Consider the following 574,186-nt stretch of genomic DNA (forward strand, 5'->3'; position numbering starts at 1 on the left):
ATCACCTGCAGGCACAAATGCAATGATTAGTGCTCCCTGGATGCTGGTTATGAAGCTCTGCTTCTTGTTCAGTCCTATTAGGCCTGTTTCATATTAAGAGTGTTATAGAATTAAGCAATGTAGAAAATTTAACAGACATTCAGGATTAATCTGTATACATAAATCTTCTTAAGGGCCCTAAATTATTGATAACAAAAGTACAATTTCCATTTTATGAGAACTTCTGTTCTCTCCCATATGAAAGCATCAGACCGCCAATGTTTGTCTTTAATCACAGAGATAACGAGTCAGGCAGGTTGTTGCTATCACCATGCTTTAATAACATAATATAATCCACATCGTTTTACTGAGCAAAGCAGCTTTTCTCCAGATGATCTCTGGAAATACAGTACAATGACTGGCTACGTTTTTCTCTCTTTGTCAGTAAGAGGTGTAAACAAGGGAAGAGAAGAGACACAAAGGAAACCTGAAAGGAGCTGATGGAGAGATACGGGTGGCTCCTTCGGGTGGGAAGAGACGCCGAGGAGGAGATTCGGGGCTAGGGGAGAGGGAACAATGCAGAAGAGCAGAGTTGTCCTACTTGAGCAGAGAGGAACAGAAAGAGAAAGGAATAAAGATCTTCAGATCAGCGACACAAGAGCCCTTTGTACTGCTCGGCCGCACAGAGGGGCCTTCAGCCGGGGAAGAGGAGACTGCCGCAGAGCCCTGCAGCCACAGCACGCTGAGCACAGGGGGTTCCTGCCCAGCTCCTCATAAAAGGGGAGAAGCAGAGGTGTCGAGCACGACAGCTGCTCCTGGCTCTCAAATACCGCTGTGAGAAGCAACGCTGGCTTCGCTGGCTTCGGCGCAATCGTAAGGCTCCTCTCAGGCACGTTAAGGACTGTTAAGAAAGAAGTGGTCAAGGAGCCTGAAAGGGCAAATCAGCTCAAGTCCACCTGTGTCCCTGCACGTTACAGCTGTGAAATTTTGCAATATGCAGTTCTAAAACCTGCAGTGCTCCTAAGGAGCGTGTGACGTAGGCTGGACACGGGGCCCTGGCACCTCTGTCTCCAGGCGCACGCCCTCGCCCCCTTCCCCCTCTGCTCACGCTCACACACACACACACACACACGCACAGTCGGTCCCTTCACACCCCACGCTCCTGTGAGTCTCCTGCACAGTCTTGCACACGTGCTTCTGCTCCCAGACAGGCGCACACACACACACACACCCCCATCAGTCACACTGTCCCACACATGCTCGCACAGTCACTCACACCCTGTCGCTGCTCCCACACACACGCTCTGACACACTGCACTCCCTCACACCATCACTGACACTCCCCCCCCAGTCACTCACCTCTCGCACACCTGCCCCGCACACCCATTTGCAGTCACACACCCCCGCACACACTTCCTTGCCAGCACACACACACACACCCCCACTCCCGACACACTCGTTCACCACGAGTGTCTCACACGCCCGCTCAAGCTCACACACGCTCCCCATCAGTCACACACACACGCTCACTGTCTCCCTGTCACACACACAGAGTCACGCACACACAGTCAGTCACACTCACAGTCACACAGTTAGTGTCACACACGCACTTGCACGCAGTCACACACGCAGTGTCACTCACACAGTCTCATGTACGCTCAGTCTCACACACACACACACACACACACACACACACACACACACACACACACACACACACACACACACACACACACACGCCCCTCCCCCCGCACTACAACCCCCAGGCGGCCACGCGCCGCGCATGCGCGCTGCCGCCCCGCCGCTGTCGGCCGGGAAGTGGCTGCCCCGCCAGCAACCGCCGCCGCCGGGAGTCACGGTGAGGGGCTCGGCCGGCCCGGCCCGGCCCAGCGCGGCGGGGCGAGGGCGGCTGCGCGCTGCGGTCCCGGGTGTGCCCGGCCCGGCCGGGGCTGGGGCAGCGGGGTCCGGCTCCCCGTCGCCTGCGGGCTCGGAGGCGGGCCGGGGCCGGGGCAGCCGGGGCGGCGGGGGGGCCCGGCCCGCGGCGGTGCGGGGCGTGGGGGCGGCAGCGGGGCGGCCGGGAGCGGCGGGTCGTTGACTCGTGCGGGTGCCGGCGCGGGGCAGCCCCGGGGCGGGCGGGCGGGCCGCCCCTCCCGCAGCCCCCGCTCGGGGTCCCGCAGGCGCCCGAGCCCAGGCGGGGGCCCGCAGCCGCGTCCCCCAGGGGCGGGCTGGCGCCTGCCGGGGCCTCGCTCCCCTGCGCGGCCCCCGGCACGTCGCGGCGGGGAAAGGCCGTTGCTCGCCCCGGGGCCGTGAAGGGGCCGAGCGGCAGCGGGGCGGCCGCCGTGGCCCGGACGGGGCGCGCTGCGCCTCAGGCGGCGGTGGCGGGCCGCAGCCCCGTCCGCCCCGTCCCTCCCCTCGCTGGGGAGCTGCGCCCGCTGAAAGCCGGTCACCGTTGAAATCCGCGTTTGCTTTCGCGGTTTGCGCTGCCTGCCCCGGCTCTCCTCGGTCCGGGCAGCCTCGGTGGAGGTGAGTTTCGCTTCTGCCTGTGCTCCCGCCTGCCCCTAAACTCTCCGTGACTTGGTTTGGGAGCTCTTTGGAAGGAAGAGCGCTTTGCTTTGAACCAACTTGCTCTGGCTCTGGCTCTGGCTCTGAGCAGAGCTTTGAGACACCTTTACAAAGCTGCCCTTACCAGGTTGGGAAAGAAGGGGCTTTTCTCAGGCTTCAGCCTCCTGTGATGAAGTCTCGACTGTGCTATGAATGCTTTTACACCCTGGCTTAACCGTATAGTTGCCCTGTGACTCAGTTTCCTAACGTGCAGAAGGTTTGAAACAGTCTCCCCTTCGTCTGCCTGGATAACAAACAGCCTTTTTGCCGGAGAGCTGTGTCTAAGTACCAGCCTTGGACAGTGAGCATCTGGGGTGAGCTGCAAACAAAAATAGCAGAAGCTGGTGGTAGTGAGATGTCTCTAGTGCTGCAAAACTACTCTGCAGCTGTGGTTCTGCAAGCCGTTCCCTGCCGCTAAGTGGATGAAGTCCTGCTGCCGGTCCTGCTTGTGTCTCTTGCAGAGCCATTTCAACTCACTAACCCAACAGAAAGCCATCTGCATTTTCCCCTGGTTTTGCTTTCTGCTGGGTTAGTGATTTGATTAATCCTGTAGAGGAATCAGAGGAGCAGCAGAGCTCATGCAAAATAAATAGCAGGGACGGGCAGCTGGGAGTGAGGTCTCTGTCTTTTGGAAGCTCTGGGCTTCCAGGGCAGCTCCTCTCCATCTCAAGAAATCATCCCATAGCGCTCTTGAAAGCCTGCTGCCTTGACTTTATCGCGCTTAATGAATTGTGCTATGGTTATATGGCCTAGAGAACAAGGACATAGTTCTCCTTTCATCAGACTCTGAATTCCTTCTTTGCTTCCAGCCCATGATCTCTCGTGTTTGTGTGGGTGCTCGCTACTGCCTGGACAACTCCTGATTTACCTCCAAAGCTGAGGGTAGGTTTGTTAAAGGATCTTGGAAACAGCACATTATCTGTGGGTAATTGTAAGTGCTTTCTGGTATTCAAATGGTGTATTTAAATGAGGAGGTGGTAAGACTTTGCTGATGCAAATCTGTTTGTGCCATGTCATGTTTTATTTAAATCTAGAGTCATCTTTAACTTCTCATGGGTGTGTTATATGGCAAAGTGGCAGGACTGGCTGTGAATTGAATGAATCACCAGCTCCCGTTGGCAGGGACTTGGCTTTTGACTTCTCATATAGTATTTTGGAATCCAGCTGCATGATCCAGCAGGGAGCTTGTGCTCTGAATGGTGTGGGTACTGGCATCTTGAGAGAACTGGCTTCCTCAGACCGGCTAGGAGGTTTCTTTCTACCTGCAAAAAGAAAACAGAGAGAGGGGGGGGAAAAAAAAAAAAGCTTTCTTGTTACTAATTGAAGCTTTGAGGAAGATGGAGAAGCCCTCCAGATTTTGCCAGGTTTGCACTCCCATTGGTAAATAATCTCCTGTTTCAGTGCCCTGGAAGGACCCTGGAGCAAGTGAGTGGGATGCTGGGTTTGGTTTGATGCCAGGCAACTGTTCTTATATTCAGGCATACCTACCCTGTTCCCTTTGCCTCAGCATTCCTATTCATTCGTGCCTGAAATAAGCTCTCTGCCTAGTTGATAGGCAAATGCTTTGTTCTGCTTCGGTTGCACTCTTTTTCCTCCTCCAAAGGGAATTTTCTTGAAACTTGTTTTGAATGGAGGGAATCCAGGTTTTGCGTGGACAGGTTTTAGTTCTTCCGTTCTTTCGGCTGCCAACCCAGCCACCTTGCGCTGCGGTTACCAGTGAAGGCTGTGAGAAAGCGGGACTGTGTCTTGGTCTGGCCAATGTGCGTTGCTTACTGCGACCTCCCCTCTACCACTTACTCTGTTCTTCCCCGTCTCCTGGGTCGCTGCTAGCCATTGCGCTGCTCAGCGCTGGGCATACGTGTGCGGAAAGATGTGCTTACGATAGCCAAAGCGACAGAAATCAGATGACTGGAAAAAATTTAATGGCTGCCCCAAGACGGCAGAGCCGGGGAGGGGACTGGCCTCTCCTGATCCTCACTGGATGAATCTGTTCCCATTTCTCCCCACGGACGCCGTTGTGGCCTGGTGATGCATCACCTGCTGATCTTCCCGAGTCCCTGGTCAGCACTGGGTGTCCTTTTGCAAACTCTTTCCCAGCACAGGTAGAAACTAGGGGCTTGGAGCAGCACTTGGAGCATCTTTTGCCGGCAGTCAGACTACAGATGGGTGGAGAGCAAAGTGTCCAGCAGCAGTGAGCTGAGCTGGGCAGTCTTCCTCTGAGGGTGGAGTCAGGCTGCCTCTCGTTTGGCCCAGAGGGCCCGGGAGCGATGAAGTGTTCAGGATTTGTGAGTCGAGGGCCCGTTCTCGCTCCCGGCGCACTCCCCTCAGGTATCCAGCAGGAGCGTCGACCCCTTGCAGAGAGCCTCCGGAAAACCTGTTGCACGAGTGTTTGCAGCTCCTGTTGCGCTGGGTGCAGAGGGGGGATTAGGTGTCACGGGGTGCCACGGGGAGGCTGGCTGGTCTTCTGCTTGGCCTTACAGCGGCACAGCGCGTACCGAATGCTGTCCCAGTGATTCTCCCCCTCTGCACAGGGTCCCTGGCGTATTACAGCCCCACTCACTGGCTTCTTCTGTTTTACCTACGCTTTTAATCTATATATAATCTTTTCCCAGCAGTTATCTATAAGGGCTCGTTTGTAACCCTTCCAGTACCCTCTCTCGTGTGCTGTTAGTGGCACTTACAAATCTCTCCTGGGCGCTTTCTTGTCTGAGCAACGTGTCAAAAAGTCTCCGTGCTCCGAAGCCTCCCGTTCTGCTGATTTTTGAACAGAGCCTGCAACCTCAGCCCGGCTCAAGGGCTCCTGAGGCCTTCTCATTTCCACTTGTGGTACAAACTAGCTCATCAGTTAACTTCTTATTAGTGCTTGCAATTTCAGGTCAGAAAGTTAAAAAGGGACGTGGGGTTCTTAGAAACCATCTCTGACTTTTAAGATCTTGCTTTTAAAGGAGAAGAAAGTTCTGTTTTATGTGAAGTAGAACAGGTCTGAGAATTAAATGTGGCTTTCAAATGCTTTAATTCCCCTCATTCCTGCCTGTCCCTCCCCTGGCTTTCTCACCGTGTTTTGCTGGAGCTTGAGGAGCAGGAGGTGAATCTGCTGGGAAACACAACTGAAATGCACCACATTCTTTAAGTCATCCAAGTCCCCACTTAAATGACGCCTTGTGGGCAGATATTGCAAAAGGTGTACTGGGGCATAGAGAACAAACCAAACAAATCCAAATCCAGGATCTGAACCCAAGTTAAAAATCACCTTGTAAGTGGAGGACAGTTGGCTGGACTGTTTTAAGTTTCCACTTCAAGTAGCAGGGTTTTTGTTTTCATTTGGGGCATGGTGGCTCATTAGGATGTCTAATTGGAGCCAGAGGACTGTTTGCTGAATAAACATAGCTCTTTGGGGTAGGTTTGACTTTTGGCTGCTTAAAGTCTTTTTAAAGTTAAAAGGTGAAGGGTTAATCTGAGAGATTTTGGCAAAGACATGAGCAGAGCAGAGCCAGCGAGAAGGAGCTGGTGCAGCAAGCACGGTTGGGAGAGGTACATATGGGACCTCTTGGTCTTGTTGGTCTCTCCCCAAGGCTTGTGCCTTGGGAGAGGCATGCCGTAGGTGGTAATGCTGAATTGCTGCTGCTAGCATCCCAAACGCTGTGCCAGCAAAGTGGGTGTAGGATGTATAACTTATCCAAAGCCGCAGACAGCCGTATCCGTAGAGCTGTGTTAGCAGCCCACCCCAAACCCTCTCTGCCCGCACGTGTAATGCACGCAGCAGCCCAAGGGGGTAGACTAAAAAACACATGAGCAACTTTGGTATTGAATTTATCAGCTTTTAATGTTTGTGTGTCACTGAATTCATAAAAGGGGGAAGGAACTGCAACCTTATGCCTTTTTTCCCCCCCTTCTTTGCCTCAGCTCAGCTACTTTTGTAACTTTGGCTTACTGAAGCTCTCTCCTGTGAGGGATGGTGTGCATTCCTTGCTTCCCAATCCTTGCAAACAGCTGCCAGCTGGAGCACTATTCAGTGGCCGGCTCTCCTTACCGGCAGGGAGCGAGTGTCGGAGCACGCCGCGCTCGTGTGCCGCCGGTCGGGTACCTTTGCTCGCGTCCGGGAGCCGGCTGATGCGTGCGGTCCAGAATTCAAAACATCGCTGCCTTCCGAGAAGGCGAATAATAGACCTTTGTTACCTCTCTGGTCTCGGCCAGAGTCGCAGTGAGCGCGCGGTGGTAGTGAACGAGGTGGCATTCGGTGGTCTTTCTGCTGTGATCCCTTCTTTTTTCCATTTCCTGCCACTGTATTTTAAAAACGAAGGAAAACAAACTGCTGACTCCCTCCAAAAAGCCGCCTACTGCTCGCCTGCTCTGCTGATGGCTGTGGGATCTGCAGATCAGTGTTTGTAGCAAAGACTTTGGTGGAAACAAGGTGTCAGTTTTCTAATTGGGGTTCAGAGCATCTAAAGAGAGGGTACAGCCCCATACTGGGTAGGACAGAAACTCATACTTGAAGCACAACACGGAGATGCTGACGGTCTCTGAGGAGTGATAGTGTTGGTGTTAAACCTGCCATGAAAAGAACGAGCAGAGGCAGGTGTCAAATTTGATATTAGATGTTTGTGTGAAGTAATTTACTGTTTAGAGCAATAAAATAACCATCATCGGTGCATTAGGTGGAGAGTGAGTTACAGCAAAAAAAGATTTTTGTGACCAGAGCCTCCTGCTAGAGCAGTTTGTCACCAACAGCAGTCAAACTGGGGGTGTTCTGTAATAATCTAATAGAGCAGCTCATAACTGATTTTCAGTGAATTCCTGGAGAAAATGTTGGTTTCTTCTTATAAATGCAGACACGTGGGTGTGTCTTTGCTCCCTTTTTTTTCTTTCTTTTTTTTTTTTTTCTTTTTTAAGCCAGCAAACCACACAAGAATGATGGATGGGATGCTCCAAGCAGCTTGGGAACTTCCCCCATCCGGCAGGAATGTCATTCTCCATGCAGATGGCATCCTCCAATGGATACCACCCACTGCTTATCTGCATCTTGGGGACCTGAACCTTTCTGTTTGACAGGAAGGAGACTCATAGCTCCCTGTTGACTGGTAGTAGTTAAGCGAGCAATCAGCCACATGAAACCTTAGGAGGGAGAAAGTGATTTTATTTTAAAATAAAATTGATTTCACTCATTCACACTCATGCTGTCATATCCACCTACACACAAGCACCAATATGTGTTTCTCTAAGTGGTCTGTCCAGCATTCAGGCACCAAGATGCATGTGTCCAAGTGGTCTGGACAGGATTTCTTGCAATGACACAGCAGACAAGGGATGCCAAACGTTAAGTCGCCCTGATATCTCTTGGACTCTTAGTTTGGCAGTCATGTGCTGGCTTTGAGTCTGCCTTTTTATATCCTTTGGGAGGTGACAGTAATTGTGATCTTTTGTCTTTGCATCCTGTCGCTCTTCTGTGAGTCATCAGGATTTACTTGCTAGCCTTTGTCTCTTTATCTGGATGTCTTAAGACTCCTGTTCTCTGTTATTCTCAAGATCATCTCTTAATGGCTTGAGTCTTTGTCGATTGATGCTGTCCCTTGTTTCAGGATGTCACTTGCTTTCCAACCTGAGAAGCTGCTGGTGGGTGTGCTAGGATCTTGATGACCCACTGAATTTAAGTGCCATCAATGCGGTTTCATATGCCCTTTGATACTTCTGGTGCCTCCGTACTTGCACATTTCCATTCATTCTTCATTCAGATCAATCTTAACGTTTATTTTTTTTATAGTGTGATTTGCAGATTCTTGGGCTGGGCAGAAAGGATTACCTTCTGGCTTTGTGTGTGTGCGTAATGCTGCCCAGAGGGAGTCAAGGGACTGATTCTGGATCAAAACTGAATGATCAGAAGCCCGAGCAGAACTGGCATTGCAGCCCCGAAGTTCGGATCACAGCAAGAAGAGTTTATGAACCACTTGTGCACACAAACGACTTGGTTATACAAGTGCTCAGAGAGCTCCTACTCACAAGCTGGTGACTTGTGTTGGGGTGGTTTGAGAGCTGAACGCTGCCAGTAGCAGTTCTGAACGTGGGGAGGGGAGGAGAGGAGAGGAGTGCAGGATGGCTGCTTGCTCTGGCACATTCCCGCCTGGTGAGCCTCTGAACTCAGGTCAAGGCTTTCAGATGTGCCAAATGTGAATTATCCTCAGCAACTTCAGGGTGGTTTTGCACAGGTCTGCAGCAGCTCTGGTAGTATCTGATTCTACAGGCTGTAGGAAGCAGAGTTTCTCCAAAGAGCTTACGCTCTAAACTAGTAAGAAAAGTTGCCAGTATTGACAGGGAAATACGGACTGTGGGGGTGGTACGTGATCTGCCCCTGACCAGAGAGGATTTTGAGGCTGATCCACTTCTCTGTAATCTCCTGAATGCATCAGTGAGCATCTTCTGTGAAAGGCTGAGCCTGTTTCTTTCTCTTAAATAGCTTGTGTGGTGTGGATTCAGGGTGGCATGGATTTGGGGCATCGTTCTCAGCTCTCTGTGCTCTCTTTGTTTCTTCATGCAGGTTACTCAGAAGAAGATGGTATAAAGCCAGCCAGCACAGCTGCTGCTTCCAATCGCTTTGTGCCCCAGACCTCAGAGCGGAAAATGGCAACAGCCCAGGGGACGGGAAGCAGTTCAGCTGGGCCATCTGGGCTCCCCAGCTCTGCCCCAGGACACGGCAACTCCCCAGCGGTGGCAGTGTGGGAATGGCAGGACGAATTCGGGAGGTGGAGACCCTACCGAGGGAACGTGTGCAGCTACATTGAACAGGTTTTCCAGGCCTCTCAGCAGAAGGGCCGGCGTTTGGGGCCAGGACCTATCAACAGCATCCCCTTAGGACATGCTGATGCTGTCTTGGCCCCCTATGTCATCGACATCCCAAGCTTGACACAGTTCCGACAGGATACAGGTAAGGAAGCTTCGCAACCTGTATTGGGATTTTGTTGAGACTACTTTTGTGCTTAGAGTTAAGTGGAGCCTGGTTCTGGCAGGAGAGCCCTGCAAAGCAGTGCTGTCTGCTGCCACTGTCAGGCAGTTCTTTGGAGGGTCTCTGACGGGTGGCGTGTCTGCTTCTCTCCTGATACCGTCTGCCGCCCAGCTTACTAGCACACGTGCAAAGCGCTGTTTGCCAATGTGAATATGCAGGGCTGTGTGGCTGGGCTCAAGCAGGCCCAGCTCCTTCCCAGGGCAGGGACTTCAGGCAGCAGGTGACCTCTTAAGGAGCCTCATCATGGGAACTCTGGAGCTCAGAGCTTGTGAGCCAGAGCCCACAGAGCTGGAGACTTTCTTCCTGCCCCCGCCTGCATTCATTCAAGACCACTCGCACAAAAAGGCCTTTTTACAATTCAAACTCTCCCATTCGAATCCCTTGTTCCCTCTGCGACTGGAGTGCCAGCTGCTTTACCTTGGCATGCCGCCCTGCACAAGCTGCTTTGCAAAAGCCTGCAGCCCCCGCACAGTGCTGTAGTGCTGCAGCAGAATATCCCCCGCTTCTCCAGCTATGAGGCTTGCTTGCTTTCTCCCAGGCAGGAAGGATGGGCTGGTCTTAGCAGCAGGACTGAGACCTAATTTGCATTCTCATCTTGTCACCTTTGGAGTCACTGAGGCTAGCAGCTCAGAATTTGCTGAGATGACTCTTACCCTCTTTTGCTCCAGATGTGCTGAGCAGCTGTAGTGTAGAAAAGGAATGAGGGTGGAATGTGTGCTCTTCATCACCAGAAAATTCAGGGAGATCCCAAATTACACACCCCAAATGAATGTCTACTTTGGAAAATTCTCTGTGCATGTTTCCCCTCTACCAACACCCTTCCTCTTACCCCAGGATGCTGCAGATGGGAGGTGCAGGAGATGGGCAGTGTAGTGGTTTCTTGCCAATTGAAGCAGTAAGCAGTATCTCAAATCAACTGATCAGGCAACTCCTAAAGGAAGGGGAAGCAGCTGGAGCAAAATGAGTGGTCATTACAGCTGCACCTGTGTTCATATTCTAACATTATAACACTCACCAGCGGCCTTGAGGTTAGTTCTGCCCAAGAGTTTCCTGGGTGAGGAACATTCTTAGTTGGATGCATTAGCAGGTCTGGCTTGGCATGGCCTGTTTGAACACCAGCAAGCTCCACAGAGGCTATGGCTTTGAGCAATACAGCATAGACGGCCAGACCTGACACCAGTAGCTGTTTCTTGCTTTCTTAGTTCCAAACTTGTGAAGGAACCTTGGGGCTTCTTGCCTTTTCAGCCAGTCTCGCAACACATAGGCAACAGTCCATCTCTCTAGGGTACCATCCACTTTCAGAAAATGGGCTGTTGATTGCTGGGTTGGCACAGTGATCAGAAAGGCTTTTGCCATCAGTTTGGTGCATTTGAGATCTCAGCCTGAAACAGTGGATTATCTGTGGGAGCCTGTGAGCAATATGTCCCAGTGTAAATGGGACATTTTTCTTCAGGAGTGGAGTGGTGTCTCTGTAGATGTCTTGCATCTCTTTAGTCCCTGTGAAAGAGCTCAAAACACCTTGAAAATGTTGTCCATTGCAGAAGAGTTAGAATTTAGTCATCTCTGGGGGCCAGCCCTGGAAAGGCTAAAATTTTGGAAACCATGTTGGCTGACATGGCCTCGTCATTCCTTAGATGATATCTGTGGTGGAATCTTTAATAACAAAACAGCTGATTCCACTGCATAGCACTGCCACAGTGTTTCACACCGATTTGGAGGGATGCTCATCAGAGCGGTCAGGCCTGTGAGTTTTCTTCCGCAAGTAACTGTGCCCTATATCTTCTTCAGTGTGAGCCTTGAAAGTGCTCTCATATCCCCTTTTTATGGCCCAGATCTAAGCAAAGGTCTTCTCTGCAGGGCTCCCTGCCTTAAACATGAACCTTTCTGAACAAGCAGCCAGCTGACCTTTGTCATGTGCTGGAGAAAAGAATCTCTGCAGGAAACATCCCCATGAAAAATCTTTAAACAGAGCAAAAAATAGGCTGTTGTATTCTGCTCATTAGCTGTTACAGACAAATAGGCTCTTCAAAGGAAGCCAGGGAGAATAACAGGAAGCCAGTGTTAACTGGACGAGCATCCCCACCAACAGGAATGACAGCTGTGGAGGGGGATCTTGTGTGCAGGATTAGCTACAAGCTTCAGCTGCTGGTCTAGGCAGATTAGCTGGAAGGGAATGTAAGGGAGCAGCAGGAGTTGTCCTCTCACTACAGCTGTTTGCCCACCCTGGAGAGAAATGCCAGTTTCCCTGCCAGCTTGGGGGAAGGGGGATATTTTCCAAGAAGCACTTGCTCCCAGTCTTCTTGTTGACTCCTGAAAGCTCTTCTCCCTGCTGCTGTTTTGGGATCATAAAGATACAGGTCACTTACCAACTCCTGAAGTCCCTCCTGTGCTGCTTCTGTCCTGCCAGTGCAGCAGGGACAGCTCTGCTCTTCCCCTCTTATGTGTGTGTCCTGCTGGGCTTTCTGGCACCTTGCTTAACCTGGGGAAGTCTCCTCTCTGCTGGGAGCAGGTTCCCTTACTCATCTCTAAATATAGTGCATTTCTCACCATCTCAGCACAAGTACAGTCCTATCCCTAGCCTTCCCTCCCCTCAAGAGTTCTTCCCTGATGTAGCCTGCCTGTTAAGACCATAGATTTGCACACACCTTTGCTTAAAGCTCAGCAGGACTTGTTTGCTGAATATGAGCAGTTATTGCTAGAATTTGCTCTTGGCTATGTGCTCTGGTTTCTCTTAAAAGAAGCTGATTCTTGGCTGGGGAACAGCAGCTTGGTTCTGTTGACTCCTTCTACTCTGATTTCTGCAAGTTGAAGGTCTTGTTCCAGAGCAGTCTCTGGGCTTTGTGGTTGAGCTATTAGAGTTCAATCCAGAGTTGAATCCTGTACAGGGGAAGTTGCTCTATTTCACTGGTGGCTGGTAGCTTTCTAGTTGTTTTGATTAGGTGTTTTCTGTTGGACAGCGTCACTGAAGAGTCCTGCTGTGCAATAAGCAGGGAACGCTTGGTGCTGCTCGGCAGCTGAAGCAGCAGGTTGGGATCTTCCCTAGCTGTTCATCCTCTTCATGGACATGGGCAAGTCGTTTCAATGCTCAGTACCTTCAATTCCCTAGCAGAAAAGCAAGTCCCATTGTTCCTTACGCTGGCACATTCTGCCTTTGAGAAATTGTCAGCCTTTATTTCAGCTCTGGAGCTCAGATCTTTCTTTCCTGATTTAGTTCCTGGAATGACACGTTAGGACATCGCTGTACCACAGCACAGGGTCCCATTATGATCAGACTACCAAAGCACTGTACAGAAGACACAAGCATCACTTACAAAGAAGCCTGGGAGGCTGCTTCTTATGAGGAAAAGATATGACTTCCATGCAGTCAAGTAAAATTTTTAGCAGGGATATAGGAGGTATTTAAGTGCCCTTGTGATTTAAGTCAAGTCCTAGCAGTTTTCACAGTCTCCCAAGTAGAGGTACTTGAGCCAGCATCAAACCAGCCAGAGCTTGAACACAGGTAGCAATCAGGTTTTGGCGGTGTGGAGTTCCATTCCTCCTTCCTTGGGGTGTGCTTGTTGGGTGTTAAGCTTGTTTGGATTGCCTGCCTCTCACAGAAACGTGAGCAAAAGCCTGGGGCAGTTCTCTGCAGACCTGAGATGCAAAAACTTGTAAATGGGCCCTTTTTCACCTTGGCTCCTGAAACTTAGGGTCATAGCTCCCATGACATCTTTAGAGGCTTTTCTTTCTTTCTTTCTCTTGGTGCTTTTCTTGTCTGAACTTCTCCTTTACCCTAACAACTCCTTCACTGCATTCCTGTTCACCACCCTTCTGCCTGCATCCCCAGACATGCTTGCCCTGTGGCGTTTCCTGCCCCTCTTTCTCAAGCAAAGGATGAGGGACTGATTTTCCCAGCAGGAGCGGTTTTGACTCTGCTGCAGGAAGCCATTTTTGCAGAGGTCAGACTTCTGTTCTGTTAGGTGGCTTACTTCCTTCTCATTAGGCTTTTTCTTTAGAAAAGGAAAAGAGCAACCAAGAGTGAAGTCACCCTGGAGAGCGAGGCTTTCATAGATTTTGAGCTCCGGCTGTTGCTGCAGAGCAGCCTTGGAAAAGCAGTGTGTCTGTTTTCATTCCTCTTCCTTTGTGTGAACAGCTGTTCTCCACAGTTTCCAAACTACTTTGCTGGCTTTTCCTCTCTAGTCTTGCTACATCACCAGCAGTCAGGAGCCTGGAGAAGTTGGCCCTGTTGGTCCCCTCATAGGAGAAGTTCTTGTCCTGCCCTTGTAGGACTTTACCAGCTCTCCTAGAAGGGAAGTTGCCCAGGCCCTTGTGTAGTCAGAGAGAGGTAGGCGTTTAGCCCCATAAGTACTTCTGCAAAGCACTTCCCAATGGTGTCATGTCTCTATAGTTACTCTGTTGTCAAGGCTTTTTACCAGATCTGTGCCTCAGCCTGATTTTTAACAGCAGTGAGGCATATGTGATCACTGCGTCTTTGCGCTTGGGTGTGTCTGTCTCTCTCTCCTCTCTTTCTCCCTCCCTTCCCACCCTTCCGCCCAGCAGCTTTTGAACCTGTTGCCAGCCCTCAATCGGATCTGGCAGGGAGACAGAGATCTCGGAGGTATTGCATATCTCTTAAGCTTCATGAGCAAGTACAGCCATCTTGGGGAGAGAAATTCTACTAGTGTCCCTGCCGAGGGAGAGGTGAGAGAGACCATCCCTGTTTAGACACCCGCAAACCTGTGCACTAATGGGTTGCTGAAACCAAGTCCCTCTCTTTTTTTTTTTTCTTTTTCCCCTCTGCTCACAAAATGATACGTGTGTTTCTTTCCCCCATCCAGGGACAATGCGAGCCGTTCGCAGGCACCTCTTCCCTCAGGACTCTGCTGCCGGACAGGGCATCGTGTGGGAGTGGCAAAATGATGAAGGGGGGTGGTCCCCCTATGAAATGAACGTCTGTGTATTCCTGGAGCAAGCCCATGCCACAAACCATCAACGGGTAGATCTTGGACCCTTAGGCTACAACTATGAAGTTGACTTTGTGGCTCAAGTCCAGACCAACAAGACCACGAAGTTCCGCCGAAGTGTTCAGAGGCGCTTGGACGTTCCTTATCCGGTGACGGCCACCTCGGGGCCTGTTCACGCAGGAATGGTTTGTTCTTGTCAACAGTGCTGGTTTAACAGTGGGACTGGCCCTATCACCACACGCTACCGGCACTCAATGATAAACTTTCCCAACTCCTCCACTGCACATCAAGTTTCCGGTAGGACAACGTCAGTAAGCTCTTCTGGCCTTGGCTTTGTGCCCTACAACAAACCAACTTTGTCTGGAGCAAGGTCAACACCAAGACTTAATGCACAGAGCATCTGGGCTTTGCCTCAAGCTGGAGGTGCCGGGGGCCCCAGCACAGGACTGTCTGCATCTAATGGAGTCAGGTACAGAACCTCATTCACCTTAGAATACAGTGTGTGTGTCCAAAAGACCTGGTGTGCTCTGAGCTTCGTTCTCTAGGAGCCTTTCAATCCCAGAGGACTTTACAGTGGTCTTTTCCCTAAAAGGAGAGGGAGGTGTTTGTGTCTGTGTCCTGTACAGTGGATAAGAAGGCTCAAAAGCTTGTCGTCTTCTGCTTTCTCCTCCTTTTCTCCCACTTGAAATCTAGCCCCTATCTGTTCTGCAAGTCTCCATGAACCATTGGAGAAAGTGGTTGAGTTGGTACTGCAGGTTTGAGGAAACTAAAGATGATGATTAATCGAGGCATTTCTGCTTACATTTAAAAGAAGCCTTGGGTGGGGAGGGGGACTGGATGAATGAGAGTGGGACTTGTGAATACCCCTATTTAATTCAAAGTATGCAGCAAACATGGAGTGAAAAACTGCTCTGTGTTCAAAGCTCTTCCCTTTCAAGGAGGAACTGCAGAACTCTGCATGTGACTGAGGCACCATGAGTTCCCTGACAAAATTAAGAGGTCTATGTTTGACGTTTCTAAGGTAAACAAATAGAAACAAAACAAAACTGTAGATCTGCTCAAGAATTTTTAAATCCATCATGAAGATGTTTAGAAAACCAAGTACCAGGTCTGCATTTTACTTTCCCTTCGCTCTGCTCTCCCTTTCTTTGAAGGCTTCCTTCAGCCGTATTGATTCCCATCTTACCTGAAATCAATGGGGTGACATTAGCAATTTGAGAGTGGCTCCAGGCTATTCATTAGGCTAAAAGCTGATGCAGAGCAGAGATACCACTGGATAATCATGGAAGAGGTTTATTCCACATGTATTGAAGTGCTGTGAGGCATCATTGTAGCAATATTAAAGGACTGAAGGCACAAGCAGAGCTGTAAATGACTTTAAAATCCAGGTAGAGCCTCATGTATTGAAGGTTATTTGCCATTTGCTTTCTCTTTGCCTTTCTTTAGATGGCTGGGTATTTAGGGTAGGTTCAGGCATCTTGGAGGGAGTTGGTTATTTCAAAGGAGGGCTTGGCAGTCAGTTGTGTTACTAGTTGGGGGGTTTGCTTTTCCTTGGTTCTCCAAGGTGCAAGCCCTCAAACAGTCCAGCTCACCTCAAACGCCATGGATCAGCCTGCGCTACCTGCTCTGTTTCCACCGTAGTTGTTCTCTGGGACTGAAACACATGTTTATCTGGCAGCACAGAATGATTTTAGCCTCTGTCTTGGAGTGACCGGAGCTGAGGGAGGGCTGTGTTTGCACCTTGCCAGTGTCAGAGGGATTGTTTCAATTCTTTAAGTGTTGCAAGCTAGATGAAAAGCAGAATCTCATGGGCTCACAGCTCAGCTCCCTGGCTTCTCTCCCACACATGGGCTGTTTGACCAAGCTGCATTTGGTTGTTGCTTGTGGCCTGGAGTGAGTCAGAGGCACTGCTCCAGCTGGGGAGCTTGGTACTGGAGGAGAGCAGCACCTCCCTTGCGAGGTGAGGGATTTCCTTCTGCATTCTTGTAGGATGGCCTCTGTGAGGCTTTGGTAACCCAAACTAAGCAAGATATCCACCGATGGATTTTCGGGGGCTTAGTTCTCCCGTTCTGCACACAAGCCTTCTCTAGCAACACACACAAAGGTCTTTGTAGCCTGTGTATTTTTGAGGGTTGGATGATGATGAATGCACCAATACATTACTCCCAGGTACAATTGGATTGAACTGAGAACCAAGTAAGTGTTGCTCCCTCTGTAAATTGCTATAAATGTATAGAGCAGCATAAACATTTCCTAAGCAAACCAGACACTGGACGATTGTGTGAGCATCTGAGAAATGAGGCAGACTGGCCAGGGCTGGTTTAATTGTCCAAGCTAACTCAAGTGCAAACAATAAAGATGTGGATAAGAAATCCAAAGGCATAGAGCACAGAGGCTGAAGGTTTGAGGTTTATTTTGAACCTCACTTGCATCTTCAACAAGACTGTGAATCTTGAGATATTTTTCTGCGTCATATCAGGGTTTTCCCTCTTCAGTTTCGTCTGCATAAAAAGACTTCCTGCGCCTTGTTCCTCTTTCCTGTGGCCTCTTTCTGGTACCTTCTTTTCACCTGGTGATTTTTTGTGGCATCTTGAGCCTGTGCGGCACTTCTGTGTTCCAGTCATCTTCTTTCATCTTCAAATGGAGCTGAAAACCAGAGCTCTTTATCTCCAAATGCCCTGAGTAAGGCTCTTACTGTGATCTGAAGAAAGTGCCAAATTTTCCTTCGCACAGGAACTGCCAGTCAGTGTGTCAGGCTGCCTGGAGCCAGCTTTCCTCTCCGGTGGGTGAAGGCTGTGTCTTAGTCTACAGTGGATCTGTGTTAATGTAATTTCTGAAGTGCCTTTTGGGGTGGGAAGAGATGATAAAAACAAAGAGCAAAATGCTGCAGCAGTTGCCCTGCAAGCCTCTGTCTGTAACTGATAAGGGGCTGGGTATGTTGTGCACTGCTGATGGGGAAAGAGCTGTCGTGAAAGGTGGGAGAACGGGAGAGCAGCATTCAAAAATAGCTGGCACAGGCGCTCCCTCTCTCAACCCAGAGCGCCCACGGCCTGGAAGGTGCTAACTGGAGGAAAGGGACAGCCACAAGGAGGTCTGTAGGCGTAACGTCTTACTAGCCCAGCCAGAGTGGCTGGGGAGAAGACTGTCTTGGCACCCATCACTGCAGTGCCCGGTCAGGTGCTGAGTTGTCCTCTGAGCTCTTGGGGCAACGGGCAGCTCTTGGCAGGCCTGGTCAAATTCTGCACAGAAGAGCTCTGGCAGGTGAGTGCTGGTGCATCTTGTGGTGGGTGAATGTGACAACCCTCGGCTGCTGACCCCGGTTCCTGTGGTTGGGTATATCCACCCTCAGAGCAGTGCTGGTGAAAGGGAGCCTCTGCTTCCCCCTCAGCTGCTCTGGTTCAGCCTCGTCTCCGAGTGCTGCTGAAGGTGGCTTTTGTGGCAGGAGCATCTGTTCCCCTCCACAGCTGCCAGCCTGGGGATGGCAGCGAAGAGCAGGCCTCCGATTGTGCCCTCTTGGAGCACTGGGACCGCTGCCTTGCTGCAAGCTGTGTTGTACATGGACAAGTAATGCCACGGCTGGTTGAGGTCTGATTTGTAATCCTTTCTGCAGCTCAGCTGTTTGTGGTCTGGATAAGGTGGTGAGTGGCATCTTTGCAGTAATCCCTGGCTAAGTCAGCCCTTCTAGGGGACATGGAGGGATACAGCTAAATCTTTGCAGAACGTGCAACACAGGGAGGGTGGCTGGGGCTCTTTGGGACCTTGGAGGGGAGTGGGAGAGTCTTGCCAGGCTTATGTGAGAGTAGACACCCTCTGAGCAGACTCTACACCCCGAGTCATGATCGGAGTGCCTTAGCTGGGCTCTCCTGGCTGTTGGCCATCTGTCACCACTGCAACACGAGGGTGCCCTGAGCAGGGTGCGTTGCCGGTTGTTGCTGTGGTGAGTGTGAAATGATCCCTCGATAGGACCCAGGCCCGGTCCAGACAGGGGGAACGCTGCTGCTTTCCTTCGTTGGGTGCGCGCCTGGCTACCGAGTCGGTCCGAGAGGCGATCTTGCAGGCAGGATGTCGCTAACCGCCATGTTTGTCTGTGTAACTCCCTTCCCGTTCTTTAATGCTGACAGTTTCCACTGGACGTAGCTGTGGAAACCTCTGTTATCCATGTAGTCCCATGTGGATGGACGTGGATTCCAGGTCCAGGCGGTGGTCTTGCAGCCATCCCAGAGGGTGCACCAGGACAAGGCAGGCAGGCAGCAGTGGGGAACCAACTCAGACTGATTCCAGAGAAGAGAATCCTTTGGGATTACTTTTCCTAGGAGTTTCTGCCTCCTCCCTGGCTCACAGGCAGACAAATCCACACCGGGGCGATGGCGGCAATCTCTGGCTTCCAGTGGAGTACAGTATGTGAAAGGGACTTTTTCAACACCAGCTGACAGCTCAGGATGGCTTTTCCTCTTTCTTCCCCTGTGCCAGATTTGAGTCGGAAATGCCGCTGAGCTGGTGTAATTGCTCTTGTCTGGGGTTACGTTCTCGGGCTTGTGAAATCCATATTCCAGCAGCAAACGCTGTCATTGCTGCAGATTAGAGGTAACCTGAGTGCTGAGCTCTGACAGTGTGCTTCATTTAATTCCTAAGCCCAGAAGATTCCTAGGTTACTTTTTCCACCAGGTTCCCCATCGTTCCCCCTTGGCTCCGCTTTGCTCCACGGAGCAGCTAGTTCGAGTCTTCTCCCTCATTGCTCAGTGAGTAGCGAGGCCTTCGTGGCTGTGAAGACGAGGAACTAATCCTGCAAAGGGTTACGTGCAGCTGGGCTGATTCTGCTTAGCCGTGACGCGCAGTGCTGTGCTGGTCCGCGGCCCTGTGTTTTGGCCTTGCAGTGGCAGCTCTGCTGCGCTATCGCGGCAAAGCCACCCAGGCCCGCGCTGTAACTGCGCAGCAAGCGAGAGGCGGTTGTGTGACCTCCAGGGCGCACAGGATGGGCCTGGAAGCGGCTGTCTCCCTACCAGCGCCTGCAGCTGCTGCTCACCGGCCAGCTAACGGCCTTCCTGTTTTGAAAGGGAGGAAGGAGAAAAGATGGATAAATCACACAGCTTGGAAAGACGCTTGGCTGCGAGCGGCTTCTCGGCAGGGAGGGGCGGTGAGGCTGCCAGCGGGCTCGGGAGGGAGCTGCGAGGGACCCCGCTCAGCCGTGTTCGAGCAGGGACCGCACAGCTGCTTCCCCTCCTCGGCCGTGGCCGCGGCTCCAGGGCACCGTGGCGGGCACAGAGCTGCGCGTGCTGCGGGGAGGGGCGCAGCGGCCTTGCGGTTCCTCCGGTCGCTAATCAGGGTTGTGCTGTGCTGACCCTGCCGCGCTTGGCTGCAGAGCGCACGGGGCGGGTTGCTTGCTCTCACAAGGCTGCTTATCTTCACAAAGCTCTCGGGGATGTCCCAGCTCTGAGCCTTCTCCCTCTCTGAAGTGGAGCTGTAATCTGCAAAGGGGCTCGAAAGCTGTTGCGGAGGGACTTAAGGGCAGCACAGCTGTATACACCCTTTTGGGTTTTTTTCCTCCAGTTAAAAATGGCAGCACTGAAGAAAGCAGTCTTCATCCTGCAGGGCTGAGAAGAAAGTGCATTTCCTCCTGGAAAGCTGCCTCGCTCGCTGTGCAGTTGTGGCAGTTAGCTGTTTCTAGCTCGCAGGCAGCGATGGCCCTCGGCGGGGGTGTTGGCAGCACAGGCACGTCACGTCTAAGCCTTGGTGGCGCTGGCAGCGATGCAGCGCGCTTCTGGCATGCCGCGGGGACGGAGGGCCGGCTCCGGGTGCGAGCGGGGGGAGTTCAAGCCCTCCAAATCGCATGTTTAATTTCCCCGTGCTCCCAAGAGGGTTGAAGTCGCTCGGAAAGCCCAGAGAAGAGCGTTGTGCAGTTCAGTACAGGGAGCAAGCCAAGGCTTAAATAGACATCAGTATTCTTGCTTGTGCCGCTGGCTTACTAAATGAACGTGGGCAAGCTGTTTCACTTCTCGGTGCCTTTAGTTTCCTCCCGTGTGTTAAACACAGTTAATGAGTCTGGTCTCCCTCACAGCCTGCACAGAAATCCGCAGGTGGAGCGTGTCCTGGCAGGGGCTGTGTCCTTATTACCAGCGCTGTTAAGTGGATTTGTAAAATAAAAGTCGGCACCTTCCCGTGCGGAGTTCCCCGGGCTCCCAGCCATCTCCAAATCCCTGTTGCCTCTCTGTTGGCCCCTCTGAGCTTGTGAGAGCCTTAGGTGCCTCTCCGGGGCATGCCTGCAATACAGCTCACAGCTCTGGGGAGATTTTCTTTAAAGAAGTGTATGGGGTCTTGGGGCTGTGAGGAAGCCTACAGAGTGTGGTGTTCCCAAGGAATGGGTCTGGTAGTGGGACCCCAGATCTCCCAGTGGGAGTGACTCGTGCTCAGCACTTTGCAGGATCAGGTGGTGCGATCTAGGTGCCAGCACCTGGACAGGATGGTTTGCCTTCTCTCTCCTTTTCTTTTGCATCTGTCAGCTTTTTTGCCCATAGCCACAACAACAAGCTCCTCAGATCACTGCAGAGGGGGTCTATACAGTCCCTGGGTCGCCATGATGCTGATCCTTGCTGAGCCCATGGGAAGCTACTGTGACATGTCTTTCACCCTTTGCTCGTAGCTAAGCTGGCGTGGCTCCATGCGGCGCAGCACGCCGGTGCTCCTGCGCGCTCCACGCATGTATCACCGTGCCCAAGCGGGAGCAGGCGACTGCCCCTCTCGGCACCGGGAGTGAAACCAAAGGATCTGTGTGGCTGTGCGCAGTGCCCCAAGAGGTCCCTCTTTAGTCTAGTTTTTGGTATCCCCTTTAGAAGAAAGGGAGGGGAAAAACTGCTGTATTTGAGGTTCTGAGAGACTGCACGGACCGGAAAGTGTTTTCACAGCTGTGCCTACAGGGCTGGGGGCTGAGCTTTTCGTTTTGTGATGAGGATGTGCAAGTTCAAAAGCAGGTCAGCTGTAGCTGTGTTAATGCTGATGGATCAGTGTGCAGGACTGCCAAGGAAGCCTAATACCATCTCCAAAAACTGATGGGTGGAAAGGGGCTGGATTATCATCGCACACTCCGCTTTCCCTGAGCAGGTGGTCAGGCCTCAGCGTTGCAGTTAGGCTTGGTGCTCTTGTGAGGCAGGGCTGGGTATAGCCCTGAGCTGGGAGGAGGAGTGCTGGCTGCTTGCCCAGAGGGCTGCAGTTAGGCTGTGATGCAGGAACATGCAACTTGCTGGCCTGTGCCCAGGGAGAAAGTCCCCTACTGTCTTCTCCCCGTAGGTCTGTATCTACGGCAGGCATTAGCGTAGAGTTCCCTGGCGTGCCACACGCTCCCTGCATGCTCTTGGGGATGTCGCTGTCTTCCTCCACGTTCAGCCCCCCACGCTAGTGGCTGCACCGGTAGCTGCAAGGAGCCTGCAAGGGCTGTATCGGGCAGAGGGTGTGAGTTGTCACAGATGGCCGTTTCTGCTCCATTAGGACACACGTGCTCACGAAGCTTAGGTGATGTTCAGTTCGGATCTGGCCACCTGGCGTTTAAAGGAGCAGCAGATGCCTCGCTTCCCCTCTGGTCTTGTACTTCCCTGTCTCACCAATATTACAGTATCTTGAAATTCTGGAGAAGCAAATGGTTTTGTCACGCTGAAATATCGGTCTTCGGCGTCTGCCCACTGTAGCAGATTGCTGCACTTTCTTTATGGGCACTGGTGATGGCAAATGTTATCAGGATTTTCTTGCTGGGTCTTTGAGGAAAGTGTCTTATTTCGTGTTCCTTTCTTCTCAGCCTGATTTTTCCCTATTGCGCTCCCTCAGCTCCTGTGTGGTGGGAAGAGTAGGAACTGCAGTGAATGGCAGGGCTGAATTAGACTGGGGAGGAATCCCAGGCAAACACGCAGGGATTTCAGGCATTGACTTTCAGGTGTTGCAAGCACAGCCTGAACATTTGGTTAAGAGTTGAAGGCACTGACTAGATAGAAAGCTCATTTGTGATGAGTGAAGCCGAAATCCCCTTCAGCAGGGAAGAAGAGATGGGCAGCAAAGGCAGCACGAGCAGGTGCTTCAGTGGATTCCTCTCATCTCTCCGCACTGCAGTGCTCGCTCTTGTATTGCAGTTCTCCAAACTTCCCCTCACCTGAGTCCTCAAAGTCCTGTCTGGATCAAGTTTTCTCAAAGATGAGCCTCACTTGAGTAAATCAACAGCACCTCAGCCCACCTTGCTCCAGGACCAACCCTGCTCTCCTCCAAGAAGCCAGTGCTGATATGACAATACGTGAGTGGCTTGAGTCCTCCTGCCTGTTGGGAGCCTGAGTCTAGGCTGATGGACCACATACAGACTGTTCGTGCTGCTGCCTAGCCTGCTCAGAGGCAAGGCACAGCATGTCTTACCCCGTGATAGCAATATCCTTCCTCATCACCTCCCCCATCTTCCCCCAAAAAACCCTTCAGATTTAGGGTAAGTTCTGCGTAGCATTTCTGCACCTTTTTTGGCATGGCAATACTTCCTCCCACACACTGTGGCTTCAAATCTATGCTGGCAGTGTTGTGGCAAGGGTACCGCAAAGCAGCATGAATTTCCCTTGATTTCATCAGCCTTATGTCTGGGATTTCTACAGATGTGAAAGAATGTGTGTGGCAGCCTTGAGAATTCATTCACACGATATCAAGCGGATAGGTTAGCACATCCTACGATGTTGTTAGCTGAGATGCTGTTAACTGAGCGTGTGTGCATTTGTAGCCCATGCCAAATGTGAAATAAAAAGTATTTGGTTCCGCCATCATCAGATCAGTTGGCTTAAAGCCTCCCAGCAGTCAAAGCTGACACACTTTGCATTTACCATACACCAGGAGTGCATCTGATCAGTGACTGTTTTCTGGCTGATGGAAGGTAATTTATCTGCAGTGCATTTGCAGCTTCCAAAACTTGATTGCTTGCAAATGCATCAATTGCTTATTCATTTCCATCTGTAAATCTCAAGGGCTCTTCTCATTTTGTAAAAGCTCTAGCTGCTCAATGGCTCCGACTTGAACCTTGCAGTGAAGGAAAGAGTACTGAAGTATTTCTCACCTGTCTTCTCAAACCATTGCTACTTGTGATCCCCTTCCCAGAGCACCTGTGGGTTTGTCTTGCCTTCTTCAGCCTCTGGCGTAGAGTGCCCAGAAGTCCAGCCCTTCTCCGCATCTTTATGTTTAAAGGAAGTGTCTGAGTGATAGCTCTCACTGGTGAGGTTTTGCTGCTGCTTTGCAGGTGGGAGAACAGGGCTCTTACCAGTTCAAATATGGCTACATCAGCTGCAGGAGGACCTCAAGAGCAGTGCTGTGTGTCTGCCTTGGTGGCAAAGGTGGAACACATGAAACGTTCACAGAAGAGGTGAAAGGCACTGTTCCAGGCTATGGGGACACCGCAGGCGATTCCAAAGAGAGAGATGATCAGTCCTGCTTGGGGAAGGTGAAGGAGGAAATCCAAGCCAGGAAGATTTAGGATAGATGCAGGACACTGAGTAGCAGGACTAAAATATTGTCAGAAACTAATTAGGGAAATTGTGGCACTCCTTGTGTTAGACATGTTCAAGAACAGATTAGACGAAGAGTTGCTGGTGGCAGTCTGTGTGCATTTGTGTCTGTCTCAAAGCAAGGAGGTGGACTGAGTGATGTCTGGAGCTTCATTTCTACAGTTCTCTGCCACACATCTTTTCTTTTTTCTCCAAAAATACGAGTTGGAAGAACCCCCCTATTGCCCATCCACTTTCTTCACAAAGCTGAAGGTTCAGCTTTGTGTTCTGCCATGTTTTTACTTTCCACAGGAAAGGGGAAATGAAAGCGCCCAGCGTGGCTGCTGCTCTCACAGTGTGCTGAAGCGAGTTCTTCAGCATCAGTCACACGCAGGGGTCACAGCCTGGGGGCAGAGGAGTGGAGGGGGGCTTCCCAGGCCCCCCATTCTCTCCTGTGCTGCCTTCTTGTGGGAGAAGATGGGGAGAAATACAGGGTGGAGTTTTTTGGTGGGTGAGAGGGGGGTGCGTCACCTCACTGATTTTGGGGAGTAGGTCTCCCAACTTCCTTTCCAGTTGCTGGTCCTCAGATTCCGTCTGTGTCTGCAGCTGGAGAGGGTGCAGTCCTGCTATTAGCTGTCATCCAAAGAGGACCACAGGCAGGAGCAGAATGAAGCAAAAGGAAAGATAGTGATAGGGAAGGAGGAAAGAAATACCTAAGAAAGCTGTGATGAAGAGGCTAAATTAGGAAAGAAGGATGTCATACAGAAGAGTCACACCATCTGATTCAAAGCCCTCTGAAATTGAGGAGAGAATTTCCACTGTATTCAGTGAGGCTTGAATTGGACTGTGGCGAGAACAATCTATTGCGTCATTTGAAAACATTGCAAAATTAGGTACAGCAGAGGGGAAAACACAGTCTTTGAAACAGGCGGACTGCAATCTGGAGAACTTTTTAAGGGTCTGGAAGAGCTCTCCTCACTTGTCCGGGTTGTCAGCACAGTGCCAAGCCCTGGGTCCTGCCCAGGGATATCTTCAGGGAGCTCAACGCTTCTGTGAGAACCTCTGTCAAGCTGTGGCAGGTAGGAGAGGAGGGAGGTGGGGATGCTTTCCTGTTGTGAGGGTGGAGGACAGGTGCGTGTTCCTCCCCAATCTCTTCAGCTCTGCTTGTTGTTAAGGAAAAGCAGACAAAGATTCAGGCAAGGCTGAAGAGCGGGACCTCTGTCGGTGATGCTGTTCTGGACACAGTGGCTGCTTTTGCACCGCGTGTAGTGAGAAGCAGGTTCCCTCTGGATAGTGAATGTTATTTGGGGCACTAGACTATCATCATCTGCTCTGTTAATTCCCAGGAAGTTGGCTAGGTTTGATGTAATTTTGGATGTCTTTGGGAGTCCTTTGAGCCCTGCTGTCTGAATGTACTATGTAATTATGGGCGCTGGTGTGCGTGAGCCCGCATTGCGACAGGTGTATGCACCACCCAAGACACCGTCTGTGGATGGCTTCTCCATGCCAGCATGTTAGACTTTAAATGCTTCTGCTCTGCTCATGTGGATCCAGCTTGCTTTCTCCTTTAGTGACTTTCACGCTGCTGCTTACGCTTTTCCTTCCTAATTCCTGCTGTCAGCCACACGTGTCCCTGTCTGCCCACGTATCCCCAACTAACTTGAGATGTGGTTACCAGCCCCGGGAAACACTCCCAAAGGAAGTAGGTTGAGAGCCTGAAAGGGAATGTTTGGTGTCCAAATCCTCTTGATTTCCAAGGGAAGGTGGGTGCCAAACTCTTAAGACTCCCTCAACATTTCCTCTCCTGTTGCCACATCTTGCAGTAACCCAGTGGATGCGCAGTGGGAGTCAAGACTTGGTTCTCTTTAACCCAAGGCTGCAGTTGCACGTGCTTCAGCAATTTGCATGGCTTTGCTGTGCCTTGGTTTCCCCATCTGAAAGGGGAGGGGAAGGGTAATGCTTGCCTCCTTTGCTGTGTACAGCTGCAACATTTTATACGCCGGGAAGGTTTAAGATCTGTCTGCTGCATCCCAGCAGTCCCTGGCTGCACACTCGTGCTGTGGATCTGCAGGCCTAGCAGTCTGTGCAGCATGAGTGGGTGCTCTCAGGAGGCTCTGTGTCAGAGCAGCCAGAGCGAGGGGGTGACAACAGGGTCCGCTGGCAGGCCCAGACAAGGGGAGGTGATGAGCGAGGTCCTGGCTCCATCCAGGGAGTCAGGTCAGGAGCAGCAGGAGACAGGACTGGAGACAAGCTACCTACGACACAGGTCTGAGGTCCACCCGGGAGGCAGGGCTGGAGACAGGTACACCTACAACACAGCTTAGGCAAGGACTGGGCTCCTTAAATATAGCTGCTGGAACAGTGGGCAAAAGATGTGTGCGTGGCGGTCCCAGATCCTGGGTGAGGCTGCTCTGGGTAATTAAAGCCTGTTATGATACTCGGGGCCCTGACGCTGTGGAGGGAACGTCATGTGAATTCTCTATCTCTTGTCTGGTGATTGATCTGTGCTATTGAACTTGTCCTTTTTTTTTTTTTTCCTCTCCAGCACCCCAAACCTGCCGGTCAAGATGCCCAAACCCAGCAAAGTGAACCAGGCCTTGGCAGGTAATGATTCCTTTCTGCTTTATCTGCTTTGTCCCTAGGGTTATGCAATTAAATGTTTTCCTTCTCTGTGGTCTGTACTTTCTTTTTTTAGTTTTCAGAAAGAGTCTGAAATGTCTCTGAGGATAGAAAGGTTTTAGGCCCAAAGACTGTTCATAAAGGCAGAGAGAGAGCGTATTTGGGAGAGAATGGGACGGTCAGACCTTGGCAATCGTTTCTTTCAGCTGTGCTAGTTTTGAGGCTTTGTGCTCCTGTCCCACTTTGGGTGAGGGTTTGATGCTGGTCAGTACCTGAGGCTGAAGGCCAATACTTTTCTAATGCAGGCACGGGGAGAACAGGACGTGGTCTGGTGTGTAGTCAGTCTGTCTTAACAGGAGAGAGAAGCAGATGGAGCTTGCTGAATGGGTCTCTTGAGCACACTTCTGAACCTGCAGTCTGTGGTTTAGAGATGGGTCACAAGACATCAGAAGCTGGCTCTGAAAATGAGTGGGTTTATTTTGGGTTTCCATCTTCTCCTGTACGTGTGGGTGAGCAAGTAGCACAGGGGAGCACACAGATCAGGCTAAATGTTAGCTGTTCACTCACTACTTTTGTTTAGTCAAGGAGGAAAGCTACACTGCAAGATGGTGTGTGCAATTTTTTAATGTGATTTTATTCTGCAAGCTGAGGTGGTCCTTTAGACAGAAAAATGGTTGTGGCACACTGTCTTAGGAAAAGGAAGAGCCAGAAGTTGAACCAGATGTTCTTTCCTGTAGCAGCAGAAATACAAGTTTCTTGTTATCATCAAAACCTGTGAATGTGATCCTAAATATGCCTAAGGAGAGGGTCTAGGAAAGATGAAAGTGCCAGTTTTCAATGTTCGTTTTCAGATTAGATTTGCCCGTTAAACATGAAATGGCATTGCCTTGAAAATGACAATTTGCACTTGCAGCTTTCAGTGAAAGCATTTCTAGTTTGAGTGCCGAAAACTGTCAGGTGTTTGATCTGTTTTGATCCAGCTAGCTCCAAACGTGGGGGACTCTGGTCTGGGTGGTGCCTTAGGAGCCGCATGTTCTGCTGATAGCAGGTGTCTTCTCCATACCAAGACTGACTGTGCACTTGAAATCATATCGTGATGCAGTACCCCAATGGTAGATGCATGAAAAAGATCTGGCATACAGTATTTTCTGTGGTTTTCTGTGCCCACTTTGGACACAACAGAGTATCTATTAATCATCTCCTTTCTCTGTCTTTTGTCTGTGCATGGTCTATTAGATTGTTAGCTCCCTGAACACTGTGGACTTTGCTTCTGAGCTTATAGAGGCATGTTATTAATCTTTGAAAAAATGTTTACCACCTTATTCCAGGAAAGACTATTGTGTTTTGTCTCCTTCTGAGCGTAGGGCTTTATCCTTCCTAAGAATGGTCCACCCGTGTTGATGATCCAGTTGTCCAATGTTAGTATCACCCTGAAAATTGTGCCTTGCATGCCTCTAAAGCAAACTGGGCACTACATAAAGACTAATCCTGGATGTTCTCTAACAGGTCCAGATGATCTGATCGCCTGGTTAGCAAATCAGTCTAAAAGGCTTTGTGGAAATGAGATGTCATGTCAGGCTCAGACCTGGTATAGGTGGATGGCCTGAGCAGAGTTCTCCTTGCTTAAAAAGCTCTGAATTTGGTCCCCTGGCTAATAGCAGTGACTGTATGATTAATTAGTTAATCTCATAGAGGTAAATACAGCCAAGAACTGAAGAGCCCTGCTCTATCCAGCCTGGATGCATGTTGTTAACTGTGATCATGCTCTGTATGTGCAAGTCATTGGAAAAGGAGAATATGCATGGTCTGTTTTTTCCTCGCATGCTACATTTGGATGTAAAAGGCTGCAGGAGCCCTTACTAGAATTAGACATTTACCACCATTTAATAAAATAACATGCAAAGGTTATGTTTGCAATCATTTTTTCTGTTGTTGGAGGCTGGGGGTGCAGCAGAGAGAGAATAATTATTAGTTTTAATAACCTGTAGCTCTCTGTGAGGCAGCTAGCGAGAAGCACGCTGAGCTGCAGTGGAGTTCAGGGGTGCGTGTGCTGGGATGAGTGTGGTCAGTGCACGGGCACCCCCAAGGCTAGCATCTCCTTCCGCTCTGAATCTTCCTAGGATATGGCTTTGATCAGTGCTGCGCTGCCTTCTGCCAACTGTGGCAGACCTCAGAGGTGCAAGGGAGGAGAAAAGTCTGGATGTGAGTCTGTCTGTTAAAGTAGAAGCAGACGAAAGATCTGGACAAGCTAATTAGCAAGTGAGAGGAAAATAAATGTCTGGGAACGTTTCTGGTAAAAAGCAACAGCGAAGTTCTGGTAACAAGGCCAAATTTTATTGGAACTCTAATTGGCTGGGCCTTCAGGGACATCTCCTCCCCCTCTTGCTCTGCTCTGTTTCTAGGACCTCTTCTGGGAAGTGTTATTTTGTTCATATTTAAAATCCTGCAGATGGTCTTTGATTTACTTATTCTTCAGATCATTCCATAACACACAGCCTGGGCCCCTGCTGTTTCTCAGTCCCCATGGCGTGACCGTTTTCTTTGGGGTGTTAGTGGTGATGGGGGAAAGGCTGGGGACCCAAAGGCCTCTGCGATAACTGTGGGGAAAGGGGTGTTCTTGTGCTCTCACATGTGAGCTGTGGTTTTGCAGGGTCTGGCTCACAACATGCATTGCTCTGCTATCTTCTCTTGGCTGGCATCTGGCCCTTTTGGGATGGCTAAAACGCATGTGTATCTTACCTATCTCTAACTATCTTTGGCTAGCTAAAAGCTAGACGTCTAACTTAGTGGTCGTGTATGCTGCCTCCCCAGTCAATAAAGAGAAATCAGCCTCTTCGAGCAGTAAAGCACTGTCAACCCACAGCCCGTAGGTGCTTCTGCTGATCATCAGAAATGCTTTCTCAATCATAGAGGGAGCACAGTCACCAAAGATGAGCTAGATGACCCCCAGCCTTGCTGCTGCACTGAAGTTCTGCAGGATTCTGCCTCGCTTTGTCGCTCCAAAAAAAAAAAAAAAAAAAAAATCTAGAAAGCTGTGTCCAAAAGTGACACAGCCTTTGGTCTCCATCCTGATGACACAGCCTTTGGTCTCCATCCTGAGGTGCTTCTCAGCAGCTTTGATTCGAGTTTGAAGTAGGGAAAAGTGAAATCCCTGAATCTTGTGCGTTGTCTCTGGAAAGGCTGCAGATGCCCCTGTTGGAAACAAACGGAGCTTTCGATGGATAAACAGGTGATCCTGCTGCTCTGAATGAGGAGATGGCTTTCATTTATGTGGTGAGGGTCTGGGGATCTCTTTGAGTGAGAAATTTGTAACGTTGTCAACCCCATGTGTTCTCAAAACACAGCTTGGTATCCCAGAAATCATGAAGCTGACTTTAAAACCCTGGTTTATGCAACAGAGAAAGTTTTTTCCTTTTTACTATATTAACACTTCGGGGTGCATGGTGCATGGGGAAACTTGTCTTTTAAGCTTTTTTTTTTCTTTTTTCGTTCAACATTTGGTTAGTATGGTGAAATGCCAGCATAGAGGCCTAAGCAGGCTGTTGAACCATGGTGTTGGTGCTTAAGGATTAGGTGGACTAACATCTGTTGGGACTGATGTAGTTTATCTGGCATGCCTGGGGGCTGGGCGGTGGACTAGGTTGGTCATTTGAAGTACCTTCTAATATTATGTTTTAAGGTGAGGGCTGAAAATTAGGGTTTGTTTTGTTTTTTAATGAAGCCAAGTGTTTCTCATTCATGTGATTCCTAGAGCTGGGACATTTTGAAACACACCAAACTTAATGATTTTGCTGATGGATATAATCGTACAAATTAGCAGTGCTTCACTCTGTCTCCAAGATCTCATGTTATTTGATGGCAAGGTCTGGCATTTCCCCAGGTTGTGTCATTTCCCCTCTGCCCGCTTAAGTCCAAGACTGGAACCAAACACGTACCAATCTGTGCAAATACAGATCAGCAGCCAGAACCAGTGACCAGAGGGGCACGTTAGACTGGATGCATGAGCAAGTGGTTGGCTGACGCTCATCACGTTATGTAAGTGTGTTTTCCCTGTGCTCAACTCTGGCACATTACAGGATATTGCGAAAGTGCCCTATTTACACGGCAGGCTGAGAAAAGCTGAGGGATGTCGTCATAGTGGCAGTAAAAATAATTTTAGCCCCAAGGAGTTGGTGACGTTGTACTTCTGGCCAGATAGATGCTTTGAGCAAGAGAAGAGAGGCAGTTTTCTTTGTGTGTGTTTATTGCACGCATTCATAGAAATGTATCTGATGGCAAAGCACGCTTCGCAAGGCTTGTTGTATTTTTCCTCCTTCAGTCCTTGCAGGGAAGAAACCCAGTGATCAATGGAAAGCTCAGTAATATTTTTCAAACTCCTAGAGGTGGGCTAGTGAGCAGCAGTAAGTCTTGCAATAATGCAAGGGCATCCAAAGTGGTCTTGGTCTGTGCAAGCTTTCATCTTGTTGCAGCTGGGCCTCATGTCTTCAAGTGAGAATTATCCGAGTCCAGGGCCAAATTCAGTCCGTTCATTATGTGTCTCCCCAAAGGCAGCAGAAGGTAGAAGTGGAAAATGACCTTTACCTGGCCAGTGTAAGATTGTCACTGGGAGAACACCTGGTGCCGGATAATCCTCCTGGACTCGCATATGGCCTGTGTTTTATGTCTTTGTGGAAGCGTAGATGTGTTTGCAGCTCACGAAATGAAAGAGATAAAGTTCCCAGAATAAATGTGCATTTTCTTTGTGATGACTCATGATACTAGCCAGTAATTTTGGATATGTTATTCAAGGTATCAGCAGGGATATGTTAAAGGGTAACTGAACTAAGTTGAGGTTCTGTGGCTCATGTTTTCACTTGATCTAATTTTGAAGGAAACATTTTTGTCCTCTGACTTTAGGAATCTGTGAATTCAGATGTTCAGCTTCTGCTTCTGTGGGTTGTTTTTTTTGTTTTGTTTTGTTTTTTTTTATTTTTTAATGGGCTCTGCATGCTACCTTAGCAAGATTGTATTGATGACTTCAACAGAGAGCATTAATTTTGCATTTGCCTATCTCAGATGTGCAGTAGGTGGTAATAATCTCTGTTAGCCTTTGGACTTGCTCTTCAAATGTCAAGTCTTAGCAATCAATGTCATCACATTGCTCAGAAGCAGAGGTTCTGGAGACGATTTTACCACTCCCGTTTCTGCACCCTAGCTGAAGAATTGCATTTTGTAACCTTTGTGGGTCAGATTCTAATAGCCTGAGATATTCTGTCTTTGCTGTGAAGAGATCCAGCATCTTGCCTGTTTTTCCAAGAACACTGTTTTTTAGGGCTTTTGAATCAGCTGCTCTTCTGGTAATACCTCTGTTTGTCCTTTAACCAGCTAAAAGTGGAAAGTAACTGCCTGGTGTGCATGCAGGTGATAGCTTTGGTGCTGTAGCTGAGCTTCAGATGTTCTGCTTCATTCATTCCCTCAGAAAGCAAGTAGATTTTGTTATGAGTACTGAAGGACTTCTGGCTTGGTTTGGGGTAGAGAGCACACAACGGTCTTGTGGTCTTTAGTTCAAGACTTAAAGGAAGTTATTTTGATTGTGAAATTCCTGGATCTGATTTTCAGTTAGAGCCATGCTAGCTTATACCAACTTCAGAAGCTGTGCTTGGCTCTACCTGCTGAGAGCGTATTGCTATGCCATTAGTAGGCTTAGGGTTACTAATTTAACGTTCACATGCTTTACAGATCCTCTTCTTTCCCTGCAGCTCCTGGGGACAAAGGAGAGGGGCTACACGTTAGATCCAGATCAACAAAGGTGGTACCTGATGGGGATGATCTGAGCCTTCCTGATTTGGTGCTACCTATTCCTCTTTGGAAGTTCATGGTATCACACGCAGAAACTCTTCCAAGGTCCGGAGCATGAGCTTCTGGTGCCAGACTTGGCAGGAGCTGCAGAGGGGAGAGTTTCTTTGTGCTGACCTGCAGACCTGAGAATCAGTGGACAAGGGTGGAAACAGCCTAGGCAACTATGTCTGGGCTGGTGCTCACACTTTGCACCTATTTTCTGTGCCTCTGTAACATATCTGCTGAAGTCATCTTCCTATCCTCATTCTTTTTTCATTTTTTCCATCATTTTTGACACAACTACATTTTGCCAAGTTTCTATGATGCCTGTTGCCTTGGTGTCAGTCAGAAGAGCTGTTTACAGTGCTGGAAGGGGCTAGCTTAGCCTTTTGCTGTCTGGTATTATTTTCCAAAGAGGGAGGTGCATGTTTAGTTGTTAAATGATGCGTTGGGCAGCCTGATCTGCTGGCAGAACCAGCTCTGTCGGAGGTTCTTGGGTAACCTTGGGCAAATTACTTCATCTGTCTGTGCCCCTTTCCTCATGTTGTGAAATCCTTTCTCCACAGCTTGGTGTCTGTCTGTAAGTCTTTTCATGTCCTTAGATGAAAAAGCTTTAGTAAAAGCTTCTGACTGTGGATAAAGAAAGGACTCAAACAGCTACTGGAATATTTATTGTACTTGGCCTTTGGGAAATAGGTGCAAAATGCAGTCAGGATGGTATAGGAAGAGTTCTGACAGGGGGGCATTTTACAGGGACTTTGCAGAAGGGATGTTCAGTTACAACACGTGGGCTTTTAACTAGCTGCATATTTCAGGCAGAAAATACTCTTACCGCTTGCACACAAAGCTGGTTGATGTTTCCCATAATAACTTGATTTTCAGTCATTTTTGCCTTGCATGGGCAAGGTACCTCATTTTATCCTGAAAGAGCATGTTTGCTTTTATATCTTCCTTTCCTAACCCAGCCGAATATAGCCTTGAAAAATAAAATCTTTAAAAATCTCAGCTTTGGTCATAAACTTCTGTGCTGGGATCTGGGGATGGTGGCAAAATTTTCTTTAGTATAAGGATGTGGTTTTGCATGGGCTGCTGTAAGAGGTAGCTTTTGAGGAAATGCTGGCTTTTCGGTCGTCTGCTGTCGGTTTGCATTCGTGAGCATTTTTTAGTGCTGGTGGTAGCTGTGGCAGGCAGGAATTTGCTTCCTGGGAAAGCTAGGGCAGGTGTTTTTTTGAATAAAGCAATATGTTACCTTAGAAATGTTATGACTTGTAACTGGCCTGGGTTTCGTGGGCAAACATCATATTAGATCGGCATGATCAGTCCTGTAGCTGTGCCAATTTTACCTTCAGGGAATTGCTGTCCTTTTTAATGATTCATTAGTTTTAACAAAGTGCATCCAATGAATGCAGCTGCTCTTGTTGGCTGGGATGGGGGAGGGTAAGAAGTCACAGACTTGAATTGCAACTGGGGGCGCTGGGAGAAAACTGAGTGCCAAGGAAGAGATTGCGCGGGGGGAGAAGGGAGCTGCCATCGCAGATCAAACAGGCCTCATTTGGCAGGGGTTTAAATGGAGCAGCTACAGTCCACGATCAGCCCAGGACCGCAGCAGAATTTAAAGACAGTAAAGCCACATTCGGCGCTAGCATGGGGATTAATTCAGTGCGACGCCTTTGAAACACTTAGCTTTATGGGGGAGCAGCTGAGCAGGGCTGTTAAGAGGTTACAGTCAATGCACTGATCTTCCAGGCCCTGAGGGTGTGTGCTGCTTGCAGGGCTCCTGCCAACTCCAAGAATTTGCACCATAACAGACCTAAAATGCCCAAGGAGCCATAAAGCCAAGGCAAAGGGAAGGGTCCTGTTCGAACACCAGCTCAGAGGGTCATGGGTGAGACTCGTGCCCATATTTCCCTGCTTTAATTTGCTGTCTGAGCTCCTCCCTCTGAAGGCCTCTGGATCGCGTCTTTGTGCTGACTCCAACCCGACTGCCTCTCGGATGTTTTATGTTCTCTGAATCAAGGGCTTGGGTTTTGTTTTGTTTTATCTTTTTAATTTTCTTTGAAAGATTAATTTTTTTTTTTTTTTAATGAATGTGTTTCCCCATTGTTTCCTTCCTGCATGTTGATCTCGTATCCGCTGTAGGCATGACGGCTATTCTGATGTCAGCCGCTGGACTCCCCGTGCACCTCACCTGTGTGCCGCAAGCTGCCAGCACCCATAAAGCCACTAAAAAACACAGCTCAGTTAAGGAGGGGAGGAAAGTGTCCAAGAAAGGTAGTTCCTGCTCAAACTCTGATATTTGCTTCCATCTCCTTCTCTTTATCTCTCTGCACTTGTTCTGCCTCCCTCCTTTCCTCTTGTCTCTCCCTCTACCCTCTTGGCTCTTCTGATTTGACTGATGATGTTCATCCCATCAGGAGGAGAAGCAGGGCGCTGCTCCTCTGGTCTGCATGGTCTCTGACAGGCTGTAAAATAAGATGATAAAATAGACCCTACCCTGTGGAAGTTCTGCTCGTTTCCATCAGTCATTAAGGCTGGAGCAACCCAGCAGTTCTCTATGCATGTCAGAGGCCTCTGCAGTCTCCCCTATGGTCCCTCTACACCCTCTTGGGGAGCCCTGGAGATCCATGTACCAGGACCTTCTCTGACTCATTTGTGGGGCAAGTCTGGGAGCTGAGGGACCCTCACGGAGAGCATTTATCCATGTGTTCATTCAAGAGAAGGACTGCTCGTGAGCCATGCTTGTCATGCTTGAGCCATGGGATGAGAAGGATCTTTCAGATGACCAGACCCCTGAGTATTTAAGGCTTTCAAGGTCAAATTATATTGCATTTATTTTCTGTGCTCTGTCTAGGGTGGAAGGTGGTGAAGTGGAGCCCTCTCTGGTAAACATGCTGTGGCAGGAGGGCTGGGAAGGGCCGTGCTACCCCAGCTCTCTTGCCAAGCCGAGCCATCTCCAGAGCAGGGCCTTCGTTCCCCCTCTTGTCGCTGGCGTTCTGCACCCTCGGCCTTGTGGAGCCTGGGGGCTCCCGATTTGGAGCACCCAGCAGAGCCTGGGTCCCGTTCGTGTGTGTTGGCCCTGCCCTGGGGCTCTGCTAGGCTGTACGTGGATCCAGCCTGGTGTCGCTCTGTGTTGCTTGTGAGCCCAGGCACAGGTGCCCTGGGATGCTTAACTTTGGCCACCAAACCTAAGAGGCTTCTCCTTCAGTTAAGAGAAGGGGGGACTGTTGGCTCCAGATTTCTACCCGAGGGAGGCATTCAGCGTGGAGATAATTGTATTTAAGAGAAAGAGGGAAGAGGCATGTGCTGTCTCAGGGAGCATGTTGGCGCCAGTATCTCTCTCCTTGGAGTCTGTGCATGCAGTGAGGAGCAGTATGGGTCAAGGCTTGACAGGGAAGTGAGGTCAGAACCTGTTTGAAGGAGGCAAGAAGGAGAATTGAAGGAAAATAGAAAGTAAATGTGGAGGGAAGTATCCTGGGGAATGCTTTGTGCAAGGAATTGGGGGGAGGAGATGATGGCAAGAACGAGAGAGAGCGCGCGCAAATGTGGAGTAGGATGTGTGAGAGAGGAGGAGGAGAAAAGCAAAAGCAGGGGGCGGCAGGAGAAGCAGCAAAGAACAGGAGGAGCAAAGGAAAATGTGAGGTGAAGCAGAAAAACCGAGTGGAGGTGGGTGGCAGAGGGGGGCTGAATGAGGAACTCACTGCGCAGAGCCAGCTGGCAAGGTGGCAGCTAAAACCTGTTCCTGGTATTTAACTCTCCTGGTGCAGGCGGTATCGATACAGCCCTCTGCAGCAACAGCTCCTGCTGCAGGGTGTTCCTGGCTGCGTAAGAGGGACAGGGCTGTGCAGCAGCAATGCCCTGTAAGCTCGCAGTGCAGAAATAGAGCTGCAGAGCGTCCAGGGCCTCCCACAGAGGCACTTAAACATGTCTGTTGCCATTAGCGCAGCTCCGATGGCTCGCCGCAGAGGTGGGTATCGGTGGTGTCCTACCAGGGAATAGAGCCTGGCCGCAGACTCGCAAGGGACGCGGACAGCCTGGCCTCGTAGGTGCTGCTTGTGGTGAGGCTGAGCTATGGAAAGGCAGAGAGCAGAGCCTGAGAAACCAACCAGGGGCAGGATCTGCAATGGGTGTCAGTCTCCTACTGCCAGTTTGTTTAATGAACGTAGTAGCCCCCTTTACTGCAAGGTGTGGCCATAACCATGCAGCCTTGGTCCCCTGAAGTCCCTCCTGCCCCGCAGTGCGCTTGGCTGTCAGCTGCTTTGCAGCGGTGTCCGTCTCGGTACAGCACTGAGCGCAGAAGGGCTCCGCGCTGCTCCAGGCCTCCAGCACCACCCAGGCTCGGGGGGTTAGGGCGTAAGCGTCTGGGTGGTTTGCAAGTGTGTGGTGGTGTTAGGAGAATACGTGTTGGGACTGTCAAACGGGATGGGGAGAGCAGCCCGCACAGGGTGAGATGAGTGAATGGAGGCGGCCGGTGGGTGAAAAGGACGGGGCAGGAGGTGGGCACATGGGAGTAAGATACCTGATCAGATATCTGCTGAGTGAGTGCGTTTGGGGGGAGCAGAGGGGTCTTTATACTCATGACAGATGTCACACATCCAGTCTGCCAGCCCAGGACCCCCTCTCTGCTGCAAGATGCATGTCCTTCGGTGCTTGGCACAGCACCCGGGAGGGAGCACACGCTTGTTGCCAGCGCGGGCTGTTTAGCTGCACCCCAGGCAAAGGCTGGGTTTGCTGAGGCAGGGGCTGCCGAGCACTGCCTTCCTGCAGCCCCGCGGCCGCGCCAGCCTCGGGGAACCGCAGCCCGCGCGTCGCGGCGGGGGCGTCTGGGCAGCGTGGGAGCTGGCTCAGCCCCAGCACGGCGCGGGGCTCGCTGTGCCAGTCTGGAGAGCTGGGCCCTGCGTGGCTGCCAGCTCTCTGTCACAGCTCACCAATGCCATCTACTGGGGCGAGAAAGCCTCAGGCCTGAGGAGCACAGAGGGGACACTGGGACAAGGGACGAGTGTCTGTGACGGGGGCACCAAAGAGCTGCTTTCCCTATCTTGCAAAGCAGGATTTGCCCCAGCCATCCTAGTCAGGATATGCTGTAGTGGAGATGTGTTGTTGGCTCTGCTGTTTCCAGCACTGACCCGTGAGAAGGAGGTGCCTTTCTTTGTCTTAAATTGGTTAAAATCCACCCACTTATTTGAGAAAGATTGCCAGTCCTGCAGAGTACTGAGCGTACAACTCCCTAGATGAAGAGGGAGCTTAATACCTCCTAGAAACAGGCTCTGCTTGTACAACACCCCTCCTGGCTTAGGAACACTGTTCTGCAATGGAAGTAATGAGCCTGGCTTTGATCAGGCTGTTCTTTTTCCCTTTACAGACCCTGTAGCTATAAGGGGCAGAGAGGGGCCTGTTTCATGCTCTAAATTTCCACGTCATATGCCCTTCTCTCTTTCCTCTCTCATACCCCTCCAGATTTTTCCAGCAAGCGCTCCAGCAAGAGTTGTGCATCCAGCTGCAAGCGCGTCGGTGTGCTGAGCACAAGCAGCTGGTGCTGGAGCAGGCGGTGGTAGGTGCAGCCTGCCCCTGCCAGGCCCCTTCTTGCTCCCTGGGGGTTCCCTTCTGCAGCTGCAAACCGCAGCTCTTCCTGTCGGGTACGGGCCGTAGCCGGAGCAGACAGTGGCATGGGCACGTTTGCCCCAGTTGGCACCTTTCTGTCCTGCCTTTGCTGTGGCACCCCCCGCCCAAGCCTAGCCGTCAGACCTGCTGCGGCAGAGTCCGGCAGGGCCGACACGGGCGGGACTGTGGTGCAGCCCTGTGGCAGTCCCCACGGGCAGTTCCTACAGCACTGTATGTTTCGAGTACATGGAATATTTTAAGGATGAACCTGTGTCTGCACATTGGTTTGGCTGCATGGTGGTTGAGGCAGGGTCGATGGAACTGCAGCCAGTTCTGCGAATAGCTGGATTATGTTAAACAAAGACGCTAATTAGTCAGGACCTGTTAATGTTGTTGCCGTTCTGGCAGGGATGTGTCTGGGGCAGATGAATCCTGTGCTGTAGATGCTGCAGCTCTCCGTCTCGGGGAACCCGCGGTGCTGGCGCGTGGCCCGGCGGCGCGTCTGCCCTCGTGATCAGCGAGCGCTGCGTTCCCGCGGCTCGGCAGGGCTCTGCGCTTCCTCAGGCTGCTACAACTGCTGCTCTAACCCAACGCTTGGGCTGTGCTGTGCAGTCAGCCCAGGCTGAGACTGCGTTAGGCTTCCTGAAGGCGAGCGGGTCGTCCAGCTCTCTCCTAACAGTGCTGCGAAGAAGTGGAGCCGGCAGCAGCAGAGCTTCCCAGCTTTCCCAGGGGGCTCCAGGAGGAGTGAGGGGAGAACGTGTCTTTTTGGGGCCAGCGCGCCCCTCGTTATCCGTTTGCCTGATGGGATCACCATGCACTGTTGCCCTGGCGTGGCAGTTTCTCTGCAGGTCCTCTCTGGGGAGGACTGTCGCGTGCAGAGCACAGCAGTGACAAAGGGAGAGGAAATGAGCACACGTGTCCTTTCCTGCCAGGCACGACCGCAGCTGCCCAGGCAGCGGGAGTAATCCCAGCTGATTCTTTCAGATTGCTCCCTGTGCGTCCGGTCCACCCGTGGCTTGTGCTGCTTTGGTTGCCTGCAGACCATGCTGGTGCCTTCAGGGAGCGGGGGACTGGGGAGTCCGTCGGAGAATAGGGAAGCTCACTGTTCCAGTGTGGGACCACCTCTGTAAAGGAGACAGGCAGTAGTAACAGAGCAGCTCTGCATCACAAGCAGAGCAGCCTGATCGCTTGGCTATTCTGCTGAACTGCTAAATACGAAGAAACTTGTCTCTAATGCTAAGCTTCCCCTCACCCTCCTGGTCTTCGGGCAATCCTATTGGGAACTGAGACCAGTAGGTCCAGCCCTGCCAAGTCCAGGGAACGGAGGGCAGAGATGATGAGAGTTAGGTGACTATCCATAGCATTAGCTGGAAACAACCTATGTCTGGGCTATGTAGGGTATCAAAAGAAGAGTCTGCTGTTAACCATATGGATCACTTTGGGATGCAGAAGGAGGTATGTTGCTGCTGCAAGCATTTGGTTGCTGAGCATGGATTCAAAACACATCTGTTAAATGATACCCATGGAAAGCCCTTGCTTCAGCAAGCAGTTTATTACCTACAGGGAGGAAGGAGAAGCATTAAGAAAAATCATTATCCCTCTCTTTGTAAATGAAAGAATGGTAAACATTCCTTTGCATCCCAGATAAATCAATAGCACAACATTAGGCCAGCTGGTGATGAACAGCATCGGTCGATTCTGCTATTGCATTTTCAATCCACTATTGAATCCTGATAATATAGGTACTGAACAGGCTTTGATCCTGAGGGATCAATAAAACAAAGCAAATTTGGAAGCAAATACTTTTATAGAGCAAATGGTCCAATAAGGGAGAAATTCATGTGCTGAACTATGTGTGGCTCATGCTCTGCTAGGTGCTGTGACTGCACAGGCCTGGTTCTGGGTCCCCTGTGCATCGCTGGGAATTGACTGCCAGGTGTGTTAGTCTGCCTAGGGGAGAGTCTCTCTGAGGCAAGGCTGTGTGGGCTCAGCCACCCATGCTGAAACCAAGTCCTCAATGTCAAAAGGCTTTCTTGGGACCAGACATTCAAGCACTTGCAGCTGGGGACAGATTTTCTAAAAGCATCTGGGCTCCCTAGCTCTTTCTCTAGACAACCTTGGTGGAACTAGATGCATCAGAGCATTATCACAGCAAAGTGATAGTAACACGGCATTTCTTATGCCTGAATCAGAGATGCCACCATGTAAACCCATCAGGTGTGGGTTTCCTGGGGTAGACCGAGGGTTACATCCTCCTCTTCTGCCCATCTGGTTGCCCCCAGCTTCATGCTAATCCCGGTTGGTGAGATGGTGTAACACCATTTGCTTTGCCCAGAATCCCTGCTGTACCCCTGCAAACTCTGCAAGAACGTTGTCGTCACTCTTACCCAACTCTGCCCCGGGATTTTTGCTGCGTCTTTGTGACCTCAGTTGAATGAGCATGGTCAGTTCTTGGGCAAGACATTTCTCTGTTTCTCTGGGCTGCTACAGAGGAAGGAAAGACAACAGGGAGAGGTCTGCACAGCAGTGGCTGCAGGGAAGGAAAGTCCACCACTGTCCTGATCAGAGTGAATTTCTTTAAAGCCACTCAAATTTGTTCTGCAGATGGGAACAGGTGATCTGGGGTGTTCTGCCAAGTAGTGGGCTGGTGTCTGTGTGCTGCTGTAACACACGCTGTCTGCTGGCTTTCCTCGTTGTCTTCAGTCACTTCATCCACGCGTCTTTTTGGCATTGCCTTCTGCAGCCCTTAGCCAGAGGAGACAAAAAGGAAGATCATTTCAAAAGGAGACACTTGGAAAAAACAGTCAGAAGGAGAAGGACTTGCCAGTCAGTCTGGCAGGCAGCGTGGGATCCTGAGGAATGGGAACATCGTGGTCACTGTGACTGGGTTTTCATGGAAGCAGGTGGAGGTACAGTGGGTAACATCTAACCCTGCTCGCACAGTGCTCTTCAGTAGAGTGCTCAGAACCTGCAAAGCAGAGGGAGCTGAAGCCCCCATCTTCCTTGTGATGGTGAAGGACTCTTCCAGTTACAGACTAGAGCCTGGTTCCAGCTGCTACATTTGAAAGTGCCACCCCTGTGTTTCCCAGCCACTAGCCTGGAGCAGGGTCATCCCAGAGCACTGCTCAGCTGGGAGAGCTGCAGGCACAGTAAGCACCAACTGTGCTCTGATGATGAGCTGAGATGGCTCAGACTGACCCCATCCCCTTGTGACTCATTCCCAGCTACCACTTCTTCACACGTTGCCTGTGAGCAAGGTCCCAGCAGAGGGGATTTCTGGATCCATTGCTCTCCTTTGGAAAAGGCAAGGCAGGAAGAGGTTTTCCTTGCGAGGCCTGGTGATTAGGCCTTGAAGCAGCTCCTTGCATTGCTGAGCTCTTAGCCTGAGAGCCGGAAGGCTGGGGCTTGCCCAGCCTCTTGGCTCATTTTCCCCACCCTTCTTGTGGCAGCTCATGTAAATACACTCCCAAGGGATTTTGGCATGCTGTGAGGTGGAAAACACCTATTTCTAGGTTCCTGTGTTTGGCTTATTATTAATGCTTATTTTATTCTATTACCTCCTTCCTGGCTCAGGGTCTCTGGAGGGCCGGACGAGTGATCCTCGGAGGCCTGCTCTGCCTGAAATGTCAGGCATCGCTCCTCCTGCCCAGTGCTGGCAGCCAGCACCAGGCTGTTCCCTCAGGGATTCCAGTGAGGAGCCTGGAAGGGGGCTTTCTTTTCATCTCCCGGCTTTGTTTTCTTGCTCTGTTCACTCAGAGTCGTACCTTGCTCCCTCTCCCATTGCCAGAAGCCTAGTGTTTCGGGACAGCCAGGAATCCCCTTCTGAAAACATCTCTTCTTAATGACTGTACCTTAATTTAGGAGAGTTGGACTCCCAGTTCATCAGTCTTCCATAGTTGAGTGATTTTCCACCCGCAGTAGCTTTCTGCCTCCCTTGCTTGTATTGCTCTGAAGTTAACTTGTTCCCAATGAAAATGTATATAACTCTGATTGCATGTCACCAGCTGTCTCTATCGTGAGGCCTTGTGCTGTCCTCCAGGATGTCCCCAGCGTGCTAGCCACGTGCCAAGCTGGCCGTTCAGGGAACAGGAATCTCCTACTTGATACAGGAGCTGAGCAAGAGACCTGAGCCATCCAGGTCTTTGCCTGTTTAATGGCAGAGCATCACCTGTGACACGTGAACTGTCCTCCCCTTCTGCTTCACCATGTTTGCCTCTACCGTGAAAAGTAACTACCCAGAAAATGGCACCCACCGCTTCCTCCTGGTGACAGCAACTGCTTTTTTGGGTGACAGAACAGCTCGAGGAGGTAGTGCTGGCTCTGGTGTGGCTATCTCTTTGTCCACAGCATGGTTTATTCAACTGCAGAGACAACTCTTGTGAGCCCTCCATCTTCCCTGAAAGCATCAAAGTTGACAGGGAGAGCTGAAGATGTGTGGTGTGCAAGTACACCCACAGGTCTGACACCCAATGCTTGCACATGGTGATGCTGCATGAGGTGCACAGATGCTCTACTTCTGCCTGGGATCACAGCCGCTAAAAGCACCTTTCTGTGTTAAAGCACAATCAGTTCATGTCCTACAGTGCTTAGAAACTTCAAGAGCAAAGCTCTGTATGAGGAGGTGTATTACTTCGTGAGGCCCTTGGGTATCAGGCATTGATGCTCCTGAGCTGTCCAGCCTTTGTTAGCACGTCCCTTGCTCCCAGAACAGCCCTGGCAGCTGGGATAGGAGAAGAGAACGGACGAGGAAGAACAACACCTTAACTGACCTGTCTGTCACAACACTGCTTTTCTCCCTCATCTCTCCCAGAAGTAGATTTGGGGCAGAGCAGGAAGGACAGGCAAGGAGGTCCCCCAGCCAAGTGACAGATCTCTCTCTTGCCTCCTGCCAGGTGGAGTCATAATGCTACTTGTGCAAATGTTTCCTTTTACAGGCTGGTGGAAGAGCCTGGCAGCCTCCGTGATGGGCCTGATGACCGGTAAGGAGCTCATCTTCTCTTGCGCAGGGCTGGGCGCCCTGCAGAAGTGTCAGTAGTGCTCACTGACTGTCTGTAGGGTGGCAGGACTAGCCATGGGTCCCTGCAGGCGAGGCCTTACTGATTAGCTCTGCTTGCAGTAGAAAGGACTAGCTGGGAGTTGAGGCTGTATCTGATGTCCTCACCAGGAACATGCTCAGGATACTGTGTGTTCGCTGCTCGATCCTTTATGCTGGCTCCCATAATGCTTCAGAGGGGACGCAGCATCTGCGAGGTCTGCTGTTGTGTGCAGACAGCCTGCAAAACTCCATCTCGAGCTTCTCACAAAGCGGACACCTGCCTTTGAGAGGGGCTGTGATGGGCTGGGGAGACCCCATCAGTGGTCTCCAGACCCTGGCTGGCTGGCAGGCTGCACTGGTGCCTGTGCTTGGGTGAGAGGGGAGCAGAGATTAAATTTAGAGAAACGTGAGGATGTCTGCGTCCTGTACTGCAGATGGGACACCTTTTGGAAACGTGGTTTGTTTTCTAAACCTTGTGACTTGTGCTGTGTCTTGCTGAATTTGAGTATGTGAAAAACTCATAAGAAATGTTGCTGTTTCTTGTTAAGGATGCAAGACTAATTCTTCAGTACTAAAAATAAGGCCTAAAGCTTAGTGTCTTGCTGGATTTCTACCTGTCAGATGCCAACAGCAGGGTTTGGCTCTGTCTCACCTCTGGTGTGGAAAGGTCCCATGTCAATTAGGGCAATGTGGGAATGCCTTTTTCCCTTTAACAGCACAGAGGTTGTAATCATCTCTTTCCCGCTGAAACTACAACGTCCTTGGGTTGAGTTTGATCATAACTGATTTCTGGTGCGTGCAAAGAAAGTCAAGCCAGGACCTGGTTGTCATCCCTTGGGGTATGTGGGGAAAACTGGAGCACAGCAGCTACAGGCGGACTCCTGGGGTACTGCATGGGGGCAAAGATCTGCAGTTCTGCAGCAGCTCCTTCCCTCTTCAGAGAGAACCTGCAAGCGAGGGGTTCAGGCTGGTGAGTTCTCTGTTCTGTATCCCTCGCAGTGTTAGTGCTAGCCAGCTCTGGTAGCAAAGCATTTGTAGGGCTTGCGTGGATCAGTTGGAGCAGCTGCTTCAGCAGAGACCTTTTCTCCCTCTCTAACCCTAACCTTTCTCCTTGGCATCCTGGCCAATTACTTGCTCTTCTCTCCTTTTCTTTAGCATCACCCTCATAGCCTGTCATATTTCATGGTGTGTCTGATTTCTTTTTGTCTCCTTTTCTCCTCTCTCTCCTTGTGCAGCGACACCAACTGAGCCAGAAGCAGTGGTGAGGAGGTACCTGGAAGAGCTGAAGGGTGCTCCTGCTGATGAGGTAAGAGGGGAGGGTGGGAGGAAGAACAAAGGATAATAAAGCAAGTCTGGCTTGGCCAGAGCTGTTTATTGGGGTGCTGTGAAAACCAAGGTGGTGCCTGAGGACTGTCCTCCTGTGGCCATCCTGTGTAGTAGATACAGCTGCTTGTAATGGCCTTCTTGATGCTAGGTAGAAAGATCTCAGTGTTGCCTGAAGCCCACACATGGTAACTGGGGATTCAGCCTCGTCCGTATGCTCTCATGTGCACACCGCGCCCTCCAGGTTTGGTGGGTTCAACAGTCCCAACAAATGGCTGTCAGCGTCAGCCCTAGAAGGCAGGGCATACATGTTGGACTACTCACTTCATCTTTTTGCTTGTTGAATGAAATACTGCCCTAACCTCCTCCCTGCCCGCACGGGTGCCTGTGCATGGTCTCCCAGCCTCCCCACCTTAGGAGGAGTGCAAGAGTGAGAGCGTGCACTAAAGAAGCAGAGGCTGCCCTGGTTTTAGACTCAGAGGATCTCGCAAGCCAGCATGGTATTGGCCTTGATAATCTCTGTTACACAAGGCTCACTTGAAACATCACCTTCCTTCTTGCAACTGGAGCAAGCTGGGATCCAGCTGATTCAATTGCTTTATAGGGTGACTAGCTCAGAAGTAGATGTTTACATCCCCTTTCCAGTGAATTGACTTTGGGATGCAGTTCAGTTTATCCCGTGTCAGGCTACTAAAACAGGCTAAGCAAACTATGCCCTGGAAGTGCCTTTTGCTTTTCAGTGAAAACAGGAGGACTGTGGGTAAGGGTTCGAATGGAGACCTACAAGTACCCAAAAGTAGGGAGATGTCTCTGGTTGTTTGCCTGTCTGTTGCTTGCAGGGGACTGTGGCAGAGGAAGCACTGTGTGGGTCAAATAGCTAGTCCTACCAGTGCCTTCTGATTCCTCTTGGAACTGGCTGCAGGATCTGGGGTGGAGCAGGGGGGTTGACTTTTGTCTTTTCCCAGAGCTCAGCCTCACAGACTCTAGACCTTGAATTGCACTGGAGCTACTCTGTAGAGGAGCAGGACATAAACATGCTCAGTTTCCTGCTTGTTCCTTCTAACTAGCAGTTCTCCTCCTGTGCTGTCCAGGAGGCAGTGGAGTGAGGTGGTACCAGCCAGATGAGGAAACCTGTCTTTGTCCTTAAACCTCAAAGAGGAGAGTTAAAGTTGAAAGCAAATCTTCCTAAAATGTCTCCCTGATCATTTCCTTGGTGGGTCAGTCAGTATGATCGGCTTGGCGCCCACAGTACATGGTGGTTTTGTCCTCGCTGTCTTGGACTCCAGGACTGTATGATCTGTATGGAGAAGCTGGCCTCCCCCTCAGGTTATGGTGACGCGTGCGAGTGCAGCACAATCAAGCCGGAGATGGTCGGTCGCCTGACAAACTGCCAGCACTCCTTCCACATGCTCTGCGTGCTGGCCATGTACTCCAATGGAAACAAGGTACTGAGCCAGCCCATCCCCGCTGGGGTCCTGTGCCCTGTAGCCAGGTGGCTGTGGAGGTCTGATGCCTGCTTCTCTCTCCGCACAGGATGGGAGTTTGCAGTGCCCCTCTTGTAAAACCATCTATGGAGAGAAAACCGGTACTCAGCCCAAAGGGAAGATGGAGGTCTCCACGTTTCCCCAGTCCCTTCCTGGCCACAAGGACTGTGGGACAATCCAGATTGTGTATCATATCAGCAGAGGCATTCAGGTGAGTACAAGGCATGCTTGCAGGAAGGGCTGCTGTCAGACAGGTGAGGGGAAGCTGCGTGAGCCGCCCAGAGCAGTACCGGGAACCCGTTACAGTACCTGTTGAGGCAGCCCATTTAAGGTGCCTGGAGCTGCTAGCTGCTCAGGGGGGTCTTCACTGTATCAGTGACTTTGGTCTCCTCCATGAAGGAAATTTTCCCACTTTATAGACCCTGAGGCCAATCTGCCTCATCAGCCTTTCACCTACAGTAAACCTGTCTGCCTGAAGCAGGGAGGAGACTCAGACTGCTCACAGGGCGGGAGAGATTCCAGCATCTTATTTCACAATCCACATCTGAGCTTTGGGTGGTTGCAGTGAGCTGAAAGGCTGGAGGCAGGTGGTCTTTCTTTTCGGACATCCTTAGACCACGTAGAAAAGTTGTGGTTTGAGGCTGCCTCTGAAAAGCTGGCTTTACATGTATCCCAGCATGAGACACCTCATGGAGATTGTGTGATGTTAGCATGTCCCATAGGAACAAGACAAATACCTCGTACTCATAATCAGCAATATGTTGCTCTGTTTGGATCCTGTCCTGGATAGGATACCTGGTCCGAGGTGGTCCTGTCCTAAATCCTGCTGCTGATCCTAACTCTCACTACTGAAGGATTGTGCAACCCATATGAAGATGGAAGTGTCCATGCAGAATATGTCCTTTATCTATTGCAGGGCCCCGAGCACCCCAACCCTGGGATGCCTTACACAGCAAGAGGCTTTCCTCGCTATTGCTATCTACCAGACAATGAGAAAGGCAGAAAGGTAAGGCTACACCCTGATTACATGACTTCTCCACAGTTGTCTCTTGGCTCAGTATTGGTGGCTTTACACAACAGGGCTCTTTTTATGAGAGCTGCTCCTATGATGCTAACCAGCTATTCTTGCTGGTTGTCCATGATGTTGTTCCTTAGGTGTCCTTATAACCCCTCTGGCTTTAAAGGTTTTGCTTTTTCTTCAGAGCTCTGGCTGGGAAGATTAGTTCTCTTTCATCCCTTTGCTAAACAAAAGCCCACCTCATTTTTTGAGAAAACACTCCTGGCCTGTGTTGAGCTATGCTGTTAGAAGAGTTTGCTCTTAGAACCACTGAGCTTGAAAAAAATCTATCTGCTGACTCTTCCCATCCCCATTTCCTGTGGGTGGATGTGTTTGTCTCAGCTTGTGCCAGCATTTTTCAAGTCCTAGAAGACTGCTATGTGGAGGGAATTAATTGTCCTTCCCATCAGGGACACCACACAGATAACTAGGAGATGAAGGAGTTCCCTCTGATGCTGGTATCTTTAGTTTCTTGCTGCTGCAGCAAGGATGTAGGTTGTTAAGCTTCTGGCAAGCAGCTGTGTCCACATCTCACCTAGATGTTTCCCTTGGAAAGGGCCATGGAGCTGTTCCCATAGCCTGGTAAGAAGGGGCTGCTCATCTGTTTCTTTCATGATTCAAGTCTCCTAGCTGCTGGAAAACAGTTTTGATTTTTCTTCCTCCACCTCTAGGTCCTGGAGCTCCTAAAGGTGGCCTGGAAGAGACGCCTGATTTTTACAGTGGGCACCTCCAGCACCACTGGTGAGAGCAACACAGTGGTGTGGAACGAGATCCACCACAAGACAGAGATGGACACAAACCTGAGCGGCCATGGCTACCCTGACCCCAACTACCTGGACAATGTGCTGGCAGAGCTGGCTGCGCAGGGCGTCACTGAGGACTGCCTGAGACAGTGAGCTGCACTGTGGGGCCGGCTGGGCCGTGCACGTCTCTAGGGCCCTCTGGTTTGGAGGCCCATCCAGTGCACTTATTCCTGTTGCCTTAAGTTCCTGCGTTGGACCGCCTGTCACACTGAGCAATAACACTGTATTGCGGGAGCCGTGCGTGCTCTGTACAGTCTTTTTCTGGAGGGGAGGCTACTTTTGTAGAAAGTGGGCTCATGTCCCCAGGTGGGGCTAATGGCCACAGCCAGAACTGGCTAGGAGAGTTGCTGCAAGGTGACAGATCCCCTTGTGAAGGCAGGACCCTCGCCCCGGTAATACTTGGGGACAGGATGGGGGGAGAAGGGAACGTCTCACTCCCACTAGACTTCTCAAAAGGGAAATGAGGGCCTCCCTTCTGCAGCATGTTGCAGCTCTTTGTCTCCGAGGTGGTTCTTAGGGTAAAGCCTCCTCCCTCCTGCCCCTGTAGCTGATACCTATATCTCTGCTTGGTCATAATAAACACTGCATTGCCATGGGGAGTCTCTGCTTTGCCTTCAAACTACCTGATGGCTTAGGGTGTCTCCCCTCCTGTGGCCCTCTTTGAGGGAGCAGCCTGCTCTGTGGAGCTGGGGACACTCGATCCAGCCAGGAGAAAGGAGGGAAAGCTCAGCTCTGCTGGAGGAACATGGATCTCTGCAGGGGCAGGACACCGGACACCCATCCCTGGGGTCTTGGGTTGAAGGCTGTCAGTGTTTTCATCCGCTTCCCTTAGGGGCTCTCCTTGGGGTGTGCTGTGATTCAGAAAGCAAAGGTGTGCTTGCTCTATCGCCTCAGCATGGTTGCACACCTTAGCCGGTTATTCCCTTCTCTGCATGTAGCTGTCTGTCTCTGCCAGGCACGGCGGTTCAAGCAGGGCCTCCTGCTCAGCCTTTGCTGTGCTGTGACCTCTCTCAGCTGGCATCTGGCCCCACAGAGGTTTGGGAGTTGCAGCTATGGTGCGTGCAGAGGCGGCCCAGCAAGAAGGAGCATATTGGCAGGGCCTGGCAGTATCTGTCTGGGAAGTCACAGCCCCTGCTCTTGCTGTGAACCACGGTTCCTATCACCACTCCCATCACCCTGAAGTCCTTGTGGCAAGGCATGCTCCTAAAGTATCCTCCTTTCCTCCATCTTTTAATTGCAGCAACAGCCCAGGAGGTTGGGGGCTGTTCCTTAGTGCTTTGTGTCCAGCTGTTCTGCGTTTGCATTCAGTGGAGCAGCTGGAGGAAGGAGGGGTTTTAACTGCTTTGTGCTGCTGCAGTGAGACAGCTGTGGATGGCAGAGGGAGCGCTGGTGCCACCCGGCGGTGACAGGGCCCTTTGCTCCCTCCGTCTGTGCTGCGGCGCTTGGCTGCGAGCAGATGTGTCCCTTTGGCCACAGCAATGCGAGTCTGCTAGCAAAGATGTTCTCCGGCAGGAGCACGCTCCTGCGCAGCGATGTCTGCCCGTTCAAAGTGCCGAGGTCCAGAGAAAGGGGTATTGCTCCAGTCCCGTTGGCCTTGGGCTCGTCATCACCTCGGTGCCGAAGGCTCCTCTCTGTAGCTATGTCCCCCCAGCTGCAGGTCCCGAGAGCTCTGCCTCCCTTAAATCTGCTGTTAGGTCCCCTTGGCACAACAGAGCCCCCGGTGCCTTCTGCCACTCCACCGCCTGCCTTGCGGCTCCGAGACCCAGCCTTGGTTCGTGGTAGCTGCCAGCCGGGAGTCCATATAGGACTAGTGTGTCCTATGCCACCAAAGCAAGGGGCAAGTTCTGCTTTCCATCACCAGTGAAATAAAAATGAAAGATTTTTTCAGAGCTACCACGAGCTGGGGGTGTTTTCCCTGGCGTCTACCTTGTACTTGCATCCTCCTCCTGGTTAACTCTCTGCTCACCCGACAGCAACCTAACCTCTGGCCAGGCTTTAGAGAGAAAACACTCAACTGCCCAGCCGAGTTTGGAAATGCTGCAAAAATGGGAGCTTCACACGTGCCTGTGATTTGCTGAGCCCTATGGTAAATGTGTGCGTCTGCTCTTCTCCCACCCTGGTTTCGAAATGGAGAGGTTTCTAGCTTACGCCTCAGCTTTCCATCCCCAGATCATATTTCCCCAGCAAACAAAGGACTGGATTGAAGAGCAGATTGGGTGGGTTCACCTGGCCCCGTGCTGAGCGAGAGTTTCCTGCTGGGCACGGCTGAGGGCACGTGGGAGCCCTCCCTTCCGCGGATGCTCTTCTGGGCATGACTCGGAGGGAACCTCCCTGCGCCTGGGCCGCTCTGGGGCTGGGGAGCTGCGGGGTGAGCCAGGCTTGGCTGCTGCCCCCAAGCCCTTGCCTTGTCTGCTCCGAGGGCCCGAGGCGTCTCCTGTAAAAGCCCATGCCCTGCGTGAGCCGGGGACGAGCCCTGAGCCAGCTCGGCCGCCCCAGGAAGGCGATGCAGGCTGCAAGGCTGCGTTGCGCGGTCCTGGGCTCTCCTCTCCGCCACTGCTGGGCAGGGACGAGCCTTGGTCACCTCCCTTTGCCCCGGGGCCAGAGGAGCTGCTGACTGAGGGTGGTCACAGTGGAGGGCCAGCTCAGGACGAAGGCATGACTGCAATGCCGTGGGGCTGGTCAGAGGGAACGGAGAGCTGAGCGAGTGCTTATAATGCTGCTGGACGGGTCTGAAAGCCTTGCTCACCTGAGCCGACCCCTCGGTCTGCTGCGGCAGAGCAAGGGGAGGGGGTTTGGGCCGGGCTGGCTCTCCAGTGTCAGGTGCTGTCCCGCAGTGTTTGCTCTGAGACAGGCAAGAGCTGCGGCCCCATCACTGAAATCTCCCCGAGGAGCAGCCAGTCCCGGCTCCTTTGGCACCCTGTAACTGCTGCCCAACCAGCCTCGCTGTGCCGCGGGTCTGTCGCGGCGTGAAGGCTCTCCAGGAGCAGCGTCGGGGCAGGGGCCGGCCCGCCTGCACCCCCCATCCTCCGGGTCCCTCCCTTGCCGGGCCGCTCCGGCCGGCCGGCTCCACTTAGGCGGCAGGGCGCAGGGTCCGGCCCGAGGTGACCTCTGTGCCTCGGTGTCTCCTTTCGCCTCGCGGGCGCGCGACCTGCGCCATCGCTCAGCCATCGCTCAGCACTGCTTCCCGCGGGGCTGGGCTGGGCCCCCCGGGCTGATGGCGCAGGGGAATTTGGGGGCAGCCAGGAAGGTGCGGCCGGCCAGGCAGTCCATGTTGCCCGGGGGTCTTGCCGGGGCGGGCGGAGGAACGCGGGGCTGGGAGGGCCCCGGGGGGCAGCTCACCGGCACCGCCGGCCCCTCGGCAGTGGGACGCGGCGAGCGGAGCGAGGCAGCTCGTCCTGCCCCACCGGCCATGGCGCTGCCGCGGGTGCTGCTGGCGCTGGCCGGGACGGGCGCAGCCGCCGGCCTGGGTGAAGCATGCCAGGGCGGCGGAACGGGCCGGGGCGGCGGGGGAGCGTTTTTCCCTCGGGTCTCGGTGGTTTCCCCACTGGGGACGGGTGGGGGGGGTTGCGGGGGGCCAGCAGCGCAGCCCCTCACCGGCCCCGCTCCCCCAGTCCTGCTGCCCTACGTGCCCCGGGCGCCCCGGCAGGCGCTGGCGGGGAAGGTGACCGCCACCACCTTCGCGCTGGACAAGCCCTTCTGCGTCTTCGACGGCTACGCGAACGCCACCGACAGCGTCTGGCTGGCCGTCGCGTTCGCCAACGGTGAGTGGTGCCCCCACACACCCACACCCCAAACCGCGGCGGCTGGCGGCCTTCCTCGGCACCGGCCTCTTCCTCCGCAGCCTCGGCCGCCTTCAGGAACCCGGCGTCCCCGGCCGCCGTCCCGCCCTACGGGGAGCTGCGGGCCGCGCTGTCCTACATGACGCTGGAGACGCCGGCCAGTGCCTACGCCTGCCGCCAGCGGAGCGACGCCGTCCTGCGGGTGGGCAGCGACACGGCGTGCGGCGCTGAGAGCGGCCCGGCCCCCTGCAACGGGCCCCTGCCCTCCCCGGGGCCCTACAGGTGGGACCCCCGTCCCCAGGGCCACCATCCCCGTCCCCGTCCCCGTCCCCGCGGCGTCACGGTGCTGCCCGCTCCCGCAGGGTGAAGTTCCTGGCGCTGGGTCCCCGCGGCCCCACGGCGGAGACGCGCTGGTCTGAGCCCATCGTCCTGCGGCGAGGTAGCGTCCCAGCGTCCCGGCAGCACCCAGCCACACTGGAGGGGTGTCCCCAACCCCCCCCCCCGGCTCATCCCGTGGCTTCCCAGCCTGCAGCCCCGGCACCCTGGAGCCCAGCCCCGCACGCCGCGGCAGCACCACGCTCGTCATCGCCTCCGTCCTCGCCGGCCTCGGGGCCGCGCTGGCCGTGGGGCTCCTCGGCGCCGTCCGGTACGAGAGGCCAGCGGGGGGGGGGGGGGGGGGGGGTGGCCAAAGACGTTTTTATACAAAAAAAGAAAAAAAGGGGGTCTTTTTCGTAGCGGGGGGATGCGGCCCCACGTGACCCCTCTGCTGGTGTCTCCCGCAGCGCCCAGCTGTGCCGGCCGCGGCGCCGGGACCCGGCCGCCGGCTCCTTCGCCCGCAGCTCCTACCGGACCCACCACATCCCCCCGGCGCCGGCGCCCCCCGGCAAGGCCTGCGCTGCCAGGGCCCTGCGCTGAGACCCCCCCGGGGCCGTGCATGCCCCCCGCCGTACTGCCGCGCCGCGGGCCCTGGCATCCCCCTCCCGACGAGTAAAGTCTGGCTTCGACCTGCCTCCGCCGCCGCCCTTCCTCGCCCCCTCCGCCGCGCGGCGTCCCGGCGGCTCGTTACCCGGCGCCGTCCTGGGGGTCCCCAAAGCCCCCCGGGGCCGCGGACGCAGGCGGCGGGGGCAGCAGAGCGGGGTGAGCGTGGGCACCGGGGGCCACGGGAGCCCCTGTAAGGGTGGGCATCGCCCCAGCGAGGTGCCCCGGGGCGGTGGGCCCCTCCGGTGGCCGGGGTGCCGCGAGCGCGGCAGGTCTCAGCGTGCCGCCCCAGGCGCGGCCGCGCTCCCGTGGGAACGGGCTGGACCTGTTTGCGCAGGGCCTGGGGCGGGCAGGAATGTGGGCGGCTGCCGGGCCGCGGGCGGCTCCCGCGAGGACGGGGAGTGCGGCCCTCCACCGCGCCGCCCGCACACCGCCCCGGCCGCCGGCACGATGCTGCCGCTGCTCCTGCTCCTGGCGACGGCGCCCGGCGCGGACGGCCTCAGTGAGTGGGGCGCGGGGCCGGGGGTGGGAGACGCCGGGCAGGTTTGCACCCGCGGCATGTGGGTGGCCGTGCAGCGTGCACCCCCCCAAAAGATGGGGGTCCCTTGTGCGGGACACGCGGACCTGTCCCGGGTGGGGGTCCCTCGTGCATGGACACGCAGACGCATGCTGGGTGGGGGTCCCTTATCCATGGACACATGGACTCCTCCTGCTTCAGGGTCCCTCGTGCGGGGACACATGGACCCATCCTGGGTGAGGGTCTCTTGTGCATGGACACACGGACCCGTCCCGGAGCCTGGGGGTCACCGGAGGGTGCAGGGTGTCTGGTGACACCCCTATTCAGGTTGATACCCCTGGTTCGGACAACACCCATCCACCGTACCTGGGTTTGCCGGTGGACGGGTGCAGCCTGGGGGTCTCGTGGAGGTGCTGCTCCATGGGTGGTGCCGTGGGGGATCTTCGCCGCCCATTTTCATGGATCTCAGTGTCTCTGAGCTGAAAGCTGGCGGCGGAGGGAGCCGGGAGGCGAGCGGGGGCCAGGCAGCCGGGGAGCTCGGGGCGGCTCCCTGCTGGCCCCGGTCCCATGCGGCCGTGCCTGGGGGCACGGAGCAGCCCTCCCCGCTCTGTGCATGTCCCGAACACCCTCGCCCAGGGGGTTTCCAGCCGTCCCCGCAGGGCTAACGGGCCAGCGGCCGATTTCTCGTCTCAGCCAGCATCGACTACGTGCCGACCCTCGCCAACGAGACCCTGGAGGGCAGGATAACCACCTCCACCTTCGTCCTGGAGCAGCCCCGCTGCGTGTTCACCGATGCTCAGCCCGGCACCCACATCTGGCTGGTGGTGGCCCTCGACGCGGGTAGGTGGGACGCGGGGGTGAGCACCAGGGCCGGCGCTGAGGCTGGCGTGGCCGACGCTGAGCCCGGTGCCGCCGGCGGAGCTGCAGCTGTCCCTGCTCACCCGCTATCCCGCAGCTGCGGAGCGGTTCGACGCCGGCACAATGCCGGAGACCCCCCGGCTGGCTTTCCAGACCTTCCCCAGCAACACCGCCTACGCCACGCTCGGCACCTCCATCGCCAACTACCCGTGCCCCCCGCGCCCCGGGGACTTCACGGTGCTGCGCGTCGGGAGCGAAACCGCCTGCCGCAGCGACCCAAACAGGCCCAGCTGCAACGGCCCGCTGCCGGGGCCCGGGCCCTACCGGTGAGCCTGAGCAGGCGGGCGGGCGCGAGGCCGCGGTGACGGCCGCGGGGCGTAGCTCGGACCAGCCGTGCCGTGCTCGCGCCGAGGGTCCCTGGCAGCACGGCCCAGCCTCTCCTCCTCCCCAGGGTGAAGTTCGTCGCCTGGGACAATGTCACAGCCCAGGCCCAGACACACTGGTCTGAGCCCATCACCCTGAAAACAGGTACCCACCTCCCCGTCCCCAGGCACCTGGCAGAGCCACGGCACGATTGCACAGCACAATTGCACGGGGAGATTGCACGGGGTGATTGCACGGGGAGATTGCATGGGGTGATTGCACGGGGTGAATGCGCGTGCACGCAGTGTGCTCCCCCGGCTGGGGTCCTCCTCCCGCCCCAGCCCCCAGGGCTCTCCTTTGCTCCCGGGGCTCTTCCTTCCCTCCGGTCTCCCCCCCAGCTCTGCAAGCCGACAACCTCCCCGTGACGGCTGGCGGGCACAGCACCGGCATGATCATCCTCACCGCCATCCTCTCCATCCTCTTTGCTGTCCTGCTGGCCTGCCTGGTGGCCCTGCTGGCCTCCTGGTGGTGAGTGCCACCCCGGCGCCTCCCGGTCCCCGTGGCACTGCCCGGGCGCGTGGGGCGGTGCGAGGGGCTGCGAGAGCCCGGGGGCAGCTGGGCACGCTGCGTCCCCTGCAGCAGGGTCGCCGTGCCCAGCCGTCCCCGGGGGCTTGGCCCCAGCACCGTCCGGCCCAGCCCGCAGGGGCGATGCCGGCACCCCGTTCCCACGGGACACCATCCCAGCCCTCATCCCTCCTTCCCTTCCCAGCTCCAACTCATACGGCAGCAGCAGCATCTTCAGCAAGCCGGACGCGGTGACGGTGAGGCGCTACAACACCCACCACGTCTACGACCAGCCGGCCGCCCGGCTCTGAGCCCCCGCCGCGTCCCCCAGCACCGGCTCTGCCCCGCGAGCAGATGCCTCCCGGCGCCCCCCGCTTCGCTGCTGCGATTCCCGCGGCCGGGGCCCGGCGCCCGCCGAGCCGGCCCTGCCCTCTGCCCCGGCCGGAGCGGCCACCTTTGGGTGCTCTCACGGCCCCGCAAAGCCTGATCTCTTCCCCGCTCGCAACGCCGCGGCCCGGAGGGGATGCACGGGTGCACCGCGCCGCCCCGGGGGCTGCATCTCCCAGGAAGGGTCCCCGGCGCGGGAACGGGCCCGAAGCGGGACCGGGGAGAGGGGCCCAACGCGGCGCTGCCGGCCGGCGGGGCGATGCCGCAGGCGCGGGGAGCAGCGAGGTTTCGGGTGGGAGCCGGCGAGCCGCGGGGAAGGGCGTTTCCGCGTGCTTTGCGCCTGAAGTGCGCGGGCTGCCTGGCAACCCGGCGGTCCGCTCCCACCCAAACCTCGCCGCCTCCCGCAGCCGCCGGCGAAAAGCCCGCGTGCACCCGCGGCGCTGGGCAAGGCGCTGCCGCTGCCCGGCCCCTGCCCCCCGCAGCGGCCCCCGCCGCCTCGCCCGCGCTTTTTCCCTGCGCTGCCGCGTCTCCCCTCCGGGAAGGAGCTGGCAAAGGCGCGGGAAGCGGAGCGGTGCGCGCTCTCCCCCGCGCTGCTTCCCGACAGCAGGACCTTGTGGACCAGAAGCGAAATAAAAAGCTGTTGCTTTACTGAGGAACGCTAAAAAGATTCGAGCGAAGGTGTTTTTCTCGTGTCCCTCATCCCCAGATGTCATTTAGAAATGGATGGGGAACGCGGGGTGGGTTTCCTGCCCGTCTTTCCGTCTTCCAGTGCAGGAGCGGTTCTGCCGCCCTGGGCTCGCTCTGCTCCAAATCCGCCCCGTCCCGGCCGCGGGAGGGTTTCCCGCACGCAGGCACGAGCGAAGCCTTTCCAGGCCCTGCCGAGGTTCCCTGTCCATCCACGAGATGGCAAGAGGGGACCGGCCGCCCGTCCCCGCTCCCCTGGCGTGGGCTGGGGTGCCCCGCTCCCACGGGGGGGCTGGGGTGGTGGGTTCCCATGGCTGGCCAGTTCCCACAGTGGGGTTTGGGTGCCTGGTTCCCATGGGTGGTTTTGGGCACCCAGTTCCCATGGGTGTTTTTGGGTGCCGGGTTCCCCTGGATGGGTTTCAGTGCCCAGCTCCCACGGGTGGTTTTGGGTGCCGGGTTCCCCTGGGTGGGTTGGGTGCCTGGGGCATCTCGCAGCGGGGTGCTGCGTGGCCTGGGGGCCCGGGGTGCTGGGACGGGGGGATGCCTTTCCCAGGACATGCTTTGCCTTCAAGGCTTGGAGCGGGCAGGAGACGGTCCCGCAGGGCTGCTGGGGCTGGCGCCACGTCCGCGCCGAGGGCCGTATCCAGGCCACATCCAGCAGCGCTGGCAGGCGGAGAGGGATGTCAGAGCTGCACGGTGCATCCAGCCACCCCTTGCGCTCCCCAAGCCCTAAAGCTCCTCTCCAGCCCCAGCTCGCCCATTTAGGCAGCCACTGCCTGGCGTGACCTGCCAGTGAGGCTGGCGCTGGCCCCGTTGGCACCGCCGTCCCCCCCGGCCTCAGGGGGTGCGGGAGGAGCCGCATTCCTTCCCGGGAGCCCTGGGACCCGCAGCAGCCTGGAAAGCCACTGCCGGGAGCTTTCCCGGGCCGCCCGCCAGTCCCAGCCCCGTGCAGGAGCTGCCCAGCAGCTGTGGCTGCAAATGCCCAATGTCAGGCTGCTCCCCCCCCCCCCCAATAAATATATATATATTTTTATGTACATATATACACACACACACACACAATTTATTTTTTCTGTAGGCAGGTTGTGAAGGGCACATGGGCAATGAATGTGTATCATGTTATATTTATACTTCATCCATATTCATATCTTTTCCATATTCGGAGCACCCTTATCCCCCACCGGGGTATCACTGCAGTCCCCGGAGGTGGGGTATGAACCTGCCTCCCGCGTTTCAGCCTGAACCAAGGATCACGCTGCAAAAACACTGCCCCAGCATCTTGTTTAGCAGCTGGGAAGGGGAATATAATTTCCCAAGCTTTTGCATAGCTTCTCTAGGCTCTTCATGGAGCATTAACGGAGTGAGATCCCCGGGATAATCCCAGCTGCAGCAGGCGGCTGGTTCCTCGTTCGGCAGATCAAGGCTCCTGAAGCCATCTCCTGCACCCCCCCAAAATGAAACGCGTTTCCCCGATAAAGCGGCTTAGAGCAGCCCGGCGGGGTTTATCCCGCCGTCACGCAGATGCTCATGGAAATCGGGCATCCGGCTGCGGGAAAAGCCGCCGGCGGGGCAGCGCGGCCCGGCTCCCCGCGGAGGCTCTCCGGGGCAGGGCGTCCCCGTGCCGCGGGCGGCCGCGAATGCCAAGGCCCCGCGGTGGTGTGCGTCACGCCGGGGCCCGCGGTGCCGAGCCGGCCCGGAGGCGTCGCGGGGCAGGGCGCCCGGCTCCGGTTTCAGGGCGCCGCTTTGGCCGGGATTTGCCACGCCGGCACCCTGGCAAGGCTGGCGAAGGCCCCCGGCCCCCGCCGGCCCGTGGGGGCAGCCCCGGCCCCCTCCAGCCCGCTTTTGCCCCCCTCGGCTGCCGGGGAAGCAGCAGCAACATAAACACCCTAAATATAGAGCGGGGCCGGGAAGGCGCGGTGCAACCCGACCCGCGGCACCGCGGCACCCACGCCGCGCTCCTCCCGCCGGGAGGGCCTTCCCTTCACCTTTTCCTCCTGTTTTTTCCCCCAGCTCCCCCAAACCGCCCCAGCGGGGGGGTTTCCCGAGGGAGCGGTGCCCGGGGTGTTTTCTCTGGTCAATATTTACCCCTGGCGGTCTGCCCGCCCCGGGGAGCGGGCGCTCCCGTCCGCACATCCCCCCCCGCCGCCGTGTAAAGCAGGTTAATGATTTCCTGGCTTCGTCTTGACGGATCGACCCGAAACAACGGAAAACATGGGCTCGGGGCGGCAGCAAGGGCTTGCCGGGTGCACGGCCACCCCGTCGCCAGCGGGAAGCGGGAGCCGTAGCCCCGGCTGTGTCGGCGGCTCCGGGAGCAGATGGCGCGGCCGCAATTACAGCATCACGTCCATGAGCGCAGCGCCGCCGGGCATCACGCGCTGCATTTAGAAAGATCCTTTTTTTTTTTGCTGCTTTGTTTGTTTTTAATATGCTGCTTAAATCCGCTGACGGCGCGGCTCTCGATCCGCGCCCACGCAGCGCTCGGCCGAGGCGACCGCCGCCTCCGCGACGGGGGGAACCGAGGCACGGACACCCGGCGGCTGCGGGAGCCGAGGCCGGGGCGCCGGAGCGGGATGCCGGGAAGCGGCAGCCCGGGGTCGGGTTGGGAGAGGTGGGAGCCCGGAGAGGGGCGGCATCCCCCCGCGGCGCGGGACGCCCGGGTGCCGGGAGGGAGGCAGCTGCCTCGTCCCCGGGCTGCCAGCCGCCTGTAGGTGCTCCCTCGGCCGGGGCTCCTGCGGGAACGGGCCGGGAGTCCTGCGGGAACGGGACTCACCCGCTCCCACCTCCCTCCCCATCCCGGCTCTGCACTGGGAATGGTTTTCCCGAGGACCAGCAGCGAGCCAATACAGGGTGTCCCCGACCCCTGTGAGACCCACGGCAGCATGAGGTGACCCTGGCCCCTGCAAGACCCACAGCAATATGGGGTGACCCGTGAGACCCATTGGAATATGGGGTGTCCCCCAAGGTCCACAGCAGTATGGGGTGTCCCCAACCCCTGCGAGACCCACAGCAATATGGGGTGACCCGTGAGACCCATTGGAATATGGGGTGTCCCCCAAGGTCCACAGCAGTATGGGGTGTCCCCAACCCCTGCGAGACCCACAGCAATATGGGGTGACCCGTGACACCCACAGCAATACGGGGTGTCCCCCAAGGTCCACAGCAGTATGGGGTGTCCCCAACCCCTGCGAGACCCATGGCAATATGGGGTGACCCGTAACACCCACGGCAATACAGGGTGTCCCCCAAGGTCCACAGCAGTATGGGGTGTCCCCAACCCCTGCGAGACCCATGGCAATACGGGGTGTCCCCCAAGGTCCACAGCAGTACGGGCTGTCCCCGACCCCTGTGAGACCCACAGCAATATGGGGGGGTCCCACGAGGCCATCAAAAACGTGGGGGTCCCGTTCCCCGGTGAGGCCCTCAGCAATTTGGGGTCCCACAGCAGGTTGGGGGTCCCCAGCCCCTGCGAGGCCCCCAGCAGCTCGGGGGTCCCACAGCACTCGGGGGTCCCCGCCGGGCGCCGCCCCCGCTCCGGAGTGACTCCGGATCAGCCCCGCCCAATCACCGCCGGGGACACCCCCCCGGCCCCGCCCCCGGGCCCTGCCCTGCGCGCCGATTGGCGGCCCGCGGCGCCGGCTCGCAGCCGGGAGCTGGGCGCGGGGCGCGGCGCCGGCGGGGACGCGGGTTCGGGGCCGCCGCTCGCCGCTCGCCATGGCCCGGCGGAGCTCGCTCTCCATCCGCGTCGTGGAGGGCAGGAACCTGCCCGCCAAGGACATGTGAGTCTCCCCGCGGGAGGGGCTGGAGTTGGGGGCTCCCCCCGGGAGGGCGCCACGATCCCCCCGGCAGTGTCCGTGCCTTAGGGCTTCCCTCCCGGGCCGGCTTTGGGTGCCCCCCTGCAATGCGTGGTGCTTTGGGGTGCCCCCCTGCAGTGTTAGGTGCTTTGGGTGCCCTGTTGCAATGCCTTGGGGTGCCCCCCCGATAGTGTCAGGTGCTTTGGGTGCCCCCCTGCAATGCCTGGTGCCTTGGGGTGCTGCCCTTGTGGTGCCTGGTGCTTTGGGGTGCCCCCCTGCAGTGTTAGGTGCTTTGGGTGCCCCCCCAGGTGCTTTGGGGTGCCCCCCTGCTAGTGTCAAGTGCTTTGGGTGCCCTCTTGCAATGCCTTGGGGTGCCCCCCTGCAGTGCCTGGTGCTTTGGGTGCCCCCCCGGCATGCTTTGGGGTGCTCCCCAGCAGTGTCTGTGCATTAGGCCCCCCCTAGGAGTGCTGTGGGTGCCCCTAGCAGCACCCAGTGCTTTGGGTGCCCCCTCTCCAGGGCTTCCCTGGCACCCCCACGCTGCCGTGGGGCAGGGCTGCCCCCCACACGCCCTCCGCCTGCAGCCGGCCCAGAGCTGGGTGCTCGGCGGGGCCTTGGTGCCCCCCCAGGACGGCCAGCCCGCGGCCTCTGAGAGCAGCCGCGGTGCCTCTGTCCCTCCCGTCGCTTCTCCTCTGCGAGCGGCGGCTGGAAGCGGCAGCGCGGACACCCGGGACCCCCACGGCTGCCCTGGCCCGCTGCGCTTCCCGCGGGATGCAGGCGTCGAGGAGCTGCTCAGCCCGGCCGGGAACCTGCTGTCGGGGCGGGGGGGGCGAGAAAAAGAGGATAAAGGAGGACAGAGATGGTCCTCCCCCTCCGGCGTGTGCCAGGCCTGATTTAAATCCCGTGGAGCAGCTCCCCGCCGGGAACTCCAGCTGGTGACAGGAGGTGGGATTTCAGGAGAGCTGCGGAAAACTGGCTGCGAGATCGCACTTCAGCCGGGGGCTTCCAGCCCTGCGGGCGGGCGCAGCCGGGGAAGGGGCAGGGAGCCCCCCCGGGGCTGCGAAAAGGGAAACCGGAGACCCGGCTCCTTCCTTCGCCTGCCGCCGCCTGACCTTGGCCGCGTCTCTTCGCGGCACGCCGGCCGTCGCCCGCTCCCCGCCTGCCCGCCGACGGGGATTTACGGTTCCCGCTCGCCTCGCTCTGCCCCGCGGCTTTCCCACGCCCGGGCTCGCGGCGGGTCCCTCTCTCGGGTCCCGCACCGGGGGCTGGGACCGCGTGACGCTGCGCCTCTGCGGGCGATGCCCGGTCTTGGGAACGGCCAAGCGACCCGAAGACGCTCACCGGGTGAATTTTTAGGACGCTGGGAAGGGCCGTGCCAGACCCGGGTGTGTGGGGCGGCCACGGGAGCCCCCCCGGTCCGGGCAGCGTCTCCTTTACCCGTGACCGTCTTTGCTTTCTCAGCCGCCTGGAACGAAATCCCTCCCCGGCAGCCGGGAGGGAGCCCGGCCTCGGCCCGTCTCCAGCTCGCTGGCCCCTCCTGCCTCTTATTTATGCTGCCAAGCACCCAGACGGGGTTTTTTTGCCCTTTTCCCAAGCCAGCCCTGCCTCTGGCTGCGCCGGGCTCGCACCTGCGGGATCCCCACCTCCGCCCCGGCAGACCTGACCCGCCGCCGCCGTCCCCCGTGCCCAGGCGCCCGTTCCCGCGGGGCTCAGCCCCAGCCGAGGGACCCCGAGTTCGGGCCGGGCCGGCGGGGGGGTTCGTTTCAGCAAAGCTCCCCCGTCGCCCTCCCCACGCGGTTCCCGCCTCCCTCCAGCGAAGAAAAGCTGGTGTTTGTTGTTGAGCCTCGAGCAAGCGTCCGCCCGGACAGCGGTTTGGCACCGGCACCCGGCGCTGCCACGAAACCACAGAAGTGGCTGTGAGCAGGCGGGGCGGCTGCCCGCGCTCCCCTCCACGTCAGCGCGCGGGGCGGCGGGGGGGCCCAAACCCGCGGGACGTGGCGGCACCGCGGGCGGCTGCGAGGCTTCCCGCGGGCGGCCTCCTCTCCGCGGAGCCCTGCCACATCCCGCCCTGGATCCGGGCTGCAGGGAAGCGAGGGAAACTGCCTTTTTTTGGTGGTGGTTGTTCCCTGCTCCCCCGCGAGTGCCTCAGCCGGGGAATTTCCAATCGTAAAACTCGTGCGATCCATCAGTCCCTGCTCGCCGCCGCCGGCGAAGATGGATGGTGGCGCATGCCTGCGCCGTGGGGGGACACCAGGGCGGGCTCCGCTTGGCCTTTTTATTTATTTATTTATTTATTTATTTATTTATTTCCCTCTCTGTATAATTTTGTGAGTGTCGGATCCCTCCCGGGGCGCTGCAATGCCGCAGAGATGGCGTAACCCCGGCGGGGACCCGGCGACGGCGCGGGCTCCCAGGCGCCGCTTCAGAGGGGGGGTTGCATTGGCCCCGCGTGAGGGTGGCCTCGGTCCCCTCGGGGCGGCTGCCGCTGGGAAACGCGCTCCGCGGCGCCCGGCAGGGCTGGCGGGACGCAGTCGGCGGGCAGGTGCGTGCCCGCTCGCCGCCGGGTCGTTTGCACAAGGCAGGAAATGTCGGCGACAGCATCTGCTGAACGGGGCTGAATCTGCTGGTGTCACTTAGGAGCCATCGGTGCATCGCGGCGCTCCTCGGGCTCCCGCGCCCCGTCCTCGGCACGCGCTTTGGCAGCGCCGCCCGCGCGGGCGTGCTCCGGACGCGACCTGTCCCGACCTTCCTGTTTTCGGGAAGGGAAGTTGCTCCGTGCCCGGCTCTCCCTGGCCCCCCGCCCGCCCCGGCTCCTTCCTTCACCTGGAAACTCGCAGCTCGTTGGCAAGCGCCTCCGGGCGCCCGCGTTAATGAGTAACCGCCGCGGCTGCCGGGCAGCCTCGCACCAGGCCATAAAAACGGCGATTTTCTTGGCAGCGGCCCGCGGAAGGAAGCGGGGTCGGAGCGCGGCCGGGAGAAGCGCCGCAGCCAGGGGTGTCTTGGCCCCGGGTCCGTGCGGAGGTGGCCGGGCGCGGGGTCCCCGCGGGCTCGGAGGAAGCGTCGCGTCCCCGCTCCTCCTCGCGCCGGCGGAGGGGGCTGCGAGCACGTGGACCCGTTTCGGGGAAAAGGGCGAGTTTTGTTTGTTATCCGCTTTCCTCCTTGGAAAAGAAGAGCCGCGCTCTGGCTGCCGGCGGGGCGCTGCTTCAACCCCCGGCATGGATCCGCTCGCTGGTGTTCGGTCCCAAAGGCCTGCGGGCTTTGCCACTCTCCTGCGTTGATTCTCTGATGTCTAATAAGGGTTGTGCTTCCCCCCTTAGTCCCCTTAGGATTCCCCCCTGCCTGCAGCTCCCTGTTTCTCCCAGTCCCGCGTGGACTCGGGGCTGGCAGGACTGTGCGGTCACGCAGTTGCCTGCTGGGCCGGTGTCCCACAGCCTGGCACGTCCCTCGGGGCCGAGGACAGCGCTGATGGTGCCGTGCCGCTGTGTTTCAGCACGGGGAGCAGCGACCCGTACTGCATCGTGAAGATCGACAACGAGGCCATCGTCAGGTGAGCGGCCCCGGCCCTGCGCAGAGCCCCCCGCCCGCTTCGGAGCAGCTGGCAGAAACGCCGGCTCCCATCCGTAGATTTCCCCTCTTCCCTCTCCAAATCCCTGTCCGGGCCCCGACACGACGGGACGTGCCAGTGCGCCCGTTGCCTCGGCGGGTTTCTTGCATCCCCGCTGCTACGAGTGCCGATTTTATTATCATTACTGGTTATCGTCCTCCGCTCTGGGCCGGAGGGTTTGCGCCCCAGGCCGTGGGGCAGGCCGGGGGGGTGGGAGGGCCGCGCGAGCCCTGTCCCCCACCACTGGTGCCACCACCCCGCAGGACCGCCACGGTGTGGAAGACGCTGTCGCCGTTCTGGGGGGAGGAGTACGAGGTGCATCTGCAGCCCAGCTTTCACAGCGTCTCCTTCTACGTCATGGATGAGGACGCGCTCAGGTACGGGCAGGCGGGTCGGGAAGCTCCTCCGACTTCCCAGCATCCTGGGCCGAAAGACCTGTGCGTGGGACCTGCCACGGCACCAAGCTCCAAAGGCATCTCGCTGCCCTTTTTTTTCCCTGGGTTTGTTTTCCAGCCGCGATGACGTTATCGGGAAAGTCTGCCTCACGCGGGACATGCTGGCGGAGCACCCCAAGGGTAGGAGGGACGGGGTCGCGCTGGGTGGGTCACCCCAAAAGATGGGCACCCCCCCCCCTTTGCAGCGAGTCTGGGGGCGCTGGGAGGAAATCTGGTAGGGATGGGCAGGGAAAGACCCCCAGCCTCAGCATCCCGTCCAGCACCCGTCCAGCTGAGGGGCAAACCTGCGCCTGCTCCCCCGAAAGCAGAGCAGGGCCTGTCCCCCGGCCACTGCAACCGCTCCGGCACCTTCGCGCTCATCTCCCCCGCGTGCCGTCCTCGCCGGGCCCCGCGCGCCCTCCTCGCTTTCCCGGCACAGCCCGGAGGAGCGGGGCTGCCCGGGGAGAGGACGCTTTGCGGCTGTTTTAGTGAGTCAGTGGTGGGGCTCTGAGCGTCGCGGCCCCCCCGGGAACGGCGCTGAGCAGCCGCCGGGGCTTCGGCTCGCGTCCAGGCTCCGGCTAGAGCAGGGCGCGACGGTGGCCGCTCTCCCCGCAGGCTTCAGCGGCTGGCTGAGCCTCAGCGAGGTGGACCCCGACGAGGAGGTGCAGGGGGAGATCCACCTCCGCCTCGAGGTGCTGCAGAGCGAGGCCGGCCGGCGGCTCTGCTGCACAGTGCTCGAGGCCAGGTGAGCGCGGGGCCGGGGCTGCCGGCTGGCCGGTCCAGCGCACGGTCGGGCTTTGCACTTAGCCAGCAAAACGGAGCTGCCAGTGTCTCCCGCCTGTGGTCCGAGGAGACCCCGAGGTGCCCCCCTGCTTTCCTGCTCCTCTCCGCAGGGATTTGGCTCGGAAAGACCGGAACGGCGCCTCGGACCCCTTCGTCAGGGTGCGCTACAACGGGAAGACGCAGGAGAGCGCCGTGAGTGCGGGGCTCCGTCCGGTGGAGATGTTCCCTTTAGATATCCGTCATCTTAAAGACAAGGGTTTGGCACAGCTAAGTCACTAACGGGGCTTTGCGTCGGTGGCCGGAACGGTGTCAAGGGCTGCAGTGGTGGCTTCCAGGAGCCAGGAGACTGACTTGAAAAAATATGCCTCCTGCCATGTGTTTTGAAGCCCATGAATGGGAAATTCAGGTCGGTCTTCCTTTCTTCCTAAACCGTCCTCAACGGTGCAGGAAGAATTTGTCCTTCAAGAGCCAAGAGCCACAATGGCCACCAAACGCATTGTCCCACGAGCCAGGCTCCCAGCAAGTCACGGGCTACCTGGAGGCCAGTTAGGAAATGGAGCCGCCTGCACGGCCGTGGCCCGGCTGGATTTAATCTTGTGCCGAAGCCGGGAGCCCCGGGGATGTACAGGCTGCTCCGTAGCACCGGCGAGGGTGGTTGAAGCCGTTGCCTTTTCCCACTGCTGCAGGTGGTGAAGAAATCCTGCTACCCACGCTGGAACGAGACCTTCGAGTTCGAGGTGCCCGAGGCCGCCGGGGAGCAGCTGTGCGTGGAGGTGTGGGACTGGGACCTGGTCAGCCGGAACGACTTCCTGGGCAAGGTGCGGGCCGCCGCGGGGCCGGGCAGGCGCGGAGCGCTCTCGGCAGGTCGCGGTGAGCGTCCCCTTTTCTGGGTCCTTGCATGGAGAAAGCCCTAGTGCAGGACGTTGTCGCCGCCGCAGGCTGGGACACGAGCCCTTCTCGGGATGCTCCGAGAGGGGGGTTGGGTGCAGGGATGCCAGCAAAGCCCCGTGGGCTCTCTGGCCTCAGTTTCCACATCTGTAGGAGGGTTTTCTCCTCCTCACTGGCCCCTTCGGGACTCGCTAGCTCTCTTGCCGAGAGCGTTGCAGCCCGGAGCCGAGCCGGGAGCGTTTCCAGGGAGGACTGCAGACCTCGCTCAGCCCAGCCACGGACCCGGCCGGGGTGGCGGAGGACAGGGCGGGTGTCCCGCTTTCCCGGCCGACTGCCCGACCTCTCCTCCCGTGTGCCCTGCCAGGTGGTGTTCAACGTGCCGGGGCTGCAGGCGGTCTGGCAGGAGGAGGGCTGGTTCCGGCTGTGGCCGGACAAGTCTAAGCCGAGGGAGGCCGAGTGAGTCTTGACGGCCGTGCCAAGGGACGGCGTGAAGTGGGATGCGCGAGGGGCGTGCGGTCGTGCTGGCTCCAGGGCCTGCGGGGTGTTGGGAAGGGGTTATTCCTGGGAAGCGCCCTTCATTCGGAGGGGCAGTTCTTGGGAAATGCCCTGCCCTTGGCCAGGTTGCTCCTTTCCCTCGGAGGACAGTTCCTGGGAAGTGCCCTTCCCTTGGAGGGACAATGCCTGGAAAATGCTCTTTCCTCGGAGGGGGAATTTCTAGGAAAGCGCTTTTCCGGAGAGGCAATTTCTGGGAAAAACTCTTCACTGAAAGGCCAAGAGCGGGGAGGGTGATGGCAGGACTGGGGACTGGGATGTTGTGATGCCTTCTGCTCCAGGAGGTGCCTCTCCATCCTGCACTCATCCCGTCACAGAGGCAACCTGGGATCCCTGCAGCTGCAGGTGCGGCTGCGGGACGAGACAGTGCTGCCCTCCAGCTGCTACCAGCCCCTGGTCCAGCTGCTGTGCCAGGAGGTGAAGTCGGGGCCCCAGGTGAGCGTTGCCGCTGGCTGAGCACGCCCCGCGTGTCCCGGGCACGTCAGCTCCTCGCTGGACGGTTATTCACTAAGGTGGGGGCATCTGCTTCCCTAGTGCCATCTTACCTTCATCCTGTCCCCACCAGGACGGCAAAGTGCACCTGATCACCCTCCTCGATGAAACCACCACGGCCGAGTGCCGGCAGGAGGTGGCCGTCAACCTGGTCAAGCTCTTCCTGGGCCAGGGGCTGGTCAAGGAGTTCCTGGACCTGCTCTTCAAGCTGGAGCTGGCGAAGCCGTGTAAGGCTGGGAGCCGGGGCTGGTGCGGGATCGCTGCGGGGTGGGTGACACATGTCCGTTGCCGTCCCCAGTGCGGCACCGTCCATCTCACGTTTTGCAGGTGAGCCCAACACTCTCTTCCGGAGCAACTCCCTGGCCTCCAAGTCAATGGAGTCCTTCCTCAAGGTGCCATGCGCTGCCTCCGGCACGGGAACGTGCTCTGCCCTTCCCGCTGCCCTGCCAGGCTGCACTCTGCCCGCAGTGGGACTCTGCCGGGGACTTTGGGCCAAAGCCCCAGTACTTTGAGGTCGTCCCAGCTCCGTGCTGTCCCTGCTGGGGCCAGCGTCCCTGGGAGGGGGCTGGCTCTGGGCAGGAGGGATGCCCACAGGGATCCCCGTCCCTGGCCTGCAGGGGTGCTTGTTGCTGGGGAGGGATGTGCCAGGAGGTGGCTGGAGGCACCACGTGAAGAAAGGGTCGAAGAAACGCTGGGCGGCTCTTAGTGGGGGGATTTGGGGTGTCCGTAGTGGGTGCTGCCAGCAGAGCGGCAGCGGCGTGTCCCCAGCACCATCCCCTGCGCTGTCCCTCGCCAGGTGGCCGGGATGCAGTACCTGCACGCCGTCCTCGGGCCCACCATCAACCGGCTGTTTGAGGAGAAGAAGTACGTGGAGCTGGACCCCAGCAAGGTGGAGATTAAAGATGTCGGGTAAGGGGCAGCGCGGGGCAGTGTGGCGGGACGCAGACCGAGGGGGAAAGGGCGATGGCCCATGGGTGCCCCTGCCCGCGGCGGGGGGCTGACGGCGGGCTGTGCCGCCAGGTGCTCGGGGCTGCACCGCGTGCAGACGGAGAGCGAGGTGATCGAGCAGAGCCGCCAGCACCTCCAGTCCTACCTGGGCGAGCTCCTGGCCGCCATCGCCAAGTCGGCCCCGGCCTGCCCTGCCGTCGTCCGCGCCACTTTCCGCCAGCTCTTCCGGCGCGTCGGGGAGCGCTTCCCCGAGCAGCAGCACCAGGTGGGCGCGCGGGAAAGCCCCCGGGGGAGTGACGGACGATTCGGGGCCCTGCTCTCCCTTGGGGGCGGCTGCTCCCTGGGCCGGGAGCCTTGGCCAGGGCTTGGCATGGGCTGTGGCACCCCAGGGTCCCCCCCTCGGCAGGGGGACAGGTGCATCCTGCTGGGGTCGGTGCGTGGGGACAGCAGGGACGTGCATCACCGAACTGCAGCTCCCAGGAGGCCCCGTGGCAGCAACTCAGAATCGCAAGATTTTCTGTTTTCAAATTATATGAAAATTGGGGAATTTCCCGTGGACACTGCCAGGGGATGGGGGATTGGAGGCATCACCCAAAATCTTTGATCCTGGCTCCTGGGGAAGATGAAGTTTGTCTTTGCAAGATGAGGCTCTTCTGGCCCTTGTCACTGCAGTTTCACTCCCACCCTAGTTGCAGTTGCATCCCACAGAAATACGGGATTCCCTCTCGTGCCGCGGAACCAGCCACCACGGCCTCCTGAAGGCCCAGGGAAGGACCCCAGGGCATAAATCAACATGTGCCATGCCTGGGGGATGTCAGCCCTCACGTGTCTCATGCCTTCACACGACTCATGCCTTTGTGCACATCTCGTGTGCGTCTTGTGTCCTCATGCGTGTCCCGTGCCCCCGCAGAACGTGAAGTTCATCGCTGTCACCAGCTTCCTCTGCCTCCGCTTCTTCTCACCAGCCATCATGACCCCCAAACTCTTCCACCTCCGGGAGAAACACGCTGACTCCCGCACCAGCCGCACGCTGCTTCTCCTGGCCAAGGTGGGATGGGGATGCCAGCAGGGCCCCTGGTACCTGCTGTGGGTCACCTGGGCCCATCGGGGAAGGTGGGGGCCCCAGTGCTTGTGTCCTCCTGGCCAGGATGCTGCGTGGACCTCCCGGGGTTTGCAGGGTGCCTGGCCACCTCCTCGCGGGGCCAGCTGGCGAGGAAGGGCCAGGGCGCCTGGGCTCCTTTGCAGTGCCCATGGCCCCAACCCTGCTGTCCCTCGTGGCTCCAGGCCGTCCAGATCGTGGGGAACATGGAGGCGGCGGTGGGGCGGGCCAAGGAGGCCTGGCTGGCCCCACTGCAGCCCGTGCTGCAGCGTGGCATCGCCCAGATGAAGGACTTCATCGCTGAGCTGGTGGGCATCGAGGAGAAGGAAGGTGAGGGGGGTGGCCGTGGGGATGGACGCAGCCCCACGGGCCCCCCCTGACAGGCACGGGGCCGTTCCCCGCAGAGCTGGACCTGCAGAACGCCCTCACCCTGCAAACGCTGGTCGTCAAGGAGGGCCCGCTCTTCATCCACAAAACCAGGGGCAAGGGGCCGCTGCTCTCCTCCTCCTCCAAGAAGCTGCACTTCTCCCTCACCAGCGAGGCCCTCAGCTTTGCCAAGACCCCCAGCTCTAAGGTATGGGGGGATGCGTCGTGGTGGGGCTGGCATTGCATGGGGAAAGGTGCTGGCAGAGCCATGGGCCCTGTCTCAGGGACGTGTGCCACCTCGGGGTGCTCGACACAGGCCTCTGCATTGCATGGTGGCTCAAGGCTGGCGACAGAGAGGCGGCAGTGCCCCATAGCTCCCTCTCCCTGTCCTTGCCGGCTCTTGGGTGTCTCCAGGGACTGCTGGGAGGGTGCTGAGCCCCACTTTCTCTTCCATCCCCGGCAGCAGAAGGGCGGCTTCATCGCGCTGTCCAACATCCGGGCGGCCGAGAAGGTGGAGGAGAAGAGCTTCGGCAGCTCCCACGTGATGCAGATCATCTACGTGGACGAGGCGGGGCAGTGGGAGACGGCGTACCTGCAGTGCAAGGTGGGCATGGGGGGGCGGGGCCGCCGTGCGCCTGGGCCCCCATCACCGCCCCGTCCCGTCCTGCAGTGCGTCAACGAGCTGAACCAGTGGCTCTCGGCCCTGCGCAAGGCCTGTGCCAACAACCCCGAGATGCTCTGCTCCTACCACCCCGGCGTCTTCAGAGGGGACAAGTGGAGCTGCTGTCACCAGAAGGACAAGACGGGTACGGCGGGGCGGCGGGAGGGGACACGGCCGGGTTCCCCGCGGGGGAGCGGCGGGTGCCCAGCGGTGGCGGGTTTGTCCCCTAGGGCTGGGCTGCGACGCCACCCGCCACGGCGTCACCCTGCAGGAGTGGAGCGACCCGCTGGACCCCGACATGGAGGCGCAGCTCATCTTCCGCCACCTCTGCGGCCTGCGGGAGCCCATGAGGTGCAGCGGGACCTGGCGTGGGGGGGGACAGTGGGGGCTGCCCAGGGCTCATGGCTTCGTTCCCCTCGCTTCAGGGACAAGTACCGGGAGCTGGTGGAGACCGAGGACCCCCCCAACGGTCCCCTGAGCCCCCCTGAAGGTAGTGTGGCGGCCATTTCGGGGCCGAGGGAGGCACCCTGGGGCCCCGCACCGGGGGGGGGGGGGGGGCAGACGCTGGCATCATGCCCCGGGGAAGTGGCGTTTCGGGGGGCTGCCGGCCTCACCCCCGCTCGTCCCCCCCCAGAGGCGCCGCTGCCCGAGGGGCTGGGCCGGCTCCTGGCGGTGCTGCGGGACCTGGAGGACTGCCACCGCCGTGCCCGCCCCGGCCCCCCACCCGCCCCGCGCCCGCTCCTGGAGCTGCAGACGTGAGGGGCCCCGCGCCCGGGGCGCCCCGTGCCCTCGCCAACGGGGGGGACACGGGGCGGCCCTGCCCCACGCCGCCGCCGCCGGGCAATAAAGGCTCCTTGCACCCTGCGGCCCCTCGTCCTTCATTGCTGCTGGTGGGGCGCTGGGGTGGCGCTGGGGGCTCTGTGGATGATGACATCACTGGTGACATCACCAGTGGCAGCACTAGTGGCCGCGGTGGTTGTGGCAGCGTGGCTGGTGGCACCAGCGGTGACATCACTGGCGGCAGCAGCAGGGCAGTGCCACCCGCACTGATGGGGCCGTGCTGGTGACGTCACTGGTGACGTCACTGGTGACATCGCTGACGGCTCAGCCGGCGCCGCCGTGGGGCAGCGCTGTGGGGGTCCCCATCGCAGCGGGGGCACCGCTGGGGTCCTGATGGCGCTGCTCCGGCGGGCAGCGCTGCGCCGGCATCGCCGGTGGCACCCCGGCCCCGGTGCTGACGTCACCCTTGGTGCTGCCGCCGTCGTCGCCGGGGCTGCGCGGAGCCCTCCGGGCCGCGGGAGGCGCTGGCGGCGCCGCCCACCAGGAGGCGGGGCCGCCGGAAGCGGGAGCCGGCGGCGGGCGGAAGTGACGCGCTGGGCGCCGTGGCAACAGCGGGGCGAACGGCGGCGGCGGGATGAACGCGCCTCCGGCCTTCGAGTCCTTCCTGCTCTTCGAGGGCGAGAAGAAGTGAGCGGCGGCGGCGAGAGGGGGACTCGGGCCACGCCGGGGGGGGCGGCTCCGCGGAGGGAAGCCCGGGAGGGGGAGGCGAAGGGGAACCCGGGGGCCCGCGGCTTGGCCCGGGCCCGAGCGGCTCCGCGTTGCGGCGGCGGCGGCTTTTTGCCGGGGGCGGGGGAACGGAGCGGGACACGCTCCCTGCGGTGGTGGTGACACGTACGCGTCCGTGCGTGTGTGTGTCACAGGATCACCATCAACAAGGACACGAAGGTGCCCAACGCCTGTCTCTTCACCATCAACAAGGAGGACCACACGCTGGGCAACATCATCAAATCGTGAGTGGGCCGCGGCCCCCGGGGCGGGGGGGTGTAGGACATCGGGGAGGGCAGCCTGAGACGCTCGTGGCGCCCAGTGTGGAAGGGAGCTACCGCAGCCAAGTCGGGGTTGTGGCGGTTTTAGAGGGTGGTCGGAGAAAAGCTGTCTGTGCAGCGGCATTGCTCACTGCTGCTTCCCTTGCAGGCAGTTACTGAAAGACCCGCAGGTGTTATTTGCAGGCTACAAAGTGCCGCACCCGCTGGAACACAAAATCATCATCCGTGTTCAGACCACACCTGACTACAGCCCCCAGGAAGCTTTCACCAATGCCATCACAGATTTGATCAGTGAACTCTCCCTCCTGGAGGAGAGGTTCAGGGTAAGTTTGTTAATTTATCTGTTTTTTAAAGTTCACGTGCTTGAAAGTTGAGCAGAAGGGCTAATACATTAGAACTGCTGTGATCTTATGGCAATGAATTTGTCTAAGCCAAACGCAATGTGTGATAACACAAACAGCTCCTGTCAGGGATGGTGAAGGCTGGCTGCTCTTATGGGCATAGCCTCTGGCATACCCTATAGGAGTTATGTGTGTGCTTTGTCTTCCCTAGTTGGCCAGTATTGGCTTTCTCATGGTCTTACTAGTGTGAAAACTAGTTTCTCATTCTTTCAACTCTCCCCCGCCCCCCCTCCCCAAACTCCTACATAGGTCAGCGGTTTTTTTGTTTGTTTGTTTGTTTTTTGGGGGAGGTTTTTTTGGACCTTCTTTGGTTAATTCTGCTCTACTGTACAATCTTAATTTTTAGCTCCAGATTTTTTTTTGAGACTTAATCTAGCTGAAAACTATGTCAGACAAAATGCTTTGACTAACTTCGTATATGTGTAATATTCTTTGATATGCTCTTAAAAGGTAACAGTGCACCAGAAATTCTTTTATAAGTATGTTTTGATTTTACTTTAAATATTATTTGGGGGGGGGGCAGAGATTTCCATTGTGCCTTCAGCACTGTTGTTTCACAGTTGTTTTTGTGGTTCATGGGAGACTGATGGTATCTGTTTAAAATAACTTCTTCCATCTTGGTTATACTTTTTGTCATAGTGTCTGTATTTTTTTGTTTTACAGGTTGCCATCAAAGACAAACAAGAAGGAATCGAATAAAATTATCATGTTTGGAATGGACTGTAATTCTGATATAGAGGGATATGGCTAGTAGTTGAGTGCTTTATTTAAACCTTCCTTTGTGGCAAAGATTTTCTACTTGTCCCACTTGTTTTTTAATTTTTGACAGCAGCTACAATAGTTTGGGGCTTTTTGGACCATATAGGCAACCTGACAAGAGGATAAAAGTCTTGTTTGATTTGATGGAGAATTCCTTAAAATCACTTTTACTTTTCTAACGGGAACCATAAGGCAAATACTTGTACGAGGCTGCTGACAGGTGTTTGTGTTAGCCCTAGTGACTGTGCTTCCAACATCAGAAGTTACTGAGTGATAAGGGAAGATGAACTCTCCTAGTTCCTACATTTTTTTTTTCTCCAAAAAGTCTATGCACTGCCAACTGAACTGGTATTTTGTTTTATTAAGTGTAATTTCTATAAAACAAATGCACAAATTTTGAAAACTTACAGTAAAAGAAACTGGATGTTTACAATGACTTGATGAGTTGTAACAAACTCCTCCCTTTTTTTCTTGCATGATAATAGCTGGTCTAGAAAATTTCTTGGTTACATGGGTAACAGTCACTAATACTGCACTATTTCAAAGCACGGGAATGAAACTTTCTGTTACAAGTAACTATGACTTCTTCCAAATGGCTGTTATGTTCACACTAGTTAAAGCAACAAGGTAAGTGAAGGTTGGGTCTGTTATCACATTGTTTATTAGGACTTCAGTCAGCTGCTCCCCGTTTGCTCGAAGCTCTGGCCACTTGAGAATCTAGGAAGAGAACACAGTTCGTTTGTGTAGAAAAGGAACAGTGTTGTGTCTGTAACTTGGAGGATACTAACTACTGTAAGTCCTGGTTTGACAACTGGGTTGTTGTGGAACCTGCTTCCAGAGCAGTGCTATATCCCTACCAACCCGGGCTCCCATTTCTCATGGCAGGACATGCACCTTTATGATAGTCTTACATAGACCTGGGTCTCTCATCTCCTTTTCAAAAGGACTAGGGTTTAATGCAGAAGGATTTCATCTGAAAGGCAAAATTAAAAGCAGCTAGCCCTCACTCCTGTAAGAACTGACTGTTGATTTGGGCAGTACTCCTGCAAAAAAAAGAAAATTGAGGAATGCTAGATCACATCATACCTATATCTAATTATAGGTCAAGACCATGTTCCGGAGTAAGAGTCTTTGTGAAAGTAACTTTATGTTACTGTTCTTTGAATGCCTTCATCATGCAGAGGAATACTACATGCCTAAGACAGGACTGTCTCCAGAGGCCAGGGAAGGACTAAGCAAAAGAGTGGCAAAAGCACATCAAAGCAGCCAGCCCTGTTCTCTGTGCAAGTCTGCCCGCAAACAGCTCTTGAGGTCACCCTCCCCTCGGCAAGTCAGTGAATCAGTATCTGCACACGGGTTAACTGGGTGCAGAAATGACATCTCCTTGTAAGGATGTCACTTTAACCAGCAGTTTTATTATAAAGGGCCATTTTGCTGGGAAGACTTGTCAGGCTGCAGAATGCAAGAGTAAACAGGCTTGCTTTACAGCTCCTTGTTCCTTTCAGAATTGTGTTTCTCTGAGTTTTGAAAGATGGCCTTGGTCACACTCTGGAAAGATTGCTTTTAAAGGAACAAGTCAAAGGTGAATGTTAGAGAAAACAATAGCCCAATTCTGGTGTGAGGCTGCTTAAGAAACTCAGGCCAGGTGGCACCTGTCTGGGCAGCTGCACAGGGGAGAAAGAGAGGCCAGTTCAGTCTCAAAGGGGAAAATGAGACCTACCTGTGTGGGAGGGATTCTCTTGTCTGAGCGTTTTCCCTTTGCAGTACTCCATGCTGTGGTGTAGGTTGAGAGGTTGTACATCCACACACTTCCCTTCTCATCACCACAGAACACATACTCCTTTGCTGTAAGAGCAAAAGAAGAAGCTGGAAAACTACCGTGAAACTGAGAGTGCATTTCTCTTTAAAGTAAAGCCCAAGACAGCGCTGTAAGATCGTAGGAGAGGATGTCACATTTCAACAAAATTCTTTCTAGCACAAAAAAAACCTTAAGTTAATTAGCCTTGAATTGAAACTCAATTTTGTTAGGTAAGTATTTTATTCTAGTAAAGAAAAGCTAGTGATAAATGTTTTGGGGAATCTCTTCTGACTTTTAGACTTTCCAAGGCTGAAACCAATGAGTTGGCTTTGGAAAGCGGACATCAGATGATGTTTGTTCATTCTCTGTTCATCTGAGAGGCCAGTTGCCTTCTGTGTGGAACTCTTACCGGGTCTTTTAGATATATAGTAATATGGTTCTAGGAAAGCTGTATCACCAACCCATGTTCTCTGTATGCCTTAAAGACCGTACAAGGAAGACGATGTTGGCACTGTACAGTCAGTCAGTGTAACACTGTAAGCTGGAACTGTTCCCCCTTCTGTGGGAAATGGTATGCCTGCATTTATACAGTCCTGAACCCAAGCCCTGCTAATACAGCTGCAGAGCTCCCAAGTAGCTGCTGCTGTGCTGTACTGGAGCGTGCAGTGCTGAGTCCAGGACTCCTGCCGCTCATAGGGAGGGCGACTGGAGGCTGTCCCTCAGCATGGCAATGAAATCCAGGCCTGTCTTTGACTACAGGATCCTCCAATATGTGACAGGGGAGGGAAAAGGAATTCTGCTTCATTTAGAACTGTTAAAATAAGTCTTGACAATCATTGCTGTAGCGAGTGGTACAGCCTCAGCTTGCGCAGAGGAGCAGTGCTGCCTACCTGGGCAGGTGCTGAGCGTCAGGTAAGACATGTCGGTCGTGGACCACTCGAGCTCAGCTAGAATAACTGCAGATACCGTTCGCTGACACGCTTTCCCCTTTCCGTCAAAAGACCGACTCCAGCTCCATAAGTATATGCAACCTGGTTTAGAGCTCTTGGAAACTATGGATGAGAAAGACAAGAGATGCCATGTCAGCTGCTGCTAATGCCCCAGAACAAAGGCTAGCATTGGGTTCAGGTGTTCTGTCCTGTCTGTGATAGCAGTAGCAACCCTTACACCCTCCTATGCCTTGTTGCAGCATAATCTGAGGCTGCAGAGAGGATTATCCATCCCGTGTTTATGTTCCTAACCTACAGGAGCGGTCACAACCCCATGCAGCAGCCCCTCTGCTCAGCACACTGGCTTCAGCCTTCCTTGCTCTTAGATGCCCAGTTCTTTTTGTGGATCTGAGTATTGTGTTTATACTCACCTACGACGTCGTCATTCAAAAATGCCAAACCGTCAACCCTGTGAGAAGTTGTCATGTCCCCCTCATCATCAGGAAACTGGAATAAGGCTTCAAAAGGCCTGGAGAGAAGAGAGGAAGGGTGAAATACTACCCAAGGCCTGAAGAGGCACCAAGATTTTAGTGGCACAGCCTAATGATAACTGCACTGAAAGGACACATAACCCAGGAAATGAAACTCTGTATTATCGACTCTCTTGCCAAACTGAGCAGATGAATGCCCAATTCAGCTTGCTTATCCTTTCCACTAGCTGGGTTAGTTAATATAGCAAGACAACCTCTCCCCCACATTTGCTTAAGGGATTGCTCTTTTACTTTACTTTATCTATTTTTGTAGGCATCAGGATTACGATCTGTCAGCACAGCATGACTTCACTTGCTCCTTTCTTGTAATATTTTTATGGTGCCTAGAATTGGACGTGCTATTCTAGCATAGCTGTGGCAACTCTGCCACTGTACACTGTACTGTGTAGTGCCAGTTTCCTGCATTATCTCACATACCAGAACTAGGGTATGTGCTACTGTAAGAGGAACTTGGTCCACAAATGAACACTCCCTTCAAGACACATTTAAGATGATAGCCCCTTTAGTTTTAGGATATTACATTATACCTATTTCAGCCTTCCTTCAAGTAAGTCTGCAAGGCTGGAGCATCAAATGAGTTTTAATAAAAGCAGGGCTTCTAATTTTGAGCATACCTTTCGCACTATGCTAGTATTACCATGCCACTACAGCAGGCAAAAGCATGTTCTAAGTTTGGTAGGACATGCTGATTTCCTTGAGCAGACCTCGAACTGAAGTGAAGTCACTCCTAGGATTAGCTGCTTGTCTCTTCTTGTTATGGAACATGAATGTATGTCCCCAGCTTTCGCTTCTCACCTGCTTTTCTGCTCCTTATCCAGTTTTATATTCCAGGTAAAGCAGCCATCTTCACAGCCAGCCAGCAGGTACTGATCAGGGCAGGTGGGGACCAGGGCAATCCGTAAGGGAATAGAGAGGGCTTCCAGCACCAGCAGCTGGCTAACAACAGAAAAAAAATAAAAACAGTTAAGTGGTGCTGCAAAGTGACAGTTACAGGCTCCTGGACTGGCCACATCCGGTTTTTGAACCTTTACCTTGCTTTGAAATTGTAGTCACAGTCTGGAATCCCAATATCCCAGAGTGCAATTCGCTTGTCATAGGATGCAGCTGTGGGGCACAGAAGAGAAGCAGGTAGTGGCACCACTGCCCATCTGGCTCTTTTTGTGCCAGTTGGAAATTCTACCTGTGTCACAGGCTGTAATACGCTAAGCCTGTGGCATCAGAGAGCGCATTAAAACACAGCAGCAGTCACAGAGGCTCCTGTCTCAACAACACTTCACAGACGTTGTCAGACATGCACATTCAGTAATTTGCATTATTTTTTCTGTGTACACTTAGAGAAGCGGACAAAAGGAACGTTTCTTCCTGGAGTCCATTACTAAGCTGTGGTTTCACAAGGTCATTAACTAGTGCCAACTCGATCTCATTCATTTGTCTCTGATCGTTCATTTGTCCTAGTGAAATCTAAATTGCCATTTCCAACCCCTACTTCTTATGCACACGCCGCTTTATTCCACATAGCCACGTCTTACTGTGTTCACACCTACAGCAACTCCTATGGGGAAGTTAGGCTCTGATCTAAAGAGCGAAATATTTTTCATGTCTTTTTCCCCAAGCTGCTATACTGACAGTAAAAACAACCTCGGAGCAACCTGGATTCTAATCATATCGCATCCCTCAAACTCAAGAGTAAATAGGTTATTGTCCAGTCCCCAAACAGGCATGTAACAACTGTCAATTTGTTATAATAAATTTATCTGTGCAAATAAATGAACCTTGCCGTGCAACCCCAAGGGCACCATCAAGATTGTAAACCCTTCTCAAGTGAGTGTTATATATGGATGTGCCATCAACCTCCTGACGGCTCTAGGCTCCTACTTCCTACATTCTTGAGCTTACTCTTGAAAAGCATCCACTATGATGTCTTCATTTAAAAAAAAAAAAATCCATTCTTAACGGTTCGCATAACACTGCAGTTACTCCAGGATGTTGGTAATTCCAGGCAAAAGAAACAATGTGCTGTGGGGTGAAGGTGTGGTCAGAATGGCTCCGTAACAGCTTACTTTACAGGCATGACAATGCAGCTGCAATTTGTAATACAATGGTTCATTTCCCAGCAGTCCTTAAACCTCAATCTCTGTGGGCCCTACTGTGGCAAAGCTCTCTTCTACCTCAGGATCTGAATAAACACTTCTGATAAGGCACAGGACTCAAAGATTTTCATTTATAAAAAGCAACTGAGCACACAGTTTTGATCACTGGAAAAAATGAAATCCAACAGCCCGTTATACGCTGCCTTGCTCCCGTTGCCGTGCCTCACGAGAGCCCTGCCAGCTGACCACTCGCTGCCGGGCAGCTCTGCCTATCATTCTTTTTACCCATCCCTGCGGAACCGATCTGCTGCTGGGCTTGTTTATGGCTAATGCGTGACAGCCACCCTGAGAGCTGACATGCCAGGGAGGTATTGAGCAAGAAACAGGCGCTGCCACACCTCAGCTAAAGTGCCAGACCTTGTGGCTGAAACAATTTGTACCTTGTGTAGATTAATGCAGTAGGAGATGTACGTGACTCACTCTGTAATGCTTGTCCATGCTCTTTGTATGCATGGTCCCTGTAAGTATCCACTTACCGATACCTGCTTGCACACTGATGACAATTCCCCCTATTAAGGAAGCCCAGCCTTTTCTGTATTAGTCACCAAAACTAAAGAGATTCTGAACTAGAGACTTACTGAAGAGGCGAGTTTCGTGAGTTGGGCTGAAGCAGAGAGTAGCAATGGGCTTTTTATGAGCCTTTATCTCTCCATAGCAGAAGTCAGCCGCCACGTGAATCAGTTTGACAATCCCTCTCCTTCCAGCAGCTGCCAAGATATTATGAGTTTTCTTCCGACTGTCGCTGATTACCATTGTGAGAGTTGTCCATGCAACACTGAAAAACTCCTAGGATAGTAAAGAAACCAAGAATAGCATGAAAGAGAACAGTCAGCAGGATGGCTGCTAAGTCAGAGATAAGACAACCATCAGGAGAATTATTCATGTGAAAAGACATGACTATTCAAGCCAGGGCACTGAATCTCAAAACAATCCTCAAAAGAACACAAACTATCAAAACAGACTGCTGTCAGACATTCTTGGCAGCCTGGATACATGTGCATACACCTGTGTGAGGAAAACAGAGGTGGACTAATCTTTTAAACTAACAAAAACAAAGCAGGCTAAAAGGATAAGGGAGAAATGTTTACCATCTATCTTTACCATCTATCTTCATCCTCTTAAGACCTGCCCACACTATCACTTGAAACCCTCTTTCAGAACTGTTTATGATATATTATGATGTTTATGTCTATGCATATATTATAATGTATTGTGCTATTTCCACCTAATGTTTACTGCTCCCATTTGCAACCTACCTCTGTAGGCACCTTGTACTTTTTCAGCACCATCCCAGTCTCACAATCAATCAGACAAACAGACTCTCCTCCACAGGTTGCCACAGTTCTAGAGGAGCTCACAACAGGATCTGAAAGACAAAAAAGAAGAGGTGATAAATTCCCAGGTTAGTGGATAACACATGAAGACTGCAGCTTATCACTGCCTGGTGCTTTCCCAGCCTCCTGTTTTCAAAGTCAAAGAGGCATGTTCGCAAGTCTCTTCCTGACAATGAAAACTACAGCTTAAAGCAGGAGCACGGGTCTAGCACATGGAGTCTGGTGGGATTCCAGAGCCAGGGGCTTCGGGGAATCCTGCAAACTGCTTTAAGAACTCACCTTTCCTGGATCCAGAGTCTAGCAACGGCTCGAAGACACAGGACCAGAGCTGCGTTTTAAAATCCTCACGGCTGTTGCCTTTACTGTGACACTGAAGAAAATGCAATGGCTCTGCACTGACATCCTCCTACAATAAACCATCTCCATTTAGAAAATTCATTCCCTCGACAGTGGTTTGTGTGAAAGGCATGCCTGTGACTGCCTCAACAGACCCCTCTTCTGAACACAGCAATCTGAGTTAAACTGAAGTGTTCTTCAGCCCTTCTGAAGGGACAGGATACAGAGCACAGGAGAGACTGAGGTGCCATCAATGCTCAAGACTCCTAAACCAGCAAGGAACTGTTTAGAGAAGATGTGCCCAGCAGACCCCAGCAGTGAACCCCATCTCCTGCTGCAGAGGACTGTGAAAACCCTCTAGATTCCCACTGATCTGAGCTGAGGGGGAAACACCTTCCCCCGTGCAGCATCTGTTTGACCTGAGAGCAAGTCATGCCAGTCCCATTTCTAAGAACAGGCTTTCAGTGCACCACCTCAGAGCGCTGGTCCATCCATCCCCTGCAGAGTTCACTGTCTCCAGGGGGGGCCTTCCCTCATGCCTCTGAGAGAGATTTAAAACAAAAAAACAAAACAAAAACCGTAACTCACAATATATCTGGCCAGTCATGAGCTCCAAGATACGTAGAGCTCTGCTGAAATCTGAATGTGGCTCCTCCCACTAGACCAAGGGGCCAAAAGCCGTTCCCGGGGGGCTGACGGACGTACCTTGCCCTTGAAGTTCTTTACTGGGGTCAAGCTAACAACCCCATTGTCCTGCTCCTGGCTTTTTTGTTCCGCTGTCAGCTGGCTGGATCTTCTGCTGCTTTGCCCCTTGGGAAACTGCTCTCCATTCCTATGTGTCCCTTCAGCTCCCTTGTCAGGGGTTGCCTCTTTGGCTTGCTGGTTCGATGCTCTCGGTTTATCAGGAGCTGGGTCATCCGGTAAGTGAGTGGACTTCCTGGGATTAAGCGCAGCCTCCTCTTCGGTGTTTGCCTGGGACTTGGACCTCTTGTTTCCAGCGCTTGGTGTTGAATGATTTCTTTTCCTCTTGCTGGGGGTTAGTGTGACCTATAACAGATGCTGTCAGTTTCTGCAGAAGGTCTCTACCTTCCCAAAGATGTGTAGATGGTTTGGAAGTCAGAGATATTCTTTATTCAAATGTAAGTGCCCTCCCATGGTTACAGATTGAGTTCCAAAAAATCACAAGCAAACCAGAGCTGCAGATTTCCTAGAGGCAGAAGCTAATAAAAATCACATAGGCAGCCTGATTTGGAACCGAATTCCCTTGCCCCAGTTATTTGTGATTTACATATGATATGGAAAAGCAAATCTGTCCCCCAGACCAAAGAGGCTCAAAATGCAGCCATTTCAAAGAGACCAAGCACCATCATGTTCTAGCCATGTCAGCCCAGTTCTCTCATTAAAAATATCCTTCACCAAAGGAGGGGTGGCATGAGTAGGACTATGCCCACAAAATCTTTTCGGTCTCCTATGAGAATGGAAGCTCTCTCTTCTTGGATAGCAACCAAACTTTCTCATTGCTGAGGCTTCAATCTGGCCATAAAAAATGAGCCCCAGCTGTTGAATGTAGGCTGGAGCCCAAGACTGCCCACAGGGTTACCAAAGAATCATAAATGTAAACTGACAAGTGCTACTGAATTTGTACAAAATAAAAAGAAAGTTTTAATTTAACTGGAAAAAACACCTACCTCACCAATGTCCTCCGCAACTTCCCTGGGGCTTTCTGTACTTTCTTCCTCATTCTCATCGACCTCTTCCTCTGGTTTGGGATTTGTATTTTCTTCCAGACTCAATGAGGACGCCAGAAACTCTTCTGCAATCATTTTCACCTTAGAAGCAAATACATGCATATGTACAAAAAGACAGAAAACAACGGCAGCCAAGCGCTGGTGTGTAATGACAAGGGACACTTCACTGAGTTTTTAGTATCTGCTTCCACTATTCTATGTGAATTTCCCAACTGATGTAAGAGACCTCAGCTGACAGACCAAAGCCTACTGACAGAGCTAAGCGGAGAGGTTCCTCGTGCTGTCCCTATACAATGTGCCTCACTCAAAGGGTCTCAAAGGATCATGATTCAGACGCTGGAGTTCAGACATATTCAGACTGCAGCTCCTGTTATCACTGTACGCAGAAAGGGACAGATGTGAAGAGTAAGGCTGTGCCTTGGGAAAGTACATGCACATTAACAGTGACAAGGGAGCTCAGTGAAATCACTGATCATACTGAAACACAGCAAAGATTGGTGTATCAGTGCCATGTCCCCTCTGATCAACCACGCAGAACACCTGGATGCTGCAGATGGCTCAGGGCAGACCAGCATGTGAGGATCTGCCTGACTTTACACTGTAAATGAGTGATTACAGTGACTCCTGTAGATGACCACCGCTCTGCAGTGCATCAGATAGTAAAGTAACAGCCTGCTGGACTGGACTTTTCACCTCCGCATATGGCATCAGTGGTGGTTTCTGTTGCTGACCATGTCTATGTTACATGAGCCAAGAAGTCTACTCTATCATGGAGGCTAAAGGCTGCTGTTAGTTACTTGACATTTGCAAACAATTAAGTACTAAAGATACTATAGTCATGCTAATTACTCTAAGTATCATCATTGCTTATAAATTAAAAACCAATGTTCAGTAATAGTCATTGCAACTTGGCGTGCATTTACTCCTAGTGCTTCTGTAACTGCTCTACAAACTATCAGGGAAAATCAGAAGTGATACCACACCTTTGTAAGACTCCCTGAATGCAAATCCATAGAGCATTTTAATCAATCTGCTCAAAATCAGGCTGCAGAGTCCTTGCTTCAGCAACAGGAAGGTGAGTGAAGTGTGACCTACCCGCCAGCGGGTGAATTCGCTGAGTGAGCTGGGTCCATATACTACATTCGTTTCTACTGACTTCAGGAATTTTTTCTTGATGGACTTCACGTGCTCAGCTGTATACTTCTCAGGAAGTTGGTCACGGAAGAATTTTTCCCAGTGAGCAGTAACCTAGGCAGAATGACTGGGTTTATTCAACAAAATATGGCCAAAACCACAGAAGAAAAGCACAAAAGTTTTTGTAAAAGCATTTAAGAAGTTGCCAACCCTGAGGCTTCATAATCTACATAATGACATTGCTTCCATTTATTCGGTCGCTGTTCAAACCACTAATCCAGCTAACGAGACACCCAATCCCTCTGAACCAAGCTTAAGCTAGTGTGGCTAAACAGATACTGTCAACACAAATCCAGAGCAATGCCTGAATTCATGCCTCTGAAGTCACAGCAAGAGGTCTTCAGAAGTCTTGCGCTGTGCCCTACTGAAAGGGAGTACCAGACAGGCATGGGACAATGCAGATGTTTGGGTTTTCTTTTAGTCCAAGTGTGTGCATGAGCAGGGCAAGTGCACACTCCCTCACCATTTAGAAATAGACACCTTGACTCCAAAAGGCTTTTAAACTATGGGTGCAATCATGCAGACACTCACCTATCAGCACGATTTCCCATCTGAGGGTTTCTGGTGGCTAATATCACATCCGCAAGTTTTTGGGCCCAATATGCATTCAACATTTTACATACAGACACAGCAATAAGAATTGGGCAACCAGATACATAACAATAACATTGGGAAAGGTATCTGGGGCAGGCACCTGCACAAACTGAACAGGACACAGAAACACGCTGCATCTCATAACTGACTCCAGCAGCCACCCACGCCCAGTCGCCTGGAGGATGAGAGGCTGAGCAGCCCTCACCAAGACCTTTGCAGTACAAGGTACTACACAGCTGATGCTTAGCATAAGAAGTCATCGCATTCTTCACCATCTGATCTCTCCACTACTGCTACTTGGAATGAATTAACAAGATCAGCTAACTAGAATATAAATGGTAAGAGCAATACTGTACAAAATACCCTGTTCATAATGGAATAATGTTTGTGCTCAAGATCACAACATGTGAGCAGGGAGAATCTGTCAGGAGATAAACTAAGGTGTAGGTAAAGAGTGAAAGTAGAGCTCCAAACATGCACAGCCAAAGAACAAAGAGCAAATCCTTGTTTCTGGTGTATGCTGACGAAAGCAAGATTATCCTAAGTCTGGTTTTGTGCTCCCCATTTCTGGGGCCAGGACAGTAACATAAATTAGATGGAGGTGTGTACGCAGCTGTTATGTCAGCATCTGGTTTCTCTCATTTACGAATGCCTATGGGAATGTCCCAGAAAAGCGGAGGTCCAGATGCACACCTTGTCAGCCCCGCTCCTGTGCAGGGCTCAAGGCAAATCCTTTGCTATGCAAGAATCCTCTGGCTGTCAGTTCCTGCCAGCTTTGCAGCCCTGGTACACAAACACAGCCAGCACAGTAGCACTGAGGAAACCCAGAAACAGGCCTCACACTGACTGAAACTGAAAGCAGCAGTTAGCCACACAGAACAGGAAAAATAAATGCAAGTGGTGAGCAGAAAAAGTAGTAATGAGGCATTTATTAGGTGGCCCATACTGTGGGCTGTGCTCAGATCATATCAGCATGTTCAATGCCTATCTGCAACTCTGTCATTAAGCTGAACAATGCATTGTATGTAGTTATTTGTCAGGCATCCACACATGACAAAAATATCACAAATCTTACCTTGCTGGTGAGCTTACGACTATTGACATGCCTTACATGATTAGCCAGTTTGGTTATATCTTTGCCATTGAGTAGCCGGAGATTTTGCAAAAGAAACATCACTTTATAGTCATCATTGGGCTGGAAAGAGATGATACTAGAGTTATGAAAATTGTACACATGCTACTTGCTTTAACTACGTATATGTATTCTTTATTGAAATATAACCAAGAAGGACCAGAATGTATTTACTTAGGAAAGGACACTTCATAAAATCCTCTCAGGATTTAAAACTCAAATATCATCTGTTACTTGTAAATTAACATTTTCCTAGAAGCTGGGATCTTTACCTCTGCAGACATAAACCCTACCTCACACTTATGCAGTACTAACATCCAACACAAGGTGGTGGCGGTGTAACTAGGCTGACCTGCTCCTGCCTGAGTGCAACGTGGGGTATTCCGTTCTCATCTTCTTACTTTGAGCACCTAACACAGAGGAAGGCCTGCCCTGTGTAAAGTAAGTGAATACCAGCAGGGTTTTTTTGGCCGGTTAAGTTTTAACGCAGACCAGTTCCCCAACCCAGTTCACCATGCAGCCACACAGATGCTTGTGCCAGCATACAACAGTGAACAGCATCTGCGGACAGCAGTAGTGGCTTATGCCAGCCAAAGCACATATAAAATTAGTTCCAGATGCCTACACTGAGAGCCTCAGGCCCCCATACAGAGAGCAGACAAGTTGGAAAACCTAAATTAGAATAATCTCCAAGTTTAACCCTTCAGCAGAAGACCAAGTCTGCTCTTCCAGAGCTGGGACAGGCAGAAGCACTAGGTGAAAAAAAAATGAACATGCAGAGGAGGACCTTTCTACACAGTCGTTACTGCATATCACACCACTAAAGTTTTATACAAGTACGAAGGTAAGGCACTCTGCTTGAGAAGCTACCCAAGACCCTGGCCTGGAGAATGGGGAGATTCATGACATGTGGGTTTTAATCTCTCAGCAGTTTTCGGCAAGTCACCAATTTGTGCCACAATTTCACAATCTGCAAAAGGGGAATGAAAAGACTAACTAGTTTCTGAGATGTCCTAACACGTGGTGGTGAAGTGTAATGCATAAGAACTAAGCATAATTGCTATTTATTTCTTGCTCTATTTAACACTTAGCATGTAAGGATGGGAAGTAACTCACTGTCAAATACACATTGTTCTCATAGGTTAGCTCCTCAAGCAGGGGGAACTGTTTCAGAGCAGTTACATCTTCCAGTTGGTTGTTGTTGCAGTTTAGGACACGCAGATCAGGCAGGGTTAGACTGTTGGGAAATTTATCCAACAAGTTATCAGAGAGATCGAGTTTCTGCAGGTGCCTCAGACGGGAAAACAGCCGTGGGTCTAAGTCTCCAGTCTTCAACTGCAGCTTGGATAGGCTGAAAAGAATAAGAGAACGTGAACTGTCTGCAGTTTGTTCAAAAAACAGGTGCTGAACTTCACTGGATACAAGGTCCCACCTTGTGGCACTTCTCAGTTTAGCACAGCTCACGGGGTAAATCTGACCAAAGCCCACCCCTTTTTTTTTTTTTTTTGTCTGCATCATTCTGAACTTCAGACACACATATTCGGAGAAGATGCTGTGTCTGGGATAACAAACACAGCCAGAGATTAAAGTTTACTAAATTACTTGACGTACAATTAATCTGAAATTGAGATAAATTTCCTATGGATAACAAAGCTGGTTCTGAGCAGTGAATCACTAGAAAAGAAAAGTTCTTGTTCCTAGAAAAATCTATTATGCCTCCAGGAATTTTGATACATTTTTCTTTTGCAACATAAATTCAACAAAATAAGCTGTGGCAATATGAGACAACACTTCTTCCACTAGACCATCAATCTATCCTGTCCACAGAATCCACTAGATTCACTATTTACCTCATTTATGTAAACTACAGTGTCACAACTGGTATAAGCAAAGACTACGCTGCTTCCAAACAGGCCAGTCCTATTCTCCCCCTTACTTTATGCTGGCATTTGCATTCACACAGCTTTGTGGAAAGTTCAATCATTTTGTTGATCTGGCTCAAAATTTCTTTATTTCTGCATCAGGAGTAAGTTCAGGCCAAAGGCAAACTAGCTTCCCAAAACATGCAGCTGTTTTCTAAGAACTGACTTCAAAAAAAAAAAGTGTTGTTTATATTTATCTTACAGCAAATTTGGCTGCAAAACCTTTCACTGGTAAGTATGGAAATATACCTAAAATTCACAATGCTGCCACCAAAACAGGAACATTCTGTCCTGGAAGAGGAAAATGTAAAATACTCATGAGGGGAAAAAAATATACTCTCTCATGAGAAGTTGAAAATTATGTATTATAAGCATGAGGGTCATTTAGATCTGTCTAGAATGGGCTCCAAAGGGCCCTTCAGGCTCCAGCTGGGTTCCAGAGGGAACATCCAGGCCTGAGAGTTAAGGTCTCTTGAGGATGTAAGCCTGAATTTCTTTATAAACAGAATCTCTATCCACTATGATTAGCAAAAGAAGGCCTTCTAAATGCAAATGAATTGTGAATAATGAGCAAGATCATTTCTCATTCACTGGTCAATTCAGAAGCCTAACTAGTTGATCAAAGCACATAAGAAAGGTTGATTGCAATTCAGCTGGCTGCAAGGCTGACTGTGACTACTGTGTCATTTTGATTTCAAACATGAACCATTTAGAATTGGGATAGGACAAAGTTTGGGAGAAACTCAACACAATGTATCCCAAATGGACCTTTCAGAAATATTACCCTTCAGAATCATGGTATTAAGCTGAAGGGGAAAAGCTATACTCTAGAACTTCACTAGTTTAAAGACCTCGATATCACTTTGTCACCCAGATTACTGCAACATGCACTCTTCAGCTAAACTTTTGAATTTCTCTCTAAAAACAAGCATTTTATCATAAGACAAAAAGAAAAAAAAATGACTTCAAAGTATGAAAAACATAACTCTTGCATCAGCAACAAAATTAGCAAAGGCACCAGCCAGAATTCAGCTAGTTTAGTCATTCAGATTGACAAGTTCTGGAATAACAAAATTCCACTGTATTAAACATTTGGAAAGATATTTATTTTCAGTGACCACAATTAAGGATCTGGGCAACCAAACTGTTTTTAGAGGTTTCTGTATGTGTCATAGTTTATTCTCCTGCTATGCAATGCTTGTATAATCATATTCTAGGTATTAGACTTAGAGCAGATGGAAACTGAAGGAAGGAGAAAGGAGGGAAAATAATGCCAAAAACATTTATAAAACCCTCTAAAATCCACACCAGCAGTGATTTTCCTATTCACATTAAGCAACTGCTATCAAAGACAGAGGTGAAGTGGGGCCAGTAAAGTACCTCTCAGGATGAGGAAACCAGATTCTAGCCTTAAGCAGTTTTATAGAAAGAAGGTGGCATATACAGAATATATATGGTGAAGAGAGGTGGTAACTGCTGCTAGTTCAAGCAACGCTCACCAGTCCTGCATTGAGCATGCCATCTCCTATTCCGTGTTTTTTAATGGCCTCTCTTACTTCAGCAGAAGTACTTAAGAAAACAAAGACAAAAAGGATTGCCCATGTTGAATGCAGCTGGAATTTTCCATGGGCCTGTTTGCACTTACTTCAGCGTCTCGATCTTTCGCAGCCTAGTAGATCTTGGAACCGCTCTTTCCAAAAGAAGCTCTGTAGTAATTTTTGACATTTTTAATCTCCACCCCTCTTCTGAATTCACAAATCTGCCAGCTGTAAGATCTCTTCTTGCAATCCTGCTGGTGAAACAAACAGGAATGAGTGGAAGTCCTTTGAAACTGACTCCAAAAGGGAAAAAAATTACCAGCTTGTAGCTACTGCTTTTGCTGCTGTGTTTGAAGTAGCCCTTTTTTACGTGGTTGAAATGAAGCTATCAGGGATCATTATTAAACTGGCCATACTCTCCCAATAAGCTGCCCCAAACTGTCTCCAAAACACTGATGATACCTCTGGTGCCTACTAAAGTGCAAGGCTTACTGCCAATAACACTGTCGGCAGGGTGAAGGCACTCCGGATTAGGGACAGTCTTTCAGGTACCAGCTTGTACCTCTCCTGAACAAGAGGGTTCTGGTCCAAGAAGCCCGCATACTTCCAAATAAACAGCAACTGTATGATTAAATACACCGGTGCAGATGTCCTCCTCTGAAAGTAGTGTCACACATCACTGACTAGCCTGACCAGATGGACAGACTCTTGGTTGACAACCCCTAAACTCCCTAAAGTTTTGCAAAACTGGGTTAATTACCATACATGTAAACACCCACTACTTGGTAACATCATTTCCGCTCCAAGGAAAGAAAAAACTAACAACATTCTGTATGTTCAGGGAATTAACAGCAGATGTTTTCAGGCATCGCTGTGGACAGGACGGTGCATGTGTGCACAGACTCGCTGTGACATTTACAGTAACGCCGACAGAGCCAGCATAGCTGCACAAACCACTGGATCACATCTTGCCACTCTTTCCAACAAAGATGCCAAGAGAAGGAAATACAGGAGGGAAGAGCTCCAAGCCAGGCGCACAACCAGCTTTTTGTGTTCGTCTCATTGCTGCCTAATCACCACTCCCCTGAATCATTAAGGACATGCAAGAAGCTAAGCAGCCCTTAGTCCTGCGTTTAGCGCTGCAATCCGCCTACAACATCTGGACCATTGTGTCTGAGGAGCGCTGGGGCATTGTTTCCTTAACTTTTGCAGCCAGGGACAATCTTTCCTTTAAGGCACACCCCGTGCTTTTAGATCTGAATGGAGGGTGTTGAGCCTGGAAACACTTTGAGCAGCTACGTGATCCTGCAAGCGACAGAGCTGACACTGAGGTCAACCCCCGGCGCTTCCCTGTTGACCTGATCAGCCTCACCGCAGCCGAGTATCTGCAGGAAAAACTTGACAGAAACGGTTGTGGGTGGCGTTGTCACCCTCCTCTGGGCCACACGGACGCCCCGGGCAAACCGATAAGGCCCCTAACGCCGGGCAGGTTACGGGCAACGCTACGACGGGACGTGGCCACATCGCGACAGAGCCGCGGGCCGCGCTGGGCGAGTCGGGTTACACCGCAGCGGGGCTTCGCGAGCAACGCGAGGCAGCTCCGCGGGGACCGGCACCAACCGCGGCGGCTGCGCGCTCCTGCCCCGTCCTGCCGCCTCCCCGCAGGCGGCACCGGCGCCGGGGCAACCGCAGGGCCCGGCGGAGGGCAACGGGCGCCCCGAGCTCCCGCACGCCGGGGTGGCCGCGAACCCGCCGCACCCGCCGGCGCAGGGCGTCACCGCCGCTGAGGCCGAAGGCAGGTGTGCGACGGGCCGCAGCCGCCTCGCCCGGCCCCCTGGGGCGGCCGGTTCCGCCCCGCGCGGCGGCTCCAGCCCGGGGACGGCTGCGAGGGCCGGATCGCCCGGCGGCGCCTCAGCGGCCGCAGAGAGCGCGCCCGCGGCGCCCGGGCCCGCCGGGGCGGCTCCTGTGTCGGGCCCTGCCGGGCCGGGGGCGCCGCGCCTGGCGGTGCCCCGGCCGCTCCCCGCCGCCCCCGCGGTGAGGCGGGACCCCGCCGCGGCGGTGAGGCGCCCCGCGGGGGAGGGCGCGGGACTACGGCTCCCAGGAGCCCCCGCGGCGCGCCCGGGCCCTGCATCGCGGCTCGCCGCCGCGCGGCCTGCTGGGAAAGCGAGTCCGCACCTCAGCCCACCCCGCCGGCCGCGCGGCCTGCACGCAGCCCGCCCGCCCCGCCGCCGCCTCGGCCTCCCCCGCGCGCGCCGCCCGCCTCCCGCCGGCTCCCTCACCTGGAAGCGGGCCGGGCCGCGGCGGGGCTGCGCGAGGAGGGGGAAGGAGGGAGGAGAAGGGGCGGGAGGGGAGGGGGGGGGGAAGCAGTGTCCTCGGCGCAGCCGGTGGGGATGGAGGCGGCGGCCGGCGGCGGCGAAGGGCCGGGCTGCGGCTGCAAGGGGATCCGCTCCTGCCTGCTCTGCGAGGGGCCCGCGCAGGCCGCTCCGCCCCCGCAGGTACCGGGGAGGGGGCGGCGGGGCGGGGCCAGCGGCGCCGGGGGGCGGGGCTGGGCGGGCGCGTGGCGAGGGGGCGCCCGCCATGTTGCCCTGGGGGGCGGCGGGGCCGGGGGCGGTGCCACGGCGGTCGAGGGGGATCCCGCGGCGGCCCCGGGCGGCAGCACCGGAGCCCCAGTCCCGGGCACCGCGGCCAAGCGCCGCCTCGGGCCCGGGGCGCCCCAGGCAGGGACAGAGCGGCGCCGGGGGCACGAGGCCGGGCCGCTGCCTGCACTCCAGGCTGTTTTACCTCCACAGCGGGCGTTTTTGAGGAGAATCCACCCTCTGGCTTCGTCTGAATTATGGCAGCAGCCTCGAAGGGCAAAAAAAAAAAAAAATTAAAAAAATAAAATCGTCCTTGACATCCATGTGTTAAGAAAAGACCGGTTCTCTACAGCTTAACTTTTTGGCCTTGGTGATTTTTTTAATCAACTTCCTCATTCAACATTTAGTGGTATGAGGAGCCGTCTCTCCCCGCTGGGCCTGAGAAATAGCAACCATTAATCTTAGCATTTGGCACCAAGGATCATCTGTCCTTCCCAGTCTTTGCAGCATAAAGATATTACTAGGAAAGAAAATTAGCTGCAAGCATAGGGGTGCCCAAGCTGTAAAAAAAGGAGGGAAGAGTTGTTCCCAAAAGGAAGCTGTAATATTGCTCGTGGCTGGAAGTCTTGTGCCTACAGTTAACATGCTGCCACATCAAGGTTGCAGGAATAAATAAATCATAGAAATACCTTATCTTGGCAAGTTCCTCCCCCTACCCCTTTTTTATCTCCACTGTTATTTCCACAGGGAGAAGATAATTTCACTTACTGTCCAGCAACAGGCCTAGCTGCTGGAAATGAGCACTCAGAGTTTGCTGGCTGGGCCTTTCCATTTCCAGGGGTGTTTTTGACAGAGGAGTTCATTAGTGAAGATGAGGAATCTGAGATAGTTGAACTGATGGATCAAGATGACTGGAAACCCTCACAGTCTGGCCGAAAGAAACAGGTTTGACTTTAGAAGTGCATTTGTCCTCTGGAAAAGGAGAGCTGTCTCTACAGTTAAGACCTCAAACATTTACATGTTTCACTAAATGCTTTCTTTTGAAAACCTTTCCTGGAATCAATTGCAAGAATTGTAATTAAAATCAACTTCTTGCAAAAGTGTCTTTATGTTAATTACAATGAATAGCATCTGCTGGTGCATGTGCAGGCATTAGAAATCATACAATATCAGAGTGAGATAAGTGTTTTTCTTGCTTTACAGATGAGAAGTCTAAACCAAAGAGATTAATGCAACTTGACTGAGTGATTTTGTAAACTGGTGACCACGTCATTGGAAGAGATGAGAGCAGAACTCTCTTTTAAAAAGTCTTGACCATCATCACTGTAGAGGTCACCACCTCTCCAGAAAGACTTGTCCTTAAGATTTTTCCTTAACACTATCTTTTCCCCTTTTCTTTTCCAACAGGACTATGGACCCAAAGTGAACTTTAAGAAGCAGAGGCTGAAAGCTGGTAGCTTTATCGGTTTGCCAAGTTTTAGTAAAAAGATTGTGACACAAATGAAAGACTACTCTGTGCTAGACGGTTTCTTACCTGTTGAACAATGTAATCTGGACTACATTCCAGAAAGAGGTTCTGCCATCGACCCACATTTTGATGACTGGTGGCTTTGGGGAGAGCGTTTAGTTAGCTTAAACTTGCTCTCAAAAACCGTGCTGTCCATGTCTTGCGATTCTGAGGACAGCATCCAATTATTTCCCTCTTTCAGTAAAGAAAAGGAATTAAGTCCCTCTGGATCTCTTGCACAGACGTCAGCATGCAAAAATTCAGGCAAACAGAGAATTAGCTGCACTTCATCTCCAAGGCTTGTTCCAAGTAAAGAAGTGACTGTTGCCATTCACTTACCCAGAAGGTCCCTGGTGGTACTGTATGGTGACGCACGATACAAGTGGAAACACGCGATTTACCGCAAGCATATAGAGCATCGCCGAATCTGTGTCACGTTCAGGGAGCTGTCTGCAGAGTTCAGCGCTGGAGGAAGGCACGAGGAACTGGGTAAAGAACTGCTAGGAATAGCTCTTTCATTTCAAGGAAGACCAGTATGATCACAAAGGAAGCTGGAAGTGCATTTTGTTAGGATATTTGAAAAATAAAGTATAGAATTTTTACAACTTGATTTATTTCTGAAGTATGTGTAAGGAACCAGGTGTGTACAGACATAAGGTCAATCAAATAGAAATTTAACAAATAGGAAGGTGAAAGGAAAGGTTGTTTGTTTCTTTGAAGACTCTCACAGGCAACGGTAGCTCTTAGGCCTAAGAGTCAAAAACTAGCTGTGGTATTCATTAGCTATATTGTAACCAAATGCAAAAAGCAAACAGTCCATTTTAAAATACTTCAGTGAAACCAAGAAAGAAATTTAGGATCATTAAACTGATCTGAGTAAAACATCCCTTGGCATTGACTCAACCCAAGCCCTGGAGCAGGTTTTAACCTTTCTTGGCCCATACTCAGTTCTGTCATACTGCCTTTAGAGCTGCACTGTGCCTTAGGGACACAACTATATTCTCACCCACTTCAGATAACTCCTTTAGAGATCAGTCCTTCAGGGGAGGAGGGTAAGCAAGCATCTCTCCACAGATAATACAACACACAGAACTAATTAAACTAATTATCCTTTGCTGAAGATTCATGCTGTAACAGTGAGGATTACTCATAAATAGCATGTGACCTATATCTGCTGGGACCAAAGAGCAGCATTTGCAGAGGGCCAGCGCAGATGCTTTTGCAGAGAGACAGCTCGGACAGGTCATTTGTCATCTCTGAACCCTGCTGCCAACTCTCAGTAGCAAGAGCCTGATTTTAAGAATAAGCTGGGAGACAGACTGCAGCTCTGGGGGCTATCATTTTTTCCTTGGCACCTCCAACAGTCAGGTTTGTGTCATACCTCGTACCTAAGATTCAAGGAGTCGACTGTAGCAGGAGCTGCTCAGAACAAACTTCTGTGCTCTTGACAAATGAAGGTGTGCCATGGAAGAGATGTAATCCTTTAATAAACAGTTGTGTCATCAAAACCATTCAGCACAGTCACACATACAGTAATAAAACAACACTTAACAATGCTGTCTGGTTTTGGTCAGTCAGAAAAAAGGGCACAATTATTACATGGGATTTCAGTGTCCCTGTATAGCTGTATGCTGTCCTAGAAGTACTTCTTGGCACAATGCACAAGTTTTAATGTACTAGTAGTGCACTCATTGTAGACACTGCCCTCTGCTTCAGGCATTGCGGGGGAGGGAGCTCTTCAGTCCAATGAAACTGTTAAGAGTTACTAGAAAAGCCTTGAATCAGGATATTTTTAAATCAGTTCACGTTGTCAGATACAACTACACTCCTCCATGGTTGCAGTGAACCAGTTTCAGTTTACCCTAATATTTAACCAGAAGTGGACAGCGGCTACATAATTCTAACAGGGATCGGCAAGGGTGGCTCCCACCAGCAGACCTAAAACACAAACCTCTGCCCAGCCATCCACACCCTCTGGCAGCAGGCAAAGCACGTCCTCTCCGACCCAAAACCATCACGCCAAAGAGAGCCAGTCAAAAATTGTTCACAGCTAGAAGTCTCATGAGCTTTATGAGAAATAAGTTTCCTCTAGGCTACAGCCTCTTTAGCTCACTCCCAAAAGCAGAGCTGAGTAACCTGTGCTCTTAAGATAATGGTTCCCAATCTTTTCTGGTAGACCTAGTGTGATCTTCACTATACTGCTGGTCCCCACGGGCTAAGACAGCAGGCGAGAGCCCTCTATCCCAAGGTCAGTGTTGGGTATCCCACCCTTGGCTGCATCATTTCCATCAGATCTGAGCACCTTAAGCTAAGTAGGACAGTGCCAGCAGCCAGCCGAAGCTCAATACAAAGCCACATTAAGTGAGGAAAGACAGACTGGACTTTCAGAGACCTGGTCTCTTCTTTCAGTACTTAGCCTCTTCAATAATCTGCTCTTAGCTTAGCCAACTGCAGCAATAAAGTATTTCCATTAATGTTTGACCCTTATTTGCAATACCCTCTTTTAAATTTATATTGTGTTCTCAGTCTGTTAAAATATGTTCTGTGTGCATACCCATCTCATTCTGTCCGCAACAAAAGCAAACCATGGCTTCCTTATGAATCAGAGCGCCACAATAACAAGATAAACAATATTAGCTCATGTTGTGCTCTGCTTTTATTAGCTGAATTGTTCTGTCTTGTTCAAACTATAGAGGAAGCTGCTGTTTTTGCCAGAAAACATCAACTCTTCCTAGTTGATATCTTAAATTTTTAAAATGAAAATTATACTGTGAGACAAAAGCTAAGGGCTTTGTCTGGGTCTTTTTTGTTTTTTGTTTTTTTAAATAGTGCCCAAAACCTAATCGAGTCACTACATTACTATGTCTAGCTTCTGACATTTTTCAGCCATTAAACAGCACCTTGGGCATCTTAGAGAGTTCAAAATGGCATAACATACCCAGCAGCTCTGTATTACTTTATAAAACCATGTACATTCTCTCCTAAAAAAAACAGAACAGCCGCATTATAGAACACAATTAGCACTTATAAAACATGTTTCAAGGACCAGGCCCTCATTAAAAGCAAGTGCATCAAACCGATGTTTACTCATATATTTTAAAAGGAGAAGAATTAACATCTGACAAAGCTACAGAAGAAAAGAAAACAAAACAAAACAAAAACCACCCGAGTTAACCAATAGAGGATGCTGGAGAACTTGAGCTGCCTTTCAAAAAAATCAGTCTGAAATCAGCAAGAAATGTAAAACTTCACATGTTTATCCAGTTTCATTCACACAGCTAGACAACAGCTGAGTACAGGTATTATTCTACATAAAATATTGTTCATGCATAGATAAGTCAAGAATAGGCAAAGTTTAAAACACTGAGGCTTTTTTTCCTCCTAGCACTTAACTGAATCAACATCCCACTCTTTATCAGTCCTTAACAACTCTGGAAGGAGGCAAGTGCCGAATTGTACATACAGGTAAGTATTCACGGGAGTGTTTTTCAAATTCAATCAGCAAATAATTACTGAAACCACTTTCTTGTTTAAAAAAAACGTACAGAGTAGACAGCCTGTGAGAAGATAATCAGAAAGTAAACACGCTGGCGCAGTTGTGCAGGGAGCCGAATTCGAGGTTGTGCCTCACTGGCCGGCGTTTATGGAGGAAGCTGTCTTAAGGTAGAAAAAACGAGAATTAGAAGATAAAGCTATAAAAGCAGGGAATCTGGAGGGGTGTCTGTTTTTTAAAGGAAAGGAAAGAACAGAAAGGGTGTCAGGAAATCCCCCAAAGGAACCGCATGTGCAAGTGGCGCGATGCAGGCTCACCCCGGTCACAGCAGCGGGCTGCGAATGGCAACCTTCTGCCTGGCCTCGAGTCCCAGCGTCAAGAAATGGAAGGATTTTAGCTCTGCGGCTGCATCCTGTCCACCAGCTTTCTATAAACACTTCCACATATTTGAGCACTTATGGCACAGCGCGCTCCACCCGCGGCTCTTGCACAATATCACTTCCATCTGTCACGTGGCTCAGGCCCAGCTTGTCACATCTAACACCTACTCCATCTCCTCCTGCAAGAAGATCTCCCATAAGAGCCATACATCCACCACTACAACAGGGGCAGGCGTGGAAAGACAGGTCTGCCCCGGAGCTACGTTCAAAATGGGAAGCTTGCAAAGTAAGAGCCGCCACTACCTGCAGCCAAAGGGAGAACCTGATCCTGCTCCCGGGCGTTGTCGGCTCCTCGCACTCGCTGCCAGGCCCGGTCCTGACTCCTGCTAATGAGGGGAGGAGAGAGGAATCGCCTCCTAAAGCAAGGAGGTGCCTGGGAACGCAAAGCAGCAGGGCTGGATAGCGATGCTGGAGAGCTTCACCCCCGCTTCAGGAAAGGCAGGCGGCAGCCGGCCGAGGAACCCTTCCCGGGATGGAGTCGGCAGCGTGATGCTGTCTGCCAGGGAAAAGCTGCTCAGGAAGAACTGAGGAAAAGAAGGACTCGAGACCCTGGAGCGAGACGGTGGCTGTTCCCTGCAGCAAGCCCAGGCTGGAGCCCAGGGCCTGGGCAAGCCCCACTGAATAAGCAGGGGAATGGTCTGAACAAGGCAAGAACCGGCCCAGAGACTCCCAGCCCAAGGGAGCTGAAAATCAGGGTAACAGCCACCCCATAGTGCAGCACCCCAGGGCCCAGACAGTACAGAAAGCCAACAAACCCACGGGGATGGGGGACCCCAGCCAAGGCCCAGCCAGAGGGTGGGACCCTCGGGAGAAGCATCCCCACGCAGGCAAGGGGGGAGCCGGCACGCCGGCAAAGGGAGCCGCACAAAGCCCCCGCAAGCCCAGCAACGGCAGCAGCACAAGACACTCGCGGCCAGGCACCAGCCGGCAAACGCGGACGCGGCACGACACGCTGCCAGGCCCGCCGGGACGCAAGCAGCAGCGTGGACAGAAAGGCATCTCCGTGCTTCACTGACGGGAATCCTGCTGACAGCCACGGGGGCAGCAGCAGCAGCAGCAGCAGCAAGGAGGATTTTCTGGCACCGCAGCACAAAAACAACTGTCTGGACCAGTACAGCATCCCTGCTCCCTTAGGGATTAATTCCCATTTCTGCTGCTCGCCGATACCACAGAATCTTTTTGCAACACAAGTCTGGACCCAAACAGCAGTGAAGATGTAAGCAGGACCGAGGATGAGAGGCAGAAGCAGGAAAAGGCATCCCTGTTCTTGGGAAAGACAAGAAAGAGGAATTACAGCGAGAAGGCGATGGGTAGACTAGAAAGATCCCTGACACCAGAGCCAAAGAGCAAAATTCTCCCATGGGCTTTGAAGGAAAGGAGAACTCCGTGCCCAGAGGGACAGCAGAAAGAGCTGTGAACAGAAGCAGGGGGGAAAGGCATGATTATGCTGTTCTAAGTGTATTCACCCTTGGGAAACTATCTCAAACTGTACCCCAAACTCCCCGCTGGAGTAAGGCAATCCCTCTCCAGTCACCGATGTGCTGCCTTGAGACTATCTTGAATACACTCCCAGCAAAGCCTTACCAAGTTATTCTAGAAAAATCAAAGCACAGCCTCTGCTGCATTTCTCCATTTGCTGAAGTTTATTTTATTTGCAATGAATTAAGTGAACAATCTGGTGGTTTCAAAGTGAGCTGCATTGTTTTCACAGCACTGTGTGTGCACTGTGAAACTTGTTCTTTTTTTAATTACAAAAACAGCTCAATACTTTCTCTACAACTGATGTCAAACCTCCTGGGCTCCACAGCAAACACAGGTAGTCCTACTATTACTCATGTGATAAGAGAGAGCAAAGTACAGACAAGAGATTCATCCTATCTGCTCTGGCTCTGGCCTCACGATAGAAACTGTGTTGGTAAAGGAGCCTACATATGTAACACTTGGCAGAAAACTCAACTCTGATTTTATTATATAAACCTTTAATTTTTATTGTGGTAAAAAAAAGAGACAGGAGGGAGAAAGGAGAGATTCCTGGGGACACCAGATGAATTTTATGACCACCCACTTCCTGGAGGACACATCTTTTGTATCTGAGCACAAGCAGTACAGACTAAGCGTTTAGTACACAAAAACGATTTTCTTTGCTGCAGATTGTCCAATATGGTACATGCCAACCGAGGCAAGAACAACAGATGAAAGCCACAGACACGGCGATAAGCAATTTGTTCGGCAACGATCAAACTCATGTGTAAACAAGAAAGATTAGAGTTGGGTTCCCAAGGCCCTCCTCGGAGAGAAATACAGGGATAGTCTCTCCTGCTGCACTGGGATTTACACGCACCCTCCACTCTGGGAAGCTGACACGTAATATACTGACACTGGATTTCTTAAATCCCAGTGGAATAAAGGACCAGGGTTAAATAGAACATTACAAACATCCTTAATGATTTTAGAAACCTGTAAAGCCTGAGAGACTGTAAAACCGTGATGTTCAAGCACAGAGCAGGGCAAAGAAAATGCGCTTGCACTTCTTTCAGTGTTGTGTGTCAGAAAGTCTTACCTTTCCTTAGAAGAGCTGATGGTTGCAAAGCACTTTTCCCTCCATAAAGTTACCATAAATCATAAAATCATTTTTACAGAAGTTTTCACTGAAAAGGATGCTAATAGAATTTACAGACCTTCCTTGCTAAGCAATACAGACATGCAAGGGTCGTTTTCTCTGCTGCTGAAAAAAAGCCAGCTCAAATGAAATGTGATAGCTCTTTAATGGCATACAGCTCTCCCAATGGATCCAGCTCCATCAGACTTATCGCTACAACGCCAGGTTCCACCAGAGGAGTTGTTTGCTTTGGTGGGGAAGAAGGAAACATTTGTTTTCTGTGGGCTAATGCTACAACTGACAATCAAAAGTGTTGAAATACACAGAGTTGGGGCTTGTCCTCTCCAGCAAACCAGGCTAGCAAGAGACATTGCAACAGTACATAAATGAAGATGACATAGCAACAGATTTCCACAGTATGCTATATGCTATTATTACTCCTTACCTCCTTGAAACTTGCTTTTCTAGTCGTTCAAAGTTCTACGTCTCATTAAATTCCTTGCCACTGTTCTGTTCTAAGAATGTCCTTGTTAGAATTAACACACCTGTAAGCCTTCCCTGGACACACTTGCCTTGCATTGGAAAGATCACACGATCTTGGCATTCGTTCCATCTAAGACAACAGAAGCTGTTGAAGCAAGCAAGACAGAACTTCCCAGCCTCCTGCAAATTCTACCTCCCCAGTTGTAAAAATTATAGTAAGGAATAGCAAAAAAAGAAAATAAAAGCTAAGGCTGATTTCTTTCTGGTTTCCTATTTCTGGAACAACCATTTTGGAATGAAGGCAGTGAACACTCACAGTTTCTATTGTGCTTTCTTGGATGTCCTCAAGTCGACCGCAGATACCATCGTTAACCAGCTCAGCTCTAGAAACAAGCTGCCAGCTAAGTGCTGCTGCACCGACAGCCAGGGAGGTCTGACACATAAGACAGGTCCTACACACACACATACACACTGGCTTTTTAGACAGCTGATGCAGTTTTACACTTGGCAAAAGAATGTTGCATTTGTAAAAAATACAGATATTTGGCTACTTGCACCAACGTTAAGGTAGATAAAGTTCTGGCCTTTAACTCCATGGCAGTGTCTATTTAAATATACAAGTGTGTAGGACCAGAAACAGGCCAGAGACCACAGCATCTGAAACAGCACTAGAACCCACAGCTACATATGGCAGGCAATTAGCATTTAGATATTTAAGCCTCAAAACAATCCATCATCAGTGTGTCTCGCCAACTAGCAAAACAGGTATTTTGCTCTTAGCCTCAGCTAAGTGGATTTGCTGGAAGCAGCCCTCTGCCTCTCTGTCACACTACCTGCATGCCTCTGTCATGCCCGTCTAACTGCACTTTCAGTTTGTGAAGCTCTTCAATCTCCCGGTTGTGGCGCTCCGTTTTGTGCCGCACCAAAGACCGGTAGAAGTGAATGGTGAAGACAACAAAGATCAGACCCACTGGGACCATGATGATGGTGGAGACCAGGGCCGCCTGCCAACCCGCGTGGCCGCTGGGCTTCTGGATGGTAGTGGTGTCATTTTTCAGGATGGAGTCCACAGGCAGAAATTTTATCCAGCACAGAAGCACAACTTCCGCAAGGAAAAGGAGGATTCCCAAGACTGTGGAGAAGCCCCACGCCAGCTCTATGTAGGGATGCATGCGCTCATGTGGGGATTCGCTGATGGAGTTCAGGTTGTGGATGTTGCTCACCGCTTCCACGTTAGGCAGAATGCAGGTGCTGATGAGCAGGGCAAAGAGATGAACTGCCACCAGCACGGTGGTGCAGGCACTGAAAGCGATCAGCAGCATCTGGGGGTACTTGTACTGCATTTCCAACTGCACCTCCACCATGGCAACCTGGGGAAAGGAACAAAACAAAACAAAGAGCTGTCAACAGCTGCTAGTTTTCCTATTTTCCTCTTTGCAAGCTTTTTATCCAGGAAAGCATCTTTATTCAGGAAAAGCGCCTAAGGCCAAGTACACACTTAAATGCTTTCAGAATGGCAGCCCAAATAGATCATTCTCGTTTCCCATGAAGATGTACGCACAGTCTACAGCTTGGCCCTTCTCAAGGCTTATGAGCATATTTCAGAAAACTACAGTGCAGAAATAACAGCTCTCTCCTTGCAACCATGAGCCATATGAACTGCATCAAACCAAACACACAGCAGAAGGAACCCATTAGGCAACAAGTGCAGCTTGGAGGCAGCTGACAGCCTGCGAGCCCTCCCGCCCATCACACCTTCCTCTTCCGCTCACCACTAGCGACGGCAATGCAGGAAGTTTCAACTTGAGCGTAAAGAAACTCAGCTTGAGCATAAAGAAAAGCAAAAGCAGCAGCCCTTCTGGCCAGCTACCAGAAAGGTTACACTACCTCCCATGGGAGGCATGCAAGCGTCTTTATAGCTTAAGTTATTCCACAGTTAAAATAGCTGCCTTCTATTCTTGGAAGATCTTAAGTCCTTTTTATTATAAACATGTCCAGATACAAGTTATTTATATCCTAAAATTTCTCCCTTGAGATCTAATACCTTACTGATATATTCAACAGAAGTGGATGGTTACTGGTGTATGGGTGTGTTGAACAACTCCACTAAATAGCTTTTGTTTCCAGAAAATAGACTCGTATCAAGTCACTAAAGCTATTTATTTCGTACACACAGTGTGGATTTTTTTTTAGTCAAGTAAAACTTAATAAACAGAATAAGAGCAAGAGAGCAAGGAACTCTACTGATGCAAGAACAGGAGTCCTTGTATGGGTTTATAACTGGTTTAGCATAAGAAATTGGAAAAGTATTTAACCTATCCATGAAGTAAAATAGTCAACACAAGTACTTCCTGGGCTAGGCTGTGAAGTGTCACCCCTCAAAGGGCTGCAAAAACCCTCTGCTAAGAGAAGCTACAAATGCAGCTGACAACATCAGACATTCCCCTCTACCAGCTCTCTAGTGGCTTGCTCAGCTCTGCAGCTGCACTTAGCTATTTGCACAGATAGTAAAATAAAGCCTGTCAACAGGCAAAACCTCTGGCGATCCCGGGCAACTTGCTGTTCTAGTGCAGCAAAGCCTGCCACGTGTGCTAAGAAAAGAAGAAGCTGACGTTTGCCTACCTGCCTCAGGCCAGCTCCTCTCAAGACCATCACGAGAAGGTAAAGTCAGAACAAAGAGCTCGACTCTGGGGGCAGAGGTGGATTTTGCAGAATAGACGCATCATTTCTTTATCCAGCCTTCATACGAGACCAGTGTTGCGCAGTTGTTTCAATCTCTGTATAATAACCTGCATCATTCAGTCCTGCCGTGCTTGTTGATTATATTATTCAGGCAGTGGATGATATGGGATACACTCACGTTCTCACTGTTGGTGGCTCTGAAGATGTTTAGAAGGGGACGGAACCAGTGCCTGTGTTGGCGTGACTACCGTCTTATCTACACTTACTTTGCAGCCATCGGCACCCCAAATGAGGGCATCACAATCAAGCCTGGACACATCTATTAGCCACCAACACTTAAAATTTGGGTGGCAAACAGTCAGTCTCCGTGTGTCTAGATTTTATACCTAGATCAGCTCTTTAGGATATTAGAGACACCAGAATTGTAAGTGCTTGGACATTCCCTGCCTTTTGTTCAGGTCATAAAGTTTTTTGTAGGGTTCTTGTTTGCACTTTAGAGGAGTCTGTATCATATAGTGGAGAAATAAATGCAGGATTGGCTTTATTATCTATTGCAAGCAAGGCCCATTTAATTAAAACATACACCACACTGCCTTGCCTATGTTCTGCTTGCAGTTCCCCGTGCAGTGATTCAAGAAGGAGATGAGACCTACTCTCTGCTGTCCTGTTCTGTACAATGTTTTGCACAGTGCTGTGACTGTCAGCCACACCGTATCAGATAGGAAAAGCTACAGGTGAACCGTTCACTATGACGTGCTGTAACACCCAGAGACCTAGCATTCAGCAAGCTGAATAGGAACTGTACCTGCATGTTCAATTTATAGCTTTATATTAAAGCTGAAGCCTGCCTGATGTCAACATATCAATTTCTACTTGTTATCCTTCGCATGAGCAGCAGTTTTCAGCTAATTGGATGTTTCCTCCCAGACTAACCTATTCCCTAGGGCTAGCTTCAGCTGCGCAATGTGATGAATTTTTAACACTGACTGATGGCTCAGTAAGAGGTATTTCAGGGAAAAACATCATTAATCCAGATAGGGCAGCAAGGCAGAAAAACAGTTCATTTAACCAAAACAGGTACTGGAAAGGTGAGTGAGCTCTCACCACTTTACCCCATACAGACTGTCATGTCATTCTCTGACCGGGATAAGAGAAAGAGGACAAGCTGACATAACCCATTTAAAAAATCATTAAATATGCTGCTTAGCCTGTAAAACTATTAATATGTCATGTCTGATACAATTATACTCTTCTGTGATAACAGCCCCTTTTATTTTAACCTGCTCCCAGAAGCCAAGATACCAAGGGCTTGACTTTGCAAGGCACTAAAGCACTCTGCTGAGTAGCTGAGTATTTCAGCATGGACTGGATTTTAAGCTAGAGAACTGCACTATTGAACTCAGCACTCACAGGTTTGCTGATGGACCATGTGCTCAGAACAGTTTAGAATTAAACTGCAATTAAATTACATGCATAGGGTTTTTTTTTCAGATCAGAATAGTCCCCAGATTGTCCACAACAAAGATGATGCTCATCTTGAGAAATTTAGACCGGGATTGATAATATCAGGCAAGAGTATGACAAATGGCTTAACATAAAACATTACATTCACACAGATGGTTTGGCAGCCTGTAATAAATATCAGTCCAGTAGATCTGTTGGATTTTTTTTTTTTTTTTAAATATCAAACATACCAATCCTGTAGCATCTGGACAAATGCTGAGAAGGCTGGTGAGCAGTAATAGCTCTTATCCCCACCAGGAAAATGATTAAGGGGGTTTATGAAGCTCTCTCTAAAATAAATTGAGTACTTCTGAAAAATACTAAGCTAAGAGTGTTAGGAACTTTTCTCCTCCATCTGCAGTCTTCCCAGGGCAAATCCAACAGCCACAGTGACCTACCCACCTCCAAACAGACCTGGAACTGGAATGCAACCACATCCTTCTGATCGGCCCATCTCCCTGCCAGAAATACCAAAGATAGCATCAAGTAATGAGGAAGGTTTGTGTTATTCTACAGCCTGTCCAGAAGGAGCTGGATCAAAGCCACTGCCTGTTGATTAAATAGCCATCAGCTAGTAATAATTTTCAGCCAATATGGAACTGGCTCGAATCAAACACATTGGCAGGGAGGTAAATAAAGCACTAGCCAAGCCCTGTATAACATTTGTTGACATAGTTAAATGCACATAAGACTTTGGGGAAACTATTTAACTCTAAATAACTGCTCTACTTTCATCAATAGCCAAAGAGATGCTCTTACTACAACAAAGTAAACATCTGCTTACTAAATACCTGTCTATCAAATGTCCAGTAAAGAAAAAAAAACAGGTAGTAATAGATAAATAGATCACCTTTTACTGGAAGGCCCAATATGATCATCTGGGGAAAAGTTTATTAATAAACAGAACGCCAGCACTGCAATATTTTCATTTCTGAAGACTACTGATTTCAGGTGTAGTTAATATGTTAAGTTGGTGATCTAAAATTAACACTGCTTGCACCTATTTGGTTATTTAATTTGATTTTTAAACAGTTTAAAAGGAGACTGGCAGCAGTCCCTGGCACCAGTTCTGGAGTCCACTGCAGTCAGACTGAAAAACCCAGTGGTAAAGGAATCCTTTAGCAACTGATCAAGTAATGTGAATTAAACAGATAACTGTGGCAGATAGCTACATGTGTCATAAACAGAAGTTACATGGTTTAGTTTGTAGTTTTGCTGAAAAATATTCAGCACTTTCTGTTCCGCGAGTTGAGAACAAATGCTTTGTTTTCAGATACATGTTTGAGCCCTGCAAAGCGGGCAGGCTCCAGGCTTTCGCGGTGTGCCAGGGATGCCAGCCGGCAACACACCCAGGCACGGACACCTGCTCGCCTGATCAGGCTGCCGAGCTATTGCAAAGTCCACAACAATATAAAATTCTCTCTATATTAATATATTAATCATGCTAAAAGAGGACAACCACAGATAATTAGCACAGAACTCAAGTAACCTAGAGGCACAAATAGCCAAGGCATGAACTGCTTTTTAGAATAAGAAAGCTTGCAAGTCTGAAAAAACCTTCATGAGACTACTCAACCTTTTTAGAATGAGGAAGTACCTTCTGCCTGTTTTAGCACGTAAAACTTGGTTGCAAACCAACATATGCTGTACGAACTGTTTTACAAGCATCCCATGCACGCAGTCAGTGAGGGAAGAGGAATCGCAAAGGAACCAAACACCCTTTCTCCCTTGCAGACTGTCACCACTTAACTCCCCGCTCACATTTTTGCAACTTCTGTCCCAAAAAACAGGCTTGTCACCCAAAACAGAATTCACCATCATAATGTGATAGACAACTCATGTTCGGGGAAGCGGGGCAGAACAAGGGCAAAAGTGAACTGAAATAAAAGTTCTCTGAAAAGTTCCCAAGATCTCTCTCTCCCCGCCAGTGCTCCTGAGCTTCAGGATATAATCCCTTTGTGTCATCTCCCGCTCTCACACCCTGCCCTCTGCAAGTGTGCGCTCAGCAGCCAGCCTCAGAAACAAACCATGTCTGCCCATTTCCCGAGTGGAAAGCCTCCCTCAAACAGATTTCAATTCTCACTCTCAATACGCAAGAACCAGAGGGAAGATCAGAAAGTTCATCCTGTCACAGCATGTCAGTGTTTTGTTAATGCCAGAGCTAAGACAGGCTTGAACACTCGACTGCTGGTGGTCCATACTGTTTATTTGCTTGCTCCCTGGCATGGTTTTGACCTGTGCAAATAGCTTCCAGATAACACCCAAGTGCTGCACCCAAGGAAAGCAACTACTAGGGATGATTTCCAATAGGCACCACTGACAAAAATATACCAGGTTTGGCTCTCTCGCGGCTACGCAGTCCTCTCAATACTAGCCCTGGTGTCTGAGCGTGCAGAGCCTCTCGTGCTGTCCCTCATAACACGCCCCAGGATATAATATGATCTCTCGGTTTCACGCTATTCAAACTTCTCTCTGGCAGACCGTGACCCAGCCTCCACCTTATTTTAAGGCACTGCAACCTGAAAAAAATGCTTACATAAATTAAGATAATATTTAGAACTACAGCAACCACAGGGTGCAGAGGAGCTCCATGAGCAAGCGCAACATCAAGAAGGCAGCCTGTGCCATTTGGCCTCAGGGCCAAAGGAGAGCCCAGGTCCTATTTGTTTAACAATAACTACACAACACTTAGGCCCACTGGCAGGTAAGGGACCAGTATTTCACAGGGCTGATTTGGGAGTGTGTGGGCTGATCGTTAGGCAGCTCGCGTATGCATCCTGCTTTGAGAGAGACGACCTCAAACTTTTCAACAGCAGCCAAACAGAAACCCACAGGCAGATGCCTCCTACCTCTTCAGAAAATAACAGTACATCCTCCTTCCTCACAGGAAGGAAACAACACTGATTAATACATGATTTTACAGAACATAAACTTTCACAATCCAAAAAATGTTTTCTGCGAAATAAACTTACCATGGCAAATCCAGAGAGCAGAGCAGAGGTTCTGCTGGAAGCTTTCAGTTTGGCTCGGCTCAGGTACAATTTTCTCCATGAAAGGGCCTGAACGGAGTGGTGATTTGATGTGACCAGTTCCAGATAGCTGCGTCGGACCCAGTCCCGATAATCCATGCCTTTTGTGCCAGGTTCAGAGCAACAAGCAGGAGTGGAAGGATCCACCGGAACATTTAATTCAGAACTCATGATGAAAGAAATGCTAAGGAAATAAAATAGTCATATTCAAAAGGAGGTAGCAGAAAGAACAAGTATCAACTACTGGTATGCAAGAGACTGGAGGACTAGTCTAGTGAATGGATAGGATAGAGAAGAAGAAAAAAAAAAAAGCTGTGTTTAAAAAGGTTACCCTCAGTCAGTAGATAAAAGATGGACCAAATCGTATCAACTTGAGACACACAAAACAGACAAAGGACCATCTGCAATTGCTAAAAACGACCATGAGAACTAGAAAAGATTCCACAAGTAAGCCTGGGAACTGTTCCAATAGGAATTCAGGAAGGTTTCACAATCTGACTTTCCATTTCAAAGCTGGCATCGGCTTAAGTCTCAACTTTCCCCTTTAATGCCCCAAAATACTTACCCTTCTTGCCCATAAATATGTTTTTTGCATAAAGATTTTGTATATTTTTGCAAATACTCTTTGCAATTTTTTTGCATCTTTATGTTTATAAAAAAAAAAAAAAAAAGACAATCTTACCATTTTGTTTTAAGCTGACAGTTTAATTCCACACTGCATCACGGACCAGATCCAATGCATCTTGTTAAGAGTACGTAAGTAACTCTAGCAAAAATATTTAGAGAGTCACTTTTTCTTTTTTTTCTTTTTAACTTCAAAATCAGTGTTTTCAATTAAACCATCGCTCATCACAGCAGAGTTCAGATGGGCACAGTTCTACTCTAACACTGGAAACAGTCACACAGCTGAATGCTACGTAGGGCAGTGGAAAGTTGTATTTCTTAAACCACTCACACCCACACTCCACTTATCAGCCACATCTGACCACTAATTGCATTCCACTGCTTCCATCAGTGTCTCTTAGCACAGGGAAAGAAAAGCACAGCTCCAAGGGGAAAAGCAGGCCTCCTTCCAGGGAGTTTCAGTGTCCTCAGCTTCAAGAGGCTGCACTGAAAGATGTGAGAAAGCAGCAAGACGCTATCAGGCGGTTAATGCCACAGCTGTCAGCACAGACAAGTCCTAGATCCGAACCAAGCCCCTCCTTACACCACAACCTAGTCACGGGGTTGCCCGAAGGACTCCCATTATCTCAGTGTCACCCACAGATACAGAACAGAATTTGGATTACATTTTGAGCAAGAATTTGTCAACTCTGACAAACATCTGAGACCGGCGATCTAATTCCCCATCTACTGAAAAACGGAAACGGTGATTTTCCGATTAGTCCTCACACCCGCAAGTCTACCCTGACCTCCCTGGCAGTGACAGGTAGCAACGTCAGAGTCGCATCACACGGGACACCTAGGGCTATAAATACTTACCAGCTCCTAGAAGGAGTGGATGTGTGCAGAGAGTCATGCATGGGGTAGTACTAATTAGTCTCAGCACTACACTTCGAGGGCACAAGCACCTTGCTGTTAGTTTGACACGAGCTCGAGCCCTGCCTGCATCCCCCCTGCTCCAGCCAGCTCGCCATACATGCAGGCCATATGGTGACTGAGATGACAACTAATAAACCAAGGTTTGCTGTGAGATTTGAGGAAGTGGCAAAGAAAAAGCGCACCAACAGCCCACAGCTCCAACCGTTATTTTTAAAAAGGAACAAGGCTGCTCCAGGCACAGTAACCCAGATTAGACTGCAGCAGCAAATAAAGGAAATCATCACGGGTTGTAAGACTTTGTCCCTCCCAAGCATTGCTCTTCCACAAACTTTCAGATTTTGACCCCCTCATACATGACATAAGGAGGAGAGCAAGAGCACAAGACCACTCTTCTAGGCAGTTTTTGATTAGGTGATCATTACAGCCCCTGCGGCACTGGGGTGTTATCTGGAAGCTATTTGCACAGCTCAAAACCATGTCAGGGAGCAAGCAAATAAACAGCACTGACCATCAGCAGTCGAGTGTTCAAGCCTGTCTTAGCTCTGGCATTAACAAAACACTGACATGCTGTGACAGGATGAACTTTCTGATCTTCCCTCTGGTTCTTGCGTATTGAGAGTGAGAATTGAAATCTGTTTGAGGGAGGCTTTCCACTCGGGAAATGGGCAGATGTGGTTTGTTTCTGCAGCTGGGTGTGAGCCGTCCAGCATGGCTCCTGAACTGCTAAGGAACTGAGCTTTCAAATTCCTTGGGGGAAAAAAAATCTGTTTGTAAGTGTAAAAGACAAAGGTTGTTTATAAAAACACCCCAAAGATCACAACAATACAAAACAGAACACAGTAACAGAGAGAAACCTCCCTGCTTGCTCTGCATTTCCAGAAAAGGCAAGAATTGCCTATTTTTCAGAGGTAGGAAGAAAAAAAAGAAAAATCTATCCCCAGGCCTGCCGCAGGGAATGGAGCAGAAGCACTGTGTGAGCAGCGAGATTATGAAGCTCTGTTTCCTGTGACAACATCCTGTGTGGATTCTCTGATGCCTAGTGTGGGTGAATTTATTAACTTTGTCCTCTGTTAGGACACTGAGGGCCTCTACCCTGCCATTTATTTTCACGAAATGCGTAGGAACTTAGCATTTTTGAAACATCAACGCCTCGGACAAATTCCACTGAAAAGGCAAATGGGTCCAGAGGCTCCAGAGGGAGAGCGAGAGCACCCAATCACATTTGCTTGCTTCCTCTGGAAAATAAGCCAGAAATACCACAAGGATGAACTTTCACCCTGGAGCAGCTCAAGGGATGTTCCCAAAGAAGTAAACAGAACTTCAGAATAAAATCCATAAACATAAATTTAGCACAAACAAGCAATAGCATGCAACAGACTCACCTCGCTGACTACAGACATGGAGGACCGGGTGGAGGGCTCTGAGGGCTGAAACACAAGACCAAAGAAAGGTTTTATACACACAGTTACCTCAAGCAGCTTTACTCCAGAAGTACTCTTGAGCCAGGTATCTGCATCAGGGAGAGTTATTCTGGAGATTTTGTGCTCCTGATGTGCAGTTTGAGCATTCAGGACACCGTCTCTTACAGAAATATGAACTTTCCTACAGGGCTTTACGGTGCAGCATCAGCCCAGGGCTGTTAAGCTTTGGCCTGAGAATGAGGACTTCCCCAGGAGACCTCTTCCTCAGCCTAGCAGCCAGCTCTGGCTGCTCATCCCCGCTGCGTCTTTACTCACTTCTGTTGCACCACCGATGCATTTGACCCCACTTCATTTCATGCCACAGAAGATGGAAAGCTCTCTGCGAGTGCTACCTAAGGTGGATTTTGTTACCCTGTCCAGCGCTGGCCACCACAGCAGCAAGCACAAAAGGGAAAGGCTTTGCCACACCTGAGCTCTCAGCCGGCTCTGCACAGATGCGAGCGCACGTGCAGGGATTTCTTCACAGCAGGCAATGAAGCAAACGCCCAGGCTGAGATAGGCAAATCTCCCTCCCACCCCCAGCATCCCCGTGGCCTCGGCCCGCAGAACGCTGCCTCAGCAGCGCTGTCGGCTCCTCTGCGCGCTTCAGGACTCCAGATCCCTCCCCTCGCACCCAGTGTCTCCCCCATGCCCTGGCTGCCAGCCTGCGACCGCTGGGCATATCTGCACTATCATCTTTCTCCCCTGAGTAATAGCATCCAGGAGCCCATACGCCACAGCTGAGCCCCTGACCCCAGCACGCTGCCTGCCTCTGGGCCGCCTGTGCTCGGGCCCCTTTGCTATAGGGCAACAACAAGACCCTAACGTGGTGCTGAGCGGGAACCGCAGGCCGGGGAGGCTCCCTCTGGTCCCGGGGGCAGGGGGCAAACACGGCCCCCAGCAGCAGCCACCAGCAGGCCATACCCCCGCCTGAGGGAGCGCCCCTCCCTGTGTGCACTTCCCCCACGTCCCCTTCCCCAAAACCAAGGCTTCGCAGCCCCCAAACGTGGTTTTCTTCCTCCCTCTCCATCACGCAGGCAAGATGCAGATCCCTTCCCCTCCCCTCTGCAGGCCCCAGGCGGGGACCCCATTCCCACGTCTCCAGGGGATTCCCCCCACCCCCAGCAGCATCCCTCCCGCCCTTCCCCCCCCCCCGCTCCAGCACGCAGGGGAGCTCCACTCACCGCAGGCACAACGGGACCCCGACACGGACCCCAGCCCCCGGCCAGCCAGGATCCTCCTCCCAGCCCTGCCCTCGCTGCTCCTTCCACCAGCTCCCTCGGGAGAAGCTCTTCCCACGTCCCCTCCCGACCAGGGAACACCCTCCAACAGCGCCCTGGGACCTCACGTCCCCAGGCAGCATGTGACCCCCCCACAGCTGAGATCCCTCCCCAGCAGGGCATTTCGAGCAGGCGATGCCCCGCGCAAGACGGGACCCCCGTGCCCCCCCCCCCCCGGCTGGGGTCCTACCCGCAGGGCACCTCCTGAGCAGAGGATTTCCTCTCCTCCTTCCCAGCCGCTCCCTGCGCACCCCAGGCAGGATGTGACCCCGCACAGCTGGGCACTTCCCTCCAACAGCACCTTGGAAAAAACGACACCCCCCAGCCCACACGCAGCCCCCTTTCAGCCGGGACCCCCCCCACACACACAGAGCCCACACGCAGCCCCCCTTCAGCCGGGACCCCCCCCCCCCACACACACACAGCCCGAACGCAGCCCCCTTTCAGCCGGGACCCCCCCCCCAAGGCCCCCTCCGTGAGGGGACCTTCCCCGGGCAGGGCGCAGCTCCCCAGGCCGGGCGGGACCCCTGCCCCCAGCTCCCCAGGGCAGGAGGCGACCCCCCCCCCCTCAGCCCCCCTAGCAGGCCCCTCCCGGGGATGCGGCTCCTCAGAGGCGGGCCGCGCCGAGCCCCCCTGCCGCGGCGGGCGGGCCCCCGGCTCACCGCGCCGCCCCCTCCGCTGGCCTCGCTCGGCGCCCCGGCAGCGCCGCCACCGCCACCCGGGAGCCGGAGCCGCCTCCGCCGCTGCCACGGCAACGCCGGGCACTCGCCACGTGACCCGCAGGAAATACGGGGGCGGCCCCGCCCGCGCCACGTGACTGCCCGCTCATTGGGCGGCGGCGGCGCCCGCCCCTAGCGGCGGGGGCGGGGCTGCGAGGCCACGCCCCCGCCCCGCCGTGCAGCGCCGAGCACCGCGGAGCCCGCCCGGCACCGGAGCACCGGGCCCCGCCCGGGCACAGCTGCAGGAAGAGAACCAGGCCTGCAGCTCCCCAGAAAAAAATAACAGTAATAAAGAAAGAAAACCCAACACCCTGATAAAAACGTTACCCCGGTCCGGACCTTGCATCCCTGAATCTCTCCCCAGAGAAGGTGGTAGTTCAACGGGATCGAAACGTGCTTTATTCAGTTATGGATTATATATATATATATATATACACCAACGAGTCATCACTTACATAAGTGCAAAAGGCAGCGCTGACTTGTGCCTCTGCTGAGCTGCAGTAACCTCTGGCTGCAGCACAAAAGAGACGAGACTCTTTGCAAATTAGGGCCATCAAAGCCAGACCGCCATCTCCCTGCATTCCTCCTTTATTGACTCAGCAGGAAATCCTGTATAAACCCATCAAAAGAGCAGGGATAGCAGTAGACTTCTGGGAAAGAGGAAGGAGTTCCTTCCCTGAACACGAGATAAAATGCTGCAGGGCAGGGCAATGTGTCAGCTTTACCAGAAAGTAGGCCCATCCTCCTCAATTCCCTTCTCTTTGGTGGAAAAAGATAAATAGAGAAAAACAATCCCTAAAAACTTATCTTATTAAAGAGGCAAATGCACTTGTTATCCTAAGTGTGCCTTTAACTTTTGAGACTGCGAATACCTGTTCCCAGTCACAGCTAATGCCGCTGTCTCCCGGGGTGGATGAACGCATGTGGAAATGGAGCAGCAGCAAACTGAGCCCCTGAAGATCAGTCTCCTCCTCTAGAGGAGGGAGAGGGACTCTAGGAAAGAATCCAGAGCAAGAACCGAACTTAAGCGGGTCACGTTTCTTGGCTATTTAAACCCTTTATTTTATTACTCCCTTTTTGGTGCTATATTTGGAACAGAACGGTTGTAGAATTGTTCCTAGCTCTACTACAGACAGAAGCACTTCCCTTTTTGTACTCCACAGATGACGTTTTCCCCATTTTGAGGTCACAGAGTATTTGCATTTATTCTTAACGAAGAAACACCCCTTTGAGCTGCTCACTAGGAAGTGTCTTTGTATTCTGGAAGACGTAGTACCGACACTGAAAACCACAACACGGCATAGTATTTTTCAGAATTCATAGCAACACATACCAAATACAGCTCCTACTGCTACTTCCAGCCACCCCAGCAAGGAAGACTGTCAGGCAGATACCACCTTCAGCAACACCTTCTCTTTGCTTTTTATGGATGTCACAAACAAGCTTAGCATTCCCAGAAAATGTGCGCATGAATAATTCAGCATGGGTAATGACGGAGTCCTAAGGAGACGGGACGAGGCAGCACAATCTGAACTCCTTCAGTTCACCAAGACTTATTCAAGTCCATCTTCACAACGGAGAGGAGCATGTTCTCATGCAGCACATCTGCCCTACTTCATGCAAAACAGCACTTACTTATTCAGCTCAAAAGTCCAACAAGCTCAGAGGCAGAACAATCTTGGCTTATTTGTGAGTCTTCTGCTTCCTTTCCATCCACGAAAGCCAAGAAACATCATAATATTTTTATCGCTCAACTTACTCCATAGATGTATCAACAGGGTTTACCTACCCTAAGGGAGATTCAATGAAGCAGTTCTCATAACTCATCTCTCTCCATAGGGAAAATGCCAACCACTGCAGAACATTCATTCTGCGTCTTCAGTTTACTCTCAGATTGGCAGTGCTAGAGAATGAAACACTATCAAAACTTACTCTGAAGCACCTGCCTCTACAGAGGTGAAGTGCAGAACAATTCTACGCAGAACTCCGCCATGGAGGAAAAACGGACCTTACAGCTCAGAAAAGTGATTCAATGCAAAGTCTTTGGGAACATATGGAGAAACTAAACACAAATGCCGCTTGCACTTGATCACATCTGCTTTCCCACTGCCATGATAATGCCGCAGAGAAGCCACTCATATAGCCAGCTCAAACAAGACATCTGATTTCCGGCAGCACTGTTCAGCAAAGTCGCAATCTAAAAATAGATTCTTCCCTTTTTCTTGTTTTTGCTTTAGATAATTTGGCATTAACAAAGGCTTGAAAAGACGTGGCACCACATTCTGGATGCTGAGGTCCTGGGATCAGTGTGTCTGAAAGATGACAGGCACTTCTAATTCAAAGATACACTGAAGACAACCACCTAAATTACAAATGAAACCACAACTGCATATGCTTTTCATTTAAGCACCAACAAGTGTGTGCGTATATACAGGTATGTATACATATGTGCGTATATACATGTATGTATACACACATATGTATATATGTCATGGGGCTGAGCAGGGAACCCAAAGTTCAACGCAGAGAGCTCAAGCAGAGGTAAAGCTAGGTGTCATTAAACGAAGCTGGACACAAGCAAAATCATGCCATTCTGAGCCTTTCCACCACAGGATCTGGAGGCTCGACAGACATAACCTTCCGGAAAACTTTAATACCGTTCTAATCCCAAAGCCAAAAGTATGCAAAATGCAGCTTCTAACACATTTTCATAGATGCCACATCACGCAGTCTTTTTGGATCTTCAGCACTGCAAGCAGATCTTCGTTTTACCAAAACCCTATTCAAATAAAAGCAGACAGAACAATCCAATACATCCCCTTTATTCATTTAAAAAAACACGGAAGAAAAGTAATAGGGAAAGTTTTAGCAATAAAAAAGGGATCCTGCTTAAAAATGTATAGAACTTGTCTAGCAACATAAACTGATTTCTTTGGGTTAGAGATGACCCCATATAAAACCCCAAATTCAGAACACTCACAGTGCAGGGAAGTCTGGCTACAGACCACTTTTCTACTTTAGGCTAAATACTTTCCTTAGATTCAGGTATCCCATTGCCATCAACTTTGACATAAGTAGAATATGTAGCCCTCACAGTAGTATTTTCCTTAAATGGTAACAGGTATGTTTTAGCTTTCAGACAGAAAAAACACTCTGGGCCATGTTAGAAAGAACTCTAGGGTCACAGAGACTTATGGCTGACTCTTTAGAGCAAACTTAGAGCAGACTGCACAGCAGTTATACAAGCAGTTAAGAAAAAAATCTTATTTGGCATTTCTCTATCAATAGCTCTTGGACTGGTGCTGTGAAGGTCACCCACCATTAAGCAGATATAACATACGCCAGTGGGTTCTGCTTGGCTGAGATGAAAGGCTTTCATGCTCCTGAATATAAAGCAATGAACACTGTTTCCAGCTGTCCCTGAAAGGCCTCATCCTCTTCCCATTACAAAACTTGGCTCTTCAGCATCATCTTCCTTCTCTTCCTCCTCCTTGCTGTCCTCTTCATCATCCTCGCTGCTTGCTCGCTCTTGAGATTGATCAGATTCTAAAAACATAAACAGTATGAAGCGATAACACAGTCCCACGTGTCTTCCTTGTTAAGTAGCTCACAACAAAGTAGTCTCAGGTGCTATGCAAATGTATACTAGGTTATACTAATTAGTATGAATTGGTAACATATTCCCCCGTGTTTTCCTTGTTAAGTATCTCACAACAAAATAGTCCCATGTACTAGGGAAATGCGTATTAGGTCCCAGTAATTCTAACAAGTGATGCCAAACTCAGAGTATCAAATTCTTTCAGAGGAATATTCCCTTGCCTCCACTATTCAGACTATACTACCACTCTGCCTAGTTCACCACTAAACAACTCCACCTCTTCACTGAATATTATTTTAGACAGAGGTCATCAACCACTAAAGCAATAGATTATCTCCTTCCCAATCTCATCTCTTCATGAACTTTCAAATACCACAAGGTATCATCAAAGAATGCAGGCACTGGGGAGCCACGTGCCAGGCTCAGCGTATTTCAATGCCTATCCAAGCTTACAAAAACTCCATAGGGTGCCAAGATCTTTTACACATTGTTTGGTTTATTACAAGCACAGAAACTCTAAGATATGTGTCACTAACTAGGTTCACGGAAAACTCATGAAGCCTTAGCCTGCTAACACCAGCAGAGAAAACATCTACTAGTAACCAAATACTAGATAATGGAAATTAGGCATCACATAAAGTGGGACCTGGATCCAACTGCCATTCTACTGTTCCAGTAGCTCTTGTATCGTTATTAATAATCTCCCAGAGCTCAGGCTCCGAACATTTATACCTAGCATTTAGGAGTCGTTGTCTGACGCCACCACGTGGTCAAGTTCTGTACTGTCATTTTATATTAGGGGTCTTTAAAATAATGCAACTTAACAGCTGACGTTAAGAATAAAGCATGGTACTAAAATAATGTTTTTACTACAACAAAGGTGAAAGATGGCAAATCAGACTGAAGATTTATTTATTCATTCAAAAAAAGAAGATAAATGCTTGTCTGCCACATCTAACAAATACACTTCAATTACTCTGGAAAAACTGTCAGATTTCAACATGAGGCCCACAAAACTAGAAAAAAAAAATGAAGCCTATTTTCAGTAATCTAAAAATGGCTATCAGTGGCCTATATCTCCATAGTTTTGGGGTTTATTTGTTTGTTTTTATATAGAGAACCACCAATTCTGAAAAGCTAAAAACTGCTCTAAAGACAGAGGAGTTTGGATTCCAGCTTCCTAAAGATGCCTTGTTTGTGCCAAATAAACATTCAAGCTCAACAATGTGTATAAGGCAGTTTTCGACCAAAGTGCCAGTCTCTGATCCAAATCCCCTTTCTCCTAGCCACACTTCAAAGGGATTTTTTTTAATTTTTTTTATTTTTTTTTATTTTTTAAGATTCATACTTAAATTCTCCTCTCAGTCACAATTCATAAACTCATAGCTTTTAAAAAAGCTACAATCACTTCCTGTCACAAGTACAGTTAACCCAAGGATTAAGTTAGCCTCCCATGTTTATATGGCAGGCTGGTAATGGTTCAATTCAAGTATGTCTAACAGCAGATTGTTCTAGCAGAATTATCAGTTGTTACTTTGAGACCAAGAATCACTGCAGAGCTAGTGCACTAATCCACAAAAGGAGAACTATTTTTAAGAGTAAGCTGAAGTGCACTGATTCAAAGGAAGCAACCAGTATTCAAAAGTTTGAATAAAATACTGACGTTACCGAATGCTAATTTTCAAGACTATAGGAGAGTAGAGGTAGTCAGGTTTTTCATGTTTATTTCTATGTAAAATAGCATAGTTGTGCGGAACAGATGGCACCAGGGCAGCTCAATTTCTTGCTCACAAAATCAGAAGTCAGTTTCTTGCTGTCCAAGCTGTGCATTTGTTTGTGTGTGTGTTTTTTTTCCCCCCTCATCCTGGTTCTTGTTTTCCCATATGCATTCAAAACATACATAAAAAAGAACAGGCTCTAACAATACTGCCTTTTTAAGAATAAGATGCTCTAAATTTGCAGTGTGTCAGAATAACCAGTCGACAAACTCAGATTACAATGTTAGCTGTCCAAAATTTCCCCAATAAAGGGAAAATATTCATAAACAGCCAAGTTATTTGTAAGATTAAATCTCAAGTTATCCAAGTTAAATCTCAAGTTATCCAAGTTATTTGTAAGATTAAATTTCAAACCTACAGGACTTTCAGAGCGAACTTTTGAAATATTAGCTAAAGTATCAAGGTTAAAGTCCAGGCTTCCTATCCATCTACCAGGAATGCTTAGGGTTGGGATGGAGGGTGGAACAAACTTCTAGGCTTAAATTAGGGAGCAGAACTAAGTCTTGAGAAAAGACGACTAAATTTCACTGACCTTTTTCTTGCTTCTTTTGCTCAAGTTTATTTTTCTTAGCTTGCAGTTTCTTCTCTTTTAACTTCTGACTATAAAGAGAAAAAAAGCCTCTTATGCAAATTTAACATTTTAATGCTTCTGCACATTCTAATCACATATTGATAAAAGACATACTGTAGGCATTTGGGAAAAAACAGGCTTAAGAAAAGAAGTTCAGATTAAATTTGGCCTTAACTAAAAATTCAGTGAGAACAAACTTAGACACAATATCAACAGAAACTTTTATATGTTGTTTTCAGTCCAATGGAAACTTTTTTTTTTTTTTAAAGTCTATTCCTCGATGTGTCTGCAACCAAAACTATGTAACACAGAAGAATCTCCAGGAATAAAAATGAAACTAACTCTATGTTTTAACTACCCAACCTAACAAACAAGCAAAAGGAAATAGGGCCAGAAGTCTGGACTGCTGAAATTGAACACTGAAGAAAAAATTAAGTCATCACCAGTAACGTATACTTTAACTGAAAAAATAATGCATTATGCATTGATTTTCCCTAAGCAACGTGATGGGCACATTGGGTAACATCAGGGATAAGGGATGATTTCAGTTCCTATGACCAGTTCTGTTTGCCTAGCAAAGGTAACAAGGCAGGCCAACCGCAGGCACAGGGCAGAGCCACCTGCGGTTCGTGCTCCCCTCTCAACACCATGAGTGAATTCTCTTGAAACAGAGCCAGCTACCATACCTGTTACTTGGGACTGAAGAGAAAGGGCGGTGAGGGAGGTTAGAGAGGCTCCTACTGGCTGCAGCCATCTGGTACCATTAGACTAGTCTACAGAAGAAGGTGGGGAAAGGAGGAGTTAAACTGTGCAGGCAAAATTTGCTGCTTGAACAGTTGTTCTCCATCTCAGCCAGGGAAAAGGCAGCAGGCCAGATCTGACTTGCTGGCCATCTGTTGGACCACACTAAATTAAAGTAAAATGGCAACAGTGTTTTTGTTGTGCGGGTTTGTGATAACATACCACTGAGTCACTTTGCACAGGCCTTTCAGAAGAAACTTTCAGCTACAGGATACGAAACCCTGACTTTCAAAGAGGCAAGACGGAAGCTGCCCAGGGTTAGCAGCTCTGAAAGACCCAAGCCATGATACCTTGCTATTTCTAAAAGTTATGATTGGCACAGAGTGTGGAGTTTAAATTCCTCCGTTACAATTCTCAGACCATTTCTTGAGAGCATCAATCTTTGTAACTGCTGTTTCACTTTGGCTATAACATAGGAGAGTTAAGCATTTTATATCTCTTAATGTTTCCATGTAATTTAGTAGACCTGCCCTGGCAGATGCATCACTGATAAAGGTAGAAGCAGCTACTGATGTTAACAATACTGCACCCATCAATGGCCTTTTGAGTATTCACAGACAAATTGTGAACTGGAAGTCCTACTGATGTAGAGATGACAGCATCCTGTGAGCCCCCTCACACTCTGCTAGCATGAACCTGTACTTGCACCCGTGATGCAGCAACCATTTTTGCACTTAAACTTCTTGATGTCAGACATTACAGACATTTCTTTAAGCCAGATGTACATACAAACGTTTCCTGGCTTTGCTATAACAGATACGCAATAAGGTGCATTGCAACCTACACCAGTGTCGGTAAGAAACACTTGCATAGTCAAAGTTATTCTGCTAGCAATGGCACTGAGAAGAAACCACCCCAACAAAGCCTGTCAAGCTTACAGCTGCCTTTAGGAATCACATAACAATATTAACAAAATTAATTTCCACAGCTAGACTTCTCAGCAGATCGATGGGGACCCAAAATGATAGCATTTATCCAAAGTACATAGCTACAGACGAGGCGCACATCAGGAGGGCTCCATGTCAAGCCTCCTGGGAACAATCTGCCCTTACCGCTTCCTTCTGCGTTTTGCTGTTTGCTCTTCTGCAATCATCTTATTCCTCTCCAGTTTCTTCTGGAATTCCTCATCTAGTTTTTGCTGTAATTGATCACATGTTACACTTTGGTCACAACCTAAATTAAAGTACTTCTTTCCAAAGTATGTCCTTTTAGGGAGAAGTCTTTTAGCAAAATACAGAAGGGAGCTTTGACAGATTTTGTCTGGCTTCTTTTTTTAATACTAATGCCATGCTCCTAGGGATGTCTTCCATACAGATAGCATTTTTTTACCTGCAGTCTGGACCAAACATTAAAGCCTTAAAAGTGAGGAATCCTCACCAAAAAGAATGAGGGACTTTGTGCTTCTGCCCTAAAGAATACTCCAGTAAAAACAATAGAATAATTTGAGTAAAAGCAATAAAATAATTTGAGAGACATAACATTAACATATGAATCAAAGGACTCATCTTGGCCAAGACAGGGTAACGGTAACAGCTCTGAAAGAGATGCTATTCTACTACTGGACTAAAACTTAGAGAAACCTGGACTCTGTGCACATGCACTTGCTTTGATTCTGTCTATGCAAAATAAGTGATATTAGGGATTTTCATTTTTTCATTTTCGTTTCATTATTTTTCATATTTCTACTAGTTTTGAAAGCATTTCTAATCCAACATGAGAACAAAAACACTCTTGTGCTGTCTTACTGTGCCTTAGCTAGGGCCACCGCCGAACCGAGAAGATGGAGCGTGCCCGACACAAAGCACCAAATGTTTCAGTGCTGACAAAGACACCACATCTCACATATTCCTACACTGTTTTCCTCTAAGAGGTAGTTTGGAACTGAATTCTACGCACATGATTTTAGAATAAAAAAATATGAAATAGCCAGAAAAAACAATCATAAGAAGAGTCCTGCTGACCTTCTCAGCCATGGCATCCATGAAATCTTGCCTCTGGTACTCTCGCCGACGAAGATGCCGGTACACATGAAACTCCCCACTGCCAGCTCCAGCACTGGAACCTACAACAAAAAAGGGTAAGACAACTAGAAAATAATACGTACTAGATGTTCACAGATGACTACAGCTAGGTGCTGAGGGGCAGGACATACTAAAGGGCACTGCAAGATGAAAATCTACTGGGAACAAATAACAGCATATAGAGCATGTCACCAGTTTTTATAAGCCCAAACCACTCAGAATCAAAAGCCAAAGTGAGCAGCAAAACCACACACTTATGGTTCACTACAGTTTCTACTAGTCAATGCAAATATCAAAACATCAGCTACTTCCTTAAGGAGAATTCAGACTTCGCAGAACATCCAGACAGTAAAAGAACCACAGAAATGAAGCTCATGTCCCATTTTCTTCTAGACAGAGGTCAGCTAAAACATCCTACTGAGGCTGTTTCTCGCCTATTTTCAGCATCTCATATAAAAGTGAAGGTCAACAGAAAGGTGAGAAAACCTGTCATCTTGCATTTTCCCATGCAAGACGAATACCACTGACAGTTTTTGTCCATTTTTTTAAAGAACAAATCCCACAGCTCTCTCTTCCTGGCATTAATTTGCATGTTAGTCTTACAGGAGCTTTTCATACAACATTGTATTCCATTCCCTACCTGTCTCCTGAGCCATTTCTCAATGCAAACCACACACGTGTGCAAATACATGCTTAAAAAAGACACCTAGTACTTAAAACACAGAAGCTGGGACTGCAATAGGGGTGGCTCTTGACTACCAACAGAGTCTGAGCACATCAAACGTTGCCAGAAAAACAAGCCAGTCCCACTCCAGCACACGGCAAAGCTATTTGGAAATGCCATGAAGGAACTACAATAAGCAGAACAGTTTATTCAAAACTGTGTATAACCTTTAGTCCAAGATAAATTATTATAAAAAAACAAGTCTACTTCTAAAAAGAATCATTAATAAGGTCAAAGGTCCCAAATAAAGATTTTACACATGCAGATACAATTTATAGCACAAACAGTAAACTTAATCCAAACAATCCTTGTCCACAGATAAAACTTAAGTGTCACCAGAACACTTGGGTTGGGTTCCTTGCACAGATGCTAGCTCCCTACTGACCATATACAAACACATGCAAGTTTGTTTCTCACTGACTAAGATTCAGACACGAAGCAATCAAAGCAGGGACTTCATAATTATATTCTTCAGAGCACTAAGTGAACTACGGAAAGGACAGGTTTACTTATGCTTTGTCATTAATAAATATAGCAGCAGCTTATTTCCTTGCATACAGTCAGGCACACACTCTGCATGGTAGAGTGCCTTACGCATTGTTCGCTTTGCATTCTGACAAGAAGTGAACCTCAAGAACAAAGAAAACTTGAAAAGTCAACTCTAAGAGCACATTTCATACCCTTTTTCTCCTGCAAAATGAGCAACAATAGAGAACTGTCTCTACCTCTTCTGTTAAATACTTTTCTAAGCTTACTGTAGCTGATCCTACAGTTATCTGAAGAACAGTATCTTTACCCATGACATCTCTAACAAACTCCGGGGGAGGTCGTGGGGCCCATTCATTCAGTTTTTCAGGAATTGGTACAGTCTTTTCCTGCAAGAACAAACCAAGCAGTCATTAGTATCTTCGAGGAGCAAAGGCTGCAATTTTAACACAGTGTTGAAAGGTGGTGTATGTATGACAGCAGACTCTTCCCCCAGCTGACAGATCTCAGAAGGAGCAGAGCTGTAGTAAGTTCTTCATGTGCAGGGACAGGGAGCACGCAGAAAAACAACAGTCACAAGGCATCCTCCCCCATTCCCTCAAATTCAGCCCCGCAAGTCAACAAACCCTAGGAGGACTACAAGTATCTGCACTTCTTTTCAGCGTGGAGATTGGAAGAGGTGGGCTAGCACCTCCGTGTACTCCTGGAAATTGGCTCCATTCCCACTAGAAGTACTCTGGAAAGAGACCAAAGGCACTTGCGCACCTTTCCTCTCAGCTGTAAGGAGGGCAGGGAAGAGGACGGAAGGCAGAAGCACATGGCACAAGGTCAGAGGAAGAACACGGGGCGCGAGGAAGGCTCAGCGCACAGATGGGCGGCTGGGACTCATCTGGCAAACACCTCCTGCTCCGGACAAGGATTGCAGCACCCGGGCAGAGGAATTGGGGTCAAGCCCCAGCTGTCATTGCCCCCGCTTCTCACCCACCTCCATCTCCCATCGAAAGCACAGGGCGCGGGGGGGGGGAGGGGGGGCAGACTGACCCCTGGGAGCACCGAGGGGCCCGGAGCAGGGTCGTCCCCCCCAGAACGGCGGGGAGCAGGACTCGGGGCTGCTGCGTGGGGACCGGCACTGCCGCAGCACGGGGGGGTCTCCCTCTCCCCTCACCCCGCGAGGGGGGGGTGTCTCTCCCTCTCCCCTCACCGCACCCCGCGGACGGAGGGGGGGTGTCTCTCCTCTCCCTCACCGCATCCCGCGGGGGGTGGGTCCCTTCCTCTCCCCTCACTCCACCTCGCGGGGGGGGGGTGGTGTCTCTCCCCTCACCACACCCCGTGGAGAAGTGGGGTCTCTCCTCTCCCTCACCGCACCCCGCAGGGGGGGGTCCCTCCCTCTCCCCTCACGAACGCCGCCGCGCCGAGGGGCGGTCACCCCCGTCGGGGCCGGGTAGCGCCGGGGGGGGCAGGCGCCCTCACCGGGTTCCTCATGAGCCGCTCGAGGCGGAGGCGCTGCTCCTCCGCGGCGCTGCGCGGGATGACGAGCGGCTGCGGCTCCTTGCGGGGCCGCGGCGGCCGCGGGGCCGAGGGCGCCGCCATGCTCCGGCCTCCGCCCGCCGCGCGGCCGCGGGCTGATGGCGTCAACGGCGCGCGACGGGGCGGTGCCGCCCTGCCGCTGCGGGGGCGCCATGGCGGTGGGGGGGGGGAGGGGGGCGGGGCCGCCATGGCGGTGGGGGGGGGGGGCGGGGCCGCCATGGCGGCGCGAGGGCGGGGCGTGACATGGCGGCGGCGCCTCGCAGCGCGGGGGTGCTGCCGGGCCGCGGAGACAGCCCGCTCGAGGCCGCACGCCAGCACTAGCGTTTCCGAGCCGCTCACAGCGTTTATCCTTCCACCTTCCCCCAGCGCGCTCCCCGCTCCCCAGCCCTGCCGGCTCGATGCTGGCCCCGGCTCCCTGCCGTGTCCCGGCCGCGCTGCGGGCTGCCCCGGCGCGGGGAAGTCGGTGCCCCCTCGTCCCAGCCAAATCCCAGCCCCGTGGCAGCGAAGGCCGTACGGGACTTCCCGGCGCCTCCCTGCCGGGCTGCCCGCGTCATCTGCTCATGTCGCTGCAGTGATCAGACGGCACCGCCGAGGGCGATGGACGGCAGCGCGCGGGGAAGCGGAGCTGGAGCTGGCGGAGGCACCAGCTTCCTCCTGGAGCCAAACGTCCTGCGGGGTCGCACGGCCCTGCAGAAACAGCCTGGCGTGCATGTGGGCCGCGCACGCAGCGGGGAATTAGCCGGGGAAGGTCAGCTGCGATGGCAGGGAGCACGAGCCGTTGTGCAGCTTATGGCGCTAGACTGGGGCGGCAGAGCCCGGCTCCGGGTTTCAGACAGCTTCGTGCTGTGCATGTGGAGAGGGCGGCGGAAGGGGGAACGCAGAAGTTGAGAACGGCTCCTTCGTAGATTTATGGATCGCCCGCATGACCTGAATTTATTAAGCCCCCATGTCTGTCCCCCTTCCCTGAAGACAGCCCGAGCAGAGCTGCGGGTTCAGCGCTCGCTCTGTTTACAAAGGACTTTTCAACATCCTCTGAGGTTGCTATGGAAATAGCACTGGTTTATGCCTCGTGTTTGTCTTACCAACCTGATTTGTAAAAGAATGGTGTGAATTTAGGGTTGGCGGCGTGCCCAGCTGGCCGCACTGGCCCTGGAAGGCATCTTTACAGTCACAGCCCTGGCTGGAGCCATGTAAACAGCTCCCCCTCCCCGAGAGCTGCCTCCCAGCCCGCCGGCTCCTGGCCCCACAGCTCCTCCAGCCCTGGGTCCCACTCTTCTGCCTGCCGGCAAGGAAGCCAAAAAGTGCTGGTCTAAACCCGGCCTCCCGCTGGGGACCAGGGAGACACTGGCTCCGTTCACAGAGGCCAGGGCAGGCACGTGCCCCCGTCACCTCTCGGTCAGGCTTGCTGCAAACTGCCTGAGTTTCCGCTTCCCTCTGGTCTGCTGAGTCCTAAGCACAACCCAGGCCAAGCTAGCTCAGTAGCCCATCAGGTGTCACCCCGTTTCTTCCTTCTCACTGCCATGGCCACCTCTGCAAACCACAGCCTCCAAAAGCAGGGATCCAACGTGCGGGGTGAGTGATGAGCTGACAGGTCTCAGCGCTGTCATGCCAGCCCCGCTGGAGGAAGGCAGAGCGGCAGCAGGGCCTGCAGGCACACTTAGGACCCGAGGGGCCGTGGGAGGCAGCTGGCTGGCTTGATCCGCTAGCCCAGAGCGTGGTTTGTGCCGGTGACAACACGCAGCCCTAGGAAATGGCAGGCAGTTGCCTGTCATCCCACAGGGCCCACACAAACGGCGTGGGCAAACAGGCCTGGGAGCAGCCAACTCTCAAACCGCACGTCCAGGGAATTATTGCAGACCCTTGATGTATTATGCACATGTTACTTCGAAGATGTATCTGGGGGGGACAGGATTATTATTTGGATCATATTAAAATAGGAAGTATTTCATCATGTCATCAAAAAATACAAACCCCATGAAATCAGAGCACTGGGCTGGGATCTGGACAGAACTACCAGGGGTTTTGCATTAGAGCAGGGAAGTGTGTTCATAGTTCAGTGCAGACCAAACAACAAAATTCAGCTCCCTGATCTGTATCAAAGAAGCACCTTTGTGTTTCAAAGCAAAGGCGTTATGAGGTGTTTTCCTAAGAAAACATTCTTCTGGAAGCATGTTAAGCCTTTGCTCAGAAAGGTGCTGTGTGCCAATTAGGCAGGAGCAGACACGGACAGCTCTAACACCCGGGTGAAACATGGGCGGTTGCAATGGCTGAAATCCTTTTGCATCCTTCACCTTCTCCATACTACCCGTGAGCACGCAGCTCAGCTTCAGTGGCCCGGCAGCTCGGTCCTGCTCCGTCCCCTTGGCAGAGGCAGGGCTGGCAGCACACACCAGCCCCTCTCGCATGCTACAGCTGTTTTTTCATTGTCTCGCTGCTAGATCTCTGGGTTTGATGCACAGGACTGTTACATCCTGTCCCTGCCCTCCTGGGAATGCCATGAAAGCAAAGGAAAGCATGTTTTTCCAGCAATAACACCTTCAAGCACAGCCTTCACTACCTGCCTGGCGGGCATGAAGGAGGAGCTCATCTGCTCTCGTGGACGGCTGTTACCTCGACAGCCTCCCAGGTCACGATGGATGAACTAGCCAGAACTGGTTAACATGCTCGGGAGGCTTTTAGGGAGGGATTTCTTTTCCTGAATGAATCATGATGCAGCCATGGCCAGACTGCAGAGTTAAGTTGCTCCTGCCGCCCCCCCCCCCCCCCCAAAAGCCATGTGTTAGCTGTGCCTGGGAGCCACGTCTGTCATGCTGCTTAGCTGTGACAGCACAGTCTGGGACAACGTACCAGATTTCCCTGGGGATCTTCAGCAGAAGACAGCAGATGATCAATACCTATCGATCCCTATCAATACGGATCCCTATCGACGGGAAACGATAGCAGGGGATGTGGAGAGGGAGGTCTAGCTTTTGTTCTGGAGGCAATGTTGCTCTTGGTCGTCACTGAGGCCTATCGACGATGACCTTTATCGGTGTAACTATCGATCGCTATCGATATGGATCCCTATCGATATGGATCCCTATCGATAGGTGCGGAATCCAACAGGCATCCATTCTCTTCCACAGCAACAGCAATCCGTGATGATACTCCTGCCATGCCTACCAAGAGCAAAACCCGCCCCACACCAAAAATTCACCTGCCTCTCCAGATACACACCTGGTGATACCTGCAGGTACCGATCAATACTGACAGGCATCAAAAGCTATCGATCACGATTGCTCACCACCGTTACTCACAGGTATGGAAACTGATATGCAGCGATTCCCGTTGAGATCGAGATGCGTACTGATGGGACTCAAGATCTCTGGAGTCTCCTGATCTACAGATCTCTAGCGATAGGCAGTGATTGCAGCGGATGTGGAGAGGGAGGTCTAGCTTTTGTTCTGGGGGCGATGTTGCTCTTGGTGGGCACCGAGGCCTATTGACATGGACCGTTATCGGAGCGGAGGGGCCGTGAGGAGTATTGATTTGCATAGGGATTGCTAGGACATGCCATCCAGAGCTCTGGAGCCCCATTGGTACGCATGGATAGCTCTCGATCTCGCCGGGAATCGCTGTGTCTCGATTTCCATAGCTGTGGGTAAGGGTGGTGAGAGATGTGATCGATAGCTTTTGATGCCTGTCAGTATCGGCAGGTATCGCCGGGTGTGTATCTGGAGAGGCAGGTGAATTTTTGGTGTGGGGCGGGTTTTGCTCTTGGTAGGCATGGCAGGAGTATCGTCACGGATTGCTGTTGCTGTGGAAGGGAACGGATGCCTGTTGGATTCCAAACCTATCGATAGGGATCCGTATTGATAGGGAAAGTGGTAGACACGGCTATGTGCATGGCCCTGCTTCCTAGGAGAGACCATGGCAGAGCAGCGGGGAAAGAGGCTAAGGGGAACTACCTAAGGCAGCTATCAGGGAGAGCAGGATGCTCGTAAATGCCTTTGGCAAGGGAGAAACATCTTCACTGTCCAGGGCTGCTAATTTAGTATTATCTACCTTGATGTCTGCTTGTGGGTTGACTTAACCAGTGACAAGCCAAAGAAAATAACAGACCAGGCAGAGAGGAGATGTATCCATCCGCATCCATCCCCTGCCATGCCGAGGGATGGGAGCACAGGGAACTGCTGGGAAGGGAGCTGGTGGTGGGACTGCTTCAGCCCTCCGCTTAACAGGGATAAAAATACTCCTCTCGTCCGTCCCCTGGTGCGCTGGACCAGCTCCATCAGAGAATGGCGGTCTGAGCCCTGCTGCGGATGCCTTGAGATGAAGAGGTCTACACACGTGCGACATGATGGCATTCATGCTCTCTCTTTCTCTTCTTTTTTTCATATAACAAATCGAGGAAAGCCCCAAGCTCTTGTTAGTGTGCTGTCCTTTTTGGAAGTGGTTTTATTTTAAAACTGGAAGTCAAATTCTCCATTTGTTTAGCAAGTCACTTTTTTAAATAAAATTAATTTATTCTACAGAACGGTAAACTCTTCCAGACTCTCCCCTATTTACAAATTAACATTTTTGCTTGCAGATCATTGCTTCCCCCTCCTTTTCCTATCCTGTGACACAGAAGACAGAAAACCAGCCAACACATGAAGGTCTCTAAGGCAGTGCTCCCATGCACAACCACCTTGTCTGTTGGAACCTTGGCGAAGACCAAGAGCGATGATCAACGTGCTGCATCTGGCGCTCCCCACCTTTTGCCACGTGTGCGTGAAGGAAGCAGGTCCATATTAAACCCCCTGATCAAGAGCATCTGGCCTCTCCCTGCAGTGCTCAGTAGCATCCCGCTAGCTGTGCAGGCTCCTCCAGGCATCTCCAAGCTGGGTAGCTGTGCCAGGCAAGGGCACATACTGCAGCCAGCCGCAGCGGCTGCGTATTGGGGTGATGGTGGTGGTTACTGCAGGAATGAGACCTCCCAGCCCTTCTCCTGGCCATGGCCTGCACACCCATCCCGCTGCAACAGCAGCTCCAGCGTGGCAGGAGAGGTGAGGAGCCTCCAAGACACGTGCCCTGCCCCCATGAAGGGAGACAGACAAGCGGCTCAGGCAGGAGAGCGGAGAACACGCTTTGCTAGCTCAGGGAAGAAGGCACCTAAAAAAAAAAAAGCCCAACCCCAGCCAAAAACTGCCCAACGGAACAGCTCTCCAGGCAAATTCAAGAGGTCTTGGCCCAGATCCTGGCTCTGCTCGTGCCCTCTTTGCTCTTAGGATACCTTCCGGCCGGGCACAGCTACACAACGGGACATCTGTCCATGGTGGTGGTGGGCTCTGCTGCACATGGAGACCCACCAGCCAGCTCCAAGCCCCCCGTGGTGGGGAAGAGGCAAACTGGGAGGGACATGCCGCTGCCGTACCTGTCTGCAAGCAAAGTTGCCCTTTAGGAGGGTCTCTCACCCCACATGAAGCAAACAATCCCCGTAAGCGTCCTGGCCCGTAAACCCACCCCTAAGGGCCTGAGAGACCCAGAGGGAAAGCAGTGATAGCTGTAACTGCCCCTACAGCGCCTGGTCCCTCCTGACAGCCGTGCTGCTACGCAAGCTCACCGCCCCTCTGCTTGGGGGGGGGTGGGAGGGGGTGAGGCGCGGAGAATCCCGGCTGTCCGCACAGTCGACCTGACCCGACCCCTCTGTTTCATTTAGCTGTTAACCCGCCTGGAAGTGGCCCCAGTCCTCTGGCTCTTCCTGGGCATTTCAATATCTATAAGAAAATAATAATTAAAAAAAAATCTCCAAAAGCATCTACTGAAGATCCGTAGTGTTTTCACCTCTGGGGGCCCCAGGCGGGCACCTGCCCCTTGCCTCTGGAGACGAGGCCCCCGAGGCAGCGCGGGCTCGCTGTCGTGTTTTTCGAGGTTTGCCGTCAAGTGATGGACGTCATCGCCTAGCCACGGCAGCAGAAAGGCAAGCGGCTGAGCAGACCCCCTTGCAGAGAGCTTAGGTTTGAAAAACCGCGGAAAGGAGAGGAGGACGAGGCGGGTTACTCTGGGGCTTTCTGTAGGTCCAGCGAGGAGGGAAAGGACCAAGGAAGGGAAATGGCAGGAGAGCAGGAAAAGCCTTCCTCCAACGGGGGACGTTCAGCGGTGGAAAAAAACCTCCTGGCAGAGAGTGGGAAATGCCTTCCTCAGACACACTTACTCGGGGCCTCGGGAAGCCGACCTGGATCAGCCCCTTGGGGTTCCTGCGGTGGGGGGCGAGGGCCGGGGGCTTGTGGACCTGCACACGCAAGGAAAGCCTGCCCGGGGGCACCTCTCGTTCCCTGGGGCATCCTGAAATGCCAGAGCCCTGTGGTGGTGACTCCGTTGCAGGACTCGGGGGACACGGGCCATGCTCTTGCCCCGTAGGACCATGCCGAGATGCTTGGCTGGAGGAAGAGGCACCTCCAGGCTTTGCACCGCTGGCCCGGGACGTGCATCCCCCGGGAGCCCTGCTCGGCCCCGGGAGGGAGAGGAATGCCACTGCCGCAAGCGCTGCCGGCTCCCAGATGGCACGGATGTTTTCAGCATCCCATTCCTGAGGGCAGGGACGGTGCCAGCTCCAGCTCAGACATCACCCCCCAAAGCGGCGGGGAGCAGCTCGTGGCGGGGCTGCCAGTGGTGGCACGTGGAGACGGCGAGTCCGGCTCGGCGGCGAGAGGGACGGGGTGCCCGTGGGGTGGCATGTGCCCCGCCGGGGAGCCCCGGGCTCAGTAGAAGGAGTATTGGTTCTCCACGGCCCGGGTCCGGCTCCGGGCGCCGTCGGCCTCGTGGTAGTCCTCGGCGCTGGCGGCGGGGGGCTCCGGCCGGCGCTCGGCGCTGTCGCTGCGGCTCCGGGCGCCCAGGACCCCCTCCAGGCGGTGGTAGGGCGGGGGGGCGGCGGCGGGGGCTGCGGCCGCCCCCTCGGCGGGTGGTGGGGCCAGGGGCCCGGCGGGGGCCGCGCTGCAGAAGTAGTGCGGGGGCGGCGGGTCGGGCCGGCAGCCCGGCTGCTGCGAGGCTGCGGCCGGTGGAGGAACGGCATCTGCAAGGGAGAGGGCGAGCTTGACCCCTTGGACGCGGCCGGGGGGCTTGGCGCGAGCTCTCCCTCGCTGAACCTCACCCGCTTCCCCTTGGCCCTCTGCCTCCCCAACCCTCTCCCTTACCCACCTTCTCCTTCCCAGACTCTCTCCCTCGCCCACTCTCCCCCCATCCTCTCCCTGACCCTCTCCTTCCCACCCCTTTGCCCAATCTCCCCCCAACCCTCTCCCTCACCCACCTCCTCCTTCCCAGACCCTCTTGGCACCCGCATGAGCCAGGCGGGCCCCTCTGATCCTCTTCTGCCAGGGCAGCAACGGCCACAGCCGGGGATGCACCAGCCACCCATCGCAGCCCGGCTGCCGCGCGGCCCCCCTGCCCACCGGGAATCAGGCATCGTCGCCACCCTGCTCTTGCCCTGTGCCTGGGGGTCCCAGGCGGGGGGTTATACAACAGCAAAGTCCCCCTTCGCTGTCTGAGGGCTCCTGCTCGTCCCTTCCTCGAGATGAGCTGCCTCCTCGCAGGAGCGCGTCTCCGGGGCAAAGCAAAGCGTCGCTTGCTTTTCCCTGCGAAGGCCGGCCGCGGGGCCAACCCCGCCGAAAAGCGCACAGCCAAAGCGAGGGTGCTGGTGGGGAAACCCCGGAGTCGCCTCCTCTCAGCTCCACGCAGCATCCCAGCCCAAACGCCCGGCCGCCCGCGCGCGCGCCCCGGGGGCCCGGCCCCGGCACCTACCCGGCAGCGGGCTCTGGGCCACCACGTAGCTGCGGAGCGTGATGTCGGCCGCGCCGCCCGACTCGAGCGGGATGGGGTGGGTGTGGAAGTGGCGCAGCATGTCGAAGATGGTCTGGAACCAGAGGTGCTGCACGTGGCACTGCCCGCTCTCGTTCAGCGACAGCCGCAGGTGCTGCGGGGCGGGAGGCGAGAGGGTGAGCCGCCGCGCCAGCACCAGCCGTGTTCCATCCCCGCAATAGCGGGAACCTGCCGCCTCCTTCCAGCCGGGGGGGGTTTGGTTGCCTCCAAACACAGCACTTTTTTCCTGCCTTGTGTCCCATTCGTGCAAAAGCCTGCTCACTACCACCCGGAGGGAGAAGTTTGTTGCTCCCGGTGCAGCAGCGTTAGGAAGCACGTGGAGCACAGCGGGCGCCCCGGCGGGCAGCTTGCACCCTGCGTCTCTCCAGGACGCCCCAGCTTCTGGCTGCCTGCGAATTCAAGGCATCTGGCGGGCAATGCACGGCACCCGCCAGGAGAACGAGGGATGCCAGCCTCCCCCCATGTGACCACTTGGCTTGTTACAGGGTTATGGATGCAATCCTAGCACACAAACAAGCCTACAACCTGCCTGCGCTATTCCTTGTGGCACCCTGGCAAGGAGACCAGGCAGTTACATCAGAACCCTTCTGCAGTGCATGCCCTCCGATAGAAGAGACACCCACTATAAAACCACACTCGCTTTGGTTTCTATCATGCACCCATGCACACAGCGACCTGGAGCGGACGGAGAGGCGAGGGCAGGGGATGACATGCCCGGCTGCACAGAGGCTCGCACGGGGCGGTTACTGCTCCATCCGCCTGGCAGGCACCGATCCCGCTGGGAAAGGGTTCAGGCAGTCCCGCTGCGGCGCAGGGGGCTCGGGGGGAGCAAGGGCAGGGCCCGGGCAGGCCGGCCCCAGGGCTGTCCCTATGAGGGGGCAGCCGCTCGCTGCTTGTGCTGCGGTGGGTTCCCACCAGCAAGGCCGAGCCACAGGACAGCGGTGATCCGGACCACGGCAGCACGCCTGCCTGCTCGCGGAGCCGGATGGGCTCGGCAGACCCGGCGCGTCACCGTGCTCCCCTGTGCCTCTCCGCCAGCTCATCCGCATCTCCCTGGCTCAAGCCTGTGATGTCCCTATGTGCCTTGGGAACGTGTCCGCGGCCCTGCAGGGATGGATGCACAGGGTCCCTCCTGGGTAACTCAGTGCAGGAGCCTCTCCAGTCCCTCTCCGCACTATCCTGGCTGACTGCAGCACCCCAGCGCTTCTTGCTCATGCGCCCTGTCCAGCTTCCAGGTTTCAGCTCCGTATCCCGCCTCGCGGCTCTGGACAGTTGCATCCCCCAAGCAAACCCTCCCCTGCAGCCAGGCAGGCAGCTCCGCCGCTGCCCGGGAAGCGGAGCCAAGAGCCAGAGCCAGGCAAGCCGGGGCACCCAGGGCTCCCTCCCGCGAGCCGCGTGGGAGCGAGGCCGAGCCCGGGGGAGCAGGGCAGGGCTTGGCCGGGCACCGAGCCCACAGGCCGTTCAGTGAGAGGTCGGCGGCACCCACCTTGGCTTTCCCCTGGAAGTTGAAGGTCAGCACGTATTCCCCCGGCCGCGTTTCGCTCTGCCGGATGACGAACAAGCCGTGGCTCCTGGCGCCCCCGAACAGCACCAGCTGAGCCGCCTTGATCCGCGACAGAGTCCCGTGAAACCAGGGGAAGTCGGAGAGGTTGATCTCTGCTTCTGTCTCGCTGTCCTCCCCTGGCCGTGAGGACAAAAGGATTTTGAGGAGAGAGAGAGAGCAAGATGGGGGCTGCCTTGACCCAGGGCAGGCACCACCTCGATGCAGAGCCTGGCCCAGGGACAGCAGAGGAGACAGCTCCAGCCTTCCTCACTCCCAGCTCTTCTCCTCCCCTCCTCACCCTCCTGAGCCCCCCGTTTGGCTCGAGAGCAATGCTTCACACTGGTGCAGCGACGGGGCCACGTGCAGCAGCCTGGCCCCCACCCAGGTACCTGCCGGGTGCCCGCCGGCAGCGCCGGGAGACTCCAGGGTCTGCAGGAAGCTCTCCAGCGGGACGTGGGCCAGCAGCTCCCCCACCGAGTCCCTGGCCCGGCCGTGGGGCGCAGCGATGACGGTGGCTGTGGCGGCAGCAGAGGTGGCATTGTGAGTGCTGGGCATGGCACATCTGTCTGGCGGCCTGTGCACATCTGGAAGGGAATTCACAGAGGGACATGCTCACGGCTCAGCGTCTCCCACGGTAAGAGGACAAGGCTCAGAGCTACCCGCTTTGAAGGACACGGTGCACGTGGGAGCTACCCTCCAGCTCTCCAAAGCATCTCGGGGCAGAGCAGGGGTCTGCTGGAGCCCATGGAGACCCGTCTGCAGCCTGCGCTAGGTTTCCTTCCCAAGGGAAGCAGCATGGCTGGGGTGGGCGAGACCCTGGCGTGGCCGTGCCTTGGTCAGCCATGAGGACAAGGGTGGGCAGATGGAGCTCAATGCCTCACTAGCGCCCAGAGACCCCATTGCTTGGAGCCGGAGGCTCCATTTCCTACACGTACCTGCGCAGATGTCTTCAGCAAGGATGGGCCACCTCCCCAGGGCAGGTGGCAAGTGCAGCCATGGGCTGGGCTGGCAGCCACCCTGGATGGCTGTCAGGCCAGGGACGAGGAAGACGATGGACAGAGGAAGACCCATCCCTATGGCACATGGTACTTGCCACGGTTCAGGCTCCCTCCCGCTGTCGCCGAGAGGATCTGGCTCCCCAAACCAGAGCTGACACGCAGAAACGCCACCCTCCCACAGGGACGTTTCTGGGGATCTTTGTTTTTCCGGACGTCCTTACCGTCAGCCAGGAATTCGCAGCTGCAGGAGGACACCCTGCCCGGCAGGCAGGCTCCCTGCGCGCAGGCGGTGAGCTCGATGTCGTCCCCGCTGTCCCTGGGAGGAGAGCACACAGCAGACGGTCGCACGGCGGCTGGCACGCTGCAGCCACGCACGCCTGGCCGAGGGGGCACCTCCGCTCGCAGCCTGCAGCGGGGCTTTTTTGACCACCCGTCACCATCACCATGAAATTCAGCTCCAGACACTCGTCTGAGCCTGCAGCTCACAGCTCGGCTGCTAATCACTTCCTCCGCGGACAGAAAGCCCCCGCAGCACCAAAAGGCAGAGCAGAGCAGAGCAGCCTGCAAAGCCGAGGCATCTGCTGCCGGGGCTCAGCCGGGCGCGAAGGCGATGCCCTGAGGGCGGCTTGAAAAATTTCCATCACAACGATACGGGTGAGAAGCTGCGCTGGGGGCACTAAACCCTTCCTTCGGGCGTGAAAAGCCCGCTAGGCCGGCCCAGCCTGCGCAGAGGACGCTCCCGGCCCGACGGCTGCGTGGAACAGCCCCGGCCAGCCTAACGCGCCGCTGCCCTCGCGCCTGCCCCGCGCACTTCAGCATCGTCCTTATGCAAGAAGTCACGCTTGCTTCACGTCCTATTTTTAGCCTGGCCACCGCCGAGAGCCCCGCTGCTGCCGGGAGACGCTCGCGGCAGGCTCGGTTACTCTTGCTTAACAGCGGACACGTGTTTGCAGGCAGCCGAGGAAGCAGGCTGTGTTAGCAGTAATGGCTCACGAGGGAGCTGCTGAATAATTTAGTGACCAGTAAGTGAATCAGCCATTGGGAGTCATTCAGCTGCAACCGTTTGAAAAAGAAGAAAAAAAAAAAAAGGAGGAAGAAAACCAAAACCAACTGAGCTCGGCAGAAAATCCGTTGACAGGGCACTTCGGCAGAGGCTTCAGCTCGGAGTCCTTGGCAGAAGGACCAAGCGCTGCATGCGGGAGCCGAATGGAAATTCATTCTTGGCACCGCGTGTGTGTGTCAGTGTATTAAGCAGCTCATTATTATTTGCTTTAGAGTTCATTATTATTTGCTTTACAGTCATGTCCGGAGGCTGAAGCGGGATTGCGTTGGGTGCTAAGCAAACACACAGGGATAAGAGGCTGCGGGAAGCAGAGCGGGGGTGATACGGGGCTCGGGCCGGCTGCACAGTTGAAGACAGATGGGCAACTTCTGCAGGCGGCCGGGCGAGCACGGCCAAGGCGCTCTGCCCCTCCTGCAAAACCGGCATCGAAGCAGGCACTTCGAGAAAAAGGCCACAGAGCAGCCAAACGGGACACGGGTAGTGTCCGAATAGAGTCTCTCTGGGTGGAAGGAGGGGGACAAGGCCAGCCAGGGGGGCTGGCTAAGCTCCTTTTCCATGTTTGCTTGAATTTTTCACTTTTGCAACTTGGACACCTCTTTTTTTTTTTTTTGACTAACCTCACTTTTCCAAAGCTCTGCCAAGAAGGGCAGAACTGGGACTTTCCCCAGTGCGCAGGGGGCTGCGAGAGGGGCAGGGGGCTGGGACGGCTGTCCCTGCTCCCCGAGGACTCGGGCTTTCCGAGCCATCTGGCCGGCAGCAGCTCCGGGCGCGAAAGCCTCCCTAACGCGCGTCCCCAGGGTCCTGCTGCGGCCCTGCATCTCCGCGGGCTGCGTTTCTCCCAGCACCGCGCTCCCGGCCTGGCCTCGCCGCACACCGGTTATCTCAGCTGCGGCAGCGGGAATGGGAAGGAGCCGCTCCACTGGGAACGCCGGGCACGGCTGCTGGCTCTCCCGGGGCAGCGAGGCTCGTTGCTACACTAACGCTAGCGTTACCACCACCACCACGGCGTAAACATAAAGAAAGGGGTTTCGCCAGCAGAATTTCAAGTCTGCTGTGGATGCTGGGCTATAGGCAGGCACGGAAAATAGCTAAGACGTAGCACGAAAGCTTCGGCGGGCTGGCGTTAGGCACGGCACGCGGCAGGGCTGGGGCTCTCGTCACCTGCCCGTGGCAGGGCAAGGAGGCGAGCAGCAGCGACGGCTTAGCAAGCTGCCGGCCCGGCAAGGCTGCCCCTTTGGGGCATCGAGGCCGCTCACTTTGCCTGCAGATTTCTGCTGAAATGAGTCAAGGACTTTCTGTGATAATTTTAGTTGCAAAACCAGCGTTAGCCGGGGTCTCTCCCAGCCTGGTGGTCCACAGTGGCTACCAGCCCTGAATGCATGCCTGCTGCCCTGGATGCCCAGACCAGCCCTGAGGAGCTTTTTGCTTGCTGTAACGAAGTGGTTTTCCTTAAAACAAGCATTTTACAGTGGACATGTCCCACACACGAAGGGATCCTCCGCCCTGCAGCCCCTGGGTGGACCTGAACATGGAGAGAGGGTGGGGATGGGTCCTGTCTCCCTTGGCCAGGATCATGACCCACGGACCCGGCAGGGCTGGAGGGGGAAATGCAACCTGTGCTCGGCGCCTTCCTACCGCGGGAGGTCCGAGCACGGCCCCCGGAACGCAGCCCGGCCCCGCCGAGCAGCTCCCTGCCGCCGGCCTTACCCGGGGTCGATGCAGTCTTGGATGTCCGCCACCCAGGAGTGCTTCTGGAGCGAGTCGATGGTCTCCAGGATATACTCCGCGCCGTTCTCCACCTGGAAGCAAGGCGGGACAGGGCCGTCAGCCTGTGCTGGAGCTTGCGGCAAAATGGACCCTGCCACGTGGCGTGAGCCGAGCCCCCCGTGTCGCCCGCCACTATTACCGGACCCCCAAACCCAGGGGGTGAAAACCCTCTCCTGTGTGTTTTTTTTTTTTTCCTTTGCCTGCTGGTGCAGGAGGCTTCTGATTTCCAAGCATTTCTCTGCAACAGGGTGGGAGAGAAACCCACTTTAACAGGAAAAAAAATAAAACAAATGAGGATGCAACAGAGCCGGGAGCCTCATGCAATCGCACAGCCGGAGGAGCCGGGCCTTTCTGGGCAGGGGGGACAGCCAGGAGCGCCGACGCCAGCAAGCCGTCAGTAGGGCAGGGACACGGGAACCGGGGCAGAGGGACTCCGAAATCGTGCCAAGTTCAGCGCCTGCCATAGGCTTTCCCCACTCCGTCCCTCCCAAACACGTTATCCAATCCGTCACCGACCCGGCGAGGCAGCCCTGACTCGGGGAGGGTATCGCGTTGCCAGCTGAGACAACCTTCCAGCAGATTTAATTAATCACATACAACTGAATCATTGCCCTGAAAATAAACAGGGCGCGCAGGGAGCCAAGCGCAGGGCTGCAACGGTGAGGATCCCTCCACCCGTTTCGTTCAATGGAGCAGAGCAGCATCTCGGGCTTTCCGAGAAGAAAGCACGGTGCCGGCTGGGGAGAGCGGCTACCCACCACCCCCGCGTGCCCGGCCAGCGAAGGAGGACCGCGAAAAACCAGGGTCCCGGCAAAAATGGGCAGTGCAGAAAGTGAGATCCAACTAACATGGGATGTTCAGAATAACATAAATGCACACATTCGGTGTGCGTGCTCATAAGAGGCAGGGCAAAGGACCAGCGGACGAGCAGGAAAAAGGGGAGCAGGTGACGCAAAGGGAGATGATGTGTTTAATGCCCTTTCTGTGCTGAAAGGATCAATCGCAATCAATTAACCCCGCAACGGGGGTAAGTGCCCCAGCCAAAACGAGGGAAGCGCAGGTTAGAGGGCACCTGGTAAATGGGGCATTTTCAGATTGCTGGGCCTTGATGCGTTTGCCCCCGGGGTATTTTGGGGAATGGCTGAAGTGATCTCGGAGCCGGCAACGTCGCACCCTTGGCTTTAGCAACGCCTCTGGCACGGTCAGACACGATGGGGAAGCACAGTCCAGAGGAAACTCTCGTAGGGGGTCTATAAAACCCGATCCCACGCAGCGGTGAGCCCTGCTGCAGGACAGTTATCGGTGGCTAGCTCTCAGCGTGCCGGGAGGTAGCTGGGGCAGCCTTAACATCAAGGACTCTGTCTTGCACGTGGTACTTTTCATTAATGATTAGCACAAAAGCAAAGACAGGACGCCTAATTAATTCACGGATGACACCGAGGTGCCAGCGTGTCCGAGGACGAGGTGAGAATTCAAATGAACTTGTCAAATGAGCGAAACGGTCTTGGAAGGAGACGGCCCAGATGGCAACTCGCTCGCCCGACGTCTGCATGCGTGTGCCTGCATCCGGACCCGCGGCGCGGGCGCCCTGCCCTTACCTTCAGCACGAAGGTGTTGTCCTTGTCGGGCATCTCCAAGGGCATGGTCGTCCGGACCTCGATGATCGCCGACAGCGGGATGCTCACCTTTGGTTTGGAAGCCTGGGGAAAAAAACGAGCAAGAAGTGATGATTAGAAAAGCATGCAGTCGCATCAAACCCTCCCCGAGGGCAGCCCCTCGGTCAGGCAGGGTCTCACCTCAGCCCACAGTTATTACAGAGAGCAAAAAAACAGAAGAAGAAGAAAAAAAAAAAAAAGAAAAGCATTGATTTCCCTCATGGGCCTGATAACTCCAAGCTCTTTTAATTAAACCGAGCGGAGGCCGGGTGGAAGACAGGGGAGTTAGTGCACTCGGCTGCCAAACCTCTTCCTCATTTCAGCACGCGCCGATGCTCCAGCTCTGCCCAGACCACTCACCTCTCTCCTTTCTAAACCCTCTCTTTTTTAAGACGCGCCTGGTGGGAGAACACCGCTGTCCGGCGGGGCAGCGTTGAGCGCGCGGCACGGGGACCGGCGAGGGCAGGCGGAGGGGATGCGGCAGCACCCAAGGGTGCCCCGTGCACCCAGCACCGCAGCAGCACGGCAGCCGGGGAGCCGGGAGCCGCCAGCCTTACCTGTGCGGGGAATTTTAACTATAGGAAAGCAAAGCGAGCGTCCCGCGGGGGACAGAGCTGGCGGCTCAAGCCCCGAGCGACCCAGCGCAGCCCGGACGCCTCCCCGGAGCTGCCGGGGCTGCAGGTTGCCGAAGGTTCAGTTCCCATTTTGGGGAAAAACCCAGGTGAAGTGGAGAAGCAGAACAGGAACTGCCTTTCCCCGCGTGCAGGCTGGCGGGTGCTGGTAAAGGCCACAGGACATTTTGGAGCCTCGGGCTGGGAGCAGCGGGAGCTGCTACGGTATTTTCCGGCACAGCGCCAGGCAGCGTACCCGCACCGGCATCTCGCTCGACGCATCGCTTCCAGTCAAAGCGGTGCCAAAGGAGTAATTCGCTAGGGAAATTTAAAAACGTGGCCGCGGATTTTGTAGGACCTACACAAACACAAAGCTCTGCTCTCCTGAAGCAAAAAGCCATTTTCCTCCAGCTGTGCAAGAACGGTGCCGCTTTTAGAGCTGGACCATTTGCCAGATGAAAAGGAAGATGGGTTGGGAAGAGAAGGAGATGTAAACTGAAGACTAGGAGAGGTGTAATTATAATAAAAGAGGAGACTATTTTCATAAAAGTTATCCAAAAGTCATTTTGAATTTTTTTTTTAAAGAGACAAATCAAAATACATTAAAAAAAAACCCTATCAGCAATCTCTTAGATGTTTGAAAAGCAGCTACTTTCCTTTCTAACCTGAGGGTACGGCCACGTGGGTCTGCCCCCGGCTCATAGCCCTGCTCCCACGCAAGCCTGTGTCCCCGGCTCCGGGCTCCTGGGAAACGCCGGGGAGCCCAGCACGGTGCGCAGCCTCCCGCTCACCCCGGCGCTGCCGGGACATCAGGAGTCGGCGGAGGGAGACGAGATCTTTCCCTTGTTTGGTGGCACCCAGGACAGTCTTGTCCCAAGGGATTTTCCACATGTCCTGCCGTGGCTGGGGTGGTTTTCTTCCAGCTCGGTTTCACATGTGTCCCCAGGGAGAGGCAGGTTCCCCGGCTTAGGAAGACACCGGAGCCAGTATCAGGGATGTACGTTATACATATGGACTCAGAGCTTCTCTGTATGGGAGATACTCTCAAGTTTAGACTCATGATTTATACTCTACCGAGCAAGAGGAGAAGATCAGGTGAGAAAAGAAGGTGTAGACTAATGTCACCAGTGCCAAGGTTCCTTTTGGCCTCATAAAAGCAGAAAACACTTCTTAAAACACAAAATATTCTGCTGCCCCTATGTGAAGGCATGGCACCATCTCTGTACCAAACCAGCGGAGGAATCCCCCCGGCCCCAGCCCTGTGGCTGCCCCACGGCAGGGCTCCCGTCAGCCCAGCTCCGCTACCGGAGCCTGAAACGCAAACGGTAAAATCCTGGAGAAAAGTAAACGAATCTTTTTCTTCCCAAAGTATTTAAATAACCTGAGATTTCATTACCAACACATGCAGCCTGCAAAACCCCAGGGAGTCGCTTAGTATTTGCACAGTGCTCTGCAGCGCAGCCACGGCACCGGCAGGGCGAGGGCCGGGCAGAGCAGCGCGTCCTCTTGTCCCGGGAGGAGAGATGCCCTCGCGGCGAGGAGGGAAGCTTCAGGGGACGCAGGCAAGGAAAAACGGTATGTGGATATTAATAATAATAATCGGCGTTCCTCTGCGCAGGAGAAGTAGCCGAGACTGCCTGGGAGGAGAGCTGCAAAACCAGCACGCGGCAGTGGTGCTCAGCCGAGCGCTGCCAGCGCGGGCAGCTTCGGGCTCCGTTGCCGGAGGGGTGCCCCGCGGGTGCACAGCTACCCAAAACTGTTATTTCGAAAAGGAAAAAAAGGCTTTTGCAAAGTGGACTAGCGACCCACTGGGAATTAAAACACAAAGAAAGTTTCAAAGCTGGATGGCAGGAGGAGAGGCGTTGGGAGAGCGCGGCGGTCTCACGCCTCCCTGCTCCGTGCCGCCCGGCGTTTCGCAGCCTGGTGCCGCAGCAGGATGAAGCTCAGTGGCACGTGGCAGCACCCGGCGAAGCATTCACGGCCGAAGCTTTCCCAGGGGAGCGGTTGCAAAGGCACCGGCCCCGCCATCCGCAGCCCAGAGCTGGATCTCATCCCAGCTCAGGAGTAGAAACAACAACAACAAAAAAACCTGAGGAAACTACAACAGCTGCTCAAATTTAGCTCAAACCCTGAGAAAAACAGCAGCAGAGAAAAGCCAGCACACACGGCATAGACGCAGTGCTCCCAGAGGAGCTCGGCCCAGGACAAGCACAAGCACCAGGTGACACCTCACCGACCAGGTCCAAGACCTGTAGGACACTAAACTGCTTGAAACAGAGAGGGAGTCACCCTCCAGGACAACATCGAGCTGCAAAACCGTCACCTGGAACCCCATTGCCGAGGACTGTGACAGCTACGAACGCGGGAGCCGCGTCCCCACAGAGCCGACCGAGCAGGGGACCTACCTTCGGAGGGACGTAAAACTCCAGCAGGAACCTCTCCCCTTCCACCTTCACCGCCTTCCTGAGCAGCAGGCGGCACTTCTGCCACTGCGAGCTCCCCACACAGTTCGTGTCGTCGGCCACCATGTAGCGGAGGGTCCCCTCCCTCTGGATGTCCACCAGCTCCACCTTGGAGGACTGCGCCTTGGAAAGCCGCAGCTTGTGGGTCCATTTCTCCCGGGGGTCGCCGTGCTCCTTGCTCCCCGCCGGCCACGGCTCCCTCTCGGCCCTCCGGCCGCCCTGCGCGGCCTCGGCGTCCGGCTCCGGAGAGGACTTCCGATGCCACATCTCCTTCACGCCGTCCACCACGCACAAGCTCATGTTCCGCAGCGAGAAGCCCTTCTTGAACTTGGGCTTGGAGGTGGCGTGGACGGACACGTCCTCCGAGCTGCGGGACTGGCCGTAGGAGGACACCTTGCGCGCCTGCGCCTGCTGCGACGGGCTCAGGTACCTGTGGGCGCCCAGGGGGTGGTCCATGCTGTCCAGCGACTCCGTGGAGGTCTCCTCTCTCCTCTGGGCGACGTCTCGCCCGTAGGGCACGTGGCAGTTCTGCAGCCCCACGAAGGGCACGATGTTGTACTTGGTGGGCGAGTCGGACACGAACACCCGGCTGACCTCCAGGCTGAAGATGTCCAAGAAGTTGGCCGCGAAGTGGTGGGAGAAGGAGGCCTCGGCGCCGGGGGTGTCGTAGTGGGGGTTCTCCTTCAGGAACTGGCAGAACTTCTGGGCGAAGTCGACGGCGGCCGCCTGGGCGTGCAGCTCGCAGAACTCGCGCCAGTCGGGGAGCGGCGAGGAGGGCTCCTGGCAGAGGGCATCGCCGTTCATGACTGCCCCATTCCGCCTGCCGGCGGGCTGCGGAGGCAAACCGGAGACGGGGTTAGTGCCGCGGGCCACCTACCTGCCGAGCGCCGCGAGCCCGGCAAACGCTCCCGAAAAACGACGCGCGAGCCAGCGACATCGCCCTCCCCTCGGCCCACGCGGCTCCCAGGCAAGCGGCTCTCCGTCCCCACCATGACGCTGGCTTTTTCCCCATTTACACCAAACATTTACAGGTTACGGTTGTCTTCCCACGCTGCCTTCCTGCTGGCGAGACGCCGCCACCGCCACCGGGGCGGAAGATGAAGACCGGTGTGAACTCCAGGAGATGGTTCCTCCTGGCGCCCAAGACACCCCAGCCAGATTCGCAGAGGAAACCACGTCGCGATCGACGGACCACGTCTGGTTAAACAGCACGTGCGGCAACAGCACGTCCAGGCGACGGCTTAGGCTGGCCCAGGCGCCACACAGGGCTGGGACCGCTGATGCCTTCAGGATGGGGCTTTTCCCGAGTCGCTAAACCCTCCGGGCCACGGGGTCCCCCCAAAGTCCCACCTCGCAGCATGGCACGGGGTCAGCGCTCACTTCGAAACACAAAACCCAGCGACCCGCGTGCGGGGCCGGCAGCCGAGGGCAAGGCAGAGCCCGGAGTCTGCAGACCCAGCGACCCAGAGCAACTTCTTCTCCCCCAGAAAAGCACCGCAACCGGGCTGGAAGAAACCGCTTCCCACCCCCAGGTGCAGCGTTCCCCTTCGGGCACCCGCTTTGGCCCCAGAGTGCTCCAGCAGCGCTTCTGCTTTCGCCGGGGAGCATCCTTCCCCGGAGGCAGCGAGGGGAAGAGGCCTCCGCCACGGGGCCCGTGGGAGACGGGCAGGGGAAGTGGTAGGTTGCGGGGCTAAATCGGGAGCTGCCTTGCCCTCGCGCTGCAGAGGGGTGAAACCTGCCTCCCTTGCCGGGAGAACTAGCAAGAAACCTCTACGTTCCTCTACGGCAGGGACATCGCTCCACTGAAGGCAGGCAGAGGAGCTGCCCTGAAAGCAGGCGTCACGAGCCTGGCCAGGGCTCGGTCCCCGCCGCCGGGGCTGCGACGAGCGAGAGCAGAGCCCCAGCCCACGCGGCAGGACTCGAGAGGTCGCCCGGCGCCTGCGGCTGCGCCGGCAATCCCCGACCTCGCCGGCGATCCCCGACTGGGGACCGCGCTGCTCCTGCCTGCGCGGCGGTGCCGAGCCCAGCGCCCGCCTGCCGCAGGGGTATTTAAACATGAGGGTGACACTGAATTAATGCGATTTTCAGGACGAGAAGCAGGTTCCTTACAGCTAGGAGAGCAGGGTCAGCGCACGCGGCGCCGGTGCAGCATTTCTTTCCCAGAACAAAGGGAAAACAAAGGCTAATTTCTCTCCAGCTGAACCGACGGAGATCCCATCCCAAAAGACCCCCAGCCCATCTCGCGATGGGGGGAGAGGAGGACAGCAACCGCTTGGGGACAGACCCTCCTCCACCAGCCTGGCAACGGCTCCTTCTCCACGGCCACCCGGGGGGCGGCTGCCGCCGTTTAGCATGCAAGAAACGCCCGCGCGACCTCGAAGCAGGCACAAAGGGACGGGGCCGCGGCAGCCCCGGCGCGGGCCGCTCTCCCCGGCGGCCTCCCCGAGCCCTCCCTTCGGACCTGCCGCAAAGGGAATTATTCACTCGCTTGGCCCAGATTCGGAGCCGCTGGCGGGGGCTCCTTCCTCCCCCCGCTGCATCCCCACCGGCACGTTTGTCCCCAACAGGCCGTGCGCCCCACGGGGCACCGGGAGCCGCAGACCGAAGCCTCGGAGCAAGGAAACGCCGTGGGAAAGCGTTTTTGTGCAGTTCCACCTCCTCCGCTGGACAACTTTGCCCTGGCATCAGCCATAAATTGCTCTTGTTTTACGATTATGACCATGCAAAGCATTATCGATCCCTCCTAAAACCACTGAGGACTCCCTGCCGAAGCAGCCAAAGGGGATTCGCCTTCAGGATTTACAACGCTCGTGTTTCGTCTCGGCAGCCTGGCAGCTTTCTGCATGGGCCTCGCTTTTGCCCAGAGCCCGGAGCTCCCTTACGGCCACAAGGGAGATGGGTCTGTGGGAAAGGGACGGTTTCCTTTCATCCCTGCTCAATGCTCCTCTCCAACACCCAGGAGGAGCGGGTCACGCCGTTTCTCAATCTGTACTGTCAAATCAATCCAACAGGGCAGCCAAAGTCACCTAACCGGACGGGTCCCATTTCCCCTTTTTCAACACAGGCAATAAAAGTGCTTGAGGAAGAGAAACCCCCGAGTTGCTTGCGGGAACCGGACCGGGTGTGCGTGGGTTCTCCGGGGCCTCGGCAGGATCCCGCCGGCATCGCGGCCGTCCCTCAGGACGGCTCTGCCCTCCACACAGCTGCCCCAGGCTCCTGGGATCTGCCCATCCTCAAGATCTGCCTCTGGCAAATTCGGCTTGAAGCCGGCCACAGGTTCAAAAATCGGATTTAGGGGAGGGGTCCCTGGTGCAGCGGCTGGCTGCGAGGACAGGGAGCCGGGGGCAGCACCGTGGGTGACTGCTCTGCCTTCCCCGGCACGGTACTGCATTGCCCCTTCCTCCTCCTCCTCCTCCCCCATGAGCCTTCTCTGCTGGCAAGTCTGCTCACACCCACATGGGACTGCGTTGGCCCCTCCGTCCCGCAGCCCAGGGGCCGAGCGCTGGCAGCACTGGCATCTTGCCGGCGGAGGTCCAGCCCTGCGGCACTCCATGGCGGAGGTCCCTCTGGCTTTGCCAGAGCCAGGGTTTTCCCCAGCCACGCGGGGACGTCAGCAGGGCAGCGCCTGTGCCGCTCTCCCACGCCAGCCGGGAGCTGCCAGCAGGACGCCCGGCTTCTCCTCACCCATCCCTCCAGGAGACACGGAGCAGGAGCGATGGTCCCCAAGCCAAGATGCAAGAAGGCACTTCAAAAGCAAACAAACACCCCCCCCAAAAACACAGACAAAAAGAAGGCACGCAGCCACTACACAAGACCTGGAAATTCGGAGACACGTGCACAGCGGCGTCGCAGCGCTCTCCTTTCATCAGCCCGGGGATGACAGACTTTACGAGGCCAATTCACACAAGCGAAGCCTGGAGGGGAGGTGGCTGGCGGGTCTGGGGACCGGCGAGGGGAATCGCCAGCGCCGCTCGGGTTTCCGCCACCCCGCGCCGATCCCTGCGAGAAGCCGGCTCCCGGTTACCCGGGCAGATCTACCTTGCACCTCCGCTCCCCCGTGCCCACGGCGCTGCCCCACTTCTCAGAATAACTTACTGTGCCGCAGACAGCCGCTGCCGGCAGAGCGGTGGGAGGTGAGATGAAAACAGGCAGCAGGTCTATGCTTTTTCCCCAAACAAGGGCAGTTTGCTTCCAGCCCAGCTTGCCGAAGGGCGCAGCACGTTCCCAGGCCCCTTCCGAAGGGGGCTGGACCCCTCCGTAGGTGCTACCTGCCGGCTCAACCGCCGGTGCAGGAGCTCTGCCCTGCGTTACATGGAAGCGGAGACAGAGCAAGCTCAAAGACCGCTTCCAGCCCTAAATAAAAAATGAAATAATAATTAAAAAAAGAGGAGGTCTGTTCCCAGAAGGAAGCTGTGTGGCCGCAAAGTGGAAACAGGTATCAGACCGGTGTGGACTTCTGCCGTTGGGCTAAGCCACGCGCAGGTCAGTCCCCAGGCGTAAGGGTTTCTGGGGATCAGCCGAGTGGAAACGCCGGGGGCAGGCGCAGGCGAGAGGCAGCCGCTGGCCGTGCTGCTGCGACGACGGATCCTGCGCACCGGGGACGCGTGGCAGCACGGGCCAGCAGGAAGATCTGAAAGTCCAAGTAAGCTCCTGACCTCACGAAGAAATGAAATTTAAGCTGTCAGCAGAAGCACAAGAGAGCACGGAGGGGGTTTCTCCGGTCAGGCAGGAGCCAGGAGCAGGCTCCGCGGGGCCGATCCAAGCCCACCGGCGCCCGGTGCTTGGATTGCACAGCGGACGTGAGGAAACCCAGGCAGCTGCTACCCCCGAAAAGCAGATGAGCTCAGATGCCTCCCGCGTGCCCGGTGAAGGGAGATCCCCGAGTCGTGAGCCGGCCTGCGAGCAATGCAACACGCCTGCAGCCGCCAGCACCCAGCGTGCCGCCGCGGGCAGGCGCGTGCCACCGCCGGGACATGCAAGGCATCCCGCTCGGCAGCTCTGCCCCCCCGGCGGCAGGAAGGACCAGCCGGGGTTGGCACCCCGGGGCTGCAGCCGCTGCCCAGCCCGCCCCACTGGGGCTCCAGCCCCCAGCGAAGGCTCATCTTGGGAAGAGAAAGCCATAGGGAAGAAACGCCATCCACACGCGCTTGCTTCGCGTTCCTCCAGACCCACCTCCCATCCCCACCGCAGCGGTGGGATGGGAGAAGTTTATTGCTCCAAGTGCTCTTTATCGCTCTAGATACTATTTATACTCTACAGATCTTAAAATCAGACTAGTTGTCTGAATCAGATAGAAATGGAAACAATCTTTCTTCCCCTCATTTACTGTCCACCCCACTAAAATATTAATTGAACAGCTTCTTGGCCTCAAATTTAATGGTCAAACCACCCGTCTTGAACCAGCCTCCCATTAAATGCGTGCTTTGACTCGCTGCCCAGACGCACTAAAGGGCCCTCCTGTCATCTGGAGCCTGCAAAACATTCGTCCGGAGCGAAAAGGATTCCCGGGTCTTTATCCGCTGCCCGATTAGCGATTCCTCCAGTGGGAACAGCTTTCAGAGCAAACGCCCCCAAGCCGCCCCACTGCCCCGGCCAACAGCAAGGACACCAAGCTGGGACCAGGCTGCTCATCCCGCAGCGTCCTCCCCGGCTCCCAACGCCCAGCTTCTCCACCGGCCGTGGCCAGCGGCACGCCGGGCAGGAGGTAGGATGCCTGGGCGCTCGCCCTGAAGGTGTCTTCTGCGGAGCAGATACGGCCGGACGCTTTCACGGGGGACGGTGCACCGCGACTTGCCAACAGCAATGGAGCGAGTCTGTCGCCTGCCCCTCGCCTCGCAGCCGCTCTCCCCGGCCGGGGGAATAGCTGCTCAACTCGGGAGAAGCCCACGGAGTCACGGCAGAATTGCTCCGCTCTGGGAGCCTCGTGCGCAGGGAGGTCTCCAGTTCTGGATCACCAGCACGGCTCAGCCCTGCGCACTATGTTTGGAAATAAATCACCACCAGCATCCCCCAACAAGAGAAGAACCAGCTATTTCTTGAAAAAACAGAGTTTTTGGTAAAGGAGGCAAGTGGCCACCTTCCCTCCGCTCCCTCGGTGCCACCTCGCCTGCCCGGCTCCGCTCAGTGCTTCCCGCAGACGAGCAACCAGTGCAAAGTCTGTTTTTAACCACCACCATAGCAGAGTCTCCCAGGAGCAGCGCCGGGCGCCGTGTCCCCAGCCGAGGGATCTCGCCCTTCCCCGCTAAGCCGGGGTGTCCTTCACCCCGCAGCGGAGGCTCCTCCGCGGGGCTCTCCGCGCTCCTGCAACGCCTCGCACGGGGGTCCCGGCCGGGGCTGCCGCTGGGCGACCCGGCAGCGAGGGCTCCCGCAGCCGCAGGGCAGCGCCGGCAGCCCGGTGTCGAGGCAGCGGCAGGTCCCGGCGTGCACGCGTTACACATTAACCACGGGAAAGAGACCTCGGTGCTGCCATCTGCACCCGCTCGCGCAGGACCTGTGGGTGCGAGGTGAAAAAGCGCCGATCCTCCTCGAACGCCGGTGCACCAAATAACAGGTCGTCGAGCCACGGTGCCTCGCTGCCACCGGCTGCCCCCGAAACCGGGAGCGCAGGAGGCACAAAGAAAAGCCCTGCGGTGTAAAAGCAGCCGCGGGGGCACTGGGGGACCCTCGCCTGGGCACCCAGGGATGACGCCTATGGGCTTCGGAGTCTCAGGTCACAGCGAGGGACTGCCCCCTTCGTTTGGGGAAAGAGAGGGAAAAAAAAAAGCTCCAAGACTGCTTTTCTATTACGGCACATAATACACATGGCATAAAGTTACATGGGTCTGTATCACCTTTTCCTCATTTCATTTTTTACGTTGCAGACGTAGTTCCCCACACGCATCACTGTCTCATACCCGCGAACTGCTGCCTGACAGTATCCAAGCTAGGGAAATTCGGCTCTGCCCAGCACGGTACCCGGGACTTCGGCACTCACTGCTAACTGCTGAAGTGGCATATTAAGGAAAACACCTTGTAAAAATTCCAGTAGGCTTCAGAAAACCCTCCTCGAACAGATGATGCCAAAACCTCCCGGTTACTGCTGCAATGCCCGGCCAAGGGTTCGGCCTCAAGCGCTCCGTTTGCTGTTGCTCTCGTGGGGAGCCCCCGGCACACAGCACCTCCCACCCGCGGCGCGGGAGGATTTCCTCCGCGGAGGGGCCACATCCTGGCCAGCCCCCGGGTCTCACGGGCCAAGCGCTGCCGGGACGCGGCGTGGGCAAGACGCTGTTCTTCCCGGTGGGATCCCAGGAGTGTCGAGGCAGGCCGGGCTGGGAACACCCACGGGAGCGAGTTTGCATCTCAGCAGCTGGTGTGGCTGCAGGCCGCGGGCAGGATACGGGCGGAGGAGACCCTGCAGCCCATGAGCCCCGCTCCCGTGCTTCTTGCTTTGCAGCCAAAGTCACTGGAGTCTCCTGAGAAATCAGGCAGAAAAGGGAGACCTGCAGGAGCAAGGGCTTGTCGCTAGACTCACCTTTTACTTCCCATTTACTTGTTTTGCAGCCCGTGCTCGGGAGCCAGAGGAAGAGGAGAGAGCCCTAGGGAAACGCAGGCCCCCTGCAAGGCCGGGATGGCCCAGGACCGTGCGTGCACCAGCAGCACGGGGCGCTCCCAGGGCAAGCAGGTGCTCCGAGTGCCTCCGTTTTCCCTTTAGCCAAAACAGCTTCTGGGATGCGAGCTTCTCCCCTTCAGCAGTAACCCCTCGTCCCCCACTTCTGCCCAGGGGGGCAGCTGGGATTGAAATCGTGGTTCCTGGGAGTGGAAGGGAGCAGACTCCACGCTCCCAGGCCCTCCGACCAGCTCTGCCAGGCTGTGCTCTTGGCTCGTACCGGAGAGCAAAGCCCTGAGCCAGGCACGAGGTCTCCAAGGCTGCCACAACACCTGACCACGGGCTCCCTGTCCCGGGGTGGGAGCTGCAGGCACCCACAGCAGGCGCAGGGAAGGGGAACGACGCAGTGCTCAGCCCCGCGGTGGCCAGCACAGCTGGGCTCCTGCCACCCTGCCACGTCCCCCAGCCAGGCATCGCGGGCACGTTTCTTTGGGAAGCAGGACTTGCCACGCTGCTCCCCGATCCCTCTGACGACACACCAGCGAACGTGGCCCCTCAACTGCTGGGATGGGCCTGCACCCCCAGGAGCTTCCCCACGAGCACGTCGCGACGGCAGCAAACAGGGCACGAACCGGCGCTGTGCCCCGGGGAGCACGCAGGGGCACAGGGAGAACGGACCACAGGCTAGGGTCCTGCCTGAAGTCAACTCGCATCAGGGCTTTGGAAGTCCAGCCCAGCGCCAGGCTGGGGCTCCTGTGACTGGCCAGCCCATGGAGCGAGGAAACAAGCCACGTGTGCGCAAGGAGGACCAAGAGCAACGGTATCAACGGAAGGGGAGTGCCAGGAGAACCGGCTGTGATGGGCTTCGGGATTGAGAAGACCAGCAAAGCCAGCATCATCTCCCAGGACACCCCAGACAGAGCCCAATCCAGCAACCACAGCAGATATGCAGCCATGACCAAATTTCTCAGCCTGACACAAGAAGAGGAAGAAGAAGAGGAGGAAGAGGAGACAAGACCTTAGCCAGCAATATCTTCAACTAAAGGGGAAGAGATAGCAATTTGCATCCAAGGAGGAGGGACTATTGAGGCAAGAGGAGGTTGGACAAGACGACCCTGCCCTGAGGGAGCCCAAGACACTTCAAGAGGAGGGGACAGACCTGAAGGTCAAGAGGAGCAGCCAAAAGAGGTAACTCTGAAATCAAGCAACCACTGCCCCCTTAACAGGGATTTTAACCCAAAAAGCCATTCCCAACCATGCCAAGACATAAGGAGCAGGACAGGGGAGGCCCCATCCTCCTTTGGCCCCACCATGCATTCCCACTCAGTGACGCGGGGAGAACTTGCCGTCTTGCTTTAGGTGAGAGACGGCACAGGCTGGCAGGCGCAAACACGGATTTCAAACACGTGTCAACAGTCTGGAGCATCTCAGCCAGAATTATGCAACTTTTTTTTTTTTCTGGAAAGAAGTTATTCAACTGTCACCCCGGGGTGCGACGCAGCGTTACAGCAACGGAGCGGCACTATGAAGCAACACCGAGGAATGCAAGAGAGGGGAAGGGCTGACACCGCTCGGCATTTCATCTAAGCACATTTCCCGGCGATGTACGGCCACCTGTCTCTGCAAACGTGGTAACGGGCAGCGCCAGGGCAGGAAGACTGACCTTTCCAGAGGGGCCTCGGCGGCCGGGAAGCACAATCCCCCATTAGAAGCACAGCCCCAAACGCGCACACTCAATCACACTCCCTCTGAAAGAAAAATATTAGCCCTTCCCCCCAAAAGAAGGGGGAACGAGGGTGAGGAAACCACTCAAAGCAGCAGGGACAGAAAGGGCAGAGGCTGCTTCCCACGGGTTTTGGGCAGGGTGCTGGGTGGACAGAGCTGTTTTACCTCCTCTCCTGTTCCAGCTCAGAGGGTCCCCGAGGAGCCAGCAGCGAGGGTCTTCCAGGCCAAGTGCATAATTCAAAGGGTGAGTTTCTACACGGGAACGAGGGGCCAGACCGGCTCAGAGGGGCCTGGAATGCAAATGTTTAACAGTCAAGCCCTGGCGTGGGTGCAGTCATCCCCAAGCCACCTTCTCAAAATACATTTCATTCCTCTGACACCGTTCTGCCGTGCTTGAGCCCGGCCGGCTACTTCAGCAGAAACTGGAGACAAATGTCAGGGCCACAGAGAAAGTCCCTGCGCTCCCGAAGGCCTTCGCGTGATGTAGATCAGCGAGCAACTTCACCGCAACTGCAGCCGGGGGAAGCGGAGGGGACGCAGCTGTCCCCGGGGCGCTGCGGGCTTCGGCGTCGCCGGTTCCCCGGAGGGAGCCGGAGCTGCTCGGCCCGTGCCGGGACCGGGCGGGCGGCAGGGAGGGAGCAGCGCTCGCCGCGAGGGCCCGGCAGCTCCGGGCAAAGCTCACGCGGGAGCGGAGCGAGCAGCAAAGCCCCCCCGCCGCCCCCCCGGCAGCGCCCCGCGGAGCCGGGCCGGGGCGCGCAGCAGCGGCGCAAGCACCGAGCGAGCGGCGCCTCCCCCGCCCGGCACCTGCGCCGGGGGCCGCTGCCCGGCCCCCCCGCACCGGGGCTCGGGGCGCCTGGGGGGGCAGCGCCGCTCGCCGCCCGCCCCCGCGGAGCCCCTGGGGGGGTGGGAAGGGGGTCCCGTCCCCTCGGGCCGGCAGCGGCGGGGCCGGCTCCACCCACCCGCCGCTTCCCGCAGGAAACCCCCCCCCCGGCTCCGCGCCGGCGGGCGCCACCCGGGGGGCGACCCTCCCCGAGCCGCGGAGAGGAGCGGGACCCCCCCGCGCAGGGCCCCCGGGCAGCAGCGGACCTGCCCCTCCCCGCCGCCAAAGGGGAGGATGGAAATACCCCGAAAACGGGAGCCTCCCCCCCGCCCTCCCCGCGCAAGGCGCTGCGGTAGCGGAGGATGCGCTTACCGGCGCGGTGCCCCCGCGGCGCCCGGCCCCGCTCCGGCTCCCGGCGCCCGGCGCGGCTCCCGGCGGGCCGGCACTGCCCGGCCGCCCCCCGCGCACCGCCGGCAGCGCCGCCCCCCCGCTCCGCCCACCGCCCGCCGCTTTAAAGGGCCCCGCCCGGCCCCGCCGCCGCCCCCGCCCGGCCCCCGCCGCCCCCGCGGTTCCTGCGCCGGGGCCCCCCCGGGCACCCCCTCCCGCCGGGCACCCCCAGCCGGGGAGGGGGCCGCGTCTTCTCACGCCCCCCCGCCAGCCCCCGGCATGCGTTTCCTCCGCTTAGCAATGTATTTTTGGGGGGACCCCCGGGGCTGCCCCCGCATCTCCCCCCGGGAGCAAATCCGGCCCTGGCTGCCGGTGCGAGGCGTTGCGGGACGCGGGAGCTGCCGCCGCGCCGGTCGCGCTCATCCCCGGGTCACGGCTGCAGGCCAGGCCGGGTGTCCCCATGGGTGACAGATTTATGGGGGCCTTCTCCGAGCACCTGCCTTGGCCAAGGGGTCAGGACAGATTTATAAGCCGCGTCTCAGGGACAGGGAACGGGAGTGCGGAGAGGTTTAGGCGATTTAGCCCGGGTCACGGAGGAAGCAGACCCCGCGCGGCAGCCTCCTCCGCCAGGTCTTCGCTGAGCCGGCCTTCGCGCCGCTCCGGGCCTCCCCGCCGCCGGCACCGCCACCGGGGCGGATAGGGATGACTCACCAAAAAAAGGATTTGCAGGCGGAGCAAATCCCTTTTTACTTCTGCAAAGCACCTGTAGGATTAAGACAATGCCGGTTATGTAATGGGTGCCGAGGGTGGCGGGTCGCTGCGAGCGGCGCAGGGGCTCCCAGGTGAAGCGGTGCAGCCGAGCCGGAGCGCCGGGAAGTAAAACATGGTGACTTCAGTGCGAGTTTTGTGCCCGGGGAACCGTTCAGGGCCCTCGCTGGTGGTGGGGCGCGTAGTTCACAATTACTCATCATTGCTGTCTCCCGACCCGGCACAGCTGCTAGATTTTGGGAGAGGCCAGATTTGGGGGTGCTCGGAGGATGCAGAGACAGGATGAGGCAGGTTGGCTGTGATGCACTTTTTTCCTTTCCTGTAACCCCCGAGATGCGGAGGAGCAGGCCCACACGTTCCAGCTCGGCACGCGCTCGTGTGCGTCGCAGCTGTTGGCCACCTGGCAAGCGGGGAAACCGAGGCTCGGCGCAGATACACCGGTCTCACCAGCCTCGGGGCAGTTGGCAGGAATTTCTGGTGTCTTCTTTTAGCCCACGGCCCCTGTAGGCCTCGCTGCGTGGGACCGGGGACGCAGCAGCTCTGCGCTGTGCCGCGGCAGCCCAAAGCCCCGCACGCTCCGTACGAACTGGAGAGGTTTGGTCAGTGCCATTGAGGATGTTATCTGAGTCGTCTTGGTCACTGCTCATCGCTGCCTCCTCTGCCCTCGTTCAGCCTTCCTTCCTTCGGCCATTAGTTATTTTGAGAATAACAACTCTAACGTGCCTCTCAAAAGAGGATGTGCATTAGGTGTGCATCTGGGAAGAGGATGTGCATTAAGCGTGCATCTAGAAAGAGGATGTGCACGCCGCGTCGACGCGCTCCAGCCCCGCGCCATGACGCAAAGAGCTCCTCATCCAGCTGCGTCAGCAGCAGAAGCAAAGTACTGCTTGTCCGGCGTCAGCACCTTTCGCCTGGGCCTGCCTGGCTCTGCCGTGGGCCCTGTCGGCCCCAGCCGGGCTCCCTCTCGGGCTCCTTTCTCCTCCTTTTTCGTGTTTTCGGCAGCAAGCGGAAACAGAGAGCAAAGGGAATTTGCAAAAGCCGGTGTCTAGGAGACATGACCGGGCCATGGACTCTTGACTTCTCTCCCTTGTTGCATCATCACTGGTTATACGATTTGGGGTGAATGTCCCCTCTTTGGTTCTGGGTGGTAACATTCTGCTTTCCCAGGGGTGTTTTGAGGGTTAATTAATGATTGCCAAGAGATGGAGCCCGCTGCTGATACATGCAGGCTGCTTTGCACTGACCACGTTTGCACATGCCTTTAGCCACCGGTGTGGCTCCTTACTCCTCCCCCCCTTCCCCAGGCCCTCCTTCAGAGAGCCTCTCTCCCATTCATATACATTTTTAAAGAAAATATGCAATCAATAGTCTCTTAGGCTGAAATTTCATTAAGGGTTTCATTGCACTTGGTATCGATTGCCCTGGGAGTGCTGGGAGCTGCGTGGCCGGGGAACAGCAGCTCCGACAGACACGGAGACGGTGCTCCAGCCCTGTCCTTGCTGCGCTGCAGGACGCCGAGGCAGGACACCATGGCAGAGCCCGTGAGCCTCTGCAGGCCCATTCCTCCTCGGAGAGCCGAGAGCCAGGAAAGAGAAGGGAAAACAAGGCTTTTCAAAAGCCCATGTTCACATGAGCGTTAAACCTCAGGTGTCTTCTCGTGGCATCCTGCATGATGCCGTGGGCTCCTCGCCGTATCTCTGCGTGCCTTTCCAGGCTGGTTCACCCAGGGGCTAGCGTGAAGCCATAGAAATTGCTGGGAAAGACTCCTTTCGCTTTAGCTGGCAGGGGAAGGCCTCAGGCACCTTCTCATCATCTCCACGCGGTGCTCTATGGGAGCTGCTCACGTCAAATCCTGCTCTTTGTGCCTCTTAGATTCCCATTCCCATACGAACTTCGGAAAACCCTCCCTCCTAGCATCTATTAAACATCACTCCAGAGCAAACACGTGTTTCTTTATGCCTAAAACGTAAGCCCTTGAGATGGGAGAGCAATTCTGCAGCGCGAGCTCCAGGCAGGGCGTCCTCCCTCGGCGCCGTGCCCGGCACGCGGCAGCGGCTGCACCTCCATCCAGGTCCCCCGGCCGCCCCGGCCACGCGGCCCGAGCTCGCCAGCGAGGGCTGAAAACGGCAACTTCCATAGAGCTGCTTCCAATTTTATTAAAATGTTTGTGTTTTAAAACAGACACTAAAACAAAGAAAAAAACATTTTGACAGCCTTCTGAAACCATCTGGTCTGCGTTATGCTTTTGGGAAGCACGGGGAGGGAAGGGGGAGCCCGTTTGCCGACGGCTCGATGCACAACCTGCTGGTTTGCCCGCGACTCGTGCTAACGTCGTCCCAGTGCGATGGTCGCTGCTTATTTCCTGCTGGTTTCCTCCCGCGAACTGGAACAAATGCTTGGGAAGAGCTGGCTGGTACCGGAGAGCCTCTTCTCCCTTCCCTCTGCGGGAGGCCGCCCGCTTCGGGACATGGAAAGCGAGGCCGGGGAGGCTGCCTTTGCTTCCGATAACGCGCCCCGTAACCTTGCGGGGTTGCGGTTAAAGAGCAAAGCAGCCCTTTGAGCACGGAAACGCACAGTTTGCAAAGTTGCCGATGAGGCACTTGGAAAACCCGGCGAAAACTTCAAGCCTTGAAGAGGGTTGCAGGGCGAATTTCAGGCGCTGTGCTTCGACCAAACGGATTTAACATGATCGCCGGGGTGAAAGTTGAACTTCTGCTGTGCCTCTTCTCAGCAATCCCCGAGAAACTCTGTCCCACCGTGGAAAGGGAGTTCCCAGCCCATTTCTCCAAATTTTCTATTTTAAAGGTTTATTTTTAAGCAAGGGCTGCATCCAGAGGGCTGTAAACCCGTGGCGAGCTCCACAGCTGGCGGGAGCCCGGTTGGGAGCTCCTGCGGATGAGGCCGGGCTCCGACTCACGTTCCCGGCCCCCGTTTCGCCCCTCCACTCTCGCATACACTGGTTTTACCACGGCGTGAGCCGCGTCCTCCCCTCCAGCAGCCGCCATCCCCATCCATCACAAAACCTTTCAATAGGGCTGGCGGCGCGAGCAAAGCAGAACATATTGCTTGTAGAAACACGGCCTTCTGCTATGTTAAATGATTTAAAACTGGTGGTGAATAAACCTAATATCTGCTCGCTCCTGCCAATTTTAATTACGACGGGGCTCCCACGGCGCTATTAGCCGCCTTAAAAATCTCTAGAAGGAGTAAAGAGCGCAGCGCGGCCAGCTCCGGAGAGAGCTGCTGGCAGAGCCGCCGTTGCGAGCGCGACGTGCCCTTGAAAGCCTCTGCCCGAAGGCATCCCTCGGTCCGGCCGTGCCGGCGCGGGTGACGCCGCACCCTTCGCCGGCCCCCAACGCCCGGGGGGAAACAGGGAAACACGAAGCGCTGTCGCAGCTGCAGGTTGTCCAGGAATGGTCTCTAATGAGAGGCAAGTGAAGGATTTGCCAGGGGAGATGCCGCAGGGATGAAAGGGGAAGAGAGAAGAAATGGGGAGAAATCGGTGTTTATTTTTTTCATTTTTTTTTGTGCAGGAGAAACTGCTTTAAAACGTCCTTTGGCATGTTAAAGAATGCAAACACCCACTGACAGCTTGTCTCTACAGCTGCAGAGCCTCCGTCTGAGGATCGCTTTGATGTGAAGACCTTGACGTGTAAATTCCCGTCTCCTCCTCAGCCCCCGTGTCAGGACTTACCTGCCAGAGGGAGAAAAGCCCTTCTCTTTTGGCAAAAAAGGCCGTGTCTAACATTTCCTCTGCACTCAGAACTTCTCCTTCCCTCGGTTCCCAGAGTGCCTCCTCACCCTGGTTGAGTGAGGCTCTCCCAAGATGACCTTGCCCTTGAGGAGGAGCAAACCTTGCCGTGGACTTGCTGAGCAGGAGCAGGCTGGTCCGGCCACGCTGTTGGCACAGTTGGAACATTTCCAGATGGAGAGCAAACAGCTGGATGGCATCTTCTCCATCAGAGGCTGGACGGGGCTCCAGGACACGGGGCACTAAAGGTCCTCACCTTGCCATCAGCAATGGACCAGCTCTGACCCGTGAGAAGCCGGTGGGAAGTGCTGAGGAGGCACCAAGAACGCAATCCTTGGAGCAGCTTGTGGCATCAGAAATTCATCCGGTGTCCTTATCCTCGTGCAGCCAGTCCCCCGCTGTGTCCCAGATCGTCTGTGTGTCAAACATCTGTTTGGGATTGCATCCTGTGACCTCACAGCATCGCGCCCAGCCGGGAAGAGAGATAGAAGGAATATTTGGGATCGATGAGCGGGGAAAGAGCCCGGCCTCCCGAGCACACTGCTTCGCGTGTCAGGCGGAGACAGGCGCCCAGCTCTTCTGCTGCATTTCTAGAGGTGCTGGGAGTGATGTGAGACATGGGCAGAGATGCTCGGTGTCAGCAGGCATGACCCAGGGCTTCAAGAGCGATCCTGAAGTGTCTGCCTGAGTGATCTTGGTTCCTCCAGGCGGGGGAGGCCTCTTCTGCTGCGTCCGCTGGAACTGAGCTCGGCAGCCCCCTTCGACCGCCCCGGCCCCGCTGGGGCGCAGGCAGCACCCACGGTGCGCCCAGGACCTGGGGCCGTGGAGGTCCTGGCAGGTAACGGGGCCGCTGAAAGCAGCCAAGAGTGAGACGCACATGCAGAAGACGATGCTTGTCCTTCTGAAGCAGAGCGTGTGGCAACTCGCTCAGCATCTCTAGGGAGCACGTTTCGGGAAGGGAGCGACGCATTCAGACATTCAGAGGACGTGTCCCTCGCAGGGAGCAGCGAGGTCCGTGGGGAAGAGGCAGGAACACGTTGCGACGCTCGCTCTGCTCTTCTTCCTGCCGATGCAAATGAAGAGCAGCGCTGTTTCAGCGCTAACCCCGCCAGCGCGCGCCCCGGAGGGGCAGCAGTGGGGAGCCCCGGAGCGTGCCGGGATTTGCATGCCGCCTGCAAAGCCGTCCGCCGGGGCGAGCGCACAGACACGGGCGCTTGGTGGTAGCAGGGACGAGCCTAAGTGTCTCCACACCTGGCTCGGTGAGGCTGAAGCTACAGCAAAAAAGAAACCAAGGAAACCCCACCATGGTTGCTCCGTTCTCCCCTTACCGAGGAGACCTCCCTGCTTCACCGGCCCCGGCTCGGTCACGCTGGGGACCACGTCAACCTGCCCCTGACGTCTGCCCCTCCCGCGCTTGCTGCCCACGGCGCTGCACGGTCTCCGGCTCGCTTGCTGCCGGTCCTGCGCCGCGGGCTCTCCAGGCTGTGCTTCATCACGCCCGGTCCCTCTGCTCGGCGCCTGCAGCCCCCAGAGAGCCGCCGGGAGCCAAGCGCCCCGGGATTTCAGGCGCACAGCGAGCGCTTTTGTCTCTCTCGCTAGCAAACGCTCCTACCGCGACAGCTCCTTTCGCCTGGTGTTCAAGGTGAAAACGTGCTGCAGAGCAGCTGGGGGCTCGTCTTTGCCGCGCGGGACCGTCTCCCCACCCTTTTTACCCGGTGCCGGTCCAAGCAGGCCTTTTGGGTTGCCATTTCCCGGGTGTGGAGGTTTTGCCTTTCACTAAAGGCCGGGGAATGCCCTGGTGGCACCGTTGCTTTGAGGCAGCCACGCTCGGTCGGCTCGGCTCGCCCGGCCGGCACGGCCCTATCGCAAGGGCAGCGCTTGGAGCGGCTCGGCCGGTAGCAGCTTTGCCTGCCTGCACGCACGTGTGTTTAAAAAAAATAACGCATTAAATATTAAAGGCAAAACCATTTTTGCCTGGACTCAGAGCACCTCTTAAAAATGTTAGCAGCTCCGAAATCCCAGCTCTCCCTTAGCTCTGGAAGCTCCTTCCGCCTTCTTCCCGCCCGGCGGGGGCTGGTAGGAGGTGTTCGGGTGCACAAAGTGCCGCCCAAGGAATTCGCAGGGTGAATCTGGGCCACTAACAACAGCTGCTGCGAAATTTCCAAACCCCATAAACCTGCTGGGATCGGAGTGCAAAGGCAAACGCTGAAATGCCACTGGGAATAAAACCCCTAGAACACCCCGATTCCGGCCCAGGGCATTGCCACGTGGCCGGCCGGGAGGTGCACTGAGCGCAGGCTGCCTCAGTGATGTTTGCCAGCGGGGACATCCTTAGGCTCTGCTCCCTTGATGGGACCCCGGGGGATTTCGGCACAGCCCAACCAGCTGCCTTCCCTCTGCGGGTTAACGCCATCCCGTTCTCATCCCGTGTGGAGGCAACAGCCCACAGCTGCGGCAAGTCCCTTCCCAGGCAACCAGGCAAGGCATGCGGTGATGGGTGGATGGGGAAAGGCTGCACGGAAGAAGCTTTTTGCAGAGCACTAGTTTTTCTCCACCAAGGCAGAGCCTGGTCTCTCCTAGCTGCCGTGGGCAAAGCCCTTCGCGGGTGTCAGTGGGATTCCTGCAGCCGCACAGTGTCCTGCCTGCAGCCCTCTGCTGTGCTGAGCATCTTCCTCCAATCTCTAAAACCTATTAAAAAAATCCCATTCCCTGCGGAGCTTTCGCTGCCCCTAGAAGCCCTCCCGGGCAGTGCTGGACCCGGCCGGTCCCGCTGCGTCCTGCGGGACCCTCCCCAAACACAGGCTTGCGGAAAGCCAGCAAGGAAGCCAACCGCGCTGGCAGGCGGACTGACACTATTAGAAGGGGTTTCCATAGCGACAGACACCCGAACGGCCCCGATCGCGGGTGCTCGGTGCAGCCGCCGCAGTCCGCGAGGGGAGGGTGGCCGGCGGGTGAGCAGGGCTGTGCCGGTGTCCCCAGCCCCGGTGCGCGGCCACGCGCCGCTGGCTGTCGGTCCTCGCAGCATGCCCGGCATGGCCATCCACCACTTTGCCACGATGCTTTCCAAGCAGGGCACACGGTCTGTCCCGCTCAGTGCCATCAGCATTTCTTGCAAACCCTCGCCTGCTCCACGCGACGGCCGAGCACACTTCTCCCTGCATTTGCTTCCCCTCCAGGGCTGGGTTTTTTTTTTTTTTTTCCCTTTCTTTCCCCAAGGAATCATGTAACTTCAGCCCGGCTCAGGCTGCTTGTGAAAGCAGCAGCAGTGCACATGATGGGCTCCTGCTTTCCAAAGTTGCCCCCCCCACCACATGCCCTGGGCTCCTTGCATTCCTCATGCTGGCTTTTGCCCAGTGTCTCTGCTGCCGTGGGGCTCCAGCAGGTCCCGGTGGGGCTGCAGGAACCTGGCACCACTGCAGGAACCTGGTGCCACCATGGGAACCTGGCACTGCTGCAGGAACATGATGCCACCACAGCAACCTGGCACCACCGCAGGAACCTGGTGCCACCACGGGAACCTGGCGCTGCTGCAGGAACATGGTGCCACCGTGGGAACCTGGTGCCACCGAAGGAACCTGGTGCCACTGTGGGAACCTGGCGCTGCTGCAGGAACGTGGTGCTGCTGTGGGAACCCGGTGGCACCACGGGAGCCCGGTGGCACCACGGGAACCTGGTGCTGCTGCAGGAACCTGGCAGCACGTGGCCTCCCCGGGGCCATGCGGGATGGCGTTCCCGCAGGTGACACCAGCAGAGCCGTGCCGAGCACCCCGTCCACCGCAGCGCAAAGGCAGCGCGCCGGCGCGGGTGGCGGGGAGCAGCGCGGCGCCCAGCCTGGCCCAAGCAGATGGCCGAACTGCGCTTGGCTGAGCAACACCCTCTACTTCATTAACCTCATCACAGCACAGCCCGGGCTGCGTCCTGGGGGGGGGGGGCGGTCGTGGCCGGGGGGAGCAGCCAGCTCCTCGGTGGGCCTCTGCCATCGGGGCGTAACTGCAGATGCGCTCGGTGGGGAAAGGGCAGCACTGGCCCCCCAAGGAAACGTGCTGCGTCCCAGGGCCTCTAGTCCTAAGGAGTCAAGATCAGATTGATAAGCCGTGCCTGCAAATGCCCCCCTGCAAGGATGCATCACGCGCTCTTGCAACGTGCCCGGTGTTGCACTGGTCCTGGTGCGTGCTCTGCCCCGGGTGCCCCGGTGCTCGCCCCCGTCCCTGCACCCCCCTTGCAGTGGGTGCCAAGGGCCGTGGGTTTCGGCTCCCGTTTGCCAAGCGGCCCGTCCTTCCCCAGGGCTTTGCGCAGCCGGACACACGGCGCCTGCAGAAACACCCCCGCTGCCGGCCCGGCCGAGCATCCCCTCGAGGGCAGAGCTGCGCCCCTGCTGCAGCGACCGCCGGCGCTCGCCGGGCCGGAGCCGCCTTCTCGGCCCGATGCCCTCGGCCGGGGGCTGCCCGGGGGCGTTGCTGCAACCGGAGCAGGGCTCGGAGGGAGCCCCCGGCGCCGCCCCCGCGCCCTCCCCGGCTATTTTCAGCTGCTCACCCAAGCGGCCCGTGCGAGCCTCCCCGCGCGGTGTCGGCGTCGGGTGACGGTTATTCTGGGCGAGAGGAAACGTCAGAGGAGGCTGCTGCCGGGGCCGCGCTGCGGGCTGAGGCCTGTGGTTGGGGGGCAGCTCCACTTTGCTGCTCCGGCGTGGGGGGGGTTTCCACCCCGTTTTGCATTCTGGTGCCAAGTTCAGAGCGGCGGCATCTGTGCGGTGGGGAAAAAGCATCACGCAATGGGGACAAAGCACCGTGCAAAGGGGAAGAAGCACCGTGAAATGGGGACAAAGCATCACGCGATGGGGAAAAAGCACCGTGCAAAGGGGAAAAAGTACTGAGAGTGGCTCACCTGCAGCCAGAGGCGCTGCCCCCCACCCTTGAAAACACAGACAAGTGGAAGAAAACCTGGGGTGGGGGGGGAAAGTGCTAGAAGACAGGACAAAGGCGTTATTTCTGCCAGCTCGGGCTGGCCTTGCCACCGCGGGGCGGTCCAGCGGGACCGTGGAGCAGCCGGTGCCCGTGCCCCTCCTCGTGCCCCCCCAGCACCCGGCCCGGCCGTACCTGGGAAGGCTTTCCACCCAGCCGGGCACGTTCATCTGCAAGGGCAAAGCCAAACGAGCTGTTCTGCCGGGGGTCAGACAGGCAACGTACGTCCATGCGACCCTGCCACCTCTCATCCCAGCGCCGGCACAGCTCCTCTGCCCGCTGGGCTCCAGTTTGCGATTTCCCTTCAGATGGTTTCTCGTGCCCCCCCCCAGTCGCCCCCCTCCCCGCGCCGTGGTGCCGTGCAAAGCCGTGCCGAAAGCCGCCTTCGCTCCGCCGAGGCCGGAGCCCAGCGCCGAGGCTCCTCACCACCTTACGCACCTTGTCTGCTTTTTACTGCCTTAACGAGAACAGACTTCTGCAGGGGGGGGGCGAGGTAAATATTTTTCCGCTTCCTCCCGGCGCTGGAAAAGCCCGCGCGGCCCATCTCCAGGGAGACTGCACGCAGCGCCGGGGGGAGGAGGGGGCTCCATATGCTGCACCAGCTTTCGGCTCCCGCCTGCCGTCAGCCGTCTAGCGCGCGGCGAAGCAACGCGGGAGCCCGGCTATCCCGCTCCCTCGGGCTCCTCCCGCGGCCCCCGGCACGCACGTTGCAAGCGGTGCATTTGGACCCGGAGGTTATTTCTCTATTTTCCGACGCCGTCCGGGCTCAGCGTGCGCTCGCGGGCAGCCGGGCTCCGGCTCCGGCCCCCGGGGCCGAGGTCCTGCCCTCCCCGGCCCCGCGGGACAGCGGCTGCTGGAGCTCCTGCGGGGGATTCCTAAAATTAGCCGCGCGCTCTGCCCTCGCCCTCGAGCAGGATGTTTCTGAGTTGTTTCATATCAAAAGGAAAGAAAAGAAGGAGAGGAAGAAAAAAGGAAAAAAAGGCACAAAAGCAGTTCAGTCGATGCATGTCTAACTTTATTGGATAACTTGTCCCACATAACTCAACATCTATTTTAAGTCATTTATGAAGAGTACAAGTAGCTATGGAAGTTGTGCAACTCTAAGAGGCCACATATAACTTCTAAAAAAGCAAATTTAACTTTCCCTATGAAGCCCGAACGCGGATCCCACCCTTCCCAGGATCACGGGTCTGCGCTCCCGATTTCCCACAGCACCACCTCGCTTCCCAGCACACCCGGAGTTCATTAGCTCTCGGAGAGGCGGGAGGAGCTGCCTTAAATTTCCCGGGCCCCTGGGCTGATGCAGGGGGTGCTGAGCACCCCGCACCGTCCCGTGCTGGAGGATGCTCTGTCCTGCCTGGATCTTTCTCGCAGGGGCTCCGCGATTCCCGCGCGGCCCATCCGCACCGGGAGGAATTTCGCAGCGCAGCTGCCCCTCTTCCGGCCAGGCTCGGGTTACGCGCCGAGCCGAGCAGGTGCCGCCTGGTCCCGCCGTGTTCAGCCCTCCCTTCGGCTTAGGAGTATCCTGCATTTTTCTGCAGGCCAGAGCAGCTATAAATGAGCCTTTGCTGCCCGTGGCAGATGCGCAGCCCGGCGCTGGCTGCACGCACAGATCTGAAGCTGCAGGGAAATGTTAATTGCAAGCAACAATATTCTCCTATCTCGGGAAGGACATTTTAATCGGGCGCCAAGTGCTGTGCCGTCACGGCAAGCCCAGGCCGTTGCAGCGCTGGCAGCAGCACGGGAAGGCAGGACCCGCCTCGCCTGTGACCCTTTTCCCCCCGAATCAATCCCGATCTCGTCTCAGCAGCCCCGTGTTATCATCGCCCGGGCAGCCCACCACCAGTAATCGATTCACTCAATCAGCTTCCCGCAAGCCTCGGGCACTGAACAGATCAAGTATAATGCAAGAAAAAAGCCCCGCACCCTCCCCAGCCGGGCGCTGGCTTGAATCACAGAAACGCTGCGCTAGCGAGGAGCGAGCCCCGGGCGAGCGCAGTCCCCGCGAGCGACGCTTCCCTCCGTGCCGGGTGATTCCCAAGCAGCCGGGCCGTTCCCGAGCCTCGGTCTCCCTCCAACAAACCCGTCTGCTGGGGCTCGGCCGCAGGAGAAGGTGGGTTTTTGCAAGGCCCCGAGACACACTTGGGATTCAGTCCGGAGCTGAGCAGCAGCTTCGCTCGACTCGGGACGGCGCGAGGAGGCAACATGCCGAGCGGCCTCCTCCGCCTGCGCGGCGGGTGTCACCCACCGCTACGCCGCTCGCTCCGTCACAGCCCAAAGAACTGATTATTTTCTGGTAATTCAATAAACAGGAGGAGAAAAAAAAAAAAGGAATTCTTTAAAGCCGGACCACTTAAACTCGTACGACATGCAAGTTCAAGAGGTTGGTTTCTCCCCGTTTTCTGGCCAAATTGAGCCCAGCCAGTGTTGTGCCGGACTTGGAGGAGGTTGAAAAGAGAGACTGAATCTGAAAAGCGATCGTGCACTACCTCTCGCCCTGCCGTCTCCGCGTGTTCGGTAAGGACTGAGCTCGGCACGGCTCCCGGGGACGCCCGCAGGACACGGCCGCTGCCCAGCCTCCCTCCGGGGGGGAAGGTGGGACGCGCCCTGTCCCGCGGCGGGACCGCCGTTACCTGCGGCTCGCGATTTCGCGGCGCGGGAGCCGGAGAAGGGGGGGGCAGCGGAAAGCAAAGCTCTAGCAGATTCGTCCGTGTGCGAGGTGGGAGCGAGCCCGGGGTCCGGCGAGCCCGTGGGTCCGGCGGCGGGTGCCGAGGGTCCGGCGCGGCGTCACTGCCACATGTCGCCCGCGTCCCCGTTCTCGTGGAACTTGTGCACGTGGTCGGCGTACCTGGGGAGAGCCGCGGGGTCAGCAGCGCCCGCCGCCGATAGCCCGCCCAGCGCTTTCCCCCGGCCGCGGACAAGAGCGGCCGAAATCAAACCGCGGGCCTGATCCTGAGCTCTTCCCTCACGTTGTTCTCCGGCAGGCTTCCTCTCCCGGGAAGGGATCGCCCGCGGGAGCTCCTGGTGGGTTTGGGGTTTGGGAAACGCCAGACTGCAAGCGTGGTCCTCCCCGGGCACCTTCCCTTCCAGCCTGTCCCCGCTGCATTAGGCATCTAAAACCCAATTAACCGCTCCGCCGTCCCTGAAGGCTCTGAAACAATTTGGGCGGCGCAGCAGGAACGAAACGCGGCTCGTTGTCTCCGTTTGCCAGCCCTCGCTTAGCCTCGCGGCGGTGGAGCCGTCCCACCGCTGAAGGCTCAGAGCGGCTGCAACGCCCAGCCGCGAAGGGCAGAGCTGCGGCCGCCCAGCGCCCGTTTTACACCCTCGCTTCCAGGACAGGGAGGCACCAGGTGCCGTCGGAAAAAGCGGCTGCAAACCGCAGGGCTTCTGCCGCCAAATGGGGGAGGACAATTCCCTCTCCAGACCTAGGGCTGCACCGAATCCGCCCAGTCTCATACGCACTTTTTGGCGCAATAAGCAGCGCAGTCCCGTCCCACGCTCTCGCTCCAGGCCGTTTTGTAGAGGACCTGCAAGACAAGGAACGCGCTCAGCTCTCCTTTCCCCAGCGAGCAGCCGAGACGCGGCCCTGCGCTGGCCCGGGACCCCCCCGCCGCCACCGCCCGCGGGAGCATCCGCCGGGGAGGGAGGGGACGCGGCTTCATCCAGCCCCCGCCGGCCGCGCTCGGTCTGTGCCCAATCCAACCCAACGCTGGGCGCTGGATCTCAGGCCCTTTTGTGCCTAGATGGAGTAAGAACCTTCCAGCCATGTAATATTTATGGTTTTTTTTTTTTAGGTTAGCGCTTTAAAGTTTAATGACGATAACTTTTTATTTTCTTTGCTCCTTTCCTCACCAAAACAACAAGAGGTCGATTTTACTTTGAGAAGAGCGGGATGAAAATATTGTTCCTATTTGTCTTTCATCTCGTTTCATTGTTTAATTATTGATGGTCTTTTTTTTCCCTTTTCCCCTGCAATGATAAATAAACCCCCAGAAACTGCGCAAGGAGCAGGAAAGCCGTATGAACAGTCTGGATTATTGCTCCATAGGGCGGCTCGTCCCCGTCCAACACCTCCAAAGGGGACATTGGGACGGACCGGAGGCAGCAGGGAGCCCAGGTAGGAGGCTGCCGCCGCGGTGACGCTGCCGGCAGGCTAGCGAAGCTCGGGTGGCTACGGCTATAAACCCGCTATGCCAAACCGCTGGGGATGTGAGTGGGTGCTACAGGTCGGCCCTTGGGCACCGACTTTGGGTGTCTTCCCTGCACGGAAGGCGAGGCTAATTCCAAAAAAACAAGTCTCGCCGGGTTTCTTCCAGGTGCGAGAGCAGCGAGCTGCGCCCGCGTCCGAAGGGGCTGAACCCCGAGCTGGGCGCCGTCCTCGGCGGCACCAAGGCCACCTCCGCGCTTACCAGGAAGACCAGGCAGTGCAGAAACAGGGTGTAGAAAAAGGCCACGGTGCGAGCCGTCTTGTTGGAGAGGATGAGCCGCCCCTGCAGGCAGAGCAGACGGGGAGAAGCCGTTTCAACGTGGGTCGGCAGAACCGCCACCGCCCCTCGCGCGGGGCCAGCCAGAGCCTGGCAGCACCGGACGTGCGCCAGACCCTCCGAAGGGCACCTGGGCTGCATCCCCCGGGCTTCCCGCGTCTCGGAGACGCTCCATCCGTGCACACGCAGGGTTTGGGGACTGCGACTCCAGGAGTCTGATGCTGGGGTGCCACTTAAACTCGCTCGGTTACCCGTTTTGCGCCTCCTTCATCGCGGCAGCTCTGCCAGGCCGCCCCGCCGCGAGCCCTGCCTCGGTGCCTGCCGGCGGCTCCGCGCCGCTCCGCAGAGAAACCCCGGCAGTAATTAAGTCTTGCACATTTTTAATTCATGAGCGCGTGGCGTTTCCGATCCGCAGCGCTGCTCTGCCAGCCGCCGGCGGGGGAAGCGGCAGAGCGGGTGCTGCGGCGGGAGCTGGCGAGGCCGTGCGGCGGCAGGGCGTGCGGGGGCTCTCCCGGCTGCCCCCCTGCAGTGCAGCCCCCCAAAACGCCCAGAGGCAACCGCGCGTGTCGGGCTCTGCGTCCTGCTCCCTCACTACTGTGAGCTGCGTGCTGCTCCGGCTCGTGCCGCTGCTCTCCGTAAACCCGATGGGTTTCCTCGGGCATCTTGAGAAATCTCATGGTGTGAAATCTCCCCTCCTCCACAGGCATCCCCATCCCTCCGGTCCCGCTCGCGGGAGCCTCGACCGCTGCTCCGGCCCCGCCATCCTGCTGCAAGAGCCGGAGCCGGCGGTAACCAGAGCCCCTAAGAGCAGCTTTGTAGGAAAGGGCTCTACTTTGCTATGTATTACATTTTTACTCCTGCTGTAAGAGCTAGGGATTTGCTATGGACATCAGTAAATTCCCGCAAAGCCCACGCGGGGATTTCCTGCGCCGGCGGCAAGCGACGCAGCACTCCCACCGAAGCGACCGCGCTGGACTCGTCCCTGCTGCTCAGGGCCGCGGCGGAGGCTGCCGTGACAAACGAGATTACGTTCTTAAATATTCCTGAGGAAGGACTCCCGCAAGCCAGGGCTTTTTGTAAATGCCTTTCATTAATTCTCCGCGGTGCTGGCACGCCACCCGCTCCATATTCATGCTGGCATTTGCTTGGTTTCTATGCAAATGACAACTTTGCCGTTATCACAGGGTACTTCTGCATGCTGCAGCCGTGGCAGAGCAGTGCTCCCGCATCAGCCACCGCCGCCGTGCTGCACGGCCGGGGCTTAACTCCTCCGAACCCAGAGCCGGAGGCTGCCGCTACCATCGCCGACCCAACGCAAGTTGGATCTCTGCAATAACCGCACTTACACTTCAGCTCGGGAGGCAGCGCTCCTTCGTGAGCGGCTCGGGGCGCTTGCTCCGGCGTCTTACGGGAGAGGGATCGGGGTGGGAGGAGGAGCCCGGGCGGTGGAGCCCGGCGGGGCGCGGGGAAGCGGGGGCTCCTGCTCCCCTTTGCTCGGAGCGGGCTGCAGCTCGGGCCCCGCAGCCAGCGCTCTGCGTGCTGGAGATGCCCCCGGGTTTACTCGGGCCGGCAGCGGCGGCCGAGGCCGTACCGTAACCGCGCCAGGCGAGGAGCCCCTGCTGCCGCCAACACCGCTATTTCCCCAGGCGCGTTTTTTTGAAGGAAAAGGCAGAACAGGGGCAGGGCGGCGGTTTCTGCTGTTGGCTTCATCAGCGGAGGCTCCTCGTGGCTACCACCACGCTCCAGAGTCAGCAGCATCCGTACCGAACCCGCCGCGCTGCGGGTGAGCGGCCAGCGTCGGAGCAGGCACGAAAACGGGCCACTTCTGGGCAAACCACTCAGGCATCTGCAAACCGCGCTGTCAACCTCCCGGAGCAGGAATCCAAGCCGATCCGGGTCGGATATTTCCCAGCACAGCTCCGCGGCTGCCATTGCCTTGCAGCCGGCCCTCCCGAGCAGCTTCAACAGCGCAGTAGGAAACGGCAGCGCTGCCTGCGCCGCGGGGCAAGGCAGAAAGCAAGACGCTCTGCCGGGCTGGCGAGTGGCAGGGCCGGGGCGCGCGGGGCAAGCGGCTCGCGACGGTGCTCCTCCGCAGCCGGGTCGGGGCCAGGCGGCTCCCTGCGGCCGCAGGTGGGGAGGAGCTGGGAAAGGGGAAGGACAGGGCAAGCGAGGAAGAGGATTTCTCAGCGCTCTGCTCACTTTTAAAGCGGAGCCGTTTGCTAAGATGCGACGAGGGAGGAACAAGCTCTGCGCCCTTCCTCTGCCAGCGAGGGCCCGAAGACGACATCTCCCCCGGCCGTGGCCTGCTGCACCCAGGGTTTGGAAGGAGACAGAGTATTTAAAAAAAAATATCCAGAAAATACACCTTTTAGCAGAAGGAAACGGAGTAATTGCTCCTCTCCAGCACCGCCCTGGAGGGGAATACAAATCTGGGGCATCTGCACTGCCACCCGACCCCCTTCCCTCGGGCGCGATGCCCCACGCGTGCCGGGCTGCCGCTTACCATGCTCAGCGTGGCTTTATCCCAGGGGCTGAGGCTCAGGTACTTCCTTTGGCGTTCCTGCAGCAAACAGAGGGAAGAAGGTGAATTTGGGGCTCAGCGCGCTCGTCTGGGGGTGCAAATCGGAGCAGGGGGTCTGCGCCCCGCCACGCTCAGGGCCGGGCAGCACGCCGGGGGCTTTCCCTACCTTTCGGCTGAAGGAGGAGAAGGGGTCGAGGCGCTCTTCGTACTGGGAGGAGTAGCGCAGCTCGGTGTCGTCCCTGCTGCCGCCCTGGGGATGCACGGGGGCCGGGTGAGCCGGGGCGCGCGCCCTCGCCCATCCCCGCGGGTTTGCTTTGCGATGGGAAAGCCACCGAGACGAGCGGAGAGCCCCCACCACGGCCCCCGGGAGCTGCGGCTGGGGCCGGTCCTGTCCAGAAAGGGGCCACGCGGCCCGAATGGGAGCCGCTGCCTCCCCCCCGTGCGCCCTTCCCACGGAGCAGCGGTCACCTGGCCACCGCAGAAAACGAGCATCCCTGGCATGTCGCACATCCCGCGCTCCATCCTGCCGGATCAGGTAGGAGGGAGACAGCGGCTGAGGAGGAGGATGGGGTTGCTTAAACACACCGCTATTATTAGCAGGGCGAAGGGCAGGGAAAAGGAGGAAAACCCCTTGAAAGACGTGCAATATTCAGATGGGTTCAAACGAGCTGGGCTCCTGAACGCCCCAGGCTCCCCTCCGGCAGCCCCGCACGCGGCTCTGCACCAAGCCCGAGGAAGCGGCCTGTGAGTCGCTTTCCCGGTTTCCCGAACGTGGTCCTGGGAGGCCGCGAGGACGGGACTGCGAAGCGAGCGGGGGGACACTGCCCAGGGCGGCTCGTCCTCGCGCCGCGGAGATGCGAGCGTTCAGGCTGTGGGTACGGACGCTGGAAACGCTGCTGCTCTTCCCCGGGCTGCCCCGCGCACCCGTGGCTGCCCTGGGCCACGGCTTCGCTACTGCCGCGACCCTGAAGCGAAGGTGTTGGCTTTTAAGGAGGTCTTGCTGGCCCCTCACTGCGCGTCCCCTGTTCTGCCCAGTGACCCGAGCACGATCGCTGGTGGCTCTGTTTCAGCACGGGCAAATCCCGGAGCAAACGGCCCTTTACGAACACGCCCGTCTGCTCCAGAACATGATACGCAGGACACCGCACAGCCACGATCCGGGGCGAGACGAGATCCCGATTTAGGGGCTAGGAATTCCCTATACCCTGGCCTTACCGAACGGTCTCTGGTGATTATTTTTAACTCGTCACACGCCTCATTAGGTTCAGGATTACATAACGCCCTGCGATGACGTGTCGCAGGCTCTCGCTCCCTTCATCACGGGAACGGCAGGCAGGGGCTGCCCGGGGGGGGACGCACGCAGATGCGATCTGCCGTGGGAGGAGCAGGCAAAAATGCCAGAGGGGCCGACCCCGTTCCACCACGGAGATATAAATGAAAGCGCCAAATAAGGTCCTTCATGCCTGTAGGAGTCTCCCATCCCAAAGAGCTATTAAAATATCAATCAATGAAGCGGACTGAGCCCACCCAGCACGGAAAGGCGAGTGCTTTGGGGAGAATCGCAGAGCGGGCGGCGATACCATGCAGCAGGACGGGGCAAGGAACAGCCGTCCTCTCCCCTCGTTACGGTCATTTTTAGTTATTAGAAAAGCCTGGGGATGCGATAGCCCAGCTCAAACCAAAGAAGTCCTCACGGGTACCCGGCCAGCTCTGCCACGGCTCGATGCTGCTTTCTGCTCCCAGGGACTGGCCTTGGTGGCCCAGGACCAGGGGAAGCAGGGGAGCCCTCTCTGCTGGCCACGAGAAGCTCAGGCTACGAACGTGCCGGATGGGTCTGTGGGTCAGGCGAGCCAGGGAAAGGCGACTTTCACAGGCAATCGGACACGGCGCGCAGGAAATCAGCTGCCGCTTTCAGTTAGCCCAGCAGGAGATATGGTGAAAGGTGCCGAAAACCAGTGACTAATGCACTGGGAACGATGCCCGCCCGCCACAGACGCGGCTCCGAGGTCTCCCAGCTCAGCTTGTGAGACGGAGAGCTTGCAAAAGTAGCACAGGCCACTTCCAACTGCCTGATATGACCCTTGTGCAAGGAGAATGAGTCACTATGTGACAGGCTGAATTGTTTTTCAGCCTCTGACTATGGGGCCTTATTGCTGGAGGTCTCAATTTAACAGTGTGCTGTCCAGCCAGGCAGGAGCATCTGCAGCTCGCCAGCTGGAGAGCAGTCGTGGGAGCATCAAAGCATCTCGTAGGGGCTCTCTGAAATAGAGTTTCTGACATCAGAGACGTTGGACATGCTTCAATATGGTTAAAAACCTGCCCTCGTGGGAGAGGGGCTGGGTCCCTGCTCCTCTAGATAGAGCATTGAGCCCCTTCCCACCCAAAGGCCTCCAACTTCAAAACTTTCATGGCAGATGTGTGTGGGTAACTTGCAATTTCCCTGTCACTCCCAGACACTGAGGGTGGAGGTCCAAGTTTGGGGGATATCTGCCCAGAGGAGCGTGAGCCCAGCTGGCAGGACGGCCACTCACCCGGCCTGGATAGCTCTGGAGGAACTTGATCTTCTCGTAGAGCTTGATGTTGTCGGCCCGCAGGTTGTCCAGCTCGCTCTGCAGAGCCTGCACCGTGTGCTGCATCATGCGGTTCTCCTGCAGGGCAGAGCGAGGGGGACGCCGTCAGGGCCTGGCAGGTGCATGGGGACGTACCTAACGGGGTGTGATGGAGACGGGGGTGTTTGCTGCCACCAAGGAGGGTTCAACCCAATGCTTGCAGCCCTGCTCCACAGCCAGTTCCCCCTCCTGACCACGGCTTCAGAGAAAGCACCTCGAGCGCAGGCCTGAGGAGCATGAAGATGAGCTTAACTCCTTGTACCCTGGAGCTCCCATAGCCACCACCTGTCCCCCCCCCAAGGTGGACTGGGCATCTGTGGTTGTGGACAGCTGGGGAGTGGTGCGGGGTGGCCGGACACCCGAGTTCCTCACCATGCAAACTTGGGCCATTCACTAACACTCCCTGCGAAACAGGACCATATTTGCCGACAGAGCTTGCAGAGAAGCTAATTAAATCGAGTCATGCTGCTCCAGCGGCCCTGGGAGATGACCAGGCTATTTATTGATCTAAAATCCCCAGCAAAAATCCTTGACGTCATGGCTACTAAGCTGCACGGCTTAGTCGGCTGCGCGGCATCTCCCCTGAACCGACCACGCTGCTGCTTTGGTCGGGCCTGGAAGATAACGGAGACGGAGAGGCAGCGGGAGCCCGGCGCAGAGCTCCCGGCCTGCGGCGTTCCCACCCGGGACGAGAAACGTGGGCAGCAGAGGAAACGCGGAGACGTGACGCGTTACCATCGCGCCTCGCTCACAGCCCCGCTGTCCCCCCTCGGCAATCGCACTCCTGAGCCGCTCCCGACTCCCTCCCTGCGGGGCTGGAGAAAGGCTGGGTGGTGGGCTGGGACGCACCGCAGCCTTCCCCCACGGCGGGCACCAAGCCCACCTGCTTCTCCGCACTGACGCTTCGAATACCCAGAGAGGTGGTTCTGAACCGCACGAAAGTTGCAGAGCTATTGGGTAAAACTCTGCCCCGAACCACATTTTCCCTGTGTGCCCTTTACACGGGCCCCCAAATGCTGTGCAAGAGGGTCGAGCACAACTGCAACAGCAACGTGAATGCGGACCGGTCCTTGAACAGCAGCAGCACCGAGGGTCCTGAGGGGAGGTTTTGGTTTGGGAACCTGCTAATACCAGAACGTGTTTTCCTCTCTCCTGCAGCAGTAGAGGTGGAGGTAAATGGAGTAACAGCCCTGGGAGCCGAGCACGAGGCCGGGCCGTGCTCACCCAGCAACGGCGTGGGGAGGCGGCACCGCTCCAGCGCTCGGCTGCAAGCGGACGTGGCCTTCACGGACACACGCTCGGCAGCAAACAGGGCACGGAGGCCCTGGCTTTTGTGCCGGGCCACGTCACCTGCCTGGCACGCAGTGGGGGGCCCGGAGAGCGCGGTGCTGCTGCGCGGCCGGCCCCAGCCAACGTACCCCTTCCAGCTCCTGGTTCCTGGCCCGGAAGCGCTCCCGCTGGCTGGAGATGATGGACAAGAGCGAGTCCATCTGCCCCTCCGGGAACGATGCGCTGGGGGACGGCGGGTGACCTGGGGAGCAAAGCTCGGCATGAGAGATGAGCGGGCAGACGGCCACCATCCCCCAAAGACCAACCAGGGCTTGTGTGAGGTCCCCCCAGCGCGTGGGAGGATTTCACGGCCATCACACTCGTGCCCACGGGGGTTACAACACCGTTCTGCAGCCACCACTGCAGGGTCCCGCGTGCGGGCAGCGAGCGCCCTGGCTGCCTGGCCGAGCCTCCCCGTCCACCCGCCCGTCCTAGCAGCGGGAGGCATCCGCGGCCAAGGAGAAACACGTCCTACGAGGCAGTGACTCAACCCGTCTGCACAGAGGGACTATTCATAGCACAGGACGGGTGGCTGCAGGTTGTTTGGCTTGGTGGAACTGTTGCCATGATATTGTTTATCATGCGTTTTCAAAACCTTTCAAAACAAAACAAAACAAAAAAAAAAGAGGGAAAAGAAGCTGGTTCCCTTCCAGAGGAGCCAGCCGTCACTACTGGCTTGATTCATTTTCTCCAGCCGGCTGCGGAGCAGGAGCCAACGTAAAGAGCACATTTAGCTCGCTGGCTCCGGAGGTGAGTTTGGGGTGGAAAGCTCAGGAGTCAGAGCACAAGGAGCCCGGTTCACCCCGGATTTGCCGGGCTTGGCATGCATCTGCCTCACATCCGTGCCTGGTTAGGGACGTCCTTGTACTGCTTATCCCGCGTTGCCGGGAGAGAAGAACGCCTGCCGGCCGCCGCCGCCACCACTCTGGCTCTTACCGTAAAACAGAGCCGTCGCCTCCTTGATGGGCTCGGGGATCTTCTCCAGGCTGTGGACGGCTGCGCCCTGGGCAGCACGAGAAAGGATTAAACGTTTCCCACCCATCTTCCAACGCTCCCCTTAGGTCCCCGCTATGGCCCTGACACCCGGGGCGCTGCGGGGAGCTTTGCTCCCAGACAGGCCCTAGACGAGGCTCAATGGCTGGGACATGCTGGGACAGCGTGGGAATGGCTTCAGACCGTGCAGATAATCATTAAAATTATGTCCATGAGCAAGCAGAGCAAATACAAAATGTGAGCCCTCCAGTGCGCAGGAGAGGCCAGTGCTTGACCCTCGAAGCCCGTCCCTTCCCCGGGGGGGAGGAGGAGGAGGAGGAGGAGGAGGAAGAGGAGGGTCCCCGGGTGCCACGGCTGCGCTGGGTGCATTACCTCCGCGTCCGGGCGATGCATCGCCGACAGGGCCTGGATGGTGCTGAGGTCGTGCTCCAGCTTGGCCACGAGCTCCTTCTGCTCAGCCGCTGTGGAAACTGCCTCCGTGAGCTGGATCTGCAGCTCCGCGCAGCGCACTGCAAAACAGAGCCCAAAACGCGGGGGCGTCACCCAGACCCAGCCTGGTCCCTTCACCCTCCCGGGGTGCCGGCGGGTGCAAGCCTGCTGCCGAGCACAGCGCGAAAGCGCCCCAGGCGCTGCCTGTCGTCCTTTGGGCGTATTTTGACCACTTTCCAGCCAAGACCGTTTTGAAGCGGTCGCGGTGGGAAGAGCTGCTCCACGACACGTGCCTTAAAAGCAAAAGTTTTGCCGAGGGAAGACCAAGGCCCTGCGAAGTCCCTGCCGCAGCCCGAAAGCAGCCCCCGCATGCCGAGCCCGTCTCCTCCGCGTCTCCATCCCCATTTCGGGAGCCGGCAGCGGGGCTCGCTGCAGCGGGGGCCGGAGCGGGTCGGCTCCCAGGCAGGGCACCCATGCCAGCCCCGAGGCCACGCGACGCCTTGGGGTCCCTGCTCGCCCAAATTGCCATGCACGAGCCTCCTTGCAGCCGCCCCCGGAGCAGCCCCACGCCCCAGCTCCCAGCAGGCTGAAGCCTCCCGGCGCGACACAGACACCTCCAGCTCCCCTCGCATAACCCCAGCCCCGACGTGAAGCAAGGCAGACACATTTCTGGGCAAAAAAATGAACTGCAGAGGGAGGAACAGGACTGCACAGCAGTGCAAGCTCCTTGCTACGTTTGCAACTCCATCCACACCTAAAAACAGAGTATCGGCAACAAGGATCCCCGTCCCACAGTGGAAATCCTGCTTCTCCTTTCTCCCTTGTTCCTAGCAAAATCTTGGCCTCCATCTGGCAGAGAAACTGGCTCAGACAAAGGTTTAGACCTCCACTTTTACACGGCCAGGACAGCAGGATGTGTCCCTCCGCGCCTGCATTTCCAGGTGGGTGAAAGCTCAGGTACCAGACGCTCAAGTCCCTCCCTGCTAATTCCCTGTTGTAATTATCCCCCTGAATTCCAGACAGCTGCAAGGCAAAAAAAACCAAACCAAAACAAAAAAATCCTCATTTATCAACAGCCAGGGAGCAAGAAATGCAAAAGCCGCCCGGGAAGGAGCCGGGCTGGGGGGAGAAGTCGGGACAGACTGTTATGCCCATGGGGCCTTCCACCCTCTCTGAAGGCTTCAGACAAGGAGGTGCAAAGTGCACGGGGCAAATTCCAGCACACCCAGTCCTGGCGGGCTTGGAGCCGCGGCGGGCTCCTCCGCACGGCGCGGGGGGGACGTGCTGCAGACCCGGCGCTGGCGCCTGCCGGCACCGTCCCGCAGCGGCAACGCGCTGGGAGGTTTGGATGAGGAGGCACCGGCGACAGGGGTTCAAAGAGAAGTCAGGCCGAAAGCAAGCCCTGCTTTCCGCAGAGCCAAGGCACTGTTAGCCCATGTTTTGCCTTTTTTTGTCTGAAATGTAATTTTTACATTATTTGTACAAGGCCAAAGCCACGTGCAGGGACAGGAGATAGCACCTACTTTGGACACAATGCAAGGATTTCTTTTTGTGTGTCTTGAATCTACATAGCTGCATCTTAGGCCCCAGATGAAGGGCTCCGGAGAGACCCCCCCCCCCCCCCCCGCAGCTGCAGTAGAGCGGCAGTCCCACTGGAGGTCAGTGTTTCTCAAGAAACGGGGAGTCACCAAAACATGGGTGGCCTGACGCAGAATACTTGCATTAACAAGGCTTGGAAGGAAGAAAACCTCTTCCCTACGGTTAATTATTTAATTGACTGTCTCTTTAAATTGCATTAATATTTAATTGGGAAGCTATTACGAGCCAAAGATGGGCTGTGGGGCCCGATTCTGCACAAGTCAACCCTGATGAACTGGCGAGGGACCCAAAGCTCAGCCGCGGAGTCCCCGGGGGCCGCGAGCCATCTAGAAGCAGAGCTGGGTGCCCTCCTCCAGTCGGGGGGATCTCAGCAAAACTACATTTTGACACCCTGTTACAAGCAATTCGGAGACCCAGAGCAGAAGCTTTTCCCGGGTTCCCGAGTCTGAGTTAAATGCACTGAGTTTTTCAGGTTGCTTAGGAGAAAAAAGATCACCAAAGAAACAACTGTCCCCGTTTTAGAAAAAGACATGTCCTTCTTTCCCTCGGGTGCCAGGTCCTTGGCTCTGGCCCCATCAGTCTTCCAAAAACCTTCCATGAAAACAAAAAAAGACTGGAACCACTTCTAATACAGAAGGCAACCAAAATGCATAGAGCTTCTGTCTGATCTCCCCTTTCCATAGGTGTACTTTTTTAATCATATCTTTTATTTATTTATTTTTTTAAAGGGCAGTTGCCACCTGCAATCTCATCACTTCTCTGTAAATGACCCTTAACCTCCAGCAGTAGGTAGATGTTCTCTCCTAGGAAGGCAGGTCATTTCAAGCATTGAGCTTGAGCAAAAGGATATCTGCCTTTGTCTTCTCTAAGCTGCTGTGCTTGAAAGACCTCTCTCTGACCCTTCAGATGTGCAAATACATCAAAAGCTGTTGAAGATGGAGAGGTACTGCAGAAGATAATGGGACAAAGAAGGTGAAGACCTAAGGAAACTAGAATTTTAAACCACATGTTTGATTCTCATACTCCCTCCTCCCTGACTTTTGAGGCAATGGAGAAACCATCTCCAATTTGCAGGGCCCAACATTTCCATTGTTTTGTGAAGAAAAGTGATGAACTGCAGCAACAGGACAACCCAACAGATGCAAAAGTCACCAGCCCTGCCTGTGACCTGCCATTCCAGGTATCGGTGCTGCTCGGCACAGGGAGGGTTGGGTTTTCCTTGCCAGCTGTACCTGATACAAAGAAAATAAGCAGCTGAGACTGGAATATTAGTGAAAAAAAATCTTATACTTTCCTGAGAGTCCTTGGCAAGGTGGCAGAGCAGATGGGAGGTGAACTAAGAGTTTTGCATGGAGCACTAGTGAAGTTATTAGATAGCAGTTGGCTGGGTGAACTTATGCCTTCTTGATCAGGGTTTACTTAATTCCTACCCCTGTGACACCGATTGTACATTCTTGAACTTCCGTCTGGCCTGGCCAGCCCATAACACATTGATCGCTATGAAAAGGTTCATGGTGTCTCTGTCAACAAGCTCCCAGGAGACCAACACAAACCACCTACACAAACACAGGTGGGTCATGCAAGTCCACAGTGCAACCGTTGACCTATGGCTACCAACCATGAAGCTGCGGCTACCAGCCACTGAACTTTGGCTACAGCCTTAACACTGCAGCTCTGCAGGCCCGACCACAGGGCTTCCCTGGGGAAGCCAGGGCTTCAAGAGAAGCACCGTTCACAACAGCCCAATGATCAGCCACAGGCTTCTTTGCACCACCCTACACAACTGGGACCTGGAGCAGCGGTGACGGTCCCTCCTTGCTATGAGGAAAATCTCCCAGGAGAGAGGAGGACTGATCTGGCACATTTTAATTAAGCAGACACTGAAAAAAAAATCACAAATAGATAAGCAGCAAGGATGAAAAAGCCTAAGTCCTCTTTCTCCCAGATATCACCCTGATCTCCCTCTGCCAACCAGTGGACCTTGAATTCTTTCTGCCATATCACAGCTTCCCCAGGGAGGGTAGAGGGAGACTTCTGACTCCTGTACCTGTGAACATCTGGCCTGATGAAAGGCTCGCAACAGTGAGGAGAGAGATCAGGCCCCCCGCAAGGAACCAACCACTTTGCAGAGAGTGGTCATCCAGGAGGAAGAATAACACTGGTAAGGCTCTTGAAAAGGCTCACACCCTACCCAAAGCAGAATGAGTGATTAAAAGTGTCCTCTGCTCAGAGGGGAAGCTGTAAGAAAACGTCAGTCCTGTGCAGTCCATGCACCTCCATCCCCCTGCCTGAGGAGCACAGACACGGATGACGTCGCCAAGAGATGTGTGTTTCTTAAAAGATGTCAAGTGCCTATGTGGAAAGGATATGTGGGTAATGACAAAAGTGTCTCAGGCAGAGAGAAAACTGAATAGCCCCTAAATAAGTTGAGAATAAAAGATTTAGGACAATCTCACACTCCTTTTGTTTTGGAGAATATAGTCAGTCAATCTCACACTCCTCCTGAAGCTGCAAGTTAAAATTCTTGTACTGAGTATCAAGGAAAAAAAAAAAATCCCGAAGCCACAGGCTCCAAGGGCACGTTTCTGGGTAGCTCCAAACCCAGCAGATGTACGGCCTCACCAGGGGCGCCGGCGAGACAGCGAGTCCGGTACTGTCACAGCGCAACAGGAACTTTGACTCCTGTAACAAGCCCCAGCAATTGGACTCCCTTGGCAAATCATCCAAAATAAACAGCATCTGTTTTCACAGATGGAGAAAATTAAGACATACTAGCAACTTAGTTTGAAGTTATAAGGCCAGACATAAATAAATGAGAGGCAATCTTTCCATAAGATGGTGGCTTGATTACTGAGGATACAGACAGATGAATAAATCACCTTGGGGTGAGATAGGCTGTAACTTGCTACACATCCCTGAGACTGGAGTAACTGCTCATGTGCATCCTCTTAGCCTGAAGGAAATGAGAGGTAAGTGATATTGCTGAAGGGATTTGAAGGGTAGGAGCACACACATGGGCAGTTACTGCAAATTAGCTGATGCTCTGCAAGATCCCACCCTGATTTGCCTTATGGTAGCTTTTTAATCTGCCTCCTTTACTGTCTGGACTCCTCGGATTTACATAACTGTAAAAAAAATAAGAAAACAAGATGAGAAGTGATGTGGCATGCCAACAGCTTTCTTTGAAAAACTATCCTCTCAGAAGTGAACTGAAGTGCATTGAAATCAAGTACTTCAAAGGTTTCAAGCCTACTTTATTGACTGGAAGGAAGATGATGTTACAGATAACTAAGTCTTGGAGTACCTTGACATTAAGGCTGAGAAACTCAGGCACAAAGTTGGAGACTCACTCAACACAAAACACTAGTGTTTGAGAGCGCCAGGACGAGGAATGTGATCCAAAGCGAGAAGCAGGAAATTGGGTCTGCGACTGGTCCTTTGATTTCGCCAGCTCACTGACCCTTTCCCCATGGGCCGCTCCTGTTAACGACCGGGTTGCTGTGGACAGTTACTTAGATGTGCAAAGCTGAAATGGTCATTCTTCCCCATACAGAAATAAATAGTAAGGCTTTTTGGCACCTCTCTTCGATGAGCCTTTCAAGCCAATAAAGTCTTAGCTCCAGTTCTACCTGATGCCAGAGCTCCCAGGTTTATACATAAATTAAGGTACTATTTCAGGCTCTTTAAATACTTGGCATTTAGCTTTTAAGGAAGTCTGAAAAAGACAGCACTGTTTTTGCCCAAAGTCCTGCTCCCCTTTCAAGACAATTAAGGGAGACGGCCTGATGCTGTGTTCCATATCTGAAGGCATGAGGGGGATAGTGTCCATATGCTGCAGATTCAGTCCTGGAGGAACCAGGTCTATGAAGATGCCAAAGAATGAAAAATCAGAGTGGAAATCCTTCCCGCAAAAGGAAGGTTGTCAAAGTCCCTTTAGTGTCATACATCTCAATGTTTCCAATTATGTCTTGGCCTTTTTGTAGCGTGGGACATCGTATCTGCATGGTTCAGTCTGCATGGGAATCATTCACTGAGTCTTCACACAAGCTCTCTTCCTTAGGGCCACCGGTGTTTGAGAGCTGCCAGTAGGCTGAGGAACAGGACAAGAAGGAATGTAATGCTTTAACATTTATTTTCCACAAGGCATCAGAGCTTTGTCTCTCAGGTCCATCAAAGAATCCTTCTTTGTGGTGCAAATCAGTTCATAGGTAAATGCTGAGGAGCAGGTCATAGCCCAGCCAAGCCATCGCCTTATGTCCATGTTACCTCAGAAGACAATGAAGAAAAACCACCAACCCTATCACCTAAAAGGCTTATATTCTTCCAAGAGTCTCCCCAGAGTGAGTGAGGATGTTGGTGATGCAGTCAAGGGCTCTAGAGATCCCACCAGCACTACAGAAGTCACACAAGGATTGGGCTTTTGGGACATTTTAAAGTAACCTCTCTAGAAATCTCCAGACACGGAAGAAAGGTCAGTCAGGTCCAAGAGCACCTGGAGTAGCCAAACTGCCTACATCATGTCAGGCTGGAAATCATCTTGGCCTGCAACTTTACTTACAGGGAGCAATCAGTCTGTACCTGTTTATCACTTCTGCACCTACCACAACATTATTCTCAAAAATCAGGGGGCAAAAAAGAAGGTAGATGATGAACAGAAAGGGATGATGAAGTCTCTAAAAGCCACCTGCAAAAAGTCTTTGGTTACAGTTACCACCACTGGAAAAGCTCCAAGGATAAACTGGACAGGTTGTTCTGCAGATATAGGAGAAGACACAATAAACCCTTAGCGAGGTCCTTCTGGGGTGCACGCAGAAGATGTGCAGTTCCAGACAACAGTGGCTGGGGCTGGCGCTAACGAAGGCAGCAAGAGCAACCCTTCTAATTTTTACTTTAAGAATCTACAAAACTGCACAAGCGTAGAATGATTTTGCAGCATCATGTGCGCTGCCAATAAGACAACAAAAATAGGGACAGCAATAAGCAGATCACATCTAAGACACCGAGGACAAAGTTCTAGGCATCGTCTGCCCAGATGGCAAAGGGTTTGGCATACAAGGAAGAGATATCTCAATCCTAACGGACTTGTTACAATCCATGAGTATCCTTTCTGAATCTCTTAAAGCCTTTTTTCATCAATGGCCTTCGAAATGCCCTCACATCCGTGAAGGTGGCTGTTGAGAAGAGCAAACCAAGCCACCAGGACTCACCGAGACGAATGCTCACCATGCTGCATGGTGCCAGACCACACTGCACTGTAAGCACCGCACCATCGAACTCAGCTAAAGGACCTAGACTTCTACGCAGGTCGACAATCTGGCCTAACTTATCAAACTATTTAAAAAAATGCCTCCCCCTCCACACACACAGATGGGACCTAAAGTGCTACTCTAAACTCCTGCGGGAATGACCGTCATGTGAAAACCAGAGGGGCCTCGTGCTTCGACCGATAAGTTCGGCGCACCCAGGCTGTCGTAAACAGCCATGTTCGCCAAGTCCTGGGGTTTCTGCTGCCAACTGCCCAGAGGGGCGGTGCAGGCAAGATTTCTGCTCCCTCCGCTCCTTTTTCCTCCTTTTTTTTAATGACAGCTCTGGGATTGTGAGGGGCCCCCAGGAGAGAAAGATTGGAAGGATTTCTCCTTCCCTTTCCTCCTGGCCCAGCCGCTCCAAAATAAACAAAACCACAGAAAAGAAACACAGTGCCACTTAATAATAAATTCACCCTGTAAGCATAGATCGAGATTTCACAGAAGAAGGGATTATTTCTAAGGGTACTGAGATAATTACATGGGTAGGCAGGAAGAGTTCAAGAACACAGGTTGGATCTTCTTATCAGTTTCCTATAGCTTGGAGCAAAAAGAAAATAAAATGCTTTAATATAATCAAATGTTTTCTGACATCCTCTGTTGGCAAATGCACCATTTGTTCACTGCTTCCATTACCATGCCGGTGTTTTGAAACGGAAAGAAGAGGGGCCCGACAGCACCGAGTCAGCCGCTCCCGGTGCGTCCTGACCTGCGGCGAACCCGAGGTCATGCCATAGCTACCCCCTCTGCACCAAGGACAGCCTGCCGCGCGGTGACTTACCCCCTCTGCACTAAGGACAGCCTGCCGCGCGGTGACAGCGGGGCAGGCACGGGCAGGGCGCCAGTGCCCGTGGCACCGACAGGCTCTCGCCGGGTGCACCGGTGCTGACTTGCTCCTGAAACCCTACCTTCCTACCCACAGCTTTCCTCCTACTCACGTAGCAAATGCCTGTACTATTTCCAAAGCAACCTCCTATTAATTTAGCAAACGCCTGTGATATTTCCAAAGCAAAACCTCGCTCTTGCCACAGCAGCCAACTCCAGAAGGAGCTGCACACCACCACCAGCGACACACAGGTCCACCCCAGTGCTGACCAGTAAGGGCGTGCGGGAATGGACAGGAGACGCTGCTCCTCCCGAGAAGGGCTGCTTTGCCATCCCTCCGGAGGGCTGTTGAATAAAGCTATCAGATCGGATCCAGATATCACCATGAAATACCCTGCAGTATCTCGCTCCTAACTTCTGGGACACATCCTCGTGGTTTTGGTTGCCTTCCTAGTTTCCAAAAGGAAGCTTTTGGAGATGCAAACTCGAGAAGGCAGCCTGGTTTTATAGTGCATACATGCTTCTGGCTACAGCGAAGACCCTCTGACTTCTGCAGGAGAAAGGCTGTGTTTTCACAAACATAACACATCTTTTGTGTAATTTAGTTCTTCAGCATCGATACCACCATACCTAAAGAGAAGTACAAGTTATAAACATACACGTTAACCAACTTGAGTCATAACACTTCAAAAGTGTACGTGTATAGTAGCAAACTTAAAATGATTATGGTCACATTATACAAGATAATGCCATTTATAGCAATCAACAGTTTGATCAGTCATTAAATCATAGGAAAAAGAAATGTATTTTAAAACCAGAACTTTTACATCACGTAGAACAAACTGTCACAGACATTTCAAAAGCAGAAAGCATGCATTTACAAAGAAATGAAGGCATTCAACAGTATTTTCAACACATTTTAAGGAATGACCCATTCCTGCAGTGCTAAAAGCTAAAGGTGGCAATGACCCAGGACGAACATATACATTGACTTAGGTAAAGTACTATGCTGTACCACGGAGCCTGAGCTTTAAACCAGCTGAACGCATCTAGGCAGCATCTTCCAGGAAAGGCAGAAGCTGCTCACGCCCTGCTTGACTCCTCGCTCTCCAAGGTAGACAACCAGCCTGGGACAGGACTAGACCAAATCTCCGGCGCCTCCTGCCATGCCGGACCCATCCTGCTCCACAGAAAACACACCCTAAAAGGAGGCAGGCAACACGTACGCTTACAGCCCGATAGCACAAATATATAAGAAACAGGCATATATAGTGCAGGGAGGGAGGAGACAACGTGCAGTTAGGTGGTAGCCTCATGGGGCTCAACATGTCCTTCCACTCGCCGCGCAAAGAACTGGCCCAGCGGCCAAGCACAGGCAAGCACACACCTGCCGACGGATTAAAATCTCTCTCCCTTATCGACACCAAGCTTTAAATACCAGACTCTCCGTAATTACTCTGTACACTTATAGGAACAACATTTTATAAGGCACAAGAAGAGGAATTAAACTTCTTTATATAAAGCATCTGTAAAAACACGCAGTGAGCCAACTACCTGGCAAAATCCTGTTTCGTTTTTGAATGCAAAGCACTTCTGACCCCAGATAACTTCTTTAATCTACATTCTTAGGATTAGTTAATGTATATTCTAGTCCTCAGAGCAATCCCTCTCCTAGCCGCACGCTCAGCACACATCCTCTCTTTTCTGTCTGAACCCAGGTGTCCACCTCTCACCGACCTCCGCGGCAATCTTCACACTCGAATTTCACCAAAAACGGACACAGCTCTGAAATCTGACACTTCAGAAGTTAACGTATTGAAAACCCTTTTTTTTTTTTTTTAAGGAATTAACAAAAAGTAATTTTTCCTCCCCCAGACAAACAACCCCCCACCAAAACCCACCTCTTCACTCCCCTACCGAAACCCGTTGCTGCGAGGGCCACAACCACCAATGTAAATGTTTGCTGCTTGGACTCAGGTCTCACCTCAATAAAGACAGCCCACGCGGAGTTGTGTTTGTATAAAAGATATTTACTTCAATTATCACACCTAGGGTGCTAGTGAATAATAATAATAATAATACATCGTGTGAGTTTCATACAGTGATATTGCTTCTCCATATCATATAGGGACCGTTGTACAGTGCTGAGAACAAACATTATATGGCTAACCAAACAAAGACAGAAGAAACAATGCCATTCTGCTGACGGAGGGAGCGCTTCCCCGCTACTGCCAGCCATATAAACTCTTACTTTTATGTTTAAACAAATACCAAGAAATAAAATGTTACAAAAGATGAGTCACAGCAACACAATGTGGGCTTCTCAAAGCTACTTGTACAAAAAAAAAAAAAAAAATGACACTTTTTTTTTGGTCAATCGGGTCTTTGTGAGGATCTTTTTTTTTTTTTTTTTTAAATCTGTGATTGTGAATATAACAAACAAGCTCTAAAAACATCTAAGACTTAGTGCGTTACAGAAAAAATATAAAATACTGCTAAAAATGTAAGACACCACAATACACTGGGGTAAAAACTGAGCTTATTATTAAAAAAAAAAAAGTTCTCAGGAAAAAGTACACCACTTTCTGTTTGAGTTCATCTTGTGCTGTGTTAGTAGTCGGGGCATTTCAAAGGTCTGCCCATTATCATGGCAAGTAGTTATTGCACAAATGCAAAGAGTTAATTTTTTTAATTAAAAAAAAAAAAAAAGAAAAAGGGACATGAGGGAAACAATTAAACAAAAAAAAAAAAGAAAAAGAAAAGAAAAAGAACCCCCCCGACCCCCTCCCCGACCCAGCCAGCCTCCATTTGCTTTGGAAATCACATCCAAATTCATCCATTTGACATTCTCGGAGCATTTACAGCGAGCGGGACGCACGGTGCCCAGATTTGCAAGAGGAACGGTAGAAAAACAGTTTTCAACACAGAAATGCATAGAGTATTCTGACAGATGCAAACTTTCCGCAGAGGTTATCCAATAGTTGCCTTTTTTTTTTTTTTTTTTTTTTTTTGTCGTTCAGCCTATGCCGGAAGGAAAGACCCTCGCGTCGGGAATCAAGCGGACGTTTTTAGCGGGACCCCCTCGAAAGGCAACGTGCAAATTCGCTTCCGACCCCGCCGCCGGCGCAGCGCCGGCACCTCCGCCCCGGGGACTGCGCCGCCCCGGGGGCCCCGCGACGCTGCTCCTAGCGCCCCGCGTTTGGGGCTGCGCTGGCCCAGCTTTCGCGGCACGGCGCGGGGCCGAGCCAGGGGACGCCTGTCCGGACGCGTTTCGGCACGGCAGGAGAGCGGAGCAGCTCCTCCCGGGCGCCGGCCGCTCCACGCCGCCCCTCGCCGGGGCTCGCGCCGGGCACGGCCGCTGCTGCTGCACGAGGCCGGCTCTCTGGGTTTGGTTTTGTTTTGTTTGAGCAACTTGGAACGAGAAGGAAAACCAGCTTTGAATTCAGAAATCAAAACATATGCCAACAAAGATGAACGTCACAGGAAACCAGTCTCTCATTTCCAATTAACACTCTCCAGTTAATGGCAATGTACTTCGAGCAAGGGGCACTGCATCTTCATGACATCTCAGTAGAGGCTCTAGGAGGCTAAGGGTATTTTCTCTCTGTATATTTTAAGTCTCTTCTCTCCCGACTGAGGCTTTTTCATCTCAGTCCTAAATTACTTTTTAAACTATTTAAATAATATTATTTATTAGGCATTTAGATAAAATACTTCTTTAAAAAAATGATTGCTCTAGAAAACACAACAGGGGCACGGTGATATGGATATTAAGACGAGCAGATACCACCCCACTCAACCACCAGCTCAAACATTCGCCAATGTCCGTCTACGGGATATGCATACTCCTGTTGTGTTTATATTCAAAAAAGAAAAAGAAGAAAGAAACTCTTAAGAACAATTTCATCATAAATAGGAAATATTAGATTGTTCCTCCTAATTACAAAACCACCTGTATGTATTTCGCCTTATGATGCTGTAGAGAGAGCAAGCTTCGAAGCTAACGCACGAGCGCGGCTAAGGGCTGAGGATGTCGGTGGGTAAAAGCCTGTCCGAAGCCAAGGCCGAATGAAGCCTGGGACGACTCCGGGCCAGAGACGGCCCGGCTCTGCGAGGGGCAGCGGCAAGGAACGGGGCGGGGGGCAGCGGCGGCCCAAGCCCGCGAGTGTCTCGCGAACGCCGGCAGACCTAGGGCTGCTATGTGGGGTGGGATTCTGCCTTGGGGGTCACCCAGGTGCCCCCGCGCTGCTGCAGCCCCCGTGGAGGGAGGTTCCCCCCGGGGAAGATGCCTTGTCCCACGCCGGGGCCAGCGCTCGCCGGCCAAGGGAGCCACCCAGCCGCCGCGGGCCGCCGAAACGCGTGCCGCTGAACGAGAACCGGGCGCACGCTGCCGTCTAGATCGCTGTGCTTTCGATCATCCTCCACGGAGAGGTTACAAAATAAGGCACATAGCTTTCCGAGTACAGAAAGTCTGCTCGACAGTAACGTCTTTGAAAGCAGCTGAAACTAAAAACTTCCTGGGAATGCAGTTGCGTACAGGATCCTGGTGACGCGCACGCTGAACTAAAATAAAATCATTTCCAGCCAAACTAAAACCTTCTCCCTCCCCGCGAAAGCCGCGCTCCACGACCTGCACCTTTCGGAGGCGGCAGGGAGGAAGCGGAAGCCCGATAAAGCACAGCGAAAAGCACGGCGCGGATGTCACCGTGCGCGTTCCCCCGTCAGCAACGAGGCCATCACCGACTCCCTGCACGGGCTCTCCTGGCATCCAGAGGTAACTGGGTACTTTGGAAACACTTTTAAAGCTAGCAATAATTTACCCACATCCAAATAATACATGGAAATAGTACCAAGGGTCTAAGGCGGCTAACAAAAGCCAGCGAAGCCTGACTCAAGACTGATCGTAGAAAAAAAATCTTTCTTTAGTTACTTGGAGATAGGTTGGATTATGGAGCAAGTCACCTGCCGAGAGTTTTACTTCTCCTCTTGAAAACGCAGCCGATAACCTCCTGAGAGGAGCTTCGTAAGAAAATGTCAGCCTCATTTCTAAGAATACTTACATTTCCAGGCTAGGAGGGAAAGCAAGAATGAACTGCTTCTTTTAATTTGATACTGGGCTTAATTTATCCATCAACTGTTTTTTGGCTGTTTTAAACACCTTGCAAATTTTGGTACTGGTTACCTTCCCACTGCACTTAGAGATAGCAGAGTCTATTTTACACGTGAGAGTATCGACGGTATCAGTTTCCTGCAAGCCACCTCAAAGCAAAACCTACACACGTCTGGGTGCTCGACGTTACCGATGAGGTTAGACCCCTAACTTCAAATCACTTCACTTTTGCACACCTCAGACCCTTAGCATTATTTTTATGTATTCTGAATGGGATCTTTCCCCTATTCGTGCTCACTAAACCCATGTTTCAAACAATCTGATCTTCTCAGATGTCTAATCCTGACTTTACGACATGGATCTTATTGGACAAGTGGGAAAACAGCATCCTATGCATTAAAATACATACTGGTTTTAAGCCTCCACTCACTTATGCCCCAGATGATACTCTGCACCCGGTTGCCTGCAGCAATCCTACTGCGCCTTTAAGGTCTAGCATGTAACTAGGACACATATACTGGGGCTTTTCCGTACTGGAATCATGCACATATACACACTTAACAACTCCTAAAAATGCATATTGATTACCCGCATAGACAGAAGATGATAATACAACGCCATTATTATTGTTACCAATAGAGAGGTTGTGCTGTTATGAACATTACCACAAAATTACACAGTAACTATGCAAAAAGCAGGTATGCCGCCGTAACAGCAGGAAACTCCTGGGATGACTCTCCACTTTTCACGGCTCTTTGGATGAACATTGTACTTAGGTAGCACAAATACCTCTAAGAATAAAATGAAAAGCCAAAAACACAGATGTCATGGGGAGTTTAGGCATCTGATTCCGTTGTACTGTTTCCTCCATGTTATTTTGTTATGGTTAAAGATTTAGTCATTCTCTGCACTTGGCTGTTTCAGCATATGAACAAGCAGAAACGACACTACAAAGACAACAGTTTCAGTAATAAGAAATCTAGAGAACCGTGGCAAAACTCTTGCATGCGCATGACTTCTGCTAACATCAGTGTGAGCTACGCAAACTTGAGCAACGGCAGAAACTGTCCTTTGTAGCATAGCTAGACAAGAAAAAATACAATAATCTCATTAATTTTTGAAAAGGACAGATTTCCTTTCAATGCCCTTTTGTGCCCGGATATGTTTGTTAATAGCAAATCAACCCTGGAAATCAGATCCTTTTATTTTCATCCACAAAATAGCTGTAGAAACACACACTTCCCCCAGATCGCCAAAGGACTTTGGGTCGGAGACTGAGGGCTCAGGGTTTGGGGAAAGCAGGTTCACTAACAAAATTCAACAAACAAGTTCTGTCAACTGGAAAATGACCTTACAACTAGTAAGTTATATTACACATGCCACAGTACCGCTTGACTGGGGTGAAAATCATCCCTGAGGAGAGAGATGGCACCACGTAACATACCTACTTTTAAGGCTTCTGAAAACTTAAGTGCACAGGCCTAATGCTAACCTTCTCCAAAAGGATAAATTTCACCTTCTGAGCACAAAAACTTCTTATCCTTGCATATTAATAGGTTAGGGTTTAATACATGACCCGGTCATGTAGGACAGATCAGTCCTTAGGCATAGCATAAAGGGTTTGTCTCGCTTTTAAGTTCATTATTAAATATATTTAATATATGGCATAGTCAATACATCCCACAAAAGGGATGGGGAGGAAGGAAGGAATTGGTGAAACAGTAGTTCTACATCTTAGAGCTCAAACACGCTTGTGAAGGAGACTGGGACCACTAGGTCACTTTACAAACCCAGAGACTGAGCCAGAAAAGAAATTTGGATCTTGTGCTTTCCAAGCCAGTGATCCTTCTTGCAATTTAGAATCATCTGGCAAGAGTTTAAACTGCTTAAAAAAATCTTTTATTTGTACAGAATTTAAAATTCTCTATTTTTTTTAAAAAATAAGTTGATTGTATATGCAACACAAAGGAAGAAAATGTTGATGTTCAAACAGCGGGGCAACAGAAAGTGCAAGGGAAAGTAGCATGCCAAACCTATGACTAAACTGAATATTACCTTACAGGTGTTATATCTGTGTGAGTTAAAATTAGGAATATGAGGACATAAGCAGCTTGTCGCATTATGGGACAAAAAGCCATTTATGTCAAAGGAAAGACTTGATCTGGTTTTCATGAATGTTAAATCAGGCCCCCAGCTTAAGAATCAACTTTTCTTCTCCTCCCCCCTCTATTTCTGATAGTCTTCAAGAAATGCTCACAGCACAGAACTCGGTCATACAGAGTGGTTTTAAGACAGAGAATATTCTGGGACACGTATACTGAGGGAGGCAAGCAAGAAACACAATTTAAGAAACTCACTTGTTAGAAGGAGACACAAATGAAGCAAAAACAGTGCCCTCCATCTGCATGTTAAAAATGTCACGACTTTTCTTTCTGTTTGCAACAAATTGCTCTGCTAAGTAAGATTATTGATCTCTCTGCAACCTTGCTAAAGGCACTAGTCCAGATTACTGCAATGTTTCAGTTTAAATAAAGAAATGGTTTTGGATTTAAGTGCAAAGAAGTGTCCAAACCCAATTACTTTCTTTCGTGTATTCTCAAAATCTGTATGTGTCAAAATGTTTTTTCATTTCTAACCTGCCCTGTTTTTGCCAAGAGCATTTTTATTTCGCATAAGTTCTACAACTACTTGGAAGTAGTAATTTTATGATGGCAAATGACAGACCCCTGACTGCAACTGTGCTAGCGGGGACTGCAGTTGCTGTTAGCATTTTCCATTATTTCATTACGTTAGCTGGTCACATTTTTCCTTAACTTTATGTAAATTCATCAGCTTTAGAATTTGAGTTATCACCAGAATGATGCACTTCTCTGGCCTCCCATTTCTACTGGTAAAGGACTGGAAACAGTAACTTTTCAGTAATTGGATCAGAGAATATTGCATAGAATTGCGTAGCGTTCATTAACCCCCTCTCTACAGCATTCCCGTAGGAAAAGGTTACATGAAAATAATGTGAAGGTCTCTCAACTAATGAGAAAGGCACACAATTTTGCTTTTTCTTTTTAACTGTAAGATAGATGTTTCTCATTACAGTGAAGAGTTTATTATTACAGGACCCACTAATTCACAATATGGGCAGACTGCACTGATACAGGTTCCCTTAAAGAGTGGCATTTATATACATTTTACAGGTGAATTAAATAAAATGGTCAAATTCTATGGCATCAACAACTGTAATTAAAAACATTTCTGCCAATGAGAATGTGCAGTCCTGCTGGCTGAAATCTGTATTCTCAAAAATGGAAGTATAACGACAAGCCTACTGTATCTGCCCTCTGCCAAGGGATACTCCTCACCTGCTTTTAGCTAAACCAAGTATTATGCTTTTTCTCTTCCCTAGCCAACCAGAAAGAAAAATGACAATTTTAACTGCAGCATGAAGGTATTTATGTTAAAATAGCCTAGGCCCTTCCTCCACTGCTTTAATAAGAGCAAGGAATTGGGATCAGAAAGAAAGTAAAAATGCTTTCAAAGGGAAAAAAAAAGAGTTTTCAGAAAACCCATAAAGCCAGAGTCTACCTGTGCTTTTATCTCTCAGGAAAAGAAAAGTCTTCGGCGAGTGCTCTATTTCCATGTTGTGTGCTCACAAAATGACTCCCCGAGAGATTAGCCCATGCCGTCCTGAGAGCCTAACAGCCTTTCACCTTTCCGCTTTAATCAGTGACTGAAGAGGGTAAAAAGCCACAATGTCACTCTTTGGAATTTCTTCTCCTCCAACTTTTTTTTTTCCTTTTCTTTTAATCAAGGAAAAACGTTATTCCAGCATGCAGTTTCCTGAAAGCGTTACTTTCAGATGCCACACTCGATTAGAAATACAGCTAAAAGCTTTCAACCTCGCTGAAGTCGCGTCTCTAAACCAGGAAGGTCTTTGCCAGGTTGGAAAGCTGGTAGGTAGCTCATCTCCAAAAGGAGAATCGCAGCAGCACGTTAAGCTAATCCGTTTTACTTTCCACTGAAAGAGAAGAGCAGCTGTGACCTTAGCTAAAGATCGGTAACAAACAGCTGGGAACATAACTTAAAACTATATGATCTGAGAGCGTACGTCTGCCCGTGCCCTTCACTACGGCGGTGGCTAAGGAACGCCAAAGCGGCTCCCAGCCGGAGGGCCGGGGTCACTGCAATAGCATCCTAGCCGTCTAATCCACATTCAACGCAGATCATTAAATACAAAACAACAAAAAGAGCTAAGCCATTAATAAAGTGCCAAAAATATAGGAAATACTGACAGCATTTTATTTGATTAATTTTGTAATAGATACCAGTGACAACCCTTGGCAGGACGGAGTGACTTCTGACTTATAAATGCTGTCTTTATCCAGCAAAATTACACGATTCAGATGTAAAAATGGAGCTTAGAATTAACAGTTAGTGTTATAAAGGAAACATTTCCTCTAGGGCAAGCTACAGATATGCTTTTTAAAAAACCATTATAGCATTAAAAACCGGGCAGACGCTAAAGAATGCTAAAGAGCGAGCGGAAACCTGAAAAGCAACACAAAAAGAAACAGAAAAAAAGATATAATAAGTTTCAAGGCACTTACGTATTGCTTATTAAGAAGAGAGATTGACCTAAAATGCTGCATTTGCACTCATCCTGCGAATACAGTTCTGCAGTTCTGTTATGCAGCCAGAGCTCTCGGTAAGCATTATGGAATGCAATCATATAGACACAGGCACAAGAATAGTTTGGGGAATATTAATTAAAAAAAAAAATCATAAACCAGAAGAAAACCGCTGTGAAGAAAGAAGAATATAACCACATCAAGCACCTGGATCTCAAATTAGCAAAAAAGGACAGTGGAAAGACTGGCAAATGCATTGCCTAGAAGTAACAACAATAAAAACCCAACTTGAACCAAACAACAAAAAAAAAGAAAAAAAGAACGTAAGAAAACATCTGGGTCTTCTAGTCAGAAATTCTGTTTCTTAGCTGAAGACACACCTTGCTAAGACTTGTACTAAGGTATGCGTATTTTGAACAGGACGTGCATTTATAGGTGGAACTGTGCTTTCTAAGTCAAACCGGAACACTGTATGGATGCAGGGAGATAACACTGGATTCACCGCGTTATTTTCCCTGCTAGCCGTTTTCCCAGACTAACGCTATCCCAGAGAGGAAGCAGCCGTAACTGCTTCCAGCAAGTGCTCTCATCTACCCGGGTTTGTTATGACAAATTGTCTCCTCAGCTCGTCACAGAAAGGGGCAGTTGCTCTCTCTGTTTCTCAATTTTAGTTTTGCATCACAAGTCCCCAATTACCGAAGGAGGTATCCTGAAACAACGAACGGTAAATATAGGAAATAAATCCCTGCCTTTCAGCCTCCTAGAGCCTTCTTTTCTTAATCATGAAAAGGATTGGTTTTAGTGTACTGATTCTTAATTTGTGAAAACTTGCGCTAAGTGCTGCTGTTGCATGTTAAGAGACTGTAAATGAAATACATAAGTTCTAAAACATCATGCAAGAAATGTGGTTTCACATCTTACAGTCAAAAATCCTACTAATGAATTAATACAAGCACACTGAGGTGTAATATTGGGAACATACCTTTAAAGTCGGAACTCCTCTCCCCAACCCTCCCTCCCCCAAAATCAGAAAAGTAATATTAATTAAACTTAAGAAGTAATGAATGCACCATTAAAGTGTCATCAAAAAGATGCTGACCTAAGACAAAAGTTCAATGATACACAATACGGTCAAAAAGTCTTCAATCAATAATATACAGTATGACAACTACATCTTGTAAATTATACCCAATACTGCCGGCAGTCTATCCCTCTAAAGAATATTTGCCCCCTTTCATCCCTTCCTAACAATCAGATAATAAAATACAGCACCTATAAATAAGCAAAAAAAAAATTATATATATATATATTTATATATATATATATATTCCGAAATCATCTATTGTTAGTTTTAAAGATATGGCAATAAAGGAGTCTAAATTAGCAAACTTGTAGAAGCCATAACTGATAAAACAGCTTATTGAAAAAAGGTGGCAGTAATGCACTCTATGTGTGCACAAGTACGTAAGAAAATACACAGACGTATAAAATTGCACGCACACACTCACGCACACACATCCTTCCACACACCTCTATGCTCACGCATATACATATAGACAACAGGAGGAGTTAGAGACAAGTTAGAATTTGATTTGTACTTTGATCAGCCCTAACCTGTGCATAAAATAATGGGAAAAGGCTGGAATTCTGCAGGGCAGAGTAGTCTGGACCGGGACTCGAGAGCGCGAATGTTTTGGTTTGGAGTTTGGGCTACGTACGTCTTGATAAGAGCCCATCTGGTCACTGCCATGTACTCTTTTTTCCACGCAAAAATAAGCTTCCCACAACTAAAACGTATTTAAAATCAGTGCTTGTGGTGGGAAGAGAGTCAGTAAATGGCCACCCGCAGCAGGAGAAGTTCTCTCTCCGCGGCAGCTCCAGGCCCCTCTTAGTGGTGTGTGACAGCAAACGTACACATAAACCATACTTAAATTGACTCCAGGTAAGTTTGACACTTTGGGTTACAGAGTAAGTCCCCGAAGTAGCAGGCTGAAATGTTACTGGCCAACGTTTTTTTTTAAGCTATCTGTCTTTAACGCAAGGAAATTGGGTACACGGCAAACCGAGTGAAACGATCAAGTACAGGCTGTTCTAAGTTGTCTCCGAAACCTCCCAGATATGAGGTCTGATCAGCGTGCTCTGTGGTTAGAGGTTAAAAAGCAGATTATAAAATACCTAGATTCAGATTTTTTTTTTGTCCTGATTTGGCCTAAAATGGAGTGTATTAAACAAATTCTGGTCTGCAAAAGACCAGAATCAGTTAAAGCTATGAAACAATGTGCACTACGTGTCAATATTCTATTTCACTTACAAGAAAACACTAAGTCAGCTACCACAAATTAAGATATTTTCCTGATGTGACTTTTTTTTTTGTTTTGTTAAAAAATATGTGGAGTAAATGTGTTTTTTTTCTTTTTAATTCAAAGTTTCAAACAACAAGATTCTTTTCTTTTCTTGAAAATATGTAGGAATCCAAACTAGTGTGTTTAGAGTCGGTTGACTGTGCAATCTCTTAGTGGCAACTGAACAGCTACAAAAAACTTTCTTTTTTTTTTCTTTTTTTTTTGAAAAATCTCCCCTTTTTTCCTGGTTTAAGAAGATAATAGTGTATTATCGCTCTGTAGCCATTAGATGGCAGATAAAAAGCCCCCTTTTAATATGTGGGTTCGATTTTTTTTTTTTTTACGTTTTTGTTTTTTTAAAGCCCACACCAAAGAGGAGGGCACAAGGCAAAGCTGTATGAGTTATTCCAGAAACTGTGGAAATCACTTAGGGCAATAATAAAAACACTTCAGGGTACAAAAAAGCTTGACTACACATTTCAGTTTTCTTCCTCGAAAACACAAACATAAATTGGGCTTAACGCTCCTTTTTTTGTTTTCTATATGCACCTTGGCCTATGGCGTTTTTGCCCTGTGGCCCGCAGGGCGGTAAGTGCGCAACACAATAAAACCAGTAGAGGTCCAGTTTAACTTGCCCAGCTCTCTAGAGTTGGGTGAGTTTAATCTCAAAACTCCCACTCGACGGCCTCTTCTCGACTAGCGGCCTTCTCCAAGCGGTGGATTATGTTGTTCAAGTTTGCGGCTTTCTTTTTCCTCAAGGAGTTGTCTCGCGTGTTCTTGGAGCTCGCCGCCTCCGAGAAGCTGAACAAGCTCTGAATCGAGTTGGCTTTCTGCGAGCCTGCGGCCACCGTCGAGCTCGTACTTGGCACACTGGGAATTTTCTCCGAACTTTCTTTCGGCTTGTAGGAGCTCTCCCCTGTAAGGACTGAGGTGGAGGCAGCTGAGGTAGAGGCATCCCCATCCGTAGCAGAGTTTGGCAGTGTCTCCAGACTTTCTCCTGAACGCTGAGATCCTGGTGGAGAGCTTTGCCGCGGCGCTTTGAGCCTGCCCTCGTCATCAGTATCCTCCAGGCTCTCCATTCCCAAGTGGAATGACTCGGTTTTCTCTGAAGACCTGGCGCCCTGCAGTGCCTCTTCCCCCGCTTCGAAAGCCGACTCTGCTGGCCCTCCCTGAGACTTTGTGGTTGCATTGCTGTACTCATCCGCCTCCGGGCCGCTCGGCTTCCCTTCAGGTGGGCCTTCGGCGTCCACGCCGTCACAGCTGTCCCCCTCCGAGCTGTGCGCCGCCCTGCTGCTTCTAGCCGAAGGAGAATCGCTCGCCCCAGCCTGGCTCTGGCTTCCCGCTTGGATTTCTTCGATGAACAGCTCTCGACGGATGCGAGATCTAGGAGACACAGGAAAGGAAGGGTAAGTCGGCTGTTGGCCACTCGGAGGCCACACTGATACATGACACCGGCTTGCACCACGGTACCGCACGGAAAATTAGAAAACACCCTTTCATGCTAAGCCAGTTTTCCTTGGCTACGGGACAGATGTGCCCAACTGGGTTGGCGGAAGTGTTCACATACTCAAAGGACTGGCGAAAGAGGCATTTGTGAGAACGTAAAGCACCATCAAGACACCCTTAATTTCATTTTCCCGGCCATGCACACGTGCTTTTAAGCCTCTTGTGCTAGAAAGGACCCACTCTGCAAAATCAGGCTCCACACAGGAACTCTTCCACAGTGCAGTACTGAGGAAGGTTGGTTGTTTCCGGGATTTTGAGCAGAATACCATCTTTAATAATGCATGCAAATATTCACTGTACAGCAACACTTATCTGAGACTGATCCATGTGAATTCAACTCATACTTTGTATATTTCTCGTCAATCTGACTTCCTATGATTGTCTATTCTAATAACCACTGCAGACATCAGGCAATAAAGCAAATATATAATCTTTTCCCACATAACTAAATTATACTAAAATGATTGGTTGAAAGCAAGGAGAGATCATTTTTCCGCTTTTACACTTTCAAGTAACATGCATATTTCTATGCTGAATGTCAACAGCCCTGGACATGGTTTAAGGGACAGAGATGAAAGCCTCTGCCGTCTCCCATTCTCACTGAAACTTCGACTCGAGGAACAGAAAACTTTAGAATATACTGTACCACCGAAGGGATGATTTTGAAATATGAATACGTTTTTAGTAGATCCAGGGGAAAACAGCTTGTAAATGCAACAGAACTCAGATTCCTGCTTAGAAGAAGCCATGGTTTGTCTAAACAAAAAACAAACAAGGAAAAAATGTGGGGAAAAAAAAGCCCACCAAGAAACCGGGATGAGAACAAAGTCTATCATTCTGAATCTGCTCTAGGGAAGTGCAGCCTTTTGACAGCTTGTCAGTCTATGAGCTAGTCTGACTTCTGCCTTATTTTCTTATTTAAAAAATCGATTTCAGAACATTAATAGTGACATGGCAAGCAGTGCGTTGCAAGGGAATTAATGCACTTCACGTGTGGTTAAAATTGCCCTGTGTTCCACCTTGTGCTTCCTATTACACGAAGCGTGTAATAATCCCCAAACAACATACTGCCTATGTCATTTAACTTGGGTGTCTCCTCCCCCTTCCTTCTCTGTTTAGCAGTTTCCACCATCCTTACAAGCATAATTGAACAGTTCTTGAAAAAAATCTTAGGGTCTAGGTTAAATATTTCTCTCTATTGCTCTGTCCATTTATGATCACTGCACAGATCCTCATTTGCGACCAAGATGGAGCTTCAATAACCTATGGTCAGGAAAGACACTATAGACACAGGAAGGGTTTAGCAAAAGTGTATCTTTGAGAATGAAGAAAACGCTATTTGTTTTATCAAGGGAGAACTGTTTAATGTCTTCCGAATCGCAAATGAAACACTGTCCCAACACCAATGCCTGTAAGGAATTTTCATTTTCACCTCGATTTGCTGCAAAAGCTAGCACATGATGGAAAATTTCAAGATAAAAGCAGAATACCATCAGAATACTGTATTTGGAGCTAATGGTATTATTGACTTACTTCAAATGCAACAGAGCATTTCAGCAGTAATTGCTGACTCCGCACTTTTGAAGGATTTAGGGGGTCTGTGATTTTCCCTGGGAGAATAGTATTCATCTAACAGAAGACCACAGGTGCTAACATTAATTTTCTATTAACATTAATAGCAGGCATACTGCAACATCGATTATCAGGCTCTGTTTATGCCTGTAATCTCCCTGCATGGACATTGATCCAGAACACACTGCTTCGGTAACACTCCCCAAGTCAGGAGAGGAAACAGGTAAGAGCTTCATGCCTGAATGGCTTTTAAAATACTACAATTCCAGCTCATCGAATATCTGACCACAGCTCTACAGAAAACAGGTTTGATGCCTGTGGAAATCCTTGGACTTCACACTGAACGTATTGCTCCTGGAATCTAATCTGTCTCCTGATTAATGTAGTAACTAAACCCCAGAGCAAAGATGACCAGGCGACAGCAGTTAGGGAATCCCAGGGAGCGCATCTCTCGGTGGAAGGTGTTGACCACTACATCAACATGACCTGAAGGCATTCACCAGTGCAACTCAAAATATCAGAGATCTCCGGGGGTACATGTTGGAGTTCACAGTACAAGCCTTTACACAACTCCAGCAACACATCTAAACAAGCAGAAGGCTACAGTTCACTGAAAAATAAGTCCAGACTAAGAGCACTGAAAATTAGGATACAAGAGGACTGGATTATAATTCAAGAAAGCTGGGTTTAATTCCCAGTGCCACTACAGTGATACCTCTGTGACCTAACCACATCTCTGTGCCAGAGTTTCCATATCTGATGTGGGATACCAATTCCTTTCTCCTACTCTTTTGCACAGACAATGGAGCCTCAAACTCTGATGGATCCTGTGAGTGCAAAGAAGTGCAATTTAACATGTATTCTTATTTTTATGTTCCTAGAACTCTGCAATCAGTGTAGATGCAAAGCAAAAGACTGAGACGAATTTGCAGACACTGCAAAATCCTTGATGCCTATTTATATTCTGAAGTGAATTATTTCTTCTCCAGCTGAGGATCTGATTTTTTAAAGTTTCTTTTGCTGCAGTGAATAAATGCTAGGGCACACTTCCCATATGGTGGACAAAAAGGTGGCTTCTGATGTAGCAACCACCTTTGGAAAGTGGTTTAGGCTGAATCTCAAAGCAAAAGCATCACTGCAATAGGATTCCCAAGAGACAGTATCCAAAGAAACAGCACAATTTTGGGGGCAGAGAAGAGGGAGGAAGGAAAAGGAAGTGTCTTGATACGTACAGGCTCCGTATTAAGAAAGCAGACAGCATGGTAACGAACTACTACATTCTTGAAATAAAGGCCACAAGAGATTTTCTTCTGAAACTGGTGTCTTTCTAAGAAATAATCTGTCTCTGGTGTTTTAAGATTGCCTATATGTAGGAAGACAAACTTTTCTAAACCTGTACCCTGTCTCATATGAAGTTACCTTGAAGAAAAAATTATACTGAAGAATAACTAGCTCTGAGATGGGGAACCGCTCCTGTATGAAGACTCTTCAGCTTCGAAGAGAAATGACTGAGAGAGAGCATAACAGAGAGAAATAAAATTAAGTGTGGCCTGGAGAAGATGAACAGGGGAAAGACTATTCAAGTCTTACAAAAATGAACTGACGAACACCCAATGAAATTATCAGCCAGGAGGTTTAAAACAGCAAAGGAAAGCACTTTTTGACAAAGCAAATAGCTGAGCTGGGGACCTCCTTGTCACAGGATGTTGTGGAGGTCAGAAATCTGAATCAAAATGGATTCAACAAGCAATTAGAAAAATTCAAGGAAGGAAAGTCCATCATGGATTACTGATTACAATATGGATACAACATCTGGTTCAGAAAAGCCCTAAGCCAAAGACATTTGGAAGCTAAAAAGACATACTGATGAAAGCATCACCGAATGCACTAAAGCAACACAGAGCAGACCTCTCCTTTGGCATCTGCCACGGACCACCGTCAAAGATGGTACACTAGGCTATGGGGACACTGGGTCCGACCTTGTTCCCCTAATAGTACATGAACCTTGTATCTCTTTAGCGATGTCCTGCTAAGGATTTAAGAGTATTTCATGCATGAAAGCTATGAAAATTCATGCACTGCAGAAAAGAACAGTCACATGGTTTGATTTTTCAGTGGTGGCAACCACTCAGAGCTGCCTCGGGCTCCAGCAAGCTGGAAACAGCTCTTGGAGGTCCTGCAGACTCAGCAGCACATCTGGGAGCAGGCCCAGATCACTTAGTGCCATCAGGCCTGTGCTGCCCACCAGCTTATAGCACCTTGTTTATAAATTTTTTATTTTGTATACAACTGTCAGCAGCTAGTCTACATTAATGTATAGCTTGGTGTGGCTGAGCACGCTGATCAATCATGACTTGTCACGCTTTCTCACCACACGCCTAAACAGGGGACCTCATGGTAATGAGGAAGATGACACATGCCACCAGTGTTCCCTCATTCGGCTGCGTAAGTGAGAACAGCACATTTTGCTGTCAGGCCGAAGGGAACGTATTTTCATAGGCATTCCTCCAACTTGTGTATAATTGCCTAGAAGTGGGAATTGCAAGGGAGGCCTGTATTTGGAGAAGTCTGAACAGTGAAAGACACTGCTTCAGTAGCAAATTCAAGTCAGTGAAAATCAGTGCAAACATGTTATAATTTAAAAGTTTTCCATTGTTTAACACATTATTTTGCTACTGTATGTAATAATTCTGAGATATCTCCTCAGACTGTGCCTCTTCTGCTTCAGTAACTTCCCTGTTAAAAGCTGAGAAGGGCTAAGGTAGAAAACACCCTTTTAATGTTAGCAGTTTTCTAAAAACAAGCAAGTTTAACAATCAACCGTTACATTAATTAGAAATATTACTGGCTTCAAGTGAAGGAGCAGAATGGTTTTAAATCTGGTATCTTAACTGTACCTGTTCATTACTCATTAGCACAAATTTCTTGGAGAAAAGTTTGCTGAACTAATTAAGATATTCAATCCTGAGCACAGCCAAAAATATGTTTATTCCAATACTTCTAATTCTTACATGCCATTCCAGCATTGTTTATTTTTATTGGTGTCTTTATGCCCAAACCTACTTCGGCTGTGCAGATGTTGAGAAGGTTCCTTCTAATATGAGAAAGGAACTAAACAGACCCAAATCTTATTTTATTTCAGTATGAGTCGATGATTTAATCATGATAATGAAACAAATCTCTATCCACATCTGACTTCAGGGTTATCAATTCTCTGCCCCTTGTGACTGTGCAGAACTTCTCAGAGATACAGCACATGGTTTTCCCTATTTTCAGGGCTCACTGGCCCAAGGGCTGAAAGAAAATCCTCTTTTTGTTCTTATGCCTGGAGAATATATGATAAAAAGAGTGCAACTCTGATGCCACCTGGTAAAGGACGCTGCCATGCATCCCCCACCAAGTGGCCCAGGCATAACACATTTTACACACACACACGTATGTGGGTACATATACATGTCTGCATATGCACGTAAGAAAGAACCAGTCTTGCCTACTACCACAGGAATTATAAATATTTAACATGACAGTGGACTTTCATATCATTTTTTAGTCTTAGGCTCACACCAAAAGCAAGATTTTCTGCTCAAAAGCACCACTTACACCAACATGTGAATACTTCTGTTCCTCAGGGACGACTTAAAATTAGTCTCTAGCATTACTGTTAGCTAGAACCTCCCTGCTGGTGCAATGGTTCATCGTGTACAACCGCAGAGTGTCGGCTGTAGCAGATACAGCCTGCTGCAGCACAGCAGGCCCCTGCCAAAGCAGGTAACACAGGTGCTCCGCGAGCGGGGCTCCCGGGAGGGCTTCGGGGCACGCGTACCTGTAGTTGTGGAACCAGTTGATCACGGTGCTGGTTTTCAAGTTGAGCTGCGTCGCGAGTTCCTCAATGGTTTTTGGTGATGGGTATGGCTTTTGCTGGTAGGCTCGTTTCAGAGCTTCCTTCTCCTCCGGGGCCAGCACGACGCGGGGCTTCTTCAGCTGGTGCTGCGGCTGCGGGCTGGCGCCCTGGCTGTAGTCTATGCCGGCCGAGGAGGACTCGCAGGACTGGCTGTCGCTAACGGAGCTGTGCCGCCGCTTCATGTAGGCTGCAAGAGAAGCGCGGCAGATCAGCCCCAACTGAGCACGGATACAAAATCGATGAACGCGGAATAAACGCAAAGGTGACGGGCTGTAAACGCCGGGTGGGCTGTTCAGAGGGAACAGCACGGAACGGGCGCAATCGGAGATGAGAGGAGAGCAAACGCAGGAAGGGTACGGGAGACAGGAAAAGAAGAAAGAAGGGAAAGGAGAGATGACAAATTGACTGGAAACCTGTCAAGTTTCCTGCTTTCTCAGTGAATATGGGACATGAATAACAGGGTTCGGTTAACACAACTTATTTCAAATTCACTCTTTCATGAGGAGCGCGCTTCCATGCAAGCACCCAATTAGGCCAGTTACACTTCATTTCAGCTTAAATATTTTTGGATGCTGAAGACTTAAGGTCTCCCTCTGAACTGAAAACGCGGCTGCGGGGGCTGAAGGGAGCCGCAACCGCGGCCAACACACGATGGCGCTTGGAGCCCGCGCGATCCCGACGGCCGCCCGAGGAACCCGGCGGGCTGTTGTTGCTTTTGCTTTGCTACAGCACTGACAGGTTATGAAAGAAAAACAGCCCTCAGCATCTTCCTCCCCTACGCAAGGCTCTCTTAAAAACACACACACTTTCAAGAAAGCCCTTGCTCACAGATGCAGCTCGGCGAGGCTGGTGGCAGGAGCCTGCGACACCGCCGCTGACTCTCCTCCCTGCCGGGGCCTGAATTATCCTGGCAAATCCGTCAAGAAAAGAGTCCCAGCAAACAGTGTCACTGACGTGATTGATTTCTGCTGGGCCAAGGGAGGTGGGATTTACCACACCTGGTGGCACTGCACACCAGCATGGCTAATGAGGGGGCTGCAAACGGCAAATACAGATGAATCTTGTCAATAAAATATTTAATGGCCTGTTAAATAGCTTCTAGATATTTAAGAGTTTAGGTATTCAAGAGCTGCAATTTGATAACCTCGCCTATTATGTTCCAGATTACACCAGGCTGACATCAATCAAGCAGGCACTAAATCTGCAGCAGCCAGGAGCTCCGATCGGAGCCAGGGAGCAACGTGGAGCACGTCGCAAGGGCCAGCAACTGAATCCTTCATAGAACAAATTTCTGTCTCCCGCAGCTCTGCCTTTAGGCTGAGGGTGCACAAAAAATAAAAATTCAATGCAATTAAATTAACTAAAATGTTGAAAACCCTTCTCACATGAGCCAACTTCCCCTGGCAGAGCTCCCAAAGGACTGTCTAGGTCTGCTGTCTCCAGTGGGTTTCATCATCCCGTCCTCTCTGCCCAGTGGGACCTTTATGCTGTGTCATACTATCATCGAAGTGAATTTTGAACACACTCTGTAACCTTTGGGTGTATCTGCATGGCCCTCATTTTGTTTTTCTTGAATATGACAGATTACCTGTGGATTGCCTCCTGTGTAAGATCACTGATATGGAACAGAATGCAAGTTGCTCATGATCCATCACTCTGCCACGATACAGTCCTGCACACGTTTGAAATAACTATAAAAAGGGAAGTTGTTCTATATTTTTTCTCTAATAAATTCTATTAAAAAGTCATCTATTTAAGTTGTTCCACAAGATGTAGGATTGCAAAGTGATTACTGGTAAACACATTATTTCAAGGTGACCTTTTGGCCCTGTTTTTGCTGCATTCAAGGAACTGCTACAGCCTTCAACCATGGAATTAATCATTCTAGCAATATAATCTTAAATTTATATGAGGTCTTTAATCTCAAAGTCTCCTTGGTGTTATTTCAAACTTGCACTGACATTCCAAGTATACACACGGTACTCTCGTCTCCTTTGATAACACAACCACCAGGCCTGAAAGACGGCATCTATCACTTCAGCAATGCACAGCAATTTAGAAGAGGACATGAGACAAAACAGAACATCGCACGGAAGATGGAAAAGGTGTTTGGGCTATCTTGAACTAGGGCTTCTGGAATTTGGTCAGGCGGCTGAGTTAACACCAGACACACATGCATGGAGATGCTCAGAGTCTCTGTTTTCTCCGTCCTGCAAAGGATGGCATTTGTGGCAGCACAGAGCTCCCATCTTTAGACTCAGACAAGCAGCTCAGGCCAAGCACCCCACAGCAGAGCGTGGACCCCTGCCCTGGGATACAGCTCGGGAAAAACCTCACGCCTGAGGCCTCCCTCCGCTTTTGTAACCTCGCACTGGGATCGCGAAAGGTGCAATGCCTTCTTCGGGTCTCTTGCATGTGAGTGGAACAAACTGAATAAATGTAAATGTCTCTCTAACCTAAAAATACAGATGTCCCACTGTTATGCCATAACCAATTATTTTTCTGGATGAAAATATATTATCAGAACAAACTTCCAGGGGGCCAAAGGCACAATTCTGGCACTTGGCAACGTGCTAAGCTAGTGCCTAGGCTTTATGCTTTAATGGTGCTTTCCGGAAACTTTGGATGACGTTCATAAAAGCTTTTCCTTTTTACTTCTGATTTTAAACATATGTGTTGAATGTAGACAACATAAGGAGATCATTCGGCACATTTGCAGTGACAGAGAGGCTCAAACAAGAATCCAAGTTGCAAACATACTTGATTCTTGGAGCATATATTTTCTTTTTTCTCAAATGTAATCTGGAGAAAGGTCTAGATCTGAGATCAACTTGTCAAGGCCAGCTCTATCCCCTGAGTTTTACTACTTTTCATGTCTTGCTGCAGACCCAGCATCACCACGTCCCTCTGGAAAGACTCCCCAGCATGTGGTTCAGCTACAGATGATGCAGATGCTATTGCAGAACTAGTGGCTGCCCACTGAGGTAAAGCAGAGCCCTTTTTAATATAATTTTTGTCTTATGCAGTATTGAACAAGATTATTAAAAAGTGAAATAATGGGGAAATAAAGGGAATTAAATTTTCTCCTGACAGCAAGCTTCAGTACTGTTCAGTGAGGAGTGCGATGATACCAGCAGCACACGCAGTGGGAGGTTGTAAGAAATAGGAATGAAGTCTTCCAAGGCAGGAAAGCTGGGGCAAAATGTCTCAGCCTAGCGAGTCTGAACCTCCATCCTCCAAAGGGGTTACTTAATGTATATTGCAAATTTTCAGAACCTTTTAAAATGGACATTTATAGCATAAACTTCAGACTGGAAGAAGAGCAAAAAAAGATATATGCAGCTCACCTTTATCATAATTATCAATTTATTCCCTTAATAAAATGTGGCAGAGAAGTAATTGGTAATAATGTTTCACTGGTAACAGATACAGTTGCATTGTTCTTTAACCGACATTAGCTGAAGGGAAAGTTAAATTGTTAATGTGGCTCTAGAGCAATTTAAAAGGTTAAATCACAGAATCCTTACCTGCATGAAAGGATTCTGCAGAAAATACAGGGTTGAATTCACTTTAGAGTGCTCTGCTATGAGGACTGCACTTACACAGTTCAGGAGCTCAGTGGAGTCTCAAATGATTTATAGCCTTATCTCTATTCAGGTGCCATCTATACAGCATATGTATTGCACAGTATTTGATAAGAATCCAGTTTAGAAAATAGTTTTGAAAGGATATTGTCGGTACTACTTTTAAATTATTTTTATTTTATTTTCCTACATTATGGGGGATATTCTCTTAGAGGCTATAAAATCCAGCTAGTTGACAATTTTATTTCTGCCGTATTTCTAATACGAAAAAACCCCATCATGGCTCCCTTTGGTTTACAGTTGCAAGTGAGAAACCCAAGTGGATTTTACTCCCAGTGGAAGCCTGCACACAATTTGCAGTAAGATCCTGCACTGCACTGTATTGCACACATTTACTATAACAAGGATTTTAATTTCTTCTTGAAAATGTGTAAGACTGCTATTTTTCCCAGAAGCAACCTAACTGCAGTTTTTAATATAATCACAAAATTCTTGATCAAATGTGTTAATGCTTTCAGGACAGCAGTCAACAGCAGTGCTTTCAGCGCACACGATTAATACTGTCTGTACTAATATCATTAAGGGATAGCTCTTGAGAGATGTATATATCATTAATTAGTTAACTGCTGATAATGACAGCCTACGAGTCTCTCTGTTGTAGAATCACATGAACATACTGAAACCAGGGCTTTGAGTAACCTCTGGTTTTTAGGGATGAATTTTAAATATAGAGTAGGCTAAAATTCTCAGGATACACTCCCTAGTAAGATACCCAATAATAACACTCGTGACCTAACCTCTTTAGGCAAGCCTCTCATAGCACAATCACCTTTCCCCAACCCTACAATGGCTACAAATTAAATTAAGCAAATGATTCTCAAATACCCTTTTATAAAGGCTGCATTTTTCCTTCCTCCTAGTGATCATCAGTGCTGGATGGCAAGAAGCTCTCTCAGGAATCGGTGCACAGCAACTCCAGCCCAACATCTGTGACCAGCTGCAGCACTATTAACTAATAACCCAAAGCCAGCTCCCAAACTCACATTTCTCATTTGGTAAGGCAAGTTCTCAGTGATACACCAGGGCCTCAGTAATTAATCTATAGGAGAATCTAGCCATGATTTCCTGACAGCTGGCAAATACTCAGGGTTTGGGGTTTTTTTTGAGATATATCTCCTGAAGCTAGCATCAAATCAGGCTATGAAAAAGCTGTCATGAAGCCCTTTTGCATAGCCTTCATAATACTGGATCAATGCTGCCTGTACACTACTTATAGAGTATTTTAAAAGACATGGTCATTTTTGAACTACAGAAAACACGAGCCTGCAGTGTGCTCCAGGTTACCTTTTTTCTCCATTCGTTTCATATCCATCAACTTCTCCACGTTGTTGGGATCATTGAGCCACAGCTGCATGCGGACAAAGGGTTCCCGTCCCTTCAAACTCAGCTTGTGCCAGGGCTTAGGGCGAGCCAGAAGGTCTGAGACAGAGCCTTGTGTTAGCCCTAGGATTGTCTCCCCAAACAAACGCTGACCTAATACGAAATTGAAAATCATATGTAATCATTCAGTTAAAAGACAAGACTAACAAAAAAAAGCAGAACATGACTACAAGATCATTCATCAATTATTCTTACTTCAGAATTGCTTGAAAACCCAAAAGAAACATTTAGAAGAATGAAAACTCTCCCCCCACTAAAGGTACAAATATTAAGCTTTAGTTTAATCCTTGGGATCTGACTGTGGCAAAGGGGGGAGCTCAGCACCTTTTGGGATCAGGATCTTACAGTGGAAACAGTGCGCAAACAGATAAAATTAATGAGATTAAAAATAAACCGAACTTTTAGCTAAGCAAGCAACTTCAGGGAGAGCAGTGAGGCTACTTAGTTCTTATGAGGGAAGGTACTGTAACAGCTTCAGTGCAACCGGATAAGACAAACACCTCAAATAATCCATGAATCAAAACCAACACAACCCCCCCATTCAGCAACAGTCCTATTAGTGTCCTCAAAGACACATGTAAATATTTTCTGTGTTGTTCTGTTATCACTGGCATTCTAATAGTGTTTTAGCAACTGCAGATAATCACATTTTATAATAGCATTTTTTTTTAAATAACCTCTACAGCACTTCTAGTTAAGAATACTTTATCTTGGTTGTCTTTCAAAATGCTGTAGTCTAGTATGGTAGAAACTACACATGCTTTTCAATGTGTATCATTTGTATGTGCATTAATAATTTTATGTAGTTAAGATCTAACTTATTAAGGACTATGGAAAATGCCTGTGGAGCTCAAACCCAACCACGCAGCTGGTTCCCTAAAACCCTTCACTTTAATGTCCTCCCTAAGCTAAACTGCCTTGGTATGTAACAGCTTTTGTTACAAGACTGAGCCTGAAGTCATCTGAGTCATAACCGGCGATTTCTGATAGAAGTGTAGCTATCACGTATTTTCAAGGTAACCCAAAGATCTTTCCATACCTACCAAGTTTAGGCCTTGGGGTCTTGTGTCTGTTCCTTAGCTTTTTGAATGCCCTCACTAACAGGCAAAGCAGAAGGCCCTTCTCCGCGTCCTACACGTGCCAGCAGCAGCAGCCAGTGGCGCTGCACGGCTCTGGGGGCTGGTACAGATGTGCGGGGGCTCGTGCTGCTCCAGCTGTGCAGAGCATGCCCGCACCCGAGCTCCCTCGCAGAAGCACCACGGCAAATAGCTATTCCACAGACCCTTCCCCGGCATCTCACTTTGTGAAACTCCTCCTCCTTTTTAACTCTGGCCTTGTGGGTTTTTTTCGCCTGCATGGGCAGAGGAGGGAGGAAGGATGGCGGGATCAGTTTTAAGCTACAGGGCTCTCCCCTCGGATGAAGGGGCCTGCTGAGATTTTGTATGAAGCAGACGAGATTATGAGAGGTGGAGAGGGGAAATGAAGACAGGGTTAACAAGAGAGTTCACTAACAATCTCTAAAACTAAGCCTGCACTTGGTTCTTAGAGATGAAACAGAAACCTAAATTCAGAATTTACTTAAGTTCCAAAGTAATACATGGTTTTCAACTAAATGGCTTAAATACGGACTTTTTTTCTTTCAAACCCTCAGTATCAGGAAAATCAGGAAAAAAATTGTAATTCGGGGCCCATTTTGGATCATCAATATTCCAGAGTTATCGTACTCCCTGTTTCTCCTTGTAAATCTGAATATGCTATTTAAAAAGAGCAGCAAGGCCTTATGCATTTACCTTTAAAAGGGCCAGCTAGTTGGGACTAAGTACTCACACTAAGATAGCTACCTTAAAAATCTTTTTTCTTTCGCCTTTGTAAACAACTTGCCTTTAGCATTTCCCACCGTTTCGAACCCCTGGGGTGCTGAGGCTGCAACGTGAGGAGCATTTCTCTCAGTGGCCACGAGAGCTCCCACGGCCGCTGTGCTGTGCCCTTAGGGCCACTGCAATCGCCCATGTGGCTCCACGGTAAATCAGAGCAGGGAACTGATCTAAGTCTCACTAATCTATGAAAAATACGGTGGTCTCTTTACACTCAGACTAACTCCCTGCTCTAGTTTATCGTGTGAACACACGAACAGGAATACCAGCATGAATTAGCAATTCTGGGTCAGAAATAAATGGCCCGGAGCAGGTACTAGCAATGCTGCCGAAGGAAATGAACTTCAAACTACAGCCTAAAAATTTTAAATCTAGAAGTGGAAGGAGGTAACATCATGTTGTGTAGGTATTATGGGCAAAGCTAAAGATGTTTGTGCCATTTATTCTATTCCAGGATACAGCAGGACAGGATCGAACACCTGAAAGACTCCCAAGCTGATGGGGAATGCATTAGAAATCATTCTCAGGAGGCAGTAGGTGTATCACACTCCATCTTCACCAGAGAGCTATTAATAACTTGAATATTTTTAGGAACAGTTTTCATAAAGCTCCTTTTAATTCCCCCTATTTTTTGCCTAAAATCCTTTGTGCATGTTCCCGCTGATGTAGCTCCTAATGGACCAAACTTTCTGCAAATTATGCTAGCTTCATGGCTAGTCCTGACCCATCCTGCAAAATCCCCCCAACACTGCAATTTTTCAATAGCTCACTGCATTTCCTTCCCTCTCTATCTAAATGACATGTTATCCTGACTTATATAAAACTATGACATTTGGGGCTAGGAATACTAAAAGGAATGGGAGGAGAGACCCGCCAAACACGTTCTGGCTTGCCAAGTCATCTTAAATAGTTTCACGCAATCGTGGTCTTTAGTGGCTGACGATATTTGAACAACTGAGCCACTAAGACTTGGCCCAGGACAGGCTCACAAGGGCCTGTGGCCTAAGACAGAGAAACCTGAGCACCAAGTCAATCTGGTGCACTAGCACACTGAGGGCACAAAAGGAGACATTGAAACTGGTTCCACACCTAATGCAGAGTTTGGGGCACATTTCCTGGCTCTTCTGCTGCTTTTTAGGCTTGTCAGCCACACTGTAGGAAAACAAAAATCATGGGAAATAAAAAAGACTAAGTAAAAATGGCATCAAAGCAAATGTAAACAAAAATACTTTTCAAACCTCTCTGGAACACCAGAGCAGGTACAGCACTCAACAGCATTTTGCCCAAAAACTAGGGGCTTGAACCTGCTAACCCCTACCATGACTTGTGGCTTTATTTCTACATTGACTCCACTGAACAAGCAATCGCAGTCTGCCCACACCAATGTGCATGAGCGGCTAATTCTGTTAGGTTCAGTGGAACATACTCTCATGCAGGAGTATGTCCAGAATCAGGTCATTTTCTTTCTTTCTTTTTTTTTCTTTCATTTTTTTTTTTTTTCAAATTATGCTAACCGAGAACTTGCCACCTCCCTTCCCTCCACCCCCAGGAATTTTCCCATTTTTTTAAATCTAAGATAACACCACCTGTTATTTTGTGTCTAGCTGAGAGGTGTTCTCTCCTATTAAAATAAAGGTATCTGTACTTATACAGTTATAACATTCAGATGACATGAGTGGAATCCTTCTCACATGAATATTATCAGTCTAAACGTAAGCTTATCATTTCGGTCCCCCCTCTAGTGAATGGAGAGAAACTGGCACCTCTGGAGAGTGATTCATCCAACCATCTCAGATATCTGCTTTGAAGGTCTAAATGCAGATGAGATGGATCCCACGCTAAGCACCAGAAGCACGTATAGGTAACGCTGGGGCAGCCTTACTGCCTCCCAGCTAGAGATCTCAAAGAACTCCTCAGGGTTTCCCAACGCCTTGGGAGGGGGGGAAGTGCTAAGCAGACAAGAACTAGTGACTTACTCAGAGGCATTGTGGAAGTATTAAGTGTGGATTTCCCAAACCTCCTGTACTCAGATCAGGTTATTCCCTTTGCCTACTCCAAATAGTCAGCCATATCAACGTTATACTTAACTTGGCACCCAAAAACTCATCTGCAGGCAAAAGTAGCCTTAGCTTTGTAGGTGTCTAAGCAAAATAACTAAATGGCCCCATAGACTTACCTACAGGTTCATATAAACCTCAACCAAGTCTGAATTCACCTTCCAGCTCTACAGGCACACTACGCTTTTGCCTCTGATGCCCTTCCCTTTCCTACCATGCTGGGACTCCTCTACTTCGCCTATGCCTAAAATGCTGGGGCCCTGAATCTACAAGCATTGGGGAATCAGCATTTCTCAAGGGGACACCTCACTGGCTTTGGGATTTTGGTCTTCTTTACAGCCTGCCGGACTGTATTTAGGGAGCTGGGAGCAGTATCTGGCTGGTGAACCAGAAGCAAAGCTTAAGAAGAGCAAGGGTGTGATGACATTTTGTTATGAAGCAGAGTACCACAATCTGAAAGGATTTTTCTACTGGCTTACAAAAAATTCTTAACAGATTACAGTTTAGGCCAGGGCCAAAAAGAGGTATCCTTGTCTACGGAAACATAACTTAAAAATCAGAGCATGAATACTTCCTCTTTATCTCAACAAAGATGAGAATAAAGTAATTTACCAAGATTGTTGTCCGTTAGCACTTCTTTGACCCTTTTCGTAATGCCATACGTATCCAATTCGGGTGACATAGCAACCAGTTCTTGAATGCTGAGGGCTGAGTGGCCAGACAGAGGCAAAGGTGTTGTAGATTGGGATTCGGAGGCAGGTGGCTCACTAGATTCCTGTGATTTGCCATCCTTACTTGTCTCTATAGCAGGACAGGGTTGCTGTACCAATTCGGTCAGGCTCTTCACTGATTCACTGGAGCTCATAGGAGATTCAGGTGCAGGACTGCAACTGGCAGAAGTCTTTGGAGTGCTTTCTGTAATTAAAAAAAAGAAAAAAAAAGAAAAAAAAAGACCTCACTTTAGCATAATTGTAATGTTTTGATTGCAGGATATTTAACTTTCCTTCTCATTTAAATTCTATCTACTTAAAGAAATGCCTAAGTATGCAAAATGCTACTTGTTATGACTTGGTTACTGAAAAGCTTCTTTTTAAAAACAGAATTATTTTGTAATTTTATCTTGAGTCATCTCTGCTTTCTCATAAAGGCAAGATGTACAAATATAAATAAAATATAAAATTAGCAATAAATGAAGTGCAATACTCTGTAAAGTTGCAAGAAATTTCCTTGGTCAGGAAATCTCATAGTCTAGTTTTCAACAACATTTTCCTGTAAGAATTCTCTTACATCTACTATTATAGACTAGTTTAAATATCTTTCTATGACAAATAAGAAACTCACTTCACCACTATGCTGTAGTGCCAGTGAAGGATTTTCTAGAAATGATACAACTTTGATTTCATATTCTGTTTCTCATCACTTGCATCACATTTTCACATATATTCTTTGCCCAGAAATAACTTAATTATAAGATGTATTTTAATCTTGTTATGTTGTATCAAACAACGTGTTAGAGAATCCAATATTAAGATAGCTAGTGAATCAGGAGACACCAAAATTTGTTATGTAAGCATTTTGTTTGAAAGAAAGCTTTCTGAATCTGTTAATTTCTCAACAACAGCAAGTTCTGTACAAGACATTGTTTTCCCTTAATAAGTTCACATTCATCTTTAAATGGAAGTTACCAACTACTTCACGCAGAAAATCCAAACATCTAAGGTAGAGCACAGTCTGAACTTTTCTTTTAAAGCAACAACACATGGAGAATGTGTTTCAGAAGAACAATTCCCTACAATTGATAAAGAATACATTAGATTTCTCCATCTGCTTTTTCCTTTCTGTGGGATCGCTTCCTCCTTGCTGTCCCCCTCTCATTACTTAGCACTGTTATTGTACATATCTTGGATTCCTACATCAGTGGATTCATCTCGAGATCTGTGGAGGAAGCTCAGGAGTCCATCCCACAGCAAAAACTTGGTCTGTGCAACAGAACTGCCTGTTTTCCTGAGCACTGCAATGCCACTGCAACAGCAACTCCCTCGGCAGCGCCAGGTCCTATCACTAGCAAGGCAATAGCTAACATCAAATTTCACCTTTTTTCCCCCATTTGTTCATTTTCCAGAACACTGTCAAATAATTGCAAAGCATGCAGATCATGCAGCATGGAAAGCATAGCCTAAATACTATAGCAACATGCTGCTTTAGTAAAAATAGGGTTCAAATGAAGCAGGGTTCATGGTAAAATCGTGTTATCCAAGCTAATAGAAGCTTTTACCATACTTCATTTAAGGAAGGTTCCTTCCCTGACACACTTACATAAAGTTATTCTCTCAAACCAAGCAATTGCTACTCTTTTCTCAGTGGTTTATGAAAGATGTAAAAGAGGCAGATAAAAAAGGAAAGCCAGGTTCATATAAATCTTTAAGGCAATATGGATCCTACAAATCTTATTTCTTTTCTCTGCTTCACCCTAGGTCATCATACAACTGAATATAAAACCCAGCAAATGTTATTTTTGTATCAGGAGCAGCAAAGGAATTGTACTGTAAATTTGCCCTGATTCACCCATGCGAGGGACCAATTTGGCAGATCATCCATCTTGTTCACTGTACACTGTCAGGGATGGCATGAATTCCCTACATGATAAACAGATTTCTTCGCAGGTCTGTGTCCTTTAACCCACAGCAAGGTCAAAATTATGGCTGCCTAGCTAATAAACCGCACGGCGCTGGTTCAAGTTCCCTCTAATTTTGTCCCTTGTGCCAGCTTATACAAATCTTACTGAATAACTAGAGCAGCTGCAAATTTCCTATACAATTCTTCATCCGTGCACTGCAAACCACACGCACAGAGTACAGAAAAAATCCAACCCCCCCAAAACCCACCCAGGACTAAACAAAAGCCTTCTCGAATGCTGCTTTCTCCCTCTCCCTTCCCTGCCCACCCTAATTATGTAAACAACAAAGGTAATCTATATTATCATCTATCACTGAAATACTCTATGTTGCTCACATATTAGCTTATTTATTTTTTATATCGCATATCAAGAGCTTGCTTGAATTTCATTTTTAAGACCAATCTGCTGCTTATTTACTCAAAAAGGTAGGATTATCTGAATCTAATTTTGGAAGGCAGTACAGATGACAAACTGGTTTTTTTTTCCTCCTCCAACAAAATGCAAGTGTACAGTGATTTCAAATGAGGCGTTATGCACGTACACTTCAGATCACTCAAAATGTGCTCTCCATTCATTTTTAGCACTTTCCCCTTATGGAAAAACATTCTCAAGATCACATAAATATTTGAGGAAAAAATCCATTATTTGGAAAACTCAATTCAATAATCAAATAATGCAAACATTTCCCATTAATCTATTTAAAAAATTAAACAGACATTTAGAGTACAAGTGACTGCTGACAGAACAAAGGGGAAAATTGAATGTATTCGCTATTACAGATTTAACTGTCAATCTACAGTCATTTCATATGTTTTATGAAATAATTTGTCCGTATTCATTTCTCCCAAGCTCCCCACAGGACAAAGAAACAAATTCAGGATATCTGAAAAATACATATTAAGATTTCAAAAGTAACAATTGAACATTTCCAATGAAAATAACATAGTGAAAGCATATTTCTTTAAAACATGCTCTCCTCTATTAACCCCAGTCTTCACTGAAAAACAGCACTAAGTTAAGAGTAATCCAGTTTCTTAAGGGTGCATAACTGATGCTCACTGAAGGCTTACATATGTTTGTATTTAGTGAGAAAGAGATCATTTTGTCAATATGAGTATAAAATTGCATTATGATAGGCTATGGGTATCCCATCATGCACAACTGGCCTACCCCAGGGCCACCAGTTATTGACAAAGTTACTTTAATAAATTCCAGATAAACTTCACTTATACCAAAGGGATGTTGTGTTTTATTTAAAATACTTCCCTGGGGACTTTCCTAGAAAATTTCCTTTTCTATTAAAGCTGTATAGGACAGAACAACTATTTCGACTGGAACATTTGCAAACACGGATTACTTGACTTTCAAAATGACTCTTGGCTGTGGTTTTAAAAAGGTTTTCCTGTCATTTTGTTAAATATTTGCTCATAAATACAGGATTTCAAAGAGACCACTTGCGGCACAGAGTCCAGCCCGTCCGGTAAGTGCTCAGCTCGGGAGCTTCCAGGGAACTCTGTGTCACCAAGTGCTTTCCAAGCCCTGGTAGCAAGCAAAAGCCCCAAAGCTGCCGTAATAAGGTGCTAAAAGTAAACAGCTGGCGAGATCAAGAGCATCACCAGCGTACTAGCTCACTGCAGCAGCTGAGAGGGCTATTTTCTTTTATTTTTTTAAAAAGTCTCGGCCACAAAAGTGAGCCATACCCTGCAATTTGCAGAAGAGGGCAGAATGGACTCCAGCAAACCAGACTGCCCCCAAGCCAACCTGGCAGAAAGATGCTGTCCCCGCTGCAATCTTGATAACCGAGCCCTGAGCACGCGACCGAGACGCCGTTCAACACGGCAGCTCTAAATGGCCAAGAAACTGGTGCAACTTTCGTACAGTGCCTCTTATTAAATCATTATAAGTTGATATTGAGAGCGGCAATGAAAGATTCAAGTACACTGTAAATGCATTTAAGTGATCCAAATATTCTAAAGCTGCAAATATAACTGAGTCATAAAAGCTGCAAAGACTCTTCCGTGCACCTTTTACATTATTCATTCAGAATATACGTGTTTAGGGTTTTGGAAAGTTAGGCACTTCCAACCCGTTTTTTAAAAGCATATTCAAATATGCAGCGTAGAAAATAATAATCAAATGTAAATCACATACTAGGAAGTGATTTCTGCATGAATGTGCCAACAATCTGAAACGTTTGAAAAGTGTGATTGGCCTCCATTCATATCTAAAGACAACTAAAATATCAACCCTGACTGTTTCACAGCTGAAGAAACCAGCTAAGAAGAGAGAGCTATGACCATACAGTGAGGGCCAGCATTCAAATCTTTGACGGCAAATACGTCTTCAGAGAGACAAACACATCCGATGCAGTTTGTGAACATCAGAGAGCCATACTCGTGAAATATCGCGATTGTCAGAACATGTGGTCCTTGCTCCTAAGTGAGGAAACTCTTCAATTTAGTTTTCCTCTACTATAATCCTCAAGAGGGAAGTATTATCTAAAATGAAGATATATAAATGAATGTAAACAAAGTAAATGAATGTAAACAAAGTCAACGTTATACAAGTATCTTCCAATTTCTTTTTAAATGCTATTTTTCCAGTATAAAATTGCTCCTTGAATGACCACCAACAAAACACAGCCATTACAGCTTGCCCTCCATTTCCCTCCATTTAGTACCGATCACTTAAGAAAGAAAGTAAACACTGCAATTTAGAGTCTATGACTAGGGCCTGTTTGAGCATATAATGATACTGGCTGAGAACAGCAACGATTTGACCTTGCTTTAATTATATGAACACAGAAAATCTTTTGTGGTCTTGCATTCCTTATTGCAATGGATGAAGCCAAAGGATGCTTTGGTCCCTTCCACCCTCTCTCTATGCCTTCCTCGCAGTTGCTAGCATGATGTGTTCACTGGTTACGGTGGTTTTCCTGAATCTAACATTAGGTTTTCTTGTTCCTCCACAACAACACTTCCTGCCCCACGCTGAGGTTCAGATTCCCTGTACCGGATCCTACGTCCTGAGTGGCTTGAACACTGATTGTACAGCATTTTGGACTATGATTATTGCACAGGTGTCCTGGGAATTACCTGAAAACATTTTCCTTAACACAGTGTCAGCCTGTCATATTGCTCTACAAGGTCTGATCATGTTCTCCCACCGTAACATGATAAAATTCCTACAGGGTTTAATGAAGCTCCTGCTGAGCGAGCACCAGCTGCCACTTGACGGAGCCAGGCTGCACCGGGCTCCCCTCTCGCGCACCAGCACCTTCCTGAGGATCATCTGCTCCGGCTGCATCATCTCAGGAATCAGCAACATTTCATTATATCCTGCAAAACTGCAGGACACTGGTCAAGCAGGATCATTTTTGGGATGTACGGTAACTCCTCTGACTGTAGGTAGCAACATTTGCCAACAGCCCCCGTACGAAAGCAGCAGGATAGCTCAGATCCACGGCACAGTCAGAGGGAACCTGCTACTGAAGCTCAGGACACCACCGATACAAAGACTTGCAGGTGACGCCTGCGACAATCGCCCGGAAAATCACAGACATCTACGTGACCTGACACCAGTCCCAGATGCATCCCCATCAACAGAGATATCCAGACACCAGTGCAGTGTTGAGACATGGATACCGTTTCACTGGTCCCAGAAGCACCACACTGCTGTCCGCCAGCGTGCAGGGAGATTCCTCAAGTGGGATTTCTTGCAGGCACTTTGAGAACTTGGCAGATGCGGCATTTTTGTTTGGATCCTGTTTTGATTCCTGCAGTCAAGGCAGCAAGCTTACTTTTTGTCCCCTTGTAAATCAAAGCCACGCTCAGGGCAAGGCTGTGGTACGAAAGCACTCAATTCTCCAGCAGAAAATCCAAGCTCAGCGCACCACGCGTCTCCTCCCGGCATGCTCGCCCGTCTGCGCAGAGCACCCGCTCCTGCCGCGGCTCAGGAGCTGCTAGCGCATCACCTGCCCAGCCGCTGCGACTCGCACAAGCTCAGCTAATAAGCTGCAAAAGGACTCCTGGGGAATAAGGTACAAAACATGGAGAAGTTGGGGGAAGACCATGCGAAACACAGAAGGTATTCAGGGGCCTCTAAAAGGATTATGAAAAATATTATATTCTGAAGACAGCAGGCAGACAACAGCTGCCTTAACTTTCAGACAGAAGTGGATTGAAAAAGCAGACCCACTATAATTTTCAGAGACAAATCTCTAGTTTATCTGATCCACTATTTAAATTTCAATACACAGTTCCTCTATCTGCAGTAGTAATAACCTAAATTCCATTTAGTGTTCATTTGAGCAGTCAGGATAAAGTCATTTCTTATTATCTCCCCACTGTGTAAAAAACAGCTTGAAGGTAGGAAGTCAGCAAGCATTTTCACCAAAAAGTAATTATTGTAAGTGACATTTTTACTGCTGGCATGCCATAAGGCGAACGGCGCGTTTGGAAGGACAAGTTGCTAAAGCAAAATGACAGGGTACTCTGTGACATTCCGACGAGGACCCAAACACGAGCTAACTGGCGGCTGGTTTGATGTACCACTTCTCCTAACGTCCAAAAGCTCAGGCTTCGGGTCTCTGCCAAACGAGGCAAGTCCAAACTTACTTCTGAACGAACGGCAGGAGCAGCGACGCGGGGCGCGCGGCCGGGTGATGAGGCACCGCCGCGCTCGGTGCTCCGCTCGCTCCCTCCACGGCAAATTAGCAGAGAAGATGAAAGCAGACAAACGTGGACAGGAGATTTCTCTGCAACCTCTTAAAAGAGCATTTGATACTGCAGGGCCTGCATTTACCTACTCTTACAGATGAGTTAATGGACAACAACAAACCTGGCAGGTTGCCTGAGATCAAAGTGTCTCATACTGGGACTGGATTAGTTTCTGTTTTCCCCTAATTATTAGGCTGCACAGTCTGGCCAATTTCTAGACTGAAAAAACAGGGTAATGGCAAAAACAGGCAATGGCAACACATTCAGGACAACGCAGTTATTCTATTTTCTAGGTGCTGAAAATTTCAGGCAGAATTTGTTCCTCAACCTCCTGCTTAATTTTAACTTTAATTTTCTGTCTGCCTTTACAGGATCTCCTAAAGCATCATAACAACTTTCCAGGTACCAGTGGCAGAGTGCAAGCTGGAGCTATGCAATAAATCAGCTAAGCATTTGTGGCACAATACAGCAATAAAACCCTCTTACGACTAATTAATAGAACACATCTATGAACGCTGCACACTTTCTCATAGGTAGCATTTTTAGTGGATTTACTTTGAGTGAGTGATCCTTGCCTATTCACAACTTGCACATTATTATGGCTTACAAATATATGAACCTCCTTAGAGCCATAAATGTGTGTGCACATAGAATGATATAAAGTATGTAGGCACGTGCATTCATGGTTGCAAGTGCTTGCTACAGCTGCAATTATAGATTTCCACCATGACCATGGGGATTTTGTTTGTTCCACAAATGTTAACTTTGGGGAAAACGTTATTTTGGTTTTTGCTCAGAGGGAAATTTTATGTGTGTGTTGGCGGAGGGGGGAATCAAAAGAAAACCCCTTTAGGAAAGCGCACAGATGTACGCTTATCTGTACTGAAAGGGGAGGAAACCAGCTTTGGTTAACTCAGAAATTACTAGGGGAATATTAAAAATAAAAGTCCCCATTCTCTATATGAGTACAGGAGCACATATCACTATCTGCACAATCAGGGCAAAGGTTAAAAGTACCTGAAAAAACCTGCTTCTGAGTATTGTTAAGGGATTACAGGATATTGTTGCAATTTTATCCTGCATTTTCAACAACTACATGTTAGCACTAAGCTTAAATAAAAAAAAAATGGGAATAATGTTTTCAGCCATGGGGCCTAGAAACCAGAAGCTAGAGAAATCAGACGAAATTCAGAGAAAAATAAGATGGGAGTTGGAGTTAGTCTCATGAAGAAAGATTGATGGTTGGACATTCAAAAGCACATAGGGAAGTTGGGTGCCCCAATCTCATTTTAATGAGTGTGTAACCACCAAAACCTTGTAGATACTCTTGAAAATCCCACTGCCGTGCCCAAAACTACCGTAAAACTGCGGAGCCTCGTAATCAAGAACTGACACCAGTATCTGTTTAAGGTAAACCCACCCTGGCCCCATCCTTTACCTTCCTTTCTGCCCCTCAGTGAACCACAACTGTGCTGTCCCAAGGGCTTGGGGGACCAAAGCTGTGAATCATATTTTAAAAAGTAACGCTCTCCCCAACACACACACACAAACTCCAGCAACAAAATATGGGGGGAAGGAACTAAGGATATTAGTCTGGATCTCTTTCCTCATCTCCTTCACAGCGCAAGCCCACGCACCGCAGTGCCAGCACAGCCGAGAGGCAAGCAGGTGAGGGCACAATCTGTTACGTGAGAGGTTATGCCAACATCAACGTTGGACAAAATATGAGAGAAGTCCTAGCGCGGCCTCAAGAGTTAAACGTTGCTCACTGAATGATAACTGAAGAAAACACTGTGCCCAGGGACATCTGAGCAAGCTTATAACCAGCCAGCAGCAGGTCTAGCTCCAGGGCGATCTGTGCCTGCTCAGGCTGCGTCGTGTTCAGCTAGGAAGCGGGGTAGTTGGACTGTCTTGCTCAGCTCACGAGTTTAGACTGGACCAGATTTTTCTTCCTGCTCCTGCCTCTTCCAAAGTCTTTGCCACCTGGCGTATGCCAATGCCATCACTTGCGGCCAACTCCTTCTCCTGACTGTTGAGAAAGACATTGCTGAAGACACCACAGGGGAAACTGCTTGCGGCCCTCTGCACACACCTTTCAGACCACGGTACCTCTAGCAGCGTAGCCACACCTTGCGTCAGCCAGTCTCTAACCACAGTTTGATAGGTGCTTTGTGCCTCAACAGCACAAAATACCTAACAAGCTGAAAAAAATTCTGTTCTGCACAATATATGTACCACGGTACAGCTGGATGTGAGGGGGCAAATCCAGTTACTCCACACAGGAGGAAAAGGTAAAAGCAACTGTGTCGCAGAGAGCTGAACAACGGTAGCATGGCGTAAACTCCATCAAAACTTCTACCAAGTTAGGAAGACTCTCATCAATTCCAAGTTGATGTACAGCCATGGTGTGGATGGGCTTGTATGGGCAAGTACAAATTCCTGTGAAGGGCAGTTTGAACAACCCAGATGTCAAAAATCTTGTGCAAAGAGATACAACTTGATTTAATCCATTAAGAAAAGTTGCATTGAGATCTCTCCAACTTTGGAATGAAGATACCAGCCAGAAACATCGGATAAAACTCTAAAATGTAACACCTTAAGGAACACTTCTGAAATAGCCTACAGGGAATTTGCAGGTCACTATCTAGCCACAATTTTAAGTGCTGTTGATGCTTTTAGCTCGACGTAGACATAGATTCAGAAACATCAGGAAATGCCCAGACTGGACCAACAGCCCCCCATCCTTCCCCAGCCGCAGTGGCCAAAAGTGGATGACTGCGGAAGAGGTAAACAACATAGCAAGCATGTAGTGATGATTTCCTCAAACGCACAGCTCCTCCTGCCTTCTTGAGCCAAAAGCAGGGCCTTTGCATAACAATATGTAAAATAATATATAATAATGCTGAATGAATTTTTTTTTTTACATCTTGTCTTTAAACAATTAAAAAAAATTTCTAAAACGAAATCAGATTTTAATTTATATGATTAATGGCAAAATCATGGCTGCTTTAAAATACATCACTGTACACTGCTAATCTTTATTTAATATTCTGATTTTTCTGTGTTTCCATAACTTAGCGAGAAGTCAATATTTAGAAATAACTGTTGGAAAAGACTTTTAATAACCTTCTTATTAAAACAGCTTGTGTGCAGAAGCCTTCTTAAGGATTTTCTGAATATTAAAACAAATATGTCACGAAGGCAATCAATCAAGATGCCACAACTCCACAAATTTATGTTTTTAGTATAATCAAAATAAATGAGTGTACAATACCTTTTGGAAAACAGACTTAGTGCTTTTAGGGGTTCTGCTTCAGTTTATGGTGCCTCTGTTGACTTGCTGACCTTGTGATCAGGCACTACACTTTGCCGTGTTGCCATCGTTATGACCGTTTTTTGTCCTCCACTATTGTAAGCCTGAGCATGGAGGTATTTCTATATTCCCCTTTGAGATTTTAACCTCCTTTGCTCCGGACAGAGAGTAGGAAGCAGAACACATATGCATGCTGTGCATCCAGCTCTACCATCAAATACATTTCCCCCTCTACAATGTGGATATTCATCTGCTATAGGCAAAATCCTCAAGGGATGGATCAGAAGCTAATGACTGGATTCTTTCCCTCCTAGTAAAGTCCTGACTAACATCCATGGCATAGTGGATTGTTCTTCATCTTAAAGAAAGCACTCGAAGAAGAGTGACCCTGAACATTGCTACACTCAATGCGCTCCTCTTTGGGAGGAGTACTGGCTAAAGTACTGAAACAAAATGACATTTACATTGCACGCAACAATATTATAAAAGCTATTAAGGTACATTATTTTACACATCCTCATAATCTCGCCATACTGCTTTACTTAATTTGTGATAAAATTGTTGAGAAAGGGTACTTAATGTAGGACAGTCAGTAAAAGTAATTTATCATCTTCCCGCTTCGGTGCTCACGTTATCAGCGAACTCATTTTCTGCATTCATCATGCAATCAGCCTATTATTTGCATATTAATCAGGCAGTGGACCATGAAAGAGCCGCATCCCAGCCAAATGCTGCACTATCTCAGGAGGAACACTCAGTAATTATCATACATCAGTGTTATGATGTGGTAATTGATTATAACATCTTTCTGTTGCCCCTGGGGAGTCCCACTGCTAACCCAGCTTCAGGCATTCTGTGCAGATTTTTCCCTGAAAATTAGAGAAACCATTGCTGTCCTTTTATTAGGGTTTTGTTTTTTTTTTTTTTACCTTTACAATAGGCAGCTCTCTGAGCATTTCCAAGTTACTTTTTTTTTGTAATGAAACCTTCATCAGAAAAAGCCCCATCTGCCTCAGATCAGAAAATTAAAACAAAAAAACAACAAAACAGTTGGGCTTGTTCTTGTTCGTCCTCTCCCTTTCAAGGTCTGGTGGCTTTTTAGGTGCTGGTATTGCTTACATAATACCCTTCCCCATCAAACAAAATAAAATGTCGCAACTTCAATAGACAGTAATTGCAAAGTTCGTATAAAGGCAGTTAAAGCTGCTTTATTTAGGTGCCAAATGAGAGGCTAATTTTGGTCCTCTCGGAAAGGACAAATGAAACATCTGCCAGTTCAAACTTGCACTATTTTTAGGATCCCAGTTCCAAAGGGGTAAAAGAGAGAAACACACACGCAACACAACTGCGCTCGTTCGGGCAAACCCCGGCGGCAGGAGGAGGACAGGACCCATCCTGGCCTTTTCTTTGGAAAGCAAAACTGAAAGGGGCAGATGGCTTGGGAAAAGGCACCTGCGGGTGCGGCCGAGGCCAGGCGGGAACGAGCTTTGTCCGGGCTCTGCGGCGAGGCCGGTCCAGCCAGGGAAGAGCTGGTGGGAATAACGTGATGGGGTGAAATTCCTCTGCAACGAGTCTTAGCCTTGCTGGAGAAGCTCCCAGCCCCGACAGCAAAATGGGGATATATTGTAGACCTCAGCTTTTGCCAATGAAATGGTGCTTGAGTCATTCCAGAGAATGGTCACTCCTTTCAATCACACCATAGGAAATAATATATATATTTATATACATATATATATCGATCCATCTTTCTATCTATCTCCAAGGAAACAAAAGTCTTTCAAGTTACTGTTAGCGATACTTTTTTTCCTTCTTGGGAATGATTTGCCATCAGCTAATATATAGCTCGTAATAATCAAAGGAGGATTTGCTCGTTAGCATCTAACGGGCTGTTTATTTCTCCGTTTCAGAACTATTTTGCGGAGAACACAGCTGCCGTGTAGCAACAGCCCCGTTCCACGATGGAAATAACAACCTGCACATTTGGTGCTAGCGCACCTTTCTGCAGCGTTTCAGGAGGAAAATAACTCATCATCTGTTCCTTGACTCGAAGGAAAGTAATTCTCCCCACCTCAGGAGCGCTGCACGATCGGCCGGGCAGCCCGGCACGGCGGTTCGACGGGCGCCCAGGAGAAGAGCCCAGGGGTGCCGCGGCCGCCCGCCGCCTCCTCCACGCACACGCGCCTCTCCTCCCCACAAGCAACCAGAAGACCAACGTGAGCCTTTGCCAGCTGCCAACCCTCCTCTTACTGGCAGGAAAATGCCCGATTCCTTCAGAGAAGAGCCCTCCTGACCTCTCGCAGCTGCCGGCCCCTCGGGCCTCCCCGCCGCCGGGGCAAGGGCCTCCCCACCACCTCGGCTCCTCGCTGCCGTCCGCCCCGGGGCCGCCCAGCCTCTGCGGCCGCCCTCTCACTTCAGTGCTGCTCCAGTGATTTTTCTCTTTGGCTTCCTAACATCTCAGCTCAGCGTTTTCCACCCAAGTCCTCAGCGGTTAGCAGCTGGCAGAAGAACGCCCAGCCGGCCCGGGAAGAGAGGCTGATGTGGGCCCTCTCCCCAGAGGGGGCTGACGATCTCCGAAGGAGCAAGCAGAGGGAAAAGAAAACGCTGGTAATTACTGCAATGAAGTAACGAGTAATGAAATGATGGAAATGGAAGCTACGGAGCTAAAATATTCAACTACAGCAGTTTTTTAAACAATGCCTGACCATTTCATGAACGACATCTACCTTTAGCGACCACTACGCTCGCTGGTAGTCTTCTGAACTACCTGAGGAGCGTAGCAGCAATAACAGCAAAAAAGTTTGTTCTCACATATGGCTTTAAAAAAAATTCACTAATTACTTCTATTCTGATAATGAAGAGATTGAGGCAGAGGCATTAACGTGCCTAGCTAAATGCTACTGAAGAGCCGCACGCGAGTTCCCTGCTTGGAGATCCCCTTACATGCACTCTCCTTCGGTGCAAGGGAAAGACCCACGTTCCCAAATCAACCAAAGGAATAAAACCTAGCTGCAACAGGACTGGGTCACTTCTCCCAAATGAAAGCTGTGAACTCCTAACCACACTTCAGAGTAAATTAAACTTGTCTTCAGAATACGGCAGGACTCTCCTCTTTGCCATTTTCACGTGAAAAGTGTGTTGGTGCTTTGTCACTATAATTCAGCTGCAAGAAATATCTGCCCAGAAAATCGTGTTCACTCCATGATTATGTATTTTATCTTAGTACTATTGTAACACTAAACCTATGACCATGGTGAGGATGGAGTCATCTTATGCAAGTTTAATCACTGGGTGGTTCAACAGGCAGGGAAAATACGGGTAGGACAGGAGGACAGGAGTTTCTCCTCAAATATCGACTGATGGGCAAAGAACTACAGCCATGTGAGACAGCTTGTGGAGGACGGCCCTAAGTAATAGGCAGAAATGAGCAGACGATATCTAGCAATGCTGTCCAACGTTATAATAATAACTAACTGGAAACGCTGGCTTCACTCGGCATTCCCAGGCCCCAGTAAGGTGCCTGGACAGTGATTCTCCCAGCTTTATTGATACCATAAAGGCTGCCAGGAAGGTTTTCATGGTCCAAATGTCAGGGAAATGGCACAGAATGTAATCACACACGTTACAGACAGACTACAACAGCTGCCCTTATGAGGAGCCAATTGATACCCTATGGATTGAAATCAAGACAGTTCGGGCCAACTGCTTCAGAACTGCAATCTCAAGCACACACAAAGAATGTGCAAACTTAACCACGACTCTTCATTATACTTTAGGGTTCGCATGAAGGTAACTGTTTTGCTGAATTAGTTGTTCGGCTCCAAACAAACTTCTAAAATGTATCTGACATCTAGCACAAAAGGAGCCAAATTTCTCAGCTAAACAGAAAAACTCAAAAATTGGCCATCAAATACGACCCGTCTACGCAGGGAACTCTTGCAGTCCTACAACTCAGCTGTTAAAAAGCCACGTGATCTCCCTTCTCTTCCATTTTATGGACCACATTCACCAGAGCCATTTCAAGTCACATACAACTTTATTAACCTAGAGTGCCAGCAAATTACTGCAGAACAGGCTCTTTCTTCTTTTGAATTTAAAAATAAAATAAGCCATATTTGGAAAGATCCGTCAGTACCACTGACCATTTGTGTGATCTCAAGGTACCGAGCATTCAGCACTCCTTGTGCTAAATCTGAATCATGCTCTGGAGCACCATCTTGGACAACTATGCTCTTCCAAAACAGAACGAGTACAATGAAGGAAATAATCACGAAACATGGAGAGGGAAGGGGAGGCTAGAGCTTTCTCTATTGCCACCATGTGGTTAGTGAGATCTTCTCCTAAGGATAACAGGATGATAACCCTGAATATGAACTGCAGCAGATCCAAGACTGAAACATCCTCTCTCTCCCCTTATTTCTCCCGGACTGGCAAATGTGACAGCATCCTTCCCTTATTAGATAAACAGGAAGATCTGCCCAGGACACAGTTAACTACCTGCCCACCCTGCAGCTTCTGTACTGAAAGGTATTACAGGAATAAGTATTGTAGAAATAAAAATATAATAGATATCTGGGTCTGTCATCATTCCACAACATATCTGTTAAAATCATAACTACACCAAACCATAGATTGCATTGGGTTTTTTTTCAGATTTTTTTCCCAAGAGATGATAAGAAGTAATCTCTCTGTTATTACAAATGTTTTATTTTGAAAATAAAGCTTTTATGCATATTTTAGTTGATCTAAATACAGTAGATCTTGGGTTTTTAAATCACCAGATAATATGCAATTATCTCAAGCTAGATTCAGATTTTGAAACAAGCTCTAATTAGCTCCCCATTTTATGCTGCTGTAATCCTTTCTTCAACTCCCATGAGCGTTACTATTGCTAAGCAGCATGAGGTTAGGAATGATGGATGATACCCAGAAAGGAAGACAAACAAAAGGGAAATTCAAAATCCCCTGAGATCACCCGCAGCTGTATCGGCAAATGAAGATTTCCACATTAGGTCATAAGACGACCCTTACAGAAACACATACCAAAAAGGCATGTCTTTTTCCCACTGAGTATTTGCAAGTCTTTAATGTAGTATATAGAGAGTATATGTCCTTCACAAAAGGATAAATACAAAAGTGAATAAAAATTCAGCTTGCCTGGGAGTAGCTTTGAAATCAACAGCACCAAAAGAGAAACTGTCTTAATGTGATATAGCTGCTTGATAAAGATGTAAGACCCCAAAATAAAACAAACTAAGAGCAGCTATATACAGTACAAGTATTTAAAAAACACCCAAGCACATAAACCTTCTCCTGACACATGGCTGCTATCCAAACCCAGCCCAGCTCTTCCCATCAGTAATGCAACTAAATAAGGGCCAAATTCATCAAGAAAAAATGCTGATGCAGTTGGGTGACACTAATTCAAGTTTTTCTTTCCATGTGATTTGGTCCATGCTTTTGACACATAAATCATTAAAAAGGCAGATTTACCCAAGGGCATTAGAGCATTTAGGTGGAAAGAAATACAGGAAAAATGTTAGGAAAAATGTTAGAAAAGGCACACATTATTTTTGATCACCTAGGGTACAGACACCATTTTTATCTAAAACACATTCACTGGAACTTGCACAAAACTCTCTTAATCACTCAAGCCATGACCAAAGCTCGCAGACAGAAAATACAGATAAGTATCTGGTTATGATTTCAGTACTGACTGTGTTTTTCAAAAATTCTTAACTACAGCTTGAGAAAAGAAAAGCAAGCTTGGCTTCTCTTTGCTCTCTCAAATTATATACGTATCTGCTTATCCATTCATTCTTTTATATAAAAGGCTGATATGCCCATCTGTCCATGTGTGACGATGGAAAACTACTGGACAAAAGAACAGATTCTCATGAATGAGGTGTTAATCAAAACCTTGTGATCTAGAAGTGAAACTAACTGGGTCAAAAATCCAGAAAATCCTGCTAGTTTGACATAATAATGCCAAACAGTAATGAAAATACTCACAGCTAATAAAAGCTGGAGACGTTACTATGCATGTTGACACTCTATACACTGAAGACCTTCTTGGCAAAGCACTCAGGAGCCACTGGATGTATTAGTTTAATTTCACTTCTTTCCTTTCACGCATTCAACAAGTTCCTAGCCAATTATATTACGCAGAAAAGGCTCCAGACCTTTTTTTCGTTTTAAAGCTGTTCTGATTAATTTCTATGTTAAAATTACAAGCATGTAACCTTTTCTGCCTTGATTTTCCTGGGAAATGTTCTTGGAAGACCTGAAAATCAGAGCTGCTTTTTTTTTCCTGCCCTGGAGTGGAGGATCTTTCACAAATGCATAATTATTTTTTTTACCTTTTCCAAGCTGTTTGCTGTGCTTTTAATTACAGAACAGCTGCTAATAAAATCAAATTACCAAACTGCCCTTCCTCATTCAAATAACATGGTTTTGCTCTTTTATTCTGAGTAATGTCACAACCCTACTTACTCTTTCGCACAGAGAAAGGTATCAAGAAAAGAATGACTTGTAAAACAATTTTAATCATCAGAAAGCAGGGAGAAAAGGGCACGAACCCATTTTCTCATTTGTAAGTTTGCTTTAAGGAAAGAAGGACAGCGATCATCAATGACATGATTTTAGTAGCTGATAGGAACGCATCACATTGCAAAATACTCGCTCAAGGGCAGGAACTAAGGAAGGAGACGGGAGTGTGGGAGTGGAACAAAATATCGCAGTAGCGAAACTGAACTTCCTGAAGGAAATCACTTCTAGCTGCTGGTGACTGTCATGGGAACCCACAAGGTGGTCAGACGGTAATACGACAGGCTTGTCTTTCAACCTTTTTATAATTACACTTAGAAATAAATATGATGATTAGCAATAACAATGCAGCCTTTTCCCAGCTCCTCTAATTTCAAGTTCCTCTTAAAATGGCTTTAATTAATTACTCATATTTTCCATGCAGTCTTAGGCATTTATAACTGTAACAGTTACTATTGCATAGCATTAATTCTACCAAAAAACCGTCAAGGCATGCTTTTAATGAAGGGCAGCGTATAAAATGTCTCAGAAAATTTCCATGTTCTCTATCTGCCTGTCTATAAGTAACAATGGTCCTATGATCGTAAATAATTTTCTCCAGTTTTGGTTGTAGTTTCATGGCTGTTTTTTCCAGGGGCATTTTTGCTTTTATGTATTTATTTGCAACTGCTCTTCTTGAGAAAAACACGGATTGAACATCATAATGGATTTTCTTCCAGTAAAATCTTTGAGAATGCAAAACAGTTTCCCAGCTGAGTGAGGAAAAATAGTTCAGTTGGGATATTCAGAATAAACCCAACAGGCTGCAGAAAAGACCAGCGTTTCAGAACAGCACAAAGGTGGGAAGAAGAGCATAATCCATCCTTCTCTCTACCTTGAACTGCTGTAATTCTCAAATACAGGGCACTGGCTATAAGTACAGAGCAAGGCACAAGTATTTTTCTAGAGGACAAAACAGACTGAGTGGTTTACATCAGTTAAGCATATCGCTGGTAAAGAGACCGTGTGGGTAGAGCTGGTATCTAACAGCAGGAACACAGCTGTTTTGTTCCAGTCTCCTTACTACACTGGGGCCGTCTTCGTAAAATCTTTAGCAATTTGCTTTTCTCTGACATTCATCTTTGCTGCATCTGCTTTTTTGCAAATGGAAAGGGGGGGTGGAGAGTAGAGATCGGCTTGGAATATTTAGCAAAGTTTGAAAAAGAAATGTATAACGTGCTCTATTCCCCACCTTCAAGTTAACAAAGCATATTTTGTGCAAAAGAAAGTAGGAAAAAAATATGCCAGCAAAGAAGGCAGCTGGAGCATGCAGATCACATTACAAACGAAAGGCTTGTTTTACAGCCATTGTCACATGTCAAGTTGATAAGCTGAACTATGGTACAAAACTGCAGAGCCAATGATCTCTAAGATCAGACAGACTCTCTTTGCTTAATATATGTGGCTAAATATGTGTACTTCCTAGATCTGCCATAGCAACAAGGAGAGAACGAGGAATTAACTGTGTTAATAAATAAAAAAAGAAAAATTGAAGGTTCTCCGGTACGATACAACAAAACACAAGGAACCAGTCGGCGTCAAAGCAACAGCAACGTAACAAAAGCACAGAGCATCATTTCAGAGGAAATCATTGAAAGCGGCTGATTACCTGAGCTTGCACATCCCTGCTGTAGGGAATCCTGCAATGATGTCACAGAGTGAAGGACTAGATAAGAGAGGAGAGGAGAATCAGGGAACAATAAAAGGCGATGCCAAACCACAAACTAAACAGTAAGCAGGCTCAACAAGCAGCCAAAGGCTGCGCGCACCGAGGGCACGCTGCTCGCTTAGGTCAGCGGCGCTGGAAGGGCACAGCCGAGGCCAACCCTAGTCTGGCCTTTCTGTATCAATAGATACTAGGATAAGAAAGGGCCACAATAAAAGCGTAATGGCAACGCTGCGTTCCCCCTTTAAAGCTTAATTCTTCTCGTTCGCCTCCTGAAAAAGCAATCGATAGTCTCCTAGAGACGATAATAACCCCCCATACAACTTTAGAAAACCGCACGCAAGACTTTCCAGTGCATTAGCCAAAATTTTTGGAATTACGTATCATATTTATGCCTCAATAATATTATCCTAATTAGGGACTTGATAACTCCTGCTTATCAATTACGCATAAACGAGCGCTTCTTTTGTAAACATTCCCAGCGAGTCCCCTTAAGAACAGGCTGCGAAGCGAGGGTGGACACTTCCACTTATAGAAATGCCTCAGCTAACATAGGGTCGAAGTCTCGCTTAGTGCAACTTTAAAACAAATTCCTCCTCCTCAACTCAAACAACATAGTGGAATTTTAATTACCTTGTCCTTGTTGCTGCCCTTGCGCGGGCAGGACACACTGTCCCAGCTCACCATTCAACCAGAGCTGCATACGAATAAATGGTTCTCGGCCTTTTTGGGTCAATTTGCTCCATGGCTTTGGCCTGGAGAGCATGTCACTGACACTTCCTTGGGACAGCCCCAATACCTGAAGTGAAGCAACCAAGAACGGCACGTTAACACAGTTGATCTGGAAGGGGGTAGTTTAAGTAACTTTGCTTTTCTTTACTCGCATATTGCTCATGTCAGTTTTATCTTGACAAGGAGTAAAACTTTAAAGTGACATATATATGGGCTTCGACTGAGTTGCTTTTTTCCTGCCGTGATTTTGTTCTGGAGCATGTTCTTTTTTTCTTTTTTTTCCTGCAGGAACAGAGCAGCAGTATGAACACCAAAAGGATGGGGAGAGATTTGCATGCTTTTCATATTTTGTGTCAAATTTCATCAAGTCTAAAGGAAAAGCACAGAGTCCAGGCACTGAGAGGTAGATAAAACAGGAGATGATTGGCATGTATTTTGTTCTCAAACAAAAATAATTGGGACTTTTGAGACTAGTCCTATATTTGGTTGATTCTTGTTTTGGTATGAATTAGAATGATGTGTGTTTTCACCTGTGGCAGTGGCTGCTCCACGTAAGTAAATATTTAAGAATACAGCCAACCAAAGCTACGCTGGAATTTGAGACAGGCAGGACGTAATTATTTGCCTGGAATTCAGCACAGGTACAGGGGTTAAAATTCATACTTTATGAAAGCTGCCATGGGATCTTTAATGACCCCAAGAGGTCAGGCTTTTCATTTTACATCTTATTGAAAAGATAATAGTGCAGTGCTAGCTCCTATTATACTATTATATTGATTTAATTCTTTATCAGAAGGAGAAACACCAGATGTCCACCACCTCCCCAGCCTGGAAGGTGTTCGCTGGTGCTCTTCCATCTAACCGTGACCCCCCCGAGCACCCACATGTTCAATGCTCAGAGCCCAGAATGCAACAACTTCAGAAAGACTTTTGATATCTCGCATATCTGAAATCAAATACTTCTTAAACATGTCTGAAAGCACACTAAGATTCTGAACACTAGGCAGAAGCAATGACTGTAAATTCTTGACTTAAGACTAAGGAGAGGGTAGGGGATTTTTTGTGTGTTTGTTTTAATACCCATGTGCATATTTCCAAATATTAAAAAAAGGAAAAATGCTCTCGTGTCTATAATCTTCACTTGTAACAAATTTAAGACTCTCCAGTCATGACAATGGCATCACTCAAATATTCCATGAATTCAGTACATTAAGCATGAAATACTGAGTCTTGATAATATTTGCTCCAACTTTCAAAGTTTCTAAGCTCAGGGCCCCCGCTTCTAATTGCGAGCAACTGAAGCCAATCTTTGTAATAAAATCCATGCAATTCATGAAACACAGGAAAACTAAGACTTTGCCTTGTGAGCTTATCTTGAAAATACTTAGCATACTAAGCAAGAACATTTTTTAAGACTTATGCGGCATATCCCCTTCCATAGGCATGGATGTGTTAAGCTTAGCTCCTTTTCGACATAAGGAGCCTAGCGCACATTCAAAATACTGGTGTAACAAGAGAGAACCAGTGCTTTACCTTTTCCCCAAAGATCCTTTGGCAGATGCCATTCTTTGCTAGCTTTTCTTTGACCTGACGAGTTAGTTCTATCGTATCCACCTCCTGGTACATATAAATCTCATACTGCTCAGGTGTCAGTGGAGGAACCGAAGGTTTGGATGGCTTTGACAAAGACACAATAGGGGACGAAGGGAGGGGGCTATTTTGTGGCGTCTCGCTGCGACTTGCCCCAGTCATGCTCAACTCAGAACTCTGGGAGTACGGAGATTCAGCGTTTGGCCACTCTTTCCAATACTCTGAAGATGATGGTCCTTGAAGCTGGCTACGATCTGGCCTAGTCTGATTGCTGACTTTTTCTTTTCCAACACTGGCCTCCTCAACTTTTGTGTCTTCGGGAAGAGCCGTGTTTCTTCTCTCATGCTGAACAGTATTCCACCAATGGTCCTTCCAAACACCACCACGTCCCAACTCATTTTTAACATGCCTCAACATACCCTGGGCAGAATCACTTATTCCATGAAGCTCTAAACCAGGTGCCTCCTGAGGCTCCTTTTTGAGCCCAGAGAGGTTCTGCAATGCAGAGATACTGGAATCAGTGACAGATGAATGTTTCTTCAGGGACATGGCCAAAGGAGAAAAGCTGGAAACCGAAGACATTGCAGGTGTAGATACTAGTTTGGGGGACAGGATAGAAATGTCAGCTTGAGATAAAGGTGGTGTTTTTAAGGCAGGTTCAAGGGCAGCCTGCTGTGCCTCCATTTCGCGCCGGGCTTGTTGCAGAATGGATCGAATAGCATCATCAGAATTGCCACTGCTAGATGCAGAAGGCGGCTGAGCCGGCTCAGCTATGAAAAACAACCAAAAGACTAAATGCAACACAGGAATATGCTTTATATTCAACAAGTGATACTGTAAATATTTCCCTGTAAGAAAAGGGGCTGCAATACATTTCTCAATGGGACGGAGAGGTTTTCACTAATCGAAGACTTTTGCTCTTCAAAATATGGTAAGATTTCCGAAGTTCTGCACTGGGAAATTTTTACAGTGGCCAAAGGCCTAGACATTCACACACACACGCTCAACTGCAAAAATCTATTACTAAATGCACATTTTCTACGGTGGCAATAATTTTCAAATAAATGCCTTTGAAAATCAAGCTCTTCCTCCCACGCCCCCAAGAGCTCAATAGCTTTTTATGGTTCTGTTTACAAAGTTATTTAACCTTTCACTTCTCCCCATCTCCACAAATGAATCATAACATGCACTCAAAACTAAATACAGCTACATCCACCTGGACAATCAGTACCCTTTGACAATATAAATACAGTGAATCCTTTTAACTCCAAAAATATAATACATAAATTACAACAAATGAAGAACTTTAGTAAAAGACACTGTTATTTAACTTGACAAACTAAAGCTGCTCCTGCTTCCTGTTTTCTCGTTCCATGATCCTCATCGCTGAATTAAACAGCTTGAGAAAAATCAGGTTGACGCCTGGCTGCCTCTCTCAGCCCTATCAGGAGAAAGTCCCAGAATGGAGCCACGGGCCCTTCCGGAAGAGAGAACACCTAACTCAAGCACTTCATGGGTTTGTGGGGCTGTTTGCCAACAGTTCGTGGGTGAGCGAAAACCGGGATGTGGGTGCAGAATTCTCTCTGCAGGGTCGGAAGATTTTGGCAGCACGGCTTCTGTTTTGATCTATGTTCGTCTGCACTGAGGTCTCCAGTGCTTCAACACAGATTCCTCTGAGAGCTACTCCATAAGGAACGGGAGAAGCGAAGCACTGGATAACAGCGTGGGACCCACAGACCGTAAGAAGCGGCCTCACAGTGAAATAAGGTTTCAAATACTCTGTGTTATTCTAGTAATATTATGCCTCATCTGAATACATTTCCAAATTTGCCCCCCACTTTCCTTCCTGTTACACACTAAAAATCTGGGGAAAAAAAAGTCAGTGGGACCATCTCTTCTGCTTTATCTACTGGTCTCATGGCGGGGGTGAGGCTGAACTAATATTTGAAAAAAACCCTGAGCTTCTCAGATGACACATGCCACTGAACAACTTGTTTGCATTTTCCTGCGCAAAGCCCATATTTTTCTGTATGTAATCATTACTTCTATAAAGTCATACTGTTTATTTAAATCATACATTGACTAGTCTTTTACAGTTTGCTGTGAGATTAGCCTGGTTTTAATTTCAAAGGCGACTACTCAAAACTGTAAATCAGCATTTGCTTTAAAAAAACAAAACAAAAGTAAGGCAAAGGACTTTCTACTTCAGCATCAGCTCCTCAGCAGCACTGGAAACTGTTTTACAGTTGTGAGGGCTACGGAGTAGGCTGAAATGTTAGCTACCTGACAGCATAAAATAGGAAATTAAACTTATCTCAGGCCAAGCTGTTAAACATTTATGATGTTCTTCAGAAAGGAAATGCTTTTGGAATTTGCCTGCCCGTTCCCGGAAAAAGAATGATTTCCTTGCATTCCACAACCAAAAATACAGTCACGGGGAAGTCGGGTCGGAGTCTGACTCCATTATAATTTCAGTACATGATGTACGCAGCGAGATGGTAATATATGACCGATAACTGCTGGCTCGGTCATGACCTTCAGACAGCCACGAAGGAGATGAGTCCGTTCAGCTCCCTCTCCCATGCTGCTGTCCCTGGGGCCGAATTTGCCTGGAGAGAAGGGAAAGCAGGAGCTGCTCCCTCTGCACGGGGGCACTGGTGGGAGCCAGCAGCCGTGCAAATAGGGAAGGGCTCTCTGCTTTGGAAAGTGCATCTGGAAACCTCAGCTTCCCTCCCGCAAGGCGCGAGGCGAGTCGGAGAGAGCACGGAGCAAAGCCTCCGTCGCAAACCGAAGCGCTCAGCCTGACTTGGGCTGCGTTATGGGCAGAAACAACTCCACTGGAAAAGAAAGCTCTTCAAACCTACGCTCAAGGTTTTAAGAATATAATTAACTGACCAGAAAGCTCATGATAATTGTTTTAATTAAATTCTGAAATAAAAGGAACAGGAGGCAAAATGAGGCTGTACCTGTTTTCTGTACTTGCAGCTCCCTTTTGGCTTGTTCTAGAATGGATTTGATGGCTTCATCAGAGCCCGTCTCCGTGGTTCGGATCCTTGTGGTTATATTACCTGAGGAGGAAAACAAAACTAATGACACCGGGAAAACTTTTATTTGTTTTGTTTTAATGCAAAGACAATACATACTGATATACTGCCAGCACTGCCTGACAACAGTTTGCATGGTACATTTACCAACATTTGCTAACACCAAGAAAGAACTTCACATAATAAAGAAAAAATATCCTCTTTACACAAAAGCCTGTTCACTAGCTGCGCTGGAATGATGAAAACACTGATATTGTCAGTAGAAGAACTATGTGGTCATATATTCATTATCCAGTAAAACACATATAGATCTATTTTTTAGCTTTTCCTTTGTTTGCAGGAGAAGAGGAAACGGAAGGGTTAAGAATTGGAGGGGAAAAGAAGAAAGCTAAGATCAGGAATCATCCTTCAAAATTGCATTAGCTTCTAGGCAAACCAGGTTGAGTATATATTCAGCCCAAAACAGATTAAAAGAAAAAAAACTAGGCATAGGAAATCAAAAATAATTTTTACTTTTCTAGAGGTTAATACATTAAGAGAAACATTCATTTAAGTGCTGATACTATTTGAAGTGCTCTCCAGCTAACAGCTATTTCTTATTTTTTTACCACTAAGGGAAAAAAAGGAGGGAAAATTCCTGTGATTTTGAAAACTATTGCACTTAAATGCACCGTTCATTATGTAATTGTTATTTGTAAGTGATCTAGATGACTTCTGACTGGAATCAAAATAACTGCAGATTTTTGGGGGTATTTGTTTTTTCTTCTTGTCTTGCTAAAAGAAAAATTCTGCAACTAATCTATAATGAAGAAAAACGTTCAAACTTCCTGTTCAACCACACTTTCCTGAGCTAACGTTCACTTATCGCTTGTTCAGACTGTTTCATATACCATACCAAAGCAAGTCTCACGCTTATTTAACAGCATCTTAAAGTGTATTTGTCAACATAAGCCCCATGAGGAGAAAGACGGATAACGTACAGCAGAAGCAGTATGTTATTTATGTTGGAATTACACAGAATTGTGCACCTTTCTTGCTCTAGGATCACAAAAATAGCAAAGATAGCATTTCGGCAGATTTGCTGGTAGAGATTTTATAAAGCCACGTCTACCACTTCTCTCTTTTTATCTGCGTACATACTGAGGCTGGGAGTGGAAAAAGTATCCAAACAGGGTTAAGTTAGTACAGCGGCAGTGGAATTAGAAAAAGCAAAGTGTTCTTCTAACCCATGGTTTGTTTTATACTTACTGTCTGTTTTTCTATCAGATTCCAGGCCAGAATCAAACTGCACAGTTTTAAGGAAACACACAGCTAAAGCACACTCCACTCCCTAGATATCGACTGCAAAGAAAAACACCTGCCTGTGACGTACCTTCAGACCCATTTCTTCGTTTCGGTACTTCCTGAAATAGTCTGTTCAGGTTCTGGCCTGGATTCTCTGTTGAAAAACAAGTTTGGTAAGAACAAAACAATCAGGGGATGGTTGCTCTGACATCACGGGCTGTGCGACATGAAAAGACAGCAGCGTGTCCCTAAACGCGAGCGCTGGGCTCGCCTCAAAGCCTCGAGTCTCTGCCTGAGTGCTGGAGGAGCTGGCTACTTTGGAAGAAGCAAGGCCGGCTGATTTGTTAATAAAGATTACAGCTACGTTCGGAAAGGAGATTAGACAGATATAAATAAATGCCTAGAGATACCAAAAATGAAGAGGTTAAAGATGGGCAGATAATCCCCTCAAGTGCAATCATCAAAAGGAAGAGCAGATTATAAATCTAACAGTGTTCACTTTCAATTAAACAAAATCTAGGAAAATCCTGCCTGTCCTTTCCAATATTTCTCGTCTGTAAACAACTTACTTATCGGTTTCTCTAAATGTAAATCTCAGTCGTTGTTTAAGATGAACCACAATGAAATGCATATGTTATTTCTTAAAATCATTGACTTAAAGATGCAAAGCTGCTTTAAATCAGGATTTTTTCGTAATTAGTCATCTCATGCATCACCTATGCTATTTTGTCCAAACACTCTGGAAAAATTGCACAAGCCAAAACAAAAGTCTGTTCTCTGTAAACAATCCCAAATAAAATTTTCAAGTAATTCAGAGGGCTGATGCCGCTAGTAGCTACTGACCTTCTTCACTCAGTATTTCGCTCTGACACACAGCTATTTGGAAGTAAGAGATTCAGTATCCCTGTTCCTTGCCCTGCCTCACAAACACAAGCGGCTACAGAAAGCATAAGCAAACAAACATACTAACCTGCATCAGTCCTGAAAATTAGACCTAGAAAACTGTACTTTCTGCACCTTACGTCTGATTGAGGTGAGAACAACAGCGAGGCATAAACGGCCTCGTATGCAGGAACTCGCACTGTTTTTCACATTTGTAACTAATAGGAAAAGCCGGCAATCCCCTTAGTCAACAAGCGCTTACCTCTTTGTCTACCCTGGATGCTGCGAAGAGCCAAGATGTTCTGCTCGTCCGAGAGGAACTGCTTCATCTTATGAAATGGCTCCTTGCCTCTCACAGTCAGTTTATTCCATGGCTTTGGCCGGGCTAGTATCTCACTCACAGACCCTTGAGACAGTCCCAACACATAATGTCCAAATATCCGCTGTCCAATATTGTGCTTGATCAACTGCTCTTTCACCTGACGTGCAATTTCGGCCGTGTCTATCTCCTCGCCTTCAGAGATGCTCCCAGCACTTTCTGACTGGCTGGGAGATGGGGCCATGCCATTTACATCCGGACTTTGTTGTAATGGACTTTGGGAAGATATGGAGTTTGTGCTGTAAGGACCTGTTGAAAAAATCATGCTTGTGCTTCCTGCTTCCTGCATTGCCTTGGAGTAGAAGGACTGCATTAGCTGTCGCTGGAGGAGAGAGTTTAGTGCAAATTTTCCTGTGGAGGCCAGGGGTAAGCTGGGGCTTGCCAGGGATGAGCTGAAAAAGTCTTGACTTAAACCCGTTGGTGAGAACTGGTGTGTACCATTAGTATTGGAAGCCTGCTCCCCCGCGTTGCGGAGCAACTGAGAAGGAGGGGAGGCCGGCAAGGTTGCAGGACGCTGACTCTCAGGCTGGTCTTTCCCTTTTCTCCTGGCTGACCCTACAAGGAAGGTCAAACATAATGCATTATGGGGGATTAAAGAGGGAAAAACCATGATAAAAAATGCAAAGTTTGCCCCGCAAAGGGAAAAAAGTGCAGATTTACAAGGGCCAATGAGGTGGCGGTGGGACTTTTGTTTTTGTTTGTTTTTGTTTTGTTTTTGGTTTGTTTTGTTTCAGTTTTTTAATAATTGAAATTTTAATAAGCCAAACAAGGCCCCCAAAACAAACAACATGCATTTCATGTTTGCACCTTTCTTGTATGTTGCAGCCTGGAGAATCCCCCTTACAAACATTAAAACTAGAACAATTACATGAAGTGCAGTCATACATTTAATATAAATTCAGTTACAGACAGCAAGTCTCTTCGATGTCTCTCATTCAAGACATTACTCATTGGACCTGACTGAACCCAAATGCAGCAAACATTTACATTTTGGAACAAACCAATTTGATTAAAGAAATCACCATTAGGTGGATGCACCAAGATCACTCAGTTTAAAGTCATAAACACTTCTGAATTCAGTAATCCCAGTGCCAGTGGCAACTTTTAACTTTCTTCCAGCTGCACAAACCATAAGCATTGAAGTATCTGGAAATTCCATGACTTGCCATTCAAAAAATGTGCACACAAAATGTAAAAAGCCCACATTCGGAAAACTAAACGGCAAACACACTTCTCAAAAGAAAGTATTTTGTTTTTCCAAAACTGACCTGCTGGTAGTATATCTAAGTATGTCAGACAGGAAGATTATTGTGTTCTACATGCAAACATTTTGCATAACATTGCGTGTGGGGGAAGAGACTCCTGGTGCCACGGATGAATTTGTTCCCAAAACAGAAGACAGCCTCAAACACTACCACTCGGTACATCTTGTAATGCCTCTCTTTTCTAACCTTTAAAGGGTCTCTGAGGTCTCCAAGTTTTATTTTTACTATCCGGTCTATAAAACAGCAGAAATCAAACCTTACGCAGTGCTCTTGTCGCCTGTTAGTCTTTCTGCCATGCATTAGCTCAGACTCTCATCTCTCATTCAACCCTCCCTCCCCCTACGAGACATCAAACAAACTATAATAGCGGAAAATCGTGTCAACCTACCACTCAGGTCACTATTAGCGATACGCAGCGTGGCGTTCTCAGACTGCAACGAGCGGTTCTTCTCCAGCAGCAGCACCTCCAGGGGCTTAGATGCATCCTAAAGAAAATCAAAGTGGGAGGTTTGTTTCCAAAAGCATGAAGAGACTCACTCAGTCACTAAAAAGGATTTCAGAAGAGGGGAAAAAAAGTGCTCATCCTTGCTACGAATGTGGCTGGGGAATTCATCATACATATATTTGGAGGACTCACTCAATGCTCTTCCACGAGCTATAGCACAGATATACTGTTTAATTTTCATTGTAAATCATTCATCAATTTTGCATTATTTTGAGATGTGTAATGGAACATTTTCTTAATCCTACTTATTTTAAAATGGTACTGGCATGCTTTCAAGCTAAAAGCTGCAGACTTCTTTTAATCTGATTAAAACACGAATTAAGATTGTATTATTTTTTCTACGTCAACAGACCAAAGTTAAGCATTTCCTTGAAATGTTGTGTTTCAGTGTAAGCAGTTTGTTAGAAAATAAAATCAGTCACAGAAACCTGCCATTTACCTTCCACTAAATATCTAACCCTTGATTATTGAAAAGCACACTGAAAATTAATCCTAGTATATTGATATTTGGTTCACATTTCAGAAGCAGGAATTTAATTCACAACCTTCGATCTTAAGTGAGATTAACTTGCTGGAGTATCAGAGATTTTTACTCCTCAGTACTCAGAGGTTTGTTTGTTTTCTTTTGTGAACATTATATTCAAGGCTAACAAAGATTTAAAAATGCTAAAATCCTTGCTCAGTGTACTATCAGTTCAAGAAACAGGCACATTTCGGCATAGCTCTATACCAATGCTAGTATCTTTGAAAGACTCAACTTCACAACATTATGGTTATCCACTCAAACACCAGCTGAAACGCCATTCTTTGTCCTTGACCACTTAAAAGAAATTAACAGGCAAAAAATGTTTAGTTCAGCTTTTTACATAGGAAAAGCAGGAAAACAATGATCCACCCATATATCTCAATATCTTACGGACATGTAGGAGCTCACAGTTTACAGATCAACAGGAAAAAGTCCATGCTTACACAAATGAATCGTAGCACAAAAATTCTGTTATTTAACCGAACTGCTGAAATAATTAAGAAAACAAAAGTAGATTCAGTACCTGTGCACCAGAGCTTTCAGATGGTGCAAACTCCATGGATTTCAATATACTGTGGAAGGTAGAAAAACAATTATTTTCTATTTCTTCTTTTCATAACAACTCCACTAATGAGCATTAACAGTATAATTTCCTACTCTCCAGCAACACTATAAGTGATACCTTAACAACGTTCCTTGCAGTAATGCAATCTGATAATGAATATAGAATAACTATTCAAACTCATTATTGGATAAGAAAATTTTCTCAAGCGTCATCTAAATCATTCCATATGCAATCCCACCAGGCCAGTTTAAAGCGTAAATTTAAAGGTTAATAAGGATATAACATTTTAAGCTGTCAGAGACGATATAAATTTATCTGTGAAGCTTGAAGGGAACGAAAAAGTTGTAGCAAAGCAGCAAAACAGGGGAATCACCATCACAGTTACAGTACTTTATATAATATACACCAGCTCACATATCAAGGAAAATATGCACAAATAATCTTCCCGACCAAGACACTACAGGCTAAAAGGCAGTTTTTCATTTTAATAACCTTCTAGCTCTATAGCAAAAGGGAGACACAATGGCACAGTATTTCTTAAGAAATATGACAGATCCAAATATTTATAAATACATTAAGAGAACAATCTGATAGTCTCGCTGTCAATATTTTATTTAAATAGAGTGGCCAAAGGACATCTCCCTTCAAAGTCTTCAAGTTAGTCTTGTACTCTCTGGTAAATGAGAATCTTACAGGAATCAAACCTTATTACTTTGCTTTGTCTTACAAATTTTTTTAAAATAGGCCTGCTGCAGGCAGGATGTTGAATTCCTAAGACTGAAGCAATAAATGATTTCAGCTTCTCTCTGTACAATGAAGACATTCATTTCTTGAAGAAAAATACATAAACAGATACAGTGTTTATACAGCATTTCTGCAAAGCACCAGGCACTTTGCGAGGCAGGGGAGAATAAGTTTAATTATGTAACAAAAGTGGAAACTGAGTCACAAAAAGCAGAAGGCCAGTATTAACATGTATAAAATAATTTTGGATGCTACTAGGAGTCTGTCAGGAACCCAGCACTCATTAGCTGCCTCAGACGCCTGGTGTCCAGCACCTCTATAAATCTGTCTGTGCATTAATCCAGAATCAGATGTACCATCAATTGACACTCTGGAAATCATTTGTCTCAGTGACTCATTCAAAATCACAAAGTCACAGCAAATCCAAGAGAGAAAAAAAAAAAGAAGTCATCCTGAGGCAGAACCTCATCTGTTTTGCATCTGTGCATTACCCATTGCATACAGTGTTAATTCTGACAGGCATTCTTAGAAATATAATAATTAATAAAGCCCACAAAATTCAGGCCATCGGTTTCATAATATAAGCACTGGACGACACTTCTCGCCAGCAGAAATCCCTGCGGAGCTAGCCTCTCCATAATATGCAAGCACATAAAGCAACACTGTCGAGACTCCTCTGCTTTATGGAGGCACAACAGTTCACCTACATGCAGAAGTGCCTCTTTTCTGCCATTAATGGCAAAACTGTCAAGCAGAGCGATTACTTACTAATGGCTTTAGTTGTTAAAGATAGTGACATTACATTGACATCACAGGCATGTTTACCCAGGTTGCTAACCGTTCCGGGAAGCTAGTGTTGCTTGGGTCACCTACTGAGAGGCAGAGCCCTGTCTGCCGGGACCTGAAGGTGCAGGGCAAGACAAATACAGAGACACAACTAGGAAAAAACCTCAGGCACTGATATGTAAGTTAATTTTCACCCTCCCATGGACTCTGCAGAATATGGGCTCCTGAAAGGTTAGCAAAAAGTGATGGACCTGCTCGTGACAGTCAAATGAGGAGACTCATCTCAATTTAAGAAAAAACAACCTGTAACAGCAATTTATCACATGGCATTTCCATAGCAAATCACAGGCGTTTCTATTTTATCATTTTAAGTTCAGATCAGTAGTATACTTCCAAAGAAAATCTCCCAGTAACCCCCACTTACCACTCTTGGGTTTGCCATGCAGAGCAGTCTTGGAGCATATGAACTGGGTTCCCCTCTGGACGAAACTAAACCGACAGAAGTTGCGGACTCTCGGAGGAGTGCGCGGGATGAGCTCTGACCACTCACATGCAGCCTACAGAACCAGACTAAAACTAGTCTGAACTATAAACTAATCCTGAACGTATCGAGTGTGAATATTGGGTTTTCAGCACCAACGGTTTGGCTTTAAAGATCTGTTCCTACTGGGCCCTACTTCTTGCATGGGCTCTTCTACCAAATCTGCTTGGTTCCCAGGGCTCCCTGCCACCTGGGACCAAATGGGATCTTGAACCTTGCAGCAGTTGCTGTTTTCAGTGAGCTTGGAGCAGGCTGAACCCAAATTCAAACCTCTGCTGCAAACTTTGTGACCTCTGCCTTTTTCAAGTGGAGACATTCTTTGCTACCTGAAATAGCCTTCTAGCAATAACACAGGTAATTTCCTACACTCTCAAAACCCCAAATATATTAAAAAACAGGTTAATGGCATCTTGAATTGCCCTTAGAGGACTATTCAGTACAACAGGTTTGTTTTTCAAATCAAGTGAAACTTAAACAACATGAAGCCAAAAACAACTCTCCAAATGAGGAAGTAAGATGTTTCCCCTTTGGATTCCAGGAGAATCTTTGCCTGTGAGATCTCAGGCTCAATCTGCTGCTCATCAAGATCAGTTACCTGCTTCCTAAAAGAATGATTCTGTGACTTAAACCTGCACATCTAAGATGACTTGCAAGACCTTGTTCTAAACCAAAACGTGCATTGAACAGTTCAACATTCTCCTCCCACAATGCCAGCTGCAAAGGCAGGAGGGTCAGCACGGCCACATTCCTCAAGAGAGGACTGAAAGGACAATCGGAACTCTCAGATGGCAAAGCCAGGTTTAAAACCCACTTGGAACAAAAGCCAATCCAGACAGCAAGGAATTCTTCTGGTCCAGAGCTCAATATGGACCCAATTAAGTTCCTCCAAGGATAAAAGTTGGCTACTGTTTACAATCCCTCATTCCAGAATACCTCTAACATCTTCGGGAAGGTTAAGGAAAATGGAGGTCTTAAGTTTCTGTACTGGTGATTCTTCCACTTTTGGATTGTACTAGAATCATGAGCCCTTTTGGAAGGGCTTCCCTTAGCAATGCATGTCTTAAACTTGATACAAACTGCTAGGAGAAAGCTACGATTGTTAGTCAGCAACAGTCAGCGAGGTGTTGCGTTTACTGTGGCTTTAGGAAACACGCATCACTACTGGCCGTGCTGTAGCTGCTCTGGAATTAAATGAGAGCTTCGAAAATTACTCCTTTTCATACAGAGTCTAGAAGCGTACAAACTAAACCACACAGCTGTTCATGACTTTAAGATTTCATATGAATGGCAATATATTAAGGTGAGCATGCAATTCCTCCTGTTTGATTTTGCATAAGAATATGCTAAATTACACCTCTACTCTAGCTTCAAGTAACCAGTTGCTTGTAAGATGGACCATACACTGTCTGGGAAACCAGAAGATGAGAGGAATTCACTTGTACTCCCTCCCTTCCCTCTCCTTCGACAGAGCGGAGCCATTTCGGAGATTTTTCAGACTCCGTCCAAGAGTGTCCTCTGAGTCACAAACGGAGCCTTGTAAAACTCTGCACGGCTGCCCCGGGAGGCCTTGACCCCCCACCAGCCAGCGGGATGGTGGAGAAACTCCAGAGCCCCGTACGAGCACACTGGCTGGGCCTCCAAAGCCACCCTTCTTGGAAAGCCACATTCCCAGATGAGAAAAGCTACCCCCGATTCAGGAAATATAAAAGCAGGAACAAGAACCATCTGAATTTTCATAGATCCAGGAAAAATTTGTCAGTTCCTGCAATAAACAGATGTCCATGAGGACAGGCAGAATTCTGCTTGCCCCAAATGCAGGGCCATACTAACACTACTGTAGCATAACTTCTCATGGACCTCCTACGAGCTTTCCACCCATCCCTCCCCTCCTGTGTGTTAGTCTTATTTAAAAAAAAAAAAAAAAAAAAAAAAAAAAAAAGGGCAGTACTGCCAGGAATACAGAGATTCAAATGAGGTTCACACCTAAAGTAAAGGCAATAAACCAGGCAGGATTTAAAACTCATTTGTTGTTTCAGTACATTCACACACACACTCACAAAGTGAATTTGAAGGCTGTGGCCTAATTCACATACGCTACTTAAATACGAGGGCACAAACAGGCTGAAATCTGAAGCTGCATTTACTTAAGTCATGAGAGAAAACAGACATATTTAGCTGTGCCACTAAAATGGATTAGCTTTTTTTTTTTAAGACCAGTTAATATTCAGGGACAGAGACCAATTAAAAAAATGGATAACTCATTTTATTTTATTGCAAGTATATACCTGCACCAGCATGTAGTGCAGCTGGCAATGAACCAGCACTACAGCCAGCAGGGCTTGAATCTAAGGGCACGGGGAGCCGGACAGTCACTGGGCTTGCAAAACCAAACCGCCTTTGCATATTCTCCAGTGACTTGTAAACAAAAGCACATGACTCCAGGCTCATCTGAAATGCCTCATTAAGGAAGGTAGCATTGTTTCAATCTTCTTAAAAGACACACAAAAATGCCAGAATGAGGAAAGAACAGATGCAGTTACTTAAACCTTGACACCAAACGTATTTCTAGTCAAAAACCTTCTCTTCTGAACCTGACAGCTTATCTTGTTATAGTTTAAAATGAGGCTCTTTTAAGTCTCTTAAGAAAACCTTGAATCAGGAAGAGACTGTTTGCAGCATTAGTTTAAAACCACTGTATATTAGCAAAAATATACTCTGAAACAAGCATTAAAATGGTAAGTGCTGGACAACGGCTGGCAGAAGCAGAGAAAGGGTATCATGGCCAAAGGCCCTGCATTTAATTTGCGGGTCCACATTAGAAAAGCCTAACCAACAGTTTCATGTAAAGAGTTGTCAGTGTAAAATACCAGAGATTTTCAAGCTTTTTACCCTGGGTGGACCATAATTTTAGAGCCCTTTCTTCATGGACACTGCCATTATTCACTACTGCAATATCCTGCTGCAACAAAAAAGGAGTGCTCTCGGATACAGCAGTTGCACTGGTTCTGGATGCAATTTCAGCCAAGACTCCTTATTTCCCTGTCTTTGTGGTTTGACTGAATTCTTTATTGTTCCAAGAACACAGATTTGTGGCTTTATTTAACAAGCATTGTTAAACTAAAGTTTGTGAAAAAATTATGTAAGCATTTAACACTTACTTTAATTCTTTCTTAACCTCTTCATAATCAGCCTGTCCTTTCAGTTTTTCTTCCAGTTGCTTTAAAAGAAAGAACATGGATTTAATTATTCAGATTTTTTTCTGCAGGCTTTCAAAATCATCTTTAAATTATTCCATATATACAGCAGTGCACAAGTGAGGGTTAATGACTCATACCTAATTTACATATATTAGAAAACAAACTATAACCAATTCAACATAAACACAATTATACCTCACTCTTTCTACAGAGTGCCAAGCATCAGAGAATTCAGAAGGTCACAATTTGGCTGTTTGCAATGCCACTATCACACATTCGATGAAGAGACTGGGGGAAAAAGTGCATTAAAAATGGGGTAGTTCAAATTTTTCCAAAACCAATAAATTGAGTAGATAAGAAGGGTGCTCTGGCACATACTGTATTCTTAACGTGACAGTTCTCGATAACCTTATCTACATGAAAAATAAAAAAAAAATTGAAGAAGCTGTTGCTGCCTGGAACGCCTTGGGCACGTAAGACTTCTGCAATGCCTCATGCCCAAACAAAACAGCTGGACCAAGTCATTTTACGAGCGTTACTTATTGCAATAACTCATATGGTTACACACCGGAGACGAAGCACTGAGACCCGCTCAGCAGGTCTTTTTGCTCAGGTCTGCCTGACCTGGGGCGGTCTCAATGGCTTCTCCGCAGCGTGAAGATGCCACAAATGTCGAAACAAACCTCCTAACGCAATCCAGAGCACAACGCCACATGTTCGGAGCTCACCCCAAAGCCCCTGCTCCCAACAGCAGTGCTCAGCACTACAGGAGAAATGTGTCAGGAGGCCTAAAACATAGCGATACATAATAGTTGCCGGTTATGTTGCTTGCAGAAGCCACGCCAATTTGCACTCATCGTTTCTTTGCTTGGTGCAGGCAGGCCCGGTCTAAGCAAAGAAAGAGCAGAAATCCTGGGCTTGCGACTTCCATGGACAAGCTGTGGCCAGGTCTGCTTCACTTAATGCGTAGTGGTAAAACTGGCACAGCATCCCCAAGGTCACAGAGCACAGGAGTGACAGAAGGACACACCACCCTCAAAGAGAAAGCATCTACCTTGTAAAGGAGAGGAATATGAGACACAGAAAAACAGGCCCTCCTGTCTAGGAGAGGCTGCCTCCCCATTACTATCTATATTAAAGGGCAGTGACAAAGTGGTCACCCATGTTATTGATACACGGCCCTTTTAAAGTTCCTGTTCCTGCTTTTTGATACCGTAATCCACAGCCCTAATCGTGTTAAAAATAACACCTATCTGAGCTAAAACAAATTTCTTCACTTGGCAAAACAAGGCAAGCATTAGTGATATCTTCTGACATCTCCTGCCTTACCGAAAGGAAGACACAGGAGTTATAGGAAGTATTGGCTTTGCTTTTATATGGCAGGCACGGCACTACAGGGGTTTCAGCCTTGCTGAGAGATCCCATGCCGATGTAACCAGGAAAATCCTACAGAAATATCACAGCTGTTTTGATGACCTCCAATGCGGGACGAAATCTCGTTATGCAAACCTAATATGTAACTGCCTGCTCCAAGAGCATCACTTCGGTTCTGGAAATTCTTCTGCAAGGCCAGCAGATGCCAGAAGTTCAAGCAGCTTTTCCAGCCATGGCTTGATGCTGAGCAAAACGCTGTTGGTGTAACATGGACTCACTCCCGCAGACAGCCTGGTACCCCAGCCCGGCTCATGAAGCCTGGAGAGGTATCCTTCAAATGCAAGCAGTCCCGGGAGCCCTTGGGACCAGCGGGGGGGATTCAGCATCAGGACTGACAGCCTTAAAACTTGACGCAGGTAAGGGTGGGCAGTACAGGACTCCACACCACATCTTCTTGCTACCCTTGGCCATGCCACATGGGCCGCCTGTAACAGCTTTCTGCTGCTTTCTGCTTTTCTAAAGCAAAGATGCGCTACAAGTCATCTTCTCCTCAATACTGCAACTCATATGACAGCACAGCATCTCTGGGTCTACAGCAGAATTGCTGTTACAGTAGGGATAACTGGCTATTTATTTATTATACTGAGGAGCAGTGCAATAGAGTGAATTTAAAAAATATATATATACATCTCGATGTAATATATTAGTTACTTATGCAAAGATATGTTAATAAAAAAGCCTTTTGCAGGAACAGATATAAAATACAGAAAAACATATGATTCTAATTTTTAAGTCAATATAAATTAAATGTAGTAATTCTATATAGGTATAGGCTATGCCCAGTTTTCAGAAAATTTTAGCTACAAAAAACGCAGTTTAAAAAAAGGCAATATTGATGGAATGAAGCTGCTTGAGAGTCTCAGGATACAAGATCACTTTTATGCTGTTATAACTGCATGGCAACCTGCAATATTTTATTTCGAACAGTATTAAAAAAAAAATGCATCCATCATTCCCAAGCAGCCAATATAGAGACTGTTGCCATGGAAAATCTGCACCTTAATGTATACTCTTAATAAACAACCCTAACCAACATCTGAGAAGGCAGTGACTGTGTATAAGCAGACCATTTAGGCCCTTGGCATCTTCCCAGTCAATGACTGTTTTAAAATGTATTAGTATGGTAATTGTCTCAAAGAACCCTGTAAAAGGCACAGAACATAGTATAACAAAAGTTCAAGCTGTGAGACAATCTGGAGGAACTAATCTCTTGCACTAAATATCAACCTGGTTAATTCAGACACAACAAAGCGCATTCGACTGTCCTCCAACACACAAAACTGCACAGAGGCAGGGAGAGAAATGGGCCGGTGGTATTCCTACACACTAACTTTGGAAATATCCCATGTTAAGGAATCATCTTGCATTCACTGTACTAATGAACCCAGGAACAACAGTCTTCGAGCATGCACAGACTGGGCCCCCTCTTAAGTTAAAAAACAAATAATCATTACCCTTTTAATAAATAATTAAAGTGCCTTTCCTTACTTAAGACAGCGTGGGCTGTATTAAGGGGCTTAATACATTAAAAAACTCAATCCGAGTAACATTTTAGTTTAGTTCTCAGTGATAAACCAAAAAGCACATAAAAATTAAAAGTGTCTTATTCAATTAACCAAGGTCATTTGATTTTAGTATGTCTTGGCTAACTAGCACTAGCCAGGAAGCTCTAACTTCCAGCAAAGGGTTAATACAGTTACAATTAGAAAAGTCTTGTTACTAGAGGACATGTTTTGATTATTAGATCAGATGAAGATAAAGAAGCAATAATTTTTAAAGTGTTTCTGTATTGTTTCATTAAGTCATAGGGTATTAAAGAATTCCCCCAAGATACGGTCTGAGAACATTGCTTTAATCCGTGAAATTGTGATTCATTTTTTGTGGAGGCAGCCATTACCATCTTAGTTATTTTGGAAGCAATTCCTCTATAATCAAACATGAGGTCGACACATCATCACTGAGATTTGCTTTTTTTGTACAACATATCTCAGACAGAGGTTTTCCCAGCACTCTGGGGAAAAAAATATATTTTAAGTATTTTTTATAGTGCAGCAAATAAGGTGAAACAGAGTTGAAATGACTAAAACTTTTATCAATAGAGTCATTGCATCAGACCCTATCAACAGGAACCTAAATACAGAGCATTAGCCGGACAAGCCTATGAGAAAATGGAAGGAGATTACTGAAATGAAAATCAAAGACTTGCTCTGTCATTTCTATGATCCTACTCCCTTTGAAGTTAATGGCTAAACTAATACTGACCTCAACAGGAACATGCTTTATTCCAGGAAAATCTGTCAAGTGCAAGGACTCAAGACATTTTCTATCAGGCTTTATGGAAAAAAGAAAGACAGAAAGAAAAACCCAAAACAAACAAGCCATAACATGGGTGTAGCCAGCAAAATCTGCCCCTCCAAACGAGGCCAGCTCCCTTCTCCCTCATTAAGAGTGGTGCACACATGGTGACAGATGGGCAGAGACTGATACCATCAATATGGGAACCGAATAGATTTTCTTTGCTCTGCTGAATTTTCATGAAAATTCTGCAAGGTTGCCTTAAAACGTGCAAAAAGCCTACTGAACGCAACCCTTCGAATTTCATCCCTAGCAGACGTTTGTCCACATAAAGTATACTACAACAGAACAAAATGAGCATCCCCTTGAAGATGTCAGAATGGGAACAATTTGTAAGGGTTTCGGCTGAACATTAAATCATTCTGATAAAGAAAAGCTACCCACAGCACAGTTAGCTATGTGGTACTACCAGCCTCCTGCTTTCAAAAACTTTCAGACTATAAAAACCTAAAAAACTGTGAAGCCTGTAATGGAATAGATAAATTCATCGTGTTTACCACGTGAAGCTCGTAGACGGCAGAACAACAAAGGAGACGGGAGTTACAGGAAACGGATTCAGAACAGATGTCAGGAAGCATTTCTCAGGCTTACCGAGAGATCACAAATGTGGGGAAGAGTGCACAAGGAAAGTAAAGCCAAAGGTAAAGGGGTCACTCACGAAGCAGTTAGATGCTTCTGCTCCTATGGTTTTAGGGACGTGCCACTGGTATGCAAGTGAGCATGGGACTGAACCGCTAATTATCAATGGGAATGACTGTGCAGCAGATAAACAGCTGAAAAAAAATTCTTATTAAGGCTAAAAAGCCTTCCTTCTGTGTCTTAATTTTACTTGTTTCCATGTACTAAACGACCCACTTCTCTCTTCCAGTGGAAGGAGAACTGGAGGGGGTAGCAGATAACTTCAAAGATAGACTACAGCACAGTAAGCGTCCCTGGCAAATCAGCAATACCAAACATTGGAAGGAGAATTAAAACTTTTAAAACCTAAACAGGATTTTCTGTGCCTTTTCCAGTTCAGCCACTTCACTACACATCCACAGTAAATGTTTTGGTTTTTGTTGCTGGCTTTAATTCTAATAGTGGCCACGGTCTGCAAAAACAAATTTCCAAACAATGAGAGCTAGAAAAAGGTAAATTACATTTCGGCAAAACTGTGATCAGTTAGACTAAAACGTCCCAGAAACTGGAATTCAACAGCATTCTGAAGAAGTAAATAGCTTTTATGGTGCCTCTCAGAACCACAGAAAGCTTATATTAGTAAAACCCAATATTGGTATGTCAGTCATCTACTTGAAAAACTGCTGAGCGCAGAGCTGCTCCTTACTTTGAGTGTGCTGTTCTTGGCAGTCAGCTGCTGCTCCAGCTGTGAGATTTGGCTGCTGGAGTTCTCCCGCAGTTTGGTGAGGCTGCCCTGGAGTCTCTGGACGTCTTCTACGAGCTGGGCAATTTCCCGCTCCTTCGCAGCCAGTTCTACTTCCAAGCTGGACCGTGTTAGCACCTCGATGGCCTGCTCCTGATGAAAAAAAATTTAATATCAAACCACATAAATAAAGGCAACAGGCTCGAAGGAGGGGCGGTTAGGTAAGGACCAAGCACGGCATGAGAGACAGAAACCATTTCGAAATCTGGGACTCCCAGGATTCGCTGCGTGGACCTGGAAAAATGAACCTCTTTACTCCCCAGGATCACTCTTCGGTAAAATGGGGATAAGGGAGAGAATAAATTTCCCTATTTTGTAAGCGTACTGGGAAGGCGCAGTAGCGAAAGGCAAAGGGCTCTATTTAGCCCTATTCATTATTAATAGTCCAAGCGCTTTGACAACTATGAAAATCTGTGCTTACAAAATATTAATCAGATAAAATATTCTGAAGTAATGGAGCAGAATTTCTTAATCATGAACTGCAGAGACATGTGCCTTTGGCTCTTCATATGTATGCCACTTATTTCAGGCAAAATCATCAAAAATTGCCCCAAACTGCTACAGTGAACTTGCTCCTTGCAGGAAAATTGTTCACTGTTACGCTACTGCTAGCAACCAAAGCATCTCCTCCATGGGGAAGGGGGCACAGAAGACAACTGTAACACAAGGGCATTCTCCCCAGGGTCTCCACTTTTCAAAATTTCCTTCCCTACATCAGGATCTTTCTTCTACTAATTTCCACAGAAAAGGCTGTGAAATTTGTCCTCAAGACTGAAACATCCCCACTAGACTGACTTTCCAGCAAGGCACGAAATGAGGGGGGGACAGAAATGGAAAGAAGACGGTAGATCTATTCAGCAAAGATAATACACACTAATCGTGCTATCTCATTTGTCTGCTTTTTGCGTTAAGAGATCAATAGCTATGATGCATCGGAGGATTCTGAACCTGTCTTCCACGAAGAGCGTAAGGAAATCCTTGTGTGGATCTAGGGAGCTCCAGGAAGCCCAGTAATTAACACATATTCCATCTAAAACCCTAAAAAGCATCTTACAGACCTTAATGGCTCCTCCTCACAAGCGACCAGTGAAGTAGGAAAGAACCCATTTACCAAGAGAGAGAAGCCACAGTAAGCATTATGCCAAAGATGCTACAGCGAAAGAGCTGAAAATTTAACCCACTGATGCTGTCACCCAAGCACTTTCCTTACGATTCAAGATGACATTGCAGCGGATTGAAGTACAGTACATACGCTCTTTTCTGGAGAATACAGGCACAACTAAACACCTTTTCCCTATCTTCTAAACACTTAGCTTGATTCTCAGTGACTACATACCATTGTGCCTCACAAAAAACTGCATGTACGAACAGCAGTTAACAACGCTCTCCTATTACCCTGAATTATACTTTTAACTCGAAAAAACCTCTAATTTGCTTGCATGAAACATCACAAGTTGTATAATCATCTGCTGCTTATGCCTATTGAGAATAGAACATAGAGTCTGAAATAAGATAGATAATGATCATTTTCATCCTGCAGTAGTTGTCATATTAAATATAAATGAAGTGCAGAAGTACTATTAAATACAAGAAAGACCTAATGTTAAAATAATGATAAGACTAGGACACAAGATAGGAAGAGGCAGGTAATACAGAGTTACAAGTGATATTCAGGCTTTTTATTATTATTTTTTTTTTCCTTTACAGCCTGCGTCTGTATCTTTTGACTTCTCTGAGAAAACACTGGGTCATATTAAAAGCAGAAGGAACAGAGCTGGAGGACTTATGGTTTGTTACTCCTTCTCTGCAAATATATTTTAAAGGCAACTGTGTGTCTCTCTGATACCAGTGTCAAGACTGTACGTGGCTCACAGGAAAAAGCAACCTGAGGGCCATGATTTCTTTTGTTGGATAAATTCGCTGCTTAGAAGTAGACCAAGTTTTATTTAATTGCATATTTATATTTAAATACTCCTATTTCTCCTTTGGCAAACAAAAATCAACATAATCTGTCTGCTCATCTGTGATACCTGCTAGCCCAGGACCGGCTGGAGCCCCGCAAGGCCCCACCGGCTGAGAGGCAGTGCTGCCCACCTACCCAAATGGAGGCATCTGCTTCATTCAGAAACCTTTAGAAGAAGGCAACAACCAAGGAAACCTTTTGGAGCAAAGGGTATCTCCTCAGTTCTCTGAGTTTCTGCTATTGGCTTTATTGCTGTATTTCGCAGGCTAGAAATATTCAGGGAAAAACAGAGCGGTAGAGAATTTCCTCTCCAATTTCCCCGAAAGCCATATGCTAAGAAGACCACGTGTAGCAACGGGTCCTGGCTAAGGCACTTTGGGGGAGGTCAGCTGAAGACCCTCAGTCCACAGCTTCAGGCCTCCACACCGCGCTCGTGGCTGGTGCGTGCTAACGGCCGCTCAAGGCACGCGTTGCTATACAGCATCGCTGCTTTTATTTTTCCTCTGCCGAAGCTCCTAGTGATCCAAAATAATTTCTGAGGGTTGCTGCTATCTGCCTGGACTCTGGCAGCCGAAGACGACTACGGACCATCATGGTCGCCAAGGCGCAGAGTGATTTCTGTCCCGTTTGTGGTCCTTCGTAGCCACCGACCGCCTCTCAAAGTCGAACAAAATTGCAACGCTGAGCAACACAACTCCAATTCAGTGTAAAGTATTATTCCAAACCGCTCTTTTTATAGCTGCGAGCATAAATTGAAAGAGCTGTACTGCAGGAATGTCAGAAACCTGTAAGAGTCAGTAAATATTTTCTCTCACCACATCAGGTGCCTTCTGGATCTGTGTAGCGAGTTGGAGAGATTTGTTGGCTGACGAGAGCTGCTCCCTTAAGGTCTCTGCCTCTCTCTGAGCCACCTCTGCCCTCTGAAGGAAATGAAAAGGGGTGAAAAGAGAAAGTACATTCAGTTTAACAACTGACAATTATTACAAGAACATTCATCAATTCATGCCTGACTGAATATAATTGATTTTCCTAAACACTCAACCTAATAAATGTTAGAAAAAAAACATAGAATGTGATGGATTTTTATTTTAAACAGTACAAGGAAGAAATAATTGAGCGATTATGACAGTAATTTAACGCTAGGAGCAAGGAATCCCCTGCTGATACTAATGCTGCGGCCCACTGAATTTCCCAGACTGAATAAATACAAGTGGAAATGGAGTCTTTTTATTCAATTTCTTTCCATTCTCATAGACCAAGCAGATTTTATTGCAAGGTTCCTCATGGGAATAATTCTCGGGGGTAAATGCTGAATTAAAAGATATTCTGACCATTCTCTCTAACACGCATACAATGTTGCAGATTGTCTTTCTTCAGTAATTATTTCCCAAAACATGAATTGGTAGATTCTGTTCTTTCAGCAGGTCTATTTATTCAGCAATATTTAACCCTACACTGCCAATTTTGCACAGATCAGTTACCAGCTGCTGAGGATTTATGCAATAGCTGATAAGCTCGTGACTTGGCTACTAGACAAAATTGCCACACAAATACTGAATGATAATAGAAAGGGGGAAGGAGAACTCTGCGGAAAGATTTTCCATGCAGGAGCTTGGATGGAGACAGGTGGATTGGTAACGTCAGGCAATAAATAGCAGCTAGGTCTTTTCCATTACTGCATATTAGTTCTCATTAGGAAAAGTGGAACAAAACTTGGTTATTTTACAGTATATACTCCTCATGGCCTAGAGCTTTTTTTTTAAACACATTGTTTACCTCCTGGAGTAATCACTGCTTTTCACCTGGGCTGCTCCGTGCAGGCCACACTTCACTTTCAGCAGAAAACAGCTAAAAATCATCTTCTATCTCCACTTCCAAGACATGCCAACTCTTCCAAACCCATGAGCTGCCACCCACCAAGGCCAAAATTTTTATTCACTCCCTCCTACCCTTTACACTGACGTCTTCCTTCCTTTATTGGATAATAAATTCACACTTCCATCTTTAAGCCACTATAACTCCCATATTTCTGTGTGCCAAACTCCCCTCTTCTTCAGTGAATATAAAAACCTATATCCCTTTGTGTGTGCGTGGTCTCTGACTTCTGCACCAGTCAAGCAGAGACTCTGCCTGCATGTTTAATCAATCAGTAAACCAAAGGCAATCAAATCCTAAATACATCATCTGCGCTATTTGCTCACAACATTATATTAAGTGATTTTGCAGAGGTTCTACAGCAGTAATTAAAACGTAATTGTAAAAAGTAGAGTAACAGGGGTCTAATAACGAGAACACAGGACACAACCTATTGTGTGCATGAACAAATGGCAGTAACATTAAAAAGGCAGACCAAAAAAAGAGAAAGTTGCTGTTTTTGTGGCTGGATAACATTAGGATAAAAAACTAAGCTAACATTTCAGATTGAGATAAATTATTTCCTCTCATTTTATTCGAAGTGTATGTGAATATATTGATCTAATAACTGCTAAGGAACTACTGCAAAGCAGGACAAGTTACTACACTGCGGTACTTGCTCTTGCATCTCCTGTTGTATAAGTAATGGGTTTTGCAGCCTTAAGCGATTCTGCTGATGGCTTCCATTCACAGCGCATTGTTTTGGGAAGCTATTCAGTTTGCATGCAAGGAAACCACAGAGGATATTTCTAATAGATGTTACATCTGCATATACAGTGAGCTGTCAGCTGCCCTTTCTGCACAGCCTCCCCAGCCAATTTAGAACACCTGTTGCAATCCTGTGAATAATATTCGGCAGGATTTCATAGTACGCGTTGTTAAAAATAAATCAGCAGAAACTTTGGACGATTCTGCTTGGAAAATGCTGGTTAATTTTTCTTTTTTCCCCAGAACATAAGCTTTCTAGAGCCAGAATTATATACGCCTTCAGTGTTTTATGCAGGTCTTTGGTGAATGTCTTTGGTGTCCATAAAGCACTTTCAGGGGCTATTGCGATATAAATTATAAATTACACACAAAACCTGCTAAAAGGACGTTACAGTTTCAAAACTGTGCACTTAAAAGTTCTGAAAAGCCAAACCCGACCCTGCCGGTGTGTGCAGTCACCCCCTCGTGCACGCTGCTTTATGATGCATGCTCTTGAGTTGCAGAATAACGTGCTATTTTCTTTTTTCCAGTGAAACCCCTACTCCGTTCAACTCACCGGACGAGTATTTCTCAGTGAATGAATATTTTGTTTTATCCTCCTTGTTCAGTGCGTGGCCTCCACGGCTTACGCACTGCAGCCTAAGCCCATCCTCCTCTGGAGACAGAAATAATCACTTCCCGGGCTTCGCTTTGCTTTCCACCCCGCTGCTATCCAAGTGCTTCGGCGCTGCTGATGCCACAAAACCCCGGGAGGTGACGGCAGGGAATAACCCCACCAGGCCCGAGGGACGTGAAGGAGACGCTTTGTCTTACCCTGGCGACTTCCTCCTTCCCCTTTTGCCTCGCTGGTTGTTCTCAAAACCTCCTCGACCCGCTCCCTGCCCACCCTCGCTGCGACTTTCCATGCTCCTTCTCCACACTCGGGACCCCGTTTCCAGGCTTTCACATGGCCGTTGCCCCTGTTTTGCCCTTCTCGGCCAGGGTAGCGCAGAGCGACGTCCCCTGCTCCAGCGCCCCGCGCCGAAACGGCGCCGGCCGATTGCAACAGAAAGCGAGAGCCCTGGCTCGCTCCCGGCCGCCCGGCAGTGGGCTTCGGACAGACGCCGGCATCAAAGCAGCCAAATTCAAACCAGGTTCTCTGGAGCTTGTGTGAACTTAGGATTTTTTCAGATGCTTCCGCACTGGCCAAACTGGGGGCCTTTTTGCTGCTTGAAGCAACAGAAGATACAACCCTGAGAAAAAGGCAAATCCTCCCTCATCGCGTGCCAAGGCCCTGCTCTTCACTATGGGCACAGCACACATCTCATCCAAACAGCGGCGACAGCTCTTAACATGTGGGAAAAACTAGATTTTCCCCCCTAATCTTGTTCTTAGAAATGGTTGAACGATTTTTCCTGAAATAAAAAACAGTATGCAGGCAGACAGCCAACATGGAAAACAGCTAAAATCTAGCAAACTTACACAACTTGGAGCCACTGCAAAGTTCAAGCAATCTTCACTTTGTATGATCCTATCCGCTTTACTTAAGAAATATGTATTTCATACTAGAGTTGCCTTTGATCGTTCTGTGCTAAAACATTTGGTTGCTTATTGCTGAACCTCCTGTGAACTGTCTGCAAAACGGCGATGACCACCGACAGCCGCACCGCTAGCGTCGGTAAAGGTCATTCAGATTCTCCGTTAACGCCCAGCGATGCTGTTGTACCTCGCTCAGACAATTCCTCTTACTTTCTCTAGCACCGGTAAACCAGCACAGACCTCCCTCCCTGCTAAAACAAATATTCCAAAATACTTCCATTCTCCTCCTTAATATTGTATGTAAATATTATACTATTAACAGTGAAGCCAGTAGGTCGTGATCATAATGTTGCCATGTGCTTACCAATTAAAAAAAAAAGGAAAAGCCTTATACAATAGATCCAGTATAAATTATTCTCATTGTTTCCTGACAAGATAATGAATAATGTGAACCAAGTGCTCTTCTACTTACAGTAAAATGTTAATTTGATCAAAGACCAGCAGTGTGAATAGGAAAACGAGATGCTTACAAGCAAAACGTAAGACCTTTCCCTTAAAGTTCCATAAGCCAAACTATACTCTCTTATCACATGCTAACTACAGTGCTATACACAGCAAAATCTTACTATGGGATATATAAGTGTATATTATCACAAGGAAGTTTTTTGAAATTAATGAGCCCAATTACGGCAGTAATTAGAATGGCTGGTTTTAAGCACTTGCAGTTCACACTGTCGTAAGGCTACTGCACAAGCTATGCTTTTCAGAGTATAAGATCAATTAAAGCACACTGGTTCTACATGCTCTAAAGATTTTCTAAATTAGGAGACATAAACATTTATTTTAAAACCTTAGGCCACCCCAACTTTCACAGAACAGTAAGGCATCAGAAAATCTGTGACATGAAAGACTCTCCAGGGCTCTGGCACCTAATCTTTCCAGCAACGGAGAATTATATAAAAAAGGGGGGGAAAAAAAGAAAACCCAACAAACAGAAGAGGTTGGGTTGTCTTCATTCTTGTCTTCAGGCTATTGTGCTTTCCCTTCCACACTGAAAGGCTGCCAGCTAAATGTATTCCCAACTGAAAGCCAGACATTTACAGGAAACTCCTGTGTTTGTACGAAAATATTAACCATGTTTTGCCTTTGTACAGCACTTTTCCATGCAAGGATCTCAATGCACTTTATAAAAGTAAATGTTATTATTCCTATTTTACAGATAGTGAAATTAAATCACAGGATTAAGCGAATGACCTCATCTGCTATAAACTGCCATAACTTCCCTGCAGTCAGCGGAGCTACGGCACACTGCATTAGCAAAGAGCTAGCTCATTGCAAAGGGAGGCAGAAATAAAGCCCAGATATTCCAACACAGTTTGTGTTAGCCTTGGTGCAGATGAAGGAATCATGTCCAAATGAACACCCTTCTTCACGGAAACCTAAAAACAAGGACTACCTTGTCACTTGTTTTGTCACCGCTGGAGGTTCTGAGCAAAACCCGCTCGTGCACTGCTCTTCCCCTGCCTGCATCCCGTTGCGCTTGCGTTGCAAAGTGAAAGGGGAGAATTTTTTCCATCTGTTGCTCAAAACCCATACATATTTTAAAGCAATCGCACTTAGGAGGAATATATTTTCAAACAACTTTCCAATGTGATTTGTTAGAGATAGGCAGGGACCATACCCAATGAAACGAAAAAAAGTCTTGAGAACAGCATTTCGGCTAAGACGACCTAATGAGTTTTTGTTTCTACTTCTACAGCAGACACTAATTTATTTATTATTATTATGTATTATATTATTATGCATATTTATGTTATTCCAGTGGTGGTTTAGTTCAAAAATGCTTAAAATCATTAGGTCTTCCTCTACAAAGCTTGAAATCACTCTTACGTATTTTAGAAAGAACATTTCTTCTTTTCTCGTTTATTAGTAACAGAATTTTCTATATTTTGCTCTCCCCCCCCGCCTCGCCCCCCCCCCCCCCCCCCCAAAAAAAAATACGAGGTAGAAATTTGGGAACACTATCAGCACTGTTACAGTGGAAAGAAAATCAGCGGAAACATTTTGCTTTCATAGACATAGAAGAAGAAAACAAATACATGGATTACATATTTTCTAGAGCTCTGACAATATAGTCTACAGAAAAAATATCACATGCTCTTTTTCTGCTACTACCTCCAAAATCTAAGGATGCCTGTATCTGAGTTTTTCAAATCTATTCCTCCTCCTATGCATTAAAATGTAATAATCCAGTGTCAATCAACCCTAACTGAAGTTCTTCTCTGTATTTTCTAAAGCTGAAAAAAACAGCTTTTTCCAAGAAGCCCAAATTACAAAGTCCATTAGACTTCTATTTTTTTTTTTAATCTGAACATACAAATTCAGTAAAATGGATCTGGATATATCAATAATGTAAAAACACAAGTTGATAAAATGACTCATGTGCAACAACTTAGACTCAGTATCACAATCTTAAAAATGAGATAAATGAGATTTGTTTTTTCTTTTAAACACTCCAAAGTATTTCTGTTTTCATGAAATACGAATGATAAGTTTTCAGCAGAACCCTCAGTTTTTCTCATGCACAACTCAAGGTTGCTAGATAAACTGTAGAAACAGAAGGATAATTCATTTGAATAAATTTATCATCTCGACTGTTTGTGACTTACAACCGTAAACACTTATGAGAAAAGTATAAACTTGCAAAGGTACAGAAAATAGCCAACTATAAGTATTTACATAAAATATGTATTCACACACACATGCTAACTGTTGTACATACTGCAAAGTACACCGGAGCTTCATTAACATCACTGATTGGAAATGATAATATTCTGGGAATCAAACAATAAAAAATTCAAAGATGCTGTATCCCAAACTATGATAAATCATTTATTTTGACAAGCAAGGGTAGTTTAGTTTTAATTATTTATTATTATACTTCGTAGCGTATCAGAAAATATGCAGTGATTTATTGTGCAAAATGAAATCTTAATAAAACGAGTCCCTTCCCCAAACTACCGGATGATTAAATCTGCATGGAAACGTGAGGGTAAACTCTTAGGTATTTTTGTTAGTGAGCTTGAGGGTTAGTAAAGTGAAAATAAGCAATTCCTATTGCATTTGGTTGTATTTTAACTTCAGTCCTTTACTGCCACCAAGCCATACAAGTAACGCAACCTTAGGGATTAGGAGAGAAACAGAGAGTGAATACATACTCGACTGCTGCCGCCAACACTGCCTTTACCTTGCGGCTGACCCAGGAGTGTTTCACTGCTAAAGCAAGCCGGGGCTCTAGGAGTAAAACCCCTCTGGCCGCCCACCCCGGTGAAGCCACATGTTATGGAGCTGTTTAATGGCTCCCCTTGCAGGAGATGTTAGGAGGCCAGCCATCTTCATGTACTACTCTCCCCTGTCTGTCTGCACCTCTCAAGTCTTTAAAATTTAACGTCTGAAGTCTTTAAGGTCTTTAGTCTTCACAGTTTTCTCTCATTTTTCATTGTCACCATCTTCGAGCATCATCCCGGCTCCGGCGTCCCCGGCACGGGGCTCCCCACCGGCCACCTCAAGCCCTCTGTTTGGTCAAGGTTATAGTTTGGGGAAAATTCCCATTATACCTTGAGTTAACAATACAATGAAGAGAAATCCTAACTTTGTGGTCACTGCCCCTTTTTCGCTCTGAGCAGAAAATCACAGTGCTCCCTAGTATTTAAAGGTAATTACGTCTAAGAGTTAATCATTTCCTGCAGGGACGACAGCGCAGTGGGAGCACGCAAACAGCCTGCATGAAACATGCTCCTGCATGAAACGGTTTGAGGAGCCCAACGAGGAGAAAACAGTGGGACAAGAGAGGTGATGGAGTCGGGACCTAAAAGGATGATGCACAGAGCTGCTACGCTTCACCCGGCCGGACATGACAGGGGGAATCACAGCATCGCTCAACCTCCCTGGCTTCCCTACCCAGAAAACTGGATGAACGTCAAGAATACATCCACCCTCTCGTCACTGCATTGACCTCAGACCAGAGAAGGAAACGACATTTCCCACCTCTCTTTAAGAATTAGAAGTGTGGCACCATGTAGAGGAAGGAAAGTTCAGAAATGTGAACTCTAGGTCTAAGAAGGGCAGGAAAGGAGCAGGGGATTTTCAAGAACTATCAGCTACTTAAAAATTTCAAGCAATTATATTTTATATCTTTAGCTGAAGTATGTTTGCTGTTCCATGAATTTCTCCTCTGAAATACAGTCCAGTTTGGGTCAGTGGTAATTTTGGAAAAGCAAAACATCGCATCAAAATCAGCAAGTTGGTTTATTTATCCTCAAAGGAGGAATCATGCTGAGCATTACTCTTTACAGGTAGCCTTAATAACAGGGAAAAAGTACTTACCGAAACGGTAAAGGGAAATGTTAATTTAACTATTAAATACATAATTATGTTAAGTACTTGTTTCTGCAATTGTAACACTTAAGTCTGATGCAAACTCACTTTCTGGCCTATGCAATGGATTTAATTTCTTCCAATTTCTTCCATCCATAAAGTGAGGCAAATTGCAAGAAATGCTGCTACAAAAATTACTTAGTTATCATTTGTAAAGTGCTTTATAAAGGGAAAGCATTAAATGAGGCAAGGACTATGGGCACTGCTCAGCAATGCAGCCAAGCTAACCCAGCGGCCTTGCTGCTGCTAGAAAGGGGCAGTTCAGTTCTTCCACCACTGAATTTTCCCTTTCCTCAGAAAGGGCAGAGCAGCTCCGAGGAACTGCACACTGATGGTCTTCTACAAATCCAGGGGCTGCTGATTCACAACCAAAATAAGGGTTATGCACATAAGCAGCTTTCAGCCTGGACTCATTCAAAAAATCCCAGGAAAGTCAAAAAGCACATTGCAGGTTTGCTCCAGTAAGATGGAAATTATTTTCTGAAAATACCTTTAACATTTCTATATAGATATACATATTCCATTTTCATATGCCAATAAGGAAGCAAGAAATATCTGTTCTTTAATTACAAAGACATTTCTTTCATTATCACTACCTAAGAAAAAACATACTGGGTAAATCTAGTCATTGCTAAAACTTTAAAAAGCAGACCACCTTTGCAAAATTACAAAATAATTTTACCAAAGCATCTTTAACATCTACATAACTTCTAAAAAGACTAGATTTTCAAATACATATCAGCACTCTTATAAATACTTAATGCTCTATCTACTAAAGAACTTCTTTTTGAAAGAACCAAAAGTCCCACTGTGCAAAACCCATTTTCTTTTACTGACTATATAATAAACACAACAACTTACAAATCTGCCTTCTGCTTCATCAATATTTTTCCAATATATAAAGAACTAACATAAAGGACAATATACTTGCTGTGGTTATCCAATCGCATAGAACAAGATATTACGCAGGCCATGGTTGGAAATAAAAAGAGTGAGGCTAAGATTCAGGACTGCTGAATTGATCTAAACAGGGGATGTCTTTGAAAGGGACAGTGCTACGCTTCACCCTCACCTGCGACTGCCCGTCCCTCCGTTGGGTGGCTGCACCCATCGTCGGGTGGCTGCACCCAGCGTGGAGGAAGGGTGGGATGGGCACCTGTGACCCTTCAATTTCCTAATCTCTGATCTTACCTGATAGATGGATTAATGTAGCTCACTGATTACGAAAAAATGCCTGGTTGAGGTTTCCCTCTATGAAACAATCCCCAGTTTCATACATCACCTGGCAGTTCTGCATGGCCAGTGCATCCCCCTCCCCATCACCTCAAACAGTCATTCGATGTATAGAATGCATCAAAACAGCCATTTGTTTGAGTGCGTTTTTTAAAACTTTTGCTTTTAAAGTTTCACATGATGTCTTGCTTTCTCAGGAATGTGTGCTCTGCTAGGGAATGCAGGAGAGGAGTTTCAGGGACAATTGACCAAATTAGTATCCACAGGAGCAAATTACAATTTCTTTATTCTCCTGCATGACAGTGTGATCCAGCCCTCGCTAAAAATTAATATGTCAAGAAAACATATCAGAAAATCACCAGCGGTTTCGGCTTGAGACAAGTCAGAGCAGCAATTTCCAGCTGGTGAGACAGTCCCAAAGGTGAAGCCCGGCACCAGGTCAGGGACCAGCTCTTCTCACCTCCTCCAACTCCACTAGCTACAGCACTAGGTCAGACCTCCACAGTCTGCCTGGCTGCCCTGCCACCACTGCTACTCCTTCACTAGCAAAGGAAGGGTGAGGAAAAGAAAGAAGAGCAGCAACATGAGCCAGAAACGTGGTTGCCTTGGACGTCCCAGGAGCTGCCACCTTCTTGGCTCCCCCAGCGCTCACCCTGCCTCGTGCCAGTGTGGTTCCAGTTTCCTCACCCCAGGAACCACCTCATCACACCTACTGCCCGCGACTCTCGATGACATGAGGGCATGCTGGAGATGGGAGGTGCAGGCATGGCCTCAGTCTGTCGGAGGGTGCTTAGGCAGGGAGAAGAGACTACGGCAGCAAGGGCCTGGCTCCAAGAAATCCTGGGAAGGATTGTGTGAGGGCACCTTGGCTGCAGAAGGATGGTACGTCAGCATTTCCAGAAAAATCCTCGTAAAACGCATCTTGAATTCGCCACACACTAACTCAGACACAGCAAGCTAACAAACATTATTATGCCTGTGAGTTGCTCTTAACCTCTTATATAAAGCTTGCAACGTGATGTTCAGCTGCTGACATTAGCTTAGCGTGAGTGGACCTGGTTAAAATGGCATACTTCAAGATTCAGTGTTTTTGAGCAAACCACTTCAGACCCTCTGGAAAAGGCAAAAAAACATGCATAAATCCCTGAGATACAATTTGGGTATATACCATTTACTTGCGTGTCCTCATAGCGGCCAACACAGTGTATTTAGAAAAATAAAAAGAAGAAAAATTGTAATGGGAAACTTAAATTATTAGAAAGTAAATACATAGCAAGCGCTACTCTACTGTGCATACAGTCCTTAAGGAGCATCCCTGGAGATCTGTACTTTTCACTAAATTTGCATTCTTACTCTACACAGTAAAGATTGCTAAGTACATATAAACAAACTCATGAAATCCAAAAGAAAAGAAAAAAAAGAAAAAACAGAGTCATACCTAGAATTTTATGACAAACTCATTTAAAATCCTACCTGATTTGCTCTTTCGAGGTCTGTCATGATCATCTCAATTTCATCAGCCCTGGGAGAAGAAGAGAGCATAAGCACCGTTACCACATGGCGAACAACGCCTGCAATACGAGTCCAATGCATTGTACAAACAACACCAATTTTCAATATTATTTTAAAAGGACACAGTAAAGACCAATCAACTTTCGACTCCTGAAAGCCTCTTGGGTTTCAGCGGTGGTGACTGGTTTGCAAGTCTCCAATTTCTTGCCTGTTCCCTCTCTGCAGTGCGGCAGCATGTCAGTAACTCAGAATATTTAATAGATCTTTGAAGATCTTAATCCCAGACCTTCTGCAGGAGGACTGTGTCATCTTTCCTAGATGTAAAGGTGCTTCACAAGCAATAATTATGAAGAAGTCAAAGACTGTAATTCTTCAATCAACCACTTGCATATGTGAACACAAAAGTAGCTTATTATTCTTCTGTTTTAGTGTGTCTAGAAGTTTGGTTCTTGATTCTACTAAAAGAAATCATGAGGTCAAAGAAATAGAGAAATTTAAATTTAAATTATGCAGAAAGGGGCTTTCTGACACAATTTTTATGGAACTCTAAAGTTAGACTTAGGCTCTTAGTATACTTTACAAAGCTGAATAGGAAAGTCAAAGGGTTGAAAATTATATAAATGGTAAAGGAAAGGTAGATCCATCATATATGTGTGCTAGGCGCCAGCTACTAGCCATGACCCTGTAAGAACCCCAGCATTTCTAAGACTTTGTTCACGCACACGGATTGGATTTTTAAGCAATCTCTTTTATCGTCATGCTGAATTACAGGCAAATATTTCACAACCGTACTTTCACCTATGAAAGACACCAGAAAAAGGGCCTACATACCAAAAATGTATGTTCTGTATCAGCACAGTAAGACATATTACTTCTCCCTAGACGCTTGTCTGTCTTACATCTCTAGACCATATGGATGCAATAAACACCATCCTCATCTCCTATGAACAGCAGCTTTAACCAGCAAGTCCTTTTGCAATCTGCCAACACCATAATGTGTGCTTTTTGTTTTTAATCTGTAGCAGATCATTATCAGTAAAAGCTGTGAAATACTGGAATTCCCTTCTTCTGCCGATGCACAAAAGTCAGCTTTTGTTTTCCTGCAGATCCCACAGAAGATCCATTTTTCTGCGTGGGCGTTTCCTGGGAAAGATGGCTAACTGAAGGACACTGGGGTACTGGCACACTCGACATTGGATTATTACACTGGATATTGACTGACTCTTCAACAGCATTTTAGGTTTTTCAATGCACACTTAGGGAAATGCAATAAAAGATCATAATAAGTAAATGTGTATGTATATAAATTAATGGAAAATTATTTTTAATTATAGCCTTCAATGTTGTCGGGGCAACATGAATTGCCTTTTGAAAAATCTTCTGGACAATAATGGAAAACAGATTAACATGTGTTTTCTTGTGAAGAAGAAGCTAATGTGCTCTTGTACTGGAAAGAAATCATGCACAAGATGTTTTGAATTAATAATAAATAATACACATTAGTTACTGAATTGAACAATTGCTCTTCAGGCAAATAAGGACTCTAAGTGTGCAGGGACTAATCAAGAGACTAACCTGGCCAGGTTCACATAAGCCTACGATAACTTTTTAGATCTGTCTAGCCTAGTTTTGAAACGACGCCTTTTGTTTTAGACTCCAGCCCTAAAATTCCATTCCGTCTTGTTAAACCGCAAATGGAAATTAAAGTATTTCACATGGAAAAGATGTCCATGAGAACATGCAAACGACCCTGTAACACAGTATGACAGAAGAGAGCATCCTAAAACACCAAAACGTATTTCCCAGTGTTTTAGAAATATTTTTAGCCATGATAGTTTAAGGATCCTCTTTATGTAAGCTTATGTATTCAGGCTGAATTTATATGTGGATGCCTCAGGTTATATGGAGCCATGGCGTGATGTCTGGATTATGTCACATGCTGCTCAGGTCAGAGCCTGCGAGTGTCCCATTCCAACACAATGGTTACAGCTTAAGTGAATCCAGTTTTCTTCAGCTTTTTTGTGGAGCAGGGGTGTGGACAACAGTAAAATTCCTGCCTCTCCTTCCCAACAGGAGAATGCTAGTGTTAAGTATCAGCCAAAGGCCTTAGAAACTGCATGACCTGAGAAGACTGATGGACTCGGAAGCACAAAAATCTCTGACTGGGAGAGGAGAAAAAAGTGCCATGCTTTTTGGAGCAGAAGGGTCATTTTTCAGTTTTTTGGTCAAGGAAAAAGCCTAGCTGTAAACAAAAGCAACAGACTCTGCGACGCAGAAGAGAGATGGGCATCAAGGAGGCAGAAAGATGAGGGGGTCTGGAGTCACCAAAGGATCCTCAGCTACATCTGAAGATCACAGCAGCAAGTTAAGGAAGCCAAGGGTAGGGAAATGGATGAACGTAGCTCATTTAAGTCTACTCTGCACACACCTATAGCAACTTTGAAACCTTATGAAAGTCTATTTATTACACACACCCGCAAATGAGAATTGTAAGCCCCGAATGAGAAGGAGCTAAGAGCAGTAAAGCACAGGAGCACCTTGGGTCAGGTGAAAGGTATAATGCTGCTAGCAGGACAGCGGAAACATATATACACCAGAAGACAGGACACTGCCTGAAAAATGAGGTGCAAGGACTTAAAATAATCCTGTATTTAAAATGGACACGAGTATTAATAGCAGTATTTGTATGCCATTTCTGCTGGGGTCAAAATTTAAAAGATCTATCGTAGCACTGGTATATGCAGTCAATTACAAAAAAGCAACCAAGGATACAGAACACCATAAAAATGGTATTTCTGCCCTTCAACGTGCACAGATAATTCTGACCGAATCCAGTAGAAGTGTCAAACTGTAGCCAAAGGCAAAATTGTCCCTTTGTCCTTGCGTTCAGATACCGCAGTTGACGGCTACTGAACTCTCTTTTCACTCGTACCTTTTTTGTACCTAGTTTTTCCCCATCTTTTCCCATACACCTAAATAAAAGGATAGGAGATCTCCAAAAAACTTCAAACAAAACATCTCCAGCCTAGCAGTCTGCGCATCCACCAAAGTGAATGCTGCACCCGTAAATGTTATCGTACAGAATAGTAATGAATTAAATTACTCTATATTCCTTCCTAGCACGAGCGTCAGCAGCAGTCAGAGGAATCTTCAAGCAGAATTCAGCCTTTTCATTTTAAAAGCTCAACCACCACATCAGTAGCTGGCGCTCGGCAGCCTGAAGTCACTTATTTCAGGAGATCTCTAATAGCTACATTCACTGTTTGCTCAGCAGAAGCATTTATTACAAAAGAAATGATAGCTCTCGCACCTTTTATGCCTGCGCAGAAGCACCGTGCACGGCTGCGTGGTTTACAGAGCGGCGTGCTGAGGGCACACCTGGGAGGCAGCGGGAACGCCCAGGGATTTGCCATCTGCCACATTTGCTCATTTTCAGACCTTCCTATTTCAATATTTCTGTGCACGTCAATGGAACTACTACTCCACAGGCAAAACACCATTACGCCTAAGGCGGGCGGTGTCTTGTCCTACTAGTTTTCATTTGAACTCTGATGGGCGACCTTGAAGAGAGCAATGGCCAAGTTGAGCAAAGTGGTCACATCGGTCCTAACCTTCTGACCAAGGTCACTCCATGCAAACGCAAGTCACCTATCAGAGCTGCAGAGCTGGTGATTTTCACTTTTAACTTTCTTAGTTCCTGAAACAGCACGTGACTTGGCTTCATGACTGCCTAGATTGCCCCATTCCCCAAGAGTCGGGGGCAAGGGGAAAAAAAAGGAAAAGGCAAGTTCTGTCTTTCTTTCTATGGATACAGAGAACGAGGGTATCTAGAAGGGACAGGACTTTTTGCTAAGTTACACCAAAACTTACAGTATTTTACAGAAGGTTTCTGCCTTACAGTGGTCAAGATTAATGCCATCATTATTCAGGGTTTGTCAAAGGTGATACTTGCTTAAAATTAAAACAGAGGTAATAGAGTAAAGAGTGGGTAAAAGCTCTTTTCAAGAACAAATATTATCTATCCTGTGTTATTTTATTCCACAGATCGTATAAACATTAATCTGATCCAATTCCTCATAATTTCTGTGTTGGAGCAAAAGTAATCACGCAAACAAGATGGTGCTTCAACCTACGTTACAGGGAGTTTGCGCTAAGTTTCAGCACTTTCAGGCTAAGGAACCTGGCAGTCGAGGTTGGAGCCCAAGCGCTCGGAGCCACAGAACAGGCATCGACACGTAAAAAGTATCGGAGCTGCTGAAACAACACGATCATGCAATATGCTGCTATTGCTTCGCTTGCTGTTGCGTATAAAGGGAAAAACAAAACACATTAAAAATATAAAAGGCATAAGATTTTACCAGTTATGAAACAGCCCTCGACGTTACCATTAAAAAAAAAGCTTAAGAGGTTTTCAAAAAAACCCACTTATTCAACTGAATTGCATATGGGAAACCAAAAACATTGAAAGGCTCAATTTTCTTTTTAAGATCAAGATAACTGATTAGGTTTGAACAGCATAACAAGCACACAAATTCCGGAACAGGTAAAATAGAAAAAGCTCAGTTTCTTTTTCTAAATCAAATTAAACCAGATGAAAACCCCCAAACCCATGAAACTATTCGCTTGCAAGCAAGGAGAATCTGGACTTTATGATCAAAATCCAGCTGATCCAACTCCTTCATTTAGCTACTAGCTGAAAGAGGCAGAAACAATTCCTTTTTATTAACGTGACAAGTGAATGGTTTGCCAAATCTTGTGGCTACAGCCCCTGAAACATTAGGACTTACTGAACCTTGAAGGAAACTGCTGTTGGATTCTTTATACATGGAAGAACTGAAAAACACAGATGACACTTTTGAGACTGCAGTCAGTGGTGGGGCCAAGAAACTTCACTAACGGGGCAGATTAATGTTTTGGCTTGGCAAAAAACAAACAACGTTTTTTCCCACACATTTGTTTTCTTTAAAAACACCTATAAGTTTATTGGTCAGAGCAAATGGCATACGGAGCCACTGGGGCCCGTTAAAACGTTCTAATTACTAAAACATTTATGTCCTCAATTTTAAACTAAAAGCATATATCAAATAATGTGCATTTAGGCTTAATTAAAAAACCATACTAACGTGTAACTACTATCATCACTGGGGCAAGACTGAGCAGAATTAGGTGGAATTTGGTAAATATCCTCTTAACAGCGGAGGCAATATAATCTTGCACTTTTATGTTACAGAACAAACTCGAGGATCCTGGGACGAGTTGTCTGGAACATGTGGAAAGGGGAGAAAAGAAAGGGAAGGGACTTTTTTTTTTTCTTCAAAAAAATGCAGAGTACTGAATTTTTCCAAGTTTCAATGAAGCTTCTGTCAGGAAAGGTTCCTGGGTCTAGGACCGCTAAACCAGACGAGCACTGCCTGCTGCTTGATGAGCCTGGGAAATCCAGTGTTTGAACCTTCTATTTTTTCTTTAAATAGAAAAGAAGGATGACAAATCTCCTACCCAAATTCAAGACTGTTCAAGACTGTTGTAGACTCTGCTAGGAGGACCTCTCATCTAGTCCCTGTATCTCAGTGACTCCAAGCGAAGGTGTACATGCTGCTGACTTGCTTAAATTCCAGGACCTACGTATGAAGATCCAGACACACTTTCTTTTAAACTCTTAGAAAGCGTCAGATAGAAGGCAATATAAAAAAATACCAACTCTGTATATTTTGCATATTATGAATATCACTACAAGCATAATTTAGGCATTTTTAGAATTCATAATGATTCTAATCCAACAAATATCCATATGAGATAAGTCCACATTTGTTGCTAATACAACCTCCAAAAGCCACAGACACAAGGGTTGCACAAAAAAAAAAAAAAAAAGTTATTTCAGCATAACCAGCATAGCACGTCAAAGTGCAAGAACTAATACACGTTTTAGCAGTCAGTTCTCAAACCTACTTTTCAAATTGCAAGAGCTATAGGTTAATATTTTCTTTCACAGCAACCCTCTAAGGATCTTCAGATCAGATAATCCTTTTTCCAATGTCATATAAATCCAGGCCTCTTGCAGAAGAATTTCTCTGTTCAGGGATTCATAAATCCACCAACTTTAGTAATGAATTGGGGTGTTTCCTTTCCTAGGAACTCAATTGAAGAAAAAATCCTCTCTCTGTTAAGCAGTGAAACACTGAAGGCTTTAAATCGAGAGATCAAAGAAATGTTGGCTTCAGGTGCTCTAGCGATTATACAATACGTCATCTGGACTAATTCGGAGCACAGTTAAATATCCAGTGTACATTGTCCAGGACCCTTGCTGGAGTTATCCCACACTAAATCAAATTCTTCCTCTAGCAAAAAAGGGAGAGACTCAATGCTAACCTTTCCATGTTTTTAAAATTTTATTAGAATTAGAATTGTTTCCTCTCACTGTAAGCCCTGTATTAATGCAGTACGCTGCATACAGGTTCAGCCCCCAAAAAATAAACTAAGTCTCTTCCAACGATTCCTCATTAAGCACACCAGGTTAGTACCGTAAGTCCTGGGATCGAGCAGTCACCCTCACTGCAGGTGTGATCTTCAAACAAACCATGTCCTAAGTGTTGGAAAGATGTCAAGTGATTGTCAAATATTGATAAAGGTTAAAGAAACTGCTTAGAAAGCTTAAGATACTGAGCAATACTTGGATAATACAAGACAGGAATCATCTTGATGGTTAGAAGAAAAAAAAGATAGAACAGAATTAAACCTCTTTAAATCTATAGAAAAATTGCTTCCTAAGAAAACCTGTACAGCACCTTTTTTTTTCCTCTTTCACAGCATAAGTCAGGATTTTAAGGGTAAGAAAACCAGGTTTGAAATTATAAAGTTTTAAACAGAACAGAAATCAACTTTATTCCAGTGATACACCAGGGAGCAGAGTTTCTAAAGATCAGCAAAGGGTTTTATTAATTATTTCTCCAGAGTGAGAGAAATTGATGAGTGATACTAATTGATAATACCCAATAAAATATGAAAAGAAAAAAGAACTCCATATAACAGAAAATATAAACTTGTAGAATCTTAAAGCGGCAATACTCATAGTTTTACATGTACATGAACTCGGCACACTTTGCAAACAAAAGAACATGTAACGTAAACAGCTGGAACGAAGAAGGCTAAATAAGTATCAGTTGTATTAAAAAGCTATCTCAATTTACAAAAAAGTGGTATACTTTATTATTCAAAGACAATACTATTTTCTTAAGTAACACATATTTTGCAACACAGCTAATACAAACCCTTAATTCCCAGAACTGGTCATTCCTCCATTTAAACAGTCCTTATTCAACTATTCCTGCATTTTTCTCCCCACATGAGAAGGTCTCCTGTGTACTCCATGGCCAATCATCACACTGCATGTTACAGAGAGGGATGCTGGATATAGAAAAAAAAGCAATCGATTGTTCTCCTCATTTCCTGATCAAATGTCCTATTTCTCAGTGTATTTTCACTCTACCCCACAAAGCCTCAGGACTCATGTTAAAATCATTAATCAAAAGTGTCCAGAATTGGATCACTCTATGTTCCCTCACCATGAGAATGCCGGCGACAACCCTCTGGGTAAGAGAAGAGTTCAAAGAAGGCTGCTGAAAATAGTATGAAACTCAGTTTGCCCCCCATGACCACATCTCCCACTCTGCAATCTGAAGCAGCGCAGCGTAATCCCTGACCACACCAGAAGCCTTCTGCAGAAGAGGACACCTTGGACAAGGAGACAGTGGAGATTGTGTCCATGACTATGATTATGACTGAGAGCATACAGTAACCATCCAAAACTTCCAGAAACAAATGATCTTCTTCAACCTGATCTAAAAATCCCTCTCCATTAACTTCTCAGGCAGCTGGCAAGACATCTCCAATCTCACTTGGGAGGCTGAAGCCCATTTTCCTACAGGTTCTCGTACTGGCAGACAAAGAAAGGAGTCCCAGCAATTCAGTTCTGGGGGAATCATTTGGACCCAACTTTAGAGGCTATGGAGAAAGTGAAAACTTCATGTTTAATTTTTGCTCTACTACTGCCAGCATCCCACCTGCATTAATGCCTAGAAGCGCCACCACTGAGATTGAGATACTGGTGCTAGCCACCAGATTTGCAGGATAAAGTCCTCAGGCTGAGGAACACAATCTCCAGGCTCAGAACGTGCAGAATACTCATGCTCAGAGCACTTTATTTAGACAAACAAACATTTCCACTCGTTGTCTTGGTCACTGCCAATCCGCGCTGTGCTATGCCCTGGCTGGCGGGAGGCACTGCTTGATCCGATATGATGGCTCTGAGGGTTTTCTAACAATACAAGATGACACAGATGCCGCAAACTCTCTGTTTCCTGGTGCTTCTTATTACAAATTGAAAGAGCTTGCTGCAATTCCCCTCTCCTGACTTCAGCTGATTCAATAACATATCAGAATTTAAACACAGACACTCTTCCCTCTCCCTCACTTAAACACAAAGCGTATCAAAAGCATGGAATTACTCCTGACTTGGCCTTGAGCAGCCAACATGATGTCAGTTTTACATGTTTTATAAAGCAACAGCATGTAGAAAGCAACTCAAATGCAGGTCATATCAGGCATGTGACCCACAGAGCAATCAAAGACTGCCTGAAACTGTCATTCAAGGTTCAATCATCTTCTTGCAGGAAAAATGAAACATCTGTGGCCCAGAGAATTAAGTTATGTATTGCATAATTCATCTGGTGTCTGCCACAGCAGCCATTTTAATGCTCTAGTGATAAACATGTTTGATTATTTTTGTTTTGTTTCCCGTTGCCTCCATGGTATTTCTATTTATCTACCCATATTACAACGCATATTGTAGATAACAAAAATACAAAACAGCGTTACAGTCGGCTGATAAGACGTGGGAAATCAGCAGCCTTATTAATCACATTAAGACGGCACCATCATTAAACCTTATGTTCCCTGTAATTGTATTCGTTTTGCGTCTTTTGGGTACATTCTGTAGGTAGATTTGATGATGAAATCATTGTTTCCTGAGCTTCCAAACACTAGCTTTCGAGGTCTTTTTATTAGAAAGCTGCCCTCCTCACACACAAAGCAAGTTTCTCCCCGTTTCCTAGGTATTCCCTCCCCTCATTTTTTTTGATCATCATGGAAGCAGGAGGAAAGGACATTTTATGCCAGACAACACAGGACTCCGTCTCTTGCCCACTTTTCCCACTAATGTGTTTTGGTCCCCACTTTGAGAAACTCTAATCTCAACCATCCCTTGCAAGCTGTTGTGAGCAAAACCCTCAATACAAGCCAGCAAATTTGCAAACGTGATCAACTTTGGTAGGACCAGCGTTGCACCCGATACCCTGAAATCTTGCACATTGTTTAAATATCTTGGATAGAATATATGTACCCAACCCGCGATGCTCTTTGCAGAGGTGAGCCAGCGGATAAGACAACACATTTTCCCGTAAGCCTGAATACAAATTCAGCACCGTTTCCAACAGATTGCTCCTATAAAGTTGTTTAGAAAGTATCTTTTGCAATAAAATCAGCTCTCCCACCAGTGCTTTGTATCAACCCCCCGTTGCTACGTCCTCCTGCAATATTTCCAGGGCATTCCCTCATCCCCTAAATGTTATCTTTCCACTTCCCAGCCCACAAAAAGAAATACCGACTAGGGATGCTTCCCAGCAACACGTATACGGCTGAGGACCCAGCAAGTGCATAGGCAACCGCTGCTCACGGACTGCAGCCCTCCTCTCGAATGGAGCACTCCTGGGCTTCCTCTCCTACTGCCCCCGATTCTTACAAAATTCACCAGAAATCCCTGTCCAGGAGACCTCTAATACCATTAATTTCCGCAGAAATCAATCCTCAGCTTCCAAGTCAATTTAGGAGGGGAACTGATGAACTGCAAACTGATCAACAAGCAGGCTGGCAGCAAACCAGACCACGAGCTCGTGAAAGCTTCATTTCCTTAGGAAGCCAAGCGAGAAACAGCGCTCGCGCAGTGCTACCGCTGGCTACACGCGAAACTGCTCCTTCAGGGAAAAACAAAGACCCCAACGCAGAACAGAAGAACCGCCGCCTTTGCTTTTGCTTGAAAAAAGGTACAACGAAGTATAAAAGAAGGATTTCCTTAATGACTACCTCTTAACTGATCAGCTCTCCTGCTCTGCAACTTGCAAAAGCTGTTTTATAATGTTTTCTTCAAATACATAACAACAGGGGATGGTTTGGGATTTTGAAATGTACAGCACTTGCAACAGTTTCCTGCTTTCTACTGATGGGGTTAAAACAGATCACTTATCCAAAACTGGATACATTCATTAGAGGCATGTTACATATCATTCTTTTTTATTGGAATGACATATTTTAAATCAGCAGGAAGAGCTGTCTATGTTTTGATTAAAGATCCTCTAAAAATACACACAAATATTTTAACTTTACTCAGTAATGTCACTGGACTTACAACGTGTAAAACATGCTCCCTGGCACACTCAAGGGCATAGGGTTTTTTTTAGAGGCACTATGTCAAACTTGAAAAATTACTAGAGCTTTTGCATAGTTACAAAATGAACAATCTTCTCATTTTACATGGATGCTGATAGCAGATATTTCTGTATGTTTGTTTTCTTTAAAACAAAAATAACAAAAAAATGCAGGACTTTTCTATAGCAACTGTTCACAACTTTACTATAGCAACACACCAGATTCATCTTAGGAGCTTCTTCCAGAGCAGCTCAGCATCTCCCGTTCTCCTTAACTGCAAAAAGAGCGGGGGACCTCAGCTACTTGGAAAATCCAGATCTCTCTCTATAATTTCTCCCCTTGCTTATTCTGTATCTTTGTTCACCACTATAGGAAACTATAAAATGCTTTTCTTCGACCCACCTCAGTGTATATTCAGTGAAATGGATTTAAGGCAGCTTGAAAATCAAACAGGACAATAAGGCAATTTTATGTACACGTGTCACTCCACAGGCTTGTGTCAAGGGAAAATTACTGTTTACCACCACAGCAATGACAGATCATCAACATCCTACCTGGTGGAGAACAGTAATTTTCCAGTGGCCAGAGCAGATATTAGGGTAAATATAGCGGATTAGTGAAGAGAAGCCACACTTGTCCCAGTCTGGAACGAAAAGCTGCAGTTCTCTAGGTTATCTGTCCGCTCTGTCCAGGCTGACTTTGGTAACTGGCACTATGGAGTATAAGATAACATCCTATATGGCCTTTTGAAGGATTTACTGACATAAAATAAGATAAATATGTCCAGCAGACCAATAATTTCCAACTTAGTATTTTTTTTTAATTGAGCTGCTTATGTGTCACTCCAAGCACATTTACTAACAGGCACTCACCTACAGTATCTTGCTTCCTGATATCATCAGATTCACCTATAACATCTGGTCACTGTTTTATGATTAAGGACACCAAAAAGCTGTTGTTTGGTGACAGCATCTGTATCTGAAGGCAACAAACCAGGATCATTGCCACCTTTATAACAGTGCATCCAATTACCAGTGTGGCTTGCTCTCTTCCCAAATAGCTCCAACTCAGCTCCGAATGGAAACGCCACTTTGCCAGATTGCAATCATGTCACCAATTTGCAGTTTCAGTTTATAGCTACCAACAGTGTGAATCTGACTGACCCAAGTGAGAAAGCAGCAAAAAATGGGCAAAAAGAAGTAAAGGAGGGAAATGGAGTCTAAAGAACAGAGGAAACTGAAATGGGAGGAGGAAGGGGAAAGGAAGGAGAAGGATATATTAGCTGGCTACAAACAAAACTAAATTGTATATGTATTACACAGAAAATTACTCAAAATAATCCTTCTTGGCAAAAAATAACAACCCTAGGTCCTACTGCAAGCCCTTGGAGGACAACAGTGCAGTATTTCCTAATTTAACCTCCAACAATTTTATTAGCAGCAACACTTTTCAAATTCTCTATTTCCCTTTCAACAGTTGTTTAGCCTTTAAAATACTGCTAAGGTAAAATAGCTTCAGGCTCGACTAATATTGTAATCTGTGGTACGGAACTATTTGATTATTCTGTTTCAACGGTTATTATAACCGGTTTAGTATTTCTGCAGAATGGGAGTGGCTATGGAAATAGTCTTCTGTCACTAGTGATAATTCCTCAACGTTTCTATTAAATCTAAAGATATGCTGATGTCAGAAACCTCTCTGGTGGATGAAAATCATCCTTCCTAAATGTAACAAGCAGCTGTAGCAGAGAAAGGAGGTAAGACAATGCAGATTTACCTTTTAGGTTTACTTATTTTTTAATGCAATTGTGACTCTATTAGCCAATGGGTCTTACAGGCACAAGACCAGCATTTGGTCAGTGAGAAATAATTCACATCGTTCATCCTCCCTCTGTCCCCCTTCTCGCTTCTACTTCCTGGCTGTCGCTGCTGCATCACCTTCCCCATCCACCCGGCCAAAGTGTGCAATGAAGAAGTTTCTCCAATGTTATATCTGAAATAAGACCATTCTGCTGTCACACACACACACACAAAAAAAGGCAGTGGAGCAGGACTGTATGGACAGCATGCATTAATACACTGCAAAGTTCAGGAATTTCATCCAAGGACATTTTTCTTAAATCTGTTCCCAGAAATAATCAATAATGAAGTCTTCTGTGGGCCATTTCGCTTTTTATAGGGTTATCATGTATTGAGGTGCAGCAAACTTGACTGCGATACCACGACTACATAGGTAGAAGATACAAGAAAATAAGAACTAAAGAGAAAAAAGTGGAAAAAAGGTTAAATAAAGTTTGGTTAAAGTAATACAGATATTGGACAATATAGTCTCCAAAAAATGGTAACAGAAAGCATTAGAAAAAGAGCAAAGTTTATTTACCACTCGGAACTGGCACACGAAGTGGTTGCTGATTACCAACTTGGGTCAAAACTCTGCATTTATGTAACATTTCTCCCTTCTGCCGCCTCCCTGCCTTGCTCAGCTCAGGTCTAACGGCGTGCCACTGCCTCACTGCCGATGAGCGCAACAAAAATCAATCGAATGCTCAGAAAGACAAATAACTTCTCTGTATCGCAACTAAAATATTGTTTATTTTTGCTCAATAATGTAAAATTAACTCCTACCCCTTTGCCAAGAGAATAGATTATTTCATCAGAGCACAGACATATAGAGCTGGTATGTAATCGAGAATAGTTCATTCTGCTATACTTGGTGGGCCCTGTCTTTCAGGGAAGAGCGCAGAAGTACACCCATTATCAGTTACAAACCCTGTACCGAAATGTTTTTTTGATGAGTTAAGCTGGTCCAACATACTTAACATCAAGATATTGTATATTTAAAAGTACAATAACTGTGCAAGTATGAAGGCAATGAATAGGGAAAAGCCAAGAAAGCCACTGTTGTGGTGGGGAGAGTCATCCAGCAGTGTTAGGAGGATCAAAAGAGATTACGGAAAGAGTCCTAACCAGAACTTATGCACCAGGGAACCCACAAGAATGATTTTTAACCTTTTTAATCTGCAGATTACCTGGAGTTTTCCATCAGATATTGGTATAGCACATTTGCACTTAATGACTGGTTGCCTTTCACAGTTATTTTTGTGATCTCTTAGCACTAACCCACAGACTTGCAGGAATGTGCAAAACACACCCGGAAAATCACTGAACTCGACCAACCCAGAGCTCAGACCTGCTATCACTGCAGCCTGAGCTCACACTGTGCAAAGCTGAGAGCCCTCTGCCATTCCTGAGGTCCATGGTACCTTAATTAAAAGGACAAAAAAATGTGTCTGTGGATAGACCCCAGATGCGAACAGCAGCAGCATCAACACCATCGTCTCTCCTTCCCTCCACCTCCCCCACCAAACAACGTGAGAAAGTGTAGTTAATTCTGAAGTCAAACACTACCTCTAGCTTTGATGACTGCAGATACAGAAAAATTCAAAGTAATAAGGCATTAGAAAAGCTAAAAATTAAACTAATAGTTGGTTTATAGGCCATCCACGCTTTTAAGAAGTGAAAGAACCAGCCCATGTTCCCAACTGGAACATGAAAGAAAAAGACTGCTTAGCGGTATAGCTACCGAATAATAACAGTAACAACCATTTCTCATATTGCTTTAGGTATCAGAAGCAACAAGTAAATATGTGAACTTGCACTTGCATCAGCTTTATTGAGCTGCTTCGTTAGGTATGGATGATCCAGCCGCAGCAGCCCTCCGAGACCCTGAATGCCCAGAAGCCATGGCAGATGGTGACGACCCTGCACCACCACCTCTTTACCTATGATCTTCTCTGGGATGTTTCTTCTAGATGCTCAAAAGAACCAAAAATGTCAAGCAGACTAAAAATTCTTAGTGATAACAATATTTTACAACGGTAAGAAAACAAGCAGGGTAAATAGAAATCAAACGTCACTACTTCAATGTAACCCTCAAACCCTTCAGTGTTCTCTGAAAGGCCTGGGAAAGCTAGAGAGGAAAGGAAGCACTACGCCTATTAAAATAATAATAATAATAAAAGGTAATTATAGTTGGCTCCAAATGTCAATAATGTAATAGTTGCAGGATTTGAGTACTGTGTATAATGCGCAGAGCAAATGTATTTGCAACTGCCTACAAAACAAAGCCCTTAAAAGTAGATGGCTATGAAAAAAAAGGGGAAAATTTTATAATACATTACTCTGAAGCATATGACATTAAGAAAGCCTCTGTATTATGTTGCTTTGGGGACTGGCAACAAGAAGATCTCATTGACTTGCCAAGAAGAGGAAAGACCAACGATGTGTAATTCTGGAACTCCAGTTACCTGCATGATTGAAGCAATAATATTGTATTTTTTCAATTCTTCATGGAATTAGACATATTGGGTAATTTTTTTCTACCTGCACAAAAAGTCCCGAACTTCCAATATAGTATTTTAAAGACAGTCAGCCATACGTAAAGCCAAGAAAGGACTACTGATCAATTAACTTAATTGACTACAAACCGAAATAATTAACCTGACAAAACTCTGCTGAATATTTACTACGTACCATTTTGTGTGCAAGTATTTTGCCAGCAATATTCACAAATTCGCACTTCCCCTCACTGTGACTACAGCTGTACTCTTAAGGAATGATCTGCACTACCCCAGATAATTAATAAAATATTAGCACAAAAATCAACCCATTTCCCCCAAGTAAGTCTTGTAAACAAATACCAACTTGGCGTTGATTTTGTTCAACTAAAAGCAGCTTACGTACACATCGTTGAATTAGCTGCATGTTAGAGGGGCTTGTTATGGACATTTCTGCTCTTGACGCTATTCCCAAGCGGCCCCTGCCCAGCGGACGGGTGGCCCGGCTCGGCACTCGGGACCGCTACGACATTTCCTTCTTCAGACATGCCCAAATGGAGACTCCCACTTATCTTCTTAAACCAACTGCCATGCCGGTCATTCCTTCCTGCCTCCGGATAGGAATTTCCCAGTGCTACAGGCTAAGGAGCACTGCCCTGACGCTCCCTGCCAGGGCCTCCAGACACCTAGTTATCAAGGAGAGAATTAACAGGAAAAAAAATTTCACAGATAGCTGTAGCTTTCTGGCCCTCATTTCCTTAGCGAATGAGCTGAACTGAGCTAAAAGCAGCCGTTCTGCCAGTGAAATCTGACAATATATTTTCTATCACCAAGCAAAGAGAAATTCCATTGAGTAATGCCTTCTTTCATTCAGCCTGCTCATAATGTTCTCTGTTGATGAATATATCGGACTTTGTGTAAATACGATTGTGTAAATGTCCGATTAAATAAATCGGACAATGCCAGGATGTATCAGTCTCAGTAAGAGTTCCTCGTTCAAGATGTGAAGTACTTGCCCCAATGAGCACAACCTGAATTAATCCACGTACACTCTCAATTTTTGTACCTTCTAACTAAAAAAAAAAAAAAAAAAAAAAAAAAAAAAAAAAAAAAAAAAAAAAAGCAAGCTCTGGTCTTCTTTTTATTAACCTTCTTATTTTTATTAGCATTGGTGTAACATGAAAGTTACAGATTTTGCATATTTTGCATCCATTGCCACACTCATTCAAAGGATTTCACAATACTTGAGGAATGGGGAGGAGGGGAAGAGAAACAGAAAGGAAAAAGAAAGAAGATGGAAAAATTCCTGCAAAGTATTTTGACTTATTTGGAGCTCCGGGCTCTTCACGCGTAGAAGGATCAGGTAACAGCGAAATGAGTGCTACGACTGACACTTTCAGATAAAGGAAATCAAAAGGAACAACTCTGAAATCCAGGCCGTTTATAATTAGTTGTCTACACATGATGTTAACAGGTCTAATCTTAAGTAGTCTAAGTGTTGAATCTTCATCTGCTGTGTAGAAGTTCACATCAGACCCGTCTATTTGAGAAAGAAAGCAACATCAGCCAAAGAATACGGGGTGATCCCTGCCACATCCGCTTTGTAAAATAAAGAAGTTTTTTTTTAAAGGTATCAGTTGAAAAGCAACATGATTAGGAAACGGAGCTGTGCCTGCAAATGGCAGTGCCACTTTGCCTGCACTTCTGCTGGCATGCCAGTGTCACTCCTACGAGTGGCACAGTTATCTCCAGCACGCCAGAAATCCCCCAGAAACTGGTTTCTGGTTTCCAGGTACTAGGAAATGACATGCCAATGACACGTCTTTTCCCCCCTCCTAACAAAGTCATCCACTCCCCATGAAATTAGTTTCACATAAACCGAAACAACCTACTCCTTTTACTACAGACTACCAGTCTCCTCATCTTCAGGTTAGGTGCATCTGCTGATAGGAGATACAAATTCGACTTCCTTATCAAGCAGCCTCCCAGTCCTCTGTTCCCACTCCATCTCCCATGCCGCTCAGGCCGATAGCCCAACAGCATAAATTATTAGGCTGGGAAATACTTTTATTTGGTGAAACACATCTGGCTACTGCAGTCTAAGGAAGGATGAAGCCCCCCCTGCCCAAGGAGCGATTGCTGCCGCCTAGGCAAAGCTGAGTCCTATCGTGGGTCATGCATATGCCAGAGGGGCTTGGTGGCAACCAAATTTTATGTATGAAATATCAGACAATGCATGAGCTGAAGGCTAAAAGAGAAAAACTGCTGCTGTCTTCATAAGTTAAGGAAAACACTAAAAACCTCAGCTTTAAGTAGAACGTTATTTTCTGCGGTATCACACACAGAAGCTGCTGTTTAATTAAAACTAAGCCGCTTTAAGCCATTAAACTGGCAAATGGCTATACCAAATGACTTGTCAGTTGTTAGCGTTCAAGTAGCAGGAGTTGTGTGTTGTCACGTTCAGGTGGCAAGCTGCAACGCTAATGCACATTTCCCTGTTGGCTCCGGAAAGCTAAAGCAACCTAGCACTGCGAAGTTATTAAAATTGCCACTGTGTATTACTGATGAATTGTTTTCTTACTATGTTCTTCAAAGATACCAACTGTCATGCCCTCAGCTGGGATTTATTTCAATCTCTGCAAAAATACAAGCCATTCTGATCATTTACTTGCATTCGATTTTAAAAGTAGAATTTATATTAATTCTGGCTTTAAGCTACAAGTTTCAGCCAACATCCTTCCTTTCTCCACATAACCAGTCCGGATACAGCCTCCTGATTCAGATCCTCGAAAAAAATCTCAATTGATCAATTTGAAATCTCAATTTCAAAAAGCTGGAATTAAAAAGCATAACTTACTACAGCAGCTACTTTTCTCTGATCACATGCAATTAAAAAAAAACCAACAAAGTTTTATCTTGGGTCAGGAATGGGAAAAAATCATTCCTGCAACCCAGGCAAACTTCAAGCCCCCAGAGTGTCACTGAAAGTGCTTAAGTTGAGATACTCCAGAAGACCACTGTCTGCTCATCCCTGGACCCCCGGGGCAGACCAGGGGGCATCGGCTGGAGGCATCCACGGGATTTGGGCTGGGAGCCTCTGATTCTTGCTCCTCCGTGGCCGTCACTCCCTTCCCCCCTACGTGGGAAGAACGGTAGCAAGGAACTTGAAACAGTTAAACGCACTGAATTTGTTGATCTTTTTACTTCCTATGAGTCATGCTCCTCAACTCGATCACTATGCATATAAAGATCTGCTACAACTCATTAAATAAATATTTCCATTTTGGCTAAGTAAAGGGAGAAGACTCCCATATTAGAGCACCAAACAGGTAAAACAATGGAAAATGCTATAATGGTTAAAATTGCGCATTCCAGTGAGTTATAATGCCCATGCTACAGGGCAGTCAGTGGTATTATAGCATTAATATTATGACAGATGCAGTATGCATCTTTTTCCTTTGCTGTGGTCTCCAGGAAAGAAGAATATTTCCATTCAACACAGAATGACCTAATGGATAGCACTCTTCAAATGAATGGTCAGCAAATGCATTTTATGTGCTTCTATTTATGTGCATTTATTTTTACAGACTACAATGCACGCATCAAAACAGCACTTCTGCCTCTCTATCTAAGGACTGAAAGACTACTCGCATTAAAAAATTAAGTTTGCATTATCTCACGTGCCCTTTTTTACATATGGCAAAACTGAGTCATCAGACTTGCTTTAGGTAGCATATTTGACAAAACAAAAAATAAGATGTAGATCAAATTACCAGTACAAAAACAGCAGTGGCCCTCCCATAAGACAAAGTCTTTAACCTAATATCAAAATACCCTGCTTTTTTATGGAAATAAAGTTAATAAATGCCTACAACTACTAAATGAAATGATGGGATTCCTCTGCATTTAGCAAAAAGACTTGAAAACCTTAATCTCATGAGTCAGTAATAACAGTGGAGCAAGCAAAGAAGACAATCTTGGGTCTACAATCAATAAGACAAGCTGCTTAAGAGACCTCATCTGAAGTAAATGTGTGAATGTCTCGCCAAAGCAGAGATGCTGATTTATGACTAAAAAGTGTAAATGTACTTCTGTGGTATCAGTTAAGAACAACTTGCATGTCTCATTCACAAGGGCTTAAGGCAAATGGTTGAACATCACTAGGGTATAAACTCTTTGCTAAGTCCTGAATGCCATTAACACCTCTGCATGCTTGGTGTCCCATCCAATTCTCTCCAGCTTACACCATCCCTATGACAATTTAAATACCTCAGACTCCTTTTCCATTATCAAAGTTAAACCTACAAATGACATATTTTTCTCTTGACAAAACCCTGCCAAGATCTGCGACATGGCCAGCCCTGGGAGTGACACGCTTTACTATAAAAAACAACTGGCTAAGACAAAACCCAAAGACTATGGAAAGAGGCTTGGAAGAATCTGGAGAGCAGTGTTTCTCCAGACAGTGCATCAGGACTGGTTTTGTTTAATATGTAAAGTGATGATTCAGAAAAGCCAATGAATGGCCTAGTGGCATGAACTGCACATAAAGCAGAATTAGGTTTATCAGGTTTATCAAGACTATAGAAGACTAAAAACTCCAGACACTCAAAACCAGCCAAGGTGTATAGGCAGTCTGGTGACAGGGAAAATTCAACGCAGACAAACATACGCTAATGCCCCGAAGAAGCAGGACTACTCGTCTGCACTGCTGGGCTCTACATGTCTTGCCTGGTAAAGACCCGAATAAGATGATGGAATAAGAGCGCCCACAGTTAGCTGAGATGATATTCCAAAAAGAACAAAATCCTCTCACATAAATCATCATGATTCAAGGCATGAATGACTAAATGATATGATCTGGAAAAAAAATTCCTATGACAAATTAATCTACAATTATCCAATGCAAAGTTATTTTACTTTTTCCCCACTTTTGGACATCTGGCATACCAGCATAAGTGATTATCAGAGATCAGACACCGGACAGGACAATGTTGTTTTATCCAACAGAGAACGACTGTATTATTGTTGAGCACAGGAAGAGCAACTAGCCTTAAAAATTCCTATTATTAGAAGAAGAGCAAAAAGGCTAAGAAAACATACCACAGATTAAAAAAAAAAAAGTCAAATTTCAAGTTTTCTGATTCTTTTCCAATGTAACATTATGTGGAATCTTTCCCCACACGTCAGTATTAATCTACAGGGAAATCAGCTGCTCCACACTCGGTAACGCAGGGGTTAATTCTGACTGATGTCGACTGCCCCAAGTCTGTGCTCTGTTCATCAGAGCATTAAATCTGAAAGCTCGAGAGAGCAGTGCAGCCGTGCTGCAAGGGCTATGTTATAAAGTTCTGCATTAAAAATTCATATCGTAGGCTTGCCACAGTACTCTGCTCTGGCTGAAAGGAGAGCTGGCGGGGAAATATTAGACACCCCACTGTCTTCCTGGCAATTGGAGACATTCCTCAGCAAACAGCACCTCAGGAAGGGAATGAAAGGGCAAACAAACCGTGAAACAAATCAATGAGTTCAATTATCTCCCTCTCTCTCAGAAAGGAAACTTTTCATTTTTAAGGCTGTTTCATGAAATCTTTTAATGATGGCCCTGAACAAGGATGCTGGGCGCTCTGGCTGCAGAACCGGCACCTTGGCGGTGCTTTCCATTCGTGTTACGCGAGACAGAGATTCCCAAACACGCAGGGTGAAGCGCAGAGCCGGGCATGGGAGTCTTGCTGCAGAACAACTCTACTTACCCTTTGCATTAGCCTGACCACGTGGGATAACAGGCTGCGGAAAGCGTTCCCACTCTCCCTGAAGTGTCTCCGGCAAAGAGTGAGTTTGGATTTATTAAGATGGTTAGTTACTCCGCAGCTAAGTTACGGGGTCCTCGCCACTGGTCCAGGCTGCGTGTGTTTCAGAGAAATTTATGGCAACCCAACCGGTGGATGCGTTGTTCAGATCGATGGAAAAGTGTGCTGTGTTTTTATGAAAGGCACATACACCCCTCAGGTTACCTGCTTGATGTAACCGTTACATTCAGGCAAGTTAATAAGCCAGATACCGTAAATGGGGAAAGACACAGGAAATGAAACAACAGTAAATAGCATTTTTTGAGGAAACCATGGAAAGAAAGTTACCTGTTTCCGAATCCCCCCCAACAATCATTGTCTGGGATCCTAATAGAAAGATTCACTTTTTCAGCACTAAGGTTTCAATCAAAGGAAAGAAAAGGAAGGAAACTTAAGCAATCGGCCAAAAGCTGCCCTGACTATATGTACACATCAGCCCATTCTGAATAAACTGAACCCAGAAAACCACTACAGGTGGAATGAAGGAATTAGCCAAGCTCTAAGAAACATACTTTTATTGATAACTTCTGCAAGTTGAAGAATCTGTAAGTCTTTTTTTTTTTTTTTAGTTTTTATCCTGGATTATGCCGCTTTCTATTCTGCAAAGCAAATAAAAATTGTTTTGTTCTGAAGGCTCCCGCTTCTGTATTGCTGCAAACATACTGTCACGGGCACCTGAAGGGAAATAGTTACATGTATCCAACTAAATTAGACCTGTGCTTGTTAATACAGTGGGAAACCAGAATGACTTCAAGCCAGCAATGCCGGTTATGAGTGGTGCAACCACAGGAGATCATCCAGAATGAGGTGTAGGAGGACAGGTTTATCATCTAGCAGGTGCAGTCAAGAGGCAACCGAAGAGATTTATGCCTAGTAGCCAGGACAAAACAAATTAAGCCCAGAATAGCCTGCAAACACGCACAAATTAAAAAAAGATAACCTGTACTGGGGGAGAGGGAGTGAGAAGAGAGGAAAAGGTACACTAACCACCTGAAAGCCCATTAGTTTCTGAGGGAAGCAACGAGGGGAGGCTGGTAGAGCCGGGGATCACGAGTCACCAATGATCACTTATTACAAACCAGTGAAAAAGGCAATTACAGAAGATGAGTGCTTTGGTCAAAATTATTTTTTGTTCAGAATTTTTTACTAACAGGCACTTAAAACCAGCGAGTGAAAGTTGAACAGCCAGGTACACCCTGGGCACTGCGAAGTTGCAGCTAAGTGAAAAACAGGGGGAAGTCCTTCCTTCTGCCCAGGGCTGTGATTTCTGCGTTTCCATCCTCGCTGCCATGCTGATTCCCCTCCGAGGCCCTGACCAAGCTCTGTGTGACTCAGTTTCTCAAGCTGTTAAAACAGGGGGAAGGGCTGCTGCAGCCCCAAGGTGGTTAATTAGCCTTTGCAATGAGCTGCCTCTGGAGAAACACACTAAATAAATGCTAAGGGTTAATACTATTAGACTCGCAGGATCGTAAATGCATTTGTTTATTTAAAGCATTACATGAATGCTAATGAAGTTATTAACAGGCCTGCATGTTTTCTACTGTCTTGCTTGGTTTTGGTATCTTCACCATACTTCGTTATCCTTCTTGTTCCATGATCTGGACAACATCTTTCTCTTCCAATTCCCTGAATTAATTTGTAGTCCTGGCTCCTAGCTCCTTACTTTGGGATTCTCAGTTCTTTATTCAAAGACATTATTTTAAAACAACCACCTTCATTAAAACGTATTTTTTAAAAATTTCATCAAGATAATGAGATTCAGTTTCATAATACCAGATATTTTCTGTGGCACACAAAACTGCAATCCCACATGGCGTTATTGCCTTTTAATTGGGATCAGAGGGTATGTAAACGAGAAAATATTTCTTAGGCCCCCTTAAGTGGTGTGTGCCTGAAGACCAGGCCTTGCTGCAGCAGATAAGGCACGGTCCTCTGGCGTCCGCACGAGGCACGGCCAGCTCGCACACCGACCCCCTCCGCTCTGCAACCGCTTCTCAGAGAAGTCTTCTTACTGGAAATGACACCGTTCTCGGGCCACTTCATGAGACAGTTCCCACAACCATCCTGCGGCAAATCACTGCCCAAACTGTCAAATGTCTCCAGATCCAAATCCCCTTTCTTTCCTGCAAAAGGGACACTGGGCAGACACAGAGAGGCAAGCTTTGAGGGTGACTCCTGCACGCAATGCCACCACAGACATTTCTCCCCACCGATGCTTCAGCCTTAACATCTGATGATATGGGTGAAAACAGAAGGCAATATTGCAAAGTGGGAGGGTATTTGCAAAGCGGGAGGGAGGGATGGGTGGAAGAAATAACGGTCAGAAGTTTAAAAGCCTTAACTAAAGCTGCAGAAATGACCCGTACGTCTAAGCAGCTACAGAATTCCCATTCTGCAGCCCTTACGCTGAGCAACCTGGAGCATCCAAAGCTCATGAGGTCAACAATATGAACGGATAAAACAGTAAAACAAAACAGAACTATCTTTCTTTTTAAAATAACTGTGGAGAGGATAATGCCCCTATTTTTGTAGTAAGGTGGCTTACAGCTGTGATATCATAGTAAAATTTTAAGGGAGTGAAGGAATCAGACACATTTATAAATACATTTAATGAGACACTGAAAAATCTGTCTAATGAGGAAATGGCATATGGATACTTTAATGACAATTGTGCCACTGACAGTGACTATAAACATGCTCCTATTCTTGGAAGTGCCAAGCGAAAAATAAAAACAATATGAAAACATTGGATGAATTTGAAAGATGAATTTGAAAGCTATCTGTATTAAACAGTGCAGGACAGGGAGAGTAAATCCTCCAACTCTCATGGCAAGCGCATGGCTTTCCAAAGGGAAAAGAGATACCAGGAGCAGGAAGAGACTTTTTCAGACTACAGAGTTTTGGTGTTTGGGACCTGACAGAAGTTTCCTTTACTTTCTTTCTCACTGCAGGCAGCCGTCTTTTTCTATTAAATGAGGGAGCACAACATACACTGTGTGACTCATTTGTTTGCGCGCACCATCACTGTGTGGGAGTGGGAAAAGCAGCTGGAGAAGAGTAAATGCTAATAAAGATAGCCTACGTCTTAAATGCATGCCTAGGTGGAGAAGACTGTTGCAGAAATTGCCAATTTAACATAGTACCTGATGAAGAGCTTTGCTTTATGAGTGGAAGTATGAAATCCTGCATACCATACAGGACAGGTCTCGACTTAAAATAGAGCAACCATTTGTTTCTGATGATTCAACTGTGCTACGGCCGCGCTAGAGGAGTTGTGGCAGGCATCACAGGCTCTCCTTGCTCGCAAGGACGAGACTGCAGAAAAGCGGTACTATACCAAAACACATCCGTTGCTTTGCTACTTTGGACCCAAACCAACCAAGACTATCATCACTTTTATACATGTACATAGAACAGACTGTATGAAAAACTAAGGTCAGCTGAGTAGGACATTAAGGCCTAAGGACTCTGGCCATGCTCAGAGAGATGTACCTACAAGAGAAGGGTGCTGCTTTCCTGCTCCTCCTCTTCCTCACAGAACTTGTCCCTCTTCTTCCTCACAGAAGCCCTTCAAGGCAGCTTACACAGCACCGTTGCTATAGATAAAGTGAGCTATTGTGGGAAGATGTCTCAAAAATATTGGATTCCCCTCTTGCCAGACTCGCAAGGAAAGCGATCTGTGCTAGCAGGCTGAGACCGTGGGAGCACACTCCTTCTCTCTTCTATTCAGCGGACTAACGCAGCCTGCAATAGCCCGAAGATGTCTGGCTCCAGCGAGAGCAAGTGAGAACAGACCGGAGCACGCAACCACTTCTGCCTCCTGTGATTTCGCAAAGACTCACGAATCGAGGAGGTGGGAACGGTAGCTTCTGCCACGGGATTTCATGCCTAGCGAGGTGCCATGGCAGTAGCCTTAGTCAGGATGACCAACGGCACAGCTAGTATAATAGCATAACACCCTTGAATGGAATACTTCATATTTATATAAGGATTTCCCTCTAAGGATCTCATTTCAACCCTGGCTAAAGATAATGCAACAGGCTGATGACTAGAATATGTTGGAATATCCCACGACTATTTTCTTCTACTTTAGGCTGTTAAATAACACTGTATTTTAGGCTAGGCTAGAAAAAAAGAACAGAACAGTCTCAGTGAAGGTCAAAAAGAAAAAAATAAAAAAGGATCTAGGGCACTTCTGTGCTACCAAAAAGTTACATTAACTGCCAGGGTTACCAGTCTAACAAAAGAGTCAACACAGCCGGCTACAACAGTAACTCATACCAACTCAAAATGTTCCATTTATTTAGAGTTGCCAAAAATGCACCCTTAAAAAAAGATCACGTTTTTTGCCAGTTTGTGGTTTATGTTTCTCATGTCTGCATATTTCTAGACTCCAGCCAAGACCAGACTTGTTGGCCTCGAGCATGATATTTACGCCTCATGCCTCAGTTTCCCTATCCATAAGTACAGGCTAATGAAAGCATTTCAAAACAAGCTCTTAGTACTTTGCAAAGGTGAGTAAATATTTAATGATAACACTGCAATTCACTCCCCCCAGCAAACTATCCTGCCGCTTTTCTGGTTTGACTGTAGGCAGAACCAGAAATTTTCCAAAAAAAGCTATTTTGCACAAGGGCTTTCAAGCCCAGTTTCACAGGAGAGCTTTAGATCAGCTGCAGAAACATAAGAACTGGATCTCCAAAATACTTCCATTCACCTCCATAGCTAGTTTTTTAAGCAAAATATTAACGTTAAGCAGAGACTTAAAGCCTGTTTAGTTTTGCATAAGGCACACTCAATACCTTGAACAAATATCTCCAATTCTAAAACATACCTAGTTTTCTGTAAGATTTGAGACAATTCAATTTTTCTTATTCCTTTATAAAATTAGTTCTCTTTAGGGAACATGATCTTTACAGTAACATCTTCCCTGTTCTTTCATCTCCCCATTATCGCTACTCCTGGGGTTTCACTGATGGCAGTAAGATTAGGAAATTTAAGAAGGGAAAAGGCTGTAAGAAACATAGCCTACGAAGTGCTCTATCTCCTGTTTTTAGGAAAATCACTTTAAATACAGCAATAATTGCAGAGACAAGCATTCGAAGTTAATGACTCATCAAAAGAACAGGAAATAGGAAACTTTAAGACCTTAAAGGCACAGCAAAAAGGAACTACTTCATGTCACATACAACACGACCATCCTGACTACAGTATTTCATGTTCAATCAGGGGAAGCAACATTTGAGAACATCTATCACAGTAATTATGTAATGCTGGAGGGCGCAACATTATTTTTTACTCAGTTTGACCCTGAGCGCCATCAAAATGGAAAACTACAAACATTTGAAAAGTGATACATTGGTAGAAGCTGGTACTTAAACAAGAGAGATTTGTTACTCCCCCTGAAAAAGAAAATCAAAGTAAATAATTCATAGTCCAAATTCAAATCTTGGCATAGGCTGGGAATTATTCCACTGAGGTCAGAGTTAACTGAGAGCTGCACCAGAGTCACAAAAGTTCCCGTGAACACTTTAACTCCAGTTCCGGCACGTAACTAGGCAGCAGCAACTCTCAGGACTAAAACCCGCGTCTCCCGCCAGCCCTGGGCACCTCTCACGCACATGGCCCTGTCTCGAATCCGCTGCTCGGCCCCTGCAAGAGCACCCTGCACCCAAACCAGCTACGAACCAGAGGCATGTTCTCCTGCTGAGCTTCCAGGGATGCAACCCACACTATTATACCGTAAGCTATTTAGGGCAGAGACGGCCTTTGTAAAAGATACATGCACAATGCCCACTCCAGCATCTTCAGCCTCACCGGCTGTGGCTTCTATAATCATCGAAAGAGAAGTGATATTAAATATTCATACTGAAATCCTGTGAGCCAAGTTTATGGATTCAGGCCCTCAAAACAATGAAAAATTCTCAGTTTTCTTAAATCCGGGACTACAGCTCACGGACTGCACTCTCATCGGCTGCACTCGGTCCATTCCAGATCTAGTTTTCATTAAAAGGTAGTCCAGGATTAAAATCCGTCAGCTGCATCTATATGGTGGGGTAATTTGCAATATTGTGCCACTGCACCGTCTTAATGACGCTACACCAGTATGTCCTAATTATTTCAAAAAGAAACATTTTTTTCAGTCTATGTATCTATATGTATCTATCGATTTTAGGCTAATCTATAAAAGGGAAAAAATTCTCTGCTTCACATATTATTAGAAAACAATTTTTTTTTCTAGAAGTTATTGAAAGTAATTTTTTTAGGACTACTCCTTAGGTAAATATTAAAATCTCCTCCTCTCCATTGCATTTTCTAGAATATCCTCCTTTTATAAGATCAAAAAATGTGCATCTTTCAGACGACCACACAGGTAACAAAAGTGGAAGCCCAGCTGCTTTGCCAACCTGAACCTGAACCTTTCCTGCTCTGTGCCGTTTACGAAGGCTTCTTGTTGCAGGAACAGGTAGAGCATCTCAAATCCTCGCAAGGCTACTTAACATTTACGGGGGAGAATGTACTATTTCAGTGAAATTCGATATTTTCTTTCATCAAAGGCACAGAGCCTCAACCCACATGTTAGCAGTAATGTAACAAGCCTACTGTATGTGCTACAGCCCAAGAGCCTTTTCCAATTAGATTTCGTCGGGGGGGGGGGGGGGGGGAAGAAGGGGCAGGAGCAAAGAGGTGGCTCTGGAGTTTATTTAAAACTGGAATCCGAAGCTTTCGGGCTGGGAGCATTAACAGCTCCGCTGGGAAGCTCAGACACTTGCTGGGGCTCTGCAGTGCAGGAGTGGAGGAGACGGGCGGCAGGGAGAACAGCCTGTCCCCAAAACGGAGGAAACGCATGCAGGAATGTTTCTTTTCCTACTTTGGGGGGGGGGAGAGGGGGAGGCTGCGGCACCGCGGGGGGGAAAAAGCATTCTTTAATTTTCCTGAAACTCAAGTCAGAGTTTGCTTTTCGGTTCCAGCTTTGATAGGATCTCCAGATCAAACTCATTAGCGCTGCTTAGAGCCAGGCGCGCCGAGAGAAACGTGTGGGACAGCAAACAGAATCGGTATTAGGCCTCCGGAGAGGATGTGCCTCTTTAATTGAAAAAGGCAGAGTAATCATTCATTTATTTAACCCAGAGATGATTATAATCTGAAAACCTTGAAATCCTCTTACACAACAACTGTTTTGGCAAGCCCCTCTGTGTTCCAACAAATATTAAACTGTGCTTGCCATTTGTCTAAGGAATCTTGTATTAATAAACATGAAGAAGAACACTTTTACCTCCCACACTCAGTGACAGAAGAAAACAAAGACCAGCTGTATTCATCAATGGGTCCTTGTTCTGCACATAAAGGCTAATTACATTTTACTTCAAGCCTACACATGGAAAACTTTGCCGCTGCCATCTTGTCAGACGCAGCTTCTGATGCCCCAGCTGACAGACTGCACCGCCGGCACATAATAAACTTCGTTTCGGCATTAACGCCTTCGCTGCCCGGGGCGGCTCCTCCACACGGGGCCCAGCAACGACTCGGCCCCGCGAACCCGAGGGGGTTTCGAGGTGACGCGCGCCAAGGGCGCCTCACGGGACCGACGCTCCGGCCGGCAGCAGCGCGGTTTCGCAGGCGCCTCGGCAGCGCGGGGTCAAGCGGCGGGTGCGGGCCGCGCCGCGGCACCTCGCTTGGCGCAGAGCGCTTCGAGCCGGGGACGCTGCAAACGCTACCAAAAGATAAACAAACAAGCCGGCCCGCGGGGCCGCGGCCTGAGGATCCCAGCGAGCGGTCACGGGACAAAATCCAGACTCCTTCGCCCCGACACCGTGGCCTCCCGCCAGGGGCCTTCCTTCTCCTTCCGCGTGTGAAAGGTTTGCAGTTACAAACGGTTAAGAGGCAGCGCCGCGCCGAAACTGAAAATCTGAAAAGTACTGCGAGCTTAAGGAAAAAAAAAAAAATCGACAATTATCTTTTTTTTCCTGAAGGCATTCCAATTCATCTGCATCAAATAAGTGTCTGTAAAACTAACAATTCTGGCCTAAGATAAAAATCACATGTTCTTAAAACACGAAATTAAAACTGGCAATACAAGTAGCTTTTCAGACTTAGATCAAAAGAGAGTTTCTTTTTAGAAAGAATCAAACTGTCTTTCACCATTTTTATTAGTGTTTTTTTTTTCAGCGTTTCTCCCAGCTTTTACAATTAAAACAGATGACTCAATTTCACTGTCTATATTCAGTTCCCTTTTCATGTTTTTCTAGATTTCCACATTGCAAAATTTGGGCTACAAACGCCACAGATGACTGCTGTTATGCAAGAACTACGCCTGCCATAAATATCCAAAACAATGATAAAATATTTCTGCTGTTACTAGGTTCTACAAGTTTGCTTTCACAGTACATTAGTTTGGGAGATAAAGTACGGGCTAAGTTCCTGCTTCGGCGTTCGGCTCCGCGCTCACGGTACGCCAGACCCTGACTCCATAATCCTTCTGCTACAGAACCCTACCAAGTTGTTACTTCGCACACTACTAACTAGTTTCAGGTAATTTCTATGCATATTAGGCAAAAATCATGTTCAAGAGCATGAGATATTTCCACATGTTTTTTTCTGGAGGAATGAAATGCATGAGAAATGCTAACAAAGAGTTCATAATACATCTTTTGCCCAGTGTAAGATAAATTAGAGTACTTAGGGAATGAGTATAAAAGAAATGAAGCAAGTGCTCTGCAAATAAAATATTAAAAGGGGGGCGGGGGAGGCTTACTAGGTTCAGTGCCTCTGATCACGGAGCCTGATCTCTGCCTTCCTGCAGGACAAAACAGCAACCGAGCTACCAGCCTCAGTTACAGGCAGGCAAGGGAATAAAGCCCATCTGCAGTAATTCAAAGCTCTGTCAGACGCATCATTAGTACGTGTCCCTTAGGAAAGGATGAAATCAGTGAGGAAAAAGCCCTACTTTTGAGGACCTCATAGGGAACTTGAAACAAACAGGACTTACAGAGCAAAGCCAAAATTTACCTAAGAGATTACTTTTAACGGAGTAAAAGATGTTTCAACACTAAATACTCATTCACAATCACTATGGACTGAGTTTTGCAAGAGTCAAGTTCCTGGCATGCTCAGTGGGGAACTGCACCCTCAGTGCAGGCAGATCCACACAGGAGCAAATTAAAACTTGTTGCCAATTTGACAAGTCTCGAAAACTTGTATTATCTGGACTTGGTCATGAGCTATACGAGAAAGCACTTATCTACAGTCAAAACCAAGACCAGCTCATTGCTCCTAGTAAGCCTACATTATAGTCCCTCCCTTGCTTTACCAAGGAGATTGTAAACAGTCTTCTCCTAGCGAATTTTATGAAGCAGGGGAGGACAGGACCAAGGATGTTCCTTGCTGTTGACCCCATCACCTGCTTCTGGAGAAGGTGGTGCAGCAGTGGTTCTCAGGGTGATGTGGATGTTTCACCCGTGCCTGTACAGCAGGCAGGACACACTGATCTGAAACGGCTTCTTCCTTTCCCATCCTGTTTCCAGGAGAAGAAACTATTCTTTGGGCTTAATAGTGGGATTACTGCCAATGATGAGAATTCCTTCTCTTTACTAACTTTCCCTAAGTATGAAGAGTTCAAAGAAAAACAGCAGAAGTCTGTCTCTCTTGTTTCCAGCTCTGATTGTTAATAAAACCATAATTGAAAACAGTAATGACAAAGACATATATTTTTGAGAGTACCATCATGTTCTATTCTAAAGTAGGGAAAATCTGCAGAAAACACCACTCTATGTAACTTGGGGTGAATTTGCCAAAGTGATGACTGCTACCCCAAAACCAGACAGAACCAAAGAATCTAGCTATGCAATAAAAATCCTTTACTTAACTGAATGTTCTTTATCTTATTTCTGAAATTACCCTAATTCTAAATAAAATATAAGAGATGTCTAACATAGCACATGTATCACCTGAGGATGAAATCAAGAATGCAGCAGCATGTGGACCAGGAAAAGTGTCTTGTTGGGTGGTAGAAATTATGAAAACCAATAATCTCTCCATTGGAGACAAAATTATGCCAATGGCTTCCAACAAATTTGGACTCCTGAACCTCCTCCATCTCATCTGTCCCCAACAGACAGATGCAATATTAAGGGGTGATACCTTGAGGGAAGACATAGTGAAAAAAATAGTGAAATCTTACTTTGCAGTAGTTTCTTCATCGTATTTTGTTTTCAGATCAAATAGTTCTGTTCTGGTTTTTTCCAAGGCTAAAAGGCATAAACATGAAGCATTACAGCACCGTAACAGTTGTGAAAAGCAAAAAGACTACGCCATTCTTTTTATTCAGCCAGAAACAAAGCTGTACATCTCCTGATGAAAAATCTTTGCTCTACCTTTCTACCTAGACAATTATGACTTAGAAAAAACATACCATTTGATTTTTCACAATTTGTTACGATATTTCTTTTACATTGCAAAAATTCCCAGTTTCTATTCTGCTTAACAAAGCTAGATGTTATCCATTTCTTATTAAGTTGGCTACACTGCTCATTCAACTGAAATAATTATTGCAGTAATTCAGGGACTAAAATTTCTTGTGTTCTCAGCATAAACAAAAACAAATGTGTCCAGATTTGGAATAAATAAGTGTGCAAAGATGAACAGAAAATTAATGGCAAGCAATTCCTAGGAACAGGCAAGACACACTAGTAGAAATTAGGTTCATACTGAACCCAAATCACTGCATATATCATAGTTCAGAAATGCGTGAAACCAGAGCAAAACACAACACGGATCACAAGCTCCGTGGCCTGTTTTAATTGCAGCGATGTCCTAATGACTAATGTGCTTCGTGTTTGGCCTTGTCTGCTGCATTTACCAACAGACTGGCTGCAGCACATGTGTTCACTTAAGGTGCGAAGCCCAAAAGCAGCTCTGATTCTCAAAGCGCTTTCGAGCTCTGTTGGATCACTCCGCGCTTGCACGAGCTGGTTCACACACAGCCCTGATTTGTTTAATGATCTCTGTCCTCTCACCTCCAGCCTGATCATTGGTATAGATCAGAATAGCGATGCCAAACCTGTTTGCAAAGCTTGAACTTTGTGTTCGGCTTCTTCCAGCTTTGAGGCTGTCGACATCTGTGTCTCCTGCAATTTTCTAGAAAGGAGAAAGAAGAGGTGAGAACAGAGCTCGTAATCATGTTAAACAACTTATCTGTATTTTTCAAATTTGGGAGACAGAGTGATTAACCGTCTCAACTGTAATCAGACAGCTGACAACACCACACAGACTACAAGGTGCTTCAGTGGGACCCATAAATCATGCCACATTGCAATACTGTTCATACTTTGCAGTCCCACTTATTAAAATTTTAACAGCGTAGCCACCTCATAACGTAAGCTGTGAACATTATACAAGAGTTGACTGCTATATAAATGACAACTTTAGTGCAAGGTTTTCTTGAGCATAATTTGTTTTGGAAATGTCACACACATTAAGAAAATTGTCACCAAGCACCCTCTGTTGTACAAAGTTAGTACAAAAAGAATGATACATTTCCATTTCACTGTCATAATGAAGAAATTTGTTGCCATAAGTGATATACTGAATAGATGCGACAGCTGTTTCATCATAGCTGTAATAGATTCCAAATGTAGTAATATTATTAGCCATTCTTTTTTAAAAAAATGCTTATTTCAAAACAAATCTCACACTGATATTTGCTATATAACATGATCAGGCCTTCCAATATGCTCATGCTGCATATGTCCATTGGCAATATTGTCTCGCTTGTGTCAGTTATACACGTTTCGGCATCGTCTGGCCACACAGTCACTACACTCTTTGCTAAAGGCTAGACTAAAGGAGTCACAAAACTCATTTCAGAAGGGAGTTGCTCCAACATCATCTTCCCGGGAGACACTGCTTTTTATGACATTGCTTTTAAGATATTCTGCAGATTTTAGAATTGTGAAATGGCTCATAAAACGACCAGCATCCTACTTGTACTATACAGGATGCATAAATTCATTCTCCAACACTGTTGACCACGTTGGTAAGTATTTATAATGAGAAATAGGCATCAGTTCCCTTTATACCAAATTATATACTTTGAAAACGCAAAGCCTCTCTTATACACAGTTTGTTATTCGCATTTCATAACCTGGCATTTCATTTTATATTTACACATTTCTAAATAGCACACCTTAACGATGCAGCTTACATGTTCCTTATCAAAGAGGAACCACAGACAGTGAGGAAGAAAAAAAAAACCTCTGAGTTCACATGTAGATTCATCCCACTTCCACCTGAATTTAAACAACCCACCCACCAACTAAAGAGCTCATGTAAACTGACAGGCTTCCACGCTAAACTAAACATTATTAGCCTCGGCGTTATTGCTCCATGGGAGAAATGAGCTAAGGGGAATGCAGACTGAACAAACTCCCTGTTCAGACCCTTGGTCTTATCCAATCAAATCTGTTTGCCCACTAACCTACAAGATTCAAACATTCCTTGTTAGTTTGCAAAAGATTAAAAATGCTTCCAAGATGCTTCCAAAAATCAGTAATGAAAAATAAAATTGAATTACTTCTTAATTTGACATATAGGAACATGCAAACTATTGTCAGGGTTAAGTACTAATGGAGGAACACAGCCCCGCTTAGATATTACCATGCAAGCAGGGCTGATGCATCTTCTACCCCTGCTGCGCTGCACAATGTTTCATCTTAAGCAGCTCTGGGTTGTTGAGATTGTACGACAGTGCCGTGACCACACAGAGCGGACGCAGCAGACTGAATTATACCGTCAGCTAACGGCGAAAGATGAGTGCCACAAAGGACAATACAGCTAGCGAAGAAAAGTGAGTTTGCACCCTTCCGAAAATGACACCCTAACACAACGCTACAGCGAAGCAACAACTGTCCGTGTTTAACTTCTGCACTTTCACAATTGTCTTTCTGTGCAAAGCTGAGTACCAAACGATTCTGTGTCGAACACATAAATCACTCGAATCACTCAATATATGAGCTGTCTCTGCATGCTGACGAAAGAATCCTGGCTGGGAAGATTAAACAGAAAAATATGTCTCTCCTCCTCTACAAAACCTACAGCCGCGCGCACACACACTCACCTCTCCTTCTCCGCGAAATCATTTTGTAACTTTTGTTCTTTCTCAAGCGCTATATTCTCAGCTTGGTTCTTCAGGGTCTGTTCATATTCCCGGATTTTCTCTTTAAGTGCTTTTATTGTAACCTCTACAGAAAAACAATAGGCAAAGAATGAGTTTACACAGCTCCACGTGGCTCCAGAACACAAGGCTTTCTCTACCCTGTAGGCTCAATGTGTTTTAAACTTTAGCTCTTCAACTCTGACACAAAATCAATGGATATGAGTCCCTTTGGAGACCTTTTACTCCCTAAATGTTAAATTGAACTTTAAACGTTTAGGTTGAGAAGGATCAATGGAGTTTGCTGGAAAGCACGGTGAAGGTTTCGCTAACATGACTAGGAAAAAAAAAAATCAATTGTAAAATATAATATCACCTTATTGACTAGACTCAAATTAGCTTGCTGCTGAGTGGAGATTAATAAAGTCCCAGTGTGGGTTTAAGTATGCATTTACACATAGAACAGTTAATTCACATAACTGTGCTCATGTAAAAAGAGGCAGTTTTACTATGGTTCATGCACAGATGCAATCTAACACTAATTGAACACATAGCTGGGGTACAGCTACGTTCTGCTTCACGACTGATGAAAAATACGGCAGTTAAGATTTAACTGCTGTATTAACAGTAGATCAGATTCAACAGACATGGTGGAGCCCTTCGTATTCGGTTACTCTAACAGCCGTTGTCATCGATGCTGGGCTTTACATACAAGTATTAACGATCATAACTTCCTGCGTGCATTTTCGGTCTTCTGTAGGAATTCAAAGAAACCTTTTTCTCGAATAGAGAAGCTTTTTGCATTTACTGTGCATCGTAACGGATGGCAGGAGCAGCACAGACCTGGCCGGTTACTGCGGAGCCTCCGACGGACAGTATCTCGTTACGTGCCTTAATCTGTCTGTACATGAAAGCCCTCTAATTCCACCCGCAGGAAAGGGCAGAAATCTTCCACGGCTTATAATAGGAAAAGCAAGACATTCACCAGAGCATGCTTTGTAACAATAATGGAATTTGGAAAAAGCGTTAGACGGCCAGAAGACTCGCAGCTAGCGATACATTTCAATGTACTTGCACAGAGATGTAGTGTTTTAAAGGCATCAGCTTATTAGCGGATGCTATTAACAATACTTCAGGGAAAATACCTTTGGATGCAAAAACTTTCTGCAGAAACACGGTAGAAAAACAAACTCTACTAGGAAAATTAAAGCCTACAGAATTAAAAAAAATTTCAATAAAACCACACAAAACTAAGATTAATCTTTTACAAGTCAGTGGGACTAGAGAACTGAAAAACCAGACAACAAACACCTGGGGACCAAGTCCGTTGCCTGGGAATCATACGGACGGCAGCTGGGGCCACAGGGACTACAAGAAGGGGGAACAGTTGGAGCCATGGTAAAACATGATTGCCAGCAAACTCCCTATTTTTGAATGAATGAGCACGGTTTTGCTAGCCACAAGTCGGACGGAGCTCATTACTGATCAACAAGTCATGTAAGGGACATGCCACCAGATTTATTTTTAAAGGAAGGGGAAATTCTTTTCTGAGATCTGGGAAGTAATATGAATTCTGCTCTTTTCCTGAATGAGCAGAGGATGCTGTACTATTTGTACTGAAGCAACTTTTGCTCCAGATACTTTCAGAAATAAATCTGCAAAACTATTCAGGCATATGAAGAAGCATAGAGTGAAAAAAGCAGGTTCAGTTTGAATAATCCCATGGAAATGCACGCAGCTGCATCCTGACAATGTTTGAAAGTTATATTGGAAAAGGAAAAAAAATGCAATAGGTGCATAGGTACATGAAAAAATTCATAAAGAATTACGACTTTTGTGACACAACCTGTTTATATCTTAGGCACCTAACAAGTCAGCGGATGTGTTGGGCAAGTGCAGCTCAATCCTCTGTGCTGCTCGAAGACCAAAGTGCCCTCTTTACAGTTCAGGCCAGCTAAAGCTTGTTAGCTACTTCCATTTATACCGGTTTTGGAAGAAGTTCTTAAAAACACTCTATAGATCACATACGCCCCTGCAAACAAAGAGATTAACTGATCATAACACCCTTAAATAACAACAGGCTTTTCCCTGGATGTTTATAATCCCTATTTGAAATACAGTGTATAACTATTGAACCGGAGTGAAAAACACAATGCAAAGACTAAAGTGGCAAAACAGAAAGGAAGTTAGGGCACATAGGATCAAACTAAAAAAGTCAATCTATCAGCAGTTGTAGCAAAACTATGGAAGGCAAAGATCCTTTCCACTTTCTGGGATGAATCCCTGCGTCATGCCTGAATGTGTAGGATACACAATCTCAAGAAAGCTCTGCCCAGCAAACTGCGATTACTGCATACTTCTAGCATAATTCTCTCAGGTTTGGAGCATTACAGCCCCCAGGATTGCATCTTTTGCAATCCAGCCTGAAGCCTTGCAGGAGGGGACCTGTCCTCTCTATAGGTCACACCCTCTATATTAAAAGGAAATACCTAACTGCATATGTTCTTTCTGCTGAAAATGAGATGTAGCTGATTCAACTTAGATGCTAACGTGGCCTTCCAATGTTATTCATGTGGATGCCACAGTTTGACAGCACAGAACAGTCTCGCTTTTGCCAAATGCTTAAAAATTTTACTGTTACCACCACCAGGACTGAGCACTAAACATGGAAACAACAAGTCCCATGTATAGAGAAGCAGGTGCACAACTGAGCAAATGGTGTTTTCTGGTGCAGGAAATGTTCTTCTGAAACATAAGAAAACTTGAATAGTTTCAAAGACAACAGGCTTGTTTCTCATTGAGATTTTCATGTATTTTCATGGACTCTGGTCTCCTTAAAGTTTACTTGAAAAACTAAACAGTCTTTGGATAGTCTCTAGAGCAAATACAGAGTATGCTAAGCATATTCTGTTTACGGATTTGCACAAGGAAAAACAGTACAGAAAGATTTCTGTGTGTGCGTAAAACACTGGATTGTGTGTAGCTATGCGTGTGTGTGTGTAAAATGTATTTATTACATGCATGCGCACATACATTCAGCCTGCTGTCAGTAGGAGGACAGCTTACTATAAAATGCCTACGTGTAACTTCACTGTGTCAGCAGTCTCACTTCCAGGTAGTGCTCAGGGCAACAACCAAATACTCAGAAGAAAAACTCCACTCCCTGGCTTGATGCTACAGAAGCAACTTTTAAAGAACTCTGAAGAGTCTAGCCAAAGTCATGCCTATATGCATAAATAAAAAAGCAGCTATAATAGACCATTATACTTTCTTTATTGAATCCCAATCCTACCATCAAGCCTACCTGTAAGAAATAATACTGAATTTAATCCTAGTTTTCAAACTTCAGTATGTATTAAAAGCTGATAAATGAATACTTTTGACAACCTACCCTGATTTTTCACCTCAGCGAATTCCTTATTGTATTCCTCTAGAGTTTCCCTAAGTTTCTGGTTCTCTGTTTCAATATCGTGCATACGCTGAACCTTCAGCTGGAGCTGCTGTCCTAAATCCAAGGCTGGAACCGGATCTGAAAAAGAAGCAATGAAATGAAATGTAAGGCAACAGCAGCACCTCTACAACCCAAGCAGTGCAGGGCATGTGTCTTTTTTTGTCTATTAATATCCACTTTAGATGACAGCAAGGTGCCGCTTTAATTTACTTTTCCCATATGTTTCTCACCTCATATCCTACATACCTCCAAAAAATATGGATAGTTCATTATGTCTATGTTACTCTTTAAATTGGTGAGCACCCACTAGCCCCAAGTATTTCCCCCGGGCAGCTTGCAAGCGACTCTGAGTCACTGCGCAGGTTAAAGCAGATTGCCAGGAGAGGAGGGAGGGCAGAGCTAGCACGAGCGTGGCCTTCATCAGCTCGGGTACGGGGCACACGAACTCAGCCGTGCACCGTTACTACAAAATCAGCTCTCTGTTACCCAGAATATGCCTGTACCTTGCACGAGCTTCCAGCCTTTGAACGGGCTCGGGGGGGGAACGCGGTCCCTCCACATATAGCGCTTGGCTCCTCCTTAGTCAAATGCTAAAAAGCATCTTCGAAGCAACAGCATATTTTGACAACATCATAAAAACGATGGGGGGAAAACACTTTGGAGGAAAAAAAGCAATCCAATCTGTACCTCTCACCAGTAGCTAGTGTCCCTTAGATGCTTCCACTCCTGCAGAAGTGAATTTCTCGAGGAAATTGCACCCTTCTGCACAGCTGAGCACTAAAAGGTTATCTGATTATGGAGAACTGCAGTATTTTTTCAAATTGACAGATCAGTAATAACAGAAAGTACTCGGTGAATTTAATTGATTCCATGAACCTTAGATTTCATGGCTCTTATTTGCTATCTTTTTATACTATTAATTTCATAAAAATTAGAAATTATTTTATACGTTCGCAGTATTCATTCCATGACGTTCCCTTCTGCTAAGGAGAGTCCTCAGAATACACCTGACACGTATGCATGCATAATTTATCCTGGGATTTCTTCCCAGCCAGAACAGGCAAATGTTGGAGTCCAATGGACTTATAAAAGATTATTGAATACATTTCTGTTATGGGCGCCAGCATCTCTTGTGAAACGGCTGCAAAGATTTAGTCTCCTGTTGAGGAATGCTAAACACCAAACTCAGTGGATCAACAACAGTATATATTAGGGAGTTCACTTAATTTTCAACCACCACAGCCATTAATTTTTCAGACCACCCTCAGTTTCTGGAAACACATAATAAGTCTATTGTACCTCTGTTAACACATTAAGCATGAGCCTGTGTGTTTTTTCAATATGCCAGCGTTGTTTCATAGTTTATAAAAGAATAGTGCTGGGTTATGTTGAACTCGGAGACATTATAAGTAGCAGTCTGCTGCATTTTGTTACTTGGTTTCTTCAACAGCTTATGGCATTACCCTGTTCATAATACAAAATCTAGGTTGCTTGTCATCTGTTCTCTGTACATACATAGTTTATGACTACATAGCTTTTTCATTTATGCTTTTTAGGCCAAATACTTTTCGTTATTATTATCTGTATTAAAATATTTATAATAAATCAAACTTAAAATGTTATTGTGGCAGAGACAGGGGGTACAGGTAAGGAATTAAATATAAAGTTTAAGTCACAGCAGTAGCAGGAGTTAAAGTCCCTACAATATTTATGTATGGTCCAATTAAGGTACAGGCTGTCACAACATCAGCCCTCTCCCACGGAGGTCTGCCAGCCTCTATCTGAAATGACCATTCTGCCACACTTTTGCAGCTCAGCATTTCTCCAAAGGAGCTCGCCCAGGATATTCATCTGCTGAACATGAAGAAAGGTTGGATTGTCTCAATCTATCTGCCCTTACATTGCATGGGAACCTCACAGTACATCAGACAAGAATCTAAAGCTTCAGCTATGATATCTCCAAAAAATAGTGTTAAAATGCCACGATGAAAGAAATTGTATTCTACAAAACTGTGGCGGCACTTTTTTGTTTTTTAAATGCATCCATTGCAAAAAGTCAGGACATCCACGAGATTTATTTTGTTCCAAGTACACAAGATTTTTAACATTTAAACTACCAGGAATTGTAAGTCAAAAATAACACGGGCATTATAAAGCGAATAGTGACTAAACCTTTTGTCAAATTTGCAATCCCTGAGCAGCTTTATGTTCAAAATGAAAATGCTTGTAATCTCATAATTATTCATCAGGACATGTATATTTAATTTAGCTCTATTAAAGGTTAATGTTCAAGTAGCAAAACAGTGGCAGAACAAACAAAATGTAAAAACAGTCTCTGTGCATTAAACTTCAAACTTTGCTAGAGCCTGTCTGAAGGACTAATGGCCTGCAGCCACCAACCAGTGCTTAAGGACATGCAAGAAAAGCATGGCTGAAGCACCTCTTAGACTTAATTTTTATAAACTGCATTAAAGAAAACTAATCACTGCATGACAGTAAAATGACCAAGACACTTTGGCCAGAGACACAAATGATTCACTTCTGGATACCCAGAAATGAACCCCAACATGCTCTTTAATTGCAAAAACTAAAAAACCATGATTTTTGTATTTATAAACACCAATTAATCAGGGACCAGTATAAATCTTACAGTCAGAGTGACTTTTTCTTACCTGAGTGGAGTGGATTTAAAAATAAGTAGAACTACTCTCTCCTTCCCAACATATGCATGCATGAAAAAGCATACCTTTTTTATATTAACCAGACTTACAAAGTGTGTTTCATGTCATTTAACAGGAGGTCACTGCATTTTTAAACAAGCAATGGAGCACAACTTTCAATTCATTACACAAACAACAGGCACACACATCTCACAAAAATCAAATGGCAACAGCACAGGGAACGTAGCAAAAAAGAAAAACGCTTTTTCTGTAATCTCTAAAGGAGAAAAATCATCTTAATTAACACTAAAATGTGGAAAAAATTATTGCAAATTATTCTTGTGGGTTGAATCCTCTCTAGCTTGCGAAAGTTCACAGTCCCTGCCAGGCACAGGACAGGCACCAACTGAGAAAGGAGGCAAAGGAATCTCCTCATCCAAATCCCGCCAAGGTGCCCAACAAAAATCGCTATTGCCTGGCAGAAGTCAGTGGAGATGTCCATTTTTACGCCGAACTCTGTAAATCTGTTACTAGCTCTTCCTATCCTGTCCTTTCCTCATCCACTTGTTGCATCCCGAGGCTGAAGCCCGTTGCGCCTCGCACTCGCGCGCTGCCCAGCAGCCGGGGCCTCCTCCGTGCCGCCGAGCAGAGCGGCCTGCTGCGTTTCAGGGCCGGCGGCTCCTGCCTTCGCCCTCCCGGGAATTGCCCCTCCTGCACCGTTTCCCAGCCCCGGGTGGCTCTCGTGCACCCCGGCCGCACCAGCTCCCCCCGGAGCTCCCGCAGCCGCAGAGGAGGGCAACGTGCACAGAGCAGGACGCGAATAAAAGCTGCTCGTGTTACCGGTGTAGCAAAACACTCGGAGTGCTTCACAGCTCGCATCGGACCGGCTGGTGCGAAGCAGGAGGACGAAACCCCCAAAGCGCTGCTGAGCAGCACAGCCGGAGAACCGATTTTCCGGTGCAGCAGCGTACGGGTGCAATCGGCACGCTTTGGGAACAGGTTCACGGGAAATGCAAAGATAGGTCTCCCCAGAACGGTGCATTACACTGCTAGCCGGCGGAAACACCTCACCGCCCGCGCAACCCTTGGACAGCAAGCCCGAGCGTGACCCCACACGCGAGCCCAGCCCGGACCGGCAGACATCTACACTGCATTTTTGGGGGGGGGGGGGGAGCCTTCTTTGGGCGTTCTGCAAGCTGTGAAAAGACACGGATCCTAATAACTCCTCGAAGGGTTGACGCGGCGAGCGCTGTGGGCAGGGCGGCCCTCCCCCGTCATTAGGCGGCGATGAATGTCCCCTTGTGCGCGGCTCCGCCGTGACATCACGGCCCGCACGCGCGCCCGCGCCTCGCGCAATCATACGATTACATAATTAACCCAGCTGTCTCATTAAGAAAATCAACTGGAATTCAGGGCATAATTAGTCATACAGCAATTAGCATGCTGATGAGCAACTGATGAAAAGCTGTCTAGATAGCGAGTACGCTGGGACCACCCTCGTTATTTAAAAAGGGGGGGACCCCCCCCCCGGCTCGGCGAGGAGCGGGGTCGGTGCGGGGAGCGAGCGTGCCGGACCGCTCTGCCGGAGCTATTTGGGTTTGGGAAGGCAAAACCACGCAGTCGACCGAAGGGGAAAATAAAAAGGGCTCCCTCTCCGATAGACGAGGCTTGTTTAAAACGGCTGTTTTAACCTGCTAAGCAATGGGCAGAGGCTGGCACAGAGACAGGCTGCCCAAGCGAATTTTGCCAAACGAAGTGGAAAAAGCGTGTCATTGTTTAAATGTACAATTTACACAGCACTGGCCAATTACCCTCAAAAAAAATACATATATATATATATATTTTTAATAAGAACACCGCGGAGAGCTGCTCAGTTGGAAATTTCTCCAGCCGAGCTGCTTGCAAAACCGTATGTGAGCGGGGCTGCTGCTCCAGGGGCCGAGCGCGGCGGCTGTGCTGCTTGGGGAGGGGGCCCAGGAGTGCCGGGCTCCCGGGGGGCCCCGGCTGCCGCTCCGCACTGGGAAAGACTGGAAAGGGCTGGCCCAGAGCACTGGCAGTGGGACCGGCAGGGTCTCCCAGCCTCCGCAGCATCCGCCTGCCGTCGCGATTAAAAGCAGTGGTGGGAGCTGGCGCCCGTGGACGTCGCTGGTGTCGGCAGCGAGCGTTACTGGGAATGGGAGCCCCAGGCGGGGTGAGGGCTGCCAAGGCGCTTGGCACCGGTTTACAAACCACCGTAGGCTAACGGTGTCCAGGCAGGGTGCTGGGCTGGGGTTGTGCCGCAGGAGCGTGCGGCAGCTTGGGCTTGGCCCCGCGCGCTCCCAGGCTTCGCTGCTCTGTTTATGTGCAAAATGTGCACGACCGTCTAGCGACGCGTCCATCTGATATCTTAAAATGGAGCGCCTGAAGAGGCTTTTCCAAAACAAAAGACTTTCCCTAAATCCCCTCCTCCCTCCTCATTACAGGCCTGTAACACTGAAAACAGTAAGAAAGCGAGTTATGAAACAGCGCCAGAACTACGGGGGCAATTAATATTTTATATCGCTGGTAATACGCTTCCTAAGGTTTGGTTCTAAAAATAATCCATTGAAGGCAATGCATTTCTTTCAAAAATACCGCATTTTTGTTGCCTAAACCGTGTCGTTAGCAAAGCTTTCCTAGTGATTGCTCTCAAGAAACACCCACACAAAATGATAAGGAAGGAGGGAAAAAGCCTTCCGCATCCCAAGTTTGTGATATGGAATTGCATTAAAAAAAAAAAAGCCAGCGCCGAAGCTCTGCTATGTCACAGCATGGTCGTCACAAAGCGGAAGAAGTTTCTGACTTCCGAAACGCACCGTTGGGCAGCCCCTCGGCCTCGCAACAGGCAGCGCTTTCGGGAGGCGTTTCGGGGTTTGTAAGCGGGAAGAGCAGCGAGCTGCATCGGCTTTTGATGCGGTAAGTGTTTCCTTGGGAGGCTGCATAGCTGAAAATAACCTGAAAATGTGTTTTAGAAAAAATAATAATTACACTGTCGCTTTTGAATATTCAAACACCTCACAGCATACTTAATTAATTCATTAATTATTCCCCAGAAATTTCAGGGGTAAATTGAAATAGCCTAGAGAGACTGAGACAAAGATTTGGAGGAATAAATGATAGCTTGCCTCCTTTTCCCCCATGACTCCGTTAGCCCAGGGACACGCGAGCTGCAGCCGTAATTCCGCCTGAAACAAAGCTCATCATCTCTCCAGCGCCTCACTTTATAAAAAAGCATGAAAGGGTTCTTCCTTCGAAGAAGGAGAGAATCTTTGGCCTGTTCATTTTTCCCATATTTTTAAAGCATCCTCCTGCCCCTCCTGCCATTAGGACATCTTGTAGAAAGGGCTGTACTAGGGATGCAAAGTGCCCACAAGAGGGTGAGGATCTCTCTCTCTTTTTTTTTTTTTTTTTTTAAAACCAGAATCCCAAATTCTGCAGCCCTCTGAAAGCACCGAGGCAGCCAAAGCAGCTCCAATGCGATGCCGTCATGCAGGCGCCAGCTTTGCTCCCCGTTACTCACTGCAAAGCAGCTCCCTGCGGCAGCACTCCCCATCGCTCGCGGGGCATGGCAGAACGGTGCGAGGTGGGATTTGGCGAGCTGAACCACATCACACGGGTCCCTTGGCCAGAGCGTGGCTCTAGATCTTGTGGGCCCTGATTTACAAACAACTTTTTTTTCTCTACCAGTTCTGCAATGGTGAGTGCTGTTGCTGCTGCAAAAGATGCTCTGGCCCTGCCCCGGACTGAGACAAGCATCTCGACTCTAGTAGCCAAAAAAAGCCAAATTAGGCCGGGTAAATTACTGTCTCCTTAATGAAATGCACTGCAGTTCCCTTTACTCTCAAAGAAGCAACCAAAATAAATCTTCAGAAAAAGTTTTAATATTAAAAGAGGAGTATGCCTAATGGGCGATACAATATTTTATAAGTTTTTGGGGAATAGTATATGCCAGCCAAAAAAGGATCTAGCGAGTTACAAGAGAAACTGCATTTGGAGAAACTCAAATTGCTTCAATTTCATTTTTAATATTGTAGCAATGGCTGACAAGATTTGAATTTACTGTTTGCAGACCGAGCTCAATGCAAAGCAAAAGACAGTTTTAGAAAAGCGCTCTTACTCTGAAAGTTTCATTTCTCCTACTTTGAAACTATAAAAAGAAAAATGAACTCTCCGCTGTATTTGAAAGCATTTCAGCCACCACCATCCCTTCTTTCTCCTAAAAGCTTCTGAATATATGTAGCTTTAAATGCTCAGATACTGGGGGTTATTCTAATTCCAGTTATTCCTGCAATGGAGCGAGGGAAAAGCCCAATATTCCCCATGGCACATGCTATCAACAGCCTCTTTCACTCTGAATATCCTGCGCTGCTTGAGTCACCAGGGTTCGGGTTGCTCGAACTCCAGGCCCTAAAGCAACATGCTTCAAAGGGTGCCGTGGTTGCCACCACTGGTGACACTACCTGTGCCCTCAGGGATATCCTCTCTCCTATACGGCAAGTTATTCCTGCTGCTCTTCCTTGCATCCTTACCCTTACACGCACCTCCCCTCTCCCGCTGTGCCAGCAGCCTACCAAGTACATCAGGGCTTGATAACCACACAATACTTTTTTTTAAAGCTCTAGGAATATCTTCCTTCTAATATTTATCCACTTTTTGCAAAGGAATTTATCCAATTATTAATTCAGGAAGATAAAAAAAAAAAAAGAAGGAAAAAAACACATTATCTGGCATTAAAGTTAGCCAGCTCCATCTCCAGCCATGCTTTCAGGTAACCAAGCTGTTACGGGCTACTCTGCCACCGGTTTTAAAACATGAAGATACAGTGAAGGAATACCAAAGATTAGGACTGGCCAGAACTTTGCATATCATCTGAAAATACCTCCGGCGAAGGCTGACTGTACCGCAGTGGCACGTGTTCACCCAGTGCAGCTGCACGACTGCATTTCCCGCTGCGTTTCTCCGAGGCCGAGCACAGCCCTCGACCCCGGTGACTGTCTTCGGGCGGGATACAGCCCCAAGCTCAGCCAGCTCCTGCACCCACAGGGGTTTATCGCTTTTTACTCTCCCAAGCAATAACCAGGCTCAACTTCCAGACTTTAATTTTATCAGATTGTCAGGAATGCTTGGAGAGACACCCTGCTTCCCTGCTTAGGAGGGTGCATGAACTACTGCTGGTGTCCATCGGCAGTGTCCTTCTGCTCCCTTTCCTCCCAGCGCTCCTCCCTGCCCCTCTGGTTTCTGTTTTCCCTGTCAGGTTAGGAAGCACTTGGTAAGAATATTCATTTATGTCCGTTGTAAAGTTATGGACAGTAAAAATATACACCATTTCACTTTATGCTTCTATTTTGAATTTTATTGAATTTTATTTGCAAGGGAATGCCCATTTTGACACATCAGCTATCAGGGTTCATCAGCCCAGGAACTGCTTAAGATGGGTCACAGTGTATGTACTTGCTGAAAGCATTGCTCAGAAAACGTCCAGGCTCATCAACCTTGACACGCTACAAACTCAGGGTACGCTCTAACCTGACCTCGCTCCTTACACAGGCTCTTCCCAAATGATGAACAATTAGCCCAATTACAAGTACTCCGAGAATTAACTTTTTCAAATCTGTTTTTAGGATCCTGCTTCAGGACGTGCTTGATGCCCTCCCTTGGCAGGGAACCGCTCCTGGTTCGCACCTTTTCACGTCCTCCCTGACCTGGCACCCAGGCAGCTCTCCTCTGCAGGCACCACGGGCCCCGCGGCCGTGTTGCGGCTCAAGCACCTCGCGCAGCTTTCTGGATGTTTGGATATGTAAAAGTCTATATGTACCTCCTCCTGTCTGGGTTAGCATTAATCTCTATGCTTTCTGTTTAATATTTCACTTTACAAAAACATAAACAGGCCACATAACACATATAAATACAACCTCATAAATATTCACCCCTTTCAACATAAGCAAAAGATGATTCTTCTGAAAAACCTCAAACCTGTTTTTTTTAATATCACCTTTAACATCACAATGTTGCCCAAACCTACTTTTAAAACGGAAGTCTTCTCTTGGCCCGAGCAGCAGGACAAGTCTGGAGAGCTGCTAAATTGTAGGCAGGTGATGAGCAAACGGAGCCGCAGCAGCAGCGCTCGGCCTGCCCGCGCCTCGGCAAGGAACGGCGCTCTCGTTAGGCGAGAAATAGGTTCCCATTTCTGCCTGTAGGAATAATTCCCTAACGCTTATTCTAACTGATTACTTATGTTAAAAGAATTTTGTCACTGCTCAGCTAAATCACGACTTCAGTTGATGCCTTGGAGAAGAAAGCCCTGCGCGCGGCCGGGCGAGCTGCCGAGGCCGAGCCCTGAGTATACGCAAACGAAAACGCGACGCGGCCCGAGGAGGGGGGACCGGCCTGCGCCTGCTGCGAATCCCCCCCGGCACGCGGCCCCCACGGAGGCCGGGCAGCGCACGGGGGCCCTCCGAGCTCAGACGCACCTCACGCAGCACCCAACCTGGAGCAACTCCCCAACCTCCAAGCCTGCGCCCCTGAAAAAGCTGCAACTCACTCGAGGGCTCCACATTTTAACCGCTACTTGAACGTTACAGTGAAGTTTGTTAAAAAATAAGAAAGGGGAAAAAAAAGGAACCAAAAATTTCAGTAGTGAACGCTGTTCCTTTTTAAAAGGTAAATATTTCATTTTTGACATTTTTAGCATTTCATATTTTTCTCTTACAGCTTTAGAAAACCAGAATGATAAATGCAGCATCTCTGCAGAGGAACACTCCTAAGCTCTGCTCCTCCAAACACTTCTAAAGCAGGGCTCCAATTGCACTCCAAGTGTTTGCAAGATTAAGACCCTAAAAGCCAAGGGTGCTAATGCAATACACTTTACAAAATTAGACAGAAAGAAATCCTCTACAGAAAGCAGAAAGCTTCCTCAAAATAAAGACACGACTCCCTTTGCTTCAAAATAAATACATTCACATTATTTTTAAAGGTAAGTTGTGACAGCCCTGTTGATTACTGCAATTCATGTAGCAGCATTCACTTTTCTCTAGATCTCTACTGCATACTGAAAATAGGCAATTAAATGAGAAAATTAATTCCATTAATTAAAAATGTTCAGTCTCAAGCAAGACAGAATGATTTGAGTGAGAATTAAAGCTGTATAAATGTACATAAAACACAGTATTTTCTGTGATACGTGCCTTCCTTCAGGATGGATAAATTTTCCAGCACAAACCAATGACAATGCTATTTTAAAACTAATGTAAAAATGGAGAGATATATTGAAAAGTCTACTTTATCTTTTAGGGAGAATAACATCTGATGTATACAGGAACATTTACAAGCAAAACACCAGCCTTCCCACAAATTCCTTCCCGATGAGCCTGAGCGAAAATTCTGGTCAAGTCAGGAAAGAAAATCATTAAACTTAGCTGAATCCATAAAGCACCGTAGCTGGAGTTTCAATACAGATCATTTTATAGCAAAATTAAAATAGAAGCCCTTTTTAATTATATAAAGTGTGCACATTATCACTGACGAGAGGAATACACACTTTCCTCAAGAACCATAAAATTGGCTGCTGGGAATTAGGCATCAGCTGCAATTATTATATAGTCCTATAAAGGATATTCAATGCCTGATAAAATTGCACCCTTGTCGTGCACCGGTGATGCTTAATGCTAACTTGCCCCTCTGTGGCATTCCAGCCAGAGCTTTCCCAAAACATCACAGCTCCCTTCTCCCACCAAAAGGAAAAATTTGCAGGAACTTGGAGCTAAAAGCATACCTTGATACCCGAAATACCAACTGAAGAGGTCAAAAGATATGCACGCCCTATACTGGCAAAACAAGACATCTGATAAATGAATATTGAGCTCTTTTGTAAAGGATAGCCCTCCATAAAAGGCTACGAGAGCAGAAAAGCAATGAAACAAGCCCCTAACTGTGCATGCCTGACGCGGCCCCAACACAGCATGCCAAGCACCAGGGCCATACACTCCTAATCACCGTTTCCATTTTCATTACTGTATTTGCTGTAAACAGGGCGTATTTGTTGCGCCTCCATACAGGTCCGAGGGCTTGGCTGGTCCTTCCGGAGAGCATCCGGACTTTGCTTTTGAACACCACCAACGTGTCTTCATGCAACTCCAAGCCTGCAGATATAGCAGGTGCCTAAAACCTGTAAATATTTCTAATCCCGCAGACTGCACCACACTCGCAACTTTACCATTCCGAAATTTTAACACGGTTAAGAATATCAGAGAAATGTTTCTCTGACGCATAACATACACGCACAGGGGAAGGCTGCGCAAGAGAGATCACGGAGTGTGAACGAACGAGTGTAAATTGTGTGCGTGCTAACGAAGGAGAAGAGAAAACTCCTTCTCCTGCAAACGAGTACTGACAAGACTGCTCCCCCAGTTCAGATGCTGGAGCGTGAGCAGGATACGTGCCCTGCCTCCTCCACCAGGCTCCAGCCCGCCTCCGCTGCTCCCATTCGCGCGCCGGTGATGCTGCAAGGCTTCCGAGAGAGCCCCTGCGCGAGGGCACGGGAAGAAGCCCACGCCGGCCTCGCTTTACACTAGCACCCAGTAGTGAAAATAAAACGGACCCCGGGAGATCAGCTGTCCTTGCCCCCCAAAGCGCAGCAGCATTAGTGCGGACACCTACAAGAGCTCGCAGGGCACAGCTGAATAACCTGACGATCATCGCTTCGGCAGCAATGCTGCTCTGGGACGAGTATGGAAAAGCTCGGTATCCCTCTAGATATGCTGCACTTAACACAGCAGGTACTGGTACTCTATTATAAATGGGAAATGTAAAAACATACATATGCTAGCTCTGCCTGGGCATCAGAAAATGCTGACCTGATAGCCAGTTAAGCTGTAAGCAAAGCATTAAAAAAACCAACTCTGAGTGGAAATGTGCATGAAATGCACTTTGTAAAATGTAAAACAAGTAAAAGCTAGCGTGTACTTTGCAGTGAGGACTTAAAAGCCCTTAGAGTATTAATTATACCTCAAATCCTCTTTTGAGATAAGTATTTTGAATACAATACGTGTATATAGAGAGATACTACAGACTTTTATTAAAAGGATAAAATCATACACAGGCATTGCCATGTGTCTACAGCTCAAGAAGGGCAGGAGTTGGAAACGAAGACTTGGATTCCTAACTCGCAATCATCTTTGGACTATGTTGCAAAAAGAAACCCCTCTCCAGAAAAAAAATGTAAAAAACATAGGGAAAAATATCAGTTCCCAAAATGTAAAAAGAAATGATCTGGAACCTCATGATGCCAAACACAAAGGAAAGTTTAAAACCCACACATGAAGTGCCTCTGTTCAAAATCTGTGATCATGCTGACACTGAACAGAACTGAAATTTGGTAGTGATCTACCTGGCAGCGTCCAGAATGCTTCTCCTTTTCACAACTGAATGGCAACAGAGCACCTGGGCTTTGCAAGTTACTGCTGAGGCTTTTTTTCACGTGAAGGTATGAAAAACTCTCTCTGTCTTTTAAAATACAAAGATTGCCACTTCTTAAAGAATCTTCAAGGTACATCAACTTCCTCAAAAAATTGTGAACCTTCTCATAAATAAATTTTTCAGAATCATATGCAGGGTATTGTAATAATTAAATATAAAATGATTCACACCAAAATTAAAATCTGAACTCAATGAATGGTTTCAAGAGGTGTCATGAAATGTGCCTTACAGTTCTTCCTGTTAGAAACAATACTGGAGCGTACTGGTTTCAGAATAAAAAATTACCCATATATCACTGAGCAAAGGTAGAAAAAATTCCCAGCAGCGTTCACGCCAACAGAAACCAGGAGATTTTCAGAATAAGGTAACAATTTGCTTACCTGGAACATCAATTAATCTCTTATACACATTCAAGAAGGCTGCCTCTGCTTCTTTGCTTCTTTTACCCAATGCGTCAATCTAAAATAAGTGATGAGAAAAGAAGGCTTTAGACTTGTCCCAATAAAAGTCTCATGCTGACAGCTATAAAAATAAACAAATACATTTCATATACATTCATTTTCAATACATGTACATTTCCTATAAAATCAGTTTATATCTAAAAAGGGGACCTGAGTCCCCTGTGTCCTATAAAAGCAGCTTTATAAGAGTATTTCTGGGCTGTTTGTACCAAATGCTATTTGAAGTCCTGTTTCAGCACAATAGCAAGCACCAGTATTTTTAGAGCACTGCTGTCTATTATGAGTCTTAATTTCAATCTCTATAAAGGACATAGTTACTTGCAAGACAGGTCATCTCCTCAATAACTGGTTTTGGTTTTTTTTTACCACTTATTAAGCTCTAACACAACAAATGGGTGCAATGCGCTCCTGATATCACCCTCAACCATTACGGCAGGAAATATATTTCTCTCTTATTTCCATCAAGTCCCTCTGAAGACCAAAAGGCGTATTTTTTCCTGTACTCTGCAATACTTAATACTAAGCACTTGTTCCTCTTCTACTTGCAAAGAAGTTTCCTAGCAAAGCTTGGGCATAGACCCCTAAAGGCTAAACTGTCCCCCAAAAACAGACCCCTATGGCCAGATTCTGCTCTTTGCATGCAATAATCCGTGCAAGACTAATATACGATGCTATGTGCCCAGGTGAGGGGAGATGCTACCTCACGCAGCCCATTCCAGTCTTCCCTCTAAAACACGAGCCAGGAAGGAAAGGCAGCTTTATAGCTCAGAGTCAAATACTTATTCCAATACTTTTTTTCCCCAAAAAACATCTATTTTCCGATTGTGCTACATAGCAGAGCATTTATAATTACTGCACGCTGACAAAAAGCAAGCAAGCAAACCCAAGACCAGCTCCATTGAATTCCCATCCAGAGCAGAACTAGACAGAGGAAAGGAGGTCTGACAAAGTTCTCCAACGGAGGTCAGGAAACTAAAAGTACGGAGATTATCATTCCTGCATTTTACTAAAAGGCCAAGAAGGATCTGAAGAACTAGGGATACAAAGGCCTGACAGCAATTCTTCTGCACGCTTGCAAAGCAGCTAATATTGTGAAGCCATTGAAAGGTGTGTGCGTCAACACGGACCGAGAAAGGAAGGTCCCGTCTGAGAAACGTCCTTGAATTCTTTAGCTGCATTATTGATTCGGCAGATAAGCCAGAAACAATGGGCAGCGTTTACTGTATCTGTAGCGCAGGGAAGTATCCGATATTTGATTAGGCGAGAGGCGATCTGCAGAACTGGAGAGCGTGCGACGAAAGGGCCCGGCGAGAGGGGCCGCCCCCGCCCCGGCACGGGAAACGCAGGGTGCCGGGAAAGGAAGCTGCCAGGGCAGGAGGACAGATAAGCAGCAGGGTGCCGCGGGGTCACGTTCGGTGCCACTTGTGTTTACTTTGTACAAAAGCGACTCGGCCAAGGGAAGGATTTGGGAAAAAAGCCGACAATGTGGATGATTAAAATAATGGAGGGAGTCAGGCGTAAAGTGCACAGGAGCAGAGCGCGGAAACGCCACGTGACCCTGATAGATTAGTCTTATGGCTGGTAAGTGACTTGTAGAGATCATTACGGAGAGGATTAAGGCCAGAAAACTAAAGGACAAGGACAATTGCAGAAACGGCACGGAAGCACAAGGCACGACGTATCAACCGAGACCAGGCTCGAGGGGAGGGGTCAAGGAGGAAAATAAGGACACCGAAAGCATCTGCCCAGTGTTTGGCAGCAGCCAGGAAATCTTCAGAGATACGGAGAGACAAGTTATTTTAACACAACGCAAGCCCGTACTTCGAGAAACAACCTCAATTCCAATTTCACTTACACTCCTGAAAGCCTGCATTAATGCGTGCGGCTTAGCGGAGGTGCAGCAGATGATACTGGCGTAACTGAAACCTGGCCTAGTTGTAAGTTATTCTTACCAGTTAAAAAAAAAAAAAAAAGGTATTGGGAAGATGATAAGCAAGCAGCAGAGCGCAAAATGCCTGAGGATTTGGAGAGCAGATATAAAACCTGCAGCGCTCCCGGCCACGCTCGTCCTTTCCCGTTTACCAGGAAAGGCTTTGGAGAGGCCCTGGAAGCTCGCGGGGCAAGTGCCGTGCCGCAGAGCAAGGGATTGATGGTTGCAAATAACCCATTTATTAATTTGAATTCAAGCAATCACAGATGGACTGATGCTCATTAGGGAATGAGAACATAAGTAATGCAGTGAGAACATTTTCATGTGGCGACTATTCGAAACTGGAACGTGGAACAAGCTGCCAAAGGCAGGAAAGCCCAGGACAGTGTAAATCACCGCTTCAGAGTATCCGACATCGTTTTTGCGCAGCCGAGAATAGAGGGGGCAGCCATTAGAAAGACTTCAGCAGTTCAGATATTTCACGGGTCTATAAAAACAGTCTTGGAAGGCCAAAGCATGCCATATGTTAGGCTTCTGGACGTTAACGTTCCCACATACAATTTTCTCTCACTGCTGCTCAGCACAGTACAGCCAAATTTAAATTACTATTATTAAATATAATTAGCATTAAAGAACGGGTTCTGTACTGTATTTTGAAAAATTCGTTTGCCCCTTCTATGAAAACCATAGCATTTAAAGTAATTGGGCTTCCATTTCTATGAAATAACTGAATGAATTAGTTTTCCTATCACAGTTTTTCACATTTTTAACAAAGGGCATTTGTACTTATATTCTCCCTAAATACTGCAAAAGGTAAGGTTTATTCTCTCCTCACCCGTTATATAGTGACTGAAGATAAAGCAGAATTTAAACAGCGTATACCAAGGAGATCAGAGACTTTCTGATGGAGGCAGTTCATAAATCACAGTAACATTCACACATTCTTTTTTCTAAATTCGGAACCAGAATCCCAAACAATTCCACCAGGCAGCACGATTTTTTTATGTTTAAGTAGTTTAACAAGAATCAATCAAACTGCCTGGTTTAAAGTTCTATTTAAAACGAGCACCACAACTATTTGGTATCTTAAAAAAGAAAGCACCATGACAACTTTAACTGGAGTAAAAAAATAATTAAGTATGGCAGCTTCCAACTATGTTGGGAAATGAGGATATATGGGAAAAAAGGACATAAAAATAGCAAAATACAAATTAAGTCCAGAGACAAAGGAAACAGAGCGCTGAAGTGACATGGAAATAAGTTTGGAAGTTCACTGAAAATTTTTCAACTCCAAGCAAAACTGGCGCAGAAGCCAGCAAGCACCAGTCGCAATCCAGTCACATTAGAACAGTTAAACTATGTTATAAAACTCTTGCTGAACATTTTTACTAGACTCTAAAAACTTGAGGGACCCAGAAAAAAGTCAACTTATAATTACACCCGCGTAGTCTTGACATGAGCTTCGCTCCAAATCTTAATTTATCTAAAGCAGGCCCCATTATGTCTTCTCTGACTAGCAAGAAACAACAGTGACCTCCGTATTCCCTGCCACCCCCATAAACATATGTTCACTTTTAAGTTTTGGCATACTATTTGTCTCGATAATACCGCTGGAGCTACGCGGAGACAGCAGAGCTGAGACGCTAGGCGTCCTCCTGCCTCGGCACACTCCTCGGCTTTTAAACACCGCCGGGCTATACGGAGGGCCCCGAAATTAGGCACCAGGCACGAAGCAGTCCTCCCTCTACCACCCTATTTTTCCAGGCTGAGTGCTTCCATCAGTTGTTGCAAGGGTACCAGGGCCATCACGAAGGCTGCAGGACGCCCTCCCCGCTGGACCGAGCCCTCTCCATGCCGCCGCTCTCCACCGCTGCTCCCCCGGCGGGGACCGCCTGCTTCAGGAGTGCTCGGTCAGAGCCCAATATCCACCACACCTGGCTGAACTCAAAATATCGTCAATGAGATCAGTGTTTCTACCCCTGCGTCCGGGTAAGCATAATAAATCCGGCTGCTTATGTCACGGAAGGTGTTGAAGGAAGTTTTATATGACCGTTGCCTCTCTCCATTTTAGCAATGTGCGGCCAAATTCCGAAAGGTATGAGCAAACCTATTGCTTCAGTTTGTAATCTGTCATTCTTTATGCACTACAAAAAACCAACATTAAAGTCTGATGCCTACTGTGCCGCAAATCACCTGGATTCGGTATTCAAGATTTGCAGAAGTGGTACGCACACAAAGCCGGTCTGCGGCCTATTCTCGCATGCCTCACCGCCACGGGCAGAAGGCTGCACAACTGTATTTCAGCATCTAAAGATGAAACAGGAAGATAAAACTCTTAGCGGGGAAGCTGGAACTGCCAGATGCCAGCGCGTTTTGCACTGACACTTAAAATTCTCTGAACTTACAGACAGCAACATATGGACGTATTTACGGAGACTGAAAGAAGCACATGGCCACCACAGGGTATTTCTGACAGGTATACCGGGATCGTACCGCATTGCTATGAATTGTCTAAAACCAAAAGAAAAACACAGTATCCCAAATATAACTCCTTAGTGAAGGGACCACACTGTTTTCTGCGTCTGCAGGGCGCTACCTAAGTACTGCTACCTGTACCCTACAGGTAGGGCTACTACCTCAATGTCAGTGATTTACTTGTAGTACCATTAACTGTATATCAAGTGTCTCAAACACAAGCATTCACGCAAGCACCATGCTAAATACGACTTTTGTAGCCCTGACTCTTCTAACGTCTCACCATTGCTCTACAGCTGCAATTTTTACTCTCATTAGCCACCTAACATTCCTTACAGACACGTGTCTTTCACTGTCCTCCACCCAATCTGGAACTAACTTACTGAGTAAAAATACATGACTTAAAATAGATTAAAACAGAAGTGATTTTGCTATGCTGGTTTTTAACTAAATAGATGCCTTAACAAGATACACAGGTCTTCCAGAGCAAGCCTGATATACAGCAGAAGAGCAACGTGATCCGAGGCACGAGGAGGAAGAGAAGAGTGCAGCTCCTCTACACACCTTCAGTCATGTGTTTCCCATCACAAAGTTTTTTTCCCTGGTCTTCCATTTCTTTGCACTACAGAGGTGTCATGAAGAATTGGAAGCAATGCATTAAACGAAGGGAAGAGCATGCTAATGACTTGTTAACACAACATTATTTTAAGCTGCGGTATCTTCTTGAATAGGTGCAATGGAATCAAACAGCAGTTATTAATGCCATGTGATGGCACAATGCTTTCTTTTAAGCTATTACAACAGGGCTTGGCTTCTTTTTCATAAAAAACAGTACATCAGTTGCTAAGTTGGTGCATTTTAACAGCTCTACAGCATCCTCTGTGCGTGGATATTATCGAGCACACGTGGTACGTGCACAGTACCTATTTCGCTTGCCTTGATTACCCCTTCTTTAACACCAACAGATAGCTATATAGAAATCTAATAAAAATATACAGTTCATCAGGCCAGTTAGAGTTTTTTTTGCAACTGACAGAACAAAAAGTAAAAATACTATTCTGTTTTTCTCTTTGCTGCAATTAAAAGGTTTTTGAAGAGAAATGGAAAAAAAAGTCTTGTGCAGCTGCTTAAAGCATATGGTGTGTATTTTAGCTGTGCTATAAATTCTTTAACAAAAGTGAAGACTTTACAGTAGATAGAGTAACAATCTGTTTAAGAAAGCTGCTCAGCGCAGTGCCTAGGTAGGGTACCTGCAAAGAGCGTGCACTCCTCACCAGCTTGCTAGTTTGACCTCGAGTTGACAGGAGAACTTTAAGAGGGACTCAAATCCTTCAGTTTTTCCATTTTTCCTCTTACCATGAAACAGCTGCAACTTTGAACCCTAAGAACCTTCCTTCCTTTCGTGCCCAGATAAATCCTGCTTTTCCCAAACAGCCGCGGGCAAGTTCAGCTCCCTCCCTCTCACAGGACAGCCTGTTCTTGCTTTTCCGACCCTCGATCCTTGATCCGCGTCAAACTAGGACTGGCAAAAGGATCCAAAGGGGGCCAAAGTGCCAAAAAAAAAAAAAAAAAAAAAAAAAAAAAAAAAAAAGTCAGGCACATGGCAGAAAGTAAGAAAAAAGACACTTTGCAGATGAATATGGCAGAAGTTCAGTTCTCTCAAGGTAAGACAACGAGAAGCAGCTGTCATCACTGGCTGTGTGCGTCTGCACTCACCAGGGGATGCTAACTACCTTTAACATCAGCTGCCAGCAGCTCCAGGGAGCATTTGTGCAAGGACAGTGCTCGCTAGTACTCGCTCCTGCTCCCGCGAGGAGCTGAGAGCACCGAAACTCAGCACACTCGCTTGGGCTCAAACTGGGGGGCTGCGGGAGGGCAACGGGACAGCGCGTTACACCATCTACCAACCAGAAAGGGAGGCGGACTTTCCGAAAAGCTGGGAGAACGCCTTTCTAGAGAACAGATCAGCAAGCTGTTTGCTGCTCCACTAACCGAGGAGACTTAAGAGCTCATTGCCTTTGATCCTGGGAAGTCCTCAAAGAGCACAGGGCGAGCCGGAGCGCATCCCGCCTGCTGGGGCACCACCGGCAAGGCCGGCCGGGCCCCGCGCTGCAGCAGGGCACGTGCCACGCGCGGGAGGGACGGGACGGGACGGGACAGGGCAGGGAGGGAGGGAGGGAGGCAGCAGCAGCCCCTGCCAGAGCAGAAGAGCAGTCTGCGCTGTGCAATTTCACTTCCAGTTTCTCAGCAGGAGAAGCAGCTACGCAGCTAAATGAGCGGGTGCTTTCACCTGTCCGTTAGCCTCCCATCCTGCCTCTGCAATAAACAGTCATCTAGAGCCCATAATTGCTTTCTCTGTCTCACACATGACCAAAACTTTGCTTATGTGTTTTAAAAATTAGGGCAGAGGAATCCTTGCAAGAACCGGCTCATTAGCTGCCTTGGTGCATAATCCACCTGCGCACGAACACTGCAATGCAATCTTTTACTAATATTTTATACTGAGCTACCCTCTTACAAATCACTGCTGCTTCATTATAGCAGAACGAGGCCAGACACTGGCTTATATAGAGCCTTGCAGTCATTTTGGAATAAACAGAGGAATAATTTGCACTCGCAGAAACAGGGGCTGGATTACGAGGACGCTGGGCAAAACGCCGCACCCTGCGCGACCCTCCCCTCCCCATTACTTCAGCACCCGTCAAGTTCTCCTTTTTGCAAGGATGTGAAGATACTCTTTACCCTGCTAACTGAAACAGTGCTGCCTAACTGAATTTTGCATAAATAGTTTCCCACCACTGCTAGCATTTCACCCAAACGGGTGTCAGCAGGATAGCGGGCCTTAATATAGACAGCACACCAGCTGCCAGCAGGAACTTCAGCACCTTGTCAATTATATAACAATAACAGGGTTTGGGCTGATCCCCCCGCCGCGGCTCCCGGCGCAAACCGCCACCTCCGTAGGGCTCGCTCGCGCACCGGGCGGGATGCGGGAGCACCCGCAGCAGCTCCGCGGGGTGGACGGCGCCTGCTCTTCCCCTCGGGCCGGCACGTACGAGGTTTGAGCGCGGCACGGCCCCGGGCGCCTGTGACCACGCTTCATCCGAGCTGAGTTGCCTACAGCTACGTCCACTGGTCTAGGATTAAACGTTACTCTTCTCCTGGGGATGTTTCCCACCCGCGCTGCAGCCCCGCGCTGGCGGCAGGCATCCCACGCGCTCGTCGAGGAGAGCGCAGCCGTCCTCGAGACGCTGAAGTATATTTAAATCACCTTGCCGAGCAAAGATGTTGTTTCAACTGCAATCAAGCCCGCCAAAAATAAATAAATAAGCGTTTACATACTTGTGTAAACAGAGAAATGAAACGCCGCAGAGCCGCCGTCACCCCAAAAGGCTGCCGCGTGCTTCTCCCACTTCCACGCTGGGATCCCAAAGCAAAAGTTGACCCAAAGCATAAAACTGTTCCTGTGCTCCTGCTGTACACAGGCAGTCACCCAACACCCACACCCTGCTGAGTGGATATTAAAAGATAACAATTATCCACTAAAAATACATTTACTCCACTTTGTTGCACCAAGTGGTCTAACAGGGCTTGCACCGAAAAGCTGCAAAGCCCCGGGCCCGCGGCGGCCAGACGAAGGCTCTGCGCTTTGATGTATGCTGTTGACTTCCCCAGCGCAGAGCAATTTGTAATAGCTTCGCCACGCTGTTGTTTTCAAAGCTCCTGCTACATCACAAGCATTTATTTCTGACCACAAAATTACATTTATTCAACAGAAAGCAGCTCAGGGTCTTTAAGAGGTTAACTTCTGGAGTGCTTGGCTGCTCTCCAGCCTCTGTACTAGAATCGGCGCTAACGCAGCAGCGCACAACAGCACCCAGGCTAGCCGTGATTAATAGAGTGCTGAATACGCTGCTTTCCACATACACACACTTTTCATTCCCCTGCTTCCATAGATCATGGACTTATCCTCAAAATATCTGACTGAAATTGAATTTGGCTTCTCTCTCAACCGTTCATTTCCTATGTTATGCAAGGTTATATCCTTTTCTGCATGAGCAGAACCAAACCAGCTGCAGCTTTTGAGAAGAAAATGTGTTTTCAATTATGAAGCTGGCCTGAATATTGAACCACAGTTCTACTGCTACTCTAATTGAGCCATCATGGAGTGAACCTACAGGAAAAAAATTGTATTAATTAGGTTTGTAAATTTAACATAAGGAAATTAAAGGGGGGGGGGGAGAGAGATGAATATCAGCTCAGGAATACTCCTTCAAAAACGCAGAAGGAAAGCGTGTTTCAAGTTCTTGAGGCACACACACATTATTAAAGTGCTCTTTCGAAGGCACGATTAGCAGCTCCAGCACACCAGTCAGGCTTCCAGCTTCTGTTGTCCACATATGGAAAATTATTAAATTACTCTCCTGACCAAATTAATAGTTTGAAGAGCAGCGCAGGTAAGCGGGGAGCCGGAGCGGGCTCATCAGAGTCGCAGTAGTCTCGAAACGACTTGCTCAGCGAGAAGGAAATAAGAAATGGCTTTCACAGAAGTAAAGCCTAGTGTTGTTTTGGAGTATCTGCCTTAAAGGGTTCTCCAAATGAGGGATTACTGCATTACTGTTGGACAGTGCTGTTATGCCACATGAAAAGAATGCTAATGACCTCAGGAAATCCTTCCCCAGCCTTAAAATATCTATTTGATGACTTCACAAATGCGGATTCAGACGCTAGATTTCCATAGCACAACTATGCTATGTTAATTTACAGCACTAAAAGTTTTTCGTATTTCAGATTTCATGCACAAATATCCATCCACTCATGTAAACATGATAATGCACAATAATCTACTGTGTTTGAATGGTTTATTTAGACGGTTGCTTGAAGGTGTGCCTTGCTAACTTGGAAATTATATATAATCATTTTAATACTCAAACGATAAAGCTCTTTAGCCTTTACTGACTCTGCCGTGTATTTAGCCCAGGATACACTGAGCACGGTATTAAGAGGATGCGTCCTCTGGTTAATTGTAGGCAAACAAAAAAGGAGATTTACGATAGAAACAACAGGAATTTTACACCTCTCCAATGAATGACTTCTCTCTTGCTCACAATAGCCTATTTACACCAGCCAAGCTTTAAATCTTCCAGGGAAGTTGGAAAAGCTACCCACAAAAATCAAAAGGTCAACGCCATCCGCTTTGAATCAGATACAACATTCTGTTCATTTCAAAAAACTGCACTCAAATTTCCATTAAAATCCTAAATAAGGGACAAGTACGATAATAAAATGATACTTCAATGATGAATTAATAGCATCTCAAACTGCACTCTGAATGCATTTTAAAATTTGTAGCATGCTAAATTCCATTTCATAATGCTTTTACTTTAACTGTCACCAGAAAAAAACCACACTTACTCAAACTTCCAAAATTTATACAAAAAAGTTATTTCCAGCAACTAATGGAAACTGGGTATTTGATAATTGGAACAGTTTTCATCTGTAATTTCTTTTGATTGAGATAAATAGCCACAGAATATGAAACACTCTGGTTTGAAGTTTTTTATTTATAAGTTCATATTATACAAAGCCAAAGTAAAAAGGGGGGGGTGGAGGTAATTTATCAATATACATGACCAAACTGAGAAGAAAATTCAGCTAGCTAAAGTGACCAGTGGATTCACTAAAAAAAGAAGAAAAATAAGGAAAAAAAGAACGAACTAGCCACAGGTTTACAAGCAATGTCCCATAAGGCATGCGAGAGAGGATATTTAAATATGTGAGCTTAAGTCAACCTCCCTCCAAGTCACGCCAGGCTCACCGAGGGTACAGTTCAAGGACAGTTTAAGTCAACCTAAGCTGGCACAGCCGCGCTCCTCCTGCCCTTGGCTTTGCGCCTCCAGCCTCTCCCCTGCCCGGCAGGAGCCTGCAGCGAGCTAGTCCAGGGAAAAAACGGGAAAAACAAAACTTTCTGCACACCGTGGGATCAGACTAGCCAAAGTGCTGAGGCAGAGGTGGGAACGCGGCGATATCCCTGAAAGCCAACCTCAAACAGCCTGGACTGCCGGGGGACCGTACCCTCGGAGCTCCTGCCCCTCTGCAGCGCCCAGCGGGCACCGTTCCCACAACTAGCACCGAGCCCTGCTGGAGCACAGTCATCCCACGAGGGATCTGCCCATGCCCGCTTCCTCTCTGGGGTAGAATTCTAATTTAATACTACTTTGACATGCAAAAAGGACCAACTTAGTTCTCCCATCAGGGAGCAAGAAAAGGATACAGCAAAAGCAGTAGGGGTGGAGGTAGGAAAGACAGGGGCAAACGTGCTGGAGATTCTCCCACATGGGAGAACATAGAAGCTGCATCATGCAAAGACATTTTTTTCCAGCTTCTGTGTCAGAAACAAGTGAGGAGGTGGCGGTGCCCAAGGTCCAGTCATACCTACCCACGCTGCCTACAGAAGCTGCAATCCGCATTCAGCATCCCTGCAGCATTACCAACCTGCTTCCTGCAGGAGGACTCCAAAACAATATGTTTTCACTTTTTCTCTTTTTACCTTTATTGTACTTATTTACTCCTCCTCCTCCTTTTTTTTTTTTTGAAAAATATCCTACTCTGGGGTTGGAAACTGAAGTCGCTATAGCAGAATCAGAGAACCTCTTATAAGCAGATTGCTCCCTATTCCTCTTTCCTCACCCATGCCTACATCCCATGTGTGACCAAAAGGCCCTCTGCCACCTCCTCCCAGGCCATTAGCTATCAAGAGACAAGTAATACTCACACCATGACAAAGCAACTCCACTTTGCTCGTGGGGCGGGTGTCCTGCTGCAGCTCTATCGCTTGCTGACCCATCTCAGGGCAGAGCAAGAGCAGGCATCTCCAGAGGATTAGAGATGGTGGAAAGCCTACACACTTAACACAATTTGGTTCTGACCTACCTGGAGCATTCCTCTCATGAACTTTCAGAAAGTCAGTCTTAACAGTAAACAGAGACCAAATCTATATACTGAACAATAAGTTGTAGCTTGGCAGAACAGGCTAGTGCTCTTGGTATTTTGAAACGTCTCCAAAACAAAGTAAAATAATAACATCTTCTATGAAATACCACATTTCACAGTTAAATGTTCTGCATTTATGAAGTCAATGATGATTAATTCAGTTCTTTTAGGTTTCTAAAGTCCTGTCTACAGAAGAGAGCCTGAAATTACTGGGCTAGGAGATGCAACAGTACAACCTTGCAAAATATTCATGCGTCACTAATGTAAGAGGGGATTTTACCAGCAAGTTTTACTCTCGTAGTTTCTGAGATTTCACTCATACCATTATAAACTTCACTTTTACATTAGCGAAGCAAATCTACACAAGAGGAGTGTGATGAACCACACCAAGATAACAGTGAACTGGAGCACGTTTCTCCAGCAGACAAGATCTAACAGGAGAATCTTCCTTCACTGTAGCAAAATTTGGATGTATGACTTTTACTTGATCCTGAGACGTTCCCTTCATTTAAGAACAGTGCTGAAAGCACACACACACTTCCGTCACTGCACTGCAGACTTGAAACTAAAGTGAAAAGTTTTTAAGAGCATTGCAATTCACTCAGACCAATAGTCAAATAGACTCACACAAGTCATTCTTTGTCCTCACAAATTGCCATTAGATAAATCAAGGGCAGAGTTGTCTTATTTATTTATAGCAATACCTGGGAAATTGAGTAGTAAAATAAAAAATAGCATACTGCTTTTAAGATGAGAAATTATTGCCTATTTGGGATACATATTCAGCAGGATGTGCAGGTAATCAGAAATGTAACCCTCATTAAAGATAATAGTAGTTGTGTACTTAATTCCCTATGCAGACTTCTGAAAACATGCTCCTAAATTTCTCTGCGCTCTGATGGGAACTGCAACAGTATAAAATCAGCTCACAACTTATTATAGATTTGGAAAGTAAAAAATGTTGCCGGCTCAATACAGCTGACTTCAAGAGAGCAACTCCACAATGAATAACAAAGTCTGAAGTTAAATCTAGAGATCTACTACCCTACTCATGCACTTTTTAAGGATCTTTTTAAGGAGAAAAAGAATTTTCTAACTTCAGTCATGGCATTTCTCTAACAGCAGCGCAACAGCTCCCATCTGCCCCAAGCACTCACGTGGAGCGAGTGCTTCAGCGCTGTCCACGACTAAAATGTAAAGTTCTGTAATTGGTCCAGCTGCCTTTTCTGATAGAAATGCTTCAAAATTACAACAGCTGGCTTTTAAAGTTGTGATCATGCCAATCATGTGTTTCTCAGCAGAGATGTGAAGAGAAATCAAAGTAAGAGCCAGCACCAGAGTTGCTAACACTTTCTCTTGGTTTTCCAACAAGCCCTTTAGAGAACAATGTTTCAGAGGCGAAAGGTTTATTGTGAAAACAATTGTAATACCTTAGTATTTTGGCATGGGCACTTCACATTGCATGCATTAAGCGTTCGAACCCACTACCAAGTCACGGAGGCACAAGGTGTTTGCATGTGCCACCTGAGCCACGGTAATGGTGAGCTTACGCTCAGGCACACTAAATGTAAAGTGATTTGCCTAGTTTAACTCATCACAAACACACATCCAGAACATGCAGAAAGGCTGAACCCCAGTAAGGCTCTCTGCTCAGGGAGCTCCGTACCCACCAGCCTGCTGGGAAGCAAGATCAAAAGCACCCAGAGAAGTATAAGCTCTTACCTCTCCCTGGAAACTCTTCAGTAATGGAGCTACCTGTTTGCGCAGGTCCTAGAAGACAGAAACAAGATATTTCATCAGAAAAAAAAAAAAAGAAAAGAAAAAAAGAAAGGATATGTCATTGTCAAGTTTTTCCTAAAACCGTTTTCACTTCTGGAACACTACTTAAATCTTGACTGCATTTTAAGGGAGCTTTGGTTCCGTTAAAAGTATATCCAGCACTCATTTTGAACAAGTCTGCATTTCCAGTTTGACATATACCTGTATCTGTTGCAAACAGTATTAATTAACAAAACCTTAGCGATGTTGGGTAAGTACTAAATGCTTTCAATCTCATAATTCAGCTGAAACACTAATACAATTAAAAGTAAATGCCTCTATCTACCCAAACACCAGCTACACCCTCTGAACTTACGCCAAAGCCTCCTCTTGACTTATGTAAGTTTTCCCAAAGGGAATCTAGGCTGCGGGAAGACGACTCTGGGTCACCACTTCAACTCAGAGCGTTGCCATTTTGAAAAAGGGCCATTTTCTTCTTTTTGTTCCTCAAAGGTGCTCTGACTTTAGCCATCAGAGAAGAGGAGAAAAGAGTATTATTAGCCAGCTTCTGTATAACCCAAGATTTCTTCTTCTTATAACATGCTTAGTACTACGAAAGTCATTAAAATGCTGCCCACAGAACTACATATTTGCAGCATATTTTTATTTAGCAACTAAGATCACTTAGGACAAGAGAGGCATTATCTACCTTGTATATAAAATTCTCAGTGGTTCCACTTTTAAGCTGGTTTAGTCTAATTTACTTACAAATTCTCAGAATTATCACTATGGGCCTGCCTGATGAATAAAGTCCTGTAACTCTGTGGAGGACGCTGCATTATTCAGGCACAGCCAAGAAGCTGGATGCCTATTTTAGCTGTAGTAATCCACTGAGGAGCCACAAGCAGCCACTTCACAGTGCATCCACAGTTAGATGTATATCTACAACACAGATATAATAGTGCATGCAGTAACACTGTGATGCTGCATCGTTCAGGAGGGCAGCACAGGGAGGGGGTGGATTTCCCATCCTTGGAGGTGTTCAAGACACACACGACTGGATTAATGGGGGTGCTAAAGTCCCAGTTTGAAGGGCAGGTGGGACTGGAGGCCTCCAGACATCACTTCAACCAAGAGTCCGTCCTATGAGTCCCTGACAATACTGCTCACAACTGGGACAGTCATGAACCACCTAAGCAGCCCTGAGATCTTTCCTCTGCTTGATACAGGCCACAGCTGCAACGAACCCTGGGCCTTTTGGAAAAGCGGGTCACCTTAAAAAGTTGGGAAATTCTCTTTTCCAATGCAATAATATATTTACTTTTAGATGTGGAGTCATGCAACATACTGGATGTTGAACCTCTCACTGGTCCGAAATCTCCTCAGTCCTGGATTTAATCTGACTTGCTGAAGGAAAACGAGACTTTCCAGACAACCGATTTCTGCCATTTAAATGACAAGTGCTGGAGAGAGCTGGAACAGGCGCTCTCCCGCTCCCCGAGAAGCGGCTCAGGGGGCCAAACGCAAATGAAGCTCTCAAGGACAAACCATCAGCCAAGCTTCACTTATTGGAAGGTTATTGCACTAACATGCAGCTAATCCATATCAGGTTATAGATAATGTAGCAGCTTTATAAGCCCCCTCTTCGGCACCAAATCAAATGCTTTTGTTCTTAGACCAAGTCAAGCCACTGAAATGTTTCCTGGTACTTTTTGTTGTCTATTTTAGAACAGAAGAAGGGTAGACACTGTCCTTGTATATCAACAGCAGCTATAAATTATGCCTCTACCAAAGCAAACCCGGCAGGTTTAGCAGCATTTCCCACTTCCTGACTACTCTGGGAGACGAGAGGGCTTTGCACATTTTATAACATGCTTTCTGTGTAATCCGGCGATGATGACGTTGAAGAAAATAACAACAATAACAATCAATGGCCAAATAAGTGCCTGCAAATCAGGCCAAAATCTGGCGTGCCAGGTTTTAATGTGCAGTGCAATTACAAAACGAGACACCAGATTTACAATTGGGATACTGACATCTTTTTAAAATTTATAAAAATCAGGAAAAATTACACCATTCAAGCAAAGCAACATTTCACGAAATAAAAACCGCAGTTCACAGTTTTATGGTTTCTGCCCCAGTATTGCCTCTAAATTTACTGACATGTTTGGCGCCAACCGGCAAACCGATGTCAAAGCCGAAAGCAGAAATACAGGCGAGCTGACTGAAGACGAGCCTCAGGTCTCTTATTTGCGCAGCTCTTAAGCACAAGAGCGGGGCGCCGTTCCCACTGCTTAAGCACAAGGCCTGAGCACCAGAAATCACCCGGATACATCCGCAAGTGACAAAGCGCCCCAGTGACAGCCAGCGAAATAAAGCACGGGCAAGCGGGAGCCGTGCTCCCCTGCGCGGGGACGAGCTCTCGCCCAGAGCCTCCCTTCCAATTGCATCTTCTGACTGCGGCAAAGGCACGATTTGGAGCACCTCGTATTTCATGACATAAACTACGCCAGCCCTCTGCCTCCATATTCAGCTTTAGTAATGAGAGATGTCGTTGTTCAGGGGGGAGAGACGCGGGAAACGGAGGAGGAACATGGGGAGCATCCCAAAGCCAGAAAGCCCATCGGTCAAGCTGTCGAAAGGGAGAAAAGCTGCCGGGTACAGAAACGATCAGACTCCCAAAAGGCCTTCGTTTAGCAAACTCAGGATGCTAAGCACTCATCCCAGCCATCCAAACGTCACCAAGCAGAAGTCTTGCCACAGTTGGAGAACGTATCCTGCTCAGTTTGGTGCTGGTGCACGTCATCGCAGAGGTGAACGCAGCTCAGAGCGGCTCAGGCCCTGGGCAAGCGATCGGTCCGGCCGGTGACCAGCCTTGGCCATCCCGGGACACCCCGCTCATTAGAGCGCGTAGTTTAACGTGGTAAACGGCTTCGATATCTTGAAATTTGGGCAATAACTTGAGCTCTGTTGCAACCGGACGGTAGGGACGCGGCGCCCCACGCCCAGGCTCCTTCGCTTTGCACAGCGGGCAGCGGAAGAGGAGCAGCTACGAGGAGTTTGCTCCAGGATTTCAAAGGCACCCAAAGCATGCTGTGCAGGTAAGCGGGGGAACGGCACACGCCGTGACAAGAGGAATAAATAGGCGTAAAGGACTAACTATCTTCATACCGTTTCTGCTTCTCTCCCCCCTCGGAGGAGTTTATGGTGCAGGCCACTTTCACAAGTGCTTACTTGGCTAAACAGCATCAAACTGCAGACAGCTCCCAACGAAAGGGAAGAGAAAATAAACGTGCAAAAGTCAGGACTACACATGCCCCGAGTCACCAGCTAAAACTCTGCTGGCGCCATTTATTTTTGGCAGTTGGGCAAAATTCCTCATCAGACTTTGTCTCAAAATATTAAACTAACATCAAACAGAATTTTACCTTCTCCGCACCGAAGCGCATGGAGAGAAAGCCGCTCGGGTCTGGCCCAGGGGACTGTGCAGCGCCGCTCAGCAAGGACGCCGTATGATTTATTATCTGTTTAAGTGTAGTGGCCTTTACTGCCTGGGCTGTGATCAAAACAGGAAAAGCAACCAACTCCAGCCCTCGCGCACAGCTAGCAAATCACCGGGAGCAGGCAGCACGGCGAAAAAGGGAACGTGCTATCGAACATTAAAACAAATGATAATTTATCAGCCCAAATGGATTGAAATATCTGAGCGCTCCTATGCAATCACATTATTAGCCTACTTTTGCAATGCCATCTGAAGGCGCTCGCTCTCGCTGTGAATGATTTATCAGGATAGAGCAGCGCTCCGCAAAAGGCCCTGTCGCAGGCAGCCTCGGCATCTGGAGTGGAGACTATGAATTAGGATGCTGTATCATTATCTGAATCAAATCTGATAGCTGAAAGCTAATATAGCGTTTTCCTCTGTACAGGGGCATAAACAACTAGTTTGTATTTTGATCCAACAGCAACACTATGAAATCTGAATCCAAATAATTTTTTTTTAAACTCTCTTTCCATTCACATTAAAAAAATCTCTCTGCAGAAAATAAACCAAGAATAAACCTATGGTAAGAACCTGGGTAGCAAATGCATCTTTCTGACAACTAAACTATGTTATTTATCTGTCACCATCTTAATACACTGTGTACAGTACAAAGGACACACCAATGGTCAGGCTACCAACACTGTATTTTAATTTACTGGAGGTCTGAAGCTACACAGCACCTTCTGATCTCCTCTCGGACTGCTCGGTCTCCTTTACCTCCACCCAGCTTATCTGCAAATGTCGCAAGCCGAGTCCTCCGCCCCGGGCCTGATGAAGTGGTCCAGCAAAGCTGAGCTTGCCCCGCACGCTGTTATCACCTGCAGAAGCACCGTGTGCTTGTAAAACAAACCCCAAACTGGGGCAAGCGATCCTTCCTGCTCCTCCGAGGCCATGTTTTCTGCGATTTGCTCGATATATCGTCTGCTCGAGGGGTGCATCGGCTGGGGAACGTCACCGCGGCAGTGAAATCCTAAGGAGCAGCAGCCCCCTCGCAGCAGCAGCAGCCGCCACATCATTAGCTCGGCTGTCACTACCTATTTTGGGGCTGGCTCGTCACAAGTGCGATGCTACGGCTTTTCTGCCATCTTGCCCTCTTGCGTCTCCGTCCCAGGTAGCCTCCACGTAAGAAGGAGCTAACAGCTGGCGCCGCTCGACACTGCCACGCTGGATGCTTTCGCAGGAGGACACCCACCCCACCACCCAAAAGCAGGACAAGCCCCGATACACATTTATGCCGGGAAGGTATTTGCCAGCTCAATCTGCATGTAAGTAAGCCGCAGGCCGACCCGGGAAGGCACCCTGCTTTCAAAAGCTGGCAGCCAGCTGCAAACCCCTCCTTCGATAAACAGCACGCTGCTATGACGAATATTTGTTTCTTTAGAGCGGAGGAACGTTTATCCGTGTGCCCTCACACGGGCAGAGCTCCACGCACTTTGTCCACACGTCTGTTATCTCGCTAATGTTGTTGAGTTTCTCCGTCATAAAAACGGAGCTGAAAGGGGCAGAGGTCAACAGCAGCCAGGCATGGAGTATTTGGCAAGAAACTTGGCATCAGCTTTGGAGATGGGTTTGGTTATCATGTACTTTAAGCACACAACCTGCCAACGTGAAACAGAAAGCCACGGGTTAACTAAAATTATTCCTGCTATCATGTCGGCTGCTTAATTAGAAAGATCCAGCCTTCCCCCTGCTGCAGGTAAACTTATGGACGAGTTGGGATAGACACTCACAGGATTTCAATATTATTTCTTCGTACCCAGAATTATGAAGAAATACAGCATATACAGTTTCTCCATCAGAGATCCTGGGCAAACAGGTTTGGAAGTTTACTAAGGGCAACACTGAAGTCTTTACGCTTGATAAGTTCCCACAGGCTGCACTAGAAGAAACCGAAGTCCCGGATAGTTGTCCGAACAGGTATTACACAGTAGCTTAGATGACTTACTTAATTCCTAAAGTGTAAGACAAATTAAATCATATGAGCAAAAAACTCTATTGCTCAATCCACACTATGATTTAACAAGATACAAAACCTCTTATTGCTCAAGACTGCTGAAGTATTTACTTGAAATCTGATCATTAAAGAATGAATCATGTTGTTATCAATTTGCTATGATATTTTTAGTTATTTTAATACATTAACGTGCCAGTGTTTTCTCTGTACAAAAATAATCATTTTAAGTTACATTTATAGAAATGCTTCTGCCTAGCACAATGATAAATAAAAAATCTTGATTTACAGTAGCAAAATGTACACCACAATACTTTCTGAAATATTTTAGCTCACAGATCCTGTGCAAATTCCATTAGCTTTAATTATTTATTAGCAGTAGATTTAGATTACTGTTCTTGACCTATTTTTCAGTGTATGGACCCACCCAGCAAGAAGTGAAAAAAAAATATTCCATTTGTGAAAGGCTGATTTCCTGAGAGCAGACGCCAGCTTGAAGGAGAAAATTAAGCAAAAACACATCCATCGTAATTCACGGTGAGAAGCCTGCACTTCAGAAAAGGTTACGGAGCAGGGCAAAAGCAGTCTACAAAATGAAATATAAAAAAGATTCCCTGAAAAGCAATGGGGTTTGCAATATTTAACCGTCTCAGGCGTAACCTTGCAGAGCTCGAGCCTCGTGCCAGTCCCCGGCGGAGGGGAGCCTCCACAGCCGGCACGCAGAGGCAGCTTCAGGCGCTCTTTGGTGAACCACCGGCGTTTCCATCAAACCCAACAGCCCGTGCGGGTCTGGCAGCCCTGGGAGAAACGGGTCTGGAGCTGGCAAGGATTTCGGGGCTGGTGCGGTGGCTCATTGCATTGGCGAGGAGGCAAACTCTGCTCTTCCCGGGCACGAGAAAGTTGGCATCTCCTCAAGAGCATCTGTAAAGGCGTCTACTTGCCACGCGTCCGTCGGTCGGGGACTGGCATTTTACTTTCAGTGCAACTACTCGCTGGAAGAAGTCTTACTGGAATCTTCTTATAGTTTCTTCCAAGTTAAAATAAATAAAAAGCTAACAAGCTTACTCTGCGCCTATGCAGCAACGTATAAACACTCACTGGTTACCTCCACAGCTGTTTAAAGAACCAGCTGTGCAAAAGAAGCACTGCATCCATATATATATGTGTGTATATACACACATACATACACACACACACGATTTTTTTTTTAATCTAACTTTATGAACTAATTTACTAAACAGCACATTTTGGAATCATGTTAAAACCCCACTGTCACTTATAAAACAGCAAGTTAACACTGCCTAGAAAAGACACTGAACAGGAACAATTCAGAACTTAAAAACTGGAGTTGCTAGGAAACAAAAAAATTCATTCAAACAAAACCGATGCAGGTAGGGCACCAGAAGGAGCCGATTCGAAGGAAATGAAAGCCTGAGAACTGAAATTTCGGCTTGGGGGGGGGGGGAATAAAAAAGGATGGCTTATTTTTGACAGGTCAACAATAAACCCTGAAAAATCAAGCTTCATTTTTAACAAACCTATCAATTTTAAAAAGCTACATACTGGCTAATGACCCTGTGAAGGTTTCTCCTCCTGCTGAAGCTTGTGCTGATGTCTCGTTAAACACCGCAGCACCTGCTGACGGCTCCAGCAGCACCAAACACAGCTCCACCGACGGACCTGTCTCATGGGAGCAACCACCCACCCGTGCCACCCCAGTCACCAGAACCACCCGCTGCACGTAACCAAGCTTCCAGAAATCTTCCCAGGTCTAGTTTAAAACTGTACATAGCACTGCTTCAGTCAAACTGTCAAAAACACTGCTTTCTAGCTGGAATTTGATTAGCCGACTTAAATACTTCAGAAGCTCTGAAGCGAGCTCTTCCTGCCGAGAGGACAACCACGTGCTGGTGAAAGCCAGGAATCTCGCCGTTCCTCGGGCTTGGGCCACGTTACAAAAGCTGATTATGTGCTACCGAGTTTTGGTAAGTGCTTGCAGATTCTGCTACATGAATAAACCTCTCTAATAAAGCTGAAAACAAACTTGCTTCCCATGCATCCCAATAAACCGCCTCACCTACGCTCGTCAAACATTAACGAGAACCACTGTCTCTCCAAAACCTTCAAGCCATCTCACATGCGCTCTTCCCTTGCATTGAGGTTTCCCATGAAAACAGATCCGTAACGTTCCTCCCAAATCGCGTCCTGCAGATCTTTCCCCATCCACTCCCGCAGCCTCGCTTTCCTCTTGGAAACTCCCACTGCCAACAGGGCTCACGGCGCTTCCCGGCCGCCCGCAGCTGCAGCCTGCGGAGCAGAGGTCTCTTTTCAGTGCCAAAACGTGAAAGGCCCTTTAAAAAAAAGTAATTACTCCGAGTCTTAAAAAATTAACGTGCCTAATGAGAAGCTAATGACACAGGCCACGACACCGCAGAAAACGCGTCTAAGTACTGCGGTCCAATTACCATCGCCAGTTCAAACAGACCAGCGCTCCACACGGTGCTCTGAGAAAGACGACTATTTAATGCAAAACCACAGTTGCGCCTGCAATTTTCCGTGCTGCCTCCACCGCGAGCGGAGCGGCGTGTGAGCGGGCGCGCGCCCGGCCTCGCGCTCCAGTGCTCCTTCGCGGCTGGCAAAATCGGAGGCCGGTGCCTTCCCTAAACCTCCCATGACGGCAATTTTAGCTGCCTTTACGTCCCTCTGGACGCCCGTGCCCCCCTACCCTCACCGACGGCCCCGACGAGGCCTCCGCAGCGGTATCACAAGTCCGCCCTGTTTCCCATCCATGTCCTCGGCTCCTCCGCGCCGTCGGCAGACAGCACAGACTAAATCATGCTAACGCGAGAACTTCAGATGCCCGCAAAGGTGAGAACTTAGAAAAAAAATAAAGCAGACCACCTCAAAACGTTGGCATATGGGCTCAAAGGATTTACTACATCTGATTTAGTATACCTGGTAAAAACACCTCCGCATCAATGTAACCGTCATCCTCCTGACCTCAGTGAAAAAACACGGTACGGCTCTTTTCACCTTGCTTCGGTAAGTGAAGCAGTTTAGAGAAAACAAACTTGTGCTGCCGCTACACATCCTGGCAAAACTCCTGCTGACCCGCGCTCGGGCCCAGCACGCATACGCTGTGCTGGTGCGCAGCAGAGACGAATGAATCATGCAGAGGAAAGGGGGCAAAATCACGCTACAGGCGTAGTTGAGACATTTGCTGTTTGTTAGGGGAACTCGAGAAATAAATAAATAAAAAAAAAACGTAAAGCACTTTGGAATAGCAGCGTCTTCTCACAACTGCGAGATACAGTCTCAGCTGGGAGCAATTCCCAAACCCATGTGCTGAACTGTGAACCGCTCCAGTATAGCGCAGGGAAAAAAATAGGAAAGAAACCCAGAGGACTGGAGATTAAAACGAGAGAGGGGCAGGGAAAGAGGGAGACGGAGAGGCAAGCGTGCAGCCTGCCGTCCCTGCGCACGCTTTTCTCGCTGTCATCGACGCACGCAAGCCTAGCAGTGAATCATGGCCAACTCAATAGCAGATTAAAATGAGACATACTTGTGTAATAATAAATCAACAGAACTAATACAAGCTTATCTTGTACTAACTCAGAAGGGGGAGGTGACAAATTGCACTTAAGGAAAAATAGTTTTACTGTTGCTAGCATAAGCTATGCGTCTATAGGAAACGGCTAAATTTAGAAAGCCAGCTTTTGATGATAGCAACGGAAATTAATTCAAGGTTTCTTTTTTTTTTTTTTGGAGCTCTAGAAAGTAACTCGTCTTCTTGAAACTCTCACCAAAAGTCGAGACTTCAGCATGCCCTGCACTCCCTTGCCTACTCCCGCCTGCTCTTCCCCCTTAAAAACGCAGGACTGCTCCTCCGGGCTGCAGCAATTTAGGGACTTGATGCAGTTTAACAAATTCCCTATCTCTTGGCTGGAGCTGTTTGGCTCCGACAGAGGAATCGGAGAAGTCCATAAACGTCTGGAGGATTTTTGCAGGCTTTTCCTTGTATGACTATATATGGCAACTACAGATCAAGTTATCTACAATCGTTTTAACCTCAGCTTCAAACGTTTTACCTTATTCCTATCTTTGTTGCAAACTTCCTCCATCGGCAATACTGCTAAATGAGACAGCCACCGCCAACTACTCCTCTCAAAAGCATTTTCCCACTCTTTACGTGACTATAAAATTATGCACAAAAATACTTGTATTACAATACACTTCAGTAAAAATGAACATTTTTATATATAGTTAGTGGACCAGAAGGAGATGCTGTAAGTTCACATTTTCGTTTACAGTATCCTGCTGCTACCAAAGACGTGTCCCGCTCCGGACATCACGTTCCCTCCGTTACCGCTTACCTGATATACCAACCACCACCAAGGGCCCAGAAAGGTCTGACACGAACTGGTGCCAGAAGTGAAATTTGCTCTCAGAAAACAAGGGAAGGTCAAAATTGACCGTGACCTCCTCCAGACCAGCGACGTACACACACAGGACTCTGTAGACTTGCTCAATTCCTTAATATAGATCTATATTACCATATCTTATTGCTAAGACTGTAGAGCATTTAAATCCCCCAGTGTTTTCCAGGGAAAGATCTGGTCCTGAGTGAGGAGAGATTATATCTTCCCCTCTCAGAGATTCAAGATGCCATTGCTATTTAATTTTACTTATCTTTAAGTTAAAAAACCCCCTTACTTATTACTTTTATTTTTTAAAATATATTTATTTATTTATTTTATTTATATCTAGAGCCATATGAACGCAACAGTGATGCAGACAGGGCCTCTATGGGAAATCAACACGCTCCTACTGAGTTGTTGAACACCATGATATTTACGTTGCATACTTCCAGCATCTTAATAATTTCGCTAAAAGTTCTGAAATTCGCTGAATTCACAAGGGCTCGCTTTTACCTGCCACTTCGAGAAAAGATGCACGGACAGCCTCAAAGTATATATATACTCAAAGTATATAAAGTTTTCCCAACAGATTACAAACTGTGACATTTCTGAAGCAGTGATTTTTTTTCTTCAGCTAAGGCAGGACAAACACTGAGGACTGGCCTTTGACAACAAAAAGGTAAATTAGGCAAGCGACATTATGGACTCTCTTTATCAGTATTCTTTTCTTTATTTTATCAGAATCAATATTGATTTAGCAACTTATTTGACTTTGCACTTCCACTTACCGGATCCAGACTGTCTATACTTAGAAAAGGAAATAAGAGTTAATTATAAATTTGATTTTGAATTTTCACCTTATTGAAAGCTTCCAGCAACTTAACCCAGACGTGTTACCAAGTCCTCTGGATAGGGCTAGTCTTTTGTCTAGAAGATGAAGATGGATATGGCATAACCTAGGTAAGACTCTGGGGATGATCGTGCCTTTTGTAAACCTCTTGTACACTAAAAGATGGAAAAATTAAATTGAAGCCACATCAGATTTAGATGAGTGGAAGGTTAATTTTAAGTACACACCCGGGAACTCCAGTTCCAGAACGGAGCGACTCGGTCACTGCTGAACTTCTCCTTGCCACCACACAAACTTCAGATTAGTCAAAGAAATGCTGGTAAGCGTGTGGCTGAAGCATTTCTGCATTTGCACACGCCAATGCCTGTTCATGCTCATTTTGGAAGCTCCAATTCCGGCCACTTTTTCAGTGGGGATTCTCCGGTGTCCTCCTCCAACTCCAAACGTGCTGTGACTCGCACACCTTCCCCTGTGTAAAGCCCAAGCGCTCCCAAAACAGTTGAATAAACAGGTGACCGACCGCTACCCGCTGCAATCCTTCTCTTCCTTTCCCTACTTCATATCCATGCTTTACCCTAAAAGCTGACGTGAAAAAGCTGGAAAAGAATGAAGTCTCAAGCACCAGTGAAGCAGCTGTAGGACCAAATCTGCCTTTGCCCGATCCTTCCTTGCACGGTGCAATCTCTACGGCTTGGGCAAAAACTGCAGCACTACACGGTGACCAAAAGGGAAATCCTGACTAGCAGCCTGTTGCAGCACTTGTGCCGAAAGGTACTGGTGCGAGGACTGGGCTCTTATAGCTTTTACATAAATCAAAATAACCATTACTCTCTTTGATTTTTTTTCCAGAGTGCGCAGCACTAATACGCAATCGCTCTCAAGCCCCCTGCGGCCCTGGCAATGACTTCACCCCATTTAAGCAGCTTGCGAAATGTAAAGACTGGAGCATACCCTACTCTGATGGGTTTTCTGAAATACGCATATACAGAACAGCTTCATCACATCACATATAAGTAGGCTACTAGAAACAGTGAGCTAACTTTCTAATTAGAAAACTGTGCTATTTTATTCTAATGCTGTTCAAATGTTGAGATTTCATCATGAGGGATGTAATTGCAAGTTAGACGAGTGACTCCCGTCTGGGGAAAAGAAATAAACATCTTCACGCTATTGTAACTGCATCCATATTCTGGAGTAGAGCAAACCAAAACCCACATACCCGCCTACTGCTAACCGACATTCATTTCTATACAACTTTCAACCATAAACCAGCCTCAGGCTTTGGGGATTTTCTCAGACGGACGACCTCCTCCGTTGCACGCAGCCCGGTCCCCCTCTCCTCGGAAGCCACGTCAGCACAGGGCACCTGCAGAAACTTTCTACTTGACACCAACGAGGGGGAACTGCCACCTCACTGGAGGTCAAAAAGCCACTGAAACGGCTACTGCAGCATTTGAACGGTCCTCCAGGTCTGAGCAGGACGGAGGCAATCCGCTGGTGCAACCGATTCATCAAAGCAGATGATGCTGCCCAACATACTATTTTTGATGTTGCTCTTGAAGTTGTTGGAATAATTAGAAATACAGGGAAATGTTTCAATGCCATTATGAGGTGTTGGAAGCATAAACACCTGTTAGGTACAATTGCAAGAGAAAAAATATACTTCAGTTATAGTCCATGAATATATTTCTAGTAGTCCAGAAGGTAGGGGAAATGACTGCATTACAAAAAGGCACTGCTGAAGATCTGGAGCAACAGAAACCAAGCAAGACGAATGCACGGACTGGGTCTCCAGATTGCAACCTGCAGTCCTCCAACCACGTCATTAGGTATTGAAGTTTTACGGCTTTTCGTCCTTCTCCTCTGGCAAGCAGAAGGGACACGTTACCCACGCCGTGGCCACACGTGCTGGCTCGCCTCCAGAGAGGTTCCTGCCGGCCTCTTAGCACAAACCGGATTTCCCAGGCGACCTTGGCAATTCCCCCACCCGCTCCATTTGCTGCCTCCCAGAACCCTCCATGTTCAGCACCCTCCTTCGGATCATCAGTTCCCTTTTTTTGAAAAGGAAACCATTAGGCTGATCCAAACCAGCCAGGGTTATTCCCCCCCATAGACAGCTTGTCCAGTACTTCCACTTTTCTGCTCAACTCTTTTAACAACCCCAGCTGACCCTCCAGAGCGTCATCGTTCAAAACCGGCACTCCGTGGGGTGCTCTAGGGTCATAAAACAGGAATATTGGCCAGATTGGCATACAGAAATATTTAATTACTGGGTAAAATACAAAGACGTATGTTGCAACAGCAAAAAGCACTCCTGAAAAAGTGTGAAAATTATGGCTCATTTTTATGTAAGCTGGAGTACAAAAGTATAAATCATGCTACTTACATTAACTAAGCAGGAGAATTTCGATTTATGCAAGTAGGAAGCCAGAATTATTAAAACCTTTCTCTGAACTAGGACTGTTAACTAATAGCTATTTTGCCCCTTATCAGCTGCACAAACAACAATGGATTTTAAATCAACTGAATGACCTGTGAACTTCTCCTAAGCAGAGGGGATATAATTTAAGGCAGCCAAGAAAGTTTCACAGAGTCAAGAGGGCTCCTCACAAGGGGCACATGTGGAGAGAGTTAAAGCTTCAAGCCACTATTTCCCCCCCCCCCACTCAAGTGTCAGCTGCGATAAGCCAAAATTAACAACCCTACACTGTACCACTTCAAATCAAGGAGGAAAAAAAAAAAAAACTTCTTGCTATTCAAAGTATTTTAAGTTGCATAGGAGCATGGTATCTAAATATAGACAGCAACAACAAGAGACAGCATTGTCCCTTTGGGCACGCTGAATATTATCTCGCAATTCCCATCTTCCTGGGCTGAACCTCACATCCATTTTCTTGTTATTTTTCTTACTTACCAAAGTGTGTATTAACCCCTACCTAGTTTTAGATGGATCAATTTAACAAGAAGTGGAGCAAATGAAAAAAAAAGAGGAAATCTGGATTCCACAAACTCACAAGAAAGACTTCCAGTAATTTTACTAGCTCCGCGTTATTGTCCAACAAACAGAGAGCAGTTGCCTTCTCTTTTCCAAATACACAGTGAATCTGTTCTTAAAATGAACAGTGCATCAAAATAAAGTTTCTCCAGCATACTAACACTGCAAGCTAAATCAATATTTTTAGATGGAGAAGTGTCTATGTATTTTTCTCCAGGAACCATGCATCTTATTTTCACATTTCAACCAGAAACTAAGAAACACATCAATAACTACTATTTTCCAAACACTTCCTGGGAGCACAACCACATTATTTGGAATCCAGCAGATTGATCTGAGCTTTTAAAATTGAACACTGAATGGCAAGCAACACAGTTGGCCCTGACTTCTGAAGTATTTAAATATCTCACGCATGTTCACTTAATGAACCTAATACACTTAGAACTTTGACAACTTTTCATTTTTAAGCTGGCGTCTATACAAAATTTAATTTTTAAAGGCATCTATAAATTACGCATGACACCTATTCTGAAAAAAGGCAATTCCCATCCTCAGTGTGGCAGGATCCGTTTATTTTGTGAAACATATTCTCCACGTTCAAGCAACTCGAAAGCCATACTGACATATGTTTTTCAAGTGGTATGTAACTATTCTAGGATTTCATTATTTAGACAAGTCCCATTCTAATGTAATGACAACATTAAGTAAACACAACTATTTCTGGTGCTATAATCCCACGGCTCTAACTACAAATGACGAAACTGTTAGTAAGCGATAGGCCCAGATACCCCATAAATAAACCATTGTGCCCTTAACCACAGAGTAAATATGCTCAGGTGAGTGCACAGCCAGCTGTAGCAGGACCTAGACGGGGCAGAAAAATCTAAACTGCAGGCGAAGTTATGAAATTGCCCTTTCCTAGACTTACTGGTTCACCTTAGGAAAAGGGAAAGACCTTGACGTTAGCCCCCTTTCCCCCTTTTGCTGGAAGCACCATGGGTAATGCTAACCGTCGGCCTGGTTCGCAAAGCCGGCAGTCAAGATTTCCCTGAAACGTACCTAGAGAGTGAAAAAGCGGAAAGCTCCTCACAAGCCCTGCTTCACACTCTGGATCTGACCCAATGCGGACCCCCAGCTCGGGCAGGCTTGCTTGCTGGCTTGCCCAAACGCTGCTGCAAAATCAGGCTTGACATTTTCAAGAACAAGCTCTTAGAAGTTTTTCTGTTTGTTTGATTTTGGTCACAATCATTTCCTTCCTGAAACCACAGATAAAAATACTTTTTCTCAACGTGCTAAAGCCTCAAAACAGTTTCTGTTCAAACCCTCCGTAGAAGGTGGTTAGAAAGGGAGCGTCAGGAGAGTAACGCACATGCAAGAGCAGGGGGATGAGACCATCCTATTAAAAAACCAAATATATATATTTATGTATGTGTGTGTGTATGTATGTATTTTCTATAGTCAAGCCAGTCGGTATATCTGATCATATCAGCTTTGGGGGATTAGCTCGTTTTTACACCTCTAGCCACAGCTCCTTTTTGAGAACTGACCACTTCAGCGCAGTTCAGGTACCTCTCACCCAGGCCCGGGCCCCTCGCTTCGAGCGAGCCAAGGGGCGAGCGCGCGGTCCCGGGGACGGCGAGGCGGGAGACGCCATCTCGCGCAAGCCACCGAACCGGCTCGTCGCGGCAGCGGAGCGTCGCTCCCCGTGACTCAGCCTTGCAGCTCCGACGGTCGCTTATCGTGGCAATACACGAACCAGGTGCTTCAACCACGTTCCCCTTCCACCTGCCTAAATCCGATTTTGGTCATTTTGTTCTGTTCATCTGACGTTACCATATGGTCACTATTTGACATGTCACTCTTTAATTTCTTTAGCTGTTGTGCACTTGTTAAGATGCAGTCAGGATCACTCACCTACTTTACAGAATAAGGGCAAAAATAGGTTTAAAATGCCTGTAGTGATCTTCCTCATACAGTATGAACCATGTTCACCCTGAACACTTTTTAAAGATTCAACACAGAATAAAAAACATCTCATTTTTGTTTTCAAGTCTAACACACAGGGCTCTTGTCACCCTCCTCTTCAGCCTGCAACCAGTAAGTTACAGCGTTCACAGCTGCAGAGAAGCGTCCTCTAAATTCAATGCTAGGTCTCAAGAAAGTTTAATCTTGAAGCAATCATTGCAACAAGTACTCTAGTTCTATATGAACATATCATAAACTGTCACCAAGTCTTCATACCCAATTTGTCATACAGCAGCAAAACAGACACGGCCTGCCTCCGTGTCTGTAATTGTGAGGCACTGTCTAGCGGATGCGCAAATCCTGCTTTCTGGTCATGGCACACATAAATCAAAGAAAAAAAAATCTGCTCTATTAAATCTATTTGCTCCGAGAGAACTGGGATTTATCATCTTCTAAAACAAGTGGTCAATAAGACTCAGAAGCGCTTAGTACAGATCTTGATGAATCAGGATGCCACCGGTGATGCTGTAATTGTATTTGAGAGGAATCCGCAAGCAGAGAGGTGAACGCCGCATTTATTTCAGTGCATAGACAGTCTGGGGATTAAATGCATCCTGCCTGCAAGCATGGCAGCATTTTCCCTCTGCATCCCCTCGGGGAAGATCCTTCACAGGCTGTCCCAAGAGATGAAAGCAGTAAGACAGCAGATAGGGCTACTTTAACAAGTAAATCTAAAATGGCTATTTCTTATACAACCGCCACAGAAGAGACTGCTGCTAAGTTTGTCAACACGGCCTTAACCTCGAGCACGCTAAAAATCAGCGCCGCTGATGGAGAGTGCTAATCATTTCTAGCCGTGCAGCCTCGGAGACCGTAGGCTTGTGACGCCTCCCCGCAGGGGCGAAGGAAACCACGAGCCGGGCTGCTCCTGGGCAAGGTGCAGAGGCTGCGAAACGCAGTTCCTCCCCGGCTCGGCTCTGGGAGGGGAGGAAATGTGTGATTCAGTGCCGCGCCGGGATGCCCCGCTCCGGCAGGCCCCGAGCCCGTGTGCACCGCAGGGGCACCGAAGGCAATCCGTGGAGCAGCACCACCATCCACCGAGGAATAAAAACCATTTAATGACTCGGGAACGGCAGGGGCACAGCACTCTCTTCGAATCACATGATGCTTCCCAGCACAAAAAGATAGCTCAGTTTCTCACGCAGGGCAAGAATTTGGTCCCGAAGGACAGAAAGGAGGCTTAAATAGCACAACCACATAATTAATAAGGAATCGAATATAGTTATACTGCAAGGACAACTCTGGGAGTTATTAAATGAACCACAAACTGATCTCTCCTCCCTCCCGCTTCTGGAACAGAGGAATCTGATTCTGCTGCTTTAACTGTTTGAAATTTGCTGCAACAAACACTGTGCGAAACCAATGTCCTTCCCTAATGCAGCGACCCGTTCTAGTACAGCGCACAAAACACTTCCAAATGATTCAAAAGAGTATCTCTCGCGGCGCTCAGCCAGGCAGCTTCGAAACTTGGATGGCCAATTTGCATCTGGTTTCACTTTTCGGTAACAAAACAAGAAACACAGGCATCATTATCTGCGAGCCCCAACAGGAAGGCTTTCAGATGTACTTAGGAACTGATTAAATACTTATTTAGAACTGAACTGAAGATAAACACTAAACCGAAACCGAACGGCTTGACTGGCCCCCTTTCGTGCCTGCTGATCTTTCGGGAGAAGGAGCTCCCGGCGCTCGGGCGGGCTGCGCTGGAGCGGCAATTTCCTGCTCCCAGCAAGGCTGCTACGGAAATCTTCGACCCATTTGATTCAACTCATGTCCAAAGCGTCTACTCAGCCTTGGACACGGGACCAGACAAAGATAATATTTTCGACCGGGTAAGATAACGTTGTGAATGCGGGGGCTAAGCCGCCCGGGCTTCGCCGTCGGGCTCCAGGCAGCAAGTCAAGGACGGCAGCGGCAGCCGCGGAGCCAGGCTGCTTCCCAGGAGGGGCCCAAGGCGCAGACACCCCGCGCGCGAGCTCCCCAGCGCCTCGCTGTGTTCTGCCTTTTCCTAACGCGGCAGCACACGTGATAGACTCATTTTCGGCATTTGAAACAGCTAAGGAGGGAAATGAGATTCATAGGCCTTCATTCAGCTCCAAAATATTATCCCAGCAGCTAAAAACAGGCGCCTCTTGCTCTTGCTCCTTCGGATAGATCCACGTTACAGCCAGCCTTACTCGCACCTTTGCCAAGCAGGAATTCAGGTTTTTAAGTCGTCTTTACAGATTGCTTATTTTTGCGCTTCTTTCACTCAAACCTATACAGCACATTCCTAAATCTTCTATCTTTGTATTATAGGAACACAAACAAAAATTCAGCCCAGACTCATGATCCCTCCGTGCCGGCCTCAGCCCACGGCGGGCTGCACCGGGGACGGCACAGGGCAGAAAACCTGTCCGGCTTTCGCACGCCGACACGCGCCCCATCGCGCCGGGAAGGAGCAAACAGCACACCCGGAACCAGCAGCTCTCCGACCTGGGCACGCCGCGCTCTTACTGCGACTGTTACGAGGCGCAGCAGTATAAATTCGAGAAGCGTTTTAGCATATTTTCATTTGAGCTTAATTAACTTTCATAGAACTTTGAGCTTAATTAATTTTCATAGAAGTCTGATAATTTTCTCATTTGTTGTCGGAATCACAACATGAGTTTTCCATACGTGAGGCAAATATAATAGTATCAGCTCAGAAAGGCACTTTTGGACTTGTTTTTGTATTTCACAACCAAAAATACTTCCAATGTAAACTGTTAACTGAAGCCCTGACAAGTTTTATTATAAATATTCCTAGCTTTAAAGAGAAATTTGAATAAATTCACTTAGTGTACGTTCAAGACAGTTTAGGTCTGACAGCTTCAGATTATGCCTCATTTATATGGAGCAGTGATCAAACTCGTTAATATGTGAGCGAACTAAAAGGAGCTGAGGATTGTGAATCAAACAGCATTGGCAAAGTTGTCTAGTAACATGAATAGCTTATGAGGATTTACGTAAGGTGATAGTTTTCATGGTCCCCCGTGCCAGGGTTTCTAAAATAGATGACTAAGGGGCGCGTGGCTCTGAGCAGCACCGGGCACGAGAGCCGGGGGTGGCAGCGGCGGTCCCTGCAGCGTCAGCGGCCGCAGAGCACCCGTCCTGCCACCAAGTTGGCATGCGAGCCCCCGTTGCATCAAGTCAAGGAGCATTTAATCTGTCCGTAATTCATCCCATAAGCTAAAAGCGATAGGGCCCCTGTCAAATCGCTCACCCTGACTAAGTGGCAAGACAGGTAAGCTGGTCTGAAAGGCGGTTTTGTTTTTTCTTTTTGGCCCTGGCGCTGCCCAACGCCGTTGGCAACGCGAGTGCAATGGCTCCATAATTTAAGGAGCGTTCTTGCAGAGGACAATCAAGTCTCACTGTGAAGGAGAGTCTCCTTAAGAGTCATCTAATCTCCTGCTAACACAAGCCGTGCGCACACAATCACCAAAGATGATAACCTGCTATATGTAGCATTAAGTCTACTATTATTCCATAGCTTTAAAAGTGCTGTAACGCTATTTTGTGCAAACGTGTACTAAAAAGACAAGTGGATTAGGAAATGGAGCTCCAGTGTGCTCCTTTCCTCTAACAGTATGGCTGCCTAATACCTCCAATTTATTACATATAAACTGTTTTGTTCAGTCTGTTTTATGCTTCTGACCCTATGTGAAAGCTCTGGAAAAAACAGTTTCTCCAGCAAGAACACAAATCCGACACCTCAGGGCTCTGAGGGAAGGATAACCTGCAAATCAAAAGCGATGTTCACTTATTACGAGCTCTGCTTTTTCCTAAATAAATAATTCATCAACAGATGTACCCATTAGGAAGAAAGGAAATGCTGATACATTTGGCATAAACACTCCTGAAATAAAAATAACTGGTTACTGCTGTCCAACACAGGCCACAGATGACATACCAAAGTGACAATATTTAACCTTTAAGAAATATGGAGTGGTTTTGAATCATAAGGCAGAGGATTAAGAAATATCTCACTCTCTTATTCTTTAAATCTCTTATTCTCCGTTCAACCAATCCTTAAAACATGGGATGCTCACTGCTGTTCAAACAAGTACTAACTTACAATGCTATCGTTCGTACACAAGACTCAAAAACGATTATACGAATCAAAGAAAACAAACGCTGCTAGGAACACTGCATTTCCGCTTGCAATTTTCTGTTCATCACTGCATTTCTGCTTGCAATTTTCTGTTCAAACGCCCTGCGCGGGGCAGCGGCCGGGGGAGAAGCTCGGGGGCCGCGCAGGCAGCCCCCCGCGGCAAATTAGCCCCCCGCGGTCTCCCGTCGTGCTGAACCAGACGCAACGCACACGCTACACTTCCGCCGCGGACAAAACCTCGCCGGCTGCCCGTGCACGCGCTGCGCCTGCGCGGCCGTGCTTCGCCTGGGATTTCCTGCTCAGACCAGGGCACCAGACAGTCAGAAACCCCGGGCACAGAGCCAAAGCTCTCAAATGCTGCTTGGACAAAATTTCCAGGCCAAAAGGAGGAAGAGGAAAAAAAAAAAGGGGGGGGGGGAGCACAGTTGGAGAAAGCCAGGCTTATTTCAGCCCTTCACAGAACTGAAAATATTTGTTTAATTTCTCATATAATTTATGGGAATTTCAAGGAAACAAAGCGGTCATTAAAGGCAATGCACGCACAACTAATCTGCTGGTATACATCTCCTGATCCTCTCTCTTGCTTCTCTCCCGTCTTTCCCTCATCTGGAGCTCAAAACTAGCTGCATTAGCACAATATTGCTTAAGGGCAGAGCTAGTAAATAAAGTTTAATAAAGTCACTCAGCATTGTTTTCAAAAGGCTACGGGCTGATCCCCCTTCTACGACTGCTTATGTAATAAAACAGCTAACCAATTTTTGTACTAGAAAACAAATGACAAACATGACTTATTTTTTTAATCAAATAATACTCAGAAACTATTGGCAACAGAAAGACCAATTTTAAATTATTCCGATTGCAACTTTCTCATTACACAAACTTCAGAAAAACTGGTTCCAGCCAGCTGCATATGGCTCCCTCTTAAATTACAACAACAGCTACTGCAAATAGGATTTATGGTGAATTTTCCTACTTAAGCTCAGTGATACAAACTGCTAGAAACTGGTTCCAGGTAACTTATTAAACACCACAGTTGATGTATGTAAAATGGCTTTCCCAACTATCTTAACCTTTTCCGACCTTTGCTGTCCTTGTCACCGGCTATACTTAGTGCCTGTGTCCAAGCCCCGGCGCTCCCAGTGCTTTATCTTCGTTAGCAATAATGCAGAGCCAGACAAATTGCAGTAATGTGCCATTTCCTGACATTAAGCCAAAAGGGAAAAACAGTAAACGCCAGGATGCCTGGTGCATTTCTTCACTGCTTTAAACACAAGCCATTAGCGGAATAACCAGAAAAAAGTACGGAAAGTAACATTTAGCTAACCAGGTCGGATTATTAACATTAACTTTTCAATTTGCAACATAGTTTACAGCGGTGACCCACAAAACATTGCTATATATGTTAGGACAACACTATTGATTGTTTCCCATAAATTCCTGTGTAACTACTTATTTTCCCACCACAAAATGTTACGCTGAACTGCACCACTCATTAGTTGGTAAAAACAGGGGGGGAGAGAGGTGGGGTTGGTTCCTACCTCTCAGGAAGAAATTTCAACAGATACTGTAATAAGGCGTTTCATTCCAACAGCTTCCTTACTTTACAAAAATTATCGTTTAGTACTGGTTTATAGCCAAACAACCGACAAAGTCGGACAAACATCCACGTTCGAGTACAACTCTGGGAGGAAACGCGAAGGCCCGGGGATGCTGCGGGTCAGCGAGGAGCGAGCGCTCTCCGGGCGGATGGGCAGAAGGGAGCTTGGAGGCAGCTGCATCAATTCACAGAAAAAAAGAGTTATTTAGAAAAATCGGGAGTAAACATTTAATCACATGACCAGCTATTCACCTCTGAACAATTAACCTGCTGTTTTAAATGTAGGTGGGTAACAGGATTTGCCATAGGGGCACCTGTGAAAAGGAAATAACGCGTTTGGTGAGCAACAGCAGGGCCACGAGCGACCGCTGCAGCCCCCACACCCTCTCAGCTCTCCGTCCTCTTGTCCCTTCTGCTTTCCTAATGGAGTTTAAAGGGACTCTTCATCCAAATATTACACGTAAAGCTTAGTAGAGAACATTTAAAAGTGGTAATTACTAATCATTTCCCCAGATAATTAGCTTAGAAAAAGTGTATTTTTAACGTGGATCGCCAAACTCTCCACTAAACATCTCACACTACTTCCCCACAGTAACAACTACTGAACAACAGTTTAAAAATGCATAAACAAGAGCATTTTGTACTCATTTACTTTAGACCGAGTGTCAGTAGACCCCAAGAGACCGTGAACGGGGAGCACAGTACAACGTATGCGGAAACTCAGGGCAAAGCCACCGCAGAGAAGCTGCAGGGCCCAGCGCTGGGGGGTCCGAGCCCGAGCGTACTTGCTCGTTTCCCCAGCACGACTGCTCTATTTTTCTAAAACTTTCATCTCAGACACCATCGCAGAGGAAAGCTCCGCCTGCCAGCGACAGCCCAAAGCGCACGGTACTCCCCATGCGTCGCGGGCGCCGAGAAGAGCCGAGAACTTCTCTGTTGATGCTACTCAGTTGCTCATATCCCGTTGCAACATTAGCAGCGGCTTCCGCATCTCTATCACACCTGGAAAAACAGCTCGTGTTTCCTCTGGCCTTTACTTTGTCTCGGGCAGCGCGAGGAAGCCCTTTGGCAAAGACGCTCCCCGGCCTCGCACGCTGGTCTGACTCGGTGACTGTGCGGCGCTGAAGGTGAAAGGATTTGAAAGCCGGCTCTATATACAGTATACACACAGCAATTTGTTACTGTGAAAAACCATCTGTTTCTCGGTATTACAATCCTCAGAGGGGAAATTATAGCTAGCGTTCAACATAAAACATCAATTTAAACCATCAACTATTCATAATTTCAATTCTTTATTGGAAACCAAGGACATAAATGTCAGGGAATAAAGCAATATTTCTTTTATTAACTGTTCCATTCATCTGGCTATTAAATAAAACCAGGACCTTAATAAATAGCATTAGCCTTTGTACTGACAGCCACCCCAACTAGCACCATAATTCTCACTAAAATGCATTACATTTCTAGCATCTTTTGGTTTTGAAACAAAATCAGGACTAAAAGCATTTTAAAACATATGTATAAAATATTTCTCAAGTGCGGTTGCTCCTGTGTAGGTAAATGTTTGAAGAAACAATGCTAACCAAATAAAAAAGCCTCTATTTATATGCAAGTTTCCAGCCAACCAGCTACCTCCCGATATTATTCCACCACCATTAATATTACTAATGAACAGAAGGGATGCCAGTATGGATGCCGCTTGCCTGTTGCCAAATGGAATAATTCTTTCCATCCCCTGCTCCCAGTAAGAGGTCTACTACAAAAATAATAGTAGTAATAGAAAAGGGTAGGGGGACAGAGAGGGGGAGAAAGGGAGAATGGCAGCAACTGGGAAGGTGCTCTTCTTACAGGAGGTCACCACCCGTTACTACTAGGAAAAAAGTCTGTATTTATGTTGACAGTTACGGAGTATTTCTGCAGTTTGGTATTTAAGAATTACACGCAGAAATACTGAAGTCTGACTGCCCGGGACAGAGAGCGGGGCGCACTGTTTGCAATCCTTTTGTTTAAGCCGACAAGCCAGACCTCTGCTCACGGTAGCAGCACCGCTAAGGACGCAGATGAACTCCAGCTACCGAGGAGCTAGGAGCCAACAAGCTTTGCTCGAGAATCACAAAATTTACCTTTGCACAATTAGATAAGATTATTTGCGGGTTCCCCCACATCTTAGAGAAAAAGTATTCTGTAAGAGAAGAGAAATCCTAAGAAGTCCATAGATTCCCTCCTAATGTTCACATAATTGTCCATTATTCCTCTTTAAGAATAGCTCTCCTGCTCTTAGTACTACCAGCATGGGGTACTCAAGAACACCATTATAGGGGAAAGGAAGCACAACTGTAATCAAAACAATGATTACTATCGCATTCATTTAAATGCAGAGTGAGAAATGAATACAAAAATATTCACTTGAAAGTGAAAGGTAAGAAATTAACTTTTTCCCCATGGACATCAGAAACCTAACCTCAAAACCAGGAATTACTTGTAAATTTTTTACATCCCTTTGGAGCACACATTAGTTTCTCCTTCTGCATTTAAATGAATGTGATGGTAATCATTGTTTTGATTACAGCTGTGTTTCCTTCCACCCAAAATGGTGTTCTTAAGGACCCCATGCTGCTAATTCTAAGAGCACAAGAGCTGTTCTTAAGAAGTAGTAACGGACAATTATGCAAGCGTTAACAGTGAATCCATGGACTCTATAGGGCTGCTCATCTATTTAATGCAACGTTTCTTACAATTCCACATACGACAGCCTCCAAAAATACTCCTGTATCATGCTAACATTAAGAAAAAAACAGCATGATTAAAATACATCTGTCACTGTGTTCAACATAAAAACATCTATCTCCTTCTCGTAAAGTTTCTTTATGAAGATGGAACTAGGAGCATGCAGTCAAAATCAGAGCATAACAATGAAGTGTATGGCTTTCATGGGTGCTGATAAGGGCAACCCCTGAATTCCTCTCTGAGGATTACTTCAGCAGATAACCCATCCATTCCTACTCTCCATTCTCCCCATCTTTACAGCTACAGGTGTCTTCATTTATTTTCCCCAACCCTTGCTAACCCTTACCATCTAGTCTCATCTTTTTTCTCTCTTGCAAATGGCTACTACCTCCTCTTTCTGCATTCAATTTTAACTACCCTCTCCTATTTCTAACTTCTCGACTTAAAGTCTGTCCCAATTTACTCTGCCTGGAAACAGTAAGTAGGAGCTAAGCCTTCCTCACACATGGAAAGTTGCCTTCCAAAACCTGCCTCTGGCTTTTCACTGCTCCCAAGTTGACAGTAGCAGGACTAAGTTCTCTACTAGAGAAGACTGATTTTTAATAACACTGTTTTGATGTTGATGATCAGACTCACTCTATAGCCTGCTTTCTCCATCAACCTCAACACCATCTCCCCTCCAGAACAACTACTTAGCACCAGTGGCAGATGATGACCCATTTGGCTACTTCCCCTACTACATACCCAAACCTTCAGAAATTGGGAGATAAGGAAAAGTAACAATTATATTCAGATTCACTGATCGATGCTAACCATGTATATCAACCACAGGGTTAAAACAGGGGATTTCAATCCAAGAAATACCTGTACTACCATCACAATAAGAAATGACAGCTATGAGCTGCTTGAGACCTGGGATTCTCTTGCAGATAATTTCTGGCTCTGAAATATTTGTTATTGTTCACCAAATTTCTCATGAAGGTGCCTAACTGTACCTTTACTGTAAGCATCATGTAACAGCACGATATTTCAGGAATTGTCAGGACTTCTAGTTAACCAAGTTTAATAAGATACTTAATTTCCTTACAGTGCCTATTGCTAGCAGCCCCCAGAATGTTATCAATTCTGCCCTTCCACCCCTTGTCTTCATCCATTACTATCAACGACTTTCCAAATAAATGCATATACATGCACAGCCCAACTAGGTCTCCAATACGTACAGTCAGAATGTATTTACATCAGTGAATTCAGTAAATTCAATCACAGTGTCAGTAGAACTACCACAGACTTGACTCTGCACATTTTTAAGGAGTAAAAATCAGGGCAATCAACTTCTGTCACACCTTGTTATTGCAGCTTTCAGGTTTCGTAGCAGGCACTTGAGCATAATGCTGAACAGAACGTGCCACGGGATTCTGCTCAAAGGGGAGGCTGCAACGTGCAAAACGTACCCTGAGATGGAGGCAGGAAAAAAGGAGCCAAAGAGGGAAGGAATTGCCTCAAATATCCACGACTGAACATACCTGATTCAAAATTCAGATGCTTCTAGGAGACAGACTGGCTGAACATCTCTGGTCACAACCAAAAGCAGAAAGCTCTATAGGTGCTTTTATAGTATAACCTACTCTTAATTCCCTAATGAGGAAAATTAGGGAGAGGTGAGGGTTTCGTGAGACAACACCATACAAGACAACAGATCAACAAATTCACAGAACTGGTAGATTAAGTCACAGTGGACACCAACCTAAGGGAAAACAAAGTTAAGAATAGCTTGGTTGAATCTTAAATAACTGGTATTAAAGACAAAGGTCCAAATTCCCCTTGAAGAGGAGGAATAGGAGTGTCAAAATGGCTTAATGGCTAAGTCACAAGCTCTTCGCTGACCTCAAATGAGGGGAGAAGGCCTGAGGGAAGAAAGATATGGGTGAGATTGCCAAAGTATAAAAGAATGGCATAAACATTTAGAAAAGAAGTTAGAAATGTTCCCACACAGAATAGGAGAGAACTAGCAAGAGATCTCATAAGCCACAAGAAATACATTTTACAAATAAATGAGCAGTGGAATGACAACCAAAGAAACTGGTGGCCTACAATACAGCAGAAAAGGGACATCAACAAGAACACGAGGAAGGCCAAAAACAGGTAACATCTCTTTCTTACATCAGCTTTTAGTAAAAGACCTGCCAGTAGACGGCTAACATTAGGAAAAAAAAGGTGGGGAGGAGGTTTAAAGCTTTTGTCCAGAACAGGGTACAGAAAGGTCACCTCTCTGTAAAGATTCCTAAATCCCTCACTTCCTAAATCCCAATTTCCTAAAATCCTAAAATCCCTAAATTACCCAAAGGATTTAGGTATTTTCAAACTGGTTTGGCTTCATGAACTTTACTGTTGTGTACGCTAAACAACTGACACCAATAATCCACGAGATATACCTGTTGTCTTAAAAAGGACCTGGACAAGACCAAGTATAGAGTATATTTTTAAACGGGCAGAAAAAGGAGGAGAAAATGGAGGCTGGACATCTTAACAGCAATCGTGAAAAATTCTGTAATAAATAACCACCTGCTTGGAAGCACTGGAAGAAAACAGACAGACGAACAACAGCTAGCTTGAAGTTGTCACACACCAGTCTTGTTAAGCAACCTGGTTTCCCTCTATGACAAGCTAAGGTGCTTAAAGGACTGAGGAAAAAGCAGTAAACGCAACAGTCTGAATTTAGGAAGGCTTTTAACGAAGTCTCGCTTGGCACACTGTGAAGCTAGCTAAGAAAACACAGCCTAGATCTATCTAGACGAGGCATCAAATGGGCTGGGTAGGTGCATCTGTAAAGTAGCATCTAGAGAGGTTGTCAGCAGCTTCTTATTACACCAGATGCTGTTCAGAGAGAGGTTTCCCCAGCATCTCACCTGGGTCTGGTCCCACTCAAGCATCACTAGAACCCTGGTGATGGATAAAGGATAGGTTTTTTTAATCTTCAAAGAACAGGAAGTTGGAATGAACAAAAATAATGATAGCAGGTAGGATTCAAATTCAAAATGAGCTTTACAAACTGAAGAAATCATCTGGAAAAAAAGAGAAAAAAAACAGAAAACAAACCCCAAGCCCCAAGATGGAACAGAAATATGTTTAATGTCAAAGACCACACTTGAGCAGGAACAATGGGTACTCAGGAGTTCTGCAGGAAAAAAACCTAGGGATATTCATGGATCACAGGCTGAGTCAACAGTGTCATGCTGTTTCAAAGAAGGAAGACACTGTACTGTGAAGAGCAAATCCATAAGTATAGCCAATAAGATGTGAAATAATTCTTCTGCTCTACTGAGTGTTGGACAAAGTACTGCAGCTGAGGCCTTGCGAGCTTTGGGTATTTCATTTCAAAAAAGATATAGCTCAATTTGAGAAAGTCCAGAGCAGTGGAAATGAGAGGTCTACAAACGTCATCACTTAGAAAAGACAACACATGAGGGCAGTTTAGTCTGCTCAGGAATCATTCCTCTAACGAGACCAGCCCTGCTCAGGCACGTGCCAGGCAACGAAGCGACAACTGTGGTTCAGGATGGAGGAGGAAGCTGAGGAGCTGCAAAATGAGCCATGGGGCATTTCAAGAGAAGCTCTGCTTAAAATAAACACAAGAACCCCTGATTTAGGAAAGATAATGGGGAACATGACCATTTTCAAAATGTAAAAAGTTGTTACAAAGAGACAAATGATAATCTGTCCATATTGTGGATGGTGGACAGAACACGTAGAAATGAACTTAAAACTGCGGCATCACTAAGGCTAAACAATAGCACTATTTGTAATGGAAAAGACCTAGAGACACTGGAAACAACTGTCTGCGACCCTTCAGCTAGAGGCAACTCAGAAGAGGTTAAACAAACATCTGTCAGGTCTAGCTAATTTTGACTCGGGGCAGCCAGATGCACCAGATAACCTCTGGAGGATCTATCCAACTCAGGCATTCCTATGGATTTCTGTCTTCAAAAATAATAAACCACTAGTTAAGTATGTATGCTTAATCCAAAGTGCCGATTCTCTCTTTGCTCCATGCAAAAGCCAAATGCTCTGTGTACATAAAACATCCCTCAGCAGATCATCCTATATAAACATTAAAACAAAGAGCCCCCCAAATTATGGAAGAGATAGAAATTTTTTATCCAGTTTGCTAATAAGCTTTGTAGAAAAATACAACAGAAGTATAAATCTAGCTTACCTTTTTACAAAGAATTTATAATGACTAAATAACTGGAAGTACAGAGCCATGTCCTGTTTTTCCTTCTTGATTCCTACTGACTCACTATATTGGTATTTCCAATTTCTACCAGTAAAATCAACGTTAATTCCTCATCTACTATATCATGTCTCCCAAACGCTTCTTAAAGTATATCACACTGCTTGGAAGAAACTTCTATCCTAAAACTCATCACCATCATGGTAGAGTTGAAATTTCTCATGCCTCACTTAAACAAAAATGACTTCTTCCTTTAATTGGAAGAAAAATGAATTTATTTGTTTTGAAAGTATTAATGTTTTTGAATCTGACAGGGAAAATACCCTGAAGCTATTTGCTCTCAGCTAAGCAATAGATCATTTGAACTTAAACCTGCAGTCATGTAAAATGAAGATGCAGGGGAAGAATACGCATTTTTGGCAGGAAGCAAAATCATTAAGGAATGGGAAACTCTGCCCTTCTTAAAGACTAAAGTGAGCAGAGAGAGACACCCCAGCAGATCACCATCACCAATATATGCTGCCAGTCGTTTAATCCCCAGTGTGAAACTCCAGATCCCCAGCAAAGCGTCACGGTGGCCGGGCAGCCGCGAGTGGAGCCTCTCGCTGGAGCCCACGCCGGGTGCAGCCCAGAGCAGGCCGGCCCCGGGAGCGGCTCTTTGCAGAGCTGCTAAAAGCCCCTTGAAATATCATTTCATTTCACCTAACTGTGAAATCAGGTATTTTCTTGTCCAAAGTTTCACACCATTTCTGTTACTTGCCATGGGGAAGAGTGTATGTGTATGCAAATAAATGCATTACATAAAATAACATGCAGCTCTGAGGAGGTTCCCTCAATTCCCCCAACCTCACTCACTACAAAGCTTTGTGATACTTTATATCTTCTGTAATTAATAAAACTGATTAAAGTTGCAACAACAATCTCTTCAGTCATACAAAAAGAAAAATCAAGATTTAATAACAATTTATAGCCATTTACATTTTCTAGATTATTTCATTCTTTTTACCATGAATGAAAAGCAGCTGGTTTTTAAAAATACAGTATCTATTTTAAAGAGGCTTTTGTTTATAAAATAGAGGTAAAAATCAAATCTCATCACTACATAAAGCATGGCTTTCCGCTCTGGGGCAAGTGGTGCATTTCCTCATGGAGTTTCTGGACATCCTAACAGCAAGGATCTCATTTTCCTTTGCTCCTAACCTAGACCTTTCCCGTAAGTGTTCATATCTCAGGGGACCAGAGTTAGGAACAACAATATTTGCACAAAGGTCTCCTTTAGTCGCTTTTGTTTTCATTAGCGCGAGCTGACCTTAAGCTGTGCAGTCAGAATCCACCTCGTGTCATGTTTGGTACATCTGGGTGCCTTGCTATAAACTCCTCCCGCAGATAATTTTCATCGTGCGGATGGAAAATTGAATAATTCCAGAGACAACTAAAGTGAAGCTTTTAGAGAAACAACATGCTTAGTGCTCAAATGCATTTCAACATGATTTTATTGCACAATTGAAAAGGCTTTAAAAAACTAAACAAGAAGCTGACTCACGCACCTGTATAATAAGCAGCCGAATCTCGAGCTTGAATTCTACGTTTTGAGCCAAAGAATACGAAGCCATAAAAACAACACAGTTCCTTGCAGCAGTCTCGCTACGAATCTAGGCCTGGGTTTCTTTCTTACTTTGGAAAGCTGCTTTCACAACGAAGCATTTAGGATTCTGGCACAGAACTTGCTCCAAACTATAAAATTCTGAGCATGATTTAACATGAAAATCTGAGGACATCATGCTTTTTGGAGACGCTCTTGCTGAAGGTGCCATTTCCTAATAGCTACTCATCAGAAGGGAAAAAAATACAGAGGTTGTGATATGTGTTACTGCTCTAGTGAAGCTGCCCATCACGTAGCATCTCTTCTCAAAAAGAGGAACAGCTGTATATTAATTCCTTCCACCTCCCCTTCTTCTCTCCCACGCTGCTGGTTATTGTGGTGACTGACTGAGATAATACATGATGGCAATTCTAGGAACACAAAAATATTTATAAAATCTGCCCTAATTATGGTCTCCCAAAACTACCTGCTTTTCCTCCCTTCTTCCGAGACCTCTTGTTAATTGGGGTTTCTGCATCTCCAGGACTGCGTAGAGCCTCCAGTGCTACCGATAACACTGCTCCAGAGAACACTAATATACCTGCTTTTTCCTACTATGAAAAAGAACGTCAAGATGCTTTTAAAAGCCAAAATATCAGCAATAGCTTGTGATCTTAAAACGAGCATGAGATGTACGTATTTCATCACCATTAAACAGGAAAGAATAGGTACTCTACAAACTAACCAACCGGTGAAGACACACGAGAAAAATTAAAGTTTTTTAATAACATACTAGCTTTGATCCTAACAAAAGAAAAATTGTGTTACAAAATATAATAAACACGTGCATTCTCTGTCTGTATAAACAAACATGGTACTTGCCACTACAACACAACCCCACTTTCACAGGAACACATCAGATGTTTAAAAGCAAAGCGCAACTCAAACTATCTTATGCCATGTTAAACGCAATGTGCAAAAACTCTTTCAGATAGTGAATTCGTTCCTAGGGAGAGACAAGGAAGACGATTCATTTGAGAGATTCAAAGCAAGACTCTAGAAAGCAAAACTCTTTTAAAAGAGTGTAATACAGCATCCCTTCTTACAGATGGCCTAGATCTAGGTCTTCACCATCCCTAACATACTTCATCTATTCAACTTCTCTTCACAGAAAGTGCCGAAAACTTGCATGACTACAAGAGATCAGAAACTCTATTGTAGGCTTTTCACATAAAACAAACTCTAATAGATCAATAATTACTACTGACATAATGAGTTTATCCCCCAAATCAGAAAAATGCTTCCTTTGAATCACAGACATTTTTGTGAAGCTCCTTCCAAGCAATTATATCTACCTTAATCTAGGAAGGGCACATGATGGGATTGTAAAATCATGTTTCATTTGGTGTTTCAGAAGTAGAATATAGGTACAATTTCTAAAAGGAGACAAGCTATTAATGAAATGAGTTGTGGGTGCTTTTTAAACTTTCATTCTTTCATTAATTAATTATAAGAACGAGCTAAATCAGAACCACAGTTACTGCTCCAGGGAAGCCCATAACCTGAAAGAAAATTATTCTAGCATACACAGTCCAGAAAGTGAGCTGCATTCCTACTCTGGGGGAAAAAAAACAAAACAAAAAAAAAAAAATACACCTTACATGACAACTCCAGGCAGCCCCCTGCATCTCAGGCACTCTGTTTCTGAAAATAGTGTTCGTTTCTCAGAAGAGTGACCTACTATTTCTGAACAACTCCAATTTCAAGATGAAAAATACTACATTAATCCTTTAATACGCAGGTGTTAATGTCTGCAAGACATTTAGGAATCTTTCATGAACAGAAGTTACCTATAAATATAAAACATATACCTGACATCTCAATGACCCTATCGTGGTGAGCTAGTGAGCAAAATTCTGTTCTTAGGCTGCATGCAACCATTTCCCTGTCCTCCTCATGGGTACAGAGGACACAAGCTTTCATCATCAATAAGTGATGTGCTTTAGGTACATCAATACAGAAATCTGCTTGATGACCTTCTGATTTTGATTATGAGTGCCTTCATGTAATTATATATAAATTTATATTGGAGCATTTAAAATGCTGTTGAAGATAAGATGAACAGCAGTTAACAAAGAATAAAATCAATACCATTGTCTATGCAGGTAATCAGACATCTTTTTTTTTTTTGGTTAATCTTTCAGTTTTTTGATTTTTTTTTTTTAACTATCACTAGATACGGCTTGTATTCTAAGCTATGCGATGTCACAAGATTCCCTGCATGGCACATTTCAACATTAGATAATAGAGAAGTATTTTATAAAACAAAACGGGAAAAAATACCAGAAAATAATTAATCTCATTAAATGAACTTGGAAATGAGGCCCCTTGCTAACTGAAACTAAAGAAGTGACATTTGAATACGGGTTTCTTCCATAATAATAAAATAATATACCTATTAGCCCTCTAAAAGTAATTAAGATTTTAGTGTTTATTGCTGTGTATCAGTATTTTAAGTACTTTAACAGTAAATGATATCCAGACAGTTTTCCACAAATGAAACAGTTAAGTGAGCCTCACTATCATTGCTAGAAAAAAATGTAGTTGGCACAAGGACTGGGATTATACAGAAACTAGGAAAAGTCCTATAAATTTTAACCGACGAAGCAACATGGATTTAATGAAAAGGGAATATGCTTGATAAATTGTCCTCTTATCTGTAGTGAAAGCATGCCATTGCTATAATTTTAAGGTGTTGCTCTATCATTTTAGGATACTTTTAAACAGCTGTTTTAAAGTACTCTTTAATAAAAATCTAACTGATAATAAAAGGATGTTCTAGCTACTAAAACTGTATTAAAATTGTGCTTTCGTTGGTTCTGCATTAAAGAACAATAGCAGGATTAGCAGGAAACTATTACGAAATTAATCTGATTAATGCCTTATAAATAATGAAACTATACACTTAAAAGGGTCCACAAGCTCCACCATGTCAGAACATGGATCTTATAACATGATGCAATACAAAAAAAGGAGGGCATTTTCCCTACTAATTAAATAGCAAAAACTGAATCCTCCCAAAAATCAAGTGAGGACAAACAGGGAAGGGAGGAAAAAAAGTACTACGTGCAAAAAATAAAACTAACTGCAATGCACTCCACCCTCTTTATAATCAGCTTCAGAAAAAATGGCAACACTGCATTCACATGCCGTGCTGCACGCTAGCACAATTTCTCTATAGACAAAGATTTCTTCCTTCAGGTTTCCTTTTTTCTTTTTAACGGGATAGGAGACCTTTCTCGATAGAGCCAGCACGTCTTCCCAGGCGCTCGGAGATCCCGTCCGTGGCCAGTCTCCTCGCGGGGCAGGACGGTCCCTCCAGAGAGGACACCTCCCGGGGCAGCAGCCCTCCTGCGGGTCTGGTCAAAGCAGTAACAGAAGCACGTGGATGAAAGACCAGGTTACTTGCTTGAGGCTCATTTTATGCGTTTGAGGTTCATTTTATGCACCACAGTTAGAACCAGGTAAAAATCTGTTCATCCCTCACTCACTAAATTAAGTCTACAATCAGTAACTACAGCAATCGTTCAAATTCCATATTTAAGGAGCTGGGATAAACATGACAGACCAATATCTAATCCTAACACTGGTTTCACTAATTGAGTCTTGGCAGCGATATTCTTCCAGTTTGGCTTTGGCTGTGAAAACTACAGTTTTGGTCTGCAAAAACCTTTACTTTCAAAAAGTAAAGAAAGATTTGGTGTGGATAGCAAAATACATGTTTCCTGCTCATAGTGAGGAAAGCTGTATCACTTACTACCAAAAATATCTCTAGCAAAAAAATCTCTCTAGCAATCCCTTAAAATAAGACTGATTTTAATGACAGTCATAATAAATCACTGCTACCCAAACTCACTTTTTGGATAAACCACTAGCGGGGAAGAAAAAACAATTTAAGGTTCCCACCAATGAACAGCTTTATGAACACAAGTAGGAGCAAAAGCTGTATTAATAACACAATTGAAATACCAGCTTCACTTTCTCTTGATTTCCATCCACTGTTCAGTGACTATTAACAATTATTTGAGAAACTGCATCTCAGAGCCAATGGCCACATGAAGACCTGACTGTCATGCTCTTTAGTTCCAAAATAAGATGATTAAATCGAGCTGTCCTTATGTACAGGTACTGCACAAAGCAGTGGATCTCTGCTTTAGAGCTGATATTAATCGCGTATTTCTAAATTCTCCCTGCTCACAGGTTATCAGCGTTCTGTAAACCCCCGCGGGCTATGTTTCTTGCTGACTAACAGGGAGTTTTTAATCCTGCATGACTTCTGGAGCTATTCAACCATAGGACTTTATTTGCTAAACTTAAAAGGACCAGTACTAGCCCTCAGTTGGTATATCAGGCCACGTAAAACTGGGTATGGGACAAAGAAATAAGTCATGCAGTGGAACTTCCAAATAAGACACTCTTATTCCAACATTTCAAGGTGGAACTGCTTCGCACCTTGCAATCACCCAACCCTCAACTCAAAATACCACATATCCGAATGTGGTGTCAACTGATTTTAAAAAAATCAAGCTAAAAATAGGAGGAGAAACAATCCTGGGATTCACCAGAATTGCCACTAAACTGCTACTGTGACACAAGCCAGATAGTCTAACTTGCACATAAATTAATTTTTCCAACTACAGACTGAATACAACCATGCTAGAATTCAAAACGATTTGGATGGAACAGACTGTGAAGCACTGAATGCAATTATCAGTTAGTAAAATCTGTTCAAAAGATACTGAATTTAAGAAAATGCATACCTGCTCCCACGCAGGCAAACATTATTTATTTATAGCACTCATTAACGTCTTAGATACCATCACCTTTTATTTTTAAAACATTTCTGTAGTTTATATACACTGTATTTTGTTTCTACAATATGCTGTACTATTGCTGCAGATTTTCCCTTAGAATAAGAGCCATCAAACCAGGTCAAAAAAAAAAAAAAAACAGTAGAGAGAACCAGTGCTTTAAAAGTTATTGCACATTTTCAATCATGACCCTTTCAGCAGCCAGTCGGGATGAAATACTGCTGCTCCCCTTTCCCAAGCGTGCGACACTGCTCGCCGCCCTCCGGACATCGCGCCGCGGGGGAGAAGCGATACCCCACGGCGGGAGCTCAAGCACCAGCGCTCGCAGCTTGCAAACCAAACAAGCAAATGGCTCCCCTAACTCCAGCTGCCTGGGCAAAGCTGCAGGTTGAAAAAAATCATCTTCGCAATATAGCAATTTACTGCATGAAAAAGAACAGAAGAGAGTGTGGAAATACTTGTTATTTCCATTTAGAGTTACCCATTCAGGCAAAAATTAAGAGGCTAATAACTAGGAACAAAGCTACAGAATAAACTCTCCTGATAATCTCTACAATATTTTAATGATGTATAATCACGCACTGGCCCTTGGGGTAGGGGCCAAATGCAAAAATGAGGAGGTGGGGAGAGGGGATGTGTTTTTTATTGTTATTATTATTTCTTAGTAGGGTATTGGTATTGTGCCAATTGAGGGAAAAAGATGAAAATATTTAATCTTGGAGGTTTTGCAGGGTGAGAATTTTGCATTTCACACCCTGTTCTTTTCATCAACTCTTGTTAATAAAGAGCAAAAGAACAGTAGTTATAGCAGTTTTGGTAGTTCCATTAATGGTAGTTAATGGAAGTTATAATAAAAATAAAAATAAAGAATTGATTTTTTTCTGTTGGAATTAAACCAAAGCATTACTCCTAAGGATGCTATCTAGGAACTCAAAATAAAGCTACAACTATAAAAAAACCCATGTGTTTCAATGTGTTTCAGCACACTACCAACATAACCAATCTTCCTGTCAAAAGCACCATCTATTACAGACCACTGAATTAAAGTACTTCTTGCCCAGTGATCCAGCCTTTAAGCTAATGTTTAGAGAAATCCAAGGAAACGTATTAATCCAGTTCTCCATATCAGATTAATAGGTGACACAATAACTATTAATAGGTGAACTCACTGTGGAAGTGAAAGACATCTACAAAGAGATAACCACTTTTATTGAGTATCGAAGGGTAAAAGCTGGATCCGATCAGCCAGACAGGATCTTAGAAGCACTCGTCACAGAAACCACCACTCTGTCAGAGCCATCATCCATTCGCAGTATTTCAGAGCACATCCAACAACTACCCACCCTCTCCTCCAGACCCAGGAAAATACAGAGGTTGCAGAAGGTTCCGCCTAGGTCACTTACATTACCAACACTGAAATCAGAAAAATAGTTTTAAAGACATTATTCTGTCTCCTAGAATAAGGCAGCAGTTTATTGTCTCAGTTTCTCTGGCATCTGACACCGATTTACGGAAGGACTGAGAATACATATTCGAGAGAGCCCAAAGAAAAGGGAAGAACCACTTGAATATAAAACTTGGTATCAACAAGAGAGTAAATGCAGCAATCTGAAAAGGTGTTATATAAAACCTGCATGCAAAGAGATGAAAAACAAAATCAGGTTTCCAGATGTACTTCCAATTGCTTTATTGATTTAACTCCCTTACGCTAAGGGTTTTGTAAATGCACACAGTGGTTCTGATCAATCCTAAATATTGTCTTTTGTTAAGTGCAAGTATTACACCTTGTCTTTGGTCTGTGCTAAATTATATTAAAAACAAACTGTATAACTCTGGATCTACTGTATTTATATTGTATCACTGCAATTACTAATCATCTCAGAAAATTCCCATCAAGTAATTTTCTTTACAGCAGTAATTTAATGGAGTCAAAATAACAGAAGCAGCAGCACAAAATAAAAGAATAGCGCAAAAATGGTAATTTTGCTATGGGAAGTTGGGACTTGCCATTTCAAATTAGTGGAAACTGTGAAGTGGGCATTACTGACAATGTGAATATAGTAATTGGGGTTGATTTCTTGGCACTTTGCCGAATCTAGCTGACTAGCGCCTTGCAAGTTAATTATAGCTCTCTTAACAGAGTGGGGACACTTAGCAGTGACGCAGAGATAAAACGAGCACATAGGCCTCTAGTGAAGCAACCCCGTGGCATTATGTGCAAGAGTGGGCAAAAGGACTTTGCTGCTCATCCTATTAAGGAAAATCCATCTGGAAATTCAGACTTCAAAGCTGCAATAGGACATCAAGAACCACCAACCTGCTAGGCTTTTACAAGGAAACAAAAGAAGAATCTGTTGGACCAAAGGTTCAGCATTTCATCCATTAAAAAAAAGTCACTCGTATCCAAAATTCAACAAGCTACTTATCGCTAACCTTTGACTTTAAGTACTAGTATATTTAATTAAATTTGGCAGAAATACGCCACTCCTTTATGAGCGATAACTAGCTACCCTCTCGGGTTCCTTCTGTAATCATTTCTTTTGATTAACTTCACTGTATTTACTCAAATTAACACATGTATCTCATACATGTTACAACAAATTAGAACAGAAGAATTAAAAAGCAGCCTGCCAACTTCAAAACTGAGCAAGGGGAACTTCTGAATTAAAGCAGACAGAGAGTTATTAGCTGATTATTATATGGAGAACGTTCAGAAGAAAGAACATGCCCTTTCCATCTTCATTGTGTGTCAGTGGTGATCACATGATATATCTTAAATTATAATTTGAGGTAAAACTATGATTAAAAATAATTTAAATATTGCACAAGTTAATTGCTCTGGAATTTCTTCATCTTTGCTCCTGCTCTTTGATTCAAAGATGCCGTGCGCAGGGCATCTGCTCCACGCAAAGCCTGGGATCCGAGCTCCTCGAGCAAGTAGCTCTGGGGTCTTTACTGGGGACAAGAAGGGATGGGGAACCGTTATGGATCATTTTATATATCCAGCATTCGCTGCAAAACGCTACTGCGTGCAGTGAGGCCATCGGAAGCATGCGGCAGTTCTCCCTTCCCACAAGAAAAAAAAAGCTGAATGAAGGGAACAAGCCCTCTCCTCGGCCCTCCAAAATAGCGTAGGAAGGAGAGGAGGAAACTACTGCTGGAGTGCCTGTGTCACCCTCACGAACCCCCGGCGACTGCTCTCATCACAAGTCTTGTGTTTTCAAGATCAGACTCTCTTTTGGAAAAGGTCTTCACAACACATTAACGTTCACGGGAACAAGCCCTTCGCCTGAAAGCCAGCCCCTCCGAGCGAGACAGCCGGCCTCTCCTGCACGCGTCTCGCAGGGGAAGGGGAAAGCTCTCGCAGCAGCGACGAGTCCTGTCCCTCGGCGCTAACCCGCTCGCGCAGGGCATGGGCGGCTCTTGCTCAATTCCACCATATCTATCACTCGAGCAAAAGGGAAGCTGGCCTCGGTCTCCCCCGCGTCAGGCAAGCGTGCTGGCGATCACCCCAGACCTCCTCGCAGAGCAGCTCCTCCGTCATTGGGGGTCTGTGAGCAACCCTTCCCCGTCAAAGCATTATCAAAACACCTTCCTCTGAAAAGTCTGGTTTGATCAACTGGCTCTTCGAGACATTTCTTTTATGAAAAACATTTCCAAATGCCTGTGCTGGGGAATACTGCACTTCCAACTTCCAGGCCAACAACAGGCTTCCACACGATAAGATGGAGCTAACCCAGAACAAGGCAGTCGGTGAAACCGAGGAGTCCTGTTTGGACCTGCTCACCTGAGTCGATGAGAAAAGCGAGAACTTGAGGCAACTTTCTTTAGTTGAGGTCAAATTAGGGGAAAGGAGAAGCTGTGAGGTTGCCCGGTTTTTGCAACGCAGTCTCCTCAGAGGAAAAGCGACCAAACTATGCCCGTGCCGCAAGGCGAAAAATCATCTCAGCACGGCGACACTACTATTTTGTTAAAATTTTATTGGAAATAAAATATCCTGCAAGATCCGAGTCTTGAGAAATGTGTTACATGAGCACGGGCAAGTAATCCCACATGAAGATTATTGATCAATTTGGCTGTCTTTAGGTCAATAAATCACTTTGAAGCACCATGGGAAAGCAAATCAAATCAATGTAAAAACTAATCACAAGCAAGGTGACGAGTCCGTGGGCAGGGCTGGAGGAGCCCATCTCCTCTAGCAGCCCTGCAGTTCAACCTGCTTAAGCCAACAGGGACGCTCTAGGCAGAGGTTTGTTTTCCCAGTTTTTCCTGTACCGTGCTTTTCTGCTTCGCAATTTTATATGGACCTAAGAGAATCAACCAGAAAAAGCACAAGCCTCAGCAATGAACTCTGTAAACTAGCATCTTGGACAAATATGGCTACCAAATTACTCAGACTATCAACCTGACAAAAATAATGCTAAAACTTTAACTGCCTCTATGGAAAGAAAAAAACCACCATCAATCTTGCCAAAAAGTGCCCCAAACAAACCCTTGGCATCTAAATCTCTGGTAAGAACGAACAGACGAACCCATAGGAGAGTCATGAAGATGCTACCCTCACCAGTCATAGTCCCAACGCCAAAAGATACAGGCTGGGGACATGGAGGGCGAGAGGGAGAGCCACGTCTGCGCAGGTCACACAGCCCGGCAGGAAGCGTCCACTTCCGTCCTGAAAAGCGGATCATTCGCTTTCGTTTGATACTTGGGATGCTCCTCAATCTTTCTCATGTGACACCTGAGAGAGAAGGTATTATCCAGTCTTGAAATCTACGGAAAATTACACTTTCTTGTATGTGAAACCTCTGCCTCTCAAGATCTCAGTGTTTTATTTGGCATTCAGCTCTATGACTTGATCAATAACGTACCTAGCTCCAATCTTTTTTAGGTTAAGGGTAATTACCACTAAGAGATATCTTGATGGTTAGGAAATAAAAATGAAACTTTATCCTACAGGCATTTCCAGTATATCTTCTCAATTACAGCGCTATTCCTAGACAGCTACTTAAAAACTGGGGTTTGACACTTTCTGCTCCTAAGCAGCAAAAGGAGTGAAACAAAAGGCATATTAACAAGAGCTGGATTAAAAGCTACTACCCGTTTCCTAAGTGCCGGATGCCAAAGCTAAACGCACAACATTTTCGTTTATGATAATTCTAATATTACAGTAATGCAGAGAATACATGTAAAGCAGCACAAAAGGATGCTGCTGTCAATCCTTGTATCCCTTGTCACCAGCGTGTCCTGGATGCAAACTCTTCTGTCAGCTCGGCTCGCTATCGATTTTCCTGCCATCTCGTTTCTCCCTGTTCGATACGCACGCTGCTAAGCTGCAGCTCCTGGTAAACATTTCTCTTTTACAGCTGAGAAGGAAGTTTTTTCTGGGAGGAATTCTTGCAGCCTCTGGCCGGGTTTCCTACATTGGCAGGTCCAAGCTAAGGGCCAGAATAAACACGCAGTGCTCACAAAGTGTTAAGTAGTCCCGTGAGAAGAATCTGTACTGAAAGCCCAAACAGACCTTCCTGATACAGATTCAGTGATTTCTTCCTCCAAAAGAAGGTGCCAAAGAGTATGGTTGAAAGCATTTTACTACCATCACCAAGGATGGATTTGAAACAAAACATGATTCCGGAATTGGTAAGTGGCTAAGACTCAGCATCTAGTTTTAATGCAAAAACTTCTTAGCAGTTATCACAAAGCAAACACCACAACAGCAAATCTTTTGTAATGAAAGCCCAAACTTATGCAACTAGGAAGTTTCCTCAAAGTAATCCTTAAGACATTTTTCGCATTTAAAAAGATTTCTACACCTAATATTTTTGGTAAACAGCAGAAAAGTAAGTTACTTTACCCTGCTCCAGGTGCTCACAAATTCAGTACACATATTTATGGCTTTAAATATGGGAAACCACAATGCATCTAGAACCTGAATGAAAGTACTAAGCTTGCAGTAGTCAACAAAAATGTAGTTTAAAGATGACTAATTTGCCAAAACAACAAACACTACCTTTCCAAGTTCTAAAAATTACCAGTTCCTGGAATTTTGCTTTCAAAGCACTGATTTTGAATAGGGAACAATCTCTGGCTTTTACAGCTCTCACCAACCTACCATGAACTACTTGCTAATTAACACATGCATGAGAAACACAACAGAAAACAGTGCAGATGATATTTTAAAAGCATGAACATTTAGTGACAGCAAGGATGCAGATTTCTGCCAAACTATGCCATCTGAAAAAATGTTTTACAAATATCAGAGTAACATATATTGCTACTCCGCCTTCATACAAACTCATTGTGTCACGTCATCTATAAAAACCTGGCATCTGCATATAACTTCAGAGGAATCTATAACACTCTACAAAGAACTATCCAGAAAAATCAAGTTACTTATACTGAAAAATGTATGCTTTGCTATCCAAATACATCACAAAAATACAACTTTATAACTCAGCCCAGTCCAGCAATACAAGAAAGTAAATATTAAATTAGAAATGTATATGCTTTTCTCCTAAAAGTTATTTTAAAAGGAAAGTTTTAGATTCCACTTTGACCTTGCCCAATAGGGTTTTTTAATTATAGGTCAAGATTCAGTACTACACTGTACCCACTTTAACTTTCTGCTCGTTTCACCTCCCATCTCTCTTTCTGCTCTTTAATACTAAACCAACGTTCAGAAGCACCCTATGGCACATCTACCATCACTGCACGAGCAGAAGATATATATCCCTATTAAAACAACTTCCCTCCGTGAGAATTCTGGGAAGCTATTTAAGATAAGTATATTTTTAGAGAATTGATAAGGGAATAATCTTTGGATTAGAAAATTCCAATTAAGAAGCAATTGTTTTCCTTTCTGGGAATTTGCTGGTACCAGTCTAGGAACTCCACCCAGCAGCTTTGGGAGTTGTCTTTTCTTACTTAGTCATCCTGCTTTGGAAGGCCTCCAACCAAAGATCCCAACCTGCAAGACCCTGTTTTTAAAAAGATAAATGTCATGATTTTTATCCACTAAGCATCTTTTTTCCATCCACCCACTGATAGAAAGGTTAATATTTCCTTTTTATCTAATAAAAGTCACTACAATTCTCAGAAACAGATCCTTTTCATAGATTTAAATACCTTTCTCTTACTGTGGCTCAAGAATGTTAAACTTACAAGCTGAATTTATTGAAGATGAAACATCAAGGTTTTTTTGCTCAATCTTTTATCAAGCAAATATCATTCTGCTGTCAGCACCACTTCTGTTTGCATATCATTGCATAAAAAACATGTAACAGGCACAGGATTTGTTCCTCAATTAGAAAGAGGAAAAGAAGAAAAAAGAAACGATGGGGAGAAACGCAGTTGCCACAAATATAATTATTTACCTTTTAGAAACGGTGATGATTCACTGACATTTAGAAGCCAATCTTTTAGCTTTAAATACTGTCAACACAACAGAATACGTGCAAGTTTTATTAATAGACATTTCAATACTAGTGTGTCCAAGGGTCTTAAATAATTGAATTGAAACCTAGGACGTTTCAAGCACAACATATTTGTTTACTAGTTATCCTTTATTATCTCCTATAGTCAACAAATACAGCTGTTGAATGTTCCGGATTTTAATCAATTCCAGTGTTAAATTCTAATTCCTGGCACAAATTTAAAAGATCAGATTGAAAAATAGCAAATCCTGGAACACAGTAGGTTTTATAATGTATCCCACAACAGATAAATCTATCCCCAAGACTGGATTATTGGAATACTAATTGCCAATTTTCCTCCTCTGCAAGCAAGAAGTCCGTACATTGGTAAAATTAAATTATTAGTTTCAATAAAAATGTTTTATTTCTCAACAGTACAGATTTGGCAATAAGATTTCTTATAACATCACTTGCACCTGATTGCATTCCACTTTTTTTTTTTTATTAAATAAAACCTGCAAGGTAAAAAACAAATACTTATGAAAGGGGCATGCAACTAACGCCAGAGTTTCAATTCTAGACTATCCTATTTGGCAGCTACAAGTCAGGACCTGTGAGTCATTTTCTCTTCCTTCAAATCGTCATGCTCACTAAAGGGGGAAAGAAACGCAGAGATGCTATTAGCGCTTAAGTGCTCTTAAATGCTGCAGATGAGGCCGTAGCGAAGTACTTAACGTTTACCTGTATTGACAAGGAAAAAAACACAGCCTCTCTCACTTCCATAGAAAATGAAATGAAAAACACAAATAATACAAAAACTATTAATCAGAATAATAAATTTCTGAGCGTTAAAAGTTTTAGTTTATATTTTCCATGTTTCCCTCCCCTCAATGTCATATGGGACATACGTATAGGCATCAAGTAGCTGTGCATTTAAAAAGGAGGTATTTCTAAAATATACATTTTTTAGAATTTAAGTCCATAAAATACAAAGATAATGTCCCTGAACCCCTTTAAATAGTGATTTTTTTCTCCTAACTGTATTCTGAAGCATGCAGATACCAAATGTAATAGCCTACTTTGCCATACGCTACATTCAAAAAAAGAGACTGAATGCGTCACAAAACATAATACTCAATATTAATAACGAGAACTTTTGAAAAAGTTACCCAAGCTTTTAATTCTACATCTGTGAGAAGACAATCCCTTACTTAAGGTTACAAAAATGAACGTACATCAGATAAGTGAAAGGTAACAAAACACTGATATCCACCAAAACCTACTTTGCTTCTAAAAAGCAGTTTGACAACAAGCACTTTGCCAACTAACCCATCTCCCCAAAATACTTCAGGTATTTCAAAAGTGCACATGCAAAAACCATGCTGCATCTCCTTCCCCTTTTATCAGAAAAGGAATGCAGAAATTTCTTTTTCTTCGCTCTAAAGTTACCCTGATTTGGAAAACAGTACAGCAATAGATACTTCTGGAGCAGCAACAGGTTTTACAAGTCAAATGCCCTATACAACGTACAGTCAAAACAGATCTACTTTACCCAGTTATAGCTCATATAAAAAACTGCTTATTAGAAGCTATTTGCTGAGACTTGTCTTTAGATACATTCACACATCTGAAAACGTGCTAGCACCACTGATGACACAGAATTTATTGGAAAGCCATGTCCAGCGGAGGGATACTGTACACTCTTGCACTAAGACGCAGTTACCGGTTCTGTCTGTAAGAGGAACTCCTTTTCTGTGTGTGTACACACACACACACACACACAGAGGAACTCCTCTTCTGTGTGTACACACACACATATACACACACACGCGCGCGCACGCAGCATCTGAGCTCCTCTGCGCTAGCCCACAGGCAAAGCAATGCAAGAGAAATTTAAGCAAGCAGTAAGAATTCATAGGAGACTTTCTTCGCTAAGTATCTTGAGGAGGTTTTTTTGGTCAATTAATCACTCTGGGGAGATCAGCGAGACGTATCCTCCCCCAAAAAGAGTGGTGAGGAACTTCAGGGTAAAGAGACCCTAGAGATGCCAGCTGAGCGCCCAGCGGCGCCCGGCTCAGCCGCCGAACCCTTCACGCTGCTTCGCTGCTGACAGCAAAGCCAGCTCTAACACTAATGAACTGCAACTTTAAGTCTAAAGATCCTCATTTTTTGGTGAGGAACGTTACTGTTCAGTAGAGCTCGTCTTTATGTGCCACCATCCAGTGGGGAAGAAGCCCTCAAAGCAGTGAGCTTGCTAAGCTTCCGAGCAGAGGGAATTGCTGCTAAAGCGCTATTTAGACAGGCAGGCTTCTATGGAAGACTGCTACAGAGGCCCATCAAACCCATTAAACCTAGCTTTAAATCCCAGGCTTGGGAATGTAATCCCTTTAAGAAACCTGCAGACTAGGCTAAGAGAGTAAGATCCAGTAGTAACCAGCCTGAAAAATGTATGAATCCTGTTCACCCCTACGTGCAAAGAATACACCGTGTATCGCTGCTGTTCTGAGATGTCACCACCAACCTACTGTTCCACGCCAGGGTCTTCTCACACTAGATCTGAACACCGTCCTGGCACAACCTCTCAGGAAAACCACGCACAGACGTTGTGTGTGTCACTTTGGTAAGCACCTGAAGGGGTTCTGACCCGCAGCAGGGCTAACGTGTCATCTTCTACCCCACGCGTCTCCCTACAGCGCCTGTGCTACTGCAAAGATTTCCAGTACAGTGACTAGACAAAACATGCAGACATGAAATTAGAAGGCTCCCTATAGCCTCAAAACAGTAAAACTGATTCTGATTAAGCTTCATTATCAGATAGAAGTAGGATATCAGTAATTTACAGTCAGGGCCAGAATAAGTCCATCAGTAATTACTGGCCATGGATGTAAACTTTTTTTCTTTGGTTTGTTTTTCTTCATTTTTAAGGCTTCTGAGACCAGGTGTGGCCTCTGCCTCTCCCTCTTGCTGACTTGCAAGAACTATTGAAGTAAAACTCCTTCCCTTCAAGCAGAAGAGGAGCCTTCCTCTTTAGCTTCCCTCCTGCCCTCGAAAGGCAGGTAAGGAAGAAGGCAAGATTATCCAGTGTGGATTTGGACTCAGTAAGTATCTCCAATGGTATCTAGTACACAAAACTCAGGATAAGTTAAAAAACAGGTATGAGGTCAGGCATGATCCAAATTGCAGAGGGACACATAAGAGCCGCATTTTCTTCAAACACTGGGTTGGCAGTCAGCGGCTCCAAGTTTCCGAACAAAGAATCCTCGTTGTCTGTAGTTGCCCTTCAGCATCAGCAATCTTGGAAGAGGCAAACTTCAAGCTGAACAAAAACATAACATTAAGTGCTAACACAAGAGAAAATAAGCTAGATCAATCACGGTCTCATGGTATTAATAATTTCTAACCCTCTGGGAACATATTCTTGCCCTTTCTTCCTTCAGAAACCCATGCAGAGTGGCTCAATTCATTTGCTCCTCTTCCACTAATGAGCAGTAAACATCCCACTTCAATAGCGCTTTGCTCCCAGAAATGATTACCTCAAGAGTCAGAACTAATCTGAAAGAAATTTATTCTGCATGATCATCCCCAACTTCCAAAGATTCAAAAAACCCACTATACTGCATTTATTGACAGGTTTGAACTAGCTGGTCCAGGCAGTCTCCATCATAACCAGACTAGTAAGAATATCTGGGTTTGGGATTTTTTTTTTAAATGAGCGTAACTTCTTTATATTCAAGTTACCTGCAATTTTGCCATGGACATTTCTGAAAGGAGTCATGGGAAGTCACTCCTCTTGCTCCCCAAAGCTCCAAAGTGAGGCTGAGGGTATTTTTCAGATTAGGAAGTACAGTGAAAAAAATCACAGAACAAATATAGCAGGGGGGTTGCAGGACAGCAGCAGTGATGCTTTTTCTTGACCATGCCCTCACTTCTGGACGGGGCACAACATCTCTCTGACGGTTCACGTGCCCCAAGTGGAGAGAGGCAGGCGTGATCCCCCAGGAAGAGCCCGGGGATCGGTCCCGCAGCTGGCACTTCCCCGAGCCTTTCATCTGAGCGAGGACGGGGACTGCAACAAGCTGCCAGCCACTCCGCCGTGTGACTAGCACCAGCCACCCAAGCTGGCTGTACGATTTTGTATATAGAGAGCTTGTAAAGCACTTTAGGAACCTGCAGGATGAAAAGGACTATATAAATGTAAGATATTATTATTATTAAACCAGTGATCTGACAAGAAGAGACAGCTTTTCAAATCTGTACAACAGCTTGAGCTGAAGAGATCAGGGAGTCCAATTTGAAAAAATAATAATTTGAAACGAATTTGAGGATTAGAAGTGGCAGCTCTTTTGTGGATTCTCCATGGCAGGTAAATTTAGTAGGCTACTTTAATTTCGCATCGTTTTAACTCCTGGCAATGTCCTGTGCATTGAATCTGACAGAGAGACAGAGTGTTTGAAGCAGTCGTGGCTACATTTTAGTCTCCCAATTTTACAATCAGTGTTTGAATCTGCTGCTACAACTCCAGAAACAGAGATCAGAGACTTATCAAAGAGGCATCCATTTCAAAGACAAGCAGTAGCTTTTACTTCATTCCTCCAATGCTTAAAATTCCTGAAAAAGTAGATGAGCACACCACAAAACAGGTCTGGAGGAAATCTCGCTATCGTCTGCAAACCTATTTTAGTGTTAATTTTTAAAGGATCTATTTTGGGCTCACATAAAACGTGTGTTTAGCAGAGATAATCCTCTCAACAGGTGAGCTTAATATATTCCTTTCCTTGTAACTGAAAGCACACTTTTAAACAGGCTTATTGCTTTATCAAGCATTAATTAAAGAGCTACTTCAACCAGTTACCTGATTTTTTCTGACTAAAAATGTCTTCCCTTTCCTAACAAAGCATCACTTCATTTCCTTTATTGCTGCCCTTGCTTTAACTGCATGGATGAACTAAGCGCAGCGTAAGCAGTAATATGTTTGCAATAAAGCAGAGCATTTTAAAATTATATCCCAGCCTGGAAGGGATTTGCTGCATGGCTGCAGCATGCTGTTATCCACGTTCAACTCTGGACTTTAAACCGAGTTTCAGCGTTCACGTGAGCGATAGTATTACGGGTCCCATCACCACGTACAAGGTGTCTCCCCACCCGAACCTGCGGTTGGGTCCCCGCAGAGCCGGCTGGCAGGCGCGGGAGCCCCCTGCTCTGTCATATGAGATGTCCCCATGGAGGGGCACGATATGATGAATGGAGCAGGACAGCAGTGAGAGCAATCCTGTCAAAAGAGACAGGCTTAACTTTGCTGTTAACTCTTCCTTTCCAGCTAGGAATGTTTCTGCCTGTATACTGGTAATATGAAAGCCACTAAGGCTTTGCCCACGCCCAGGCGCTGAGCCCTGCGCTGACTCTGACTGCCTTCTGCCAAGAAGCAAAACTCTGTTCCAGGGTTTTGACTGCTACAAAGTGCCAGAAGGATGTGCAAATCTGATCTAAATCCTCCGGCACGGCTGGCCAGAGGGAGCTCGGGCAGTGCCACGCTGAGCGCGGGAGAGCGTTTCAACACAGTCACGGCACGCGCTGCTCTGGAGGGCTCTGCTGTGACCTCTGGTACTGTTCGATAAACGAACCTGGCTCCTGCTGGCGATGCAGGGCAAAGGATCGCCATCCCCAGCCCACCTCTAGCTGCTCATGTTCACCACAAACCTGGCGATTATTTGCCCTGCTCAAGTTCTTCAGCTGTGCACCAGCAGGTGCTGGAGGCAAAGGGGGTAAAATCAGCGACAGGTTAACTTGTCTGATCAAGCCTTTCGAGACTGTCACGTAAAGCCTGGGATGCAGCTCGGTCCCCGGCGTCGTGCTCAACGAGCTAGCTGGGAAGGAAGCTGTATACTCACGACAGCAAAGGGAACGCGCTAAACCACGTCTGAGACCACGGTCAGAGCAGCAGACTTAGCAAAGTCACGCTGCAGGTAGAGACATGCCCTAAAGTGCACCGAAAGTGCACGGGAGTTCAGCTCCTCGGCGCTCAAATCGCTTCTGACAAACACGGCTGAGAAGCCTTAACGCATGGAGGCATTTTTAAAGAGCATTCCCAGCACAATCTTTCATTAACTAAAAGCGTTTTAGTTTCAAAGGAGCTTTTAAAACTCCAGAACATGCACAAGTCTCTCTCCTCTCCAAACAGTTCATTTATCAGCGTTCGCTCTACGCACGGGAATGTCTGCAGCGACACCCTGCTCGTTACAAGGGTGGTTTTTCCCCTCTGCATTCAGACAAACTACGTAATCACAGGACACATACCTGAACAGTTACCATTTCTGCTGCGCAGGATGCTGAGGAATCAGCCATAAGCTGTATAATACTTTAAAGCACCATTATTTATCCAGTAGGAAGCAAACTCAAAATATTTGGGAAAAAGAGATGTTTTCACAAAGATGTGATGATGATCTATCTACATTAGTCAGTTTAAACAACTGGATTTTTTTTGTTTCTCTTTGCAAACGAGCTGAAGCACTCAGGTGATAGTTTCATTGCTCACTGTACTTCAGAGAATCACAAGAAATTATTCAAAACCAATTTTAATTAGAAGTGCATATGCTCATGCTCGTTCTTAACAGTTTTAAGATTAAGAGTTATAATCAGTGAAGTAGTTAGATCCCCCAAGTTAGGCCTGCTGTACGCCTGCAACTCCTGCATTAAGGTAAGCATACAAGAATACCAACACACGAGCATTTAATTAACTCTCAATTCAGTGTGCTAGGATATGTAGGAACATCTGATTTACACGCACTCTTCCAAGCCGCAAGCAGTAGCACCCTCCTAAAGTCTCAGCCCTATCTTAACTGCTAAATATTGGTATAGCGTTACAGCTTCCAAGAATAACTTTCCAAAAAAAAAAAAAAAAACTCACTATATATTCAATACATAAATAACCACCTCCGCAGTTATAAACAAGCAGAAATACAGCCATAAATAAGTATTAGTGCTTCAAAAATTGTGAAACCACAACTTTATGGTTTTTAAACACAGACAAGGTGGAAGCATGAATGGTAGCAATGTATTTCACATGAAAGCTTTCAAGTAGATGAGAAATAGAGCTAGAGGAGTTGGAATCTCACTTACTACAGTTGCATTAAATTATTCCATCTGCAAGTCCATTAAAAATGTAAAGGGTTTTGTATGGCTTTTATATTTATTGGGTGGGTTTATTCTTATGAGTCATACATATTTATTAACATAGTCCAGATAATGGTTATTAATAAAACTTCTTTTATTTGCATACTGTCTTGATGCTGGCCTAAATATTTATAACATGACTATAAAAGAATCTTCAAAAAAATTAACAATAGCAACAGGGATACATCACAACTTTACTTTTTTGGTACTTCTTGAATACTTTTTCTTCTAAATGGAAAAAACCCTGGTATAACCATTTCTTTTTCAAGTCTAAAACATGCTAATTCTTCCACAGATTTAACACACAATTTCTGTTTAGGAACTAAGACGAGCTCCAAAACTGAAACAAGCTAGTTTTTATAATTAAGAAAAAATACATATTTCTACACATAATTATGAACAGTAACAAAAGCTCAGTATTAAAATAGGTTCACTGAATCCCTGGAATTGTGCCTGCCAACTAAAACACCTACTATGAATTTAGTAATGGGTTATGCAAACATAAATTACAAGGCCAGACATTTTAAAAGGAAAAAAAAGTTGATTTATTGTTGCATTGGAGACACGGCAGGATAGAAGCACAATTTTATTTTTCCATATATTCATCAACACTGCAGATGTGTTAATGCAAAAAGAATTCTAAAATAAAAATTACTCTCAACTGCTCTAATTCTCAGATGTCACTTAATTTACTTAAAAACGGTTACCAGGAAGCTGCTTTTTTTTTTTTTTTTTTGTCGATGGTAAGTGCACAGAACACACTCAAAATTTGTGGAAGCAAAATCATTTTAACAGCGTATTACAAATGTTTCTCCCTCCTAAACTTTTGCCCCAACATTTCACCCAAAATTGACCATAAGAGAGCAATCCTGCAGAAAGTTTATCCCTCTTTTTTTTAATAGAAAAGCTTACAACTATAATCTGTAACCTAGGCATGTTGTTTGTGAGCATTTTCCCTGAGCGTATTAATCGCTCCTGCTCTCATTTCAAGCAGATCCAACTTTTCACTTATCCACTGGCAGAACAATGAGAAGAATCTCCTGTAGCCAGCGACTGTTATTAAAGGAGTTATTCATGACAACATAATAATTGCAATGAGAACATGTTCCTTTAATTACACCTGAACGACTTTGAGGTGGCCCGGTGGATGAACTGGAGGAGATTTACAGCATATTTGCTCACAAAGTAAAAAGGAAAAGTACTAATTGAAGAGGTTTAATCATTTCTGCTTCTTGTAAATACACCGAGGGAGGAAGGACAGGCGTCGTGCTTGCCTGTTATTTTTGTACGGTGGATCTTGAAAAATGTCAACCGCCTATTTAAATGGCTCCCAGCAAATTTAGGAACTGAACTTCAGACTTGCTTTAAGAGTTCTCAGCCTTATTTTTGTGTCATCTATATATACATTCCCAGTCTTACACTTACCTTTATAAATAGCATAACGCAGGGCATAAGAATGGCTGTTAATCATCGGCGCAGCACTGAGAAAAATCTCAGCTATTTCAACTAAGTGAATCCAAACATTTTCCCTTAAAAGTGACAAAGACAGTTGGTGATGCACTCATTTAATCACGTTACTCTTCTTAATGCACATTTCTTTAAACTACAACCATTCTTCGCGAGGGAAGATGACAAATGTCCTGTAAGATGGAGGGTTTTTTCCTTCGCCTCCAAGCTCTGACCTTGCAAACGTACTCCTCCTAAACCCACCCTCCCCAGCCTCCCCTACCCCACTCGCTCCTCCTGGCCACGCTCCAAATGGGTCACTCCGAGACAGTCCAAGCAACGGCAAGTACAAGGCAAGAAAAAAAAAATTGTCTTAAATGGTTTCATTCATTAACGTATCATTTATTAATGATAGCAGAAATTCGTAGTTGCACTGAATGTCTAATAAGAGAGTAATCTGTAAATACCTGCTTACAAGGGTGCTCCTTTGTAAGCCACAGTAATGCCAAAAAAAAATCCACTATTCCCCTTTACTGTAATGGAAAATACAGCACTCTTGACATTACTGAAATCTAATACCTGCAACTGATGTTGCTAGAAGAAAAATGCATTCTTCACCTGTCAAGCATGTTTAAGCAGAAAAATGCTTAAACAGAACCAATATAAATGACCACGACCAAGTGACTTCAGAGCAATTAATTTCTGGACCCACTCTAACATGTTCAATTACATCAGGGTACCTCCTTCTTCAATATTTTTCAACTCTTCAATAAAATAACACAGGTACTTTCAGTTTTAAAGAGAGGTTTTGGAAGGGCACATATTGTAGAAAATGGATTTATGAATGTTTTTAGAGAAGAAAATGGAGACAGAGACAGTAACTCAAAGTATCCTATATCACACGGCTTCAGGAAAATACGTTCCAAGCGAAACTTTTCTGCCTGGTAACGTGACTATCTGTGCTCCTCACTTCTGCAGATAATGGGAATACTCTGCCAGACCTCAGAGCTCCGCAAACGCTGTTGCTCCGGCGCCCAGCTCTGCTGGAAACCCCGCACATCACTGATCTCCAAAAAGAAAATGTGTATTCTGCACAAGCATCTTCTCAAAGTCCTGCTACCTCACAACAACTCTGCAGCGACCTGCCCGAGCTGCCTCGCTAGGACCTTTGCTGCCATCTTCTCCATCCTGCAAAAAGTGAAACCGCCTGCTTTTGGACAAGAAACCAGTGCTGAAGATGTAGCGGATTCACCGAACCCGGGACAACGGTTCAATGAACAAACTGACCCAGGGCTTACGAAGGGAAAAAATACTCACAACTATACTGCAACAATCCTTTTTCAAGCCAAGTGTAACACACTGAAAATTTTGCAGGTATGCATGACAGACAAAAGATAACCAATAAGGACTTACACGTGCTAAAAATATTTATTTCTGGCTTGGATATGCTGTTCTCCAAAATACTGAGCTGCAGCAAGACTCACTGCTGGCATTAAGTAATGTGTGCACAGCAAACAGCAGGGGAAATACCATCTGCCAGGGACTCTGGTTCAGCTTGCCATGGGTGACAAAGACTATTTTTTTTCTTTTAATAACGTCTAGCAATTATAGTGGTGAGAATAGTCAACGTGCAGAAAAATGGAGGTCGCTTTTACGAGAATCCCCGAAAAATACAACTGTGAATTACAATTCTTTTATTGTCCCCTCACTTCCAATAAAGTGAAGAGACAGCAAGAGATCATTATATGGAAAAGGCATGTCAGAAACACTGACGTTTTTCCCATTAACAATTAGTATATACCGGAGTCAAGCACATATTAAGTAATGACAACAAAATTATTAAGAACCATTGAATAATGGACCTCCAGGATAAGGTTAGATAGAAACTGAGTGACTCCATAGGACTAGTTTTTAAATGACATTTTAACATGTGGAGCTACAGTACACTAGTTTACTGCAAAAAGTTACAGAATGGTAACATACTTTGCCATTTAGCTTTTGTAAAAACAAGCACATGGAGTACAGATGATCATAAACATCATCTATATTGCAAACAGAACCTCTTCAGAAAACAGTAATATCTGATAAAAAAAATTAAATGGAGGACATGGCAGCTAAATACCATTATGCTAAAGGAGAGGTATCAAACCTGCAAGATAAGTCCTAATTTTGATTTTTATAGAAGGAAATGGTTATGTTTTAAAGCAATACAGAAAGTATCTTATGTTTTTAACAGCCTACATTTAAATATATAAAGAATTATGGTTTTAATTATATAAAGAACCTTGAAAATACAAAACAATTTAATAATAGAATTTAAAAAATACTGAAAATCACATTTGAGGCACGGAAAATTAACAAAAAAAGTCTCTTTTTGAACAAACTACTTATCTGCAAATTCATTTCTTCTTACCAAAAGCTCATAAACTCTCCTTTTCAAAGTCACGGCAAGAGAGAAGAAAGGGAGAGAGAAAAAAGGGAGAACTTAAGCAGCATCTCTTGCCCTCATCTTTTTCCTTTGATACTTTAAGTAATAAAGTCCAGAAAGACACAGAAACATGCTTTTTTACTCCATGCCCTGGACCGAGACATTCGCTGTCTACAAGCTAACTTTTACACAACATGATTAACTTCATCTATATTCAGGACCCAAATTAAAAACAAAAAAAAACCCCAAGCCAGGCGCTGCCGGGGGGGGCGAGGAAAGCCCACCCGAGCCCATCCGCGCGCCGCGGCGTGTTCTCAGGCACGTTGGGGAAACGAAGAAGAAAAGGAGCCGAACAACCCAGCTCTAGATGGCAGCAAATCAATAGTCACCCCTACGCACACAGAAACCAGAGCATCCACTATTTCCAAACCCAGACCGTGCATTTTCGGTAGTTTTTTCCAGCACACTGTTATTTTCACTTTGCTGCACAGACCAGACCAGAGCTGACTGTGGAGCCTTGTCAGGAATCAGCTACAATTCGCCACCCAACAACTAGAAGATCCTCTGCTTATTCCAATAACTAATTCACCTAATTGATTTAATATTCAATTTTGTTTAAAAAACTTAAGTTGATTATCTTTTGCTGTAGAGATTAGGCAATTCAATAGAATGATCCAGATATGCTGGAGAGCAAGAATTACAAATTTTATATTTAAAAAAAATGGAGCCTTCACCTAATAGCTCTTCATTTCCTTCCCTAAGTTACGACCTTAACTTCAATGTTGCTTTTGAAAAAGCAGCATGAAACTAAAGAATATATCACTCCAATATGTAATCTCAGGAACAGAACTACTACTTTTGCAGCAGAAGACGATACAAGCCCATTTTGCCTCTCCTCGGCGCCGGGGCCAGCCCGGAGCACGGGGCAGCGGCGGTGTCACAGCCCAGCGCTTGTATTTATCTACACAAGCGTTTGGGGTCAGCAGGAGCCACTGCAATCGGTTAGCGTTAAGACACCCTATCCGTAGGTGCATTTATTTTGCTTTCTGGCACCTTCTAATATCCCATTTTCCGGAGCGTTTTGAAGCTACTTCCTTGGAGAACGTACCAACGCCGCCCACGTTTAAAAGGCTCCCGTGTCCTTCCAGAACTCCGACCCAATCTGGAATCACCTTTACAAAGTACGCACGTCAATTTTAGCATTTAAAGGTAATCTTGACTTCCTAAATCTCCCTGATAAGAGCACGTTTGCAACCTGGAAACAGAAGAAGGCAGCAGTGAGGAGCCGGCGGTTCAACGTCCGCTCAGAAGAGCCAGCGACCAAAGCAGGGAGCGTGCCGGGGAAGCGCCCAGCCCCCGGAGGGGCTTTACGCGGCATGCCGGGCCTGGCCGATGCACAGCGCTCACCCGCTTCCATTAGAGAACTCATATCTTGTTTTATTTCCCCAAACCAGCCGGCCCAGACCTCTCAGGCTCATCTTTCTCCTTGCACTCAGTTTAACCACCCGTGTATCTGGTAAGCCTGATAATAACCCCTAAACAGCCAAAAGCTTACTCCAGCAGCTTACTCAATGTAGAAACTTATAATACACAATAACGTATAATAATAAATACATAAACTTCAAACTTCGAAGCAGAAACTCGGGCAAACAAGGCTAGCCTCTCCAAAGGCTGCGCACGTAAAGGAACATAGTTCAGCAACTCTCTACTTCACGTGGCTAAATCATCAACGCTAAAACTGTTTTCAGTTACAATCTGAATAAAAAACAGGCTAAACTGTTTTTCAGGTGTTTACAAGATGCTGTGAACAAGTAAAAAATAATTTTCTGATTTTAATTTCTCCAAATGAAGTGTAACCGAGTAAATAGTGTCAGCTAATCTTCATGATCTCGTCTTGCAAAGGCTGATGCAGAACGTTGTTCATCCTTATCCAGTCCTCCAAGACTCCCGAGTCTACCGTTTTCCAAGCCTAACGCTGGAAAGGAATCGCCTACTCCACTTCCAAATTGTTCCCCCACATTTCGTTACCATACGTGCCAATACCCAGATCTGGTCACCACAAATCCGATAGCTGTAAGACCTACTTCAGCAAGTGAAAAATAATCTTTTATTCAAAGAACTAAAAGAAAAATTTTGTATCTGTAAAGCGCTGTTGTCCTCACCGCCCTACACTTAGTTGTGGAAATCAAAAAAAATCAAATGTGCCTTGTCACATAATGATTTCGGCTTGGTAGTTAAGAATACAGCATCCAACAGAAACCACAAGGAAAATCTGAAAATCACTACTAGTCTTTCAGACACGTAAAGCTTATTTTCTCCTCCAGACATTTGAAGATAGAGAGACGGAAGGAGAGCAATGGAGACTGATAGGTTAAACTGGGTTAGATATTATCATCTCCCATCCCCAGAGCATTTAACAATTAGCACTTATTTGCAAAGTCTCAGCTTACTCGGTTATTTGATTTTTTTGGTATTTTTCACTATTGCTGTGAATTAGCTTAAACGTACACACTGACTGAAGCAGCAGATAACCACCTCCTCAACGCTTAAAACAGAAAGAGGTAAGCCAAAGTAGTTACTCAACTAGAAATTCATGTAGCAACCAAAGGAAAATTATCAGCATTAGGAAGTATCTTTGCTTTTGCCAAAAATTATTAATCTGTGCAACCAGAATTATTTAGGGACTAAAAATGAAAAAAACACACCCTCAAAGATGATCACTCAAACACTTTTTGTTTGCTCCCACCAGAATCAGCATATCAGGCCATCATGAACAAGATGCAGAATTTCAAAGTAAAAATACAGAAAAAGTATCATACTGGAGAGAAGGCTGCATTAATCTCATTCCCTACAATATTCTGCAATTACTCACAATAAATCAGGAATTATGACTATAAGAGAACAGTGTCATGCAGGGTGGCAATGAACATGAAATGTTTTGAGATGTCTTCCAAATAGCAAGGTAAATAAAATTGATGTTTCAAGTGATCTCACGGCTAGCTATTGGCCTTCCTCTGTAGCTGGTAAACAAAATGATGATAAAACAAATTGAGACGGAAAATACCCCAAACACATTTCTAGGAAGCAGGTCTGATATGACCTCCTAAAAGCTATGAGGGGGTAAAAGTATTTGTGCAGTAACAGGAATTCAGAAATCTTTAAAAGTTCCTGCATTTAAAACCAATACCTAATTCTCGGTTCCCCAAATTCCCCACCTACAAGGTATTTCTTCCAGGATTTGTCTCTCAGTATGCCAAATCAGAAATAGTATTCTAATATTTAAGTATCAAACCCCACAGTCATCCACATAACCATGAAAATATTACTGTATCTTTTCCAGCAATTTGACAATTTGCAAAGAAAGCAGAAATGACCCAAATAGATCTGTCACATCTTTTTAAATTGGTCTTCAGAAACAGAAGCATAAATATCCTCAATTTCATCGGTAGTTTTTCAGACTCTTTTTCTCCTAAACACCAGGTTGCTTATAGCAGACATCAGGGAAAGTCCAAGGACATCCCCAAGAACAACGGATAAGAAACTTAGGGCAATTGACACTTGTCTCCTGATTTACGGGGAGGCAACACAGCTGAGGGAAAGAGATGCCCTAGCAGACTAAACCACTCCCGCCCCGACAGCGAGGCATACAAAACCAGAAACAAGATAGGACGCAGAATTCTGAAACGTATCATTACATTTAACAATTCTGCCCGTATTTGTTATGCCTAGAAAGATGCTCCTTCTGCTTGGAGATTTACCTTAAACCGTGTACTGGGTTATTTCTTCACCTACAGCATGATTCTGCATGCACGCTCGTTTTCTATCACAGAACATATTTTTCATTATTAACAAGAGTATGTTTGAAGTTCTACCATCATAAATGGATCAGTTTGGAAAAGGTGCTACGTGTCCACCTCAAGGACATTTTCACCATATTGGATAGGTTTTCAGACAAATTTGCAGTTTTGGAAAAAAAACTGGTCAAGTAGTTATAGTCCTGCCTTCTAATTTTCTCCTGTCCTCCCAAGTGGTCTAAGCTTCAAGAATTATTCGCAGACTTCTTTTTCTATTTAGGAGGGCAGAAAATAGCTGGAGACACACACAGAGGTGCACAGTCTTTAGCTTTTGTGTAAAGAGGAATACTAGTGACGTTTCCCAGCAAGTAGAGTTTGACGCTGTCCCACTTACTCTGTTGGTACGTCAGTTTTATTCACACCCACTTCTACCGCACCCATCACCTTAGCCAGGAGAGGGTGGCCCTATCAGATCTTGCATGTCTGAGCTACTTCCTCCACGTCTCTGGGAGCAACAACTGCATCTCAAGCCTGTTACTGTTGGTTACTATTACCATTAATATACTTTCTTCTGATTTTTTTTATTCCATTTTAATTTTTTAATTCTGCCAAAGAAAGTAGGAGAGGAATGAGATTGTGTTGCTGCTTAGAAATAGAGCTGCAGGATGCACACCCCAGCAAAGAGAGGAAAGAGAGAGGGAGAATACCAAAAATCCATGCACGCTTATAGACGAATGGGATTTCATAGCGGTCTCGGGACAAGACCAAGATGTAGAATTTAGTACAGATCCAAATTTGCCTAAATGCTAGGGATATTTTGAGCCATTGCTTTGAACCTAGACCCCGAATGAATACAACACCTCTATTCTCTTCCAAAATATTGTATGGAAAGCTTCAGAACTGTATTTTATAAAAATATTTTTTAAACCTAACCACTAAATGATTTAACAGTGGGGGCCATTCACTTACTTCCCTATCTTGCTTATTCACTGGAGAGAACAAATTGCATATTGTTTTCCTACTGTATCTGCTGAAGGAACTATACAGAGTATATAATTTTCTTTTGCGTATCAACTCCCACTGAGTTTACCAAGGTCCTCTCACAGTGCACTTAAAAGTACAGCATCAGTTTTTTCCCCTCCCCAGTAACCTTCTACTCCATAAAAATAAAGTTGTCATGAAGTAAAGAAATCATCCTGAAACAAATCTGTAAATATGCTATCAGCTAGGAGCAGGCAGCTACATTCGCATTCTGAAGAACCCATCATTTTCCTTATAGAAGAAAAGGAGGAAAAAACTTATTTGAGTTTTTCAGAATGAACTTAAGTTTCTAACAAACAATTTGAAAATGTGTCCCCAGGAATCTATTTATTTCCTGCGTTTTGTACAATTTCTTGTACCCTCTGTGTTCTTCTGCTTCTCTCCCTCCCCATGGTTTGCTTTCTTCTGCCAAGGGAATCAACTTCTCACCCTCTTAGAGCTGCTACATTTGCTCTCCATTTTCCTTTATGCCTTTTTTTAAAGCTGTTCCTGTTCCTTCCAGGTGCAGTCCCCAAATTGTCTCTTTTTCAAACCAACAGAACTGACTTCTGTCCCGGGGAGCCTCCTCAGGCATCGGTTAAACAATCCCACTTCCGCCAGCATCTCTCCTGCTGCACCAACAGGAAGCAGAGCAGCATCTGCTACTTGAGAAGCGACAATAAAGGTTAGAGAAGCTGCCTACTGCTTCTCTCCCAGGAAGATACTTGGAAGGAAATGATACTTGTGTATCGGTTATCTGGAAGCAGCTTTGGAAACCACAGAACATTCTTGGATGAACAGATTGCTGGCAATCATCAGGGAGAAAAAAAGAAAAAAAAAGACAAAAAAGGAAAAAGCATTGCTGGGCATTCATTACGGTTAATAAAATGAGTTCATATTTATTTCCTGTGCAACTACGCATGCATGTGCAGAGGCACACGTACTGCATATCCTATCATGAGCATGTAAGTTTTTAAATACTATCAGCTTCTTATATGCAAAATTCACCTTTCCGGAGCTTGACTGGCATTGGTTCTGACACCTTGCTCATGCCACCTGGTAGCGCGTGATGCACGTCCTCCAAGGGGAGTTTTCGAAAGAGCGCAGCACTGACCTTGTTGCATTACCAGTAGAATCAACAGGAAAACTTCATTTGATTTTTGGTGGAAAAATTAGCATTTTTGAAGTTATGCCCTTGATGTATTTATTTAGGCAGTGAAATGTCAGTTCCTACGTGCAAGTAGTAAGAGCATTTGGATTACTAAACAAAAATTCTTTGCAGTTCTTCAGGTTTTAGATTATTATGAAATTTAGATCAACTTCTTTGAAGTCTAATGTTCATACCTCCTCCAAAATAGTCAGCTCATATTTTATTAATTACAGAATGCAAAAGCTTTCTGAGGAGAGAAGCCAAAGATAAGCAGTTGTGGTTAAGATAGTGGACTTCGCAATTGTACAAGAAAATCATGGAAACAAACCATTACGGAAAAACTTAAATGGGCCGAGTAACATATACTACGTCAAGAAACTCAAAGGACTGAAAAAGCTTTTCTCCTCACCTCTGGAGTGTTTTTCTTGAACTCGCGACTTTGCTCGATAAGTTTTTTCCTAGACTGCTCGCTTTCATCTTGCCGGTTAGCCAATATTGTTGCTGTGGCATCGAGCTCTCTCTGTCAAGAAAAAAAAAAAAAAAGCAACTACAGTTAGAGACCTATTCATCACAGAAATAAAAACATGCTTATGCATACATCATCTTGTTGAGAACATGGAAATGGCTGGATTATAAAGCAGTACAAAGCACCAAGCTTCCAGAAATCAAACCTTCTGAAAGCCATTAAATGAAGCGTACAACCGTTTTGATTCCATCTTGAAACCAAAGTATCACCATTTTTCCCAAAAGCATTCATGGCTTTACCGCAACATTAACACGGACGGCAGCAGCGGCGTGCAAGACACCTTCCCATAATCCCCAAGTCCGATGAAGGTTACAGAGCTCTAACAAATTTGAGCCGGGTCTAGTTTTAGCTGACTGCCTTTTGAAGATACTGGCTTCTTACTTGGAGTTACTCTGAGAAAGAAAAATCACGACCAACTCAAATACTGGTTCACTCTACACTTCAACCTACACTGGCTATACTTCAGTCACTCTCAATTTTAAGTTACATACTGTATATAATCCTATACTGATATTCCAGTGCTCTTTTGCCATTTACATCGTTCCCTATTTGAATACTAAATTATCTTTTCCTCTTATTAGAATCTGTCGCTCTAGGTAATATTAGTAGATATCTCTCCACTTACAGTTTCCTTCCCCCCAAATATGTTTTTTAACCATCCGATGAATGCCAGATTAGCTTCCAACAGCTTCTGCTAGGTGGAACCACAAACTCAGCTGACCACCTGCACGACTTCAGTGCATTATCCCAGTATCCTCCTTACCCAGTGCTGTGCTGCCAAACGTCGCCATAATGGATTGAACGGGTCATTTCTCAGAGCATGAAGCAACAACATGCAATCTTCAGTGCCAGCTTGTGCCCTTTCTGCAGTATTTCCACATAACAGGAAGGCAATAAGAGCTAAACCCTCCACTCAACTACGTACATCATTCCCCAAATCAGTGGAAGTTATAACCAAGGATCAATGAGAAAAATTTGGCTCTGTTTCCCCCCTTATTTGAAGTTAAAAAAAACTGGCTTTGGATAAGAAAATTGAAAAGTGAGACCAACAACTTGCTAGAGCAAGACAGATCGCAAGTCTTCTCCCGGGCTACCTTCACCCCGTTACTCTGCCTGCGCGCCCCAGACCTGCACTCAGACCCCCGTCCTCTCCCCAGTAAAACCCTGTCACATCTGCTAAAGCCCCTGTTCCACCCGTTTTTAAAAAAAGCACATGCAGGACTAGCAGGTAAAAGGTATTTCGGTCCCAGAACTTCTTTTCAGATACTCTGTGAAAAAAGTCTAGTTTCGAAGTTGGTTATGTTTTCATATGGGTAAATGCTGCAACTTCCAGCTGTTTCCGTGCCGGGGTGGATGTGCATGTGGTTTCATGACACTAAGTTGGACCTCTAGAGAAAGGAGGAGAGGGTAAAAAAAAAGAAAAGAGAGCGATCCCTTCTGCAGTTTCCAACTCAAAAGGATCAGTTTTCTCCCTCTCCTTTATTACCACAAAATTAAGAGATATACAAAGGTTTTTCTAATAAATATATAGACCATAGTTATCTTAATCCTCAGAAATGAGCTAAATATGACAAATGGATTCTAGGCTAGGCAGCATACTGGAGCCAGTGACCTAAATATTGCCACTGTAATGCTTAAAAAACCCAGTATTTCTGACTTTGAGGAAAAAAAATAGGGCAATATGTCCACCAGATCTTGGTTTGGAATTCTGTAACATATGTGAAATCTATTGCAGAAAAGTGGGAAATACTTAACAGTTGGATAAACCACATTTGAAATTCATCCCAGCTAAGTTTATGCAAGAAAAAAGAGCAACAGAAACCAATGTGGTTAAGCAGTACTATAAAGAGCAATATAACGGCTAAGCAGAAGGCTTTTAAAAAATATAAACAATCTGGTACGGCCGGCAACTTGGAAAACTATATTTAAAAAGGAAGCACACATTTAAAGCGAAGCAAAGAAAAAACAAATCATGAAATAAGAGGGAATTTAAGTAGACCAAAGAATCAAATGCTTGCTATACACTGTGGAGCGCTAGCAATGAGCTTTAAAACTGGAAAAGTAGATGTTTAAAGACCTTTACTTCCAGGTTTAGAGACAGGAAAGAAAAAGAACTGATTCAAGCAAAGATCCTATTTTGTGCTACGATGAACAGAAGAGTTGGGTGGCAAATGAAGAATAATATCCTCCTTGCCCCGACTGCTTCATTGATACCAGCACCCCAGTGCATTCGCTACGAACTCCTTCCCGCTCTGAACTCCTTTTGGGACATTTCTCACTACAAAACATTTCCATATGTACAGACATAGCCAAGGAAAAACGCAAGCATGCAACTAAACTGGCTTGACCCAGTGGACAGACACCACAGTGCACTGAAGCCCAAAAGCCCAAGGTCTTGTCTAGTGTTTATGAACAGCTATAGTTAAGATGCAATTCCGATAGCAGAACAGTAAAATATCCAGCCCTCTACATAAGACCTGATACTAACCCAGATATTAAGTCTTCAAGCTACGTCATGGCCGACAAGCCCAAAATCAAAACCATTTGAAAATCACTAGTTTGTTCTCCCTTACTTGATCTGAACCATTTCCACAACAAGTTTATTTAAACATAATAATAGATATAGGATTACAAGCAACAAGCATTAATGGAAGATTTTTCACAATACGTGTCTTCATCTCATGAGAGACCACAATTATTGGAAAAACTCAAATAGCCAACGCATTATTTTTGCAAGCAAGCACATATTAAAAGGATAAGTAGTATTTAGGCAGGTTTGAGACCTCCGAGTTGGGCATAACGCACAAAGGGACAGACTCTTCCCAAGCCTGGCAACCATTCCTTAAGCAGCCACTAAGTGGAAGGAGAGCGATGTAATACTATATAGACAGACACGTTTCGGAGAGTCCTTTAGAGAGCAACAAAAATAGGAGCATGTGTCTTGGTATCGTTCTCCACATCTTGGAAATCCAAAAGGTTCAAATGAGGAGCTAACAGGAACCACGGCTCAAAGGTGTGCGAGTGGTGACCTGACTCCAGGAAGGATTCAGAGCCTACAATCTTTAGTTCCCTGAATTCAAAAGTGGTAAAAAAACTTTCTGGCCAGCAATAACCATTTTTCAATTGTGCATATAAAAAATGAGTCAGGACTTGGAACACATTTTGGAATAAGAAGTGAGAACAACCAAGACTGTTATTCTTCTCACTTCTTTCCCCTTGCCCCAAAGTCCCATCAATTCAGGACGGACTCAGCAAGCAATTTGGGAAGCTCACATTGCTTCGGGCCTGGATAACTGAAGAGCTCTCCAGAGTTCCTGCTTTGACTCATTGCAACAAATTTATTGGAGGTGGGAGTGAGCAGTAGGAAGACAGGAGACAAGAAAGTCTTATGCCTAAGCACAGGAGTCATTAAAAGCAATCCTCAAAAGCAAAACGCTGTTTGCTTTTTGCACCACCTTTCAGTTAAATCAGTTCCCAGTTTGGGCTCACTTTGCTGTTGCAAAAGTGCCGGTCCCACTGCAAAGGGGAGGTGGGAAAACACAGCTGGCGGCAAGGGGAGACTGGTGGCATCCCCCCTTTTGGCACCCAGCTGCACTTAGGCTGGCCTGAAGCAGTTACGTGGGTATACTCCATTATCGTCTTCTTCTAAGGTGCCATTTCTCTCCCCTGTAGGACGTGCACCTTGGTAACCACCTAGTTTATAAAAGTCTCTGTTCCCCCGCCCACATTTCCAAAAGGTGGGAAAAAAGCAAGAATATATATAAGCCGACAAAACTACAGTGCCCAGGATCTGCTCACGCCTCCCCCACTCTTGGCTCTTCTCACCCCTCATCCCCAGACGTGCAAGTGCAACAGGACCAAAAAAAAGAGTTCAGCCGAAGAGAAGCGGAGCCAGAGGCAAGAACAACATACCACACTGTGGACACACCGGCAGGAGAGGGGGGATAAGAGAAAGGACATATAGAAAATGTGAATCTGGGAGCGCGGCAGAGGGAAAGGTATACGTGACTCTCAGCAGAGCATCACTATCTCTAGAAGGGAAGGGAGGCAATAGGAAATTACATTCATCATCTCTTTGTCTGAAAAAGTGCAACGGAGGCAGAGAAACACAGGCCCCAATCTCCTCCTGGTGCCAGGAGACAGGCCCAGAGAGAAGCTGCCTGCGGCACCAGCCGCCTGCAAACCGGAGGTTATTTAGGACTGAGGCTTTGCTCCTCTGCAGCTAGCCCCGACCACTTTCTCTGGAGCTGTGTTTTCATTCCACAAAGCTAGTATAAATGGAATAAATAAACAAGCAACATCATAAAAGTATCTCCCCACATTGTGTCCCACCCCGTTAAGATGTCCAGCTCTCACTAACACGAATCCTCCAAGCGGCTGTCCATGCAGTCACTGCCCCTCTCAGGACTCCCACCAAGTTCAGTGGGAGGCATTTGTAACAGCTACGGCCACTGCCCCGATACCGGTATTTCAGGACTACAGCAGGGGAACCAAGTAATCAATATGTTTCCACATCCTGATGCCCCCAGAGTGCCCCACAATCTGTTATTACTAGTCTTCTGTTTCTGCTTAGACGCAGTATTTACTTATCCCACATAGAGTTATAAAAAGTTGTAGTAATTGCCTACAAGCACCATGCTGTAACTGTATCCCCACATGTTATTTGCCCATTTTGAACCACACCTATAGGTATGCCGACAGCACGGCTGCAGATGTTAACAGCACTTTTTCACCATAAACCTCATTTTACTTACTAGAAGGATACATTTACTCTGTAGACACAAATCACAACTATACCAGAAATTTTCTACCAGTAAAACATACCAGCAACCATTTCCACTGAAATCTCGTATCTGTGTATTTAAGGCATCTCCCTTTATCATCATCTTAATCAGTTACTCGGTCTACACGACAATCTGCTACTGAAAGGACTATTTAGTAGCCTCTCTTTTTTTTTTTTTTTTCCCCTCCATCCTCTATCAGGATCGTGTGTCAGATCTATCGACGCTCTCCATGCAGCTTTTTGCAATTTTTAATTTCCCATTAAAGGAAAAAGAGAAGGAAAATTTCCCTGTGCGGTGACGATACCAACATACAAGTGCCTGGCACAAACCTGCGTACCCACATCCCACTTCTCTTAGGGAAATTTTACATTTCACCAGCTGACACCTTAGGTAATCTGCCCTGCAGTATTTCAAACGCCGAAGTTCAGAATCCTACGTGGTTATTACCGAAAGACTGCAGAAACGGTAACGGGCTGTGCAATCTCGAGCTGCTTCTCGGGAGAAGCAAACATGCACGCTCGCTTGATACAGCTCTAGATTATCGCCAGGGAAGAAACCACAAAGCTGACGTTTGGAAAGTCGTACTTTTTGTTAACGTTCCTGCACTTGTTTGTAAAAAGCAAGCCCCAATTCCATTTTACAAGTGCTCAAAAAGGCAAAGACATACTGTTACAGTGAGAGAAGCTTCTTTTCTGTACGAGTTTGCAGGTGCCTCTAAAGCCCCTTAGTAAGACGAGCAGAAGGAAGGGCCGCCGAGCGCGGCACGAGAGCACCGCCTTCGGAGTCACTGGGCTCCCGTCTTACAAATCAACCCAGAGACGAACGAGTGCTAAAGCAAAGAACTGAACAGCTATGCGTTACACTCCTCAACAACAACAAAAAAAATCAAAGTCATAAGCATTAAACAAAACATGCTTCCTAACAAGAATTTTGCCATTCAGCAAACTGATGCAACTACCTCTCGCACACCGAATTAGTTAGGAAGCTTCAATAAACACATTTTATTTCCGCGTACTGCAGTAATTTGACTCCAGGTAGGTTTTTAAACAAGCTTTAACTGGAACAAATTTTGTACTCTACGCAATACTTTTGGACGGTGAGTCAACGTGTGTGGTGCCTGTGGCTTAAAGCAAATAGAGAACAAAAACAGAGGTGACAACATAGATATCAGTAAGATATGTTAAGCATCAGGCTGGTTTTTTTTGAAATGTTTGTCTTTTAAAAAAAAAGAAAAAAAAAAGAAAAGAAAAGTTTATTGCGGCTTTGTCTGTTCACAAGAACACCCACCACCACCACAAATGTAGGGAAAGCCTATCAAAAGATCTTGCAAGAGGGGAAAGCTAGTACTGGCTTCTCAAAAGGAGCTGCTATCAGCATAAAGCAGCTGCATAAATATCTAAGCCAGCGACAAATGCACTAGCAGGGGAAAAGACTGCCAATGCCTCAGCCAACACAACGTTGTGCCTGTCCTTTCGTTCACACCTAGAATTCAAAACTTCTTTAAAAATACAAAGAACAAGAGAGAGAGACTCTCCAGAGCTGTAAAGATCTTAATGCCAAAGGTCTGTAGGATTTATTTAATGAGCTTTTCTTGCCACTTCAGAAAAACAATGAAACACTGCATATTTGTTCCAAAAGACGGTTTTCATCTTCTTTATTCCCTCCTTCCACTCTCCTAAAATTAAATGCGTTCAGGGCTGAAGAATCCCTTCACAAGCTAGACTTCGGAGGACCGGAAGGGGAAGGCGGTAACGACAAGCCTACGCAAGGAGACATCTCCATTTCTGTGAAAGTGGAAGTGCACTGGCAATATATTCTCCAGCTTCTCTCCAGAAACAAGATTCAGGGTTCATTCACATTCTTAACTCTCAGGACGCCAACATTTCTCTTCTCCCCATCATGTTTAGGAGCCTCTACACCAGACTGTTAGTCATCTCTGTCTCCATTCCCACCAGGTCTGCTTTCACCTCGCGCCACCAGAGCAGATACTTAGCTCACCTCGAAGTTACCACCAAGGGCTAAGCGTTTGCTTCTGGAGTATCAGGCAATCCACAAGTCAGCTGGAACGTGCCCCGGTGACCCCGTCCCACTCGCTGCTGTCTGCGTGTCTTAGTCCGCTCTCCTCGCTGGCTCACCCACGCAGGACGCCACACAACGTTACGAACCCACCACCTTCCACTGCCTCACCTACAGGACCTCGCAGTCTTCTTCTAATGCCTGGCAACAAACCCTTTCAGCAAACCCACTTCATCAGTTACTTCGCAGTCTCTAGTGGGCTTGGCATTTTGTTTTGCTACAGCTTCATGGGACATAAATTTCCTTAAAAGAAAATTCAAGATTCAGAGGGAGGAGGAAGGGAGGGGGGTGTCTCATTTTCGAAAGCACAGCATGTCTGCAATCCAACGCGGCCCACCACAGCTCCCATCCCTGTAGAGGACTGCTTACGGCCTCCCTGACTTTCCCCACATTCATTTTCACACACTCATGTAAAAAGTTCAAGCTATTTGCCTCAATAGTGATGAGAGAAGAGTATAAGGGAACTTAAACATCAGGGCACTGAGGCCTCCCCGCAGGTAGTGTTTCGGGCAAGTCTCGGGTCCGGTGCTCGGAGGCAAGCGGCCCCGCGCCGCGGAGGGAGCTGCTCGCGGCTCGGCTTCTCCAGGCCACGCACCAAGAACAGCCCAAACTTGGGCTGCAGCTACCACAGCTCCCGATTCCCGGCCCCGTGCAGGCGATGGCTTTCCACACGATAAAATTGGCTAATCACGTACACGCTGGTTAATTCCTTCGAAAGAAACAAAGAAAAAAAAGCCGCAGCTTAATACTTGTTACTCTCATAGCAACTACAGGGTGTGAGGGGGGAAGTAAAAGAAAATAATCAAACTACGTTTTCTTCTGCCAAATAAAATAAATTACAAGAATACAAAGAAAGCCTACTGTTGTTTGATAAGGCTCGGCCTAGGCAAGACAGACTCAAAGGCATCTGCCTGACCACCTATCTCGCGGGCTGACCGGAAGCTGACCAAGACGCAACGCGAGCCCCAGCAACCACACGAGCCGCGACCGCGCCGGAGCAGACGAATCGTCCCTGCTCGCCGCACGGCAGCAGGGAACGCAACGACCGCCCCGTCGCGCGCCCGCTCCACGCGGGGCACTTTGCCCTTCCCACACCCTTTGCTTTTTGTCCCCGCTGCCAGGAGCGCAGCGAGCCGGGGAACGAGGTGGCTCCCCGAGGCTCGGCGCTGCGCTGCCCCTTCTCCGCTCCCAGCGGCGGGCACGGGAACTGCTGCAAACGCAAAGGACAGCGGAGGAAAAAGTAACAGGCTAGCCACACTTCGGATAGCAGCAAATCATTAGGTTTTGGCTAGGATGTACAGCACAAGACAAGTTTTTAGTAGACAATTTCTACAAGACCTTTGGCTCTTTTAAAAAAAAAAAGTTAACTGGTGAGTAATTACAAGCTCCTTCATGCATCGCCCTTATCATTTGTTGCAAGCACCAAATGGAACAGCCCCTGGGTGCGAGTGAAAAGGGATCACGCTGCCATTTTGTAATAAAACACCTTAACTTCAGCTAATGTCTTGCTCACAAGTAAGATCGCATTCATGAGCTGCATTAAATAATTGTCTTGACCACAGATCAAAGTAAAATGGAGTCTTAAAAGAGCAGTTTAAATAACAAAAAAGTTCAACCCTTTAACTAAGCACTGTTACCTCTTTTAAGTATTTAGTTACTCCTCTTTTCAACCTAAGGTTTGCTAATAAATGAAGCGTGACCACGCACTTTAAGCAAGACACATACTGTAACACAGATGGGGATTTATTACTTGCTATAAAGGTTGCCACCAATAAATCAATAGTACATGTACACACACAGTCTTGTTTCAGTGCGAGTTCTGAGTTCTCAGTACTTCTTATGGAAAAAATAAACCCAATTTCTTGTTGTTTTTATTCTAACTGAAAACAAACTCATTTGCTGACATTTTATTTAACTTCATCCAAATCCTCATTTCACTACATGTCATTCAGAACACAAATCCATAATTATTTCTCCTTTGATGACAGAGGAAATTTATTCTGAGATTTTTAACATGGCTAACGATTAAAAACAGACCAACTGTCTGCCCCGCAGTCGATCACGACACTCATGCAGTCATCTTCCAGCCTCCACATGCAATCACCAATCTGAAAGCTATTTATTAAGCCGTTTCCTAACATCTGGAAATAAAGTATTTACCAACAAAAATATAAATACACATTTGAAAAAGCAACCTAAAAATATTTTTGTAACCACATTCCAACAAAGTAATTCCTTGAAGAGCGGGAGAAAACCACGATGGACTTGAGCTAACATAGCACCTACCTCCCGTCTCATGTTTCAGGCGTTGCAGAAGCTGTGTGCTAGATGAATACACTATCCTACCGTATGCATTACAAATACAGTTTGGAAAGATGGAGCTAGTCTTAACTTAGAGTTGGGTTTTACTGGTTTAAAAGCCTTCACAACAGACTCGCACACTAGGAGAAACCTACAAAATACATCTGCAAAATTTTATCCAGGTACCCCACCTCTAACGGCTTTAACAAGTTTATCTGCCCCTTCTACTACTGATCAAAAGACATGTTTAAATGCTGGTACGCACCCGCACAAATAGTCTTTTCTCCCCCCCTACAGAAAAGTAATATGCCTGATTTCATGGCATCGACTGTATAAAAGCAGACTGACATCAGACACAGGGCCAGGACTGCAGCATTTTGCAGAGGAAGCTGGATGGGGAACTTGAATTAAGAAATAAGTAGCGACAAAAACAAGATCAGAAGAAAATTACTGGCAAATGAAATTGTTGTTTGATAAACAATTTAAGCAGGAAGAGTATTTGGCAGAGTGCTTCCAGAGAAGGGTCCTTGACTCCTGACTAACATGTTTCCTCCCTTGGTCCGAGTTTGTTGACTTTCTGGGCAAGCTGTAAGGTTTTTTGCATTTTCCCATGATGGGAAAAATATAATATTTTTGTGAAGTTGCCTGTTAATGCAGTTGGTGGATTTAAAAAAAATTACAGATAAAAATAGGAAACAAGAAAGCAACATTTAGTTTTTAGCTGCTACTAAAATCCCATTTAGACCTCTTAGTATTCTTTCAGATCTAAATCCCAAATAATGAGTCAGCTTTGTATGACAACACATTTCCTTGGAAACGTTAAAATGTATGTCTGGCGTTTAATACTGATAGCAAGCATTACATATTTTGGACGATTAAACAGAATCCCAGATTTTGAAGCTGTTCAGAAAATGTTTATAGCTTTTAATATTTTATCTGGACCATTATGGTTCAGCATAAGCATCACACTTTACATTGAACCAAAATCAAAACGCGGAGGCGTTGGAACGCAGAGCGCCTTTTCTAGCTAGGTGTTTCCCAACAACATATTGCAGTACTTAGTTAAGCTCATTTTCTGTACATAAAAAGGAAAATAGCAGAATTGACTCACAAAGTAAAATTAGCTGACGTACAGTCACAAGGAGGCTGGCTCCGAGGTGACAGCACGCATAACATCATATAACAAAAAAAATAATGTGCCTGATGCTAATAATGGTGCAAGCTAACTTCGAAGCAGATGTACTGTACTCTGTACAATAGTTTCAATGTGGACTGTCCATCCATTAAATCAGCATTTCTGGTAACACCCCTTAATAATAATATTAACCATACACAAGGAATTGTTATAAAGGTCTTCTACAAATTCGGGATAACTGCTTATATTTGCACATTAACCGAAGCACACACAAAATATTTTTTAAATATTGAAAACTTGGCATCTGCTAGTATTTAGAAGCAGTAAAACGTATGCGGACCAGGCTGAACACCGAACTCAGGGCAGCCTTTGTCGGCTTGCTCCATGAGCACAGCTAAGGTATGCAGTACAGCTAAAATACCTTCTTAACTGTTAAAACTTAAGTGATAATTTCTATAATTCCACCACTATTCACTGTGACAAATCACACTAAAAGGAGGTTTGCTATGAAAACAACAGATTTAGCTGCAGTGGCACTGTCAACCTTGCTATGATACACTGTCACTGAAAAGTCCTTAATTTTGGCTATCAGATACAATTTCAATTTCTTGCACTTTAAAGCAGTAAAAACAATTCTGTGAAGCCTGTGTTTACAATCCCTCACTAAAGAATGCAGCTGTCTCAATCAATGCTGAATGTCTGTTAATTAGTTCGGTTTTACAAGCTGATGGAACAGATTACTTCATTCCCTCCCCACGCACAGCAAGAAACGCTACAAATACAGCTATCTGCAATACTGAATTTTTGCTTCCCAGCAATTTCAAGAGGTAGACGATGTGCTGGGGATGTAAGCGATCTCTTTACCAGGAATCCATTTCGGTTTGTATCGTTTCAAGGCATTCTGTCATAATTTTCAGTCCAACAGTAACAGTAATAAATCCTACATGAAAACTTGAACAAACAGCACTACTTCCAGATGTGGTCGTGCTGCCTCCCGTCTTTGTCACTGGGGCTGATCGACCAAGTCCAAAGTTCTCCCAAGTCCTTCAGCAACAAGAGGCAGCTCCTCATGAACAATTTGCTTTCTATATTATGTTTTTAATCACTACCACATTTCCTTAAATCAAAAATAGCATTCAAATATGTGACCTATAGAAGCAAGTGAGAGGTTTTTAGTGAATGTTTCTGGAGTTGCTCTCACGATTCCCCACTCCACGCACTTTCCAGGCAAACCACAGATAGCTGGATCACCGCTGATCTCCTTCCTCGGAGATTCACTGCCCCCAAGTATCTCCCCATCCCTTATCTACAGACTCTTGGTTTTCAGATATGTAGATGAGAGTGTTGGACACCGGTCCAAATGCCGGAAAGCACTTCTGCGGAGAAACCCTGTGAAATACTGCAAAGCCCTGCACGCAATAATATGAAAGTTTGCATCATCTCAACGGAGGCATTTTGGTTCAATGTGCTACATGCTGTATCAAACAACTTTCACTTAGCGACTGGTTTTCTTACTCCCTTATTTTAGATCCTACGTTATTATGAAAAATGAGTTCTAGTTAAAGAACATCTTCGTATTTAAAAGTAAAAACATACTGCTGGTACAAATTGAATATATAATCACTAAGCTTATTACAGAAGAAGCAGGTGGACAAATATGAAGCCCTACAAGACTGCGGAATTATCAGACCACCAGCATTATTATTTTTGGCAGTATATCTGGCTGAAAAGTACACAGTATAAATTAAATAAACCAGTATTTCTTCTACACAAAGGCATCTATAGATGTAAACTTTAACAGAGATATCAGGGAGAGCCTAAAACCTCTAAATGCTATTCAGAGTTCAGTATTTCAGTACACAAAAAAACCGAGCGCTTAATTTCTGCATTACAAAGACAGTCATTTCAAGCGGCCCACTGAAAACGCCTTGCAGAAAATGCTCTACGGCCACGGAAACAGCATGGGGGGCAGAGGGGTTTGAAACACCCCAGTCACCCCACTCGAAAGAGGTATTAACTTGATCAACTAGGGGAACTAAGGACAAAAGACATTCAGCTGAAGCCCTATTATTTTTTCAGCTATTGTTTTTCAGCTAACTTTAGCTAAATCATATTTCCACAGTCCTACAAACAAAGGTGAAATTCTGCTGCTAAGACCACCATAAGTCTGTTCTTTCCCATCTCTCCATTTCTTTCAAAGTACCTAGGAAAGAAACCTTTGGAATACAATCCTAGCCCTCCATGTTCTGTGTACAGGCCAGAACTAAGAGGGAGTTTTCTATCAGTTTTATCCTGCTGTGGGATTTTTTTTGTTCCCTATCACGTTTTGCAAGCTGCCTTACCCACCCAGCCTTCAGGATGACGGCTTGGCTTCGCCGTTTAAATAACGTACAAGTCACCTTTGTTAAACATGCTGTATCAAAACGCTGCATTCGCTGCTGCAGACAGGAATATTATTGCCCCAGCACTGGGCCGCTTCCTCGGCTTTCATGTGCCAGGGCCCGGGCTGTCGCAACCCTGGGAAGCTTCACCAAACGTCCTTCTTGAACAGGTGCCACTCACTTGGCTGCCTGATGTTGCGACATCTGAACTGCATCTTTTCCCACATCAGGAGCGAGGCAGAGCCGCAGAGCGGTGTGAGAAAGCCCGTGCCGCTGCCGAGTGGCTGGGCTCCCGCTGCCGCCAAAGGGAGGACTTCAGGCCCCAGTACAGTCAGTCCAGGACCTCACAGTAACATTAAATTCTTATTAGAGGAAAATAATTTGGAAAGGAATTGCTAGATGCTATTTGATGTACCACTGCAAATTAAGCATTATCTGTAAGCCCCCAGAATTATTTCCCATAATGTCTCCAGTTATATTAGTTATGCAACTATAAATCAGTCTTCAATTTTTGTGCTTCATATGCAGTAATATACCGTATTCTGCAGTTACAGATGAAAGTCTCAGAAGGACTTGCCAAGCTTTATTCTTGATCTCTATCGGTGTTCGGTGCGGGACATTAAAGGGCTTGACTTACACGTTTGTGGTGGGATGAACCCTAAAACTATGAAGAATGCTGGGGAAAACAAGTCAGCGATACATGTTATGGCATTTATGTTTTCAGGGTACCAGCATATAATAAGACAAAAGGAAAAACACATGCCTACACACGCTTGCTTATTTCTGTGTAAAAATTCATTTGATTTGTTGTCTTATCCTTCACACTTGTGTGTGGCACATTTCTAGACAGCGACACTGCGCTCTAGTGAACTGCCTGCAGAGGAGGGGAGAGGGACTTGCATGGCGAGGTCAGGAATTACGCTCTGAAAAAAGTATAGTTTCTTCTGCGTTCCTGCCCAAGCAGTGATGGCAGCAAAGAATAATCAATAACCAAGCCCCAAATAAACCCAGAGCAGACCTCTCCCTGCCCATCTATTCCCAACGGCCACAGCAGTGCTGTACCGCCTTATCCCGTTCACCTGCTCAGCCCGTGCAGAAGCTGTTCAGAGAAACAACGCATCAGGACAAGTTCAGCTTCAAAAACCATCATATAAAGTGCCTTAAATATTCAACTGAAAAGAACGACAAAATCACTCAACTTTCAGCAGCGTATACTCTCCCTTGCCGGGTGTCTAAGGTAAGCGGAAGGGGATCTACAAAATGGATTCAGCCCCAGAGCAAGGCTGGACTGCCTGGGTTAGTGAACCTGAGGTACCACTCCATCACTTATTTACTGCATCTCTAAAGCATTTCAGATCCTAAGCTGAATATATATCTCACACAGTACCAAAACTTTTAAATATCCACAGGAAGATTTCATTTTTATAGGCAATAAACATTAAATCTAAAGGACTGGAACATAAAAAGTGTTTTAATACCACATAAATCACCTTTCCCTAGACAGAATAAATCTCTGAAGGTTTTAAGGACTGCAATATAAATTTTTATGGCAAATTATCTACATAGAAATTATCTGCATGAGATGCACTTTCACTTCTCTTTCTCATTTACATAGTGCTGACAATCTTTTCAATCACAACGTTCAGTCCAATTTGGAAAGTCCAGAACACAATGCACAGAAATACTAGCTAAATGCTGGGCGGTTCCTCATCCTCTTCATCAAGATTTTTCTAACTGCTGCCCTCCTTTATCAAATACAGAAGTTCACTTTGCAGAGGTAACAACACTAATATATAAAAAGCAAGGCTTATATGAGCAGCTACATCCTCTTTCAAAACGATTTTTTGGCTTTTCTCACACAGAGGCCCTGCTGCTAGCCCTGACGACAAACAGGAACTCGCTTTTTGCTGCGAGCAACTGTCCTCTCGAGCTCAAAAGCAGCAAGAGTCTGAATTCGGAGGTTTTGAATTGAAGGGCAGCAGCCACAGGTTGTCCCTTGAGAGGTTCAGAGAGGACACGAGGAGAAGTGCCACAAGGAAGGTGGTGCAGCACTAACGGGTCACAGTAGTGGATCTGATTGAGTATGTGTGATCGCCCCGTTTCAAGCAGGGTGTCAGACTGGAGGCTTTCTGGAGGTCCCTCCTAACCAACATTTCTACAGTGCTATGATTTTTCCTTCGAACAAAAAACCAACCATGCATACAGCATGTCCCGTAACCCCCCAAAGAGCTGATGACTAATTTACTGGGAGAACCAAGCAACAGGAACTAAATTCTCCATCTTGTACAGAGACAGGAATGAAATGGGCAAGCCATTGACACCAACATTTCCAGCGTCTAGTTCTGGATACCTCCAAATGAGACAGGTTATAATGCGAAGACCCCCGCAGTCAGATGTTTTAAACGCTCAGACTTCCAACTAAACAGTTTATAACTGCAGAAGGCGAGAGGCTGATGATTATCCATGGTGAGACAATAAGCGATCGCTTCTCAAAGCCTCTGTCTTAGCCTGCCTGCATAAATACTTCCTCATAGCCAAAGCAGAAACATGCACAAGATTGCCAGCTCCTAAGTCTCTGAAGCACACGTCTCCTCAAAGGACAGGTACTGTAGAGGTGTGGTGTACCACTCTTAGCAAAAAATACTTTCAGTTTATTCACCATTCCATTACAGGAAAAAAACTGCTGACAAGAGTTCTCATACGAAAGGACAAAATTAGCCCTTGGATAACCTCCTGTTGCCTTGGAGTCAATTCTGAAAGAATCCTTCCCTTGAGGGAAGCGAGAGCAAATACAAAGTAAAAGTACTTACAAGAAAAGTCCCAAGAAAAAAAGAAAACGTAGGAGGTTTGCAAAAAGGTAAGAACTGAACACTGCATTACTTCCAATGCGTATTTTACAAGGAAAATGTTTTCTGGACTTCTGTATTACCAATCAAATTAAGATAACATGGCAGAAGCAGAAATACAAGCTGGTTCCCAGCCGTCTTCCTATGCTTCAAAGATATTTACTTAAGTACCACCATGTATGGATAAAATGAGATCATCAACCTACTCATAAAGTGGTAATCCAAATTTTTAATGAAACCTGGCACTATATGATTTAAAGAGCAATCATTTGTGCACAGAGACTCTGCAGGAGTGTATGCAAAGCAGCAAGCTCGATGGCCAAAATGCTCCAAGAAGTTGGAGGTTTTCAGCTTGCTGTTTGACGTGGGGGGAGAAAAAAGTGCACTGGAAAACACGAAATACAATGACTCACAAAAGAACCAGTTAGAGGGTCATTTCCAAGACACCGATTTTTGGCCAGTGAAAAGAAAAGCCTCTGCCTTCTATCCGATGAGAGTGTGACACAGAGCTGTCTTCCATACGATTTCACAAGCTTCTGTTACTTTCTCGAATTATCTTTGAATCTAAAGGATGGAATATTATTTTCTTTTGAAATACCACGTTGTTGCTAGTCTTGCCACTTGTTCAATCTGCAAATACTATTAACATTTTCTGTAATTAATGCTAACACTTCAGGAAAAAAAGCCATTGTATTAAGAAATGCTTCAACAAGATCAAGAAAGAAAACAAGTGCTTTTGAGGCTGTACATGATTATTTTCTGCTACATGATTCCTTCCCCCCCCCCCCCCCCAGAAAAAAAGAAAAACTAAGCAGGGACTACGTATCACTGCCTTCCAGCATGCCTCCTCTTTGGCTATCCTCATCCTCCCCCCGTTAACACTGGGCAAATTTTACAAGAGTATTTACTTCCTCTGCCACAGAAAAACTGACACATCCACCGAACATCTCCGCTCCGAACTTCCCTCCCGAAAGCTTGGCTCTCCCACGGGCTTCAGCCGTCTGCGTGCAAGGGAGCGGTCGGGGGTTTGCTTTTGCAACACTTTGGATCTCCGTTTATTTTCACGATCGGGCCCCTGCAAAGGGTGGGAGTTGCAAGGTTTCATACTCGGCGATCACATGCGCTGCTGCTGGAGGCCCTCAGCGGTGAAGCCCTGGAGAGCCTCGGGACTGCTTCACCTGGCTCGCCGACACGGCATAACAGCGCTCGGACGTGCGCGACGCGCCAAAGCGAGAGCCGAGATTGCCCTTTAAGCCGGGCTGTTGCACGTCGTAGTCCTGCAAGCAGAACGAACCGACTTGGAAAGTTTGAGTCAAGTTGCTGCTGTTTTCCCAAGCAGCCCTTAAGTCAGAGCAGCCCAGCTATGTGTTTTATGGGATACTTATCTATGAATCAGCAGATCGCAGACCGAGGCCAGACGTTCTTCCCGCGCTGGCTTTTAGTCATTCGACCAGGAGAGCTATGAATTCACAGGAGAAGTTTTTACCAGTACTTTTCAGGAAAAAGCAAGGGTAAAGAAAAAAAACCAAACACCCAGCAACCATGAAAGCAGCAAGTAGAGAAATTCAAGCCAGAAGAAGGGAAACGCAATGCCTGAGCAAACCGCCCTTGTTTTGGGGTGGGATGGAGGCAATCTTCAAAACAACGACCTGCCTTCTGCGTAGTAGCATGAGCTCAACGAGAAGGCTACTGCCTAACACAGCCAGCCAAAAGATAGATAAGTAAATTCCTTAGAAAATGAACTCTTAGAGAAGAAAGAAAAGATCAAGAAAGGTCTGCAAATGGGCCAGAAGGGGCCTGCCAATACTTTGCCGGCCACAGCTTTGCTCTTCAGCCCCGCGGAGTTAGGAAGTCGCTGTAAACAAGCTGCACTTGACACTCTTGACTCCATTCCATCATCCCTTTTTCTCACGTAAACCCACACCGCACTCTTTAAGAAGCGGCACACTGGCCTAGGAAAACCATCTAACTCTGAGAGAAAAAAAAAAAAATCCACAGACCATCGTACATCCTACTATAATTCGGTGACAGAAGAGGGCAGAGCGCTCAGCACTTCGGGAAATAAATTGTTACTCTTTACTAAAATTATGGTTTTACTATTATAATCACTTGAACTTCAATATTACCAAAAAAATAATGCAAATCCACATCTGCCCACAGGCACCAGCCAGTAGTTGAGAGCTGGCTCACGAGTTTGCCCAAAGACGGGCTCCCATCCACCTGTGTCGGCTGCGCTGGGACAGCCGGGCTGGGTTACCGGGAGCAGGGGTTAGGGCTGTTGTGCTCCCCACGATTTTGTTCAAAGGCTACCTCTAAGTACCCCATGCAAGTGCCATGACAGGCGTGTGGCGGCCACAGCTTGCGTGACACGGGCATAGGAGGAGACGACACTTTAACATCGGCATCTTCTTCAGTTACTTCGCCTAAAATAATGTGGTTCTTTGTGGAAAACTGTAATCCAAACCCTAAACCACAGGGCCTTTCTGGATGGTACTAACAAGACCCTAGCATTTGCTGTCAAGCTTAATGAGTTCCCCCAAAGCTACACACAAACCTCAGATAAATCTGTAAAACAAAATCTTTTGCTTCTGGGTATAGGTCAGTTCTAGAGTTAATTGACTTTTTCAGACATTGCCTCTAAGGGATGCCTCAGCTACAAAGTAGAATAAGTGGAGATATATGCCATTTATATAAAAGTTGTGTTGCAGAGGACGCTGCTACTCAAAACCTCAAATGCGTTGCCTCATGGAAAAGATTTTTTTTTTTTTTTAACACCCCCCCCCCCAAAAAAAAAAAAAAAAAGTTCTGCAGGGACAGCAAGATCCAGTTAGGATACCCTGCTAGTCCTGGGCAACTTGTCTGGCTTGGTTAGGTTTGCTCAACTGCATGATCAAACTATGCTATTCTGCCTTCAAAAATATATGCAGTAAGTTCTCAAGCTGAAGCTTCTCCTACATACATCAGCTAGGAGGTAACACCCTCTGATTCAGAAGAACCATCCAAATGTTTTAGCACTTGCAAGCAGATAACTTCCTAGATGTCGTGTAACATCACAGACCCAACAAAAATCTCCCACTTGAGGATCCTGTTCCCTGGCACGGTTATGCACTTTGATATTACAGTAGCAAAGTTCTTGTTAAGATTCAGGGCCCACTGTTCAGTACTTCAGAGATTCATATTATACTCTCAAGAAAAACATTTTTCTAAGATTAAAAATATAGTCTACCCTTCAGTAATCTTCCAGCACCAGGCTGCAGCTGAGTGCTTAGACAACACACTGACTACTAAAATCCTAGGCCAGGCTCAACCCTAGATGGCACTGCTTATCGCTCATTGGCATCCTGCGCTCAGGTTCCTCTCTTGGATACAGGGAACCATGCCGATGAACGCGTTCATCATATCATAAATTATACATTCAAAGGTGAACAGTAAAACCACAACTATTCTGTACAAGAGCAGAAAACCTTCAACACTGCTTTGCATCTCTACAGTTTTCCTGGGAAGAAAAGCTGTACAGCAGTCTCTCTTTCATGGAAACCATCTCATTTATGTCTCTCAGTGCTTCTTACAGCTCCACAGCTGCCATCATCTTTTTGTGGAAGGGGTATAACCACTCTTCGGTCCACCACGTCTGAAGCATACAGATGTCCTCTAAGACAACTGCACTTAGGCACAAATACCCATATTTTAAGGAAATGCCTTGCTCTACAAGGCCAGTGAATAAGCTCCAAAACTACATCCTTAAGTAATTTGCCAAATAAGATGCCACCACAAAAAATACCCCAGAAACCTATGATATTAGGGATACCAGAAACACTGTTTTGTTCTGATGGTGTTGCAGTATTTTGAGTATGCTTTAATTACAGTAGTTCTCTACAGCTGAAGGTGCTGGATTGGATTTTTGTATGTTTTTACTCAAATAAAAGGTAAGAGTACATATTGAAATTACTGAAAACAAATTAAACAAGACTGGATAACGGCTATTTTCAGTAGACTCAAAGATTGCCTGGCACTTTGCAGCTAATGTGGCCTAAATAGCTTTTTTTTTTTTTAATATATATACTTCTAAGCTTTTCTGCAGAAGTGAAGTACTCTACGATTTAAGGACAGACTCTAGGGTTCTCATTATTTTCTACAGAAAATTCTGAAGTAGTAACAAATGAAAACTCTCCTGTTGCTGCCCTGAAAAAACTCGACTCCAGCTGACAGCCCGGTGCTCTGCCCTCTGCAACAAGTCCCATTGTATTTCTGGATAGGGAACACCAGGGCAATAAACAACATCTCAGGGCACCATGTGCAAATAGATGGAATTTACTGTTCCCCTTCACATGCAAAAATGGAGAACAGGAACTCAACACTATGCTTTATAACCTGGTATGTTGTTAAAGTGTCACAAATTATTATAATTTCACACAGATTTGAAAGTAGTTTTGGGAAAAAAACACAGTGGAACTTAGTTTTGTTTTCAGAGGATTTGAAATAACAAAACAACCCAGTCAGCTCGTGGTCTTGCCTATCAACTCTTATTTATTTATTTCCATTATCTGTGAGCCAAAATCAGGGGAACAATACCCATAACAGTGACACAGTAAATAGAAGAGACAGGCATCTCTCTTGGAAAAGAAGTTATGGATACGCTCTTCACACGTTCTCCCACACATCTTTTCCCCCTGCACCCCAACACCATCTACACTGAGATTTTCTGTTTCCAGCAAAAGAAACTAGTAAGGAAAATTTAGATGCCAAATTTGAGAGCGAATTCAGAGTTTAATTCCGCACAAAATAACCAGCCGTTTTAAAGATGTCACATCTCCAGACATGTTAAAGCTGGACAGTAATCAAATTTGGGAGGGAAAAATTATCAGGTCGATGACTGACATGACACTTAAGATTTAAAATTTAAGAACAATTGTAAAGTTCTAATAAAAAGCTGTTCTCTGTCTTCTCTACAATACAGTACGCTGGATCTACTTAAAGTTCTCCCAGAGTGCAAGAATGCCTCACAACCAAGTCAATACTCCTGTTCCTCAGAAAAACTAATTAGAAGATGAATTGGCATTACTGAACTGTGGGAAGAGGTTTAACACATCCAAGTTAAAATAACAGGTTAAAGGAGATATTTTGTTTACAAGAAGATCCCAGTATTTCCTGTTGCTTTTTATTCGTAGAAGAGTCACAACCTACATGAAGACGTAACACGGTCTCCCTTCACAATTAACGTTGGAATGGCTACGGTAAATTTTCTAAATGCGAAGTAGGCCCTATTTTTTGCACCGGTTATAGGAAAGATGTCACGAGATTTACCTTTGTATGTTATTGCCCGAGTGACCTATACCCCTCCCATACGACTCAGTACATCCCCAAGCACAAATGGGAAGCATGAAAGAACACAACACGTTTCCTACTATCGGTATTTGAACCAAGGCACACAGTAAATTCAAGCAGCAAAATACTGGTTTTCAACTTGAACAGGAGCACAGACAGACAAGTCGTCTTTAAAACAAACAAACAAAAATGCATGGCAATAGATACACATCGCCTTGCAGGAAATCCTGCCAGATAGCATCTGCTGCATAAAATTGGGATTTTTCACAGCAGTGACATAATTTGCATAGATTGTCTTAAAGAAAGAGAATCTTTGAAGAAGAATAATGTTATTCTACCTGGCCCAGTGTGCTGCACATTACAGGGGCAAAAAGCAAAAAAAAGAAAAAAGAAAAAAGCTTGCTATCACTACTGAAAAAGAGTTTTTGTATAGCTAATGCATACTCCAGTATAAGAATGTATTAAGCTTAAACTACAGAAGATAAAGAGAAGTTGGGAAACCTGTTTACATTTTTGCCTTTGCACAATCTCGTGCATTAGCAGGCCAGCAATAGTAACGAAAGTAACTCGTCACAAACAGCTCAAGCCTGCCAGCAACGAAAATTAATGGGAAGGCAAGGATTTTCTTTTGATGTTGGAAAGGCTCCAGTAAAAACTGGTTTGTACATGGGAACATGGTGTCAGACTAGAAGAGAATCAGCTTGTCTGACTTGTGGTTTTCTTGACAACATTCATCTTCTCTTGGCCTGATAGAGAGCAATTAGTGCTTGTCAGTTGAATCATGTGTTATTAAGATCATTCAGGCATTTTTTAATTACGATTACCTAAACAGACAGCAAAAGAAATTCTCAAGGAACTTTAACAATCTACTTCCTTTTCAGATGATTCCAAGCCCTTTTTCGACATTTTAAAAGTAACCTTAACATTCTACCTGCAAAAAAAAAAAAAAAAAAAAAAAAAAAAAAAAAATCTTTAGTACATTTTACATTTTTAGGACATTTTCAAAAAAAAAAAAAAGGGGGTACTGTAGCCTAAAATCTATGCACCATCGCATTATCAGATATTGTCTGAGTAATAATGATTTTTTGCAGTTAAAAAGTAGATCAGTCTTCTATAAACCCTGCAAGTTGCTCTATACGCCAAGACTTGTTTTAAAACATCTAAAACAATGCCTCATAAGTTGATAATGATACAGCATTCCCAATAAATATTTCTTTCTTTCACCATCACAGATTTAGAATCAGGATATGAACAGTGTCAGGCATGACATCATCCTTGGGTGTTGTTTAAAACTCCTCCCCAAATAAAATGGTTCCTTATCACCGACTTAGACAATTTTTCCCACTGAAAAGAAAGCTAAAAGCAAGACAAGACTAGACATAAAATTTCTACTTATTTAAATTCCAGATATCAGAGTAATTGGGTTTTACAGACTGCGCATGAAAGAAATCCGGATAGCTTTTTAGCTTTGCATTTGGGAGCAGAATACCACATTTAGAATAACGCTATTGTTTCTTCCCTTTGGCATTTCTCCCTCTGCTTTATCAGGGGATTTTTCAAGTTTCTATATTAACATTTCCTTATTTTCTGCTTGCTATAAACCTTGGCCTGCAGAACCCGCAAACTATTGTTGCTATACCATCTGCTCCTGTGCAAGGCCAGCCAACAGCCCGTACGGCATCTATCAGGCACCGGGAAATTAAGGTCCCATTCACTGAAAACACCGATATCCTTGGGAGCCTACGACCGACCCGCTCATTCTTCGTGGATCTGTGAACTGTGCATTTACAATGCAGATGCTAAAGAAGCTATTTTAAAAGGAATACACTTTTCAAAACAAACAGAGTAAATATTTAGCATGCACATTGATTTTAATAGGTGTTAAAACCTTGCTCCTAAAATGAATGATATTCAAGTATCTATTACCAATTCCCAGGAGTACATCTAATGAAGGATCCTTGAAGAGTTTTCTTTTTGGGAAGATTCTTGATGTTTGCATGCAGCAACAGCAGGAAAATGAGAGAGTCCTAAGATGACTTTGCCTACCACCAGTACCATATTTAATGGGGGACTGTCTCCAACAGGAACAGGGTACTTTTTAAGAAAAAGACAGAAGCTGTCAGTCAGTTCCCTAGAGTGAAACAGATGAAGTTAATGGCACACTTTCTAGTAAACACCTAAAAGCTTATTAAAGTGGCAACGGAGTGCATGAAGGATAAGGGGACTGCTTTGTGTGTACAGACACATAGTAAGGCGAAAAAGAAATACTTATGATTTTTTAAATTTAGAATTTGGGTCTCTCGTGGGCTCTGGTTCCAACACACTGTGTGTCTCGTTCTTCCAGTGGGGAGAATCTTACAGACTAGGTCCAGAGTACTGTGGAGAATAAAGGAAATTACTCATTTTTGGCTGAGCTCTGTATAGAACATGATTTGCAGGTTTATGAACTATTATGGCTATATAAAGGCTGAAAAAGGTACTTTTTCAGACTTTTTTTTTTTTTTTTTTTTTTTTTTTAAACCAAACCAGTTACATTTCTAGGTACTGTTGCTGATTCCTGAGAAACTCGACAGACTACTCAAGAGACATCCAAGCCTCTACTATCTTCTTAGGAAATAGTTTGCCAAGTTTATTAAAAATCAGCATTCTGCTTCTTAAATTAGGAATCTGAATGAGTCCTTTCGCTGTAACAGCTGATCATTATCCAGAGCAACTACCATCATCAACATTAGATTGGATATATTCAAGGCATAATTAAATAGGCCTGAGAAAAGTCTTAGAAAACAGAAGAAGAAACAGAAGCTGTTTTATTCTGGATTCAGCATCCCATAGTAACAGCCTATGCTAAGGAATCTGACGTTCCAGTTTCACTACACATTCTGTGCCTATCCTTCATAGCTTTCTTTACTCATGGCTGACAACAGTATTTATACAATATTTGTCCTTCGCCTGGACTTGAAATATTTATATGGATTTTCTTTTTAAACCAGATCATAGGAATGAGAATTTCTTGCATGATACTGCTTTGTGGTTTAAATAATTTAAGCCTATGATAAATATAGCTAGGAACACTGCATACAAAGTTACACAATTAAGAGAATATTTAAATTTGTTCTTGCTGAAAAAGAAATAAGCAGAATCATACCATCTACTAAAGCAGGGAAAAATGTGTTCAGAGTACTTCAGTCATTCAGATTCTTACTTCTAGACACCAAAGGATGCTAAAAGTTATAAACAGCAAGCCATCAATTCAGCTACCACAGGTAATTTCTGCATCAGAATGACTTCTAATTCTTGGCTCAGATTCTCCTGCTTTCTGTAACAGGCTTAAATGACACAAAAACATGCTACCACCAATTAAATACCATGTTTGGCAGCCAAACATGCTTTAAAACACAGATGAGGCTTGCTCTTACAGCTGCCACGCTCTATTCTGAATGAAAGCCTCAAGCTTACTGAAATGCTGTTCAGTACTACCACCTTTTAAACAGATTTTTTTAACACAGTGGTGGATTTTGATCACAGGCACACCATTGCCATTTTTTTTTAAATTACTCCCTTTGGCTATCAGTAAAATACTCAAGCAAACCAGTTCTTACTAAAACAAATGACATATTGCTCAAAGTCTGCATCTGCAAGATACAAGCAGTTGCATTTATGGGGTTTTTTTGTTTGGTTGGCTGAGGTTTGTTGTTTTTTAAATTACAAGCCCAACACACCTTCTGTTAATTTAAACAACCGTACCAAACATTTTCAGCTCCATGCTGAGGACAATTCTTCCCATTCAGTAAATTACCTAACACTTGCTCCCACCCTTCCGTATGATTTTCCAACTTGTCTTGCACAAATTAAAAAAAGATCTCAAGTACAAAACTACTCTAAATCCTATAATCTAGAATTCTGCTACTTTCATTTTCATTAGCCACACTTTTAGCTAGCTCTTTGGTGTATCATTCATTCTCATTTCTAATACTCCTCCTCCTCCTGCAGCTAATCCACTGATGTTGATATAATCCAAAAATACCACCAGTCAAATCAGTTTGCACTGCTGTCTTAAAAGCTGCTGCAAAACACTACAGCCACTTAGATAAGATTGCAATGCTCAGGCGGCGACTGGAGGGCAGCCACCTTGCTGCTCATTTAAGAAAGCAAAATGCAAGCCCCATTAGCAGGTCTCTCACTAGTTTATTAGACTGGCTCTCAGGGTCTCTGAACACCAAAGAACTAGCAGCTCTCCCACCTTCAGTAGTATCAACGGAGGTTAGCACTCACTCTTGATTATTTTAATATATGAAAGACAATCCCGAATTTTTACAAACCTCTGCAAAATCTGTAAAACCTCACCCAAGTCAGAATACCTGTAATAAAAAGCACTCTAAGAACAAAGAAGCCAACTTGAAATTACGTGCTGATTTATTTGGAACAAAATAGCACCTTAGAGTTTAACTGAATATTTTCACTTGCCCCTGAAACAAATCACTCTGAAGCCCCAAGCATTATTTCTATGATTTTCATTAGATTCATTTTGCAACAATGTGTTCTTGAGGTGGAAACCAACCAAAAAAATGAAGTGAGGTAAGCAGAGATAACGGAAAAAGATAAGAGACATCTTTCTCTTGTCAGCTTACACACTCCAGCCATACACGAAGTATTGCACATGCACAGTTCCCTTCCCCGAGTCCTCTGCACCACAACAGTGAAGAGAACTGCATTTACGAAAATGTAATTACAAGACCACAAAGAACAACAACCAAAAAAACTGACTAGAAGGCAAAACTCTTCAGCCTGATACTGTCTGCATTTGTCATGTGAAACGGGTTTTCTGTTCAGCTTACGTCAGTATAGACTTTTGAACAGAACCAAACACAGAAAACTTCTCTGATGGAGCCCTTAAACATCTTCAGCATATACAGTCTTCTGCATAAATATGCAAAAGCATCTGATAACTCCATACTGACAAAAAATATATATATAAAAATGACTCAAAATTGTGAGCAGCCATTTGTTACATATTTTATAAAGAGACAGTGTTTTATAAAAGTACTAGACAGAATAATTAGTCATTATGTTTGATTCCAAAGCAGACCTGCATATTCTAGCAGCCCTCCAGCAATGTTGCTCATCTATTTCAAAGTATAGTTTCATAGGAAAAAAGAAAGTTGTAAGGGCAAACTTCTGAGAAAACAACGAAATCAATTTGTTTTTTTTTTTCTTCCTCTTCACAGAGGACAGAAAGAAGGAGAATTTGCATATTATGTTTGTCTGCAAATTCATTTATCAAATTAGAAAAAGGTATTCCTGTTCACATTCACCTGTTAACCAGCTACAGGATCAAATGTGCGAACACAAACAGAAGCACCATCCAATCTGAAATCTGCTGCTTTCAAAGTCATTTGCTCGCATATGTAATCTATTTGCAGTGCAGCTGAGAGCAGCTAGAGCTCAGGCGGGCCGGCACACCTCGCTCTGCAGCCGTCTGTTAGGCATCAGTTAGCAGGTTGAAAGGAGTTCTCTAATGAACTTTGAAATGTTAAGCAGTCTCCTGAAGTCGAAAGGAAAACGGCAAGGCAAAGATAATCAACGTAAGCATTTCTTTCAGGGAGGAGAATCCATCCAGTTTTAAATCATCCCCAAGAAAACTCTATTTCACACACACACACACACACACACACACACACACACACCCCAACTAGAAATTCAAGCAGTCTAGAACAAACAGATGACCTTACTCTCTAAAATGAATGACACTCTAAACATACCCACTAGCTAAAAATACAATAACTCTTCTCAAAATACACACCCGGCGTCTTCGCAGAACCCTGCCCTCCACCCTAATCCTTCCCCTCCTCCCACTTCACTGTAACATTCAAGCAGTTTTTAGAGGTTCAGAGTCTCACTGACTTCATTAGGATCCACAAATGTTCTTAAAACCTCTGTTAAAAAAAGAAAACCAAGTAATTAAATTCTTGAGTCTGTACTTTCTTTAGTAACAGATGCTTCCACTGAAACCTGGATGAATGCAAAAGATGACTAAAACCCCTAAAAATTAAGAGCTTAAGAGCATGGAGGCTGTCATTTAACTGTGTTTACATTAAAGACTGAATCACCAGAGTTCAAAGATGATTGAGATTATGGGAGAACCCATTACTTGCCATCACCTAGCAAATACCAGCTAACAAAACCAAGCCTCTTGCCATCAGCAGAGAACCATCCGTTGGCTGGAAGCATCGTTCTAGGCGACTGTTAGAACATGTAGCAAGATGTTAACGTTTGAAGACATTTATTCCTATATTACAAAACTCAGAACTTACCTTCAACTGATAGAGTTATCTAAACCTTTTTTATAAAAGGCATCTATAACAACAACAAAATCTAAGCATGCAGCGAGATGAGCAGTAAGAACAGGCATGAAGAACTAGCAAGTACATTCACTAGTATGGGAGGATTCATGAACAGTTGGAGCAGACATGCAACAACCAGATCAGTCCTGCAATTTGTTTTTGTAAAGGAAACAAAAATAGCAAGGCAGAGGAAGACAGGAAAATTGTTTCAGGGACTTGCTTCAGGAACGGCAAAGTGTGAGACCGAAGAAGTAGAAAGTTTGGCAGGGAGACGAGGCCAGCTGGTGGAATACGCAGAGAAGCAGACACATGGGCAGTGCAGGACCTCAACAGGGAAAACAGTTTGCTAGCAGATAAAGGGACCGCAGAGAAAACAGTTCTGATTTCCACCAGTACAAACGATAGGTGAAAGCGTGCTGCCCTGCCCTGAAGAGAGTGGGCTCAAAATTAATACGCGGTTCCTATGAAGATTACAGATTTTCAGAAGCACAGTTTACTTTCATGTGAACAAGTGGCTAATACAAAAATCCAAACTGACCCCATCACCATCACTCATTTCCACTGTATTCTCCTTACTCAAGGAGGGGAGGGGGAAAAAAAAAAAAAAAACAAAAAAAAAGACACTGAAGTTACTCTTTTCCTTTTTCCTGAAAAAAAGGAAAGGTCACCTCTTGTTCTAAATTAGTATTAAGAGAAAACAGATAAGCAGTAGAGTAAACTGACTTACAGTTTGACTGGATAAGCAGAGAACACCTTTAAAAGGCTGCACGGCATAAGAACCTTACAAACAAATAATGAAAAAGCAACAGCCGATTTCTGCAGAATACGCAGTACTTCCAGCTAGCACATTCCTTCAGTTCCTTGGTATGGTTCAAATCACACAAGCACCCAGATTATTCAGTACTTCTTTCAAAAAATGTTTGCCTGTAAGAATCATTAATCTTAATAACTAGCACTATTTCTGTATTATGGAAACAGAACAGCAAGGTGCTTCAAAATAAGGCAGCTGAAATGGAAAAAAATGGGTGGGAGAACAGGCCAGATACCTGTTGAACTTGATGCCAATCCAATTAGCCTGTTTTGGCTTAAAAACCGATGATCATTTTTCAGCTGCCGTAGCAATGCGTGGCATTTGCAGCTACGCAACATTTAGAAACTGCCGTGTGACCGTAAAGGTGCCTGAGAAGCCTCTCTGCTGCTTAACGCTAATCGATTTACAGGCATTAACGCAGCGATAGTGTCCATGTCTGTGCAGCGCAAACACGTCATTATACAAGGCACAAAAATTTTATGGATCAAAGAAGAGGCGAGCACAGTCCTCCTGCGCTAGGCTGGTTCTCTGCATTTTACAAACGTCTTTTTGCGGTCAAGTCGAGGGTAAAAGCTCCACCATGTGGGAAAGCCTCGCACTAGCCCAGGTGAGCGCAGCGATCGCCGGTGGCGGATCCCAACCATCGCCCTCGCAGGTCCTGCGCAGCAGCACAGCCACTAAGGTAATCCAAACGCCAGGCAACCCGTCCAAGGGTCTCGCGGCTCAAAAGCTGTAAACACCCCGCTCCATCTGTCGGTTTAAAACACGTTATTATGGCAATATACGCTCACGTATCATTAATACCTGCCAATTATCAAAGCCAGGTAGCTCAGAACGCTTCCTATGCTTTGGTTTCGTGAAAGAGTAACTTTTTCCAGGGCCATGAATAATACTTCACGCTGCATGACTGACAACGGTGAATAATCACAAAAAAAGAACCACTCCACGTTACAGAGGAGAGACAGACTGCCAAAACAAACATATTATGGCTGCAAAGGAAAGTAATGTGTCTGTAATTTTAAACTCTGTCCACTTTAGTAGTTCAACAAGTTTTTATCTCACCCAAACAACTGAAGCAATAACATTCAGCAAGTAAACTGCATGATCCAGTGTGCATGTGTGGGAGCGAGAGACGGTTCAAACAAAATGATAGCCATGAAATTTCACGATAAATCTACCTGCAAAGCCTAATGCAACTACACTGAACAAGCAGGATAGTGACTCTAAGCAGATTTTCAACAATGTTTTAATAGGAGTATTACCAAATCTTTCATTCTCACAAGCAGTCACTCAATTCATCAGCAAGCCATTTTAAGAAAGAGGAAAAGAAAGATAACATTGATTAAGGAAAAATATCAGCAAATGCTGACAAAGTTTCAAGACTGTATTTGCACCAGTAACAAGAGGGAAGCATTAAATGTTCTTCAGCATTGGAATAAATTTAAAGAGTGTATTTTAAAGGAAAATGATTGGGGAAAATATCTCCCTTTTGGAATTTAAAGACATTCACCAAGAGTTTTTTTAAAAAAAAACAAGAGCCTAATCAGCACACAGGGACTGGGATTTTGGCAGTGGCTACTGCTTTTGCAGGAGCTTTTTAGCAGCCCCATTCGAACAGCCACTCTATTTACCTAGCTGATCAAGCGCACGTGGGCGGGGAAGGGCAGCACTGGCGGTCAGCACACGCACTTAGCAGACATGCATTTCCAGCATGCTACCAAGTGCTACCCAGAAGCAGACGATTCACAGCTGACACGAGCAGAAGGCTGACCACCTTCTGCCCTCACTATTGCACTCCACACAGCGTATCATCAGGTAGGAGGCCAAGGTGGTAGATACCCAAGTAATAAGACAGCAAAATAAAGAGTGGTAATTGTTAAACAGAGACATCTCCCCCATTCTGGTGATGTGTCACAGAGGAAGCACTGAGCCCAGCCTCTTCAGTATTTTATTTTTAAAAAAGGCACAACAAAGATTTCGTAGGCAGCACTCTGAACGCTAGAAAAAAAGAACGTTTCTGTCTATCCTGATCCAGAGCCTTTATCCCTGAGGACAACAGCGGTCACCTGGACCGCGCTGGGTGGCCACGCTTACCAGCACCTTGCTCCTTCACCACACCCTGGGCCTCTGGTGCTGCCGACACATTGCACATTGGTGATCTGACCCGGCTAGGGACAGGCCACTAAGAGCAGGTCAAATGTGGGCAACAGGCTGACCCCTGAAAAGTCCCGCTCTGTGTGTGGGGCTCGTGGAGACACCGAGGCTACCGGGCAGGTCCAGACAGGTTCACAGTGTTTGGAGAAGTCTACGAAGGTTTTCGACGCAGCAAGCTGGCAGGATGCCATCAGCAGCAGCTCTCCCTGGAGAGCCGCGTGGCCCAGCAGCGCCGAGGATAGCGAAGAGAGCAGTCCCAGCTACCTGCCGCACGCAAGCGGCCCGGGAGCTTGCACCGGCGGTCCCGAGGACAGCTGGCATCGCTGATGTGCCGAGCAACGGCCTACGAGCAGCCAGCTTCTCTGCGGCAGTCTCTGCTGAAACACCCAGGCACAAAAGTCATCCCAACCAAGCTCTCCCTGTCTTGTCCCTAGAGCCAGATCCAAGCTGCTAAGTAGGCTGATTTGCAAGTATTTACCATCCAGGTGGATACTCAGCACTCTGGGTGGGAAGGCGCGGGGAGGCAGGGGTGGATAAAATCAGCCTCTGTCATCGCTGCTGAGAACCTACTTTTATACCCATTTAGCCAGTTGGCATTAGCCAACCATATCTCCATTAATCTGAATTTATGCTAGTTCTGTCAGTCATCATTACCTGTCTGTCACTCCTAAACCAGCTCTCTGGGAAACACCCCAATTAAGCTCTAACCTTACTAAGGAAGGATGAAGCTAAATTTTAAGGATTAGTTTTTCTTGAGTAAGGCTGAAACAGAATTGAAGTTCTGATAAAAAAGGGCTGTTCAAGTAAACATTGCATTGGAGTAGCTTTTGCCCCCAAAGGCAATCTTTTGCAAAACTAGCTTAAACATTTAAATACCCATAAACTAACACTAGTTTTAGCAAACAAATTGATCCTGACCTGTCTGTTAAAAGACATGTCTCCTTTCAATGTCAAACCACCTCAGCTGATTCCACCAGGACCAACATTAACACTGACTTGGACTGGACTCCAAAGTCCATTTATGGAACTGCATCCACTTAGGTTATGGGCAATTTCATGTTTAAGGCACAAATGATTCTTTGACTAAGGCTTTTTTAAAAAAATACATGCTCAATTTTAAATTCACATTCATTTTTATGCTCCACAACTCCAGTGAGCTCATTTTCAAGTCGTGAATGTCTGACTGCATTCACTGTAGAACAGTTTTCCACAACATCCCACCTACCTGTAAGGCTTTTATTTGACCAACAAGGAACAGTTACGTACAAATTTTCTCTTGCTACTTTTACAAACAGAGGTAATCAACATTTTTCTTGTCATTAAAAAAGGTGGAATGCATCCAACAACATCCAATACCCTAAAGAAGCCATCAGATGGACCAGGCCTCTCGTGCCCAATGAAGGAGATTTCTGATTCCTTCTTCCAGGGCCAGAATCAGGGTTGGCAGTGATGGATTTGGCAGTCAGCGCTGTCTTAAGGGTATTCTTATGTAGCTTTCCTAACTTTTGAGTGAATGCTTTGGTAAAATCGGAACTTCTTTATAGTGTTAAGAAAAAGAGAGAGAGAGAGCGCGCACATGTGCAATTAACTGAAGCATTAATGAAACTTAAGAAAAAAAGCTTATAAAACATCAGCCATTCACATACACAAAAACTAAGCAAATGTTTGAGTCACATGCTAAGGCCTCCATGCAAATGGAAGAAAAAGCATTCAGAGACACATGACCTATTTTACGCCCCATCTCAGGAGTTACTATTATGTCAGTATCTACAGTAGAACCGAAGTGAATTCTGGAGACACACAACGTACTGCAGTCACCAGCATCCTAAAGCAGTGAAATATTCATTACAGGTTTGACATCTGAACACTGACTTGCACTGATCATGCTTAACTTGTCAAATGTCTGATGATCCCAGAACAAGCCAGTATACTCATAATCAGTCATTTCAGTGGTCTAAGTTTTGGGTTCAAAATACCAAGTACTAGGGCATATTTTATTTATGCATTCAATGGCTACGGAGCATAATTTCTTGTCATTGTTCAAACTGCTTAATCTGTCTCAGCATTTAAAATTAAGTTGAAAAGAACCACTAGTGCTTTTAACTTTTCTTAAATTAACACTAATTGCATTGTTAAGCACTTTAACAACCTTATGAAGGAAGCTAAATAAATCACTGCTCAAAAGTAAGTCTGGACAACCGCCTCCAAAACCCCATGCACAGCCCAGAACGGCTGATATTGCTGAAATGCAGAACGAAGATCTCTCATATGCGACCAGATCAGGAGCAAATCAAAGCAGAGGCTACTTTTACCATTTGCCCAGGCGATGAACTATGTCAACATCAGCTACTGTAACGTCAATATATCGTACGCACGGAGCAATGTGGAGAGCACTGAAGTTATGCTGTCATGATTCTATTTACGCCCTGTCCTGCTAGCAGGCAACTGATGTCATATGTCTATATACAAGAGAAACAAATTCACAACCTAGAAATTTCTCCTGGCAAAAGATCAACAGGCTGTAATGAGTACTGAAAACAAACTATCCAGCCTTTAGCCAGACCTCACTAATGTGACTACTTGGTCTATTAAACTAGGCTAAAACACTGCTTCAGCTGCGAATGTCATTAACAGCTTCAGCAATAATTTGAAGCAAAGCCAGTGCCAGCGACCACAATCTTCTGATTTTTAGACCTACAAACTTATTTTATGGTGTCTGCTTTCTACATCCTATATAACTGAGGAATACATACAGGTGTGGTGGTCAAATAGCTTGACACAAATCTTCTTGTGCATTTTAAACACGCATACCTGCACCAACGTGCAGAACATTCGAACCTGTACAAAAACAGTAGCATTTTGCTCACAAATTCTTATGGCAATAACACACAGAAGTTGAACCAAATATGGTTCAGAATGGCTTAAGAATAATAATCGTATATTAAGAAACAGTTGATATACCATGAAGGAACGAGGCAATGAAATAAAGAAATTCAAAAGTTTCAAACCATCTGAATATAAAAGCCTTGCTTCTTATATTCTTAGATCAGCTATAGCAAGCCACTGGCATCAGTGCCAAGTTTGGCAGCAGCGACTGTTTGGCCTGCCACCAACGAGAATGAGCTACCATGCCTTTTAGAATAAATTTTGCAGCAAACACCAAAAGGGTTGATCAACACAGACTATCGCAGCTACAACAAGCCAACTAGTTTAAAAAACAGTATTTGCCATCCCACAGTATTTGACTTTATGCTTGCATGAGCCTCTCTGCACTTAAAAACTAAAAAAAAAGCAAATTATTAACTTCTCACTGTCCCTGTCTCACAGGGAATGGTTTATCGGAACCACTCCATTAAACACGCTTTGAACAACAGAACAACGCGATTGCCTGCACACGGTGTCACCCAACTATCAGCTAATTCGGGAGCTCACAGCCATGCTCCAGCACATCAAAATACCGCAGCAGAGAGGTGGCATGAGCAAACTGCACTGCAAACTGATTTCTCAGTAACATTTTCTGAGGCACAAGCACGCTCTTTGAGGGTCTCCCACCTCAGTGAGAGGTAAGGCTTGGCTTCCTCCTTTCGAGGCACTTAACAGGCAAACAGTACCAAGCAACCCGCACTCATTTACTTTGTCTTCTCCAATTCCAATCTCTACCATTCTCCAGGACCGTGCTTCTCCTGGGAAATTCCATCAGCCCTTTGAAGTCTAGCCTAAATTTCAAAGGTAGAAATACCAAAATATCCTTGAGGATAAAGGTGGTGATGTAAAGAACATTGACTAACTCCAGTAACTTTATTTTCATATTTTAAAAGGGCCCCAAAATAACTATTCACCACTTTTTCCTCTGCTTGAGATTTTGAGAACAACACGCCTACCAAAAAGTCTAATTCTCTTAGCACTGAGAGTTTTGCATGGGTGGAACTCTGTAGCTAAAAGTGACGATAAATAACACCTCCTCAATCCTGCAATCTCTAGAAACAGTTTACAAGAACTAATATATTAATTTGATTTGCAATGTTAAACTAGAATTTCCTAACCCTCTCCTAAAATCTTGCATATTTTGCTAATGTGTAAATAGCTGATCTAAGCTGCCTGGAAGAATTCCAGGCCTAGGTAGCACATGAAGTTCGACAGTCTTGGTTATCTGCTTTCTCCTGCGCTGCCATGAGACTTTATAACTCTGGTACAGTTCTTAGGTGTAGAATTATCAAATGTAGCTTATTACCAAGATCGAATACATCAACAGCTCACCCACCACATCCTACAGAGAGTTTCACAGGACTCTCCACTCTAGTAGGAAGTACAAGATCAGCCCTAAATTGAAGTTACAAACCTACAATGCCAGAATTTTTTTCAGTATTCACACAGCACTTAGCTGTTAAATCAGCAACATTAAACAGCATTTTTTCACCCTTCTGTACAGTTTATATATAAATAGTGCTAACTGATAAAAAGAAATGCTGTCTAGAAGTTCAAGAACTTGTCTGAGCATCCTATTCTCAACTGCGCTATTAACCTACCATGCAAAGAAATGGCCCCCAACATACCTTCTGTCAATGAAGTGGGCAGAATACGAGTTTTTTTAACTTATACATATACTTAATGAAGAGCAAGAGCAATTTCTGAAGTCTCAAATTCGAGGTACCAAAGAACAGCAGAATAATCCCCTCTCCCCAACAAAGCCTATATTTGCACTTTAAACCGCGTGCATTGTTTAACTTTCTCAGGAATTCTATTATGAGAAACTTATATTTTACGAATCTACCAAAAAGGATGGTTACCAGAAGCATAATCACAGTTCGCAATAAAGGCTGACATGGAGTATATTTCTAAGCAATTACAGCAGGTGTTTTAAAGGCATAAAGCTGAAGAGTTATAAATCCATTTAGAGTCACAGACATGAAAAAGTAAAAGGCTACCAGAAAAGTCCAACCCCCAGCGGCAGAATATAGTGCTTCTCTTTCCCTAGAGACCGAATCAGCTACAGGACCAACTCCACAATGAATTTTAGTCAGTCAAAAGAATATAATATTAAGCAGCGAGGTACCATGATCATTAAAAATGAATGAAGAGCCTTCAAAGGAGGATGCAGCATATACGTACATGCTACAAAGCTCAGAAAAAATTTACCACTTAGGGACTGCTAGATCTGTATCAAACTACTGTTTCTTTTCAATTTAAAGAGGGTTGCATGTGATACCTCGGATTATGTAAAGATGTTTTAAAGAAGAGTCTCTAATGTTTGAGGGGGGAGCAGCTAATGCGATGCAAGCACTCTGGATTTGGCAAGTCATGCTCAGGATCTTTTAGGAATATGTACGTGAAACCTATCCACAACATGGATTTGGTGGTGGAAGTTCAGGGAGAGTTTACTTGCCAATATAACACACGTCTTTGTGGAACAATCGCCAGCTATCAGAATCGCCTATGCCAAGAGACAACACGAACTATAAATATGACTACCAGCTATTCCACACAGCCCGGGAGCCTTCTGCCAAGCCCTCCTTCATGTTCTCTCTCACACAGACAAAGGCCTCAAAGCCATGGGACATCTGCCAGGGAAACAAATGAAGTTAAAAAACCAGAAGAACACGAACATGTACTAACCTAAACTTGCGTGTTCTCTCTTCCCAATTCCTCCCCCAACGCCTCCCCCTACAAAGGGCACATCTCGGCTTACCGCGCTTTTCCTTTTCCCAACCAGCCTTACCTCTTGGACCAATGTTTTAAAGTTTCCCTACCTTTGAAAAAGTAATGTTCTTCCCTTATATGTTTTGCCAGATCCGGACCACACCCTGCCCTCTCCCAGAGCCTTGGTGGTTTGTCTCCTATTGCACATAATCAATTATAGCAGCTTCAGGTCTGTAGTTTGCATGGTGGGAGCTGGTCCAGAAAAGAGACTGTGCTTGTGTGAGCTTGTGTGTTTACACAAACACACACACACTGAGCTTTACAAAATTGCTTTGTCTCCACAGAACTCCAGGGGATTTTCCTCAAACTGATTTTTTTTTCCACTTGTAAGCATATGATACTTGGTATCAAGAGGTAGTTGAAAAATTTCCACTTACCAGGTCATTCTAATCACTCAGAATATGAAGGGGAAAAAACACAGTGGACTTAAAATCTTTGGCTTTCTATCACCACAAGAACAGAAAAATGCACAAAAACACTCAGCAGATATCTTCATTTCCATTCCCTATTTCACTCTCCCCGTTCTTATTCCCGGATTCAGTGTCAGACAGCAACTCTGATGTTTGACAAAAAAGGGATACGGCAGATTGCCCACCAGCCGCATCATGTGCTGCCAAGTGAGAAATACAAGCTTGGAAACAGTCTCGAGATTCCAGCCAGGACAGCAAGGCTCGAAGCATCACACAAGTGACATAACTGCGCGTGGTGGGGAGAGGCTGCAGGGGACAAGGGAAGTTATTGCACGAAACACCTCTGCAGGGCACGCAAAGGAGCTGCTCTCGGTACCAGGCGAGACAACTTAATCATTTAGAATTACCAGAAATAACTGTAGTTTTCTTCCTTCTGATTTTTCATTTTTCACCAAGTCTAACTGTAGAATCCCCCTAATTATGTGAAGCTGAATTTTCCAACGCATTTTTACCTTCCTCCATATGTTCTACACCTAATGAAGAAAAATTAGGTACTGCCAAGCGACGCTGCAACCAGGTTGCGGCGCGTTCAACGGAACAACGATCGCCCTGCATCCAGTTCTCAACTTAGGACTCTTGCAACATCTAAAAAGTTTACATCGTATAAAACACAAGAATCATCTCGTTAACTTGTTCTGCAGCTAGCACAACACAGCATGAGTACATGCAGACAAACACTTGGTTTCTCTTCAGACAGTGTTTAGAAGACAGACATCAGCATAGCTGTTAACACTTTCCTTCAGAAAATATGTTTCGCCTGCCAGCAAACAAACAACAAAATAATGTGTCATATCTGCAAAGAGAGGGAGAGAAATTATCAGGGATTAGCTTTAGAGTGCTGTAAAAAAGTAACAATAATCAGATGCCCGAGATCGCCCACAACACACAGCTAATGTTTATGCCCCATGCCCGCAGTCTTCCACTTCCTTCTGCTCCTTCTCAGTACCTACATAGACCTCCACGTTAAAGGGAGGTTCTCTCCAATTCTGCTATTCAACAACCAAAGAAATCCAACTGTTAGCAGCAAAACTTGCAGTGGGAAAGCTGGTGGCAAACATGACCGCTTACGACGGCTGTGCTGCAAGTATCCTCGCAGCTCTGAATGCTCGTAAGCTACAAAGGCAAGTCAGACAAGCTGGGAAAGAAAGCTGAGGCACGGAGTGGAGATAGAGCTACTTGGTCAAAAACCTTCTCGCGAGTCAAAGAGCACCACTGCAGACAACTTACTCGCTAATTTTAAGTACTAACTGGTTGAAAAAACAAAATCTGGAGGAAAATTCAGTTATCTTTTTGTTTAATTTTACACAGCAACACCGGGTAGGCTTTCAGATTTCAGATTCAGGAGCACAGGAGAAGGAAACTTGAACCTGCAAACGCTATAGGGGAGTATTTTTGAGTGAGATTTGCAAGATCCTGGAAACATTTTTAGTAAGTTCCATAAATTGTACTTCTAATTAAGGCTTAAATTTGGAGACTAAACACCTCTTTATTTGAGGGCAGGGAGGCTTAAATCTTTTTTGTATTAATGCTGAGCTATATCATCTGATATTTTTGCTATGACCAACCTATAAAACCTGTCAGCCTCACTCAGTTTACACAGGGCTCTAATTATGTTTAACTAGAATCTGAATGATCTAATTACTTAACATCTTAGAGCAGAAACTACTGAGGACATCTGGTTGAGCAACTGGCAAAGGAGCGGAGAAACAAAATGCCTGTTCTGTGCCTGGTCCAGAGCCCTTGGAAACAGCTCTCCCACCACAGCCAGACTCATTTTTCCATCCCACCTGAGATTTCTGCCTACCGAAAACAGCCACGCAAGGACAAATCATCCACCGGTTCAGACGGAGCAGTCGGGCAAAGAAAAATTCTCCAAGTGCCACAGGTAGGATGAGAGGACTTTGAAGAAGTTTTTCGTTTTGCTTTGTTTTTCACCAGGTGAAAACCCAAATCGTTCTATTTCTGGGGCTCCTTCTCCCGTGGTTCTTAAGAAAACGAGAAACTGAGACTGCCACGAGCGCTAAAACTGATGTCAGCTCGACTACACCAGCGCCAGCAGGAAGCTCCGACAGCAGCCAGCCCTTACACATTGCACATGTTTTTAACCATCATGTTAGCTGAAGAGAGCAGACTTTAGCAAAACCAGTGAAAACTGCACTGGGGCGCTGTGAAGTCATTCATATTGACAGCACGAAGGTTAAACTGGAAATAACCAGAAACACGAGCTGAAGGATCTTTTTTGGACACGAAGCGCTTTGCTAAAATGGTTTCCATAATGTCAGTCCCGGTCGGAGTCTCTCCCTCGGATCTGGCCATCTGCCAAGGCGATATCGTACTACCTGAGGCCTGTTCAAAGAAAAGGGTGCCCGAAACACAGGAAACTGCTATCGTGACCCACATTGTGCAGACACATTCCCACTTTGATCTCTTTTCCTTGAAACCACAACGTACTGTACCCAACAGATTAACCTGACGTGCTCAGAGAAGAAATAAAACCTGAAAGTTCTGGTTAAAAACCCAGTTAAGGCTGCCGTTTTCCGCCTTTACTTTTGCTTAATGAACAGATGGAAACCAGCAATAACCATCTGTGTAAAACAGCAATAACTGTAGAGCACAATAATTTCACAAAAATACACTAACAAGGTCAGTTAAGTGTTTCTTTAATTGTCTCTTGCCCACGACCTTTTTCAAAGACTTCAGATGAAAAATAAAACCAAACCAACTTGTGAAAGACCCTTTGGCATCTTCTACAGCAGCACAGTTAAATCCTGTATCCTAGGAAAATTCCCATTTGGGAAATGAAGTTCTGCCTTCAAAGATAACCGTTAGTTTTGTATGGATGTGCTCCTCACTTTTCCTGGCGACCTGTCCAGTAGTTAATATCCAGCTTCCACTTTCCACAACAAAATCGATTATCCCTAAAAGAGCAATAAAACTAAACCCTTCCTGCATGTGCAATACAGCAAACATTTGGGAATCTTTCAAGAGCAAAGCCACTCCATTAATAATCCTATATTTTTATATTCCTTGCAGCTGAAAAATCCAATTAAAACATTACGGTGACCTCCTATCAGAAAACCAACTACTGTCACACGGAGGATAAAGTATCAAAACACGCCCGAAGTGGGGGGTCCCTGCAAAAAGAAATGATCCTGTTATAGCTGTTTTACTTCAGTCGCTGGGCTGGTAAAGGATGGCCTAATTCAATAGAAAGATCTGAGATGTTTTTATTAGGTCTCCAAACTGGTGTAACTGACAGTTAAACAAACAAAGCGTCAGGCCTTAAGTCAGCGTTTAGAAAGTAAATTTATAATGAAGAGCTGACAATCAAGAAGCCTTACAAAGAGGCTGCTGCCAACCAGCAACATGTTAAAAACCAGCTACAGAATCAACGTTTCTTACCATTGAAATTAACTTCACAACTGTTTGCCGAAATGATTATAGCAAATAAATAGGGCGTAAAAACACTGTGATATATGACTGCATTTTGCCACGACATATCTAGAAGCAAATAACATAAAGAGCAATGAATGCCCTTAAACAATAGAAGTAGGTGTTTTTTCTAAACCAGCCATGCCTGCTACGTTACCAGCTGCCATTTAATCTATCCGTACAAAAACAAAGTTCACTTAAAAGATGAAAAATAAGGCTAATATCCATCATCTTCTGTTATCAGGAGCTTCCATATTTGCCTACGTGGTCTAAGCCTATGATGTTAAACGTCGCCCTGCCATCACCTTTCACCAGCAAAGGTCCTAGAGGGTATCAGAAGTTGCAAACCCGCAAGGCTTAAGACATAACAACCTTTGGCATAGCAGGCGGCAGCCAAATACCAAAAGCACCTTTTACAACAGTGGGAAAAGACTGCACTGAATGACAAAGCAGGGCTGCTCCAATCTCCGCACTAACTTTTAAGCCTCTGTAGTGAAGTTATCTTTAAAACATGGCACCTACAACAGCTCTGGGGCCTTAGTGCCCACTTTCTCAGATTCTGAAAACAATCTGAACTGCCACGTTCTTTTTTTTAATCCCATCTAAAGTAGGTTTTCACAGCTGCAATTTTAGACTTCAAGGCCTATTTACAGGACAGAAAATCCCAGATAGCGCCATTGATCAAGTTTTACTTAGCATGGTATACGACATGGCACATTAAAGAACTAACTCGTCTTAGGATATGCCAGACCATCTCAGATGCTAATGGACTTTAATTTATTATCTAAAACACACCGATCACAGCAGAGCGTGTGTGAAGTTGTAATCGTTCATGCTGTATTGAATATAGCACCTTAAAAAAAAAAAAAAAAAGCAAGCTCTAGTTTCAAGAGTTTTTGGCATGCAGCACAAGGACGGAGAGAAACACGTATCAGAAGCTACGCAGCAGAAGAAAGCAGCTTTGCAATACAACTTTCCAGTCGGGGATAGACCAAGGCTCCGTCTGCACATATAGAAAATAACTGAAACCAGTTCCTCCTGGTGAGCATGAAAAATAAAGAACAGTGTTTTATACATAGAATCAAGAGTACAGCTTTGTAAGACCATTTCATCTGATTCACATCCCGATTTTAAATAGCCAGGGAGATAATCCCCGATCTTGCAGGGGCTGAGGACTTCGGCACCACACACAGCACCCGTAGCTCAGAGGATCAAGACTTGGGCTGGAAAAGCTTAGCTTCATTACAAGAACATGCAAGGTGATTTCCCACAGACTGATTATTCTCCCTCCCTGCCTTCTTCCTTACCAACCAGATACACAATATCTAACGCTTCTTACACTGAGGGGAAGCAAGAGAACACCAGCTTCAGGAGTTTATCCCTACAAAGTAGCAAGTACTGACTCATTTTTGGATTTCTGCAGAAGAAAAAAAAAAAGAATTTTCTGAGTTTAAGACCAGTAGTTCAGAATATAAAGTATATTTGCTTGAGAAAATGAGTAGGGTGTTGTGAACGGCAACGGATAGATGAGCTGAAGACACAATATTAGCAAGGTGCCCTTTTCCAACATCCTAAGAATTTTGATAGCAAGACTCGATGCCAAAGAAAACGTGGAGAAACCTGTAAGCAAAAGAAAACCAGAGCTCCTGAAAGAGACAGGACAGAGCTGGGAGGAAGGGGAGAGAGGAGAAATCAGTGTACTCAGAACATTTCCCCCCCCCCCTTTTTTTTTTTTTTTTTTTTTTTTTTTTTTTTAAATACATCAAACACTTGTTGTGCTCCCAAAAAAGAAATTAAGGTTACAATTGTGTAAGCAACTCTGTACAAAGGTCTCCCCACAGAAAATCAATTGCAAGACTACTGGCTCCTTGTTTTTAAATGTTTAATATTATTCCATCTCCACAATTAATATTAGAAAAGCAACTATGCTCATACCAGACATACCAAACCAAAGTTATTTGAGTGCTATCAACGTTAACACACACAAAAGTTGCAACATAAAAATAGATGTGCAGTTTGCTGATAAAATTAACATTATCATATTTCAGATCATAGACAAAGGGTACATTTTATTTATATATGAAAATGAAACAAACATCTCTGATAATATGATACCAAATTTACTTTGCCGCGCATATATAATAAAATGTGTAAATACCCAAGTAGAAAATAATTACAGACAAAACACATTACAAGTTTACATTTTATTGAGCTACTCCGATGACATTTATATTTCACATCAACCAAACAAGAGACAGCGTGAAGCTGATTGCAAACACGAGGTAAAGGAAATGAGTGAGCAGCCAGTGGACACGGCAGCGCACCAGCGGGGAAAGGGTCCAGAAATTTGCCTCTATTCCCAACTTCACCACTGATCCACGTTAGAAAAGGCAACTCCTTCCCATCGGTTAGAGGACCAAGACTGCGCATGCGTTAAGAGTTAAGCACCTGGGCTAACGCTTCCCCGGGCCAGGGCCCGCGCGCGGCACGAGGCAGGGACGGAGCTCCTTCGCCCGCGGGAGGCCCGTCGAGCCCCCTCGCAGCGGCAGCGGCCACGCGCTCCGAGCGCACGCGAAACGAGCAGGCAGTCGATATTTCTGATGGCGCAAGTAGACATCTAAATCATAACCTCTGTATCCCTGCTGACTGTCTTAGCCCAAAGGTATCAATACTCAGAGTACAAAACGGCACGGTTTGGATAAAGAATGAAAGGTGCTGCACGGAGGAGGTTCAACCTACCACATCACGTGTGCTCTGCAAATAAGGAGTTGCAGTCTCCAGATACGACTCCAACAGTTTGCATGAAACCACTCAGTGTGTACCTCTCTTCTGCCAATTGCGGGGCTCGCGCGTTGCAATTTACAGTCATCACAAGCCCCAGAGCGCGGCTTGGATAAAAGCCCTCCAAACGACTGGAGATTCTCATTTAACGAGAGCGGTGGAGGCCCGGCTGTATTTCTGAAACAGGGAACTGTTTCAAACTTAGGGCCGCAGTTAGCCAAGGACTGCAGTTTTAAATGATGCAACCACAAACTGCTGAACATTAAATTCAACATTCATATCACTGGGTGCTTATAATGTAAAATTTAAGCAGTCTTTAATATATAAAAAAGCCAAAAGGGAAATTTGATAAACTGCATATTTTGCCTTCAAACACTATCCCAAAAAGCACGCAGGGATGTTTTAAAATAACGGCATATGACTCTGGGTTATACCTCTGTAAGTGTTTGTGGGAAATATTTTCTCCCAGTGATTTGGTACCAATCACCAACACTACCCTCAAGACACCCAGCTGCTCAGGTGTTTCCCCCACATTCATTTCTACTGCTTCCAACAACAAGCCTGAAAAATATCTACAAATGAGCAGTAGTATATCCTCTGTCATGTCTATTGAGAAAGAAAACTAACAAAGGCACAAAAAGACGTAACGATAACTAATTCTTTTTTTATCCACAACACAGAATTAAGTAGTAGGAATAAAGAATAGTGAGTCCTAATCTTTTATCTCCAAGTGCTATACAAAGAAGGGTCAGAAGCATTATCATGTTTTCCAGATGGAGAAATAAATTAGCAGAGGCCGAGTGACATGCTCAGAGGCCCAAAGCAGACCCAGAGCAGAGCCGCAGACAGACATGCATCAACAGCTAACGAGACTGAAACTCCCAACTTATTTCAAAGTCACTATTACCTAGTGACTATCAATCAAACTGCATCTGAACCAGTTAAAGGCTTTGGATGTTAGTATCAGTCCCCACCAAGCGTTACGCCAAAAGTAAGGGAACAGATTTTTGATGAACTGATGCATACCAGTTTAAGCCCACTTTGGTAAGGGAGATCTTTTGTTTTCCTTAAAATAACGTAACAGCAACACCATGTAACCTCGACTACTTAACAGCGATATCAAAGAGGGCAGAAGGAATCAGACTTAACCCATCAGACTCTACTGCTTTCCACTATCTGCAGCACTACATTTCAGCTTTGCAGTTTAGTTTCCATAAAAATAAGCCAGGACATTCTCAAGCAAAAGAAAAGGCCTTTCTGCACCTAAGACAGAGCTAATATGAGTCTCCATTTAAAAAGAAAGAAGTCAAAAGCTATTAAATCACTTTTCAATTTCTTTCTAAGTAAGAGCAATGAGAATGTTTCTACTATATGCAATACCTGAAAAGACAATCCAGCAATTAAAAAAATTATTTAACTCTAACGCAAACATAAAACCTACTTGTCCCAGGACAATTCTATAAAGATCTGCCAGCATGCGCTGAAGCTATACCATCGCCCTGGTATCTGCCGCAGGAATCTTCCCAGGATGCTCCCACAAGAACAGCTTGCTGGTAAACCCCAGGCTATCCTTTTATAACATCCGTGAGCACAGGTGAGCTGGATTTGTTGCAATGCTACAACCACACATTTGTTGGGAGACCCTCCATGCTCCCCAGCTGTGCTGCCGAATATTTATATATGTTCTAAAATAAGCTCTCCTCTTCTCCCAACTGCACAGTAAGAAAGAAGTTTTATTTCCAAGTCCTAGGCTTATGCTGACTCCTTAACTCCTTCCTTTCTTCACCACTTCCCTCTAACCCATCCAGTTCTTAGCCAGTGTCATTTCCCCCCCACACACACACCCCATTTTGTTTTATTTTTGCTTCCCCGCAACATTATGGTCCTCAGTTTGTCACAGATGAGCCACACACTGAGGCTAACATTTCTCAGCAAGGAAAGAGCTCTGTAACATAAGCATCAGAAGTGATTCAGGTCCACCATCATCCCCCCCCCCACACACACACACAGAAATCCCACCGGGACGTGATAGCACACCAGCAGAGGACCATCCTACCTCCCTAGCTCAAGTGACACTTAAGACTTTCAACAGGAATTAAAACACAATTTGGTCTCACCTGCACAGCTGCATGCAATCCGTGTCACGGCACACCTGATCGTTAACCAAATGCAGGATCACTGGATTCAATCAAGTGAAGGGCAAGTCTCCACTGCAAAATTAGTCCAGCTATTTACTAGTACTTTGGCCTAAATTTTCGTATCATTCACAAACAGAAACCTTGTACTGGCACTCCCAGATGCTATTAAGTCCAGGCTTGCTTTATTCATTAAGGTATGTTTTCACAGCAACAAGATCTGCTCTGCACTGGTGTATAAACTCATCTGAAAAAGCCTCTGCGACAGCTATGGCCTACATCATTACATGCCTTAAAAAGCTCAGAGCCAGATCCACAAAGATATGTGGGAATTTAAAGCATCTAAATAAAGGAGCTTAAATATTGGTGTGAATCTGCTTCTGAGCTTTTTGAAGTAAGGGCAATCTTTATCTCTGTTTTTCCAGCACAGATCACTCTGGATCCATAAACCTGATCAGGAAGTGGACAAGTACCAAGCCAACTCTCCTCCCTCCACCTCTTAAAATGAAAGTGTAACTCAGCTCTCACAAGAAACTTCCTTATTACCCCATATGCAGACTGAATTATTCCAAGGCAAGGAAGCAAGTAAATTGCCAGGAAGGCAAATAGCTATTAGAAGACATTAGTCTGAGAGACTCAAGCTTCGAAACTGTGTCTGCTGTAACACATCAGCACGGAACCATCGGGTTCTCTCCCTGCTTTAACACCTTCATACCAAGAAATGAATTCATTCGTGCTGAAATACCTACTCCAGTAAGTCACAAAACTGACCAAGCAATAGCATAGTATGAACTGCTGGATCTTGCTGCCGTCAAAACATGACTCAGGGAACAGTTGTGGATTCAGTACAAATTCTTTACTGCCTACTACTTTCTAAGCAATGCCAGTGTTATCTGACAACAGGGAAGACCACTGTTACATCCAACAAGCTACACCCAACATCCGTACACTTTGTGTTTAGTCTTCTATTAAAACTTAACTCTGCTAACATTCAGTTATTTACTTGGATTTCTATGTTCTTTGCAACCCAAACATTGCAATATATTGTTTTTTCTAATTATAATTAACTACAGAAACAACTGATGTATTTGCATTGTCAAACCAGAGAAAACAAAAACTTGTGAAGAACATATATTCCACAAAATGAGTAAGATTTATCTTATCTTTACCAATTAATAAATCCCATAAATTAAAGATATTAAGCGTTCTTGTAGTGAGGTCTAATTTTCTCTTATCTTTGCTGGTAAGTTCAGCACTACACCTAAAAACCTACACATGAGCACTCTTGCTCTAACCTCTTCTGCCCTAGATGGCTTGTGTTCTGCAAACTATTCCCTCTCAGCTTCAGGTCTTCTTCCCTACTCCTTCACCTGTGCAGGAATATTAATATGCCACTATACTCTGAATCCAGAAAGTGTTGTATTTTTAATACCTTGCCCATGAAGTATGTGGGAAATAGCCCAGCACTAAGATAAGTAAACGGCAAAATGTAAAGAACACATACAAGAGAAACCTAAATACACAAGATGGGAACATCTTACCCTGCTTACATAAAAAGAGCCCGAGTCAACGAGTACTGCCAGCTTAGTGTCTTAAAAAAAAAAACTAAACATGCATATATGTATCTGTTCTTTATCCTGCAAATAAGTATCTTTATTTTCAGCTTTAGTGTGATCAAACTGAAACTTGGGATTAAGCATTTTTCTACATCCACTTTTTGCATTACAAATCAGCTAGCAAATAAAGAATAATTGTTCACTGGAATTTCAGACTGCATATAATTTGTTTTTATAACAAATGTTTCATCCATTACTTATTTCGTATTGTTATATACAGCCAAGTAGTGCAATCTTTGCTCAGAAAAATCCCAACCGTTACCGTATTTTGAGTCCTCATTACTGCATTTTTCAACAGATTATCCAATTAACCACAAACCTGGCGTAAGAGCAGACTCATTGAAACATACCCCACCTCTGCCATGTTTCAGATGGACAGTGTTTCATCTGAGGAACAAGGGAAGAGCAGAAGAGAAAGGTTTTACAAATCCCTTTCCATGGAGCAGGATTCAAGGAATCCTACGAAGGCCAAATTGTCCAGGCAGAAGCGCAGCGAGAGGCCCTTCTTCCAGCACACCACGTACGCTGGATGGCCAGGGACACCAGTCTGACCTCTAGAAAAAGGAAGGCTTTGGCTTTTAAGGGATACGATGATGGCTATCAGAGCAGACTGGCAGCAGCACCCTGCCTTTCAGGTACTGACACCCCATGAAGCTCTCTGTATTGCATCTTCCCGAAGAACTACTGTGCTGCTTTCACTTTGCATCTCTGCTCAGGTGGGGGGAGCAGAAACACATTTGCAGCAGCTAAAGACCCTTTCCTGATGCACCTTCGACTGCCATTATAAATAATATAGTTTCTGTCCTAAAAGTACACAATGCTACAAGTTCTACAGTGACTTGTGTGGATAAACAAAAGTAACATTAAGATGTGATCTCCTGATTGCATTTTTGATGAAGCACGTTAACTCCTTCACTAAAAGCAATTCAGCTTGTGTTCTGGTACAATCAGATCCAGCTAAAAGGATGCCAAGAATTCCACCTGTTTCTAATTAAATAATAGGATAGCTTCGGTATTTAAATGCTACTCATTACTACCTACTTTTTCCAGACTTTGTTACAAATTTTATGTTATAAGATCAGTGATTTACCTTAAACAATTAGTTGCAGCATACAAACAACTAATACTCCATCCTTACTTTAATCATACATGATGCAATAATGGGGTGAGATTTAAAAAAAAAAAGAAGATGAAACAAAGAAAAAGGCATAAGCAAGATTTAGCTTTAGATTTTAACCCCCTAGTTTGACAGTATCAAGTTACATAGCTCCGTTCAACAGCAGTAACTGCATTTGTTTACTAGTATGTGTGCCTGTCCTAAAAAGCTACGATGACATTTTGAGATTCGCGTTTATTGTCAAAACGCTTCAACGCATAGTTCATTTAGTTTTCAGAGAGCATTAACTTTTTCCATTCATCCTGCACGTTCGACTGAGAGCTGAGAATCAAGCTAGACCTACGCATGCAACATCATTAGTCAAAACGGTACAGTAGGACCAACTGTGTCCCCTGTAATACATATATTCACAAATGCCGAACAGCGTCTTAAACAGGAGTGTATGCTGCAGCCATGGGAACATTTGCTTTCTTGGTCACCAGCAGAGGGTTGTTTTTATGGAGAAGGCGATGGTGAACGAGTGACACCAAAAACTACAGCCTTGAAACAGGACCACACAATCCCAGGTAACCTTCATCCTGCATTACGTCAAGCCAAGTCAGATCACACAACTGTCCCCAAACAAGAGATGCAGTTATACCTCTTCAGGGCAACAGCATTTCTCCAACGATTTAAATCACATGTATGGTCATGATAGCCAGGGTTTCCAAGGATCTGTCCTCTCTACACACCATGACTCACTTGCCAGCAGTTATCAAACATGGGTCCTCCCTCAACCATGTGGCAAACGGATGCCGAAATGATGTCATGCTACTTTCAGCATTTTTTTTTTTTTTTTAGGAAATAGAACTATAAGAAAGATAACTAGAAAAATGGGTTAAATATCCAGCTGCATGCATTTTAGGTGCAGTCTCAGGTGAAGAGAAGAGCCGTGTTTGGTACCTGTAGGAAACTGCCCTTTTTGCGTCTCATACTCCATTTGTGAGCAGACCTTTTTTGTTCTTTAATCCAAGTTTTGAATTATTTAATCCTGCCCCCAACTCTTGAAATCTTTCTCCCTATAAACAAGAAGTTATTTAGTGAAAGGAAATAAATAATTAAAAGACTCAGACCTTAAAGAATTCTCGGCTCTGTTTTTAATTAATATTGATACAACCTTGAGAAACCTGCTGCTTAATATTACAAGGCAGGTCGAAGCTCATCAACAGTTAAATGTCTTCTTCTAACAGACCGTAGAAGAGGAAGTTAGAAGCAGACAGCGTGCATGTCATTCTGCTGCCAGAAATATGGGACTAAGCAGTCTCATCCGCAGCTTCTTACAACTTTAAGCATGAAAACAACAGCTTTGAAACCAGCTAGATGCAGAGTTACAGGTGTTCTGCTTGACAGAGCACAGGTGGAACTATGTTAAACATAAATCCTTTCGCTTTTCCCCTGGAATAGGGTAACAAAAGTGCAGACAAAAGCAACTTCTTTTTTTTGTGCCATGCCGTACTCTAAGTACATTAGCAGAAACGAATGATGGGAGGAGGGGGGTACCGCGGACAATTCTGCAAAACTCAACTTCATACTCAGCAATGACAGTTTTTATAGCATATTGCTTCATCTGCAAGTGGGAGTAAATATTACACTACCTCTTCATGCAGATGGGTGGATTAAAAAAATAAATAAAAAGCTAGTTTGAAACAAATTAACTATTCTGCACAGAGATGAAAGGTGATCTCTACCTCCCCGGTCACTCCACAACTCTCCAAAGCCAGACTGCGCACAAAGTCCCCTGCGCACAGACTGCCTCGCGCATCCGCCAAAAGGGGAACAGCCTCAATCCACGCGACGCACAAATAACCAGAAGTCCTCGAACGCAGGTAACGAGAATTGTTCAAACAACCCGGCGCTAGCAGTACCGGAGCGCTTCAAAGGAAACCCTGCGAGCTGCTGAAGTCAGACTGTCACATTCAGTCTGCCAAAACGAGAGGAAGATTTGTACAGTGATACTCCACAACAGGTTTTACAGTATGCACAGAAATTAAATTATGATAAAAGTGAGCTATTTTTTACTAAAAACAGAACAGAACAATCTATCAAAATGCCATTTGGCTGCGTTCATTACATTTTAGAATTTAATTTACAAGATAGATACTTTAGTGTAATATGTTTTAATCAATAAGCATTTCTGAAGGCTTTATTTTTATAGGAAATATTTAGACTTTCTCAACGTTAAATGTAACACCGTGGAAGTGACGTTAGGAGTGTTTATTTTCCTAGGCTAAGCAAGCACAAGCACATATATACAGAGGCAAAAGCAAAAAAACTCACAATTAGAGATGTCAGACCTTGTTTAAGTACATCTTAATTTAATCCATTTTATTTTATACAGTTCTACATCTGGATCTCATTTTCCTGTATTCCTGTCAGTATTCCGGGTCACTATTAAGAACCCTTTCAAGTTAGGAAAGTTCAGCCAAGTCTACCTTAATCCAAAACCTTTAAAAGAAACAATAAAACACGCAAGAAGGAGGGGGGGGGGGAATTAAAAAGCCTCCGCTAAAACGCTACTTCACCCCGCCGCGGCCGGTGCACCTGAAGCCAGAAGGGACCGGGCAGCTCCGGCGCGGCGCGTCCCGCGCGGGGGCAGCGCGGCTGCGGGGGGCGCGGGGGGGGGCCGCTGTGCTCAGGCGGCGGCCGCGCAGGGGCCGGCAGCGCTGCCCGGCGACAGCCACCGCGCAGCGGCGCGCTGCCGGCCGCGGCACCCGCTACGCGTTTGACAACCCCCCCCCCCCCCGGCCTTATCTGCACCCGAGCAATTACGGTAGACGGTGGACGCGCAGCCTCCGCGGGGCGCCGCTCCGCACGGCCCCCCCCCCGCGGGCAGCAGCACCGCGGCAGCGGGACCCGGCCGGGCGGCGGCAGAGGCCGCGCAGCCGGCAGTGATGCCAGCGCGCCCGCCGCCGCCGCGGGACCCCCCGGCCCCCCGGCGCCCGCCCGCTCGCTCACTCACCCGCGCCGGGCTCTCGCCCTCCCGCAGCCCCCGCGCCGCAGCCGCCGGCGCCGCCCGCCGCGGCCCCGCGCCGGACTCCGCCGCCCTCCCCCCCCCCCCCCGTCGCGGCAGCCCCCCGCGCCCTCCCCCCGCGCCGCGGGACCGGCCGCGGCTCCATCCCGCGCCCCCCGCCGGCGCCGCTGCCCCCGGCGCCGCGAGGCCAGCGGGCGCCGCCGGGGCACGGCAGCGGCGCGCCGGGGCCCCCTGCCCGGCGGCGGCGGCAGGCGCGGGGGGGCCGCGGCCCGCGGCGGCCGGGGCAGCGGCGGGGGAGCGCCCGCCTCGCCGGCACCACAGCGCCCCCAGCCCCCGCCGCTCCGCGCCTGCACGCCGAGCCCGGCCGGCTCCCTGCGCCCCCACACAAAGTCCCGGCACTCGGTAAACTTTCCCCAGCTCCCGGGGAGAAACGGCGGCGGGGAGCCGCGGCGGGCGGCGAGGCGGCGGCGGCGAGGCGAGGGGAGGGGAAGCAGCGGCCGCCGGCGCCGCCGCCGCCCGCCCGCCCGCCGCCGCGGCTGCCCCGCACGGCCCGCGCCGCCGCGGGGGAAGGGGAAGCGGCGAGAGCAGCCCGGGACGGAGCGGGCGAAGCGGCGGCGGCCCCGGCAGCGCCGGCTCCGGCGCCATCTTGGGCTGATCGATGAATTGAACAAAGAGGATCAATTTCCGATGGGGCCAGTGATCAATGGCGGGGGGGGGCGGAGGGAGCGGAGCGCCGCGGCCGGGCGGAGCGGGGGGTTCCCTTTAGGCGGCGCGGGCCGGCAGCGGGAGGAGGAGGGGGAGGCCGGGCCCGAGGGAAGGCGGAGAAGGGAAGGGGGGGGGTCCGGCGGCGCGGCCCGGCCGGTGCGGCGAGCGGGGGAGCCTGACCTGCAGCTGCTGTAAATCAAAGCGCTTCCAATATTGAAACATCGATCCCACATTGGCCGCCATCTTGAGACATATTGAGACAGAGTGAGCGGCTGATAGAGAGAGAGGGGCTGGAGTTCAGGAGCCGGGAGGGAGGGGGAGGGAGGGAGGGAGGGAGGGAGCCGGGCGGGAGGGGGGAGGAGGGGCGGGGGGGCAAGGGGGAGGGAGGCAGGCGGGCGGGGAGCGCCCAAATCCCGGCCTGGAGCCCGCGCCCGGCCCGGAACACGGACTCAGCCCGTGCGCTCGCGGGGGGGAGGGGGCGCCGCGCCCGCGCGCTCCCACGGCGGCGGCGGGCGGGGCCCCCCCGCGGCGGGGGGGAGGGGGGCGGGAGCGCCGCCCGGGGCGGGGGGGGGCGCGGGGCGGAGGGGCCGGCGCGGCCCCGGCGCTGTCCGCGGCGCGCGGCCCCCGCAGCGCGCGGCCCCCGCGGGCGGCGGCGCCGGTGTCGCCTGCCCGAAAGGCGGCGGCGCTATGGGCGGGCGGCGGGCGCGGTGCGTGCGGGCTCACGGCGGAGCATCGCGCGGCAAATGGTTCCCGAGCCGGGAGGGGAGGTTGTCAGCGCCCGCGGGGAGCCCGGGTCTGAAATTAGACGTCTGAGTGGAGAGAGTTTGGGGAAACAGCAGTGAAGAAGTGCGTTCGAGCCGGCCTGAATCACTGTGTCCGGGGCGGTACGAATATGTCTGTAAAAGGGATTTATTTAAACGGAGACGGGCACCACTCCTGGGGTTAGTGCCGCTGACCGCCGCCTTGGAGGGGCGACTCGCTCGGGGGCTGGAAGATCCGATCCTGGCTCAGCGCGGCACAGCCATAGAGACAGCGACTAGAAGGATGCAATAACTTACTTGGTTCTAAACAGCGATGTTTCTATAAATACAGGCATTTCCCTTGTTCCCTTCCTGAAAAGCCCAGAACATTTTACCAGGCTCATCTCTTAACAAAATAGCGTACAGAAACAGTCTGAAAATACATTATCCAAAAGAACCCAACAGAAATATTCCTTATTTCCTTACTGGGAAATCAGCAAAATACAGTCTGTACCTGTTCCCACCAAAATCAATAAGCTGCATTGTATTTTTCCAAATACTGCTACTTTCCCTGTTTTGCACTTCATCTAGAAAAGGAAAATACATCTTCCTCTGGGTAAGTAAGTGATTGTAGATTTTCCCTCAAATTGTATTTGATCATCAAGTGAATTTAGTGCTCACTCAAGCCAATGGGTTGACTATCTGAAAATGGCTCTGTCTGTCTTCGCAAACTTATGGCAGAGGCAGCAGCAGAGCAATTGCTACAGATTATTTCCCAATCTGCTGCAGTCTCTTTTGGAGAAGCACCATTATTTCAGCCTCCATCTCCATTTTTTGCTGAGGCTGCTGCTCACAAAGATACTAATTGCGATGGCAGTTTTTATGTTAATGGGTTCCACGTAACGATCAGCCCGACAACTACAGCCCGCCGGATTGTTAGCTGACTGCGCTGGGAATAAAGCTGATGGCGTTTGGGTATGGAAACGCCAGGCCTCCACCTGGAGAGATAGATCGGTGGCTCCGCTAGGTGAAACCGCCCCCCGCGCTGGGACGCCCGGGGCCGGAGCCCCTCTCCCTCCTTCCCTCCTTCCCGGGTGCCCGTGCCGGGGGGGCGCGGGGCCGCCTGCCCCCCGGGAGGCTGCCGGGCCGCTGCCGAGCGGGGCCGGAGCTGCGCGAGCCTCCGAATTGTGACTAACGACGTAACCGGTTTGGGAGCTCTAAAATAAGGTTTTAATCCTGGGAAGCATCATTTCACATTCCAGTGATCTAATCAAAATCCTCTCCTCTAATCTCTCCACGGTCCCCCCTTTCTAGATGAAAGAGGCTGGAGTCGCTGCCTTCGCCCTCGCTCCGCCGTCTCCCTGCTCCACCAGTCTGTTCTGTGTCCAGGCAACTGCAAAGAGACATTTGAAAGACTCCTGCCGTGCCATGGGGATGTTTCTCTTGTTAGTTTGGACTGCAGGTGTGTAAGCCTCGAGGATGAAGTATCACGGTGCTGTTTTAGGTTCGGGGCACACAGTCGTAGTACAATAAATCACATGGCAGTGCTCCGCTTTGAACACACACGCGCAAAAAAAGGCAAAGAAAAAAAGCATCTGACCTGAATCATTTTCTGGAAACACATCTGGTTAAAATCCAAAGTTTTAAATTGAGTAATATTTTAAAATACATTTGGTAGGTATTAAATTACAGTGTTATATCTGGTAATATTTATGATACTAATGTGTTAAGCAGAGGTTTATATCTGTCAAGAAGTATGAATGATTGTCATATGGGGTAGCAAATGAATCCTGATATAAATAATATTTTATGATATTTTTAACATTATTGTAATCTTTTTGCAGGAGTTACATCTTGTCACATTATTGCCAATTTGAAATAAAAGCTGCGTGGCTAGATACTAAAGCTTTTAGCTATATCATTTTGAATAAGAATAAACAGTACAGCTGATTCTGGAAGTACCGAGAAACCTTAAGTGCGCCGGAAGACAAGTGCGGAGTACCTGTAATTCCTACTGTCTTCGGTGCAGGATCAAGTCCCTTATTTGCCATTTTGTGTGGCAGCAAGCCCAAGGAAATCTCGCTTGACAGCTCTGCTCTCTAAGTGCGGTATTTCTTAGGGCTGGATTCTGCATCCTGCAGGGTACAAAGCTCTTGGGGCAAATGGTAATTTGTTTTCTGTTTCTGCTAAAACGTGCCCATGTGAGATGGAAGACGGATCCTTGAAAACTGGGTGCGCCCTGGCAAGAAGGCGGTTAGAAGAAAGTTTCCTTGGATTAGTATGTTTTGAGAAATCAGTCTCATGTGTTTGTCTGAGAGAACCTGAAGTATTTTCTTAAGGTTAGATTTGATCTGTGTAAATGCTAACTTCTTTCAACATGTGCTAATACAATACTGAAAAAGTAAGTACAGTATATTTGAAGTTTATATCTAAAATGATGACAATAACTAAAAGTGCTTAAATAATGCTTGCTACATCCAAAATATTTTTAAATATGTTACTCAGATTTCTTTTTCATTTTCTTCCAGGTATGGTCATCACAGGCACCGTTTTAGGAATTAGAAAAATATCTAACTAAAATTTGTTCCTTATTAATGTCATTGTGTCATAAAATATCACTAATACAGATATTTAACTAACACATTTGCTCTATTGCTTGCACTGGGCCATCAATGACAATTGGTGTTATTATGCTTCACATGTGATGGTCCAGAATATTATGGAAAATGGACCTTTATTGCAAGGGCCCAAGACTTGTCAGAAAAGATTCATTGTCAAAACCGCTCCTCTGGGCAGCAGTCTGGATTCATTAAGATATTTTGGACCATGAGTCCAATTTAAATCACCGGACTTAGGTTTCCATTTGCCTTTGCAAATCTGGCTTATTTCCTGGGCCAGGACACTGTAAATTGAGGTGCTGCTTCTCCTGGGAAGACCGTGACTTTGAGTCTCTTCTCCATTGATTCTGTTGTTTTCTTCCAATTTTCACTTAAACTGACTTCCAAATTTCTATCACAGTTCCTGTAACAGAGGTCCTTCTCCTTGTTCTGCCTCTTCCTGCCTCGCTTTCATGGCTCTCATTTTGCATTTTCTTCAACAGCATCTTGTCTCTGGCTGTCCGGCTCCAGACGTCTGTGCCCAGTGAACAGGAATGCCTCATCCCCAAATCCCATCCTTCTCCCTTGTGAAAGCGCCATTCTGTTCACGCCGAGCAGGATTTGAGAGCTTTCCTCCGTCCATCCATGTTCCACCGTGCCCGTCGCCCAGCGAGACTCCACAGGGATGGCAGAGCATAGCGGTAGACAGTTATCTTATGTTGCTGGGAGATTTAGCCCAAATTAAGATCAAAACCCATATTCATCTTTCAAATCATAATTTTTTCCCAATTATTGTCAGTGACTCTAATTCGGCATTGATTTATATATATTGTGATAGACAGAGGTTTTGCAGCGTATAAATTGCCAGGGGATTTGGCCAGTGATTTGGCCACAGCGACATGTACAGGCTCAGGGAATCCTCTGAGCTGAAAGTGCTTGGAAGCTGGGAGAGTCCTGGGGGGAAGTATCGCCTGCGCCTGCCTGCCCGTCCCAGCGTGTCCACTCGTGGTGACTGGCAGTGAGAGCTGGGTGGACCCTTGCTCTGAACCAGCATGGTGATTCCCATGTTCGTAGGTAATTTGCAAAAGTTTTAGCACAAATCATATAGAAAGAGTTATACGTGACTTAAGCATGGAATCCCAGCTACAGCATAGTCCCAGATAGACGCTGGAAACTGGAAAAGAAGAAAGCAATTCCCATAGAGGGCAGGGAAAACAGCCACAATTAAAAGCAAAGTAAATTTGGGCTGTGTGGTTACTTGCTCTTTAACTCTGAAGATGTTCATAAGTGTCCTGCATAATCCACAACAGATCTTCCTGCAGGATTTGTGGATTAACCCATACCAACAAAAACGTGTGACGACATTGTAGTGGTATTCTCTGCCACGTGCAGTAGGAGTTACCGAAGACCCCAGTAGAAAGGCTATACCGATGTGCCTAATGAATTGAGTCGGTCTTTCAGGCTGAATATGTTCACAACATTTCTGTTAAATAACTGCTTCTCTTATGGCATATTCTATCCAGATGCAAGGTCATGTTTTGGCCAGCGCAAGTAATAACAATACCCATAGGCAATCAAAAGAATTAGAGAGGAAAAGGACCTATCAGATTATCCACTGCCTGTAGCTGGCAGTGAGTAACAGTTTCATACCGAGTATACGCAAGTTTATGGTTCATACCACTTTTAATTTGTAAGTGTTATCCTTTCTTCAGTGTGCAAGACGGTATCAGAGTGAGCTTTCTGCTGGATGGGAAGCGTTTTGAGCCTCCTGGTGCCCTTTCCCAGCTAGGCAGGGCACGCTCCCACGAGGACTTTTCTGCCTGACCTGTGCTGCTGCTCTTTTGATCTGGGCATTTATCTTCTTCATCCCTCAAGGGGCTAGTAGACAAGTGAGTAGGTTGTGTTCCCAGGCAAAATGCCCACTTTATTTCCCCTCGCTTGGAACTTTTCTCTTATTTTTCCCTCTAGTTTTACCAGTTTCTATTAGGGTTTTGGGGTTTGGGGGGGGGGGGGTTTGCACATCCCTTTTCCTGGTAATTAGCACTTTTTATTCCTACTATGACTCTCCTCACCTGCTTCGTATAGTCCATTCCTCATTCAAGTCCTTGCTCTTCCCAGTCTCTCCCTTCCTGCTGGGCCAGGGACCCTTTTGCGCTGTCCTTGCTCCGCTGCTAGCTCTCTCCACCTCTGTCCCTGCCAGGTGATTCTCCCAACTTGTACAGATTCTCAGATACAATATTTCACATATTAGTTATATAAGGCTGAAACCAGCCTTCGTTTAAATGCCCTTTTGTTTTCCAAAACTCAGTTTGGGATGGTTGTATTCTGTTTACTTTGCGTATGTTCCCCACGTGGTAGGAAGCCGGTTTACAGAGTCTAGCTCTGGAGGAGAGCTTGAGCGACCTGAATTCAGTGACTGTCACAGATCTCTCCTGTGGCATTAAATAATTTGCTGAATCTTGCCTCAGTTTCTCCCTTTTGTACAATAGTTGTGGTCACAAGAGATAAAAAAATCTCCTGGTGACTGAGACACACTTGTATATTGGGGCTTGCGTAAGAAGCCACCTGCAAGAAGCACACAGCAGAAAATATAAATATGCAGCTCCAAGCATACGCTCTCACCTGCCCTTTTCTCTTTCACAGGGCGTATGGAATGTGTGAGTGCAAAACCGATCCTATATTGGAAAAGAAAATAGAAAAAAGGTCTTCTTTCACTTTCCAAGCACAAATGCTTCAGATGGCAACTCCGCTCCTCCATCCCCTCTGTGAAGGGAGGAAGAGCAAGAATAACTCACTGCTCCCTTCTCTAGCTGCGTTTTCTGGTGTCTCTCTGGCACTCGCTCCCTTCTCTGACTCCGTCCGTCATTCCCAGCCCTGTCCCATCCCCACCCCGTGGCTGTGGCCCTGGTGGTGCAGCCGCTCTCCCCCGTTGGTGTCACACGCTGGCTCCAATGCTGGTGTCACAGGAGAGGTGTCCACACCTGGGCCCTGCTGCAGGACTCGTGGCAGGGAGGCTTGCGGCAGACGGTGTTCTGGGACAGAGAGACGGGCATGTATGGCGATGGGCAAACATGGAGACAGGCAACACATCTTCCTTGTGCACCGGTGCAAAGCAAAACCCTCCACGTGGGTTAGCCCCCCTGGGCAGGGCTATCAGGGCAATCGGGAAGCTGGAGAGGAGAATAAGTGAAGTACCAGACGCAGGGACTGGAAAACCACTGCAGAGAAAAGGTTTTGCTAACTTTTCATGTGTGGCACACATTGATGGCTGTGATGCACAAATTCTCAGGGAAACACCATCTACCTGCCCCCAAATGCTGCAGAACTCCCCAGGTACTTTTGCCATTTCGGCTCTTCGGTGTGGTGGAGGTCAGCGGGAGGACTGCTTAATAGCTGGCTTTGGGATGTCCGAGGTGATTCTCCTTCAAATAAGGCATATGAGGTTTCATTTTGGGAAGCATGTCTTTCCTTAGGAACACAACTGTGACTTCGATGGCACCGTGATGATTTCTCCAAGCGCAACAGTGTTTGTGGTTGTTGGATATGAATGCTAGGGTAGAAGAAACAGGAATTCTGGATTCTGAAAGGGAAAAAATAGACACCCTAAGAGGAAGTCGTAAATTCGCTGCAGCCACCAGAAACTGGCAAAACTGATGCAACGTCCTGCAAGAAACGCTTTAGTGTGGAGAACCTCCTTGAAGGGAGTGTACCAGGTTCCCATCATGATGCAGCTCCCACATGAAAGCCACTTCGAAACTATGCAGAGCAGCCTCTGGACTGCCCCGATTTCCATGCTCGGCTCAGCCAGCTCTCACAAAGGCAAGCATATGGCAGGCACACACTATACCCGGCTCAGCACTAGTATTTCTGCAGGCGCAGTGTATGAAGGCCATGGTTAGAAGGTGAATATCCGTAAAGGTAAATGGTACACTTGAAAATGAATCACAGTGCTCAGGATAACGTATCAAACTGCTATTTGTTTAGTAACGTATAGGAAAAAAAATCTTTTTTCTTCCCCTTACCATTGCATTGTTTCCTATTTGCTGTTTGGGTGGTGATGGATTACTGAATAGTTACAAAAAAATCCATATAATTTTGTGTTTTCAAACGTTACCTTCTCCTTAGAAATAAACAGCTCTCACCTTACTTGGTCCATGATTCTCCACAGTTATATCATAGCCCTTGTTTACATCTGCTTGGCATCATCCTAGACTGGGGCTTTAACCTGATGTAAATCCAAAGAAATTATGTGGGAATTGATGGCGTCACTACGAATGTCCATGGGTGTAGGCTAGTGCAGGCCATAGCCTATTCATCTCGTTGTGCTCTTTCAGTAAATAACAAGCTGGATTCAGCCCAACAAGAGTAAAACAAATTGAAAACATTCTTAAAGAGAAGAGGTAAACGGGTTTACAATGTAATAACAACATTTTGGAGGGTTGTCTCCAAGCATCCAGGTTTCAAAAGCACCAAAGTACATATAAAACATTCATTTACCATGTGCTTAAGTGCCGTGCTGCGTGTGGCTGGCTGCTGAATCAGGGCCACGTACCTAAGACTGACTTTCATGAGACAATTACATAAAAAAATTTTTAACTGCGAGGAGGAGAAAAATGTTCAAGGGCAGCCAACCTGGAGGAAACAAATATAATTTAATTATGTGAAGTGTTTATAAATGCAGTTTATGAACATGTATGAAAGCCAGTAATTCTTTACTTTTCAGACTGTAACTGTCACACAGAAAGGAAACAATCGCTTATTTATCTTTTCCAAGGCTTTTTAGAGAATACATTGCAGTTCAGATATTTATTTTGACCTTTTAGTCCTTTTTAACAGCTCATTGTTTTGTTGATTAGTCCTGATTAGCAATTTTTATGTGCGCTCCTTCATTTGTGATTGATAGAAAAATATTTACCTGGTTTACCTGGAAGTGGAAATTTATTTCAGACTTTGTTTGAAATTTTGGACTTAGTTTTAATATACGTGGGTTACTGAATCAGACCCATAAGCTTTGCTTTTTATTTCTCTTACATCACCAATATAAATCTTAAGTGACTCAGAATGCCTGGAATTGCAATAATGTAGTGCAACAGAACGGCCTATCAGGCTTCATAAATAGATCAGATTAATGCATAAATCTAATTTGATATTTTACATTACTGGGCTAATATTTTACAGATGTAATGCCAAGTTGTTAAGTAAATGAAATTCATGGAGAGTCCAATTCTGAAAGGATTACTCAGGCAAAAATCCCTGAAGTCAAAGGGAGTATTGCCTGAACGCAGTCTGCAAAATTAGAACTAGAGCCATATTCCCAAAACAGAAAAGCAGATTTATCTTAGAGATCTGCCCATGAGTTGAGTTCTTGTTACAATGAAAGATATATTGGGAAAATGAACAAGAAGGTAACCTGAAATATAAGGAGAGACTGATAAGATCGCGCCAACCCTGAGCAAGCACTTGTGTGGTTGGTGATGTCAACAGAAGCCCAAGCTGTTTCAATAAACTTGTTCATAGTTGTCCTATACCGTGTTTTATATACTGAAGTACATAGATCACGTAAGAGTTTAACAAGAAAAGGATTCATATTAAATTTGCACATAAAATGCCTCTATGAAATACGTGAAATGCTTTTCTTTTTTTATATGATGCCAATAAAATATCGATCATAAAACTCTGCCCTCCTGCTCCTTTATATTCAGTTTCAGCTGATGCTTTGTGTTTAAAGTTTGACTTCGTGATGCTTGGTAGATATAGTTACGGGGCAGTTCTAATTGGTGAAGAAAGACCAATGCTCTGCTTGCTTACTGAGGGGAAAGAAATCAGGAAAAATCAGGAAAAAGCCCAGCAGAATCAATGAAAAGTTGCATCTGTGCAAAATCAGAGGCTGTTGGGCCAAATCATATAAAAGGCTGCAGCTCCCGTGAAATATGCGGTATTGCATCTGTTTATAGCAGCTCAGGATCTGGCCCACGGACTTGGATGGAGCTAACCCAGAGATGATTTCTGCCCTTTATCATGAGTTTGCTCAGTGTTTTGCATTGTAAATTCTCCTGACTGCTGCTGCCAAACTCAGCTCCCTGATTCACAGTTTCGTACTCTGAGTGTGAACCGATACTGGTGGCAATCCAAGGGTAAAAGAGTGGTGAGTATAAAGCACAGAGCTGTAGCACGGATCTGCGAGGAACAGCTTGACCACAGAGGAAGTTATTTGCACAAAAAGTATTCAAACAGATATGCACGGTTTACATGTGTTTGGTAAATCTTGTCTCAAAACTAAAACCAGCTGTATAGTATATGGAGGCCCTGATCCCCAGCTCTTTCTGAGCAGCATTTCATACGTTGGGATGATGCATTTTAAGTCACTTTTTCCATCTTTAACTCGGTGACTGCTACGGATTGAAATACGAGGAATGTGATTCCCCTTGCAATTTGTAGCGGTTGTCAGCATCCTCAGGTAGCTGATGGTAGCTCCAGCTCTCCTGCGCGTGGGGATATTCCTCTCGTGACCCCTTCCCCTTCACCAGCTCCATCCGCAGCCTGGAAACAGAGTACAGCAGAGAGCCCCTGTGGTGGCTTGGGGGCACGAATGGATCCTTTCAAGCCAAGCTGATCCTTCCATGCCAGCATTAGGGCAACAAGCAGGGACTAGCAGAACCCTTAAAGCACCATTCTCACAGTTTGCCCTATGTGATGACAGTGAAATCGATTGAGCTGCTCCTAGTTCACGCTGAAACGAGAGGAGAACCAGGCCTGAAAGCTAAATTTGCATGCAAGATGAAGAAAGTTGTAGATGCAAGCAAGATCTTTTTCCTTTTTTCCCCCCTGTGTGTGTCTAACTATGCAACAAATTTTGTAGCTGAAATTTACATACTTCTTGATTCATGAAATTATGAGCAGCTGCTATTTTGCTACATTCTTAAATTGAAAAGGCAGCGAAGAAAAGAACAGACACATTAGGCAAACTCCATCTGCCCCTCATGTCTATCACTTTCCTTCACTCTCTCCTTTGCCAAACAGGATACAATGGCATAATCAGATGTCTTGGTTTGCCTGGGAGAGTCCCCAAACTCATGTAGCTGTCATCTAAGACGGGATTTTTGTTTTTAAGACAACTTTAACAGTTTCCCGTTCGCCCTTGAAATATATATATATGTGTGTGTGTGTGTGTGTTCAGAGAAAACCACAGAACACTATAGATCTTCAAGAAGAGAAGATCCTTGCAAATCGCTTACAGGCTTTTGGAAGTTCCTGGAAGTCTTCAGACACTCATTCTTAAGGGTTTTGAAGATTCTGTGAAAAGATCACTTAGATTTAATACGCTTTCCTATTTTTATTTTATTGCTTGAATCTTTTTATTCTAAATATGGAAGTGGAAAGATTTGGGGTGTGAGAGGATAAAATATAGCATCAAGAATTAGGATATATGGATTTTACTTCCAGCTTTTGCAATAAATCTCTGAACAAATTCAATCTACAGGTAGTTCTCCAAAGAACTTAAAATTTTACTCCAAGCATCATGGAAGGGAACCTCAATCCCGTCTGTGGCATAGTTGTAAACAGCCTGGCCCTTTCTTTGCACTAAATGCCACTATACAAAAACCACTGCATTTCATCATGATATAAATGTTTTAATTTCCCCTTTTTGAATTAAAAGATGGAAGCTCAGAATTTTAAACCTATTTAACACCTGGTTAAACACTTAACACACTAGTAACAGCTGAGTGCATCCCTGTTAAGTGAAGTTTTTTTCCTTTTGTTGCCCCACTTAAGAAACAGTCATTGTCATTCAGTCTCATTAACATAAATAGGTTCCCTAGGAGATGTCCCATTAAAGTGGCCATCCCTATTAAGCATGTCCCAATTAAGTAGTGTTTATTGTATGGCAGGTTCCAGACCTCAAAGCAGAATAATTTTCAGTTCCTAGAGGGAAAAAAATAAGTCAAAGAAATTACATATTTAAAAAAGGCTTAAATTGATACAAACTGATAAGAGCCCAAAAATGAAAAATGCAGGCTGACACTTCACCCTTTTGTTTACCCTGTAATGCAGCTTTTCTGGTTTTGAGTTAAGAATGTAGCCTACACCCTAACTATGAATTTCTTGGCTTTGATTTGATTGTGTCATAACTTAATGTTTTATGACTTACAATCACATTAGTCATAGGAGTCACTCAAGTTTAGAGATGATGGAAAAGACACACAGGATAGACAAATCCATACTCACAAAGACTATAATCTTGCAATTGAAATGGTGGGCTGGGACCCAGGAGATCCAGATTCAGTGTCCAGGCCTGCTCCACATGTTTCTGCCTCACTTAGATCAAAACTCTGCAACTCTATACACAATGTTATTTATATACCTGAGCAGATATTTACATGTTTTTTGTACATATGTAGATTTTAATCTATTTTGCTCTTTTCTCAGTCAAGGTGGATTTAAGTAGGGAGCTTATTCAGAGTGCTAAAAGACAAGCTCTGGAAAATCTTCCTACGCTGCCTAAAGATGACGCTACTTTCAGCTGTCTGCTGCCACAGGCTACCCCTTATCCTCCAAACAATATTAGTGTCAGCCACTTCAGCGTAAAATCTGGGTGCTTAGCACAAACCTACCTTCACAGGCAGCTGAAACTATTTGCCTAGATTTTGTCTTTAAGCAGTGGCAGTGCAGGCAGGTTTCTCTTGCCTTGTTATTCTACCATGGGAGGTAACCTCCAGTGCAGGGACTGAACAGAGAACTAGGTGTAATGCCCTCCCCAACAACCGAAGAAAAGCTTAGCACGCTTACACTTTCAGCGAGGGCCTTTGCACCTCAGTTTTTACCTTGCAGAACTAAGACAATAATTCCATCTGTTGTGCATTTAGTTTATTTTGGCCCTAATCCTACAACCTTTCCTTTCTGTGAAGAAGAAACTTGCACCTGGGCAGAGTTCGATAAATATATGAAACATATTTGTGTTCCAGAGCCATGAACCGAAATCTCTCTATGGCAGGACCCACCTGGTTCTGTAGGCACAGCCCACGGTACAGGGTCTGGGCTGAGACTTCCAAAAGTTTCTGCAGGACATCTAATAATTGCAGTATGGCAGATGCAGATCTCCTTAGTAAACAGAATTTTGGTTCTCACACTGTGATGCCTTGTTTGCATCACTTTTTTGGTGCTTCTGGGAAACAGACAGCTTGAGTTGTCCCAACTTCTTTCCTTTATTTCCACACTAACCTCCATGAAGAGCAACGGATGTGCATTCATACCTCAATACCTGTGCAATAATTCCTTCATACCTTAACCTCAATAATTGCTTTTTTGGAAATCTCTGGAGTATGACTTCATACCAAAAAGCTGTGATCTGTACAATGGTGCACACGTGGTTCACACAGTTAAAAGAGGAGCTCTGAAGAAGTTTGAGATTCCTTTCTTTTATGAGAGGTGTAGTACTTCAAAATGAGGCTGTGTGAGTAGGTGGTAAACTTTCTTCTGGGTCACTGAGTAGCAACTGGGTGCTTTGAAACATCTCCCAGGAGCCAGGTAATCTGCGGTTGAGCGATGCAGATGTTCTACTGTGGTCAAATCAGAAAGAAAGACTTCTATCCTTAAGGCAGTAGGGTAATTATACTTGGTATCCTGATATCTTACTTCCAGTAAATAGGTGCAGAACAATGTGGCTTTGTAGTGCCCATTAGTAATATTAGTACTTGGCAGCAAGAACCTCTTCTATGAGAGAGTATTTATAGGTATACAGTTTACTGCAACACCACATCACTATGTGCCAGAGAAACGGTTAACGTTATTCAGAGGTTCATCTCAAAACTGAAAGACCTAGATTTATAGAAGCCTTAGAAGTTTGTATGACTGGGATGGAAATCTCACCAGAGAAAGCTTGCACTGTTGTTTCTTAGCATCTCTTACTTCAAGAGAAGAGTTTATGTTTACAGATAAGCTAGTTCATATTTCTGCAGAAAGTGCAAAACCAAAACCCCAGCTCCAAAGCGCTGCGGTCCTTAAAGGAAGTTCAAGTCTTAATCCAGACTAGTGCTTGGTTTTTAAGGTCTTCTCTAGTCATCTTTTCTTTGTTGAGTGGTGATACTATTACTGTACTTGCTTAAGCTCCAAGTAGATGTTGTGTCAGCATTTCTAGTTTGAAACCATTTTTCTCAGGAGTTGGGAATTTGGCCAAGACTTCCAAAGCTGGTGCCCAAAGTAGCACATGAAAACTCAAACGTGTCCCAGTGCAGAAAGCAAAGCACAGCAGCGTACCTGTGTAGAGACTTAAGTAGATTCTTTTGGCTCTGACACAAATCAACTGCAGGGCACTTTGACACATCCCAACCTTTCAGAGTGTATTTTTTGAGCTCTGCTCATTATCTGAGCTTCCATTCAGACGCTCTCAGCACAGATGCCTTCCTCATCAGCTCTGCACTAAAACATACAGTAAGTGAAATTCTGCCATATGTTAATACATATGTTTCAGTTTCAATAAGCATTCAATGCAGGGCTGTTTCTCTCTCTCTCTCTTTTTTTTCCTCCTTTTCCCCCAGGGAGTAGAAATTACAGAGTTTATACTATTATCTTCACTTTCTATTTAAATATTCTACTGGGCTTAAATAAACTAATTAAATTAAGGTTAGCTATGTGCAGCATAACCTGTCACATCAGTGGAAATATATATTGATTCTTAATGGTTCAGCATTTATCTGTTTGGTCCAAACCAGCTGGAGATGGCAGAGTCAAACTGTCTGAGACTCGCTGCGATGTTGTAAAATGATGGAGAGGCAGATAGCCTGGAGAAAAGGTGTAACCAGGATTTTCACTTCATCCCCACCTCAAATTTTCCCATCTGGCATATCACAACATAATAATGCAAATGATGTCATCAAACTGGGAAAGAGGATCTGAATGGGGTAGTTTTCTCCTTTACTGAACTTTGTAAGCTGGCCTCAGATTGTAATTAGCAAGTGTCTACAGTTTATATCTGGCAGAGGCTCAGTCCATTTTCCATGGGCTGGAATCAAACTGTTCAGCCACGATGATGCTTTTTGTTTGTTTGTTTGCAAATAAACTCTTGGAAAGACACCGGGCACATTATGAGATCTGCAGATCAGCTGCTATGCTCAAGTATACGGCTTTTACTTTTATCAGCGCAATATCTCTGTGTAATGCTTTTGATTTAAATAGAACTACCCTAGACTTGCACCATTGTAAGAGCCAAATTAGGCCCTGTAACTCTAATACACAGGCTTGAAAGCATCCAGGCAGTTATGAACAAGAGCAGCATTTGAAAGATATAACAGAGAAAAACAAGCCAAAAAAAATATTCAACTTACATCAGCTTTGCCTGCTGAAGTGTCTGCTTTACAACTAGAGAAACATTTTAGGCAAACCCTCAGCTCACAGAAGCTGGCACAGCTTTGTTAAAAATCAGTGGAGCTTTGCTGATTTATATCAGCTGAGAATCACTATCTGCCCCAATGACAAAATGAGGCATTGAAACATAGTGGGAAAGCAAGAGGGTTTATCTATAGTTACAGCATTAAATCAGCATCATAAGATAAACTAATTCTGGCCTCAAAACTTTTGGGGGGGAAAAAAAAAAAAGGCTGCCTATGGGAATACAGTACTGACTTCTCTCTCTCAGTGTTGGCTTCTGATCACTGTGCCAAGACTGGCATCTTCTCTTCCCTTAACAAATCAGCATGGCTTCTGCAAACTCTTCATTGACTGCCAATGCTGTGCTACCAATAATTTACTACTATTGAGAAACTTCTCTGCTTTCACTCTGCACAAGTGAGTTTGCTCCTACATGCCTGGATTTGTTCAGTTACATACTTTATGAACATTATTAAAAAGAATCAAAGGATTCTTTTGGGTTCATTTTTCATAAATGTCTCAAGCATTTGATAAATAAATAATCTTCTACTGAGAATGGGCATGAATTCCCTAAAGACCCAGAGGTGCAAGCAGCTATGTGCCAAGCCCAGCTCTCCTCCAGGGGGATGTATATATCTATATACCTGTAATTATAGGCTGATAATTATATAATTCACTGTATGTATATCATCATTTGTGAATAACTGGGTAAGCTGGCAACATAGAAGGGCGGGACCATATCATAAGCTAATAAAAAAAAGCAATTATATTTCTTTCTGATCCAGTTCTCACCTTCCCAGTGAGATTGGGGCATTGTGCAATAGGTGAGAAATGAGGAACCTCAGAACACTTGGAAGCAAGATAAGCATCCAAATGCCTGACTGTGTCATTCAGAGCTCAGCTGAGCTGTTTCAGTCAGGAAATTATGGGCTGCCATGGGAACAAAGGTCCCTTCCCAGATTACCAAAAGGAGTCTGAAGTGGGTCAGAAATGTTACAAGAATAGGCCTTTTAATGGCGTTTATATTATTTCTCAGGTTAATACAAGTTTGAATCTAAGCACTAAGGCTACCATGCGAAATTACATTTCAGCTTTATGCAATATCGCCTCACTGTATAAAAAATTCGCCCCCAAAAGAGTCCCAGAGCAAGGCATCGCTGCAGTCTTGCACAAGTCAGCTGCTTTCTCATTTCTGTCTTGTGCTCGTGTGTCCATCTTACTGTAACGGTCACATCTAGCTTTAAACTAACTTTGCAACTGTTTAAATAATAGGGACCATTTGTGATCTGTGTTGATGCAACATTCTGCAGAAGGTGCTTTTTGGTGCTGACACCCCAGACTTCACAAAACGTCATACATACCCTAAAAATATGATAAACTATGAGCAAGCATTTTTGTTTTCTAATTCATAGCGTTCATGCAAGTCTGTAATTCTTTTCCGAGATGCCCAGCAGGGTGTCCCCAGTTGAACCAAATATTCACCCACTATCTTAACACTGAAACCCTTGGGACTGCTCATACTCTTAAAAGCTTAGAGACAGTGCCCAGTATCAGGGTAGGATTGAGCCTCTAGTATATAATCCAAAACTGAACAAATCCAGGCACGCAGGAGATAATTTAACCGTGCAGAATGAAAGCATAAGTTTCTCAATTCTGGTAAATTATTGGTGGTGCAGCGTTAGCAGTCAATGAAGTGCTTGCTGAAATTGTGATGATTTGTTAAGGGAGAAAGAGAAGCCCGTCCCGGCAAACAAATTCCAGGCCATGGCAAAGAGAAAAAGCCCGCATTGTACTTACACACACAGTCCTTCCTTAGAGCTCTAAATGAAACATAACTTTTTTCAGAGGCTCAGATGCTGGAAACACAGATCAGCCACATTCTCTCCCCCATTTATTACAGCGTTCTGTCACTGTGTCGCTGGCTGTAAAGCAGACAAAACTGCTAGGCTGCTTTTTCTCTGTGAAATGAATATGACTGGAGCGGGACCAAGCTCTCCACTGGGGCTGAACTGGTTGTCTCAACTCACACACTTAAGGTCCTACCCAGCAGAAATCAAATCATTATCAGCAGATAGTTTATTTGTACTGGAGTCTCTTTGGCTATTACACAGTCATAAGTACTCTACAGGATGCTTTTCCTACTACTTCACTGTTAGCTCCCTTGCTCTGAAACCAGGAAATCATAAATTAAAGGGGGCTCCATTCTAAAGATACTGCTTCTGATCCAGCAAAACATGGAAGCATATTCTGAATTTAAACATTCAAGTATTTCTATCAGCTTCAGGAAGATTGCTCATCAGCTCAAAGTTAAGTGTGTGTTTGGTACTTTGCTCAGTCAGCAAAGCTGATGATTCAGTTCCCTTCAAAAGCTGAATGAAGCTTGAGATGAAGTTTCAGGTTTGGGTGACCTGTCCTGCACTTCAGGAAGGTGCTGGGAGGGAGACGGCATGCTGGGAAGCAACAAAGGTGTCAGGGTTTAGGAAATGTTGAGACTCGCTCACCTAGACCGTAACAAGCTTGTAGGACTGACCGCAGCTGTACCTGCAGACACGTTCCATATATTTCATTCATTCGCTTCTGAAAAGCTCCCTCTTGCAGGGAAGCTGTCCATGTTTGGTTTACATCCAGACTTTTGTGTTCATGCTTATGTGTCTGTGTGTGCAAAATAGAACACTTTAGCCATTTCTGAGTTCCGCAAGACTGAAATAAATACGTTTTCCCTATTTTTAGAGAAAATTACTGGCATGCTTTTCTCCACCACACACATAACTCATGTATCTGAGAACTTTGAAATCTGATACTTGTCATGTAAATGGTTCTCATTGAGGAATATGTCCATAGCCTCTGTAGGAAAAAATCTTGCCTGGATAATACTGAAGTCTAATTGACTGAAAATTGGCTACTACATGCAAGAGTATTTCAGTGACTTAAAAAAGTCTGTGTGATAATTTCTACAGTGGTGTACTGTCAGTTCATATGGTAGTTTTTAAAATATCTCTTTTAATTGAATTTTTTTTCTGTTTAAGTCAATAAGCACAATTTGGCCCAAAGGACATAGAATAGCTTAAAATCTTTCAAAATTGTACATACATATTTGTATGGTAGTGGCTTAAGTACATGCTTAGAGGCCCCACCGGAGTCAATATGATACATTACAATACGCCTAACGCTAATTATGCACTGTGCTGAAATAGGGCCTGGGTATTCATGCTTCTGTAAAACACTGGTTTATGTTCCCTTCTGTCTTCAGGGTGGTACAAAATGCTATGTCAGCTGAGAGCATTCTTAGATAATACTTACACTTTTCTAGTGCACTGTAGTCAAGGATCTTCATAGGCATTAATGAGTTTACGCAAAAAATGAAAAAAAACCCAAACCCTCTATAAAACAAGTTAAGAAGTCATATGACAGTATACAACCTGGAGAAAAAATCAGCCTCAGCTGATTAAGAAGGGTTTTCAAGTGCATCCCAAGTTTTATTTGTTCAAAGATATCCAGTTAGATTTTCAGAGATACTAAACATCTTAGAGCTCCTGTTGAGTTTATATCATTAGTAATTCCTAGAAAATATATGTAGTTACAAAAAAAGTGCAGTTCTACTCTGAATAAGGGACAATACGCATTCTCTTATACCGATGTTTTGGGTTTTGATAGTATCATTACCAAACATACCAAAATTTGGAAACAAAAATTGGTTGTTGTAGAGCCAATGCAGCTCTGGAAAAGTGAGATGGCATCTGCACATCTCCTGTCTCAGGAGCAAAGTTATTACTGTGTTCTACTCAGATACATCTGTTGCTTTTTAGGTTTCAGCTGTCTACCAGACGGTTAACCAAGTCTGGCTTCATTCACTCATTTATTAAATCATGTATTCAATAAGATTGTTCAGTGAGGCCAAATCGACTTTGTATAGCACTAACAGTTCAGTACTTTTAGCAGAATAAAAGGAGTAAGAAATAAGTACTCAGGAGGAATAATTGTGTTTTGTACTAAGTTCTCCTTGCACTTCCCTCCTGGGATGGCAAGAGAGAATGATAGAAATCTATCTGTTCCCAAGGTGAATGCTTGAGAATCTCATCTTAATAGGGTGGGGGCATTGCTAGATGGAGAAGGTAAGAAGTTTCTTGAATTTCTGAGGGCTAGTCTGGGCTAATTCCTTTGTGCTTGTCGGGAGGTATCAATTCCTGAAAAGGGAGTTTCCTTTTTCCTTCCTATGACTAGTCAGGATGGTGCCTACACACTTAACATATCTACATATGGGCTGACTTCCCCGCCCGCTTGGTGCCTACTGGCCCCACTCCCTTATCTAATCAAGGTTCAATCAAAGTTAATTAGGGATCTAGCTTTCTATTCCTAGATTAGGAGTAGAGCAAAAGAAGCTTCTGGGCATATCTGATCAAGGAGCTGATCTATGTTATAACTATGTAATAACTGGCATGACTGTGTAATTACAATACAGCACTATCTAAGGTTACATCATTATCATTATGCTTAACACTAAAACAAAACGTCGTTATCATGATTGGTGTCAACACATTTGTGATATGCCACCCAGGGTGATGAGGCTATATACGTGTCACCCAAGCCCCACTTGAACCTGAAAAAGCATTTGTTCCTGCAGATATGGCAGAAAAAGAAATATGTGGGACTTTCATTATTTTGTGTTAAATTTACCTTTCCTTTTCAGTCGTCTTCTCATTGCTGCCTTGGCCAGACTTCTACTTGTCAGTGAATATACTGGTTATGGAGTCACTGAAAGATAATAGAAACATAATCTGCCTATGTATGTCTACAGTCCATTTCCATAGGGAAGTAAACTTTGAAGTTCCAAGAGCAGAGTTAACTCCACTGCATTACAGAGAAAACATAATTTTTATTCTTGATTTTCTGCTTAAGTAGGTGGCTTAATGAATTAATAGTTATTTTTAAAAAGTAGATGCCACAAAACATATAAGAAGTGCAATTCAGCTGAACTAAGGATGCTAGTGAAAATACCAGTTTGCATCTTCTGATTCTCACTGGGTCTAATTATAAAATATTAGAGAAAATATATTGCACAGCTTTTAGCGACTAATATATATGTGCGCTCTTAAATATCAACAGCTTTAGCCATTTTTGTTAATGATAGGTCTGGATGTGATTCCTTAGCTAAAGATGGCTTCCTTAGCTTACCTCATATCATGGCATCTGGTATCTCTAGTTGGAATCATTTTCATAATAACCATGAGCAATATACATTACCATCTAAATATGAAGGCTGACTACAATACAGACTTGTCTACAGCTCTTTAAGCACCCAGGATACAATCCAAAGCCCCTTAAACACAACAGAAAGACTTGTATTGATGTTAGTCTTATCTAATTTAGGCCTGAAGTGTCTAAAAAACCCTCCTGAAACTCCATACAAGATGGCAGAGATACCTTCAGTATTAATAAGTTTCAATGCAACTCTGTCAAATCCCTCCAAAGGTGGTGTCCCATTCTGTTACTAAATAAGGCCTAATTCAGTCAGTATTTAGATACTTGCGTTACTTGAAATCCCAGAGTTGTTCTGTGGATTTTGATGGAATTTGAAGGCACTCGGAAGTCTATTACTTATGCATGCTTAATTTTTCAAAATTCTGCTGCTTCATTAGTATTAGTTTGCTATAGAAAATTGACTAATTCATAAAGAAACATATGTTCAACATCTTTATGGTGATATAAAATCGTCTCCAATGATTTCAGAAAAACCTTATTCCTATGCAACACTCATAAGTCTGTAAGATGCTCATAGCCAAAGTCTTCAGCTGCTCATTTACTGGTAGACATTTATGTTATGTTCAAAGTGTAATATTCTATGTTCATCACAATCAGCAGTTCTCAGGAAGATAAAAATAGATCTGAATTCATCTGAATCTGGAGACAGTTCCTCCAAAAGGGGCAAGAAATCCTATTGTCGAGTTGAAGGGAAAATAAGTGATTGAATCGAGTTCCCTAATAACTGCACACACAGGGCTGCTTTAAGATGAAATTTTACATAAAAAGGTGCTTTTAAACAGAACCATTCCAGATTGCATTTTCTCCCTCTCTCCCATATAATTGTAAACAGCTTTGATTTCAAAGGGGAAAACAGACAATTATTTTATAATGAGAGGTGTGGTCTAGTGATTCGAGCATCAGACTGGCAGCCAAAAACCACTGGAGTTTTAATCCTGGCTCTGACACTGACACCATCTATTGCCTTAGGCTAATCAGCATGGGCTTGACTGGGATCTGCTCCTTGTGGGTGCGAGAGGTAGGGATGGCTGCACAATTCCTGCTTTGGAGCTGTGGACGCGAGCGAGAATCCTTCCCTCCGCCGCACCCAGCTCTTGCCCAGCATGTCCCTGAACTCATGGACAGTGCCTGTGACCCCAGGAAGAATTTAAACCTACGTAATAGTCACCTTAGGCAGGCTGAGGTTCAGGAAAGCCATACTTGCTAAGTGCTGTCGATAAAGGCTCTAAAACCTCTTTGCATGAGCATATTTGAGTAGGTCTCCACTTTGAAGAAAGCCTGCTGTTTAGGTCGAGGAGTGACTAAAGCCAGTCTTGCCTTCAGAACACTCCTGGCACTGGGGAGGTTTTCTTATTTCGCCTAAGTACCTTGTAGTCAAATTTTTAGTCATTGTTTTCCTTCTTCCTGCGTGTGCCCTTCCCCCAGTGACCCCCAGCTTTTCCCTGTCCTTTGCTGCTTGGTACAATTCCTCCTGTCTCATTGAGTTGTCTGATTTCTTATCCTTCATTAATACGAGCACAGACAAAACTCTCTTCCCCAGGGATTTTAATTGGAAGGTTGATTGCCTTTTCTTCTTTGCTTGTAGACTTTCCATCTCTTTAGTTTCCTTGGGGTCTTCAGACAGACTTTCAGTCTCCCTCCTCACATTCGCCAACATGTTCTTGATCTTTGTGTGCTTGGGGCTTGACTCCTTCTAATATGAATATTAGGCATCTTGCCATTTCAGATGACAGATGACCTCTTTGATGTGCCTAATTATGATGGAGAGGGGGCAGAGAAAGCAGGACCTCCTGAAGCCGAGATAAATTTGCTGTCCGTATAAACTCTAAGAAGCAGTATGACCCTCTGCTTCCTCTCTTGTGTGTGGCAGCACCCTAAACCCACACCCTGCCCCAAATCAAAACAGTTCCCATCCAAGGGAACTGAATGAATGTCCCGTCCAAAGGAAGTTTTCACATTTTGGCCTGCTTCATTGTGAAACAGGAAAGATGACAGAGGCCAGAATGCTGTTACGGTAGGGAGTGGGGGACGGAAAGCATAGGTGTCTGACCAACAGCAGCCTGGTGAGAGAACCTGGTTCCTCCACCTCAGGCAATTCTCCCCTTCTCTCTTGCTACTGCAGAGTGAATCTCAGCATTCAAGTTAGTGCTTTGCAAAAGTCATCATATTCAACCTCAGAACACCTTTCTAAGCTAAACTTTCAGTTCGGTTGTATAGATGCTGTTCAGATGGAGGAAACACACTCCTCTAAAACCAAGAAGCTTAGGAGCACACCAGGCTCCAGTCCCTTCTCTTGCTCCTATGTCATCTAGATGTTTTGAAAAAAGACCCAGCTTGAGTTATTTCCCTGTGGTTAAGAAACAAACTAGTGGCAAAGCCACAACAGGTCTTACTCTGGCGTTCATGACGGCCAGGCCTAAACTCAAGCCATGGCTGTCTTCCAGTACTTTAATAAACACTATTCTCAGGCTACTTTGGGGACAAGCTGCCTTGCTTGGTAGGAGAAGGGAAAGAAAGACAAGTGAACTATTTAGTGCTGAAGCCAGTTTAAGGGCTGTACTCTTAAACTCATACTGTTGCTCTATTGCACCTGTATGCCCACAGAACTGTTGTACGGTTCTTACCCATACTGTAGTAACACGTCACTGCCCTGCGTTCAGGACCAGGGCTCCATTGAGTTGCATGCTTTATAAACACATGAAAGGGCATGGTCCCTGCCCTGGGGTACTTGAAGTCTTGTTAGCAAATCTCACAGACATTTCTTAATATGAATTTATTGCTGATCTGTCTGCCCCAGAGCTTGAAATTCTTTATTTATCTGCCAAACAGGCACAGCAGGAGTTTCAGCATTGCTTCCCCTTAATATACCCTGCTAATATGCTTCAAGCCTGACCCACAATGATCATCTCCTGGGAAGAAAGGTTAGTTTAGTCTTCCTGCCATTCAGCATTCAGCCCTTGATCTTTCTACCAAAATGGGCAATCAGTACTAGTGAAATGAACACTGATCAACACTGACAAAACCCTTCACCTTGTTTCATGCAATAAGCTGGGGTTACATTTGTGCTGTTGTCCTTGAGCAGAAAGTCTTGAGTGGAAAGTTTCCTACCATCTCTCTCACCTCTTCACTTTTCAGAGCAAATGCAGAAACCTACTTTAAATTAAACAGCCAGAAGGTGAAGGGAAGTAATGTTCTAGTCTACAGAGTGACAGTGTAAAAGGCAGTAGTGAAGGGAATCAGTGTGCAACAGGGATAGAGGGAGTACAGGGAACATCTATCAATATTTACTGAACAGCATTGCTTTTCCATTTTCTGTTTCTCAGCCCTTCATCTTTACAGAGCCATGTCCTGCAATAGCTTTTTGCTTGTTGCTCTACATTGCCAAACAGGAACCCAAGTTCCTGCCTATGATCTTTGTTGACAGGGACGAGAAAGATTGTGGAAGCCTTTCTCTCCATGAGTCCTCTCTACCCACCACCCCAGAGAGATTAATAGTTTCTGAAAGCATTTCCACCCTGCAGTAAAGGTCACCGTGGTCCTAGGGAAGATGTATAAATAGGGGTTCATCAGGACTCTGTAATAACATGGGAGGAATCTTTTCCAGCAAAAAAATTTTGTCAAAAAAGCCTTAACAGGGGAACTTTCAGTGTGGCCGGAGGTAGGTAGGTGATTTCAGGAATGAATATTTTCTATGAAGTGCAGCACAGTCCAATCACTTCCACAGGTGGATTTTTTTTTTTTTTTTTTTTTGTGAAATAACAATTTTGTTTGCATCAAGTGCTCGTCATTGCCTGGACTGTTATCTGTGGGGCTAGCTGCTTAGGGCTATAATAGAATATATCGCTGTCATCTTATCTTCTGGATTCAGTCAGCTGTCTTTTGGATTCAGATGGAGCTGTGAGTTAGGGTGTGATTTTACTTTAGTTACTTTATGCAGGCTCTATCATGCTGATATTGCTCCTGCTCTGGAAAGTTAGTCCAAATTAATTTGTTAGATACCCTTGTGGATACTTCTAGTGTTTCCTACAGTTTTGTGGCCTGATACAGACCTTAATCTGACAGTATTTGTTCAACTATTGAAGCAGGAAAAGCTACTGGAAGAGCTAGCAGCAGAAAAGCTTCCCTTTAGGTTTTCAATTCATTCATTTAGCATTGGGTAGCTACGCTGTTGCGTGTTCCCTTTCTAACTTCCACATGTGTAATACACACACACACACACACACACACACACACACACACACATTGCAGTTCATTATCCTAAATCACAAAATCAGTCTACCTAGGTCTAATATTCTCCTAAAGACATAATGTTAAATATTCATATTATTGAAAACGGAGAGAAAGGGGCCTGAAGTGGACTGATGCAATTTTGTCAGATTATTATAAACTACCAAACCTAAGCTACAGGGATAGATGATCCTGACAGATGCTGTTGGAGTGCCCACATGGGGAGAAGTCTGCTTATGTATCTGGTGGGAGGGATAAAGACAGAAGAAAGTTGATTTGCTTTATCCTGTCAATCTAAGGATTTATTTTGCAGGTCATACTTTATCTACACACAATGTTTATTTAGACAATGAAACCATGGGTGTCATTGATAGACTCTAATACACCAGTAGGGATGTTTTCCTTTCACAGTATTTTTTGTTGTTGCTGAAATATATGCTCCTGCCACAAAAATCTTTTTATGGAAATAATATTTTGTTATAAGCACTATCATCTTTTATTGTAATTATTATTTTGTTTTACCCTGCCCACACAGAAAACTGTTTGCATTATATTCCGCTGAAAGATACATTTTAAGTTAGCTCTGCTAGTCATGAATAATGTAAAGTGACAAGAACTATTATGGAGGGAGGTAGACAAAGAAACAGAAAGTTAAGTGGTTTCCTTTCTTTTTATGGCAGAGTGACATTTACCTGTAAGTACATTTGATTTTAACACAATAGGATGAGTCTCTGCTGTGCTGGATTAGGATTGAGGCATGTGGAGGAGTTCGGATAAAGAGTGGGCACTGAGAAATGCCCTCACCAGACCTCTCCAGGGAGGGTACTTTAGCAGCAATAGCATGTCAGAATGTCTTTTTTTCAGTCCTTGTATCCAGCTGACAAAATCTTTCCTTGTTTCTGTATCTGTAATTCCAAGAGATCTCACAGTGCTTCCCACAGCTGTCTAACAATCTAATACTTAGCACTTGTCACATCACTTTCCAAAAGAGGGTCAATGTCACTTTCCCAAACTGACAGATGGGGAGACCAAGGCAAAGAGAACTCGCAGGTATATCAGGGTCACTTGGAGAAGCAGGACTAGCTTTCCTGGTGTGTGTACACGTCTCAGCCAATGCTGTCTCTCTTGTTCAAGCAGCAGCTACCAACTTCCTCAGTTCCCCTATTTCTCAGACTTGCCAGAACTGTGGTAGTTGTGCCTAACTCTCTTTTGGTTACACTGGGTATAAATCAGGAATAACTTCAGTGGGTTAGATTCTCAGTTTTGTAAACAAGAGTGTTCCCACTGAAACCAGTGGGGCTCAGCTGCAGGTCTGAAGTGGTATAGTTGCTCTCCTGAGCCTAAAATTGTCACACTGGCTCCTTTATTTCTCCTTGTATAGCACATTTACTAATCACTCTCATCCAGGTTGTCCCTGCAATGTAACTTTCTGTGTCCACAAGGTTACTCTGGGGGAAAGGGACAAAACCCAGTTGTTCCTTGTCTCCATGAAGAAAAATCCAAATAAAAGAGAAAATAGGCATCCCCATATGATCAAGAGATTCTCTTCTCATGGGAGTCCCAGGTTTGTAGAAGGAGAGCTATCTGCCCTCTGTTTCTACAGTGCCCAGGGTGCCACAGTTTAACCTGCCCCTTGTAGGAAACCTTTGGAGAACATTGTCCGGACTGCCTCCGAGAGCCTTCCCACTTGTCTGATCTCTCCTCTAAGTTTCTCCACAGGAGAAGGACAGGATCCTGCTGATTATAAATGTGACCTGTCCCACCGTGTTATTGTCGCACACTATGGAAGATAAGCTTTTGCAATTCTCTGTTTTCTGGTGACGTAGTCTAGGGTGTATACACACACCAGAATTGTGTCTCGGGGCTTCAAATGCCTTTATCTATGTCATGCATTGGTTTTTACAGTTTGCTGTGAATCACTGATGCCTGCTGGGAACACATACCCGCTTCTGGTTATTTTTGTTACAATGTTATAATGGGTACAAGGACACTTAAAAGTGGAACAACCGAGCATCTCTTGGTAGCCAATGATGTGCAACTCTCCTGGGCTGCCTCAGAACACTAAGATCTGCTGCTGAGCTGTCTTATTGTAGTGAAAAGAAATAAATTCAGAGATTATGGCATAGTCTGTGTCCTGTGTGGCAGCTCTACTCATGTGACTGACAGAAAAGTAGCTATAGCCCTGTCTTAAGTCTTGGAATATGTGATCAGAGACCTCAATATGCAGCCGATTTCATAGGTGAGGTTGCATCAGTCATTTAGGCACTCTGACTACATATTAACCGTGGGGCAGCTGCTCTCTGTGGCATGCCCTTGTGTCTTGGGACATGCAGGAACCAGGCTGGAAAGATTTGTGGCTCCCTTCTGGCCAGCATCTTCTGGCAGGTGTTTTCCAGCGTGCTGGTTTTCTGACCAGTGGGAAATCAGTGGGCAGAGGTATGGGATGTGTGCTGGGGTCTGCTTCTGGCGTGGAACTGAGCCATAGCTTGGACTAACACCGGTACAGCATGTGAAGTGCTTCTGCTCCCACAGTTTAGATACAGCTACAGATCTCAATTCTGCATCTGTAAAAAGGGATTAATAGCATGCTGATTCTTCACAGTGGTGTTGCAAAGATGAATACATGAATGTCTGTAAGAAATTCAGTACTACGATAAAAAGGAAAATATATACCCCAAGTTAGATAACGGCTTGCCAGGGGCTGAGAGTTTCAGTTTTGAAGGTCATTGTATTTGAAGGACATATATTTCTGTTTCCAGATAGAGAAATAGGGAACAAAGCAACTAAACCTGAAAAATGCTGTGCAATCAGCTCTTTTGGTGTGAGTGTTTACTGTTCAATGATTTTTGAAATGTTTGCAATAGATGGGGAACACTTAGAAAAGCATCAAGATACCCAGAGACAAGAGTAGTGCAAATGGTAGAAACAAGCAATACAGGATATAAAATACTAATATTATCTGAAATTCTACTGGATATGGATATCTTAGAGTGGTCTTCTTTATCACCTCCATTACAGATAGAGAAATTGAGGCACAACAGAGGACCTGTTTTGCCCAAGGCACACAGCCAGCAAATGGTAGAACTGGGGCTAGAACTCAGATCTTTTCACTCTTGATAGGAAGTAAGAAAATAGGTTCACCATAATTTCAAAGAACATGGCTACCAGAGACCTCAAGCTAGCTCACATCAATTTTCTAACTCTGCTGAGTGAGCTCTGGCTGATTTCTTGGATTCTGCTTGGTATTTTTACTCTCCTGTGTGATTACACACAAAACAGTCATGTTTACAGAAGAATATTATGCTGAAACTCTGAGTTTGGGTAGAGGAGGGAAATGGCAGAGAGGAGAAGCCACTGAGTCCAGCTGTTTGGGATAGTGGCCATGTGCCAGACATCAACTTTTGTGGTAATAGCCCCTTTCCAATGGAAGCTTGAGCTATTTGCCTGTCATGATTTGTCTTTTTGTACTTGGGAAATGCTGGCTGACCTTTGTCTTTGATGTTGCTGGGCCCTTTTCCTTGCAATAGGGCAGTTCAGGAGGCCATGACCACATCTGTTTTGGCTGGTTCTGTTATCAATTAATTTGTCCTGCCACATCAAAGGAGAGAGATAAAGCTGTAGCATTTCCTTACCACAGATTTTTATCTTCACTCCCCAGTTCACCTCACAACACACGCACCTTCCACCTCCACAGCAAGCAGAGAGAGAGAGATAGACAGAGAAAGAAACTGAAATGACATCCTAATAGCCTCTCTTGAGTGCCGATGGCACCTGGGTCTCTGTGTGCCGAGCCTTACACCCACTTCCAATCTGGCCTGGCCACAGCCAGTTGGTTGCTTACTCCCCCAACAAGTTATTTGTTTTTCTCTCTAGACAAATCAGTGATGTTAGAATGACAAATAGCAGTTAGAGCTCTGCACTTAGCTGAGTATAATTTCAGCCCATCAGTACCATCTGTCTCCCTTCTTGGGCTGCAGCTCCATTAAGTCAGAGCCAGAGATCCTCAAGGACAGAGAACTGAACTCACAGCAATAGATATTTCAGGGGTCAGCATTTGTGAGCCTTTGCCCTTTGCAGTTAATTCCAACAGTGAGCTAGAAAAAATGAAACTGGAACATAAAACCTAACTCAAATTAAAACTTGCTCACTTGGCCATGCTGAGCCTTGACTGTGCTTGTTCAGGAGTTCTGGTCTGAGATTGGTACTAATCAACATCCAAACATACCCAAAGATTTCTTCAGTTGATGCTGCTTGTCTTGGTTTTGAGACAGCACTAAGGCTTATTTCGAGGAAACTCTGTGTTCATTTACTACAAATTGTAGAAAAAAATAAGAAAATTCTTATGTGTAGCAGGGAATTTTATTATGAATAAACTAAGCTAGTCTCTTTATGATAGTCTCACCCTGTTTTGTTGAACCTCCTTGTGATAGAGTGACTCCTTTTGTCTTCTGGCACTCACTAGGCAAAAAGACGCTTAAGCAAACCTCCAATCTCCACCTAGATTTGAGGATGAGATGGCTTCTATGCAACTCTGTCTTCTCCTGCTCCATATAATATCCTCCTCTTTCCATCCACCACAATCTTTCCAAGTTCCTTGTTCTCATTCTCTGTGAAGTTCAAACTTTGCTTCCTCACTTATAATTGTCTATCACCCCCTCACTCTTTGTCTCCTGTTGTTTACCATTTACCCTGCTGAAACCTGTCCGTCTGTGTTGCCTCCCAACTGGATGGCCTAAATTCCACTCAGGTAGCTCTGCATAGAAAATGTAGTAGCAAGGCATTTTAAACAGTTTTTAGAGCTGAAGAGTGACTCAGAAGGCCACATTAAAGTACTGGACTGGGAGCCACAAGCCAAAAGGGAATGCTAGGGACAAGGATTTGTCTGCAATGAATATGAAATAATTCGTTCAAAATTTTTGGGCCCTTTCCTTTTAAAAGCTCAGTTCCTATTTTGCCACATAGACAAATGATCAGGTTTACAACAGAGCTTGGTTTGCTGAACACAATCTGAGTGCTATGCATGTTTGAAAATGTGATCCTTCTATCACCTGGCATGCTGGGGACTGGGCTGGGACTAGCACCTAAGCATCCTCATTGCCAGCCAGTTGCTTTAGCCACATGTCCTCAGACTTTTTGGATTCAGTTGTCCTCTCTGCAGGCTTTTTTTTTTTTTTTTTTTTCCCTCCCCTTGTTTCCTATGTTTCCTGAAGACTAATTTGAACATGTCACAAAACATGGGGAGAAACTGATTTGGGAATCATTTTGCATGTCCTATGAAAAAGCCCAATCTTGTGCAGTGTGGCTGTGAATATCCTTCTCCCTCACAGACTAAAGGCCCTGTATACCTTGCAGGATCATTTGCATTCAAAAACCTGTCCTTCCAAATTTGTGTAGGTAAAGTGCAGAGTACAGATGATTCCCAGAATAACTCCTCCGGCTTCATTTGGAATGACAGCAAAAATGAATCTGGACCAAGCTTTACATCTGAATGGAAGGGCATGTGGGAAGCAGTGAGAATATGTCATTGTTCATAAAGGACAACATTACATGAGAGAGAGCAAGGGCGAGAGGCACTGAGAAAGGGAGAAATTTTTCCTGTCTCCTAAATAAGGGCTGTTTTGAGGTGTGTGAGGACAGCCGGGGTCAGCGAGGGCTGGAACTGACTCTGAACTTGCGGCAGAACAATCTCCTGAAACTAAAACCAAGAATACCTTTATCTTCAGCAACCTGCCGGGAGATGTTCCACAGTCAGCTTTCTCCACAAGAGCCAGGTTACAGTGTCTGTACATGACAGCAACTGAAGCAAAAGCTTTTTGTCTTTTAAAACAGACTAGCTTGCATACAGCACAGTAGACTTCAGCCTGACACCATTTAATATCAAATACCAAGCAAGAATCCATTCCTAAAAGAGGAGCCATAAACTATTATATTATTTACCACATAACAGGGAAATTGTGGGTAAAGATGTCCACATACCACATCCAATTAGAACAGGGACAGATCTGCTTACAGAAGTCAGAATTCCTCTACACACTGTTCTGACTACAAGATACTTTATATGTCTATGCCACTTATCACCCATGAAACCAATCTATTTGGCAGACACCCCTTAAACCTTATCACTTCCCTGTCTTTTGAGGACAGTAAAGATTATTGCCAGATAGGTGGTTTCACTGAAGTTTTGTATTCCTTGCCTACAGATGGAGTCGTCACCTGAAATAGAAATACAGGCCAGGAGTCCTGGTTCTTAGTCCTCTCCCATCAGCCATGTTCCTGTTTAGTCCTGTTCCATCAGCTTTACCTGCATATCAGGAACTTTGTGGGCAACGACGGAGACAGAGAGCAGATTGCCCCCAAATGGTGTCTTCAATCACCCAATTTTTATCACTGAGAGACAGTAGCTTCTCTCCCTGCCTCTTTGAAAAGCTTTTAAAATAAACGTAGGTACATTAGAACAACAGCCCTTTGAAAGGGTCCCTTCCTCCCCCTCACCTTTCATGCTCTTCTGTCATTAAGCAGAGCAGAGCCATCCTTACATGTGACATTTGGACAGATTGACCTCAGCTATTTACTTTAAGCTTTTCTCTCTCTCTTCCTCCCGTTCAGGATCACTTTCATTCATTTTTCAAGTATATCCAGTTCTCCTTTGCTTAATCTGTAGATCAGGTGAGTCAGAATGAAGCGGTGGGACATGGGCCATTCTGATAAAGCTACAACTGTGAAGCTTCCCTGCTCCTCTTGTAGCCGCCTTTCTGCTTACTCGTTATTCACTAATTCTGCCGACCAGGGATACACTAGGAGTGGTAAAGGAAATCTCACTTTTAAAAGCCAATTTTATTTTCTTATCCATAGAGGCTAAGAGAGGTTAAGCTATGCACTAAGTGTGTTCTGGGCTTAGCGTCAGAGGGTCAGATTCTGATTGGAGTTATACCAATAAAAACACCTACCTCAGGACAACCTTTAGTCATGTGCTTGCTTTTAAACCAATGTGCTCACCTGATTGAGGGTGCTTTCCTAAACCAAACCCTAACCTGGGATTACCACATTAATGTCAGTGGAATTGACAGGTGACAAAGCTCAGACTCTGAACTCCAGGCACAAGGGTTTTCTCTTTCTCCCTGCAGCAGAAAACCACCAAGCAGTTTAAGCACAATCGTTTCGACTTATTCTCCGTTTAGCAGAAGCCCAGGAGCTTTGCTGGGCGGTTTGAAGGTGCCGTGGCACAGATGTATGTCTGAAATGAGGATGTGTCATGCTGGTCTGAACTAAATCTGTCTTAAAGCACTGCTGACCAGAGCATGGTACTAAATTCAGACCAGGAGTTACAGAAGATTAAGACCAAAGAGAGACAAAAAAATCTTTGACCCTGCTGGGTTCTTTTTGTTCACTCAGATATCTCTGCACTGTGGCCTCTTGAGCATGAGTGTTTGCAAGGGGCAAGGGTGCTTTGTTGTAGGGGAAGCGCAAGGAAGGGAAAGGTGAACTGCTAAGGGGAGAGAACTGTGCTTGGTCTTGGATTTGCTCTGCTATACTTTTTTTTTACAGTAAATATTCAGGTTCTGTCTAGGCTAAAAGTTAGTGATGGTGCTAAACTGGTGTTTCTATAGGGAGAGTGGAAAGGATTTTTAGAGAGAGGGCTTCAAACTCTTGGGCTATGTTAGTTTCCTGGAGAAACCAAAAGAGTTTATCCAACGTCTTATTGCCTGGTTAATGTCAGCTCCTTGTGACTCTGTCTCTATTTGCAACACAGAAGAAATCCAGTGGACACAAGATGAACTACCCCTGCAGAGTAGATGGATACAGGCAGACCCTCCATGTACTACTTGAAGGATAGTAACAACTGTGTAATGCCTTCCTCTGTCCTTTAAAAATGAGACAAGGACACCCCACAACCTGTCACTCAGCACAAAATGAAAACTGTCTTCAAGTTAAATTGTTTTCCTGTTGTCTCTTCGGGGTTACTGTGGCCTTCGGTAGCTACTCCAGCTTCCCTCTTACCTGGGTGAAAATGGTGCTGCTCCATTTTGCCAACACAGGACACAGAGGAGCCAGAGTTTTTTCGTAACCTCAAAGCACAAGGAGTCTGCAGACACGTAGCAGGTGATCTCAATACCTGGTAAAACAAAGCGACAGCTATAGCTCTCATGTAGCACTCAGAGTGTCTAATACTAGGGCCGGGGACCTCACAGAACATACAGAAAGCTGCAGGAATTGGAAAGCCTAACACAGCGAGACACAAGATCCTGAGGCCCTTTTATCTGAAACTATCTTTGTCAGAGATGGGCAGGGCCTGGGAATATTTTTCACTTTTTCAGATGAATGTTTTTTTCCCATGTTCATTTTGCTTTGATGCTCCCTTTTCACACGAGCTTGCCAGCCTGACTATTACCATGGCTTACACAGGTTACGACAGCAGGTACTGGTCCCAACAGAGACCAGGGCCCTGCTGCGAGAAGGGCTGGACAGAGGTCTGCATATGGACAACCCTGTTACGGTGATCTTTGGCAAGTTGTTCTCTCTCTCAGCCACTGTTTCTCTTTCACTCTTCATTTTCCTTGCTTATTGGCAACTGGAGCAGCTGCTTCCTCAAGTTTCAGTGCAAATTCCTCCTATGGAAAATGTGGTCTGTCACCTCTTTTCAGAACACCCAAAAGGGAGGATAGAGGGGGAAAAAACAGAGATGCAGTAGCAGCTGCGTGATGCTAAATGATGTCCATGTTGCAGAACAGTCATTTCGGCACAAGGTCAGTTGGGGAGCTAGAACTTCAGTTTGTGGTACTCCTGGGACAGCCAGCTGAAGCTAAAGTTTAGGCTTTTTGTTTGCAGATAGAGTTTGAATTAGGGGAAATATTCAAAATATATAAACAGGAACTAGTCTTGCAGAGAAGATAAGCCTTGGAGTAGGGGGCTGTCTCTTCTGCAGTGGGTACTAATCTCATTTTGGGCTTCTAGATGCTGGGCCTCTCTTAATGTGTATACTGCCATAATACACATAACTACTTCCTTCCATTTACTGCCTTTTTGTTACATTGTTTTGTGTAATTGACTCCCTTTTTAATCCAGAGGCCAAAGAGTGATTATTGGAGATTGCTAGCTCCAGACCTGAATTGTTTCATTCAGGAAGTTAATTAAAATCAACCCACCTCTTTAGAAAACCCTTTTGAATATACTGTGGATGCTCCTTTCATCTCAGTGTTACTTCTTCTTCTTCTTCTTTTTTTTAATCAGTGCTCCTTAAATCATGGAAATAACTTGGCAAAGAAGCTGAATTACAAGAAAAATCAGTTAGGAACGTAGGTAAAGGCACATAATAGGTCTTTAGAGGAGAGGAATGAATTTAATTGAGTGAAAGCTCAGAAAACCCAAAAGTAAACTCGGGGTCATCAGCATGCTTCTTTCACTTATCCCTCAGTTGCACTTCATAGATCCAGGCTTCCTTTTGCTCTGCTGTTATCACACTTTCCTTTTGCTGTGATTTATTAACTGTGGAGCTGTCAAATTATGAAACTGAGGTTCTAGAAATACTTATTAATGTTTGAGAAATTCATTTCACACTTGAATACTTTTTCTAACACTTACTAATGTCCCTCATTTTGGTCATGTGGGTCTACAGGGCAAGAAAACAAGGTATCTTATTATATATTTAGCATGTGGAGATGAAGAATGAAAAAAATATATTTAAAGAACCCCTCAACATTGCAGCAACTTCATGCATTTGCTCCTTGCGTTGCTTCATGTGGTGACTGTGTGCATATATGCGCATAAGCAGAGCAATGTCCGTATGTTCAGTGACACCATTCCAGCTTCCTTTCAGTCACTCTTAAGAAAGCACTTCTAATCCCCTCTGAGAAGCTTGAACATAAAATTCCTTTCATGCCAGTTTTGTCTTCCTCAATTTGGCAAACACTGACCTTCCCCCTGTGATTCCAATGGAACTTGTAATTCAAAAGGCATTTCTGTTTATTATTACCCTGTTAGTGTACAGAATCATCAGGGATGCCAGCACTGCTAAGGCAACGAGGCTGCTTTCTGAGCTCTCTGTTGCAGTTTTGTACTGCAAAACAAAAATACTGTAGGCTATAGATAAATGGTGATTACTTTATTCACTATTTAATCAGAACAATAAACCTAAAAGAAATTATTGAACAGATTCCTTGCCTTGAGATCCTTGAGAGCAAGGTCTCCAGATTAATTTCCTATCTCACTGGAAATGTTCTGATGGAAGTGGATTTTTATCAAGACTGAAGAAATTTTGGTTAAAAAAACAGAAACAAAGAATGCCAATAATGTCAAAACTTATAAATTTGCTCTTACAAGACCGGAACTTTTCTACTTCTTATTTCAAAATGATACTCAGTTTTGAAATGCGTTATGTTACAACAGTATCAAATTTAACATCCGAAAATGGTACGCTCTGACTGACTTAAAATGAGTTTTTCCTTCAAAAATATAATTTTGCACGGAATACTGAGTTCTGTGTTTCCATCAGCTCTAATGACGTCAGGTTTAGTATTTAACCTAATCTGCCCAAAAAAGTCCTGTTACCCTGCATGCCTGGAGAGACATCATCTGATAGGAAATGGCTGCAATACCTCTAGCTTTCCTAAAATAATGACAGTTTCAACCGTTGCTTAAGAAATACTCACTGGGGACTGCAGCTCTGAACAGAGGCTTCTGCTTTAAAGTGTGATCACTTTCTCTGGCTTAGTGGGGCGACTCCTTACAACTAAAGCAGTGGTATCACTGGCACAACACTGAAGGTTTCCCAAAGAAATGGGCGACCGCTAGCATTTTTTCCTCAAGACATCTAAGGGCAGTGCTTTTCTCCCTCTGCTGCTTTACTGCTCCTGTCTATGGTATCATATGGACCATAAAATATTTTCTTCAGGCAAATATTTTATGCCAGCATTGGGAACACTGTTTTTTCAAAGGACAGTTACTGCGTTGAAACACTAGCAGCCATTTACAGCTTCTCGTGTTTGATAAGCTACTCTGACATAAACTGAGTGGAGCAAAAGTACCTTCTACAGTGCACAGGTGTCCACTGCAAGCTGAAAGTATCAGACCTACTGATTAGAGGAAAAAATGCAACCTTTTGCATCCTTCCAGGTCTGACAACGCCATTTACATGACCACGAAAGGAAGAAAGCAGTGGCTTGGCAGAAGTAACGTGGAAGACACTGTGCATTTTTCTCACCTGCTATGAGAAGTCTAAATTCTGGCCTTGTCTAATCCAGCACAGAAGCCTATGGTGGGGCAGGCTGGAGTGTATGCTTTGCCTTTGCTGCTGTTTAAGCTGAGGACAACACTAAAAGTTAATACAACAGTCAAATCTTTGCTGAGACCCCATCCTGATTACAGCTGTGTCCCACTTACCTTCATACTACTTAATGCAGGTGTTTTCAAATCTGCCAATTTGTGTACATTTAAGTGCTTAAATTTGGCATGTACGAAATGCTCAGGCGTGAATGTAAACCCTGTAGGGTCTGTACACATGAAAGTTCAGCAGATCATTCAGGTTAGCATGTACCCATTTGAAAGTTTCCCTCAGAGTCTGTTTTGTTTTCTCTTTGCTATCGCTCTCCAACTTTTGTGCCTGCAGACTTGAACACTTGAGTATGTGAAAATGCTCTAGCTACATTAGCTAACTACTTCTTCCTTAAAATCACACACATTGGTTACTATTCACTTTTCAAATTGCTCTGGTTTTGATAAATGCAACTTATATTTTGTATGGGGCAAGTTTTGAAAGTTTGTTTCCATGCACGCTTTTTAACTTCACAGGAGAGTTTTGTACTCCTGCAAATCAGTTATTTGTTCTAATGTTACTTAGCATCTGTGGATCTAAAAGTATTTCATAAATATCATCCACTGATTGATTCATTAATAATGATATAGCTTATTATTAATGCTTCCATTGCACAGAAGCAGAAACTGAGATGCAGGTATCTGAAAGAATGGCTGTAATTTTTGGAAAGGTTCAGCATGCATAATTGGCTTCTGATTTCCAGAAGAACTCAGCTTGCTGAGTGCTCAGGTCTTCTAAAAGAAATCTGTCTACAAGGGTCAGAAAGAAACTATTAAAATGCCTGACACCTATTAATCTACTCCTCTTTTAGGTGTGTAACTGTGAAATGAGCTTTTTTGAAATAAAATTTCTCATACTTGTAAGATCACGTATTTGAAAATTGGTCTTGGTATGCTTGAAAAGTTGGTCCCACATTAGATTTCCTTGCACAAAGAGCAAGAAAGTATTTATTTTTGCCCCCCAAATATTTTATTTTAGGGAAACGCAACAAGAAAGAACAAAAGTAAAATTCCCATTTGAGAAAGCACAGCATGTGCAAAACCACTATGACAGGCAGCAAAAGGTCTAAGAACAAAAAAGGAACTACCAAGATCTGCACACAGAGAGATTCTTATAAATTAGCAGAGAAAATCAAAGGTAGAGCACTGCATGCTATGGAAGCTTGGTATCATAAAATATTTTTAAAAGTCCTTTAACAATATTACAATCCTGCTTGGAAACAACTATTGTAATACAAATTTTCCCTCTCCTTGCTTAAAAATCAATTGTGAAGCTCTATTCTTTGTTAGAAATTTTCAAAACTCTAAAAAAATGGAAGCTGTTCCCACCCTGGAAAATGAACGAAAGTGCTTAATCCATTGGCGTTTGTGCACAAAGTGCATTTGTTGTGCTGCTGAATGTAACACGATCTGAACCAAGGAAGGAGATTGAACGCTTTGCAGCCCCTGATGGATTTCAGATTTATTAGACACTGGAATGTTTTTTTTCCCCCCTTGTCTATAAGAACATGGTGTGTAAGATGATAAAGGGCAGGAATAAAGGGAGCAGACATTGTAGCCCTTAAAATTAAAAGAACCTTTTCCAAATTTTGAAAGTATCAATGTATGAAAAGACAGCTTAAATATAAGTGTTGCATTATTCAGTATACTTGCCTCTTGGAAAGAAAAACATTTTGCAGCCACTGACAAAGCTATGGACATGTGACTAATACTACTTTTATTTTCCTATATGGAGAAAAACATCATCACAAAGCATAAATGGAATATTTATGCTGTAAGATAATACATACATACCTGCAAATTATGAGAGCAAGATGTAATAATTCATCTTTAGTTTCATTACTCATGCACTATGGAGCTTTCAAGATTAGGGATAGATTTGTTATGCCACTACATTCCAGTATGTTTTCCCTTCCTTAACCCTCTCCCTCTTCTCTGGCAAACACATTCTATACAGTAGGAGCAATTTTCTTAGCACCAACACATACAGACTGTATAAGCTACACAGAACTGGCATCCTTTTCAAAGGACATATTCATGATCCATTTTATGACGTTAACCAGGCTGAAAAAAATTAGCTCAGTGTGTAGGGATATAATTTCAAATACATTTTTGGGGAAAAGTTTCCTATTCAGAGAAGAGCTCCAAGGTATAACATTAATAAAAGGCTGCTTTATTTTAATGTTACAGGATTGTTCTCTTGAGCTGCCTGGATGGGAACCTCAGCCGTCTGCTTGTAGTGTCGGTACTTTTGTTTCAGTGTCGATAAGTTCCATTGTGAAAAGGAATAACAGAAGTCTGGAATGAATTGCTTCAATAATTAGAATTCCTATGAACACGTAAACAACAAAAGTATTCGCTGAAAGCAAACTAACGTTTGATATAAAAGCAGAGGAATAAACAAGCTCTGTTCTTCTATTTTTGACTCTATATGTATTCTAAGTGTCTGAAAGTGACGTATGTCTGACAGAGATGACAAGAGACCAAGGCAACAATCTGGGCTAGTATCCACGCACTGGGACTCCAGACTCCTGAAATGTCTGCTAGGGTCTGCTACTGAGTTATTGTGTAATCTTGGGTGAGTCATTTAAATTCTTTATGCGCTGATTTCACCAGTCTGTAAAATAGGTGTAATCCTCCCTCCTTTACCTCAGACAGCAAAAATATCTATAAAATATCTTAGATGACATGTTACATTCAGGCAAATTTTCTTCTGTAAGAAATTCTCTTTATGAGTTATATTTGTATAGATCATTTTGTCCTGCAAACCTCTGCCCCCAGACACATACACAGTCATGTCAGTTCAGCTTGAAAGATGAGACGAGCATGCCTTTACTGTGAAATAAAAAACATCATTCTGCTCCTATAACTGCAGAAGAGAAATTACATTAACTATCAAACTTCGAGTCATTTCAAGGAGACTGCATAGGCCCATAGCTTGCTTGTCTTAATCAAGTGAGAGGTCCCGTTAAAAACTGGTAGGCTGCTTCAGCCCATTAAGGGGAGCAGGATCTGGCCTCTCGTCGAGCACTGAGGTAAAACAGATCCACTCCTGCAGTTCACATTGGACAGTTCTCAATTAGAATGTCAAGATTTATAGCGTATTTTATCCGGTTTTCATTCTTCTCTGTTCAGTTTAACTATTGACCTGCCGTTAGTGGCAGAAGGGGGCTTGTCCCAGAGGGCCATTAGTCCCTTCCAAAGAGGCCTTCTAAGAAGTGCCGAAAAAAGAGGGTGGGAAGCAGGTCTGTTTGTAACAGGACCCTCCACCATTTCTGAAACGCACACTCAGTGTGAGAGCCAGGATACAGCTGGAGACCCTTTGGATTTTCCTGCAACAAGCCATTAAGATCTTGCATTCCTGCCTCTTCTGTCCTGCCCTGCCAAGAGGCTGGGCAGAAATAAATCCTGTAAAAAGGGTCAGCACAAATTGTGTCCAAAACTCTGCACTGAGTTGGAGCAAGAGCAAACAGAGGTTGCAGATGGATACAGCGAGCCTGTGCTGTGACCCTAGTAAGAGCCATGGTAAGATGGGGACATCGAGGTTCTTCAGAGGGCTGGCGTTCACAGAGCTCTCAGCCAGCGCAGGACATATCATCCCATAAAATATACGACAGAAGAACACGAGTAGCAGATACTCCCTGCATTTGAACAAACCTATGTGGGAATGGGCAGAGCTACCCAGGTCTGACAGCCCTGTGTGGTGCAGTCCCTTCTAAAGGGGGATGGTAGCAGCGCTGAAGGAGAGCCTACCGGTGGGTAACTCATGACATTTCTCAAGACTTGACCTGAAAATTGCTAAAAATATCAAACAGGAGCAACGATCTTGATGTAGGATTGTGCCGGTGATCCAAATTACGGCAACACCAAACACATAGCGGGCCAAGGTATTCCCTGGGAAGACCTGCGTGATCCTGAGCATCGGAAACAAGAGGAAATGTTGGGTGATGAACGAATGATGGGACCCAGGGCTGTGCAGCTGGGCGTCAGTGACAGGAAGGCGCTGCGCTAGGCAAGGTGCTCGCCAGGTGGGAACGTCCTCACGGCAGCGAGGTTCGAGCGGGGCCTTCCCACGGAGGCAGGCGGACAAAAATAACCTAACTGGCTTCAGGACAGAGCTGGTTCAGTTTACGAAAGGAATTATATAACGTAGCTGCCTCTGACAACAGAGGACTAGCTTGGTGAACCAGAAGGCCCCTTCCAGTCCTATTGTTCCTGCTATTCCCAAAGTTAAATTAACACCAACCTTGCCTAGCAACATCATGTTCCCTCGCGTGGGGAGCTGGAGTTTGCCCTGGAGCTCCCCGGCTGAGAAGTCTCCTCTTAAATGTGAACTGAAAAGCTTCGCGGTGAAACAAATAACTAGGAGAGGTGCTGGATTAATAACTTTTTAAAAAAATTAATGGATTTAAATCTTATTGTTTGGGGGGGGGCAGAGAGGCCTGTAAAGATATGTCATACTATAGCATACCAACCTTAAATTTGCCTCAGGAATGGCTCAGAGCAGGCTGTGGCACGATTTAGTTCCTGCTTCCACCTGCTCGCATGGCGTCCGTTGTCCTCTGCCAGCCTGAGGCTGGAGCAGTGGGGCAGAAACGCTGTGTCGGGAAAGGCGACTTCTCTAGAAAACAGCCACCAGCCGAGAGTCTCCCTCCTCCCTCCTCGAAGACAGCTTTCTCACAGGCTTCGCCTGCCCGGTGGGACAACAGGGCTCCCACACCCCACACGAAACCCACGGCCTGGAAATGACCTCTCCCACCTGTGCCCTACATATACATGTATGCTTTGATACAGAATATGGAGCAGGAGGCTCAAATAGAGCCCCTTTCTGTCCCCCCCCCCCGCCATGTCTCCAGGTGGCGGGGGGCGCTGCAGCCCTGAGGCGAGGCGGCTGCCGCCCCACTGCGTGGCCGCCCACGGTGCCAGGGCGGCTCTGCCCGGTGGGGTTAGCCGGTGTCAGCGAAACGGAGCAGGCCGGCGGCCTCTCCGTCAGCTCAGGGCACGGTTTTAGGCCCGAAGTTGCTCTGACTGAATAACGCAGGGAGGAAAAAAGCAGTTGGTCGCACGTGCGGCGGTGGCAGGCGGCCCGAAAGCTGACGGAGCCTCCTCGGAGCGCGCAGCCGAGCGCGAGGGAGGGTAAGAGAAAAAACAGCAACTTAAAACGAGATTCCCCTTCCCCAGCCTCCCACCCTGGCCATGCTGCTGGCCAGGCAGGCTGGTCATGAGCTCCAGTGGAGCCAAAGCGGGAAACAAGACCAGGCAGGACTCCTCTGGCCTGGTTTAGCCCTGTGTTGGTGGGGCCGGGTGGATGCGCCCCACGTATGCACCCGAAGGTCCTGAGGGAAGGGGGGACAGTCCCCCTCGCTGTTCCCCAGGGAGCACTTAGCACTCCCTTTCCCCAGCCCAGCCCTCAGGGCACCTGTGCTGTTCTCCAGCCCTGGACATGCATGCCATGACTGCTGTCAGCATGTAACATTGTATTGTGGGGTTGCCCCAAAAGCGGAGCCAGGACAAGGCTGTGTTGTGCCCGGCACTGCCCTGGCCTAGGGCGAACGCCAGCCCCTTGAGTTTAGTGAGTGTCCCTGGTACTGCTGTGCCACCATGACTGACGCCTGCGCCCGAAGTTGGACCTCCATGACAGAGAAGGTGTTTCAGCCCGTGTGACCTCTTTTCCTGGAAAGCCAAGATTAGAGAGATTTTCGAAGGGACCGTAGTTTCGGAGCAAAGCTGGCATTTGTCAGCTGGGAGAGGTTGAGGTAGTGAGGCAGGAGCAGGATGGGAGCAGATGTGCTCCTCCATCTTCTCTCACCTCCAGAGCAGCCACAGTAGCGACTTGAGAAGGGAACTGTTGCATGAGCACGACTGTCTGCCGGGTGTCATTTCCTCAGAGAAGAGCTACGCCGAGGACGTCTTCATCCTGAGAAGAGCTGCCCAGACACCAGAATGTCTAGGCCTGGCCCCAACTTTCTGCTGAGACTCCTGGCATGGCTCAGTAATGTGACAATTTGCTCACAGGACACAGAGCAGAGCCCGCCTACCCATTCCTCCGAACAGCTGTGGGCCGATAATGACTTTCAGTCGACGGCCCAGCTTTGAACAGATACGTAGAGGTGAAAGGATCTGTATTCCATTACCAGCCCCATGAACTAGCCGGGGTCCCCTAGGTTAAATATTTTTAGCAACAGCTTGTTTACATGTCAAACTTGTCAATGAGCTTCTGGGGCACTGCTGCCACAAAGCTGTATCAGTGGCAGCCGGTGAGCTTTCTCTGTGCATCGAGCTAAAGCCTTCTAAAGGGCTTGTCAGATATATTCTTCCTAGTGTGTCACAAGAGCAAGACTAATTTCAAAGAAATGCTCTTTATTTCTACTTAAAACTGCTAAGGAAAATATCCAGCACTGTCTTTTTTCTTGTCATCTGTTCGACAAGTGTCTCATAAAACAAATTGAGAGGTTTAAATCTCCGAGACAAAAATCAATAAGAGGATAAGTAAAGAATAGGAGGAAGTCAGCAGGCTGAGATTTATTTCACTGGAAATGTTTTTTCAATGGATTTACTAATAAATCTAAAGTGGCTGGTGCAGCTGCCTTTGATATGCCATATCCCCTTTACTTAGATGAAAGTTGCACATAAAAAGGAGCTTTGAATACTGATTTTTACAAGGATGTAAATCAAGCAAGTCCCACACATGAAATATACAACTAGCATCTGCTTCAGGTAGAAGTTAAGGGACGGGATTTGTTTGTGTGCCACAGTCTTCCTCTGTAATTTTGCCCTTTTTGTCTAATACTTTGCAGTAGTTGGGACCAGTGCCTCGTGCTGGACACTGAATACTCTGATGTAAAACCTACCCTGTTGCAAAGAATTTACAGAGCTCTGAGGGCAGGAAGCTCCACAGAATGACTGAATACAGGCTGACCAGCAGCAAAATCGCAGGGAATGGAGTGTGTGATGGTGGAACTAAGCTGTGGTATCTCTTGAAAATCCACTTTGGTGAGTACTTCCCTTGTGGTGATGGGAAATTGGGAAAATTTAAATTAAATGGATGATTTGATACAGACTTACAGATAGATAAAGTGAAAGAAACTCTTGCAACAGTCTAGAGAAAGTTGGAAGGGACTGTCTGCCAGTTATTTTCAGGTTGGCTCCACAGCTGGCCTATGTTCTAGGCAGAAGGGATGTTATCCTAAGTGACTCTAATGATAGCTGTTACTGAAAGCCATAGACTTTGATGGTAGCAATGACGAAGACTGAGCCCCCGTCCAGCACGCCTGTCCTCGCTGATGCACATTACCAAAGACCCTGATCTTTTATGAAAGCCCAGTAGATGAAGAGGAAGCTATAATGAGCTCCTTGTTGAGTAATATTAGTGGTTTACTCCAGTTGGCACACATGATAGATGGCTGTGGGTACAGAGCTTGTTGATGGGGACAGTATGTGCATATATGCTAGGAGGGGTTCCAGAAAAGCACAGTTAACTATTCTATTATTTCAAATTAAACAAATAGTTTTGGATGCTTCTACAATGTCAGATGGGAAATCAGCCAGAAACTAACTGATTTCTTATTGTTCTTTGTTCTTCAATTGATCCTGCATTTTTGGAAAGACTTGTACCTGGCATGTATCAGAACATGGTTAAGCTCAGTCATTCTGGTTCAAAAATGCAATGTTATAAAGGGACGTTAAAAGTGCAAGTAAATCAACAGAAATGGTGCTTACATGGATTTTCTCACATCAGCATGAGAAACATTTCACAGCTAACTGTGAAAACTGGCACCTCATTACCTACTTTATTATTTCTTATGACTTATTAAGTGTTATTATCATTGTTCATTATCCCTCTTAATAGTGCACACCCTGGCTATCATATCATGTTTCTACTGGATAGTGGCAGCAAATTCTTACATTTAGGTCATTTAAACAATTTGTGTTTTAAAATTTCCATGGCCATTATTCTGAAGAGTGCAACTATTACTCTGATTTTCACAGGACTTTGAAAACGGAAAGAGGAAATATGTGGAGTGAAAACTGTGCTGCGATTATATGCTAAATGGCTGTGTCATAAAGCGTTATGCACAGTGGGGCTGAACTTGAAGGCCCACCTAGAGTCTGTAATTTCCTCCATTTCTGAGCACTTTGCTTTTCAATGAAAACAATATTGCATTAACACTGTGTTTTCAATGCAGTTAAGTATAAATACTTTATATAAATATACACACATGTATACAAATATATTATTGCGGAAAGAGGCAACGCTGCCACTGTTGCCCGTAACACCCCCCACACAGACACATTTAAATCCTCGTAATTGAAATAGGAATATTACTTTCCCTATCTCACAGAGCTTTAAGGATATGTTATATAGCTATATGGGTTTCACCTTGAATTAAGTGTCATAAAGTGATGGCCATAATTTATACAACTTCCAATTTATATCACATGTTCAAAGAGTTCAGTAGAGTTCTGCAAAACAGAAAAGTACGATCTCTATTTCATTGAGGAGGAACTGGAGAATTGTCAAAAGCCATGGTGTGAGTCAGCATTACAACTAAAATTAGAACTCTAGGCTTAACTATCAACTTTGGCCAAAAAGCTGTCCAACAGACTTTCATGACCGGGACTGGCCAGACCTTAATTTGACTTCCAGGTCAAGAGCTGGATACTTCACCTTTCAGCAATAAAACAGTACATATGAATATATACATATGAACTTTCCAAATAGGCAGTAATATCTGCAGAGAGAGAATATTACATGCTCTGTTCCACACCTTACCACATATTATCATTACAATGCCCTGTTCAGGTTTTCATTCAATATCTACCATCCATGTCCTGACCCTGTTTGATCTCTTACAAGATCAAAGCCTGAAGAAGTTAAAAGACACACAATGACATGATTTATCCTCAGGAGAGCATGATTTCTTTCTGAAATGTCTGAAATTTCTTTCTCCCTTGGATTCTACACACTGTCCTCCTGCCCGTAAGATGGAACTACTGATCTTGTTTCCAATATGTCTTGTCTAAATATATGTGGGAGAACAGCAAATGTCATTGCACAGGGACAAGATGTTGCAAAGAAGAGAGGGATATTAACTCTTCCGCTCTTTTAGATTTCCAGCTTGCACTGTAATCCCACAAAATTAAATAATATGATCAGGATTTCCCCCTTTCCTCCTGACCTGCCTTTCAAGCTAGGGCTCAGAATTGCAGCACATTTCTTTTCCCAAGCAAAGCACAATCCTGGATGAAAGTCAGTTTAGTTGAGAGAAAAAAAGTAAAACAAAAATAGATCTTTTCCATAAACAAAGCTGCTTTCCATTTTGCTAACGTAAACAGGCAGATGCATTAAGAGATCATGCCACCCAGGCCCTGGAAAAAGAAGCAGGGAAACATATTTCTGAGTATTTTTCTGAAGGTGCAAGGATGGTTGAGCCTAAAGCAGACTCAGGAGAACAACACTTTATAGACAAAGCAGCTGTACAGACTGTTTCACCTGAGACTAAAGAGAGCTAGACTTGCGTAGTTCAGGTCAAATGAAGCATCCACCCTTCCCCTCAAATGAAATGTCTGTTTACAGCAGGCACCTGTACCTTTTGTATGCTTGCAAAAATGTAGTTTTTTACAGCTGCTTCTATGGCTTTGCAAATAGAATTTCAGGTCTCTGGGCATGGACATGGATCTGGATGGATAATGACAAAAGAGCCTTTCAGAAATGTTAGTGCTCACCCTTGCAGCTGAGAGGCTGCCAGTTACTTTCTGTAGGATGGGGTTCAGGCTTTTGCTGCACTAGCACTGCAGTGAATGAAAACGCCCTCCCCCCTGGGACTAGAAATGAGAAGATGAAACAAAAGAATTAAGAACTGAGTTGTGTCCTAATTATACACTGGATTTTCTGTCTACCAAGCTGAAGTCGAGCAGCTGGGATGCAGCCTGTTTTGTTAGAGATAGAACTTCTTTAACTCTTCTCTGTCATGTCAATCATTCCTTGGTGGAAAACTCAGCCCTCCCTACTGCAACACCCATGCAGTACTTAAGCCATCAAAATAGACTTCCTGTAATTGTCTAGAGATGTCTACAGTCTAGCAGTCTATAGTCTGTAGGCATCTGTAGTTAAATGATGCTTTGCCATAAATCTCACCCAGGAGATGCTACAGTCCTCTGATACATCTGGTTTGTGATATATTTTAGTCATGCATTTAATTCATGTGCTGTAGCACAGAGCTCTTCCCAAGGTAACATCCTCACAGATGCGTCCTTTGAAGCACCTCTGGTTCTGTTACTCAAATGAAGTAATCTGCTAATACTAATCTCCCAACTAGATACTGCAGGGCAAATTCTGCACTCATGCATGTTGCATTTGATTAAAGCTGGTATATATATATATCTATAAAACTGGTAAGAGCAAAACTCTTGGAGGAACTGACACTATATCTGATTAAGATCAGTTTAAAAGACATTGAGTATACCCAGTGTAAAAATGGCTTCTTGCATTTTGGCTGATGTCAGAAAGGAAGATTTGGCAAATAGGCTTGGTGTTTGGATTCAGCCTAGAGATACCCAGTGTTTCAGATTCTACTTCTCCAAATTGTCTGTTTGGAAAACAGTCTTAAGGATCTCAGCAGAACAGAATGATTTCTGCTTTTTCTTGCTTCCTCTTGGACCATGAATGCAGCAAGAAGGGCCTTTTGCAGAAGACTTTGACCCTCTGTGCAGGAAGTTTGTGTCTATGTGCAAAGGGAAAATAGTTTAGCAAGGATTTCATATCTATCCTTTTCTTTTTCAAATCTGAAAAGAGACTCTGGTTCAGGTTGAGTTGGAGGCATATTTGGGGCGGCATTTTCACTGATCTGATTTTGTTAATCTCTAGGAAGCCATTCCTCTATCATACTTACTAAAAAGTAAGTGCATGGACAGAACTAGTTTAGATTAATTTATCCTTGATGATACTTCTCTCTTCTTTACTCACCCTTCCCTTTTTCCTTCCTCTGTCCCTTTGCAGGTGCCATTAAGAACAAGTCAGTGACTCATAAAGATACATTTTCTCTTATTCACTACATCACAGCCCTACGTGCTCATCCACTACAGGGTACCTTGACGCTTGATCTTTGCCACCAGGAGCATCCAATTCTGTGGCCAGTTTTAAGGCCAAAGGGAACTCTATAAACCAGTTATTCTGTTTCCCCCAGAAACAAAACTGTGGCTATGTTACTGCCTTCTAAAGATGTGTAGATCAGCATTAAAGTGCTGACCTGTTCAACACTTCTAGGACCCTTTGAACCAGGAATCTTTGAAGCAGAGGCTGTAACAAACTAGTGTATAATAAGCTGCTGCCCCATGCCGGGAAAGGCAGAGGTATCAGGGACTGATGGAAGCTTTTGAAGGCACAGAATGCTATTAAAAAGTGAAAGGGACTAGAGAAAAAAAAAAAAGGGTGAAAAACAAATCTCTTTTCCAAGCAGTGATATGTCTAACTTTGGCGACTTAGAACTAGGGCCACTTGACTGGGATCTGGTGCTTATAAAATTTTGGGGTGACTGGCTCATGATTGTGGCTTACATACGCTTTGGCTGAAATTGGGGCTTTACCAGGAGAGACACTTAGTGCAGTTCAGGGCTTTGCTCACCTTTCTGCACCAATAAGTTGTTAGGGAGGGGAGAACCAGTCTGCATAGCAATAATTATTATTAACTGTATTGTGCTTTTTTATCTTCAAAGTGCTTTACAGACACAAACTAATTATTTCTCTGCAACACCCCTGTGAAGAAGATGGTAAGTATCATTATCTCTGTTTTACCAATGGGGAGACTGAGCCAGAGCATTTAAGTGATTAGCCTGGGGCCACAGGGGCAGTTAGTGTCAGAGCTGGGAATGCAGGAGTGTCTCCGCTCCCAGTCAGCAGCAGGCAACATATCTCTTTAGTAGGAACAAAAGGGAACCTTTCTCCAGACTTGGAACCTAAAAGAAGCTCTTTCTTTGGCAGGGGATTATAAACTCTTTCTTTAAAATGTAATCATAATTGGAAAAAAGACTGTGCAGTAATGGCACTAGAGAGAGTTGAAAGTCAACGTGTCTGCTCTATGGGTAATCCTAGAGTTTGGAAAATTTGGGAAATGCATAGAAATTTTGGGGAGAGAAGGTGCTACTTCAGAATAAAAAAAGTGACATATTTGAAATTTCCCATGGAAGGGAAAATAAATTATAATTTTTAAATATCAAAATGTTTCACTACAGACATTTTAAAATGAAACTGAATCTGAAAGTCTTTTCTCTGAAGTTCCTGGTTCAGACATGGCTCCAGGGCTTTTAAATTCCTGCATGCCTATCTGCTCTCAGTGAGGTTCTCAGGGCTTCCACAGGTATGTTAGTCAGTCATCACCTCCCAACTGAGCACAGTGCTGGCTGCGGAGTACCTCTTCAGTACTTCAGTGAAAAATCAGACTCATTTAAAACTACCTACAGGTTGGCATAGCTGTTTGACTTTGCTCTGGTACAGAAAAGGAGCAGTCATGCAATGAGGCAAAACGACCAGCTGAGAAGCCAAGAACACAGAAAAGCAGGAGGTCACTTGCTGGGCCAAATCTGCAATGGGAATATTCCCACTAAAGCTGATATTGCCAGGTTCCTAGCTTCCTGACCGTTTTGATATCATGGAGAAGCTGTCCCAGACTGCAGATCCCAGAAACCTCATTCTCTAGTACACTATGTTTCTTGAATTTCAAGGATATTGTCATTTTTCGGACACAAAGCATTTTCAGTCATGAATTTTCATCTAGCTGTGAGGGACATCTCCTCCAGTATTTAGGTCATTTCTCCTGTATGTCAGACTCCAGTCTGCTGATTTCAGAAATCCATGTAAAGTTCTCCTCTTTCTTCTCCTCCTTCCCCTTTCCCTTCAGCCCTGCAACACCAGCTGAGCTCAAAGGAGGTTTGTGTTTCTATTAGGTATCAGCCTTGTAACTAAATGCCAAGAGCTGTGCACTGCAAACATGCCAGTGATCATGGAGCAGTCACTCACAGCCTAGCATACTTGGAAGGCACCTCGATGGGTGCTGGTATGAGGTAGAAGGACAGCAACCCACCCATCACAGCCTGATGTTCTTTGGTGCTCCTCTGTGTGGAGAAGCAGTGTTGGAAGGGATGGGGCTGGAGCAGGTCATCAGCAAGCCAGTTACAGCCACGTCCTGTCCCATTCTAAGTGCAGACTAGAGTAGTGGCCCTATGAGACAGTCCATCACTTGGGATACTGCTCACCTCCCTCATCCGATGATGAGCTATGTAGTAGGGACCCTTGGGATGAACATACAGAGCTAGCTCCCCTTTTCCTTCTGTTTTCTGTTGTCTGGGTATGACCCTTAGACAACTGAAGGGCAATCACCAACCTCAGGCACTGCCTGAGGAATGGAGCTGGAGAGACGCTGAGTTTTCAGTGCAGGGGAGGAGGCAAAAAAGATCTTTCTACTCTGAGCTTTGTATTTTTGTTTGGAATCAAGAGCTACCCAAGAACGCAACACTTTTTTTTGCAAGGCTCTTAAGGTATCTAAACGAGGCCAGAAATTCAGAAGAAAATTGAATACTCAGCACCCAGTTGGGGTCTCACTTTCTACATAACTCCATTTCTGTTTCTGCATGAAAAGTTGAGCCAGACACTCAAGTGCTCAGAAGCTACCATCAGAGCTGGATTTTCCAAAGAGTTCTGTAGCCCACCGGCTTGGCACTTCTGAAAATCTAGATACCATTTTTGGTGCCTAAATGGGAGCTGAGCTCTTTTGCAAATCTGCTTTTTATTGTGCATGCTGAGCTGTTCTGCAAATTCTGGCTATCATTGCTCTGCATTCTTGTACTTCCTGGTTGTGAGCTGTGCTGGGAGCAAAATTATCAAAGCACCACAAGGAAACCACTCCTGCTATAATCAGGAAGCATGAAAAATCACAGGAGCCAGACTTTTCAGCCTCCTATTACTATTTGGGCAGTGGTTGTACCTCTGGTACTGTTTTGTCCTTATATGGATCAGAGCTGTGCAATGGCAGGTGTTACGCAAACCTCTAGCAAAGAGACCATCCCTGCTCTGAATGGTTTATAATCAAAGTAGAAGACGAGGCAGAAAGTGTGTGCAACAGATAGACAAATCTGGCATAAGGAAACCACAGGGCAAATGATCTGGTGAGTGTCTCCAGCATAGTTTGCAGAGCAGAAAAGAGCAGTCAAGGATAAGCTTAACTGCTTACCTTACCTGACCCCCTAAACCTTTTGAGATTTGCCCACAATTAATTATTCCTTTGACTGGCCAAGATGACTCACAGCTGCTCATGCCATCCCAAAGCTCAAGATCTAAGTAAATTTATTGAAATTAGTGGTGGCTCCATTCCAGAAAGCTTGCATGTAGTTTTGACTCAAAGAGCTCTGCACCCTTCCCACCTCTTGTTTCTCCTTTTTTTCTCTTCCAGCCCTCTGAAAATGTGAAGCTATACAGCTTCGATCTAACAGTGATTAAGACTCAGGAATGAGAGTCATGAGGTCTGAGTCCTATTCCTGTCCCTACTACAGGGTGTTTTGGGGTGAGTCACTTCCCCTCTCTCTTCCTCAATGTCCTCATTTGTAAAATGGGGTTAACAATACTGACCTATCTCACTGAAAAGCTCTGAATTCATTAATATTTGTGAGTATACCAGGAGCCCACATTCTGGAGACCTTCACTTGCTGTAGTAGCTTTGTACCTGGCACTGAACATTTACTTGGATAGTGCAAAGTTCAGGGTGTTAATTAATGGAGCTGTTATGGACTGTTAGGGTTTTTACTTCTTCTGAATTGACTGACACCTCCTTAATAATTAATATTGCCAGTAGGTCAGACAAGAGGGAAAGTAGATAAATGGATTTAACCCAGTTCTCATTTCAGCAAGACAGGGTTTAACAGCTTCTCACAGAGACAGTGAATTTACTCCCTTTGGTGTTTACCATTACAGTGCTTGCTGCAGTTTCTGATGTACCCTTCATTTGAACATCACGCTTTGGTTTCAAGCACTGGCAACATTCAGGGTTGTATCACCGCAGACCTCGCTGTCATGTCCATTTTGCAGACACTGAAACAGAGGTGCAAATAGGTGAAGTCACTTGCCTAATCCACTCACCAAGGAACAGCTGTTTGCAGAGTCCTCCCTGCAATGATGACATTCATCCATTCCGCAAAGACCATTCATTGTTTTCCTTTGATATTTTTGTCTCCTATGAGAACTAGATATACAAATGATCGATGCCAGATCTCAGTGAGTTGAAAATGGACATTTCAGGTATTCAGCTAACACTGTCCTTATAGCCCTGATCTCAGTTCCTCCTTGATAGGAGACTAACCTATTGCTTTGAGAGCCCAGTTCAAACTTTTTCTACCTCCGTGGACTTCCAGCAAGGTCTGTCCCAATAAAAGGTGACACTGTATCCATCTCCAACTCCCTTAATTAGGTTACCTTATCCTATCTTCAGTCAATGAGACAGATAGCTTTCATGTTTACTTTGCCGAATTATACGCAGGTCTTTCCTGCTGCTGGTGGGCTGGAAGGGATTGAGGGCTCAGAAAAGTCTCTGCCCAATCGCTCCACCTATAGGAAGGTGGTGGAAAATCCTCTGGGGCTCTCAAAAGGCTGAAAATCCTTCTTTTTTTCCAGAAAGGGTTTGTGTCTATTGCACAGCTGGGCAGGCCTTTCTGTGTACTTCTCCTTTCCTCTGAATGATGCCACCTAGGAGCCACGGCTGGCTGGTAGCTATGGCAGCTGCACCAACCGTCAGCTTGATTGTCCCCTCTTGATGGAGAAGCTGATAGACCAGCAGGGCAGGAAGGAGAAACCTGCAGAGTCATCGCCTTCTGCAGCAGCTGAAGCCACAACGGCCTGCAAGACCCAGAAGAGCGGAGTCGGGGGGGCTGACTTCCTGAAGCAGCCTCGATAGACCGTGGGGAGAAAGAAAAATCACAGGGAGGAAAGGCAGGCAGAGGAACTAGAGCTGGTGGTTTGGGTCTCCCCCCAGCCCAAGGGAAACCATGCCACTTGTCTTGTGACAGTGCCTCCCTGTGACGGACTGTGGCCCTCACACACTCATAGCTATGACCTGAGGTTTTGAAGCAGTAGCCAAGAAGCAGGAGGTACTCCTGACACAGTACAGCACGTGTGTGGTCCTTATTGGAAAGTGTCTGAGACAAAAAGAAGAGATAAGAAAATGAAACAGAACTTTTTCTTTGACTAGGTCTTATTGTTTTTACTATCTTGCTTTCAGACTTGCTATATACTAAATATTCTCACCTGTGTTTCCTGTGTGTGCTGAGGAATGGAGCTACACACCGTGTGTTGCAGCAGCAGAGGGCTGTTCAAGAGGCTTTGCGTGCATGGCTGATTTTTTTAGCTGGTGCGGTGAAAGTCATGGAGCCATACCACGGTAATGTGCATTTGGCACTGCTTCTCTCACCTGATTACACCATCCTTCCCCTCCAGTGTGACTGGCAGTGTTCATCTTCCGTGCCTGCATTCATGGCTCCCACAAACTGGGCAAGTTTCCAGCCTGTTATTAGTTACCTTATGTCTATTTTCTTGAGATCAACTGCCCCACTCTTTCCTTATCTTTTCTCCTTTATCATGCGTTATTTGGAAGGCAAACTTTTCAGATGAAGGATCACGTCTGTCTTATATTTGTACATTGCATAGCACGTAAGAAATAATAATAATAGCAACATTATAATCAGTCACAGCATCACAGTAACACACTAGTTAATGTTCCTTAAGATCCTATGTCAGCTTACTGAATTACAAGCAAACATACTTGGTACATGAACCAAAGGACTCATAGACTTGCCAAGGCCCAAAACCAGATCACAGGTTCATGTTTCTCTTTCCTGTCACTGCTGCTCTTTCTAAACCTCCAACAGCAGTGTGGCGTGACCATTATTTCCCCACACTTGGAGCTAGATATGTTAGCAATCAGAAGAAATGCAAACAGACAAAGAGGAGGGCTAGAATTTGGTCTAAAGCAGGAACTGATTTTAAACAACTATATTTTGAAGTGTGGGTATTTAATGTTTTAGAGTTTCACTTTTGAATGTCAGTATTTTGGGAACATGGAAGGTGGGTATTTAGTTAATACTTTATCCACCCATAAATAGAAGGCTCTGCATTCTCAAAGGCATTTAGATTCTCAAGTCTGTCCTTTTGTTGCAGAATTTCTACTGGTATAAATTGCTGTAGCTCTGCTGACTTGAAAGAGGAAGGAGACAAGAAGGATGTCCTAGCTGGGGCTAGGTTAATCCCCCTAGGGTTAGTAGACTGATGTTGTATTCCCTATTTTGCTACAGATTTCTTGTGTGACCTTGGGCAAATCATTCTCCCTCTCTGTATCGCAGTTCTCCATCAGTAAACTGGTGAGAGCAACAACCGCCCTGCCCCAGAGGGGTGTTTGGAGGATAAATATGTTAGAGGTTTGGAGCCGCCTGAGTACAACAGTGACAAGGTTCCGACAAATCCTGAAGATAGATAGAACCTGACAATCAGGCAGACTGCTATTAGCAGCTGATTCATTCTCTCTGGTTAATGCATATTTTTAGCAGGCTGTTATTGACTAGACAGGCACACAAGTCTGTCAATTAACAATTTTATAATGAACTATCTCTGCACCAGTGGCCTTGCAGGATGAATTCAGAACTCCCCAACCCTGTGGCACAGCACCTGCAGTACTAATGAAGGGCAAGGATTTTCCTACAAGTCAAGTGGTGATACTATGTGCTGTGTGAAGCAAAGTGCCCGAGTATAGCTGCCATTTCCACCACGGAGTCCTGAGCAGCTTTGGCGTGCAGTACAGTAACAAATAAGAAGTCTTAGGTGGCTCTGGCTTTATTACAATGTGTTCATAATACCTTGTCAAGGCACCATTTCAATACAACCCATGGCCAGACATTCCAGTGGCTGGTGCTTAGAGCCCCTCTTGCACGCCACCCTGCAATATGATCAGGGAACACTGCTTAATTGTATTTCTTTTACAAAGTGATGAAATGTAAAACTCTGCTCCCGGCATGCTGGCTGGCACAGGAGTCTCAGCAAATATGTGATTCTCGCACTGCAGCTGGACTCTAATGACATGAAAGGTGCTAATGCAATGCAACTGGAACCTTTAATTATCCTAGTGACTAATAGGAAATCTCTCAAAGGGTCTAGGAGAAAGAGCCTCATTCTTCACTGAGAGTTCCCTGAACTGTGCTCGGAAAAGGGGACAGACAAATGGCAAGTCTAAGAGGAGATCTGACTCCCACAGCTATAGCGCCTGGGAAAAGGTTTCCCTTTCCTCTGACAATTAGCTTGTCAGACACAGCAAGCAGAGAGAGAGAGAATAATGCTGGGCCCATTATTGACTTATACTGGTTGGTACCTAAACTTGTTCTGCATCCTGCAGGTAACTGGATAAACCTGCTGATGAAACAAAAAGATCTGGATTGGCTTTGAATGTGTGTGTGTGTTCAAGGAAGAGAAAGGGTGACAGACAGACAGCTGTCTCCCACTTGTTAATTGAATGGAGACTGTCAGATCTTAATGTACCTTGGGGATTATTTCTGTCTGATATAGAGTTTCAGACACCATTTCTTATTTTTTTTTTTTTTTAATCAAAACTCTTCCTTGTTATCTCCTTCAAGATGAAAATCATGCAGGCCACGTTGCCTGGATTTTATGGAACAATGCCCAATGCATGTAGGGTTTGGGTAGTTCTTCATATCACCTAATGCCATTGCTGCCTGTTTTCTAGACTGATGCAGATTCAGCCTTGTGTCACCATCAACTACATCACTTTCTCTTCACTAATTGTGGTAATCGGGGTAGAGAGGCAACAAGAGCTAATGTGACTTACATAATATTACCTGGAAGACCAGAGATAGAAGTAGTCCCCAGACTCAAGAGAAAAGCTTTGGCTATGTCTTTATTTAGTCTTTCTATCAAGGCCCAGACAAAACCAGTGCTTCACAATATGAGATAATAGAATATCAGATAAATGGATTTTAAGATCAGAAGAAGTCATTTTTATTCTCGAAGAAATGAAGAAATCAATTTTATGATCCAAGCCATGGAATTTAATCCAGTGATTTCTGCCCCAAATACTGCAGGAGTTAGGAAGCAGCTGAGCTGCTGCAGTAGCAGTAAGGGTTCTGGGGACGTTACAGGGTCAAGGGGAATCACGGAGAGTTGGAGAACCAAAGCAAGTCTCTCATTTCATGGCATATTCCTATAGCATGGGACCCATGGTGCTTACAGCAATGCAGTGTGTGTGTGTGTGTGTGTGTACTACTGCCCTCTACCAGGTAGAATTACACCAGTTTCACAACTGCGTCCTGCACAGCTGCGGCCCTGGATTTCTAGGGTGAAATTGTTGATATGTTGGCTCTAAGCTAAACCAAACCAAACAAAGAAATTCCCTGCAAAGCAGAAATCATACATTACCCGACAGTTGTAATCATGAGTCCCCTGAATGCAGAAGAAGCTATATCAGTGCCTTTGAAGCATGTAAGCTTATTTGTTGCTGCCACCATGCAAGCCCAGGCAGTCCCAAGTCTGTTACTTCTTTCTGTTCCTGCTTTTCTGGTTAAATGCACCTGGGAATATGTAATTGTTTATGTCATAAAACATTCATCATAAACAAACGGGATGGGCAAGCCAGCTGAGCTAACACTGGGGAAATGAGCTAAAAAACCCTACGATTGGTATAATTGGCAGCGCACTTCTTTTGAGCAGGATGAAAGATGTATGTTTTGCATGAAAGTATAAGGAGGGGACAGGCGCTGTGTGTACCTGGAGAGGGAAGGCATTCCATGTGTAACTGTGGCTTGGCAAAAGCATGGGCAATGTTGTTAGAAACACGCAGAACATCACTGGTGGAGAAGAGGAGTGATGTGATAAGAAATTTAAAGGCCTATTTTAAATCCCTTAAAGTGATCTCTGATTTACATCAGTGCAAACAAGGGCAGAGACATGGCCTAAGTCAGAGCTGTAGGCATTGTTCAAACATCTTGATTGCTTTGTTTTTATTTTGTTTCCTGTATAGATAAAAGATAAAGAGAGTATATATTCTTTGTTAAATAATGTTCAGTGCTAAGGGACTTTCCAGCTCTTAAAGTCTGGGGCTGAAGAAGTTAGCTTACATGTGGAATTGTAGCTGATCCAAGAGCACAGAAAATAAACAACACATGTACCTCCATCCCTTGACCTCTGTGAGCTAGTTTTGTGGTTATTGTTCCCTTCAGTGTTGCCTTATCTCCTGCCATGTTTACAGGATTCACCTCGTCTGCTGCCCTGAGCCTCCCTGCCAATCGCTGAGCATCTGAAAGTGCATGGAGAGGTTGGTTAGTGCACAACACGTGGCACAGAGGACAACACATTGGTAGCGCTGAATGAAGTGGTGAGGAGACAACAGTTTGAAATGTCAGTGTGACTGTGTGGTCATAAGAATTAAGCTGGCTTGTCGTTAACGGTATACTGAGCAGGAAGGTCATTAAACTGGACTATGTACATGGGAGAATCAGTGAGGTGTCTGATAACTCTAAGTTGCCATATTTTTGCAGCCGTAGTCAACTGCAGCATGATTGGATTTAGACTATTTCTTCCTTGTTGTTCTATTAGCAAGCAATAAAGCAGGGTGGATGTGTAAGGAAAACAGACCTCAGGATCTAAATCATCTCTGTACCCAATCATCTCTGTAAACTTAGACCTTTCCAGAGCAGATAAGAGAGTTCAGCCACTACTTTGCTGTTCTTTTATTTTGTGACTGTATCAGAGAGAGCTATTGTTACAGTTTTGGTGTTTTTTTTTTTTTTTTTTTTTTTCATATTTGCACTGTGGTAGAGTTGCTCACTGGTGGCATCCTCTTCCAACCTGTTGTCCAGTCTTAGTGTGTTGCAATTCTGCCATACCTATCTTGGGCCCAGATAGATAGATGGACATACAGAGCTGTAAACACATTTCTCAGCAATAAAGTGACCCATCTAGGAAACAAGCCATTAGCAATATTAGATGAACTTAAGTTGCCCAGGAGGCAAGCCAGTTTTCTTCTTTGGCTGGTTTTCAATTTTGGACTGCACAGCCTTAAGTGAGCATCATTGCTTTGCGTTACAGCTGTGTAGCAATGAGAGAGGCCATCAAATGGCTGGAAGAGAAGCAGCACATTGAACCTATTCCTAGGAACTAGAAAGCTCATCAGTTCAAATGACATTTGATAACGCTAAGATAACTCTAAGAAGTTAGAGCTGAGAAATGGTTGTTAAGATAAGAGTATATTCCTGTAAATTGTAAACAGAAGTGAAAAAAAATACAACTTGCAATTGCTGGCCTGCATAACTCTCTCCGTGCTACTGTCTGTGCTTCATTTTACGTTTCTAACAAAGAACATTCTAAAAGTAACCTGCTGCGCTGCAGTGTTGCTGTTGTATACCATAGCATTTTGGTTCCTTTTGGATTGCAAATTCTTGTGTTGTTTGGTAGATTCCTTGAAGACCCAGCTGTTGTACACAGGTGATTGGCTGAAAATCTCCACTTCCATGGGAAAAAAGTCCCTTCCATGGCTGCTTAAATGCTTAAAACTATGCCCTGAATGCTCTCCCAAGGTTGAAAAACCCAGAGGCAAATATACCAGAAACTGTAATTTAAACTAAAAATTATGATTTTTCCTCACCCTCATGATTTTTGGTGAGCCTGACTCATGATTTTGAATGCTTAAGATTTGCAGTACCATGTGAAGTAGATGCAACCACTGCAGGACAGGTCCAAACAGCCCCTTTAAAAGTCATTTACTAGCTCTCCCTTCCTTTGTACTCCCTTTTGTTTGGTGCATTTAATTAATTAATTTTACGTGTTCTTTTTGCCTGCCATTTTTTAAAAAATACTTGTGGATTCAGGGCGGCAATAAAAAATCCTTTTATTTTAAAATTGAAAGATGAAAACTAGCATAATGAACTTGCCACTTCCTTAGAGTTCTGGTAACCTGGGTGTGAGCTGATGGTACAGAATGATTCATGGGATAAAATTATAGACTTATGCAGGTGTGTACAAGAGCCTGGGTGGGGTGTAGGCAAACAGGGAATTTTATATGGCAATAAACATGGGCATGTGGTATAAAGAAACTGTACTGCCTTAAAAAAAATTTTTTTTTTTAATTTTAATTTGATAAGGACAAATTGAACAGGGTCAAAGAGAAGGACACCACTTTGCTCTTCTCCTGCCAGAGTCCAACAGAGCTAGAGCTCTATAACTCCGAATGGTAGAACCCTTGTCCAGTTCTTAGCATGATTCAAAAGCAATGAGCAGCTTTTGCCTAGATTGTCCTCATTCCTGAAGTCAGCCTTTATTGGAATTGGACAACATGGCAATATTTAAGTTCAAGTAAGCTCTGTGCCTCCTTCTGAACGTAGTGTTTTGGGGGTTTTCTCCTTGCACAGGCCTTAATGCTACATTCTGGCTCACAGAGGTGGTCAGCCCTTTCAAGTTTGCAGATGGAAGGTGTAGGCCCTATCTAGTTCACCCGTGGACTAAGTGGATAAGCTCTGCCCCTCCAAGCAGTACGTTACAATCTCACACCTCACAGTGCCAGATACAGTGAAGGTCAGAAGGCCAAAGGTTGAGAAATCTGGCTTGCAAAGCAAACAGAAATGTTTCTGTTTGCAGACAGAAATGCTGACTGTACACAGAGCCACAGGAACTTCCAAACCACAAGAATTGCCTCTCGCTGCTTCCCTCTTCATCTTCTGTTCCTCCACCGCCAACCTTTTCTCTTTCTTGCCACTGTTGGCCTGAAATTCTTCTTGCCTGAAGCCCCTACTGTCTGAGACAGCCTACACACATCTGCCTCAACACCTCTGTCGATTTCAGAGCTCATCAGAAGAAAGAGGGGAAAAAAAGAGAGACTAACTTTTAAGCTGGTATTAAGTCATAGAGCTCTGCTGAAATCAAGGGAGTTAGGCAAATGCGAATTTTCAAAAGGTCAGGGATAGATATTTCACTTTTTTTCTCACTTAATTTGTCCCTCCCTCTGGGGTTTGTTATCATTCAACCCTACAAGGCATTGTTTATCTCTAGGAAAGGCCATAGGAACTGGAATTAGATCCAATTTTGTTTACACAGGAGTGTGTGGCTAAGGCTGGGCCTTTGAAAAGGTATATTATACACTCTGGAGGTTTTAGAAGATCATTATAACTATTGCTTGAGGGTCAGACTGTGCCAGGCTCACTCCCCCCTTGTAATATCTTACTCCACATGTCCTGCCTGCCTGAGTAAAGGACTCAGTAAGATACTTCTGAACGAAGGTAATCGTCCCTTGTTATAAGGCAGTTGTAACAAAAGTGTTCTTTATGGGATAGACTGGGGCTTTGGCCCATAGACAACTCTCGCGGAGGGAAAATTGTTTCCCCAAATGCCAGCATTCCCCTGATCTTGACTAGAGCTGCATGTTGGGCATTGGGAGTTCATGGGCTCCTTAGCAAAGGGTGGAGATACTGCTGCATTTTGTACAAGCCAGGTGCAGTTCTTGGGCTTTTGATAAAAGTCAGCATAGGTGGTAGGGTATGTTCATCTTCAGCAGCTGATCAGCTATTGCTGATACTAGACACCTTCTCCAAGCAGGGAGATGGAGTGCTGAAGGACTCAAGCGGTAACACTGAGAAGTAGACGTCTCTTGTCATCTCATTGCTACCAGCTGACCATAAATCCAGTCTATTCAGGCGAGCAGTAAAGCCCACCCCAGACCATCCAGAAAAACAAAATCAGAATGCAGCACTTTCTCTGGGTAAATAACTAGCAATTCCTGAGGAAATGGGTCCCAGATTTCCCTATGAATTGGGGCCTTAAGTTCTGACATAGGGAGCTATTCATGGAGGAAATTCTAATCGAGTCAGGTTGTGCTTTTTCCACAAATTGTTTACCCTCTGTCTGGGTCTCTGCTGGAGTCCTAAAGGCACCTGTGTTGCACCCAGGTGCTGTGGTGGTTAGGCAGATTTAGGTGAGTACTCTTTGCATGCAGAAGTCAAATACTAAGGATAGGAAACATGTCCATGGTCCATAAGAGGGACAGATCATATGGTCACCATCTGGGACTCAGGGATGGCTCTGTACACAGAAATAGCAATTGCCGTGCCTTGCTGTGTTTCCACAGCAGCAACCAAAGAGGGTGACATGGAGGAAATTAATGCCAACTGCCCACTCATTTCCTGATCCATTGTTATACATGCTCCAGTGTTTTTAAACGGAGAGAGTGCAGCACAAGGAGTCTGGAGTCTCATCTCTGACAGGTATGGACTGAACTGAATGCAGTTATGCCAGTATAATCCAGGTTAAAAGGAAGAAACGGGCCCTGCACTCTATGCTGAAATTCTCTCATGCAACCTTTCCCAGAAATAGCAAAGAATATTAAAGTTCTTTGGGAGCAGGGACTGTCTCATACTGTGTGTGAACACTGTCCAACACAATGGGGCTTGCTCTTGGCAGAGACCTCTAGGAGCTACAGCAATACATGTAATAACATCTGACTACACCTTCAAGACATGGTGTAGGGAAGTACATTGTGTTAACTCAGTTGAGTGCCTGCCCAGGCTGTGATTTAGATGTGCCCCTCCCTCAATGTTCAAAGGAGGAGATGAAATCTTCCCCAGGGAAGAAGTATTCTGACCTTTCAGTGGCGGGGTCTGCATGTATCGGCTGCAAAGGAAGAGCAGGAATTGGGACGCTTAGAATCAGTTCCTCAGTTTGGCTACCTGGCTTTTGGCAAATCTCTTAATTACTCTGTGCTACAATTGCTCAATTGCCATAATTCTTCTTTTCTTTCCCATAGCGGGGTGGGGATGGATGGAAGGGAAGCAAATTCTTCCTACATTTATGATTACAGAGCTCTTTGAAGAACTCCGGTTAAAGGGCAAAGGGACAGTAATAGATCATATTTACCTCTGCTAGCTGGTCCCTACAAGCATTTACTTGGAGACTGATGCTTGCTCACTGCCTTCAGTGGTAACTCTTAAAGGAAACAGTTGCTTAAGGTAATGTTTCCCAAAGCATCCAAGTGGGTCTTCCAAATCCCTTTTGAAGTGAAGGAATCTCAGACATTACATTTCAAAAATACTCCTGAATCCCCAGTACATTTGGCAGAAAAAATCTGCACCAATTTTTCCCACATGAAGAATATGAAATTATAGATCCATCAACTGATCCAAGGAATTTAACACGCATATTAGTAAAATCTAGAAAATGTACATCCCGTAACTGGAATGTCACTAAGCAGAAAAGATTTCCCTTTACTGTAAAGATCATATCGAAACCCTCAGCAGACTTGTCTGATTCACTAGCCATGAAATCTTGGTCTTATCCTTTGATCTTTCTTCAGATACTACTTTGTGTAGCGTAAGGCAGACTCCCTTGGCTTGCCTCCAGCAGGGAGACACTAAGAGGGTTTCCGTGCTTCTCTAGGCTAATTAGCCACTCGCAGGACCCCAGAGAGGTGTAATCCACAGTTTTTCGTCACTACACCCATTCCTATAACAGCCTAGATCCTGGTTGTTGACACTCGGAATTGTAAGGCTGTCAGTCAGATTTCTAATGTCCAAATTAAAATAAACTTCCAGCAAGACCCAGTTCTAGTACATGACCGGTACTACTGGGCTAGATAAGGAGTGTCTGAGGAGGTTGGTAGATACTGAGGTATTAGCTACTATGGATGGTCAAAGGGTTAACTTTTTTCTTCCTCTCTTAATTGCGTAGTCACTCCAAGGGCTGCACATGGCTGTCTCGGGAATGGGAGAGGGAAGGGCAGAGAAACTATCTGTGGGAAGATTTGCATTCCATACCCTTAACCTCCACCGTAAGAAGTTTTTCCTGCCTCTCTCTGAGTTCGTTTGCTTTCTTGCTGTACATTTGACTCCCAAGGAAAAGACCTTGCTGAGTCAGCTTGAATCCTTTCCTGTTGAGTCACCCCCCAATTCCAGATTAAAAGACCAGTAATTGCCCGTATATGAAGATTTAGACAATTGCTGCCTTATACCCTCAGCATGAGCTACTGTGGAATTTCTCCTGTTATATGTGAAAACATAAGCTTAACTGAGATTGTAGTTAGATACCAAACCGTTGGACTAGGAGTTCTGCCCTCCCCACATGGAACCAGGACTCTGGATGTCCGGGTCCCCCAGTGCGAGATAAACCCTACTGGATGCTGCACCAAAGGCTGGCTGGGGAAGCTACCATCTGATACCGGATCCCAGCTGTAGTTAAGAGCAGGAATGTATCTAACATGAGACAAAGGACAACCCGGACCGCTCTTTGCATCTCACATCCTCTCTCCAATGGATATTTAACCCATTTGCTGGTCTCGGTTCCAAGTGCTTCAGCTACTTCAGTGCCATGTTGTAGCTCTGCACAAATCTGCCCCCCACCAGCATCTGCATCTCCCAGTGGCTCTACTGGTTAGTTTAACAGCACTTCCTCTTCCAAGGGCTCAGCCCTTCCTTCCTCATGGTCTCAAGCCTTCTGCTATCATCACTTCCACCAGCTAAAGTCTCTCCCAGCCTCTCTCCTATTGCTTTACTCTTGTTAGTTAAAAGTTATTACTCTCAAGGGGCATTGATGCAGAGCATGAACCTCTTCATATAACCCCTTGAGTGTGTTTTGCTGCTACTTCGTAGGTGGCAGTACTGTCTGCCTCAGTGCAATATGAAGCAGGAGGAAGGATGTGCTAAAGACCATGAGCAAAGAAGAGTTCCAGTTTGAACCTGCACCTTAACTTTTACCTGCCTCAGTTTCCCAGTCATATCAAGATGTGCGGCACTTCCCTTCGTGCCTGTGATGCTGCAGGAACAAGGAGGGGAGGCGGGACATTCTCCTGGGAGGCAGCAAGGGCCAATTGCTCCACAGGGGACAGGGAGCCAAAGGGGTAGCACGGGATGAACGCCTCACCGGGCAGGATCCCTCCCACAGCTCCTGAGAAAGGCAAGCATGGCAGGCCTGGTGCAGGGGAGCCAACTTCAGCCAAGAGTCCAGATCATCAGGCAAGTTTGTCATGACAAGGCAGGTCTGAGGTCAAGCTGGGAAGTCAATCTGCAGGTCAGGATCAGGATCAGGTCTAGTCAGGGCAACCAGGGTCAGACACAGCCCAGTGATCACCAGGCAAGTCCATAGTGATAAGGTAGATCCAAGGTCAAGCCAGAAGGTCAGCCTGTAGGTCAAGGTCCAGATCAATAGGCCCATGGCCAGGCACAGCTGTGGCTGAGCTGGAGACAGACACTCCTACCAAGCCAGTACTGATGGCCCAGGCCTGAGCTGAAATGGGGCTCCCACCCGTGGGCAGAGGGTGTGGGTGGAGGCCCCAGGTGAGGCTGGTCAGGGCCATTAAGGCCTTTTAGTGCTCTGTGGGCCCTAGCAGATGGGTACTGTTTCTGGCTTTGCTGCTGATTTCCTGGTGCTATGGAATAAATCTCCTCCCCTGTGTTTCCCTGTCTCCCCTGAGCTTCAGTTGGAAGGAATGCCAGTACTGTCCTCCTCTCTGAAGCTCTGCGCTGCAATAGAGCAGTGCAGTGAAGGTGGTGTTATTGTTCAGTGTGCTTTAATTGCAAGGCATGCACCTATGATGAGGATGGGAGTTACATTAGCTCCTCTGTGCACAAATCTCTTGCTGTTCATGTGAGTAGATTCTCATATTTTCCTCTAATGAGTCTCAGTATTTCCGGCAGAATTCCTGTGAGATTAAACATCTTATAAAATGTATTTGTCTCGCACATGATCTGACTTGCTCTTGAACCATCAGCAACTATCCCAGCAACTGCTGGGGTGTGTGACTATATTTTTTTATTGTTATTACTATTTTTTCTTTTTCTGTCTCAGATCTAGTAAGCTGTGTGTTGTATTGCTAATTATGCTAAAGAGGTCCTGAGGTTGATGTGGAGGCTCTGTTACAGTGCCAGCCTCCCAGTTCACATCTCAAGTACTGGTATGTTTGTTGTGGATGTCTGTAAAAGAAGCCACTTTTTCTGTACTTGTACGGGGAGTGAGAGCAGGAGACAGCGTTGAGGGGGCACACTACAAAGTAACACACAAAAATGGGAAAAAGCAGATATCTTTGCTAAATCTGCTGCCTTCTGACATGGGGACTGACCTCTCCACGGGGCACAGAGGTTTGCCTATAGCTTCGTATAGGCACCTAACATTTGGTTTCATACATTCTTTCCCCAAATACAAAATGAATCGACCCATGAAAGAATAGTTCATTCCTGAGGGCCGGCACCCTGTTTGGTATGTTGATAACTTTGCAGAGTTGATGTGTGTATTAGTCACCCTTGCTGGTTCATTGCTGATCTGAAAGACAGAGGTTAAATAATTGCAAAAGCAAGGTTGATGTCATCATGGGGCCTGATTGAAGCTGGTACTTGGGAACTGTTGAGAGAGATGTATTTGCTTTGCTTTCACCCAGGAAAGGGGTCACACCGAGCAGCAGTTCTCAACCTTTTCTCAGACATGCAGTCCAGTACGAAATGCCTGTGTGACTGAGTCACCCCTCCTTCCCAAACCACACGCCAGTGAGCATCATGAAGATGTGAACCGTAGGCAACGTATGCCTGCAGTCCTCTCTTTTTTTTTTCTCTGCTTCTCCCTATTCCTTTCAATCTTGGTGGGTCCTGGAGTTTTTTGTAAATCAGCTGCATGCCTATAGCTTTGCAAGGGCCTCTGTTACACACATGGCACTGGGTATATGTTCCAGCGCAGAAGTTAGGATCTGTTTTATTGTGTATATAAGTAGACAGGTGTGTTGTACAGGCCTGTTCTACCTACCATATCATGTGTATATCACGCATAAGCTAGGCATATATCATATAACCTTGTAGATGTGGATAGACTTTTTCTACTTACTGTTTAATGCTGAGAATATGACTTGGCACCGTATGAGACATTAAAAAATAAAGACAGACCTTGCCCTAAAGAGTTTGCACTCTAAATGTCAGACAGAGAAAAGACAGGATGCGCTGTGGTGAGGGAGATTTGTGATGTGTTTGTATTTTAAATAGGAAAAAAACTAAACTTGCTTCACAGGAAAAGAGTGTGTGCATGTTTGTTTTCAAGGGGACTCTAGACAAGAAAAGGCAACAGTTTTGTGACAGTTTGCTGGGGGAGAGGTTTCTTTAAACACCTGTGTAGAGGTTCAGGAGAAGGAAATGGGTGTATGTGTCTGTGTGGTCTAGAGCGTCTGTGCCTGTTGTTCCTAGGGTCTAGGGGAAATTCAGCCCTGGCTTTTGAGGGCACGTGTGCCAGCCTCTTTGCTCCTTGAACTCTTCCCCGTGGCTCTGCCACGTTTGTCTGCCTCTGCATCTAATCCCTGTCTTGCGTTGTGTTTTATGCTTTTAATGAGAAGGTACGGACAGCAAAGCAAAACTTCCACGCCGTAATCATAGGAGAGGAGCTATTTATTTCTGGGTTTCATGTGATGCCATGAAAACAGTCAGAAGTCTTATAGTAGCGCGCCGCAGTATCCACAGCCCCTCTGTTAACACCGGCTGACTTCACGTAGCACAAGCCCCTCGCGATGTTGTTCTGCATCCTCATGGTGATGGGCAGGACACAGAGGTTAGAGATGAGTGTAAGGGGCATATTTTATCCTCTTTTGGTTGTGCAGGTTTTCAGGCCTAAAACTTCTTAAACTCTTTGATTGTAACTTGAAGTCAGCATTTTTTTATACATGTATATATTTGTATTTTATGAAAATAAAATGCTGCTGTAGATATGTGCTAATACTAGAAAGAAAGGCCCAAAGCCTTATTTCAAAATCCTGGCAGCATTTGACTCCAAAGCGTCGAGCTGAAGTGCTGTGTAGAGAAGACCAGGCACACTGTGAACTTAATAGTAATGCAGCAACAACACTTATCCTTAGCACTTGCAAAAGGAAGTAACTGTGATCTCGCACACACACATGTGCACCCTAAGCAAGGCACCTGGATGGAAGTCAAAAATAATGCAGTGATAAAGCAAGAACACAAGCCAGGTCTCCTGACCCTTTGGTACCAGCCTTTTCCAGCTGTCTATACAAGTACCCTGAATTTGATTGATTACTGCAGAGAACAGGCTGTTTCCAAGATGAGGCCAGTGGCTGGTGGGAACAGCCTGAACTGCTCATGGCCTATGGTTACAGTGTCTTTCTCTGAGGTCTGTCCAGGCCAGAGCAGTGGTTAGGGGAGCGGCATTAAACCAATGTCTCCCGTTGTAGCCTGGCAGTCCTACCCGCATTTTCACTCTCTACCGTTTACTGAGTATCGCCAAAGTAGGCTCTGCAGCTAAGAGTAGTTGGGGTACAGTGCTGGTCTGACCACAGCCTCTCCTCCTCTGCATGCACAGTAGGATGACCACCTGCCTTGGAAATTACCATATGATAAAGGGAAGAATGCCTTTTTTTAGGGGGCAATTTGAAGAAATGTCATTTGTCTTAGGAAGTCATATATTTTCTCTTTGTGTTTACTTCTACTACCCTTGAAAGTTCGATTTAGTCTTATAAGCTTTAATTTCTTATTGACAACAATACTTTTGAATGGTTCTGATACTTTTCAAGGTATTTTTAAAGCATTCATAAAACTCTTTACATGAATAACTGAAATTCATCTTCATTTGTGCCTTAATTTGAAGATCAAATTTAACATAATATTTTGTGTGTTTTTCTTTTCTTCAGTCTGTTCAGATCTGTTTATCCAAGGAAATTATTTGCTCCACTTCTGCCTTTGAGGTAGAAATGGACATAATTCCACACAATAAGAAACTGAAAGAACTAGGACTCCAAAGACAGAAAATTACACCATTTCCAAATTCAAGACTTCTGAAGTACATGCACATACACACTCCACTTAATCTTTCAGTGTGTAATATATGACAATATTTCTCATAAAACAATCCTTATTCAGCCTTTTGTAAAACTTTGCTTCAGCAATGGTTGTAAGCCTGCTTTCCCTCCTCCCCCCTGTAAAAAGTGACTGTATAAGGTGAAAATAATCTGATTTGCTGAAATCAAAATGTGAAATCAGATATGAGAGCAGACATGTATTACTGAAGAAAATCCTGTGCATTGTTTTTGTCATGATGTTTGGATGAGCTACGCTTATAAACAAGTAACTTGCTATCAATGTTTCATTGTAATTTACTCTCTAAAGGAATCATCATGTCATAAACTTCACTAGGTACAAGATCAGTGTGTTCTAATTTTAAGATTGTATCATAAGAAACATTTCGCACATTGTGAAATAAATTCAAGAAGCATTTAATCACTGCAAGTCTCTCTGTCATGCCCATCTTTGTCATCCTTAACAAACCTAAAAACTGCAACTGGGCAATTCTCAGCTAATGTAAAAAGTAGCATCTAATAGCTTTCAACTCTAAGTCAGACAGATAATCATCTTGTGGGGACATGCCTCAACACTTCTGTGCATTGAAGGTTGACAAAATGATATACCTTCTGTAATTCTGAAACTCCTGGCAGCTAAGGAGAAGTGATTGAAAACTTTGGTTACACAACCTGCAAGATCAACTGATTATTTGATCAAACACTTTATTTATAAATTATTTTGCTGTGTTTTGCAGAAGATGAGCTGGGCAATTAGCCAGAAGGAAAATAGGCAGCCTCATTTTCCATTAATTTGTAGACAGAGTGATGCCTCCAGAAGTTAATGTTAGTCTTATTAGCTGATTGTGAATAACAAAGTTCAAACCACTTGGATTTTTTGATTCTTACATTTTCCAATAGTTTTGTACAGTTTCACCGATGTCTTGCAATAACAAGAAAATGTATTTTTTCATTACAGCACAGCTGAGAGGGAAAATGACTGTCAAGAACACTTCATTATTTCCATAGTTTGAAATAAAAGTTTGTGTATGTAGAGCAATGCTAGTGCAAATAATCTAGAGTTATTCAAATGTATTTTTGCATTTTAGTCACTAATTTCTGTTTAAAATTTGTAATTTAACTTTTGAGAAAACAGAAGCTCATGTTTGAGTGAGTGGATGGGATTTGATCTCACACAAAGTGGGCTGGGGACCTGAAACAGTCTGCATCGAAGGCAGCTCCAGCTAAGTCAGGCAGTAGCGTCCCTGTGGGAATGGATACCCACATTAAGTCTTCAGGCTGTTTGCAGATCTCTCAAGCAGTAAACTCAGTGTAGGAATTTACTCCATTTTGTCTCAGTTCTCTCATGAAATTTTCATTTAGTTCTTGTCCTAAACTCAAATGGGACCATTTCCCTATTAATTTCCACGATATAGTTCTGATTCCAAGTTCTATGATGCTTTTGGAAGCTCGGAGCACACCAGCAATGCAATACAGAATACCTTCTACTGAGAAACGGAGCGGTTGCTCTGCTCTCGAGCAACCTCCATCTCTAGGCTGCTGAGCTAGGACAAACGCTTCCAAAAGCTCTGGAAGGACCTTTACCTAGGAGCTTCGCAATGCCCACTCACTTCTGTTTCAAAGTCTGTCCTGTACGTAGTACTGTAACTTTGAAGTTAGTCCTGCTGTGAGCAGGAGTTTGAACTAGGGATCTCCAGGGGACCCTCCCAGCCAAAGTGCGCTGGCCCTACAGTGTTCCCTCCCGTTATCTATGGACAAGAAGGAGATGGGACCTAGAGGGAGCTTCAGCCATTCTCCAACTACTGGATTCAGGTTGTTGGACTGGCCTGATTTTGCTCAGGATGCTGATCTTTCAGGAAAATAACATCTGAGTTTTACCCAGATTCAGAGTTATGCATCACGGATGTCTAATCAGATTCATGGTTTTGTGTGTTTTTGCTTTTTTTTTTTTTTTTTTCCCCTCTCTCTTGCAGCTGGTAAAAATCAAAGGATAGTAAAAAGAAACTGCAAGCAGGGGGTTGTGTCAACTTCAAGTGTTTGAAACAGGGCAACTGGATGTGGGGAGAGGTGTAAAATGGGGGCAAGCCTGATAATTTTAAGAGCTGTGCAAGAGATGCAGATATTCCTTGGGGACAGGGGTAAAGTCGTCATCACATTAAGTGAGTAATCTGTTGTGATTTTTTTTCTGATGTGAAATGGAGTGAAAAAAGGATGGGAATTTTTTTCCTTCTAATTTATTGGAAATTCGAATGACTCTCTCTGTTTTGCTTTAACATATTTTGTATCTGTTTTATTTGGAGTGTGCTCTGAACAAATGGGGCTTTCTGTTTCCATACCTCTATAGATTTTGCTTCTTGCCTCACTCTTTTTTAATATGCTGGAAAAAATTTTGGGTGAAAATTAACCATAACATTTTCTGATACTTAGTGCAAAACACACAAAATTCATTCCTTTTAAGCCAGTGGTGACAAAATTCCCCTAGAACTTCTCAGAGTCACTCAAGAGGTTCTGCTCATGACAGTTATGCTCGAGCTCTTCTTCCTAGCCCCACTCTTCTCTGCAGGGTGCTTGGAGCTTGTGGACATGGAAGGACCTTGAACCCAAGGATTCATCCAGCAGCAAACCCCTCATTCCCTCTTGCTGGCTTTCTGTCCTGTTGCCCATCAAAGGATACAAGCTGTTTGCAGACTAACTTCTGAAATCACTCGGTTTGTAAATCTGCGGCACGTTGTGGTCAGCTGTGAGCCAGGCTTCGGCATTCATGAAAGATGAAGGTGGGTGACTCACATGGCTCAGACAGATGGAAGGCAACCTCTGGGCCAGCCCTTACTGTCTGGCAAAATGTAACTTCAGAGCTGAGCAACTGTAAGTCTGTGCCCAGTTCTGATTTTTGGGTAGAAATCAGATGACATGCGGCTTAGGGCTGAGTTTGTGTTTAATTAGGGGATTATCTCAAATCTGAAATGGAGCCGCTTTGAAGCGTGTGAACCAAAGCTAGATAGACTCCCACAAAACCCTGCAAAGTGGAAATTTATAGGTTTCACCCTGTATTTATTTGCTGTGGCTCAGCTTGGGGTGAAAGGTACAGCTCGGCTGCCACAGCTGGACTTCTTTCTGGTCCACGTTTCTTTCTGTAGGCTGGTCTAATTTGTTTGTTCAGCAGATCATGTGAAATCAGATTGGCTAGTGCTGGAATCGCTCTGCTCCATTCCCTTAGCAAATACGTGAGCTCTGAGAGCCTGGCTGCGTGTAATGAAATGAGCTGACTGGCACTTCAGCGTTCCCCTGTGTAGGAGCGTCTTAGGAGTAAGACACTTAATTATTATTAACATTCTAATTGGAATGTGTGAGTGTGGATGTGTGTGCGTGAGCGTGCGCCCGGATCCGCGCTGGTAGAGCAGCCTCATCACGTACTTCCAAATCAAGCGTCTCCCTCTGAACCGAGCAGAGACAGAGCCTGTATCTGTTAGTGTACGTATCTCTTAACCTTCAGCCATTTCCAGTAGCAAAACCCTAAACAGACGAAATGCAAGTTAGAAAAAAAAACCCAAAAAAGTAACAGTATATTAAGGAAACATTAACAGGAAAAGAACATCGTGTAAAGGTCTGCAGATAAGAACGGTAAGAACTGTTCTGTCCGCGTAATGGCTGCAGTACAGCATGTCCTGTATGCTCTAGCCGCAGCTCTATGCCAGCATATAGAGAGGACATTAGCTCTTAATGTGAAACACTAGGTGTTTAAATCAAGAACATTTTTCCACAATGTGAGACTGTCAGGTGACTGCCGAAAGCCTTCGTTTCGGCTTCGCTCCCCGAAGTTGCTTCTTTGTTAGAGGCTTGCCACCTAGTGCTTCCGTTCGGGACTGCCAGGCTCTCTCTTTCGGCTATACTTTGTGCTGGAAAAGCTGATTTTTAAAATTGCTTATTTAACATAAGCAGTTACTCCATGCATGGGCTGTTTGGCTCTCAGCTCTTGCAGAGAGCAATGTTTTCTCGGAGAGAAGCAGCATTGCTCGCTGTTGTAGTGAAACGAGCTGTTTACACTGACAAACTACATCGGAATGGAGGGTTTATTGTAAGGATGTCCCTTTACCCTGCTTCGGCGGAGTGAAGGAGCCTAAACGTGAATGACTGCAGTTTACAGCATGATGCTGCCTTAGTATGTTACTGCAAATGGCAACCAATTCTGCAGGGTATGAAGATTTTTTTGATTCATCCATGTTTGTCTGGCAAAGAACAACCACAATTCTTGTAAACTCACACTTTGGAAAAACACAGAAGAAACTGGCAATTTAAAATATTTGCCTTTGTGCTCAGACCATCTCTCTGAAGGACATAATCTGACCATTCAGCTGTATTTTGAGCTCTCCCCTTCTGGTGACTTATAATAAAAACAGAAGCAAGATCCTTAGCTTCCTGTATCTGCACTTAATTTAGCACTAACACAGAAATCGTTTTATTCCTTTATACTGTAGGGATGGTTTCTACTACCTTTGCCCTTGGTAAGAACAGAATCTCACACTGTGAGATGTTTTTACTGAAATCGGTGAGACTTGACTACTCTTAGAGTTAAGTTTATAGTGCCAGAATCTGACCTGAGGTTATTTTGCTAATGGAGAGGTCTCTTCTTTGGCAGAGCCAGTCTTCGCACTACATATTGCAAAGAAATCCCTCGAACCCAGACCCTGAAAGATGCTGAGCAGCTGCGGTTCCCACCAAAGCCAGCGGTGGTTGACTATGCTCCACACCAGTCCAGGCTCTGCTCATCATGTTTATTTGACAGGCAATAACCCTTTTTATTGAACCCAGCACATTACTCTGATCCAGCCTTCAGCAAATATGATTGTAATAATCACTTGGTATTTATTTAACAGCCAGTTGCTGTCCTTTGGGAAAGAGTCAGTTTACATAGTTCCAAATTACAATTAATACATTTTGTAATGGTTATTTGCTAAAGGCCAAGTGTAGGGGAATCTTCTGCTGGTTAGAGGTGAGGATGAGAGACCAGGTGTCTGTGTGTAGTGCTTGATCCTGCCACTGACTTGCTTAATGACCTTGGGCAAATCACTTAGCCGCTACATTGTTTTATTTATTCCCTTGTAAAACTGGTATAGTAATACTGTGGTGCCACAAAGCTTAATTACCGTTTGTAAAGGATTTTGACCTCTCAAGCAAGGAGCTGTATGAACTATACTATAGCTAGTCTGTTGACCCTAAAAGAAGGAAATATATGTGGCTGCTCATCTAGAGGAATGCCTAGACAGAACTACATTTTAGGCCAGTGAAGTATCCTTCATTTAAGATTAAAGAACACCTTCCTCCTCCTACACACTCCACCAAATGTCAGAGCTTCATATTGCTCTTAAGTGCAAAGTCTAATTTTCTCCTGAATACGCTTATTCAGGAGCCCGGACAACTCCCCTTGATATTGGTTTCATTGGCCAATTGACGAGGTGTGTTTTCCTTTTATTATGGTATCAGACTCCGACTGCTTGTCCTGTTTCCTCCCTTCCCTTTTCCCACTCCCCTTTAGAAAATTTCAAGTGCTTCAGAAAGAGGACGAGGTTTGTAATAAGTTACTCTAATTGGATTTTTTTTTTTTTTTTAAGTATTGGTATGCACAGGTTATCTTTAAATGATTTACTGATGTGCTGCCAAGCACTGCTCATTTAACCTCCTTCCTGCTCTCTTCGCGTATAGATTCCTCTAATGATACTGGCAAACAGTCTTTTATAGAGTGCGCAGTGCATTTCTGCCATGAAAATCCCAAATGGGAAGCTGGAGAGACGCTGTTGTTCTGGAGATGTCAAGGCCCAGTCTTACGGGTTTTGTCATTCAGTCTCAAACAGCCTTGGTGACACCCTGCACCTTGCAAGACGAGTCCTACCCACCCCCATTCCCAGGAGGGTAAAGGGGACCCTGTTCAATATGGGTTTTTTCCCCCCCTTTTCTTTCTCCTTTTTTTCTTCCTGTGATCGTTGAGCCACTCCGACGTGAATTTATGTGTGTAATCATCTGTGTTGTAATTGGCAGCCTGGCATATGAGTCACTAACCAAATTAACTGAAGTTTCCTTTGGGGAAAAATGTAATCAGTTACTACACTCGGGTACATTGCAACAAATTAACTCTTGCTGTTTGTCGGGGTTCAGCGTGAGCCCGCCGATGGTGTCCTTCCCCCAGACGAGTGGCAGCCAAAGCGAAGGGGGCCAAGAATGGAGGGGGAAAATCCCCGAAGGACGGCGGTATCCCCGGGCATCTTTCTCGCTCAGCTTCGGGAAGAGTAATTTGCAATATCGTCTACCCAAAGAGTTCAAAAATCACAGATCAATTCCATCTGATATCATGAGATTGATCTTAAAATTAGCAAGATAGAAACAGAAATGTCTTATTTGTCTGGGACTTTTAAGTCTTTAGAGCTCCACTGTGCAAGCTTTTGTTTGCAACCCAGATTATCAGACACTTACTTTCTTTGGTAATGAAAGCTGAGTTTTTCATGTAATCACATGACTCAAGAAGCTGGCGCTTTAAGGAAAAATCCACTGCTGCACAACTCAGAATTAACTGGTGAGAGTTAGCAGCACAGCCCTGGATTGTGTTCGTCTGCTTGTGTCCCCCCCCCCCCCCCCCCATACTGAAATCTATTCAGAGCCCAAATCTAAGCAGCACTGTGGAAATAATTGTTTATTTTGTTGTTGTTGTTTGCTGGTTGAACCAAAAAATTAGGGGGAAAATGTTTTGAGTCAAATGGAATATTTTATTTGAGCTGAAATGAAACATTCATTTTCAAAGTTTGTTTACTTAAAAAGAATTCCAATGGCTTGCTTTAAAATAAAATGTCTTCACCTCTTTAAGCCTGTTTTTCCCCCTAGTCTGGTAAATAGTTCTAATTGATCTGGATCTGCAGTTGTCAGCAAATAAAATATTCTACTAAAACAGTCGTACTTCTGTATCTGAGAGGTCCTAGTCTGACGGGTGACTGAGAAGACCCAAGCCTTTTAAGTGAGAATGCCTGTGTAATAGTCTTGGAGACCCAAATACACAAACATGCAAGTGTCAGCCTCTTAACTGTAATCCTTGAGGCTTTGGTACCTGGTGTTTTCGTGCCTTTGTACCACCCGGGGAGCATAGGATGAATTCTAGCTGAGCTGTTGGTTGAGTGTAAGTATATTAATGCGTAGGAGGGGATAGGGCACTACTGGGACAAGGAAGGAGGTAAACAGTGCCTGCGGGTCAGGGAGGGCTGTCGGGGAGCCTTGCAGCCGGTGGCCTGTGCAGTGCAGCCACAGCCTGCTGCACAGTCCAGCTTTTGTAGTGTCTTCTGTGTCGGACTGAGCTTTGTCAGTTAGAAAAGTGATGTATGGTGCCTGGCAGAAGATAGCAAAGGAAGGTTGTTTGGAGAAGATAGCTATGATGGGCAAAAATCTATAACTCGGGCATAAAAAACATACTCATCAAAGAGTGTACTGAAACTGCTGGAGGTATAACCACAAGATTAAAAACTCTTGGCCCATTCCTGCTCCCACTGAAGTCAATCAGCTGGTCCAGTGCAACTTGTCAGGATAAATTATGACATCTGCTGCATGGCAGCCTTTTATTTTAACCTTAAACTCCCTCCGAAAGGACTCTCTCTGAAAAGGGGATTTTTTTCCCCCCCCACTTGGTGTTCCTGCATAAATATTGCGCAAGTGTCGTAGCACCACTATGATTTTTTGGCATGACTCTTTGAATTCCAGCTATGCTAGTATTACCTTTTTCTTTATCTATTTTTTTCTTCATATATTTATTTTAATAAATAGAACAATCTATTTCTCCAATTGGAAGAATGCAAAATTCAGTTTATCTCACAGAACACCTAAAATTAATTCAGGCAGAAAGGGGGTGGTGGAAGATTTAGGTTCTGACTGCAAGTTTTTGACTGGGGTCATTTGTCATTTTGCCTCACAGAACAGAGCAATGAAGGTTTTATAGTGTGAGGCTTTAGAGTGACAGAGCTGCATGTGATTTCACACTGCTGTGTCAGGATTTCCTTTCCAGGCCTTCGTAAGCTGCCTATACAAACTCACATCTGCTCGAGGCTGGTGCAGAGGGGAGCTGGGTGGGACGTGACCCTCCTATGTTCTTTGCACTCGGTGTGAGATTCCCTGCTCCATGCTGAGGATGAGCACAGGGCACCTGGATCACATGTGGTCGGCCAGTGACTGTAACTGGATACAGTGTGTGCATAGGAAGTTCATATGGACTTCAGTGGTCTAACTTGGTTCCATAACACAGCCACTGAAAGGTTACTGCTGCAGAAAGCGGAGGAAATAACTACCTGGAAGTGTGTTTGCTGGAATTTAATGAAGCCAAACCGGAGCTGCATTCAGATCTTGGCAGGCTTTGTCTGGGATGATGTGGTTGAACAGAGCTTTGAAGGAACCGGGTTGCTTGCCACCTTCTGCTAACCAGTAGCTTTTTCAGCTAGTGGGCCCATCTTGCAGTGGCAAACTGGTATCGAGGCAAAGAAACGACTTTCATGGGGTTACTTACTGTTGAGGTGAAGCACAGGGCTGGGCATGTATTTGTGGTAGGTGCTATCAGAAATCGTCTTGGGCAGAAGCCTTGGAAGCACCAGGTAGCAAGGGCGGGTTACACACTTCAGCTGAAGCAGAAATCCGCTGAAACGCCTGTCCACTGGGAAGGGACACGCGGAAAGCGGTGAAAGCTCTGACAGTGAGGGCACTCTGTGGCTGCTAAAGCGGGGGAAACTGGGTGTGCAGATTCCCAGTCCCTCTAGTTAGCTTCCACAAGTCACTGCTTGTCAACACCCCCTTCCCCAAGGTTTTTCATCTTCCTGTCTGTTGAGTGCTCTTGGATCCGAATGAACTGAATTAGTTCACACCTGCCATGCAAACCAGTAATACTGTAATGAGCGAGTGGGCCTCGCCACCGAGATGTGTGCGTTTCAGGTGGGACGTGAATCTGATCTCCTCTGCTCCCCCTGCCTCAGTGCAGGAGAAAGCGGGATGGGGGGCTGAGTTAGGCCTCCTTCCTGCCATGCTTCGCGGGGGTGGTGGCAGCTCTGGAAAGACTTCAGAGACACCCTGCTTCCTGGCCCCTTCACAAACCTCCTGCCGCTTTTCCTCCGCCAGCAAGCAGGGATGGTGGGGCAGGCCGAAGAGCAGCCAGGTCTGCCTTGTAACAGTCCACCAGCGTGCTCCTTCCTCCGACGGCCTGACCCCCGCCACAACGTCACCGGCAAACCAAGTAGCACCCAAGTCCTCTTGTTTCAAGTCAGTGCAGCAAAAGGAACATCCCCCTTGTCGTGGGGAGAGGAATGGGTCATCTAACCTTGCCACAGTGCTTGCCAGTAGCCTTGGCTCCTCCGCCTTTCACTGTTGCTGCCTCGTTAGTGTTAGGTTGCTGCTGCCGAAAGACCTTTGAAATGTGCATTGGAATTGATGCAAGGTAAAATTTGCACTTGGAGTGCTGTAAATAGTGCATAGATCTACTTCTGGCTGTCTGTGCTGAGGTGAGGCTTGTCTCCAAAGCTTCCGCTGCTTGTTTGTTTGTTAGTCTGTTTTTCCCCCCTTTTCCTTCCACAATACTGAGTTGATTTACTTTATCTTGGTACTTTGTATCTTGCCAAAAAACCCAAACCTAAATATCAGAGCTTTCTGGGGTGCAGTTCAGGTGGCTTTTCTGTGCCAGTGAAAGAAGAGATGGTTTTTTCAAAGAATGCAATTTATTTTCTCCATTTGCATCCTGAGTTTATAAATGTGCCATTAGTTGCCAGCTGAGTGGTAAACACAAATGGTGGTGGTACTGCCTACCTCTTGGATCCACTCTCTCCCCTCCAAGAGCTTTTCCCTTCTCCCTGGCTGTGGTTATGAGTTAGCAAAACTCACTTAACCCTTTCTCAGCAGCAGTGCCCTGCATTAGTTATGAGGGCTTCAGGCTGAAGAGACTTAGTCTGTCATACCTCCTTCAAGATGCCTCCTTCAGAGTGTTGAATAGGTTGAGTGACAAAGAAATTGTTTAAAAACCTGTTCGAAGATCATTTCTGAAAGGCTAAAAAAGCTAAAAATCTTCCCATATACTGAGAGAAAGCAGAGTTTTTCTATCTAAGTTGTTTGGGATGTGGGAAGTCTCAGTTCAGCTCCCAACTCTTCAGCGGTGCCTTGGCATGACCCTGAAACATGCAATCTCTGGTTTTCTTGACCTTCATCTTTTTTGTAGCAACTTATTTCTCTGGGAAAGACTGTCAGCTGGGTGCATGGCAGTGGAAAATAAGTCCTTTATCTCCCTGAGCTCAAACCCTTTGTGTGCGATATGGGAGATAACGGAACTTTTTTGTTGTGCGTTGCTTGCCCTTTACTTAGAGTGGGAGACCTAATCTCAAACGGGAGCATAAAGTATAATACAAAGATAAAATTTAAATGAAAGTCAGGGTCTTATGATCCCTTGTCCACACAATTCCCTGGTTAACTAGTACTGGTGAAGCGACTAGAATCTCGTATTCTGCCTTTGTAGGGCACATTTATGTGCAGGTCTCGTTGCATTTCTGCTTAGTTATGAAGTCCTGAGGAATAGCCAGAATCCATTTATTTAGTAATGGGGTAGGTTGTGAATAGATATGTTGCTGAAGCATTTATTGTTTTTCAACTTAAGTTATGGTTTTATATAAATAATATATGCAGCTAGTCAATGCTTGGGAAATGCATTCTTTTCCTTCTGAAATATTTATGGACTTCAGTGCCTACTTAGTACCCAGTCAATTTTGAGAATACAGCTCTAGTAAGAAGTCTTGGTTGCCTTCAAAGTCTTGGCCAGAGATTGGCAGGGTAGGACAGACCTGTTAGCTGAAAGAAGCTGGAAGTCTGCCATCTTCCCATCTTCTCTATGAATCTTTTCCCTCCCTCTTCCCCCCCCCCCCCCCCGCCCCTCCGGATTTTAAAAATTGATCTTATGTTGGTGCAAATTTCTGTGCGGACAGTAAAGAGAATGAAATCCTCTACATCACTAGGGGACAGGTACCGCTTGGGCAGTAGCAAGGCTAGTTTCTGCTGTGCTAGATCCTGCCCATGCCTACAAGCTGCCTCTAGGAAAAGGTGGGATAGAGAGAGCCCTTTTTTATGGTCTGTGTAGATCTGACGCAGTCCTGAGCTGGGTAAACCTGGTAATAAAGCTGGTAACTCGTACTGCGTTTGACATCTATTGGGATTTTCACTTGTGTGTTCAATTAAAGTTATCTGAATAGTTTTTATAACAAACTAATTTCTACAATGCTGTTCACAGTGCGATTTGGTCCAGTATAGAATTCCAAAATATGACTTCTGCATTTCTCAAGTCTTTATGGTGGGAATGGGAATTAATCCAGGTACAGGTTTACTGGTAGCATAATCCCATGTAGCATGCATGCTGGGGGTCACTTGAGACCCCACTCCCATTTTCCTAGCCTGGCAAGGGGTGGCCCTATCAAAGTCCTTCTGTGATCTAAGACAAAAATCCTCATGCTCGACCTTTACCTCAGATGAAGACTGTAATATCGGATTCACGGTTGGAAATCACATCCCCTTTGTCCCATGGCTTTGTCCTGTTCTTTGACTGGATGACAAATGTCTTTATAATGATCAAGACTTCAAAGAACAGGACACCAGCTTTTTTTTTTCTTTTTCTTCCCTTCTCCCCTCAAGAAGTCAGCATGCCAGTTCCTGAGCTCCTTCAAGAATCCACTTGGGGTGCGGAGGTGGGTGAGCGCTTTGGAGAATCAGCATTTTATTTAGTTAACTAGATGGGAATGGAGATGACTGAAAACCTTCCAAGATGAAGTTCTGAGTCCTGAAAAACCCACCCTGAATTGGAGAATTTGCAGTCTGTAAGAGTCAGAATGGACAAAAAAAAATATTACTTACTGAGTAGAATGACTTGAGTAATTTCAAAACAGATTTGCAAAGAGACAGGCTTTGCACAGACCAATGAGAAGTTGCCTCTGTAATGCTTACTGCTGTTTCCTATCCTGGTTAACTGTGAAAGGATTTTCTTTTTATTTTTTTTTAACTTATTAACCAACCCTTATGTATCTGTCTGAAATGCATGCCATTAAAGCCTTAACTCAGCAATCTAAAATAGTGTATTTTCTGTTTTCTTACCTACGTGTCAACTGTTAAACATCAGCTTTACTAATAAATATTTCTATTTTATATGTATATTTCTATGCCTTTGTCCCAATTGTATTTTCAAGGCTAAGAGCTTCAGTATGACATTCTTGGTGCATGTTTAACTGAAAAATAGTGGAGAAAAAATAAGATATGCTGATGTGGAGATTATTATACATAAATCATTGAAAAATGCTCTTTTTAGAGAAGGGAATCACAAAAGGAGTCATTGACCTGAATAAAAGAAGCTCAGCCATACTCCAGAGGATTTGCCATTTCTGATACATGTTAGTGCTTGCTAACAATTGTAACTTATTAATCCTGTTCTCTTCTTTTTCTCTCTACTTGCACATTTGCTTTTTACTGTAAACAAGAATTATATTTATTTTCTAAGAATGCAAATTGATCTTGTGGTCACTGATCACTGCTAAAAGCTACTTGATAGAAAAATTCTCTCAAAAGACTCATGAGCAACATAGGTAGAAAAGGCTGCTTCACTAGATCATTCAATTTTAATATTTTAGAGAGAAAAGGCAGTGTTTGCATCCTAAAGAAAAGCCAAGGATATTCTGGCCTGACTTGCATGTCATAACCCTTTTCATGGTCTGTTTGGAAATAGAAGCTCCCTACCTAGTGCAAATTAATGTAGCTCTGCTAGTACAAACAAAATTCATTTAACTGCGCTGATTGAGTCCAGGATGTAGACCAGTGATGGTCAGCATTTTTCCTACTTTTTGGGAAACCGGGATGTCTGTTTTGCTATTTAAATAGGAGCTGAACTCTCTGGAAACTCTGCTTCTCATGCAGAGAAACCAGAACCAGAGTTTAGATAGCACAGCTAGATTACTGAAGGACTGTGATAGCTCATTTTTCTTTATATCTAATATTTTGCTGTATAGAGGTTTTCCAAAAGAGCTGTCAGGCCTCTGCTTCCATCGTTGGCATCGCAAAACTGCCATCTAATTTGTTGCTTGCTAACCATGTTCACATCCATGTACTGATACGTGTACATGCCTGTCTGCATTAACAGAGGTGGTTGGTTTCGTCCTCATGTCTCTGTTTTCCAAATGAGAAAAGGATAGTTCAGTGTTTTAGCAGCACCCAGAATGACATTCTGCAATGGAAGATGCAAGAAACCTAAAAATATTCCAGGGTTATGTAGTTCATCTAGGTGCATATCCAGTTCTAATTCGTGATTACCAGATGTCTCTCTGAAGCACGAGTTTTCTCTCTCACAATACTTTTCCAGCTACCTGTAAAATTGCTTAACTTCACTTTCAATTGACCTATAGTCTCAGCACCATGTCTTATTTTATTTAAGAAATGTTGACTTTTATATAAAAATCCATTTTCTTCCCTCATCAGTGTACTCGGAATTTGTCTGAGGATGTGTTTTGTGTGTCTTCCCTATGGTATGTTGTAAACTTATTGGCAGGAGCAGCAGAGTACTTAGCTGATCATTAGTCCCGCAGGTTCTCCTTCAGCTGAAGCCAGGTGGTCTGTGATGTGCCTGTTGTCTGTATTCGAGCATTAAATCTTACTGAGATCCTGCAGGTGCTGTGCATAGGTTAGCTCTTGTCAAGTTTGGAGGGGTTTGGTTTTGTTTTTTCCTTTTATGTTGGTAGGCTAAAACACTTGTTTTCCTTTTATGTTGGTAGGCTAAAACACTTGTTTGCTTATGTGGTGGGTGTGTTTTTTTGTTTTGTGTCCTCCCTCCCTCCCCAACCCTGTAGTGTATCTTGTCTTTGAAAAATAGTCTTGTGGAAAAGAGAGATGAAATAAGCCAGCATGCAAGGAGAAATAACTGAGAAATATGTGGTATAACTGTGCCATGCATTTTGGTAAATTCTTAATGTGAACACAAGCGTATCTGACTTCATAGATAAATTCCTATACTCTTAGCATTTATTGAATCAGCAATGTACCCATCCAGTATGTAATACTAGCAGTTGACCAACCTCTCCTGTAATGTACAGTTTCTTTTTCTTTTTGTAGTAATGACTGAATAATACTATTATTCTTTAGCACCTTTCCACTAATGTCACCTTAGTATCTGGCTACCAGTTACTTACATGTACATATAGATCAGTTCAGATCCTAATTTAGAAGAAGAATTAGTTTTGAGTAAAGCAACAGTTTATATTGATAGAGTTAGGAAAGAGCTTCTTTTCCAAAGGGAAACTATTGGACAGATTAAAGAAACAATTGTCAGTGTCGCCCCTCCTATGCACTTGAGCAATTTTGGAAAGAGGGTTCTAATTATTGGCCTCAGCCAAAGAGAGGAATACGCAGGTCTGTACTTCATCGTCCTTCCGTACCTCTCAGGTACTTTTCTGGCCCTCTGAGAAAATCTCTCGTTGCCTTCTTCAATGCTACAAGGTCACAGCATTCTCTGTCACATTTGCAGATTAACCCTTCCTTCTTTTTCTTCGTCCTTTCATCTTTTTCTGAGTATATTTCACAACTATTCATTTTTTGCTACCTGTATTGGTAAATTTTGAAAGTATCAAAAATGGGGCATCAGTAATTTGACACCTTCCTTTGACAGCTGCCTTATTTCAGTCATCTGAGAGAACTCGCATTATTTTGCAATAATTGAGACCATAGGGAGGAACAGTCACTAGATGAAGGGAGTGGAAACCAGTTCTCCAATAGCTGCAGAGGGCTGTGGCGAAGAGATCATCTGACTCCAGCTACACAAGGATCTTGCACAATTCCTACCAGTTTATCTCAGACTAGGAACAGAAAAGTAAGACATTAAGAAACAGCAGTATACAGAAGGCAATAGAGCAGACCACTGACCTTTCCAGTGTGGTCTCCTGCTGTGCCTCTTAAAATGTTGTTTTATTACAACGAACGTGTGTTTTTTCCTATTTGGAAAAAAAAATTCTTGGGAGTTGTCAAAGAATTTGGGATCTGATTCACCTATTGAGTGAGGCCTATTGAGGTCAACAGAAAATACTTCTCATAATGTGTATATTGGCCTCTGTTTTAGAAATGGCTGCAATGGAAAACTGAAGTCAGGCAGATGTTAAATGTCTGATATCAGACCAAGGGCTCCATTCTACAACATGCTGAGTAAAGCTGGCTGAAAGCAAAATGTCTGTTTTATGAAAAATAAAACAGAGGGGAGACTGCTCCATACCCCAGAGGTCAGGGCTTTTGCAATGACTATAGGAAGACTATGTCAAATCCTAGCTCTGCTTTATTTGGAGCAGGCTCAATCTTTCCTGTATCACGTGATATAAATCCCCATTGCTGAGGAATGCTGTAACCACTAGGTGACTGGCTATTCCGGGATTCTTTCCCAATCAAGTTTTGACCATCAGTTTCATGTTGGGCTGAAAGATTCTTCCTAGTGAGTGTTTTGTTCAAAGCAATGTGTTTCCCACAAAAAAATTCCAGTTCTGAGAGATCAGCGTTTTCTGTCCTGTTGGAAAATTCCTGACTAGCACTGATGAGGTCAATTGACTACTTGCATCCTTCCAACGTTTATGTCTTTTTATTTCAAATAAGTTAGAGAGCTGCTCTTCTGGACAGGAAATTGCAAAAAGCCAAGGCTGCATTTAAACAGTGTATACAATTGTGACTTGCACTGAGTATAATTTTGAAATAATCTTTATTTGGAAGATGTTGTCTCAGCTACCTATTGAACACATCGAGCCTCCCACATGCCTAATCTTCCTGCTCTGCACTAAACACAAAGTTAATCTCTTAAATACCAGAGCCAATACCATAAGAAACAGGCCTGGAAAAAGAAACTTTAGTAATATAACCCATAAGTCTATCTCAAAGTGACTTTTGCTATCAGATAAAGACTAACTGGACATGTGGTTGGGGGTGGGGAGAGAGAGAGAATGGGGTCAGAGAGGTCTAAAAAATTCTTGCATGAGTTTCTCCCTAGCCAAAAGACAAAGAATTCTAAATGAAGAGTTATACTGGCATTGGAAATGTGACAACTACAGACAACATGTATGTGGAGCAGCTGTCCCAGTGGGTAGGTTACTCTTCACATTCCTACCTCTGCTACTGGCCTCCTGAGAGGGTCTCAGACAAATAGCTTTCCTCTTTGTGCTCTGATTTCCCTAGCTGTGAAGTGGTGTCAGTGACATTTGCTGGCTTTGTAAAAGCACTTTGAGATCTGTGGGCAAAAGCGTTGTCTTAGGGTTGTCTTGAATTCAGTAAGGGAATGCACAGTGCAACTGAAGTTTGAAGACATCCTTCTCTTCCCATGTCTCTTACTATTAAACCTTTTGGTCTTTCATATCAGAGAGGGATTTTTTTTTTCCATGGGGAAGTAATGGGTTATTACAAATGAATGAACTTAGAAGCGGCCAGCTCTCTTGACCCTCCAAGCCGAGTATCCAACTTTCCTGTAGTTTAATTATAGGATTCAGATTACACATGCTGAAGAGCTGTGGGTGATTTGGCAGCAATTTACAGGGGGCAGATGACACCAATTCTCTGGGTGTCTCTTGCAATATGTGGTGGGCCAAACGCAAAGCTGGGCGAGAAGGCAATTCAGCGATGCTAGCCTCAGAGTTAGCTGCATGACACAGCTGGAATTCAGATCACTCAGCAGCCCTGCACCAGAATTGTCCTATTACTGGTCACACAATATATCTTGGCATGAGGGATGCCTTAAGCTACCTCTCAACTCCATGTAAGTCAACAGCCCCAGGCTGGTCAGCCATGGGGTAGCTCATACTTACGTTGCTCTCCCCTTCAGGTATCACTGCCTGTGCTTATTTACATGGCCCAAACACTTAAACATCTCAGCTTGCAGTGAATATTCCCAGAAGGTTCTAGCATACATTGACAGGGCAGATGCACAAAAAAGTGTTTTGCTCACAGCTGTACAACAGGTCTGTGGCAAAGATACTGCACATTAAATAGAAATGACCTAACATTAAAAAAAAAAAAAAGCAACTTTGCATTTTCCTATATATAAATCGCCTGCATTTAGGTCACGGTAACAAAATCTTTTAATGTCTTTAAGCAATTACCATCTATTGCTGTGGGCCTCAGAAGCAAACTACATGCAAAGCAGTGGTATTTAGTGACTTTGTTCTGCCATTTGCTTCCTGAAAAGATTTTTTTCATGACCAAGAAGGAGACTGGGACAACTGACTGTTCAAGAAACTTTGTTATAGATTGAGATCCCATACTCCAGTCCCACAGCTTATTGTCCACATGGAAATCCAGCTGAGAAATGCAGCATTGCTTTATCAGCAAAGTTACAAATATTTACTGAGAAACAGAAGTTGAATGGGAAGGACTGTCTAATCCAAGCTATGTATGCTTATAACTACTCTGAGCATGAAAACAACTGTTTTTTCTCAATTTTCTTGCTATACGGGTGGTCTCCAGTGTTATCCATAAATAACCTTTTTTTGACTTTGTGCAGGATAAAGAGGTTAATAACCATACCAACTTCACCAACCCGTGGAGAGAACAGCTGAAGAGAGCATGTGAAATTGCTATGATGAATAGCAGAAGAGGGGAAGGCTTCTTGCAGTGAGAGAAATCTGAGCAGCGCTTCAGGCCGGGAGACAAACTGGGAGAAACCTTTTCCGGATGTGGCCAGGTAGGTTGCTTGGATCACATTAGGAGTGTGTGGTATTATGGAAGAGAAAACCAACAGGTGCTCTAGGTAAGAGAAACCCAAATTAAAATGAATGATGTAAAATTTGTAATTGGAATCTTACCAAACTTACGAAAGGCAAGTTGAAATGCTATCCCAAAGAAAGAGTTTGAACTTGGAATCAAAGAGAAGCAATTCTAAAATAGTCTGTAGCTTTATATGGGCACAGCAGTGAGATTACCCTGAAAAGTCAATTGCCTTTGCTGCAGTAGTTCCTCTCTAGGTCCATCCTGCTATCCAGTATACCAACTGATATTATAGTCTGGTATGCTTGGCTCTGTCCAGTATGTGAGCACTGCATGCTGGCACCATTTCCAGGTTCAATCTACCCAAAAACTCATGAAAAGAAGAACAGCTCTAAAGAGTTCAGTCTTCTGACTGCCACACAGAAGACTAGTGTCTCAAATCTAATACATAGTAGTCTTTCCTAAGTTCCTAGTGGCTCTGAATCTTCCTTTTAGTGGTAGTGTGAGGACAGCTCCAGAGTCAAAGGAGCTAGGATACTGTGAAACTGTCTCAAAGGGGAAGAGAAACTTCCTCCTCTTTAGAGTTGTTGAAAGAGAAAATAGTAGGAACATCTCTATTGAGGCAGTATCAACTGCTGCTTGTTCGGGCTTCAGCTCTCAGTGATAGGTAGAAGTGGTGGTGGCAGGGTGCTTCTTGGGAGCTTGAGAAGCACTGACCTGGAAGCCTCTATTCCACAGGCAAGATCAAGCTTTTGTCTCCCAGAGACACTGATTGAATCCATGAGAACTGTTTGTATGTGTATGATATATGCAAACCACATATATGGCATCCAAGCCTCCTCACTGCTTTTACTGGCTGCTAAAGAATACAGAGAGCTCAGACCAAAGAGATGTAAGCTGATTGAGCCCTTTAGCTCCAGATGCCTTTGGACTATCGGCAGGAGCACTTGCTGGGCTCTAATCAGTTACTCTGCCAGTCAACACACTTCTCTTGTGAAGGCCTCCAGCTGGTTTGACTTTATTTGACACCAGCAGCAGTCCAAATGCTAAAGATCAGGACATTAGATCAATATTAACCGAATTTCAGGCCAACAATTCAGCAGTAAAATGCTGCCATGTGTCGAGATGTTTTTTCTTGATCTATAGTTGTCACTGGTGTGAATTTATACTGCTGGCCCTTCTCAGTTTCCCCAATGACAGCTGTAAACCTCCTCTATCAACAAGCTGGCTTAGACTATGACATGATTGGCTTTGCCCATCTCTCTGCACACTCAACAATCTCCTCCTTCTTTTCAAAGTGTTTTGGCAGCTCACATGCATCATGGCAGGACACTGAATCTGTTGTTGGCTTAGTGACGAACAGATGTCAGGAAAAAATTAGCAACAGGAGAGAAAGTCTGAAAAAAGTATTTCCCCCATGAGGACCTTCCACCTAACAGAAGCATTAGTAAAATGCCAAGGAGTCTTTCTTCAGGTGGTTAAATGGCAATAGAGTTTGATGCTTCTGTTTAGGCCGTTATTGAACTGAGCTTTCCTAGGGCAATGAACAGGAGAAGTTACTCTTCCATCAGAGTGGGGGTAGAGCTTGTACAGCTGAGAGTGCTATCAACCTTAGTCTAGCGTAAAGGTACGTCGCACGCACAGTACTGCCTCTGAGGAGGACCTAGAACTCCTGGGGAAATATGTTATCAGAATAAATGTCTGTAAACGAGTTATAAAAAATAATTATACATTTCAGAAGATAGTTGTTTTTTTTAGTAGTTTTTGAATTCTCAAGTGCCTAAATCACTTTTGAAAATAAAATATTAAGTCCTTAGTCAGAACCTTTTGAAAGTGTTATATTTTTGTCCTTGTGCTCCTCTTCAAGCACTTAAGTGATTTTTAAAGGCACTGATCACCCTTGGATTGCTTTGAAGTTACTGACAGTTGTGAGTAGTCAGCAGCTCTGGAGAAGTTGAGAAGTTTGGTGCCTTAGTTAATTTGCCTGCATTTTTAAAATAGTGGCCTCTGCTCTTATTGACTTTGGAGACAGGTGAAGTTGATAAAGTGAATGAGTATAAAACATTTCAGTGGAGCAGAGGATTAAAAAGCAGGGAAGATGATGAGAAGAGAGATTGTGGCAGAGATTAAAAGGCAGGATTTCATTGGGATGTTTTCCTTATGTCAAGACCTCCTTTTTATTGCCTTTTTCCTTTATATGGAGTTGCACTGAAAAGCTGCATCCTGACTCTCCCACATCCCTGTATTTTATCATAGTCAGTGATGTACCTCCTTGTAAAAAGTAGGTTAAAGATTTTTGTGGTTAAATGTCACCTGGCTTGGTGGAACCAGAAGGCTCATATATAGGGCTGGTAGGAATGAGTCACCTTACAAATTGCAGACTCTGCTGCTCCCCCTCGTCTGGACCTGTTGTCATCCTAAACCTAGCAATGTCCTGTCACTAAAGTCATTTAAAACCTGGAATGGAGAATTCCTAGTATAGATTACTGCGCTTGTATCCTGCAACCAGCAGTTCTGAGCTGGGATTGTGTTCCCTGGCTGCAATTCCTTATTCTCAGACTCCTCTGAGGCTTTATAGAATGTTTCACATTTAATTGTGGAGGTCTGAACAGTTCTGCTGCTTGGATCTTCTAAGTTAAACAGGGTCAGACCTGGTTAGTTCTTGGATGGGAGACCTCCAAGGAAAACACAGGTGCTAGCCTGCAGGAAGCGGTGATGGTGATTCAATACGTGGCTCAGTTCCCTCAGAGTTAAGAGAACTAGTAGGTCCCTCCAGCGCCAGAGAGTCCAGTACTGGCAGAGATGACACCTTGCAAAGGTCAGGACAGGATGGAAAACTGATGTCCGTTTATTTTGTTTGCAAGGGCACAAAGAAAAGTTCCGGCCCTAGAAGAGAGGCACCTCTGCTGTGCTTAAAAATCAACAAAACTCTGCTTCTTTAATATCAGGAAATGACCTCCTGGAAAGATCACACCTATGGTATTCTAGGAGGCCCTGAAACACCATTCCTTAGTATACAAAAGACCAACTCTATTATAGCCTTGCAGACAGTGGAAAATCGGTCCTGTTCTCTGTGTGAAGAATGTGCCTCCTCTACACGCTAGAGACACACTGACCCGTATTGATAATCAAGCTGGTATGTTATGCACAGAGTGGTTTTACAGCTGAAACACATCCAAAGCAGTTAAAGTTATAACAGCACTTCCATCTGTGTTCCTTTCTTCTTGAACAATAATAGCACGAGCTAAAACATTCCCCGTAGTATTACGAGTCATAGGTAGCCCACAACTTCCAAACCCTCTCTCTGACATGTCCAAGGTGACTCTTTTCTCTGTGCGATGCCACGAATTGGCCTATGGTTTCTATTGGCACCATGTGAAAGCGTCTTTAGGGCAGAGCAAGGAATGTTGTTTCTCTGGAGAAAACTTGCATCAGGTGTCCCAGTTTCTCTAGGCACCCTCTGTCCACGTGACCAATCCATTGAGTGCTATAACCAGGAAAATGCAAGAGGCTACGGAATGGCCGGGACAGTTGCTAACTACCTTCCTCACCCTGCTTTCGTAAACGTTTTCTGCTATGTGTAAAGAGCGGTAGAGCTACTGGAAGAGTCTTCATCCCAGACAAAATTAAAACAGTTACTCCGTATGTGTGCACAATTGTGTCCAAGCACCTCTTACAAGAGGTCAGATTAAGCAGGAAAAACCTTTGTAGACTTGGGACAGTCAGTGACTTGTCTCAGATTTTTGCACAGTAGGTTGGCTTAGAATGTAGTTCTTATTCTTGTTTCTTTTAAGTTAAAATGTTTGTAGCTTATTTCTAGGTCAAACTTGCTTAGAGCTTTTCTTTAGTTTCTGTAGTAGTGAATGAGAGCTCTTTTTATAACACGTCTCTATCTCTTTGGACCTATCCATATATCTTACTGCTCAAAATTTCAGCTCTCTCAGTAAATAAGAAATGATACTGTGGTTCATTCTATTATAAAACTGGACAATGATCATACTGACATTAGATTTAGTCATGCAAAACAATATATTTCTCAAATTAGTGTGAATGACTATGCATTGTTATAGTAAAGTGCCTTGAGATGAAATCTATAGGAAAGATTCTGCTTCACATGAAGAGAGAACTTTTTCGGAAGAATTACTGTTGTTATCTCTCGCTTGCATTGTTAGTCTATTGATTATGAATTTATTTTAGGAAGCATCTTTGTCTGGGACAGTGCTGAATATGTGCTTAGTTATAAAGTATTGAGTCACTATTTATCACCCATTTATTGATGACTGTAGTTGGAACAGAGTAAATCAGTGCTAAGCATTTTTCAAAAGTGAAGTCAAGTGGTTGCAAAGCATGTTCTTAATGTTAAGTGCCTGCTTAAATGTCCCAAAATAAGGACAGGTTGTTTCATCTTTAAGCATTTACCATTAAATCACATGGGTGAAAATTCAGAATTTGTTTCACTGATTCAGTCAATTCAGTAAAAATTAGCTATGTCCTGATCAGTCACAAGTACTGCTTTTCATTCAGATGTGCTCTTGGGTGCTCCATCTCACCCGCGGCTTATTTTTCATTAGTGCTGAAGTTCTCTACATAGATTCTGCCAATTGCAGCCTGAATTGCCACTTACTTTTTGAGGGGAGAAGGGGGGAGCAAGTACAATTTCTAGATTTTTGTGGGTTTTGGCATCTTCATGACAGCTTTACTGAGCTCACACATATTATGCTCTTCCTGGCGTTTCCTCCTTTTGAAGTCATTAAAACCAATTTCATATTTATAAATAAAATGTCCTAATGCATCTAATATTTGATGAGGTCTGGCTGCTGCCTGCTTTTCTTTTTAATGTTTACACCAGGTGCCTCTTGCTATCAAGGAACCAAGCAATGAATAAATTTAACAGATTTTTCTTTTAATTAGCCCCCAAAGAGCTGGCAATGAAAAACACTATCAGAAACATTTTACAGCTTTAGAAAATATAACACTTCTTCACAAAGCCACTACACAGAATTACAGAACAGCAATAAAATCATCACTTACATGCAAAAATAGATTGTTTACATAGGGTTACTGTATGAACTGTGCATTTATTAGTATTAACTTCTAATCACACAAACACTTCCACACGTGCATCTGAGTAGAATTATTGAAATCAGTGAGACAACTATGCTGCCTAACATTAGGTTACATGCATTAAAGTTTGCAGGATTAGGGCTCTATTTGTGTATATCCCTAAGCACTTCGCCTTCTCTCAGGAGAGGTGAGGAAAATTTATATTCCAGGTTGGTGTAATTACTGTAGCACACACAATATTGGCACACTGGATTGTCTGAATGTCTGCTACATTTCAAAGTACTTTAAGATACAGGCTGAAGGCTGACAGTTTCTTATTCTGACTTATATTCTGCCCCCTTTGCTTTTGATTCTGCATTCAGAGCTGCCACAGGAGAGTCAGTGCTGCAATAAATATGCATTTATGTAGCACCTTTTTTTTTTTTGAAGTTTTCTAAACACTTTACAGACAGCAACACACAGCCCTTTATATTCACAGTTCTCAAAACACTTTAGAAATCTGTGTGAGCATTTCTACCCCTCTTTTATTGAGGGAGAAATGGGTGTGTTTCAGGTGAAGTGACTGATCCAGGAACCATTACTTTCAAATAAGATAAATCGGAATTTTCCAATGAAAATTTTCTCAAAAAAACCTCTCAAGTGGCTCTGTGGGAAAATATAAAGTTTTTATTTCCATGCTGCAGTTAGCTGATACAGGCAGGATTACACAAGGTTAAAAACCCTCTTGTGTGACAACAGTCAACCTAGAAAACTCCTATGAACCAGATTTGCAGAATTATGGCTATCCTAGCCAATCTGTGGCTGGGATATTGTGAAGAAAACCCAGGCATCCTGACGCCAGTGTTGTCTGTTGGAGGTAGTAGACCATAGGTGGTTAGATTCTGCACTGAATCTCTCACAGGACGTTTTTACATGGGGTCTTAAGGGAGACTGAAATTTCAGGCAGGAGTCTCTTAGTTATGGGTGGTTTATCTGGATAACAGATGAATTGTCCCCAGGATGTACAGATAATGTAGCTGACTACATGTGTCCTTGCAGCACTGTATTTGAAATAAGCCCAAAATGCAGAGCAATGGGCAGTGGAGAGCAAATACATCCAAGTAGATCTGCAGAAAGCAGCCTGGTCTAAGGCGGCCAGAGTTAGTATACCCTTTTGGACCACAGCTGATCCACTACTACCAGGTGTCTGTGCCACAGTTCCACCACATCCCATAGGACCTGGAATATTTTACTGAGAAATCATGTTCCCTGGGTAATGGGGTGTTCAGTGCACAGGGTCATCCCAATGTATTGATTCAACTCCTCAAAAAGCTAGTTGTGGAAGAAAAAGTATTCTCTTCTCTCCTTCTCAGCTTTGCAGAAGATCCTTAAAGAGCACTATTTAGCTATAGGAACATTCTCTGCCAGCACTCCCATAATGTTATGGGAAATTTCTTAAAAATGGCAATCTTTCTTTGAAGCCATTAACAACCAAAAGCGAATGCAGGAATTGGTGTGAGAGGGTTGGAAATATGAGAAGATTTAAAGTGTTTCTCTTACATGTGCTCCAGTAGAGAGAAGGGAAGGGATCCAATTGCTTTCTTACCTATGGAATTTCTCTGTTGGTTTTAATAGTGTGATGCCCTAATGACAAACTCAGGGGTATGTTCTCAACTTAATCCATGGGGTACATGTCTGTAATACTCATTAATGTCAAGGAGAGTTAGGAGGAACATAAATCTTTGCTCACTAAGATGTGAATCTAGACTCTGATGTACACCATGCTACATCAGCTGCTGACTGAAGAGAAAGAGGAATTCCAGCACCTAGAAAGTCTACTTGAGAGTTCCTAGACTAAACAATTGATCCAGCCAAAAAAATCAGGGATGAAATTTCTACTCTGCACTTTGGTTCAGAAACACCAGCTGCGATAGGGGAAGATGCATACCCAATGGGCAGTGTCTGGCTCACGCAGGAAGTCCATAAAATCCCTATGAATCCCCAATCAGCTAGACAAAGTCTCCAGTTCTACCAGCAGCTTAAAGAACAGATAAACAACGCGTATCTAAGTACATCTCCAGTGCTGTACAGCTAGGGAAAATATCACACTACACATACACATAAAGAGAAATTGTGATGCTAAGAAACTGGAACAACTCTATAGCAGAGTTCTGATTTGTGATTTCTTTGGCGCTCAGCCTAACAAAAAATCACTGTGATTTCCAACTACAAATATTTTTGGAACCACCAGACTTGCTCCCATGTGTACGTTAAATGAAATGAATGTTCAAAACCCATAATAAAACCCCAGAGGGAAGACTCAGATCAGAATATTAACATTAATCTTAGGAAGTCACTAGGAACCATTCAAGTTATAATAATAAATTGCAATGAAGAAGGAATATAAGGGCTTTTTTCTATCTGTCCAGTAAGCAGGTGTTACTGCAAACACTGATCTACACAGCACATAAGTAAAATGGTTGCCCTTAAACTTTCCAGTTGCCTAAGATAAATAAATGACATTACCATAATATGCACAACAATTCCTCTTATACTAGCTTAAGTGTAGTTTTGGGAATAGTGCAGATACTGAGATAACGTAATGCAGCTATCCAAGACAAGGCTAGAAAGTTTTCAAAAGCAATCCTTCTATCAACAGCTTCATGGTGAAAAGCAGGACTTTGAGCCTCATTCCAGATTTATGGTAAGAGCCATTGCCAGTCCGCTCACTTGTGGCTGGGTCCCTGGTCACTGAGCCTGGGAAGTCAAAGGTGTCGGGACATGGTGCTGTCACTTTGCCCCCATACTATAGCAAGCAGCTGAACCGCTACCTACGCTGAGGTTTGCTTTTGATTTTAAATGTATCCACGAAATGCCAAAATTAGGTATCTAAAATGGCAGCAAAATACCTTACCAAAAATGGCTCGATTTTCAAAGCTAACGATCATTTTCAGAAGCAACTTCCATTGACTAATAGTATGTAATCAGGACTGCTCAGCATCGTCATCTAGATAATGTGGATGTACGTGCTCTGACTTAAGCTGGTGTGTTTAAATGTTTTGGCCATAGTCTCTAACACTGAAATAAAACTATGCTTCTCTGTGGACAATATTTGTTCTTGTATTTAGCAAGAAGAAGGATCAGGTCATGAATCAAACTGAACCAAACCTGCCCATTTACTTCTATGGGATTTTTTTTTTAAGTTTGGGGTTGTGAAATTTAAGTGGTCAGGTGGAAAGTTTCCTCGTTGTCAATAGAAAGGTAGACTCTACCAGGACTAGCACACCGTTCTGCTGGCAATGCCATACTGTTTTCACAGGCAAATGGGAAGATGTAGAGGAGCTTCCAGTTCAGTGAAAGATTGCTTTCTGGGTAGGCACTGACTCCTAATGATGGGCATATTTCTGTTGTCACAAAGAAGTCATTTTTGACAGCTGGTGTTCACCATATTTCTGACATCTCTGATTCCATGAGGCGCGGGAACTCCCAGAGCAAAGCCTGTTCTAGGGAGATTTCTAGCTCCGTGGCAACAGCAAGTAGTTGGAAGCTCATCCCCATTGAGCTGCATCACTGGATCTTTTGGGATTCACTCGGCACTCGTTAGAAACAAGAGAGGTTCTGTCTCAAATCACTAAATTCATAGCACCAAGACACCTCAAGGAAATGTTCTGATTGTATATACAATGCAATTCACAAAGAGTTGTCTAAACATGTAGTGGCTTTAGTGTGTCCTCAGGATGAATTTTCTGTCTGCAGCCTCATAGAGTAACAAAATTGTCTTTCCAGGTAGGAACAGTGCTCTATTAATAATCCATTAAGTCTTCTGTACCACGACTGAATGACAGATGCTTCAGATGACTTTTGAAAGATGAATCAGTATCTACTCTGAAATTGGACCCCATGTATGGAAACATGAAATAGGTTGTGGCTATGTAAGATCATTTTGGGGCCATGTGGCTTCTCACTCTGCTCCATCCTGCCTCAGGAGGCGAACATGACCCAATACCTTGTGTTCATTTGGGGTTACTATGGGTATGTTATGTGAGAACACTTTGTTGAGCTATTAGGAGTTTTGTTTCCTCATAATAACAAGCAACTGCTCTGGTAATGTCTCCTGACCCGTCACTGTGGAAAGCTCTCATGCAGGGAGAACCAGAGAGGCCACTCATTCTTTTCTTCATCCTACAAATGGGTTGCTGGTTTTTGTCTTCACCACTCTGCTTTTATCTCTAGTCTACCCTTTTCAACACGTCTTTCCTGCTGACTGCTGGCAGGGCAAGCCTGCGATTTGTTCCGAGCAAACACATGTGCACCATTTCCACCATTGTGTGGTCTCATGTTATGAACTTACCTGTGGGTGTTTACTTTGGTGGCATGACCTGGTGTTTTGTAGCACTGTATTTTTTTTCTCCTTCCTTGATATTTTTTCCCCTCAGCTACGGTAACTCTTCGTGAGAAGCTGCTGGTTTTCTGCTTTGATCATACAGAACGTACCATATAGCCTCGGGTAACACAGGACTGCTTAATACAGATGAAATAGCTACAAACCCTCTTAGAAGTCGGGTTTAAAAAGGGATACCAGTGAAATCAGATCCCTCCAGCTGGACAGCAGTCTGATAGGAGAACGAGCTGTTATGGTATTTGGCAGCCAGACAGTCTTTATTGTTATTAGATGAAACAAAGCTTGTGATCTTTAGTCCTTGACCTTAACTGCAGCAGCACGCTCTTAATCAGACCTTAATTTAACACCTAACATGGTCACAGAAGAGATCAGACATGGGCTGCTGGTTTAATTACATAGAGCTGATATCATCCAAACCAATTTAACCTCATTGCTGTGTGTTGGGCACTGGATGGGAATCATCCTGTAGATGCAGAACAAAACAGTTCCCAATACAATAAAATAGCAACGTACCTTTTAAGGTTTGGTAAAAATCTTTGTCTTTTGGATACTTTGAAGGTGATGTTACAACCTTTTCAGAAACAACTGGAATTTGTATGGTTTGCTAAATCTCTCTTTGCCCTCTTTGCTTTCATTCCAGCAGTTTAAGTATTTCTAATATTTAAAGATTAAGCACCTTGCTGATGGGATTCTCCCATCCATGTTCATTGAATCTGTTGCTGTGTTGCGTCATCCGCTGACTGAACTGTGTAATGCTTTCGTCTGATTTCGTATCAAAGATTGAGCTGGATAAAAAGTAATATTTATGTTTCATGACAATTTTTTCACATTTTGATGCTGCTTGCTTTGTGCTTAGTTCTTCACAAGCTGACACAATATTAACTTTTGACATTGAAACATTCATGTTTTTACATGTTTCATCAAAAAAAAAAGATATCTTTCCAAATTAGCCTGGGAAATCTGAAAATGTCTAAAATCTTTCTTCAGAAATAGGATTATTTTGATTAATCGGTTTTCACTCAACAAGAAAAAATAATGTTTTATCAGCAAAAACACCTTGAGCAAACCAAACCTACAACAAGAAATCTAAGTATAATGTTCTTCAGTTTTTTGTGGACATCGTAGGTTTGCTTGAATGAGATCGTCTCAAGTTTGCTGGAGACAGACATCTACTTGCCGTTGCTCACCTGAGGAGCAACAACGAACGTGGAAGTGTGACCGAGCACTGGGCAGAGCACTTACAAATGCTAACGAGCAAAAGTAACACAGATAACATATTAACAAGCAGCAAGAGCCTAGTTCCTGGGCCTTAACAGATATTCAGCGAGGTCGCGTGCCTCTGGCAGATGGACTCCGGTTGCTCCAGCTGCAGTCGTGTGAGACGTTGCCGTTCTGCGTTGTCCGTCCGCAAGAGGTGAAACACCTCGGAGCAGGGGTGGCAGGGCAGGACGCGTGCCGGCACCTCAGCCGTTCTCCTTCACGGTGTGGCATGTCAGACTGCACCACCGGGGAAGGCAGGTTTGCACTAAGACACCGGGCAGTAACCTGCAGGCGTCAGGATCCAGGCCTGGGATGATCATTGCACAGGTACAAAGGGGAGTTGGATCACTGCCGTGCTCCGCAGGGAGCCTCCTACCCCCCCTCTGCCCTGATGGGAACGACCTCGCACGCCGTAACTCAGGGCAGAATCAAGCCCTGAGAGTTTAGGTTCAAACAAATGCAAAAGCAAAATGAATCCAGATCTCCATGTAAAGTCTTGAATAAAACCTGCATTTTCTTCTCTGGGAGCTGAAATGCAGACCTTGTCCACATAAAGACTTCTGCAGTTTATCTAAGCGCCAGATCACTGCAAATCTTTTCTGCTGCTTTCAGAGCACGGGCTGTTTGAGTGTGAATTTAACCTGAACAAGATAATACGCGTTGTTTTTGGAAGTGGAATAGGCTATTGCGTGTTTAGTTCTCGTTTTAGTTAGCTCAAAGCCCAGTATGATTTCACATACTCCTGTGAGTTATGTTTTGACCTGGGATTTGGAGTTTTTTGTGACGGAAAGTTTTTGTGCGGCTCTCGGTGACCTCATGCTAGGGCAAGCACTGTGTTGATGTGAAGGAATGTAGATGGGTCTGCAGAAATGTCAGGGTCTCCCATTAAGATGTCTCTTACACCTCAGCAGGAGGACTCAGCATCACTGCGAGTGTTGTTGCTGAGACGCCACATAGTCAGTAATACAGCGCGAGAGCACAATTGCTCTGATGTATTCCAGTAACATGGTGTTAATGTGCCATTGCTTCTCCGTATTTCAGCACCAAGGCATCACTTCTTTGCATTACAATAACACAGGCGAGTGGATTTCTGCTTTAAGAAAGCAGAGCAAGGCAGTCTTTGCGGTAGTGTTATGCTCTGGGACAGTGGGATAAAATCAGCACTTCTTTTTACGGTGTGCCTGAATCTGAGATCTCAAAAGTCCTGCAAAGCCTTCTCCACATGCTTACTTTTACACTCTGTGGTCTTTGTCCCAAGTTCAGCGGAAGTCTGTGGCACACACTTCCTCTGCTTCCAGATGGCTTTGCATCCAGCTGGATCAACTGTCCCCTTCATTGCAAAGGAGCCCCCCTTCCACAGTGTGTAACGTAAGCCTTTGCAGTACCAGAGTACACTATACACAGTAACTCACTTGACTAAAGTTTTCCATTTGTAAGCTGGCATTTGTCTGTACCATCTAATGCCTATTGGCTTCACAAAGGCACTCAGCACCTAAAAGTGCAATTACATTTTTCAGAAAGTGCTTGTCTTAGATGTTCATTATGCTGGGGATTGAACTAGTGCAAAGAAAGCAGAGCCTGCGCTTTCTTGATAAAGGAAAACAACACACCTTATTTCTGGTTTTCCTGATTTTAGTGTTCTTCTTAAGTCTAGAGTCCCTGGAGCAGACTGATCACTTGAGAATCTCAGTTTGTGTGAAACTCAGAATAGGAATTTTCTAGTTTTCCTTATTGCAGAGAAAAATTTGGAAAAAAATGCGCGCAGAAAGCAAACACCAGAATGTTAAGAAAGGAACCCAAAATCTTAAGCTAAACTGTTGCAATGTTGTGGCACAGAGAATAATTTAGTACCAGGTTGTGACCCCCAAATGTTATTTATTAGGCAAAGTAAAACTATGTTTAATTTATTGCTTTTAAGGTTCCTTAATCAAGCATAGAAATGTTTCTGTTTATGAGATTAATTTTCAATGTTGGAAATGTCACATTCTGTATAAAAAATCTGATAGCTTAAATTTACATCAAGAGTGAATTTGATACAGAATTAAACATCAGCCTTATCCAGAAATACCTGTATATCCATGTGTGCATATAACTGTGAGTTTGTGCCTATGCATTTTCATTAATTTTAAGTTAATATTGGCATTTTTGAGCCTGATTCATAATTTTTGAATGCTTGAGCTTGGCAACACTGAACATCTGCCTTAGTTGTGAATGCTAAGCTCTTTTGAAATTCTAACCCAAATTTTAAATTTCTACCATAAAAAAATTTTTAAAACATCCAAATCCAAGCTGCTTAGACCAGACAAGCTACATGCCAAATGCTAGGCTATAAATTACAGCCATTTCTTTTTATTACACTTGTAACACTAAAAAAATAAACCCAAAACACCTAAACCCACAAATCTAATTACTCTAAATGTGCTCTCCATCCAAAGCAGAGCTGCTGAGCTTAGCCTCAACCCCAAGTAGCCTGTATGGTTTAGCTGCAAACTAAACCTTTGGAAGAACAGGATCAGAAACAATAGCAAAACCATAACTCCCTATTAGCCCCATAGAGAAGTATATAAATAAGTAATACAATTAATGAAATACTGTTTATACCCATTGTGTCATAAATGTATTATTTACAAATAAAGGCAAAGCAGAGTTGTTAGCCAGGGTAAACTGACACAGCTTCACTGATTGCAAAGGCGATTTAACTCAGCGGTGAATCTGGCCGTCTTTCCCAGTGCGGCTGTCGCTGCTTCGGCAGAGGCACGTTGAGGAAGAGCCGTGCCTGCAAAGTGCTGCATCCGCTCTCAGCGTGGAACGTCCTCTCACCTCGGAGGCCTCAGGCTTGTTCAGCAATACCTGGGCGTGAGCATCATTACAACCAGTGCAGGATCAGACTGCTAAACCACTGACTAATGTTTAGGAAAACCCTCCAAATTCCACATCCTCCTTGGCAATCTCTTCTTCTGCTCGTCTGTCCTTCCAGGTTCCTGGTACCTAACTTAAAACCTCCCAGGTTGCAATTTAAGCCCATTACTTCTCACTGTCATCAGAAAGCCCTGGGAATTACAGATGACCATTACAGCATTGTTAAAGAGTTTTCTCCTCAGTCCTTTTGATTTTTTCTTGTAAGTTATGCTTCTAGACCTTGCTCCCTTCAGGGACCGTACTTGTTCCCGGTGGAACTGCAGATTAGCTTCATAGCTAATAAGGCTCTGCCCTTGGACATGGATCTATGGACAGAGAGAGGAAACACTCCCCTTCACATCGGGAACTCCCCAAACTTTGGAGTAGGGGTGTTTTACCAGATCTGTGCCAGGTTTTGAATAAAACTCAACAGGACCTACCGATCACTTCTACAGAACAGCTCCTGATGTGAAAACACAGTTTGACATTGTTTTTAATTACAGGCTTCTGAGAGGGCAGCTTGTGACATCAAATTTTTGGTAGTCTCCAGGATCTCTAGAGAGGCCCTCCTATATGCTTAGCCTGGTTAAAGAGAAAAACGCTTGCAAGAGCAGTGGGCGGGAGCAGATTTTCTAAAATGGTGAGCAGAGAGTCCATGTAAATATTTGAGGCCTTGTAGGCAATATTGAGCATCTCTATTCAGAAATTGCATCTGAAAACATGCTCTCACCAGAACAGGTGACACTGAGTGACACACATGGGCTCTGCAAAAGCAGAGGGACCGCCACAAGACCTGTGCATCATTTAAGACCATCATGCATTAGCTCTTCCTCTATTACTGCTCGGGGACTGACGGAAGGGAGTTTGACTTTTGTAGCACAGGAAAGTGAAGCTGTGCGTGTTTGCATGCATTTTCGCATTTCCCTGTTAAATGTCCCTACATGTTGAAAAGCTTAGCCCAGAACGTTATGTTAAAAAAATCTGAAAAAGGGAGTTCTGCTCTTAGTGAATTTATACTTAACCAGTGAGTGCTGTTAAAAGAAGCTGTTTAGAAATGGTGGGTTCAACGCATTTGCTAGTTTATTTTGTTTTACAGCACTAGCCAGGAGCTGTGTCTTGTCAACTAGCTGTTGGCCTGGCATGGCCAAAGGGCTGCTTTGCAAGACAGCGGAAAAAAAAAGTGGAGGCATTAATTGCTCATTATAAAGAGCAAAAAATTGCAACTAATCATGGCACAGTGCTGCTGCTAATGCATTTCGAAACCTCCCCCTCCCTCACCAAACCATATGGGGGTTTAAAATGTAAATACAATTTGTAATTGAGAGCAGCATTTTATTACTTGCTTTTAAGAGGCACAGGATGCCTGTAACCCTCAATATGAAATTTCCTTTGGCTAGAAATAAATTCAGCTCCATGTTTTGTTTTTATTCCCGCTGCGACACCCGCATGAGAAAGGTAACGGCTAGTCTGCAAGCTTTCACTCTCTCACTCAGCACTGAGGGCAGAAGTGGCTGGGAGCTGTGGTTTTCGGAGTCACACTACTGGCTTCCTCGCGTTGCACACTGGAGGCAAAAGCAAACACGCTGCTGAATAAATCCTCAGAGATGCTGAGTGCGGCTGAGCTACCACAGCCCGGGCTGCAGTCAAGGAGAACTGCCGGCACTCAGCCCCTCTCTGAGTCTGCCTTTCACCTTCAGTAGCGCGCTGCCTAAAAGCAGCCTGTTCTGCTCTTGATTGCTGTTATTGGTTTATTTATCAGTCTTGCAACAGCACCTAGAAAGTGTGGTCGTGGGCCCGGATTCCACCGCATTGGGTGCTGCACAGCTACAGAACAAAATGACAGTCCCTGCCCCAGTGAACTGAAAATCTTTGTTTAAGACAAGAAAAATGTACAGAAGGAGGAGCGTGGGACATTTTTGCTTCTTGCATGATATGGGAGATGTCACAAGGACTTATGATTTATAGGTAGATTTATAGGTTCCCTTTAGGGAACCAAGTACTCAGGCTGTATTCAGCTTAAAGAGTAACTCCCAAATAGTATCAAAACAGTATTCAACTCTAAACTTTCAGGTCTTTGGCTGGTCTGGGAATGCAAAGCTCCTGTTTGGAGCTGGAGGCCTTAAGGGCCATAACCAAAGAAGTAATCATTCATGGGTACCTCCGTTGTCATGGAAATAACTTCCCTTACCCTTCCTGTCTTCCTTCTCACACTTAACTTCATTTTGCCTTACTAGTCACCTTTCTGTCTAGATTTGGGAAGCAGCAGAAGAGAGTTGCTCATAAATGGCACAGAGAGCAAAGTAACCTTGCTCTGCAGTCTTGCATGATGTTAGTAGGGAATGAAAAAAAGGAGATTATTCACACTTTGTCTGGAAGGACTGATGACACCCACCTGTGGAGAAGCCAAGATGGTCTAGAAAATTAAAGAACAGTGAAGAAGCATTGATTTAAAAGAAGATGGCGAGAAATCTCGGGATTTTAAGGTAAACCATTACACCATCTCCTGTGCTGGGTACTCACAGGGGCAAAAGGGACAGTTCAGGGGGAACTGTAGGGGAAAGAGTAAGAAACTATCCAACAGCGGGAGTCCCTGGGAACTGACACCTCTGCTGGAATTAATAGAGTTTATTTTTCAGGAAGGTAAATCCTGTCCCATAATTCTCAATCATAATAAAAGTAGAGAAAACAATAATAAAAATAAAATAGAAAGTGAAATAAGTAAGGCTTTGAACAGACTAGGCTGGAAGGACTTGTAGTGAAGGCAACCATGCCTGTGCCTGCCACTTCAGTGAATAGAAACGCACTCCACTACTTCAAGACATCTCGGCTGAATTAATATGTAGGACATAGTAATAGCCATGCTGAGGGTGAAAAATTCCCTCTCTCACTAGAAACCACTTCTGTTCCTGTTGAGCTCTATCCTCTTACTTTCATTTGTTCTGGGTTCTGTCCAGAACTATTTACAATAATTGCATCCACCTTCTCTGTTGGATTTCTCAAAGGAAATGTGGCTAAGAGGGATAAAGGATGTCTATACACTCAGTGGCTTTTTCATAAAACAAATCAGGAAGTCAAGCATGGTTTACAATTAGAAAAAGCTGCCTGAAGAGCTCTGGGTTGTTTTTCTTTAGCCTCTTAACATTGTAGGACACCTAGACATCATATCTGATACATTAGAAACTTAAATTGCACTTTCTGTCAAGTAGACAAGTGAGCTGATTAAAAAAACCTGAATACCCAAGAGCTCCTACTGAAGTCTCAAAACATGTTCTCTGACCTAAAGGCTGGAGCAGGGCAGCATAGGAATAATCTGTCCACAGTTTCCTTGTCCTCAGGGAGGCCTTACCTTCCAAGGTCTGTCAGCTTACTGGTTAGAAGGAAGCAAAATGTCCAGGACTGAGCCTCAAGTGTTGAACAATAACTGGATTTGCTAAAGTTACTTCTCTCTGCACCTCTATTAGCCCTGAGTATTTTAGTGTATATTTCCTTTTCCTAAGAAATAATAAATAGTAAAAGGAAAATACAGAATGACAGACAGCTAACGCCTCCTTGCACATTAGCTGTTTTTGTGTCACACTGACAAATATCCAAATGCAAATGACATCTCTTCACTAACCTGTGTTTATCTACATGAGTTTCTGCACAGTGCACAGCTACAATGGCTAAATGAGTAAAGAAGACTTCTCCCTGCATAAACACATTAAACTACAGGTGAAAATAAGGTCTAAGTAGACTGTACATTTACCTACCTCAGCAAATATGCACTCAGTAGGCAAAAGACAGTGTCTGGCTTAATGAGGTTAATGAGAGTTGGATTCTTTTCAGCCTGGCATATTTTAGAGAAACCTTAGGCTAGGAGTTCAGAGCAGAATCTCTCCTGAGGGACGTTATTTTCTTCTGTGCTCTATGATGATACATGCATGTGATCTATGAGGTCTGAATGGCATCCTTAGGTCTGAAAGTGAACGTACAGAACTTACTGGGTTATTATGCATTTTCTCCTTGTAATACAGCACAAGAGTTCAATGTCTATCATTGGTAATGGAACATTATTTACTCCCCATACAAAAATTAAAAGTAGGAAAAAGGCCTCTTCTTTACTTCCACCTTTTGAGTGGAAGTAAGTTTGTTAAGTTTTTGGCTTGCAAACATTTGCCGGCTGCAGAAGGTCATGGTAGTCCTACCTCTGCAGTTGCTGCTATTGCCTATATGCTATTTATACCTGGATGTTAGGCTGAGGGTTGGCTAGGAGGCACAGTTATCAATGATAAGGGTCCTCCGGTTTAGATTCCCAACAGAGAATCTGTTGGGATTTGTGTGGAATTTTTTCCCTCACAGAGCACCTTTTCCTGACTACACTGCTCCATATGTTTTCAATTAGATGGCGTGCGATGTCCATGGTTATGCTGAGCAGTATCACAGAAGTGTCTCATCTAAATTCATTTTGAGGATAGATCATGTGTTAGTTTCCCTCCTTCGTAGGAACCTGGCCTGATCTATGAGTGCAGCTGCCTGAGCCTTGGCGGAAGAGATGAGGCAACGGCAGTGCTCTCCTGCATTTGTTTCCTTCAGCAGGGAGCAGCTTTCGTGTCTGCAAAGGGTACGACAGACAGCCTGTAGAGCAGTATCTCCACGTGCGTACTCTGATCTGCAACTAACCAGCAAAGGAGGTACCATGAGCGGTTTGCTGCTCTTCCCTTCAGGAGAGATTTTGGCTTCCAGGGGCCTTAGTCTTGACTTCCACCAGAAGGTACTCTGTGGGTCAAATTTGTTTCTTACACAAGTTCAGCTCTCTGCATTCAGAGCATTTCAGTTTTGTCAGTTCTTGTGATTTGATGTCAAACCTTGTGCTATAGGGAGTCTTTCTATATGCCCAAGTGCTGAGTTCATGGCCCAGATTTGTTTCATTTATTTTTAAACCCAAAAGCCTAAGTTAGAGGTATTTCCTTCACAGACAAGGGCAGAAGACTAGAACCTCAGGGAGTGATTCAGCCCACCTGAAATGCAGTTCCTACAATTTATAATTATTTTTCAAACCCTGCTTCCTCTAAAATGTGATCGGGGGGGTTATTTGTGATTTGGGGGTACTGGTGTGGAGAATGTTTGAGCATAGAGCGTATCTCTGAATGCGGCATTGGCATTTCCTCCTGTTTGAGTGACTGTACTGCAGATTTCCAGGCTACCATGGGATTTTGTGTTGCATTTCTGAGTACACTGGGGTTGGCTCACATGCATACATAACTACTGTCTGTGTTTTGAAGTGTCAGGAATGTAAAACGGGCTAGCTAACTAACTTAGCAGAACAGCAGGTCGAGACATGTCACAACAGTATAATTCATCCAGCAGCATGAGGATAGCTTGGGGGGTCCTAAGTTAAAAGAACTTGATTAGTTTCAGCTCAGAGCAAAGCTTACCACAGACTGGCAAAGACAGGAGCAGAGACCTTCAGCAGTGTCTTGGGTTTCCAGTCCTGTAAAGTTCTGTCCACGGTCACTGAAATATATAGGAACTAAGTCCCAAGTGGGTCCATCTGAGGGTACTCAGGTGCTCAGCTTGTCTCACAAGAACTCACTGTCTGGCCAGGCCGGCTCCTATCCTGACTTCCTACGCTGGCGGGATGCACTGCTGCCCACTGAGCTTCCGCTGTCAGTACAAGCCACCTCACTGCACATTTCACTTGCAGCTCCTGGGCTCGAATGGAGCCAGTTTCCAGCATTACGAACTCTACAGAGAAAAAGGGTATCAGGCTAGATCCTCTTCTCAGCTGCATCATGGTCAGTCCCAGATAATCCCACTCATTCTAATGAGGTGGCAATGAATTTAAGATATTGTTTGTGAGATCAGAATGTAACACCTTTCTTCTATGCCAACCTGCTATTGCTTTTCATTATTTTAATCCTAGGTAATGAGTGTGGGTTGCTGCTTTAGTACCAACAGGAGGGTTTGTTGCTGTGCCATATAATGTTTCTCCCATAATGACGTTTGAGAAAAGTGTCAAAGGCTTGAATTAGGGATTTCTGACATTTACAAAGAATTGCTAAATGCCTCTGCAGTTCCCAGCTTTTACAGCTACTGTGCTGGTGGAATATTGCCCTATTACCATGTCCTACATTCAACATCTGCAAAGCAATGCCAAGTTACTACACTCATCATTTCTGATCGAAACAACTAATTCAGCTGGCGTTTGTCACTGCATTTACGTTCCTGAATTGTCCCTCATTTGGCAGTGCTTTTTCTAGTGCTGTTAGGGATGGTGCAGCCTAAAATCTGTGCTGGACTCTGAGACGCTATTGCTACCTATCTTCTGTTCAGATGTATGTGTGCTGAAACCCACAGAACATGAGTGGCTACAAACCTCAGTGTGATGTGATCCAATGCACTCTGGGATTCATCTGCAATTAAACCACAAAATACCTGGCATTAATTTAGTCCCTTTGTTATAACCCTACTTCCCAGTGGCGCCTTGCTGCCAGAAAGAACAGGCATTGTCAACAGAAGCTAATTACTTTCTCATCAAATCCTATCTTGCAGCAACTGTGTTGTGATCTGTCCCATTGCTTCCAGTCCCTCTCAGATCACACCTGTACAGATGAGACTTTCTGTGTGGCCAGCAGTCTTAGGTGGATAAGGAGGATAAGATAAACTGCAGATGTGACCCAGTGCAGACCAGTGAGGACAGTCCACTAACCAGACTGGCTGGAAGGCAAAGAGGGCTAAATGCTGTCACTGAGGATGCCATTGCTTGGGTTGTCTTGGCTGACTACTATCAGCATAAGGTAATAATAATAATTTCTAAAAATATGTTTTAGCTCAACCACAAGCCATGAGCTTGATACAGGAACGTGAAATGCTATGGCCCGTATTAGACAGAAAAGGCTGGAGATGGTTCTTTGATAGTTTGATCTATAAAACTCTAGTGAAAATTATGGAAGATTTCATTATAAACTATCAGCCCGATTATTTTGGTTGCTATTGGTGTCTTTTGTTTCGGTTCTGTTGGATGGAAAACAAGGCAGAGCTGTTGTGTAGAGATTCAGTGCAACACCAGAACATTCCAACTTCAATCGTTGTTGTTTGAGGTTTTCTTCAGAAATAAGACATATATATGTCTGCTTTTTTTCACCGTGAAACTGGGCAGTATAAGGTAGCCAGGGGATGAAAAATAAAGAATTAATGGAAAAGGCTGGTATTCTACTGCCTTGGGTTCTAGTCTCGCCTCTGACAGACTTCCCATCGGACCCATAGTAAGATATTTTTTTCTGCTTCTGCTCTCTGTCTATGAAACAAGGAATAACAGCGTTTCTCAACCTTGTGGGTGTGTTGGGAAGACAGATTCAGCCTTGGTTTGGAAACACACACTTACTGTGGTAATTAGAACAATACAAAAGCGAATACAAATAGGAAGAAGAAAAGTACCTAACCCACAAAAGGATTTGGTTGATGTGCAGCAAATGAGATATGGGACCACAGACTACGTGATGAAGTTAAAAGAAATATTGAACAGCTGCTTTGCTACACACTTCTACAAAATGAAATGACATCCTGCAGGAAAAATAGTACAGTCTCATTTACTACCCAAGAGGGCAGAGCTAAGGTTACAAGGACTATAACAGTGTTGTCATTTCCTTACTCCCAGGAGCTGCACTTTCCAACTTAATGGCTCTCCTAATATAATTGCATTTTATGTGATGATTTTCTTAGAGCCTGTTTCTTACTAGTGTAAATAAGGAGGAAACCCAGCAAAGTCAATGAAGTGATCCCGGTGCAAAAATGATGGGAGCCACAGAAGAATCAGGCACACTCAGTCCATAATCTCCTCCTCAAATTCTACAACAAATGCCCAAAGCTGGAATAGCAAATAGGTATCAAATGAAAACACAAAACAATGACAACAGTGCATTTTTCAGTGGCCACATCATATTATGTCATTCATGTCATGTTGAGTTATATTAGTCTGCTTTTCATTATGTTGTATTATGCCTTTTGACACAATGCAACACGCTGTAAGTAACATAAAGTGACCCCCAAGTATAAAAGAGAACACAGTTTTTGTCAGATTAGATAGTTGCTATGAATTCTCAGAGAGGGAGGGGGAAGTCAGGGAAGGAGATCAGGACTCAGCATCCTGAACAACAAATGCACAAAACTTAATTAACAACTACAGCAGCCCTGGCTGTTTTCAAATAGTCTATGTGTCTCTTTTCAAGAGAGAGAAGAGTCTCAGCGGGACTTGTACTGTTTAATTTTCTTAAAATTCTGCAGAGGTATCTTTAATAGCTCTTTCTTTGTTGTACCTGAAGTGTAGGCAGCTCCATGTACAGTGAACGTAACACTAGGTTTTCTGAGACTCACCTTGTTGCCAGGCTCCAAAATACAGTAATCAGGCCAAGCTTAACCAATGGGCTTTCTGAGCAGCAGTGTCAGAAAGAAACGTGTCCTCTGTATCAAGGATTTAATCAGCCGCTAACAAAACTGCTGTAGGGAGAAAGGAAAAGGGGATCATTGTGTCTCTGAAAGGAAGGGGAGCTCCTCATTAATTTAAGGTAATTAAGGAAAAGTGGGTGGTTCAGAGGAACTTGTTTATTCTCCCTAGTGGGCTTGAAATCCACCTCACTTGGTAGTTCTTGATGGTGGTTTAGGTGGAATAAGCTGATGTTCTCACTCTAGTTCCTACTTGAGAGATACTTGGTCTGTACTCACGAGCCAGGCTTTGCACACTTGCCAGGACTTGCAAGACAGTGCTTCAGTTTGCTGCTTTGCTGCAGATTCTTATCCGAATTTGGGTAAATCACTGAGTATCTCTGTTCCCCACCTGTAGAATAAATGAACATCTGTAACTTAGAGTATGTTAGGAGCATACAGAAATGAGCAAACAGGTGACATGGCCAGAAAACAGCACAAGTTGGCAATCCCAGGAGGTGCCTTTTGCCAGAGTGCAGAGGGCCAGGATGAGGCTCATGTGAGTTCTGTTTTGAGACAATGCCTGGCCTTGTCCTTCTACTCAGCACAAATTAGATATCAGCCCTAGAGATGAAGCACTGGACTGTGCATAGGGAGGGGAGTCCTTTGGCATGAAGGCTGAGACACATCCCTTCCACAGGTTTTGAGGACTGGCCCTACTTATTGGCAGGATATGGGAAGTTTCAGTTCCCAAATATGTTTAGCTATCATTTGTCTTCTTTTGAAGGCATGCCACTCAAAGACATGAAAGAAGCCTATCTGTGTGCAGAAGGAACTGGAATGTTGTGGTATGAAGTTGTTCTCAAAACTCAGTCTGCGATAGCTGGGATTATGTACAAGGTGCTTGTTATACATTTGCTATGTAACACATGCAGCACTAGTGTTTTGCTCTCTCCTCATTGAACTAGGCTGCACTCCATTCAGCTTCCCATCTCGCCAGAAGAACTGTCACTAAATCCTGTGTTCTGCATCTTTTTAGGTAGTGATGATATAAGGATCAGAACACATTTTCACGACCAGTCTCAAAGATGGATGTGGTAGAGGCACATGAATACATTTGACGCAGTCTTCCTGATCAGCAAAAGGTACAGAATCTCTTCTTAAGAGGTGTTTTTAAGGCTGAGATTCAATACTGCTAACAGAGGGAGAGCGTATCATTCTCTATCATTTCTCTATCTATACATTTAGTAGAAATTAATATCTATTTAATTTCTAGGCATGTCATTCCTTGAAGATATGTATAAGATGCTTTCCTGGTTTATTAGACTCTTAAACATTAGAAAACTAACAGTTACTTCTGAACAGTGTGCAATAAGCCTGCTCTCCATCCTGCAAAGAGATCTGTGCAATCCGACCCCTGTGACACCGACATCCACAGTGCTCTGCATGAGTGCAGAGATCTACCTTTAAGTATCATTTTGCAGCATCAGAGGCTCCAGAATTAAACATGAGACATTCTGGTAAGTATTGTTAAGTTCATAAGAAAGCCATTCCCCTTAGTAGTACATCAAACCTTGCTTATGGCCAGAGAGACATAGGCACTCAATGCTGGAAAATCTCACTGAGATTTGCAGCCAGGCTGGATCTCAGGAGACTTCCTATTATTATTTTCTTTACTAATAAATCATTATGTTGTCTCCTTCACAGCACAGAGAGTTCAAATAAACCTGTCCCCATGACAGTCTGATTCTTAAAGGAGTGTCCTGTTCTGTTGAGTCATGTGAGAGGAAAATACAAAGAAGTAGAAAGACAGATCAAAAAGGGGTAGCAGAAAGGGCCCTGGAGGCAGACTTAAGTTTGGTATTTAATATTTCAGGTAAAATATTCACTTAGCATCAATTATCTTGGTTTTTTTGTTTTTTTTTTTTAATGAAATTGCCTTCTGAATCAGCCAGCTCTCTAATTACCAGATTGAATGATTGAAATTTTTAGGGCAATTAAATTCAAGCCTTTCTTTTCCAGTCCTTATGTTATTCCCCCCTTCTCTCCCTCCCCTCTCCAGTCTGGAGCCTTTCTATAATTTGGAGGCAGTTGCAGAAGCAAGCAGACCTTTAAAGCCAAGATGTATGTCTCCCTTAATTCCTCTGTGGATTTGTTTTATAGACTAAGCAGAGAGGGTTCTGGTCTCTCAGTACATGTGCATTACCAATACACAGTATTGTGGGGGTTTTATCCTAACATGTCACATCATTAAAAAATGGCTTGGAAGAATTCATTTAATGTAGAAATTCTGTGAAAAGACAAAGATCAATGTAGAAAATAGAAGCACTATTGGAAAATGCCTGCAGATCAAGCTAGAAAACTAAGGAGCAAATTGCTGATAATAATCATGATTGATGATATACTAGATAAGAGAAAACAAAACTCTCAAAGAAACAGTACAAAGCATCTGTTAATACAGCTGTTAGGACAAACACATGAAATAGTTACATGAAAAGATAAGTATCCTTCCAAAAAAGGGCACAGCAGTCACAGGACGGAATCCCAGGCCTAGTGAGGTCCATGACAAAGTGGCTGCTCGTATGGCTCTTGTGCCAGGATTAGAGCGCTGATCCTGCAAAACGTGTAACCACGTTCTTAAATGTAAGTATGTGATCAGTTATATTGATTTCAGTGGGACTATTCCCTCCCTGAAATTAAACACATGCTCAACAGATTTGCTGGATCAGGACCTAAACCAGTGAATATGGTAAGTCTTTGTCCCATTGCTTACAGGAAACCTTTGAAATTCCATTCCATTTTCTTCAAAAGCCTTATTCTGACTTTTTCAGCTTACCAAACTCAGTCTGAAATACAAAGATGGGTCTGCTATCCCCCCAGGCAGTTACAGGTGAGTGGAGTGAGGGATTTCTTTTTATGTTGCATTGCACTAGGTTTTGGTATAACTCCACTGAAGTCAGAACAATGAACACTAGGCTAAATTCAGACTTGTATCCACAACAATTTTTCTGAAGCCAGAGGAATTGTATTATGCTTATTTATTACTTAATTATCCCTGTAGTTGTTCAAGGTACTTCATAACACCTAAAACAGTCCTTGCCCTAAAAAGCATGCAGTCAAATCTAAGATTAGAGATGACAGCACGGTAAGGGGCCAGACCTGGAGAAAGAGCAAGGTCTTTGTTCAGCTAGACACTTAAACTTTTGTCTGTCTCAAAGCTCAGTTAATGGGTTAAGCACTTTCCTGACCCAAAGTCAGTGTGACTGATGTAGACATGTACTTCAGATGCTAGTGCATATTCCTGAAAAACCTGTTGTTGCTTTTTTTAATGCACCACTTGTACTGGATAGATACTCGCACACACAGATACTAGACCTTTAGCAGGTATGAATTCACTTCGGAGGAATCATGCCAGTTTGTACTGGTTAAAGTTTTGGCCCATTGTTATAATGCCAAAAGTGATTTATGAGTTGGATGGAATGTGTATGCATTAATGTCCATGTGCATTCCCTGAGAGACATAGCCCTTGTGGTTCCTGTGCTGCCTTCTATTTTCTCCTGCTCTCAACACCATATGCATTGCTACACATCTTTTTTTTTCATGCTTTAAAGTCCATGACTCTTCATCAATTTGCAGTAGCTTGAGATCTGGTCCCTGGACTTTAGACATGTAATAGATTCAGGGAAATCGGACCTGGTCTGCCTCACTTTATTGCCATCTGTAGAGTAGATTTTTTTTCCAGCACACATCCCAGTTATAGTTGCGGCAATACAGAACCTCACTGATTTTGCTGAGGCTCCGAATGAGGGCACCAGGCTCTGAAGCAACCAGCTGTCTCAGCGGCCAGCATTTACTGCTAGTTTCTTCTCTGTTTTCTCAAGGAGTGTGGTTCTCTTTCTGCTTTTTCAGGATGCCTTGTCCATTTAAAATCCCTGTAGTGCGTGCATGGTGTTCATTATTTAGAAGTACATGGGAAAGCCCCGTTCAGCTCTAGCTTATTGTGAGTGCTGTCCAATTGTATCCCAACTGCCTACTCTGCTTATCTATTGCAATATTTCTGTGAAGGCAAAAGCCCTGCATGGAACAGATGCTTGGAATGGTATTGGGATCCAATTACTGCACTTTTCCAATCTTACATCTATTGTCTAAACTTGGAGCAGGCATATTTTTATTCCTTGGTGACACTATATAAAGAGACAATTGGCACTGTGTTTGCTGGCTGACTAGTTGGCAGAGAAGGGGCGGAAGGAGCAGCAGCAGCATGGTAGGTTTTATTTTTTCCCATGGCTGTCTGTTTACCTCTCTATCTGTCTTTCTTTCTGACCATGACCTTTCTAGCAGAGCAGTAATAATCACATTGGACCCCATGAAATATTGTATTTAGTATCACATCCAGAATGAAGATATAGCCCATAGAGCGAGCTGCAAACTTCAGAGGACTTTTCTGCAACAGTTTAACAAATGCAGGGAGAAAGATGACAGTCTTGACTTATGAAACATAGATGCACTTGCTGAAGGGAAGAGCTCATGCATCTCTTTCCAAGACTAATCCACTAGGGCAGCAGTGACTGGCACTGCTGGTATTAACCAGCATTAATAGTCCTAAGGTCTAGTATGGCTTGATGGGGAGTGAGGGAAAGGGCTATCTCTGTAGATGGGGGGGAGAAGTAAGGAGTACTGCAGAGATTCCCATGTCTTACCTTTACCCCGCTCCCTGTTGGCTTTAGCTCTGGGACTCAGGTGCCACCTCGGCATCAGAGGTGCACTCGGAGTCGTCCCAAAGAGCAAAGAATCCCTGCCTGAGGGGCAGCAGGCAGATCTGGCTCTGTCTTTGTCTTCTGCAAACTCAGAGGGATTACTATAACAATATTCAAAAAAGAGCTGGTGATTTCAGTTGTTTCCTCATTTTTCTCCTGTTTGCAGGTTCTTTTCAGGCTGTCTTAATATAATGCTACCCAGTGGCTCCCTTAGGCTATGCACTATTTGATTCTGGAGGACACTGGAGAGGGAGTTGTGTATAAAAAGCTTTCTCAAAGCTTAGTTTAAACCTGATCCCATTTAAGCAGGTGATGAATGTGATCCAAGTGCTGTTCTGAGCAAGATAAAACCATGTTCAAAGTCATTTCTAAAACCCATGCACAAAACTAGGTTCCGGTTTCAGCCTGTGCAAGCCCTATGTAAATAGTTTCTCACTGAACACCCGAGCCACTAATCGTGTTCCTCATCACCGTTTCAGAGATGAACAGTGTCTGTGCTGATTCTTCCTCTTCAGCTGTGGATTTACAGGTTTTCCTTTAATCGGCTTCACTAAAGTCTAAGCCAGCCCTTTTGGGAGCTGGGCAGGGGGAGTGCTGGGTCTTTCTTTTTCCTTTCATTTCCTTTTAATTTTTATTTGCCGGTTCCTTTCCCTCCTATTTGTCGACATGACACACCACACCGCTTGATGTTCTAGAATATTTCAGCACATTCTGCGGCCAAATTGCATAAGTTAGGAGATGTGAAACTGTAGCAAAAGGCTCTATTCGGTCTCCTCACTCCCCGTTCAAGTGATGATTCTCTGCGGTGGTTCATTTCATTGTGCCTTTTGTTTTGGGAAAATATCTTCTGAAATACCTTACTATACAGGGACACATGAAACAGATTTAAAATGGGAAGGAAAAAATAGTCTTAATGAAAGAAAGCTGAAGAATATCTTTACATAAGGAAGTGATCATTTTTTATTAATCAGAGGGAAATGTATATGTAATTATGCTAGATGAACTCTGTGGGGAGGTTTTTTTCTCTCTTTATGATGTCTTAAGGGATTTATAAATATTACAGAGGTTTTATAGCATCATAATATTTCAGATGTGCAGTAAAGCTACTTTCAAAGGATTAGTGCAGACAAAGCAGCATAGTAAAAAATAATTACAAGTCAGCCAGTGCTACTAGGCTCTGACATACAGGGCTGATGAGAATGAGAGAGGCAGGGTTCAGGGAGATAATTTTTCTAGCAAGAGCAGACCACACAAGTGCTGCAGAGCGGAGTTCAGAGCACTGTGGCTCCACGGCTCTCCGTCAATTCCAGGGAATTTCAGCAAAGTTGGGTCTGCGGTGTCTCCACACGCACGATGCTGCTGGAGAGAAGGAAGGGAGGAAGAGAGCTGGAAGAGAGGAGAGGGAGGCCTTTTTCATATTCCGAAAACATCCCTGTGTTTATTCTGTTCGAGTGACACCTTGTAGCAAATTCTGCATGCCGAAGGGAACTCTTACCCAAAAATAGATTGCATTCTGATCAGATGCGTTCTGCAGCCTGCGTAACCGCCTGGAATGCACCACCTGTACTGAAAAGGGGACTGACCTCAGTGGAGCCGGGCTGACTTCACCAGCTGGAAATGTGGCCTTTTGTCCCACTGCTGCGCTCTCTGTGCCCGCATGTGCACATGCGTGCCTGTGTGTGTACATGCGTGTGTGTGCGCGAGCACAGGCAGCGTGTGGGTGGAGAGCGACTGCTTGTTTACACAAAACAGGAGGATATGTATATGCCAGAGAAGAAAATTTGTTGGGTGGGGAAAACAGTTAGTGAACGTTGGGTCACAGAGGTTAAGCAATCTGCGGTTGGAGAGGTTATCTGCTGTCCGTAGATAAGTATTGGGAGATAGCACATGCTCTCAGTGTAGCTGTGCATGCGGAAAGAAGGAGACAGTTATTGGGAAGGGATTTTATGTGGGGCAAAGGAGAAAGCTTTTCACATGAGTGTGAAGCAGGGAAGATGCAGTCCAACAGATTTTTGTATCTAGCAGGGATCAAAGGTGTGTGTGTGTCTGTGTGGGTGTGTGGGAGGCTGGGACTACATATAAAATGGAGTGAGGATGAGAAGGGAGGGATCTGTTTGTGAGTGCAGAGTGGGTAATAAAAAGATCTTGTGTTCCTCACTTCTGATAATGTGGGTTTTTATTTGAATGATCTGAGGCTGTTGCCTGTTTGAAATGCAAATCGTGCCCTTAGAGCAGTTTATGTTGCTTTTTCCTCTAGACTGTTCCCTGAAAGGCAAGCATTTGGGCTGGCCATATCCTGCTCACCTGCCCCAGAAAGGACCTAAACCATGCTAAAAACATGTGGCTTGCCCATGGCTGGGATCTTTGTGCAGATGCAATGTAAAATATCTCAGCAGAGCAAACTCGTGTGACAATGACAACAAAAATTCTGTTCAATGCTGCAGAAATCTCTTGGATGGGCCTGAGATGTAACTTTTGATTCAGAAGCTGGATTCAGTAAAGACCAAAAGTCAAACACAGGGAACATCAGTCTTGAGATCCCAGAGCAGGTAGAAAACAAGGAGAAAGTGTGATGGATGAAAAAGTAGTAGTAACTCAGAGTTAACATCGTACTGTGGATCACAGCAGTGGGCAGAATCTGAACGAGATGATGGATGATTCTGTCCTTTCTGTAGCCACTGACATAGTTGCAAAGGAAGGAAGTATTAAATGTGAAAGAGTGTAATTCAAAGCTGGTAGCACCTTATGCCTGCATTGCCCTGGATTAAATGAATGAGTCAGGGTAAAAGACAACCAAAGCAGGCTCTTAATAGTGTACTCCACTCTTTTTCTCTGAAGAACTCCTTCCCAGGAGAGAGTGGAAAGATTTTGTGTCCTTTTCAGTTAAAGAAAAGAAAATACACAGTAGGTTATTGGGTGGGGACAGATTTCTGCTTGTGTTTTAACTTTGGCTGTCAGCAATATCACACTGTGTCATCTTTCTTTTACTTAGAGTATTTTCTGAGTGTTTTAGGATGTGGTGGACCAAACTGGGGATTGACCTCCCCAAAAGACGATGACTACGTGAATTACCTACCAAGATACAGCTTCTGGTCAGATTACTGCCTGTTTTGCCTGCCTGTCCATGGAGACATTCTTGCTCTACGGAAGAGGCTTGGCAGGGGTCAGCTGCTTCACACCTGCAGCAGGGCAGAAGCTCGCGCCTGAGCAGTCAGTGCAGAGCAGCTAACATCTCATGGAGCTGCACCTTCGCTATCTGGCAGCAGTGCATCTGTGTTACCACTGCCTTCTGGGGTGTCTGGGAAATTCGCTGAAGGGGCTGGCGCAATTAAGTTTCTATCTCTGATGTCATGAACCTACTCTAGCCCCAGCCTTTTGTAAGTTTATCAGGGTAAACAACGGCTTGTGTTCTGAAGTAAGAATCAAGTATTTTCCACTTTTTCCTCCTTTGCGTGTAAAGATATAAGCTGATTCCTTGCCCCCTTTTCTTTGTAGGTTGCCCTTAAACCAGAAGAGATTCCTTCACTCTAATGCACTTAAACATATTCCCTTCACATCTCACTAACACGCATGTGCACACACAGCTAACCCCCCAACACAAATATAAACAAAATCATCCTTACTCTTGTATCCAGAAAGGCAAAGGCAACGTGTGCTCATCATTTCTGGCTGTCCGTATCCATGCCCTATCCGTGTACTCCCTGACACTACCAGACAGGAGAAATGTAAAGAATCTCAGTGAAGGAAAAACAACTCAGAGCAAGTGCCTGGCTCAGCAGAGCTGTCTTGGGACCAGATTTTGTTATGGCTCAAATTTTCATTTAAAGCTTCTTTAAAAAAAAAAAGAAAGAAAGCAAAGAGACCCTTTGAAACCCAGGCTAATTGAGAGAGTGCTAACACTGGTGAGACAAATGAGTGATATGCAACAAGCCTGCGGTTTCTCTTCTAAAGTGAAGTGTTGTTTTGTTCACAATGGGATGATTAATACACTCAGGCAGGAATATTAATAGCCTTGTTCAGTTGTTGCAACATTCTTCCCGCTGTTGTGCTCTCGAGGCCTTGGAATACGAGCCCAGGGGACCCCCAGCTCTTCAGCCTCATCTGGCACATTTTGTATGTCAGTCTGAGAGCACATGTTGCAAAGATAGAGCAACCATCTTTGCAAAGTGCAGCTAGGTACCCATCGCATTTTACAAATGGAGAAATCAAGGCAGAGAGTAGTGATGTCTCAGTCCCCTCACCCATCTGTAGGTCACCTACTAAATACTTGACACGTCCCAGTTTAGAAACCATGTATTTGCTCAATTCTGTATTACCCTTTTTGGTAGGTAACTCTTTCAGAGAGATACTCCTGAGTCAGAATCCCGTTTCTGTTCATTAAAGAACTCTGGAGAGTTTGGATCTGTCAGCCAGCAGCTCGGACCTATTTCTAGTCTCCTAGAGGATTTGACTTACCCGTCAGAAAGACAGTGACAATATTCCTGCTCCACCTCCTTATCACTCATCCTTACTCTCCATCCCAGCTCCCTATCCACCAGTCATGCAAAATCAAGTCACAGTTTCTTTCTGTGATTATGGATTTCCTAGCTTTTCAGAAGAGATCGAACTACATTCCCAGTACTGCAGATACAAAGACAGGAGACTGATGATCCAGAATGCTGGATACCTTTGATGCCAACAGACTTAGCTTGAAATTGGTGATGGAAAGCCATTCCCACCCGACAGCTGTTCGTTGGCCCCTGTGAAATGCACTGGTGGTCTTAGTCCCATTCCACAAGTGACCAGATAGATCATAAATAGGATCCACACTCAGAGCTTCAGCAGAAAAACTAAAGATAGAATGAGCCACATGGGCACCGATGTCCTTTATCATCCCCGGAGATTAATAAAGAAAGAGTAGGCATGAACAAGTATCGTGCTGGGATGAAGTTGTCCTAGTACGGTGATTGTTCTCTGGATAAATAGGCTTCAATCTCTTCTGCCTAAAATAGAACTTCACTAACTTTAAGAAACTTTTGGATAGTGTTTGTTGTTGCTGATGGTCTGTTTCTAATAGACTATGAGCCACAGCTTTTGGGTTAGTCTGACCCTTCCTTACCTCTATAGCCCCTGTTTAAAGTGTTACTGCAGAGAGAACCCAGCAAACTCCGTTGAGGAAGAATGGGTGTCTTGCTAGTGTTTGGCATACAAAGTTCACCAAACCTGGAGCTGGTGCCCACTCTCTTTCCTTGTGGTGTTAATCTTAAAAGGTGCAAATTGTTTACTAGCATGGAAATTTTTTACCGTGTTGAATATGGCTGCTGTATTTGGCCACAGCAGAGCAGAGTATGAGAACAGGAAAGCACGTGTTTTGCCTTCATAATGATCAGCTACAAGATCACAGGAGAACCAGCTCTGCTGCTGCACCCGAAAGCGTTGAGGCCAGCCTTGTGCCGTGCGGCCAGTTCCCTCGACAGCTCGCAATACATTCCTCTGGGTAACCTCTGCTTTCTTTTCACCTCAGGGAACAAGTACACTGTAAATATGTAGGATTGTTCTTAATATTTCCAGTCAATCTGGAAGTGTTGAAAACCTCCACCAGGCACCTCACGTTACATGGAAGGCTGCCCGTTGCTGCTCAAAATAACACTTATTTCATGTGTTAGGAGGAGGAGGGAATCTCTTTATTCCAAAATCAATATTTCTACATTCATTAAATATTCCATTTATTCACTTTTTTTCCATGCCTGGGATGGCATTTTATCCTTGTTTTTATCCTCACTACAAATACATTTTTCTTTTCATTTCCATTCCTATTTCCAGATTTAGTACTTTGAATTAGCTGATTGGAGATTGACAGGTCTGCAGTGTGGGCATGTGGGTGAATGTCTACCATAGCCCTAATTTTCAACCTGGGATCTACAGCAGGATGACTGAGTGCGGAAATCTGCCTGGCAAATTAAATTGATCAGACAATGTATGCTTCTAACAGAGTCAAGTGGGAATATTTCCTTGAGCTGCTCTGCTCCTCAGGATATTTGAAATCAGTATTGAATTTGAACCTTCACAGGCTTTTTTATTTTGATGAAAGGAGACAGTAGAAGTTGCCTTCTGTTTCATGCAGAATAGCCCAAACTGAATAAAACTAATTTTCCATGACATGAGAAGCAGGTGGGACTGTGATAATGAAGTTTAAAAGTAGAAATGATACAGAAAAAAAAAATCTGTCTGGAAGGGAACTCAAGAGACCATGTAGCTCATTGTCCTGCCCCAAATAAAGATAATGCTATGTTTAAAACATTTCTGTAATCCACAAGAATCACAGATTTGCTTCCTTACTGCAAAGCAAAAACTCTGTTGTCTTAGGCAAGCTGGTTGGGCCCTTATTCAGAGGTATATAATGATGCCTAGTTCTGATTCATTTTTAGTGGACATTAGGTTTTTAAATATAATCACAGCTCTCTCCCCATTCTTTTTGTGCCTTAGCCTTCAGACTATAGCCTGGTGATAAAAGTCTGGCCTTCTGTTTATTGAAGATAATGTAGTTATCTAATCTAGTGAGGCAATGTAGTGTATTATCAGAGCTTGGTGCAGGAATATAGACTCTCCTCCAGGTGTAGAAGGCATTCCTGCATAGGAAGAATCTGTTCAATCTGCATTGGTCCAGATAGAGCAGATTTCTAAATATTTCTGTGTCACTCGGGAAGGATACAATTTCCCTTTACAGCTCCCTAGCTGAGTCTTCATATAGTGCCTCATTTTGAGCCTGGCTGCCTACCTCTGCTCAGGAGCGGGGAAGGAGTTCCCACAGCCACTTACCTGAATTACTTGTGTTTCTTGAGAACTGCAGGTATGGGAATTTCAGCCTCCGTCTCCAAGTGAGACTATAAGCTTGTGCCACTCCTCCCCTAGCAGAGAGCTCAGCAAAGCCAGTGCGGTAGGGGAAGCAGACTCCGGTGTCAAAGGCTCTGGCAGAGGTCGCTTTCCCCAGGGAACAAGCAGTGGCCCAGCTGTGATTCTCAGCGTCACACTGTGGGTCCCGTACTGCTTTCAAGGCAGCACGGTGACAAGCTGTCCTTGACTCTCTGAGCTGCCAGGTTCTAGTCCAGAGCAAGGCAATGGCAGAAACCCTTAGTGAGAGATTCATTTGTAACGAAACCAGCATTTTTATATGCCATATATATATATATATATATGTTGAGGATTGAAATAAAAAATTTGTCATGATAAAACACAATTTTCTTGTATTACTTGACTGTACATATTTTGCCTTCAGTTAAAGACGGAATTTGTTTTCATGGGTTCTTAACAGACAAGGTAATACATACCCGATCTTCTTATTTATATTACAGGCTCCAAAAAAGGCAAAGAAGAGGGTAGAAGGTGGTTCCAATGTATTCTCTATGTTTGAACAAACCCAGATCCAGGAGTTCAAAGAGGTTGGTCACTGTTCTGCTGTTCCCTGTAGTGTCCCGTCGCTGCTAATGGGTAACATAGGTTTTGTTTGTAATCTTTATTTGATTCTCCATCTGCTTTAATAGAACACACAGTTGTTTTCTGAATCATCTCTGTGGTTTTGGCTGGTATATCATTTTCCTTGTGTGTTTGTTTGTTCTTTCCTTCGTTCTTTCATTCCTTCATTCTGTCCCTCCCTAACTCTCCTGTTTCAAACCCTAGGCTTATTTAAAAAGCCCCTAAGGTCCACAAAAAATAAAATTATTATCTCATCTACTTGAGCCCTAATTCAGGAAAACACTTGAGCACATGTTTAAAGTTAAGTTTAAGTGGTATTTTAATAAGAATAGTCTTAAGTGCTCAAGTGTTGTCCTGAATAGAGCTGCTTTATTGAACCAGGACTTTAATTAGCGGACTATTCCACAATAGCAATAGAAAATGTTCTTCTGTGCCCTACTAACACTGCCTACAAACTAGAAACAGAAACACCGAGAAGCCCTCAGCCTCCTTGCTCCGTAAATGCCCATAAAAGAAAGCAACATGCTGAGGTTAACTAAGTAAGCATCTTTCAGCCCCCAAAGAATTTGGTATTACTGGGCATTGTGGATTCTTTCATCAGTTACCTGTGAGGAGGCCAATCTAATGGGCTGGTGTAAAAGCTGATGCATAATTAAAGAAAGCTAATTTGTTTGATGAGTTTACACTCTTGTTCTGATTCTGGAATGTCCACGAGGCCATCATAGTTTCCATTGGTTTGGCAGTATAAATTATTTATTTTTTTCCATTTTTGTTAACTCTTTGTTATGCAACAGCATTTTGAGCTGTTGGTTAGCTATGACTGGTCACATAAGCCTGCACACACACATATCCAAGGTAAAATCCAATGTGATAAATAGGTACTGTAAATTTTGTACACATGGCTTTCAACTTTTCATGAGGATTCCCACCAGTAAAGTCAATGGTGAATGAGACTAAAAACTCATACGAAAGATTGTAAATATGGCTCAAGTAAATTAATTGAAACTGCTGACCTTTTCCACAGAGTTAACAGGAACATGTTTAACATTCTTCTCCCAGCTCCCATTTGAATCCTATGAACTTCCAGTTTTATTTTCTCCAAGGAATACTGTCTGAAGACCTAGCTTCAAAAATAAGTGCTGGTCAGAATGCTACTTTTGAACTACTTTAAATAAGATAGCGTTTGGAGCATTTCTGGAGGGACAGTGGCAGAATGATGGCAATGTCTTGAGACAGTGGAGTGGTCCAGTGAAAACCAAGAGCTCAAGTGATGTTACTTGGGGGAAAAATATGTCTTCATTTTGGTTGAAAAGTTGTTTTTGATCAGAACAGTTTCATGCAGAGATTTCAACAAGCTCACTAGAAAATGTTTCAGCATCATAGTGATTGTGTTATTTTAAGTTCACTTATTAAGATATAAAATGCTCTAAAGCTCTAAAGCTCTTCCTTTCTTCTGTGAACTTGCAGGGCTCTGCTTTGGTCTTCATATTTCTTTCTGTTGAGCTTCCAAATTGTGGGGATGCTTAATCACCCTTTAAAGCAAGCCCCCCCAAAAGGAAAGAAAGCAACGCTAAAGAGTTGGGCTTAATTCTTCTGTTAGGTGATGGCTTGGCAGGTAAAGGGAGGGTTATGAGCACTCATACTGCAAGTAATCACGTGGGCAAACGGGAACGTGAGCAGTGAGGCTTTGTAAGAAACTGGAGGTAAAACTACATGAAGATGTGTTAATATAATATGATCATGGAAAGAAGTGCACCGTGTAGACTTTAAAACTCTGCAAGTTACTGTAGTTGCAATGGACTGGCTGCAGTCTCAGGGGAATGTTGTCTTTCATAATAATCCTGAAGCAAAATGTTTCCTGGTCATTGTAAAGATACACTCTCATATTGATGTGCATGTCAGACAGATAACCATCTTCAGAGACATGACTGGTTCTACTAATATTCCTCATAGTATGTTCAGGGGAATTTCAGGTCATTAAAATCTTTCAAAATCAATGAAACATGAAAAGTGTGATGGCAGCAAATAGACAGACATGCAAATAGGTAGATAGACAGTTAGTGAGCTGGATAAATAATGGGTAGAGCACATAAATTGTGTTGGCTGAAAATAGAAAAAGTTGAATCAAAATCAAAAGTTGAATTTTACTTGACAAGAAGTATTTAAGGTCAGCACATTAAGGTCATTCAGAGCACAATTAGTACTGTCTGAAGGATACAACTTATTGGAAAGGGAAACAAACTTTGAATAAATAATACCATGAAACCTAAATTTCTGTGTACTCTTTTAAATTCAGCTTTCCTTCTGTGAAGCACAGTTTTAAGGTCCGGAAGAAACTGAATTTAGCTTAATAGTAGAGAGATATTTACAGTAATTAAATGTTTTACAGAATAGGATAGCTGAACAAAGGACTGGGATATGGGAAAGGTACAAAACACACGGAGTAACCCATGACTAGAGCTTTCCTAGTTCAAACTTTTATGGGTTAAGGCCTGAATGGCTAAAGCTGCCAGCATTGGCTTCAGACCAGCTCCACGCTGCACTGAGCATTAATTTAGTAAGAAGAGGTTTGGGAGGGTTTAATTAAGCCCCTTGCCAAGATACAGTAATATGTTGAAAGTGAGGAAAGCACAGCAATGTGGCATGGTGTGGATGAATCAAAAGAAGTTAAATATTCTTCCTTACAGTATCAATATACTGCCCCATGGACAGGTATGTGTGATTGTAGCACTGTCCAGTGCAACACGGCAATGGTAGTAAATTGCCCCTTTTCTTCCAACAGGCTTTTACCATCATGGATCAGAACAGGGATGGCTTTATTGACAAAGCAGACTTGAGAGACACATTTGCTGCACTAGGTAAACTGGTAATAATAAATAATTAAAAGTAATAGAATTGCAGTTAAATTTCAAGCATGTAAGAAAGGTTTAGATTAGAATTGAGTGGGGGGATTCAAGAGATACGCAGGAAGGAAAAGGAAACCTGTTCAATTTGATCTTCCTCCTTTATAGTGGTTGCTATCTTGACTACATACCTCCAGCTGGGAAGTCTACCAGGCAGCCTCTTTCAGAAACTAAATGAAGGTCCCTCTGGGCCTCACGGGTGGGTGCTACAGAGCTGTGTACTTGGCAGCTCTCCAGAGGCACTGATCCCTCCCCTTCAACCATCTCATAAAAAGCCCACCCAAGTAGGAGTCCGTGCCAGGCATTTCTGATTTGCCTCTGAATCCAGGCTTCACAAGCTGTACCTTTTTCATCTGGGAGCCACGCAATATCTACCAATTAACGTTCCTGTCATGGACTAGCTGCCCCTCTGCCCACACCAAAGTAGGAAGACTTCATGTGAGGTTCTGTGCCATTGTGCCTGGACGTGGGGTGGAATGTGCATGTCATGAGATTAAGTATTGTCCATTGCATGGGCATCGTGATTCTGCCAACACCAGGCAGATTAAAGAAAATCTTCCCAAGCAAAGGAAAAGTCAAAATGCTCATGATCCCAAACTTCAAGCTGTATTCTTGTTGCAACATTTGAGGCTTGAACAGTGATGTAGGCATTTGGGCTTTTGCCATCTGGATCTTATTAAAAAGAGCTTGATAAGAATCTTTAGTGCTCCCTGGGGTGGAATCAGGCTCCAGCAGAGTCAGTGCAAAAAGCAGCAGCTCCTGAGCTCTTTATTGTGACAATGAGGTTTTCAAACTTTGGCCTGTAGCTACTGCTATCCTGAAGTATTTATTTCTTAAGGCCAAGTTCTGGTATCCTTCCCATTCAGTGAAGCCCTTGAATGCCTATGAGCCTATGAAGTAAAATCACCACAAATTACCACTCAATTTGAGTAGGGGTGCCAGGGTCTAAACTCTCATCAATAGTCCAGCACAGTGATGGGGAAGAGATAGGATTACTGAACTCATCCATCTGTTCTCTGCTCACAAAGACATCTTAATATACAAGAGGGCAAAGACTGAGACATTGGATCCACTTCAGTCACTTTGAGCTCTGCTATTAATGTCAGTGGGGCTAGTATTTCACCTGAGGTAAAAAAAAAAAAAAAAAAAAAAAAAAACCCACAAACCAAAACAATTTATTTGGAAGTGGCCTCTTCTTTTGTCCATTGCTGGCCAGGTCTGTATTACTTATCCCTTCTACTCCTTCACTCACCGTTTGATCTTAGAGCCAATTCTGCCAGTTTGTTTCACATCGGAGTATTCTGGAGTTGTGTTCTGCCATGGTATTAGCAAAGTTGCACAGGGCCCTGAGCTCACCAGTGGGAGGAGATGAATAGGAACCATTTTTTGGAAACACAATTTGTGATTTATTATGAAAAATGATCTCTGCTGCAGGTCGTCTGAATGTCAAGAATGAAGAGCTAGAAGACATGGTGAAGGAGGCGCCAGGTCCCATTAACTTCACTGTCTTCCTTACTATGTTTGGGGAAAAGCTGAAAGGTAAGTACCTTTGGGGGGTTGGAGAGGTATCTGTCAAAGATTCTCAGCACTGAAATATCTCAGCACCTTGCAAATTATAATATTGTATCCACAGAAAAATGCTTAGAGGCAAGGAGTGATCTCCATTTCTGCAGACAGAGCTGAGGTATGAAAAGGCTAAGGGACAGTCTAGAGGACAATCCAAAGGTGTGATTTCAGCTTGCAGACGCTAACATCAAAGTGACGTGTTCAGGTCCAGAAAGTAATGAAATCATGGCAGCCTGAAGCCCAGTGCAGATGAGTTATTCACCATCTATAGGTCCCCAGGCTGAAGTCTTTGTTGCTTATGCTACACTGGTATCGCTACCAGAGTTAGCTGGTTTAAAGCTATCTTCAGTGTTTCTATGAATAAACCTTTTGGCACTCCTTTGGCTTGTTATGCAAGTGTGACCTCTGCACCTTCCATGTACTTACAAGGCAAGAGGAGCTCTAGGAGCAGCGCAGCCTTCCCTCTTTTTCTGTGTTACTTGTAACCCAAAGCCCCAGCCTTGGCCTGACTTGGGGTCAATGGTAACTTTGCCATTGGCTTCAGCTGGATGAAGATTTCGTGCTGTAATTCCTAATTAGTGGATAAATTGGGCTGATTTAATCTCAGTGGACTTCAACAAAATGATAAGGAAGAGGAATTTGGCCCATTGCCACAGAACATGTAGGGATCACATGGGAAAGCATGGTACTAAATTCTGTGTGGAAGCTAGTAATTTAGTCTTATCTCTTACACTGTACATGGCTGAAAACTGCAAGAGAGGGAGTGGGAGGCCAAGAGGAACCTCTAATCAGCTTCCTGTATGCATTAGAGACTGGTGAAAGCTTCGACCTTCAGAGCAAGGTAGTTTGCCTCACTCTGTTGCTTTCAGGCTTTAGCCAAGCACATCCCAGAAGTCCATTAAAATAACTAACATGATTTGATTCCCCCCCCCCCTTCTTTTTTTTCTTGGGGTAGCAATTACGATGACACAAATAAAATGAACAGAAAAATGGAAAAAACCTCTCTCATCTTCTTAAGAGAAAAACGTGTATTGCTACTGGGTTCAGGTTTTATACTGCTGAGCACAATTTCAGTGAAAGGAATACAGCCTGTCTGAGAAGGGTAAGAGCTGATGGAGAAGGCTCTAGACAGACACGGAGGAGGGGATGCTGTTACCCAGACAGTGGGGTGTCCTGATCGCAGTGGCACCTGCACCTTTACGTTCCAGATGTCATCTCGCACAGCAGATAATGGCCATCTCCATGATCTTCCTTCTGGCATACGTGACTATTTCTGGTGGAGTGCCCTGCTACACATTCCTGTCTGTTCACAGCGCTTGTGATCACACAGCGCATGAAAACGAGCTCTTCCTCCTTTCCCCTCTTCCCTCTTCTGTCTCTTACAATTGCTGAAGCTGGCAGAGAGTCCAGCCCTGCCAATTGTGTGGCTTAAAAGCAGAGCCAGCACAGGAAGGTGAATGCTGAAGCATACCCCTCTTGTCTGCAGGTTTCCTGTTGGCTACTAGCAGAGGAGGAGGTTTTTTAAATTTCCATTTGGTGAAGGGAAAATCGCAGCTGTGCTTGTCATGCCCTTCTGGTTGGGTTTGTCATGCAAAGGAAGCAGAGCCAAAAGACTGCACATTCCCAATCAAAACTAATTGGGATGAAGAGCCTTTGTAGTGCAATTAGAAAGGGAGAAAGGGCTAGAGGAAGTGGATATGGCAATTTTGCAACACTTTTTATTAGCTAAGTACCACTCAGAGAATTTGGTGAAAGGTGCTTTCTAAGTAAAATTTGTTGTGCTATAATTGATTTCTGTCATAAAGGGGAAGCTGGGATTTTCAGGACGAGCTTTAGCTTTGTATATTGAGATTATGATGCCAGATGAACAGCTAACAAAACTCAGTTTATGTTAATGCCAACCACATGGAGCTGTTTCTACAGGGAGTCAGAATAATACAATTTGTACAGAAAACAGAGATGCCGCACATCAAAGAAACCACTTTATTTACCAGCTAATCAATAAAGAATGCCTGCTGCATTGCTTCTCTTCAAAGCCAAAGTCCAAGGATATGACAGAGCAGAAAATGTAAAACACAGTAAGGAAAAAAAAAAATCCCCCACACAGTGGTGACTACTTAAAATGCAGCCCCTTCCTTGGAGCTGGAAGAAGTTTCTCTTCATGGGACAATCAAAACACTCATTAAATACCAACGCTTGTTGTATTGATCATATATTCATTGCAGTTGGAATACATTGCCTACAGTTTGGTGGAAGAATATACCAGGCCGGTGTGTGACAAGGAGGAGGCCATATTTTGGGTTTTGACCATTATAGCTACTAAGATACTGCTACTAATCCTTGTGAAACCTTTTAAATAAAGAAGACTGAGGAGGTGTCAGGAGTGTATATAGCAATTAGAACCCTGCCTGGGTTCTATTCTGCTTCCACCTCGGTCAAACTTTGGAACATAAACACAATAGTATTGATGTTCTCAGAATAATTAGCCTCTTTCAATTGCATTTTCAAAATTTCAGCATCCCAAGTAGCTTCATTTGTCTGTGGCTCAGGTTACCTGTTTGTAAATTTGATGTCTTACAGTTAGAAATAATGATTTGTATTATGGTACATAATGTTATGAAATACTAAAGATTAGTCAGAAACAGAGTCTATAGGATATACTTCAGTGTGGGTAGAAACCGACTATAAGTGAGAATACTCAGAATTTGCAGTATTACAGAATACTCAGAAACTCCAGTCAAGATTAAGGCACTGTGAAACCTAGTCCCTGAATAATTTTTTTCCAGTATAAATAGATGGGACAGATAAAGGATGGAAGCAAAGGAAGAATATCACTATCATTTTATTGCTGGGAACAGAGGAGCAGGACAATTAAAGTCATACCAAAAATCTGTGGCCTAGCTATGAGCAGAAGCAAAATCTTGGAGCCATAGTCTAGTGCTTTAAACCATCCTGTTTCTGTAAGTAACACTTACTCAATGAAGAGATCCTTAAGTGGAAGTGCACTACAGAACTTAAGTGCAAATCACCATTTTACATTGATCATCCTGTTTCCATTGCATTCCACTGACATTTTGATTTTATGATGAGCTCTGTTTCCTTTAGTGGGGGGAAATAACCTCTTCTCTATATAGTGAAGAACAAGTAACATCAAAAAGTGTTTGTACAAGGAATCTACAGTACAGGATTAAAGGAAGCCAGTCAGGGAAACAGTTTGTTATATTTTCATTTCTGAAAGCCACTAATCCTCTGAGTACTGATATTGGAGACCGGTTCCTGGAAGTTTTCTCTCCTGCAGACATAGAATAGATATGAGTTATTATTTTTAAGCTTCTGAGCATTGAACTATTCACCTCTATTGTTTATCTGACATGACAAATGCTGCCGTCTCAAGAAACCTTTGTCTTCAAACCTACAACTGCAGAATTCTCCATTTTGCTCTGTTTTCAAGTGAATGCAATTACCTAGCAAGTATTCAGCAGCTACAGAAATACACCCTGGCTTCTAAATTATATTTCATTAATTTTAGGCACGGACCCAGAAGAAACCCTTCTGAATGCTTTTAAGATTTTCGACCCAGAAGGAAAAGGCCACATAAAGGCAGACTAGTAAGTTTATTTCAAATCCTTTTAAAATAATAATAATAATTGCACAGCTTAAAGGACCATTTAAAAGCTATATTTTCTACAGTATTTTAAGAGGCAGAGGAACTGGCAGACAGAGAATCATTTAGCTTTGTAAGCCTGAGTTAAAAGACTAGACTATTGTATGAATGTATTTGTATACCAAAAAGAGATGTTATTGTCTTCAGACATTGCAAGAGGCAACGGAAATATAATCACATGTAGGCCATTAGATAGCCTTTTTTGAAGGTCTGGATATAAATCAACACATGATTCTTTGTAGATTAACTCCATATGTAAAATTAAAATGAATGTCTGGTGCCTAACTCTGAGAGTGCTTGACTAAAATGGGAAGGCTAGTCTCCTTTTAAAAACAGTGATCAATTTAATTAACTCTGGGACATGGTTTTAGTGAGGACATTTCCCTTGTTATGTGTTTACCGTTTGAGCCTTTTGCATCTAGACAATAATTTGCTGTAAATTTCAGTAGATACTGTGGATACCAAATCAAGTATTACTATTAATAATATGACAATTATTATCAGTATAGCTCCCTAACCTATTTTTAAAATAAAGAGGCAGGGTCTAATTTGTATTCATAACCTGTTACACCAACAAAGCACGGTAAAAGGACTTTAACTGCTAATCATACAAACTTAAATCCTCATTATGCTGCCAGAACGGTGTAAGCAGGGTAAATGAGATAAATGATATCAAATCAGGGCAATGGATGAAGTCTGACCTGCGGCTCCAGTGAAATGTTTTATGTGCCTAGATATATGCATATGCTTAAATTCCTTGATGAATTTGGGGTCTATACTTTTACTGCAGCAGGCAGTTCAGATAAGTTTTATAAAGCATAGTATGTGTAGGTAGCTAATTAGGGAACTATGAGTTACACAGCAGTATGTGCATCAAGGGATTCTGCTGATGTTGTGATAAATGAACCCTAAGTCTGTTACCAGAACCTCTGAGGTCGAGTTTTCCAGGACGTTATCTGCAATTATTGATGTCTTATGCAAGTAAGTTAAAAATAGTAAATTCATGTACAATATTTCCTTCCACTACCAATATGCATTTCAATGACAATGGCACTTCATTTCCCGGCTGGTGTGAGGGTCTCATCCTGATAGGCGATACGCAAACAAAAACCACAGTCTTTCACTGAAGAACTTCCCACTTAATTAAATCAAGACCCAATAAGTGGATGGAGCAAACAGTCGGAAAAACAGGGGGTTAACAATTCTCCTGTTTGGGGGGGTAACATTATCCAAATAGCTTGGGAGGAAGAGTCAGAGAAGTACCTCAGAAGTGACTCAAACAGTCAGAGTAAAATTTATCCTATTGCCAAACAGGCCAGATCACGGAGCAGCGAAATCACAACCATGAAATACAACCTTCTAATGATACGAGAACCATGAAATGTTTTATTTCCCGCCACTATCTGTAACAGTATGCTGCATACAAAATCTGCAGCTTGCCACCCTATGTCCAGTTCTACATTCCTTGGATGCTGGAAGCCCCACTGAAGCCAGTTGGAGTTCGGGGCAAATTAGGAATGCAGTGTCAGACTCCAAAATGAAGATGAGAGAGAAATACTTTTTCTTCCTTGATGAAAAAGGTCAACCTTGTCCCCACCCCCACTGCACTGCTAGCATTAGACAATTGTTTTAGTTCATCACCACAACAGAGCATAATGTTTACTTATTAGACCCGAGGGTAATGTTGATCATTACAGAACAAACCATTAAATCAATTCCGTGAATGTCTTTGAGGTTTAACTTCTATTCATATGCTTCCAAAATTTAGACATCTGAAGGTTTTGAAATAATTTTTTGTTGGCTCATGCAGCCCTTTCAATATGACAGTTAATGTTAATAAATAATATTTCTCCATATTAAAAAATCCTGGAATATTTCTCTCCCAAACCAGCCATGTTGACCTTTTAATCAGAACTTCTTTTTATGTTCACGTAGTTAACATCCTTCTGGGGATTTTTATGTCTCTTCCCTCTGCGTGTTTTCACCTCTAGTCTGGAAATGACTCACTTAGTCCATCTGATGGTAGTCGGGATGGAGTCTTCTAGCCTTTCCAGAAGCTCCAGGAGTTTTTAGCTTACTTCCAAATTTGATGACAGACTTTGTTTCTGCGTCATTATACCACACATAAACTCCTTCCCATAGCATGATGTCAAAAAGAGAAAATGCTTTAGGTTCAATTCTCAGCTGGTGTAAACTGGCATAGCTCTTGGAAAGCTTAGATGATTCAGTGCTAAACACCATTCATTCGTTGGACAAAGTGAGTCAGGCCAACATCAACTGTGGCTAATGCTGATGCCAATAAAACTTCGCAGATTTGTACCAGATGAATATGGGGCCCAGGGAGTTTTAATGTATTCTGGACCTTTGGAAATCAGTTTGGCTGAGCTAGTGATGTTTCTCATCATAGGTGTAGAGCACTGCTCATTCAAAATCACCTGTTTTTCTCCAAGACGGCACTGTGGGAGGCTCAATCCTAGAGAAAAAGCAAAGTGCCCAGAGATTTCACAGATCATTTTAAAAAATATTTTGAAAATACAAGACGGCAACAAAATGTTTTTAACTGTAGAAGCAACTGATGTTAGCCAGGATGACAGACAGCATTTTGACACCCACATCAAGACAAATCAGTTTCCTTTTTTGCCCAGAAGACTTTGATTCTTTTTTTGAAGAACAGTCTTCAAAAAGAAAAAAAAAAGCTACACAAAGAAAGAAGAAAGTACATAATCTAGCTTTGGAAATTGTGAGTGTTCATTTCCCTATAAAATAAATAACGGAAAATGTGCATAGGTCCTTAACTCAGTCCTTCTTCCTTGTGAGTGTGCCAGAGCCTACTGGGCTATGCATCAGAAGTTTATAATTAGACATTTGATCTTTTCTTTTCCCCTAAATACTTTAAACATGTGAATAGAAGACACATAGCACCCAGATCTCTTTTTAATTCAGTCCTGTTTGTGATGAAGTTTATTTGTGACTTCTGACAAAATTGCTGTAAGTGCTTCCTTCTATTCACCAAGCTCCTTCCTGTATCACACTTCCTATTTACATTTGTTAATGCTGTTTGTCCTAGTGCACATACACCCAATAATCAATTTATGCTGATGAGAATGGTCTCTGTAGCTTTTGCAACCGCAGATCAGCGGAGAATTCCACTTCAAAACCTGCAGTCACATAACAAATGACCTGGGTAAGAAGACAAAAGCAGCAATGCGAAAGAAAGGGATGAAAAAAGACTTTGCTGAGTAAAGAGCATGGGAAAGTAATGCAGGAAAAATATGTACCATAGCTTAAGCTCTGTCTACGAATTTAGAGTATTTGCCCAAGCTTGCGTGAATATTTTCATTCTTGTCCTTTCTGGTAAGGTCTTTATTTGTTACTCAGAAACTTCCTTTTCCAGTTTTCCCTTTCTGTCCTTCCAAATGAGCACTTCACACCAATAAGAAAGAGATTCAGAAGTACGTATGCCTCTTATGCAAATTGGGATACGTCTTTGTCGTAGCCTTTTAATGGAAAAACAGTATGTGTGTCAGAGATATAAGGAAGTACAGCTGTAGTTCTGCCATCAAAACTATGCTTTTATCTGTATGACTTGTTTCACTCGAGATGCTTGTTGTATGGGAGCAGAAAGGGAAGCTGCTTTACTATTTTGCCTGAAAAAAATGCCTACCTGCATGCACATTAGGTGAATTTTGCTTGTATAAAGGTGTTCCTGTGCAGGCATGATTTCTGTTATAAATAGTTATTTTAAAATATCCACTTAAAAAGCGCTAGAATTCACTAGAAAGGGCTGTTTTCAGAAGAGCTATCGCACTCCCCTCGCTGCCAGTTCCCCCGAAAAGCAGCCCTTTTTCAAAGCTATGAACTAGAGCAGGTTTCTTTACTTGTTTCAGTTTTTGTTTTTGTCCATCAGACAGTACATCTGTTATCACTGATTTGTAATCTGTTTCACTGATCTAGAAAAAAATCTGATAATGTACGAATACCTTTGGCAATAACAAAAAGAGACAACCTCTCTGCCTCTTCAGTGTGAATGCAAATTCTTTAGGATTAATATAGATATTCTTCTACAGGAAGGGGAAATTATCAGTGCAAGTGAAAGAGGTATTTATGTGGTATACGGGAGTTCATACTGGTGAGCATTTTAGCATACTGCACATGTTCTGCCCTCAGTACATGAGTAACTGGGTGAAATATAAAGGCATTTTATCTAGAGAAGGTTAGACTTGAAGCAGTAATCATTTTTTCTGGCTTTTCTATTCACCTACAAACTTAGGTAAAAAAATCACACACACAGCTGACTTCCTACAACCAGTTTGGAAACAGAGGAAAAATCAGCTGAGAGTCTGCCCCCAAAATATTCTCTTTGATGTAATTGCATGGGATGCAGATTGTGTGTGGGATAAGGTCCTTGTTACAGTTCTGTAACTCCAGATCAAGACATTGTACCATGAAATACAACGGGTCTCACGCGGTTTTAGTCTCCTCTGGGAACGCCTGCATGCAAATAAAGGGATTCTCAGATGATGATTCGGAATAGCTGCTGGAGTTCTCTTTCAAGTCCTCTTTCTCATTTCATGCTCTGTTCCTTTCATCCTCAGATTTTACAGGAAATATTCTCTCTTTTGGCTTTGTTAAGTGATCCAAACTTTAAACAGAAAGTGAGAAAACCTACCATTTTAGGTTAAGATAAGCATACAAAATTGCTGTATTACAATTAGAGTAATAACCTTAAACAATTTTAAACCTCTACAAAATGTCACAAAAGCAAAATAAGTTGGCAGAGCGAGGCATTGACACTGATGGGTGTCCACAGAAAATCTCTTACAATATCATGTAAGGATTAACAGCTCTAATTTATGCGGTCACACATATTTTCTTTCATGCCATCTGAATTGTCATGTGCCATTATCACCCTTTAATCAGGTTATTTCATTTTATTTGAACAGCATCAAAGAAATGCTTATGACACAGGCAGACCGGTTCAGTCAAGAAGAGGTAAGGACCTTCTGCCTTATTCAAAACGGGAATAAATCTCTAGCTACTATTCAGCAATAAGCATTTGCCCCTCTTTAAATGCATGAATTCAGCTCAAGTCTAGGCAGCGAGAAGGTTGATGCCAGCTCTAGCAATTAGGAACAATTCAAAGCATCTCTTCTGAATAGTTCCATGGCTAAATCAAAGTCAAACAGATTCTTTGGATTTCCATCCAAATGTAAGTGCGGCCTATCTCTTGCTGTTCTTTCCTATGGTGAGCTGGGCAAGGAATTTACTAGCGTTCAAATGGGTTTGGGCAGGGACCATGATCTGGTTTCCATTTCTTGTGAGCATTATTTTGTTTGAAATCTGAAATGAGTTCTGAAATGAGGTACTGACTTTGTGGTTTGTGTGAGACGGAGCATGGATTCTGCTGCCCGGGAGGAATTTAGAGGGACTTTCTGTTTAGAAGAGGAGGTTCAGAGTGGAGTTTGTTCATGGCAGGAACAGGCTGCAGAGCTGATGGGAATACGTTATTTGGTCAGAGCTTACCTGGACTTTAGGGAGAGGCTTTTTTTGACAGGGAACTTTTCTGGATTCTAGCAGGGCTGTGTTAACTAGTTGTGTCCTGATTACTATGGTAGATAATGGATCAGGGCAGAAGGGAGCTGAGCTGGGTGGAAAATGTAAAGCAGTGCACGTTGCTGTCCCACAGTCCCGTGTTTGTAATGCTTATCTCCTGTTTGCTTGGCAGATCAACCAGATGTTTGCTGCTTTCCCTCCAGATGTCTCTGGTAATCTTGACTATAAGAACCTCTGTTACGTTATCACCCATGGTGAGGAGAAAGACTAAGAGGAAAGAGATGAGCTTCTACTGTGGAGGAGCCTATACACCAAATTATTTCATAGTGCTTTTGTGTGCAAGATAAAGGAATAAACATTCAGTATGTGAAGCTGTGTCGTCATCAGAAGAGAACCAATAAAACAATTGAAATTAGATTAAAGTCATTTAATGCTCCTGTTTTTATAAAAGCTGAAAATGCCAATTTTGTGAGTTTTTCCCATCCTTTTTTTCCTGTCGGTGGTTTGAAATGGAATTTTCTTGATGAACTGGTGCTTTCGTGATTTATTGACAGTCCTAATGTTCACCAGATGGCCCATTGGACACTGCAGTGTTGCTTAACCTCTTGTCTTTTATACATAAGCTCCATGTGCTAATTGAGAAATCCTCTAACTTATTCCACCAGGAAGAGCACTTTGTAAGTAGAATTCTGTTCCATTTCACAGCCCCTAGCAATGAAAGTGTAAATAAAACAATCTTAGGCTTCTGCAAATATGCAAGATGCCTTCTCTATCTTAGTGATGTGGTTGGTTTCAGAAGTCACTTGGCTCATTTGCTTTGGTGCAATCAAACAAAAATAGTGGAACATTCCTATTTTCCTATAACAGAATTTACCTAGGCTCTATTAGAAACCTGTAATAGTGATTTTTCCCCCTTCAGAGATATCTTTATTATGTGTAGGAAGGTTCCATGAAGTAACAATAGCACCTAGTTCTTTCGCTAGTTAGTCATGATCAGATGTGGGACATGCTGAGGGGATGTGTTTTGCCCAAGGTCAGTCAAAAGCCTAGGGACAAGAAAAGAGCAGGGTTACACATGAAAGCAAACTACCTCTGACGTTTATGATCCGAGATTAGTGCAGTTTCTCAAATGGGCGACATTTTCTTGTACTTGGACTTCTAGGAACTGGACATATTCTGCTTATGTGGAATATTGCATGAACACTTTCTGTGTGGGAGTCAAAAGGACATTGCAGCTGAAAAAAAACATGTTTCTGCTGTTTTACCAACAAATGAGAATGGTTTCCTTCTGCATCAGTGTTGTTGGCGTGACAGTCCCACAGGCACTGAGAGTAGGTAACAGCTACTTCTTTTCTCTTCCCACCTTGGTCTTTGTAGCTTGAGGGCAAGAAGTCAAAATCCGCCCTCATCAGGAGAGGCAGAAATTACGTGCAAAATCTTTATTACCTACATGGTTCAGGGATGTGACGTTCAGCCCCATTTGCATTTTTTGGTTGCTCCAGCAAAACCCTCCAGTTAGTGCACTTCAGTAATATGGGAATACTGGAGTGAGAAGGCTCCTAGCAAGGACATGCACAGATCTGGTATAGTAAATCTCATCCCTTGCCCCTATGTCCAGTAGCAGTATGCATATTCCTGTAACAGCAATGTTTTTCTGGTACAGGTAGGTGATTCCCAGTTGTATCTCTCAGGAATTCTCTCTCTTTTAAATATTGGTGGACACAGCTACAAGCAAAATTTAGCCCTTTCTCACATGAATCTTGCTGAAGATGCAGAAGGGCTTTGCCACTGCTTGGAGCACATCCCTGTATCAGTTGAAACGATTGCCTGGTCGCGCAGCCCCCTCCCTCACAACGTGAGTTGGGGTATGCAGTTTGACTGGGTTTTAAGGACTGGTAAAACTCCATGCAATGGAAGAGTCTGCACGGCCTCTTTTTCCACCTCGCAGTGTCTCTGCCAGAAGCTGAGCTTTCCTGTACAAGTACAGGTCCTACCTCTGTTTGACATGGTGGCTCCTCTCTCCACTGGATGTGTTTCTGTTCGCAGGTGTGGGAGCACTACTTATTGGATGAGGCTGTACATAGGCATTGGGCGGTAATGGAGCTGGAGGATTTTCAGTGGCATAGGGGATGATTTATGAGCTTCTGCTCTGGGCTTTTATGTGGGCACGAGTGACAGCACTTCTCTGCAAAGAAAGGAGCTGCTTACAAGAGACAGCTCCAAAGTGGATGTTTCGTTTACAGACTTCATTTGGAAATTGCTCAGGTGGTGAGTCTGCAAAATGCTCTTCTGTAGCACAAACACGTATGCAAAGTCTCATACTGACTTATATTAGCTCCACAAAATCACATACCGGACCAAGTGAATCCAGACTGTTTCACTAATGTGGGTTAAAGTCACTGAGCATCAGATATCCAGGTGGTTCTTGTGGTTTTGCACTGTTTAAAGATTTCAGAATGAGACAGAAGAGTAGATAAAATGGCACACAGGCTTACCTTTGGCCTTCTACCCAGAGAAGTGTATTTTTCCCTGTATGAGCTAAAAACTTTGAGGATAGTGCACTTGAAAGACGAGGTCACATATTTTTCCATCAAAGCATGTGCACTTCTTGATGGGTTGTTTTTCATCTGTTACTAATGGCTAAATGACTTCTTAGAGTGCAGTTCTGTGGCATCTTAGGCTGATACAAGTCTGGGCTGAGCATTTCCACATCCTCCTCCTTCCCTGGCTGCACACTTTCCCTCCCTCGTGTCAGCACTGCTGCTCACACAAACAGGGTGCTGATGAAGATGAAAACTCCTTGCTCTTCAGCCAGATCAGCTCCCTGAATTGTCTTGTCATCTGTCTGCAACTGCCAGGGCCCTCAGAGTGCTGACAGGCCTTAATGGTCCTGACCAGTCTCACCTGGGCCCTCCACCCACACCCTCTGCTCATGGGCCCAGGTGCCCCATTTAAGCTCAGCCCTGGGCCTTCCCTCCCTTCCTGAGCTGCACTGCAGGAGTGTTGGTCTCCAGCTCAGTCATAGCCATGCCTGTGCCTGGCCATGGACCTTGACCCGTGGACTGACTTCCCAGCTTGATCTCGGACGTGCCTCACCCCTGTGCACCTGCCTGGCAATTGCTGGACTGTGTCTGACCCTGGTTACTGTCACTGGGCCCCAACTGCAGACTGACTTCCCAGCTTGACCTGAGACCTGCCTCCTCACCAAGAAGCTGCCCGATGAACTGGACTTGTGGCTGAAGCTAGTTACCATCTCTGGCTCTGCCCTGCTTGCCTCACTTAGGTACTGTGGGACACTGCCCTGGCTGGCAAGGCCCGGCCCTGCCCTGCCAGCTGTGTTGCTGTGGTTGGCTCCTGTTCCCCCAGAGGAACAGTCTGCCCTTGGTGCTCTCTGGCAGCAACAGATGGGGCAGGAACATGGAGCTGGCAGGGAGGATGGAAACCAAGACCACCTCAGTGCGGATTACACTGAGCCAGGCTGTGTTTAGATGAGCAATCTGGTTGGGAGCAGTGCACTTTAGAAGCAAATCGCTTGACTGTCTCCACTGACCTTGAGCAAACTGGCTTGTTTTTGGAGGAAACTAAATGAGAATCTGCCTGAGATTCAGTCCAAATGCCCTCCAGCTCCTGGTGGGGACCAGCCCCAGGCACAGGCTGCACGCTGCGAGGCCCTCTGTGTGTGCCTAGCTTGTGTGCACGGACAGTGCTCAACCACCCAGAGCTCCCATGACTCTGTGCTACATAAAGGTCCAAATTCCACATGACCCTTCCTATTTGCCTTCAGGTTTTTTGCAATTTTACTGCTACTTCCTCATCCATGCATTTTTTTTCAAAATCCTTTCCCTTTTTTTCCTATCCATCTCAGAATGACAACTGCATTTCAGAGGTGGCACAGCAGGCATGTACCTACTGCAAAGGGCTGACTTAGAGACCTTTGGGTGGGACTACACCACCAAGCTTGTTGCTCATTTGGACTTCTGCCTCTTGGGCCATTGTGCAAGAGAATCTGGAGCTGTGACCTTGCCCTTTTATAAGGTGGGTCGATAAATATCATGAAAATATCACAGGCTTGTTCTTAGAATTCTTATCAATCTGAATTTCATTTGGATCCCCTTTTCATTTGGGGACATGGAGCCATCATACTTATGGGTTTTGGATGCAGATTCAAACAAAGGGAACAAAGAGCTGAGGTTATTTCCACTAAAACAGATTCTCACCAAAGTATCATTTAAATTATCAGATGGGAACTGAACTTGTATGAACCCTGGCAATTGCTCTTTAGTGTTAGCCCTTTCACAAACAATTACTATTTTAAGTGGGGGCGAGAGGAACACAAAGAAACAGTGTAGATTTGATAATCTTCTCTATTAACACTTAGAAGTTTAATCCTGTAAGTCTTTCTGAAGCCTTGCAAATGGGTACGGCAGCCTTTGAAATACACTGTCATAAAAGGCAGAGGGAGAAGGGCTCTTGTGAGTTCCCGTCTGTCCTGCTTGGAGGCAGCATCCCTGTTAGAAATGTTTGTCTGACCTATCTGTGCTTTCTTGATAGCTGCAAGTCCACAGCAAACCTTATTCAAGTGCTGGCCTTATGCTTACACATTATTTTTCTCTACTATCTACCTGAAATCTCTTTGTCTGCAAATTGAGCCAATTTCATCCTTTCCATCCTCTTTGTAATAAACATTAGCATAGAGGAAGACTGCTTAGTTTCTCTTAACACTTTTTTTCTCCAACTTTTCCTCTAAGTGAGCTTTTCTACACTTCCAATTCTTCTTTTCTCTCTATAGGATTACCTTAAATTTGTGTATATTTTTCTTAAAACGTGATATGCCAACTTGGACACAAAATTCCAGCACCAGCCAGAATGGAATAATTAATTCAGGGTTTATCTGTTAAAAAACAAAAACAAAAAACCCCTTCCCCTGTGATTCAGCAGCAGGGAGGATTATGTATGTGTCTAGGCAACATGGCAAAAAGTTTATGGCAGACCTCTCTCTTTCTTAGTAACTCTTCTTGCTTCTGATCCTCCATCGCCTGCTCTTCCCACCCCTGAAACTTCCATAGCTCTGATTCCCCTCTACCTCTGTTGTGTCGGTGGTGTGCCGACACGGATTATCTGAGGACACATCTTGAACTTCCACTAATGTTAAAAAGGTGCAGATTGCCTGAAGCGTGAGTTTTCTATGTGAAAATACAATACTATTACTGTCTAACATTTTTGTTGATGATCTGGATGATGGGACAGAGCTCCCTCTCAGCAAGTCTGCAGACAATACAGAATTGGTTGGAGTGGCTGATAAATGAGATGCTTGTGCTGCCATGCAGAGGAACGTCACCAGGCTGGAGAAATGGTCAGGCAGGAACCTCATGAAGTTCAACCAAGGGAAATGCAAAGTCCTGCACTTGGAGAGGAATAACCTCATGCACCGGCACTGGCTGAGGCTGACTACCTGGAAAGCAGCTTTGCAGAAAAAGATGTGGTGGACAAGAAGTTGACCATGAGCCAGCAATGCGCCCTTTCAACAAAGGTGGCCCACAGCATCCTGTGACACATTAGAAAGAGCATTGCCTGCAGGGTGAGGGAGACGATCCTTTCCCTCTGCTCTGCAATGGTGAGACCTCATCTGGAGTGCTGGGTCCAGTTCTGGGCTCCCCCGTACAAGACAGACATGGCTGTACTGGAGCGAGTCCTGTGAAGAGCCACTAAGATGATTAAGGGCTTGGAGCATCTGACGTATGAGGAGAGGCTGAGAGAGCTGTCGTTGTTCAGCCTCAAGAAGAGAAGGCACGGGGGGATTTTATCAATATGTATGAATACCTTAGGGGGGAAGTAAAGAAAATAAAGTGAGACTGTTCTCAGTGGTATCCAGAGAAAGGACAAGAAGCAATGGGCACAAATTGAAATACTAGAAATTCCCTTTGAACATAAGAAAATGCTTTTTTTTCTAGTGACTGCAGTCAAACACTGGAAAGAGGTTGTTCAGAGAGGCTGTGAAGTCTCCATGCTCGGAGTTACTCAATACTCAACCAGACAGGGCCCTGGGCAACCTGCTCTGGCTGACCCTGCTCTGGGCGGGAGGGTTGGCCTAGATGATATCCAGAGGTCCCTTCCAACCTCAACAAATCGGTGATTCTGTGACCTTA

General features: G+C 46.2%; 12 protein-coding genes and 2 long non-coding RNA genes across 41 annotated transcripts; 8 read left to right on the forward strand and 6 right to left on the reverse strand.

The window, feature by feature from the left end:
- Positions 1–1,764: 1,764 nt before the first annotated feature.
- DTX2 (deltex E3 ubiquitin ligase 2) lies at positions 1,765–48,334 on the forward strand. 5 transcript variants are annotated; one of them, XM_064523380.1, is made up of 11 exons: positions 1,765–1,837; positions 3,390–3,462; positions 9,110–9,496; positions 14,392–14,986; positions 26,551–26,609; positions 34,581–34,712; positions 44,310–44,380; positions 45,684–45,842; positions 45,931–46,092; positions 46,798–46,887; positions 47,610–48,334. In XM_064523380.1, exons 3-11 carry the CDS (start codon positions 9,193–9,195, stop codon positions 47,832–47,834), a joined length of 1,797 nt encoding a protein of 598 aa, XP_064379450.1. In that variant the 5' UTR covers positions 1,765–1,837; positions 3,390–3,462; positions 9,110–9,192; the 3' UTR covers positions 47,835–48,334. The 5 variants fall into 5 exon arrangements, with proteins under 5 accessions (XP_064379450.1, XP_064379449.1, XP_064379451.1 ...); XM_026107262.2 differs by lacking the exon at positions 1,765–1,837 and adding an exon at positions 2,344–2,502; XM_064523379.1 differs by lacking the exon at positions 3,390–3,462.
- A 2,749-nt stretch (positions 48,335–51,083) lies between these two features.
- UPK3B (uroplakin 3B) lies at positions 51,084–52,529 on the forward strand. Of its 2 annotated transcripts, XM_026107320.2 has the most exons (6): positions 51,089–51,208; positions 51,353–51,502; positions 51,583–51,802; positions 51,883–51,959; positions 52,046–52,166; positions 52,303–52,529. In XM_026107320.2, the coding sequence occupies exons 1-6, from the start codon at positions 51,151–51,153 to the stop codon at positions 52,433–52,435; spliced, it is 759 nt and encodes a 252-aa protein (XP_025963105.2). In that variant the 5' UTR covers positions 51,089–51,150; the 3' UTR covers positions 52,436–52,529. The 2 variants fall into 2 exon arrangements, with proteins under 2 accessions (XP_064379453.1, XP_025963105.2); XM_064523383.1 differs by having other exon boundaries at positions 51,084–51,502.
- Positions 52,530–52,896: 367 nt separating this feature from the next.
- LOC112987320 (uroplakin-3b-like protein 1) lies at positions 52,897–55,852 on the forward strand. Its single transcript, XM_026107162.2, has 6 exons — positions 52,897–53,000; positions 53,709–53,855; positions 53,971–54,199; positions 54,325–54,401; positions 54,635–54,764; positions 55,006–55,852. Exons 1-6 carry the CDS (start codon positions 52,949–52,951, stop codon positions 55,109–55,111), a joined length of 741 nt encoding a protein of 246 aa, XP_025962947.2. The 5' UTR covers positions 52,897–52,948; the 3' UTR covers positions 55,112–55,852.
- Positions 55,853–59,503: 3,651 nt separating this feature from the next.
- LOC112987347 (ras GTPase-activating protein 4-like) lies at positions 59,504–70,350 on the forward strand. 2 transcript variants are annotated; one of them, XM_064523384.1, is made up of 21 exons: positions 59,504–59,647; positions 63,150–63,206; positions 63,527–63,640; positions 63,777–63,838; positions 64,313–64,442; positions 64,591–64,672; positions 65,167–65,298; positions 65,733–65,824; positions 66,238–66,355; positions 66,486–66,639; positions 66,740–66,804; positions 67,209–67,321; positions 67,433–67,625; positions 68,271–68,408; positions 68,645–68,789; positions 68,864–69,033; positions 69,289–69,429; positions 69,496–69,631; positions 69,717–69,837; positions 69,912–69,976; positions 70,121–70,350. In XM_064523384.1, exons 1-21 carry the CDS (start codon positions 59,583–59,585, stop codon positions 70,243–70,245), a joined length of 2,418 nt encoding a protein of 805 aa, XP_064379454.1. In that variant the 5' UTR covers positions 59,504–59,582; the 3' UTR covers positions 70,246–70,350. The 2 variants fall into 2 exon arrangements, with proteins under 2 accessions (XP_064379454.1, XP_064379455.1); XM_064523385.1 differs by having other exon boundaries at positions 69,292–69,429.
- Positions 70,351–70,795: 445 nt separating this feature from the next.
- POLR2J (RNA polymerase II subunit J) lies at positions 70,796–72,908 on the forward strand. Its single transcript, XM_026107216.2, has 4 exons — positions 70,796–70,953; positions 71,187–71,276; positions 71,461–71,635; positions 72,377–72,908. Exons 1-4 carry the CDS (start codon positions 70,901–70,903, stop codon positions 72,410–72,412), a joined length of 354 nt encoding a protein of 117 aa, XP_025963001.1. The 5' UTR covers positions 70,796–70,900; the 3' UTR covers positions 72,413–72,908.
- Positions 72,814–90,109, reverse strand: LRWD1 (leucine rich repeats and WD repeat domain containing 1). 2 transcript variants are annotated; one of them, XM_064523386.1, is made up of 16 exons: positions 89,978–90,109; positions 87,806–87,949; positions 85,355–85,589; positions 84,182–84,301; positions 82,414–82,566; positions 81,259–81,399; positions 80,276–80,617; positions 79,514–79,640; positions 79,157–79,266; positions 78,479–78,686; positions 76,782–76,854; positions 76,546–76,686; positions 75,631–75,728; positions 75,161–75,322; positions 74,193–74,317; positions 72,814–73,189 (listed from the first exon to the last, which is right to left on the reverse strand). In XM_064523386.1, the coding sequence occupies exons 2-16, from the start codon at positions 87,883–87,885 to the stop codon at positions 73,049–73,051; spliced, it is 2,256 nt and encodes a 751-aa protein (XP_064379456.1). In that variant the 5' UTR covers positions 87,886–87,949; positions 89,978–90,109; the 3' UTR covers positions 72,814–73,048. The 2 variants fall into 2 exon arrangements, with proteins under 2 accessions (XP_064379456.1, XP_064379457.1); XM_064523387.1 differs by having other exon boundaries at positions 87,806–87,952; positions 89,978–90,105.
- ALKBH4 (alkB homolog 4, lysine demethylase) lies at positions 90,061–92,391 on the forward strand. Its single transcript, XM_064523388.1, has 3 exons — positions 90,061–90,193; positions 91,022–91,219; positions 91,682–92,391. Exons 1-3 carry the CDS (start codon positions 90,089–90,091, stop codon positions 92,318–92,320), a joined length of 942 nt encoding a protein of 313 aa, XP_064379458.1. The 5' UTR covers positions 90,061–90,088; the 3' UTR covers positions 92,321–92,391.
- A 2,468-nt stretch (positions 92,392–94,859) lies between these two features.
- On the reverse strand, positions 94,860–111,133 carry ORAI2 (ORAI calcium release-activated calcium modulator 2). 6 transcript variants are annotated; one of them, XM_064523390.1, is made up of 5 exons: positions 110,955–111,111; positions 108,935–108,979; positions 106,693–106,776; positions 105,954–106,194; positions 94,860–100,166 (listed from the first exon to the last, which is right to left on the reverse strand). In XM_064523390.1, exons 4-5 carry the CDS (start codon positions 106,179–106,181, stop codon positions 99,621–99,623), a joined length of 774 nt encoding a protein of 257 aa, XP_064379460.1. In that variant the 5' UTR covers positions 106,182–106,194; positions 106,693–106,776; positions 108,935–108,979; positions 110,955–111,111; the 3' UTR covers positions 94,860–99,620. The 6 variants fall into 6 exon arrangements, 5 of the variants coding, with proteins under 5 accessions (XP_064379460.1, XP_064379462.1, XP_064379459.1 ...); XM_064523392.1 differs by lacking the exon at positions 110,955–111,111 and adding an exon at positions 110,483–110,616; XM_064523389.1 differs by lacking the exon at positions 106,693–106,776 and having other exon boundaries at positions 110,955–111,110.
- A 2,684-nt stretch (positions 111,134–113,817) lies between these two features.
- PRKRIP1 (PRKR interacting protein 1) lies at positions 113,818–122,639 on the reverse strand. The gene is made up of 6 exons (XM_064523393.1): positions 122,461–122,639; positions 121,301–121,379; positions 119,721–119,821; positions 118,812–118,897; positions 116,920–116,987; positions 113,818–114,557 (listed from the first exon to the last, which is right to left on the reverse strand). Exons 1-6 carry the CDS (start codon positions 122,578–122,580, stop codon positions 114,442–114,444), a joined length of 570 nt encoding a protein of 189 aa, XP_064379463.1. The 5' UTR covers positions 122,581–122,639; the 3' UTR covers positions 113,818–114,441.
- Positions 122,640–126,920: 4,281 nt separating this feature from the next.
- Positions 126,921–151,067, reverse strand: SH2B2 (SH2B adaptor protein 2). The gene is made up of 10 exons (XM_064523394.1): positions 150,955–151,067; positions 149,928–150,052; positions 140,396–141,283; positions 137,323–137,424; positions 135,665–135,756; positions 133,116–133,210; positions 132,286–132,480; positions 131,840–132,033; positions 130,276–130,447; positions 126,921–129,550 (listed from the first exon to the last, which is right to left on the reverse strand). The coding sequence occupies exons 3-10, from the start codon at positions 141,254–141,256 to the stop codon at positions 129,240–129,242; spliced, it is 2,022 nt and encodes a 673-aa protein (XP_064379464.1). The 5' UTR covers positions 141,257–141,283; positions 149,928–150,052; positions 150,955–151,067; the 3' UTR covers positions 126,921–129,239.
- Positions 151,068–153,868: 2,801 nt separating this feature from the next.
- LOC112987318 (uncharacterized) lies at positions 153,869–160,879 on the reverse strand. Its single transcript, XR_003260242.2, has 3 exons — positions 160,582–160,879; positions 160,022–160,228; positions 153,869–156,551 (listed from the first exon to the last, which is right to left on the reverse strand). It is a non-coding gene; the product is annotated as an uncharacterized LOC112987318 (long non-coding RNA).
- A 564-nt stretch (positions 160,880–161,443) lies between these two features.
- CUX1 (cut like homeobox 1) lies at positions 161,444–436,388 on the reverse strand. 11 transcript variants are annotated; one of them, XM_064523395.1, is made up of 25 exons: positions 436,228–436,388; positions 384,814–384,924; positions 325,032–325,079; positions 311,831–311,909; positions 299,239–299,376; positions 295,812–295,935; positions 293,757–293,833; positions 292,878–292,944; positions 261,998–262,046; positions 251,530–251,634; positions 248,656–248,844; positions 243,504–243,562; positions 238,233–238,281; positions 237,067–237,163; positions 235,297–235,968; positions 234,241–234,306; positions 232,791–232,892; positions 229,768–230,594; positions 228,136–228,301; positions 227,446–227,502; positions 209,159–209,461; positions 207,579–207,641; positions 204,520–204,708; positions 199,514–199,778; positions 182,548–193,995 (listed from the first exon to the last, which is right to left on the reverse strand). In XM_064523395.1, exons 1-25 carry the CDS (start codon positions 436,288–436,290, stop codon positions 193,278–193,280), a joined length of 4,683 nt encoding a protein of 1,560 aa, XP_064379465.1. In that variant the 5' UTR covers positions 436,291–436,388; the 3' UTR covers positions 182,548–193,277. The 11 variants fall into 11 exon arrangements, with proteins under 11 accessions (XP_064379474.1, XP_064379465.1, XP_064379470.1 ...); XM_064523400.1 differs by having other exon boundaries at positions 235,297–235,662; positions 436,228–436,387; XM_064523398.1 differs by lacking the exon at positions 234,241–234,306.
- Positions 436,389–436,600: 212 nt separating this feature from the next.
- Positions 436,601–445,063, forward strand: LOC112987395 (uncharacterized). 3 transcript variants are annotated; one of them, XR_010392293.1, is made up of 3 exons: positions 436,614–440,458; positions 441,097–441,273; positions 442,028–445,063. It is a non-coding gene; the product is annotated as an uncharacterized LOC112987395 (long non-coding RNA). The 3 variants fall into 3 exon arrangements; XR_010392294.1 differs by having other exon boundaries at positions 436,615–440,085; XR_010392292.1 differs by having other exon boundaries at positions 436,601–441,273.
- A 33,306-nt stretch (positions 445,064–478,369) lies between these two features.
- On the forward strand, positions 478,370–568,568 carry MYL10 (myosin light chain 10). 4 transcript variants are annotated; one of them, XM_064523406.1, is made up of 8 exons: positions 478,370–478,534; positions 519,940–520,119; positions 554,234–554,320; positions 557,137–557,212; positions 558,692–558,796; positions 562,353–562,431; positions 567,431–567,479; positions 568,213–568,568. In XM_064523406.1, exons 3-8 carry the CDS (start codon positions 554,285–554,287, stop codon positions 568,309–568,311), a joined length of 444 nt encoding a protein of 147 aa, XP_064379476.1. In that variant the 5' UTR covers positions 478,370–478,534; positions 519,940–520,119; positions 554,234–554,284; the 3' UTR covers positions 568,312–568,568. The 4 variants fall into 4 exon arrangements, with proteins under 4 accessions (XP_064379476.1, XP_025962926.1, XP_025962928.2 ...); XM_026107141.2 differs by lacking the exon at positions 478,370–478,534 and adding an exon at positions 505,616–505,700; XM_026107143.2 differs by lacking the exons at positions 478,370–478,534; positions 519,940–520,119 and adding an exon at positions 544,069–545,035.
- The last annotated feature ends 5,618 nt before the right edge of the window (positions 568,569–574,186 follow it).

Source organism: Dromaius novaehollandiae, chromosome 19 (assembly GCF_036370855.1).
Source record: "Dromaius novaehollandiae isolate bDroNov1 chromosome 19, bDroNov1.hap1, whole genome shotgun sequence".
NCBI lineage: Eukaryota > Metazoa > Chordata > Aves > Casuariiformes > Dromaiidae > Dromaius > Dromaius novaehollandiae.

Excerpts from the sequence above, each read along its gene's own strand:
- DTX2 (XM_064523380.1), top strand. The coding sequence starts at position 9,193 with ATGGCAACAGCCCAGGGGACGGGAAGCAGTTCAGCTGGGCCATCTGGG. Across the intron at positions 9,497-14,391 it reads ACAGTTCCGACAGGATACAG|GGACAATGCGAGCCGTTCGC; the intron begins GTAAGGAAGCTT and ends TCCCCCATCCAG. Across the intron at positions 14,987-26,550 it reads TCTGCATCTAATGGAGTCAG|CACCCCAAACCTGCCGGTCA; the intron begins GTACAGAACCTC and ends TTTCCTCTCCAG.
- UPK3B (XM_064523383.1), top strand. The coding sequence starts at position 51,151 with ATGGCGCTGCCGCGGGTGCTGCTGGCGCTGGCCGGGACGGGCGCAGCC. Across the intron at positions 51,503-51,582 it reads GGCCGTCGCGTTCGCCAACG|CCTCGGCCGCCTTCAGGAAC; the intron begins GTGAGTGGTGCC and ends CTTCCTCCGCAG. Across the intron at positions 52,167-52,302 it reads GGGCTCCTCGGCGCCGTCCG|CGCCCAGCTGTGCCGGCCGC; the intron begins GTACGAGAGGCC and ends TGTCTCCCGCAG.
- LOC112987320 (XM_026107162.2), top strand. The coding sequence starts at position 52,949 with ATGCTGCCGCTGCTCCTGCTCCTGGCGACGGCGCCCGGCGCGGACGGC. Across the intron at positions 54,402-54,634 it reads GCCCATCACCCTGAAAACAG|CTCTGCAAGCCGACAACCTC; the intron begins GTACCCACCTCC and ends TCTCCCCCCCAG. Across the intron at positions 54,765-55,005 it reads GCCCTGCTGGCCTCCTGGTG|CTCCAACTCATACGGCAGCA; the intron begins GTGAGTGCCACC and ends TTCCCTTCCCAG.
- LOC112987347 (XM_064523384.1), top strand. The coding sequence starts at position 59,583 with ATGGCCCGGCGGAGCTCGCTCTCCATCCGCGTCGTGGAGGGCAGGAAC. Across the intron at positions 63,207-63,526 it reads GACAACGAGGCCATCGTCAG|GACCGCCACGGTGTGGAAGA; the intron begins GTGAGCGGCCCC and ends ACCACCCCGCAG. Across the intron at positions 69,632-69,716 it reads TCACCAGAAGGACAAGACGG|GGCTGGGCTGCGACGCCACC; the intron begins GTACGGCGGGGC and ends TTTGTCCCCTAG.
- POLR2J (XM_026107216.2), top strand. The coding sequence starts at position 70,901 with ATGAACGCGCCTCCGGCCTTCGAGTCCTTCCTGCTCTTCGAGGGCGAG. Across the intron at positions 71,277-71,460 it reads CTGGGCAACATCATCAAATC|GCAGTTACTGAAAGACCCGC; the intron begins GTGAGTGGGCCG and ends CTTCCCTTGCAG. Across the intron at positions 71,636-72,376 it reads TCCTGGAGGAGAGGTTCAGG|GTTGCCATCAAAGACAAACA; the intron begins GTAAGTTTGTTA and ends TTTGTTTTACAG.
- LRWD1 (XM_064523386.1), bottom strand. The coding sequence starts at position 87,885 with ATGTCAAAAATTACTACAGAGCTTCTTTTGGAAAGAGCGGTTCCAAGA. Across the intron at positions 75,323-75,630 it reads TTTGAATGACGACGTCGTAG|TTTCCAAGAGCTCTAAACCA; the intron begins GTGAGTATAAAC and ends TCTCATCCATAG. Across the intron at positions 73,190-74,192 it reads AGAGAATCCCTCCCACACAG|ATTCTCAAGTGGCCAGAGCT; the intron begins GTAGGTCTCATT and ends TTCTCTTCCTAG.
- ALKBH4 (XM_064523388.1), top strand. The coding sequence starts at position 90,089 with ATGGAGGCGGCGGCCGGCGGCGGCGAAGGGCCGGGCTGCGGCTGCAAG. Across the intron at positions 90,194-91,021 it reads AGGCCGCTCCGCCCCCGCAG|GGAGAAGATAATTTCACTTA; the intron begins GTACCGGGGAGG and ends TTATTTCCACAG. Across the intron at positions 91,220-91,681 it reads AGTCTGGCCGAAAGAAACAG|GACTATGGACCCAAAGTGAA; the intron begins GTTTGACTTTAG and ends CTTTTCCAACAG.
- ORAI2 (XM_064523390.1), bottom strand. The coding sequence starts at position 106,181 with ATGAGTTCTGAATTAAATGTTCCGGTGGATCCTTCCACTCCTGCTTGT. Across the intron at positions 100,167-105,953 it reads TGCTCTCTGGATTTGCCATG|GTTGCCATGGTGGAGGTGCA; the intron begins GTAAGTTTATTT and ends TCCTTTCCCCAG.
- PRKRIP1 (XM_064523393.1), bottom strand. The coding sequence starts at position 122,580 with ATGGCGGCGCCCTCGGCCCCGCGGCCGCCGCGGCCCCGCAAGGAGCCG. Across the intron at positions 116,988-118,811 it reads GCAAAACGCAGAAGGAAGCG|TCAGAAGTTAAAAGAGAAGA; the intron begins GTAAGGGCAGAT and ends TTCTCTTTATAG. Across the intron at positions 114,558-116,919 it reads GCAAAAGAAGCAAGAAAAAG|AATCTGATCAATCTCAAGAG; the intron begins GTCAGTGAAATT and ends TTATGTTTTTAG.
- SH2B2 (XM_064523394.1), bottom strand. The coding sequence starts at position 141,256 with ATGAACGGCGATGCCCTCTGCCAGGAGCCCTCCTCGCCGCTCCCCGAC. Across the intron at positions 132,481-133,115 it reads CTGCGAATTCCTGGCTGACG|ATGTGCACAGGCCGCCAGAC; the intron begins GTAAGGACGTCC and ends ATTCCCTTCCAG. Across the intron at positions 132,034-132,285 it reads TGCCGGCGGGCACCCGGCAG|GGGAGGACAGCGAGACAGAA; the intron begins GTACCTGGGTGG and ends CCTCACGGCCAG.
- CUX1 (XM_064523395.1), bottom strand. The coding sequence starts at position 436,290 with ATGGCGGCCAATGTGGGATCGATGTTTCAATATTGGAAGCGCTTTGAT. Across the intron at positions 311,910-325,031 it reads TGAAGAGTTTCCAGGGAGAG|ATTGACGCATTGGGTAAAAG; the intron begins GTAAGAGCTTAT and ends CACTTATTTTAG. Across the intron at positions 292,945-293,756 it reads AGTTCAAGCTTTGCAAACAG|CCTTGGAAAAAACCAGAACA; the intron begins GTTTGGCATCGC and ends TATGCCTTTTAG.
- MYL10 (XM_026107143.2), top strand. The coding sequence starts at position 544,850 with ATGCTCAACAGATTTGCTGGATCAGGACCTAAACCAGTGAATATGGTA. Across the intron at positions 558,797-562,352 it reads GTTTGGGGAAAAGCTGAAAG|GCACGGACCCAGAAGAAACC; the intron begins GTAAGTACCTTT and ends CATTAATTTTAG. Across the intron at positions 562,432-567,430 it reads GGCCACATAAAGGCAGACTA|CATCAAAGAAATGCTTATGA; the intron begins GTAAGTTTATTT and ends TTATTTGAACAG.